The 527,554-nt window shown below is 47.2% G+C and overlaps 10 protein-coding genes across 13 annotated transcripts; 5 read left to right on the top strand and 5 right to left on the bottom strand.

Annotated features, from left to right (window-relative positions):
- Positions 1-27,832: 27,832 nt before the first annotated feature.
- RTN4RL1 (reticulon 4 receptor like 1) lies at positions 27,833-30,278 on the bottom strand (the record flags this gene model as incomplete). The annotated part of the gene is given in 3 exon segments (XM_079725188.1): positions 27,833-29,157; positions 30,169-30,232; positions 30,234-30,278. Coding segments are annotated over 3 exon segments (1,434 nt in total).
- Positions 30,279-97,321: 67,043 nt separating this feature from the next.
- On the top strand, positions 97,322-107,138 carry DPH1 (diphthamide biosynthesis 1). Its single transcript, XM_079726278.1, has 13 exons — positions 97,322-97,397; positions 99,171-99,323; positions 99,444-99,507; positions 101,087-101,208; positions 101,613-101,770; positions 101,900-102,021; positions 103,912-103,980; positions 104,387-104,543; positions 104,676-104,776; positions 105,623-105,701; positions 105,962-106,102; positions 106,273-106,380; positions 107,085-107,138. Exons 1-12 carry the CDS (start codon positions 97,337-97,339, stop codon positions 106,360-106,362), a joined length of 1,317 nt encoding a protein of 438 aa, XP_079582404.1. The 5' UTR covers positions 97,322-97,336; the 3' UTR covers positions 106,363-106,380; positions 107,085-107,138.
- On the top strand, positions 106,536-107,924 carry OVCA2 (OVCA2 serine hydrolase domain containing). Its single transcript, XM_079726279.1, has 2 exons — positions 106,536-106,734; positions 107,085-107,924. Exons 1-2 carry the CDS (start codon positions 106,551-106,553, stop codon positions 107,582-107,584), a joined length of 684 nt encoding a protein of 227 aa, XP_079582405.1. The 5' UTR covers positions 106,536-106,550; the 3' UTR covers positions 107,585-107,924.
- Positions 107,925-116,246: 8,322 nt separating this feature from the next.
- On the top strand, positions 116,247-120,290 carry HIC1 (HIC ZBTB transcriptional repressor 1; the record flags this gene model as incomplete). 2 transcript variants are annotated; one of them, XM_079726043.1, is made up of 2 exons in its annotated part: positions 116,247-116,664; positions 118,120-120,290. In XM_079726043.1, the coding sequence occupies 2 exons, from the start codon at positions 116,247-116,249 to the stop codon at positions 120,288-120,290; spliced, it is 2,589 nt and encodes an 862-aa protein (XP_079582169.1). The 2 variants fall into 2 exon arrangements, with proteins under 2 accessions (XP_079582169.1, XP_079582170.1); XM_079726044.1 differs by lacking the exon at positions 116,247-116,664 and adding an exon at positions 117,751-117,787.
- A 2,361-nt stretch (positions 120,291-122,651) lies between these two features.
- SMG6 (SMG6 nonsense mediated mRNA decay factor) lies at positions 122,652-352,306 on the bottom strand. Its single transcript, XM_079725665.1, has 19 exons — positions 352,183-352,306; positions 348,044-349,778; positions 346,990-347,182; positions 346,387-346,497; positions 343,273-343,379; positions 342,948-343,026; positions 334,790-334,900; positions 333,977-334,189; positions 301,016-301,077; positions 293,598-293,743; positions 252,489-252,605; positions 242,889-243,057; positions 230,839-231,040; positions 143,229-143,405; positions 139,354-139,500; positions 129,892-130,045; positions 126,688-126,899; positions 126,295-126,376; positions 122,652-123,021 (listed from the first exon to the last, which is right to left on the bottom strand). The coding sequence occupies exons 1-19, from the start codon at positions 352,268-352,270 to the stop codon at positions 122,891-122,893; spliced, it is 4,236 nt and encodes a 1,411-aa protein (XP_079581791.1). The 5' UTR covers positions 352,271-352,306; the 3' UTR covers positions 122,652-122,890.
- A 139-nt stretch (positions 352,307-352,445) lies between these two features.
- Positions 352,446-366,402, top strand: SRR (serine racemase). Of its 2 annotated transcripts, XM_079726276.1 has the most exons (8): positions 352,446-352,561; positions 361,142-361,313; positions 362,746-362,872; positions 363,062-363,165; positions 364,654-364,773; positions 364,908-364,982; positions 365,588-365,797; positions 366,130-366,402. In XM_079726276.1, exons 2-8 carry the CDS (start codon positions 361,146-361,148, stop codon positions 366,325-366,327), a joined length of 1,002 nt encoding a protein of 333 aa, XP_079582402.1. In that variant the 5' UTR covers positions 352,446-352,561; positions 361,142-361,145; the 3' UTR covers positions 366,328-366,402. The 2 variants fall into 2 exon arrangements, with proteins under 2 accessions (XP_079582402.1, XP_079582403.1); XM_079726277.1 differs by lacking the exons at positions 352,446-352,561; positions 365,588-365,797 and having other exon boundaries at positions 360,466-361,313.
- Positions 366,403-366,497: 95 nt separating this feature from the next.
- Positions 366,498-382,938, bottom strand: TSR1 (TSR1 ribosome maturation factor; the record flags this gene model as incomplete). The annotated part of the gene is made up of 15 exons (XM_079726275.1): positions 366,498-366,865; positions 366,991-367,065; positions 367,170-367,310; positions 367,729-367,845; positions 369,150-369,282; positions 370,021-370,131; positions 370,456-370,618; positions 378,976-379,172; positions 379,431-379,588; positions 380,015-380,174; positions 380,950-381,374; positions 381,761-381,895; positions 382,011-382,230; positions 382,554-382,657; positions 382,842-382,938. The coding sequence occupies 15 exons, from the start codon at positions 382,936-382,938 to the stop codon at positions 366,687-366,689; spliced, it is 2,415 nt and encodes an 804-aa protein (XP_079582401.1). The 3' UTR covers positions 366,498-366,686.
- Positions 382,939-384,315: 1,377 nt separating this feature from the next.
- Positions 384,316-420,452, top strand: SGSM2 (small G protein signaling modulator 2; the record flags this gene model as incomplete). Of its 2 annotated transcripts, XM_079724701.1 has the most annotated exons (24): positions 384,316-384,372; positions 389,124-389,199; positions 403,877-404,039; positions 404,313-404,474; positions 404,735-404,802; positions 404,900-405,045; positions 405,358-405,492; positions 406,011-406,135; positions 406,552-406,619; positions 406,762-406,922; positions 407,107-407,233; positions 408,779-408,913; positions 413,517-413,670; positions 414,433-414,497; positions 414,596-414,741; positions 415,258-415,386; positions 415,638-415,820; positions 417,460-417,840; positions 418,079-418,203; positions 418,630-418,712; positions 418,877-418,986; positions 419,405-419,501; positions 419,989-420,156; positions 420,364-420,452. In XM_079724701.1, the coding sequence occupies 24 exons, from the start codon at positions 384,316-384,318 to the stop codon at positions 420,450-420,452; spliced, it is 3,153 nt and encodes a 1,050-aa protein (XP_079580827.1). The 2 variants fall into 2 exon arrangements, with proteins under 2 accessions (XP_079580827.1, XP_079580828.1); XM_079724702.1 differs by lacking the exon at positions 408,779-408,913.
- Positions 420,453-429,040: 8,588 nt separating this feature from the next.
- On the bottom strand, positions 429,041-442,129 carry MNT (MAX network transcriptional repressor; the record flags this gene model as incomplete). Its single annotated transcript, XM_079725773.1, has 6 exons — positions 429,041-429,783; positions 429,922-430,114; positions 435,223-435,334; positions 435,464-435,505; positions 436,099-436,657; positions 442,057-442,129. The coding sequence occupies 6 exons, from the start codon at positions 442,127-442,129 to the stop codon at positions 429,041-429,043; spliced, it is 1,722 nt and encodes a 573-aa protein (XP_079581899.1).
- A 15,953-nt stretch (positions 442,130-458,082) lies between these two features.
- Positions 458,083-514,107, bottom strand: METTL16 (methyltransferase 16, RNA N6-adenosine; the record flags this gene model as incomplete). Its single annotated transcript, XM_079726274.1, has 9 exons — positions 458,083-458,724; positions 459,459-459,632; positions 470,502-470,591; positions 471,680-471,749; positions 488,717-488,859; positions 491,955-492,070; positions 494,015-494,155; positions 499,268-499,467; positions 513,980-514,107. 9 exons carry the CDS (start codon positions 514,105-514,107, stop codon positions 458,083-458,085), a joined length of 1,704 nt encoding a protein of 567 aa, XP_079582400.1.
- Positions 514,108-527,554: the final 13,447 nt, after the last annotated feature.

Here is a 527,554-nt window from a genome sequence, read left to right as displayed (position 1 = left end):
AAGTACGTCTACGCAGATGCGATTAGAAGTCCACAGGGGATGTTCTGAGATAGGGCGGCTCCCTCAAGGGAGGATGTTTAGCAGATTTCCCTACTAAAAATCAAATCACCAGTAGTGGAGCATCAGAAATTGGCTCCACTGTTATGCTTTTAAGAGCTTCAGGTCCCTAAGGGTTGCCTAAATAGATTCTGGCCCACAGTTCTTAGAATTCTCTTGGAGATAGTTTACCTTGAAAGGCCGTTCGTGTTCTATTTCTCATCTTTCACTTAGAGATCAATGTTTATTTTGCGTACACCATGACATCAGCGTTAGGCAATTAGGAAAAATCTAATCATTTCACCTTTATTTTAAATGGCTCTTGGATTCCCTCCAGTCTCATTGTGAAGGAGGCAGGGGGGGAAAAAAAGGGTAATAATCTGATTTCTGTCCATATTTTCAGTGTTTTATGCTTTCCATTAAAGTCTTGCTTATCTCCAGTGTGCTTGTTCTGACTTTTTGAACTGCAGGGTCGAAAACTTCCCCTCCCCGACATTTTTTTCCTGAGTGGCCTATCTTCAAAAAGTATAAATAACATCGATTGTGATGTTTAATACACTAATGAAACCCATGGTTACTGACTGTATAATTAATATACTGTCTAAAAGTGAAGTTTGGTAGCCCAGTATATAAAGGTTTATATATATATATATACTTTTTTTTTTAAGGTTTATATATTGACATGTTTCTTCGGCAATATGCCTTCTAAGGTTTTATTTATAGAAAATGACACTGTTTGTTCCATCTCCTTTCCTTGTCACTTGTTAGAAAGCCACTTCTCCCCCCAGTAAATTGATTGTTTCCTTATCTCAAAGAGAGGATTTCCTCCCTCGTATTCCCCCTCCCTTTTTTATGCGGTTTGTTAGCTCTTAGTTTTATAATCCACTCTGCTGGTAGAGTTCCGACTTTCAGAAACACTTTTGGGAATAGTCATTTTTTTCCTCAAAAAAGAGAGACTTTAGATGTTTAATTTTCATTGTTTTGGAAAAAAACCTCAACTGAGCATGTTTTATTATTAAGGTGATAAGTATTGTTAATGTCAAGGAAAAAAAGGAAAAAGAATGGGTACTGTTAGGACCATTGATTATTTCTTAACACAAGTAATCCATGTTCATCGTAGAAAAGTAACCTGCAGACAAGAAAAAACAAAAAACAAAATTGTCCCACCAATCAGCAATAACTGCTTGTATAGCTGACTACTTTTCTCTATACTTGTATGTGTATATAGTTTTGACTTAAAAATGGGATGGTATTAATGCCCATTATTCTGTAACACTTTGTTCCTAGCACCAAAGGATGGACCTCTTTCCTACTTCAATAAAAATAGATCTGTGGGGCTTCCCTGGTGGTGCAGTGGTTGAGAGTCCGCCTGCCCATGCAGGGGACACGGGTTCATGCCCCCGTCGGGGAAGATCCCATATGCCGTGGAGCGGCTGTGCCCGTGAGCCATGGCCGCTGAGCCTGCGCGTCCGGAGCCTGTGCTCCGCAACGGGAGAGGCCACAGCAGTGAGAAGCCTGCGTACCGAAAGAAAAAAAAAAAAAAAATAGATCTGTGTTATTTTTTTTAGATCTGCATAATTTTAATTAGTATTTGCCTATATGAATGTATAAATTTATTGAGCCCATTCACCTACTGGATATGTATATTTTCTAGCTTTTTAAGTTTTATTTTTATTGAGATATAATTGGCATATAACATTGTATTAGTTTAGACGTACACATACTTTCTAATTGTTATCATAAACTCAGATTTTGATAGGCAGAAGCATTATCCTTTGTTGCACTGTGAACATGTGTGCCTTCTCTTCTTGTTCTGTACGTTTCTCTGTGCTTTCTTTGCCTCAGTCCAGTGAGAGCTCCTCTGACCCTCACGGGCTGGCAGGTGATTTGAGCAGGCACTAGAATCCTCTGGAGCAACAGCAGGTAGAAGACCAGGCAGGAGAGGTGCAAGGAAGGCTCAGAGCCACCGGTGGCTTCATCCTACCACGTGGACGGGGTCGTGGCTGCGAGAGGAGGCTTGGATCCTCTTGTTCTCTGCTAGAAATGGCCTCTTGAACACATCTGACTTGCTTTATAAATCAACCTGATTCTTTATCTAAAGCTATTAATGAATGATTATTAAAAATCTTTTCATTACATTTGCGATGGAGGTTTCAAGTCATTGAGAAAAGTATGTAACACCTGTCTTCATTGACCACCTGTGCCACCCTCTCCTTCTAGGTGACTAATTTTGGTTGGTTTGTTTGTTGGCCACACCGCACAGCTTGGGGGATCCTAGTTCCACAACCAGGTATTGAACTCATGCCCTCAGCAGTGAAAGTACGGAGTCCTAACCACTGGACCGCCAGGGAATTCCCCTAGATGACTTTAAATCAAGACAACTGGGACTTCCCTGGTGGCGCAGTGGTTAAGAATCCTCCTGCCAATGCAGGGGACACGGGTTCAATCCCTGGTCCGGGAAGATACCACATGCCACAGAACAACTAAGCCCGTGCGCCACAACTACTGAGCCTGCGCTCTAGAGCTCGCGAGCCACGACTACTGAGCCCGTGTGCCGACAGCCCGTGCTCCGCAACAAGAGAAGCCACCGCGGTGAGAAGCCCGCGCACCGCAATAAAGAGTAGCCCCCGCTCCCCGCAGCTAGAGAAAACCCACGTGTAGCAACGACGACCCAGTGCAGCCAAGAAAAAAAAATCAAGATAACCTTGTCCCCAAGAACTGCAGTCTATTTGGAGCAAGGCTTGGGGCTAAGTAGTAATATCACAACTCAAATTAAAATTCAGTAAATGGAGAGATCACTGGAGACTGGAGTCATCAGAAAAGATTTCACAAAGAATTGGTTGATTTGAGACTCACAAATTGTATCCTTCATTTAGGTCAGGGCCATCTGATCTATATGGAAAACACACGCAACGCCGGCTGACAGCCATTCATTCCATATTCACCGCTGGCAGATGAAGCTATGTGGATGCCATGAGAGTTAGGTAGATGGCACCAAAGGAAACTGGGCCCCTGGATGAGTAATGTTTGACCATGGCTGATGTAGGAGGACTTACGTGTATTACCTATTGCCAGACCCCAACTCTTGCACTGGGCTTGTCATGAGAGTTTGTGACTCGCCAGTGAAACTGTGGCTGTTCTTGAGACTGAACCTACCACCTGGCCATTTTTTACAGCCTTCTAGCTTTGTCAGGTTCTTCATGGCTATCACCGTGGACCCCCTTACTCCTTAGCTGTTGATAAATCTCCGATGTATACTTTTCAAGAAAGCAGTTTCTTTTTTGGCCTTGAATATAGACCACGTGAAAAGCAACCCCACCTGCCTCGTGAGAAATATTTATATCCAATTCAAAAGTAATCGTGTAAACTTTTGATAATTGTGAGCCAATCTTACAAAATCGTACGTGCTCCCTGGGGTATTACCCAGTTGGTAATTGGAAGTTTGTGCTGTCATTAAAAATGACAGCTTCCTCAGTTAACATTCTTGGTGCTTGTAAAATGCAGATAACTCAGCCTATATTTAACTTGCGTGGTGCAGCTTCCTTTCCATGGTTAGGTAACCAGGCACTGGTGCCCGGGAAAGCAGGGGAGCTCGCTGCAGGGAACGGCAGCTTTGTGCCCATGAATGCCCTACCCCGAAACGGAGTCAGAACAACCAGGACCCTTTAAAAATAAGTTCCGATTGGACTCTCATCTCTTCTCTCACGGTGGACACTGCTGTTCATGTTGAAGTTTATTTATATCTTCAGTCAGCCATGGTACAGAGGTCATTTCTATTGGCCTAAAATTTTAGAGGCTTATGTTTGCTTCGGAAAGCTGATCTCCCCAGCACGTAGGCTTGGAATGCAAAGCTGGTCTTTGTAGAAGCTCTTCTGCCTCCACAGCAAACCACCCCCTACCACTACCACCACCACCACCAATTTCTTTCTCCACCATTTATTTAAAATTTGAACAGCTTTCGAAGGTGCATCCCTGTAGACGAGCGCTCCTCCCCTAATGGGCTCTCTCCAGGCAGCAAGCCTTCCATGAAGGAGCCACTAATTGAACAGAAAATGGTTTGTCTTGCTTAGCCACGTTCCATGAATCTAGCAGTCAATTTAGAAGATGGCAACATCCTTCCTTATGGCTATGATTTTAATAATATTCCTTTTTTATAGATTTTATTTATCAATTTATTTTTGGCTATGTTGGGTCTAAGTTGCTGTGCGCTGGCTTTCTCTAGTTGTGGTGGGGGGGGCTTCTCTTTGCTGTGGTGTGCAGGCTTCTCTCGTTGCAACGGCTTCTCTTGTTGTGGAGCACGAGCTCTAGGTGCGCAGGCTCAGCATTTGTGGCGCATGGGCTTAGTTGCTCCGCGGCATGTGGGATCCTCCCAGACCAGGGCTCAAACCCGTGTCCCCTGCATTGTCAGGTGGATTCTTAACCACTGCGTCACCAGAGAAGCCCCTAATAATATTCTTTTGTCTTCCCGCCAGCGGTTAGGGTGTTTGTGTGTGTGTGTCCTGTTTCTGTCTTTCTCTCCATCTTGAAGAGGAAGATTCGTTGCCGTGGACTTTTTATGAATATCCTTATTAAAGTTACTCTTGAAGGATCAAACCCACGCCGAGCCTTCCTGGTTGGAGAGCGGGGCTCTGGGAAAGCGTTTCCATTTGCAGTGGAGGCACGCACAGGGCTTTCAGGGAAGATGCCTGTCAGTCAAAGGACTCTCGTGTTGTGAGAGGCCCACACGACTCTCTGGCCTTCTCCCTCCGAGGGAGAATTGGAGGTGTTAGCAGGCTTCCCCGGGCAGCATCACTCCCACCCGGGTGGATGTGCACACCCCAGCCAGGCTGCACATGACTCCTAATAGAACCTTTAGCTCCTGGAGCCGAGCCTCATTTCGTGTGTGTTTTTCAAGTGAGGGAGGCTAGAAAAGCAGAGCCCTCTTAAATAGAGAGCGACATTCTTGCATCGTAGTGGTGTTCCGTTTGTGACATAATTGTCACAGCAAATTACCAGTTAGGTTAAATATTGAGCTGGTAGTTCTCGGAGCTTCAATTATTTGCTCCACCCCACCCTCCCCACCCGCCCCTACCCTTGCCATCACCTGCTATCCTGCACTTCTAACTTGATCTTCTGCCAAGTGGTAGCTTTTAAGTGAGGCTTAGAGAAGATACACTTTACAGCGGGAGCAATAAATCCGGCTTTGGGCAAGTTATAGGACGCCAGGAACATCTGAATGAGGGGTACAATTTTTGCTCGGCGTGGGAGCGGGCGTAAGCCGGGTCATCTTTTCCGACTTCTAACTCCAGCTATGAAACTGCTGGGTCATTTGGTATGTCTAGTGAGGCTGTTTCCTGATGTGAAAACCCCATTTGAGATGCCACAAGAAATGCAAAGGAAATAAATATGACTCGGTCCCTTGTCTCCAAATTTTAATCCCTCTGGGGGAAGGTCCACAACATGGAAGAACACTTCTTATAAACAAGCGAAGAAATAGCAGATTGAGTGTGTGGTGTGGGAAAGGAGCGGGTGGAGAGGAGAGAAAAGACTCTGGCGGAGGCAGTCCCAACACGTGTGCGTTGTCCTCTTAAGGGCGAGAAAATGGATTGGCAGGGAGAAAAGAGAGGTCCATTTCCAGCTGAAGGAACGGCACGCGCGTAGGCTCGGGAGCAGGACAAAGAAAAGCGGGTGTGGGTGAGACCAAGTAAATCAGCGTGGTTCAAGTGATGGATCTTTGTAGAGAAATAGTAAGCGACATTACTGAACATCGGGAGAGCGGCTCGGAGCTTAATACTTAAGCCCTTTGGAACGCAGGTCCCAGCGAGCGTCCTTTGTCTTTAATTGACCCGTTGTCGGCTGCTCCTAGAGCTGGGGTTCTGGCCAGCCACGTACCTGGGAGGATTGCTCCAGTGCAGCCTCTCTGCTTAGCCAACTAAACAGCCGAGGAAATCCTGCAGGGGATGTTATTGGAGTGTTGTACACTCCATTCCTCACAAGCTTCATGCTGGGCAGCTCATTTTCTTTGGACAAAGATAGACTGGCTCCCTCTGTTGATGGAATGAAAATTCTCCCTTGCATTATGGCTCATGTGATATCTTTGGAGGCAGTGCTGTGGGGATAATGAAGAGTCTCTTAATGGCTCTAGTTAAACCCAGTAATATCCCTCTATCAACCTTCAGCCGGCAGTGGGACTCTAACCCAGTTCTGTATTCCTCAACGTCTAGTACCCACCGCTGGCATCTTCAGAGCGCTAAGACGACACTGGCCATCACTCCCCTGTCTCCCGGAGCGTCTTTACAAACCAGCGCTCATTCCTTGACTCTAGGGTTGTGCCTCCTCCGGCTCCAGCTCCTCGGCCGAGGTCAGTCTCCTTGAAAAAACTGGGCAAGTCCAAGGTATTTCGGCCACGGCATCACCCTTCTCAGCGTCTTAGCTACTGGCCAGCTGGTTTAGTGCCCCCAAAGGAAGAGAACTCATCTTATTCCGGAAAAGGGGGAACTGAATTTGCTTCAGGACCCGCCTACGTCTAATTAGTCCAGTCTGTAAACAGGATTTGCCCCGTGTGTGAGGTGCGTGTGCACGCATGTGGCGTGTGCACGCGTGTGCCCTCGGCTACAGTAACCCGTGCTCAGCGATGGCTGCCGCCCCCTCAGCTGGGCCCACCTCAGTCCTGTTCTCAAGGCAGCTCTGGTGCATGAGGCCACCTTCCAACCCCTTGGCCTTCCAGAATTTCCCCTATTCACCCCCAAAGGGAAAGGTAGCCAAGTGGATATGAACGGTCAAGGCAACTTCCAGATGCACTTGAGCGAACTAGGATATCCGCCCCTCCCCCCGCCCCCCGGGGCGGAGGAGGGGGATGGCGAGGGGGCAGGAGAAAAGGTATAGGTGAGGACAGAGGTCGTTTTAACCTAAATTAAATAATGGAAATGACACTTATGAACAGCACTGAGAGCAAGGCAGCCAGAGCTCCCTGACCGTGACAGATGGCTCTCCTGGGGAACGGGGCACAGCCTCCTCTCCTGGACGTCGGGGGAAGGGGTCCCTCTACCAACCAGGGCTGAGGCAGGGCCTTCGCTGCCCGATTTAGCCTGGAAGTTAAAATCGCTGGAACAGTTTACAGAAACACCAGAGTGAGCTGTGGCCCACAGTGACGCAGGCAGGATCCAGAGATGATGGCATAAACGTTTCAAATGTGCTCAGGGTAATTAGTTTTGAATTACCATGTGCATATTTTAAACATTGAAATGATCATCCCAGGTTTGCGAAAACAGGTCACACGGCTTCGTGTCGCTCACCCTCCCGGTGCAGCCTCCCCGCAGGAAAGCAGCGGGCGCTGGGCTCGGGATGGAGCCAGGTGGATGAAGCAGAGCGGTTCTGCGGCTTCCGCGGAGAGAGAGGAGAGCTGGAGCCACGCTAAGCCCTCGGATCAAGGGGGATTAGGCCGCAGCCCCGGTCCTGGTGCAGCCTGCCCGCCCAGGACTTTCCTTCCTCCAGTCCAGTGTCGTCTATGCCAGTTTTTCAAAACGATTTGTTCAGCTTTTACGTTTTCCATTGTGCATGAAAATGCAATTCCCTTTGGGTAGCTTTCTTTTTTTTCCCATTTTATTTTTTGAAGACCTTGGACAGATGGGAAACTTGAAAGATGATTAGCCAGGTAGGAGTGACATGTGGGGTTTTACACCGGCGACCATGTCCACCAGTCAACTTCCAGCAACTTCAGCCCCTCCATGTTTAGGCCAGAATGCAAATAGATGTTTCTAAAATCCCTAACTCAGTAAACAGCAGAAAGGGCAAGGGCTTTCATGCCACAACCCTGCGGCCTCTCTCCTCTTATAGGAATTACTAAAGGAGGTGCACGCTGGTATCTTACAGAGGGCCTTTCTAGGTCCTTCCCCAAAGGGGGGTGTTTATAAAGTCAGGTCTCTAACTTAATAAAGGACCTGAATTTAGAGCAGAGGCTTAGAGAGCCGCCCGGCATCCTTTTCTCCTGTTAAATGATGTTCCTCCAGCAGGGGGAGCCGGGAGAATTAAAAACTATGAGCCCTTGTGTAGGACCTTTTGAGTGGGAGCTATCTATGCTGAGATCCTGATTGAATGAAAATTGTTCATTATGCAAACTGTGTGGTTCAATACACAGAGGCAGCCCCCAGGCACAAACCCCAAATAGTTGCTTTTTCTCTCTGCAGATTAAAACATATGAATTGCTTTGATGTAATCTTAGAACAAATCCTAATAGAAATTTTATTTCTTCTGAAGTTGCCTGTCATTTCTTATTGCCCACCCCCCTTCTGTCCTATTAATACCCTTACAGTCAGGGATATATGCAGCAGAGTTTAGACTGCATTTGAGGATGGGAACAGTGTGCTTTCCTTGGCAATGGCCCAGGTTATTTAAATACACGTACACTGCTTGCAATATGTTTAATCTCTTGGTTCCCCCCCCCCCGCTATTTATCATCCTAATGGAATGCTACAGAATATCACATTATGCAATGTGTTTAAATTGATAAATTATATTAGAAAAATATTGGATCGGATATTTTTAATGGTAAGTGGGTTTTGTTGAAATATTTTCTCATTAGTAGATCAGTGGCTTGCAGGGTAGGCGTTGCAAGGATTTGGGAATAAGCTATATTTATGACCTATTTGGCTAATTAAAATTAAAGCATAATTTTAGCATGAAGTTCCTGCAAGACTTTGCAGAGAGGGTGGAGGAAGCAACTTGCCCAAATCCGGTTACTTTTAAAGTCAGTTGCCATAACAACTTCACGTGAGCCATATTTTTACTTGAAAATTCCTTTTAGGATTCGGTTGCTATAATAATATGCCTCAGCTCTTTTTAGGAGGCATATTTTCCTATTTTCCTTTTGTGATCATTTCAAGGCTTTCAATACTGTAACAAAAATGACCGTGTAAATAGCTCAACTCTTTCTTCTTCCACAGAAGCAGGTAGCCCCCCAGAATGGAAGTGTGGGCTCAGGGAATTCTTCTGCAGGGAGGGTTCTCCCAGACCACGGGGGAAGAGGGCCACGTTCTAGGGGTCCATTGCTGCAGGAGCCAGTGTCCTTGTGGGTGGGAATCATTAAGTCAACAGAATTTTCTAAAGTGTGACTGTTCAGCTTTTCTGTGTCCTGGGGGTTTTGCATAAGACAAAGGCCAGTCTGTATTCTGGAGGCCTATCGGCTGCCGTCAACTTGTCGTTAAGAGGACCTACCGGCATTTGATGACCAAGTGAGGCAATTCCCAAAGTATTTACTTAGAAGCAGAGTCGTAGCAGAGTAAAGTTCAGTGCCCTTTCTTGCGCTGTTTAGCTGTTAACCTTCATTCACTAGACGATATGACCTCAAAGAAGCACTTGCATCCAAGATCTTCCGGCCACAGGTACACCAGAGGGGACTAGTTGCTGCCAGCCTTCCAGCTCTCTCCGGGGCTGACACTGTCCTTGCTAAGGGCAAGCTCGGGGTCCCCAGGAAAAGGTTTTGCAAGTGGGAAGAATATGGAATTTCAAAAGATTTATGGTCCCACCTCCTTGAAGGAACTCAGCTGTTCCTGCTCACTTCCTGTGTCCCTTCCCGGGCGGAAGCTGCAATCAGGTCTCTGAATTGGCCCCACTGTGGCTTTAGTGACCACAGCTCCTCTTCCTGGGTCTTTCCGTGGTCCTTCCTCCCCTCCCCCATCTTTCCTCCTCCCACCCCAGCTCTTTGGTGAGATCTCGAATCGTCACATCTTTCCTGGGACTCTGAGGCTTGCAAAGGAGGATAGTGAAGAAAAGAGGGGACCTGATGGCTCTCCTTCCTTCCCCCGGGGGTCTCTGTAGTGGGCAGCCCACTTCGCCTCCTGATGTCCTCACCTGTGCAGTGAGGGTCACGCTTTCCACCACCCCTGCTGTATAGGGCGGAAGTGAGGATCAACTGCAATGATTTGTGACAAAGAGAAAGATAAACCCCTCTGTAAATGTGCCAGGGTTAATAAGTGTTATATTTTCTCCTCTGGGTGAAGCAGGCTTTGGAAGTATGGAGCTTATACTCTAGAAAAATCAGCTGGGCCGGAAACAGGAGCTGCTCTTTCCAGAGCTCAGCAGTGTGTCTCTGAAGGAGATTTTGGTGAAGGTTTGCCTCTGTTTGGGGATGCTCAACCTTTTGATTGTTCCGTACACGTCCGCTGAAATGTAATACTTGACATTTCTCAACCACCGGTTGTGCTTTTTTTGTTTTCCCCATACTGAATGTAACTGAACTATAGGTTCAGGGAAATGGAAATAAAACATGATTGCTTGGTTTCGATGTGAAGCTGGAGTTTCTGCTTCATCCTCTTCCTCCTTTAAGGACTTTCATCCTTTCCCCACATTCTGGGCCCCCGGCATTGGAAGCAGACTGTTCCTTCACACAGGAGGGAGCCAGCATGGGGTGGGCATGGGGGCACAATATGAGGGCTCTGCAGTCTGACAGATCTGGATTCAAATCCAATATCCTTCACTTATCTGACCTCAGAATTCATTCCCTCACGTAAAAAGCACGGATGATAACAACCCATTCCTTTCAGGCTGTTGTGAACATTAGAAATACTACTTGTAAAGCATCTAGCATATAACGGGCTAAATTCAAAACCTGCAGTGATGATTGCTGTCCGTGCTCGTGGAAGGGCTGAAATTCCTTTGGTCAGTCTGGCCCCACTGCCAGTGCCCTGTGACCTCAGGGAAGGGACGATATTTTCATTCCCTCAACTGATTAGAATGAGACAGCTTCTGAGCCCGGGGGTGACCTTCATTTTCAGAGTTCCTGAAGGCAAATTTGGGACAGTGTGTGGACAGCATTCCAGGTAAGTGGTTTTGACTCAGCTGAAGAAAGTGTTTTATAATGATCAGAACCGACCAATGACATGAGGTCACTTTAGAATATAATGAGCTTCCATACGTTTTCCATTAAGAAAAGGCTGGTGGGACTTCCCTGGTGGTGCAGTGGTTAAGAATCCGCCTGCCATGGGGCTTCCCTGGTGGCGCAGTGGTTGAGAGTCCGCCTGCCGATGCAGGGGACACGGGTTCGTGCCCCAGTCCGGGAAGATCCCACATGCCGCGGAGCGGCTGGGCCCGTGAGCCATGGCCACTGAGCCTGCGCGTCCAGAGCCTGTGCTCCGCAACGGGAGAGGCTGCAACAGTGAGAGGCCCGTGTACCACCAAAAAAAAAAAAAAGACAAAAAAAAAAAAAGAATCCACCTGCCAGTGCAGGGGACATGGGTTCGAGCCCTGGTCTGGGAAGATCCCACGTGCCGCGGAGCAGCTAAGCCTGTGTGCCACAACTACTGAGCCTGTGTGCCACAACTACTGAGCCCGTGTGCCACAACTACTGAAGCCCACGCGCCTAGAGCCCGTGCTCTGCAACAAGAGAAGCCATCGCAGTGAGAAGCCCACGCACCTCAACAAAGAGTAGCCTGTGCTCGCTGCAACTAGAGAAAGCCCGCGTGCAGCAACGAAGACCCAACGCAGCCAAAAATAAATAAATTAATTAATTTAAAAAAAAGAAAAGGCTGGTATAACACAACATTGTAAAGCAACCATACTCCAATAAAATTTAATAAGAAAGAAAGAAAGAAAAAGAAAGAAAGAAAAGGCTGGTAAACATTTGCAAAGCCCCTGTAGGAGAAGAGCCCTGTGTTTGGTCCTTGAAGCTCAGAGGACAGACTGTGAGGCGGAACATCCTGGCTGCAGGGTTTGGCTTAACACCTCCCTCTGATTCCCTTCCTCTCCCGGGATTCCTGCGGGGAGATGCTCTGTCGTGGCCTGCCATCTTAGAAACCGCCTCCAAGGTTTCTAAGGTTCTCGGGGCTGAGTGACACTCTGAGACGGGAACATGGCTTTGAAAAGTGTTGCCTGACTTTGAGGAAAGGCTCGGTGTCCCTGTGGCTTTGTTACAGAGCCAAAGTGACAGGTGCCTCAAGGGCAGGCAGAGGGTCCATTGGGTGGTGGCCTAGAATGAAGGCTTTGCCTGAGAGCAGTTCCCCAGATGGCTTTGGCTGTCACTGTGGGTTGAATGGTGTTTCCCCAAAAGATATGTCTAACGGAACCCGTGAGTGTGACCGTATTTGGAAAGAAGGTCTTTGCAGATGTCATTACGTTAAGGATCTCGAGACGAGATCGTCCTAAATTAGGGCAGACCCTAAATCCAGTGACAGTGTCCTTAGAAGAAAAGGATTGAGGACACACAGAGGAGGTGATGTGAGAACAGAAGCAGAGACTGGAGTAATGCTTCTTCAAGCCAAGGACATCAAGGATAGCTGGCAGCTACCAGAAACTAAGAGAGAGACGTGGAGCAGCTTGTCCCTCAGAGCCATCAGGAGGAAACAACACTATCGACCCCTTGATTTCAGACGTCTGGCCTCCAGAACTGGAGAGAAGAAGTGTCTGTGGTTTTGAGCCATCCAACTTGTGGTCCTTTGTTTTGGCAGCCCTAGGAAACTATATAACTGTTCTGCGTCTTGAATTCTCTCATGCTCTTCACACTGGGGCAGTGAGGGAAGCCATGGGCTTACTCAAGTGGCCATCATATTCCATGAACAACTGGCTCCCTTGATGCTGGGGCTGTTCTGTTAGGTTCCTCACCTCAGGACTCTCCCTTCTCTATCCCCAAATGCTCCCTGGTGTCTGCTTCCTTCTGCACCAGGTACAACGGTGTTGTATTCTTAGTGGCTGGGGTTTTAGTGCTTAATGATGTCTGAGCCACAGCATGAAGGAACAGGGGGCCATCGGCACAAGGCCCATGCCCCATGTGAAAAAAAAGGCACATCACCAACAGGAATAATATTTTTGAAAATCACCTTAAAAAAAAAAAAGATAGCACCAAGCATGAAATAAACAGCGTTCAACCACACAGTCTGCCAGCCATAAATTTAATCTGTTTTGACCTGGCCACAGCTGTTTTCCTCTCCTTTCTTCAGCATCTTATGCTGAACTGGCAGTGGCCAAGTGCCCATTGTCATTGGCAGTGAGTTTTCAAGTTGAAAGACACTTTAATGAGACAGTTGCACCACATTCGGCACCTCGGTGGGTATTGTCCCCTCAGCAAAGTTTGTACTTAATGAGTTTGGGGTTTTGATCTCGAAAGCACTAGGGAGATAAGCTAGGAGGCCTGGCAGTGCCATTCCTTTGGAGACAGGCATGAGCCAGCGCTCTTTTCCAGGAGCTGCAGATCAGCCTGTAAGGGGTCTGGAGGCGGAACACACAGGAGGGGTGGGGATACTGGGTTATTTTATCCCGCTCACCGGCGCACCCACCCGAGCCCCCTGCTTTCTCCTGGGAGAACATCAGAGCCCCTGGGTACACTTCCTTGAGCTATGGTGACCCGTCCTGCTTTTCAGAAAGATGCGTTTCTTCCCAGTGCAGCCCAGCATTAGCATGGAAATAGAGACATCATTCTTGAGGGGACCTCTGTTGACATCTTCCTCAGACATCAGAGCTGGGGAATCAGTTCCTGGGCTGTGCTCTGAGCAGAGAGGATACATTTATCCTGTCTCCCAGCAGGTGGTACCCAAGAAGCCCTTGCATTGGACCCTGTAGCAACAGAATGTCAAACTTCCTGCCGTCTTGAATTCTCCTGGCCTGACTTGGATGTCTCGGGAGCAAGCGGACTTTTTCATTCCTGGAACTAATAAGAACCTTTCAAACTGTTTTTTTCTCTTTCTTTCTTCTTCCTTTTTTTTTTTCCTTTTAATCTTCTTTTCTGTCTATGTGAAAGCAGCAAGTGCTGAATGTTGCTGAGAATGACAGGAGTTGTCAAAAGTAAAAGAGGGGCTTCCCTGGTGGCGCAGTGGTTGAGAGTCCGCCTGCCGGTGCAGGGGACACAGGTTCGTGCCCTGGTCCGGGAGGATCCCACATGCCGCGGAGCGGCTGGGCCCGTGAGCCATGGCCGCTGAGCCTGCGCGTCCGGAGCCTGTGCTCCGCAGCGGGAGAGGCCACAACAGTGAGAGGCCCGTACCGCAAAAAAAAAAAAAAAAAAAAAAAAAGTGAAAGAGGAAAGGATTGCTGGCAGCTACCAGCAACAGTCACAGCTGAAGGTGCATGATGACTGTCTCCTACGGCGGGCCCATGACAGTCAGATAGCCACCCGTCTGCAGCCCTGGGTGGTAACGAGGAACTCAAGCACCAGGGTACGCTTGAAATGAGGGAACGTTTAAACCACGTCCTGTCTACTGTCCACGCACCTCTGCTTGGCTTCTTAATTATCGGCAGCACCTGACTTCCGAGGAATCCTCTTGTGCCCGTGGAATCCATTTCCTCATCCTCGTGTGGGCACGCGGTGGCCTCACTTGTACGGCGCCGTGATATGATTTGTGGCCACGGATTGCGATTTAGGGGAGAAGGTTGTGATCCGTGAGGACAGAGAGAGAGGCTGGGAGAGAGGACATGTCTTCGGCAGAAAGGCAGCTTGTCTTTAATGGAGTCCTTAGCGGGAGCAGAGGGAGGGGCACTGGAGGGAAATGCAGGAAGCTGCAGCACGAAGTGTAAATATGATGATTGTTGTCTCTTTCACGGGAAGTAAATAAATCAGCTTGGTGTAGATTCCAGAGGTGCCTGGTGATGCTGTGTACTTACACAGCATCCCGTACCTGGCCTCTTCAGAGCCATCATGATGTTGATTCATTACGCCTTCACCAGCCCACCAAGGGCGGGAGGTGGAGAGAATTATTATCCCTCCACTAAACCAAGAGACTGAGAGAGGTTAAGAGGCGGTAAGTTGGGAGTCAAAGGCGGCCGTCCCAGCAGCCCGTCCAGCGCTTCCTCCACTAGATCATGCTCCACTTAGAAGCAAGTAATTGTCAGGTAACCTATTTTTCGGGGGCTAATTTCAGCATATGAGGGCTTTGTCTCCTCTGTATATTTCTTTACCTGAAAAATGCATTAGCTTATGGAGCAGGAAAGAAGGATTTTAATCATGTGCCCAAGCTCATCTGGGGGCCAAAGGTCCAAGCGAGAGAGAGCAGAGGATGGGGGACCCTCCCCCCAGCCCCAGGCCCCACCTGAATGGAGTCCCTTTAGCACACAGATGAAACGTGGAAGGGAAAATGCGTATATAGGTGGAATCACGAGGCTTGTGGCCTTGGGTTTCCTGAAAATATGGATCTGAAATGGCTTTCTCATTAGGAATCTGTTGACCAAGTGCCATGAGGGAGGGCTCAGCCTGGGAGAGGTAGTCAGATGCTCAGCAGTGGTGCAGAGGCCGTGGAGCGGCAGCTGGGGTTTGCAGATGGGTGGATAGTGCATAAGACTTTGTCATCCCGGCCTGGAGTTCAACCCTGGCTGTAGGATGGCAAAGCCAGGCAGTGAGGAAGGGATGAGATTCAGATGCCCGAGCGGGGAGTTCGTTGGAATAATTCTCCAGCAGTTCTGCCGACACACTCTGGACCGTCCGGAGCTCTCCTCACCCCAAGCCCTGCAGCTCTCCTGGGCTTCCTTAGAATGGGCGGGAGAGGAGGCGAGCTGCCGGCGGAGCTCTGCCGTGCATGTTACCAAGGAGCGGGTCCCCAAAGGCCAGTGTGCAGAGCCTCCACCGAGTCCCACGTGTCAGGGTGGCCGTGGCTCGGCGTCTCACCGATGGCTCAGCAGATGGATGCAAACCCAGGCACCTGGGGAGAGCATGTGGCTCCTTCTCTGAGGGTAAGCACATCTGGGCATGCCTGCCCAGGCATCTCCTCCGCCCCTCGCGTGTCCACAATGGGGAGAGGAAGCAGTAGGAATCCTAGGCCCTGTTCACTTATCCTGAAACTGCAGGGCCCAGACTGATCCCAGCTATATTGGGCAGGCCCTGCGGGGACGTAATAATATGTGTTTAGCGCTGTTGCAGGGAACTGCCACCGTTATAGCCTAGCCGTCTGACGCAGTCTCCTCCCCCTTCCCTTCCATCCCTCCCCTTCATTCTCTCCCTTCTTCCCCTCCCCACCCCCCTTCTTTGTCTCTTTTCTTCTCACTCAGCCTCTGCTGAATCCTGCATTGACATCAGCACTTCCAAAAACAACAACAAAGGAAAGTAGGTCACTGGCAGTTCCAGGTCCGAGCTGGGCCCTGGTGCCCGCTGAGTCAGGGGGTGCGGCCCCTCTCACGGAGAGCAGAGGGATGCCCCAAACTCTGTGCCCACTGCCTTGTAAGTGGAGCTTGGTTCCCACCCCCGCTCCATATTCTTAGGGGGAAGAGTAGGTATAGGCACGTATACCGTGTGTTTGCACGCTGGCTTTGCACAAGGCAAAGGGGGGGTTCCTGCACCAAGAGCAACGCTCCATACACTTGCTCTGGTCCTGTTACAGTGCTGGGGTTCAGGGACCTGGGGTGCACACACCCGGTCCTGTGAGTGGGAAGGCAGCCTGTGAATACACATATTTATTCACACACATGTACACAGGCCTACATCCTCTGCCCTATTCCTCAGGGGCTTCACACGTAATATTTCCTCTGCTCTCTGGGGTCATGGAACTCCCAGTTGTACTTGAAAGATTACCCAACACGCTAATTGGAACTCCTGCTATGATTAAAAAGAAATTTCAGATTAGAGCCACCATGCCATAGAGCTCAGGAAGAAAACAGCTCTTTATAAGTGCAGCTGGAGCAGACTTTAGAGTGTGGTTTTTTTGTTCTTCTAACTTTGAAAACAATTGCATCTTGCTGGTGTTTTGCCCATGATGAGTCAAGTACAAAAAGCCACCCGGTAGGGCCCAAATCATAAAGAGAGGGTCACTTACAAGGAGATAAAGTTGCAGCTTCCCCCCAACCCCGTCCCCCTTTTAATACAATAGCCGTAATGGAGTTCTCTCTGTGAGCCCAGATCCTTCCTCCGCCGGCACCTCGGGCGTCCTGACTTGGCAGCCGATGGTGAGCAGGAGCACATTTCAATCAAGCTGCCTGAAACGATTAGCTCTGGAGGTCCCCAGGGGTGGCTGGGGGGAGATTTAAGCTGCGGTCAGTCCCCGGCAGGCACAGCCATGAGGGCAGTGCTTCTGAATGATTTTACTTGCAGGGCTGAGCTCATCACATTGATACTTTTAGATCTCATTAGCTTGGGGAGAGCAGGAACACACTGTACCAGGTCCCCTGGGCTCTTTACCTTTTCAAGCAGCTCTTCTAGTTTCAAGAGAAAAAGTCCTCCCCACTCCTTTCTACCCCACCATCAGCCCCAAGTCCCCAGCCCCGTTACAATTTTTAAATTTTCATGTTGAACCCAAACCCTCCTCAAAGGGAACCATTTGACTCTACGTAAATAAAGTATCTCCTTAATATCAGCTTCATTAAAAGACCCAAGAAAAGAACATCAATGTTTGCTGATGGAAGATTATAATTGTCTTTAAGGGTAAATGACTAATTATTGCAGATAATTGTCTGCAAATAACGGAGAGGCACGTAGTAAAGAGGGAGAAGTATGCATGGAGGGGCTGCTGCAGGTTAGCAGGTAAGCAGACCTCTTGGCGTGAATGGGATGGGGTTGAGGCCAGGAGAGTGGAAGGCCAGGACTTCACTGTCTGACCCCTTCACAACCGCCATTCCCAGAGTCTTGTCATTCCCCAGAGCAGGAAAATTCCAGAAGGAATTTGGAGGGCCTCCCTGGGGTAGCCAACTAGAGACACTGAGAAACAACAGCTACCATGCACTAGTACCATCAGTTCATAAAAGGAGGGTCTTCTTAGGACACCCCTCGCCATCTTTCAACCAAAACCAGGGACTCGATTTCAGAAGAAAGGATTATCTTTAGACTGAATAAATTTAGCTTAATGAAAAGCTCGCTACATTAATGTTTAATCACAAATCAGTAAAATCACAATCACAGGCTTCCTTTGTCTTCAGCCCGCTCTTTCTGGGGAGCAGTTGCCGCAGCTTTTGGAACGAAGAAGAAGCAGACAGAGAACCTGGGTTTGAAAGGCTGTTGCCGTCTTCTTCCGGTAGTCTCTCAATCCTCCCCCACCCCACCCCATTTCCCTTGTGTGAAGTAGACGATTTAGTTAAAGACAATTTGGTCAAAATGACTATTTCCACCACCGCGTTGGCGGCATCTCCTGCCCCTGCTGCCCTGACAGCCAGGATGGTCATCTCGAAGGCAGAGCGCCACCTGTGGGCCAGGGTGGGGAGTGCAGCAAGGATCGCCTGAAGTTTAACTAGCCAGTCAAGACCCGCAGTTCTAAACATTTTTGAGGATCTAATGAAAACCTCTCTGTGGAAACCTGCACATTCCCAGAAGGCCTTGCATCGAATTCTGCACAGTTTATGGACACACTCCCTCATCCCCCAACCCTGCTTCAGAACCCTGAATCTTGACAAACGTTTCTCATCTTTCTCAGTGCAATGATAAATTTATACTTAAAATCCTAATGTTTCATTCAGAAACATCCAAGCAAAAGCGTGACCATTTATATCATTGTCCCTGTTGGAAACTTTATTTTTTCCTTAGCAAAGTTGTTTAAATATAAGAAAACTCTACCTAAATAGGTAAAGTAAGTAGCATGAACTGAAAATAAATTTAGAATTGAAAAGGCAAAATAACCTGAAGTTATGCAAGATGTTACCGCTGGGGAAAACTGAATGAAGTCCATACAGGACCTCCCTGTACCCTTTTTTGGAGGGGTGGGGAGTGGGAAACTTCCTGTGAATCTATATTATTTCCAAATAAAAAGTTTTCTAAAAATGGAAAAAATTTTCACTAAGATAAAAAGTTATAATATCACCTAGGATAAATTATTACATGAGCTAGTGATTGCCTGTTCACTTTTTAGCCAATTTGCTATTAGGCCATTTAAAATTGGAACCAAAATTTTAAAATTCATGAAAATATTCTAAACAAGCAAAGCAGGCATATTTGATTGAAAATTATGATGATGATTTTAAGTTAATTTCCCAAATGAACAAAAACAATGAAAAAAAATACAAATTTCCAGAACAGTCCCAAAGTCCACGAAAAGCTCTGAGGTGAGACCAAAAATCAATTATCAGAAATGTTGAGGGACTTCCCTGGTGGTCCAATGGGTAAGAATCCGAGCTCCCAAAAGCAGGGGGCCCGGGTTCGATCCCTGGTTGGGGAACTAGATCCTGCATGCCACAACTGAGAGTCTACCTGCTGCAACTAAAATATCCCTCATGCCGAAACGAAGATCTTGCGTACCACAACTAAGACCTGATGCAGCCAAGATAAATAAATATTTTTTTTAAATGCTGAAAGCTCAAAACGTTATAAAAAAAGCAGCCACTTAAGGGGGGCAGCTAAGAAGGTACCTGTTTTATGTTTGTACATAGGGACCTCCACGTGGTTCTTGCATGTCTGATTGTCAACTTTGAGTGGCCCTTACCCACGGTCTTCCTGTCACAAGGTGAGAGGTGCCCTGCAGGGGAAAGGACCATGGGGCTGGGTCTTCTTTCTCTGCCCTTACTACTGGAGTCTACTGCACTATGTGGGATCCTTCTAGAAACGGGGACCCAGCTACAGCTGTCAAGAAACTGGAGAAACTCCCCTGCCAGCATGGGCGTTCTCTGTTACTGCACCCCTGTACTTGGGAGGGGTCTGCCGGCTCCTTCAGTCACTGGCCATCCCAGTGACCTAGTTAGGGAAAGTTCAAGGGGTCAGGAATGCAGAGAGAACCTCTAGGGAAAGTTTCTGCCTTTTGATTGATTCTGCAAATCAATTCTTCTGAGGATGAAATTCCTGGAGGTGGGAGGGAAGAGTCGAGCCCCCCAGGGTGGTTCCACTCTTAGACTTGGGTCATGTGGGATGGGGGTCAGGGCTGTGCTGGGGAAGAGCCCCAGTCTTGGGCTCAAAAGCATGGGGTTGAATTACCAGGAGGCCCATTTTTTTTTCATCTGTAAAATGGGAATTGTGATCAAATCTTGGAGGTGACACTTCCCAGTTAACTATGAGGTCGTGTCCATGAGGGGGCTTAAAAAACCTCATGCCACCCAGTTCTAAGTTGCTTTTTTTTTTTTTTTTAATTTATTAAAAAAAATTTTTGGCCACACGGCATGTGGGATCTTAGTTCTCCAGCCAGGGATCGAACCCATGCCCCCTGTATTGGAAATGCAGTCTTAACTGGACCACCAGGGAAGTTCTTAAGTTTCTTTTTCATTTTCATTCATCCCTGGTCTTAGGAGAGAAAACGGATGAGGAGGAAAGATTCCCAAGAAGACAGGGCTACGGCCTTGCTGGAGCCGGTCTCAGGGGCTGCAGTGGGTCAGCAGCTCTGAGAGATGAAGCTGTCCCTGAGGGAGAAGGCTGAGGGGGCGTGGGCCAGAGGAGGCCACTTCTGACGGTGGCCAGGGGCTGCTGGGGAGGCCGAGGCCAGCTCTGGGCCCAGTGTGCGGTCACTGGGGGAGGAGAGAGGGGCTAGTAAGGCAGCACGAGTGATGGGAGGGAGCACTTCCCCAGCGTGCGTCACCGGCGAGGCCGGGAGGGACGTTCCTCTGGTCTGCGGGAAGGTGGAGGGGGGTGGGGAAGGGCCGCTGCAGGACAGGTCCAGCTGCTTAGGGGACAGCTTGGAGGCGTGGAGTTCACTGCAGCTGCTCCTACAGCAACCTCCACCCAGAATACCCAGTCTCCGCCTTGCCTGCCTCTGTGGGCACAGAGCTGAGAGCAAAGTGGGGCCCCCCAGGGTGGTGTGAGCCTCCTTCCTGATGACCACGTGTCACGGCCGGCGGAGACACAGGCGAGGAGGTGAGCCTGGGGTAGCGTCTGGAAAGGAGGCTGGCGTGGGAATTCAGAAGAGCCTGTACCTTAGACTTGCGAAGTGCCAGACACTCAGTGGCACTTTAAATGCCACAGATAAAACAGTGAGAGACTTTCCGGGCGGCAGGTGAGACGAGGGGTCAGGGACCTCGGGGCCTCTGAGGCTTTTTCCTGACGCCGGGAAAAAGAATAAAAACACCTTGGAGACCTCTGTGAGCCTGAGCGTGTGGGGAGAATGCCAATGCGGAGAGGAACCTGCCACATGCCCAAGGGCACAGAGTCCAGGGGTTTAAGGGCTCGGGGCCCCTGGAGCCTCCACAGCGCTGGTAGGCAGACAAACCCCTTCAGGGTCAAGGCTCAGTGGGAAACACCGCTGCCCAGGGCTCAGACCAGATTCTGCCCCTCATCACAGGCCTGCTGGTCCCTGAAGGCCCTGCAGGTCCCTGCTGGTCACCAGTGTGTGGGGAGGCGGGGGACTCACCCCACCCTCTATTCTCCCTGGCCGGGGGTGGGGCGTTTGCGTGACAGACCCCTCCTCCCAGCTCTTGACCACCCCCCTCGTAATGAAATAAAGGGGGCTGCTCTTGGCCGGAAGGTAAGTTCCCCGTCGATGGGCTGTCACCTGTCCAGGGCCATGCACGTGGTGGGTGTCAAGTCTGGGGACAGCGTGAATGTCCCATGCTCGGTTGCATGAGGGACAGTGACAGTACATGGTGCCTGAATGACGTGTGAGTGCAAAATGGTTTTTTCCTTATCACACCCTCCTGTCTGTCTGTCTGTCTGAATCTTTCCCTGTCTCTTGACTCTCTGGCTATGTGACTGCCTCGTAGGGTTGTGCTTTCTCTCTGCAAGTGACACTGTATGTGTGCGCCCTTTGGGGTCTTGCTCAGACTCCACCAGTCCACACCTGACCCCGTCCCCCACCACGGTTCCCTCTGTGGGTTTGTCCTGCTGGCCCGCGTCCCTGAAAATGTCTTATATGCTGGTCGTCCCTTGCATCTCTCTCTGGCTGGAGCAGTGCGTGGCCGCCTGGATGCTGCCACATCTCAATCTCCGGTCAGCAGCTGCCACTTGGAGGGCATCATTATCTTGCCCGTGACCGTCCCTGAAGCTGGGGGGTTGGGTGATATGGAGCCGGTTGCCTCGGAGGCCTCCCACCTGTTTAGGTCCTGAGCACTTGCGGTTCCTTCTTCCTTAGAGTCTGTCTCCTGGGAAATGGTACTTACAGAGATTGAAGAGTTTAATACATCTCTCGCTTCCTCTCTCTTCTGAGAGGAAGCAGCAGAAGCTGTGGTTGGCAGGGGCTCCCAGAGATGCCTGGCTGAAGGAGGTGGAGGTGGCATGGAGCCTCAGCCAGTTTGGAAAGCACTGTGACCCAAGCCCGTTCTGCAGCAGCAGTGTCAAATTCTGCCATTCAGACATGCCATTAGTGTGCACGCTGCCACATAGGAATCGGTGACACAAAAGGCACAGCCTTCCCTACCCCCGTGGTGCTTGGAAACGAAGAGCTCTAATGAGCGATCAGAGCTGAAAGCAGAGAGATGGAGGGCAGGCCACATCCGTGCAGGCTGGGGCACACCTTGGAGGAGGCTGACCCACTTCTTATGGAGGGAAGGGGCCTTGTGGGTCAGCTCACTGAAATACCACTGAAATTAGCCACTGCTGCCCGCGCGTGTCCCCTTTGTCCTCACCCCTCCCGCATTGCTCTTGGAGCAGCACGGCCTGTCAACACAGCCTCATGGCTACTCTCTGCTTCTAGTTCTCCCTTGGGGCATCCTCAGTTCCTTCACCCAGTGGACTTTTTTTTTTCTTTTTTGCGGTACGCGGGCCTCTCACTGCTGTGGCCTCTCCCATTGCAGAGCACAGGCTCCGGATGTGCAGGCTCAGCCGCCATGACTCACGGGCCCAGCCGCTCCGCGGCATGTGGGATCCTCCCGGACCCGGGGCACGAACCCGCGTCCCCTGCGTTGGCAGGCAGACTCTCAACCACTGCGCCAACAGGGAAGCCCCCAGTGGACTTTTTAGGACCATAATCCACCCTGATTCCAGCAGTCCTCTTAAAAGAGATAGGCAAGGACAGCCTGAGCGCGAGCACAGGTGGGCATGTCTCACTCTGAGCCTCCCTTTCTTCCTGGCTTTTTGGCTGTGCTGTGAGTTAGTTAGCCAACAATAGATGTTTACGTATATTTTTTTTAGAGCTTGTATTTATTAACAGCCTGCAAAGGGGGACAGTGGGAGATTTATACTGAAAGCACAGTGAGTTAAAAGGGACAATTAGAGGAGCAGAAAGAGATAGCAAGTGGAGAGCTGTAAAGGCTATTTTAACGCGCAAAGGTTCTTGAGAAATTTTCCAGGTAGACAGAAGGTAAAAGAAAATTGGCCCATTACAAGCTGATAGTGGGGAATTGGTGATATGGGATGGAATAATAGCTGATGGGCTAAACTCTTACTTAGGCCAGAGAGCCAGGCTGGGAGGAGGTGAGCCAGAATGCAACCACAGTTGGGTCAAGAGGCTGAACGGTAGATGTTGGCCAGGATCCCATCAAAAGGTACACTCACCCCTGATCCATATAAGAAGGTACACAAAGAAAGGCTGGCATCCTCCAGGTCAGTGTTGAGTAGGGCCCTGAGGAGCTGGATCCCAGAGGTGGGGTCCAGCCAGGGGCTAGTGGGGACAGTCTGGGTGGTGAAAATACAAGGGACGATTTGCTGGGAGCTGCCGAGACCCTGAGGCTCCCAGCTGGCTCCAGGGAGCCCTCCCAGCAAATCTGTTCTCTCTGACCCCCTGCCCTGCAGCTTGTCCTCCAGGAGAACTTCCTGGCTCCCCCAGCCCCCACAAACTTGCCAACAGGCCTTCTGGAGCCCCCATTTGCCATGGTGGCAGAGTGCTGAGTGATTAGTTAAGTGACAAGTAAACAGTTGCTAAATGGGATTCTTGGTTCCCTGGTAATGAACAGCCCCAGCAGGAGAGAAAAAAGGGAGATGCAGTCTGGGGGAGTTCTGATGGTCTGCCAGGGCGAGCACATGTGGAGATGCCCAAGGGGGTGTCTGGGCAGCCCCTTGGAAGCAAGGAGAAGGGTTGGGGTTGAGCCCTTCGTGGATGGGAAAGGAGGGAGTGTAGGAGACGAAACGGCTGTGGGATACTGTCCGTGCCTGGAAGCAGCAGGTGTCTGGGAATGGGACTCTGGCCCAGGCAGATTTCCAGGGAGCGCTCCAGCTTGCTGGCACAAGGGAAGGATCTGGCTGAGCAGAAGAGGCAAGTTTCAATGACGAAATCCACTGTTGGGGGACATTGGCAAGCATGCCACGGGTGGGGGCCACGTGCTCGGAGAGGGACTGGGGGTTCGGGGTAGGGAAGAGGACCCCAAGGCGGGGGGCTCACACCTCCACTTTTGGAGTAGGATCCAAGTCCCCAGGCAGGATTCCGCTTGCCAGGCTCACCTCCCACACATCCCAAAACAGCATTCCCAGTCCTCAGCTCACAGTTGTTTGCAGATACCCCAAACGTGGTGCCATTGCATGCCTCCAGCCCTCTGCCTGTAATACTCCCCACACTCTTCTCTGGCTGCCTCCTCATCCTCTGAGACCCTTCAGCATGTCACCTCCTCCTGGAAGCCCTCCCTGACTTCCCCCACCCTGGCCGAGTTTCTCATGGTAGTGTGGGGGTGTGCCAACAGAGACACCAATCCCACCCTGGTTTCACCAATCCCATACTTGCTTCCACATCTAGGCTCTGAGCTCCTTTCAGGAGAGCCACGTCTTCTCACTTTTAGGTTCCCAGAGCCTGGGCCAATGGCTGGCACATGTAGACCCTTGTTCAACACTTGTTGAATGAAGGGTAGGGAGCCAACCAAGCCCTGGGGCCTGGGGAGGAACTTGTAGAGAGAAACGCTGAGACCACTGGTGGTCACCCAGCCCCTCCTGAAGGCCACTTCCCCAGAGAGGAGGGCTGTGTGGCTGGAGGTGAGAGAGGAAGATGAGGAGACGGCTGCCTCTTGGGGCCTAGGGAAAGTGTTGAGCAAAGATGGCAAAGGGGCCGACCCCACCACAAACAGAGGGGTGGGGGATGGCCTCAGCCTCTGGGAGGAGGATAGGGCTCCCGAGGCAGGAACCCACACCTCCCTGCCCTGAACCACCTAGGAGGGATGCTGGGTCTGGTGAGTTGAAAGGCCTTAGCTTAACTCCCGACCTGTGAACTTGCTCTGATGTTTCAGACAATGCTGTCATTGTGCCTGTGTAGCATATAAGCTGCTGAGTGACAAGTGATATCATCCACAATAGAGCTGCTTTTATTCCCTCTACCTCTTAGAGGAGCAAGCTGCTAAAATACACCTGGCGTCTGGGCCCTTCTGCCTTGCCTCTAGTAACAGTCGGCAACCAGAGACTGTGCTGCGCTTGACAGAAGCGGACCATTTATCAAACATTAGCATTTCTCGTACTGACATTTCACTTCCATACTACAGGTCTTTCTAAGTCTTTTTTTTTTTTAATTTAATAAAGTGCTTGGACTCTTGATTTTCCTGCTGAGGGCTGTGCTGTCTAAAGTTGGAAATGAAATCAACAACATAACAACATCCTCGGGTTGTAAAGGGACAGCTAGGCCCTGGCACCGGCCTGGGTAAGAGCAGGCAGACCACTGGGGTCAAACGCAGACCAAAGACAATTTGTTCTGCCGTCACCGGACTCCCTTTAGTGTACATTTCCAGCCTTGTACTGAGGAGGCTTTGTCCAGGCCTGGAAACACAGCCTCTTTCCTCTACCTGGGGAACTCTCTCCTGTCTCCAAAGCCAGAGAGGCGGGCGCAGCCTCCAGACCCCATCCACGTCCACTGCTACATGGGTCGGGCCCCAGCTTCCTGGAATCCCCTCTGGGCCCTAGGAACCGGCAGGTCCCTTCCGGCCGCCCCCGAGCCCCCTTAAGAATCAATAGCTCAGCTGCTGCTGTGAAGCTCTTGGGAACAGGCCGGGAATGATCCAGGGCCAGACTGCTCCGGAGACAGCCACAGAGATGGTGCCGACCCAGCGTAGCCAGAGCGTGGGGAGTGAGTCATGTCCTGTGCCGGTGAAGGAAGAACCATGGAACGGAGAATGTGTGTGTGTGTGTGTGTGTGTGTTCGTGCACACACACGTGTCCCAGTGAGTCATTGTGCCCCTGCTCCAAACAGCTCCTCCCACCAACACACGTGCTTGTGTCCTCAGAGCTGCACCCAGCCAGGCTCGCCCACCCCATAAAAGCCCAGGATCTGCCACACCTTCAGGAATTCGGGGCTGGGAAATGAGAAACAGGGTTCTTGTCCAAGAGAATTTTTTTTATTATTATTTTTCTCTCTTAATTGGATTCAGTGTTTCTTGCTCCTGACACACATCCTCTCTGGTGGGGAATTGGGGTTTGTGCAAAGCCAAAAAAGATTGTGCCCGCACGGACACCAGCCGGCAGCATGGCTGACCTTGACTTGAGCTCCTCTCCCCTGTCTGAGCTTGCATGCTCCATTCTCTGCACGTCCCTACTCCTGACCCCTGAGTCTGGCCAGCCCCTGACCTCTGCCCGTCCCCGGGGCAACTTCAGAGGGTCCAGGAGGGATGGGGCCTCTGTAATGCAGAAGTGCCTGAGATGGTTCTTGAAATGCCCTCTTTGTTCCCCTTCTGCTAAGGCCACCTGATGCTTTCCCTCCTGCCGCCCTACACAGGACCCTTGCTGGGATGCCCATCAAAGAGCCTCAAGGAAAAATTCAGCAGCTGAGCCGCGCTGGAGGCCTGGGCTCATGCCCAGAGCATCCCTGGCCCGTCCAGACTGTGGCTGGCAACACTGCCCAGCCTGTCGGACTAACACTGTGGATACTGCCTCGCCCGCCGGCCTAAGAAACCCAAAGCCCCTTCCTTCCCATTCTCCTTCCAGCCCATCCCCAGGGCCTAGCCCCCCAACGTCCAACAAGCTGCTTCTGGCTTCTCACCCTGATGCCAACAGCTGCTATGTTGGGAGGGATTGGGTGCTCCGGGGTGGCAGACAGGCTTGTGCTGCATATAACAGACATGGTGATGCTCCAAGTATCTAAGAACATTGGTCCCCTGAAGTGATTCTTGCTGCCTCCCCTTCTCCCTGACCACACCCCCCCACCCACTGCCCCTTTGCCCCAGGCCCGGCAAGCCCAGGTTACATGGGGACTACTGTTGCCAGGTTGGGATTCTAGACAAAAATCCTAGAACTCCTTTCTTGCTAGAAATCACCAATACAATCCTTAGTTCAGCAGATATAGTTTTCCGTATAGTTTATAAACATGATGAGACATACAGTTTGGTAAGGGAGTCGAGCGAGGGCCTGTGCATTTGTGTGTATATATATACGTACAGGGTGTGTGTGTGTGTGTGTGTATATATGTATGTGTGTGTGTGTGTGTGTGTGTATATATATATATATATATATATATATACACACACAAAGTGGACATAGTTATAAAACTGCACCTCCTGTGAGAACCTCATTGCACACGATGAAGTTCTAAATTTCAGCCTCTGATGATCTTTCCTTTGGTAATTGGTTCTTGGAGCCCAGCAGCTGGGCCTGGGTCTGCCAGGGTTGCCTGAGACATCAGGAATGAGAGGCGTTACCCCCAAGGGAGGGACTGAAGGTGGCACATGTTTAGATTCAGGGCAGGGTGACTAAAAGTGGCCTCAGGCAAGAGCCAAAATGCCACCTGCTCGTGTGCTCCCAGATAGCTGGTGGACCCAGCTTCTTTGGTGACCCTTGTCTGTTCTCTGAGTCCTGCTTCCTCCGGAAGTGGCGGGAGCCCTTCAGGCCTCTCCAAATGACCAGGATTCCACAGAACCCAGCTCCCGTGGGGCACTGTCCCATCGTTGCTAATGAAGGATTCGCTCTGCGGCTTTAACTGCCTTGCTGGGGGGATGCTGTCCATAGGTGCTCGGCCGGGGGCTGGCTGGGACAGCTGGGTGGGATAAACTAATCCCCTCCCGCTTGGGGCTGTACACTTTGTGTTTATAATCCACCGGGCAGGGCCCAGACAACAGCTGAAGCCTCTACCAGCCTTTGCCTGAAACCCAGCAGATCCTCCACTTGTAAAAATAGAAAAGAAATCCTGTTCCTTGGTGGACATGTGGCAGTGCTGGGTGCTGGTGCCCTGCATCCTCAGCGAAGAGTGACCACCAGCCCCAGTATCCAGGCCAGGAGCGAGGCCCTCAGGGAACTGCCCAAGGAGGCCTGCTGCACCCCGCTGGGGGCACGGATGGGGGTCCTGCGGGCACACTTGCCCTTCCTCTTGGGCCGTGCCGTGGGCATGATGTCAAAGCTGAACTTGTGCTGGTAGTCAGGGGCATAGTCCTGCAGCTCGTGGGCCTGCTTCCTGGTGCCCGCCTTCGAGACCTTGTTGCGATTCCTGTGGCTGGTGCAGTTCTTGCCCTGCTTCTTGTAGCCCGACCGAGAGCCGGGCAGATGGCCGTGCGGGTGGTCCTTGTCCCTGGCGGGGCCACGGGGTGGGTGGTGTTCCTTGCGGGCGGCCCTGTCAGTGGTGGTGAGCGTGTGCGACTTGATCTGGTGCGGGGATGCCGGCCCCGTGCAGTTCCGGAAGTCCTCGGCCCTCAGCAGCTTCAGGTCCTGGCCATGCAGAGGCTCGGGGGACACACAAGGGACAGCGGAGCTGGAGCCACGGAACCTTTGCAGCCATTCCCACAGGGAGCGCGCCCGGCAGCCACAGTCCCAGGCGTTCCCGTTGAGGCGGAGGAACTCCAGGGCCCCCAGGGGTTCCAGGCAGTCGCCCGGCAGCTCAGAGAGACTGTTGTTGAAGAGGAAGAGGGTGGTCAGCCTGCGGAGGTCGTGGAAAGCCTTGTGATGGACCCACTGCAGCTGGTTCTCGTGCAGCAGCAGCCGGTCCAGGTTCACCAGGCCCCGGAAGGTGTCCTGGCCTAGGCTCCACAGCTTGTTGCCGTGGAGAAACAGGTGGCTGAGGTTGACCAGGTCCACAAAGATGTCGTCCTGGAGGTACTCGATGTGGTTGTCCTGCAGGTAGAGGTACTGCAGGCTGTGCAGGCCGCCAAAGATGCCGGCCGGCAGGGCACTGAGCCCACACTTATAGAGGTAGAGGGCATGGAGCTTCACCAGGCCCTGGAAGGTCTCGGGCGCCAGCGTCCGCAGCTGCCGGTTGTCGCCGAGGTCCAGCTCCTCCAGGTGCACAAAGCCCTGGAAGGTGTTGGGGTCGATGAAGGTGATGTTGTTGGAGTAGATCCACAGGGTGACCATGGAGGGGCTGAAGTGGCCCTGCTGGAGGAGGGTGATGCGGTTGTTCTGCAGGAAGACGCGCTCGCTGTCCTCCGGGATGCCCTCGGGGATGGCGGCGAAGTTGTGCGCCTGGCAGCTGACCGTCATGGGTGCGGGGTAGCACACGCAGTCCCGCGGGCAGCCGCCACCCAGGGGCAGCTCCCCGGCCAGCAGCAGCAGCAGCAGTTCCACACAGCACCCTGGCGGGGAGAGAGAGCACAGCCAGGTCAGGGGCTGCCCGGGAGGTGGGAGACACTCTGGGTGCCGGGCTCGATGGGCACGTGACCCTCCTAGGCCGCTGGGGCTCTGTCCTCGTCTTTGCTGCGCTCAGTGGTCTGGGGTCATAGCCCCACGAGGTCCTGGCTCTTGATGGCTCCCCATGCCCTTACTGGGGGTTCTATCCCAGCCTGGGCTATGAGATGGGTTGGGGTAGAGACTCTGATCCCCCCACACCCGGCATACTTCCTTGGCCCCACCCAGCAAACCCCTAGCCCCGCCCATAGCTTCTGAGCCCCGCCCCCTTAGGCTCTGTCAGCCCTGGTAGGATTGGGGTCACAACCCATGAACACAGCAGCTAGCTTCGGGTTCCTGTCCAAGCTCTGCCACTTACTTGCTTTGATCTGCCTGAACAGATAGTGGTGCAAAGTCCTGTTCTAACAAAGTAGATATCTCATATGGACTCCTGAAGAGTCTTTTTATTTAAATTATTCCCAATAACAAAGCATGCATGCATGACACCAAAGTTTATCTTGAAAGATTTCTCATTTACAGTACCTTCCAGGTCCTCATGTATGCACCACCCCCTGTGCCTCAGTTTCTTCATTTCTAAATAGTAATAGTTGTCCCTCACAAAGGACGTGTGTGTGTGTGTGTGTGTGTGTGTGTGTGTGTGTGTGTGTGATGGACTGGGGGAGGCACCAGGGCTGATGGTTCTGGGGTCCAAGGAGCAGCCAGAATGAGGCTGCCCCCAACTGGGGTCTGCCTTCCGGCCCCTCCCCTCTCGCTGGAGATCCCAGGCTGTAGCTGCAAATCAGGCCCTGCCTAGCGATTGTCCCGAGCATTTCCTCTGTAGCTTCCCTCTAATTGGGCATTAATTAAGCATTTGTTAATAGATCCTTAAAATAATTTATTTTCAATGTGTCCAGCCCATGGTCGGATAATAGCCCTGTGCTCATTATCGGAGCAGCCTCGTTATGGATGATCATCATTACCTGCCTTTTTCCAGGGTCGCAGCTGCCCCAGGCAGCCTGGCAGGTATGCCAGTGTTGGGGGGACGGGCTCCAGGCCTGTACACCCCCACCCTGCAGGGCCGGGCAGCCATCTCGTCTCTGCCTGGGTTGGCCTCCCGATCCTTCCCTTCTAGCTTGGCCAGCCAGGCCTCTGGGGAGAGCCGAGGGCCTGAGGCAGTTCGGCCGATTTCTTCCTGCTGCCAGCTGTGCCCGGAGCATGTTGAACGAGAGAACCAGCCCTCCTGGCCACTCTCGGGCCAGCCCCGCTCCCAGCCTCAGGCCGGCCGCCACCCCAGCCGTCTGCCTGGGCTCAGGTGGGCCTCACCACGACTGCCACTCCCTCTTTCCCCACGGAAGCAGTGTCATAAAAAAGTGACAGCTCCCAGCTGTTGGGAGTTATGGGTTCCCAGAGAGTAACAGCGGCTTCCCGTCCCCCTGTAATCACCCGGCTTTGACCGAACGTTTCCAACACATAAAAATCATCGCACGTGATTCGGTTTTTGCGTAATTGTGTTTGGTTGCGATTTCAGAGCAGTTATGACCTGGGCAGTGGTGGCGGTGACAGAGCAGCTGTGAGGTCCCTTTCTGGGCTGGGCCACGATCTGTGTGGCCCCTGCCCTGCTTCAGTCACTGAAACCATCGGACAGTCTGCAGGTCAGGCCCCGGGCGGGGGCCTCCTCAGCCTCAGTTTCCCCCTGTGTAACAAGAGTCGGAGATGGTGGCTATGCCAGCGCTCCCCGCGTGGAGTATGACCTCCAGTCCGCCACTGCTCTCCTAGGTCTGGCCAGGGGGCCCTGGGCCCACAGGAGGAGACAGGACAGTGGGGACCCTCTAGGAACCTGGGCCCCAAACCCCAGCTGACTCTTGGGGAGCCTGCCCACTGCCTTGAGCCTCCAACACCCAGGCTGGGAGGCGGGCCCAGCGCACTGCAGCTGCCCGTTCCGAGCCTGCGCCTCCCTGTCCGCTAGCTCAGCTCAGCTCCTCGGCCCTGCCCAGGCTGCCCCCAGCGAGGTGCCCCCACCCTGCCACTCTGGGGGACCCCAGGGTGCCCCTCCAACTCAAGGGTGTTCAGGGTGCTCCCTGTGCTGAAGGGGACAGGGCTGGGGCCATTCATGGGAACCACAGGGCCACAGCAGACCCCACCCCCTGGGGTCCTGCAAAGACAAGGCATTCCCTTCCCTTAAGTCAGGCAGGGAGAGCCGCTCACGTGGCAGGCTCAGCGCTAATACCGCCGACACCTGTGCGGCTTAGAGAGTTTACAAAGCGCTTCTGCTCTCACCCCTCTGATCCGCAGAACTACCCTGCCTGGTGGGGGCTGCGGGACTTTTCCTGCCCCCTGGCCTGGGGTGGGGCAGGCAGCCCATCTGCCTGCTGCTGTGGCTCCTCTCTGTAAGGCCCTGGGGGGGATTCTCTGAAACGTCCCGAGAGAGGCGGGGTGGGGGTGGGGGGGCTCCACAAAGAGCCACACCCCTCCCTCAAGCAGGTGCCCCCAGGGGTGCTGGGGCACAGGGGAAAACAGGCGAAGACCATGGTTTGGGTAAAAGCGCCAACTGTACAAAAATCTAGGCGTGGGCTTAGCAGCTGGCGTATGAACACACTTTGGCAGGTGGGAGGGGTCAGATATCGGGGGCGGGGCTGGGTGGTGTAAAGGTGGCACCCAGGACGGGAGCCACTGTGCTGTTGTTCCTCTGAGAGGGGCCCTGGAGAAGGCAGGGACCCCAGCCGATGCTTAGAGCTGCTCTCCATCCTCCAGCACCGCCCAGATGCCAGGGGACCTGGGCCAGGGGAACCGCCCTTGCAGGTACCCCTGCCCCCTCCCACTGGGCACTGGTGTGGGTCTCACCTGAGTCTGCTTCTCCACTCTGGAAGCTGGTCTCATCTTCAAGGCCAGCCCTGGACCAGCTCTCCCAGCCAATCCCACCTGCCTCTGGCACCCCTGCCTGAGCCAGCGGGTGCTCTGGCCATGGATCATCACCCTGCCCGTTTCTTCCCAGGCAGGCTGTGCACTGCATCGCCACGGCTCCTCTTGTGCCCCCTGTGCCCCCTCTGTGTTGCCCATGGGAGCCCCGACCTGCTGATTGCTGGTTAATGTACTAACAATGACATCGGTGCCTTTGCTGTGCATTTTAAGATTGCAAGTTAGCAGGAATAAAAGTCTCCATGGAGGAGCCTTGCACTTCCTCTCATCAGCCTCCTTGCCCCCTTCTGGGGGCGCAAGGGGGCTGCTCTGCCTGACGGGGCTGAAGAAAGCAAGGCGGGGACTCAAACTCCGGACGTCTCAGGTTCTCCTCCGCCGCCCCCTCCTCCCCCTGCTCCCCCCACTCCTCCGGGGGCATCCACCTGTCTGCTCAGCGGCTCCCAGACCTCCTGGCCTCCCACACATGAGCTCACACACATCTCTGCAGCCTCATTCATTCCCTCCTCCGTTCAACACTTGCTGCCAGAGTCCTGGAGTATCCTGAGTGCAGGGGTTGGGGGGGCCTGGGATGAACTTGGCAGGTCCTCGTGGACTAGCCGATGGGGGTCTCAATACCAGGCAGTCCAGCAGGGGCCAGGCCCAGAGCAGGCATCTAGGTGTGTGCATGGGGAAGGCACCTGCTGCCTTGTGCCACCTCCTCCACAGAGTCCTCTTGCTCCCCTGCCAGCACAAAAGATGTGCAGGAAAAGAGAGCGGGTACTGTTTTCATGTCCTCCTTCCTACAAACCCCCAAGCCCCTCACCTGCTGAGCAGGGACCTGTGGGGCCGGGGTGAGTAGCCTGTCATGGGCGGGCCCCACACCCAGTCCACTCAGTAGCCCATTCATAAGATAGGGGCTGGACCTGGTGGGATGTGTGGAAAGGGCATTCCAGGCAGAGGGCACAGCATGTGCAAAGGTACTGAGGCGGGGAAGCAGGTGGCAGGCCCTCTCTCAGCCTCTAAGTAACCAGAGCTCCCTAAGATGCTGTAACTACAGCTCGGCTGGGTGAGGGGCACCCGGGGCTGGGGAGGCCAGACAGCTCCCTACTGGGACCAGCACTGACAGGGCCCCTGCTCCTGTCCTAGGCCAGATGGCCAGCGTGGCAGGGGTCCTGTAGCTTCCCCGCCCCCGGAAGCAGGAAGGGAGCTAACCAAACAGGACCCAGCCCTGAGTACCAGGTTCTGTACATGGGATCCTCATGACACCCCACGGGTGCCGCACCATTTCACAGAGGAGGAAATGAGTCACAGAGGGGAGTGGCCGACCAAGGCCACACAGCTGGTGAGCAGGGCAGGTGGGGCAGCCTCATCTGAGGGCTGGTCAGTCCTCCCCGGCCTGAAGGTCTTGGGCCTCACCCTGACCTGAGTCTGGTGCCTGCCCTTCCCTACGCCTGTGCAGGGACAGCCCGATGGGTTGGCATCCCCAGGAGCCCCCAGGCAGCTCCGTGGGGCTCTCTGAGGCTTGGAGACTGGTCAGCCATGTGCTCAGTCCTTCTGCCTCGGCAGCCTGCCCTCCCCCTGCCCTGGGCTCGGCTCCCGGCCCACCTGCTGCCCGAGCCTTGCCAGTTGCTCCTCTCTAAGCTAACGGGATGACTCTGCTGGCTGGATAACAGCCTCAGGCCAGGCCAGCTGTGCTCACAGAGCGACTGGCGCCTCAGGCCACTCAGCACTGTCTCTTTGCGCCACACCCAAGCACAGGCCACTTCCCGGAGACAAGGAAGCCAGCCAGGGCAGAGCTGGGCTTTCCTCCTCCTCTGGTCCTCTCAGTGCTAGGCGTGGCCTGCTCCAGCGTATGTGTGTGCTGTCCCCTCTTGCCCGGAGCACTTCCCAGGGTACCTGCAGGGCACCTCACCATTCAGGTACCTCCTCATGTCACCTTCTCAGTGAGGCCTTCCGCAGCAGCCTATTTTATTTTATTTTTATTATTATTTTTATTTTGGCCATGCCGCTCGGCTTGTGGGATCTTAGTTCCCTGATCAGGGATTGAACCCGCGTCCTCAGCAGTGGAAGCGTGGAGTCCTAACCACTGGACCGCCAGGGAATTTCCCCCAGCAGCCTATTTTAATTAAATGGCTCCTTCCTCGTTTTACTTTTCCCCATAATATTCATTCTCTCCTAATAAATTCACCTCATTTATTTATTTATCTTGTTTATTTTCTGTCTCCCTTCACTGAGTGGGCAGCTCCATGAGGACAATGATTTTGTCTGGTGTGTTCCCTGCTGTACCCCCAGGGCCTAGAACAGTGCCTGGCATACAGTAGGTGCTCAAGAAGAAAACCCTAGGCCCAGAGCCGGGCTCATAGTAGGTGCTCAATAAACATAATGGTTCTTATTAGTACAGAGGCCTCCGGGGTGACAGTAGAGACTCAACCTTGGCTCTCTCCCAAGGGACCCTTGGCCAGCAGAGAGGTGACAGGTGGTGAGGTGGGCTCTGGGAGGGAAGATACACACCAGGCCTGCCTGGGGCCTGGGGCAGGTGACCAGAGCAGGTTTGCCTAAGACTCGGGGGGTTCCCAGGACACAAGATTCTTAGTGCCAATATCTGAAAGTCCCAAACAAGTGTTAGTCACCCTACCTGGGGACCAGGACTGTGCCCTAGCCCCCAAAAAACTTCTGGCCACAGGATGGAGAGGGAATAAACAGGCAGGCATGAAGCGTGAGTGTTCTCTAGACACCCACAGCTCAGGCCCTGTGCCTGCAGCCCGGGCCCTAGACAGAGCCTGTGTGTGTGTATGTGGATCTGTGCACATCTATCTACGTGTGTGTTTATCTATGTGTGTGTACATGGCCATGTGCACGTCTCTGAATACATGCATGTGCATATGTCAGCACACACTTGTGTCTGGAGACCATCAAGGGGGCTGGCCGCCCAACGCTTTCATCCTGAGCATCCCGAACTCCACCCTGGAGAGGCGTCAGGGCCCTCTTCCAAGGAGAGGCACATCCATCCTTGACATCCCCGTCTTGTCTCAGCGCCCACTCTGGCTTTGCCTATAGCTCCCCCGTCTCCTCCTGACACGCTGAATTATGTACCCACTCCAAGCCCCTCCAGCACACCAGGATCAGTCTCAGCCTGGGAAGTGGGCGGCCCCTTGTTGGAATAACCTTTCAGCTTTCATCCTCTGCGGCTGGTCCCCCGAGCAGGCCTGGCCAGGAACGTCGTGCTAATTGGGTTGCCGAGCTCTCAGGGGGCCTTGTTGGAGCAAACTTGGGCTCCCCTATCCTTTGCCTACCCGTATCTACCACCTCCTCGTTTCGGAGGTCCCTGCATGGGCAGGGGAGGTGGGGGGACACCAGAGCCCGGCACAGGCAGCTCTGTATCTATGAACTGCCTGGGCCTGGGACCAGCCTCAGTGGGAGCACATATCAGCTGGACAAGCTCAGGCAGGTCACTAAAGCTCCACAGCCTCAGTTTCTTAGTCTGGGAACTGGGAGTCAGAGCGTCTGCCTTCTTGGGTGTCGGCAGCACTCAGTGAGGCTGTGCCTTGAACCGGTACCAGGTTCAGCTGCAGGGGAGGTGCTTCCAAGGCTGATGATTGTGTTACAGCTACTGCATCAAAGGGAGCTGCTGTAGCCCCTCCCCCGTGGACCCTGGCTTTCGCCCCACCCACCCTGGTGCTCCCAGACCCCAGAGGCTTGGCAGAGGGACCTGATAGATCAGATACCGAGTCAGAGCTCAAGCTCAAGTACAAGCTCCCCGCCAGGCCTTGGCTGCCCCAGGGCTTAGCAGATGGGGATGGGGTCTTGACCCCTGAACTTGGCCCTCTCTCTCAGTCCATCCCCCACACCTGGAGCTGCCAGCTCTCTGCACAAAGCCCAGGGCATGTGAGCTCTACCTTCACCTCATGAAGCTCGCCTGGGGCTCATAATATGTGTCCACTGTTACTCAAATTTGCTTCTCAGTTTGGGGGCCCCGGAACCTGGGCTGTGGCAGCCCAGACTCCAAGGCTGAGGGTGAGGGCCTCTGAGAGTCAGACCTTCCCGGAGCTTTTGAGAAGGTTCTGGGCTCTGCTTCCTCCCTGTGGTACTAACTGTCCCTCCCCTCAAACCCCAGAAACCTGTGGGCCCACCTGCAACCAGACAGGCCCACTGACACCCAAGTGGTATCTACATTGTAATCAGTGGGGCTGGGAACCTCTGTGGGGGTGGGGCAGTCCTCAGGGGCAAGTGTCTATTGAGATGCCTGCTTAGGGAGTCCCTGAGGGGGGTGTGAGGGAGAGGGAGTGGTGGGCAGTGCTCTACCAGTCCCTGAAGGCTCTGGCATCGGGTGACACAAAACAGAAGACGGGACCCAGCCTTTGAGAAGCAGGTGAGGCATTCTCCACCAGGAGCCCTTGTTCCGGGTCCCCGGAACAGCTGCCCCTTCCACGCTGCCTGTGAAAGGCCTTCAGAGCTCACATCCAGGGTATCGATCATCCCCGTTCTGAATCTGTCCCCCAGTTCTTTCATTCATGTGAGAAACAGCTCCATGCTTGGTGCTGCAACAGTAAGGGACATGGCTCCTTCCCTCATGGAGCCTACATTCTAGGGGGAGACGATTTAAACGACCACACAAGCCCAAACTGACACAGGGTGGTGGGCACTGGGGATGCAGGAGGGGGTTAAGAGTGAGATGAATGGAGGGCCTCTCTGAGCAGTGACACTTGAGTTGAAACCTAAAGATTAAGAAGGAGCTGAGGAACAGCTTTGCAGGCAGTGGGAACAGCAGGTGCAAAGGCCCTGGGGCAGGACTGACTGGGTGCGGATGAGGGAGAGGGGCATGAGATGTGGTCAGAAAGGCAGGAGGCAGGCCTTGCAGGGCTTTAAAAGCCTCAGTCAAGAGGCTGGATCTGGGAATTCCCTGGCGGTCCAGTGGTTAGGGCTCCACACTGCCACTGCAGGCGCCGGTTCGATCCCTGGTTGGAGAACTAAGATCCCGCATGCCATGTGGCACGGCCAAACAAACAAAAAAAAAGAGTTTGGACCTGATTCTGTGTCTGGCAGGAAGCCAACGAAGAGCCTGAATTAGGAGCAACTTGATCGGATTTGGGTGCACTGCTTTTGGAGCAAGGATTTGTGGGAGCAAGAAGGGAGGCAGGGAGGCGTATGGCTGTCATCCATGAGAGATGTGGGTGGTCCAGAAGGGGTAGGGGCCATGGAGACAGAGAGCAGTGGACAGACTGAGAAACATCTGAGATGTAGAATTGACAGGACATACAGATGGACCAGTGTGAGGGAGATGGGGTGGGTACAGAGGATGAGGGTACAGTAAGATGGGAGGAGCCTAGGGAAGCAGGTATAGGGGCCAACAAGAGCTCCGCTTAGGACGTACCAAGTCCTAAGCCTTATAGAGATGATTAGTTGGAAGCTGGATGTACAAAACTGGAGCCCCGAGGCGAGAAGAACACTTGGCACAGGGGTGGTATTTAAATCTGTGGGAATGGATGAGGTTGCTTCTGAGAGTCAAGAAAGAAGATAGAGGCGGGACTTCCCTGGGGGTCCAGTGGTTAAGACTCCACGCTTCCGATGCAGGGGGCCCAGGTTCAAGCCCTGGTAGAGGAAGTTCCATGTGACACGCGGCGCAGCCAAAAAAAAAAAAAAAAAGAGAGAGAGAGAGAAAGAGAGAAGATAGAGGACTGAGGCCTCTGGCAACACAGTGATTCTGAAGGCACGTAAAGGAGAAGGAACGGGCGACAAGGTCAGAGGAAAGCCGGGAAGCGTGGCTTGACCGAAGCCAAGAGCGTTTCCAGAAGGAAGGAGGAATCAGCTGTGATGAGAGTGGCTGAGAGTTTGTGAGGATTGAGGAGTGTCCAGGTGATTTGGCAACATGGAGGTAATCGGTGATGCTGGAAAGTTCATTTCTGGTAGAAAGGCGGGGGCAGGCTTGCTGGAGTGGGATGAAGAGTCAATGGGAGGCGAGGACGGGAGATAGCACTGTATCAGTCAGGACAGGCTAGGGCATGCCAATGGGACAAGGGACCCAGAGCCTCCACAGCTCACAACGACAAAGACTGGGTTCTCGCTAAGGCGGGGCAGCTGAGGCTCTGCTCAGGGACCCACATGGAGAGCTTATCCTCCACCCAGGACACTGCCGGTCTCGTGGCAGAGGGGACAGAGGACGTGGCCAGTGACTGGCTCTCGAGGCTTTCGTTTCCAGTGATGCACATCATTTCGGCTCATGCTTCACTGGTCAAAGTCACTCACAGGGCCCAGCCTGTCATCAGTGGGATAGGAAACAATACTCCTAGGGGCCTCAGGGAACAACGTCTGTGAGCACCCAGAGGCCACTCGCTGGGGGAAGCTTGGCTGTGAAGGGAGCAGAAAGACTGGGCAGGACCCGGAGGGGCGTGGGGTCCAGGGAGGTTGTTTGTTTTTTAAGGTGGAAGAAACTAGAATCTGTCTGCATGTTCCTGGGGATGATCCCAGGAGGAAAGCGAGAGAAAAACTGATGCATTAGGAGTGAGAGGGCCAAAGAGACAAAGATCCAGAGCTCCAGGGGAACATCTCCCGCGCTGTAACAGGACGGAATACGATATATGCAGAGGAGACAATGAGTTAGCCTCCGAGGGCTTCTATTCTCTCCAGGAGGTAAGTGGGGGTCATCAGCTGAGAGCGAAGGTAGGGAAGAGGGTGGGAGTTTGAGGAGGAAGAAGACAGAATGAAACAGGCTCTCTGTGTGGTAGGAAATCAAGCCACCCCGGTCACAGGAGAGGTCTGTGGAGACAATGAAACAGAAAGTGTTTGCACACCCACTGCCCCAGCCCCTGCCCGAGTTCTCCTTGCCTCTAGCTGGACAGTTGGGGCTGTCTGGCCCCTCCAATGAAGCCTGCTCACGTCACTCCCCTGCTGACAGTACATTAGCTCAGTAACTATTTACTCCAACTCTTTTCCTCTGGCCAGGCACCATGTCAGGAGGGCTCTGGGGACAAAAGACCCAGTTCCTGGCCTCCATGAGCTGACAGTCTCCCCAGATGCCTTCAGGATAGTATGTTGTGGACATCTGTCATTCCTTCCGGTCACCCAGCCACTAACCCCCCTTCCTGTACTTGGGAGATCTCCCAGTTTATGTAAATAAGGCCTTCCCTCCTTGTGGAAGCTGAAAAGGTCCATCCCTCACTTTCCCAGCCTCCCTTGCAGCTCCGGCAGGGCCCTGCCCCCTCGACACAGCTACCCTGGACTTCTGAGCTCGGAGTTAGTGAGGCAGATAAGCAGGGGCCCGAGCAGGATCCACGCTTGCCGGGATGGCAGCAGTGGCAGAGCCAATGGGGGCAGGGACTGTGGCGGGAACATTGGAGGTGCCCGCGGGAGGTGTCTTTGCTTCGGTTGGGGCGTTGGTCCTGCCTGTGGGGTCCCCAGCCCTCTGGGAGATTCTGTGAATGACCCAGTATCTTTTAAATAAATTTGCCTTTTATTTAAATTAGTCAAGGCAGGTGTCTGTTGCTTGCAAATAAGAATCCTCACAGGGCTTCCCTGGTGGCGCAGTGGTTGAGAGTCCGCCTGCCGATGCAGGGGACACGGGTTCGTGCCCCGGTCCGGGAAGATCCCACATGCCGCGGAGCGGCTGGGCCCGTGAGCCATGGCCGCTGAGCCTGTGCGTCCGGAGCCTGCGCGTCCGGAGCCTGTGCTCCGCAACGGGAGAGGCCACAACAGTGAGAGGCCCGCATACCGCAAAAAAAAAAAAAAAAAAGAATCCTCACAAATGTGAGGTCCCTCCAGCTGAGCATGGCTCCCAAGCCCATCCATGGTCTGGCCCTGCTGCCCTGATTCCCGCTCTCCCTGACTCACTCCCCTCTCCCTGCCTTCTTGTGGCAGCAGCACCCTAAGTTCCCTGGGGGTGGGGGTGGGGGGACCACCCCTCCCTCATTGCAGGTGATTTAGGAGGCAGGGCAATCAACCCTGGCTCAGCCAATTAGACTCTCCCTCAGGAATTTGAACCTGACCATGAAGCAGAGTGATTCGGCTGTTTCACCCTGGTGGGGCTGTCCTGAGGACACTGCCCAGGAGTTCTTTCCACTAAGACCCCCAGGGCCACCTTGGTCCCTGCCCTCCCCAGAGCTGGGCTTTTCAGCTTCTCCTTTGGGTCCCATTTTCTTTCTGCAGAGGTCCATCCAACACCCTTCTTCTTGGCTATCAGGATCCAAATTTTCTTCAGCTCTTAGGCAGCCACATGCTCTAGAGGAGCCAGGCTTCTCCCCAGCCCAGGAAGTGGGACTTTATTCCTCTACTCCGCTGTCAGTGATTGGTTTAAACAGGAGCATGTGACTCCATTCTGACCAATAAGACACAAAGAGGATCTGCCGAGAGACTTCTGGGAAAATTTGTCTGCAAACTTCTTGGTATGTGACATAATAAATCCTCTTCTTTTTTTTTTTTTTTTTTTGCGGTACGCGGGCCTCTCACTGTTGTGGCCTCTCCCGTTGCGGAGCACAGGCTCCGGACACACAGCCTCAGCGGCCATGGCTCACAGGCCCAGCCGCTCCGCGGCATGTGGGATCTTCCCAGACCGGGGCACGAACCCGTGTTCTCTGCATCAGCAGGCGGACTCCCAACCACTACGCCACCAGGGAAACCCTAAATCCTTTTCTTGTTGGGCTTTCAATTACTTACAGCAATTACAATACCTTCCAATGAGTTCCTCTTCTGCTTTAGTCAGCCAGACTAGATTTCTCCAGCTTGCAGCCAAAGAAGTGTACCTTATGTACTTGGTAACCGCATGACTTGGTGGCTCACACAGGACCTGCTCCAGGAAGCCTCCACAGACCCTACCTTCTGTGTTTTTGTGGGGTTTTTTTTCCAACTTTATTGAGACATAACTGCCCAATAAAATTGTAATATATTTGAAGCGTACATCATGATAATTATGCGTGTGTTTATATATGTGTTATATACAAACATAAATTATATATAAAACATAATATATATAATTTCATGAGAACATTTAAGTTTACTCTCTTAAAAATTTCAATTACACAACATAGCATGTCAACTCTATTAGTCATGTTACATTTTAGATCCTCAGACTTTATTCATCTTATAGCTGAAAGTTTGTACTTTCAGACCAACTTCTATTTTTCCCACCCCCAGGGAGTAGAAATACATTGGCCAGACCCTACCTTCTGGGTTAGACCGTCCACCCTCCTCAGTGCTTTCCCTCTCACCGCACTCCCCACTCAGAGTCACCTGCCTTCACCACCAGAGGTGTGGAGCTACTGGGGTGTCCAGTTGGTGCCTGGTACATGGAGCTTATCTGTGCATAACTGGTGAGTGAATGAATGAATGAATGAATGATTTAGCTGATGTAATTCTAGCCAAAAGCAAGGCAACCAGGTGCTTTAGTTAGCTGAGATGGCTTATAGTGGGTAAACATATACAATATATAATATACAATAAGTTTTAGCAGCTGGAGGACCCCAGGGTAGGGACCTCATGCAGAGGATAACTGAGTTTACCAGGCTTTTCAGGTCTCACCTCACAAACCTTGCTCTCTTGATCCTTTTGCAGAATCTGTCTTGACTGGCTACTTAAGACACTCAGCAGGGAATGCTTCAAGTGGATCTGTGGTGTTCTGTGTGTTAAACTGAGCAGCAGACTCAGAGATGTTAACTTTCATATTCACTATACTTTATATATGCTTGCATTTACTATTTAATAAAAAAAATAAATCTTGCAAAAAAAAAAAATACCCTGCCAAGTTTAGCTGAGAATCTCAGGTCCCAGGCCTTGAACTGCTTCCTCCTCTCTGTTGGTAGGGCCCCGTACTTTCTTCAGGGGCACTAGTCTGGCCTGCTACCAGCACATGCCAGCCTCTGACCCTTATGCAGAGAGCTTTAGCCCATGTAGCACGGGCTTCCCGGTGTCCCCAAACCCTATTTTCCACCACAAGGTTTTGCTTTAAAGTCACTCTTGATCATTTGTTTTAATTTTTTTTTTTTTTTTTTTGCGATACGCGGGCCTCTCACTGCTGTGGCCTCTCCCGTTGTGGAGCACAGGCTCTGGACGCACAGGCTCAGCGGTCATGGCTCACGGGCCCAGCCGCTCCACAGCATATGGGATCCTCCCGGACCGGGGCACGAACCCATGCCCCCTGCATCGGCAGGCGGACTCTCAACCACTGCGCCACCAGGGAAGCCCCCATTTGTTTTAATCTTAAAGTAATACTTGCTAATTGTGGAAAACGTGAAAAGCATAGAACTAAAAAGGAAAAATCTCCACAATCCCATTACCCTTGACAACCATCCACAGTGCCTTGCTGTACCTTCTTATGAGACTTCCTTCATTTACGTAGGGATATATAAAATTTAAATAAAAATTTTATTTAAAGCAATAAAATTGGGATCATGCTATATAAGCAGCTCTGTATCCTGCCTTTTCCACTTAACTTATTCATTCATTCAGCAGATCTCCAGGTGCCTCCATCTGTGAGGCTCTGCTCTAAGGCAGCCACAGGGAGCCCAGCAGACAGACTGACCCCATCCTCCAGGAGAATACGGTCTGATGCGGAAACAGACACTCGTCAAACGGCCACATCCATATATAAGCACAGCCTGTAAGGAGGAGTACAGGTAGAGAGATCCAGGGAGCCGGGAGAACTGTGGAGGCTCCCCTAGTTGGTGGGGGTGAGAGGACTGGGAGTTTGGAGATTGAGAAGGACTCCAGTGGGATGGCTGAGGATTCCAGACAGAGGAAACAGCATGTGCTGAAGGCCTGAGGCCAGAGGCAACACACAGTTAAGTGACAAAAGAAGGTGTGGTAACAGGTATGGTTTTTAGAGACTGCAGAGTATCCTAGTGTATGGAGAGAAGATAATTTATTTATCTGTGAAACATTTAGATTGTTTTTCATTTTTCACTGTTATAAATTATCATGGCAAAACTGATAATATCAGTTGCTTCCTGGGAGGTTCTCCTGGAAGCTTAGGGACTAGGGTGAGGGGAACTTCACCTGTATACCTGGCAGGGACTTTCGATTTATTACCGTGTGAATGCACCTATAGATTCTTTTAAGAAGTAGTTAAATTAAAACTAAATAATTTTGGAATGAACATCTTTATGCATAAAGTTTTATCCAAATTTTTCACTCTTTCCCCTAATCAGACATTCATTGTCCAAGTCCTCTTTTTTTTAATATTTTATTTTATTTTATTTTATTTTATTTATTTATTTTTGCAGTACACGGGCCTCTCACTGTTGTGGCCTCTCCCGTTGCGGAGCACAGGCTCTGGATGTGCAGGCTCAGCGGCCGTGGCTCACGGGCCCAGCCGCTCTGCGGCATGTGGGATCTTCCCGGACCGGGGCACAAACCCGTGTCCCCCTGCATTGGCAGGCGGACTCTCAACCACTGCGCCACCAGGGAAGCCCTGTCCAAGTCCTCTTGACACACAACAATAAGTCACCTTCCAGAAAGATTAACCCATAGAGCCTTAAGTTCTGCACCCAGAAAGTCACCACCCATGGGGGCTTTAAGAGACTTGACACTTTCCTTATTTTGTCTTCCCAACTAGGCTGTGAGCTACTCAAGAGACAAAAGCTGTGTGTCTCATACAAGAGGAGACCTCTGGGGTGGGGAAGCAAAGGAGATTAACGTGTGTTGAATCCCTCCCGTGTGCCAGACGTACCATCCTGGGGGCATCCACATACACTCATCGGATGTTCTCCCCAAATTATCATGAAGGTATTCATATCCCTATTTTACAGTTGAGAAAAATAAGGCTCAACAAAGTGTAGTGATTCACCCAAGATGATGAAGCCAGGATCCAGACCAAGATGGATCTGGCATCCAGTGATGGGGGGAGAGCTCTCTCTCCTTTGAGGCCACTGCCCCCTCAGGGACCCTCCCCCACTGCAAAAGGCAGATACCCCACCTCCCACAAACTGTGTCCTTGCTCCCTGGACAATAACATCATCCCTGCCCCTGTCTTCATTATTTATTTCCTCTCCTTGAGCTTCAGACTCATGAGGCTGGGGAAATGGACAAGTCAGATGGGGAAGGAAGGGGAAATTCTGTGTAATACCATCCTCTGTATCACAAAACTTGTCTTAAGTGCCAGCCCCGGGGATTTCCTGGAGCTGGTGCAACAGAGGTGGGGCTGAAGGTCAGATTAAATTGGACTAGTAACCCCAGGGGGATGCTCGAAACGGGGAGCTAAAGAAAGCATTTCCGGAACGCCAGGCGGCTGAGGCAGGCAGTAGACAGCACGCTGGCCGGCCGACCAGGTCAAACCTACGTAGTGGGGCTTAGTGGTGACGGGCCTAGGTTCACACATCCTCCCCCGGAAACCTGAAATCTTGCCTTTTTCCCCCAATAATGAGTTGGTATAAAAATGGATCCTGAATAAAATTGTCTGCAGTTTTCAAATTTCAAACTGCATTAGTCAAAATATATCAAATTTCCGTATACTGACTTACCACCTGCTCAAAATCAGATCCTTTTTCAGCTGGAATATATTGAAATATGAATCACCTCCTGAGAGGAAAAGAGGAGAAGAAGTGGAAGGAAGGCCTTCTCAAAATGTGCCAGTGGGGCTTCCCTGGTGGTGCAGTGGTTGAGAGTCCGCCTGCTGATGCAGGGGACACGGGTTCGTGCCCGGGTCCGGGAAGATCCCGTATGCCGCGGAGCGGCTGGGCCCGTGAGCCATGGCTGCTGAGCCTGCGCGTCCGGAGCCTGTGCTCCGCAACGGGAGAGGCCACAACAGTGAGAGGTCCGCGTACCGCAAAAAAAAAAAAGAAAAAAAAAAAAAGTGCCAGTGGGCGAACCGGAATCCTGTGCTCCTTGGGCTCCCCGGGCTCCCCGGCCTCCCCCGGCCTCCCTACAACAATGGCTCCCTGGTGGCCCAGGCCCCTCAGCCACTTCCCCTTGATAAATGCCTGGTTTCTAGCGCGAACCCCTGTGCTCTGGGCAATCTATGCTTCATAGTGCAGAACATGCTCATTTCAAGTCCTCCAACCTTTAAATAAGCACCTAATATGTGCCGGGCGCTCAGGCTCACAGGGAGGCCGACCTCTTATCCCCCCGGCTAAATCCTAAGATAACTCCTTTGTCCTCATCTATTCATCCTCTTAGCAGCACTGGACAGTGTTGGCCCTCCCTCCTGGGAACACTTCCTTCACTTCAGAGATAGGGCTCAGCTGTTTTTTTCTCCTGCCTTACTGGCTGCTTTTCTTGGTCTGCTGTTCTGGGGGCTCTTCCTCGGCTTGATCTCTACATAGCCTGATTCCCCAGGCACAGCCCTGGGATCTTCTCTCTTCCATACCCATACCAATCCCGGGGTGGGGTCGCCCAGGGCCAGGTTTTAAATACCCTCTCCACGGGGGTGAAGATCAGACGGTTGTCTCAGTCCTGAACTCCAGACCAGCCCATCCAATGGCCCACCTGACATTGCCTCGTGGGTATCTAATAAGCTGCTCAAACTCTGTGTGCTCTAAAGTTGTTCCCCACACAGGCTTCCTCATCTCAGTAAAACGCCAACTCCATCCTTTTAGTTGCTCAAGTTGAAAATGTAAATGGCATTCTCCATTCTTCCCTTTCCCTCATTCTCTTTCTCCTTAATCCGTCAAGTCCCGTTGGTTCTACCTTCAAAATAAATCCTAAATCTGTTCTCATCAATCCATCCCCATGGCCCGCACCCTGTCCCAGGCCACCATCATCTCTCCTCTGGATCACAGCAGTGGCTTCCCCATCTGATCTCCCTGCTTTTATTTCGGTCCCATCACCACCCACGGCCCACACAGCCACAGGATCTTTAAAAATGGTAAGTGCCGTCTTGTTCCTTTCCTGCTTGAAAACTTCCAGTGGCTCCCCCATTGCACTAGAATAAAATGCAAACTTCTTACCAACCCATAACATCCTCATGACCGGCCTCCATCACCTCCCCCATCCTCTACCATTTTGCCCACACTGGCCTTTCTGTTCCTAGACCACAGCAAGCTCATTCTTGCCTTGGCTGTTTTGTTTGGTTTTATGGGAAAATACACAGAACATAAAATGTACCATTTGAGCCATTTTATTTTTGCTGGTGGTGGTGGTGGTGTTTTCCTTTTTGTTTTTTTGGGGCCGCACTGCGTGGCATGTGGGAACTTAGTTCCAGGGATCAAACCCATGCCCTACAGTGGAAGCATGGAGTCCTAACCACCAGGACCACCAGGGAATTCCCAATTTGAGCCATTTTAACGTGTACAATTCAGTGGCATTTAGTACCTTCACAATGTTGTGCAACCATCACTACTATCTAGTTCTAGAACATTTTCATCATCTCAAAGGGAAACCCCATACCCATTAGCAGTCACACCCATCTGCCTCCCCACCATCCAGCCCCTGGCAATCAGTAATCTGCTTTCCACCTCTCTGGATTCACCTATCCCGGATGTTTCATACAAACGTAATGATACAATATGTTTGCCTTGGAGTTTTAGGGCTGACTGTTCCTGCATGAACCGCTCTGCCCCAGGCCCTTGCAGGACCACCTCCCTCTTAGCATTCAGGCCTCAGCTCCAGCATCACCTCCTTGTCTAAACAGATGCCGCTGCCCACCCCAATCACTCTTTTTTTTTTTTTTTTTTTTTTTTTTGCAGTACGTGGGCCTCTCACTGTTGTGGCCTCTCCCGTTGCGGAGCACAGGCTCCGGACGCACAGCCTCAGCGGCCATGGCTCACGGGCCCAGCCGCTCCACGGCATGTGGGATCCTCCCGGACCAGGGCACGAATCCGTGTCCCCTGCATTGGCAGGCGGACTCTCAACCACTGCGCCACCAGGGAAGCCCCTCCCAATCACTCTTGATTGCAGAAGTGCGCTACTCTGTTTCCCTCTTAGCACTCAACACTCTTGTTTATTTTTTGTTTACATGTTCATTGTCTTTCCCCTCGTTTGCTTGTTCCCTGTGGTGTCCCAACCCCCAGGACAGTGCCAGGCACCTGGGAGGCGGTCAACGATTATTTGCATATTGATTTAACCAGTGCACCATCAGCACCATGATGGTGCCTCGATGATGCTTATAGAGACATGGACGAGGGTGGGAACCAGCAGTGCTGCCAGGTAGTGGAGGGGTCACAGTGGGAAGGTAGCCAACAAGGGGGAGTAGAATCTTCCCTGGCCTTCAAGGGGGAAGAGGGAGGGCATCCAGGTGGAAGGAACGGCATGGTCAAAGGCCTGGAGGCATGAGATAGCATGTCCCATTTGGAGTCCTATGATGTCTCCTCTGGTTTGCAATTTGCCCCCTGTTTTTTGTTTGTTTGGTTGGTTGGTTGGTTGGTGGTACTGGGTCTTAGTTGCGGCACGTGGGCTCCTTAGTTGTGGCATGCGGACTCTTAGTTGCAGCATGCATGTGGGATCTAGTTCCCTGACCAGGGATCGAACCCAGGCCCCCTGCATTGGGAGCACAGAGTCTTAACCATTGCACCACCAGGGAAGTCCCTGTCCCCTAACTGTTTCACTAGCCTCCCACAGAGAGGAGACAAAATATATGTCTGGGAGTTGGGTTTGATACAAGATGCAAAGTACTGAGAGTAAAGAAAGAATGGAGTCTTTTTCATTTGTTTCTTCTCCCCCCACCTAACATGTGTTGAACACCCGCGCAGATGCAGAGGAAAACAGACTGGTTCCAAGCTTTCTGATTGTGAGTCATCCTCAGCCACCTTTCAGAGACATGGGAAGGTGGGAGGAGATGGTGATGTATATTACAGACACTTCTCAACTGTGTTTCAAGGATGGGGGGGCTCCCAGGATGGAGGCAGAGCTAGGATGGACCTGGGCCCCCCACACGGGCCCTCCCCGGCCTTATCTTTCTGGGCTGAGCCAGTGGCCCCTCTGGGCACTGGGCTGTCTGGGGGCCTCATGTCCTTCATTTCTCCTGATCGAATCAGGCCCAGCTGACCCGGGCCCTGTGGCTCTGGGAGTCCAGCTGAGCTCCCAGGAGAAGAGGCCCTTCCCCAAAGCCAGGAGGCTCAGGAGGGCAAATTCAGTTGTTTGCAAGGCGGGAGCCATTAACCTGTCTGTGGACTGCGGTGCTCCCACCCTCTCTCCCCTCTGCCAGATGGGCCTGTCCAGGCTGCCTCTGCCAGATCCCCACCTCCCACCACCCCGAAGGCCCCCCTGCTGCCCCTGGGCCGTGCCCAACCTTTTCTGTCCCTTGGTGCCCCATGGCTCCCATTACCCCTGCCTCTAGGATCAGGTTTTGAGCTAAGAAGAAAAACCAATCCAGGTGGAACTCACCCCCTCCTCGGAGGCAAGCCTATATCCTGGCCCTTCCTGCTCTGCAAGCTTCTAGGTGGAATCTGCCCTTAGAAATCTTAATGGGGAAGAGGCCCTGGAAGCAGGCTGGGGCCATTTGGACAGAGGATTCTGAGATCTCAAATACCTGGACTGTGGTCTAGAGCTGTGTTGTTCGGTACAGTAGCCACTACCCACGTGTGGCTACCGAACCCTTGAAAAGTGCCTATTTCAAAGACTTAGTATGAAAAAGAATGCTTGCTATACTGATTACATGTTGAAATGGTAATATTTTTAACATAGTGCGTTTAATAAAAACATTTAAAAATGAATTTCATCTGTTGCTTTTTACTTTTTTAATGTGGCTGCAAGAAAATTTAAATTACACGTGGCCCACGTTTCTACTGGACAGAACCAGTCTTGAGTGATGGGCACATCTCCCGGATCCCATGGACTCTTGCCTTTTGGGGAGGGGAGCAACAGGAAGAGGGCCGGAACAGGACCCTCCAGAAGGTGCTGCTTCTTGAAGGAAACTAGTCCCGACACCCACTCAAAGGGCTCCCCTAAATTAGCAGCTGGAAGCCCGGTGACTCCCCCACAGAAGGATGCGCCCTGGAGACAGCTCCCCAGGAAGGGCCGTGGCCTAGAGCAGAAAGCAGGGGAAGGGCTTTGCTGTCATGCACTCCTTTTTCCAGCACAGGTTGGGCATCTGGCCAGTACCACGTGGACGCAGCTGCAGGCAGGACAGACCCAGTGGCTGCTCTCATGGGGCAGCGGGCTCACCGTAGCCCCGGGGTGGGGTAGGGGCATGGCAAGGGTGTGCCCAGGAATTTGAGAGCCCCAGGAGACAGCTGAGCAAAGAGAATTCCCTGGAAAGATGGCGTAGCAGATCTCAACCTGCAATACTGTGGACCTGAGAAGGTGAAGAGGAGATGGGGAAAGAGAGAGAAGAAGAAGTAAAGGAAGATGGAAGAAAGGAGCCAGGAGAGAGAGCAGAGAAAGCAAGGTGCCCGCGGAGGGCGTGGGCTCTGGTGCCAAAAACTGATGGGGTTCCACCAGAAGAAGGGTCTGGGCAGTGGGTGAAAGAAGGCCTGGAGTGGGGCCGAGGAAGCCCATTGGATGTTCCCGCCTGGGAACGGGGAGGGCGTGGGGTGGTAGGAGGAGGCCAGGGTAAGGTAATGGGGAGCCATGGGTGGCACCACGTGGGGACAAGCTGGAGCCTGATGGAGCAGGGGGTGCCTTAGTGGGACTGCTGGGCAGGAGGGGCTGGGGCCACCCCAGTCTCACTGTTGTCTCTTTTCCGCTGCCCCTCAGGAGCCCTCAGCAGGGATACCCAGCCCGTTTACCTGGAGGAGGAGGGTGGGCTGGGAGCACCCGGAGTGGGTCTGCCTGCCCCTCAAGGGTTCAGAGGAGTTAGTTCAGCGCAGGGTCGGCCTGCGGTTCTCCTGGTGACGACGCCGGGCCCCTCTCCGCCCAACCCCGGGCCCTGGTGGGCCTTTCTGCCCTCAGCTCCGCCAGCCACTCACGCAGCCCACTCTCCAGAAGGCCTGGCTCCTTTGCCCCAGGATTTTCCGCCCTCACCCGGACTCGGTTTATCAAATGGCCACATGCCACCGTGGAGGGCTGTGGCTTCCGTCTTCCCCCAACCCCAGAGAGGGAAGGAAGACTTGCTCGCTTTCCTGCTTCAAAGCTCAGAGCGCCCTTTCAGGCTCTCCACGAAAGCTCCGGCTTCCTGCTCAGGATCGGGCCGGCTCGTTTACGCAGCCGGGATGAGGAACAAATCAGGAGCACCTCCAGAGCTAACGAATGATCCGAGCCTTTGGCTCAGGTCAGCAGGCCCCCACCAGCGTCCTCGGTCCTCTGTGATGGCTCATTATTCCATTATTCCCAGGAGAGAGATGGAATTTTCCCCAACATCGCCTAATTACATTTAGGCTCTATGTGATACAGTGACATGTGTGCACACGCATACCATTCCCAATAAGACGCAGATGAGAGCATTCCCGCAGAGGGCGCGGACGGGATGTTTTAATCTTGAGGTGCGTGCTGAGAGCCGTTACCTGGGGAGGCTCCGGGATGAGACACCCCTCTCCTGTCGAGAACAAGCCCCACCCTGGGTGACTGAGAGAACAAGCCACAGAGGTGCGGACAGAAGAGACTTCAAAGGGCGGACAGCTGTGGGGAGGGGGATGTGTTTCCTGAAGGCTTGCTGCAGAGGATGGGAGATGGTTCTGACCCCCAGTCTCGGGAACATTGCAACTTCTCAACGCAGGGCTCTCCTGGACCTGTATCCCCCTGCGCCATGTGGGGCATCCCAGCATGCTCCCAGCCTGCATGAATCCCTGGGACAGAGGAGGGCAGGCTGTCTTCTGGGGCCCTGTCTGTGTGGCCCCGAGTCTTGGGGATGACCCAGACCCACCAACAGAGCCAAAGGACACTGAGATGGGTGTGGAAGCTCCTGGAGAACAGAGCAGCCTCCTTCGTGCCCTCCCCTCCCTCCAGCACCTATTCCATCACCCAGGGATGTAAGTTGGACCTGCAGGTCCCTGGCTCACAATCTTAGCTGATCCCAGAACTGCAGCTGCGCCAGCATCATCCCATGCGGCCTTCACAGCTTCGTCTCTCATTCTCCTCAGTGGCCGTTCCAAACCATCCGCTGTCTCCCCAAATCGCTACCCTTGGCCTTTGGGCCTGACCCCCCAGCTTATCAGCATCCTCCCACATCAGGCCTCCTGCCTTCTCGCCTCTCCTCACCCCAAGGTTTCAATTCAAATGCCTACACAGGCAGCCAAACAGGAGACACAAAAGGGTGAGATGAACAGGTAGGATGTACAGGTGGCCACCTGGAAGTCACGCCCATCTGGAGAGGCCCAGGCTCCAGCCACTGCTGCCCTGCGGGAAACGGGGGCCTTTGGGTTACCAGTTCATTCAATTTTCCCAGAGACTGGGAATCAGGATTTTCACATGCAGTTGTTTGACAGCAAATTCAACCAAAACCAAAACACCGTGCGGGCCGGTGCAACCCCACCTGCAGCCTGATTCTGCCCGAGGCTGTGGTTTCTGACAGCTGCCTCCCTGCCTGGGGTGCCCCCTCGCCAGCATCTCCACTTCCCCACCCCCAAGCTCCCACTATCGACTGCTCCCTCTCCGCCTATAGACTCGCTCAAGTCTCTCCCACTGAACAACAAAGCCTGCCAAACCCAAATCGCCTGCAGCGACCGCCTCTCTTCTCCCGTCAGAGGCACGTCAGAGGCAAACCTCTTGAAAACTCTCTCTCCGAGCAGTTGGCCCACTTCCTCTCCCTTCCGGCCCCTGCACCTGGGATTCCACCCGCTTCTCACGCACAAACTCCCTGCTTTTGCCCAAACCCAACCATTTCCGGTCTCTCTCTTCACTCAATTGCCCCTGGGGGCAAAGTTCCCCTTGAAATCTCCTCCCTAGCGCCCCGCAATTTCCTTGACACAGCTCTCTCCGGGGTCTACTGCAACTCAGGTCCACTCTGGACATTCCTTCTCAGCCCCTGTCACGGGCACCTCTTCCTCTTCCCATACTACCCACAGTCCTTGGGGGGCCACCATGACCCATACAAATTCATCCCCCTCTTCGCTCGCTCCTAGCTCCAAAACCGAATCACCAAGAGCTCCATGCACGTGCCCTGGGGTCGTCCAGACTCTTCCAAATCGTCAGCATTCCCTGAACAAACATCGCCCCCTCCAAACCTCCTCCCCTCTCCCTGGGTCACCTTCTCAGTGACCCCCGACTCCTCCATCTGCAAAAAAAACGGACTCTGCCTTTTCCTCTTCCCTTGAGTCCTGTTCACCAAGTCCCGCAGTTTCCACCTTTGAAACTCCCTCCCGAGGGTGCAGCTGCCCGTCGCTGATCTCCTGCCTTCATCCTTTCTCCCCTCTAGCTTCTCCATCTGACTCTATCACTCCAAATGGCTGTGGCCCTTCTCTGTCCAGTGCCCTGGGTCCTAGGCCGACGTTCACTTCCTGTCACCAGCCCAACCCTGTGTGTCTGCCACAGTCTCTCCCATTTCCAGGCCTTGGGTCATGCTGTCCCCTCCACCTGGAATGCCCCTCCTTCCCTCGTCTGCCTGCCAATTCTTACCTGTTCTTCAGACTCGGCACAAGCTAAGTGGGATTCTCCCTGCTTTGGGCTCACCTAGAATGAATGTTCTGTTCATTCCACACGGTTTCACCATCGTCAGTTTGCATGTAGGAATCCGTTGTCACGTGAGAGACTGAAGATACAGATAGGCGATGCCAAACCACAGAGAAAAACAGAACTCTGACTCTCAATCTGCCGTAACCGCCCCAGGAAACCATCCCCTTACCTACAGTAACCAGCCCAAGAAGCCAGCCTGCTAGCGACAAGTCAGACTTGTAGGAAATCAGACCGCATCTCTATCGAATGGTCCAGGAAGCCAAACAGTAACCCCTGTGACAATCAGTCACAAACGGCCAGAACTTGATTAGCGTCCCCGATTCTTGCCCCCACTTACAACTTAGGGCCAAGCAGAGAAAACCAAATATGCTCCCTAACCAATCACAGAGGATGCCCTACTTCTAATTAGCCCGCCCCCAGCTTCCCCATGCCAATCAGGGCACAGATGAAGCCTTCCCTTGTTTCCACTCTAAAACTTTCCCACTCCTTGGCCTGCCTTTGACTCTCTGCCAAAATGTAAGTGATGGAGGAGCAACCTCCGAATAAGCCGCCTTTACATGTCCTCATTCAGCTGGTCCATTTATTTCCACGTGTGTAATAAACTATTCCAGACGTGAGCACTGAAAACAAAACGATCTCTTTCATGACCTCGTGGCTCAGGGAGCTGAATGGGCTCTGTGGGACGGTTCTTCTGTTGTTCTCACTCAGGGTTTCTCGTGTGCTTGCAGACAGATGGCAGAGGGCACTAGGTCATCCGGGCCCAGAACTGAGATTCTGGGACACCTGAGCCCCTCTCTTCCTCTCCATATGGTCTTGGGGCTTCTCCTCTCAATGTGGTCACTGCCTGTGATGTCTCTAGCAGGGAATCCAGACTTCTTACACTGTGGCTCAGATCTCCCAAAACCTTCCTCAGGCTTGGGAAAGTGAGGACGACGGCCTCCTTCAAGAGCTCGGAACGGGAACGGGCACAACCAGTCGGGTGCACACTTCCACTGCATCCGACTGGTTAAATCAAGCTGCCCACCAGCCTGATTCCACGTGGGAAGGGACACTCCTAGGCCATGAGAGCAACAGGCATGGATGCCATCTTAGGAGCCTGGCTTCCACACATCTTCCTTCTCACTGACATTGTTCTTGGTCTCTGGGCCTCGGCATCTAGCAGGGGCTTGACTGAGTCAGGCCTCAGCAAGTCTTTTTTTTTTTTTTTAATTAATTGATTTTATTTTTGGCTGCGTTGAGTCTTCGTTGTTGCACACGGGCTTTCTCTAGTTGCAGAGAGCGGGGGCTCTTTGTTGCGGTGCACAGGCTTCTCATTACGGTGGCTTCTCATTGCGGAGCACTGGCTCTAGGCTCATGGGCTTCAGTAGTTGTGGCGCACGGGCTTAGTTGCTCCCCAGCACGTGGGATCTTCCCAGGCCAGGGCTCGAATCCGTGTCCCCTGCATTGGCAGGCGGATTCTCAACCACTAAGCCACCAGGGAAGCACAGGGCTCAGCAAGTCTCGATGATCAGGTATGAACAGATGGAGGGATAGTGTGCTCAACAGATGAACAGAAAGCCTCCACACCGGCAGCCCTGCGCCCAGGTCCACGCTGCCATGTGTCATTCACATAAACACTGCTCTCGGCTGCTTGACATGCTGCTATTTTTAAACCTCTCAAGCACTGAGTGGTGCTTAACATTTTTTGAATCAGGGTCCCCTTAGGGAATCTCATGAAAGCTGTAGGAGACCCTCTCCCTCGAGAAGTGCGCCTCTGTAAAATCACTCAGAATTCTGCAGCATATTAATGACAGCTGCCCTTTACTGAGATCTTAACTGAGTGCCGGTGACTGTGTGCAGTGCAGTGTGTCCATTATCTGGATTTATTACCCCAAACATACTGCAAGCTGAATACTACCATTTAGCTCCATTTTCTAGATGAGAAAGCCAAGGCTCAAAAGGGTGAAGGAGGAACTAGAAAGTGGCACTGGGATTCAGTGCAGGAAGGTCTGAAGACAAAGCCCAGACCCTCCCAACCACTGCACCATACAGTTTCAGGAGGTTCTGGGATGCTCTGAAGTCTGCCTGTGAATCCCGGGTTAAGAATTCCTTCTCTAAGGGCTCTCAAAGTCCTACTTCCTGATCTAAGTACCCTACCTGGCTTTGAAGACTCTGAATAAGCCAGACCCACCCTATGCTCCCTGCCCTACCCCCCTCCACTCCCGGATTTCTGGCTAATCCCAGGCCAGCTGCCTCAGCCTGGCTACCCTGACTCTGACCTGGCCTCCCCTGAAAGGCCCTCTCCGTGCTCTGTTCTCACCCAAAGGCCAAGGCTCTTTCTCCCCAGAGCTTTCCCTGACAGTCTGCCTTGGACTAGTGCCTGCTTATCCCTCTCCCACTTGGGGCTCTCATCACTTCCTAAGTAAGTGCTAGTTTCCCAACTTAGCTGTGATCCCCTTGAGAGCAGAGACCCATCCTCTGTGTCTTTCTCACCTTCCTAGACAGACACTCGAATAAACACTAACGGTTCACAGATTCCTCCCCAGGCCCATTTCTTCTGCTGTGCTTTTGGGTCCTGGATCCTCAAACCCAAAGACTGAGCCAGACTCTAGAGTGGCCCAGGCCACATAGGGGCTGCCTAGACCCAACGTGTTTCCTTTACGCAGAGAAGCAGCTGCTAAGATACAGTTTTAGAACCCAGTCCAGGGTCCCACCCCCACCTGGCATCTCCAGCAGGAATATCTGGTATCATCTGTTTCTTTCTTTTGCATTCTCAGGGGACACCATGTTGCATGAAATCTGTGGCTGCTTTGTTTCCCGATAACAATAAATAAAGACTACAAAGAATGTGCATGTACTGGTCTGATGGACAGCTTCTACGGGGACAAACAGGACAAAAGAAATAGCAGTTTCTTGAGTTCCATGAGATTCTGCTCTCCTAGTGCCCTCCACACAAACCAGGCCACAGGTCAGCAGGCCCCGGCTTATGGATGGAAAGCTGAGAGCAGGGTGTAAGACTGCCATAGGCCCAAGGACAGAGATGACTGACCAGGCCCCCCCAACACCATTTCTGTCCCTGAGGGCTAAGGTTACTGTCTTCCAGGCCCTGGGTCAAGCACTTTGCACTCACTACAACCACACAAGCAAACTGTTGAATAATAAAATTCATTTTACAGGTGAGGGAAGCAAAGCTCTAAAAGGTAAATGACTTGTCCAGGACCACTGTGTCCATCAGGTGTCATTAGGTTATTCTGAGGACAGTTTAATAAAGGGACAATTGACCAAGGTGTGGACAGGGCCTAGGGAATCCTCAGGGGTGGCAAATAACAGGAAGGAGCCACCAGTGTCACCACCCTTCGGCCTGAAGAGGGGAGGGAGGGGACTGGAAATCAGAACCTAGAACAGAGAAGCTGTATGAAGAGGGCCCCTTGACAAGAGCTGAGACATTCGGTCAGGGATGGAGCCCGCTTGTGGGGGGGGGGGGGTTGTAAATACCCAGCAAGCACTCTCCTCCCTGCCTCTGATCACCTGCCAGTGCCTCCTGTCAGCTGGGCAGGAGGCCACAGTTGTCGACAAATAGGCGGACTCCAGGCATGGGGGTGGGGTGGGGGGAGGGCTATCAGCTTCGCTGGCTGGAAAGCGGCAGAGCTCTCACTTAAACCCAGGCTTGCCTGCCTCCAGAGGCCAAGCATTTAGCCCTTCACCTACCACATTTCCATGGGATGTAGGCCAAAGAGGCCCGGAGGGGTTTGTGCACAAGTCTGGGGTCCCCCACTGCCCTGTGTGTTGGCATTCCTGTCAGCTCCAAGCATTGTGGTCTAACCCTTCATTTGCTCCCCACATGGTTCTGAGCCCAAAATGAATCTTCTAGTTCCTTGAGAAAATATGGTGCGGGAGGTTTGAGGAGTCCCCAGCAGAGGGGAGCTGTGGTTCTACAATTAACCTAAAAGCCTCTTATTAGCATCCTGGCTTAAAAGTCCCCAAACACCCACACAGAAATGGGTCTTCCCCCACATCACCTTTCAGCCTGGGGTAGAGAAAGGGTTTCAGCAAAGATGTGGGCTGCAGCTCTGCAGTCTAGAACAGCAGCAGACAGCACAGCCCCTTTGGGGGATGGGACTAGGCTACACCCCTGTGACAGGAGGCTCAGGGCGAGCTAACACCAAATTGTCTCACCGAACCCTGCTTCATTTGCAGATTTATTAAATCGAGAGCCAATTCTGACACAGTTTCTTTCAAGCCGTTCTACCTTGCAGGCATGCAAAATTTATTTGAGATAAAGAAAACCATTACAGGGCTTCCCTGGTGGCGCAGTGGTTGAGAGTCCGCCTGCTGATGCAGGGGACACGGGTTCGTGCCCCGGTCTGGGAAGATCCTACATGCCGCGGAGCAGCTGGGCCCGTGAGCCATGGCCGCTGAGCCTGCACGTCCGGAGCCTGTGCTCCGCAATGGGAGAGGCCACAACAGTGAGAGGCCCGCATACCGCAAAAAACAACAACAAAAAAGAAAACCATTACAGAGAGAGCACAATCTTCAAAGCCCACCTCTGAGACCAGAAAGAAATAAAAAACAGTAGCCCATACAAATGTGCAATTAAGTTTCCAAATACTTGGGAGCCATGAGAAACACCATCCACATGGAGAGCAGGTCTTTAAGGCAATTTTCTTGAACTCTATTCAGCACTCACTCAGAATGCTTTTTAAAAATAACATGATTTTCTTCTCTCTCCAAAGGCTCCCTTATTCTTTCTCTTCCAGGTAAGAATGAGCCAGCTCTGAAGTGAGAAAAGCAGTCACTCATTTCGATAGAGGATGATGTACTATGTTTCAAGGGACACAGATAAGAAAGCCAAACAAGCATCCCTGCCCATGGAGCAGGAGTCTTACTGAGGTGTGGGGTGGCCCGAAGCCTAGGGGCTGGCCCTGGGGGGTCTTCACCCATCAATAGAAGGCCACGGTTCCAGAGATCAGACCCAGCTCAGAGGAGCTGTTTACCCACAGCCTAGGCTGGGCTCAACAAATGCCAACTTTCCCCAGGTGGGGGTTTGATTCCCTGTGAGAGGGAGAAGGCTCAGTTCTGCTGTAGGGTTTGCTAAGAATTAGATCCCTTTTTCTACATGAAGTTGAGTGAGCTGCAAATAGGTGCAAAATAGAGTCAGTGCTGCACAGGGAGACAGGACCCACATCCCAGTCCTGCCACTCAGCAACAGTGTGACTCTGGGCAGGTGGCTTGGCCTCCCAAGCTTTAGTTCCCTGAGCTATCAAATGAGATACTTCATAGGGCTGTTGGGTGAATGTGTGGTTTAACCATAAGAGCACCTAGCAGGTTATATTTCCTGGGGCCAGGCAAAAACATGCTGCAGCTGGGGCTCAAAGCATTGCCTCAGTCCTGGAAAGGGTCACCACCCAGTTACCAGAGCAGGGAACCAGAGATGTCACCATGCAGAGACAGCACAGGCTATGGTTGAAAGCCCAGCTTTTGGATGAGACTCAGCTTTGAATCTTAGTTCATAATTTAGTGTCTATGTGTCCCTTGGCCAAAGCCCTTAGCTTCTCTGAACCTCAGTTTCCCCATCTGTGAAATGGGGACATTAATAATACCTGATCAAAAGATCTAATCCATGTAAAGTTCTTAGCAAGTGCCTGGCACAGAGTAAGTACTTAATAAGCAGTTGTTTTGTTATCGTTATGGCTTTCCCAGATCAGACTCTATGTGCTAAAATTTAACAACAGTTTGTTTCTTTGTGTTTATTTCTGCAGTTACTTTCTATTTATGGCAAGTGATACTGTCTCCATTTACAGAGGTGTTATCAAGTTTCCTTTTTAAATACATTTATTTAAGCTAAAGTGGGTCAATATACAGAAGAAAAAAGAAATGAAAAAGTGCAGGTGCCTCACAGATGGGTGAGACGCCGGGAAGGTGTCAGGCAGAAACTGAAGTTTGGGAAATACCCAGATAATAACCTGTGTGTAAAGCCAGAAGCAGACCCAAGCCGTGCCCCACACCCACCCCAAGGCCATCCCAAGGTTGTTCAGAAGCCAGCGACCTTGGAGCCTGCTCTTCCCCACCTTCTGGGTCCTCCCTGGATCCGCCATCTTGTCTCAGGCGGAAGTCCCCAGGTGCCCTGAGGACGACTTTCCCAAAATGAGGGCGCTGTGAAGAGCTCCCGAGGCCCCTTGCCTGCCTGCCTGCCTGCCTCCCTGCAGGGCCTGGGCCCCAGGAGTCAACCACGGCGCCGGAATCTTGGGGCCAGTCTGGCGTAAGACCGCCGGGCTGGGGGCTGAGGACTGGGAACGGGGAGGGTGGGTGTGGTCCCTTTGAGAAGGTGAACCGAATGCCATCTTTCTACAACTTCTAAGGAGAGACTTGGAGCAGCCAGGAAAATAAAAACACCATCCTGGCTGTCGCCGCCGAGGTGTTACAACTTAGTCCCAGTTGCCTGGCAACCGCGCAGGTGTGTGATTGGGCGAGTGGCGCTCCCAGGGAGCCAACCAGCGCCCGCCGGGCCGGCCCAGGTGGAAGCCGGTGGGGGAGAGGGCCAGCAGCCGCGTCCGCATCCCGTATCCCGCATCCCGTATCCCGCATCCCGTATCCCGCATCCCGTATCCCGAATCCCGCCTCCGCTCACGCTTGCCGCACCCCTCTGACCCCTCCGAGAGAGAAGAATCGCTCTGGCCTCTAGGGGTCGCGGTTTGGGCGGCTGCCAGATCCTGGTACCCGTGCTCCGGCCTCCACTGCTGTCTCTAGCCCAGGTTGGGTCACTGGCTTCGGAATCAGTAGCCAAGGGCCCTGACCCCCTGCAAGCCGGCCTCGCACCCCACTCCTGCCCACACCCGGCATTTCAGAGAAACCTGAGAATGAGAATGGGTGGGACCTCCCTCTCTGGGATCTCCTTTGGCATGTAAATACACTTTCTTCTGTGCCCACAGAAGGAGCTAAGGGAGTAGAATCCTTCAGAGGAGGGATTTTGTGGACTCCTGCAACAGCTATCTAGGTGGGTTCTGCAGCCGACCTCCCAACACCAACGGCCAGCAGGAATAGTGGCAACAGGGCTGGCTGAAAGCAGGCCTGCATTTGAACTCCAGCCTGTGACTGACTGGCTGTGTAGGCCTGAGCAAGTCATGTAACTTCTCAATTTGCTGATCTGTAAAATGGGGAAAAAACAGGACCCACTTTATAGGGCTGCTGTGAAGATTAAGTAGTACACATAGAACATTTAGCATGGTGCTTGACAAATTCTTCCCTCAATCTCAGAAAAATAAATAGTTCCATTAGGGCCTGGAAGCTGTTACCACCAGGCATAAGTCACAGTTGCTGGGAAACCTCCCACTCAGAGCACATGGCATTCTAATCCTCCCCACCCCCACCCCCACCCCCCCCCGCCGCTTCAGTAACCTGTGCAGGTGGCCTCTAAGAGGTGGATCCCCATGATGGCCGGTGGGCTACGTTGCTCCCCATGTGGTGGCCTCTCCCAGCCAGCACCCCTGCACTTGCTGCCTCCTGGAACCATTTACAACTGCCCTAAAGAAGTGCTGAGTCATGGGATGCTCAACGCTTCCCTGGCGGCACAGTGGTTAAGAATCCGCCGGCCAATGCAGGGGACACGGGTTCGAGCCCCGGTCCGGGAAGATCCCACATGCCGCGGAGCAACTAAGCCCGTGCACCACAACTACTGAGCCTGCGCTCTAGAGCCCACGAGTCACAACGACTGAAGCCTGCATGCTCTAGGGCCCGTGCTCTGCAGCAAGAGAAGCCACTACAATGAGAAGCCCACGCACCGCAACGAAGAGTAGCCCCCACTCGCCACAACCAGATAAAGCCCGCGCACAGCAACAAAGACCAAACGCAGCAAATAAATAAATAAATAAACATCATTCACTTTAAAAAAAAGAAAGAAAGGAATGCTGAGTCAGGAGGCAGGTGGTGGGAGCAATCCGGATTTCTGCCTGCCGCACTCCACCCCATCCTGGCTCTGCCTTTTCACCCTCCCTCTAAGGTAGCATTCTCCATGGGGTCCTCCGCAGCCTGCACTAAGGACTCACCTTCCCAAGGCAGGTGTTGCTCACTTGCAATTCAGCAGGGCTGGGCACTCCCCACCCCCACCAGGAAAGAAAAGGAGGAAGCAGGCCAGCCGACTCCAGCCTTTTGCAGGGTGAGTAGCCCTTCTCTTTGGAGAGTGCCTTCTCTCCCCCTTCCCCCGGGCCCCTTTCTTCCATCTTCTACCCTCTACTGCCTTCCACACACCGCAGGCGGCAGGTGGGCAGGCTGAGTGTGGAAGTGCTCCTGCCGGGGAAGAATATGAAGAAGGAAATCTCTGTGACTGAGGAAAACCACAACCAGCCTTCTGGGAGGCTCCCGGGAAGCCTTGCTGAACCCCAGGGGCTGAAGACCCAGACTTTGTCCACACTCCCCAGCGTGGAGGGTGCCTCCAAATCCCTGCACTCCAAATGCACTTGGCTCAGATGTGTTTTCTTAAAAAGATTAATTCCATGAAATCCCAGGCAGACTTTGACACTGATGTTTACATGGAGTTTTTAAACGCTTCTGCTTTTCAGCCAACATATTAACATGTTAACAGTTGTGCTTGACTCTGCTTTGGTGTCTGGGCTTTTTCTCCTGCTTCTTTAGAGTTTTCTGTACTTTTCAAAATTTCCACAGATGGCATGTATTACTTTCATAGCAAAACAATAAAAATAAACAAAAACAAAAAATTAATTAGTGGGCCTGCTCAGCAACCCGTTTAAATCCTTATCGGAAGGGTAGCAGAGTGTGCCAGAGGGCCAGAACCGGCCCCTGTCCCTGATCTATGCTGCTTCCTGGAGCCACATGGGGCAGGGAGGGCAGGGAGGCGCTGGTGGGACAAAGTGCTCCAAAGGATCCTCTTGTGACCCCTCTAGGGAATGGCTGTGGTCATAGCGGGCAGCAAGTGGCCAGCAGCTTCCTGGGAGTCACCTGCCCAAGGTACCAGCCAGAAACTGCCCTCTTAGGAGACCTACAAATGAAAATCCTGGTTTCCCCTTTGCTCAGCTCTGCCTTTCCAGAGACATTAGGAAAATGGGCTGGAGGGGTAGGGTAGGGAGAAGGGTTGTTCCTCCCTCATCCCTGCAGCTGCCTCTTCTGCCCATCCTGATCTAGCCCCACATGAGTCACTGCCCCCTTCCAGCTTGGCCTGCTCCAGGTTGATGCAACCAACGCTGCCCAAGGCACTGCCCTGGGAGATCCGTCCATGCCTTGGCCTTGACCAGTCTTCTTCCAGGAAGCTCTAGGACCCAGCAGAAAAGGAGACTTGCCAGGATGCTAGAAAGAAAAGGGTGTAAACTCCAAGGGGCGGGGATGGCTCTTCCAAAATAATAAGAGTGAGTAAGAATTTAGAGCCACTGACCTCAGGGTCAGCACTGTGCTTGGCCCTACACGTATGATATCCCTAACCTTCTCAACACTCCAGCAAGGCAGGTGTTATTATACATCTTCTAGATGACAAACTGGAAGCTCAAAGAGGTTCAGAGACTTCCACAACACCCACCCAAAAGTACAAAGTGGCAAAGCAAGAGCCAAATCCAGTTCCTCTGTGGTCAGCCTCTTGCTGCGGACAGCATCTTTCTCACTATGACATTCTCAGTGCAGTGCAAATACTAGGCGAATGAATAAGGCAAAGGATGGAGGTAGCTTCTATGCCCCCAACCCTCTATCTTCCGATGGACCTGCCCCAAACCTGGGCCTGGACAAAGCATCATACCCTGCTTGTCTCGACAGAAACTATGGGAAGAAGCAGTGTGACAAACACCGGGGCCCCTCCATGGATTCCCTACCGGCAGTCCTCTCCTCTTCTTGCACAGAAGTAGATGGCCAGGACCCCTTATATCTCCAGCCTGCTGGGTAACCCTGAAAGTAGAGTGAGGGAGGCCCCACAACTTGCTGAGCTGGGGCAGTGAGGAAGGTGGTTGCTCAGTAGGCAGCAAAGTGAAAGCAGGGGAGCAGCCATGGCAGATGGGTCATTATTTACCAGTAAACTGGGTCTCCTTTTTCTGGGAGCTCCTTGAGGGCAGGCTGGTCTTTTCACAGATCCATATCAAACACCCAGTGGAGCAGCATCCAGAAAACTGGGCAAATGCCCCTGGGATGCAATGGCCCTGGGAGGCTTTTCGGTGGTTGAGTTATGCTGAGACCCCACATTCTCCTGAGGACCCTTGTCCGGTAACAACACCAGCAGAGGCCAATTTACAGCGATACTAACAAAGCATCCACAGCAGTCCCAAGGTCCTTCACCTCATTCTGTATTCATGACTTCTATACTTTTATACTTTTCCAAAAAAGGGGCACCCCAAATTGTGTAAGCTCCACAAAATCTGGAACAAGCACAGAATGTCAAAACCTGCAAACTCCCTCCACCCACACCCTGCTCCCGGCTGGCACGTGTAAGCTGGCTTTCTGGGGAAAGAACAGCAAGAACCAGGGTAGAATGAGAGGGGCAGGCAGGGCTCTGAGGCCAAGGAAACCCCCAGATCACAGGCAGATTTTGATCACGATCGAGGCTGTGTATACATCAAGTGCAAGTGGGAGGGGTGGGCAATACCCCTCCTTCACCCCCAAATAGTCACAGTATCACAGAGTCCAACAAAGTCCTCAATCTTTTTGAATGCGGGAACCTTTTGAGAATCTGGTGGAAGCTCCCGAGGAACTAAAATGCACCCCACACAGAATAGTGCATATCCTTATAGGGGGTTATGGCCCCTGAGACCCATTGGTTGGCCCTGTAGGAGTCAGGGAGGAGGCCCCTGCAATGGAGGCAGCATGATGTAATGATGTACAATTGTGACCGTCGGGAAACTGGGTTCTAGCCCAGCTTCTAAGTCTCTTCACTTCCCCAAACTTCTACTGAACTTTGTATTAGGTGTTCTCTAAATTCCTTCCAACTCCTTCCAGAACTCTGATTATTTCTGTGACTTTCATCTTCTGCAGGCCTGAGCACTGACCCAAGGCCTTCGGGGGAAAAAAACAACACACCCGTTCCATGAAACAAGCGTTTTTCATACGTTGCTTGTTAAGTTTTCTCAGTTACCCTATGGAGCAAATATTCTTTTTTTTTTTTTAATTTTATGTATTTATTTATTTATTTTTGGCTGCATTGGGTCTTCATTGTTGTGCGTGGGCTTTCTCTAGTTGTGGCGAGCGGGGACTACTCTTCATTGCAGTGCATGGGCTTCTCATTGCAGTGGCTTCTCTTGTTGCAGAGCACGGGCTCTCGGCGCACAGGCTTCAGTAGTTGTGGCTCGCGGGCTCTAGAGCGCAGGCTCAGTAGTTGTGGTGCACGGGCTTAGTTGCTCCGCGGCCTGTGGGATCTTCCCGGACCAGGTCTCGAACCTGTGTCCCCTGCATTGGCAGGCGGATTCTCAACCACTGCACCACCAGGGAAGCCCTGGAGCAAATATTCTTTACTCCACTTTACAGATTAAGAAACCCCTCTGTCGGGATGAGGGGTAAAAGAACTACCCAAAGGTGATGGTAAGTGTTGAGGCTCAGATTTGAACCTGGATCTGTTGGTCCACATAAGCCTGTGCCTTTGCCATGGCCGCAATGATGCCCTTAGTCCCCTCGTTCTTCTCACACCCACTGTCAACTCGGCCTTGAAATATGGGTCTTTCCCTCCCTCTCTTGCCCCTCTTGGCCTCAAGCAACCTGTTTCCCACTCTCTGTCCCTGGGGTCTGCTTGCCATCCAGCAGTTGGAGAATGAGGACCCCGTTCCCATCCGGCTAGATCAAATCCTATTGAGCCTGATTCCTCCTGGGACAGGGCGGGGGGAGCAATTAATGGCCATGGTTGATTACTGGACACTTATGCACAGAACAGCATCATGCAGGTTTGCCTTTCCAGCTTAAAAGCCCAAATTAATTGCCCCGGGCTGGTTCTGTCACACACAGGGATATATTTTCCTCTTGGAATTTACAAGTCATTCCATTTGAGAAATAAACAACCAGAGATAAAATTTACATTGTCACAGTGCGGGTGTGATAGATGTAGGAAGCAAGCCATCGTCGTGATCGCCGTGGAGGTGCTCTGCCGACAGAATCCACCAAATGAGACCTGGAGGAGCCCCAGGGAAGGGGGGTGAGATGCTGATGGGATCTCAGCCAAATGGGAAGCATGGAATCTCTGCAATTTACATTCCATCACTCTAAATCATAGGGTTCCGTGTCAGCCTCCTGGAGCCAGGGTGAGAGTTTGACAGGAGACCTCCTCGGGCCACCCCACCTCTCAGCTGCAGGCCTCAGGAAGGGGACACCTGGACAATAGAACAGGCCCCAGCTGAGGGGCCAGCAGGGGGACACTTGGCTTAAACTTGGCCACAGTGTCTCCACCAAGACACCAACTACTTGACTTGTCTCTAGTGCTACTAGAGGAGGGGAGACAAGCCTAAGTGTGAAGAAAGCCACTTCAGAGAAGGCCACAAGAAGACGGGACTGGACCTGGGGTCAGAATAATAATAACTAACATTTACTGAGCACTACATGCTCGGTCCTCTGTGAAGGACCCAGCAAGGATTATCTCATATTAATCCTCAAGACAACCCTAGGAATTGATACTCTTATCCCCACTTTACAGATGACAAATTGAGGTTCAGAGAGGTTAAGTGACATGCCCAAGGTCCCTGGCATGGATTAAATGAATGGCCCCCAAAATATATGTCTACATCTAAATCCCTGGAACTTGTAAATGGGACTTTACTTGGAAAAAGAGTCTTTGCAGATGTAATTAAGGATCCTGAGATGAGATCATGCTGGATTACCCAGATGGGGCCTAAATTTAACGACGAATGTTATAAGAGACAGAAGAGAGGACAGAGAAGAGAGAAGCCTCGAGAAGACAGAGGCAGAGATTGGAGTAGCCCCGAGGCATACCAACCACCACTGGAAGCTGGCAAGGAACAGATTGTCCCCAGAGCCTCTGGAGGGAGAACGGTCCTGCCAACACCTTAATTTCAGATTTCTGACCTCCAGAACCATGAGAATAAATTTCTGCTGTTTTAGGCCACTCCATTTTTTTTTTTTTTTTTTTTGGCCGTACCACACAGCTTTCGGGATCTTAGTTCCCTGACCAGGGATTGAACCCAGGGCCCCGGTAGTGAAAGCGCCAAGTCCTAACCACTGGACCACCAGGGAATTCCCCAGCCACTCAATTTGTAGCAATTTGTTACGACAGCCCTTGGACAACAATACAGGGCCACAGCTAACAAATGGCAGAACCAGGATTCAAATCTTGCAGGCTGACCCCAGACTCAGGGTCTGCCCAGCAGGTGATCCCCGGATGCCAATCCTGCCTCCATTGCAATTGAGCTGTGTGACCTTGAGAAAGTCGCTAAGCCTCAGCCTACTCACCTGCAACATGAGGAGGCTGAACAAGACCACTGGGGTGCCTCAGGGGCTGTCACAGAGACAAGATGGACAAATGGGGTTCTGAGTACACCGTCAGGTGTAGAAAAAGAAAAGACCCTTAGCAAACCACCTGTACACTGCACCTTGTGTGGGTTTTCGGCCACCCACAACATACTCCCCTCCTTCTGGGCACAGTCCCCAGTCAGCATACATTCCCAGCCCTCAGTGACGGGTTCAGGACCAAACCGAGGTTGATGACATCAGGCCCAGAACGATAAACTTTCTGTTTCTGGGGGGAGGGGGCATGAACTTGGAGCTGCTGGGCCTTTCGAGCATGATGCCGAGGCAAGAGAAGCCATGCCAAGAAGCTGAGAAGAAGAAACCAAGTCCTGGTGACACTGTGTGATCAAGTCGCACCTGAAGATGAATCTTTCAGTTTTACGAGCCTGTGAGATTCCTTTTTTGTTCCAACAGTTTGCGTTTCTGGCATTTCTAACCAGCGTCCCAACCTTCAATTCACCAGGCACTACCATTACTATGGGTCTTTCTAGCTCTGAAGCAGAATAATTCCAGGGCCAGAAAATCCACAGTGTGTGCATTTGCCTGCAGTGTGTGTGTGTGTGTGCACACTCTTGTTCACAGACATGCCTGCACATGTGTACTTTCCACGCAGGACGGCCCTGGCATCTCTGACAGGAGACCATTATGCCTCCACTGCTTGATGCCTTTCTCAGGAGGCCGCTGGTCCACCGGTCCAGGCCAAGCCTCACCAAACTCCACCTGGATTCTTCCTGGGAGCCTCTGAGTCTAACTCCTTGATGCATCAGAAGACAGTTCCCTCTAATCTCCTCTTCATGATTCCTTAAGGAATTCCTAATATGACCCAGTTTTTCAGCATCTTCACTACTTCATAGTCCACAACCATTCAGCAGGTATTTGCTGAGCACATGATATGTGCCAGGTGCAGATGAGAGCTGGGGATACAACATCAATAAGCAGACATTCTCCCTGTTAATTAATTGACAGAGCCATTCAACTTCTAGACACCACCCTGGGCCAAGCGGCCACTCTCCTCTGGGGCCCCGCAATGTCTCCTAACCTTCCTGTCCTCTTCCACTCTTCTCCCCCAAGTCTCTTCCCCACGTGGCAGTCAGGGTGATCTCCCCAAAATATGAATCCTCTTAAAATGTAAACCAGTCCCCTCTATGGCTCTTCATCACACTGAGAATAAAACTCAGTGACCTCCCTGTGGCCCACAAGGCCCTGCGTGATCTAACCACACTGCCCCCTCCTTTCCCCCAGTCCCTGTGCCCCAGCCCACTGGGGCCGCCTTACTGTTCCTGGAGTAACCCAGGCACACTCCTCATGGACTTTGTGTTGGTTTTTCCCTCAGCCCAGCCCCTCTCTTGCCCCAGCATCCACGTACTCCCTCCGTCATCCACCGGGGTCTGATCAAGGTCACTTCCTTCCAAGGCTTCCCTGAGTGCCTTATCCCAAACTGCCACCCCCCACTTTCTGTGCCTTCACCTCCACAGTCCTCATCAGCCCTGGCATTGTTTTCTCATCCCTGACACCACCCGCACCACCCCCGCAGGGTGTGAGCTCCATGACAGCAGGGCTGTGCCTGTCTCGCTCACCACTGTGTCCTCAGCACCAAGGTGCCTGGCACCGGCTGATGTCATTACGTTTGTTCAGTGAATGAATGAATGAGTGCTGGATGCTGTAGGCGCCAATAACTGGGGGACCTGCTGTAGTCTGGGGGGCTCAGGACCACTTCTTGAAGAAGTGTCATCTGAGCTGAGCTCTAAAGGAAGAGAAGGAATTATCCAGGTGAGGGGTGTGGGGTGGAGGCCACATCACAGGCAGCATAATCTGCTTGTGGGAGGACCCTGACCAGGAGGGAGACTGGCACGTGTGAGGAATAGAAAATCAGTCAGTAAGAGAGGCAAGTAGTGTGAGGTGAGGTCGGAGGCATAGGCGGGGGGCCAGCTTACACCAGGCCCCGAGAGCCCCGTTAAAAACTGAGGCCTCGGGCTTCCCTGGTGGCGCAGTGGTTGAGAGTCCGCCTGCCGATGCAGGGGACATGGGTTCGTGCCCCGGTCTGGGAAGATCCCACATGCCGCGGAGCGGCTGGGCCCGTGAGCCATGGCCGCTGGGCCTGCGCGTCCGGAGCCTGTGCTCCGCAGCGGGAGAGGCCACAACAGTGAGAGGCCCGCGTACCGCAAAAAAAAAAAAAAAACAAAAAACTGAGGCCTCCCTGGCGGTCCAATGGTTAAGACTCTGGGCTTCCACTGCAGGGGGTGCGGGTTGGATCCCTGATCCAAGGAACTAAGATCCTGCATGTCACGCAGCGCAGCTGAAAAACAAAGCAAAACAGAAAAACAAAAACAAAGAAAACCTGAGGCCTCTCTTTCCAGAGCTGTGGGAAGCCACTGAAGGATTTTAAACAATTAAAGTGATATGATCAGATCATTTTCCCCAACATCACCTGTCTGCAGTGAGGAGCTGGAGACAAGAGAAGAAGCTAGAACACCAATCAGGGGGCTACTGCAATGGTCCAAGCAAGAGATTCAGGACCCTGATTTAAAATGGTAGAAGCAGGGGAAATGGAGAGAAGGGGATACATTTAAGCAATGTGCAGGGGATGGGCTGGGTTGGTAGAGATGACGAGGGAGCAGGTGACTCAGGTGGTGTTCAGCAGACAGCAAGGCAGGTCCCTCAGCAACCTGGATTTGGACACTTCTATTAATGTGGCCAAAGATGATAGGTGCTCATTTTTTCTGGAAGGCACATCAAACTTTCTGACTCACTGTGCTACAGGCAAACACTTCCTCATCAGAATAACCCTCATGGGGACAAAAAATCTCTACTGTGAAGGAGGTGGAGCTCGCGGCAAGCTCCTGGATCACAGCCTAGAGAGAGGTGCCAGGGCATCACACACTGGCCAAGTCCAGAGAACCGCTGGGGGCGGATTTCATTTCAAGAATGAGACAGTGGTCATGGGCAAGGGATATATACTCTCTCCTTCCTCTAGGCTAGTGAATTTTTGAGACAGGAAAAAAATAGAAATAGTAGGAGAAATGTCACCAAGCTATAGTACTTATATCTCTGTTTCTAGAGACTTCCATGACAACCCTCCCACCCCCACCCTGTGTTCTACTGGACTGCCAACGCCTGTGGATGATTTCAGAGACCAGAGAAGGAATCCACCTTGATGGCGCTTCCAGAAGCTGGTATCTGGAAGACCTCCGTAGAACACAGACCAAGTCTGAGCAAGGATGCGCTCCTTAAGCAGAAAGCAAGTGGCCATGAAGAAGTGTTTCTCGGGCTTTCTCTACTTTTTAACAACTGTGCCCCATTAAAAATGGTCATTATGGGCTTCCCTGTTGGCACAGTGGTTGAGAGTCCGCCTGCTGATGCAGGGGACGCGGGTTCGTGCCCCGGTCCGGGAAGATCCCACATGCCGCGGAGCGGCTAGACCCGTGAGCCATGGCCGCTGAGCCTGCGCGTCCGGAGCCTGTGCTCCGCAACGGGAGAGGCCACAACAGTGAGAGGCCCGCGTACCACATTAAAAAAAAAAAAAAAAAAAGGTCATTATGGGTTGCAAACCAATGTGAAGGTACTTAATGTTACAAAACGGCACCCTTGAAAAATGCTTAAAATGATACATTTTATGTTATGTATAACATAAACAATAAAAAGAAACCTTGTAGTCCACTGAAACAACCAACTACCGAAGCCTTAATTTCTCCTACAAAAGCCTGCTACATGGTTGTCTTCCAGCCTCAGGATGAACATATACAACAACAGGTGAGTTACTGCCATGGTCACAGAAGACTCCATTTTTTCTGTCTCTATTAAAAACTTCTTGGGGGACTTCCCTGGTGGTCCAGTGGGTAAGACTCCACACTCCCAATGCAGGGGGCCCAGGTCTGATTCCTGGTAAGGGAACTAGATCGTGCATGCATGCCACAACTAAGGAGTCTGCATGCCCCAACGAAGATCCCATGTGCCACAACTAAGACCCAGCACAGCCAAAATAAACAGTTCTTGGAATAAAATCAAACGGCTAATACTTAAAAAAAAAAAAAGTCACCATGGAGCTTTTGGGGGCCCACTACAGATGCTCTTCTGACTGAGAATCTTTCTAGAGCTGGACCTTCCCATGGATCACACCAGTGTTCTGTCCTGTTTCCTCAAGTCACTCTGAGTTGTGTCTCCAGTAGAAGAGATGGTGTACACGTAAAGCCCTCACTGGTTCACATCGGAGCAAGGGTTTGGGATGAATGCAGGGAAAGAGCCCCTCTCTGGATTCAGAGAGCTGACCTGTGTGGGATTTAGATGTCTGACCTTAGCCAATTAGTACCTTGCTGGGTGTAACCAACCGAGTCACAGATTCAATTCAGCAAACATTTATCCAGCAACTCAGAGCCAGCTGAAGTCTGTCTGTTCTCTAATTGCAGTGAAGCTCAACCTTCTCTCTAGATTAGAGGTATTTGTATTTCAAGGCAAAAAGATAGGTTTTAAGTACCTGTGAGAGGTGGTAATGGATGCCCTGGGGAGGGGTGGGCATGGAGCTGAGAAGTGGCCTGTGAGTCAGGATGGCAGGACCTGGCTGCAGTCAGGGAAGAAAAAGTAGCCTGAGAAGCCAGATAAAGCCTGGGGATTTGTTTGTTTTTAAACCTCCCCCCACTTTCTTTTTAACTGAAAAGATAATGCATGCACATAGTAAAAAAAAAATTTTTTTTTCAAAAAACACGAAAAGGAATACAATGAAAAATAAATCTCCTTTCCTCTCCCAGACCTCCAGTCCCTAGTATTTTCTTCAGAGGCATCCCACTGTTAACAGTTCCTTTTGTGTCTTTCCAGAAAATTTCTATCACATACAAGCATATCTTTCTTTTAAAAATCCAAATGGTAGTGCAATATATTACCACAGCTTTTTCACTTAGCAATGCATCTTGGCATCTAGCCCATATCAGTGCTACAGAGTCACCCATTTCTTGGAGCACAGAATCCCACTGTATGAGGCTGCTGTAATCTACCTAGTCTATCCCCTACTGATGGACATTTAGGTTGTTTCCCATTTCTGCTATTACAAGCAGTGATAACATGCACACTCCTATATGTGCATTTTTGCCCACAGGTGCAAGGGGATGCGTAATAAATTCCTGGAAATGGAATTGCTATATTTAGATAGATGTGACTGACTGTGTCTGAGAAGTCCAGTTAGAGTTGTGTCTCCAGGAGAGGAGATGGCGTGTCCCGGGCCTCAACCTGCCCTCCTTCCTTGCACACACAAACTCCCAGTTCCCTGACGGACATGTGGCCCTGTCAGAGGAAAGGTCTGGACTGCGTGTAGGGAAAGAGTTCTTCTCTGGATTCAGAGGAGCCAACTTGCGTGGCTGAGGACGCTATTCGGAGCTAAGAGTGTGTAGACCCCCTCCAGTTGGAGGTTAAGAATGTGCAGAGAGGGAATTCCCTGGTGGTCCAGTAGTTAGGACTGTGCGCTTTCACTGCTGTGGGTGTGGGTTGGATCCCTGGTGGGGGAACTAAGATCCCACAAGCCGCATGGCATGGCCAAAAAAAAAAAAAAGAATATACAGAAAGATCAAAGTTTAATGGTAAGGCTTAGCACGATGCCTGGCACACAAGGAGTGCTCCATCAGCATGAGTTATCACTGCTATAGTGATAAGAAGAAGAAGGGGAGGAGGAAGGCAAGACAGAGGGAGCCTGTCTTGCCAGTGGTCAGGAAAGCTCCCAGGGTCAGTCTGTTCAAGGGTCCAGTTGACTCAAAGGCACCGACCTGGGAGCCTGCTCAGCGTTTGGAGCTGAGACAGGCAGTCTCCACTCATCACCGCTTGGCATCTGGAACTCCCAAGCCTTTGCCAGTACCTAATAAACACCATACTTCATGCCTTGCCATTGTCACCCACGTGTCCCCTGACACCTGCTGATGACGTCTGCCACCACACACAGTCAGCATTTCGGCCTAGCACATGACTCCTTTATGACCTGCTTTCTTTTTTAAGTGGTGAATGTAGCCCAAATGACGCCACCTTGACATAATGAAACTAAATCTGTGTGTTATTGGGGGAGGAGGAGGGCGGTGGGTACACCAGAACTTACACATCCAGAAAAGAATTAGCCTTGAGTTTGGGGTCCGTGAGACCCGGGTTTGAATCCTGACCCTGACACTTAAAGCTCTGTGGCCTTGGGAAGTCATTTAACTTCCTTGAGCCTTAGTTTCCTCACCTGTGAAATGGGCTAAGAACTTGTTCTAATAGGATTACTGCGAGGAGTAAGTAAGATAATGGTTATTGATGCATTTTTTTAATAGACTGGCCTTATTCCAAAAATGATTTCAGGCAGTTGAGATAATGTATATAAAGTGTCTGCACATGTAGTGGCTCCACAAAGCATCAATTCCCTTCCTCTGCCCTTCTGCCAAAGTAGTCAGCTTTGGACCCCAGCCCCCGCCCCCAACACCCCCGTTTCAAGGTATTGCCATCACTCAAAGCACTTCTGGAACTTTCTTGTATGAAAGGTGGCTCAATTCTTGAGTCCCAGCTTGTTTCCAACCTAAAAAAAAAAAAAAAAATTCCAACAACGAAACCACATTCTGCAAATTTCTCATTCATTTATTCATAATACACAGCTTCAAATTACTCTTGGCCTTTTCAAAAAAAGTCACTCCCACCCTCAATGGCCAAGGATTCACCATCACCGAAGCTATCAAGAGGAAAACGCTGTGAGGTGAGGCAATTTCCCATGAACTGTTGTGAGCTAGCAGATCTGGAATAATGGCAAAGCCTGCCCAGCTCCCACCCCCGACCCCCATGACTCCTTCGGCTCGGCCCATTCCTGGGGACACAGAATCAAAAACTCTTTGCAGAAAAGTCTACCTTACTTCTCCCTCGTCCCACTCATGGATCACATTTCCCAATCTTTGGGGTAAAAGCAGGTTGTACTGCCTCTGAGAAGTGCCTGCTTGGGTGGCATTCACGGACACTGAGTACTAGGATAAGGTATTGAGGGGAAAGTGGTGGGTGAGAGTTTGAGAGGATGGAGTGGCCTTCCTTCCATCTTTTATGAGGATATTTAGAAAGGAGCCCAGGGATTCTGGGTCGGAGATGGGATGACTCAGGAGACAGAGAGCAGGGTACCCCCGTACCCATGCCTATTTTGTTACAATGTACCCACCAACTCTCCCAACAGGAGACCCACTTGAGCCCTCCTAGGACAAAAGCAGGACAAACACTTCCCACAGTCTGAATTTCCCCAGATGTTCTCAGGCCAGAAAATGCCAAAGGGCCCACTCCATCCTCTCCTGCCAGCTGGTGAGCTTGTTCCTCCTATACCCACAATTCCGAAGAAACCCCTGCCCCTACCTAACCTATGAGAAGGCTGCAGGCAGTGCAGTCAAGTGGAAAGGCCCTAGCTTCCAGAGGCAGCCAGGCCTGGGTTCATATCACTTGGGCAGCACAAGCAGACCAGCTGCTTCCCACCTCCAAGCCTCAGTATCCTTGTCTAGGAAAGGGGATAATACCTCTTTGGGCTGGGGAGAAAGGGTTTATAAAGATGAGATGATGTAGCCCCTCCGAAGATGGCAGCTAATGTTCCTAAGGCCCTGGGTGCAGGTTCTGTATCTGGAGTGTGTGGGTTCCCTGCTCACAGGAAGCCTGTGATGATGCCCTGATCCCACAGGGATGGAGCTCAGCCCACTGAGCTTTCACTGTGTGTCTGTGAAAGGACGGTGGGGGAGGGGAGCCTCCACAAGCAGGAGGGCCTAGAATTGGCTCTGGGAGGACAAGACCTTGGCCCTCCCTCGCTCTCCTCCTTGCACACTCACCCCAGAGACAAGGGGGCTGACTCTTGCCCTCGATGGAAGCACCATGTGCCAGAAGGCAAGAGAGCACATTGGCTCTGCCTGGCACTCTGTATCTGTAGCAGCCCTCTTAGATGGCTGGTTGCAAGATCTACAGTCAGTTCAAGATACACAAGTCCTTATCCTCTTGCTAATTGGTTCCAATCGGTTGACCTTCAAGTGGGTCTCATGTACAACTGGTAAGAGAGGGCCTGTATGGCCAAGCAACCCATACACTTAACTAGCTGTTGCTCAAGCAACTGAACAAGGCACATGAACCCAAATTTGTCCGAACACCTTCTCCTCCTAGGCTGCAGGGCCAGCATTTCCCCCATCGGGCTGAAACATCTGCTGGGTCAACAGGCAGACCGTATTAGGCAGGTGGTGATAACACTAACGTAGAATCCCTGGGGAGGCAGAGGGAGCACTGAGCCTGTGATGAGAGTCCCTGGGCCTTGCCCCATCCTGGCTCAGACCTCCTGGTAGGAGAAGGGGCTTCGTCCCAAGCGCACTGGCAGAGGAGGGGAGGAAGGTGATTTTCCTGGCACTTTCGTGAGCTGGCTCCCGTTTGCCTTTTGATCTGTTTCCTCGCTCGGGCTTTTCCCAGGAAAGCTTGGGTCTGTCTCACTGAACCCATCTCGGAGGTTAGGTCACCGCTGCTTTCCAAGTGGGAGCTGATGTTGAGTCTTTTATTGTTGCCAGAGTCTGAAATGATCTGGAAACCGGTAAAGACACCAGACACCAGGAGATGGCCTAGAAATCTTGGCCAGGCTGGGGGTGGACAGCAGCTCTCCCCACCTCCCCTTACCCTCTCTGTGCCCCCCTGCGGAGAGCTAGCTGATGGCTGGGAGTGTCCCTCAGCCTGCTCGAGTGGAGGCCAGCCACCCCTAACTTTCCTCAGCTCTATTTATAAACCTCTGCCCTGTTCCTTCTGAGAGCCCTCCTCAGGGTTTGAGCCTCGCTGCTTTGCCTTATCAGTCTTGCTTTTCACAAGCACTTAAATTCATGAGAAAAGGGAAAAAGTGAAATCAGATAGAAATGCAGGTCTGTTTGCTGTTTTCTCCCATGCAATGGTTCTGGGTAAACAGCAGACACCTTTGATGAAATCCCAGCAGGCTTAAACAATAAAGCTGGTTACAAACTCAATCTGGCAGAGATATCAGATCTGAAATTGTTTCAAAAAACATGTCAACATTTTCTAATGCTCCTTAAAAAAACTTCCTGGGCAGCCCTCTCTGGAGTCTGGGTCGAAGAGACAGGGTGGGGACAACCTGGGGACTCGGCCAGCCAAGAGCCCAGGAACAGGCTGTTCCAGCTGCTGGGGGGCCCTGCCAGCTGTACAAGCCTTAATGGCCACTTCACAGTCATTGTCCAAACCAGACAGAACACCAGCCTCCCTCCTGTACGCCACTGCACCCCCACCCCCCAGTCTGGCCTCTCAGCCTCCACCCTTAACTCCCTACCTTCTATTCTCCATGCTGCAGCCTGAGGAGGCTTTTAAAAATGTAAATCAGATCATGCCGTTCCTTCGCTTAATACCTCTAATGCCTTCGCGCTGCACTTAGAATAAAATCCAAACTCCTCCTATGGCCTACAAAAACTCCTGCGGGATCTGCCACTGCCTGCTTCTCCCCCACTCACTACAGTCCAGCCTCCCCAGCCTTCTTTCCAGTCCTAGAACACCAATCTCTGCCTCTGGGCCTTTGCGCTTGCTGTAAACTGCCTGAGATGCTTTTGCCCCAACCCTTGATCGTTAGCTCCCTCTCCACCCCAGCCAAAGTTGATCCTCTCCCAGCCAAGCACAATATCACGTTACAGTTTATTCTCTACACTAAACTCAGCCGCTATCTGAAGTCACCTTATGTGTTTACTCATTAACTGTTTCCTCCTTTGGAACATAGTCTCTCTGCAGGCTCCCAACCTGGGTGTCCCCTTACTGGCAGCCTATGACTAGCATATAGTAGGTGCTCAATAATGAACTGCTGCATGAATGAATGAGCAGCAAGGATGTCATCACTCCTCTAGGTATCCTCCCGGGCAATGCCCAGGAGTACAGCACCATAGAAATATCTCACCAACCTCTCCTAACTGGCCACCTGGCTGTCCCTGCCCCACCCAGGCCTCACCCAAGGTCCCTGCAGGCTTTGGGCCACAGGGCCTTGGTGGACACTCACAGGGATTGGACTGTCTCCCCACTCTCACCGCCCCCTTCCCCCGGGCTGTTTCCTTCCTCTCCGAACCCCCTCCTCCCCGCCTCCTCCCCCGGGACCCAAGCTCACACAGGCTTGAGACGGGGGGGGGGGGGGGGGGACGGGGGGGGGGGACGGGGGGGCGGGGGGGAAGCAAGGGCGCGACGGCACCCTCCTCGCTGGCCTTCCTGGACAAGCTCAGGCGCCCGGTCGGCTCGGGCCTCCCGGGTCTGGGGCGGCGGAGGGGGTTGGGGGGCGAACAGCGATGCCACCCGAGCGCTCAGGCCCCCAGCCACACCCCGCCCAGGCCGCGATCGATCCCTGCTGCTCCTGCCTCATTACCGAGGATAACGGCCGGGGCTGGCGGAGGAGCCAGACGGCTGCGGAGGGGGCGGGGAGGCCTCTCGGCTCCCTGGCCCGGATTAAATATTTACTATGTTTTGTTTGGCCTTTGGGGGAGGTGCAGGAGGGCTGTCGCATCCGTCCGGAGCTGCCGGCGAGGCGGGGCCCAGAGGTTGGGGCTGGGTTCGGGCCCCGAGTACCCCCGGCCCGACCCCTCCCGGGCGGGGATTCTGCTACGGAGCCGCTGGGCCGCGCTGACAGATCTGGGTTATCGCTCTGCTGCGGCGCGGGAGCTGTGGGCCGCCCGGGAAACGCTTCCCACCCCGCGGGCGCCTAGGCCAGAGGGCCGGGAGGGGCCCCGCGCTCGGAAACCCGCTCCCTCGCCCGCGTGCGTCCTGCCAGCAGACTCCCGAGCCCGAGCCTGATCGGCCGCTGCCGGAGCGCCTGGACTGTGCGAAACCGCATCTCCTCTAGTCCTCCCGCCTCTGATCCCAGCAGCAGCCCTGAGCCGGCTCCACTCTCCCATTGCACAGATGTGAAATCGGAGGCAGAGAAGGAGACGCGGGGGCCAGACTGGACACCCAGGAGCGCCCCCAGAGCCCGGGCGCTTCCTCACCAGGCTCACCCAGCATCTGGTCGCACTTTTCTACCTAAGGCTGTGCCGCGCCAACGCCCTGGCGCGCTCTGCCCACCGGCCTGGCGGGCTTCGGAGAAGGGGAGAGAACCGCGAGTAGTCTGGGCACCGAGGGGGACTCCGGGAGTGCTCTCAAATGCCTGCCGGATGGGCGGGTTTGCCACGCTCCTCTGCAGCCAGCTAGGACCCTGGAGTCCCTTTACACGGGCATACACACAACTCCTTCCTAGTCATCCATTTACTGGTCCCTGCTCGGAAGAGGTGTGCTGGGGACACAAGAGTGCTGGGTAGACAGGGTCCCTGCCCTCATGGAGTGCATAGTCGGTTGTGCACACAATAAGAGCTTTCCACCCCTCTACTCGAACGTACACTATGACACACACACACACACACAGGGTGACTACTCTCCAACAAACCTGCTGCATGGACATAGACACACCCTAAAAGGCTGCTCACATCACATTCTACACGGGCAGGTACACACACACGTGCCCAGCCCACTCCAATCCCATCTTTACATATATATGTGTACACATGCCCACATACATGCACACAGCAACTAAGGCGTGGCTGCCCCACCCCTTATATTAGTGGGTCATGTGTGTGCCCACTAATATAAACACACACACACACACACACACACACACAAAGAGCTGCCCCATCCCTATACATGCATGTGTATATGCGAGTACACACATATTCACTCACAAAGAACACCCATCTCCACCTCCATACATGTTGGTGTACATACCCACAGAGCTGACCATCCCCTCATCCCATCCCTGCACATACTTGCACTGAAGTGTCCACTGCCACCCCATCCCTATACATGTGTGTCCCCCTTACACACACACGCACACGCACACGCACACAGGCACACACGCATGCGCACTGACTACAGGCGGCTGGGGAAGAGCTGCAGCCTCCAGCCCTCCTCCTATTTCAAGAGGAGCATTGCTGGAAAAGGAACAAAAGCAAAGCTGGCTATAAATAGCCACCTCCCTCCCTGCTTTTCCTGCCCTCCGGCCTCAAGGCCTTGCGTCTCCTCTCCTGCCTCGGGCCCAGAGCAGCCAGGGCAGGGCTGTCCCCAGGAATGGGCAGGGGGGCCCTAGAGGCCCTGTGGCCAAGCACTGAGCACTGGGGCCGGCCAGGGGCTCTGGGCCGGGGTAAGTGCAAGGGCCCACAGCCTGCCACCTGCAGCCAGCCCTGTGTGCATGTGCCCAGCTTGGAGGGAGGGAGGCCCACTTGGGCCAGGCATGGTTGCTGCCTCAGCAGAACTGCAAAGGCTGGCAGCTGCAGGGGGAGGAAGGCGGGTCTGCTAAGCAGCAGCCACAGCTGCCCCTGCCTGGGCCCTCCCTTCCCGGCCGGGTTAGACCTTCCCTGTGTTGATTCCTGGTTTGGTTCCTGCACCCAGAGTTGGGGATATTGGGTGCCCAGTCAGGAAGCCGCATAGGGTGGAGGAAAGGGTGGGCAAGATCAGAAGTGGGGGAAAGGATGCAAGTCCTACTTTGAGTTCCAGTTCTATCACCGACGGATCCACCAGCCTTAGGACAGGCTCCTGATCACACCACCCAGCCTCGGTTTCAACCCCCTCTTCATGGGGTGTTGGGAATGATGCATGAAAAACCGGCATGCCTGGCAGGCCCTTGAGAACTGTGGAAGGCCATGGGATGGGGGAGATTACAGACTGCTCTCTGTGTCTGAGAAGAATTGGATTAAAATAATACCTTTATTTTGTATTTATCATGTGCTAGGCACTGGGCTATCTTTAGTTTATTTCATCCTCTGTGAGGTAGGTACTATTTATATTCCCATTTTACAGATGGAGAAACTGAGGTTCAGGGGCTCGCTCTAAGTTCACACAGGTCCCTAAAACACAAAGCCAGGTTGCAAAGCCAAGCTGAACCTGAAACCAAAGCCCTCTTTCTTTTTTTTTTTTTTTTTTTTTGTGGTACGCGGGCCTCTCACTGTTGTGGCCTCTCCCGTTGTGGAGCACAGGCTCTGGACGCACAGGCTCAGTGGCCATGGCTCACAGGCCTAGCTGCTCCGCCGCATGTGGGATCTTCCCGGACCAGGGCACGAACCCGTGTCCCCTGTATCAGCAGGCGGACTCTCAACCACTGCACCACCAGGGAAGCCCCAAAGCCCTCTTTCTTACATCTTATACTGTGGGGGACTGGTGGACCCTGGTTCTCAGGTTAGCCCCTCCTCAGGGACCAGTGGAGGGCTGGGCTGGGCTGGCTGGGCTTCCTGGGACTGGAACTCAATGGGCTGCAGGGAGTAAGCTAGCATGGCCCTCTGCTCCTGAGGCCCCCAGCAGGGACTTGTGGGATCAACCCACCTCCCACCCACCCCTCCTGTCCCTAGCTCAGGCAGACCTACTTTCAAGGCTTTAATCCTTTTCGCTTAAAGGATTTTTTTTTTTTTTTTTTGCTTGGGGAAGACTTGGTCTGATCAGAGGAGAGACGCAGGGAGCTGACAAGCTGCAGAGGATGGGGGGTGGTGAGGAGAAAGAAATACATATTTATTACCCTCAATTATTAAAAAATAGATAGTACCAGATCTTAGGTCCTGGCAGACACTGCAGCGGCATTTGTGCAAGGACCGTTTTCTTTCCCTTTTCTCTCTCTGTCTCCCTTTTTTTCTTTTTGTTAATTCTGTTGAGATTGTGATATTTGTAGTGTGGCTAGCTTGTTAGTAAAAAATGTCCTGGCCAGTTCCCAGCGGGCTGGACAGCTGAGAGGTGAACAGAACCTGCAACCAGGGAGCCTCTGTACCCCAAGTATAGGGAGGAGCCGGACCCCTTCTCAGTGGAGGAGAGGGTGTGGGAGGGAAGGATCTGTGTCCCCATCCGGGGCTGCTCGGGCTGGGCCCCGGCAGGCATGTAGCCCCAGCTGTTTCTCCCCCGCTCCCTGCTCTCTCAGGGCAAATCCACCAATAACCAATAATGTACCCGCCCCCCGCCCCTTCCCATATTGCTGCTGTTTCCAAGGGAGTGGAGAGAGAGAGAGAAAGCGATTCCAGCTTCTTCTGTGAGGGAGGTGACAGCTCTTGCCCCAGGCTTCTGAGGGCTTTGCCCAGGGGCACTGCCAGCTCCCCAGACACACCCTGCTCTCCCCAGGACTGTATCGGCCTGTTGAAAAGTGGGCAGATCACCAGCCTGGTGCAAAGATGCCAAGGCATCCTGCAGGGTCCCAAGGCCCACTGAGGCCTGATTCCCCAGCAGGCAGGTATACACCCCCAGCCTCTTTTCTTGGGGATCCTACAACAGGGCAAGGTGGGACCCTAAACAAAAACAAAGAGAGGGATCTCCAATGAGGAAAACGACCAAGAGGCAAAGCCACTGAGAAGCAGACTTGGCATTCATTTTGGTACTTGAAGACCTCACAGAGCCTGGCACACAGTAGGCCTCGGTACAGGGCTGTTGGATAACAGATCAGGATGATGAAGACAGAACAGCAGCAGCATTTCACTGAGGCCTTGCTACCTGCCAGGAAGGTGCTTTACACCCACCTTGTCATGAACTCTCAGAACCCCAAGAGGCAGATGGCATTGGCCCCACTTTTCAGATGAAGAAACTGAGGCCCAGAGAATTAAAAGCATCTGCCCAAGGTCAGGCAGCTGGTAAGTGGCAGAGCAGGGCCCTGATTCCCGCCCATCTGGCTCCACAGCCTTTGCTCTCAGCTACTCATCTCTATATACACAGGCAGCAGGCAAACCCGAGCAGACCAGGAATACGTTTGAGGAGAGCCAGGCAAGAAGCAGTGTCCATTTCACAGCCCAAGAGACAGAGTTACTGGGCTGGGGCCAGGTTTTCCTTTCTGATCAGGGAGACCCTGTTTTGGAGGGAAGGAAGAGGCAGCTGAGGAGAAGACAGGGCTGTGGGCCGGTGGTGGGTGGATGATGTCCCAGTTTTCTGGGAAGGCTTTCAACCTCTTCTTACATTCCTGAACCAGTGAAAACCATTTGGGAATGCTTTCCAACTCCCCCGCCCCCCAGCCCCGCACTGCCTTATGGAACTTCTCCTTGACTGTAGGCAGAAGGGGCAGGGAGTTCAGGACAGAGCCAGTCCTCCCCAAAAAAGGTGACCCATCCCTGTTGGTCCCGAGACTCCTCCCCCTGGCCAGGGCTGGCCTATGTCATTTTGTGCACTCACACAGACTCAGCCCTGGACACAGAGAGGCAAAACTTCAAAGGGCAGTCAGGTCTGGCCCACAGGAAGGACAGCACAGGAAGTGACCACTCATGCTACTAATACTGAGGCCGCATTGGTTGAACTCCTATTCTGGGTCACGGTGAAGTGCCAAGAACTTCATCAGCGTCATCTCATTTAAGCTTCACAGCCCTACAAGACAGGTGCTCTTGGTAGCCCCATTTTACAGATGGAGTAAGTCAAGTTCAGAGAAATAAGGTCATTCCCAGGACTTGAATCTGGGTCTGGCCAGATCCCCAATTGGAGGTGAAGGGCTCGGCCACTGACCCCTGGAATGAGCTCTCCCTACCAGACCCTCTCCTCTTGTGGGAGAGAGCCTCCACTGAGTAAGGACAGCCACTAGCACAGCCGCAGAGGCCACCAATGAGGGCTCCACCGGAGTAGAGGTACAGGGAGAGGCTGGCGATGGGGGTCCTGGACAGATAAGGGGCATGTTACCAACCTTATCAGCCAGTATGCTTTGGACATTGTATGGAACACACCAACCCGATGCTGTGTGATGCTGGGCAACCTACCACGGCTCTCTGGGCATTGGTTTTCTCAGCTGAGTTATAAGGTCTCTTCTAGCACCAAAGAGCCTGCAAATCTGTCAAATTCACACAAATCCCCTGGTCCAGATCAGAAGCCAGGGACATGGTCTTCCTCATGCTCCATCCTCAGGAGTTTTTGGTGCCACAAGCCACTCCGATTCCAAGGAAAGCTAATGCCTCTGTACATCTTCCCCCTCTGGTGTGCTCACAGGTCCCTTCACTGGAGACTTAGACCATGTCTCTGCCCTCCGCCTCCCCCCCCACACACACCCGCTTCCTCCTCAAATAACCAGAAGGCTTTGCATCTGGCTGTCTGCTGCTTGGGGTAGTGTCAAGCCCACCTACCTAAGGGGTATCACTGACCTCCCACACTGGCTTCCTTATGAAGGCCTTGACCTTTCACCCTTCTCTCCTTCCCCTGCCCAGAAGCCCACACAGCACATGGGCCGAGGCATGTGCACAGGTGTGGGCTGTGGCATAAAAAAGAGGGAAACAGTCTCCACGCACAACCCAGAGGACGGGCAGTCAGACGAGGGACATTCTGCGGTCATTAAAACAGGTTTCGAATGACCACCCTAGAAAGGCGTTTGAGATCTACTGTTAATTCAACAAGGGCACATTTGCATGAATGTAGGGAAGAAGGTTAGAAGGAAGGATGCCCCATATGCCCTGGGAGGGATGAGGGTTCCCACTCTTTGAGTTGTGGGATTATAGTGATTTTCTTCTTTTTGCCAACCTGTGGTTTTCCAATGTTTTCTGCCATGTGTATGCATTATTTGCAAAGTTCAAAAATGTTACTCTAGGGAGAGAAGGCTGCTGTATAAATGAGGCAGCAGGTGAGAAAAAGCAAGACCTTACACAAAACTGAGTTCTATGTTTTGCGCTTAGGAGTAAAAGGCAAGGGCTTATGGAACTGACCTCTGATCTTGTACTAGGGCTACAGCCTGGACCACATTAAGAGCCAAGGAGGGGCTTCCCTGGTGGCGCAGTGGTTGAGAGTCCGCCTGCCAATGCAGGGGACACGGATTCGTGCCCCGGTCCGGGAAGATCCCACATGCCAGGGAGCGGCTAGGCCCGTGAGCCATGGCCGCTGAGCCTGCGCGTCCGGAGCCTGTGCTCCACAACGGGAGAGGCCACAGCAGTGAGAGGCCCGCGTACTGCAAAAAAAAAAAAAAAAAGAAGAGTAAGCAGCCCTGGGTGGCCATATTGGCCCTTGTGTGAGGTGAAACGTCATGGGTGCAGACAGTGGGGCAGGGGCAGGAGTAGCTGTCTTAGGTGGAAGGAGAGGCCATGAGAGAGACCACAGAGAGCTTGCTACTTTCTAGAGCCAGCCCCTTTACTGGAGGCTTCTGGAGTCCAGGTCATGCATCTCTTTGCAATAACCCCCCATTTCCAATGAGCTACCTTGAATCCCTGCCATCACATTTGTTCACTGAAGGCAGAAATACCAGCCCATCAGGGGCAGTGGGCCAATCACAGGAAGATGATAACCTCTGCTACCTTGAGGCAGCCTCAGGGCCAATTGCCGCCCCATGATTTGGTGATAAAGTTTCCCCTTCGGTTGGTGCGTTCTCCTGAGCATGGCCCTGTGAACTGTCCCGGCCTCTCTCCCCTGCTCAGAGATGCTGTATCAACCGCAGGCTTGGGCAACATGCTCCCTGCAAGGAGAGGAAGTAGTTCAAAGTAAAAGTCGTTTCCACGGATGGGAGAGAAGGCAAAAGAGGCAGAGTTTTCTCACCCCAGGCACCACCTGAGCCCGGCTTTGCCGGGCAATTTTATCTCCTCAGGCTCCGTCCAGCCTCATTTAAACATTTCAGATCTCTGAAGCCCAGAATGTCCACGAGAAGTTTTCATTTGCCACGGAATCAATAGTGCAAATTTTGTTCCATAAAAATCTGCCAAGTACAGCCCTAAACTTTTCTGAGTGAGAGTGCTGTTTCTTTCCCCAACATAGCTCCTGCCCTGCTGGATGTCCTCTGTGGCCCAGTTGCCCAGTCTTTCTGTGCCTGTTAGTTTTCTCTGCCTACAGAGGAATGGAACAGGGCTGGGGTGAGGCAGCAACAGCCCTGCGCCCTAAATGAGCTCTGTAGCCCCTCTGCGCCTCAGTGTTCTCATCTGTAACTTGGGACTAATACAACCTGCCTTTTCTGCTCTTAATGAGGCATTGTACAGGGAAAACCATGAGACACTTTTCTCCATACTCCTCACTTGAAAAGAGAAATCTGTTCCCTCCTGGTTCCTGATACGAAGTTTCTTTTTTTCTTTTCTTTTTTTTTTTAAAGCCCTAGGTTATTGTGAATTAATTTTTCTTACAGTTGCAGAGCAATTTAAAAGTTAGGTTTGGGTACCAGGTTCCTTGTGTTCCAACTAACATGTCATCAACATTCAATCAACATTGCCAGTCAGCTCATAAAGACACGACATTAGTTATTGGTTCAGTACTCTTTACCCAGTGTCACACTTGTGCTACATTTTATTTTGTGCAGGATGCTGTATTAGTCGGGTCCTGGTGAGAAACACAGAGCACTGTCCGATTGAGTAACTTGATGAGTACATAACAAAGATGAGAAGAGTGGGTAAGGAAACCCTAAGAGATCATGTCTTTTACGGCGCCCTCCCCCCAGAGCTGAGTGAGGAGAGGGAGCTCTTACTGAGCCTGGAGAAAGAGCTGCTGTGAGGGCTTTGACCCTTTCAGCATATACCAGACTGACTTCCAACTGTCAGAACCCACATTCCTTTGCCTGAGGGCCTCCTCTAGCAGGGAAGCTGTCTTTGCTTTCTCCAGGGGAACAGCACTTGGCCAGTGAGGGATGGGAGCTGTGTATAAATACCCCAGCTCCCTCCCCTTGGAGTGAGAGAACTTTGAGGTGCATGTTCTAGACTGTATCTGAAGTTCCCCAGTGGGATTAAGTTCTGGTTGCCCATGACAACACACCTGTTATTGGCTTCTTCCCTTCTCTGTCTCACTTCCCCACTCGTCTCCTAGTGTTTCCTAGGATCCCTCCCAAATAAAGACTTGCATCTGAATCCTTGTCTCAGGCTATACTTCTGGGAGAACCTTTGGGTGACCTATGGTGGAGGGACAGAGAGAGCCCATGGCGACCCACCATTGGTTGAACCCAGCCCTGGGACTCCAATTTTGGGGTTCTTTCCAGAGCCCCAGGGCCCCCAGGAAGAAAAGGGCCTTAGCCAGGCCAAAGCCAGGGTCGCACAGAGCTGCTGCTACAGGCAGAGCCTGGCGGCTGGTGAAGACAGAGACAGACAGGAGGGTAAACACCGTGAGACGTGCTGCCTGCAGCACAGGCTGAGGAGGTGGCCGGCGTGCTACAGCCCTCGCCCTCCGCCCAGCCTGCCCGGGCTGCCCCACGCTGGCCACTGCGTGACCTACCCGGGCCCGCCTCCCCCGAAGCCCACCACACTGCCTGCTCCTTCCTCCTCCCAGCCTGCTCAGACAAGCCCATGAATAGAACATTAAAGGTAAAACCTTCTAAAAGAAAAAGCAGCTCCCTGGTAGGAGTCGCCCCATGAAATGTCAAATGCAGGAAGCCTTGCGCGCTTCTCACTAATGGAGGCACCTTAGCCTCCATTCCCCACCATCCAATCGCCCTATAAATAAATCATTGTAAGAAGAATGCCGGTTTTCCCCCTAGGGCCTCATGAATCTCTCTATAAAAGCCCCCTTCACGATGTGTTGGCTCAGGTGCCCAGGGAGAGACATGGCGAACTCTGCTAGGACAATTTTAGAGGCGGAAGTAACTCTCATGCCACCTCTGTGGGCTGAGAGCTGGTAACTCAGCTCTTCTCCTGACTTGGGGAAGAATTTTTTGCTCCATTTCCTGCAGATCCACCCCGACCACAGGGCCACTGTCCTCTGGAATCAGCCCAGGACGCTACCAAGAGGCCTCGGCTCCGAGGGCTGCGGTGGTTTGTCCCCTGGCAGACATGTGATCAGTCGTGCCCACCCACCCCTGCGTGGGCGGGTGAGCCATATACCCGTTCGAGCTTTGTTCCCGACACGTGGCATGCAGAGCGCTGGCCTGCCCACTCCCGGGGCCCCCACTGAGTGGCTCACCAGCCACCCGTGGTGCCAACGTCACGCTAGTGGCCCCAGGGTGGGAGTGCCGACCTAAGCGCCAGAACCCACAGCTGAGCATTCGGGATGCTCAGCTTTGCCACAGTGGACCTCTGGCGTGCACTCCCGGAGCCTGCTGCATGCTCACCAGGTGTGTTTCTGCACACACACATAGAGTATTGTGCCAACCCTCTTGCTATGCCAGCACGGAGGCCTCCACAGCACCTCTTCTGAATCACATAGCAGGGGCTGTTTGCAGTTTCGGATCCCAAGTTCACTGACTGATTAGACAGTAATCACAGGTTCGGAAGCACCCCGCTGAATCTGTTAGATCTGACACCTCGCCCCACCCACACCGAGGAGGAGAGGCACTCCTCGCTCCAAGGGGGAACCTGCTCTTCCACAGCGCGAGATCGGCTAGACTCTGCCTTTTCTTTTTTTTCTTTTCCAAACTGCAGGAAGAATGGGCCTCTCAGGTACGCAACCTCGGCCAGAAGGGGGCAGGAGAAATCCCTTGTGGAGGACAGCTCTGAGTTCTGCAATTACCACCCAGATGACAGGGTAGGGCTGGGCCATGGGAGCGCCCCCAGGAGTGAAGCAACATTCCAGAGGAGGAAGGGCAGGTGCAGGTGGAGGGACCTCCCTCATCCAGCCTGCGAACTGCCACCACCAGAGGCTGTTGCTCCCTAGTCACCGACCAGTTTGGGGTGTGGCTCCGTTAGCCAGTCCACCAGGACAGCCTGGAAGGGGACCCGCGGAGAGCCACCTATGGAGAAGTCCCAGCCCCCAAATAAACCATGGCTCCACCTTTCTTAAGGGCATGAAAGCAGGCAGGTTGGTGCTGGCCCACTGTCTCATCGCTGTCTGCAATGAGGAATCCAGAGCAGGAGACAGTAGGGGAGGGGTGTGTCTCCCCAGACAGAAAGTGTGTGTGTGGAGGTGGACAGGGTAGAAGAGGACACGTGAGAGAGGGGTTCAGGGTATCAGGAGCCCCAAGTCCCAGCCAGAGATGTTCCTGGAGGAACACCAGAAGGGGAGTGCATGGGAACTACCAGGGAGCTCTGTAACAAGGCACAAGCGATTCAGCAGTGCCCGGCACCTCGCAAAACAAATGTCATATAAATCAAGGCAGATGGGCATGTGAGGCAGTGGAGCTTAAAGGTTAAGAGAGCAAGGAAAGGAGCGTGGCGGCAGAAAAACCTGGGATCGCATCCTGACCCAGTGTGCCAGCTGGGTGACCCAAGGCAAGGGAGTTCATTTGTCTGTGCCTCGGTTTCCTTATCTTGATAGCAGGGACAAGCACAGATTGATCTTGATGGGTGATTGTGGAGATTGCATGAGGTAAGGCACGAAGTCCACTCAGCTTGGCCCGTCACTAGTTATAAGCAGCTATTGTCAGCATGTGGACAGGGATTGGCGTAATCGGATTCAAGGCAGGTTGGGAAGAACAGTCCATCCCCGATGCCCACTTCCAGCTTGCATCCATCCCTCCTCCCAGCAGGCTTGGCCAAGTATGCTCTGAGACCCACATGGCTTCCCCTTGCTCTAGTGATGGACACCAAGTCAGCCGTGCCTCTTCTCCCCAGTTCAACGACATCCAAAGGTCCCTGCTCCTGGGCCCCCTTGCCTTGGAGTTGATGTCTCCCTAGGTCTTCTCCCAAGCCTTGAGGAAGCCCTCGCCCTGGGGTGCCTGCCTCACTCGTCTCTCGGACTCACTTCTACCCAGGGTGGCCTGGTCAGCTCACCCTGAGGAAAGGGCTGCTTCCAGCACTCTGCACGGAGGTCCTGCCTTCTGCTGTCCCTGGAGGCTCTGTTCCCGTTTCGCCAGTTATTTTGCTTCCTCGGCCATCTGTTCCCTCCCTGTCATCTCCTCTCTGCTTTAACCTTAACCACCACTTTCACTGCAGATGGTACCAGATCCATTCTTGACATCCTTCATGATGCCTGCCCCCTCCTTCTCATCTCCAGAGAGTGAGCTTCTGCTCTGTCCTTTCTCAGGCCCTGACTCCAAAGCTTGGAGTTGGATTCACCCCCCACAAGGTCCCATTCACCCTCCTCGGTCCCATCTGCTGTCAACTCTGTCACGGGTCAGGGGGCAAACACCTACCCTTTTCCCCGTCTTTTCCTTTTCCTAATGAGACTTCCTCTTTTCAAACTTGGCCGAGAACCTCTCCTGGCGTCAAGTCCACTGTTTGCTCTGGTTATCCACCTGGTCTCCTAAAACAGAGCTGTTTAATCCTCCAGGGGGGTCGGGGTTGGTAGCCTGAATCTGAGACCAGAAACTCAGGTTCATTCCTGCAGTAAAGGAGCCAGTATGTCCACGCTGGGAGTTTGGGTCCTGAACAGTTCCTCTGTAGAAAATGGACCTGGAAATTGCAGTGAGGAGTTGGCCCTGTGTTGGCATGACAGAGATGGAACCAAAACACATTTTCCACATTGTGTGAGCTCACAAAAGGGGAGCATTGCACTGCTTTCCTTGCTTTTATTCTGGATCCTGGTGAGAAAATGCATGCATGGACTTTATTTAGCAACTCACTCTGCTTCTCCTCTCTATTGAGGTGACCTGGTGCTCCCCTAAAATTCTTCCTCTTGGCTTCTCTTTGCTGGCATAAGGACCAGGAGCTTTGAGGAAAGAAGTCCGGAAGCTCCTAAATAAGGAAACTGTCTTGGTGTCACTGGTTTCACTAGGCTGCATTACTTGAAGGGGACAGAATTGGGCTGGGAAGACTGAAATCCCACTTCTGTACCTGGATTTGGGCTAAAAAGCCTCATATCTCAACCCTCTAGACAGGGCTCTTGTATTTCCCCTCTACACTTTCTCTAGCAGAAAGGAGAGTGTCTTGGCTGTCCATGGAACACTCTCCACTTCCCTTCTCCATTGGGGCTAAGGAGGGCCATGTCACTCATAGCTCCAAGAGGAGCCTGCTTACACCTGGCCACGTGGAGACTCTCTGATTCCCTAGGGAACCTCTGGATTCAAATCAACCAAGCATCTGACAACCCCACGGTCCCCCTACCTTCCCTTCTTCCCACAAAGGAGACCCAATCTAGACACTAGGCGAGCCCATCAGGCTATGGAAACCAAAAGAACAAAATGCATCTTACTGGGTTGCAGGCCTTAATCTAGCTCTTGCTGAATTATGCAGGGTTGGCATTAACTTATATAAATGAGTGTGTTTGACTGATTTTGTGGTTGATGTACAGATAAATTCTAATGAAAGACAGCTACAAGATTTTAAATTATTAATTAGACTGCCACTTAACAAAGCCTATTTGGCACTCTATTTCCTTGCTTAACAAGACAAAAACTTTAAGGTTCTGTATGCGCCCAGAGGCTGTTGATTTGCATTCTGTTTTTATAGCTCTAAAAATGAAAACCATAGATCCTGACCTTAAGCAGGCCGCTTCTTGCAAAGCAAAACCCCCAGCAGGCTGCCCTGCCTTCCTGGATGGTGCTGGGTAGCTCGGGGCCTCGCTTGCCCTGACCGTCTCTCATCTCTGACCAGAGATTTGCTTTTTTATATCCCTGGTTCTTCTGGGGTAGGCCAGGAGATGGAAAAGCCAGCAGGGCAGCTGCTGAAGCCTAAAGCTACCAGCGCTGTCAGTAGCAAGATCCACTGAGAACGCAGGGCTATTCTGGTTCACAGAGGTAGGGCTGTGGCCAGTAGAGTCTGTTCATTAAGAGATGCAAGGCAGGGCTTCCCTGGTGGCGCAGTGGTTAAGGGTCCGCCTGCCGATGCGGGGGGTGCGGGTTCGTGCCCCGGTCCTGGAGGATCCCACGTGCCGCGGGGCGGCTGGGCCCGTGAGCCATGGCCACTGAGCCTGCGCGTCCGGAGTCTGTGCTCCGCAACGGGAGAGGCCACAGCAGTGAGAGGCCCACGTAACGCAAAAAAAAAAAAAAAAAAGAAAAAAAGAGAGATGCAAGGCAGCATCCCCAGTTCCTAAAATGTCCTGCCTGGAGACAGCACCATGTTAACTGCAGTCAGACAACCAGCAATCAGAGGGACGACACTTGTGGTCCAATCCCTACTCTCACCTTCTTCCTCCTCTGGGGTTTCTTTGCAGGATGGGTAGGGCTCGTGGTCCCCTCTTCTCCCAGGATCTAGGGAGGGCTACTCTTTCTTCATCTTTCAAACCCTTTTCCAAATCATAATTAAACTGTGAAACTCCCTCAGAGCCAGGACCCCACACAGGGTTCTGCATCTGATAGGCAGGGAAACTACAACAACTATCTGAATCCATGCCATGATATTTTTGCCGGGAGCCTTTGGGAACAATTTGAGAAGCAGAAACTTCAAGGGCCACCTCTCTTGGCACTAGCCCCAGTCATATCTTTGTCTCTGGGCACACACCTAGAATCCACACAGAGAATCTGAGTGGCCTGTGTGCGTGTGTGTGTGTGTGTGTGTGTGTGCCTGTACGCGCAAAAGAGACCAGTCCTGGGGATCCGGATCAGGGGCCAAGGGAGAAAATTGCCCAGGAAAGGACCCAAATAAAAGTCCTTTGCCCACACCATGTCCCACCAGCAGGCTCCAGGCTGCTGGAGCCCAGCCCAGCCAAGTCCAGCAAAGGACTTCTCTGCTCTGCTTCCCTCAGGCCAGTCCAGGTGGAAGCCTCTTTGGTTGGTAGAACCTCTCCTGCCAATGAAGCTGTGCAGGAAGGGAAAAATAGCCCAAGTGGCAAATACACGTGACTGCCAGGCCTCCAGTGACCACCTCTTGGGCAAGGTAAAGAGCCTCCCCCTGGGGAGCGGCCCCCAGAATGCACTGGACTCATCCCAAGCTGTGCTTCTGGCTAGCAAGGATGGGAGAAAAAGGCTCCCGGAGGCTGCTCAAGCCTCCCTGGGCACTTAAACCATATAAATAAAGTGCGTGGGCTGCTTCATGGCTCGTTTTTAACTGTAAACTGCCAAAAGACAAAAGACCAAAAGGGAGATGAGATGTCAGTTCCTCTCTATTATCTCCATCACAGACCTGCAGCCCAGACATGGCGGCCTTTAAAACTGCCTGGGAAGCCTTCCCCACTGGGGCAAGTTTGCACGCTCCTGGCCCAGGCTGCCCAGACCTCGGCCTGCGCTCAGCTGCGTAAAAAAGCATCCTCTCTGTGCAGACACACTCTGGCCAGCACCGCCGGTTGCTGAAAAGGCTTTTAGTCCCTTTCTGCTGGGAAAAGGAACTGGGGTGTATCCGTGAAGTGGTTTCTCCAACCAGCCGCAGAGACTTTTCCCACCCACGGTGAAAGGCAGTCAGCGTTTCCCCCCTGCACTGCACCGACCGACGTGGAGGGCACAAGTCACACACAAGTTTGTGGATATTGACACGGCGGGGCAACCGAGGCTCCTGGGTCGGTCTGAGACAGCCGGGACCACCACACCGCCTTTACTGCTTCCAGCGCAGGCGTGGTTTCTTCACCTACCTGTCCGACCTCCTTATGGGGTCTCTTCCATCACCCCCCACATCTACTCCTCCCCGCCCAAATCCGGGCTTTGCTTCCCCCTTCTCCGCCACCTCCCCCCTGCCCATTTTCTCCTTCCCCATCCTACTGTGAGGTCAGAATCCTGTGCTTACGACACCTCGGTCTGTTGCCATGGAAACAGGGGCGGATTAAGGCTGGAGCGCGGAGCGCAGGGATCAGGCCCCTCCGCTACCTGAGCACCCGCCTCAGCTGGCTCCCGCAGGGCCCGGGCAGCCAGCCGCAGGCGCCCGCGGCTCATCAGCCGCTCGGCCCGGGCCAGGGACGAGGGGGTCCCGACGGGGCGCCGCAGCCCACCCGGACCTGGGAAGGGAGAGAGGTAGATGCAGAGGCCCGGGCAGCGGTTGGCGGAGCCCGCGGGCTCACGACGTGGTCACCTGCCCTCCCTGGGCCCTGGGGACAGCTCCCGGCGCGGCAGCCACGTGGGGGCGCGGCAGGACTTCCCCAGCGCCAGCGCCAACTTTGCAGCGCTCAGCTATGAGCCCGACAAGCCCAAGGGTCGTCGTGAGGTGGTAGCGGGGCCAGCTCTTACGTTGAGACTGGCTCCGGCCGCGCACGCTCCAGGCACGGCCTCCGCCTTCGCATCCCTCCGCTCCAGGCAGAAGGAAAGTTTGAGGAACCGATCAGCAGGGGCTAGCCACCAACCCTCGGCCGCTGGGTGTCCAGAGCCCGCCGCTGAGGACCACCAAAGCGGGGCTGCAGGGAAGGTGCCCGGCTCCGGGCCCCACCTGGGAACCAGGACGCGCAGTGAGCGAGCGCCCGGGCCGCGCGCTGACTGACCGCCAGCTGCACCGGAGCGCAGGCTGGACCCGGCCCCGCCAAAGCGGCAGAAGCTGGCGGCGTGTGCCCGCGCAGGGGATGGAGCCTGCAAGTCAAAACTTTATACTGGCAAAGCTAAGGTCCCAGGAGGCCGGCTTCCCTTCCATCAGGGGCAGCTCACTGTGGTCTCGAAATGACCTCGCCGAGCCAGATCCCTAGGCCTGGCCGCTTGATCCATGGAGCAAATCCCGTGTCTCGCTACTGGCCCCAGTCGGGGGCTGAGCTCCTCCAGCAGCACTTCCTCGGCGGGTGGGTCCCCGCGAAGCCCGCCAGACTGCCCAGAGCTGCTTCCCGGGCCCGGAGCCTCGGCGCCTGGCAGCTCTCGGGTGGCTCCCAGGCTCGCGGCTCTGCCCCGTGCGTATCCAACTCCAACTTGGCCCTGCGGCTCCAACTCACCTTTGCGAAGCATGTTGGCCGCGGGGCCGCCACTCGGAGGTCGGCCTAGGCGCGCTCCCTCCCAGGGTCCGGATTCAAATCCTTGGGCGCTGGCTGCAGCTAATCCGAGCGCGTCGAGGCGGGGGCAAACCGGGGATCCGCTTGTGCCCGGCGGCCCGGCCCCGCAGGGGCATGGTGAGCCCGAGCCCCGCGCCGAGGGCACCGGCGCCCACCAGCAACCGCGGCGCTGCCCGGCAACCCCGGGGCGAGCTGCTTGCTCCGCGGAGCTGGCGGCCTGCTTCTGCAGCCCCGAGCACTTTGCAGGCGGTTTTGAGGGGGGACGCCGCCCCCCGGCCGCCCGGCCGCGGCCCCCTCCTTTCCGCCCCCTCGGGCCGCAGCCGCCGCCGCGGTTGCTGCAAAAGGGCGCTCGCACGCACCGCCAAGCTCCGGGGAAAGCGCCCGGCGCGCGTTTGCAGGACCGTGCGATCGGCGGAGCGGGGCGCCTCCCTTTCTCCCCCCCGGCTTCCCCCACCTCTCCTCCCTCCTTCCCTCCCCCGCTCGCTAGCTCCCTCCCTCTCTCTCTCCGCTCCCCGCCCCCGCTCACGGAGCGCCTCCCATACAAAATTTATGAAAGTGCTCTCAGCTCGCGGTGCTGAGCGCCGTCTTATTCCCAGGGCAGCGGCGCTCAGCCTTGCGGCGCCGCCTCCCAAGGTGTTTTCGCTGCGCCCGACCCCGGGGACGATCCTCGGCCTGCGGCCGTCCAAGTACCTGCCCTAGTCTCCGGGCCAGTCGTCGGGCCACTCGAGAGCCCCTCCCGGGCCCCGTGGGCTTCCCGGGGCTCGCACCCGCCGCCCCACCCCACCCCCACCCCCCGCTCGCCCTTCGCGGATGGAGGTCACCGAGAGAGGCAGCTGGAAGCGTGCGCTCTGCCCACCGGCTGGGATGCGAGGACCGCCGCCCAGAGTCCCCGATTACAAGTCCGCACCCCTGCCCATCTCCTCCCTGGCCGGCTCCTCTTCCTCCTCGGAGGCTAGACGGCTCCTCCTTGCCCAGGATAGCTCCGGCAGACCCAGCCGCATCGCATACCGAGACCCAGGACACTATCCTTTTTGAGGGGTGGTGTGGTGTGCCCCCTGGCTGGTCTACACACCTCAGCAAGCATTGGGGAGGCCCAGTTGCATATTCTAGAGAGGGAAAGACTGGTGTGGGGCTCAGGCAAGCTATCTCCGCCTGGGAGGGTGGGGGGCTCTGTTCTCCCTCAGTCTACACAGACCCCGCCCGGGGCTTCGTGGAAAATGGAGGAGGCACCGCCTAAAAAGCAGGTCCCACAGGGGACCAGTTGGGCTGAGCTTAGAGAAGGTTCAGGCCAGATGAGTCCTGGGTGGAGGCCGGCACCCCCTACTGGCCTGGGATAAGAGGGGTCCTGGAGGGGGGAAAGAGTGGGCTAAGTCACCCTTTAAAGGCACATTTATTGAGGGTCTATCATTGTAGAGTACTACTGTTCCCCGGGGATTCAGCCAATGAAAAAGGCAAGGTTCCTGCCCTTGTGGAGTTTACAGTTAATAGGGACAATTGAGGAAAGTCCAGATGAGATGGCGCTTGGAAGAAGAAACAGCCACGTGTTGTTCTGGAGCTGATATGGGCAGATCAGGGAAAGCCGCTCTGAGCAAGTGACATCTAAGCAGAGATCTAATTGAAGTGAGAGGGTGAGGAGTGTGATTCCTTGGAGAAAAACTTGTCATGATTGGAAGGTCAAAAAGAAGGCCATTATCATTCATTCACCCATACATGCATTCAACCACACTGAGGCTCTGGGTTTGTGCTAACTACCTAGGCTTGGACTTCCAGCAGTTTATGGCACAGTTGGGGAAGACCCACAAGCTATCCTAGAATGCGACAGGAAGACATACAGAGTGTGGGAGGGGCCTCTGCTAGCTCTGTAGGGGGGTGGGGAGGAAGACCATCCAGAAAGGCTTCACAGAAGAGATGCCGTTGGTCTTGAGGGCTGAATTCATCAGGCTGAGAAGGTGAAAGGCCATTCCAGGCAGGAAAGAATGTGCAAATGCTTGGAGGTGAGAGAGTAACCTTGTTCTGAAGATTAAGAAGATTGGTCCGGAACTACCATGGCAGTCCAGTGGTTAAGAAGGAGCTTGCTTTCCAATGCAGGGGGTGCAGGTCGATCCCTGGTCGGGGAGCTGGGATCCCACGCGCCTCTTGGCCAGGAAGCCAAAATGTGAAACAGAGGCAATATTTAACAAATTCAATAAAGACTTTAAAAATGGCCCACATCAGGGCTTCCCTGGTGGTGCAGTGGTTAAGAATCCTCCTGCCAATGCAGGGGACATAGGTTCGAGCCCTGATCCGGGGAGATCTCACATGCCGTGGAGCAACTAAGCCTGTGCGCCACAATTACTAAGCCTGCACTCTAGAGCCCATGAGCCACAACTACTGAAGCCTGCGCGCCTAGAGCCCATGTTCTGCAACAAAAGAAGCCACCGCGGGCTTCCCTGGTGGCGCAGTGGTTGGGGGTCCGCCTGTCGATGCAGGGGACGCGGGTTCGTGCCCCGGTCCGGGAAGATCCCACATGCCGGGGAGCGGCTGGGCCCGTGAGCCATGGCCGCTGGGCCTGCGCGTCCGGAGCCTGTGCCCGCAATGGGAGAGGCCACAACAGTGAGAGGCCCGCTTACCGCATAAAAAAAAAAAAAAAAAAGAAGCCACCGCGATAAGAAGGCTGGGCACCACGAGTGCAGCAACGAAGACCCAAGGCAGCCATAAATAAGTAAGTAAGTAAGTGAATAAATAAATAAAATCTATATAAAAAATGTTCCACATCAAAAATAAAATCTTAAAAAAAAATTGGTCCATCTTGTGGGAAAAGAAGGTGAGGTATTCTCTTAGCCTCCACCAGCTGCAGAGCTGGACTGAGCCACCCCATCTGAGCCCTGCCAGGCAGACACTAGCTGAACTCAATGATGCTGAGAGCTGCAGGGGCCCTCCACCAGTAAACCAATGTCAGCGAGGTTGAACAACTTGACCAGCTTCTCACAGCCGATCAGCGCCAAAGTATGGGCCTGAATCAGGACGTGCTGATCCTCCTTCCATCTCCTCAAGCCGCCTCCCCATGACCCCCTGCCCCACAATCTCCAGTATCTTAGGCAAAGTTGGCTGGGGCTGGGCGTGAGTGTGAGAAGCAGAGTTATTTCAGTCCTCTGGTTGGGTGCTGTTTTGGAGTCCAGCCAGGGAGTGGGGGCGACCGTGGGTGGGTGTTGTAGTTTAATGTGGGGGGAGCGCTGTGCCCGCCTTCTTGTCAGGCAGTAATTACTCAGACTGCTGAGTAACTCTGGCAGGGAGACCCCCATGGACAGATGGAGGTGTTCTCCGCCTAAGTTGAGTAACAGCCCCCAATGTCCTGCACTGCAGGGTCTTGGGGCACATGCTCACCTCCTAATGGGGGCCAGGGCAACTCATTTAGGACAGGCGCTGTGGGGCAATGTTATAAAAGGATGGGGGACTTCTATCACCAGTGGGCCCACCTCTGCCTAGGGAAAGGCCCTAAGGGATACGGGGCCTGCTAGGGAGAAGCCATTACTCTGCTGGAGCCAATTTTTCCCCCTTGGAACTCACAGCTGCAGCCAGAGCTAAAGTTGCCCACAGGCTGGGCCTTAGTGTCCTGAATGGGGAGGGGCTGGACTCACGGGGTCCCTGGAATTGAGATCCTACACCCTAGGGGTCCAGAGAACCTGAGGGAATGGGAAAGTGCAGGCTGGACTCTTATCAGGCTGATGGGGTGTTCCTTGGACCCATGTTGGCCACATTCCTGCCCAAAGCTGTGATTGTCCTAAGAGCATCAGTTGGTGGTCTGACGGGCAGAGCACTGACCCCTTCTGGTCCTCCCCTTGGCTGCTCATTCCCAGCCTGCCCAGCCAGCTCTCCTCTCTGGGCGGTCTCCCAGGCAGAGCCGGTCCCTGGCTGCTTGTTTTTCACTTCTCCCTGCACCTTAATTAGGAGTTTCCAAGCAGGGAGGGCCTCCAGGGGAGCCCGAGGCCACAGAGCGCCTTAAAGGGCCAGCTGTGCTCACATAGAGAGCAGAGAGGAAGATGGTGCCAGAGGGCTGCGTGGGCAAAGGGCCCTGGGGGACGATTCCTCTATGGGGCCGACCTTGCTGAAAGCCAGTCCTGCAGGTACTCCGCTCTTCCAAATGTCAAGGCTGTCTCACTGGCTACCCTGCCTTCTCTTTGAGATTCCAGAAGCTTATGCACTGATCAGGAGAGAGGCTTCCTAGGCCTGAGGGGCAGCCTAGGCAGGACAAACGTTGGCCAGAATCCCGAAGGTTTAGGCAGTCGAGTCCTTAGACTTCCCCACTCTGCCAGGAAAGCACCTTCAGGCTGGGGGCCTTCCCCTGGTAACAGTTTATCACAGGTGAACCTTCCACACTGTCGGTTCTAAAGGTGTAAGGGCAACCCAGCGCTCCGGAAACCAGCACCAAGACTCAACTTGGAACTGGCTCGGTGGGTGCTGAGTTCTGTCCTGTCCGAGCAATGGGGTCCTCTGAGGCAGGGAATGCGGCCCCACCCATAGGCATCCAGGTCTTATCAGGAGGGGAGAGAGTGAGGGGAGCTGAAGGAGGACCCTGTGGTGTCGCCATTTACAAGACTCCGCCCTCAGAACTGGGGTAGGGAGTCGGCAAATAGGAGGGCACTTGTCGGGGAGAACCAGGTTCAAGCTGCCCGGAAGGGGAGGAGGGGACAGGGTCGCCGGGAGAACGCAACCGCTGTAGCCGGGGACCACCAGGGGCTCCCGAGAGTCTCGACCTTCCCGGCTGACCTGGGAACCCACTCTAGCCCCACCCCTATCTTTCTGCTTCACGGTCCCCGCCCCGCAAATCCCCGCCCCTCGCTGGCCGATCGGCGATCGATCGCACTGTCTGCGCTCTCCTCGTTCTTCTAGCGCTGTCTTTTTGGTCCCAACGTGGGCCAGCTGGTGATGGCGGCGCTGGTTGCGGCCGAGGCCACAGAGTCCGGCAGCCGAAACGGCCCGGGCAGAGGTGGGTGCTATAAGGCTGCGGCCTCCGGACCTCGCATCTCGGGGTAGGGCCCCCAAGTCAGGGACAGGACCCTTTAATGGCGGCGGCGCGTTTCTCCTCCAGACCCGGAAGGCCTTGCCGTCGCTCGCTCTGGGCGGCTGTCGCTGGAGCCCAGGACGACAGGTCTTTCTTTTGCAGCCTTAGGGCACGATCGGGAGCAGCCCCTCCTAGGAGCTTGTAGTCCTTAAGTCGGAAACGCTACCCACCCCCTGCCTTGGCGGGCAGACAGACGCCTGAAGACTCACGGATAAGACGTACCCGACGGGGAGGGAAGGAGCCAGGCGCGTTGCCCCGGGCATTCCACAAGTGTGCCTTCGGGGAATGCTTCAGGAAAGATGCACAAGGTTTCATTCACCTGGCGCTTATTGAGCGCCCGCTGAGTGCCAGGCCTGTGCTAGGTGCAGGGACTGGACTGCAGCCCTGCCCTCAGGGATCTCACAGTCTACCGAGGAATGCTGACGTAAACAGAAGGTTACAGCCAAATGATAAGGAAGCGCCTACTGGCCCTTGGGACAAATCGAGCTGCTACGACTAGCAGCTCCCACACTCCAACAACCACAAAGGGCTTGGGCCTCTGCCAGAGGAGCTTCTGAGAGGGGCGGGCCCAGAGACGCAGGCTTGTGTTTCATGGCCTTTGAAACATCTGAACAAGTACCATAGCAGTGGTAACATTCAAATCTGGACTTAGGGTCCCAAGCCTGCCATTCTAGTTCTCCACTGCACCATCACCACCACCACAGAGGCTGAAGTGTCAGGTCTGGCAGGATCCCTGGCAGAAGTTCTGGCAAATAGTACAGGCTCAATAAATATTCGCTGAATAAATCATTTCTCTCCTTGTCACATTCCCAAACTGTCTGGTGCCTAAAGGGAGACCAGGGTTGGGCTAAACTGAATTGTGGGGAGTAGGATGCAGATGAAGGGCTGCAGCCTTCGTAAAGGGCTACAATGTTTCTTCTCCTTTAATCAGGGGTTTGTAATTATTTGTGTACCTGCATTTGCCGCCACTAGACTACTAGCCCCTAAAGGGCAAGGTCACTTTTCTGTCCTTACCTGTTTGCCCACAGTCCTGACTAGAGTGTATTCTTTCCATCCTTCCTGGGGTGGGAAGTGGGGTAGAATGATGGAACTGAGGAATTTGTTAAGTCAGTTAAATGTATGGTGTTTATTTCCCTTTTGAATGAGGAGAGGGAAGAGTGCAGGAATTAACCAGTGTAGACATAGTCAGTGGGACTCAAGTAAGGAAGGCAGTCTTTTAAATTAGTACTTAACAACAGTTTGCTTATAGATCTCATATCTAGGATCTCAGAACTTCAAGGTGTTCTCAGGGGCTGGGGGGAGAGGGACGTTTTCCGAGACTGGTTGGGCTGGCTGGGCTCTTGGGGTTTCCTCAGGATTGTTCTCTATCAAGGAGCGGTTGTGTGAACTTTTTTTTCATTTGCCTCTCAGTTGAGTCCCCTAGTGTCAGCTTACTCTCCTGAGGTAAGAGCTGAGCCACACACTCAAGTCCTTGATTCCCAATAATTTCATAACATGGAAATTAATTATACAGATTTCCTCCTAGCTTAATGGGTTGTCTTTCCAGCTTCAGGATGAACTCAGTGGGGAAGAAGGCTGGGCCAATCCCCTTGGCATCTAGGATCTGGGCCTTAAACTTGGGTGGTGTTAACAGCTCACTCAGGTCTGGCTGTGGTTTAGGCCAGGCACCAACCAACTCAGGCCTTGCATTCGTCCTAGGTCGAGCCCCTCGGGGCCGCTTGGCCAATCAGATACCCCCTGAGATCCTGAACAATCCCCAGCTGCAGGCAGCCATTCAAGTCCTGCCTTCCAACTATAACTTTGAGATTCCCAAGACCATCTGGAGGATCCAACAGGCCCAGGCCAAGAAGGGTGAGCCCATAAGCTTTGAGCGGGGGTGGGGGAGGAGAGGTTGCCTGGCCGAGCCAGGGGCAGTGTCCCCATCCCAGTCTCTTCCCAGCCTTCTGCTCACGTCTCTGCTCTGTCTTGCAGTGGCCTTACAAATGCCTGAAGGCCTCCTCCTCTTCGCCTGTACCATTGTGGATATTTTGGAAAGGTGAGCCTTGGGCCACTGACGAAGCTGAACCAAGACCTTCCCCGTGTCCATTACAGCTCTGCCTGTTGGCATCATTTTTTCCTTCTGGACCTCTGCCTTACCGTGTTCCTTCCCACAGCCATACACACACCAAGGGAAAACCCCCAAACTAAACTCCTAGCCTGCTGCAATCCCTGCTTGTCTCTATAACTCTCCCCTTCCCTAAAAGAAATTGGGAGGGAGAAATGAGTCAATTCCAGTATCTTCAAAGGTGGGCCCGCAGCAGGTGGTGGAGCCTGAGGAAGAAGCTAAGAGTCCTCAGAGTTGACCCTGCAGTGGGCTGGGTGGTCAGCATGGGGTCTGGCTTGGGGGAAACTTTTTCTCTGGCACATTTGGAGGAGTGAGGCAGGAGGGGCTTGGCAGAGGGAGAAGCGCATTGGAGATGGTATTCAGTTCCTCTCCCTCCCTCATCTGAGTTTCTTCAACACAGTGAGCCATCCTTGGGGGGGGGGGCGGTGCTCAGCCATTTGGAACCAGCACAGGAACAGGGAGGGCGAAAGAAGAAAGGGGAGGTCACCTCGTGATGGGAACCTCCCACTTCCCTGCTGCCGCCCTACCCCCACCCTGCTCCTCATCCCCGCAGCCACAGACTCACTTCCCGGCTCCCACCCTCTTGCCCCTTGGGGATGCTCTCTGGGGCTCGGGCCAATTTGCATACATTTTAATCTATAAAAAATTAAGTGCTCTGGCTGACTCAGACGCCTGGGCTGCATTCTAAGGAGCTGAATTATCTACTTCTGTGCACAGCCTGATTTGGGGAGGTGGGGGAGCTGCCTGGCAGCAGCTCAGCTTTTCGGACCACACCCCCAGGAGAGGAATGGGGAGACCCCCTGACACTGAGCCAGACTCCATGCCCCAGGGGTGGGTCTCAGGGAAGAGCTAGTCCTCTGGCCCCATTCCTGTGGTGAGTTCAGGGAGAGTGGGGTCTTCCCCAGCCACCCATCCCCCAGTGATTCAGGCCTGGCAGCAGATCCCATGGCAGTGTGCTGGCCAGAGCCCACTCTTCCTGACGCATGAGGTGTGTGGGTGGCGCCATGTGCTGCGGAGGAGCTGTCCACGGGTCCCCCCATCCCGGGCACAGAGGGCCCTGACTAAGGGTGGGGAGGTAGCAGGGGGTCTGGGCGATGGGGAGGCTATGTGTATCCCCACACGCGTGCCCACACACACGTCACGGTGCCAGGGTGTGGGAGTGGGTGTCTTCACCCCTGTGTGCATGCTCATTGCTCTGGGTGGGAGGAGTTGGGGCGGCGGAGGTCTGTGTTTGACCCCCTGTATGCCAGGCTGAGGGTTGGGGGTCCCTCTTGCAGTCTGAGCCTGGGCAGAGGAATAAGGTTGCTACAGAGCTACGGTTCCAGGAGCTGCTGCCAGGCCTGGGGGAGGTAGCAGCTGGGCCCCACCTACTCTGTTGGCAGAAGTGGCAGTTGCCAACCCAAGGGATTGGGAGAGGTAGGGAGAGTGGAGCTGGGCCCTGAGATACCTCCACAGTTAGGTTCTCTGCTACCTCCTTGTGTCACTGTCCCATTGTTCCCCACCCCGACAGGTTCACGGAGGCCGAAGTGCTGGTGATGGGTGATGTGACCTACGGGGCTTGCTGTGTGGATGACTTTACCGCAAGGGCCCTGGGAGCTGACTTCCTGGTGCACTATGGCCACAGCTGCCTGGGTACGGCAGACCAGGACACCCAGACCCTGGCAGGGAGGTGGGACTGCATGCTCATCCCCATCACAGTGCCTTGTCCTGCTTGTATGCACAAGGTCCCTCCCGGTTTCTGGGATGGCCTTGGCCTTCCTGCACTGCAGGTGAATCTTTCCTTTGGATTTGGTTGCCTTGGAAACCATGCTGCCGTCCCAGATGCGGGTGTTTGAAAGGCTGTTGGTGGTAGAGCAGGCTGCGCCCCCAGCCGAGTGACAGAGATGGAGCTTCTAAAAGACCCGTGACAACACCCTCCCCACCTCCCCCAGCCCCTCCCTCTAACCCTCAGGCTAAAGCCACTGGTCCTGGCTACTCAGAAACCTCGGCCCCTCCTGCCTTCCAGAACAGTCTCCTGAACTCTTCCCTCCTCCCAGTTCCCATGGACACCTCGGCCCAAGACTTCCGGGTACTGTATGTCTTTGTGGACATCCGGATAGACACTACCCACCTACTGGACTCTATCCGCCTCACCTTTCCCCCAGCCAGTGCCCTTGCGCTGGTCAGCACCATTCAGTTTGTGTCAACTTTGCAGGTAAGTGGGCAGACAGTGGCCAGTCTCCAGGCTCTTCCTGGATCCCCATGGCAGGAGCTCCAGGCTGGTCCTATGGCCCTGCCTCTCCTTCCCCATCCACTTGCTTCCCTTCCCTCATTATCCCTACAGGCAGCTGCCCAAGAGCTGAAAGCTGAGTATCGTGTGAGTGTCCCACAGTGCAAGCCCCTGTCCCCTGGGGAGATCCTGGGCTGCACGTCCCCCCGTCTACCCAAGGAGGTGGAGGCTGTTGTGTAAGTGAAAAATGGGGTGTCAGTCATAGAGACACAAGAAATGTACCCTAGGAGGGAGCTGAGGTTCATCATCCAGGAAAGGGAACTGAGTCTAAAGCTCCTTAGCCATTCGCTCAAGGTCACCTTGCAAGATGGGGACCAAATAGGGTTTCAGGTTTCCTGTCTCCCTCTCCAGTGCTCTGTCCAACATCCAGAAGGCTATGCCCAGGGTGGAGCAGGAATCAGGGCCTGTTGGGGGGATGAGGGTGGGCTAGAAATGGTGGGACTATAATTGGAGAAGATGGATGGGCACGCCCAGGCTGCAGCCCTATTAATTTAGCATCCGGACAGCTAACAAGCAGGAGCAGCATGTCTCCTGCTGCCTAATTATTTTAGGTAATGGAAATGCTTAATGTTGTGTGAACGCAGCCAGCCCCAGAGCCGACAGCTCCCCCGGCTAAGACTGGGTAGGGGAGCCCCATTCCCAGCTAATGGCAGGGAAGGAGGGAGGGGCGCTCCTCTGACTCAGCCCCACCTCTGGGGCTGCTGAGGCTGCTCCCTTAAGCCTTGCTGCACCCACACAGCACATCCCTGCCCCTAGCAGGCCCACATCAGGGCCTTCCCCAGCCCAGACCTGGTAGCCCTGCTCCCTGGGGGGCATTCCCCCTGTGCCTGTGCCTGCATAACTCTGAGCTCATAGACGCCTACCCCTGGGGGCGTCATGGTGTGTGTTGGAAGGAGGGACACTGAGTGTTGGCCACTCATCCAAATTTGGTGTGATCTCCAAGACAGAAGGAGCTGCCATGCAGATTGTCTTCCATGCTCTGGCCTCTCCATGGTCTGGGAAGGTACTGTTAGGGACAGCATCTCCTAGGCATGCTTGGTACAGCCTGATGGGTAAGCCTGGAATCAAATCCCAGATGTACTGCTTAATAGCTGTGGGACTTTGGGCAAGCTTCTTAACATCCCTGAGCCTCGCTTGTATCTTCTGTGGAATGGGGATACTATAGGTAGCAGCTTGGAGGGTTACCTGATAGGACTGAGTGAAGTCATACATTCACTGGGTGTTTAGCCCAGGCCTGGTACACGGAAGGCACAAGCCCAGTAAACAGTGGCTGTTATTACAACTCAGTAACTGGACCCAAGAGCTAGTTTGGGCAGAGAGTAGCCAGTATATACCCTGAAAGCTCATTTATGGCATAGATGACACCCTGAACACTACTTCCCACATCTATATTGAGCTAGGTGAGGGAGAATCTGTCCCTCCACCTCCAAGTTAGGATCTAGATCTAGAGCCTTACCGTGGTCTTGGCTGTCCCTTTACTCTTCCCCCAGAAGGTCGGGGTGGGGAGAGGTGCAGTTCTTAGATTCTGCATTACCTAGCTAGAGGGGCCTTAATGGTCATCCAATTCAAACTTATTTCACGTGTGAAAAAACCAGGACGGGGTCTCCCCTGGTGGTGCAGTGGTTAAGAATCCGCCTGCCAACGCAGGGGACACGGGTTCCATCCCAGGTCCAGGAAGATCCCACATGGGGCGGAGCATCTAAGCCCGTGCGCCGCAACTACTGAAGCCCACATGCCTAGAGCCCGCGAGCCACAACAAGAGAAGCCAGCTCAATGAGAAGCCCGTGCACCACAACGAAGAGTAGACCCCACTCACCGCAACTAGAGAAAGCCGGCACGCGGCAACAAAGACCCAATACAGCCAAAACAAAAACAAAAAACAGGGCGGGTGGGGTGGGGTGGGGTGGGGTGAGGTGAGGGGGCTGGTGTGTATGAAATGATGCTTTGTCCCAGTTCACATACACAGTCAGCAGCATAGCCAAGAACTCAGTCCTCTGGACCTCCGAGCCAGTGCCTGCTTCTGGTGCCCCACCCCACACTTACCGTCCCCTTTCTCCCCCCTGCAGATATCTTGGAGATGGCCGCTTCCATCTGGAGTCTGTCATGATTGCCAACCCCAATGTCCCCGCTTATCGGTATGGACTGAGCTGGGCTGACCAGCTGGGAAGGGGGTGGGGTTCTCTGCCACTGAAACCCTCCATCAGCCCAAACTTCCTCATCCCTTGGCCACTTAACAGCCCCCGGCCCTAAGGATCTGAGGCACTTGGGTTCTGAATCTGGGTATCAGGAGAAGGGCTGCTGCTGCACAGCACCTACCCATCCCCTGGAATCACACCTGGATCCTAGACCCCTCTCCCACTCCTGCCTGCTCGAGTTGTGGAACTGATCTTCCCAACGACAATCTCTGCTCTTGCCTCTGTTCTTAATTGCCTGCATGGAGCCTGAGGGTTCAGGAGACCAAGGGGCCCAGTCGGGGAGCTGTGTATATAGCACAAATCCCGTAAGTGGCTGTCACTGTGACCATGACAGCTTCTTTTCCAGATACGACCCGTACAGCAAAGTCCTGTCCAGAGAGCACTATGACTACCAGCGCATGCAGGCCAACCGCCAAGAAGCCATAGCCACTGCCCGCTCAGCTAAATCCTGGGGTCTCATCCTGGGCACTTTGGGCCGCCAGGGCAGTCCCAAGATTCTGGAGGTCAGAGGGCTCAGGATGGCCTCTGGAAAAGAGGACTAACTGGGAACCGAGCTGGGAAAATCAGTAGCCTAAGGGATTTAGCTTTGGCTGCTTGATCGTGGGGACCCCAGCTCTGCCTCTGTCTCCCAACAGCACCTGGAATCTCGGCTCCGAGCCTTGGGACTTCCCTTCGTGAGGCTGCTGCTCTCTGAGATCTTCCCCAGCAAGCTTAGCCTTCTTCCTGAGGTGGATGTGTACGTTTCCCCACCTTTCCTGTCTAGCTATGACTGACTAAAAAAGCTTAGAGTCTGGGTCCTTCCCAGCACCTGTTGAAGGCTGGAGTCGGTGCTTCCATGATCATGAAATTTTAGTGTTAACAGAGCACCCGTCCAGCAGGGACTACCCTTGGCTGTGGGTCTGCCCTACTGTGTCTGGCTTGGGGGCTCACAGGCAACGGCAGCATCATAGTCATTCTGCGTGAGATGAGTTGGAGGGGTGGGTGGCACCTGCTCTGTACCAGGCACTAAATTTGATTCTGGGGATAATATTGCAAATGAGCTGCCCAGGCCCTCCCTTCAGAAAGTTCATAGTCAGTGGAGGAAACAGGAGAAAACAAGCAACACCATAGTGTTATTCTTTATTTTTTAAATAAATGTATTTATTTTTGGCTGTGTTGGGTCTTCGTTGCTTGGCATGGGCTTTTTCTAGTCGCGGCGAACGGGGGCTACTCTTCGTCGCGGTGCGGTGGCTTCTCGTTGCGGAGCATGGGCTCTAGGCACGCAGGCTTCAGTAGTTGTGGCTCGCGGGCGCTACAGTGCAGGCTCAGTAGTTGTGGCGCACAGGCTTAGCTGCTCCGCAGCATGTGGGATCTTCCTGGACCAGGGCTCGAACCCGTGTCCCCTGCATTGGCAGGCGGATTCTTAACCACTGTGCCACCAGGGAAGTCCCCATAGTGTTATTCTAAACAGTAGTAGGTGACAGTCTTTACTTTAGAATAGTAAGCATGCATTGGCTGTGTTGGGGACACAGCCATGTTCTTCAGCATGCTGCCCAGGAACAGGGGGGCCCCCCCTTTGATCTGACGTGACTTCCCCTCCCAGGTGGGTGCAGGTGGCATGTCCACGCCTCTCCATTGACTGGGGCACAGCCTTCCCCAAGCCGCTGCTCACACCCTATGAGGTAACACCACGTTTTGAAAATCCCTGGGAGAGAGTGGGCTTTGCTCCTAGTTCTGTGGGTGGGTGGGCAGCACTTAGTTACAGCTGAGCCACTTCCTAGCTGTGTGGCCTTGGAAGTCCCTTCACCTCTCTGAACCTCACGTTTCCTCTCTGTGCTATAGGGATATAGTAGGACCTTCGTAGGCCGTCGTGAGGGCAGAATTAAATAATCCTGCGTAGAAAAATGTTGGCAGATGTTACTGTCCGGTGTTTCTCCTCTAGGCGGCAGTGGCCCTGAGGGACATTCCCTGGCAGCAGCCCTACCCTATGGACTTCTACGCCGGCAGCTCCTTGGGGCCGTGGACCGTGAACCACGGGCAGGACCGGCTGCTCCAGCACCCGGGCCGGCCGGCGCTGGGGAAGGTAGGAAGGAACCTCAAGGAGGGCGGAGAGGCTTGGGCGCGGCCAGACATTGGCCGCCTCCTTGGTGACGCGAGCCGAGCCCGCCGCCCTGCGGCCGCTACGGGAAGTGCGTGTCAGCGGGGTGGGGAACGTCGCGGAAGCGAGGCCGTGACCAAAGTCGGCCACCTCAGGTTCAGGAGAGGCCCGCGCGCCCCTTTCCAGCCGTGGCTTGCGAGGCTTGCAGCTGCAGAGACGAGGAGGTCGCGCCGCTCGCTCCCTGAAACGCTCCTTGGTCCCAGGTATCAGCCCCAGCTCTGGCCGGGCCGCACCCTCTCTCCGTTGTCATGGCAACGCCCATTCTCTCTGAGGCCCGCCTCCAGGGTGGTGCCGGCATTGGGTCCCGCCCCCTTATGTTCAACTTCCGCTCGGGGGAAAAGCCGCTTCCGGTTCCTTGCGCTTGCCCAAAATTATGGCTACGTCTCCGCCTCTGCGAGTCTTGTGTCTGGCCGGTTTTCGGCAGAGCGAGCGGGGCTTCCGCGAGAAGACTGGAGCGCTGCGGAAGGCGCTGCGGGGTCGCGCAGAGCTCGTGTGCCTCAGCGGCCCGCACCTGGTCGCGGACACAGCGGGCCCTGAGGGCGCCGGGCCACACCCCGGTGAGATGAGCCCTGCCCGGAAATGCGCTCAGAGTCTTCTCTGTCTTGCCTTGTCCCCGTAACGCCTGCCTGCACACAGCCACCCTGTCCCTCCCCTCATTCCTGCCACCCTCCCACCTCATTCTGCCTATGCCCTCCATCCCTCCCACCCCAGCCCCTCGCTCAAATTCCAGCCTGGCCCTCCCAGACTTCCACCTTGTCTCCTCTCCAGGTCAGTCTGTTCCCCGCCTCATTTTCCCCAGACTTTCTTCTCTCCTCAGCCTCCTCTCTTTCCCTCACTCCCTTTCTCATTTCTTTCCCCCTGGATTTCCCCTCGTCCTAACTCTGAACTCTCCCCCTCATCGCTGTAGGGCCCTGCCCTCCGGAGGAGCAACCTCGAGGCTGGTGGTTTTCCAAACAGGAGACAGACGTTTTCTCGGCACTGGAAGAGCCCACGGTGTGCAGAGGTCTGGAGGAAGCCCTGGGAACGGTGGCACAGGCACTGAGCAAGCTGGGGCCTTTCGATGGGATCCTTGGTTTCAGCCAGGGGGCCGCGCTAGCAGCCCTTGTGTGTGCCCTTGGCCAAGCCGGCGATCCCCGCTTCCCTTTGCCCCGGTTTATCATCCTGGTATCTGGTTTCTGTCCCCGGGGCCTTGGCCCCAAGGAAGCCATCCTGCAGGGCCCCTTGTCACTGCCTTCCCTCCATGTTTTTGGGGACACCGACCGCGTCATCCCCTCTCAGGAGAGTATGCAACTGTGTAGCCGATTCCCTGGAGCCACCGCCCTCACCCACTCTGGTGGCCACTTCATTCCGGCAGCCGCAGCCCAGCGCCAGGCCTACCTCCAGTTCTTGGACCAGTTTGCAGAGTGACAGATCAACAAATGCCTTTGCCTCTGCGTTCCCTCTCCACTCCCCATCCCCTAATGGGGACACATGATCTTGATGCAGCCTCTATAATCCCTGTCCTCCCCTTCTTTCCCCTACTGTGATCTCAAGAGACAAATATCAATACTTAAGACTCAAATTATATAAGCCCAGCTCTGCACTCAAGAAAAAGAGGATTAGGAGGCCTAATGGACTTTGACCATGGCATCTGATATTCAAATATAAGAAAGGTCAGTGGAGCCCTGGATGAGTGGAGAGTAACACGAAAAGCAGAGACTGCCAGCACTGTGACTGGTACAAAATAAAGTGGTGATTTGGATTTTGAGCATCGTTTCCCTGGTATACACAGCAAAACTCATTTTATTAAAAAAAAATAAAAGTGGATTCCTGGCCATCCACACAGCCTCCAGGGCAGCACCAAGCAGGGAGGTGTTTCCAGTTATGAACCCCCAGGACAAGCTCATGCATGTATGCACGTAAACACTTACACATTACTGGTGAAAGTCTTTAAGTCCCAACCTGAAAGAAAGGAGGCCTCCCTGAAGCAGGGAAGAATTTACATCTGAGAAGTTTGGGGAAGAGATCAATTGGCAGGGCTCTGCCTGGGCCATACTGAGTTTTGGCTTCCTCCATCCTGATCCCTAAGAGTTGTGTGTTGGCCTGTCAAAACCTGGCTTCATATGTTCTCTGCTTTCTCCACCATAACAGTCTTACCCCTCCGAACTATGAGCTTGAAGGGTGGGATGGTGCTAGACCTTAGACCTTGATGGAAGCCAAAGATAGCACAGAAGTAACCTTCTTCCAAACTTGACCCTGTTTGCAGCGTTTGAGATTGATGCTACTCTGTAGAGATTGCAGCCAAGACCTAAGCAGCTCATCTGGTTTGAAAGTGGTGTTTTTCCTATACACTCTAAAGACTGCTCACTTCAGCCATTTCCCCCACTTCCAGGGCCTTCATCCCCAGCCTGCCCTGCCTCTGCAGACTGACCAGCTTGTTCCTTTTCTGGAAGTTCGCAACAGGCCCTATCTGGCCCTCAAGCATGGCTGCCCCAAGTAGTTTAGTAATTGAGCAGGAATTGAGATTAGGAGATTGTAGCACAAATACTCTAGCCCATCCTGAGACGACAAGACAAATAGTCTGAAATCACCTGAAATTCTGAGTTCTTCACAACGGACAGCAGCTGTCCAAGATTTTTTTAAAAAGAGTTACCTGCCCAGACAGACCCAGTTTACTGAGTCTGGAACCTTTACAGCAGAAAGTGGGGTTGGGGAGAAAGTTCTCTCTTGGTACAGTCTGCTACTGCCTTGTTCTTGGGGTTTTTTTTGTTTTGTTTTTGGTTGTTTTAAAGGGAGATCCCTTCCTTGGCAAAAGGAAGAGACTCTGAAATGGACTGAATTACTCCTATAGACCTGTTTGTTGGCTTTGGCCCATAGAATTTTAGAAAAAGTTGGGATTATGATACTTAAAAATTTTGGAATTTCACACAAATTCAGATTCCTGGCTTCTCTGGAAATAAGCAGTTCAGAATGGAAAGCAGTGAGTAGGTCCGCAACTAAGGGCTCACATGCCTTCGTGGCAATCACACAGCAAGGCCCCAAGCGGTGAAAATGAGGCCAACCTGCATACCACAGCTGCTGCTATTTGGGATTATTGGAAGGAGTAAAGGAGAGAGGGAAAGACATTTGGGGAATAAATTTTAAGGCAGGGCTTAAAGTTGGAAGGGTGAAGGTGAAGACCAGAGCAGTGTCCGGTGGAGCAGAAGTGAGGAGATAAAAATTCCCCTGGGAATCAAAATGCCTGACCTAAAAGGAGACAGATCATGTGGTCCACTGATTCCCAACAACTGAGATATGTCCTCTCCCATCATGCCCTCCAGGAACAATGGGGAATCTTAAGGGGTTATTCCTCCCACCCTCCACACAGATTCCATGGACCATTTGCATCAGGATCATGTTAAACCTTGGATTCCTGGGGCCAACTCCAGAGCTACTGGGACCCAGGAATCTGCATTTTGACAAACCATCCTGGTCATTCTCATGCAATGAAATACTTGAAAGCCACCGCCTTAGAGAGTAGAGTGTAAGTCTCTGGTAAATATGTGTAATTTTAAAAAGCCCCCCCATGTGATTCTCATGCACTCCACTAGGGAGAGGGAAGAAGCTCTGTTAAGAATCATTGATCTAACATTTTCAACTAAGGAAAATGAGGTCTAGAGGATAGGAAGAGGAATATAATTTATTGAGTGCTAACTATGCCAGACGTGCTAAGCAGAAGCTTTAGTTAGCTAGTTTAATGTCACAACTTCATAAGGTAGATACTGTTATTAACCTAATTTTACAACTGAGGAAAGAGGCACAGAGAGGCTAAGTAACTTACCCAAAGTTGGATTCAGATCCAAGAACTCCCATTCTTGACCTTTTCTAGTCATTGCTTTCTCTGCTGCTTCACAGAAGATGAGCAGAGAGGCCACCACTCACTACTCTGGGACAGTATGACCTGCGTGGGCCTCACCTTCCTAATCCATAAAATAGGTTGGCGGTGCGGTGCCCTAAGTGATTTTCAAGATACTAAAAAACTCTAACATTGTACAGTCAGTCCTTTGGTTTTTTCCCCTCTCTGACCACCTTCAGATGGGTTCAGACTGCAAAAGACTTTGTCTCTTCTTTTCAAAACATCCCTACCATTTCTCTTTTCTACCTCTCACTTCACCTTAGTTCCTAAAGCTCTTGGGAGAGAGAGTCCCTAAGCAAAGAACTCTCAATAGTCCCAGTCCTAGAGCTTCTGCTCAGAGGAATGTGTCCCCCTCCCCTGTTCATTCTAAGTGCCCAGAGCTGGGGTCTCCCACCACCACCACCCCCTTACAAGGACATAGTAGCCTAAGAAAATACTTAAGATCGAAATAGCTTTCTGCTGTTTGCAAAGATTTTTACTTACGTGATCTTATTTGGTCCTCACAACAGGCCTGCCAGAAACGAGGGATTATTATCTCAATTTACGGAAGGCTCAGAAACAACATGGCCCCTTAACAACCAGTTGATGGTGATGCCAGGTTGGACCGCCTGCTTCCCAGTGCACTACTCCCATGTGCACACACTACAGTCTGCCCACAGATGTCCACCGGATGCCAGAATCAGGTGCATTTTAATCCAAGACCTCAGTGTCCTTGGGTGGGAAGAAGACAATGTGTGGGTGTTGATTAGCTGTGAAACCAGCACCAGCTGCCTTAGAAGTAGTTTAGAAAAGGAGGGGCTATGGAGAGGTAGAGAAAAATTGGATTAATGGGTGGCAGGGCTGGGCTGCATTAACCATTCCCAACACTGTCCCTTGGGAGGTCCTGAACCCAATATCCAACAGTCAGCCCGTGGGTGATGATGGTGGTGGCAGGTGACATGCAGAATGTTTTTGAAGAGGTCATTGCTTACACTTCACTGGCCCAAGAGGACTTCAGCTCCTCCGATATTTACTCTCCCTCTTTTGGGTTAATTTGAGACATTGTCTAAAACTGGAATACAGCATCCAGAGATGGACTGAGGTGAGGATGCTGGTATGTTCAGACAACGGTTTAAGGACTGGTTAACTTTACAAGTTTTATGGCTTCCTGAGGGTTGGGGAACCCTTCTTATCGTTCAAGACCCAGAGGGAAAAAGAGAGGGAAGAGGAGTGAGGGAAGGCTGTGACTCCATCAGGACATGGGTTCAAGGTTTACCCTTTGCCCTCTGCCTACTCAGCTAGGGGTTCCTGGAAGAATGAGGTCGTGGCGCATTCAGGAAAACTTTCCTCCGTCTACCTACTTCGGTCCCCAGGATGCAAACATTTTTCCAGGTCCTAGCAGCCTCCCTCCCACCAAGGAGTTAAAAAGAACACAAATCCCAGAACTACCCCTTCTCTCACAATCCCCTGGGTGCAGTACCTCGGCTAGGAGGACAGGACGGCCATTGAGGGGGACGGTCAGGCATACTCCGCAGACCGCGCTTCTTTCTCTGCCTTGGTGGATGCCCAGCTCCGGAGTAGCCCGCCTCCCTGTGCCTCACCTCCCGCCACCCCCGCAGACACATGGGCTCTCGACTCGCCGCCTCCGCTTCCTCCTGCTCCGAGCCTCCCCCATCCCGGCCCCGGCTGTGCGCTGCGCGGCGCGGCGCGTGGGCGTGCTGCGGGGCGACCATGGCTGTAGACTGTTACCTCCGGTTCCCACAGTAACAATCGAAAGCCACGGTTGCCCTGGAGACGCGGGGGCGGGGCGCGCGCTGCTGACGGCACCACGGCAGCTCCAGTTTGGCTGACGTCAGGACCGCGGAGTGGGGGGACGGCGGCGGCGCGGGCGGGGGACGGCGCTCGCGGCAGGGGCCGGGCGCTGGACTTCTGGGGCTATGAGATGTGCGTGTAGGCCGGCAGCCCCTCAGTAGCCCTTGGGGACTGGGGACGGGACGGCTCGATGGCGGTGCCCGCGCCGGATCAGCACCGCGGACAGCGGCGGCGCGGGCAGCGAGCTCGGGGCTGAGGGACCCTCGGGGACAGAGGGGCCGGGGGCGCGGCAGGTGGCCGGGTCCGCGGTCCTGGGGCGGGGCCAGGCGTCGGTGGCCGTGACTGGAGACTGTTACTGAGGGCGGCCCGGGCAGTAAGCAGTCTAGAGCCAAGGTGCCGGCGCGCTGCCCGGGCAGGGTGGCTCCGTCGCCCGCAGCTGGGGGCGCTGCTGCTCCTCCTCCCCCGCATCTCCAGCCCTTCTCTGACCCAGCGCTTGCGGACAGGCACGTGGCCCTTGACGTCAACACCCTGTGACGTCAAAGATGTCCCTGCAGAGAGGCACTTCCGGCTGCGGGGAGGGGGAGGGCGATGGGGGCGGGGCAGTCCGGCTGAGGCCCCGCCCCCGCCTGGTCCTGAGAGGACAGCTCCTCCTGCAGAGGCGGGAAGTTGGGGGCGCCGAGGGACCAGCTCGACGGGACGGGGAGGGGCGCCCCCGGCTGAATGAGGGGAGGGGTCCCGAGAAAGCCGCGGCCAGGTCGGCGGGTAGGTGGGCGTCTGTCTCTCGCCGGCACCCCAGCTCAGCCGACCGGGGGCAGCGAGGCTGAGTCACCGCTCTGCGGGGAGGAGAGGAGGGGGTGCATCTCCTGGGGCGCCGGCACCTTCGTCCCACTTTCTTGGGAGGATGGCGCAGGAGCTCCAGGAAGAGCCGCAGGGACTCTGAGGTCCGTCCTCTGATCGACGCTCCTCCGAAGTGGCTGCGTCTCCATCCGGGCGCAGGCAGGTGCTGCACAGGGTTCTGCGTACGCCTCCGGCTCCGGCTCCAGCAGTTGCGAGTGGACCATCGTCCCCTCCACCCTGTCCCTAACCCCACCCCTTAGGGGCCCCTCTAACCTGCAGCCTGTCGGCCTCCTCCTTGCCCTCCAGTCCGTGTCCGTGCATCGGTCCATCTGTCGCCCGTTGGTCGGTCAGTCTCGCTTACCTGTCGGCTGTATTGCGTCCGCGCCCGCTCGCCTCCCGCAGCCGGGCTGGCGCGGCGGCTTTTATAGGCGCGCATAGTACTCGTGCGGCGGCTCATTCATGCGGCCGCGGCTCCTACACACTGACGCGCTGCCGACGTCAGCAGGGAATTTAGGAAACGGGAAGAGGGGCTATTTATAGTGGCGAGGCGGGGTGGGGGGTGGGGGGATGGGGTGGGGGGGTGGGGACCGAGGCGACGGGGAGCTGGGAGGGGGAGGAGGGCGCACGGAAGCAGGAACGGGGAGGGGAGCCCGCGCCCCCTGTACCGGTCTACAAGGGGTTAACTTTCCGGAACTGCGGGCTGGGGGCCCGCGAGAGGACAGTGCGGGGAGGGGGGACGGGTCCATTACAGATGTATTCACTCTGGGACACCTGGGGGCGCAACCCCACCCTCGCCCGGCCTTCCAAGGCCCTCACCCAGTAGCCCCCACTCCCACTCCTCAGTTCCTGGACCCGACGGCTCAGTGACGTCACAGGATGCCCCGCGGCGGCGTTATACCCCACAAGGCCACTGCGGTGTCGTCACCCTTGGGCGGTAGGGGGCAGGAGAGGAAGCTGGACCCTCAGAGGGGCCTCTGGCAGCATCTAGAGCTGTGGTGTCAGGGACATGAGGGAAGAGGAGTGGGGGAGTCCAGGGGTCTGGAAGGCTTTGTAGGAGGAGGCTGGGCCTGGAAGGAAAGGCTCAGTGGGAGTCCAGGTACCAGACGGGAGCTGGAGACGCGAGGGAAGGCAGAAAAGTTGAGGAGGGTGGCTTGGACTCCCCAGAAATGAGCAAGAGGGTCCTCTACGGGGGAGGTGGGGGAAAGGTGGCAGGAGAAGGGAGAGAGAGGAAGACGAAGCCTCAGCAACTGGAGGGGAGGAGGACTGGTCCACAATGCCAGTTTCAGAGCCTGACACTCAGCAAACCGCGTTTAGGACCCATTTGTGGAATGAGGGACATTGGCAGCTTAGCAGAGAAGAGTCTCTGGGGGTAGGAGGGAAGAGACCACTTCCTGGAGGACTTAGAGTTCCTGGAGATCAGAATTGACAGGAAGAGTCCATGCAATGTGAGGCAAACTTCTCCTGGACGGGGTCAGGGAAATGAATGATCCTGGCCCAACCTAGCTCCATCAGTGGGGGAGGGGAGTGTGTCCAGAGAGAGGAGCTGGATTAGGGTGGGGAGGGGACAGTGCCAGGCCAAAGCAGGTGGAACTAGGGAGGGAGGGAAAGGTCAAAGATTGAGGAAGAGTGAAGTCCACAGGAGGGCAGCTATGCTGGGGGCAGGTCTGTCAGACCCTCCCATACAGATGTAAGGACAGTGTGAGAATAGGGGTGGGGAAGTGGGAATCTGGGGAGACTTGAAGAAAAGCAAAAATAGTGGGCACAGGGACTGCGGCTGGTGCGCTCCTCCCACTGCACAGAGACAGGGCTGGGTGGATCCTTGTGGAGCTAGGATCTGGCCCCATCAAGGGGATAACAGATTACAGCAGAAATGGGGTCAAAGAGGTCCTGCATACCCTTTGGGATCTGGCCTCCTAGAGTTCCCCCCCACCCCGCCTTTTTTTTTTTTTTTTTTTTTTTTTTGCCCCCAGCGTTTGTCCCACTGGTTCTCTTCTCCAGGAACACCTTCCTGCCTGGGGGGAGAACTCCTGTTCATCCATCAAAGCCCAGATCTAAGAGCACTGCTCAGGTGTCTTCCCACCTCCCCCCAGCACTCCATACATGTTTCCACCTCAGCACACAGCACATCTCTCCGCCAAGATGTTGAGGTCCACCTTCCCTGGAGGCTGTCAGCTCATTTTCATTCTTGGAACCTCACTACTTCCTTAGCGAGGACTCTGGGGCAGGGGCGGGGGAGACGGAGAAGAGGACTGGGATAAGATGGACCCAGAACACGGAGTGGAAACAGGGTGAGGGCGGACTCGGGAAGCAGTGGGAGTCAGAAGAACCTCTGGGGACCAGGAGCCGCCTCCTGGCCCCGAGGCCATGAAGTCCCCTGCTGAGGAAAGGGAGCCTCTGGGGGGCGCCCGAGACCTTGGTGTCTGTCAGGGACCGCGAGTGGCCGCGCCGGCGGCCCCTCAATGAGTGACTCAGCCACTACTTCTGGCGCGGGCGTGGGGGCGAAGGATGGAGCGCGGGGCGGGCGGAGGGGTTGGGGGTGGGTGGGCGGCGAGCGCGGCCCCCACCGCCCAGCGGCCCTGCACGGTTGCTAAGCTCTCCAAGGCCTCGGAGAGACGCGATATGGGCGAACCTCATCGGTTACTATGGTAACTCTGCGCCCCAGCCTCTCGCGCTCGGCGGCTGAGGGAGGCGCAGCCAATCAGAAACTGCAGGCGTTCTTGGGGACCCACTCCCACCCCCCCCCCCCCATGTGGGCGGGGGTCAGAAGGTGCGGGGAAGAGGCGGAGCGTGGGCTGCGGAGGCCCACTCAGCCACACAGGCGCTGGCTGCAGGCCTGATGTGCCGGGGCGGCTCGGGGACACTTCCGGAGTTAGCTGTGCGAACGCCCGCGCTCTAGTGCGGGGTGCCCTCCCTCCCAGAAGGGGCGTCACCTGCAAGAACCCGGCCTTCACGTGGGGTGCAGGACCTTGCGGGGCATCCCGGGCTGCAGGCCGTCCTGTGACTTTTCTCTCGGGTCCGTGGTTTTGGAGACGAGGTCGTTCAAGCGGGTCGTCCCTCAAAACGGCTCACACGGGGAATCTGGGGGCTTGGGTCGCTTCTGCGGGACCCCCAAGAGGCGCTGTCCAGCCATTCCCAGTCGCATATCCTGGGGTCCCTCCAGAGGCCTGCAAGTTCAGGGTGGGCTGTTTGGGTACCACCTCTGCCCAGGTCATGGAGGGCCCTACATGACAGTCCCCTGAGTACGCCAGAAAGCCAGATCTTGGACTCCGGAAGGGGGCAGGTGTGTGTCTGTGCAAACATGAGCGCCAGCGGGTGTCAATGCCTGGAGAGGGTCTGGGTGCAAACGGGTTTATTCTGTGCATACCTATCCCATGTGGCTAAGTGAGGGTGGGTGTGTTGGGGGGTTACAAATGGACAGTCTCAACCAGGAATATCTAAGGAGGGTCCCCTAAGATCTTGTCTATCTTCTTCTTCCTTAGGATTTCCAAAACCTCTCTCCCACCATCTACTGTCCCCTCCTTGCGGGCAGGACTTAACCGAACTGGGGCAATGTGAGAATTTAGAAATATGTACAGGGGAGCATTCAGCTCAAAACTCCGGGGTCTGTGGGGCTCGCAAGTCCGAGGCTGGGACCTCCAGGTGGGCACATCTGGGAGGCTGAATCTGCCAATAGGCCCCCCTCCTGAGTCCAGCTCCGCATCTGGGCGCCTCCGGCCCAGGTGCGCAGGAAGGAGGCTGTGGCTGTGTCGCGCAAAGTCCCTCACGGCCGCGAGGTGGCGCCATAGCTGCAGCAGCGCCCGCCGGCCCGGGCCGCTCCAGATAAGAGTGTGCGGAAAGCGCGGCGGGGCTGAGACGCGACCAGGACGCGGGGAGGACGGACCAGCAGGACAGACCGACCGGGGGCCCGGCGGGCGGAGGGCAACGCAGCCACGTCCCCCCTGGATCCGCCGGCAGCCGGGCCCGGGGCTTCCGACATGCCCCCCAGGTAGGTTCTAGGGGTGGGGACCGGGAGGGACAGGGGACCCGAACAGCCCGGTCCTCGCGCGCTGGCCGCCTCGGGCGCATCCTCTGGCGCGGGAGCCCCAACGCGGCTGGCGTTTAGGGCTCCGGGTGTCGCCCCTAGAGGACTCAGGACTGCCGGGCCGCTTCTCTGCGCCGGGTTCACGGCAGGGTCAGCGGCCCGGGGCCGGCTCTGCCCGCACATGGGCTAGAGAAGCGAGGGGAAGGGAAGGGGAGCTGGCGGGCGGGGCTGGCAGGGGCGCTGCCCTCCCTGGCACAGCGCGGCGCCTGGCAGCGGGGCGGGTGGGGCGCCGACTAGGAGCTGCCACCGCCACGGGGAGGGAAGCCCGGCCGGGCTGCGGCCGCAGGTAACGGGCCGCGAGGCCCTGTGGGCCAGGCGGGGAATAGGGTCGGGCGGGCGAGCGGACGGCCGGGGAGCTCAGGGCTCGGTTCAGGCCCGGCGGCCGCCTGGCTGCCGAAATTGGGGGCCGAGAGGAAAAGCTGGGAGCCGAGGGACTGCGGCTGGTGCGCTCCTCCCGGCCTGTCTGAAGTTGGGAAACTTTTCCCCAAGTTTGGGGCGGCAGAGGTCCCGTGGAGAAGGGGCCGAGGGGAGCTGGGGAGGGAGGCGCCGGGCCCGCGAATGCAGAGCGGAGGCCGAGGCCGGGGCCGGGACGCGGGTGGGGCGCAGGCCGGGGTCAGGGCCGAAGCCGGCTGTGCGCGGTGCCCGCCCGGGGCGCTGCCCCCTCCCTCCCTTGGGAGCTGCGTGGCTCCCCCCTCCCCCCCACCTGCTTCCTGCCTCAGCCTCCTGCCCCGATATAACGCCCTCCCCGCGCCGGGCCGGCCTTCGTGCTCTGCCCGCCACGGCAGCCGCTGCCTCCGCTTCCCGCGCCACGGCCGCCGCCCGGGCCTCAACTGAGGGCCTGACAGCCCCCGGCCAGGGCGGCGCCACGGCGGGCACCGCGCTCCCCTCCTCCGGACCTCTTCCCCCAACTGGGGCAACTTCTCTCGAGGCGGGAGGCGCTTTTTTACTCGGCTCCCTTGTATCCCACTTGGGCAAACTTCTCAGCCCTGAATGACTTTTCCTGCAGCGGACATTTTCCTCAAATCGGGTAACTTTCCGAAAGGGTCGCTTCGCCCGAACAGTTTTCTCCTTGGAAGCCCCCAGAACCCAGGCGGTGAGCCCGGCGGTATCGGGCCTGGGGGTGCAGGCCAGCCTGGCCTCCTCTCCGCCAGCCAGTCTCGGCTCCTTCTTTTGGTCCAGGCCGGCCGGCCCAGGCTCCCACTCTTGGAGGCCGCGGATCCTCCGCCAGTGCCCAGGCCGCGGTGCTCAATGCCCCTGCCCAGCTGAGGGGAAGGGGAAGTGGAGGGGAGAAGCGCCGGACTGGGTGCAGGCAGCGAGGGCTCGGTGCAGCTCAGACCCGGCTGGTGTGTGTCCCCGCAGGAGATTGTGCTGGGCAGACGATGCTGGACACGATGGAGGCGCCCGGCCACTCGAGGCAGCTGCTGCTGCAGCTCAACAACCAGCGCACCAAGGGCTTCTTGTGCGACGTGATCATCGTGGTGCAGAACGCCCTCTTCCGCGCACACAAGAACGTGCTGGCGGCCAGCAGCGCCTACCTCAAGTCCCTGGTGGTGCATGACAACCTGCTCAACCTGGACCATGACATGGTGAGCCCGGCCGTGTTCCGTCTGGTGCTGGACTTCATCTACACCGGCCGCCTGGCTGATGGTGCGGAGGCGGCGGCGGCGGCGGCCGTGGCCCCGGGGGCCGAGCCGAGCCTGGGCGCCGTGCTGGCTGCCGCCAGCTACCTGCAGATCCCCGACCTCGTGGCGCTGTGCAAGAAACGCCTCAAGCGCCACGGCAAGTACTGCCACCTGCGGGGCGGCGGCGGCGGCGGCGGCGGCTACGCACCCTACGGGAGGCCGGGCCGGGGCCTGCGGGCTGCCACGCCCGTCATCCAGGCCTGCTACTCGTCCCCGGCCGGGCCTCCGCCGCCGCCCACCGCCGAGGCGCCGTCGGGCCCCGAGGCCGCAGTGAACACGCACTGCGCCGAGCTGTACGCCTCGGGCCCCGGCCCGGCCGCCGCGCTCTGCGCCCCGGAGCGCCGCTGCTCCCCGCTCTGCGGCCTGGACCTGTCCAAGAAAAGCCCGCCGGGCTCCGCGCCTCCCGAGCGGCCGCCGGGCGAGCGCGAGCTGCCCCCGCGCCCAGACAGCCCTCCCAGCGCCGGCCCCGCAGCCTACAAGGAGCCACCGCTCGCCCTGCCGCCCCTGCCGCCGCTGCCCTTCCAGAAGCTGGAGGAGGCCGGACCGCCTCCGGACCCGTTCCGCGGCGGCGGCGGCGGCGGCAGCCCGGGACCCGAGCCCCCCGGCCGCCCCGACGGGCCCAGCCTCCTCTACCGCTGGATGAAGCACGAGCCAGGCCTGGGAAGCTACGGCGACGAGCTGGGCCGCGAGCGCGGCTCCCCCAGCGAACGATGCGAGGAGCGAGGCGGGGACCCGGCCGCCTCGCCCGGGGGTCCTCCGCTCGGCCTGGCGCCGCCGCCGCGCTACCCGGGCAGCTTGGACGGGCCTGGCGCGGGCGGCGACGGCGACGACTACAAGAGCAGCAGCGAGGAGACGGGCAGCAGCGAGGACCCCAGCCCGCCCGGCGGCCACCTCGAGGGCTACCCGTGCCCGCACCTGGCCTATGGCGAGCCCGAGAGCTTCGGCGACAACCTGTACGTGTGCATCCCGTGCGGAAAGGGCTTCCCCAGCTCGGAGCAGCTGAACGCGCACGTGGAGGCGCACGTGGAGGAGGAGGAGGCGCTGTATGGCAGGGCCGAGGCGGCTGAGGTGGCTGCAGGGGCCGCCGGCCTCGGGCCCCCTTTTGGAGGCGGTGGGGACAAGGTCGCTGGGGCTCCGGGGGGCCTGGGCGAGCTGCTGCGGCCGTACCGCTGCGCGTCGTGCGACAAGAGCTACAAGGACCCGGCCACGCTGCGGCAGCACGAGAAGACGCACTGGCTGACCCGGCCCTATCCGTGCACCATCTGCGGGAAGAAGTTCACGCAGCGCGGGACCATGACGCGCCACATGCGCAGCCACCTGGGCCTCAAGCCCTTCGCGTGCGACGCGTGCGGCATGCGCTTCACGCGCCAGTACCGCCTCACCGAGCACATGCGCATCCACTCGGGCGAGAAGCCCTACGAGTGCCAGGTGTGCGGCGGCAAGTTCGCCCAGCAACGCAACCTCATCAGCCACATGAAGATGCACGCCGTGGGTGGCGCGGCCGGCGCGGCCGGGGCGCTGGCGGGGCTGGGGGGCCTCCCCGGCGTCCCCGGCCCCGATGGCAAGGGCAAGCTCGACTTCCCCGAGGGCGTCTTTGCTGTGGCGCGCCTCACGGCTGAACAGCTGAGCCTGAAGCAGCAGGACAAGGCGGCTGCGGCCGAGCTGCTGGCCCAGACCACGCACTTCCTGCACGACCCCAAGGTGGCGCTCGAGAGCCTCTACCCGTTGGCCAAGTTCACTGCGGAGCTGGGCCTCAGCCCCGACAAGGCGGCCGAGGTGCTGAGCCAGGGAGCGCACCTGGCCGCCGGCCCCGACGGCCGGACCATCGACCGTTTCTCCCCGACCTAGAGCGGTCTTGCCGCCGCGTGGCCCCGGCCCGCGCCCCTAGGCAGCGGCGGCGGCGGCCACCAGCAGGCAGGCACACCGCGCCCGACGACTGTAGTAGCTGCGGCAGCGTCGCCGCAGGGGCGGCGGCCCCACCTGGCCTCACTGCTTTGTGCCTTAGCCCGGGGGTGGGGGTGGGGGTGGGGAGAAAACCCCGGGACGGGGGTGGGATGGGGGAAGGGAGATTTATATTTTTGATATCAGCTTTGACCAAAGGAGACCCCCGGCCCTTCTCCGCCTCTTCCTGTGGTTCGTTGGCCCCCTCCCCCGGCTCCGTGCTGCTCTTGGGGGAAGGGGTGTCACTGTTGGGGCGGTCCCAGCCCTACCTCCGGCCCTTGCGACCACACCCATTCTCACTGTGAATCTCCCCGCTGGGGTCGGAGCGTCGGGCAGAGTTGGGGAGCGGGGAGGGGACTGAGCCGGCCGGAGGGCCCCCCGCCCCCGCCCCCGCCCGCCCCGGGACTGATAATGTGAAGTTCCTCATTTTGCACAAGTGGCACTAGCCCCAGGGCTAACCTTTCCCTCCCTCTGGAGTCAGAGGGCTGAGACAGCCCTGGCCTACCCGGTCTCCCACTCCCGCGGTGGTCCCCCCCTCCCTTCCCTGGGGCCCCGGACCATATTTATTGCATGCGCCCTGGGCGGCCCCCCCAACCCCGAGCCCAGGCTGGGCTGGAACGTGGTCTCTTTAGCTCCCTCCTCCTCGTTTGTATATTTCCTACCTTGTACACAGGCTCTTCCAGAGCCGCTTCCATTTTCTATACTCGAACCAAACAGCAATAAAGCAGTAACCAAGGACCCTGGACCCAGCGGCTCTGTTCGCCCTGCACAAGGAGCTGGGTGGGCCGCACCGGGGTGGGTGCAGGGGCCAGAAGCAGCGCCCTCATATAGGTGCGGTGGCTTGGACCTTCCCTCCCCGGTCCCAGAGACAGATCAGCAAGAGCTCAGGTATGTTTCATAACTAAAAATTTATTAAGGGAACAAGTCCAGTGCTGCAAACGGGACAGAAAGGAGAGACAGGGTCTCCCACCCACCCAGTCGTCAGCCTTCATCCAGGGGAAAGGATCTCAGAGGAGAGGCCAGGGACCCTATACCCCCAAAAAGCCCAGTCTTCTGAGGCCCTGGGGGACTCACCGCCCCAAATCGTCGGCCGTGGCTCTCCTGTACAATTCCCCCTCCTTCTGGCATAATCTCGGGCCTCCGGGAGGGCACTGCCTTGCTCCCATCCTCTGGGCAGGCTGTATAGTCAGATGGGGGGCTCTGGGGGATTCCCCCACTGGTCCCATCAAAACTTACTCCTGGCTCCGCCTCCAAACCCTGTCTTCCCCTAAGTCCCCCTCCATCCCTGTCCCTGGGTTGGGAGAACGCTTTCCCAGTAGGAAGCCTCCTGAGTGAAGCTTTGAACACAGGTGCCAGCTAAAGAGGCAACAAAAAACCAAGGCCTAAGGGCCCCTGGGTCAAGTTCTTCTAGGGCAAAGCTAGAAACAGGGTGCAAACTCCAGGCTAGGCAATGCTGCTCCCAGGCACTGGCCCACCCTATCCTCCCTCAGGCTGGGCTGGAGGAGCCTGGAAGTATCCCAGAGCAGAGGGGCCTGGGAAAGGTGGTCAGCGGCAGGAAAGCTTTCTTAGGTTCCTGCCACAGGTACCGCGGGAGAAGGATTCAGAGTGAGAACCTCCATGGCAAGGAAATGAGGGGCCAGGAAGGTGAGAGGACTCAACTAGAAAGAGAAGGAGGGGGAGGGGGATGATTCAGAAGGGGGAGGGGGAGGGGGAGTCGAGAAGAGTCTGAGGAAAGTTTGTCAAGTGGAAACTAGAGCAAAAGGCAGGCCAGTGGAGGGAGATGGAGCAGGCAAAGGCCACCCAGGAAGCATGGGCCTGAGAGCAGATGTCCCTTCCCTACAGACCCATGACCAACCGAGGGGAAAACAAGTGGCCCAGTACAGTGGACCCAGATTGGTAAGGGCGGGAAGAGCAGCGGGATGGGTGTGTGTGTGGGGGGGTGGCCTAGGGCTGCTGTTCAGAACCCAAGTGGGGTCCATAGGGGAATCCAGGCCTCAGGGGGAGAGAGATGCCCTGAGCACTCTCTTCACGGCGTGACCAAAGCCTCTTGGACGCTTTCAGGACAGGGGCTCTGAAGGTTAAAGGGACCCGTGATCTCACCTGCATCTGATGGAAACTCTAACCCTCTGCCCCATCTCCAGCTGAGAAAGTGGCTGAGTCCCTGGGCTAAGAGGCCGTCCCCCAGCCCCTGAACCGGACACGGGGAGGGAGAAAGGCTGAGCACTGGCGGTCTGTCTGGCTCGCCCACCTGCTGTCACTGCAGCCAGCCACCTCCCTGCTAAATCCCGGCAGCCCAGGAGGGTCCCAGCGGCTTCCGACCGGCCCTTGGGAGGGGCTCTGTGCGGAGCAGCTGCCCCCACAGCGCGGCCACGGCGTGGGGGGGAAGAGGGTGGTTTACTGTCTGGGTGGACTGGTGGCTCAGGCACGCGGGCATCTCCTGTGCTACTCTGGGCGCCTGGTGGCCTCTCGGGAACGGTTCCATGGGGGTGGGCCCCGCTGTGGCCCTCTCAGCCCACCTGGGCCCACGTGAGGAAGGCCGGGATGTCCCGCACAGGCACATTCCTGGTCAGCGCCTTCACACGCAGGTTCCGGTCATCCGTCAACAGCACCACCTCCCGCAGTAGCCGGATCGGCTCCTCTGTTGGCACGAGAGAGCAGAGGGACTTCACTGAGGGCCGGAGGCAGGGGCACTGGCTGCCTCTCCTCTTCCGGAGGGGAAAGCAGTCCTGGGGGCTCAAGGCCAGCCATATCTTGGCCCTTCCACAGGTCCTTTCCCTCGTGCGGACTATCAGCCGAGGGCGCCCCTCCCCTACCGGCTTAGGGAGGGCCATGAGGGGCCAGGGCTGGCCTTCTGCTCTGGACCCCCGCCCCCAGCATAGGGCTGTGCTGCCTCGTGCCCTGAGAGCTGCCCGACCCGCCAGCCTCCGCAAACCCCTCTTCTCAGGACTCAGCTGAGAGAGCAGAGCCGGCCCTCCTATTCCTCCTGACTGCACGGCTAGTCCTGGACCCCAAATATTCCTCTCTTCTGCACATCTTCTCCCCCCACCCCCCATCCCCCCCAAGGCCAGCAGATCCACGCTTTAGGTATTCAGAGGTAGAAAACTCGAGATGGAATACAAAATGTACCCGGGGCTCCCGGGAAGTGAGGAGAGGGGTTAGTTCAGGGAGCTCTGAGGAGAGGAGGGCAAGGGTCCCGGCAGAGCCCAGCCAAGGTGGCCCTGAGGTTAGAGCCAAAAGATTCCCTCTATTAAATAAACGTGATCCGTGTGTACGGCAAGAACCTCTAGGTACAGAAAAAGGAAAGGTGAAGTCGCATCATTCTCCCTGTTCTCTCCCTCATGTCTCTCTGTCTTGTTTCCCAGGGTAGAGCTGTGTATGTCTCCAGATTTCTTTATGCACATTTACAAGTGTATATATGTTATATAAGCTTTTTTTCTATAACATTACAATCATACTCACCGTACCTACTTCATTCAAATTTTAAAGATTTTAAAGTTCTTTCTATATCGGCACAAACGGACGCACAAACGGATAGCCTTCGTTCTTTTTAGATGACTTTTTAAGCAGGGTATCTTCCCCCACTTCTTTCCCCCTAATTCCCTAAACTTTTAATAATGTATTGGGGAGAATTTAAGCTGGGGCCAAGCACTCACACAAGTGACATCCCCACCCCTGCTAAGGCCCCTTGGGTGGCAGGTCCACTCCTCGGTCCCAGGCTGGGTGTTTGCTGACGGAGGCCCGGCAGACAGTGAGGCACAGGAAATGTCCTGCGGGGCTTGCTGACTGTGAGGGCTGGCGGGGCTGGGGGACTGCAAACATCCCTGCCGACCTGAGCAGTTTCAGGCTTGCCAGCTCCAGGCAGGGAGGCTGAGAACTGGCTGTCAGCCTTGGGAGGAGTCTGGGGGGAAGAGGGAGGGAGAGGCTCGTGGGGTTGATGGCGGTGAGAGAAGGGGAGAGGCGGAACGAGGGTGTGGTGGGAGGTGAGCAGCTGTGGCGGACAGAGAGGGAGAGGAAGGCAGCCATGGGGAGAGGAGATGCTCTGAGACTGCTCGGCTGCTTGGGCCTGGCCCCTCGGGGTGTGTGCGGTGGGGCGGGGGGGGACGTGCAGTGCCATGTGGGGCTCCCGGCGGCTGCCCAAGTCTGTCCACAGCCCCACTGGTCCTGCCCTGGGACTCAGACCAGGCGAGTCCCAGGCCTTAGGTCAGCCAACCAAGGCCCGGCATTGCTGGCAGGGGTCTGCAGGGGTTTCTGTGGATACTTTGAGACATTTTTAACAATAAACATCCTCTGTTTTGACACTGGTAACTTCACTTTGTTAGAAACCAGAGACTGTCATCTTGTCAGGCCCCATCCGCCATAATCCACATGATTTTAAAATTCAACATCGTTTACACATAAACATTTGGTGATGGTTTCTCTGTGAATCTGACAAGTTAATCTGCTAAGAATTCACACTGACAAATGGGGTTTGATTACACCAGCCGTTGCTGATGTAATTCTGATAGGGGCGGTCCCCAGGATGGCAATGGGTTCCTGTAGGCTGTTTGGGGTGAAGCGGGTGGGGGCGGGCGGGGGGGAGACTAGGGCCAAAGCCAAAATGTGTCTCTGCTAAGAAAGAAACAGCTCTGAGGCTGGGTGGGGCCACAGCAGTATCTGAACCGTACTTCCCAACAAGGCCTTCTGCACTCCTGCCTACCTCTCCCTCAGAAGGTGCCCCTCTAGGAAGCTGCCTGCGAGCAGAGCCCAACCTCCTCTGTTGGGCTCAGCCAGGACTCCTTTTTACCACTTGAATGCTCTGAATCTGGCCCTAAGGGACAGGACATGCAAGCCACGTGGCAGGACCCCTCTGGAGAACAGCAGCTGTGGGCTCATTACCAGCCTCAGGTACAGAGACTTGGGCAGCAGTGAGGGGCTGCACTGAAGTGGGTGGGAGGAGGGCTGGAGAGAAGACAATCCCCAGGCCAGCCTAGAAGCCAAGGCCAGGAAAGTAAGCAGAGACAAGAGATGGGTGACAACTAAGAGAAAATGACAAGAGGCCACATACACACAGACACAGACTACATGGTGAGAATTATCAGCTCTGCTGATGACACCGAGATAGGAAATCCTAGGAAATCCTTCCAAAAGAAGAAATGTCAGAGTCCTGGGTGCCGGGAGCAGAAAACACCTGAGCCTCGCTGACTCTGAGGGGCTGAGGGGCTGCGTCAGAGGAGAGATGGTTCTGGGTTGAGGGTGAGGTGCTAAAGCACCTGGAAGAGAACCCCTGGTTCCCAGATGGGATTCTGCTCACCAAAACGGTTTTGAAAACTGGGCTGAGGGCTCAGTCCACAAGCTCTCACCTGCCTCCAAAGGGCTGTGTCACACAACCAGAGAGACAGGAAGGAAAGGCCCACCACTAGGTGGGGGAGCACTCCCCCCCCGACCCCCCATACACGGTAAACATTCACGGATGAATTGAGAGGATGAACATGGCCAAGAACAGGGAGGTAGGCCCTGGGGACCACCAGGGACTGTCCTCAGAGCGGCGGAGGGCTGGGCTCAGGAGACCATGCCCAGAATAAGCTACACTGAATCATAAAGACATTCTTGCTGTCAGAGAACTCACCGAGGACCCAAGAAAGGAAATGGACGCATGCACAGTGGGAAAGTTCAGTCTAGAGCCCAGCTTCCTGGGCTAGGCCCATCCCTAGTTGGCCGAGGGTTCACCTGAGGGTGGGGGAGTTGTGACAGGGAGGTCTGACTTCCAGGAGGGGAGGAAACTGGGCTGGCCTCAGGCTTTTATCAGGCCTGAACCCTGATTCCTTAAACTTCCCAGGCCAGAGTCAGTGGAGGGACCCTTCCCTAGGGCCAAGGAGGGCAGGACAAGGTAGGGAGGGGAAGGGATGGTCCCGAGGCAGAGGCACAGCTGTACCTTTGTTGGTGGGCATGAAGTCCTTGGCTTTGTCTTTGCAGTAGTGGAGGCAGCAGGAGAGGATCAGGTCATCATTGTTGCCCTGGAGGAAGACAGGGTAAGCGCCACCGGGCAGGAGGGGGCGCCATGCAGAGGAGGCACAGGTATGCTCTGCCTCTGGGGTCCTGGGGAAGGTCACTTCCCAGTGTCCCTCCCAGACATGCCCTGGTCCTGCTTGGCCAGGTCCAACTGTGCCAAGAGTGATCTAGGGGACAAGGAACTCCCCCTCCTGGGCCTCGATGGTGGCCGTCCCCTCGGCTGCTCAGGACAACTGGCCTTCCTCTAGCCCCTCCCTCCCGGAGACCCTGTTCTGAAGGCTGGCTATAGGTGCTCCCTTTTTGCCCTGGGTCTCACCAGCTGGCCAGTGATGTCCTCACTGCGGAAGGCGATGGATTCGAGTTCATTGCCACGGCTGGTCAGGGCCCGTAGGCAAGAGTCCCGACTCTCGAATCGCTGCTCGAGGAACTCAATGGACTTCCGGGCCTTTTCCTGCACCACACGGGCATAGCCCCCAGCCCGGTGGTCTGTCTCCTGCCCCTTGGCCAGGCCGTCCAGCTCATTGATCACTGATGAGACACAGTCCCGCAAGGAATCAGCCTCAGCAATCAGCAATCACGTCTGTCCTCGCCCGAGGCCTCGCTTTCCCAGCCAGCCCCTCCCCAGACCACAGAAGCCATCCTTCCCCACAGGAGTCTTCCAGTGAAACTAGGGGATCTTGGGGGGCAAGAAATGCCCCAGACTTTCCACAGTGTTCTATCTTCTTTCTGCCTCTTCCCCTGGGCCCCACCCTCCTCCTGGGAGGAACTTACAGGGAGTTTCTGGAGCTGCTGTATTCAGGGGAAGAAACCTGGCCTCTCTATCGCATTCCTCAGTTATAGAATCAAATCGAGAGGGTCCCTCAGGAGAGGCGAGGGTATGTACGGCTAGAGGAAAGAGGCACTCTCCCTCATCCGCCTGGGCCCCCACCACGGCAGTCCAAGAGGGGCCCAGTTCCATGCCCACCCCTGCCAGAGCGCAGGGAGGTCACGAGGTGGCAAGTGGGGATCACAGCCTCACTCACAAGGACCCTGCTATTCCCCTAAACCCCTGGCACATCTACCTCCTCTGATAGTGCACGTGTGTGTGTGTGTGTGTGTGTGTGTGTGTGTGTCTGCCTGCCTATGTGTCTGGGACACAGCTTCATTTTCTGGTGAAGATTCTTTCCAAAATTCCAGCCAAAAGCCTGAGGTCAAGTGGGAAATATGCACTCCTTGGGGGCTCCGGGAGAGTTTGGGGTCTGAGGCCTCTCCTCAGTGCAGTGATTCATGGCTCGGGGAATCGGCGTGAGCATGCTGTTCCATGGTGAGCCTGGCACTCACCGTCTGGGTATTCAGAGACACTTTCTGGAAAGGGCCCATGTGGGAATACACACACACAGACACACACACAGACACACACACACGCCACGCCTTCAGCAACCTGAGGCTGCAGTGTCCACCCAATGTATGGCTGAGGTTGCGGAGTAGTGGTGGATGGGTGTATGGTACAGCAAACAGAACATCAAACATGAAAAACTGGTATTCTATCCCAAAATCTGCTTTCCTGCTTCCAAACTAAACAGGCTTCAAAGGGGAAGCTTGTTTGTGCTTCTGCACCAGGCGGGGCTTCTCGAAGCTGGGGTCAGACCTAAGGAGCAGGGAGCAGGTTAAAGAGCACAAGAAACAAGCAGAGAAGGCTGCCGGCTTAACCCTTTGTGCTCTGCGCACAGGGCAGGACTCCCCTGCGGCGCCTCACTGAACAGGAGCCCCCTCTACAGCCCCTGAGAGTCAAGGCCCTGCCCAGCTGAGGACGCTTCAGAAAGGCTGGCCTGGATGCCGTGACAGAGTTGGCATTTCCCAGTGCCCCTGGGGGTTGACCAGTTATTCTCTATCTATATTCTCCTCTGAGTTTTCTCATATATTTGCTCCCTCCCCACTGAATCCGGCTTCCCCCACTGAACCATAAGCTCTTCAAGGCCAAGGGCTGCAGCTCTGCCTTTCACTGGCTCCCTCGGGAACAAGAAGACTGAGCACACAGTAGGGGCACAATCGGTGCTGGTGACTGAGGGCTCTGCCAGGCTGGGATGGTGTCTGAGGCTCCTACCAAGACTTAGGGGGCTCCTGAGACGCCAGCAACCTCTCAGTTACACCATTTCCTGACCATCTAGCAAAAGGTGACCAATTCACTTTCTTATCCCTGAAAATCTCCTGGGTGGGAGAGCACAGGGACATGCTATCCTGAAAGTTGCCCCACCCCGGGCCCTGGTGAGGGTAGAGGGGAAGCTGCAACAACGCGACAGTCTGGCTCTACCTGGGGCAGACAAGCTGCTCTACTCCTGAAGAACAGAAAACCTTCCCTTGGGTCTAAGGGCCTGGGTTGAAGAGGCTCTGGCCAGGCCACATGGGGAGGGGGAAGGAAGACAGAGAGGGTGGAGGCGGGACGAGGGCTGCTTCAGTGCCAACATTCTCAGGTGGTGCTAACGTGTTTCCCACAACCCCCCAGGGTTCTATAGCCTCTGCAGGGGCGGATGTTTCCTGCCCTTTGTTTCCACTCTCATCTGGCACTAAGACACTAGGGACTGGGAGGGAAGGCCCAGCGGAACATCTTGGCATGAATGTCAGAGGTGGCTTGGCAGGCAGACTGCCAGTCTGGCAGATTTTCCAGAGGACAGGGCCCCTCAACTTGCTCCAAGTGGCTGGTGAGAAGGGGACATTAAAAAGCCTGGGCTTGCCAGCCATCTCCCAGATACTCTCCTCCACAGGATAGCTATCAGTGATATTAGCTGTTATCAGTTACATCAGACAGCAGCCCGGAGCCCAGAACACAAAGCCCATCCTGAAGCTGACCCACCACAGGGCTCCCAGAACCAGAGGTGCCTCAGACAGCCCTCTGGAGATAGCCCAGCTGGGCTCCTTTGGCCTGAGGGTGGAAGCAAGCTAGCTGGGTCCTGAGATGCTGACCCTGTACCAGCACCAATGACCAGACAGTGGTAAGAGCCCAAGTGGCAGGAATCCACACGCGTGAGCCAAGGGCTTGCTCTGGAGGGTTTCCATCAGCCTGGCCTTAGGGTGACATTGGCCAGAAGAATGTTACCTCGAACCAACAGAACGATCATGAAAAGCTACAAGACAATCAGACCAAAGGCATCTAAGCACTTCAAAACCCTCCCAGCCTCCCTGCCAGACCACCCAGCAGCACTGCCGCTATCTGCCAGGGCTGAGTGTTTACCAATAACGGGAACCAGCTTTGCTGTTTTACTGCAAGCTTTATAAGGATAAAAACAAGGGCTGGGCTCATGCAGCCTCTGGTTGCTGGGACACAGGAGTCCATTTGCTCAAGCAGTTTAAGCCATGGATCAGCCATAATAATTTGAACTGCTTTGATTATTAAACAATTTTCCTTGCCCCACACATTCCCTACTTCCCTGCAAATCCTGTCTTACACACACAGCAGGGTTCTGCCTGCCTGGCCCCCAGGCTGCGGGGCATGTGTGTAGAGGGGGTTACTGCGCACATGCAGGGCTGCTCTGGCCTGACTCACCGATGAGGGGCACCACCAGGATGTACTTCCTGCTCTCCAGCAGCTGTGCCAGACTGGCCAGGTGGTCAATGAAGCCGTTGGTGTCTGGTACGAGGAACAAGGGTCTGATCTCGAGCTCCATCTGCCTCAGATGACTCTGGTCCTCCAGGACAGCCTACAGGGACACAGAACGGTGAGTGAGCCAGTGAGTGAGTAGGCAAGGGGTGGGCGAGCCGGGGCCCTGAGTCCACGGTGTGTCAGCATCCTGCCCCTTCCCCCGCCCAGAGAAACAGCCAGTCCCTGTCGGGACAGGCCCGAGGGCTAGGCAAGGCACTGCAATAAAAATCAGTGTAGACCAAATGGCTTGGGGAAACAGGCGTGACTAAAACCCTCGCATAGGACTGAGAAGGGACCTTGATGGTTATTAAAAATAACGGGTCTCTGAAAGTAAGACCTTGGGCTAAAAATCAGCAAGGGAGAGTTAGGTTCCTTGGATATGGAAGTGGTTTCACATTCGTTATCTAGGCAGCATATACAGGGGGTACTTCTCAACCCAGACACTTTTACGTACATGTATATCCCAAACAGAATTTATTTCAATTTACTTCACTGTGTACTTAAAAACAGGAAAGAAAAAGAATAAACTCGAAGTCTATACAAAAAGAGTGATGCTGACAACTAACAATTAACACCGAAGTGTCCCACATCGGCGGGAGCCCACATGGTGGGATGGTTTAGGACCCAACTCACAGATGTGCAAAGACCACCATCCAGACTGATGAGAATCGTCACCATCTTCCCCCACCAGCATGGTGATCCCTAAACAGTAGTCTTCTGTGCTCTACCTGCACTCCTTTGCCACGATCCTGTACAACCTGTACTCTTGTTTACTTGATGTTTTTCTTTAAATTGACTTTACGTCAGCTCGTTTTTGTGGCTTAGCAAATAATATCTGTGGTATCAGGAGTCTGAGAGCCTAGGAATATGTTTACCAGCGCAAGCGGCATTTCCGCAATAAAGAGTCAGAATGTCTTCTATGAATCATTGAAAAAACCCCTCATGTAGCACCAGTGGTCTGGGCACCACACCTCGGAAGGCACACGGCCTAGCGCCTGTTAGTCTTACAGATGTTCACATCTTTCAGGGAAGCTCCATGCTCATCTGTAAAAGCCCAATCTTCTCAAGTCCGCCAGGGCCTTGTGTGGCAGCAGCTCTTTGAGACTGGCTCTGGGTACACCTGTCACTATAGAACATGGTCACTATTGTGCTGCTTCCTCTTCTGGGGACCATGGCCAAGAAGCAGACTGATTTGCGGGCATCTGCCCAGACAGTGTGCTCCCTGTGTGCAGAGCCAGAGGGCACTGAAACAAACCCGGTACGGGCCTGGCGAGCAGGTCCCAGCCCTGTCCTGCCCTCCCATGGCCTCCTGCCACACACCACCTTGCAGGGACAGAGACACAAGCACGGAGCAGGGGAGGAGGTGTGCGTGCCAACTGAGACGGGGCCCACGGGCTGGGCCCTGGCCACTAACAGTCAGTGAAAAAGGCGATCAGGTTTCACTGGCAGTGACAGTAAAACTGAAAGGGCATGCCTCTGAATGCTGGGGGTGGCTCCTCTGTGACCTGCTGGGGACCTCTCCCTATGAGTAAGTCATTGCTGCCACTGCCACCACAGCTGGTGGAAGGCACAGGACGCTGGCAGGCATGAGAAACGCAGCTGAAGGGCTTGCCTGCTGAAGTCTTACGGCTCTCACCTCATGAAGGGAAAGCACCTCTGCTGCAGGCCACGTTCCCAGGGGAGGTGGGTCACTGGCCCCCCCAATGGGGCTGCCAACTAGAGGGTGACACACATTCTACCGAACTCAACTTGGGCATTAAAAAAAACCCTATTTTTTTAATTGAGATATAATCGATATATAACACGTGGGGCGGCGCGGGCATTTTGTGAGAACAGGAAGCGGTCCCCACTCAGGCTTAGTGAGCTCTCCCGTCTCTCTGCTCACAGAGGGAGCATCGGCACTCCTGCCGCTTATTTTCCCGGGTCTCAGCGTTCTCTGTCCAGCCTTTCCACTGCCTGGAACGTTTCTCTTGGCATTTTAGGCCCCTAAACCTCCGTCTTTCTCAGGACGCACCCTGACGCCGGCTGGGCCTGAGCCCAGCATCTCTGCCACCGTTCCGCTCAGGCCCCTTTCACAGCTTAGTTTTCCTGCCTCCATAAATGATCCTCTGGCCCTAAGGCTGACTCTAAGGACGTGGCATTGGCTGCCCCTTTCACCCTGTGGGAACAATGAGCTCCTAAGACCTCAGACCACCCTTCCGTAAATGCCGGCCACGGGCAGGAGGGCCTTTAGGCCAGATGGCCGAGGGAGGCGGGGGGCTGAGCCTGCCTGGGTGTTTTGATGACAGGATGGAAGAAAAATCTAGGTGCAAGGTCCAGGGAAGCGCTAGCGGTCTGAGTTCTCTGAGATCTGGCTCAGGGCCAGAAAGGTGAACAGAGGCCACAGCCTTTTTGGGAGGTGGCAGCCTTGCTGGTTCCCCAGGGGTGGGCGGGATCAAGCTGATGAGGGTAGCCAGAGCTGTGCTGCCACCATCCGGTCCCAGGGACACCCGCAGACAACTTCCCTTAACCTGGCTCTGCCCAGTGAGTCACTGCACAACTGCTTCCTGTTCCCCACATGCCCTCCTGGAGTCTCAGGAGATTCACTGAAGCTGCTCCCCCTTCTCTTGGGGTACCAGTGGGACTCTGGGGGGTCATACCTGGGTCAGGAGACTGGCCCAGTCCCCTTTAAAGAATGGCAGACAAGGAAGGATTGGGAATCCGCAGCCCCTCGTCTGTGGGTGTCGGTGTTTCCGGCCCTCTCTGAGTGGCGGTGTGTGTGTGTGTGTGTGTGTGTTTGTGTGTGTTTAGCATTTGCCCTCCCAACTTTTCCAGATTTTACCCGTCAGATTCCTGGCAGCTGTGCACGGCGCCTGTGCCGGCCGTCACGTCCCATTCTGATCTCTGGGTCGCACGGTGAGAGAAGGACACAGGATGCGCAGGGAGTGAAAAAGTGATGTCGGTGGGGAGAGCGCCAAGTCCCCGCTCACAGCCATGGGATGCTTGGGGAGAAGGGGGAAGCATGCTGCTGTGGAGCTCAGAGGCCGGTAGTGAGATTTATTTTTGTTTGTATGAGCAAGACGCTGCAGAAGCCTCTGGTGGGGGTGAGGGGACGCAACTGGAATGCTGTGATGCAGACGGACTGGCCCTGGCCTGGAGTCAAGTGTGCTGACCCGGAAGGAGAGTTCCATAGGAACCCTTCTCATTGCAGCTGAGGCTGGGCCACAGTGGTCCTTGGACAGTGAGCTGGGGATCCTAGGAAAGCAAGGACACGTTGAATCAGAGCAGTGGCGATACGGACCATAAAGTCACAAAGTGTGAAGAAGAAAAGAACTTAATTCTGCTTCTGGAAGGCGCTAAGTAACCAACTTTCTCTGAAGGACGGAGGCATCCTTGAGCAAGGTGGTGGGGAACTGGGAAAGAGACAGTCCACAGTAACATCTGACGAGGAAGCTAACAGGCTTGGGTCCCCAGGAAGGGCTCTTTCACAGGTTAAGTTCCTTCTTCTAGATGGTGGGAATGACTGGGGGATGCTTGACCCTTTTGGAAATTGAGACACTGAGAATGACAAAGGTAATGCAGTTAGCTCACACGGCAGTTGTGGAACTTGAAGAACTCAGATCGCAAAGCAGAGCCAGATCAAGAGAAGACCTTCTTAGGTCTTCCTTCTGTGTAGGGCTCCAAAGGGACTGTAGCTGCTTCCTTCCCTCTACAGGGTGATGGAATCATTTATACCTGAGCCCCTTTGGCCAGAGCAATGTCTTCACCAGAAATGAGAAGTCTGGTGACATAGCAAATTTCCAGCCTCGTCTTGTGTATGAAAGTATCTAGCTAAATGCCTGATACATGTATTAGTAACTTAACAAATTTCAGTTTCCTTTCTTCCTGCCCAACTCCACTGTTCATCTTTTACGTATCCAGGGTGGGTACGTCTCTGGGGAAACCACTAGGAAGCAGAGCTGGAGCTGGGGAGGGGTGAGGCAGTGCACTGCTGATTTCTATTACAAAACTCGTGGTACTCTTGGTGTTCGGGGTTTTTCCCCTTTTTTCTTTAACTATGTAGAGATATTTTTAAAAAACAAAAAATGGAAAAATGGAAATGAAATATTAATAGGAATAGCTGGTGAGATAACCACCAGCAGTGCAGACAGGCATTCCTTTTTTTTTTTTTCTTTTTGGCCGCACTGCGCGGCATGCGGGATCTTAGTTCCCTGACCAGGGATCGAACCCGTGCCCCCTGCAGTGGAAGCATGGACCACTGGATCACCGGACCACCGGGGAAGTCCCAGGCATTCCTTCTTGAGCTGCAAAAACCAAAGGGCACAGATTCTGCATTTGCTATAGAAAGCAGGCAGAGTCACTGGTTTCTGTTAGCATCTTCATTTGGGGTGGGTTGCTCATGGGGAAGTTTCTGCTTAGGATCCCTTCTCTGGATATCCAAAGTCAATACCACAAAGCTTAACACATACTTGCTATCTTTTTCAAGGTTATAATTATGACGATTTGCTTGCTACTTCTTACTGCCCTTTCTAGATAGACAGGGAATGGCAGGGCTAAGCATGACACCACTGAGCTTGCTACAAGCAGCAGCCTAAGGGTATTCCAGCCAAAAGCCTGACCATTTCTGCAGGAGGACAGGACCCCGGGGATGCTGCTGGAACCAGGGAGGTGAGAATGGCTGGAGCAAGCTCTGGAATGTGCTGGAGTGGGGAGGGTGGCCGCCTGGCCCCACAGGCTGATGTGCTTTCCTGCCCTGGCGTGAACGTGCCCCTGGCCTGGTAGTGCGCTGGCTCCCACCCTGTCTCCGACAGCTAGGAGCCAGGGCTGAGTGTCTGCCTTCCGCTAGATTCCATACAGGTGTGGGGGGCTCTGTGCATGCCCCATTGTTCCACAGCGCCCCCCCCCCCCAGCTGGGTGGCAATATGAATGGGCTGCAGCTATATTTAGAGTGAAACTCCTGGGGCTACCACAAAGGAGTGACTGCATCTTCAGGAGGGTGGGTGGGCGGGAAGGGGATAGGGGAGTGAAGCTATTTTCAGAACACATGTCATTGCTGGCTACAGAGCAAGACTGTGGCCATAATGCCGAGGGAAACAATAGCTGTGGCCAGAGGAAGAGCCTGTTATGTTTCAGGTGGGATGTTTGCAACTGCTCAGGAAACCTGACCCCGCCCGACAGCAGCACAAATCACAGCAAAGCCTCGTGGAGGCAGAGAGGAGGTGGGGATTCACAGGGCCAGGGCCAGGGTGAGGTGCCAAGAGGCCACGCCTCAAGCCCGGAGGAGGACGGTCAGTGACTGCTTTGCCCTGAGGGCCTGGTTGGGAAAGAAACACTCCTGACCAGTATCCCAGGCAAACCATGTACCCTGCCCTGGTCTCTGGACGCCTCTCAAGAACGGCAAGGGGAACGGAAAGAACTCGGGAGGAAAGCAGCAAGGTGGGCTCAACCAGCACAAGATGAAGAGCTGTCTCAGGCAACAGGCAAGGCCTGGGCTGAGCCGGAGAGTGCGGCCTCGAAGCCCTGGGTGGGCGGACTTGGCCCCCAGCATCCGAGGCCTGCCTGGGCGCCGAGGCTCCAGCTGCACAGGTCCTGAGAGCTGCCCACACCCCTTTTCTGACCTCCAGTCGGCCCCACTCACCAGCCTCTGTGCAACACCGGAAGCAGGGAGGGACAGGCTGCAGAGGGAGGCCAGGCCTCACCTCCCCCATCCCACAGATGAGCTTAGGCCCGGGGGTCTCGGTGGGAGCGGGGAAGTGGGGGTGTGGCTACGGCCCCAGATCTCATTTGGACTTTACAGCCAGCATGGGGGCCGGGAGGATTTTCTTCAACCCCACCTTCACATCCCCTTCCCCAAACACGTGTGGTTCCTGTTTTGCTGCATCTGTAAAAGGCGCTGGGAGCTGGGGACTTGCCTTACACCTCTCGGTTAACAGCCCTGGAGACCGATGGAGTTCGGAGCAGAGTAATTTACAGCCCATCTCTCCGATCTTAATTCACCCGATGCTCCTCTCTTCCTTATTGTATTAGTGTGACCCAGGTACCTGCCAACAATAATGGCCTCTCCAGCTAGGAGCCTCTCCCCCACTCCCAGGACAATTTATACCTTTTCCTTGGGATTTTCCCCCCTTAAATTAAACAAAAAGAGGGAAAATAAGAAGAGGTTAACATGGGTTTGGAGCACTGCAGCCCCGTGGTTCTGGGCAGGGAGCCAATGGCCCGAGGGCACACACATGTGTGTGCTCTCCCAGAAGGGCCTTCACCGGCCCTGTTTTACAGCCACCTCGGCACAGACTCCAGGGTTCACGCATATGGCCAGACAGATGTGTCTGGCTTACGTTCAAGGCTGGAAAATGAAGAATTATGGAAGTGAAGGGCCCCGGGCATTAAACAGGGGGTGGGGAGAAGGGAAGGGGGGAATTTCTTCTCTGCTGAGAAATCCTCCTGTGGCTGTGAGGCTGGAGGAAGAAGGCTGACAGGAGGCAGGGCCGCCAGCAGCGGTGCACGTGGGGCCTGTTCTTAAAGGGGCCACAGCAACCCCAGCCCGCAGCAGGCCATCGATGCCTGGCCTGAGCAGCCTGCTCCAAGGGAGCTGACAGGGAGAACCAGCTTCCGGGGCAGGAGCAGCTGCGGGCACCGGAAGTCAAGTCTCATACAAGGACTCTGTCAGGCACCTCCTGTCACTGGAGAGGCCGGGCTGAACACACTGCCTGAGACAAGGCCATGTCCCCTTGGTGCACGCTCCCACAGCATCTTGTACTTCCCTTTGGTCACAAGGCTCGCTCACACTTCAGATCACTGACTTCTCCACGCCAGTGGACACTCTGGGACGGGACTTTCTTGGTTCGCTCCCGTGTCCCCTCACCACCAGCCTGGTAGGTGCTCACCACCATTTACTAAATTGAGCGGAAGACACGGTCCCTGATTCCAAGGAGTTCACAGTACGGCGGGGGGAACAAGTCCAGAAATAAGTGTAATTTGAGATGTGATATACGTTCCACAAATGAGGTATAAATCAGTGCCACAGGAACACTGAGCAGAGAGATGAATTCCTCCTGGGGGGAATCCGGGAAGGCTTCACTGGGGAGATGGGGTTTCATCTGGGGACTGAAGGAAGAATAGAATTTCAACAGGTAACAGGAAATGTGGAGCAGAAAAAGGGTACTCGGGCTTGAGCGAACAGCAGGAACAAAGACGTGAGAGTGGGAAAGGGCAGAGCTGTCTGGGGACAGTGGGTAGGAAGGAGGGTTAGTGTTGTCCAGGCAGGAGGGCTGGAGTGTCTGGACAGGCACTTTGCGTGCACTGTCTTTCTGAGGGAGTTGCTGTTACCACTTTCATCTGACAGATGAGGAAACAGGCTCAGGGAAGTTAAATGATTTGCCCAATGTCATATAGCTCGTGAGGGCTCAGAGGGGATGGGAGAAGAGGTTGGGAAAACAGACTGGGAACAGACGAGAAAGCCCTAGATGCCATAGTAAGGAACCCGACTTTATTAGCCAAGCAAAGGCACTGATGATTCCTGACCAGGGGAGTGGCTCTTTTGGGGAGAGAAAGACGAAACCACGTTAAGATGCGTTGCAGGCAGGGAGCCTGGCACGCAGACCGTGTACCACACAACTCCAGGAGCTGCATTCACAGACTACAGGGGAAAGGGGACCCCCTGGACTTGTGCAATGCAGGGTTGCTGGCTACAATCCAGTCAGTACCTGGACCAGAACAGCAGTAGTGGCAATGGGGATGGAGAAGCGGGGGGAATAAATGAGTGAACAGATAGGATCTGATAAGAAATCAGGCATGAGGGGTTAAAAGCCAGTGAGGAACTTAAGATGATGCTCTCGCTACTACCATCTATGAACTCACTGAATGAAAATACTTGCTGAGGGCCAACTCCATGTGCTGAGACTAAGAAGTAAGAGAAAGGGAGGAGGAGACCAAGTAAAGAATGGTGGTGAGGAAGCCCAGGAGGGTGGTGTGGTCACCAGACAGAGAGGAGACGAAGGTCCTCGTGTGCGGAAGTGAGGCTGGAGAGAGGCGGCTTTGGGGTCCAAAGCTACAGGGAAGTCAAGTGTGATGAAGACCCGACAAAGGTACTTGGTGACCTCTGATGCAATCGCCTCTGTAACTGCTGGGCTGAGAGTCAAGAAATGGAGGTGGTAGTATGGATAGAACTTTTGGGAAGACTGATGGTGAGGAAGAAAAGAGCTACCGGACAGGAAGAGAGACAGCTTGCAGACGAAGCTTCGAGGGCCACGACAGAGGTTCACACAGACTGCGCGAGGGTGGAGGAGGCAGCCACACCACAACGGCAGTGATGCTGGCACAGGCTTAATTCCAACTGGTAGACTCATATGAACACGTCTAAAGGACCACGGGTCCCAACTGGTATCCATTCCCCTTTCCCGGGCAGGGCTCTGTCTGATGAGCGGTCAGCCTGCTATCAGACCACGGTGTGCCGTGCACTATGCTGGCTGCTTTACGTGCACTGGCTCCTGTGGGCCTCACAGCCATTCCAGGCGGTAGGTGCTGTCACCAGTTTCACTCTGCAGATGAGGAAACAGGTTGGGAGAAGTTAAACAATGTGCCCAAAGTCACAAGGCTAGTAAGTGGCGGAGCCCAGCCTGATCAGGTCGGCCTGACCACATGCACTACGCTCCATGCCAAAGGCCAGGGGTGGCTGAAGAGAGGGCTGAAAAGAGACATTCCTAAAGACGACTGACGCTTCCCCACGTATGCAGTTAGTCTGAAAGCAGGGAGCATGGCCGGCTCTTCCCCGTCTGCCCCGCGCCCTAGATGAGAAGAAGTGAGCTTACAGTGCAAGAGTCAGACCTGGGAGAGCCATAAGGAAAAGCCTGTTGGAAGTGAAGGTACGGGTCCACAAGAGGGCTGATGGTGCAGGAATCCTTACGTGGCGATCGAGTAGCTTCTCCCTAGGGTTTAGAGTGTGCTGTCCAGAGGGGCTCGGCCATTACGGTGGGAATCCAGACAAGCAGACTGTGGCCATGACACCGTCTCCCCCTGAGAATAGGTGTTCTCAACAGAGAATCCACGGCTTTTCCGAGAGTGTCTGGACAACGTTCAGGGGAACTCTGAAACCCCTGAAACTGTGTGAAAGGTTGCGTATGTGTGGTGTGTGTTCATAGATCATCACTGGGGGAGAAGTTTTCAGCAGATTCTGAGAAGAACCTGGCCCTGCTTGCAGCCCCGGAGGAGGGAGACTCCAGGCACCAAACCAGAATTTAGTGGCAGAGGAGGAAAACAGGTGGTGGAACCAGTGCGGACACTGCAAGACTTCCTGAGTGAGAGGGTCCTGCTCATCCCTACTCCCATCTCCCTCATGCCCTACACAGACCACCAGCCACACGGGAACCACCCTCCCCAGGCAGGCCCCACCTGGATCTTCTCTTGGCGACGCTGCTGCTCCGCTATCTTCCTGGCCAGAGCCAGCTTCTTGGCCCGAAGCTCTCTGATGTCATCCTCGCCCCCGCTGCCTTCAGCCTCCGAATCTTCCTCAAAGTCTTCAATCACCACGTCCTCTTCCTTTGCCGGTGGTGCAGGCCAGGGGAGAGAGGAGACTGTGAGCCCACAGCACAGACCAGACCCACCCTTCCGTCGTCCCGCCTGCGTCCCAATCCAGGCCTATCTGGACCATTCCACGCACAGGGCCCCAGGGTGTGTGCTTGCCCCAGCTCAGGCAGAGGCAGGTCGAGGGAAGCTGTCATCCTTCTCCCCCGGCAACTGCTCCCCTTGGCGCTCCAGGGCCCTCCTCTTACACACTCACAGATCCACACCCTATCTACTTCCATGCCCTTCACAGCCCTTCCTTCTTTGCACACACTCAAAATGTCAAACTTTGGGCCCATGTTCATTTTGAAATTCACCAAAGGGGAAAACAACAGATAAAGTTAAACCACCCAATATAAGTCTAATTCATGCTAGCAATCGGATAGGAATCATTCTGGCCAACAGCTGGGAGTTAGCCATGGAAGCTCCCTTGTCCCAGGCAGCATCAGGGAGCAGATGCTGTAGTTCAGCAGACCTTGCCCTGGTTTCTTTTTAAGACCACAGCCTGGCGGTGCGGGGGCTGGGGGCCCCATGATAGGAATTCACATGCCATGACCTTGCTCAGCTGCCCTCTGGGGGCCTGCACAGACTGGGAGATGGCTGGCTAGCTTAAGGAGTCTCCTGCCAGGCTGGTGGAGCCTTCCCCAGGGATGGCACCTCCCTGCTTGCAGCCTCAGCTCTTAGAAGCCACTACTCCCCGGGTGGTCCCAGGCTCCATTTCTCACTCTCTCACTTTTGGCCTTGGTCAGTAGAGAACATGCAGCTGCCCAAGAGAGCTTCCTTTGAGGGACAGGGTTAGCACGGGTAATAGGGGTTGACTTAGTAGGAGAAGATTCCTGGGTCTGAATGATAACTGGATGATAATAATGCCACTGATTATGACAATAACGGCTACCATTCACTGGGTGCTTATTACGAGGCCAGGTACCAGGCTAAGCATTTTTCATGCATTAACTCATGTAATACAATAGCCTGTACACAGATGCTATCATCATCCCTATTTTATAAATGAACAAACTGAGGTCTAGAGAGGTAAACAATTTGCTCAAGGTCACGAAGCTAGTACGTGGCAGAGCAGGGATTCAAACCTTGGTGAGTCTGATTCCCAAGTCTGTGCTCCCACCAAAAATACCAAGCAGCACGGGTGCGGTCCTGGGTCTAGACGGTAAGCTCAGACCCAGCCCTTTGCCAGGCCTCCCACGGACTCACAGGGATCCTGCTCCATACAGACTCTCTCTCCTCTAACTGTCCACCTCAAGGATATTCTGAAGGACTCTCTGCGGAAAGTGGTTTAGCAAGAGTGTGTGAGCCGGTGATGCTCTGTCTTAGGAGTAGAATCTAGGGGTGGGAAGACAGGTGTTCTGGGAGCATCCTTAAGGAAATGGATTCTGTTCTGCTCATGAAGAATGATGTCTGAAGAAACAGGAGGCTCCTCTCCCAATCAGCTCAAGGGACTCAGTCTTGCAGTTAGGAGAGATGAGATCTCGGGATGGCGCCAGAACTGCCACTATCCTTAGAGGTCTCCGGGGTCTGGGATGCTGTCCACAGTCACCACTCATCTGACAACGCGCAGGCTCTAGTGTCGCAGGGCCCACTTCCAGAGAGGCCCAGGCCGTGGGAAGGAGGAAGACTCTCTCTGCACATTTACTTCCTGTTCGTGGGGTTAACCTGGACCAGAGTGAGTGGAGTAGGGTCCCTGGCTGGTCTGTGGGGGACACTGCCCCTGCCTGCTCTGACCAGGGATACACGGGGTTATCATGGGGCTTGGACTGAGCCTGACTGAGGTCAAAAGAGGGTCAGCGAGGCTTGTCTGAGGTTGGCTCAGCTCTCATAGCAAACGAGGAAGTGTAGGGTTGTGAAATTACACAGACCAGGGTGAGCAGGGTTTCCCAGGGGCCACTAACATAACGGAACCCAGGAGGCTCGTGGGAAAAGGAAGAAGTGGGCAGCATGGCATGGGTCACAACCTTTGTCTGGTCAATAAGCCTAAGAAGGAGGGAGAGAGCGTGGCGCAGCCAAGATCTGGGACCGAGAGCTGGTCTGTTCCTTGTGAGAGTGGAGGAGCCCCTCCCTCTGGGCACCGCCTGCTTCCCTGGATTTGGCCCTGCAGGCTCCTTGGGCCAGGGGACATCTCTTGCAGCAACCCTGGAGAGCCAGCTTGCTCACCTTCTACCGCCCGCCTCAGCCTTGAAGCGCGGGTGAGAGAGCTGATCAGGGCGCTGCCCCACCCACGCTTCCCTACACGGTGCCCAGGGCTTGGGTGGCACTGCGCTGTCCTGCCTGAAGCCTGGACACCTCGATGGCTTTAGCAACCCCACTGTCTCCTCCCATATTGACAGCTCATTCTTTCCCGTTACTCCCTGCCCAGGTTTCATCTGGAGAGTCTGGAATCATGGGCTCAGCTCTACCCCTGGAACCACCTCTATCCTGTGTCATCAGGGGTGGGGTGGGGTTCTCCAGCTCTTCTAATGAAGCCCGTCCAAGATTTTGCTGTTCTGAAGACTCTGAACCAAAGGTGGCCACTCTATCACTGCTTCAGATCACCAACGACAGCTTCCAGCTGACATCTGGCTTCCCTGGCCTGCTGCTGATTTCATCCCCACACTCCACCCTGCTCCACCAGGCGCTTGAGACCGCTGCAGGCCAAATGACTGTGTTGGCCTACGGGTGACCTGGCCTCTGGCTACAGCCGCTTGCGTCCCTTCCTTGAGTCCCATGTTCTTTCCCACCTAAGTCCCCTCTGTCTATAATACCGTGAGGCAAAAAGAAGGAAAGAGTCAACCAGCAGGCAAAGCGAGCTCTGTGTGCACACACACCCAGACACCCACACCCAGACACACAGCAGGGCAGCTGGCAGCAACAGTGAGCACGGTAAACGCACACAGGCACCGGCACCGTCCACACTCACATTTGCTCAGAACCCACAGACAGCGGGGAAGCTGGCAGCAGTGTTCCACTTACACTGACACACAAACCCACCGTGCACAGAACCACAGTAACGATCACCCCCAGAAAGATACATACATGTACGGCAAGGCAAATGTCAGCGGGGTTTGGCAGGGGTGGGCACTCAGGCTGGCATGAGCGCGCACACACGCGCATGCACACACACACACACACACACACACAGTCTGGAGTGAAGCAAGGGCTACAGGAACAACCAAGGGCAAACAAACAAGAGGAGAATTCCTTAATCACATCAGGATGTGCAGGAGGGAGGGTGGGAGGGAGCAACGGAGGGAGGGTAGGCCAGGGAGGGGGTGATTTTCCACACGGGGCCAGCAATGTCAGCTCTTCCTGTACGTGTGCTGGAGGCTGCAGTTCAGGCCTGTGCTGCACTGAGCTCCACACATCCATAAACTTGATCCTCGGCCTGAACCCTAACACGCCCCCCCAACTCCCTTTCCTAAGCCTCCAGAGCTGCACATTATTAAACTCTTTCTTTCCCTCCCTTCTCCTCCACTGCAACATTAAAAAGAAGCATCTGGAACTCGTAGCAGAGCGAGATGGGGGCACCGGGGTGGGACTGGCAGGAAGGGGCACCAGCAGAGTGCACTCGTGAGAAGCTGGCTGGTCACGCCAACATCGCCACCGCTCTGCGTGGTTATAAATAACCAGGGGGAGAGGCCCAAGCCCGGGCAGAGCAGCGCTGGGGGGGTGGGGGAGCCTTCCTTCGGCCACAGCGGGCTCTTCCCGCATTGTACCTCATCTTCCAGTTGTTTTCCCTCTTGGCTTCCCATTTCCTTTCCCATGGTGTCTGGGACGGGTGCCACTGACACATATTTTCCACCCTTGAATGCCAGCAGAGGCTCTTCTTGTCCACAAAGGGCTTCCAGAAAATACTTCAGCACTGTGACCCTTTTGCAGTCGGCTGCAATAACCTACAGAGCGAGAGGGAGAAGAAAAACAGCATTTTCTGAAAGGGAAGATGAGAGACTTTGTTTGTTGGCTGCGGGGCACACGAGAAATGTGTCCACTGGGCAGGGAAGGCGGAGAGAGTGAGCGGGAGTGCATGCGTGTGAGGTGAGGAGGGCCAAGACCCTCTGAAGGAAGACAGCACCATCTCCCCTGAGGTCACCTCTGGGGAAGCAGACAACCCCAGGACCCATGACAGGTGTCCCCTGGGGTTTCGCCTTTCTTGTGATCAAGTCCTGATCTGAAAAAAGAATAAATTAAGTCTTCCAAGTTTGGTATCTAGCTGACAGAAGGAAGGGTGGCATGTAAAATATTGGCTGTCACGGAACATAGCTCTCTGGTACCCTCACTGCTGCTCTCCATTCTTCCCCCAGCTCCCCTCTTGCCAGACTCCCAAGAGGAGAACTTTCAGCCTGAGTGTGAAATGAATGATGAGAGCTTTCTTGGCTGTTTCATTTCACTCAGGTCATTTTGGGTTTCCCATGACAGGTTCCTGCCCCACCTAAGAGCTTCTTACACTGAAGAGACTGGGGTCCGGCAGGAAATTATTGTCAGGAGAAGGGAGACAGGCAAAGCAGGTGTGTGTGTGTGTGGGGGTTTCACCAACTCTGCTCCTCCAGGGGTTTAGGCCATCCTGCTCCCATGTGGCCACGTCAGCACATAAGCCAGTGCTGTCAGAGAAGCTGGGGCTGATTTAGCTGAAATGAAATTCAGTATCTTGAGCAATCATCAAATTTGTAAGTGGCTCAGAGAAAGTTTCCATAGTCACCCTGTCTGGGGTCCTTCTCCTGCGAGACCTGCAAACCCACCTGCTTTGCACCTTCTCATGCCCCACTCTTCGTCCCTGGTCTCTGGGGTCCCCTCCCTTCTGGGAGGGCGCTCACCAAGGGAGAACAGGGGCCCATTTGACCTGGAGCTCACAAGTGGTGAAGGCCTCTCCCATAGGGGAACACTTCAGTGGCCAGATATGTCACAGGGTGGCAGCCCCTCCATCATCACTGACTCTAGCCCCTGTCCCCCCACCCCCAAACCCCATGCTTCCCATCCTGTCACATGACAGGGACTTCCCTGGCTGTAGCACACAGTAAAGTAACTAACTTGGAGACTGTCTTTGATTGCTTGCCCTTTGTTTCACAGGTGCATCTGTTACCGCCCTCGCCTGGATGATAACTCCACTGGTGGCAGAGACTACATCTCATACTCCCCTGGCAGGGGCCGCTAAGGACAAGCAGGGCACCCAGGAGGTTTGCAGTAAGCGCTGACAGGCACAGGGAAGCTCGGCTGGGTATCAGAGGGGGCAGATGAGACCGGTGCGACCCAAGTCCTCCAGGAGACGTGGAAACGAGCTCCCCTCTGGCAGCTGGCTGGCCAGGGAATGTGCAGCACACAACTGTCAACCCTGCGCCCCATGACTCCGTCCTCTGCCACCTCTCCCAACCTCGGAGTGGACTCCCCGCCTTGCCCCACCAATGGCCTTGATAACAACTGAGGCCTGAATCGCAGGCTAAGTACCTCGACCACCTGAGAGGCTAAGCCAAAAGGTGCTCAGCTACCCAGCAAAGGCTTAGGAAAGGACAGCTGTCTTGAGCTTGGGGTGCCTGCCCAGTGCTGTGCTTAAAAGGAGGAAAGAAGCACTTGCTGGGCCAGGGCAGGTAACCATGGGTTCCATCGCGTGTATTCAAACATGTGATGAGGAAGGCTAGAAATACAGAAGCAGGGGCTAAAAGGCATTAAAGAACAGAGCTGAAATGAGTAATAGCCTGGCAGGCAGCACGCACAGTGGCCTCCCTGCATCCCCAGCCTCTCACTTGCAGAGGAAACTTCTGCATTTCCACAAGACTGCCAGTTTCCTCTCAGTGGTCTAATTTTAACCACCTTGTCGTTACAGTGTGTGTCAGCCACCTGACCCCACTGTGACCTCTGACCTTATGCCCCAGTTACTGCTTGCACTATGGAGAATTATGTAATGGGTCCAGGACTTTCCTTTTCGGTGTGAGGCTGCTGTCACTGAACGGAGAGGAGGTGGGGGTTGAGGGGTGAGAGGAGGACACAGGAAAACCTCACAGTGGTCCCTGGCACCACCTGGATGGTGAGAGGTACGCTGGCACTCCTGCTGAGTGAGTGTGCTGCAGAAATCTGCCCAGGAGACGAGTGTGCCCATGGGTGTGTGTGCTGACAGGCGGGCAGAATTCCTGCTGTTAGGGCATGGGCTGCATGGCATGCTGAGTGGCTCAGGAAGAAAGTGTGATTTCTGGCCAAGGGGGAGAAAGGCCACATGTGTGGACGTGGGTCTCCTGGAGACGGGGATTTCCAGGGCACAGCAGGACCCAGGGATGCAGACATCCTGAACCTGCCTGCGGCACATCCTCAGAGGATCTGGGGGAGCTGTTATTCACGTGGACACCAAAACAAAAAGGAGTGCCACCTCCCTCCCCGGGCCCCTGCCCCCTATTTTAGTTTTCACTCTGGAAGGAAGGAACCTGATTTCCGGGGGATTTTGTCCGCTATGGCCATCAGTTCTTCCCTGAGGGCAAAGGGACTCCTGGATGATTCTCAAAAGGGCTTTGATCCAGCGGGGTCTCTGAGTGGGGTGTAGAAAAGAATTCTACATGTTTGGAGAGAAAAGTCACCCAGCCTCTTGGAAGAGTGTCCTCGCCTTTGCAATCCAACTAGCAAGGAGGATAGCCGACGTTGTATGGTCTCCTTAGGTTTCAAAGTGCACAGTGGAGTGAGGAATGGGGTTTGAGCTACTGAGGAGATGCGGGGACTGAGGGGCAGAAAGTCTAGGGCTTGTCCGGGGCACAGAGAAACCCTCGGTCTCCAGCCGGCTGGCCTGTCTGCTGAAGCATTCTGCTCTCAGGTGGGAGGAATCAGTCCAGCGGGTGGACTCCTCCTAGACAAAGCCTCCAGCACTTGAATTGGGGGAAAAAAACCCAGTTTGAATACGGTTAATAAGGGATATCACGAAGGAAGACGCCCTTTAAACCATTCACAGAGAGCCAACTCCAAGACGATCTCTTTCTGGCCAAGGAGGACTTCCTGGTAGGAGAGGGGTTAAAGCTAGGCTCCCGGCTCGGAGAGGAAGGAGTCCAGATGAAGTCTATGACATAATCCCCACAATAGCTCTGTTCATGAGTACATTTTTCCATTCTATATCAATGAAAAACAGAGAATGTAAGTGGTATGTACATTGTAGCTCTGGGCAAATTCTAGATTCTCTAGAGGAGAAGGATCTGGGCTGCAGAGGCCTCCTTCCTGGGCTGTTAACAGGTGGGGCTGGACAGGGGCTAGAGCTGAGGAAAAGGGCTGCTGGCCGGGAACACCCGGGTAACCTGAGACCCGGCACCTTCTCAGGGGCAGTCACGGTCCTTCTGGAGAGACTCACTGTGTAGGAGACCATTGGGAGCTGCAAAGTTGATGGTCCAGTCAGCTCTGAAAGAAGACTGGGGCTGTGGGTCAGGTACGGGCTGAAAGAAAGGCGCCCAGAGAAAGCCCCTCTCCCTCCCCCTGAAGACCATCTGAGGCAGTGTGCCCCATCGGCGGGAACTGAAACCTCTAGCTTCAGGGCTCCAGCTACCACCCAGATCAGGTCCACACGCAAAGAACCAAGCATAAAGGAAAACTGAAAGTGAGATGTGGCGAGGCGATGTGGGAGCCTGGCCTGTCACAGGCTCAGTTCCTTAGAGAGAGAGAAAGTGAGCATGCCCATGGTAAGCGGAGGCTGGCACCCAGAGGAAGGTTAGGTCCTGAGGAAAGCAGGAAGAAACCTCTAGGGCAGGAGAGAAGAGGGAAGGCAGTCTGGGGTATCTTAGGTGGGCCAGTGGATGAGAAAAGAATGTTGTTTTCTGAAAACTGGTGACTTTCCACAGCCACTCGGCAGAGGACCAGCCCAGCCTGGGCAGGAATGCCTAGGAAGGAACAGAAAAAGAGGTCCAAGCAGTCTTATGGAAGGTGGCGGAGGGAGAGAGAGAGAAAAGGAACTGAGACGGATGTTAAGTGGCAAGACTTCACACCAGCCATGGGGAAGGGAGAAGAGCCCTGACCCAGCCAGGGAACAGGAGGAGGGGTCAGAGAGATGAAGCAGGCCTCTGGATGCAAGCTCCAGGGAATGATGGACTCACTCCATCTTTATTGGGTCCCTATTCAAACAGGCCTCCTGGAAGGCACAAACACTACAGTGACTGGTTAGATTTTGCAAAATTTCTTTTTCTGAACTTTTGGTTTGGGGAAGTCAGAATTTAAATTTGCACTATCAGCCAGTTCGATTATTTTCTGGTTTAAAAAGTCCTGCTTGCTACTGCTGCTCTGGTTACAGAGAAAAATCACACGGGTTCTTCCCCTACAAACTCCAGTTTACAGGTTGTTTTTCTTGTTTCTCTAAATGGTGCCAATTATTCTCATATTTGTTGAAACCTTCAATCAAACTTTATAGCTCGTTAATTTTATAGAACGTCCTTAGAGCAAATAAGATGCAGACAGAAAAGTGAAGTCTTGCTGAAATTATTAAGAAATCTTAAAATAGCCTACAAATCCATTACCAATCCTGGTACAATACAGGCTGCTTGGCTGGCTTCTGAGGTCCATTAGCAATGGGTTAATTATCATCTCTAATGAGCCCAGCCTACAGGATTGGCTACAAGAAAACTGAACTCAGACTAAAGTGTTTTCACAAACTGAGAACCTCTAGTTATACACGACTCGCCTTCACAGGAGACTGAAGGGTGGGTAGGACGATTCTGTAGTGGCCAAGGGTGGGTCAGCCTGAGAAGAGGTCTGCCAATGGAAGTTCAGACACAGGGAATCCTCTGGAGCTGGAGGACAGAGGAAACAGTTTATTCACATTCCTGGAGGAGGGGCTTCCAGGCAGGAGGGAAGCTGGCCACGAGGATGCACATTCACTCTGAAGACAGAGGCAGTTGCTTATGATGGGGAGACAGATACTCCCAGCCTAGATGAATCAGGACGACTGGTACTGATTTGTTGAGAGGGTCACAGGTCAGAGGGGAGAGAAAGGAAGAACCTGGCAGGCACTGAGTGACAAAGTGGACAAGGAGAAAAGGCATGGATCCTTGTGCCAGACACATCCTGACAAGCCCCGGGTATCCTGTCCAAGGGCATCCACTCAGCGGGTCACTTGTTCCCCGTCCCTGCAGCAGCAGGACTGCATTTCTTCGCAAGGCAGCTAAGCACAGCCTTGCCCTCAGTCACTTTTGATCCCAATGTCCAGACTCAGCCATCCCTAGTCCTAGTGCCAGTTGAGGGGTCAGTGGGTCACAAGATGAAATGCTAACATCATCGGCCAACCCCCCCGCCCCCGCAGTAGCTATACCATTCCACGTGTCTGGTCCCAACAGCTGTTTTCTTCTTAGTGGAGGCAATGTGGGCTGTTACCAATCAGCTGGCAATGCACAGATGCCTGTTCAGAGTGGATGGCAGCCTGCTAGCCCCACCCATACCTCCCCCCACCGTGTGTGTGTGCGCACGTGCGCACGCACTGGCCTTAAGTGTCCTGGGGGGTGGGAACTGGCAAATGGTTAGGTGGGAAGATTTGGTGGGGGTGGGGGAGAGGCTACTCCATTATTTTTATTGAAGATTCCAAAGGGTAGGGGTACTGAGAGGGAGATTATGGTCACACTGGGAGGAGAGTTGGGAGAACAGAGGAGATGTGGAGCATACACTGGTGGTGAGAAGGTAAGTACAGATGGAAAAACAGGTCCATTCTGGGAAGAGGCAAGCTGAGGCAATACAGGGGGTCGGTCAAGAGCCTGGGCTTCCTAGTCAGAGATGTAAATTCAAGTGTTAACTGCCACTTCCTAGCTGTGTGTCCTTAGGCAAGTTACTTAATGTCTCTGAGCCTTGGCTCAAGTTGTTTAAAAGGGATAATGCATATCATATATTTAGCAAGGTGTCTGGGCTCAGAAAGTGCTAAGTAAATGAGTGGCTATTATGTTTCTTCTTCTTCGCTGCCTCACTCTGCTCAGAGACAGCAGGGGTACTCTGCCTGACACCACTGAGATGTCTGGAAGCCAGGCTCAGAGGGAAGGAAGGAAACATGGGGCAGGCACACAGCCTAGGGCTGAGGGGAAAGGCCCTGGAATGCTCACCTGGCTGTTGAAGCTGCTGAAATAGTTTATTTTGAGCTAAGGTGTTGGATCCAGGTTGCTGGACAAGCCAGCTTGTGGAGGGAAGCCCCGGCCTCTCTGCAGCTGCCCCCTTCCTATTCTCTACAAAGATTCCTGGACCTAACCATGGGCATGCGTGCATTCTGCAGGACTCCAGAGGGGCCCCTAGGGCATGGGCTGTAGGACAAGCACGGCACTAATGCACACATCAGAAATAAGGTCCTGCGGTGAACATCACAACCATCTTGCCCATCTGGCCTCTTCACACTGGGGTGTGGGTGGCGACTCTGCCTTTGTTAATGGTATCCTCCTTAAATGAGACCAGCTGGATCCTTGCTCCAGGTCTTTCAATACAAGAGAAATGATGAGAAAATCCTCTTCATGCTCTCAGGTGGTATTTTCTACCCACCTGAATTTCCTAAGCTTGGACATTCTGAACAAAGGCAGAGAGGAGTCTTGGCTCTCCTGGGCAGAGGACAGCTGGCTCTTCTTGAACTGTTCCCTCATGGAAAGAAACTATTTTGTTCTGGAGCTCTAAGCTCCGGCTGCACGAGCAAGGTGCATTCTCAACAGTGAGGGCGTCGTAGAGAGCAAGCTATAGGCAGCAGTAGCTCGGGCTGCGGTCCAATCTGCTTCCCCTGCAGAGGCTCTGAGAGCAGCCACCCGCACTGGCAGGGGCTGGGCGGATACTGGCACTGCCAACACAAGCCTTTCAGGTCTGGCTGGCTTCAGCTGCTCTGAAACCTGGAGCACAGGCACTGGGGCCCTCACTCACTAACCAGCAGGGGAGGCTACAAGCTCAGCCCCTGGGGAGGAAAGGCCTGAGTCTGTCTCAGTCTGCAAATATCCACATGCAGTCTGTTTCTACACTGCCGGTTAGTTCTGGGCCAGGAGCACTGTCTCTTGTGCTCTGGTCGCTCTGAGCCACTTTCTTATTTGCCTTCCAGACAGCCAGGATCAGGAGCCGCCCCTTAGGTTCGTGTGCAGACTCCTTCACCCGATCTGTTCCTAGTTTTATTTATCTTATGTGTGTGGAAGAATGCTGAGACCTGCAGCATTCAACACATCCAGTCAACATTCAATTCAACAAATATTTACTAGGTGTTTACTGTGTGCCTAGGGCCCGTTTTAGACCCTGAGGATTCAGCAGGAGGGGGGTGGGGCACATTCAGAGCAGGTGCATCAAAGACTCCCAAGAGAGAAATACGCCCTCCCCGCCACCCCCATTACCTACAGCACTCAGAAGGGCAGAGTTCTCATTCCTCTTCTCCTCCTTCAAGAGAGGAGCAAGAGGCAGCCCGGGGAGAAGAAGAGCTCTTTGTAGAGACTGGGCACACTGCTCCTTTATCGCTTTTAGGCAGATAGGGCCTGAGGAAGTCAGGATGGAGGAGTCCCTTGGGCTCAGCCTTAGTACCAGATGGAATCCCAATGTCTCTCAACGCTCTCCATGATCTGTGCAAACCCTCCCCACTGTACATCACCACGGCCCTTCTTGCTGTTATTCCCTAGTCCCCAACTCCAGGTCCAGGCAACCTTGCTCAACATTCCCCTGTGTGCCATTTGCCTCCCTGGCACCTCTGAGACTTTATAGATTATTCCCCGAACCTACCCAACCTACAAGGCCTTTACCTTTATGCAATCAATTCATTCCCTCACCTTCCTTTAACTTTGATAAAAAGTCTTTCTTTTCTTTTTTTTTAATTAATTTATTGGCTGTGTTGGGTCTTCCTTGCTGCGTGCGGGCTTTCACTAGCTGCGGCGAGTGGGAGCTACTCTTTGTTGCGGTGCGCAGGCTTCTCACTGCAGTGGTTTCTCTTGTTGTGGAGCACGGGCTCTAGGCACGCAGGCTTCAGTAGCTGTGGCACACGGGCTCAGTAGTTGTGGCTCGTGGGCTCTAGAGCGCAGGCTCAGTAGTTGTGGTGCACGGGCTTAGTTGCTCCGCGGGATATGGGATCTTCCTGGACCAGGGCTCGAAGCCGTGTCCCCTGCATTGGCAGGCGGATTCTTAACCACTGCGCCACCAGGGAAGCCCAAAAAAGTCTTTCTTTTCAAGAAGTCACTGTCCAGCTCACCAGCCCACTGTCCACCAATTTTTCCTAAGGACCTGCTATGTGACATGCTAGACATTTCGGGCACACAAGAGAGAATAAGACAGATGCAGTCCTTGACACTTCACAGAACTTTCAGGCCATGGAGGGATTCCACAGTAACCTGGCACTAACCTCTTCCGAATCCCCAGTTGCCCCTCCAGCGCCTACGGGCTAGGCCCACACGTCCTCCTCTTTTCCGACTTCATTAGCAGCCCTCAACACCTGTATCACTCAGATGCCAGAAAGTGAGCTACCAGTCACTCAGAGTCACCCTAGAACCTCTGCTACAACATCTCCCAGTGATCCAACCCTTTCTTGAGTATGTCAGGTGGGAAGGATTCAGGACCCTGGGGAAGCTTTTAAAACCATCATCCCTTCATGTTTAAGACACATATAAGTAATTTTTATTATTACATACTTAACAGATTTTTTTCCCTATTAAGTTCCAGTCCTGACCATGCTGTATGAGAAGTCTGTTACTGTCTTGAGTCTACAAGGGGTTCATTTCCTAATAGGGAACCCATTCCACTTCTGGACTTTTCTCATCAGTGGAAATGTCTATCCCTTTTAAGCCCAAATCTGCCTCCAGTGCTTCTAATCCTGTTCTCTCGGCCACAGACAACTCTAGCTCTGCTTCTACCTGCGTGGCCTCCAATTTGTTGAAGTCGGCTATGTTATACCTTCTCTAGGCTAAACAGTGCCACTTCCTTCCACTGTTCCTCGCTTCAAGTGTCTCCTTCACATCCTGCTTATTCTTTCACGAAGACTTTCACTGAGACGAATGTCTCCTGGAGGGAGCCCACGTGTGACTTAGCAGCAGAGAACAGAGCAAACAGCTCCTCCTCGTTCTGCTCTGGACACCCCTGTGAACAGGCCAAAAAGCATACATTTTGTTGTTTACCACTTTGCCCTAATGACACATTGTGAGCTTTTTTTTTTTTTTTTTTTTTTTTTTTGCGGTACGCAGGCCTCTCCTTGTTGTGGCCTCTCCCGCTGCGGAGCACAGGCTCCGGACGCGCAGGCCCAGCCGCTCCGCGGCATGTGGGATCTTCCCAGACCAGGGCACGAACCCGTGTGCCCTGCATCGGCAGGCGGACTCTCAACCACTGCGCCACCAGGGAAGCCCAACACAATGTGAGCTTTTAATCAACAAATCCCCAAAGTGTTTTCACGTATGTGGCTAAATAATATCTTCCCCAACTGCGAGCAAGCCCTCCAGTAACTATTTCCTTTTATAACATTCCTTCACTGAGGTCTCCCCATGCTATAAAAAAAAACCCTATTATTTAGTATTGTGCTGCATGCTACTTGCTGTGTGCAGCTGACTTTCTGGATAAAGTAGGATTTTACATTTATTCATATTTGAGTTCATGTAATTATTTACTTCTTTCATTGTAGCCTATCAAGTTCTCTTTGGATCCTCAATTTGTCATCTGAGAATGTATTCCTTCTTAAGTTCATGACATCCATAAATCTGATCTGTTTATGCTTCGCAATATCTTTCTCCTATTAAGCTGTCCTGTTTTCTCTCCTGAGTAAGACTCTTGAGGACAGGCACTGTAATTTGTACGTGTGTGTGTGTGTATTTAAAGAAAAGTCTATCTGCAGCATCTAATACACACTATGGGTAGTTGGACAACGTGGATGACTGATCATGGGAGGCTGACGGCAGCTTTGGGACCTTAGGACAATTCCAGAGGACATCATGACCGTGGAGGGGGTGCCAGCCACACTGTATACCGTGAATCACGTTCCTTGTGTTGTGCAATGCGAACACCCTGGACAGGCTACTCAGAGATGCTTCTTTCTGCTTCAAGTGATGCTCCCCACGGAGATTTAGGCTCCATAAGGAATGGTGCTCTCTTTTGACAGGCTGCCTACAGAGTTTCTAGTTTGAAATAAGATACCACAAGAAGCGAAGCTCTGGGCATGTTCTGCCTTGTCTTAACTGCAGGCTGCTGCCCCAGGGCAAGGTACAACACACCTCAGCAAGAGGTGAGACTTATCTTCTTCAAAGCACTGATGTCACACTCTGAGAAAAAAATTATACCTGTATCTCGAGAATCCCCACAGCATATTAAAAATATGGTGAGAGAAATTCTGAGATTAGGGCTGAGGTGTGAGGCCACTTTAAGTTGTATTTTCAGGTCCTACATCTAGAGTCCTGAGTCTCAAGTGGCCCATGCCTCATGGCTGGAGACAAGACAAGCTTTGCTAACTAAAGCTCGCTAAAGTCTATTTATAGTTTGATAAGGTATAAGTAAGCCAAATGGCTGGCATATAGAAGAACTTCAATAAATATTAGTTCCCCTTTCTTCACCTATGAGCACTAAAAAGCATTTAAAAAACCACCTGCATCTGAATCACACAGCGAGCTTGTTAAACATGCAGATTCCTGGACACCACTTTGGACTAAGTAAATTAGTTTTTCTGGGGACAGGGCCCCAGAATGTGTACTTTCAATAAGTGTTCCAGGTACTTATGAACATTGAAGTTGTAGAATCACTGCTTTAAAGGCTAGAAGACTAAGTGAAGGTGGTCATAAGTTTAGTCCACTCTTCAAGTGCAACTCTAGCTAAGGTACAAAAAAACACGCTACAGTTTTCATGGCAATTTTGGAATCTAGGAATCCTCAGTGCCTTACAAAGCGGTTACTATTACATTCAGATAATGACAAGAGATGGAAAAATAAGTTAAATGAGATTTGAAGCCAGATGCAAGGCCTTCGTAGGCCTGTGTTCTTGCCACCTCACCAGAGCCGCTTCCTGCGAGAGCACCACTGGGGCTTCTAAGGCACAACAACAAAACCCGGCGCGTGCTCCTCCACCCTTCTCGGCCATGGCTAACACTAAGCGGACGGCTGCCGGTGCCAGGCACTGTGCCAAAAGCTGACACGCACCACCTCATCTGATCCACACAACAGCCCCACGAGGCAGGTGCTGTCAATACCTCGATTTTACAGATGAGGAAATCAAGGCACGGAGAAGTTAAGTAACTCACTCAACTTCAGGCCGCTGGTAAGTGGAGGGGCTGGGACGTGCCTCTGCTCCCAGACAGCGTTCCAGCTGCCCACAGCTCTCAATGGGTCCAGAGCATCTGCTTGTGCTTCGGACAGAGACTCTCACCATCTCCACAAGGGAAAAGAGCTGATCATAAATTCAAAGGGGGCAGCCTCTTGCTGCTGCACTTCTCTTGGGCAGCTGACCTGCCACAGGTCTAGGGAAAGCAGGGTCTAGAGGAACGTTCACTTCATGCTCTCCTGCGTGATCTTCGGCGAGTTCCCGAACCCTGTTTGCAAAATGCAGGTGATTCTCGAGATCTCTTTCCCATTTGTAAAGGTTTCTATGACTCTGGGCAGTCATCTTGGAAAGGAGAGGAAAGACGGTTCTGCCTCTGACCTTGAGGCTGGAGCTCAGTTCTGTCACAGGGGACAGTGCCAAGAGCTGGGCTTGGCCCTTTTGGAAGGAAGGGCTGAAGGTTCAGAATCTGTACTAACAGTGAGAGCCTGCAGATAATTCATGACGGAAAAAGGTGGTATAGGCTCTTCTCATACGATAAGCCACTCAGGAAGACTTGGAGGGTTTGATGGAATCCTTAGCACAGAGCTCCCCTCTGGCCACAGAGCAGAGGAAGAGACAGCGGACCAGTTTATAAAGCTCCAGAGCGGAAAATTTCTGTTGGTGTCCAAACTAAGTTTTTGGCTTTCTGTGAGATTTGGAAAGACTTATACTGATGTTTTAATCACCTGTTTAGTGTTCTGAAGACTCTTGTCAGCAGCCTCACTGAGCCTGCTCCAGCAGGCAGTGGGAACCGCTGGCTCAGGCGCTGTGCTCTTACTGTGGGCCGTTTCTTTCCCATGGCCGTCTCTGACACCCTGCAGCTCCCTCCAGGCCACTTGGAGGGTACAAGCCAAACCAGTGTGCCCTGTAAGAGGCTGAGGACAAGGTTTCTGGATCACTTCTCACCAGATTCGAAGCCAGGAGGGGCCCCTTAAGAAAAGCCAAGGTGCAAAGAGGTAAGGAGTGGTCTCTGGAGATCAGTCGGCCAGCAAGGCCTCTGGGATGGCACAAAGGAGACAGGCTGGCCTTCTAGGAGAACGAGACCGTCCAGACGTTCTAAAGCCCTTGGGGACGGATCATGAAAGAAGTTCTCACAGTGAAAAAGAAAACTGAACAAACTCAGGGCAGGGCACGTTCTAGAAACAAAAACTCATGAGCATGCAAGAAACCCGTTAAGGAGGTTCAGGGCAGTGGCATGCAGAACAAGTCAGCACTTTACTTCTTCTGCAGTTTTCACGGGTCACAACTTCGTGGTGGCTGAAATATCCCATTTTTCTGGGAAAGCTGTGGTGGAGATGAAGTGATGGCTGATGGTTGCTAGGCATTATGCTATTTCATCTGATTATCACAGTAATCCTGGGAGATAGAAAGAGGAAGAAGAAACTGGAGCTTGGAAGAAACAAACATCCAGTCAGTGGTAAAATGGGGATTTGAACCCACATGTGTCTTACTCCAAAGTCTGTGCTCTGCCCATTATACTTTGTAGCCTCTCTGGAAGTAATGGTACTTTTGGAGAAAGGGACCTACTTCAAGTCCTTTTTACTAAAGGGTATATCCATCCCCCCACCCCCCGACCAGCTCAGCACTGCCCCAAGGGCCGGCCCCCAGGACAAAAGAAACAGTTCTGATGAATTCACATTTAGATGAACACGAACCAAATGGGAGCTTGGCTAAGCTACGGGCAGGAACAGAGATACCGAAATCAAAAGCTTCTCAGGGTACCTGGCCTAAAAGGAGTTCTATCATCCAGTTCATTTCATTTCCCTGGACACAGCACGGATAAGACCTCACCTGGTCAGCTGATGAGCTGAACGAATATGGGAAACTCATCACTATTGGATGCCAAGCTAAAACCTACGCATGAGTGTCCCCAAAAAGTCCTCTGCACTACACAGTCATGGAGTCTAGATGGACTGTAAAGAGAAAAGTCCATCAGAGAGCGTGGGGACAAGACAAAGGGAATCAAAGCTCCCTCCTTCCACCTGGCACCCAAAGGCTCCACAAATCCATCAATCGGAGAAACTTTTACTGTGAGAGCAACAGGGTGCGTTGTTCATCTGGCAATCCTTGATCCTGGAGCAATATATGAAGGCAGGGAAGAGAAAGAACAATAGTTTCCTTCTCAGTAGAAAGACCAGGATGAGGGAGGCGATGCTGGTTTCTGACTGAGCTCTCAGGGAGTACTTCCCTGCCACAGAATTTTCTCTTTCCTTCTCTTCTGTTCTTTCTGGGGGAAGCTTCGTCAACTGCCTGCTCTCTCCAGCTGAGAGTTAACTTCCCTTTGTCTGGCCAGACCACTCCACAAATGCCACCGTTCCTTGCCCTGTCATGCCCAAGTTCAAGCAGAGAAGCCGCCAACATGGCTTCTAATGGAGGAAGGGAGGGGCTCCCTCAAGGGAACTCGGCTTACTGAGGGAAAAGAGACTCGCACAGCAGCAAACGGCACACACTGCCCTTCCTCAGTGGCCTCAGAGGAATCTCCTTACAGAGGCTGCAGGTGGAGAGGGAAGAGGGAGAAGGAAGGGAAAGAGAGGGAGACCATGACCAGAGAGGTCGTAAGTCCCACAGGAATGACGGTGAGGACGAGGACAAGGCCGCTTGTCACGAGGACAAAATTAACCACACCCATCTGATGATGACAGAGGGAAGGCCAGTGCTGGGATAATGACTGGAGGAAGAAGCTCACAGACCACTGCGTACATGGGGAAATGTAGGAGAAAAGTGTTCCAAAGCTGATGACAAGGCAGACAGGAAACTTACATGTCCTTGCTGACAGGAAAGAGAGAGTGAAATGCTGGGTCTTCTCTCATCTGCAGGATTTCTAATAGGCGTCTGAAGTTCACCCTCTTCCCAAGGATGTGCTGACAGCTGGGAATACTGCCCTTCAGGTCAGGCAGAGCAGGGATCTAGACCTCTCCAAGGGTTCACAAAGAGGTTCAGTAAGGATTCAAACCACGATCCAAAACACAAGTGGGACTGCCATTTCCTGCTGGGTTTCCATGCTGTGGAACAGTGGGGGGAGAAGTGCCAGCTACCACGTGCTCTGCCTCCTGTGGAAAATGGAGTGCAGTGGACCCGGCTCCAGTTCTGACTTGTGAATCGAAGTGAGAACGGGTTGCTAGCTGCTAGAGGATTACAGTGTTAAAGAGACATCCCACCACCCAACCTGCCAGCCTTTCCGCTCACTGTCCGTGGACGGCTAGGGAGCTAATGACCAAGTTGTCTTGGGCCTCCGTAGGAAGGCAGCCTTGGACTCTGGCAGCTCCTCGGGACCCCAGTTCACTGTCCTGTGTTCTTAAACAGCTTTGATGGAACAAGCCATCTGTGGGAGTTATTTAGTTTGGAACTGGAAGAGGGTTAGGATGTGGAAAAAATAAACTGAGCAGCCAAAGGATGGGGCCAGAGAGACAAGAGAAGGCAGGTGGCATGTTCATGGGACTATGTGCCAGGGCGAAGAGGAGGGTGGGACTGCAGAAAGGAATGGTGCCGAAAGGAGGCCAGCATGGGAAGTGCTGGAACACCCAGGACAGTGTGATTTTATTTCCAAAGTGGTGTTCTGCTGTTCTCCTTCAAGGGCTCACAAACGCTCACTTGTGGGTGTCCATTACAAGAGAATCCTAGGATAGTGTAACTGTAAGCACACCTGATTTGCCATCTGAAAAACTACCTGAATTCTGCCTAATTTCTTGCTGGGCCTGTATCCTAGCCTAAAAGGCAAATCTAACAGTTTTTTGACATCCAAAGCCACAAGATAATGGCAAGAGCTGAGAGTGGAAAAGGGAGATGGTGGAGGATCTGAGGGAATCCTTATGAATTACAGAAAACAGCAACAGAAACTGCAGGGTGATCTGGGAAGATATATAGGAATCTGGTGCAGAACTGGACTGAACCTGGTCATTTCTTTGGAGTCATCTTTTTTTTTTTTTTTGCGGTACGCGGGCCTCTCACTGTTGTGGCCTCTCCCGCTGTGGAGCACAGGCTCCGGACGCACATGCTCAGCGGCCATGGCTCACGGGCCCAGCCGCTGCACGGCATGTGGGATCTTCCCGGACCGGGGCAGGAACCCATGTCCCCTGCATGGGCAGGCGGACTCCCAACCACTGCGCCACCAGGGAAGCCCATCTTTGGAGCCATCTTAACCGCCCCCTCCAATCACTATAAAGAACATATACACATTGAGAGAGACTTTTATTTTTAAAATATAGATATTTTCACTTATGTTATCTCATTTAATCCTTACCGAAATCTTAGGAAGGGACTATTCTCATCCCCATTTCACAGAGAGTAAATTCAAGCCCAGACGGAATAAATAACTTATATGGAGTTTTCTTATGATCAGAACAGAGCAGAATGAAGACTATGATTCGCAACTAGATTTTTAACCAGATTTTTCTGCAGGTCACTCTGGCAAAATGGCATTAACATTGATGGTATCTCATCTGATCCATTCCTGATCGCCAAGCCTATGTAGCATATCCTCACAGGATTTGAAAAAGAGATCAGAAAGCTGCTGCTAGAGTCTATCTCTGATTCTTCACTAAATCTTTCCAAGTCATTAGTCTAAGAACAGGCTTAGAGACAGTAAGCCAGCAACTCTGAATGCTGTTTACTTAACTTCTGAAGCACACACACAGAAAGACATACAAACAATTATAAACTACTTAGTATAGTTTCAGTGCTTCGTACTGATAAGACAGAGAGACAAAATTTCTGTACCAGCCTGTACTAGGGAAGCCTACACACAGCCTAAACTTTTTTTAAATTGACAACACAGAGCTAAAACTGAATCCTGTCACTGAATTCTGTTACTTAGCCTAAAGTCATTCTTGCTGCTGACAAAGCAGAAAAGAAGTTCAATGACAGCACCTCTTCTTTCTAGAAGGCAATGAAGATATGGTAGCGCCTGGGCTTCAAGTACCAGGACAAACTGAAGCTGTTTAGTAACACGTAGTTTAAACACGAGGCACATGGTAAAAACCAACCAACCAACCAGAGAGTACATATGGCTGAATTTTAAAAACAATCTTCCCACCTCTGGTTTCTAAAGCCTCTGTTTCCCAGCCTTGTTGCCAGTTTCTGGTGTGGCCTGCAGAGATATTTATGCATATACTGCCATATATGATTAACTATGGACCTATACCTTTGAATACTTATTTATTTATTTATTTGGTTGCACCAGGTCTTAGTTGCAGCAGGTGGGCTCCTTAGTTGCAGCTCGCTGGCTCCTTAGTTGTGGCATGCGAACTCTTAGTTGTGGCATGCACGTGTGATCTAGTTCCCTGACCAGGGATCGAACCCGGGCCCCCTGCATTGGGAGTGCAGAGTCTTATCCACTCTGCCACCAGGGAAGTCCCGGACCTATACCTTTTATATACATTTATATAAATGGTGATACATGCTGCCACTAACAGCATATCTTAGAGATCATCAACATCATTTGGGAAGCACATTTCATACCAAATGCTAAAGATCATCAACAGCAAGGTTCTGGAACAGATCCAGAAAACCAACCATGTTTATTGCAACAATTTCTCTGTGCTGGGATGACTGAAAGACCCAGCAAAGGCAGCAAAGAAAAGCAGACAGAAGAAAAACTGTTCATCAGTAAAGTCCGTCAGTCACCATCAGGTCCAACAGGCCTGGGAGTGGTCAGCAACAACAGACCCCTCAAGCAGGCAGGGTCTCAAATGACAATAGGCTGGGCAACGGGGACTGCCTTTACATATCCAAAAAGAATGTGAAAGTACATTATGCACTTCAGTCTGCATGCTGCCCGGAAAGGGCTCCCACACCAGAGCAATCAACATCAGGAGGGTCTTCAACAAATCTGAAGGCCAGAAACAAACACTGTAACACTTTTTAATGTGAAAATTAAATTGTGTTAATTACATCTCTACACATAACCCAGGTGTTATGGCAAGAGGCGCCTGGTACATCTGAAGGCTTTGCACTGTCTGCCAGTGCCAGTCTCCCTATCAGGGGTTACGTGCAGATACGGCAGGATATTTGAGGTGTTCCAGGCTGATCTCACAGTCTGAGGTTCTGCCGTGTGACAGTACCCTATTCCAGGGGTCAGGGTACAATAACTCTTTGCTCCTTAAACTGTACTTCCTAAAACATTTTCAAGTATTCTACTGAATTCATTCAATAAATATTTATTAAGCATCTGCTATGCATAGTAGGGCTTATTTAAGACACGAGGGACACAGCAATCAATAAAATGATGCTCCTGTTGTCATGCAGCTTAACATTCTTGTGAAACTGAGAAACAAGCGAACAAATACAGGACAAGTAGTGGGAAGTACTAGGAAAAAAATAAAGTAGGGTAGGAGGGACAGAGAGCAACAGGGTGGGGGACAGTATTGCTATTTAATCTAACACGGACAGAGAAAGTCTCCTGGATAAAGTGCCATTTGATCAGATGTGAAGGAGTGAGCCACAAAGCAGAGAGGGCCTTACCTTCTGGGTACCTTCTTGGGCAGGTAACCAGAGCGCCAGGGAGCCCCTTCTCTCCTAACAAGGGTTCCCAGCTATGCAGTGTGAAGGAAGGGGCATAGGCTCTTCTAGCTCAGCCGAGTGAGAGGAGAGGCCTTTGAGAACGCATGCAGCTCGCACGCCTTCCATGCAGTTTCTGGATAGTTTCCATCACAGATGAGAGTTTTATGTTGAATTTTAAGTTGACCACAAATATTTAACTTCCCTGGACCACAAATGCAGTATCTTCTCTGTGGTTTAGCTGGCACCAAGTACATATTTACGAATCTCTATATGTCTGTCTGTTATTTAAATTTCTTATAGAAGTGCCAAGGTCTTTAGCTGTGATTTATCCCCTCCCATTCCATATAAGTGGGTCTGAACCCTGATCAGGCCTAATTCTTGGAGAAAGGAGATATCTTTACAATTGAAGCTTAGGGTCTTCCTAGTTAAATTTCCTATTACTGCTTTCTTCAAAAAATATTACTGGGGGGTCTATTCCAGGTTCTTGTATTTGAATTACAATGTAAAATATTTTAAATTACTGTTTTTTCCACAAGAGAATAAAAAATAAAACTTAGAAAATCTACATACTTTAGCTACATTAAAAGGAAAAACAAACAAAAAAAGCTATGCGTAAAGAGCCCCAAACTTCTAAATGTGTACTCTTATTTACTTACCAATTCCTGAGAATTATAAGCAGCACTAGAGTTACAAAGAATATAGGAAACAGTCCCTGCTCCCCAGCTGGGTCTGCAACAAGCTGGCTTGGGAAAGGGCTCTGGCTCCACAAGAGCACAAAATTCTGGGTCATTCCGAATCCCAGGGTCAGTTTCTCTTGTCAAACTGGCAAGAAAAGCCATGAGGCATTTTTATTAAATAAAGGCATACAAGCAGATCGTCCGAAACTCATCAGTTTCAGAACAATCTCTCCTACCTCATTCTGAGTATCTGTCATTGTCTTCATCTTCTGCAGTGCAGCTTCCTGGGCCTTTGGGCTATGGCTCTACTCATATTCAGGCTTCAGGGGGTGGGGAGATACCAAGCTGCAGAGCTGAGATCCAACACAGATAGACCAATGCTCACCTTCATAAAATGAATAGACTTTCAAAGTATTCAACGTGGAAGCCTAGAAACTCATTTAAAGGGGGAATTCCCTGGCGGTCCAGTGGTTTGGACTCCTTGCTTCCACAGCAGCGGGTATGGGTTTGATCCCTGGTCAGGGAACTAAGATTCCACATGCCACACGGTGCGGGGAAAAAAAAAAAAAAAAAAAAAAGGAAAAGAAACTCATTTAAAAAAAACTATTTTCTTTAAAATTGGAGTGTAATTGCTTTACAATGTTGTGTTAGTTTCTACCACACAGTGAAGTGAATCAGCCGTATGTACAGACACATCCCCTCCCTCTTATACCTCCTCCCACTCCCCATCCTACCCAACCAGGCCGTCACAGAGCACCAAGCTGAGCTCCCTGTGCTATATAGCAGCTTCCCAACAGCTATCTATTTTACACGTGGTAGTGTATTTATGTCAAACCTAATCTCCCAATTCATCCCACCCTCCCCTTCCTGCCCTGTGTCCACACGTCTGTTCTCTATGTTTGCCTCTCTATTCCTGCCCTGCAAATGGGTTCATCTGTACCATTCTTCTAGATTTCCACATATATGCGTTAATATATGATATCTGTTTTTCTCTTTCTGACTTACTTCACTCTGCATGACAGACTCTAGGTCCATCCACATCTCTATAAATGACCCAATTTCATTTATTTTTATGGCTGAGTAATATTCCATTATACATATGTACCACTTCTTCTTTATCCATTCATCTGTCAATGGACATTTAGGTTGTTTCCATGTCCCAGCTATTGTAAATAGTGCTACAATGAACATTGGAGTACACGTCTCTTTTTGAATTATGGTTTTCTCAGGGTATATGCCCAGTAGTGGGAATGCTGGGTCATATAGTAGTTCTGTTTTTCGTTTTTTTTTTTTTTTTTTTTTTTTTGCAGTACGCGGGCCCCTCACTGTTGTGGCCTCTCCCGTTGCGGAGCACAGGCTCTGGACGCGCAGGCTCAGTGGCTATGGCTCACGGGCCCAGCTGCTCCGCGGCATGTGGGATCTTCCCAGACCAGGGCACGAACCCATGTCCCCTGCATCGGCATGCGGACTCTCAACCACTGCGCCACCAGGGAAGCCCTGTTTTTAGTTTTTTAAGGAACCTCCATACTAGCACTGACTTGTAATTAGAATGGCTTTAAGTACATGCGTCTAGTTATTTTGTCTACCCTTCCAGTTTTCCACTGAAATGACTGAAAAAAAAAAAAAAAAAAGAAAGAAAGTATATATCAGTACTAGGCAACCACATACCAGAAACTATGAGGAATTTTCTACAAGACAAACTACAGATGGGACTGGAATGAGAAAAGAACAACTGATGTTCAACCCTTTGCTTGCTTGATAGGTTCATAGATGAGACTTCAGCAGCCATACCCCACTGATGCCCTTTCCTTTGAGCAACTAGGCCAAGAGCCAAGGTGGGTTCTGACACACTTAGAAGGGCACAACTGAATCCCACCAGGGTATCAGAAGAAACTTAGCAGCTGCTGGCTTACAATTGGTGTGGGTGGCCGCATGAGGCAGGAGGAAGACAAAGCTGAGTCTGGCTTCTTAAAGAGGCAAGAACCCCAGAATGAGAACACTAAGTTGGTCTATTACAGCAAAGGGAGGGTTTAGCTCCTTGCCATGACTATCTCTAGCTCTAGTTTCCTTTCTACACTCCTCTAGGAGTATTTAACGCCCACAGTGTAAATTAAATGTTCCTCTTTTCCTTTTATCTGCACCTGAAAATCTTAACAGACATCCGAGATCTCAATATGAACAAGTATAGACTGCCTAAAAAAAGGATGGAAAAAAAAATCACCTAACATGAGAAAAGGTATTAAATTGAAAAGAAGGATACGAATCTAAGGAATAAGTATCCCTCTAGAACAGTCATTGTGAAAACTTTGGAAACTTTCAATTTCATACGCAACAGTAATGGCACAAGGACAGATAAATAAGATCACTGGAACAGAACAGAAAGACTACAAATACACCCAAACATATATAATCGCTTGACTTATGACAAGCCACCACTGCAGGTCAGTGGGGAAAACTGATCTTTCAATAAATGGTGCTCAATCTATGGGATATCTGTATGGAAAAAAATTAACCTTGTCTCTACCTCATGCCAAAAACAAAAATTAATTCCAGATGGACTACACACCTAAATGTGAAAGGTAAAATAATACAATTTCTAAAAGAAAAAAACAGAAGAATATCTTCATGATCTTGTAGGCAAAATAGTTCTTAAATAGGGCACAAAAAGCACTAATCATTAAAGAAAAAAACTGATAAATTTGACTTCATTAAAATTAAGAACTTGTGTTTATCAAAAGACACCATTAAAAGTGAAAACATGGGGGCTTCCCTGGTGGCGCAGTGGTTAGGAATCCGCCTGCCAATACAGGGGACACGGGTTTGGGCCCTGGTCCGGGAGGATCCCACATGCCATGGAGCAACTAAGCCCGTGCGCCACAACTACTGAGGCCACGTGCCACAACTACTGAAGCCTGTGCCCCCAGAGCCTGTGCTCCGCAACAGGAGAAGGCACCGCAGTGAGAAGCCCGTGCACCGCAACAAAGAGTAGCCCCCGCTCGCCACAACTAGAGAAAGCCTGTACGCAGCAATGAAGACCCAATGCAGCCTAAATAAATAAATAAATAAATAAAATTTAAAAAATAAAAAGTGAAAACATAAGCCAAGGCAGAGATGGTATTTTTAACACATAAATGTATATCCAACACAGTACTTATATATAAAGAATATTTTAAAAATTATTCTATAAATTAATAAGAAAAAGACAAGCCATCGAAAGGAAAATGGGCACAAGTCAGGAACAGGCACTCCATAGAAGAGGATATCCAAGTGACCAAAAGCAGAAGAAAAGGTACTCAACATCATTATTCTCCAGGGAAATGAAAATCAAAATCACAATGAGATCCTTCTGCACACCCACCAGAATGGCTAAAATGAAAACCAAAACCAAAATCAAAACCAAGAGTTGGCAAAGGAAAGATGTGGAACAACTGAAGTTCTCATGTACTGCAGATGGTCACGTATATTGGTACAACCACCTTGGAAATCTGCTTGGCATTGTCTACTGAAGTTAAACATACATCTACCTTATGACCTAACAATCCCATTCCTAGGTATATATCAAAGAGAAATAGAGCATATGTCCACCAAAAGACATACATAAAAATGTCCATGGCCGCTGTATTCATAGTAGCCAAGACTGGTAAAAGAAACAAACTTTCATCAATAGTAGAAGTAGTAAACTGTGGTGTACTTATACAACAAAATACTACACAGCAATAATGAGGAATGAACTACTCTTACATGTAATAACATGAATAAATCTCTCGTAGATTGTGTTGAACAAAAGAAACAAAGCAGGGGGGGACTTCCCTGGTGGTCCACTGGCTAGGACTCCAAGCTCCCAAAGCTGGGGGCCCAGGTTTGATCCCTGTCAGGGAACTAGATCCTGCATGCCTCAACTAAAGATTCTGCACGCTGCAACTAAGGGTCCCGCATGCCACAACAAAGACCTGGTGCACCCAAATAAATAAATAACTATTTTAAAAACAAAGAAACAGACAAACAAAGGGTATGTACTATATGATTCCATTTATGTACAGTTCAAAAACAGGCAAAATTAATGGATAGTGAATGAGATCAGAATAACTGTTACCTGTGTAATGGAGAGTATTAATTGGGGGGGGCACAAAGGAGCCTGCTGGGATCTGAGAAATATTCTGTATCTTGATCTGGGTGGCAGTCAGCATGTCTTTTTTTTTTCTCTTTGCAGGTTATTTCTTTAATTCAGATCATGCAATTCTGGAAATAGGTATAAGTCATATTCAACAATATCTTTTATTAATAATACAGATGACATTTTTTTAAACATCTGTATTGGAGTATAATTGCTTTACAATGTTGTGTTAGTTTCTGCTGTATAACAAAGTGAATCAGCTATACGTATACATATAACCATATGTAAAAATATACTGAGCTCAATCTTAAAAGTAGTGCATATTACTTAATAAAGGTTAAACCTCAATAAAAAAGTAAAAAACAAAAACACACACAAAAAAACACACAGAGTAAACTGCATTTCAATCTAGATTTTGGCACTCATGTTAGAAAATGACCAGGAAAAAATACAGGTAAGGCTATAAGCAGCAGTTAAATATAGTAATAGAAAACCAAATTAGTGAAACGAATGACTTCGTTGAGCCTCTTCTACAATACAAAAGAAAATATAGAGATGAAGATAATGGTGGGGGGAGTAAAAACGTGAAGACAGAACCCTAATCTTTAAAAGCTATTCCAGAAAGATCAAGACTGACAGGAGAAGAGCAATTATTTTAAAAAATGAGAAAGGAAAGGGGGGCGGGGAGGAAAAGTAAACTTTCCTGAGTGAATAAAAAGCCTGAATATTCAAAGGACAAGCTAAGAAACTTAATAACAGCAGACCAACACCTTCATTAGAGTTGGCAAAAAAAGTGGGTTTTGGGGGCTTTGTTTTATTTTTTTTTTAAATGAATCTGAAACTTCATTTGTATTCAGTGGGAAAGAGTGCTGTGATCAATTAGTAATGCCTGTCTTTGGCACAGAATGAAAGCATATTTATCAGACATCTGCCATCCTTGACCCAGATATACCCTGGTTCAGTCTTTAATTTCCAAGGACAATGAGAAAAAAAATCCTGTAAGCATTAAAACAAACAAACAAACAAACAAACAACAAAAACCCCACACAAATCTGACTGGCCTCAGACTTTTGTGCCCCCAAACTGCCCCATTCATGTAGAAGGGCAAAAGACAGACATTTTCAGATAAACTAAGACTTAGAAACATAATAAACATTTTTCTTTCAGAAAAAATACTACTTAAATATGTATCCCAGTATAACAAGATATTAGAAAAAAAATTGAGACCACCATTTAAAAAAAATCAAGAACATCTTCAACAAATAAAAGGCATTTTAAAAAAAAGAGAGGTGCACACCAGTCAGAATGGCCATCATCAAAAAATCTACAAATAATAAGTGCTGGAGATGGTGTAGAGAAAAGGGAACCCTCTTGCACTGTTGGTGGGAATGTAAATTGATACAGCCACTATGGAACACAGTATGGAGGTTCCTTAAAAAACTAAAAATAGAACTACCATATGATCCAGCAATCCCACTACTGGGCACATATCCTGAGAAAACCGTAATTCCGAAAGAGTCATGTACCCCAATGTTCATTGCAGCTCTATTTACAATAGCCAGGACATGGAAGCAACCTAAGGGTCCATTGACAGATGAATGGATAAAGAAGATGTGGCACATATATACAATGGAGTATTACTCAGCCATAAAAAGAAACAAAATTGAGTTATTTGTAGTGAGGTGGATGGACCTAGAGTCTGTCATACAGAGTGAAGTAAGTCAGAGAGAGAAAAATAAATACCATATGCTAACATACATATATGGAATCTAAAAAAAAAAAAAAAGGTTCTGAAGAACCTAGGGGCAGGACAGGAATAAAAACACAGACGTAGAGAATGGACTTGAGGACACAGCGGGTGGTGGGGGAGGGTAAGCTGAGATGAAGTGAGAGAGTGGCATGGACACTATCAAACATAAAGTAGATATCTAGTGGGAAGCAGCCACATAGCACAGGAAGATCAGCTCGGTGCTTTGTGACCACCTAGAGGGGTGGGATAGGGAGGGTGGGAGGGAGATGCAAGAGGGAAGGGATATGGGGATATATGTATACATATAGCTGATTCACTTTGTTATACAGCAGCAACTAACACAACAATGTAAAGCAATTATACCTCAATAAAGATGTTAAAAAAATAAATAAAAATTAAAAAAGGGAGGTGGGAGAACTGTTATACATTAAAAGACCCTTAAGAGACATATCAACCAAACACAAAGTATGAAGCTTGCTTAGATTTTAATTCTGACAAACCCATTGTGAAATGACATTTTGGAGATAATCTGAAGAATCTGAAAATAGACTATATGATATTAACAAATTATTAATTTTGTTATGTATAATAATGTTATGTTATGCTAGAAAGACTTACAAGTTAGACATATCTACTGAGTATTTTCAGTTATAATGAATGGAAGTTGATTTAAAACCTCCAAGAACAAAAATCTGGCAGGGGGACAAAGAGAACGATTGAAAAAATATTGGAAAAATGTTGACAACTGCTTAATTTACATGGTGATTCATTAAACTATTCTCTTTACTTTTCTTGTAGTCTGAAAATTTCAAGAGTAAAAGGTAAAAACAAAAAAACCAAACACAACAAAAACTAACCAAACAAAACCCAGGAACATAGTAGATAAATTGTATTAAAAAACAAATGGCATAAAGCAAAAAGAGTAAAAGATACTTAATTCTATAAAAGTGATGTTAATAGGATTCTGAAACAGTGCAAATGTCAAAAAGTACTCTTCAGAGAAACGATACACAATGTACACACAATGTACACACACTGTAAAAACATTTAATGATAACAGGGTTGAGAGTATATAGTGGTTAATCTGGACCTACAGCATGTGTTTGAATTACTGGATGTATGACCTTAGTTAAAAACCTGAACCTTTTTGCATCTCATTTTTCTTCATCTATAAAACGGGGATAATGACAGTACTTACACAGGTAGAGTTGTTGGGAAGATTAAATCCTGGCACATTGTAAACCTTCAATAAATAGCTACTATTATCTAAAATCTCACTGATACCTATACTAACTAGGAAATGGAGAAGTGGTAAGAAAAGGAGGAAGCAGGAAGTCCTACATGGGGGTGCATGGCAGAAACTGCTACTTGTTTCCCATTATCTGCTCTCCTTCTCTTCCTCTGTAATAAAACTCTTGATTTTTAGCTGTGCATGTGGTCTACCTAGAATAAAAATATTTCCCAGTCTACACTGCAGCTAGGTTTGGCCACGTGACTCAGTTCTGGCCAGTAGAATGTAGGCAGTAATGTGCATGAACTCCCAGGAAAGGCCCTTAAAGAAAAAGACATTTTTTTCTTTTTAACTGCATTCCTTCTTTAACTGTTTCTACTTCGCACAGGTTTGCATACAGATGAGGTGGCTGGCATTCCAATAGCCATCTTAGACTGTGAGGGGTCCTTGGAAATGAAAACCGTGTATAGCAGAGCAACACAATAGAAAGAAACTTGGTCCATGACACCATGGAGTCCCAAACCAGAAAACCTCTGGTTTTGAGAGGGAAATCTATTTCTATCTTATTTAAGTTACTGTTATTTTGGGATTTTCTGCATCTTACAGCTGAACATAATCCTAACTAAAATGAGAGACAGTTCTATCCTATTTAATTGTTCTACTTGATAAGTAGAGAAAAAGAACTTAAAGTATTTTATTTTAAAAATCAGAGATAAACAAGTGGAATTAAAATGCCATGAGCATAGAGGTGTTGGTTGCACAACACTACGAATGTTCTAAATGCCACTGAATTCTTCACTTTAAATGGTTAATTTTTATGTTATATAAATTCATATAATTTTACCTCAATAAATTAAATTTTAAAAAATACCCCAAAGTAGAAATTAGTAACAAAAGTTTAAGAAATCCAACTATAAAAACAAAACTCCCAATTAACTTTAGTATCAAAGAGAAAAAATCAAAATGACAATTAAAGACTACTTAGAAAATGGTCATTAGAACAGTACACATCTCAATGAATTAGAATGTGGCCAAAGTATTAGTAATTGCATATTCAAAGCCATAAAGCTTTTAAGTAAACTAATAAGAAACAAATGAACACAGAAGATCCAACAGAAGTAGGAGAACAAAACAAGTCTAAGAAAAATAAGAGGAAGAAAATAAAGATACAAATAAAAATTAATGAATTAGAAGACAATAAATATAAGAGCTAGTTTTTGAAAACTAAGAAACATACTGCTAACAAATTTAAGAAAAAAATCAAAGAACACAGAAATTAAATTAGAAATGGAAAGCGGATTTATAACAAATCCTTAATTTTTAATTAGTGAAGAGATATCAAAAATGTGAAGGGACTTCCCTGGTCGTCCAGTGGTTAAGAATCCACCTTCCAATGCAGGGAACATGGGTTCGATCCCTGGTCGGGGAACTAAGATCCCACATGCTGGGGGCAACTAAGCCCACACACTGCAACAAAGAGGCCACACACTGCAATGAAAGATCCTGCGTGCTGCAACTAAGAGCCAACACAGCCCCCAAAATAAATAAATAAATAAAATATTTTTTTTAAATGTGAAGATTTTAGAGAAACGGATCATTTTCTGGATAATGTCAGTCAACAAAATTGACAAAAGAAGTGATAAAAATGTTCCATATCCTCATTGTGGTGACATTTACACTACTGTATACTTTTGTCAACACTCATCCAACTGAACACTTAAAATTGTTGAACTATTTATTATATGTATTTATGTTATATCTCAATAATCCTGCCTAAAAATGTGACGCAAGAACTAAGAAATCTTAAAAAACACATAACAAAGGAAGAAACAGAAACAGGAGGTGTCAAAGGTTTTCTTTCCAAAACTACTAGAGGCTGAGATGCCTTTATAGGTAAGTTCCTTCAGTTCATTCACCTATTCAGCCAATAATATTTATTAATGGTATGGGGAGGGATCCATTCTCCAGGCACTGTTCTAAACACTGGGGAGTAATACAGTAAATAAGATCACATTTTTTACGTTCTAGTGGGGGACAATAAATAGGCAAAGCAAAAACAAAACAAAAACCAGTTGTCAGGTAGGTGATGGTAAGTGTTAAGAAGAAAAATAAAGTCCAGTGAGGGGACAGAGAGTGCCTGGGGTAGACTGTTCATTTCTACAGATTACTGGTAAAGAACTTTCTGATAAGGCTGCCTCATGGACAGGAATCTGAAGGACATTAGGAAGTAAACTATGCAGGGGGGTAACAGCAGAACAGAAGTGCAAAGGCCCAGAGGCACGAGTTGTTTGGCATGATTAAAGAATGAGCAGGCCAGCTTGACCAATGAAGAATAAGTGAATAGGACAGTGGTAGGAGATGAGGTCAGAAAGGATGTAAGCCTTGGTAAGGGCTTGATATCTTTTATGAGTGAGATAGGAATCCTCCAGAGGGGCTTGGCAGTGGTGTTAACTAATCCAACTTACCTCTTAAAAGATCACACTGGCTGCTGTGTTGAGACTACACTGAAGGGAGGCAAAGATCACAACATGCCTACAGTAATAGTTTAAGCAAGAGAAGGTAACATTTTGGACAAGGGTGGTACTACTAGAAATGGTTAAATGGCTGGATTCTGTACATATTACAAAGGTAGAGTGAAAGGACAACTGCTGAGAGGCTGAAGGTAGAGTATGAGAGAGAGAGTCAAGAATGACTCTTTAAGTAATACACACTATACACTTGCCAGGTCACAGAAAAAGAAAAGCTGCTTCCCATTTCTTTGTACGAAGTCAGTACACCCAAATACTCCAACACCCAAAGAAAAAACAGCAAAGACAGAAAAGAGAGGCCAGGCCTACTATGGAAATTGATGTAAATATCCTAGGTAAAATCATAGCAAATCAAATGTAGCAGACCATTAAAATATAACCCAAATAGTGTTCATCCCAGTAAGAAAATGACAAGTCAAGTTTAGAAAACATTAATTTAACACATCACATATAAAGAAGATGTGAAAAAAACTATAAGAAACACAAATACATGGAGGCTAAACAGTGCACTACTAAATAGCCAACAGATCACTGAAGAAATCAAAGAAGAAATTAAAAAATACATAGAAACAAATGACAATAAAAACACAATGACCCAGGGGGCTTCCCCGGTGGCGCAGTGGTTGAGAGTCCGCCTGCCGGTGCAGGGGGCACGGGTTCGTGCCCCGGTCCGGGAAGATCCCACATGCCGCGGAGCGGCTGGGCCCGTGGGCCATGGCCGCTGAGCCTGCGCGTCCGGAGCCTGTGCTCCGCAACGGGAGAGGCCACAACAGTGAGAGGCCCGCGTACCGCAAAAAAAAAAAAAAAAAAAAAAAAAAAAAAAACACAATGACCCAAAACCTATGGGACGCAGCAAAAGCAGTTCTAAGAGGGAAGTTTATAGCAATTCAATCTCACCTCAAGAAACAAGAAAAATCTCAAATAAACAACCAAACCCTACACTTAAAACAACTAGAGAGAGAAGAACATGGAAAACCCAAAGTCAGTAGAAGGAAAGAAATCATAAAGATCAGAGCAAAAATAAATGAAATAGAAATGAAGAAAACAATAGCAAAGATCAATAAAACTAAAAGCTGGTTCTTTGAGAAGATAAACAAAACTGATAAACCCTTAGCCAGACTCATCAAGAACAAAAGGGAGAGGATGCACAGAAATAAAATTAGAAGTGAAAAAGGAGAAATCACAACTGACACTGCAGAAATACAAAGGATTATAAGAGACTACTACAAACAACTATATGCCAATAAAATGGACAACCACGAAGAAATGGACAAATTCTTGGAAAGGTACAATTTTCCAAGACTGAACCAGGAAGAATTAGAAAATATAAACAGACCTATCACAAGTAATGAAATTGAAACCATAATTAAAAATCTTCCACAAACAGAAGTCCAGGACCAGACGGCTTCACAGGCTAATTCTGTGAAATATTTAGAGAACAGCTAACACCGATCCTTCTCAAACTATTCCAAAAAATTGCAGAGGGAGGAACACTCCCAAATTCATTCTATGAAGCCACCATCATCCTGATACCAAACCCAGAAAAAGATATCACAAAAAAAGAAAATTACAGACCAATATCACTGATGAACATAGATGCAAAAATAATGAACAAAATACTAGCAAACAGAATCCAACAGCACATTAAAAGGATCATACACAGGGACTTCCCTGGTGATGTAGTGGTTAACAATCTGCCTGCCAATGCAGGGGACACATGTTCGAGCCCTGGTCTGGGAAGACCCCACATGCCGCGGAGCAACTAAGCCTGTGTGCCACAGCTACTGAGCCTGCGCTCTAGAGCCCGCAAGCCACAACTACTGAGCCCACATGCCACAACTACTGAAGCCCGCACACCCAGAGCCTGTGCTCTGCAACAAGAGAAATGACTGCAATGAGAAGCCCGCACACCACAACAAAGAGTAGCCCCTGCTCTCCACAACTAGAGAAAGCCTGCACACAGCAACAAAGACCCAACGAAGACAAAAACAAATAAATTTTAAATAAATAAATAAATAAATTTATTTTAAAACAAAAAGGATCATATACCATTATCAAGTTTGATTTATCCCAGGGATTCAAGGATTCTTCAATACATGCAAATCAATCAATGTGATACACCACATTAACAAATTAAGGAATAAAAACCATATGATCATCTCAGTAGATGCAGAAAAAGCTTCTGACAAAATTCACCACCAATTTATGATAAAAGCTCTCCAGAAAATGGGCAGAGAGGGAACCTACCTCAACATAATAAAGGCCATATATGACAAACCCATAGCAAGCATCACACTCAATGGTGAAAAACTGAAAACATTTCCACCAAGATCAGGAACAAGACAAGGATGTCCACTCTTGCCACTCTTATTTAACATAGTTTTGGAAGTCCTAGCCACAGCAATCAGAGAAGAAAAAGTAATAAAAGGAATATAAATTGGAAAAGAAGAAGTAAAACTGTCACTATTTGCCAATGACATGATACTATATACAGAAAATCCTAAAGATGCCACCAGAAAACTACAAGAACTAATCAATGAATTTGGTAAGGTTGCAGGATATAAAATTAATGCACAGAAATCTCTGGCATTCCTATACATCAACAACGAAAAATCAGAAAGAGAAATTAAGGAAACAATCCCATTTACCACTGCAACAAAAAGAATAAAATACCTAGGGATAAACATGCCTAAGGAGGTGAAAAACTTGTACTCAGAAAACTATAAAACACTGATGAAAGTAATCAAAGATGATATAAACAGATGGAGAAATATACCATGTTCTTGGATTGGAAGAATCAACATTGTGAAAATGACTATACTACCTGAAGCAATCTACAGATTCAATGCAATCCCTATCAAACTACCAATGGCATTCTTCACAGAATTAGAACAAAAAAATCTTACAATTCGTATGGAAACACAAAAGACCCCGAATAGCCAAAGCAAACTTGAGAAAGAAAAATGGAGTTGGAGGAATCAGGCTCCCTGACTTCAAACTATACCACAAAGCTACAGTAATCAGACAGTATGGTACTGGCACAAAAACAGAAATATAGATCAGTGGTACAGCACAGAAAGCCCAGAGATAAACCCACACACATATGGTCACCTAATTTACAACAAAGGAGGCAAGAACACATAATGGAGAAAAGACAGCCTCTTCAATAAGTGGTGCTGGGAAAACTGGACAGCTACATGTAAAAGAATGAAATTAGGTTGGTTCCATGTCCTGGCTATTGTAAATAGTGCTGCAGTGAATATTGCGGTGCATGTCTCTTTCTGAATTATGGTTTTCTCAGGGTATATGCCCAGTAGTGGGATTGCTGGGTCATATGGTAGTTCTACTTTTAGCTTTTTAAGGAACCTCCATACTGTTTTCCATAGTGGTTGTATCAATTTACATTCCCACCAACAGTGTAGGAAGGTTCCCTTTTCACCGCACCCTTTCTAGCACTTATTGTTTCTAGCTTTTTTTTTTTTTTTTTTTTTTTTGCAGTACGCGGGCCTCTCACAGCTGTGGAGTGCAGGCTCCGGACGCGCAGGCTCAGCGGCCATGGCTCACGGGCCCAGCCGCTCTGCAGCATGTGGGATCTTCCCGGACCGGGGCACGAACCCATGTCCCCTGCCTTGGCAGGCGGACTCTCAACCACTGGGCCACCAGGGAAGCCCTAGCTTTTTTGATAATGACCATTCTGACCGGCGTGAGGTGATACCCCATTGTAGTTTTGATTTGCATTTCTCTAATAATTAGTGATGTTGAGCATCTTTTCACGTGCCTCTTGGCCATGTGAATGATGAAATGTCTATTTCATCATAGAAAAAATGTCTACTTAGATCTATTTAGGTCTCCCACCCATTTTTTAACTGGACTGTTTTTTTTGATATTGAGCTCCATGAGCTGTGTGTATATTTTGGAGATTAACCCTTTTTTTTTTTTTTTTTTTTTTTTTGCGGTACACGGGCCTCACACTGTTGTGGCCTCTCCCGTTGTGGGGCAAAGGCTCTGGACGCGCAGGCTCAGCGGCCAGGGCTCACGGGCCCAGCCGCACCGCGGCATGTGGGATCTTTCCGGACCAGGGCACGAATCCGTGTCCCCTGCATCGGCAGGCGGACTCTCAACCACTGCGCCACCAGGGAAGCCCCGAGATTAACCCTTTGTCTGTTGTTTCATTTGCAAATATTTTCTCCCATTCTGAGGGTTGTCTTTTTGTCTTGTTTATGGTTTCCTTTGCTGTGCAAAAGCTTTTAAGTTTAATTAAGTCCCACTTGTTTATTTTTGTTTTTATTTCTATTACTCTAGGAGGTGAGTCAAAAAAGATTTTGCTGTGCTTTATGTCAAAGAGTGTTTTTCCTATGTTTTCCTCTAAATGTTTTATAGTGTCTGGTCTTACATATAAGTCTTTAATCCATTTGGAGTTTATTTTTGTGTATGGTGTTAGGTAGTGTTCTAATTTCACTCTTTTACAACAATGTTCATTGCAGCACTATTTACAGTGCCAGGACATGGAACCAACCTAAATGTCCATCAACAGATGAATGGATAGAGAAGATGTGGTACATATATACAGTGGAACATTATTCAGCCATAAAAGGAAACAAAACTGAGTTATTTGTAGTGAGGTGGATGGACTTAGAGTCTGTCATACAGAGTGAAGTAAGTAAGAGAGAGAAAAACAAATACCGTATGCTAACACATATATATGGAATCTAACAACAAAAAAAAGAAATGGTACTGATGAACTTAGTTGCAGGGCAGGAATAAAGAGACAGACATAGAGAATGGACTCTCAAAGCTGGGGTGAAGTGAGAGTAGCATCAACATACATACACTAGTGAATGTAAAATAGTTGGCTGGTGGGAAGCAGCAGCATAGCACAGGGAGATTGGCTCGGTGCTTTGCGATGACCTAGAGGGGTGGGATAGGGAGGGTGGGAGGGAGGCTCATGAAGGAGGGGATGTGGGGACATGTGCATGCATATGGCTGATTTGCTTTGTTGTGCAACAGAAACTAACACAGTATTGTGAAGTAATTGTACTCCAATAAAGATCTATTAAAAATAAGTAAATAAATAAAGAAGATGGGTACATATATACAATGGAATACTACTCAGCCATAAAAAAGGATGAAATAATGCCGTTTGCAGCAACATGGATGCAACTACAGATTATCATACTAAGTTAAGCAAGTCAGAAAGAGAAACACAAGTACCATTTGATATCACTTATATGTGGAATCTCAAATATGAGACAAATGAACCTATATATAAAATAGAAACAGAATCAGGGACACAGAGAATAGACTGGTGGTTGCCAAGGGGGAGGGAGGTAGGAGAGGGTACGAGTGGTAGTTTGGGATTAGCAAATGCAAACTGGTGTATATAGAATGGATAAACAAAAAGGTCCTGCTGTATAGCACACAGAACTATATATAAACCATAATGGAAAAGAATATGAAGAAGAATGTATACCTATGTGTAACTGAGTCACTGTGCTATATAGCAGTAATTAACACAACACTGTAATTCAACTATACTATACTTCAATAAAAAATAAAAAGAAAGAAAAAAACACATCACATAAATTAATGAAAGAAATAAGTGATCGGCTAAAAACAGAATCAATAAGAGAATTTGATGTGATAGCTGAATATAAATGTTAGCTTTTCCCAAGTACTACGTAGAAGGTGGAATGGAAAAAATTCCATTCATTATAGCAAGAAAATCAATGAAAAAACGTGGAGACATAAAAGAACTGATATCCAGAGAATACTTTGACCTAATAAGAAAACTTATAACAATGTAAAATTTCCTTCAAAGATATTTTTATTTTAAAAATTTTTATGTATTTATGTATTTATTATTTATTTGTTTAGGCTGTGCTGGCTTTTTTAAAAATAAATTTATTTATTTTATTTTATTTTATTTTATTTCTGGCTGCATTGGGTCTTTGTTGCTGCACGCAGGCTTTCTCTAGTTGCAGTGAGCAGGGGCCACTCTTTGTTGCAGCGCATGGACTTCTCATTGCGGTGGCTTCTCTTGTTGCACAGCACGGGCTCTAGGTGCGCGGGCTTCAGTAGTTGTGGCACATGGGCTCAGTAACTGTGGCTTGTGGGCTCTAGAGCGCAGGCTCAGTAGTCGTGGTGCACGGGCTTAGTTGCTCCATGGTATGTGGGATCTTCCCAGACCAGGGCTCAAACCCATGTCCCTTGCATTGGCAGGCAGATTCTTAACCACTGCGCCACTAGGGAAGTCCCTGCATTGGTTTTTAGTTGTGACATGTGGGATCTTTGTTGCAGCACATGGGATCTTTTTTTAGTTGCGACATGTGGCCTCTTAGTTGTGGCATGAGGACTTCTTTAGTTGCAGTATGCGGACTAATTGAGGCATGTGAACTCTTAGTTGTGGCATGCATGTAGGATCTAGTTCCCTGACCGGGGATTGAACCCAGGCCCCCTGCACTGGGAGCCCAGAGTCTTACCCACTGGACCACCAGCGAAGCCCCCAAAGATATTTTTAAAGTGAATGCACTTCCAATCAAAATACCATGAGGAGTGCTCATTTTTGGCAGCACATATAGTGAAAACTGGAACAATGGAGAGAAGATTAGCATGACCCCTGCTCAAGGATGATGTGCAAATTTGTGATATGTTCCATATTTTTACTGTATATTTGAAAGTTGCTAAGAGAGTAAATCTCAAAAGTTCTCATCGCAAGAAAAAGAAATTTGTAACTGTGTGTGGTAATGGATATTATCTAGACTTATTGTTGTGATCATTTCACAATATATACATATATCTAATCATTATATTGTATACCTAAAACTAATATGTTGTATGTTAATTATATCTCAATAAAAAAAAATACCATAAGGATTTTTTTTGGGGGGGTGGAGTGGGATTTTAAATTATTCTGAAGTTTGCATAAAGCATAACTAGGTAGAAAAAGCCAAAGGTATATTGCAATAAAATATAAAAAGGAACGTGTGTAAACTCACATCACTAGTATTAAAACACATTACAAAGCTAGAGTAACTAAAATGACAAAGTTATGTTTCAAGAATAGACAAACATAAAACAAAAAAAAATCCTAGAAACACATGCTAGGATGCATCTATACCTATCTATACATATAGATTCTAGTATAGTGTATACATATATCTAGTGTATGATGAAGCTTAACTTTTAGTTAAGTAGAAACAGAATAAATTATTCAATAAATGATGCTATTTTATAAACTATTTTGAAAAAATTAAGTTAGATCTCTATCTCACATCATTCAGCAAAATAAATTCAGATAAAAGTTTTAATAATAATTTTTCAAAAAGTAAAATAGTGAGAAGAAAATATGATTATTCATTTGGTTTGAGGTTAGGAAGACTTTTTAAAACATAAAAACAAATTTCATAAAGGGAAAATGGAAGATTTGGCTACACAAAATTTTAAATCATTTACATTTGAGAAAGATCCCATAAATAATGGAAGGTAAGTGACAAATTGTATAAAATACTTTGAATATAAATGATTGAAAAGGGTTCCAACCCTTGTTAGGAAGGCCTTTTCAAAAAAAAAATAGTACGTGAAAAATATTCCAATAAAAAACAGGCAAAGGATATGAGAAGGCAACTCCTTAAGAAGGCATAAAAATGTCAATGCTCAAAAGTACCTGAGAATTCCTCTTTTAAACATTTTCAAAATCAGTTTATTAATTTTAGTGGTAATTCTCCTTATTTCAAAGACCCATGTTATTTTTGACCTTAAAAAGGAATAACTCAACTTGCTCACTGTATTTATTGTTCACTGGAAAAAATATTTACTATTCTTGACTCCAAGTGTTATTCTGGCTATTTAAATTAAAAAACAAAAAAACAAACACAACACTGTAAATCAACGATACGCCAATAAAAATTAACTTAAAAAAACCAAAGTGAGACTTAAAGTCTGAAGATTTGCCACCTTTAAGGATATTCAAAAGATTGATTCATGGATTCCAGAAAGCAGAGGTCCCAAAACTCTGGTGGTAGAAATAGCACTAATATACACATGTACAAATTTCTAAATTAGCTGGTGCAGGAGTTCTGCTTCCAATATGACTAAGTAAGTTCCTACTGGATTAAATTTCCTGTGAATAACAATGATAAACTCAGGGTAAAATTATAAAAACAAATACCCAAAGGCACTAGAGAATGAACCAAACTAGGCAGATCTGTGAGGGATACTGACACTCAGAAGAAGGAGCTGGGACAGTTGGTGGTACCATACAGCGCAGCTAAAACTCTGCTGAAAAATCCAGTCTTTAATAGCCTGAAGAAACAAAGGACAAAATTCAAGACAATCACAGCTGCTAAAAAGCAAGGGAGGAAATCCCATAAAGGGGGTAGCCAGAGAGAGGAAGCCCCATATTCTGTGTATACACAATACTCAAATTCATGGCTGATTTCTGAATCATGCATGTGTAGATTAAATGTAAAAAACAAACAAACAAACAAAACCCAGACAAACGGAATGGATGTTTGACCTACTGCAGTTTGAGTCCAACCAACTGAAAAGCCTGATACACTAAAGCATCAACCCTCTCTGCAGGAATAAAACAAAATCCACATGACATTTACAATTCCAGGATAAAACCCCAAATTACTCAATATACAAAAAACCAGGAAAATGTGAACTACTCTTTTTAAAAAAAATTTTTTATTGAAGTATAGTTGATGTATAACTTATAGGTATACAATATAGGGATTCACAATTTTTAATGGTTGTACTCCACTTTATAATTATTATAAAATACTGGCTATATTCCCCTTGTTGTACAATATATCCTTGTAGCTTACTTTATACCTAATAGTTTGTACCTCCTAATCTCCTACCCCTATATCGCCTCCCTTCCCTCTCCCCACTGGTAACAATTTGTCTGTTCTCTGTATCTGTGAGTCTGCTGCTTTTTTGCTATATTCACTAGTTTTGTTTGTTTGTTTTTGTTTTTGGCCATGCCACACTGCATGCGGGATCTTAGTTCCCCAACCTGGGATCAAACCTGTGCCCCCTGCAGTGGAAGCACAGAGTCTCAACCACTGGACTGCCAGAGAAATCCTGCTGTATTTTTTAGCTTCCACATATGACTGATGTCATACAGTATTTAATGGGACCTATTCTTAAGAGAAAAGACAGTAAATGGAGATCACCTCTGAAATGACACAAATGTTAGAATTAACAGCAAGATTATAGAAAAAGTTACCATCATGATTATGGAAAAAGTTACTATATATTATGGAAAAAGTTACTATAATGATTATGGAAAAAGTTACTATAACTATGGAAAAAGTTACTAATATGGAAAAAGTTACAGTGAGAAAAAGGAAAATGATTGAAATAAATGAAAAGATAGGAAATCTCAGCAGAGAAACAGAAACTATGAAAAAGAACCAAATGTAAAGTCTAGGACTGAAAAAACAAAAACAAAACAAAAGCAAAACAAAACAAACCCAATAATCTCATATCTGAAGTAAGAAAGTCATTGGATGTGCTTAAAAGGAAATGGAGGAAGGGGCTTCCCTGGTGGCGCAGTGGTTCAGAGTCTGCCTGCCGATGCAGGGGACACGGGTTCGGGCCCTGGTCTGGGAGGATCCCGCATGCCCTGGAACAACTAGGCCCGTGAGCCACAACTACTGAGCCTGCGCGTCTGGAGTCTGTGCTCCGCAACAAGAGAGGCCACGACGGTGAGAGGCCCACGCACCGTGATGAAGAGTGGCCCCCACTTGCCACAACTAGAGAAAGCCCGCACACAGAAACGAAGACCCAACACAGCAAAAATAAATAAATTAATAAACTCCTACCCCCAACATCTTCTTAAAAAAAAAAAAAAAAAAAAAGGAAATGGAGGGACTTCCCTGGTGGTGCAGTGGTTAAGAATTCTCCTGCCATTGCAGGGGACATGGGTTTGAGCCTTGGTCCAGGAAGATCCCATATGCCGCAGAGCAACTAAGCCCGTGCGCCACAGCTACTGAGCCTGCGCTCTAGAGCCTGGGAGCCACAACTACTGAAGCCCACACACCTAGAGCCTGTGCTCCGCAACAAGAGAAGCCACCAAAATAAGAAGCCCGTGCACCACAACAAAGAGTAGCCCCCGCTCGCCACAACTAGAGAAAGCCTGTGCGCAGCAATGAAGACCCAATGCAGCCAAAAAAAGGTTTCAAAAAAAAAAAAAAAAAAAAAGGAAATGGAGATGACAAAGAAGTGAGTAAATCTGAAGTCAGAATAGAAATCATCCAATCTAAACAAGAGGAAAAAAAGATAAAGCCCCTGATTTGGGAGACAATAGGCCTAACATACATGTAATTGAATCCCAGAAGGAGAAGAGATTGGAACAGAAAAAATTAACTTCAGTAATAATGTCTGAAAGGCCCCCAAATTTGGTGAAAGACAATCTGTAGATTCAAGAGCACAGCAAACGCCAAACAGGCTAAATAAAAAGGAAATCATGCCTAGAATATCATAGTCAAACTACTGAATACCAGATATAGAGAAAATATAGAAAGCAGCCAGAGAAAAATGACCCATCACATATACAGAACAACAGTTTGAACAAGGGCTGATTGATGTCTTATCAGAAACTATACAGGCCATAAGACAATGGATGAACATATTTAAAGTACTGAAAATTTTCTATATCCAGTGAAAAGATCTTTAAAGAAGGAAGTGAAATAAAGACATTTTCTGATAAAAGAATACTAAAGGAATTTTAGCAGATATGCCTTACAAGAAAAGCCAAAAGCTCTTCAAGCCAGAGGAAAACAATACCACTTGTATACTTGGCTCTTCACAAAGAAATGGTAAATACCTGGGTAAATACAAACAACAATTTTTCTACCCTTTTAAATTAAAAAAGATATATAGATTTGTTTAATGCAAAATTATAACATTTTACAAAATGGATATCCCCATTCCAGTGAATGAGGCTGGTCCCTTATCTAACACCATACATAAAAATTAACTCAAAATGGGTCAAAGATCTAAACTTATGAGCTATAAAACTATAAACTCTTAAACTATAAAACTCTTAGAATAAAACAGGAGAAAATCTTTATGACACTGGATTTTGTAATGATTTCCTGCATATGACACCAAAAGCACATTCAACAAAAGAAAAAATAGATTAAATGGTAAATTTTATTATCTATCTATCTATCTATCTATCTACCTATTATATATATCCAGCAGCTTGCAGGATCTTAGTTCCCCGACCAGGGACTGAACCCAGGCCCCCAGCAGTGAAAGCATGGAGTCCCAACCACTGGACCACCACAGAATTCCCAATGTTACATATATTTTACCACAGATACACAAACAACACCTAGGATTTAGCATTATTTCAAATGTTTGCTAATATTAAGTTAGCAGAAATAAAATTTGCATGTCTTTGAAGTAAAAATCCAAAGACCAAAAACAACCCAACCCCATAACACTGTCATGTGGAGTTTATAATGTATACGGTATATACCATATAACAACTATAATAATAAAAGAGCAATGGATAACTGGAACTGTATGGTTGCAAGATTTCTACATTTTATGTGAAGTGGTACAATAGCAACTCTAAGTAGTCTGAAAAGTTAAGGATGTATTAAATATACTATAATCTACAGAGCCACCACTAAAAAACTGCAAAAAAATAGCTAAAATGCCAATAAATAATTTAAAATGGAATTCTAAAAGAAAAATCATATAATCTAAAAGAAGTCAGGAAAGTAGGTGCAAAAGGAAGATACAAAACGGAGGAAAAGAAAAAAAGAAGGAACAAAAAATCAGAAGGGACGAAACAGAAAACAACTAACAAAATTGTAAACCCAAATCCAACCACAGGGATAATTACATTAACTGTTAATAAACTAAATACTTCACTTGAAAGGAGGAGATTGTCAGTATGGATTGAAAAGTAAGACCCAGCTACATGCTGTCAATAAGAGACACATTTTATATATAAAGATACAGACTAGTTAAAAGCAAATGGATGGGAAAAGATACACCATGCAAATAATAAACAAAAGAAGACTGGAGGGACTTTCCTGGTGGTGTAGTGGATAAGACTCTGCATTCCCAATGCAGGGGGCCTAGGTCTGATCCCTGGTCAGGGAACTAGATCTCACATGCATGCTGCAACTAAGAGTTCGCATGCCACAACTAAGGAGCCCACGTGCTGCAACTAAGGAGCCGGCAAGCCACAACTAAGGAGCCTGCGAGCCTGAAGTAAGGAGCCTGCTTTCTGCAACTAAGACCCGGTGCAACCAAATAAACAAATACTTTTTAAAAAATGATTAAAAGAAGACTGGAGTGGCTATATTAATATCAGAAAAAAATTAATTTCAAGGCAAAGTATTATCAGAGATGAAAGAGGGGCATTTCACAATGATAAGATGGTCAATTCATCAGGAAGATATAACAGTCATAACGGTGTATGTGCCTAGTAAGAGACCTGCAAAATACAGGAAACAAAAACTGACAGAGGGGCTTCCCTGGTGGCGCAGTGGTTGAGAGTCCACCTGCCGATGCAGGGGATGCGGGTTCGTGTCCCGGTCTGGGAAGATCCCACATGCCGCGGAGCGGCTGGGCCCGTGAGCCATGGCCGCTGAGCCTGCGCGTCTGGAGCCTGTGCTCCGCAACGGGAGAGGCCACAACAGTGAGAGGCCCACGTAACGCAAAAAAAAAAAAAAAAAAAAAAAACTGACAGAGTTAAAGGGAAGAACAGAAAATCCACAATCATATTTGGTGATTTTAACATTCCCTCTCAGAAATTTTTTAAATTAATTAATTAATTAATGGCTGCATTGGGTCTTTATTGTGGCGAGCAGAGGCTACTCTTCATTGCGGTGAGCAGGCTTCTCATTGCAGTGGCTTTTCCTGTTGCGGAGCATGGGCTCTAGATGCATGGGCTTCAATAGTCGCAGCACGCAGGCCCTAGAGGGCGTGGGCTTCAGTAGTTGTGGTGTCTGGGCTCAGCAGTCGAGGCGGTGGGCTCAGTAGTTGTGGCTTGCGGGCTCTAGAGCACAGGCTCAGTAGTTGTGGCGCACGGGCTTAGTTGCTCTGCGGCATGTGGGATCTTCCTGGACCAGGGATCAAACCCATGTCCCCTGCATTGGCAGGCAGATTCTTAACCACTGCGCCACCAGGGAAGTACCCCCTCTCAAAAATTAATAGAGCACCTAGACAAAATATTAGTAAAGACATAGAGGATCTCAACACTATCAACCACTTCAACCTAATTGATATTTATAAAACACTATGCCCAACATACAGAATACTTTCTTTCCATTGTACATAGTTATGGTCTTCAACATAGATACGCGCTAAGCCATAAAACAAGTCTCAATAAATTTAAAAGGACTGAAATAACACCACGTATGCTCTGATCATAATGGAATTAAATTAGGAATCAGTAACAATAAGATATCCAGGAAAACCCCAAATATTTGGAAATTAAACCACACACGTCTAAATAATCCATATGTCACTACATACAGATCCTACAGACATAAAAATAATAGCAAGACATTATTATGAACCATTTTATGCCAACAAGTTTGCCAACTTAGATTTAACACCAATATTGGTGGCACAGTGGTTAAGAATCCGCCTGCCAATGCAGGGGACAAGGGTTCAAGCCCTGGTCCAGGAAGATCCCACATGCCGTGGAGCAACTAAGCCTGTGCGCCGCAACTACTGAAGCCCACGCGCCTAGAGAGCCCGTGCTCTGCAACAAGAGAAGCCACCGCAATGAGAAGCCCATGTACCACAACGAAGAGTAGCCCCTGCTTGCTGCAACTAGAGAAAGCCTGCGCACAGCAACGAAGACCCAACACAGCCAAAAATAAATAAATTTATTTAAAAAAAAAAACACCAATATTACACAAACTCTTTCAGAAAATGGAGGAGAAAGAGGAGATTAAACTTCCCAAGCCATTCAATGAGGTCAGTATAACTCTAATTCCAAAACCTGACAAGATATAACAACATAAATATTCCTCATGAACACAGACACAAACATCCTTACCAAAATATTGGCAAATCCAATACAGCAAATAGGGTTTATTCAAGTAATGCAATGTTGTTTAAACATTTAAAAATCAATCAGTGACTCATAAAACTTAACAATAAGAAAACAAACAACCAAATTAAAAAATGGGCAAAAAATCTGGACAGCTCAATGAACTAAATATACAGATGGCAAACATATGAAAAGATGCTCAACATCATAAATCATTAAAAAATTGCAAATTAAAACAATAATGAGCTACCAGTACACACCTATTAGAATGGCTAAAATCTAAAATACAGACAACAGCGAATGCTGGTGAGGCTGTGAAGCAACAGGAACTTTCATTCATTGCTGGCAGGATGCAAAATGGTACAGCTATATTGAAGGCAGCTGGGCAGTTTCTTACAAAGCTACACATAGTCTTACCATATGATCTAGCAATTGTAGTTCTTCGTATCTACCTAAATGAGGTGAAAACTTACCTCCATATAAAAATGTTTATAGTGGCTTTATTCATAATTGCCAAAACTTGTAAGCAACTGAGATGTTCAGTAGGTGAATGGATAAACAAACTGTGGTACATCCATACCATGAATATTATTCAGGAATAAAAATAAATATTACTATTCCATGCCATGGAATATTATTCAGGAACAAAAAGAAATGAGTTATCAAGCCATAAAAACAACCTTAAATGTACAGTTAAGTGAAAGAAGACAATCTGAAAAGGCTAAATGTGATTCCAAAGCTTATATGATTTTGGCTATATGACACTCTAGAAAAGGCAAAACTATAGAGACAGAAATAAGACCAGTGGTTGCCAGGGGCTAGAGAAGATCAAGGGAGGGAAGAACAGGTGGAGCACAGAGTATCTTTAGTATCAGATAGGGTATCTTCTGTCTGATACTATAATGGTAGATACGTGTCATTATATATTTGTCAAGACCCACAGAATGTACAACACAAAGAGTAAAACCTAATGTAAGTAATGTAAATAATGTAAGCCCTAATGGACTGTAGTTAATAATAATATATCAATATTTGCTCATCAGTTGTAACAAATGGGCTACACTAATACAAAATGTTAATAATAGGAGAAACTGCTGTGGGGAGGGGTGGCGGGGGAGAGCTTGGGTTTTCAAGCCCTCATAAAGTAATAGCCATAAAACAAAAACATGATAAATTAGATTGCATCAAAATTAAAAACTTCTGTTCAGCAAGACACTGTTAAGAAAACAAACAGGCAAGCCATGTACTGAGTGAAAACATTCACAAAACATATATATTTGACAAAGTACTTGTATCCAGAATACATAAAGAAATCTTATAACTCAATAACAAGAAAACAAACAACTCAAAGAAAATGGGCAACAGATCTAAAACAGACCCTTCACAAAGAAGATATACAGATGGCCAGTAAGGACATGAAAAACTATGTAAATTCTATATTAGTCATCAGGGAAATGCAAATTAAAAACCAAAATGATATACCACCCCCCTCCCCCAAATGAGGACGTGGAGCAACTGGAACTCTTTTACATTGTTGGAGTGTAATATGGTGCAATCACCTTTGGAAAAAGGTCTAGCAGTCTCCAATAAAAAGCATCCATATATCCTATGACTCAGCAATTCCAATCCTAGGCATTTACTCAAGAGAAAACACGTGTCCACAAAAGGGTTTGTGTACAACTATTCATAGCAACTTTATATTCATAATAGCACCAAACTGGAAATAGTCATCAATCCATCAATCAGAGAATGGGTAACTGTGATATATTCATAAAATGGAAAACTACTCAGCAACAAAAAGGAATAAACTGCTGATAAATGTAACAACATGGAGGAATGTCAAAAACTTTATATTGAATGAAAGAAGCCTTACTCAAAAGAGTATATGCTGTATGATTCCATTTTTATGAAGTTCTGAAAAAGGCAAATCTCATCTACAGTGGAAAAAAAAAAATCAAGACAGAGACTGCCTCTGGGGGTAAAGGTGGAGATAAGGGAGCATAATAATAAGACTCTAAATTTTGACAGGTTTTGGGTTACAGAGGTATATGCATTTGCCAGAACCTAGCAAAGGTATACTTAATGTTTGTCCATATCACTGTATGTAAATTTTACCTCAAAAGAAAAAAGCCATAAACGAATACTGAACTCTAGTTAATGATATATATTCATGCTGAAGGATTTAGAGAAAATGTATTGATGACATAGATCAAAAAGAAACATGATGGATGGAGAGATGGATGGATAGATAGATACATGACAAAGCAAGTATCGTAAGATGAGAATGACAGAATCCAGATGCTGAGGATAAGTGAGCTCATTGTAAAATTCTTTCAACTTTGCAGTATAATAAAATGTTGGAAATCAATTATATCACTAGAAAATAAAAAGACAATGTATATTGGATGCAGTGGACGTGGCTGTTTGGAATAAAAGAAGAGAATCTATCTTTATCCTTGTTGCCTTCACTAAATGTTTGTCTCCGTAGCTATTAAGGAAAACAGGCTGTCAGAATGCTGGTTTCGCCACCTAAAAGAAGTCTTCAGCTGCTTGTGTCATAACATTGGCTCTGATATAATTCTTCAGATTTGAAAGACTAGAAATGTTGAAAATGTAGAGGCAGTTTCAATACCCAGAAGGCAGGGCTGGGAACTAAGACTTATAAATTTGGCTCTGGCACCCGGTGGGGAGGGGGCAATGACTGAGCTAGGTCAGAAGTGGCCAGTCACAGAGACCCTCGCCAGCTCCAGCAGTTCTCTGTCTGGATGTCGGCCCCACATACTGGCTTAAAACCTCAAGAAACTAGAAGATCTCACCAGTGGGATCAGCCAGAGCAGCTGAAACACGTCCCTGTAAACAATAAATGTTTATCTGGGCAGATAACCTGGCAGATAGCCGCGTCCTGATCTTAGGCAACTTGAAACCCCACAACGGGAGGCTGAGCACAGAGGGGCCCTTTGCCTTTGCCACACGGATAGGAAGGCAGAGATGGAAGGTGGACCTGGCTCCTACTACAAGAGAGGCGGCAGGAAGCCACTCTGCAAGTGCCAGCTTCTCTCCTGGGCGATGGCCAGATTCCCTTAAACACAGAGGGTGGGGACAGAGAAGTCAAGTGAGCCAACACTAAACAGTGCCACCGCATGAAGCTGGCTGTTACACCACAGCCCTGAAGGTATGAGGGGCTCTGGCGTGTTGGCTGCGGCCACAGGAACCACACTGGCTGAGGGCTTCCCCAGGCCTGGGTGGGAGGCTCATCACTGACTCCGGCCACACACAGGCTCAGTCGCCACCTCGGTCAGTGGCAAACAGCTGCTGAGAGAGGAGGGGCAGACCCAGGGGTGCTGTGCTCTGCACAGCAACATCTGCCACTTCAGGAGACTCCAGACAAGACTCGTAAGAACCATATGGCTTAGACCTCACGGAGGTACCAGAAGAAAGGGTTGTACAGGCAAAGAGGCAGCTGGAAGAAAGGAATGGAGGTATGCTGATGGCACAGAGAGGCCCTTCACTGACAACTGTCTCTGCAAACAATTTTACTACCAGTTCTGAAAACCCCACGCCCGAAGTGAGGGATTAAATCTTGGCACTGGTTATTCCTCCCATTTATGTGCCTCTGCCCACACTGCTCTTGGGACGGCAGAGGACAGGGAAGTGGAACTCACAGTTTGCCTAAAGGGAAAGTTCAGCTCTTGTTCAGCAGATTATGGTTGAGTTCTCTTCCAGGGAAGAGAACGAGATAGTTTAACAAAGGTTCTTTGCTCTGAAAGAGTACCACGTTAAGCCCAGAAGAACAATAAGGGTGTGGATCTGGGAGGGAGCCTGATGGAGAAGTGTAGGAGTGTGTGTGTGTATGTGTGTGTGTGATAATGTTTTTTTTTTTTCAGGGGTTGGGGGAGGATGCCAATCCATTCTTTAGACTTCATTTGCACTTATAGCTGCTTTATAATCATTTCCTGAAAACACAGTAGGAAGAGAGTGGTATTTGCTCACCCCACCCTCCATCTAACACTGCCCCAGCAATCCAACTATGTGCTTTAAACTGAGAAGAGACCAGTTTTTTGCCTTTGGCAGCACTGAAGGCCAGACATTACCAGCACTCCTGTGAACAGCTCAAGGCTCCACCCAAAGAAGACTGCACACACTGAAATCCAAGAGGACTATCATTTCCAGCACAACAACCCAGGAGAGAAAGAGGAGAGCTGAGGAAGCTGGGTGGGACAGTTGGGACACTTCTAAGTTCTGACACCAGAACACCCAAGTGGTTAGCATACGAATTTTGGTAGAGTGGTGATAGATCAATTCTAGTGTGGGAAAGCCCAAATGCTATAATAAAAAAAAAGTTATCTGTATACAAGGAGAGAGATGAGAATGAGGGTGGGGTGTAGGCTAGAGGGTAGTAAGGTGGAGAAAGCATATTTAGAGAACTGGGTAGCTGCTGAGCTAATCCAATTCTGAATACACAGGAGATGTTCCAGCCTCTTTTCAGGAGAGGCTGATGGAGAGTGGTTATGCGCAGGCCAGGACAAACAGGTTCCATTTCTGGTCTAGAAGTTGATTGGTGGGCTCCTCTGCAAGACAGTCTTAATAAATTGTTGATACACAGACACCACAAACCTACTGCTCCTGGCTATCCAAGGCCAAAGGCATCTTCTTCCAGAAGAGCTGTGTGATAGCCTCTAAGCTCTAAGACACCCAATTTTATTTACTGGGTTTTCCTGTTTACTCTGAGAAGATCTGCAGATCTCCCTAGGGAGTCTTTAGAGAGATGCTAAGGAGGGGAGCAGGGAGACCACTGTGAACAGTACTAAGGACACAGCTCTTTTACACCCTAACATTACTTCTTACCTGGCAGGAAAGAGAGAATGGACATGGAAAGGGAGTTCCCTAGTTTGTTTAATTAATTAACTATTTAATTAGTTAGTTCTAGTATTCATCCTTTATTTTTTGTTTCTGATGTGCAGGATTCTCTTGGACTCTTGACCCTCATGGAAAATGGAATTGGAAGTATGACAATTATTGGCATCTGAAGGCACTTTCTGTTGTTTGTTGTTTTTCCCATGAGAATATCATCAGAGTGATGAACAAGGTACAAATGCTTTAAAATAATCAATATTTTCATTTAGAAAGGAAATTTCTTTGAAAACAGTTGACCCATTTTGGGTACCATAGTCTCTGTTTATATGAAAATAAGAAGAGGCAGAAGGAGTTCCATTTCTGCCAGAGGCAGTCTGTCTTTTGCTAATTTTTTGAAAGCAATAGGTTCTCTCTCTCTCTCTATGTATGTATGTATGTATGTATGTATGTATGTATGTATGTATGTATGTATGTATTTATGGCTGCCTTGGGTCTTCATTGTTGTGTGGGCTTTCTCTAGTTGCAGCAAGCAGGGGCTACTCTTCCTTGTGGTGCGCGGGCTTCTCATTGCAGTGGCTTCTCTTGTTGTGGAGCATGGGCTCTAGGCGCGTGGGCTTCAGTAGTTGTGGCACGCAGGCTCAGTAGTTGTGGTGCGTGGCCTTTAGGGCACGTGGGCTTCAGTAGTTGTGGTGTGCGGGCTCTAGAGCACAGGCTCAGTAGCTGTGGCGCACAGGCTTAGTTGCTCTGCGGCATGTGGGATCTTCCCGGACCAGGGCTCGAACCCGTGTCCCTCGCATTGGCAGGCGGATTCTTAACCACTGCACCAGCAGGGAAGTCCAGCAATAGGTTCTTTTTAAGTTCTGGAGCAAACTAGACACTTCCAAAAGGAAAACAGAGAAGGAGATAGGATCTGATGCTGCATGACTTGTGGCTATCTCATATCCCAGAGAGAGAGAGAGAGAGAAAGAGAGAGAGAGAGCGAGCGCGCGAGCGAGCATGTGCCTGGAGGAACCTACCCCCTCCTGGAGGCAGGCCTCTCTAGGCATGCTTTCCATATGTGCAGTCATCCTAAGCCCAAAGATGATTCAGGTACTACAAGGCCTCTGCAGGTGTCACCATTGCCCAATGTTTTAGAAAGGAAAGAAAATCTGGGAAAAGAATCTAAAAAATAGTGGATATATGTATATGTGTAACTGATTCACTTTGCTGTACAGCAGAACACAACATTGTAAATCAACTATACTCCAATAAAAGTTAATTTAAAAAGTTAATTAAAAAAAAAGAAGAAAATCTGAGGATGATTCTCTAGAGCTGTGCTGTCTAATACAACAGCCATTAACCACATGTGGCTATTTAAACTTAAATTTAAATTACCTAAAATTAAATATAATTAAAAATTTAGTTCCAAAAAACAGAAAGACATCCAGGTTCATGGGTTGGAAAACTTAATATTGTTAAGATGACAGTACTACCCAAAGTGATCTTCAGATTCAATGCAATCCCCATCAAAATCCCAATGGCATTTTTTGCAGGAACAGAAAAACAAATCCTAAAATTCGTATGGACTCTCAAAAGATGCCAAATTGCCAAAACAATTTTGAAAAAGAACAAAAATTGGAAGACTCACATTTCCCAATTTCAAAACTTACTACAAAGCTACAGTAATCAAAACAGTTTGGTACTGGCATAAGGCCATAGAGACTAGTAGAACAGAACACAGAGCCCAGAAATAAACCTTCATATATACTGTCAATCAATTTTTGACAAGGGTGCAAAGACCACTCAGTGGGGAGAGTCTTCAATAAATGGTGTTGGTAAGGTTGGATATTCCCATGCAAGAGAATGAAGATGGAGCCTTATCTTACACCATATTAAAAAATTAACTCAAAATCGATCAAAGACCTAAATGTAAGAGCTAAAACTAGAAAACTCTTACAGGAAAACACAGGGGGAAATCTTCACGACATTGGATTTGGCAATGATTTCTTGGATCTGACAGCAAATGCATAGGCAAAAAAATGTTTTAAATATAAAATGGACTTATCAAAATTGAAAACATTCATATACTAAATGACACTATCAAGAGAGTGAAAAGACAACCTACTGAATGGGAGAAAATATTTGTAAATCATTTATCTGCTAAGGAATTGATATCCAGAATATATAAAGAACCTCCTACAACTCAACAACAACAAAACAAGCTGATTCAACAACGGGCAAATGACTGGAAAAGACATTTCTCCAAAGAAAATTGTCAAATGTCATAAGCACATAAAAAGATGCTCAACATCATTAGTCCCTAGGAAAATGCAAACCCAAACCACAATGATATACCCCTTCACACCCACTAGGATGGCTATTATCTAGAAAACCAGAAAAAAGAAAAAAAAGAGAACTTTGGTGAGGATGTAGAAAAACTGGAACCACTGTGCACTGCTGGTGGGCCTATAAAATAGTGTAGCTGCTGTTTGAAAAACAGTTTGGCAGTTCCTCAAAAGGTTAAACACAGAATTACCATATAATTCAGCAATTACACTCTTAGGTACATACTCAAGGAATTGAAAGCAAGGACTCAAACAGATACTTGTACACCACTAGTACACCACAAGGTCCATAGCACTACTCACACTAGCCAAAAGGTGGAGCAACCCAAGTGTCCACCAACAGATGAATGATGAAAAAAGTGTGGTATATATATATACACGTTAGAATTATTCAGCCATAGAAAGGAACTAAATTCTGACACAGACAACAACATGGATGAGCCTTGAAAACACTAACAACATGGATGAGCCTTGAAAACACTATGCTAAGTGAAGTAAGCCAGACACAAAAGGACAAATATTGTATGATTCAACCTATATGAGGTACCTCAAATATGCAAATTCATAGAGACAGAAGGTAGACTAGAGGTCACAAGGGGCTGGGGGGGTGTTTTTGAGGATTTCTTATTTAATGGATACAGAGTTTCTGTTTGCAATGATGAAAAAGTTCTAGAAATGGATGAGTGATGACTGTAGAACATTGTGAATGTACTTAAATGTAACTGAATTGTACAATTAAAAAATGGTTAAAACAGTAAGTTTTATGTTATGTATATTTTACCAAAATTTTTAAAAATTAAAAAAAATCAATTCCTCAGGGGCACCAGCCCCATTACAAGTGTCAACAGCTATATGTGGCTAGTTGGCTACCATACTAGACAGTGCAGAGTAGTACATTTTCATCACTGCAGAAAGTCCTATTGGACAGCACTGCTCTAGAGATATATTAAGACCACCTGATCCTGTTTTCAGCCAAACCATCCTAAAAGCTGCCTCTAGCTGCCTTATCCCTTATTCCAGTGTACCACTAGCCTGCCTACTTCCTCTCTAACCACTGTAAACCCCCTTAGCAGTGTAAATTTGAAAGTTTACAGTACTATTTCACAAGTGCTATTTCATTTAATATTCACAACTGATGGGGATGGTGGTGCTATTCCTTTTTTTTAGGCTTAAAAACTAAGGCCCACAGTTTTGTAAGTGGAGCTGGGATGCAAACGCTTGATTTTGAATTTTGTGTTCTTTCCACCTCTACACCACACTGCCTCTCAGAGGGTTTCGTCATTTTCACCAGCACTAACATCACCAAAAAGCATTCACTGAGCTGCACATGCTGATGTCCAGGAGGCTGTACAATGGTGGTCATCCTCTCCTTAGAAGTTTCCAACCTCAAACATGTTATATCCTCGAAGACTTCCTTTTCCAACCTGCCCATTTTAATCAACAGTAGCTCAAATACTTCAGTTATTTAGCCTCAAAATTTTATAAAGATGTTCAATTCTTCCCACCTTTATCCTACTTGTACTATAGGAAAACCAAGTCATATTGTAATGCTGCTGCTGTTCTGAGCTAGATTCTCATCACCACAATCTTAGATAACATACTGCCAACCGGCCTCTTGCTTTTACTGTTTCTCCCCTCCTAAACCCTGCCACCAGATTAGTCATCTGCATCTCCAATTCTGTCATGTTATTCCCTAACATTATATTTTTTACATAAATTTTTTTTAAATATAAGGAAGAATAAATGGCACGTAGGCAGCAGGGGAAAGACATTTAAGAAAATAAATGAAAAATAAGATGTGTCTCCCATGAAACAAGTATAGTTCAGAATATGTTCATTTTGGGGGGGGGTGAAAGAGTAAGAATAAGAACACATTGAGCTATTTTAGGAAGGAAATCTTAGTTCAACATCAGAAATGTATTAATGTATATTCCCATACTAACAGGTCAAAAAAGACATACCACATGATCATCAACAGATGAAGGAAAAATATTTACTACAATTTAACTCATTTATTTATGATGAAAAATAACCTCAGTAAACCAGGAATAGAAGGGCACATCCTTAACCTGATGAAAGATATTTATCAGAAATCTATGGCAAATAGAAGATTTAATGACACAAGTTTAGAAGCACTGCCATTTAAGTCAGAAAAAAGTAAGGATTTCTGTTATTCTGTCATCTATCATTAGAACTAATGCTACTAGCGTTGGCAGATATAGCAACAGAAAAAATAGCACTTACGTTTATACCATTAATAGCCAACTAGAAAGTACAATATTCAAAATAGCAATTAAAGCTGTGCAAAGGGGCTTCCCTGGTGGCGCAGTGGTTAAGAATCCGCCTGCCAATGCAAGGGACATGGGTTCAAGCCCTGGTCCAGGAAGATCCCACATGCTGCGGAGCAACTAAGCCCATGCGCCACAACTACTGAGCCTGCGCTCTAGAGCCCACGAGCCACAACTACTGAGCTCACGTGCCACAACTACTGAAGCTCGCGTGCCTAGAGCCCGTGGTCTGCAACAAGACAAGCCACCGCAATGAGAAGTCCGTGCACCTCAACAAAGAGTAGCCCCCGCTCGCTGCAACTAGAGAAAGCCTGCGCGCAGCAACGAAGACACAACACAGACAAAAATAAATAAATAAATGGGAAAAAAGACCCAATGCAGCCAAAAATAAATAAATAAAATGAATAAATTTTTATTCATTATTATTCATTTTATTTATTTGTAGGTCATTTGTAGGGATACGGATTGACCTAGAGGCTGTCATACAGAGTGAAGTAAGTCAGAAAGAGAAAAACAAATATCGTATATTAACGCATATATGTGGAATACAGAAAAAAGGTACAGATGAACCTACTTGCAGGGCAGGAATAGAGGTGCAGATGTAGAGAATGGATGTTTGGACAGGGTGGGGAAGGGGAGGGTGGGGTGAACTGGGAGATTAGGTTTGACATAAATACACTACCATGTGTAAAATAGATAGCTAGTGGGAACCTGCTGTATAACAGGGAGCTCAGCTCAGAGCTATGTGATGACCTAGATGGGTGGGATGGGGGTGGGGAGGGAGGTCCCAGAGGGAGGGAATATATGTATACATACAGCTGATTCACTTCATTGTACAGCAGAAACTAACACAACATTGTAAAACAATTATACTCCAATAAAAAAAAAAGTCATTATGAATGAATCAGGATCAGAGATAGTGGACTCCAAAGAGTGGAAAATTACTAGATTCTTATCAAGATAATTTAGTAATGTGTTTAGCAGGATTCAAAATACGAAGTATGGGAATTCCCTGGCGGTCCAATGGTTAGGACTCCACGCTTCCACTGCAGAGGGCACAGGTTCAACCCCTGGCCCGGGAACTAGGATCCCACATGCAGTACTGCAAAGCCAAAAAAAAAAAAAAAAAAAAAAAAGAGGAGGAGGAGGAGACTGGGTATTGGGAGGTAACTGGCAATCTCTGCTCCAACAGCAGTTTGATTTTTTGGTCTAGTGCTTTCCCACTGTTTCATGTTGCCTCTGTTTCAGTAGCTAATGATTTAGTCATCCAGGCCTCCAGGGCTAGCAGTTTTTCCAAAGAATTAAACATAAGCGCGCGCTCGCTCGCTCTCACTCGCGCACTCTCTCTCTCTCTCCCAGTTGAATAATTACAATAAAACCCACCATTAATTGAGGACTTGCTATGTCTTAGTTATTATTCTAAGAGCTTTACATGTATTAAAACATTTAATCCTCAAAACAACCCTTCGTGGTAGGTACCCTTATTAGCTTCCATTTTATATTTAGGGAAACTGAGGTACAGAACCATTAAGTTGCCCAAGGTTACACACGTAGTAAATAGTAGAGTCAGAATGCAAGCCCAAGAGAATTCAAGCTCCAGAGCCCATCCTCCAAACCACTGCTACTCTACACGGCCTCTTGGGGAAGTGCTATAATTGCCTAAAAGTAGATGGTGGCTTTCATCACACTACAGACATGCCATTCTCCTCCTCAGGATTATTCATAAACTGTGCTAAAAGCAGCATGTCTGTTGTGTTGTCTTACTTTTGCATTCCCTGTCTTCTTCTGTTCTTCTCCCAAACCTGAGGCTGAGAAAAGAGATTGTGACATGCTTTAGGTTTTTAGAAAGTTCACATCCCTGAACTCCTGTTGGAACTTGCAGAAGATTTGCTAGGTAATTAATTAGGTGTCTGTAGAGAATCCAGAGGTTCAAAGTTTCTTTATCTTGTTAATAGAAATATTGTTTCCAAATATATTTTAAAATTTTCTTTTCACTCCCACTCCCCCAGCTTCAGTGTTCTAGTTCTAGTTGTGGCTAGTAAGGGTACCACCATTTATCACTCCATGTCTCTTCCCATGGATACCCCACAGAGATGGTGCTTGAGCATACAGTCAGTATATAGCCTGGGCTTCTCTGCAGGGTCAAACATCTCCCCTAACTTCCTCTGGTAGGCTTGACTTGTGGCATTCACTTAATATTAGGTATTTATTGAGCACTATTTGCCAGGTAGTACTTGCAGTTCTAGGATTTCTGTGGTGAGTGAGGCAGACACAGTCTCTTACTCATGGACCTAATGTTCTAGTTGAAGGGAGACGGGCAGTTAAAAAAAAGTAAATAAGTGAAATAAATTCAGCTTGTGTTAAATACCATGAAGGAAATAAAGCAGGGCAATCTGATAAGAGACTAATTGTGGGAGTTGATTTAGTCAGTCACATAACCACTTCGAGCTACAATTTTACCTCCCTAAAGTAGAAAGACCTAGGGCCACTGATGGCCATAGATGGAGGTTGAACTCTACCCCTGTGCAAATTAGAACTGTCTTGATAATTGATCCTAATCTCTACCCAGTTGTTTGTTTTTTGGTTTTGGGTTTTTAAAAAATCTTTATTGGAGTATAATTGCTTCACAATAGTATGTTAGTTTCTGTTGTACAACAAAGTGAGTCGGCCATATGCATACATATATCCCCATATCCCCTCCCTCTTGAGCCTCCCTCCCACCCTCCCTATCCCACCCCTCTAAGTCATCACAGAGCACCAAGATGATCTCCCTGTGCTATGCAGATGCTTTCCATTAGCTAATTAACTCTTTTACATTTGGTAGTGTATATATGTCGATGTTACACTCACTTCACCCCAGCTTCCCCCTCCCCATCCATGTCCTCAGGTCCACTCTCTATGTCTACCCCTTTATTCCTGCCCTGCCACTATGTTCATCAGTACCACTTTTTTTTTTTTTTAGATTCCATATATATGCATTAGCATACGGTATTTGTTTTTCTGTCTCTGACTTACTTCACTCTGTATGACAGACTCTAGGTCCATCCACCTCACTACAAATAACTCAATTTCATTCCTTTTTATGGCTGAGTAATATTCCATTGTATATATGGACCACATCTTCTTTATCCATTCACCTGTCGATGGACATTTTGGTTGTTTCCATGTCCTGGCTATTGTAATGAGTGGTTCAATGAACACTGGGGTACATGTGACCTTTTGAATTATGGTTTTCTCAGGGTATATGCCCAGTAGAGGGACTGCTGGGTCATATGGTAGTTCTATTTTTAGTTTTTTAAGGAACCTCCATACTGTTCTCCATAGTGGCTGTATCAATTTACATTCCCACCAACAGTGCAAGAGGGTTCCCTTTTCTCCACACCCTCTCCAGCATTTATTGTTTGTAGATTTTTTGATGATGGCCATTCTGACCCTTGTGTGGTGATACCTCATTGTAGTTCTGATTTGCATTTCTCTAATAATCAGTGATGTTGAGCATCTTTTCATGTGCCTCTTGGCCATCTGTATGTCTTCTTTGGAGAAATGTCTATTTAGGTCTTCCGCCATGTCTCCCTCTCTACATCCTTCCTGTCATTACCCCCAACCTTAATCATCAAGTCATACTTCTTGAATTTACCACAAAGCAGAGCTGTCCAACAGAACTTTCAGCTATGATGGAAATTTTCTATACCTACTCTTGACAATATGGTAGCCATTAGTCACATGTGGGTATTAACCACTTGAAATATGGCTAGTATGGCTGAAGAACTGAATTTTAAACTTTATTTAATTTTAATTTTAATTAAAATAGACACACATGGCTAGTGGCTACTGTTATTGGACAGTGCAGCCTATGGAGTGAGCTCTAGGAAAGAGAATTATACATCATTTCCTCATTTCTATTTGATATATCCCATTCCTTCTCAACACCTATGCTAAAACGTTTTCTCTTAGCCTACTCCTGATATAGCCTCTAAATCCTTGGGGGTGTACCCATTTCCCTATTTGGGATTTGGGTCAATTATCTTCTTTCCAGAAGAATAGACAGATTTGTTCAAAACACACACACACGCACACTCTCTCTCCTGAGTGAGACAGACATCCTTAGGGCAAAGCTTACTGAACACACCAGAATAACTAGATTCATGGAATCCACCAAAAAAAAGGCTCCAAAGATGATTAACTCCCCCAAAAGGCCAGACCCTACTTTGGCTTTTTGGCCCAAAGATATCTAAAGTTCAATTATCCTTCTTGATAAGTCCTTATGTATTCAATATGAGTCTAATATGTTCTTTTAATTAAATAAAACAGGAGGAGAAACAGGCAGATTCTGCTCCTAGGAGAAGATCAAACTAAAAGAAATGGCCTGAAGCAAGGTTACTGACCATGGAAGGCTTGGTAAAGCAAATAAAACTGTCAAAATAAGCAATCTGTCAACTTGAAGAATGAGTATCTTCATCATGGGGATGGGAGGTTGGTTAAAATAATACCGCAGATGATTTAACTCTTAGTGAAGGGCTGATGCTTTTCAACAACGCTAACCCAACCCCACAAAGGACAAGTGATCAACAATTTACTGGCCTGCTCCACCTGTGTGGACAGCCCTAGACACTCTAACTAGGATCTGTGTATTTCAGCTGAGCACTGGGCAACTTAGGTTTCTACTATCAGGCTGATAGGCAGGACAGAGAAAAAGCTCTAGAAGAAGAAGGTATCAGACACATGTTTTTCTAGCTTGAAAGACACACGTTAGAACAAACACCCTGACCCTGATGACCCCTCCAGGCTGCTACTCAGGTGCTCGTGTTTGAGATGTGAGCAACAGTGTAATTTCTTCAAAAACTCCTTGATGTTAATCCAAGAAACGATGTGACAGTACTTGCTGTAGATTTCCCTTAGAGGCAAACCAGTATGACCTTTTTCAAATGCAAATTGGCTTACTCTCTACAGCTGTCAGGTTTCTTGGGGAGGAGTTTAAAAGAAAAGGCAACACTCCCCTCTGACTGGCCTGAGGAGTATGGCTGACCCTGAGCCAGTGAGAAAGAGGGACAAAGGCCACTTGGAGAATGACCCCAGTGAGCAGAAGGTTCCACAGGACTGGCCTGGGCAGACCTCGAGGGGAAGGGGAAATCTCTGGCTCTGCAGATCCTTGAGTTGGACCACCTTAATTTTCGCAGCCCCCTCCTCCTACATGGACTCAGGTATTCACTGATCTTAGGACAGAATCCGAAAGTCCCCTAGACCTCCAAGTCAGTTCTCCCTCGTCTTTATGGCAGGCGTGCCCGTAAACCTTGTCACCCAGCTATGCTCCACTGGCTCTTACTCACTAAGGAAGTATTTATCAAGCCCTTGTGAGATCGGCAGCACCACACTAGACACCTGAGGATGTCTAGAAGAGTAGTTTCAAGGAGCTCCCAATCTCATGTTCAGTGTGTAATCTTAAAGGCAGATGCAGGCAGAAACGGGTGAGAGATGACCCAGGAGAACCATGTCCGTACTCAGAAAATGCCTCCGGTCTTTCTAGGGACTGTTATATCACATGGAAACATAATTATTTCACAGGAGGTGGGGGGGGAACCCTGGAATTTCAGAAATGAGAGAAAAAATGTGGGGTAAAGGCAGGTAGTAGTTGGGATTAGTGAAAATGACAGAGTGGAAGCTTTAGACTCAAATAGAAAGGCCAGGAAAAGGAGGCCTGGAAATTCAAACATGCCTAGATTAAGGAGCCTGTCCCCATCTACAGGAAGTTTATCTCTAACATCTAAATAGTCATGTTTTAAAATCAACAAGTTTTCTGGTTTTCAGCTGCCACTGACTGGAACCCCCAGTGGCTCTGGCCCACAGTGTAGACAGACTGTGCCCAGCCGGACTAGATGAAGACATGCAGCCGGAAGTCAGCCAGCCAGCCTGACACCTCCCAGCTTTGGGAGGAGTTTGAGCAAAATGCTACCCAGCTACATGAGTAGCAGACAAGAAGGTTTAACCCTAGCAGCACAGGGCTACAGCGAGGACCTGGCATCTCAATCAGTAGATTCAGACAGTAAGTGGTCTAGGACCCAAGGGGACTCCAGGAATGAGAACAGAAACCTAGCAGCAAGTTCAGCAGGACCTTTGGTCCCTCCCTGTCCACTGCAGTTGCATATTCACGTTCACAGTCACATATTTTAAAATTTTGATATAATTATCTCCTAGAAATTACTGTATGTAGCCTCTTGGGATCTAAAGCAATTAAGTGAAGATAAATTTCTTTCATGGAGCAAGCTGTCAAAGGATGAAGCAATTTCATTCCCCATTTGAAGTGGAAGCTTTGGGTCATGCATGGTTTATTTGAAACAATGCCATCACCTAAAGCTGCTGATCTTATCTCTAACTCCGTTCTCCATTTCAAACTGCTGGAGATATGTAGCGTGGCACTGCCTGAAGTTATGACATCTGGCTCAAGGCCAGCAACAGAACAAGCCAGCTCCTCTTCTAGACTGCAAGCTTAACAGGACAAAAATAATATTAAAGCAAGATAACTTTATAGGTGAAGTCTGTTAAACCCTAAAAAGGGGAGATCTTCCCAGGGCATCGGGTGTGACTACAGAAGCACCCTAACAGTGGGGAAGTGGTTGAAGAGCAGGCAGGAACGCCCCCCAAAGGGGGTAGAGTGAAATACATGCCAAGGAATCAGATTTTTCTCTTCTGGGAGACACCAAACCAAACAAGTAGTGGGTCCTGTTTCATGAAACAGCCTGATAGATGGAAAGCATACCAGGCCGAGAATCAAATTCGGCCCAGGGTTCTAATTCCAGCACTACTAAGACCACGTGTGAGATTAAGGGGAAAGTTCTCATTAACTCTTTTTCTTCTGAACTGCAGCTGGCACTTTATTTTAAAAAAATTCTTCATAACCACGTATTATTTATTTTATAATATACAGTCAATGTGCTATCTAGGTAATAGTATTCAAACTTTATATTTAAGCCATTGAAACTTTCTTCAGGTAGAATCACTGCAGGTCAGACCATGTCCAAGCACTGCTTTTAACAGGAACCTTGAAGAACTAGAACTTGTTAGTGCACTAGAATCACTAGAAGAGCTTCTTAAAATGGATTGCTGGGCTCCACCCTCGAAGTTTCTGATTCACAGGTCTGGAGTAAGGCCTAAAACATTATATACCTAACATGTTCCCAGGTGAATCTCATGCTACTGGTCCAGTACCACAATTTGAGAACCAGTGGTATAGAGGAATCTGGTCAGGAGGATGACTTGGACTTGGAGTGTCTAATACTGTAGCCACTGGCCACATGTGGATAGTTCAGTTTAATTAAAATTAAATTAAAATTTCTGTTTCTCACCCACATTTCAAGTACTCAATAGTCACATGTGGCTAGTGGCTACCATACAGGATGGTAAAGAAATAGATTTTTCTGCACCATCATCAAAAGAAGTTCTATTTGATAGCGCTGGTCAAGAATCTATTTGATTGCACTGGTGGAATGTTTACCCTAGAGAAAAGAAAATTTAAGGAGAATTTCAAGTATATTAAGATGTGTCAGATATAGAAAAAAAGGCTTTGTGACTCTCAGTCTCTCTAAAACAAGTAAGTGGGAATTACAGAAAGGCAGATTGTGTTCAGTTTGAGAAACAGCTTTTCAATGGTGACTGTCTCATGACACAGTAAACTCTGGGAAGTATCTGAAGCAGAAGCTTTGAGGACACTGGGACACTATTTCTTAATTAGGTAAAGACTGACTGTGATGTCTATTCTAAAGGGCCTCCCAATTCCATGGTTCTTTTGTAACCTGATCTAATTTTATATTATGGCAAACCATCTCTTCTTGCATCTGGGATAGTTTTCTAAAGCATGTAAGTCAGGTAGAAGGAACTTCCTTTATTAGGATATTTTGGTGATAAAATTTCCCAGTTTGTATTGTTTAAAAATGTTTTTACGGGAATTCCCTGGCAGTCCAGTGGTTAGGACTTCACGCTTCCAATGCAGGGGGCATGGGTTTGATCCCTAGTCGGGGAACTAAGATCCTGCATGCCACACGGTGCGGCCAAAAGAAAAAAAAAAAAAAAAAGTTTTTACAACACCGAAGTACAAGTAACAAAAGAAAAAGTAAACTGAATTTCATCAAAATTAAATATTTCAAGAAAGTGAAAAGACAATCAACTCACAGAATGGGAGAAAATATTTGCAAATCATGTATCTGATAATGGACTTTTATCCAGAATATATAAAGAACTCCTACAACTCAATAAAAGACAAATAATCCGATTTTTAAAATAGGCAAACTATTTGGCTACACATTTCTCCACTTTTAGAAAATCTTTACAAAGTACTTTCACAGACCTCATCTTTTATCGTCACAATAGCTCTTTAAGTTGGATAGGGCAGTTGTAGGTTTCCTAGTCTTAGTGAAAAAGAGACAGACACCCAGAGAGGCTATATAAATTGTCCAAGGCAATACAACCAACCTATGGCAGAGTTAGGATCAGAGCCCACATCGGATGCTTTCTTTCTTTTCTTTTCTTTCTTTCTTTCTTTTTTTTTTTTTTTTTTTTGCTGCATGGCTTGTGGGATCTTAGTTCCCCAACCAGGGATTGAACCCAGGCCACGGCAGTGAAAGTGCTGAGTCCTAACCACTGGACCACCAGGGAACTCCCCTCTTTCTTTTATTCCATCCTGCCTTCTTTTGCCTCAAAGGGAAAAAGTTTATGCTCAGGCGTCCCAAGGCCAATCAAATTTGAAAGCGAAATTATATTTTTTAAATGCACACAATAAATAAGCATGTGAAAAGATGCTCAACATCATTAGTCATTAGGGAAAAGCAAGTCAAAACCACAATGAGATATCACTTCACACCCATTAGGATGGCTAGTTTCAAATATATAGAAAATAACAAGTGTTGAAGATGAGGAAAAATTAGAACCCTTGTGCATAGCTGGTGGGAATGTAAAATGGTATAGTCATTGTGGAAAGTGGTATGGCAATTCCTCAAAAAATTAAACAGAATTACCATATGATCCAGTGATTCCACTTCTGGGTACATACCCAAAAGAACTGAAAGCATGGACTTGAATATATATTTGGATTTCCCAGCACTTATTCACAACAGCCAAAAGGTGGAAGTGACTCAAGCGTCCATCCAAGGATGAATGGATAAACAACATGTAGTGTATATATACAATGGAATATTACTTAGCCTTACAAAAGAAGGAAAGTTTGACATGTACTACAACGAGATGAACCTTGAAGATGTTATGCTAAGTAAAATAAACCAGTCACAAAAAGACAAATATTGTATGATTCCACTTATATGAGGTTCGAAGAATAGTCACATTCAGAGACAGAAAGTAAAATGGTGGTTGCCAGAGGCTCGGGGGAGGGAGGAAATGGGGAGTTATTGTTTAATATACAGAGTTTCAGTTGGGGAAGATGAAAAAGTCCTGGAGATGGAGGATGGTGATGGCTGCAAAAACAACTGTGAATGTATTTAATGCCACAGAACTGTAAACTTTAAAAACAGAAACAGTAAATTTTATATTATGTATATTTTAACAACTGCTTTCTTTTTTCTTTTGGCTGTGTTGGGTCTTCGTTGTTGGGGTCTTTGTTGCTGCGCATGGGCTTTCTCTAGTTGTGGTGCGCGGGTTTCTCACTGAGGTAGCTTCTCATTGCGGAGCTCAGCTTGTAGGTGCGCAGGCTTCACCAGTTGCGGCACATGGGCTCAGTAGCTGTGGCTCATGGGCTCTAGAATGCAGGCTCAGTAGTTGTGCCACACGGGCTAAGTTGCTCCGTGGCATGTGGGATCTTCCCGGACCAGGGCTCAAACCCGTGTTCCCTGCATTGGCAGACGGATTCTTAACCACTGTGCCACCAGGGAAGTCCTAACAATTACTTTAAAAAAAATAGTTTTAAACCACGTCTATCGGAGCTGGTGAATTAACGTCTTCAACTTTACCTTTAAATGCAGTTGTATCACACATAATATGTTCTGATCTCCAAGTCCGAGGCAATGTAAACTGATTTTCCTATTTTATCAGTTGTGGTTTTTTTTTTTTTTTTCCCTTGGCCACACCACACGGCATGTGGGATCTTAGTTCCCCGACCAGGGATCGAACCCATACCCCCTGCATTGGAAGCGCAGCGTCTTAACCTCTGGACCGCCAGGGAAGTCCCAAACAATTACTTTTTTTTAAAAAATGGAATGAGCCTGTTTTAAAGAGTAAGGCCCTAATTAGAAGAAAAACACCCTTCCTAGCTCCTCACCCTCTTGAAAGGTCTGGTATAGGGGTTTTCCAGCTGCTGGTATCGACAATGTAAGGAAGAACAAATTAAAGCTATCAGTGGGGCTTCCCTGGTGGCGCAGTGGTTGAGAGTCCGCCTGCCAATGCAGGGGACATGGGTTCGTTCCCTAGTCCGGGAAGATACCACATGCCGCGGAGCGGCTGGGCCCGTGAGCCATGGCCGCTGAGCCTGCGTGTCTGGAGCCTGTGCTCCGCAACGGGGAGGCCACATCAGTGAGAGGCCCGCGTAACACCAAAAAAAAAAAAAAAAGCTATCAGTGAACCAAAGGCTGCCCTGTGACCCTGGCACCTTCAGAGCAAAAAGCAACCTAGGCAGGCTTGTAGTTACTCCTTGACTGCATGGTCTGATTCTCAAGGCCAAAAACTATCCTCAGCTCTGTCTGTGTGGGATTCTGAGTTAAAAGAAGGAACAACAAAGTATTCCTTCAGTTCCTTCAGTTGTCTGTTTATGGGTTGGGCCCCCAGGAAACAGCTGACTCTTAGTTCTAGAAAGCTACAACTTGCCTTATACCAAAATGTAAGTCGGGACAGAGCACCAATTCCAACATTTAAATTCTACGGCCACAGGACTTTAATGTTCCCACAGGGAGGATCCTGCTTATGTTTTGTAATCCTGAAAGGCAGAACTGCCTGTTCTTTTTTTTTTTTTTTTTTGCGGTACGCGGGCCTCTCACTGTTGTGGCCTCTCCCGCTGCGGAGCACAGGCTCCGGACGCGCAGGCTCAGCGGCCATGGCTCACGGGCCTAGCCACTCCGCGGCATGTGAGATCTTCCCGGACCGGGGCACGAACCCATGTCCCCTGCATCGGCAGGCGGACTCTCAACCACTGCGCCACCAGGGAAGCGCGAACTGCCTGTTCTTTAATGTTCAGTTTAGCCTGAGGGTTAGAAAGAATACAGGTTGGATTCTGGGAAAAATGTCTTCTGCGGCCAAATGCATCCATGCCCTTGAGCATCAAGGTCCCAATATCAATGCACTGGACAGATGTCTTCCACCGAGTTCATCAAGATCCCCCAAAGAACACAGCTGTGTCGCCACCTAGTCAGGGGTAGCTAACCTCTCAGAGGGTTATGTTTCCTTGATTCTCAGATGCTATGGAAGTAATCAGACCCAACTCTGATGGCCATCTTGAGATGTTTTTTTATATTGCACTTGCTGTTCCCAGAGTTAGACAGAAGGCAAATCACTACAGATCTCTGTCCATATGAAGTGTATGTAACTCTAAAGTAATAAGATGTGTTTTTAAAAATCACAGATGAGTATCAGAGCAATTAGGGTACTTGGTAGTCACACCTTATACTGAGGCTGTGAAATACTCTTTCCCCCAACTCTCAAGCCCAGATCTCACTTGAGTGTGGAGGAGGTGGGTTTTGTTTTTGTTTTTTGGATTTTTTTTTAATATCCATAACCCAGCTGTGACACTTCCTTCCACCTCTACCTGTACATCTGTTTCCTACAGAGTGCTACTGCCTCAAGTGAGATGCGTGAGGCTTCTGTAGATGCTGGGGAACAAGATGGAACAAAAATGCTTCACACCTGGCTCCCAAATTACAGGCACGCTGGACTGGGGCCAACATAAGCTGGCACAGCACCAGCTGAAATGGACATCAATTAAGGAGCCTGTCATCTTTCAAGACTGCGGGGTCTTTTTTCACTCCACGATCCGCACACTGCTCCACAAACCAGCCACGGCACCACTGGTAGAGTTTTCCAGATGGGATCATTTCCCTTAGATTCCATCTTGCAGATTTATTGCAGAACTTGTTTTTAACCCCTCCCTTTGTTTTTAAAGCCTGAACTATTATTCCACATTACAGTTTTATCTTTAATTGAATTTATTTGTTCTTAGGAAAGTGGGAAATTTGTACCTACATGAGCAGGAAAAGTTTTAAGTTTGCCTAAAAGATGCTTTGTTTACAAAAAGGCATTCAAATAACTGAGATTAGTAAAGGGTCAGAAATTCTTCTCTGTACACATCACTCCTACTGGGGTCAGAAGCCAGAGAGCCTTGACCAGACTGCATTATCCTGGAAAAATGGGCAGACCTCTAAGACTAAAGCAGGCCTCCTCCTCCTACCATCACATGCAGTGTTAGTGATCCATGTCATGCGCAGAGAGAAAAGAAACTCTGCTAGTGTCTAGCCAGTGGCAATGCTGTTTAAGAAAAAAAAACTTTTTTTTTTTTTTTTTTCTTTTTGGCTGTTCCACGTGGCATGCAGGATCTTAGTTCCCCGACCAGGGATCGAACCCCCGTGGAAACACGGAGTCCTCATCACTGGATCGCCAGGGAATTCCCAGAAAAACACCTTAAGAATGTCAGCAATTAAAAATTCCACATAGTACCTTTTCTTGACTTTTGTCCAAAGGGGCAGAACATATTTCCTCCCCTGTACCTAAGTGGGCTGCCCTGTGGAAGGAATTCCATGCAACATGAAAGAGTCCCATGATAAATAAATATCTCATCCACATTTAATGTATGTTCCGAGAACTGAATTCCAGTGCCTCAGGGGGCTGTCTGTTGCTGCCAATTTGCTTCTCATGGCAGAGCCCTGAGTGGCAGAGCCCTGCTTAGGCGCTGCCGATGCTTGTTTGGAAAAGAGTCCAGCTGGAGATGAAAGAAGCTCTTCAAAGTGGGTGACTCCTTGGAGGCTATCACTTTAGGGCTTGGGAATGATTACTTATCAAAAACTATTTCAGTCTGGAATATACTCTGGCAAGAAGCTGGTCTGCCCTCTCGGGTATTCCGTTGGTGTTTGTGGAGCTGGAGAGGCCTCAATGGGTTTGGAGTGATAGCAGGAACTGAAGAACCCCGCTAAAGGTAAGAGCCCAGAATCCACATCATAGGTGGGGACAGGAGAGAGAGAAGGAATCAAAGAAAGCTTCAGACATCTGTCTGCACAACTCAGTCTTGGTGCACCCCTTTCCCCACTCTGGTATTTTAAATAAACAGCTTCAAAAGGGGTGGTCCTCACATCGTTCTGCTGACTAAGGTCTCAATTTCCTTACTTTCTTCTACCAAGAGAGCCTGAAACCTCTAGCGCTCAGCATTTAATCAGTCAAACCTTAGTCTCTGAAGTGAAAAGACAAGCCACAGGCTGAGAGAAAATATGTGCAACACATATATATCTGCCAAAGGACTTGCAATGAGAATATATAAAGACCTCTCAAAACTCAGTAAGAAGGGACTTCCCTGGTGGTGCAGTGGTTAAGAATCTGCCCGCCAATGCAGGGGACAGGGGACATGGGTTTGAGCCCTGGTCCCGGAAGATCCCACATGCCGTGGAGCAACTAAGCCTGTGCACCACAACTACTGAGCCTGCGCTCTAGAGCCCGCAAGCCATGACTACTGAGCCTGCGTGCCACAACTACTGAAGCCCATGCACCTAGAGCCCGTGCTCCACAACAAGAGAAGCCACTGCGATGAGAAGTACACGCACTGCAATGAAGAGTAGCCCCCACTCGCCACAACTAGAGAAAGCCCGCGCGCAGCAAAGAAAATGCAAAGCAGCAAAAATAAATTTACAAACAAACAAACAAAAAAACAACTCGGTAAGAAAACAAACATTCCAATTTAAAAGTAGACAAAAGATTTGAAGACATTTACCAAGCACATGAAAAGATGCTCAATATCATTAGCCATTAGAGAAATGCAAATTAAAACTGCAATGGGATACCTGTTGGAATGACTTAAAAAACAAAACTGCAGTACCAGATGCTGGCAAGGATGTGGAGGAACTGGAATTCTCATATGTTGCTGGTGGGAATACAAAATGGTACAGCCACTCTGGCAAACAGTGTGGCAATTTCTAACAAAATTAAACTTATGCTTACCAAATGACCCATCCATTCATTCCTAAGTATTTACCCAAGAAAAGTGAAAACTCAAGTTCACATAAAAATCTATACAGCAATGTTTGTAGTAGTTCTATCCATAATTACCAAAAGCTGCAAACAATCCAAATGTTCATCAGCTGGTAAACAGATAGACAAATTGTGGTATATCCATACAATGGAATCCTACTCTGCAACAACAAAAATGAATTACTGATACAGGCAATAATATGGATGAATCTCAAATGCATGATGCTACATGACTGAAGCCAAACTTAAAAAGCTAATTACTATATGGCTTTTAAATATGACATTCTGGGGCTTCCCTGGTGGCGCAGTGGTTAAGAATCCGCCTGCCAATGCAGGCGACACAGGTTTGAGCCCTGGTCCAGGAAGATCCCACATGCCGCGGAGCAACTAAGCCCGTGCGCCACAACTACTGAGCCTGCACTCTAGAGCCCGTGAGCCACAACTACTGAGGCTGCGTGCTGCAACTACTGAAGCCTGTGTGCCTAGAGCCTGTGCTCCACAACAAGAGAAGACATCACAATGAGAAGCCCGCGCACCGCAACGAGGAGTAGCCCCTGCTCGCCGCAACTAGAGAAAGCCTGCGTGCAGCAACGAAGACCCAGTGCAGCCAAAAATAAATAAAATAAATTAATTAAAAAATAAATAAACAGATTTAAATAAATAAATAAATAAATATGACATTCTGGAAAAGGCAGTCTTAGAGAGAGTAAAACAGATCAGAGGCTGCCAGGCACTGGGAGTCAGGGAGAAGTTGGTTGCATGAGGGAGTATTTTGGGGGTGATAAAAACGCTCTACATCTTAATTGTAGTGGTGGTTACATGACTGTATGTTTGTCAAAACTGTATAACAAAGAGTGGATTTTAATGTATGTAAACAAACAAATCTTGGTCTCTGGGGAAGGGGATGAGCTTCAGGAATACCACTCCATTCTGTAAGTGGGGTTACCTGGGGGATGCAATATAACTAGAGTGTGACAGGGCTGACACAGAGCCCATTTTCACCCTAAGTTGGAGGCAACATTAAAATAGACCTGTATTTCTGTTGGAATAAAAGGAACTTTATACCCTTTGTCCCCAAAACTTTTCACTGTTACGGAGATAATGCAATCTTCCATATGCAGATAAAAAGATACCAAGTCCCAGCTTGGTTTTCCTCCTCCCCTTTCATTTCCTGTTTCATTTGGGCAGAGGTCTCTGTTTCTACAAAGGGCAAAGTGTATACAAGTTTAAAAATCATGGGGGAAATCAGAGGTTTAAGCTAACTGGAGGTCTCTTGGCCTAAATGGGTTAACGAGCACACAACCTCATAAAAATAAATCCCCAAACATATTTTCTAAAATAGTAAACAAACACCTGCCAAGGTCTAATTACAAGTATTCTCAAGAAATCTGTCTTGTTGTCAGTGAGTGAAGTTAAAAAACTTAAAGTACACCTGTAATAATAAGGTTTCTTTTTATATCATTATGATCTAATAATGAAATTATGGGCATCTCCAAAGGTGCAATATTTTGAAAGAAAGATTATACGTCTTAAGGGTAAGCTGGGATGAAGTGAGGGAGTGGCATGGACTTATATATACTATCAAATGTAAAATAGATAGCCAATGGGAAGCAGCTGCATAGCACAGGGAGATCAGCTCGGTGCTTTGTGACCACCTAGAGGGGTGGGATAGGGAGGGTGGGAGGGAGATGCAAGAGGGAGGAGATATGGGTATATGTGTATACGAATAGCTGATTCACTTTGTTATAAAGCAAACACTAACACACCATTGTAAAGCAATTATACTCCAATAAAGATGTTTTAAAAAAAGATTATACCTCTTATTATAATGTGGTCATAGGACCACAGAGAGTGAGGAGGTTGAGTGGATAAAGGTGTGTGTTACAGCAGTACCTGGAGAGCTGTGAAAGCAGTTAGCCTGAAGAAGAGAACATATTCCCACTTTCATTTTAGTGGCTTACCTTCACACCTCTGCTTCACAGCTTAATCCTTAGTACTTCTTGGGTGCTTCAGGCGAGAGGAAGGAAATGGTACTTGGAAACAATAACTAAGCTAGACTCTCTTAGCTCCCACCTTCGAAGAGCACAGGCATGTAAGCATATGCACACATACAAATGCAGAGAAAGGGCTTTTTCATTTAAATGGAGGAAGCTGCCATGTCTACCTCTATAAGCAAAAATATTAATCATCCACCGTCTGGTTTTAATCCACACGCTCCTGATCCTGCATCTGAATGTATTGTTATCAGGGGAAGGAGCATTTCTGCTCAATCTTATTCACCAGCCAAAAACCTGAAAATGTGAAAACCACATTGGTGAAGTGCCTTCTTGGGGACCCAGAAAACTCTGAGCTGCTGCTTTTTTTTTATTGTTTTCTTTCTTTTTAAAAAAATGATGAACAAATGTGAATTTCAGAGGGTCTGGAGGGGAAAAAAAGAAACAGCTCAAGTTACAGGTCCCTCCTGATCTTGGAGTGACACTATCCTCGGGGAAATTAGCACTTTCTCTGCTGTACTTCCCAAAGGGGATCCAGCCACACAACCTGATTGACATCAGCCCGTCCGAGGCTCCCAGGTGCATCCCTTACGAGTATTTACAAATGAAATGGCAAGCCCAAACAGCAAGCCTTTGCCTCCGGTCTCCATTCTTCTGGTTTGTGCTTTGCTAGCAGTAAGAGCAGGGACTAAAAAGGTGTCTGTATGAGTCTAAGCACGCTTCTCCCACTGTCTGTGCTGGAGACCCTTCCCTCTCTTCAGGGTCACCCTAAAAAGGGTCTCCAAGCCAATATGTGTGCTTGAGTACCTTCAAAGCCATTAGTCACCACCCTTGCAGTCTCACTCCAAACTGCGAATGGGGCCACCCGTGACACAAAAACTCTGGCAAGATGGACTAGCGAGAGCTGAAGAAACCACAATACGCCTGAGACTCCCAGGAGAACAATGACTAGTGCTGGTAGGGAACAGACTGACAGAGCAGACAGACTCTAACCAGGCCTCGCTCTGTTTTCGATGCAACACAAATGTTTTCCATTAGAAGTTCCCTGCCCCACAAACACTCATACATGCGGCTATGAAATCCACATACTTAACTTCTGCTTTTCTGGCACTCTGACCCAACTACCTCTCCTGGTCCTCTGGAACACAGCAAAGTTGAGAGTGAAGAGATTCCAATACCCCCAGCACAAAGGTAAGGGGGGGTAAGAAAATCAGAATAAGGAGCATGCTCACTAAGTACCATCTAACATGAGTGTGACTGAGTAGGCTAAAGGGAAGAGGGGAGAAAACAAGGGCTTTACTTTTGCCAAGAGAGAAACAAGTCTTATATAGCTCTGGCTCTTATTGGTTGGCTCCTATGCTTTCAAGCTTAAAGTTTGGCTTTACTTTCTAGTAAAGGCTGCAGCTGATCATCATCAGGAGGTGTCAGTCACCATTAAAAGCAAAGCAGGCAAAAACCTCCGAAAACTCATTACAAAGTCTGCAAAATTCTAGTACTAAGAAATCAAGGAATGCTGGCTGATCAGTAATCCATATTTCAAACACTCAGAACCAGCTGAGTATGGCAACTGTGAGAAGAAGCTGAACTAGAAATCCTTAAGCCATCAGTAACCATCCTCCCACCATCTGCAGAATCAGGCCCAGGCTTACTTCTAGTCATAGTCACAGAGGGAGGGACATGTGAATGTCTGGCTAATTAATCTCTTCCCTAAAAAACAAAACAAACAAACAAAAATCAAAACAACAACAGCAACAACAACATCAAAAAAACCAGGAAAAAAACCCCACAACTAAGAATTTGAGAGAATAAAATAAAAAGAACACTGAAAAAGAGGGAAAAAGTAAAATTTTTAAATGGCATGTAAGAAAGAAAAGGAAATCCCCTATTCAGGCAGCTCTGGAGTTCCCTAATTGCACAAGAGCAAAGGACAACCCCCGCAATGTGGATGCCTTGTTAAGCAATTGCTCAACCTACACTCATTGTGCAATTCCAACCTTCCAAAGCTTTTTGCTGCACATATGAAAACCACGTTTTCCACTGCACTCTAGAATTAAGAACAGTTTCTCATTTTTCTCTTCTTCACTTTAGAGGGGGCTGTGTCCCTGAGCAAAAAAAAAAAAACCCACCCAAATAAAAAAACCCAACTATTGCTAGATAAGCATTCACTACAAATGAGGTTTTACATTATTTCATCTGGTTATTTCTGAGTTTACTGGTAGTTAAGAAACATTTGGATTTTTTTCTTAGGCAGCTAAAGATTCATTTTTCCTGTCACTGACAATAATGATATCACAAAAAAATTGTCCACACAAACATCAAACCTTCAAAAGCCTTTGTTCTAAATGACTGCAATTCTGGAATATTTGGAGCAGTTGAAAGTGGCAGTTCCTATTATACAGCCAAAATTCCAATAGAGGCCTGGGTAGATCACAGTGCATCTTGCTAATCACAAACCTTTCTTTTTAGGTCATGTTAAACAGTTAACAAGAACAATAATAGGTGTGTACCAAGATGAAGAAAGCATAACAAGAAAACCCAGAGGTCACATAGGATAAGACAGATCTGACACTATAAAAAATTTAAGTCATACATTGTAAAAAATATAAACAAGATTATAAAACAAGCTACAAACCAGGAGAAAATATTGCAACATATAAAACTATCTATAGTATATTAAGAACTCCTACATATCAAAAAGTATAATAAAAAAGCACAAAAATGGACAAGGCCATAAATATATATATGTGCAAGTCAGAGAGGAAGAAATATAAACATGCAATACATATACAGAAAGATTCTTTATTCCACTAGCAAACAAATACAAGTTAAAGTGAGATACTTTTTTAAACCTAGAAGATTAGCAGAAATTGAAAATATAATAATAAACAGTACTGCTGAGAATATGAAGAAACAACTTGTATACTGTGAATGGGAGTGTAAACTGGTATGATCATTCTGAAGGGCAATTTGGCAGTATTTGTCAAAGCAGTAAACATGTATATTTTTGACAAAGCAATTCCACTTGTAGGAATCTATTCCACAGAAACAGTCCTGTAAGCATACAGAGATTTAAGCACAAGGAAGTTCATTTCAGCACTGTTTGTAATAACAAAAATTGGACATAAGTATCATCTGAAAGACAGATGGATAAATTATACCTATACAGTGAAACATGATGCAACTTGAAGAAGAACAGTGTAGATTTATATGTTATGATTTAGAAACAGTTCCAAGGTATATTAAGCAAAAAAAAAAAAGAAAGAAAAGGCAATGTATACATGGCATGTATTTGAAATTTATTAGAAAAATTAATACTTGGTTACCAAACTGTTAACAGCAATCATCTTTGGAAGGGAGGGACTTGTATTCTTATTTTCTATAGTTCTATATTATTTTAATATTATTGCAGAGAGCATGAATTACTTTTGTAATTAAAAAGTAAAGACAGTCCATCTTCTTTTTCTGATTACGATGGTAACGGACTAGTCCTCACCCCATAAACAGCTGTAAAATATATAAGGCAACTGTTTTTAGGCAGTGCCCAACAGGCAGTGTCCAACAGGCAGTGAAGAACAGTGATCCCTGAGAGAACAGAAACTCATGAAATGAGCCTGTAATCACTCCGTCCTCTGCTTAGGGATAATTTTGCAACTTTGACACAGAAAGCTGAATCCCAAGGATATTATGGTGATCCTGTTGAGCTGAGGAGACAGAGAACAGAATCTGAGGCAGCTGAAGGGGCTGAATCTGCGAGTAAGGAAATGAACAGAAAGAAGTTGTGCAAAGAAAGGGCATGAAGTACATGTGAGAATCCTCAGTGCACAAGTAGGTGAAGGCTAGACTGTACATATGCAGGCCAAGATGACCAGAACTTACCAGATGGCAGCTGCTACAGAGTTAAGAGTGGAAAAGAGAGATATCAGAGGTCCAGCAATGCTAGGGGAAGAACACTGCCTAGGGATGAGGGAGTTGAAGTTCCAACACTGCCAGAGTGAAAAGATTTTAATACCTTGTTAACATCCTTTGACAACCATTCGAGACTCCAGAGAGGCCACACCCTAGAGTTAGACCTAATCTGAATCTGCATTAATTGTTCCTAAAACCCAGCCTAAGACAAATCTGCACGGGAGTCGGGGCTTGGAAATTGACTATTACCAAGTTATTGGGGCTTGGGAAACATCCTAGGTTTCTACATAGCTGCACTAATAATGTGTAAAAGCCAAGTCTACACAAATCCAAGATGATCAAGCACTAATATAACTGCCTGTTAAAATTAAAAAAAAAAAAAGAGGAAGGTAACAAGGTCAAGAATCTCTTTAACAAATTATCCACAGGGTCCAGTGATTTTAAACGAAAATCACTAGACACAAAGAAACAGTAAAATGCAATTCATATTCAATAGAAATCAAATGTGAGATGGCCCAGATATTGGATTTGGCAGGCAAACACTTTAAAACAGCTATTTTAATAAATATGTCCAAAATATTAATGGGATAGACGTTCAAAGAATTAAAGGAAAATATGGTCTTAATGAGTAAACAAATAGGAAATGTCAGTAGAGAAAAGGAAATTAGGGAAATGAACTAAGTAGAAATTCTTGAACTGAAAAGAAATAATTAAATTTAAAGGTTCACTGGATAAAGTTAATAGTGTATTGAAAATGGCAGAAGAAAGAATCAGTAAACTTGAAGACAGACGATAGAAAGTAAGTAATCTGAAGACTAGAGAGAAAAATCACTGAGGATAAATGGAGCTTCACACATGTGTGAGATTATATAAAAATGTTTAACATACACATAATTCAAATTCTGGGAAGAGAAGAGAGGGTATTTGGGGTAAGGAAAAAGTGTCTGAAAGACACTCCAAGTTTGATTAAAAAATAGCAACTTATAGCTCTGAAAGGATCAGTGAACATCAAGTAGGATAAATGTAAAAAGAACTACAACTATGCACATCCCAATTAAACTTCTGAAAACAAAAGATAAAAAGAAAATATTCAAAGCAGCTCTCCAAAAAGATGCATTACATAGGGAGGCAAAAGAATGTTGATTTCTCATGAGAAAACAATGGGTATCAGGTAATAGAAGAAGTACATCTTGAAGATGCCGAAAGAAAAAGCTTCAATCTAGAACTCTCTTCAGTTAAAAAAAAAAAAAACCTTCAAAAACAAAGATAAAAAAAAAGAAATAAAGACATTTTAAGATAAACAAAGGCTATGGGAATTTGTTACCAGCCAACCTGCTTATGTCCTGTAGGCTCAAGAGAAATGATACCAGATGGAAACTTGGATCTACTAAAAAGAATGAAGAGCACCATCAAATAAGTAGATTAATATAAAAGTCTATGTTTTCTTTTTGTTTGTAATTTACTTCAAGGCAACTAACTGTTCAAGTAGAAATAATAACATAGTATGATAGGATTTATAACATGGTAAGTAAAAGAGAAGACAACTGCACAAAACAAGAGGGAATGGTAAATGGAATTATGCTGTTTTAAGGTTATTACATTTGTGAAGTGTGAAGCAGGAAACAGGAAGCATAAGGTGTGAAGTGTAAAAAAGTACAATACTGACCTTAAATATCTTCTGAAAAGCTAAAGATGCAAATTGTTAGCCCTAGGACAACCACTTGGGGGGAAAAATTAAAAGGGGTATAATTAAGATGAGAAAAGCAAAGACTTCTTAAAACAGAAAAGGCACTAACCATAAAGAGAAATTTTGAAAAACTGAACTTCATCAAAATTAAATACTTTTGTTCTTCCAGATTTTGTTAAAAAAAGCCAGCCACACTGAGAGAAAATATTCACAGGACAAAATCTCGCAAGGATTTTTGTCCAGAATATATAAAGAAGTTTTACAACTCTATTAGAAAACAATTTTTTTAAATGGACGGGACTTCCCCAGTGGCACAGTGGTTAAGAATCAGCCTTCCAATGCAGGAGATATGGGTTCGATCCCTGGTCAGGAAACTAGATCCCACATGCATGTTGCAACTAAGAGTTCGCATGCCACAACTAAGGAGCCTGTGAGCTGCAACTAAGGAGCACACGTGCCACAACTAAAGGAGCCAGTGAGCTGCAACTAAGGAGCCTGCTGGCCACAACTAAGGCCTGGTGCAACCAAAATAAATAAAATAAAATAAAATAAATTTTAAATAAAAATAAATAAATGAATTAAAAATGGGCAACAGATTTGGACACTTCCCAAATGAGGATCTATGAATTGCTGATAAACACATGAAAAGATGCTCATCATTAGTTAGGAAAATGCCAATTAAAATTAAAATGAGATACACTAGAATGGCTAAAATAATAAAAACTAGAAATACCAAATATTGGCAAAGATGTGAAGCAACCGGAACTCTCATACATTGCTAGTGGGAGTATAACGGTGCAATCACTTTGCAAAATAGTTTGGTAGTTTCCTTAAAGTCAGACATGTAATTATCATATGACTGAAAATTCTATTTCTAGCAATTTACCCCAAAGAAATGAAAAAATTTGTCCACAAAAGACTGTACATTAATGTTTACAGCATCCTTATTCATAACACCTAAAAGATAAAAACAACCCAAATGGCCATGATCAAGTGGATGCATAAACAGACTGAGATATATCCATACAATGGAATACATTAATAAAAGGTAATGAACTGCTGGAAAAACATAACAACATGGATCAATCTCATAGAAATTACGCTGAGTGGAAGAACAAAACATAAATGTATGATTCCACTTATATGAAATTCTAGAACATATAAAACTAATCTATAATGAGAATAAACAGATGCCTGGTTGCCTGGGGTTGGGAGTGGATGAGGGAGATTAACTGCAAAGAGGCATTTGGGAATATGTGGGGGAGATGGAAATATTTTGTATCTTGATTGGGGTGGTCCTTACACAGGTGCATACATACATCTGTGCATTCAAATGTATGATTTCACTGTATGTAGGTTACAAATCAATAAATTGATTAATAAAAGTGAAGGTATGAACTTTAAATAAAATTATTTTTTTCACATATCTAAAATTATGAAGTAAAAATACATATTATTTTACAGATATGAGGGACTACATTAGTAAAGAAAATTAAAAAGGGTGGGAAGGAAGTTCTGAGGCAGAAGTTTATGTCAATATCAAGGATTTTCTCTAAGTATCATACATCTTTCCTTTATCAATTTCAATTTCAATTTTTCATTATGGCCCACATTTATTAAGTCTTGAGCCAAAGATTACTTCTGTGGATGTATGTAGATAGGTAGGCATACTTACATCGCTGACTTTCAGGTTTTTATGCGTGTGTTATCCCCATCAGCCAACTCTAAGAGTCACTGTTCATCTGTAAGCAATCCTGCCTGCAAAGCTTGGAATCCAGGGCACTGTCTTGATTTTCTGGTCCTTAGAGGTTGCACTACCACTACTCTTAGATTTTTTTTTTTTTTTTTTTTTTTTTTTGGCTGTGTTGGGTCTTCATTGCTGTGCGCGGGCTTTCTCTAGTTGCGGTGAGAGGAGGCTACTCTTCGTCGTGGCGCATGGGCTTCTCATTGCGGTGGCTTCTCTTGTTGCAGAGCAGGGGCTCTCGGCGCATGGGCTTCAGTAGTTGCAGCATGTGGGCTCAGTAGTTGTGGCGCATGGGCTTAGTTGCTCCGTGGCATGTGGGATCTTCCTGGACCAGGGCTCGAACCCGTGTCCCCTGAATTGGCAGGCGGATTCTCAAGCACTGCACCACCAGGGAAGCCCCTACTCTTAGATTTTTTTTGCCCTTGAATGAATACACTTCCAAAACAGTGTAGCTCATCCAGTGCATATATTCAGTGCCTCTTAGAGCAGTCTCAAGGGTTTGCCAAAAAATAAATCAAGTTGTCTTTTCAAAGACTCATATTCTAGACACTCAGGTATCTTTGGACCCAAGGCATTCAAAGATTTGAAGACCATCCAACCCACAGAGAAAGCAGCAGGAAAATTCAATCTGAGCACCCATTCCCCTCATATGAACTTTTACTTCTTTGTTCATCCTCAGGAACTATTATGGGAGATCAGATGATCTCCCTAAACCAGATCAATAGTTCCCAAGCTCCTGGTGAGAAATCAAGCTCCCAGTGGAAACAGAACTGTCAAAGTTGAGAAAAGAACGGGAAGTATGTACTGGGCAGTGTGTTTGTTCAACCACTCTACTACTGTACTTATATTCAATTAAGAGTGTGTGCTCTAGGGGCTTCCCTGGTGGCACAGTGGTTAAGAATCCACCTGCTAATGCAGGGGTCAAGGGTCCGGGAAGATCCCACATGCCATAAAGCCTAGAAAAAAGCCCGCAGGCAGCAACGAAGACCCAATGCAAGCATAAATAAATAAATATAATTTTAAAAAAGTGTGTGTGCCCTAGACTTGGATTTGATTCCTTCATTCTTAGCTGTGTCAGCCTGGGCAAGTTCTTCCTAATAGCCTAAGTCCCATAGGGCTTTTGTGAAATTTAAATGAAATAATATAAAGCATTAAAACAGTGCCTAGCCACCAGAATCTAACACTACATTGTAAATCAACTATACTTCAATTAAGAAACAAACAAAAGACAAACCAAAATAATCCAGTGCCTAGCACGTGATAAGCACTCACTAAAAGTCAGCTGTTTTGCTCTGGGTCCTCTTGGGAAAGGAGAGCCAGACATGTGACTTTTCATACATATTCAGGATAAATGTATTTCTAGCATTGTGAATATAACTTCTGAAGACCTCAGAAAGCTATATGGCAACATGGAGGCAAAGTATATAAACCGTCAGGTAATATGCTCTACATTCCAGAGTTAAAGATAGAATTAGGAGGCCTACTTATACCAGAGATATTATTTTTACCTCGACCAAAATCGTTGCCTAATGGCCACCAACAGCCACCAAATTCCTAAAACACAGTAGTTCTTGGAGTGTGAAACCCAGACCATTGGCATCACCTGGGAACCTATTAGAAATCCAATTTTTCAGTCTCTCCTTCTCCTAACTAATTAGAAACTCTTGGGGATGGGGCTGAGCAAGTTTAACAAGCCCTCCAGGTGGTTTTGATGAATGCTAAGTGTGAGAACCAATACCCTAGAATAAAAAGAACACCTGGGCTTCCCTGGTGGAGCAGTGGTTGAGAGTCCGCCTGCCAATACAGGGGGCACGGGTTCGTGCCCTGGTCTGGGAGGATCCCACGTGCCGCGGAGCGGCTGGGCCCGTGAGCCATGGCCGCTGAGCCTGCGCGTCCTGAGCCTGTGCTCCGCAGAGGGAGAGGCCACAACAGTGAGAGGCCCACATACCGCAAAAAAAACAAACAACAACAACAAAAAAACAAAAAAACCCCTAGTGGTTGAACTATCCATAATAGCATGGGCCTAAAGATAACTGAGTCAACAGTGTCCATTTGGGGAATTAGATTTATAAATTAGGCAGTAACTGATATAATCTGAAGGGACTGAAGTAAATGGAAGTGGTAATTAGCAATTCTATAAGATTTATATACAATTAGTAAAGAGGTGAGAGACAGCACACAAAAAAGGTTAGGGAGGGCAACAATGAGTAGACAGAAATGCACAATACAAATGATCAGTGCCAAAGGGCCACTGGTGAAATGAGTCATCAAACAAAGTGGCCCATCACAGTATTTTTGCACCTAAAGTGAGAAGAGGCAAAAAGAAAAGAAAAGAAAAAAAAAGAGTAGTTTTTGAGATATAAAACCAGAAGACTTTTCAAAACACTGTATAACTTTTACTAAGTTTATACCAATATCAAAGGCTCCTTTGATTAAACAGGCAAAATAGAGAAGGAAATAAATATAGCTTATAGTTCATTTCTAAATATCTGGCTGGAAACAATTTTTCCTTAGATATCTACAGACTGAGAGAGAGGGAAGTGCAAGAAGGAGAAACTAATTCAGAAGTTGAAAACAAAAGATCTTATCCAGCATGGTGTGACAAAGCAACGTACATGTCTTATTGCCTAAAAAATACAGTGCTCTCCCTTCCAAGTTTCCAAAAGTTCTTATCTCATTCAGTATAAAAATAAAACACCTCTTGTACAAGGGTAACCAAAGAAAGTTCAAAAGTTATTCATAAAAAGCCTTTACAAATCATTAAGAAAAAAATGGATAAGCATTCTAATGGTAAAACAGGCAAAGAACATAAGGTAATTTATAAAATGTGACACCAATACATATAATTAGTAAGCATAGTACTTAAAAAAAACAACCTTATTAGTAATCAAAGTATGAAAATCAAAACAATGAGATGCCAGTTTTTGCCCATCTTTGGCAAAGTTACAAAAAAGTCAAACTATTCATGATTAGTGAGGATGCTAGATAACAGATACGATATTCTGCAGTTTAAACAGCTATATAACTTTTTTTGGGAGGGCAATTTGGCATTATCTATCAAAAGGCTTAAAAATCTGCATACCCTCTTTGACCTAGTAATTCCACTCAAAAATCTGCCTTACGAACTGATAAAATAGATATGTAAAGATTGCCTGAGATGGCATCATTTATAAAAGTGAACAGTCAGTAACTTTCTAAAATGCCTAATGATTAAGAACTAAAAATATTATGGTATGCCCATACATGTTAATATAATGCAGCCATTAAAATTCACACTGTGAGTGAACATGGAAATATATTCAGGATATATTTATTGCTAAGTGAACAAGGTAGATTACAAAACAGTATATACAGTTTAATTCTATTTCTGTTAAAAAGCAAAAAACTTTGCATATATCTATCTGCCCATCCTTCTATCCAGCCAGGATAGAAGATAGAAAGATCAAGGAATCTTTCATTTTCCTTATTGCTAATATTGATTTTTCTAATATTTCTTTAAATGAACATCTATTTTGTAATACAAAGAAAGGCTTTTATAGTAAAAAAAAAACTTAAAAAGCATACATTTCTGAGTTAAATAACTCTACTTCCAAAATCCCAACTGAAGTGACCAAACTGAATACACAGAGTATATCCCCCACTCCCCATGATGCCTCCTTTGTCTACTGTGTTCACAGCAAGGGCCACGGAATCTAGAATAGCTCCTGACGCATAGCAGTCAATAGCTATTAAATGGGAAAATGCCATCCATCTGCCATAAACCATAAAGAATTACTGCCAGATGGATAGAGGATAGCTGGAAACAGGTCATTAAGAGCCAATTCACAGCTTCCCTTCCTAAGAAAGCAACTTAAAAGAAAAAAAATTTTCATTTTGCTTGATGTTAGTATGTAGATGTGGAATTGATTTTTGTATACTGACTTTATATCCAGCAACTTTGCTAAACTCACTTATTAATCTGAATAATTTATCCTTATTTTCTACGTATGAATCACATTATTTGCAATTAAAGATAGCTTTATTTTTTTCCCTTTCCAATCGTCTTTTTAGTACTTTATCTTATCTTACTGTACTGGTTAGACCCTTCAACATAAGCTGAATGAAACTGGTAGTTAATCACCCTTATCTCTATTTCTTGACATGCTTGGTGGTAATACAGTTGCTCACTTTGTGATGAGTCTTTTTGTTTCACATATTTCCATACGTATATTTCATAGTGAAAAAGGTTAAAAAAGAAAAAGAAAGCAGCAAGAGAAGAAACCATGAAGAGCCTGGCAAAATTCTCCAGTTTGGAGGGGTCAATTAGTTTCCTACTGCTGCTGTAACAAAATACCACAAATTTAATGACTTAAAACAAAACAATTTATTATTCTACAGTCTGAGAGATCAGAAGTCCTAAACTCAAGATGTTGGCAGGGCTGTGTTCTTTCTGGAGGCTCCATGGGAAAATCTGTTTCCTTGCCTTTTCTAGTGTCTAGAGGCCACCTGGCATTCCTTGGCTCATGGTCCCTTCCTCCATCTTCAAGGCCAGCAGCGTACTATTTCCAAATCTCTCTCTCTCTCTGTGACTTCTGGTTCCATCACCACATTTCCCTCTTCTGACCCTGACACTCCTGCCTCCTTGCAAGGACCTTCGTGATTACGTTAAACCACCTGGATAATCTGGGGTCATCTTCCCATCTCAATATCCTTAACTTAAACACATCTGCAAAGGCCCTTTTGCCTTGTAACGTAACTTATTTAACAGATTTTGGGGAATAAGATGTGGACCATCTTTAGGGGAGGGCATTATTCTGCCTACCACAAAATGTGAGGGTATGGGGGCAGATGCAGAACACCGCTTGGAAGACTTCACTGCTACAAATCAGTACCAATCACAATCAACAGTTCAGAGAGGCCCAAATAAATGTAAGTGGGAAGTGGCTGGAGGGTGGAAGTTCTTCTTGACATGGTAGGCCACAGCTCCAGGAAGGAGGTCAGAAATTGCTATATCATTTATGTGAAACAGAAACTGGACATGGGATACTCATTCTGGTACAGTAGCTCCATTATATACAGGAAAGAAAATGTAGAAAATAAATTCATATGTTGAGAATGCACACCACCTGGCCTCCTCCCCAGCCGCTTCAGGGTGGTGACTTGGTAATACAAACATATATCAACCAGTTTTTGACTTGAGAAGGGGATTCTAAATGATATTTGTAGGTAAAGAAGGCATCCAGTGAGAATCTACCTAACCTGTTGTGGAGAAAATATCAGAACTGAGTAAACCTTTCTTTGTTCAAAGAAATATAAAAGGCCAGAATCAGATTGTAGAAATACAAGTGGGGGCCTATGAAAAGAGTCTGCAAGATAAAAAAGGGAACAGAGCATGCAAAGAGAGAGAGAAATAGAGAATACTTGGGGGGAAAATGTTAGCTGAAGGAGACAGTATCTGCTTTACTCTTACAATTGGATTTTTAAAATCATAGATTCTGTGAAGTATGCTAAAAAATAAATGACAAAACAAAACAGATAAAGGAGACCTTGGTAAAAGGCAGGCAAAAATATAAACATTACAGGATAAGATAGGGAAAAAACGTAAGGCAACGAATAATGCAACAGCAGACTTAAGAACTGAATTAGAAGCAGTAAAGAGTAGAATCAGCATTATAAAAATCTGAACCAATTAAAGACAGGAAAAACTTGAGAAACCTTCCGAGATTGCAGAGGCAAAGCAAAAAGGGATTAAAATGATGACAGAAAAATATGTACAGGACGAAGAACAGAGATCTAACATACATGTTAGGAGAAAAGAAATTACTGAAGAAAAGAACAAACACAACATTAGTAATCAAAGACATGGGAGATGAAAACTTTTCTGATCTAAAGATAGAATTGCATCTGCTTATTTAAAGAGCTCATTATGTGCCATGAAAAATTAAAGTACAGAGCCCAGTACTAAACAAATCCTCAATTTGGAATTCAAGATTTAAAGAGTTGTAAGTTACCCGTGCTGTATGAAAAAAAAAAAAAAAGTTTACCTACAAAGGAAGAAAAACCAGACTTTTCTCCAATTTTTCCTAACCATTAATGCAATGGAATAATAGCTATTGTTTTAAAGGGGAAAGAAGTTGACCTAAGCTAAGTTGCCATTCATGTGCAAGGGCAAAATAAGAACACTTTCAAAACACAAGTGTTCAAAAAGTAGTCATGAAGAATGTCCTCAATATACTGTTTAACGAAAAGAACAAAGTAAGGAAGAGAATGTATATCGCACTATCATTTTGATCATATATGTATATATGTTTATAAATATGTTTCAATGGGCATAGAAGTGGTCTAAAAAGATAAATATCAAATTGTTAACAGTGGTTATCCCTAGAGGGTGACTTTGACTATATTTTTTTTGAATTGTTTGACCCTTTTGCTTGAGTATGTATATTACTACTGTATTTCACAAAAATCACCTTCATTTTTAAAAAGCCTCCATGTTATCTTTGCTGAAAAAAATTCTACAGTGTTGCATCTGAATAACAGATGAATCAAAGTAAAGAACATAAGAATGGGAAAGCCACAGAATAAAAAGACAAAAATGGTGAAAACTGAACACTGAAAACACTTACTATAAAATTAATTCTAAATAACTATTGTAAATTTAGAAACAAAATGCAACTGTGTGAAAAAGAAAATACATATTGTAAACAGTCCTAATTTTCACATCTTAAATATGGGATAGTCAACTGTTTTTTTTTTTCCCCCTTTCACTCTTGATGTTGATACTTTGAGAATAGAAGATTATGTATGTTTTTCAAAAAATTAGTCACTGGTAGCACTTAAAATTAATATTTTCCAGACCACCAAAAAACAAAGGCAACATTTCCCCCCAAACTATATATGTATCTATGTATATATGTATATGTATGTATGTATATATACGTATGTGTATGTGTGTATAAAAACAAGGGTGTTTAAAAAACATAAAATAAGAACAAAGCATATACTGTATGGTCCCAATTTTATGAAAGGAAAAGAATAAGTACACACATATAAGCATGGGGGCAGGGGAAAGACTGAAAGGACATATATGAAACCTTAACACCAGTTAATTTTAGGTGGTAGTTTGTAGGTGATTTTTATTTTCTTGTGCTTTTCTATATTTTCTATTTAAAATATTTGGGGGTAATTATGTGCACAACAAACATGCCAAAAATATCATTTAACAAACAGACAAGCCAATAGTTTCAAAAGTTGAACAATTTAGGTGCAGTGGTTAAGAATCCTCCTGCCAATGCAGGGGATGTGGGTTCGAACCCTGGTTTGGGAAGATCCCACATGCCGCGGAGCAAGTAAGCCCATGCGCCACAACTACTGAGCGTGCGCTCTAGAGCCCGTGAGCCACAACTACTGAAGCCCACGCCCCTAGAGCCCGTGCTCCACAACAAGAGAAGCCACTGCAGTGAGAAGCCCGTGCACCGCAACGAAGAGTAGCCCCCGCTTGCCGCAACTAGAGAAAGCCCGCGCACAGCAACGAAGACCCAACGCAGCCAAAAATAAAATTAAAAAAAAAAAAGTTGGACAATTTAAACCTCATCTTTAACCTCAATTACATATTTTATTAATGACAAAGCTTCCTGGGATCCTACATCCAGGTAGAAAGCAAAGATTACTGTAAGAATGAATGGGATGTGATCGTGAGACTTATAACATCACCATATAATATGACCTGTAATTTATTCCCTAATTAAGCCAAAGGGTGGCCCCGGCATTAGCTTGTTGGAAAGTTCTTCACTTAGTTCTTGATGAGATAATATGGGAAGGAAAACAAAGAAGATCACACGGATTAATCTTCCTGGGGATGCTAGAATGAGGATTGCTTACATCTATTTATGACATCAACGTTTTGCTTATCATTAAATGGCTAGACCTTTAGAGCCTAAGGAAAGACACAGCCTGTCACTAAATAAATCCTTGTTCAGTACCACCTATAGCTATACAATCACATGCATTTATTTTGAAGATGACAATTAAGCTTTTTTGATATTGACTAACATATAACATGAACTTAACATCTTTCTCCTAAAACAGTTTACTTTTTATCACTTCTCCTATCTGCCTATAGGGCTACTGGGGTTTCAATGAGGAAATACATGTAAAGAGCTTAGCACGGTGCCTGGAACATGATTATTGACTGGAAAATCTTTATTATTATTATGGTTTGATTACTTTTTCAATCACTTATGCTTATTCAGTATAATGCAGCAGAAAGGACATGGAGTTTTATTTATTTATTCCTTTAAAACTTGTTCTTATGGAAAATTTCATATATATACAAAAGTAGAATACTATAATAAACTCCATGTACCCATTATTCAGATTTAATAATGATCAATATTTGGCCTTTTTTTTCCCATCTACACTCCTGTCCACCTTCCTCCCCACGTTATTTTGAAGCAAATCCTAGATGTCAAACCATTCATAAGAACATGATGTTCTGAAGTCATACAGACAAGGATTCTAATCCTGTACTTCCTCACTTAGCTACATAACCTTGGATAAGCTACTTAACCTCTGAATTTAGGTGCCGAGCAGCCACTCAACGAACCTAAGATCACTTTCTCCTAGTTGGCTCTAATTTTCAGCATCTGTGATGTTTCTCTCTAAATGTAACCAGCTCCACTCTATTGCTTTTACCTTAATCTGTACTCTTTATCTTACTTTTGGATAATCCCAACAGCAACCTGTTTTCTCACTTCTTACTCATCCCATACCTGGGTTTTCTACTATGGTTTGTTTCTTTCAGGCAGAATATTAATCCTGTAAGATGTTCAGTAAATCAGAAAGATCAAGGGTGAAGCAAGGTTGGGAAAGATAGCAAAGCGTATCCCCCTCGCAATGTACTCCACATTAAAACTCCAAGAAGTCTTTCAGTAATGGATTCTGTCTAATATTGTGTTACCCTAACTTACATGATTGTGAAACTCTTTTTTTTTCACCTATTAAGAACCTATAAAACTAGAGTTTCATGGAACATGCTTGGGAAATACAGTGATAGGTTAATGCCAAATCAGTGCTCCTTGAGCAATGCCTTCATTGGGAAACTACCAACTCTACAAAATTTCAAGAGTTCCTTCTATAGGTTCAAATTAACTTAGGTTCCTTCTCACATCTTTGTATATGCCGTAAGTTGTCTCCCAAACTAGGAGGGTGTTTGCCTTGTATGTCTGGATTTCTCTTGTGTGTGCAGGTGTGTAATATAGGCCGCTCAGTGAATGCCTGTTGAGTGAGTACCCAGGCTGGACCGAACATGTGACTAATCTCCACCAGCAGTGAAACTGCTCATGTTGCTGCTACAAAGTCCTTGAGATACTTTACATTTCTTAATAGTGAACACTAGAAGCTGGAGAAGATGTCTATCTTCTTCAGATACCTAAAAGGTCAAGAGTTCCTAAAAAGTCCCTCTGGACACATCCATACTAATCTTCCAGGTCAACCATGGAGATGTTTCCTATGTTTCTATCATTCTTCACTCCTCTCTTGAGCCTCAGTTGTCTCTTTTATAAAATGAAGGCACGAATACCTACTTGGCAGGCATATTGTGAGGACTTAATGAAATACTGGACAGAATTACCTCTTCCTGGGACTGATACATGCTAGATATTCAAGAGATGTTATTTTTCTCTGCCATGGAGAATAAAGCAGAGAAAAAGGAAAAAGGAAGGCATGTAACATCTTATATAGCGTAGCCAGGGAAGACCTCTCCAACAAGGTGGCATTGAGAAGGCAGTGAGAGTGCCACACAGGTATCTGGGGACGGGGTGTTCCAGGTTAAGAGGAAAGCAAGTACAAAGACTCTGAGGCACAAGTGTGTGGCTTGTCTGAGGAACAGCAAGGACGCCTATGTGACTAGGGCATACTGGGCACAAGGAAAGCAGCAGGAGCTGGATCAGAGCGTGAACAAAGAAGTGACATGATCTTATTGATGTTTTAAAAAGATCATTCCAGTGGCTGTGTTGAAAACAGACTGGAGGGTAGGAGGAGGGAGGAATAAGAGAAACCAGTCAGAAGGCATTTTGTTGAATCGAACTAGGGTGTAGTGGTAAGAAAGAGTTGCATTTGCATTTATTTTGAGGGTAAGGAAGACTTGGATTGCTGATGGATTAGTTATGGAGGTGTGAGAAGAAGAGAGGAGCGAAGGATAACCCCAAGAATTTTGACATGAGCACCCCCAAAGTCAAAGCTGCCATTTACCGAGATGGGAAGACTGAAGAAAGACCAGGTTTGGGGGAGATGTTGTGTTGGGCACACCTATTTCACAGTCCTTGAAGTGGAGACCCACCTTAGTCTCAATGAGCTGTGATTGCCCCGGGCAGCCTGTGATTCACGACCACAGGCTGAGGGCATGGACCACTGGCTCTGTGTTCTTCTTGCCAGGTCATATATTGTATTTACCATATACTGTACCATACACATGTATCATATGCTAACACCAAAGCTGGGAGAGCTGATGAGAAAACAGGGCTTAGCAAGTCTAAAGCTGGACAGGACTCCTTCCTTGTTCTGCACTGAAAGACAGCTGACCCAATTGCCAACTCCCAAAAGCACCTTCCAGAGTCAAGACCACCCTGTGATCACAGAAAAACAGTACGTACTAGGATTCCCCTGGCCCAAGCCATGGCTACCCAGTTTCTCTTCCAAATCTTCTAACTGAACATCTTCCACAAAGTCTGAACTTTGTTAGCTGTCCTCTGCCTCACACACTACAACTTCCCATTGTTATTCCCTTCTGAGACTAGAAGAGCAGGATTTTATTCCAACTTTTCATTGGAAAAGCATAAAATGAGTACTCCTCTTGAGAGACAAAGGTTTTCACATTCCCGATATTAGCCATTAAATGTACCCAAAGAGTATGAGTTTTTGATATGTCAATGTCTAGAACCCTTATCTACGTATAGAAATGTAACCATAGGGAATATATGAAAAAAAATTCTGCTATAAGGAATCAGCTGTTTATAGTAGTTCAAAAATTCAGGACAGTCCCTTGGTTCAATAAAGCAAAGACTGGTTAAAGAAATCTTGGCACAGAAAAGAATACTAAGTGATCATCAAAAAAGATTCCAAATAAGAATACATTAAAAGATACTACATGAGAAAAGCAAATTATAAATAACATGTATAATATGACCCCCAGTTTTTTTGTTTAAAAAGAAGTGTGTGTTTATACCATAAGTTAAATATGATTGTATATAATTAGCAAAAATAACAGTTGTGTTACCAGTTGGTAGAGGGATTGTGGATACGTTTTTCTTCTTTTTACTTGTCTACAAGGAACATATATTCTTTTTTCACTAAGAATGAGTTAAAAAAATTTTATATTCAACATAAAATCTCTCATATTTGTAGTTTATGCTTAGAATTTAGTTCTTACTATCTGACATTAAAAAAAACAAAAAACAAAAAACAACTACCTACACCTCTATACATACTTCATCTAGGTCAAAAGACTTCCTTCTGAGAAGCCACTTGTGGACTCTCCACCTAAAGGCTCTCCTCTAGGGGATGTGATGCTAACAACTCCACAGAGGGGTTAGTCACTGAGTTCCCCTGCTCAGAACAGGAGACCCTGCTCCCAGGGTCTGTGGGCACGACTTCCCCAGCCTAGCAACCGCTACACAGGAATGTGAAGCAGAATGGACTGCTCTGCTCTCCACACCTGGCCACAGACCCAACTGTTAAGCAGAGACTACGAGTTCCACAGTCCCCACCAGGGCAACAGGCAATGGGCTTTGTTTTCTATAAACAGACAAGACAAGGAAAAAGTTCAGGTTAAAACACAGTCCTCGGAGGAAGAAAAATAGAAAGCAGGCAGCGGGGAATGCTTCATACTCCTAAAAGCTTTTTTTGTAAGTTAACACATGGTGTCTGCTTCTCTCTAGTCACCTATTTATCACTCTCCTCCTTAGAGAAGGGAAAAAGCCCTGGCTGTTTTCCTAGTGCAGAGTTTTGTGGCTGGGGGGAAGGATGAAAGGGGGGAGGAAGGAGGGTGCTTTAAGCATGATGCAAACCATTTGGAGCTGAGTGAGAGCACTGCCAACACAAGCTGCACTATTTAAACAAGTGAGGAAATGATCGTATATACAACATGCCAGTGAGCGCACACACACACCAAAGGAAGTCGAGAGGGCTTTTTTTTTCAGGACGCAGAGCTGGATGTCAGCGGCTAAAAGGTCGATATTTTCCCTTAACACCCTTCTCAATGACTTAATCATGTTCCGTTTGCACAGAAAACTTCCCAAGAATAAAAAGGTCTGGAGAATTAAGAGGAGGGGTGAATGGGGAGGGATGTTTGGCCTGGGGCTGACCTTATCCGAGGTTTTCTCCACGTAGCAGGGGTCCTGAGGGGCAGCCAGCAAGGGTACAAAGCCCGAGAGAAGCCGATCCTCTTCCAGGATAAGGAGGGTGAGGTCATCGTCCGGGTCCTTGTACAGTGGCACCTCAGACTGATTCACTGCAGTCAGTATGTTACAGAAATCAGCCAGCATCGACCAGACATCCACAGCAACCCTGTGAGAAAGAAGGTAAGAAAAGAAGAGCAGCTCTAAAGAGGGACCAGTTAAAGTATTCTAAGCAGTTGTGGGCAGGGAGGTACTCGTGGCACTTGCTGTCTACGGCTGGCATCTGCCAGGAAATCTAACCCAAAACGCTAGGATACAAAATTGCGCCCGTGGCAGTAATCTGGTGTGTATGTGTCCATCTATGCAAAGTTGAAGTTGATTAGGGGGAGTTTTTAATCCTAACCAGAAAGGAAAAAGAACTTAAGAGAATCAGTTGCCTAATGCAGGTCCTGTCACCTTTCCAGACAGTGTGCCTGAGACACTTACTCAAACACTCAAGACAACCAGTGCCTGAGGCAGCTCCCAGAATTCCCCTACTCCTGTCCAGCCAAGTATATGCCACACAGACAGCAACACAGTGCCAATCTCCCCTCCTCCCACACAGCCAGAGGGGCCAGTCACACCAGGCAAAGAGTCATGTGGTTATTACCTCCCACCCCAGTCCCCTACAATGCTTTAGAAACCTCTTCCTACATATAAGTAGGAAAACAATCAAACATACCCACCAAAAACCACATTCCTGGCCTGCCAAGATCTTCCCAGGAGGGTAAAGCTTCCCATGCATTTCAGCCAACAAACCAGTATCAGTGCTGTCTTGGCCATCCCTCTCCCTCTCCTCTCCCTCACCTGTGGAAGGTTAGATATAGGGTGACCAACTGTTCTGGTTTGCCTGGGATTTGTCCCAATTTTAGCACCCAAAGTCCCATGTCACCAGAAACCCCTCAGTCCTGGGCAAACTGGGATGGCTGCTCATTCCTAACTGCACATCACCAAGTCCTGGCTGAACCTAAGAAATCTTGAAAATGCAAAGTCTAGCTCTCCCCATTTCAAACTCCAGGGCAGAATTAGAAAAAGAAGGTTCATTTCTCTGTCACCATCATTTGTCAAAGATCTACCGTGGTTCATATCCCTGCTTTAATGGGTGCTAACGATCCTTAAGAGCTTTCTTTTTTGCCTGCACAGGACGCAGCTCAAATAGCCAAACTGTAGTCAGATCCAGGGCTTGCCAAATCTATAGGCCCTGGGCTGTACAAGACTTAGCTTCCTTTTCCAGAAGACTACCTTAACCAGGGACTCTGGAACAGGGAGTGCCCTATGGATGCTAAGCTGTAGTCTAAAAGGAGTGAGCTGCATAGAAGAACAAAGAAAAGCTTTACAATTAGGCTCAAGAGGTGGAGCGGCAAGAGGCAAGAAGCAAAGAGAGCCGTAAGAGCGAGCTACATCCTGGAATCTTCCCAGAGGAGAAACTGCGCATGAGCCAAATCTGCTAGGGAGGGGCCTCAGACCTAAGCAATGTGTTTCTCCTGGAGACTGGGAGCCTTTGGGAGATGGCAGAGGAGAGGGCATTCAAGGGACATGGCACTGAAGGTGATGCTGGGGGAGAAAGTGGGGTAGAGGTGTGGGGACTCCTTGACTGGCTCCAGGTGGAAGGAGGCTGCACTGGTTTATTTACTGTAATCACTGCACTAGGAAAAGGCAATGAAATGAAACATCTTGTTTTCAAGAGTGTCCTGGGAACCAGGCGGAACACAGCTCCATTAATCATACAACGGCACATAATCAACACACATGTACTGCACAAGTAACTCGCCTCGCAGGCTTTGCCCAGGAAAAAGAACATGTTTGGGAAGAATCACCGGAGGGACAAGAGTTTTCTAAAGCCTCTCTCTGCACAGACACCGACAACCAGGCTCATTCACAAAGCTCCATCTTTTGGCTCGGCTGAGTTTGGCTGTCAGAAATGTTTAAATATGGAAAAAAATAAACAGTTGCAACACGTTTTAGTGCAGAGATCTGCCTGAGCCCCTTTGTGATGTAATGGGAAACGCAGCATTCAGGCTACCAGCTGTAGAATAAACAGAACTTCGAGGGTTAAAAGGAACTGAACTTTCCACGACCCCATCTGCAGAGAAGAAAATAATAAGAGGAATGATGCACTGCCCCACAGCTCTGATAGTTTATCCTCCGGTCCCGGCTGCAGAGACAAGCACCGGATGTGATAGGGCTGCTCAGGGCCGCCTCCGAGGTTAGCGCTGCCCATGGGAGACGCACAGGGAGGCTCTTCCAGCTCCCCGCTTCCTCCCCCAGTGCCCTGCTGGCCACTTGAGCCCACTGCCTGAGTCTGATCCCACAGCGCTGGTGAGCTCTGGCCAACAGGCACTGCTCGGCTGCAGAGCAGCAATTTGGAAAATAAACAGGAAAGACGACAGTGAGAAGGAAGAAGGTGAAAAGTCTCCCAGCTGAATTCTTGGCTTGGGGGCCTTGGTTGGTGCTGTGCAGGTCAAGGCTGCTTCAGGACGTAGATGGGGGTGGGGGGTGAGGGCAGCAGCATCTCCAGCCAGGGAGAGGCAGCAGAAAATTACCCACGGCTGCCACAATGGGAGGCCCCACATCCCTCTCTCATCCTCCCACCCCTACCATCTTGGATCCAAGACGAAGGAATATGTGGTACCATGTGGTTCTCATTACCATGCTCCCTGTCCCCTAAGGCTCAGATAAACCAACACTGACTCCTCCCAGCGGCTGCTGGCCACTACTAGGGACCCCTGCCCACATCTGCCTTTTGCCCATTACCACCCACCTTGTGCCAAAACCTTAAGACTCACTGCAAAAATGAAGTGGATGAGTGTTCCTACCCTAGTACTGATTTGTAAGATAGCAGCTGATGCCAAAAGACACAGGAAGTATCCTGAGTTCCTAACTCAGAAATGTAAAGTGGCCCAAGGGCCAAGCTAGACTGAGCAGAACCAAGGGAATACACAAAATGCTCCGATGAAGGGTCATTTCTGCCCTGATCCCGTCAGACTGGTGTGTGATTCTGAGTGGCCACTTTCTTCTGGTATTGCAGTGGGACGGCCCCCGATCACTTCACATATCATCAGTTCTCTCCTCTCTCACTGAGCATCACGAACATGAACACAACTGACTGGGCACCCATGGACCATACGGTGACCCCCACAGAGGGTGGGGGGCAGAGGGGAGTGTCAGGAAACTAATACTAAAAGGAAGAGGTACTCTGAAAAACTAGGTGAGATGTCTGAGCTCAGAAGTTAAGATATTTGCAGAAGTATGAGGTGATTCCTGTAGCCTGGGCAACATCACCTCAGCTTACCCCAATCAGGCCTCTGGGCTGAGAGGTCAGTTCCATGGGTGAACACAGGGCTTCCTGTCTGAGCAGAAGGGGAAAAGTTAGCCTTTTCCTGCTCTAGTCCTTATCCCAGCTGGGAGTGCCTTCCAACCTTCACCCCAATCTAGTCCTTGGATTCTAAGGATTCAAGGTTGACTGGGCCAAGGAGCCCAAAGTCAAATTCTGGTGGCCGAGAGGAACTTTAAACAGCTCCCAATCTTCTAGAAATGCCTGGGAAATGACTCCCCAAAAGAGTTTTCAGACATTCTCAAGCCACCTTTGGTTCTAAATGGACCCTCTAGAGTGCTCTGGGCTTGGGCAAGTCCCTCTGCCTTGTTGTGGCCCCAACTCGTACTTTGGGAAAGCTCCCAGAGTCCAAAAAAATCCCACCAAACAGACACAAGGCAGCCAGAGAACATGAAACTGCATCCAATGAGTCTGTTCGTGGCTCTCAGAATGGTGGCAAGGGAGCCTCTCAAGCAGCTGTGATGTGACTAGTGAGCAGGGATCAGCAGCTGTAGGGTGACCCGGTGGCCCAACCCCACAGAACACACCACACACCAGGGAAAGCAGACCTCTGGCTGGAGTCTGAACATCAGATCCTAGCTTGGGACAGACCAGCAGTGGCTAGTTATAGGTATGCACTCAGGACCAAGGCTCACCCACTTCCCCACAGACATGCATTCACTTACTCCACCAGGAAAGGAAAAAAATAAAGAGTTAATTTACTTTTTATTGCCTCAGAATTCCAAGGTTTAATGTAGCTGTCAGTTTGAGTGCAGTGCAGCTGCTGGCCGATACAATGCAGCCCAGGCCAGCCCAGGTGACTAGGGAAACACATTTCACAGAAATGAACCAATACACACACTGTTGGCTGGTTGTTTGAGGGGATATTGACTTGGGGAATCAGATTAAACCTTCAGGCTGGGGTTAGTTCTGCAAACAGCATTAGAAAAGCAGCTTCACTCCAAGGAACTGAGAAGTCCTGATCTCAGGTGGACCAGTGGGTTTCTGTGTTTCTACCATTTTGGAGTTTTCTCATACGATCTGTTACTCAACTACGTCATGCTCGGAAAGATTAAGGTGTGAGATATGCGAGGCAAGTTATACCACAACAACCTATCTCTTTCCTAGAACTCAGAAAGAAAGGCAGATCTGCCAGCTTTATAGGGAAGAGGTCAAGAATGAACTTGTCTGCAAACTCCATCCGAGGACGGGACTGAAGGAGGAAGACAGTTTGGAGAATGGAGTACCAAGGCCCGACCAGGGCTCAGGCCATCCTTCTGGCAAGTCTAAGGAGGACTGAGCCCTCACACACCCCTTCGTATTTTTACTGGGGGAACAGGCTGACTGGTGATTAATATCAAGTACAATGACCCCATGTTACAAGCCTGCAGGGGCCTGTGGAGGTGGCCATTTCCTGTGTAATACCAGCTTGTTTAAACACTAACATTCAAACTCCACAGCTGCAGAACAAACCCGGAAAGAGGTGAGTGAGAAGAAGCCCTGCATTGTGTTTTGGAGCTACGGAAGATCAGAGAAGTAGTACAGATGGGAAACGAGTTGGGTCTTTTGGTTCCTGGGGTGAGACACTCTGGAAATACAGCTAAGATGGCACAGAAACTAGGCACAAAGAAACTGAAAAAGAGAAAGTCCATGGACTATAAACATAAAAGGGGAAAGGCAAAAGGCCACAGCAAGAGAAATATTCTTAAGATATGTAATATCCTCTTTTTAAAACCTGTTTGCCTACGGACCATCATATTATAGCCCACAACTCTTCACGTGGGGTTCAATGGCCAACATAAGACCACTGTAGCCCTGGAGGACTTCCCACCCAACTGGACAAAACTGCAGGAAGTGAGCAGATAATAACAGAAATGGACCTGAATCCAACAAGTCTGGTAGAGTCAAAAGAATAGTACCTGGGTTTGAAATAGCTTAGTAAGCTCCTTGGAAAGCCAGGATGTCATGCCAACTCTGTTCTCAGTAGGCCGAGGATCTGGTTCTGGTATCAGGGCTAGGCAGCTCAACAGAATGGGGTAGAGACTGGGGGAGGGTAGGAGGAGAACTATGCAGCTCCCTCTGAGATTTAGGAACTACAGTGTATTTTCCAGATGCCACCATGATATAAACCGGAGACAAAGTTATCAGGGGTCACTATTCTAGGAGTTAAGACATGGGCAGCAAGATACCATCCTCCAAGAATAATAGCTGCTTATTAGGTGACCACTAAAAAATATAAGACTCAGTTAAAGAAGATCCTTTCTGCCTTCCTAATTTATACAAACAAGTCAACTTGGGCCCTTGGAAGAGTGCCCAACTTAAATTAATTCTGCCCAATAGGGCAAAATCAATCTGCAGCTCAGTCACCCTGCACTACTCGAAGAACACAAACTTCATGTTCTAAGCAGTGCAGCTGGAGCCCTATGGCCAACAACAGGTCACGGTAACCTCATTCCAGGATTTCTCAAGTACCTCTAGCTGTGCCTCCCTCAACCTCTCTCTAGGTCAGTGCCTATTTGACTTCAGTTCTCCCAAGCTACACTCAGATGTATAGCCTCTGTCGCATCACTGTGGTGTGTTAAACCCATCAGCACTGTGTGTTTGGGAAAGAGCAGCCCCCAGGGGACCTTGACATCGCCACGGCATGAGTGGAGCCCTCGGTGGCCTCCCTGGTGCGGATTCTCACGGTTCCTGCCTCTCTAAATTTTTAGCTGTAACCACTCCAACACGTCTTCTTAGTTTAGCACACACTGGACCCAAATAACCTCAGCCCAGAACTGGAAAGTACTCTCCCTGGGGTCAGCGGCTGTACCCTGCTGGGGTCAGACTGGAGCCTTGGGCCAACACCCCTTCCTCTCACAAGAAGTCCTGTGGGAGGAGTGGGGAGGGGACAGCGGCTCCTGCCGTGGGAGAGATCACGTGTGCCCCACACTCAGCACTTGGAGGAAGAGGAACCCCCTGGTGCCAGGCTATAGTGCTGACGCCCCAACCCGGAGCCAGGGAGACTGGGTGGGGAGCCAGGGTAGCAAAGGGGCTTCCCACAGTCACCACCACTTCCTTCAGGGAAGTGCTGATGGACTATTACTTAGTGACCTCCCAAAATGCCCTTCTGGGAAGACGTATTAAGCGTCCTTGAAGGGGTGCCGATTAGACTTGGGATTAGTTCTTATTTCAGAACTGCCCTATGAGGGTGAGTGAATGAGCTGCTTTTTAACTCAAGAATTTCTATCTCGTCTACAGGGTCAACACATGTAGGCTCCCTGAGGAAATGAGCTTACTGCATACTCCCTCCATATCCCCATGTCTCCCTATGTGACGGCACCTCAGAGGGCTCCCTACAAGCCCTTTCCAGCATGCTCTGTAGACTATACAAGACAAGCCATGGAAAAGCAGCAAGTCCAGGAATTTCTGGAGTTTTTTTTTTTTTTTTTTTTTTTTTTTAACAGTGCTCCAATCCAACAGTGTGATAAATGCATCCGAGCTACAATTAGGAAGATATATAGCATCAGAATGCGAAGGTCTGGGCAGCCTGGTGAAACGCGGGCTCTCCAGAGCCCCAGCTATGTTTCCCATTATGTAACCCTGGTCATGGGCAGACAGCCAGACTCCAAATGAAAAAGAGACTCTGGCTTGGCACTGGTTCTATTTTCCTATCCTCATTCGGGGTCAGCGCAGTGTCATACAGCTGCAGAGAAAGCTCTGGGGATTAAACCTGGGAAAGCCTCCAAGACCAGGACCTGGGTTCAAGTACCAGCTGAAAGCAATAAACCAACTGCCACAGCTGGGCTAGGTTTGGATGTTCTCAAAGTCCCCTGACTCTTTCACTTACTGAGAACTAGAGATCAAGATGAGGGAAGATTTGGCTTCAGCAGAGACTGTGCAATGAGGTAGGTTGTCCCACTGCCCCAGCCTTGCCAAAGGTCCTGGGGTGCAGGGGGCTATGCTTAGGCTCGGGGAAGCCTGTTGCTCTGCTTCTCTCCACCACCTGACATTCACAACGTGCCTCATGCTCACTTGGTAGAGCGGGGAGCAGCTGCCCCTCCCCTGTACCAAGAGGCCTGGCACAGAAACTGTGCTCCCCACTCCACCCCCACCCCCATAAGCAGACGGCCCCTCCAAACACTGTGGTCTGTTCTAACCAGACCAAAGCACTCTACACTGCCTTTTACAGTGGCTCAAGGCAACTTTCCACACCCTGCTACAATCCTCTGTACCAAAATCTCCTGGGATATAAAGCCATCCTATGACGACTCCTAACAGATACAAATGGGAAGTCAACGTACTTACGTGCTGACTCCAGCACACACACCTACTAAGCACCACTGTTGTGGGAAGGCACAAACAGCCCTGAAATCCTGCCCTTGTCACTCTGCAGTGTCAGTGAAGTTCTGTCATCATCATTCTAAGTGGTCCATGTGTGCCTAAGTGGCTACTGCCTAGGAAAAGTAAACTTGGCCAGAAAGAAGAGGAATACAGCAAAGGGGAGAGAACCAAGGAGACTACTGATGCGCTTTAGAATTCCCCTGAAAAAGGGGAGGTGCTTCGAAATGACTAACTGTGCAAGGAAAGATGGTAACACAATGAAAGACAGAAAGGGAATGAAGGGAGCAAGATTAAACAAGGGTCCAAATGTGTCAAGGAGACAATATGGGAGGAGGGAATTTCTGGAGGAGAAGCAAACTACAGTGTAGGCTATCTGGTCACCTTATCACAGGATCAGTGAGGAATCTGTCTTTGCAGAGAACAAATGCAGGCGAAGACCAATGAAAACATGCAGAGGAGAGGCGTTAAGTGGAAGCCATTTCCTTCCTACTCTCTTGAGAGCGCTCCTAAACCCTCCAAAATGAAGAGCAGCACAAGGACCTTAAGAGTGTCAGAGGGATTACTGTTCTGACATCTACAGAACTGTCTGGATTATGTTATTCCCTATAGCCTTAAAAGAAAAGGTTCCACAGTGTGGAAGATCAGTGGGTATAAGATGTCACTTTGAAACCTACAGAAGAACCACCGTACCGGGCCAATCTCTCAACCACAGTATTCACTCGGTGAGTGTTAGGCAGTTACATGAGAAACTAGAAAGAAGGGAGGTAAATTCTTATTCCACTTTCCACTGCTTGGATCTGAAGGCTATGAGGTGGGATGACCCTCAGTGGTGGTCAGACCAGGTTTGCTCTGTCCAACAGTGGCACCAGCCCTCAAACCACCATGCCTTGGGGTCAGGCCCCAGGATGGCAGAGCCCCTCCTTTATGCTTCAACTTGCATTCCAGAGACAACCAGCCGCTGATCCTGATTGCAAAGGGAGACAGTGCAGAAGGGGACTCTATTTTCTACCACACTGACTTCTCTAGCCTAAACTGGACTCATCAAGAAGTAAGTTACAGCTACAGGAACTTGTTTACTAAGTAATCAGATTCAACATATTATTTGGTCAGATTTGCTATCCTTGTGCAGAAAAGTCTGAAAAGACTAAGCAAATTCGATTCGAGTGTCCCAACCCCCTCTGCCTTTCTGTAGCCTCGGAGGTGAAGCCCAGTTGGGGATGGATGTAACTGGGACCACGTGCCCAGCTGCAGATTGAGCCCTTGCCCAAAGATGGGCAGCAGCTCGCATGAGCCGGCAACGGGCCATTCGCTCCAGCATCCACAGAGAAAACAGATTCAGCACCTCAAGCAAATGAAGCCCAGCACTTCCTGTGTGAGGTTTCCATTTCCTCAGCCAAGCAAAAGCCAAAGGGAGCAGGAGACGGAGGAGGGATAAAGGGAGACAGGCTGCAGAAGAGAGTGAGCAGGCCTGATGGCCAGGATATGGGCAAACAGGGGCTGGGCGGACCATATCTAAGGTTGTGAGGTGGGGTGACCCAGCGGAAGGCCCAAGCTCCAGGGACAGATGGTCTGCCTCCCCACCCCCCGAGAGGAAGGGAGGAACACTCCGTGACCCCTGCACATGCTCAGAAGCAGTGGCTTCAGATATTTGGAGAGCAGAGCCCTTCCTTGTCAGTTTCTTTCCAAAACTGCAAATTGCCTAGTCGGCATCTTAGATTAACGGCCTGAAAACTTTGAGGCTGTACATGTTAACTCTTCAGTGAACACTGCTGGCAAACAGCTTCCCCCTAGCCAGCAGATCGGTCTATTCCTTTGTGTGTCCACAGCTCCCCAGCTCAAGCTCAACCCTGGCTCACGAGGCCTCAGCCTGGAGTGCATTTTGAAACCTAGAAGGGTTCACAGGAAAGATGCAAAGATTTGTCTGATGCTGTGAGCATCACTCACATGGTTACAGAGCTAGAGCTGGGGGGGGCCTAGGGAGGGCAGGCTTAATGGTCCAGGGGTGCTTCCTGGGGTGAGGAGCCAGGAAGAAATGGGACGAAGGAAATGTAGGAAAGAGCCAGACTATATGGTCCACACAGAAAGGTCTAACTGCTGGCCAGAAATCTCTGCTGCAGTCTTCCCTCTGTGGGTCACCCATGAGTCTGGGAGACTCACATGGCTGGTCCCCAGCCCAGAGAAGCACCCCTCCCCACTCCCTAGAAATGCCACTGGCACCATCCTAGGTATCCATCCTCCATCCTCCAGGATTTTCCCCCTCCCAGGGAGGAGCACTCGAGAAGAATGAGGAGATGCTGGGTGTGGATGCTTGTTCCCAGACACACATATATACACCCAGCACAGAGCCTGAAGGAACTCTGAGTGCACTACACCTGCCACAGACCACAATACAGCAGATGGGGGAGGGAGGAATGGAGGGAGGGGAGAAAGGGAGAAGGAAAAGTTAAACAGAGAGAAAGAGAGACAGAAACACTAAGGGAGAGACAGGAAGCGAGAAAGGGTAAGGGAGAGGGAGGGAGAGAGATGGACAGTCAACAGAGTTGACCAGAAACAGGCACCTATGTGCACACACATTAGGACACTCTTACGCAAACACAAACACACACACACAGTGACCCTAACGTACAGAAGAACAAGACACATAGGAACATGGATATAGATGAGGAGCTGGCAAACTTTTTCTATAATGGGATAGAGAGTAAATAGTTCTGGCTCTGCAGACCATACGGTCTCTGTCACAACTACTCAACTCCACTGCTGCAGTGTGAAAGCAGCCATAGACAAAGTGTAAACAAACAAGCATGGCTGTGTTCCAATACAACTTCATGGACACTGAAATGGGACTTTCATATACTTTTCACAAGTCATGAAGTCTTACTCTTTTTATTTTATTTTTTCAACCATTTAAAAATGTAAACCATTCTGAGCTCATGGGCCATAGCTTGCTGACCCCTGAAACAGATACACAAACAGCAGAGAGAGACAAACAGAGTCAGGCAAAGAGGCAGGCAGGGACAAGCCAAGACAAGCTGAGACAGGCAAGAGGGACAGGCAGAGGCAGGCAGGGAGACACAGGCGAGGCAGGTGGATACAGGCAGCCCCTGTATCCACATATACAGAAATCCCCTGCCCCCCAACAGAGAGACCTAGACTGACACACAGAGACATACTTACAGACAAATATGGACATGGACACAGGCAGTCCCGGGCACAGACATTCAGGAACATATACAAACACTCCCACAGGACACAGCCACACGCAGAGAGACATGGACAGGACCAAAGCAGACATGGACTGACATGGCCCAAGAATCAGACATAGACATATATATGAACACACAGACATGGAGACAGACACACAGTGAAACAGATTCCTCACAGGGACACAGGAACCCTGTAAAGAGATCCACACACAAGGATAGACAGAGACGCAGACACAGATATGGACACAGCACATGGACACACATACATAGACAGACACGGAAAGGCACACCAAAAGAGCCTTCGATAGACAATCCCCGGGGACACACACACACACACACACACACACACACACACACACACCCTCACACTCAGACACACACAACCAGACACACATAGACAACCAGGCCCAAACAGGCACACCCAGATCTACAACTCACACATCGCTACAAACACAAGAAATAGCCCTACCTGGCTGCACAGCAACGTGAATGTACCATGCCACTGACTGTATGCTTAAAAACGGTTAAGATGGCAAACTTTGCCACATATATACATTTTACCACATGTCATATGGACACACAAAAAGATCTACAGAGAAACACCCAGCAGACACACATACTCCCCAGACCAACACATCCCGCATCAACACAAAGAGACAGGGAGAGGGGGCGGGATGTGTTGCGGGGACAGGGATGAAGTGTTCCCCACATACTACAACGTCGTGAGAGGAAGGCAAGGAGACAGAGTGCGCAGGACAGCACGAGAAGCAGCAAGAGCCTGAGAGATGCACAGAGATAAACTAAAAGGGAGAGAAAGAAACAAAGTCTCTCACACACACTGACTGACACCCACCCAGACTCAGCAGGTAGCTGCCGAGACAGTGAGTATGAACAGTACGCAGTAAAAATTAGCAAGATCAAGGGGAAGGAACGAAACAGAGCAAGCTATGGTGTGAGAGAAAGAGAGACTGAGAGGAGGAGGAACAGGCTGGAGAACAGGCAAAAACAACCTAACACGTCAGAGGACGAGGAAGGTGTCAGGGAAGGGGAAACCCCAAGTTCAAATGAAGAGGGAAGACAGACACAGGCGGGCTGCGGGACAGGGGCTGTGGGAACACGGGTGGGCGAGGCTGACTCACTGTGAGGGCAGATCCAGGGATGTGGGCGGAGGATTCCAGGTGTCTGGATAGCCGAGCATCCAGTCTGACCAGACTTTCACACTGGGGAGCAGTTCCTTCAGGTCCGGGACGAAGGAAGACACCTTGATGTCATCTTGATCCTCCTCCTCCTCAGGAGAAGACAGCTGAGCTGCAGAGGCAAAGGGTGAGAACTGGGCCTAGGTCTGCTGTGGCCCCCGAGTGAGGCCTGGGGCACTGGGACGGCAGCAGGCTCTTAGGGAAGGGAGACCAAGTCCACAGGAGAGCTGGGCCCAGAAGCGAAGGACAAGTGCCAGCAACTGAGAGGATTCTGAAAAGCAGGACAAAGAGAGAACCAGGGCACTGGGTCCGCCCTGCAGACAGCTGTCTCTGCTCCACCTGTGGCCTGGCTGTAGCTGCTACCCTGGCCTCCAGCCCCTGCCCCCACCCACTTTTAGCCTTTCTCCAGCACAGTGCTGAGATGGCACCAGGGTTCATGCCCAAACTGTACGACCTGAATTTGACAGTGAGGACGTATCAGAGAAACCCAAATTTTAGGGCGTTCTACAAAGTAAATCTCCTGTACACTTCAAAAATGTTAAGGCCATGAAGGACAAAGGAAGACAGAAAAACCATTCCAGATTGCAGGAGACTAAAGAGACATGACATCTAAATGCAAAGTGTGATCTTGGAATGGATCCTAGACCAGAAAGAAACTTTTTTCTTAAAATTCTTTTTGGGACAACTGGTCCAAACTCAGTAAGGTCTGTAGATTCAATGATAGTACTGTATCAGTGCTGGCTTCCTGATTGTGATAAGAGTACTGTGATATAAGAGAATGTCCTCATGACTAGGAAATACACAGTCAAGTAGTTGGGGGGAAAAAGCTACCATGTCCGTAACTTACAATCAAATGGTTCATAAAAAAAAAATAACAGGGACTTCCCTGATGGCGCAGTGGTTAAGATTCCACCTGCCAATGCAGGGGACATGGGTTCGAGCCCTGGCTGGGAAGATCCCACATGCTGCAGAGCAACAAAGCCCGTGTGCCACAACTACTGACCCAGCCCTCCAGAGCCGGTGAGCCACAACTACTGAGGCTGCGTGCTGCAACTACTAAAGCCCACACGCCTAGAGCCCGTACGCCGCAACAAGAAACCTGTGCACCACAACAAAGAGTAGCCCCCGTTCGCAACAACTAGAGAAAGCCCACGCACAGCAACAAAGATCCAACAGAGCCAAAAATAAAATAAAATAAATAAATTTTAAAAATAAATAACAATAACCATTAGGTATAGGTGTGCGTGTGGAAAGAGAGAGAACTTAAAGCAAATATGGTAAAATGTTATCAATTAGGGAATCTGGGTGAAGGGTATGTAAGAGAGCTGTTAGTATTATTCTTGCAAATTTCTGTAAATTTGAAATTGTTTCCAAATAGTTACCCCTACCGTCCCTCCAAAAAACAGGCAGTCCCAGAGGCTAGAGGCATTCACAAAAGCTGATGCGGGGTTCAAGACGGCGGAGTAGAAGGACGTGCGCTCACTCCCCCTTGCGAGAGCACCGGAATCACAACTAACTGCTGAACAATCATCAACAGGAAGACACTGGAACTCACCAAAAAAGATACCCCACATCCAAAGACAGAGGAGAGCTGCAGTGAGATGGCAGGAGGGGCGCAATCACAATAAAATCAAATCCCATAACTGCTGGGTGGGTGACTCACAAACTGGAGAACACTTATACCACAGAAGTCCACCCACTGGAGTGAAGGTTCTGAGTCCCACGTCAGGCTTCCCAACCTGGGGGTACGGCAACAGGAGGAGGAATTCCTAGAGAATCAGACTTTGAAGGCTAGTGGGATTTGACTGCAGGACTTCTACCGGAGTGGGGGAAACAGAGACTCCACTCCTGGAGGGCACACACAAAGTAGTGTGTGCACCAGAACCCAGGGGAAGGAGCAGTGACCCCATAGGAGACTGAACCAGACCTACCTGCCTGTGTTGGAGGATCTCCTGCAGAGGTAGGGGCTGGCTCACCGTGGGGACAAGGACCCTGGCAGCAGAAGTTCTTCTGGGAAGTACTCCTTGGCTGAGCCCTCCCAGAGTCCGCCATGAGCCCCACCAAAGAGCCGGTAGACTCCAGTGCTGGGTAGCCTCAGGCCAAACAACGAACAGGGAGGGAACCCAGCCCCACCCATCAGCAGACAAGCAGATTAAAGTTTTACTGAGCTCTGCCCACCAGAGCAACACCCAGCTCTACCCACCACCAGTCCCTCCCATCAGGAAGCTTGCACAAGCCTCTTAGATAGCCTCATCCACCAGAGGGCAGAGAGCAGAAGCAAGAAGAACTACAATTCTGCAGCCTGTGGAAGGAAAACCACATTCACAGAAAGAAAGACAAAATGAAAAGGCAGAGGACTATGTACCAGATGAAGGAACAAGATAAAAGCCCAGAAAAACAACTAAATGAAGTGGAGATAGGCAACCTTCCAGAAAAAGAATTCAGAATAATGATAGTGAAGATGATCCAGGACCTCAGAAAAAGAATGGAGGCAAAGATCAAGAATATGCAAGAAATGAAGACCTAGAAGAATTAAAGAACAAACACCTAGAAGAATTAAAGAACAAACAAACAGAGAGGAACAATACAATAATTGAAATGAAAAATACACCACAAGGCATCAATGGCAGAATAACTGAGGCAGAAGAACAGATAAGTGACCTGGAAGACAGAATGGTGGAATTCACTGCCGCAGAACAGAATAAAGAAAAAAGAATGAAAAGAAATGAAGACAGCATAAGAGACCTCTGAGACAACATTAAACACAACAACATTCACATTATAGGGGTCCCAGAAGGAGAAGAGAGAGAGAAAGGACCCAAGAAAATATGTGAAGAGATTATAGTCGAAAACTTCCCAAACATGGGAAAGGAAATAGCCACCCAAGTCCAGGAAGCGCAGAGTACCAGGCAGGATAAACCCAAGGAGAAACATGCCGAGACACATAGTAATTAAATTGACAAAAATTAAAGATAAAGAAAAATTATTGAAAGCAACAAGGGAAAAATGACAAATAACACTCAAGGGAACTCCCATAAGGTTAACAGCTGATTGCTCAGCAGAAACTCTACAAGCCAGAAGGGAGTGGCATGATATATTTAAAGTGATGAAAGGGAAGAACCTACAACCAAGATTACTCTACCTGGCAAGGATCTCATTCAGATGCAATGGAGAAATCAAAAGCTTTACAGACAAGCAAAAGCTAAGAGAATTCAGCAACACCAAACCAGCTCTACAACAAATGCTGAAGGAACTTCTCTAAGCAGGAAACACAAGAGAAGGAAAGGACCTACAAAAACAAATGCATAACAATTAAGAAAATGGTAATAGGAACATACATATCGATAATTACCTCAAACGTGAATGGATTAAATGCTCCAACCAAAAGACACAGGCTCGCTGAATGGACACAAAAACAACACCCATATATATGCTGTCTACAAGAGACCCACTTCATACCTAGGGACACATACAGGCTGAAAGTGAGGGGATGGAAAAAGATATTCCATGCAAATGGAAATCAAAAGAAAGCTGAAGTAGCAAGACTCGAATCAGATAAAATAGACTTTAAAATAATGAATGTTACAAGAGACAAGAAGGACACTACATAATGATCAAGGGATCAATCCAAGAAGAAGATATAACAATTATAAATATATATGCACCCAACATAGGAGCACCTCAATACATAAGGCAGCTGCTAACAGCTGTAAAAGAGGAAATCGACACTAACACGTTAATAGTGGGGGATTTTAACACCTCACTTACACCAATGGACAGATCATCCAGACAGAAAATTAATAAGGGAACACAAGCTTTAAATGACACAATAAGCTAGATAGATTTAATCGATATTTATAGGACATTCCATTCAAAAACAACAGATTACACTTTCTTCTCAAGTGCACACAGAACATTCTCCAGGATAGATAACATCTTGGGTCACAAATCAAGCCTCGGTAAATTTAAGAAAACTGAAATCATATCAAGTATCTTTTCCGACCACAATGCTATCAGGTTAGAAATCAATTACAGGGAAAAAAACATAAAAAACACAAACACATTGAGGCTAAACAATATGTTACTAAATAACCAAGAGATCACTGAAGAAATCAAAGAGGAAATCAAAAAATACCTACAGACAAATTACAACAAAAACACGACAATCCAAAACCTATGGGATGTAGCAAAAGCAGTTCTAAGAGGGAAGTTTATACCAATACAAGCCTACCTCAAGAAACAAGAAAAATCTCAAATAAACCATCTAACCTTACATCTAAAGGAACCGGAGAAAGAAGAACAGACGAAACCCAAAGTTAGTAGAAGGAAAGAAATCATAAAGATCAGAGCAGAAATAAATGTGAAATAGAAACAAAGAAAACAATAGCAAAGATCAATAAAACTAAAAGCTGGTTCTTTGAGAAGATAAACAAAATTGATAAACCTTCAGCCAGACTCATCAAGAAAAAGAGGGAGAGGACTCAAATCAATAAAATTAGAAATGAAAAAGGAGAAGTTACAACGGACACCACAGAAATACAAAGCATCTTAAGAGACTACTACAAGCAACGCTATGCCAGTGAAATGGACAACATGGAAGAAATGGACAAATTCTTAGAAAGGTATAAACTTCCAAGACTGAACCAGGAAGAAATAGAAAATATGAACAGACCAATCACAGGTAATGAAATTGAAACTGGGATTAAAAATCTTCCAACAGGGCTTCCCTGGTGGCGCAGTGGTTGAGAATCCGCCTGCCAATGCAGGGGACACGGGTTCAAGCCCTGGTCTGGGAAGATCCCACATGCCGTGGAGCAGCTAGCCCCGTGAGCCACAATTACTGAGCCTGCGCCTCTGGAGCCTGTGCTCCACAACAAGAGAGGCCACGAGAGTGAGAGGCCCGCGCACCGCGATGAGGAGTGGCCCCCGCTCGCCGCAACTAGAGAAAGCCCTCGCACAGAAACGAAGACCCAACACAGCCATAAATAAATAAATTAATTAATTTAAAAAAAAAATCTTCCAACAAACAAAAGTCCAGGACTAGATGGCTTCACAGGTGAATTCCATCAAACATTTAGAGAAGTGCTAACACCCATCTTTCTCAAACTCTTCCAAAAAATTGCAGAGCAAGGAACACTCCCAAACTCATTCTACGAGGCCACCATCACCCTGATACCAAAACCAGACAAAGATATTACAAAAATAGAAAATTATAGACCAATATCACTGATGAATACAGATGCAAAAATCCTCGACAAAATACTAGCAAACAGAATCCAACAACACATTAAAAGGATCATACACCATGATCAAGTGGGATTTATCCCAGGGATGCAAGGATTCTTCAATATACGCAAATCAATCAGTGTGATACACCATATTAACAAATTGAAGAATAAAAACCATATGATCATCTCAATAGATGCAGAAAAAGCTTTTGACAAAATTCAATACCTATTTATGATAAAAACTGTCCAGAAAGTGGGCACAGAGGGAACCTACCTCAACATAATAAAGGCCATATACGACAAACCCCCAGCAAACATCATCCTCAATGGTGAAAAACTGAAAGCATTTCCTCTAAGATCATGAACAAGACAAGGATGTTCACTCTCACCACTCTTATTCAACATAGTTTTGGAAGTCCTAGCCACGGCAATCAGAGAGGAAAAAGAAATAAAAGGAATACAAATTGGAAAAGAAGTAGTGAAACTGTCACTGTTTGCAGATGACATGATACTATACATAGAGAATCCTAAAGAGGCCACCAGAAAACTACTAGAGCTAATCAATGAATTTGGTAAAGTTGCACGGTACAAAATTAATGCACAAAATTAATGAAATCTCTTGCATCCCTATACACCAACAATGAAAGATCAGAAAGAGAAACTAAGGAAACAATCCCATTCACCATTGCAAGAAAAAGAATAAAATACCTAGGAATAAACCTTCCTGAGGAGGTAAAAGATCTGTACTCAGGAAACTATAAGACACTGATGAAAGAAATCAAAGATGACACAAACAGATAGAGAGATATACCATGTTCTTGGATTGAAAGAATCAATACTGTGAAAATGACTATACTACCCAAAGCAATCTACAGATTCAATGCAATCCCTATCAAACTACCAGTGGCATTTTTTACAGAACTAGAACAAGAAATCTTAAAATTTGTATGGAAACACAAAAGACCCCAAATAGCCAAAGCAGTCTTGAGGGAAAAAAACACAACTGGAGGAATCAGACTGCCTGACTCCAGACTATACTACAAAGCTACAGTAACCAAGACAATATGGTATTGGCACAAAAACAGAAATATAGATCAATGGAACAGGATAGAAAGCCCAGAGATAAACCCACGCACCTATGGTCAACTAATTTATGACAAAGGAGACAAGGATATACAATGGAGAAAAGACAGTTTCTTCAATAAGTGGTGCTGGGAAAACTGGACAGCTACATGTAAAAGAATGAAATTAGAACACTCCCTAACACCATACACAAAAATAAACTCAAAATGGATTAGAGACCTAAAAGTAAGACCGGACACTATAAAACTCTTAGAGGAAAACACAGGAAGAACACTCTTTCACATAAATCACATCAAGATCTTTTTTGATCCACCTCCTAGAGTAATGGAAATAAAAACAAAAATAAACAAATGGGACCTAATGAAACTTAAAAGCTTTTGCAAAGCAAAGGAAACTACAAACAAGACAAAAAGACAACCCTCAGAATGGGAGAAAATATTTGCAAATGAATCAACAGACAAAGGATTAATCTCCAAAATATATAAACAGCTCATGCAGCTCAATATTAAAAAAACAAACAACCCAATCAAAAAATGGGCAGAAGACCTAAATAGACATTTCTCCAAAGAAGACATACAGATGGCCAAGAAGCACATGAAAAGCTGCTCAACATCACTAATTATTACAGAAATGCAAATCAAAACTACAATGAGGTATCACCTTATTCCAGTTAGAATGGGCATCATCAGAAAATCTACAAACAACAAATGCTGGAGAGGGTGTGGAGAAAAGGGAACCCTCTTGCACTGCTGGTGGGAATGTAAATTGATACAGCCACTATGGAGAACAGTATGGAGGTTCCTTAAAAAATGAAAAATAGAATTACCATATGACCCAGCAATCCCACTACTGGGCATATTCCCAGAGAAAACCATAATTCAAAAAGACACATGCGGGCTTCCCTGGTGGCGCAGTGGTTAAGAATCTGCCTGTCAATGCAAGGGACACGGGTTCGAGCCCTGGCCCGGGAAGATCCCACATGCCACGAAGCAACTAAGCCTGTGTGCCACAACTACTGAGCCTGAGCTCTAGAGCCCGCAAGCCACAACTACTGAGCCCACGTGCCACAACTACTGAAGCCTGCGTGCCTAGAGCCTGTGCTCCGCAACAAGAGAAGTCACAGCAATGAGGAGTTGGCGCACCACAATGAAGAGTAGCCCCCACTCACCGCAATTAGAGAAAGCCTGCGCACAGCAACGAAGATCCAGCACAGCCAAAAGCCAAAAATAAATAATTTATACATATTAAAAAAAAAGACACATGCACCCCAATGTTCATTGCAGCACTATTTACAATAGCCAGGACATGGAAGCAACCTAAATGCCCATCAACGGACAAATGGATAAAGAAGATGTGGTACATATATACAACGGAATATTACTGAGCCATAAAAAGGAACGAAATTGGGTCATTTGTAGAGACCTGGATGGATGTAGAGGCTATCATACAGAGTGAAGTAAGTCAGAAAGAGAAAAACAAATATTGTGTATTAACGCATCTATGTTGAACCTGGAAAAATGGTACAGATGAACCAGTTTGCAGGGCAGAAATAGACACAAAGATGTAGAGAACATAGAACTACCATATGACCCAGCAATCCCACTGCTAGGCATATACCCTGAGAAAACCATAATTCAAAAAGAGACATGTAGGGCCTCCCTGGTGGCGCAGTGGTTGGGAGTCCGCCTGCCGATGCAGGGGATACGGGTTCGTGCCCCGGTCTGGGAGGATCCCATATGCCGCGGAGCGGCTGGGCCCGTGAGCCATGGCTGCTGAGCCTGCGCATCCGGAGCCTGTGCTCCGCAACGGGAGAGGCCACAACAGTGAGAGGCCCGCATACCACAAAAAAAAAAAAAAAAAGAGACATGTACCAAAATGTTCATTGCAGCTCTATTCACAATAGCCCGGAGATGGAAACAACCTAAGTGTCCATCATCGGATGAATGGATAAAGAAGATGTGGCACATATATACAATGGAATATTACTCAGCCATAAAAAGAAACGAAATTGAGCTATTTGTAATGAGGTGGATAGACCTAGAGTCTGTCATACTGAGTGAAGTAAGTCAGAAAGAGAAAGACAAATACTGTATGCTAACACATATATATGGAATTTAAGAAAAAAAATGTCCTGAAGAACCTAGGGATAAAACAGGAATAAAGACACAGACCTACTTGAGAATGGACTTGAGGATATGGGGAGGGGGAAGGGTAAGCTGTGACAAAGTGAGAGAGTGGTATGGACATATATACACTACCAAACGTAAGGTAGATAGATAGTGGGAAGCAGCCGCATAGCACAGGGAGATCAGCTCGGTGCTTTGTGACCGCCTGGAGGGGTGGGATAGGGAGGGTGGGAGGGAGGGAGACGCAAGAGGGAAGGGATATGGGAACAGATGTATATGTATGACTGATTCACTTTGTTATAAAGCAGAAACTAATAAAAAAAAAAGGGGGAAAAAAAAAAGATGTAGAGAACAAACGTATGGACACCAAGGGGGGAAAGTGGAGGTGGGGGGTGGTGGTGGGATGAATTGGGAGACTGGGATTGACATGTATACATGTGTATAAAATGGATAACTAATAAGAACCTGCTGTATAAAAAAATTAATTAAATTAAATTAAAAAAAAAAAGCTGATGTGGCAGGGGAACAACAGAGGAGCCTCACACTCATCAAAATTAATCCAGAAGCTGAAAGAAAGGTACACCCTTCAGACCTACCTTACACGGCTCAGCAATCAGGCTTGGAATTCTAAGGGCAGCCTTAACGGATAAGGGGACACTGCTCAAAGGGCTAAAAAGAACCCCTGCTCTGGTCCAGTGAGTCTACCGAGATGGCTGGTCCACAGTGGTTATAGCCCCCACCAGGTACCTGACAAACAGGGACATATAGATAGAGGGGGAAACCAAAACATGGATTATGAACACCAAGGGAAACTCATTTTTCTTTCTTTCTTTTTTTTTTTTAAGTTGCAGGAACATGCAGTAGTTCAGAGGTACATTGAAAATCCTAACTATTAAAGGCGAAAAGAGAGAGAGGAGGAAAGAGGCCTCCTCTCCTTTCTACAAGGAGGAAAGAGGGCCATAGAGGAAATGGGACTAGTTAGGTGGGCAAAAGGAAGCCTGGAGTAGAGGGAGAAGACGCAGAGAAAGCAGCGTGGCATTCTGAGCTTGTCTGGGCAGGACCCAGGAGCTGGGAAGTCCACCAGTCAGGGCCCCTCATCTGCTTACCTTTGGCTGATTCCTTCAGTAAGTCGGTGCAGCGCTGCACCAGGAGAGAAAACATGGCCAGGCCCAGGGCTGTGGCTTGCTCCTGGATCACAGAGCGACACTCCTCCGAGAAGCAGTCTGAGCAGGAGAAAAGGAAAGCCCATCAGTATCCTGGGGGCCAAGGGCTCCTCTTCCCTACCTTACTAGGTGCAAGTCCTTGCTTGTATCACCGAGCTCCTTGCCCTTCATCTAAGACTGGTGTTGTAATATTCCCTCTCTCAAAGGGTAGTGAAAGGCTAACTAAAGTAATGCACGTGAAGCACTTACCACCATGACCGGCCTGTGGGTAAGCACTCAATAAGGTTATTATAAGGCTCACTTGTGTAAATTCTGTATCACATCACTTCCCCAGGATCAGTTACCCCAAGGTGAGCAGCCTGAGCCACACCTGCATGCTCTCTGCCTTTAGTTGCCTGCTGATGATGTGAAGCAACAGCAACAAGAAGTCATATTTAATTAACTCAGTCTCTCTAACGTATACATAGCGAGAATACAATCACCAATTAAGATCAGAAAAATACACATTTAAAAGTTATCTTCTTGAATCACCAAACTTTGGTTCCATCCCTACCTTCTCTCTGTTCCTCCTCCTCAGAGAACACACACGAAACAAATAACCTATTTTCACCGCATGAGTTAACTTTATATAGGACAGTGCATGGCACATAATAAGCACTTAATCAGTGTTAGCTTTAATTTTCACAAGTTCTCTCCCCTAGGGCTAAGGAATAAATCTGGTTTCCAATACTAGCACCCTATCCCCCTCACTTTCTCAGCCTGCCCAACTTCCCTCTGGCTGCAGGTCAGGGAAAGGAGCCACCTTGGTGGTGGCCAGAGCTATTCTTTAGCGAGAGCTACATACACACCTTCAAACCACTGCCTGCACCTGCCCCTTGTCCGTGGCCCTCCCTGATGGGCACATCATCCAGACCTGAGAGAAACAGGCGACCAACAGAAGGCAGCAGTCCAGCCTGCAGCCTCAGAGCAGGAGACACCCTATATGCACAGGAGACGGAATCAGGGGCCAGGCTCGCTTGCTTTGGCAGCAGCTGATCTGTTAATTCCTTCTGTCTGAATACAGGAGAACGCCCAGAATCTCCAGGTGTTAAAAGGATAATTAGCCACATGTTTGATCTCTGTCCCTGCTTGCATTTTAACCTCAGTAGCCAAGGGGGAGCCCTCCTGCCTCTCCCCTCATTGATACTCATCTTTCCAGTGGGGCCTAATTGAAGTCTTTACTCCAGGAGATACTACACAACCACAGTTATTCCTAACCGTCTTGGCCACAGGAGCAAACATGACTGGAGTATGCAAAGCCAGCCCCAAACCACTTTAGAGAGCCCTGGGGGTGAGAAGGAACGGGCTGCTGTTCAGAAGGTCCCAACATATGAATAGCATCAGTGTAGCAATTCTTCTATAGTGGCCTTCACCGCCATCCTTCCAGATGCCCAATGGTCCCAAATGTCACCCTCTAACTTTCCAGTTCAACTGTGGCAGGCAGTAAGGAAGTGGTAACAATCCATGTGATTAGAATAGATCACCAGTCTCATTCTTCTTCCGGTAAGGCCCTAAACCTGTGCTAGAGAGACAAAAAACAAGCACCTAAGAACAAAGTGGAGGGAGGATGGAAAGTAGGGGAGGGGAAGATGTGTAAGCCATCCCAAGGAAAGGTTGCCAACTTCTCTCCTCCACCCTTACTATAGGCAACAGGACTGTCTGTACCACCCCAGCTCAGCCCAGGCCCCTGCCAAGCACTGCCAGCAGCCTGCCTCTAATCAGCAACAAATCCCAGAATGGGAGAGTAAGTCCATAACAGAGGGAACTAGGAGAGGCCACATCCTGGTAGTTGACACACTGAGTACCCATTAGTGTCCCCTCATCAATTGGGCACCTTAGGCAGAAGTTACCTGCACACAGAAGGCCCTCAGAAGGGATGGAGGTGGGTATCTTAGCTCCAAGGACTGGCAGAAGCCCAAGACTACAAGAAGACACTCTCATCAACCTCGATAAGGATAAGATGGGGCAAAGGGAGATTACTTTCACCAAGACCATTTCTATTTTTATGATGAACATCAACCTCAGGTTAGACTCCTTCTCAGAGTGCACAGGGCTAGGGCTCAAGGGGGAGAACTGCTTAAGAACAATGACACTGAGGCCTCTGGGGAGTCCAGGCTGGCTCCTTTTTAAAGCTTCTTGCAATAAGGTCTGGGGACCAGGCGGGGAAGCGACAACTGGAGCCTCTCTGCTGTGTCTGGAAGGGCTCAACTACCTCTCAGGGCAGCAGCTAAAAGGTAGCTTCATGACTGCTCTGCCATGGTTATGTCACCTCAACCCTTCACCCACCCACCCCCACCCCTCCATCTCCCCAGGAAGGGCCTGACAGCACTCCCTGCTGTGTTCTGGTTTAACTGATGGGGAGGTACAAATCAGTAAGCTGTTCTGCTCTGATCAAGCAGGTGGTGATATCACAGCTATCTGGGGGTCAGAATGCCTGGGTCTCCGTCAGCTCTTCATACACAGCACTTTCTGGAAGGCCTGCCCTCCTCCAAGGCTCAGTGGTACCACAGGCACTGAGCATCTACAGTGTCCTTGACCCTGTGCTGAAGAACAAAGCTACAAATAAAACAGGATCCCTGCAATCTTAGGACCTTGCAAACGGTTTGTTTACCCCCAGTAACCATGGCAACTCAGACCCAGTGCCTCCAGGGAGAAATGTATTAAGTGCTATGGTATCTTCAGGAGATGCTCTGTGCTTCACTTAGGCTTCTGTGGACTAGAAGCTGTAAGATGCCAGTCCTTGAGACGTACCCAGGCTTATGTAAGTGGGTAGGAAAACAGCATCCAGATTCCCAGGTCCGCCCACTCTAGGGTTAGGCCTAGGAAACTGGTCCCGGTCTTAGAGATGCCCATATATATCCCTAGAGCGGGCTGGGCCAGGCCAACACGTGATGTGGGGTGGGGAAGGAAAAAGCATTGTTCGCCTTGGTATTTGCCTGGGTTCCTCTGGCTTTGTGTCAGGTAGCTGGAGCCTGACATGAACTGAGGAACTCATTAACATTGTGAAACAGCCTTTTCCCTTCTTTCCAAAAGCAGGCTTGCTCCAGGGTGTAGGGGGATGGTTCTGGCTAAGGAAGTCGGATGGAAATCTTTCTTACCAAGAAAGTCACCTGGAGTCTGAACCGGGTTTGCCCCTTCCCACATGCTCTCAGATGGGCAGGTGACCACATCTCCCACTATTCCCCTGGCCAAATACCTGCTCAAGCAGAAACACTCTTCCCGCTCCTATGTAACAGGGAGACCTTCTCATTTCTCTGAGAACATATTCATGGAAAACATAAACCAACTGTCGTCAAAGTTGTATGAAATCAGGAAATGGAGCGGCCGGGAGAAGGCTGCCATGTGGCCGGATGTTATGTATTTCTAATTAGTGCTATACATCTTTCAACAGCAAGTGTCCTTCTGCTGGGAAACACAACACACTGCCCTTGTTATTGTAACTGTCAGAGAAGTGCTTAAACAGATAATCTCCAGGAAAAGTGATAAACACGTCCCCTCTCCCACCAGTGTGTGTGCGACGGTGCTGCCAAAGCAAAGCTGTGCTTGACGGCTCCAGGATGGCAGAGCGTCCTCCTGCAGGAAATGGGAGCGAGGCAGGAGGGGGGGAGAGGGAAGAGGAGGGCAGGAGAGGCAGGCCCACCTGCCCGGACCCACTGAGCCCAGCCAAGGGACAGCGGTTCAGAACCATTGCTTCTGATCAATTCCTGGGTCACGGAGCGATCTGGAGGAAACCAAATCAGTAGGGATGAGGTTTGCCGGGTCACAGAAAAACCTGGCAGCAATGGAACAAGCAGAGTTCGCCTGGTGCACACAGCCAACTTCCTAGCAAGAGAATGAGAAGAGTAATGAAGGGAAGACACAGGATGGATGACACATAAGTCTGCTACCCTGACAGCCGCAGAAGGCATTCAGAGGGCACTGGGGTCCGCTCGCCACTCCAGCAGAGAGAACCAACCATTCGCTCAGCTGCTTCACTAACAGCCGGAGAAAAATGCAGGCAAGACCACTTATTCACTGATTCCGTCCCCACCGGCTCCTCCCAGAGAGAGGAAATGAATGGTCAGTCACCTCCAAACTAACACCACCTGGAGGCGATTTGTTGGCTCTTATCGTTCAGACATGAGGCTGCTTTTCTCATGAGTCAGTCACCAGTCAGACACAGAGCTGGCACAGTTCCTGAGCAGCCCACCAAAACCTCCTTGTCTACAGGAAGTGGGCAGTGAGAGCATCTTTCGACTGCTGCTGTTTGAGCCACGGAGTTCCCTGTGGCAGCTGCTGGCTGAAAGGGAGGTGGAAGAAGCAGTCATTTCATAGGAACCATACAAAAATCTCACAGCAAGAGCAGAGATGTCCAGGTCATCAGGGCATCATTTTATTCCCCAAGGAGGAGAATGAATGAGTCAGAAAAATCAGGCACCAATACACCCAAGCAAATTATTCATGCACAGTGGCAGAACACAGGCTGACTGGGTGGAAGGCAATCCATGACATATTCCTGAACGAGGTACGTCTGAGACACGACAAAGGAACATGGAAGGTAATGTTTCTTCCCTAAGAGCCCCTACTCCTTTTGGATTTTCTAGGATTATAAAACTCTGACTTCTTTTAGCGGGTAGATGTCGGGGCAAAGAAAATCCCAACCTCCTAACAAAGTGACCTCTCCGACTAATTCCAAAGTTGTTTATTTAGCCCAATTGTGGAGGATATAAAGGAAAACAGGATACTGTCCATGAGAAGATGATATTCTAATGAGGAAGACAGGAAGAATACACGAACACCCAAATAGCTGTAATTCAAGACAATGTATTATTACATGCCATAGGAAGGTGGAAATAAGATGCTTTCTCTCACCAGAAGGAAAGAAAATCATTTCCAGCTAGTGTGTATCAAGGAAGGTTTCATAGAAGAGAGCACTTCTGAGCAAGGCTACAAAAGATGAACTGGGCAGGATGAAGGAGGGATTGAGCGTGCTAAAGAGGCACGCAGGTAGGGACACACCAGGCATGTACCCAGACGGCAAGCGCTGTACTTGGCACGTGGTAAAACAGGGACCACAAAGCATAGGGCCTGCGATGCCACAGCAAGGAACACAGGCTTGACCCAACAGCCAGTGAGGAGAACACTCGCTCAAGGTTCCTGAGTGAAGGCAGAGGTGAGTATTTTATGAAGATTAATCCAGTTAAAGCATTCAGGACAGATTAGCATAGCTGGAAAAAAGTAACAGGGAGGCAAACTGGTTGGGAAGCTAAGAGGACATGAACTTGTTTGAATTAAGAGGAATTACATGTAGAGCGCTTCATAAACTTTATAATGCCAAATAAATGTAACATCTTTCTTATAAGAGGTGGGAGAGGGAATGGAAAGTAGTGCACAGATGTGAGAAATGCTGCAGAAGGAAAATCAAGAGAAGAGAAGGTGGAGATGATGTGGGGGAGGGAAGGACTCTCACTGATAATCTCAGCAAGTTCCAGAGGATCCTGAGACCTCAAAAAGGGTAACACCCACCAAATGAGATCCAGGAAAGGGGTAGAAATGTGGGAATGCAGAACACCTGGAGAGAGGGAGGAGTCCCCAGGCTCCCGCCCACTTGGCTCTGGGCCAGTCCTGTCTTTCCAGAACAAAGACACTTCAGGGGGTCAGAAATACTTGAGGAAGACCTTGCAGAAGGAGGCCTGGGAAGTCTGAACTGGTTCTCCCTGTGGAAGCCATTAGATATTCAGCACTTCATTTGTTTCCAATTCTTGTATGAGTGCAGCTCCAGGCTGTGGGGTGAGAGGCTCCTCTCTGACGTAATCAGGAAGCAGCTGCAAAATTAAGGAATCCCTCATGACATCATAAAAAGGGTCGATGGTTTACTGGGGAAAGTATAAAAATTAATTACATATTCCCACATGACTCCCTTTCCCCTAAATCTGTACACACCCCCTCCCACCCCAACACATTCTCTCATCAACAACATCCAGAAGCCACCTTGATGAACAGGGTACAAAAGGGCAAACAAAACCCAGGAAGAAAAAGTTCTGTGATGCACCCACTGTCCGCACCACACATTTGGAACTTAACAAGTGATGCCTAGTCCTGGAATTTTTATACATATAGCATGTTTCCTCAACAAAATTATAAGCCCCTTGAGGACAAGAGCTATGTCAAGACTTCACATCCTTGAAAATTAGCACCATGAAGGGGTTCAAGAAACATTTGCTGCTCTTAACAGCAGGTACACTTGCCTCTCCATTTGTGGATCATAAATGATGATTCCACTGTGGCCAGAAATAATAACTAAGATATAGGGAGAGCTGTGTTAGACACAGAGCATTCATATATATATATTATCTCAGAGCTTTACAAAAGATTTGCACAGGAGGTGTTATTCTCCCTTTCTGACAGTTGAGAAAATAGGCTCAGAGAAGTTAAATGACTTGCCCTAGGTCACAAAGTCAGTTAAGTGTCAGAGATGGGATTTGAATCCAAGTCTGTTTGCTCTTACACCTACACTGTTTCCATACCTGGTGTTTTTGTTTTTTGTTTTTTGTTTTTGGCTGTGCTGCGCGGCTTCCGGGATCTTGGTTCCCCGACCAGGGAGTGAACCTGGGCCCTTGGCACTGGACCACCAGGGAATTCTTCATACCTGGTTTTCAAATGCCTGTGATTCAAGTTTCAAACTCCAACTCCTCCTCTCTCCTTTGCCATGAACATGAAAACCTCACACCACTCCATAGTTCTGCACAAAAAGCTCTGAGATAACTGTGTGGTGACTGAAATTAAAAACACAGTATTGCCAAAGAAAATGAAATACTTAGGTGTAAATCTAACAAAATACGAATGGGATCCTAGGCTGAAAATTACAAGTGTTGATGAAAGAAATAAAAGATGACCCAAAATAACTGGAGAGACTTACCATGTTCATGGATTGGAAGAATCAATATCACAGAGATGTCAGTTCTCCCCACAAAGATTTAAAGGTTTAGCGCAATTACTATCAGAATCTCAGCAAAATTTTTTTGTAGACGAAAACAAGCTTATTCTAAAGTTTATGTGGAAAGGCAAAGGACCTAGAATAGCTAAAACAATTGTGCAAAAGAACAAAGTGGGAGGAATTATCGCTCCCGATGTTAAGTCAAACAAAGAAGGATAGCCTTTTCAGCAAATATTTGCTCGAGCAATTAGATATCCACAAACAAACAAAGAACCCTGACCTAAATCTCACACGTTATACAAAAATTAACTGAAAATGGATCAAAGACTTACATGTAAAACATAAAGACTATAAAACTTTTAGACAAAAAATAGAAAACAATCATCAGGATCTAGGACTAAGTGAAGAATTCTTGGACTTGATGCAAAAAGCACAATCTATAAAAGGAAAACTGGTATGCTAGACCTCATAAAAATTAAAATCTTTCGCTCTGTAAGAGGATGAAAAAGCAAATTATAGACTAGGAAAATGTATTTGCAAACTACATATCTTACACAGGACTAGTATCTAGACTATATTAAGAACTCTCAAAACTCACCAGTAAAGAAAACAAACAGTCCAATTAGAAAATGGGCAAAAGACATGAACAGACATTTTACCAAAAAGGATATACAGGTGAAATATAAGCACATGAAAAGATGTTCAATACCATTAGCCATTAGGGAAATCAAAGTTAAAACTACAGTGTTAAAATTACCTATCAGGGGCTTCCCTGGTGGCGCAGTGGTTAAGAATCCGCCTGCCAATGCAGGGGACACGGGTTCGAGCCCAGGTCCGGGAAGATCTCACGTGCCGCGGAGCAACTAAGCCTGTGCGCCACAACTACTGAGCCTGTGCTCTAGAGCCTGCGAGCCACAACTACCGAGCCTGTGTGCCACAACTACTGAAGCCTGCACGCCTAGAGCCCGTGCCCTGCAACAAGAGAAGCCAGTGTAACAAGAAGCCCACGCACCACAACGAAGAGTAGCCCCCGCTCGCCGCAACTAGAGAAAGCCCGTGTGCAGCAATGAAGACCCAATGCAGCCAAAAATAAATAAATAAATAAAATAAATTTATTTTTAAAAAACACAAAAAACTACTTATCAGAATGGCTAAAACAAAAAATAGTAACAACACCAAAAAGCTGATGAGGATGCAGAGAAATTGGATCATACATACCTAGCTGATTGGAATATAAAATGGTACAGCCACTCTGAAAAAGTTTGGCAGTTCCTTCTAAAACTAATAATGCACTTATGATATGACTCAGCAATTATACTCTTGGGCATTTATCCCAGAGAAATAAAAACTTATGTTTGCACAAAAACCTGTACGCTAATGTTTATAGCAGCTTTATTGATAATAGCTTAAAACTGGAAACCCAGATGTTCTTCACTGGATGAATGGTTAAACAAACTGTGGAACATCCATACTATGGAATACTACTCAGCCATAAAAAGAAAAGAACAGCTGGTACACAAAATAACTTGGACAGACCGTCAGGGAATTATGCTGAGTGAAAACAGCTGACTTCAAAAGGTTACATGCTATATGATCTCATTTATATAATATTCTTGAAATAATGTAATTATAGAGATGGAAAACAGGGCTTAGGGTTTGGGGATGGAAGGGGGCAGGGATGGTTCTTACAAGGTAGCATGAAGGAGCTTTGTCGTGATGGAACAGTTCTGCATCTTTTTTTTTATATAAATTTATTTATTTTATTTATTTATTTTTGGCTGCACTGGGTCTTCGTTGCTGTGTGCGGGCTTTCTCTAGTTGTGGTGAGCGGGGGCTAATCTTCGTTGTGGTGCGTGGGCTTCTCATTGCACTGGCTTCTCTTGTTGTGGAGCACAGGCTCTAGGTGTGCAGGCTTCAGTAGTTGTAGTGCATGGGCTTAGCTGCTCCACAGCATGTGGGATCTTCCCGGACCAGGGCTTGAACTCGTGTCCCCTGCACTGGCAGACGGATTTTTAACCACTGCACCACCAGGGAAGCCCCAGTTCTGCATCTTGGTTGTGAAGCAGTTACATGAAACTACCTGTGTGATAAAACTGCATACAACTATACATGAACACAAACAAGTGCACGTATAACTGGTGAAATCTGAATAAGGTCTGTGGATTGTACCAATGTCAATTTCATGGTGTTGATACTGCACTAAAGTTATGCAAGATGCTAACATTAGGGAAGGAGGGATGAAGGGTGAACAGGACCTTCTGTACATTTTTTTCTTTTTTACAATTTCCTGTGAATCTATAATTATTTCAAAATGAAAATTTTAAAACAAGCAAACAAACAAAAGTAAGCCAACAAACAAAACCCAAAAAGATCTGACATAGGATTCCAGAAACGTTTCTCTTTTACATAGAAAAGGGCTCTTAAGACATTTTGAGGACGGTTTCTCAATTAGTTGAGAATACTCTGTGCAGATGCTGCAGCCCCTTGTTCTCATCGTGTGCTGACTGGCCTGAGCTGTTGGAGATGCCCAGCTGTGTGGCTCCTTATCTGGACTGAGCAAGAAACTGCCAGGGGCAACCAAAAGGATAATAAGAAAAAAGAAGGGAAAGTTCACTGAAGACAGAACTTCTGTCTAAAGAATAAGGTGTAAAGCAAGAGAACTTCATCATCAAGGCTATGACTCATCGGATCAGTAAAATCCACGTCAAGCAGCACAAAGTGAAGGTGATGAGAAAGTGACGAAAGATGACAAGAAGAACGAACTGCAGAAGCTAAGTGAGCTGTTTAAACATGTTCTTGCTGCTCAAAAAATAAGTAAAGGTATAAATCTCAAACCAATGGTATGTACATTCTTCAAACAAGGGCAGTCAGGGGAAAAAAGTTGTTTAACACATGAGCCCTAGCACTGTTTTCTTCATAAATGAAGCTGCTTATGCATTTTCAGTGCTGCACTGCTTCAGACTGTTAATCAGATGGATATTAAGAAGATTTTTTTTTAATTAGCAGCATCAGCTACAATACTATTTTAAACTGCTCCTTTGCCAACAAATTTGTAAAGATCAAACTTAAAAAGACTTCATTAAAAAAAAAAAAAAAAAGCTTGTTCTTTAAAAGACAAAAATGAAAAGAGAAGCCACAAAGAAAATTGTCTCACTGGGAGAAAATATTTGTAAAATATATATCTGACAAAGGACTCATATCTAGAACATATGAAGAACTCTTTCAAATTAATAAGATAAACCAAAAAATGAGCAAAGAAGCTATGTAGATGGCAAATAAGTACATGCTAGGGACTTCCCTGGCGGTCCAGTGGTTAAGACCCTGAGCTTCCACTGCAGGGGGCTCGGGTTTAATCCCTGGTCAGGGAACTAAGATCCCACATGCCCCGCGGGTGCAGCCAAAACAAAAAAAAAAAAAACAACCAACAAAACAAATGGACATGTACTTCTGATAAGATGCTCAACATTATTAATCAGTACGGAAATCTAAACCTCGAAAAACTCCACACCCCCAGGATGTCTGTAATCAAAAAGAGAGAGAATAACAAAGTGTTGGTGAGGATGCAGAGTAACTGCAGCTCTCACACACTGCTTTGGGAATAAAAAATGGCACAACCACTTTGGAAAATAGTTGGGAAGTTTCTTAAAAAGTTAAAATACACATTTACCAAATGACCTGGGTAGACCATTCCTAGGTATTTACCTAAGAGAAATGAAAGCATATGTTCACACAGAGACTTACACTTGAATGTTTATAGCAGTTTTATGCATAACAGCCAAAAACTGGAAAACAAAACCAGATGTCCATCAACAAGGGGGACAGATAAACAAATTGTGGTATATCCACACAATGGAAGACCAGTCAGCAACCAAAAGGAACAAACTACTGTATCACTCAACAACACAGATGAATGTCAAAATCAATGTGGAGTAAAGAAGGCAGGCCAAAGGGAGGGAGGGGAGGGAGGAAGGTAGAGAACTTACTGTCAAATTCTAGAAAATGCAAACTAATCTACAGTGACAGAAAGCAGATCAGTGGTTGCCTGGGATTGGGAGGGGAAGGTTAAGGAAGAATAGATTACAAGGGAGCACAAGGAACTTTCACTTTAAGGGGTGAAGGATATGTTCACTATCTTAACTGTGGTGATGGTTTCACAAATGTATACATATGTCTAAATTCATCCAATCTGTACACTTTAAATATGTGTAGTCTAAAATACATCAATCACAGGGACTCTCCTCGTGGTCCAGTGGTTAAGAATCTGTCTTGCAATGCAGGGGACACTGGTTTGATCCCCGGTTGGGGAACTAAGCTCAGGCAACACAACCAGAGAGCCCACGTGCTGCAACGACAGAGCCCAGGCACTCTGGAGCCCGCACACCACAACTAGAGAGAGAGAGAGAAGCCCACGCACCGCAACAAAGAGCCTGCGTGCCGCAACTAAGACCCGACAGGACCAAATAAATAAAAATAAATAAAATAAAATAATAAAAATATAAAATACATCAATTACATCTCAATAAAACTGTTAAGCAAATTTTTTAAATAGGGGAATGACTGCCTCAACTCCTCAGATTTTAAGAGTTTATAATTAGAGATTGATTTAATCAAGAAAGCTGGACAGCTACTGAGTGCCTAATACATACAAAGGCCCTGAGCAAGGTGTTTTGCATACACTATCTAATTTGATACTCAGAAAAACACTACAAACTGGCATTGATATTCCCTATTTCATAGACAAGAAAACTAAGCCTCAGAGAAGATAAGTTAACTTTGTTCATCAAGGTCACACAGCTGATAAATGGCTGAGTGGAGAATTCAAACCTCTGGTCTGGTTGATTACAAAGCTCCTTATGGCACTATAACACAACTGCTACCTTCTGAAGGTATGAAAATGACCTCCAGAGGTGCTAGGCCCTCTCCAGAGGGCAGCTTGGCTTTCCCTCCTCCTCGACATGGAGCTCTAGAGCAAAGAAACGTCCTGGGAACTCTATCGATACATCTTGGCAAGACAGACGGCAAACCATTTCTACTCTCTACAAGGAAAAATGAAAACACTTCTCAATGAGTGCTTAGCTTTTTCCAGGGAATATCCATGCAATTTTAGAAATGGTATTCCTATAGATTTCCTGGAAAAATTAAATCAATCAATCACTAATCAAAACATACTCTGCCCATTTCTACCTTAGTTGTATCTCTGGATTGATACTTTTGTCACTCAGAATTTCCTGCCTGATTCCAGGGTTATTCAAATACATGTCCCTTCTTGGGCAAGCAGACCCGCTGCCAGCAGGATGGCATGCTGGCACCAGCCAAGCCTCTCAGGAATGGGGCCCAGTGGAAGAGCGCCTGCCATTCCAGCATCGCATTTGGAGGAGTTACAAGTAGATCCTGGAGGACAGAGTTTCTGCTTCTACATTTCTTGCCAGAGGTTTTAGGAAGCTTGCTTCTCTCCCAACATTTGAGGAAAGCAAAGGAGGAGTAGAAAAGAGTGGCAGCTTTTACTTGTATCAGGCAGCTAAATCCCTATGGAATTCCATCAGGAGATCTGGAGTGTCTTGTGTCAGAAGTTACTTAAGGCTGTGGAGGAGAAGAGAAGCAAAGGAGGCTTCCTAAGAGGCATGCCCATTGGCCAACCAAGAAGGAAGCTTTCGCTGTTAACAGTGAGAAGGAATTAATACAGCTACATCCCTTCTGACAGAGTGGGCAGAGATTTGGCATCAGATTCAAACAGTCTGAAACCTGCCTTTGCTGGATGATGCTTCAGGAGCAATTTGGGCTCAACGTAAAAGTTAGTGAGAGATAATGCCTGCAGACATCCTCATTCAGAGGAAGCTCCTTTGATAGGGCAGGCAGAGGGGCAGAGAAGTGCTCAGCTTTCATTTTAACAGATTAACTCAATTTCTTTTCATTTTATGGCTTCCTGAAGGATTTTTAAAAGAGTCTGACAGTTTGCAAACAAGCCCAAAAATAAAATAACTCTGAGGCAAGTAGGGCAGAGAGGTACCCAGGATAGGAAGGCTCTCTTAGAGTCCTTTTGAGAAGCTTCCAGAATGCAAAGATTACAGCCATCAAACAAATCTTAAGGAGTCAGTACTGAACAATGAGGCCAATGATAAAACATAATCCCTGGGTGGATTTCTCTTGAACATCCAGATCTGCACATTCATCCTACTCTGCTCCAGCAACTCACCCTAAAAAGTTCCTCAAAGCTTTACAGTTCAAGATCAATGCCCAAACTAGATCAAGTAAGCAATGACTTGATCCAACCCCACCCATTGTGAAACATGTTTTTTTGTTTTTTTTTTAAATGGCTTTTATTTATTTATTTATTTATTTTTGCCTGTGTTGGGTCTTCGTTTCTGTGCGAGGGCTTTCTCTAGTTGCGGCGAGCGGGGGCCACTCTTCATCACGGTGCACGGGCCTCTCGCTACCGCGGCCTCTCTTGTTGCGGAGCACAGGCTCCAGACGCGCAGGCTCAGTAGTTGTGGCTCACGGGCCCAGTTGCTCCACGGCATGTGAGATCTTCCCAGGCCAGGGCTCAAACCCATGTCCCCTGCATTGGCAGGCAGATTCTCAACCACTGCGCCACCAGGGAGGCCCAAAACATGTATTTTTAAAGTAGAAAAGAGATCAATAGAACAATAGGTAAATAAAGCAATTATGCCAAGGGAGAAAGTGAGAAAGTTAGCACTCAATGAAGGTGCCTAGAAACCCAAGAAGCACCAGCTAGTCCCCTAACTTAGAAGCTCTAGAAAGGAGATCCCCTTTAGAATTTGTATTCAGTTGGCAGACTTGATAGTTTGTCAACAATACTAACTGAAACCTATATACATTGTTTTAAACTAGATTAAAATTTTTTTGTTTATATTTATTCTTTTATACCTCAATTCCATGAAAGATTTGTGACAATTTAGGGCAAAATCATCTACCATGAGATAACATTAAAGTAAATGTAGAAAATCAGGACCAAGAAGAAGGAAAATACAAATATGTCAATCATGTGGGTTAACAGTCTTCGATGAATGAACTTAAAATTTGCCTCTGATTTTCCTGGCAGTCAAAGCAGAAAAGGAAACACCAACAACTGGATAGCTGTCATTATTGGAAAGGAATAAGTATATCAGTTCCTCAGGAAAAACAAATCTTTTCTCAGCACTGAGCTCTAAAATAATTTTTTTAACACGGACTCTATGCAAGGGATACTGTATGAAAAAATGAACAATAACCTTGAAAAGGCCTTTACAACGTATGGCATTATCACCACATACTATTAAATGATATCCAAGAAATATTACCCTAAAGTTATCTATATTGTGAGACAAAATACATTGTGTATCACAATCTAAGAATGTTTTTCCAAAAACATAGATATAGGAATAATTTATATATAGATAGATATATAATGCTAAGTTAAAATAATGCTAAGTTAGGAGATCGTAATTCTTATTTCAAAAAGGATCCATGAAGGGTTTCTTTAAGCAGAGAAATCCTTGATGTCTAACATATTTGCCCAACATTCAGTCTGTGACAGAGACCAAGGGCCAGAGAAACCCAAGTGCAAAAGCTACTTGCAACTGGTAACAAAAGGCTGAAGTATCCTAAAATCTTAAAGAATTTTAGATAAATGAGAATGTGACAATATGCTATAAAAATCTTATTTTAAGAAGACCAAATGATATATTAAAATATATACGCTATCAAATATATACATATATAAACACAGATGTATGGATATGAAAGGAAAATGGTCAAAACTGTAAAATTCGATTTATGTAAATTTTGGGGATCTTTACAAAACAAAAAGTACAACAGCATGCTATAAAACAAAGAGATTTAAAGCTAGATTTATATTTGAACATTGGTACAGAGAACAAAGCTCCATAATTCTGGGATTAGCACCCCTGCCAAACAGGCAGTCTTCAAGCACCAGCTCAACTTCATCTTCTTGGTGAGATTTCCTCCACTGGGAGGACAGAATTGACCTGCTTCGGCTTGGTTCAAAAGACCTAACAGATTTATTTTTAGAGCACTGCCTTGCCCCTTAGAGAGGGCCCACACCAAAGGAGAGTGAATGACAACAGCCACGAAGAAATAAAATAGCAAACCTGCCACCTCCATAGCACTGCATGGCCATTCTCCCGCCCTCGCTCTCCAAAGCCCACCTCTCTCCTTTCCATTATCTAAGTCCTTCCTTCAAGACCCAACATATACTAAACCTGTACTGTGCTGCCTGATAAGCCTCCTTTCTCTGGACTCAAAGTGGTTCCACCCATAACATGCACCAGGCAGGTGGCTCAAAGCCCCTCTAGCACAGGATTTACAATTTATCAAGCTTCCCTACTAGGCTGGAAATCCCATGAGGGCAGGGTCTGTAGTGCAGACTCCAGTAAATCCCAGGCACTTACCACGGTGCCTGGTCATCGAAGACTATCTGTTCTAAGCAGTAACTCACTAAGTGCTGGATCAATTCCTTTCCTTATTCACACAGTCAGCATTTACTAAGCAGCTACTACATGCAAGGCCCTATGCTAGGCATTTAGCTTTCAAAGATGAATCAGACATGAACTGGACCCTCAAGGAGTTGAAATCTAATAGGATTCCAGCATGTAGTTAACTATAAATCAAAGAAGAAAGTGAAAATCATCTTAAGAGATAAAGATAATGTGTGAAATGACATGAATGAGGAAATTCACTATTACATATTTTGGAAAGGAAAAGCCTGCAAACAACCCAAGTGTCCACGAATAGAGGACTGCTTATTAAATTGTGGGACATACATACAATAAAATAGCCATTTAAAAGGGTGAGATAACTGTTTGTAAAAAATACAAGTATAGGGCTTCCCTGGTGGCGCAGTGGTTGGGAGTCCGCCTGCTGATGCAGGAGACACGGGTTCGTGCCCCGGTCCGGGAAGATCCCACATGCCTTGGAGCGGCCGGGCCTGTGAGCCATGGCCGCTGAGCCTGCGCGTCCGGGGCCTGTGCTCCGCAACGGGAGAGGCCACAACAGTGAGAGGCCCGCGTACCACAAAAAACAAAAACATAAACAAAAAAATAAGTATACAAAAGTGATATAATAATTAAAGCTACTATTTACTGAACCTTTACTATTAGCCAGGAAGGCGGGGGCGAGACAGAGGGGCAAGCAATATGCAGAAGGAAGCAGAAGTGCAGAAAAAGGCTTTCCTGGTTCCAATCCCTTCCGTAGGATAATATCCTTGTCCTCAAGTCCCTTGCAATACATTTCCCTTCTTGCGTAAGCTATTTCAAGATGGTTCTTGTCATTTTCAAACACTCCTAACATACACGGTAAAAAAGAATAAGAAGTGGGGTTGCATGGTTAAAACTCATCAGACTGAACACTTGAAATCTGTGCATTACTGTTTTATGTAAATTATACCTCAATTTAAAAACAGAAACAATGAGGCCAAGACAGCCTGAATATATGGAAGACACTGGTACCAATAACAGAAAAACTGTACGCAGGAGGAAGAGTTCCAGCAGGGCAGGGGTGATCTGGTGCACTGCCCAGATCCCCTCCGGGACTAACGCACTCATTCTCCCAGCTGCCGAGAGTGCTGGCAGCAGTAGATCTCAGCTGATCCCTCTCCCAGACTTGCTCTCAGCTGAAGAAAGGCGTTTTCCCAATGTCACTGCCCCTTCCCAGGAGTAACTCACATTCATTGACTGGTGGTTGGAGGGCAGGAGCGGGTGTAAAGATTCAGCCCCTTTAGCCCAATCTGGGACTACTGAAGGGTTAGCCCCTTTAAGCAGCTCCAGAGCGCCTTACAAGACTGGCTAAGGCCTTTGTTACATCTGCAGTGCAGTTCAACTTCTCACTATGCCCTGTCCTGCATACCCATCATGCCCCTTTGGGTATTGATCCTGAGAGCATTCCCCAACCAACTTCCTGGGGATGCAAACCTCCATCTTAAGAGTCTGCTTCCTGGGGAGCCTGACTTACAACACTTGAGAAATAGGATGAATCAATTTTTAATAAGCTTGAGATTCCAGGTGAAAACATTCAACAAGAAGTTAGAAATGCGGGCTAGAGCTTAGGAAAAAGATTTGAGCAGGAAAGAGATTTGGAAGCGATCCACAGAGAGGTGACAGTTAAAACCATGGGATTTTATGATACAACAATGAGGAAAGGCTGAGAGAGGAAGGCCAAGGTAGTATCTTTAGTAAGCGCTGATATTTAGGGTGTGGATCAGAAAGGGAAGACCCAAGAAATAAGGGGAGAGGAAGGGAAGAACAGAGAGAATACAGAGTTACTATCACTGAAAGCACTTCTGGAAAGTCTCCTGTCAACAAAGGCAAATGCTACCAGAAAAGCTAAGAAGAGCGAGACACAACAAATGCTTAACAAACCCTTGTTAACTGAGCTGAGTGGGACAAGTGGCCTGCAGAATGATCAGCTTTTGTTGGGTTTTCTTCAGCAGCTTCCGTCCTATGGCCGTAGGCACAGAATCTACCTGCGTGCCCTGAAGCAGATCCACAGTTAGACTGGCAAGCAAAGAAAAGCTGGAATGGCCTAGTACGCGAACGTAAGTGAGCCAAGACAGAGTTCAGCTGCTTAAGCAATTTGGAAGAAGCCTTCTGAAAGGCCTCTTTCAAGAGCTTTCCCAGGGACTTCCCTGGTGGTGTAGTGGTTAAGAATCTGCCTGCCAATGCAGGGGACACAGGTTCGAGCCCTGGTCCAGAAAGATCCCACATGCTGCAAAGCAAGTAAGCGTGTGCGCCACAACTACTGAGCCTGCGCTCTAGAGAGCCCGCATGCTGCAACTACTGAAGCCCGCGCGCCTAGAGCCTGTGCTCCGCAACAAGAGAAGCCACCGCAATGAGAAGCCTGCGCACTGCAATGAAGAGTAGCCCCTGCTCATCGCAACTAGAGAAAGACCGCGTGCAGCAGCAAAGACCCAATGCGGCCATATATACATACATACATAAATAAATAGCATTCCCTGGGATCTTCTGAACAACTGGGATCCTTGAGGAGGATCACTGTCCCTATGGACCAAATTCAAACCCACAGACATTTAAATAGACTGATTCTAGCATACTTTTCTGAGGGGTTGGGGTGGGCATAAGACCATAGGTATACGGAGGGAGGAGTGAGGCAATCACTTATAGACGTTAGTGACATCATCATTGCTTTGAATACAAATAAAACAATTCTTCTTAGCCATGGCACCCTAAAGTAAATGACATACCACACAAACAGGTGTTATCTGACCTCCAGTCCTAGACCGGAGTAAACAGAATTTACCTTCCGCTCCTGTGCCCAACACAGCTATGCAACATTCTTCGATGACTCACTGACTTTCCCTGTTTTCCTCTGGGTAAGGCTGGGGGATCCCCACATCTACGTCTCTTGCCCCAACTCCTCCTGCCCAACCTGCAATCAAAGGCCAAGGCACAAGGCATCACAAATGCCCAAGAGCCGATGTGGCTGTATTTCCTGCAGAGATCTGAAAACCTGTTGGAGTTCCAAAAGTCAGCACCAATTTCAAATCTGATCAGGATCTCTGAAAGTCACAGTTACCATACAGCTGAATAAAATATTTTTTCATAAATTTAACGCCAGCGTGTCTGTGTTTGGAAACTTTGAAAATACATGTTGTATGGTTTACTGCACTGGAAAAGGTGCCAACAGAGTTTCAAAGGAAGGGAAGTGTATAACTGTTTCCTTTCAAATGCATTTTCCAATGGGATCCATTCAGGGAAAAGGCTGGAACTAACTAAAACATTATTAAAAACTGTTATGGAAAGAGACAGGGAGATGGAAAAAGATAGACCCAAAAAAGCGAAATACATAACCAAGAGTGAGACAGACATACAAGGAAAAAGAAAGGGGATCTGGGCAGAGAGACAGGTTGGACGGTGAAGTGGGGTGAGATGGAGTTTTGTCTGGCAGTTGCTGTTCGTGGTCTCATACTGCTGCAGATCAATCGATCCGGGCTGCAGTGCTGCTGGCCCAGTGGCACAAGACAAACCACAGAGTTGGCTTCAAGTTCGGCACTTGCGAACTGCTGACCTTCAGTTTTCAAACCAAAAATATTCTTTGGGAAACGGTAATACCAGGTTCAGCCCAACCAGCCAAGCAAAAACAAGGACTACTAACCTGAAGTAACACCCTATTCAGTTACATCAGGCACCGACCCTTCACAGGCATCAACTGGGAAGTCTGCAAACCTGAAACCACACCCCACCAAAAACTAACTCCAGGTTCTGACTCAACCAACTAGGCAATGATAACCAGAAATGCTAAAACAAGTGACATGGTGTTTCAAAGTTGGCTTTACCAGGACCTACTCAAGCAGGAAGGCCAGTCCTCGCTCACAGAGCCAGAGATATGGCAATTCTTTCTGAGGTCACATGTGCATGACTCCAGTGGAATCTGCTTGCAATGCTTAGGGCAGGGTTTGGCGCTTACAATCCATTACATTTCTAGACAAAGAATTAACAGTTTGTAGTGAGTGAGTTGTTTTTTCAATTTTGGGTTTGTTTGTTTTTTTAATCTTTTTCTAAATTCATCTAAGGTAGGGTGATGCTAAAATCTATCTCCTAAACTGGGATATTTGTCAGAGCGAAAGGGTATGCTATTAACAATGCATAAACAGGGACTATCCTTAGGCAAACCAGGACTTACCGTCACCCTAGACTAAGCCATAGTAGTTTTTTTTCTCCCTGGGTCAGTATTATACAATTGTAGCTCAGAAGAATCTTTTTAAAAAGCCAGGACTGCTCCTGATTAGTGCCAAAGCACTTTCTTTTTGAGCTCCTCCAATGGAGAGGTAAACAAATCAATTAAGTTAACTGCAAAAACTAACAAGAAAGATTGGGCTGACAATCAGGATTCTGGAGAAGCTAAAAATTCCAGGCAGCAGCTTCAGGGGAAAAGGGAAATGTGCCACAGATGGAGCTGTTGAGGCTGATCCACCAGGCCTCTCAGTGCTAGGCCCGGATGCCTCAGCCAGCTTCAAACAGCGAGTGGAGGGCGGGCAGACCTTGGTGCAAGTTTGCTGAGTTCCAGGCCATCATTCTTGAGGGTGTAATAACCATGGGCTGTAGCACACATGTTGAGGGATGAGGGAAAAAAATAAACAGAGAGACAAAAGAATGAGGATGCACTGCCAATTTCAATTGTGCAGCTTTTATTTTTAAATGCTTATCAAGCTGAGAGAGAGCAGAGTTCTTGGAAAACAAGGTTTCCTTTTTTCCAATGCCAGTGTAAAACACCCTCAAGGACGGGCACTGCACAGACTGTAACAACAAGGAACGTGGCTCTCCATCCTCCACGCAGCACAGTCCGCCATGGGTCCCACGCTGCTCTGATTTCGGCTCAGCTGAGAACTCAAAATAACAGGCCCACTGCCTCTGGTAAAAACTGCTCTTTTTAAATTTTTTATTAATCTCCAAACTGGCTGTGTTAGAATTACAGCCCATTACCTACTAACTCTCTTCACTAATAAAATAAATTTGTAAAAGGCCTAATTACTACTTTTACTGAAGTACACTGCCTGGGGATCGAGTACAGGCAGCCAAGGGCTCAACCAGTTGTCAGCTAGGGGATGATGGGGGGGCGCGGGGGGCGGGGGAGGACCTAGATAGAGTCACCAGAGGGAGAGAATATGACATCCACAGACGAACCTCAGAGCCCATGCCCAAAAAGAAACAAAAGGGCACTAACCCTGCTTTTGTTCTGAACAGCACCGTGAGGATCCATGCCATCATGGCACTTGGGGAGGCCTGTCACGGGTTACACAGGCCTGTGCTGCCCACGCCCCAGCTCAGCAGAAAAAAAGAACTGCAGTCCAAGACAGACGAATCCTGGCCGGACTCTCAGCAGAGAGCCTGGAGAGTCTGACCAGTAAGGAAACAAACAACCATCCTTCCCACCTATCCCCCTCTATCCTTCTACCCCAATCTAGGCCCCCAAAGAAGAAAAATACACAAAACAACAACAAATTCAGGCAATTGCACAAGAGCTGTACCGTGAAGGCGAGGCCGACTGCAACCACTTCTGGGCTGTGCCCCGCACCTCATCCCAGAACATGATTACAGAGCTGGAAACGTTCCTTACACACTGAGCCAGTCAGCCCCCCCTCATCCAGGGCTGGTGCTGAGAAGTCTGACTAGAAACTAGCAGTCAACTCTGACACACTCATTTACAACAGAAGGTGTGTATTAAACAAACTAGTCCAACCTTAGACAAAAAGTGGGAACAAAACGTGATTGGCATTCTTAATTGTCCACAAAGAGCCCTCCCAGGCAAATCCTATGCATCTCTGGGACTTTGATAAACAGTATTTCTCCTCCAGAGAAAACTGAAAATCAACCATTGCCAAAGAACCTCGTTTTTAAAGAATCCTGATAAGAAAACCTGCCATGGCAGATGAGTTAAGCCTGTGGCAGACACGCCTTTTGGGGATGACCAGACTGAAACCTGGCATTTCACTGAGGTGGAGGATCTGCACTGACTCTCCGCACATCACATGCCTGACCCTGAAGGGATGGAATGATCTCAATGGGAAAAACCCAGCAGCAAGTGCTGTGATACCAAAGCCACAGCTCCATGGGCCCCCCGAGCCTCTCAAACTAAGCTGCCAGCTAGGGAGCTAACGCTAGCTTTGGATAAAATGCAGCTCTGGTAGAGTAATTAATTTTTTTCTTAACTGGGATTACATTAATTTTCAAGGACTAATGGAGTCCAGCTGTAATGGGAAGAGCGGCTGCCGATGCACAAAGGCACTTGTGCGTACAACATTATAAACACACACATACACGCGCGCGCACACACACACACAGACCTATAAAAAGGATCCACTATAACAGGATATTTTTAGTTTCTACAATGCTGCACTAAAAATACAGCCCCGGCTGATACATCATGGCAGAACTATTCTCTCTGTGTCCCTTCAGGAACAGTTTAAAACATTTATTTTTGTTTCCTTTTTGCAATGGTCAGAGTAGAGAGAGAAAATAGCAACTCATTGATAAGAGGAAACGAGAGAGACATGAAAAATTGAAAACTACCTAAAAACTCATGGCGAGGTTTATTTTATTAGTTCTTAATAAATATCTTGCAGATTTCCTCAGGAAATACACCAGATCACATGTAAAATAGTTTGATACTGATGTCAACTGCATCAACATATGAAGTCTATTAGGGTGAAGCCACAGCAGGGTGATCAGCGTGCTGAAAAACTCCACAGTACTTGTGGTGGGGGGGGGAAATCTCACGGCCTTCCAAATTCTTCGAGAGGTAAAAAAGTCAGCCAAGACGCAGAGAGAGAGAAAGAGAGAAAAAAAAGATCCCACATCCTGCTTTCAGCTGCCAGCAATGTGAAGTGCCCAGAGATTAATTCTACGTCTGGCCTGGAAATGTGACTTTAAAGCATGAGGGAGGGGACTTGGGGGGGAGGAGGGCGGTGAGGAGGAAAGAGGAAAGAGAAGGGCAGGCTAACTGAGGCTGGCAGCAGGCCACCAACCCCCTCCCAAAGCCATGTTTCAATGTAGACAGAAGTAAACCCCAACAGACAGCAGCGCCTCAGCCTGCCAGGGCCTTACACCAGCTGCAGCGCATCTCGCTCTCCACTCAGCCCCAAGTGCAGATGTTCCCTACAGCATCACTTCCGCTCGACTTTCTTTTAAAGAAATAGCACACATATGTGGAGGCATTTCCACCACTTCCCAACAGGACTCTCCTCGCTTTTAAGGGCTTCAGAGCAAGGGCAAAACTGACAGCAGGTACCACGATGGCTGAATGAGCTGCTCCGCCTCCCTTGGAAAGGAGCATCATCCATGGGCTAAAGAGCATTACTTAATTAACAGGACTGTCTTTATAAATTTGGCTTCTACTGTCTTCAGTGGGAGAGGCCCCCAGGGTTTGGGGCTAAGAAAAAAGGGAGAGAAGTATGTCAAAGATCTTACTCCTGGTTTCTCAAAGCAGTCCACTGTAGCATTACCATCTCAGACTGAGGGTTCTGATAGCTTTATCACCATGGAGCTTGCATAAGGCCATCTTAAAAGAACGTTCTAAAAACATATTAACATTTTGGGCCAGAAAGAAGGGAAGAGAAAGTTTCAAAAGGAAAGGTATGGTCAGTAGGGCCAAATATATTCAGAGCAGTTAGGTAAGTTGTGGACTGAAAATCATTCACTGAATCTGTTCTCAAAAGGTGAGTGACTGCAAATGGGCACAGGGCTCTTTTCAAGGCAATAGAAATGTTCTCAAATTTGATTGTGGTGATGACTGTACAATGCTGTAAATTTACTAAAAATCACTGAATTATAATTAAGCCACTTAAAATGAGTGACTTTGTCACATGTAAATTATATCTCAATACAGTTTTCCTTTAAAAAAAATAAAAACAAAAAATTAAAATTAAAAAAACCATATTAACATTTTAGGGAATTCCCTGGCAGTCCAGTGGTTAGGACTCCACACTTCCACTGCAGGGAGCCCAGGTTTGATCACTGTCTGGGAACTAAGATCCTACAAGCTGCGTGGGGCGGCCAGGAAAAAAAAAAGAAATTACTATTTTACCAGGCGTGTTACTTGGCTGCAAAAAAGACATTAATTTTTTTAAAAAAAATTAAGTTTGCTAATTTCTTACATGCCTAAACTCATTTTATACAGCCCCAGACCCTGATAAGTTACTCAATCGATCAGTCATTGTTGATTAAGTACCTAATTTTGAAGTCAGCCTTGAACACTGTTAGGGATTTCACAAAATATACAGTCTTCTCTTGTCCTCATGGAGTACATACTCTAGTTGAGGGATCTATGTATTTCATGAAGCTAAAGTAATTTCATTTTTTAGAATAGCTGAATATTCTCTAGTTGGTCTATTAGGTTACTAGTTCTTCTGGAATCAAAGAAAAGAGAAGAATCAGCAATGTCAAAAGAAAACAAAACAACCCTCAAAACCAAAGTTGCTTTGTTTGAACCTCAAGTTCAAGAGAGGAAACAGAATCTTCCCTTAAGGGAAGGAGAGAAATACTGGCAATCAGTGGCAAACCATATTATGGTTAGAAGGCTTAATTCAACAAATATTTAATAAATGTCTTCTATGCACAAGGTACTAGATATAGAAACAGATTTAGAAACTGTTAACTAATTTGCATGATACAGCAAATAACACAATAGGAACTAGAACCTAGTTTTATCTAACTTCAACTTTTTTGTCATTACAATTTCTAAAATTACGTTTCTTATTACAAAAATATTGTGATCACTACAGAAAACAACAAAAATGCAGAGAACAAAAGAAGAAAATTAAAAACACCTTTAATTCTACCATCCTAGAGAATCATGATTAAGTTTTGATGTATATCCCTCAGGCTTCTTCCCTGAATGTGTATATAACATGTATTATTTTACGAAAATGTGATCAGTTGCAAAGTTCATAATCATGGGACCACATGGCCTTCAGAGAAAGGAGAGATCACATTTTTGGCAGCTGACCCCACCCCTAAGAGTCAATCACCCAGAAGACAGAAATGTGATGATCTGACTCCCTATACCTGGCAGCATACATCTATTCCATCCCTATAAGTCTCCGAGCTCCTTAAAGCAAAGAAATTTCAAAGATATTTCATTCTCCTCTACCCTCCTTCTGCACATCCCTGAGCCCAAGATAATCAGGTGCACTGACTCACTGAGCAGAAATGCTGCCCTCAGTGCACCTTCCACAGTGCTTCCAAAACCAAGACTAACCAATGAAAAGGGCCATCGGAGATTATGGGAAACATCTGTGTCCAAATGTCTCTGGCTGAGTCTAGTCCCATGTGCTGGTGGCTTGTGGGCCCCCACTGGCACAGCCTTACCTCCTTGCTTTCAGCTCAATAGACAGTTTACTCCAAGAGCTTTTACTCCAAAATAAAGATGGTACTTCCTTAGTAACATTCTGTTACACACCTAGGATTCATTCATCAATGAAAAGCAGGACAGCCACAAAAGGTAACAGTATTCTTTCCTCCCTGAAATGGCAAGACCACACAACAACTCACCTGCATACCTATGCTAATTTTCCAGGCCTGAGCTATTCCCAGCTGGAAAGTAGCCACCTGAGGTGAGGTGAGGGGAAAGGTCTGACTCTGACAATGCAACCCCTGATGACTCCAACCTTACCTCACTCCAAGTAATGGATAAAAGTGGGCTGATACGCTGGTTGGGAACTCTTATATCGGGTGCAAAAGATCTACTCTCACAACATCTCACATTATTTAATTAAGCACGTAGGGTTCCTCACATCTCTTTCCAACTGAATGTAATTACAAACGATGCTAGAATTCCCCCCAGCTGATGGAAATGAAAATACGGTTGCAGGGATGGCTAAAAACTTCTCCAATGGAAAGACCTTTTTAAGCTTAAGAGCAATGAAATAAATCATAAAGAAGGGCATTTTTAACTATATAAAATTTTACAACTTTTATACATTAAAAAAATAAATATAATTAAAAATCAAATACAAATAAGAAAATCTCCAATGAATATAAAAGGACTTGCTATATTTACTATCTGTAAAGCTCAAATAAATTGGTATGAAAAATATTAGGCTGGAATAGAAAAATGAGCAGAGAACAAGACCACACAGAACTATACATGGGTAATAAAACATAGGAAAAAACAGGAAAAAAATGTCCACTCTCACCAATAATCAAAGAAATGCAATTGCAAACAGGATAGGTTGGAAGACAGTTCGGCAGTTTCCTACAAAACTAAACACAGTCTTACAATATGATCCAGCAATCACACCCCTTGGTATTTACTCAAATGAGTTGAAAACTTAAGTCCACATAAAAATCTGCACACAAATGTTTATAGCAGTTTTATTCATAATTGCCAAAATTTAGAAGCAACCAAGATATCCTTCAGTAGGTTAATGGATAAGTCAACTGTGGTACATTCAGACAATGGGATACTACTCAGTGCTTAAAAAAAAATGACCGGGGCTTCCCAGGTGGCACAGCGGTTGAGAGTCCGCCTGCCAATGCAGGGGACACGGGTTCGTGCCCCAGTCTGGGAAGATCCCACATGCCGCGGAGCGGCTGGGCCCGTGAGCCATGGCCGCTGAGCCTGCGCGTCCGGAGCCTGTGCTCTGCAGCGGGAGAGGCCACAACAGTGAGAGGCCCGCGTACCACAAAAAAAAAAAAAAAAAAAAAAAAAAAAGACCTATCAAGCCATGAAAAGACACAGAAGAACCTTAAATGCATATGACCAAGTGAAAGAAGCCAATCTGAAAGGGCCACCTACTGTATGATTCTAACTATGACATTCTGGAAAAGGCAAAAACTATGGAAACAGTAAAAATACCAGAGGTTGCCAGGGGTTAAGAGGAGGGAGGGAAGGAGGGAGGAACAGGCAGAGCACAAAGGTTTAGGGCAATAAAACTATACTGTATGATACTATAATGGTGGATACATGTAATTATACATTTGTCTAAACCCACAGAACACCACCAAGAGTGAACTCTAAGGTGAACTCTGGACATTAGGGGATAACGATGATTAGGCTCATCAATTGTAACAAATGAACCACTGGTTCTGGATGTTGATAGTAAGGGTGGTTGTGAATGTTTGGGGGCAGGAGATAATATGGGAACTCTGTACTTCACACTCAATTTTGCTATGAATCTAAAACTCCTCTAAAAAATAAAGTCTATTTAAAAAAAATAAAGATAGGTTTTATTCTATCATTTATTCTACAAATATATGGACGGCTACACTGTGCTAAGGACATTAACAATACTCAGTGCTAGCAAGAGGTGATCACTGGGCATTCTCAAACACTGCTGCTAAGAGTGTAAGCTGGCACAGCTTCTTAAGTAAGTAATCCAGCTATCAACAGCGCTAAAAGACTTCAAACCTTTTAAACCCAAATGCTAGCTTCTAAAAATATATTCTGGGGGCTTCCCTGGTGGCACAGTGGTTAAGAATCCACCTGCCAGTGCAGGGGACACGGGTTTGAGCCCTGGTCCAGGAAGATCCCACATGGCTGCGGAGCAACTAAGCCCGTGCGCCACAACTACTGAGCCTGCGCTACAGAGCTCACGAGCCACAACTACTGAGCCCGCACGCCTAGAGCCCGTGCTCCTCAGCAAGAGAAGCCACCGCAATGAGAAGCCCGCGCACCGCAATGAAGAGTAGCCCCCGCTCACTGCAACTAGAGAAAGCCCGCGCACAGCAACAAAGACCCAACACAGCCAAAAATAAATTAATTTAAAAACATATATATATATATTCCAATAAAACAATATGAAAAGCAGAAAATGGTTTAATGTTACAAAGATGTTAATAAAGCATTATTTATAATCCTAGAAAAGTGGAAAAAATGTGTGAAAACAGGGTAATGATTACGTTAATGTTAACATATTTACATGAGAATATTATTCAGCCATTAAACATGTTTACAAAGAATTTTATAACTCAATACTTATAATAAGTGAAAACAGTAGAATCAAACATTTTATATTCAGTATACTTTCAACTGTGTAAATAAAAACTTGAATATTCACACATACACATAGGAAGTAATGTCATTGCTGGGAAGCTGGTTTACAGGTGGTTTCCACCTTTTTTCCTAATATAATTTTTTCTAGTACTCAACAAAACCTAAAAGGTTAAATCTTTTAAAAGATTTTATGTAAGCTAATTATTATTTAGCTTACATAAAACAGGACAGAGTTGCTCCAGTAAGGTAAGAGTAAAATATGGTAAATGAGTAGAGAAAGAGAAATAAAAGAATATTTATGGGCAGGAAGGATAGAGAATTAATGATGAAAGATTCAGGAGATGAAAAAGGACAGAACTCATGCTGTATTAAAAGAAATTTTGCTTTCCAGAGACCTGAAGACACTGACTCCAGTATTAACAGTAAATACCAAGGCACATTTAATGCATTTTAATGTCAGGATATAAAACACGCACTTGGAAATTACATATTCAGAAGTGTCACCTTAATGAAAAAACATGATTCTAAGCAATGGCCCAAATAGCAGATGCCTCCTGGTCTTGCCACTCAGCTTTCAGTGTCTAGACTGACTTATTGACAGACTTTATTCTTGATTTGAACTCAATTCAAAACCTACTTATTGAGAACTTACAGCACACTAGGCAGTGTTCTAGATGCTTGCAATACATTAGTGAATAAAACAGGTCAAGGATCCCTATCTGCAGGGAGCTTACAACCTTGCAGATGAGTAGTAAGGGAAAACAAAGATACACACAAAAAACAAGTTATCTAGTATTTAGAAAATTGGTGTTATAAAAAAGGAACGTCCAACAGGATAGGGGACATGGGAGAACAGAGTGGGAGTGCAGCAGTGTGAACAGGATGGTCAGAGTATGCCACACGGAGGCAACACTTGAGCAAAGACTTACAGGAGATGAGACATACGCCACGCAGACAGCTGGAAGAAGAGCATTTCCAAGTAGAGAAAACTGCTAACGCAAAGGCCCAAAGGTGGGAGAAGCCCTGGCTGATCCGAGGACTTGCAAGAAGACCAGAGTAACTAAAGCAAAGTAAGTAAGCCAGGGTCTGGTCTGAATGAGACCAGAGACAGCAAGGAGGAGTGGGGAGGAGGGGGAGTTCCACATAGGAAGGCCTTGTAAAGACCATGGCTTTTGCTCTGAGAGAAATGGGAAGCTAGCAGGGGATTCTGAACAGAGGGACATGATGTTTTTAAAAGAATCACTGCTGTATAGAGAGCAGAGAGAGAGAAAGTGTGAGTGAGAGAGAGAGAGAGAGAGAGAGAGAGAGAGAGAGTGTGTGTGTGTGTGTGTGTGTGTGTGTGTGTGTGTTTGGAGTAGAGGGAGACAGGGGAACAGGACAGACCACACTTAGGAGTTTCAAATCTTCTGGATTGTCCTTCTCTTCGTGTTTAAAAAGAAGTTTTATTCACAAGGGGTATCCAGGCCATGTTTGCAAAGAGGGTTTTTGCTTCCAGTGTGGAATCTTGAAGAATGTGTCAATGGTCTGCAATTGTGTCCTCAGCAGGCATCTCAAAATAAAGATTACCAAACATTTATCTCTGCTCATTGCCCTGACATGAGTTCTGGGCATCACCCTCTCTCAGGGGAGAGGTGAAAAGAGGTTATGTAGAACAAGCAGTGATAACAGGATGACGTCACAGGTGTGCCTCAGAGAAGCCCCCAGTGAGTTCGGCTCATAACCACTCCACAGTGATTTACTCTACCCTGCCAACGCCAGCTGGAGGAGGGATGAAGAAAGCTGACACAGCCTTAAGCCCTGGGCAGGCATTATAAGATCTTTCTCCCTCCAGTCTCCTGCCAGCCCCTCCCCTCTTTGAACTGCTGATCCTTGCTTCAGTAGCCAACGTGTGAACAGCACGTGTCTGGATTTCAGAAACCTGCCCAGCAGTTGGAAATTCCCTGCAGCGTGTCAATTGCTGCATCTGCTCTTGGCACTTGGGGCAAGGGATCACATGGGCATTTTCTGAAATAAGCGTCAAGATGGGAGTCTTATATCTGAAGAGGGGACTAGAGAAGCCAGAAAACTCCAATTACAGTAAATAAATTCCTAAATATATGACAATCTGCCTTCTAAAAAGGAAACTGAGACATACAAGCCAACCAAACAGCTCTAAGAACAGCAGTAGTCAAAAACAAAAGCACAGAGCACCTTGACTAATGGAAAGGATTTTATGGGCCAACAGAGTTTACCAGCTCTGTAGTGTAATGTGGCTGAAACTAGAGAGCACTCTTTCCCAGATCTCTAGCTCACACCCTTTTGGCAATAAATGGCTTCTATCATTTCAGCTGCAGGCCTCCCTCCCCCTCCCTTTTACCTTTCTTTCCCACTCAAATCGTCCTCTAAGAAGTCTATACCTTGAACACCTCTTGGAAAAATTGAAAAATTTGAGCCCAGTAACACTATCTGCCATAAAACTAGGCTGTAGGAGCTGAAAAGGAGCTGCTCTTTGAAAAAGCAGCCTACCAGGCCCTTGCCACCCTAGATACAGGTGCCCCAATCACACTGCTCAGAGGCAGAGGTAAAAAAATGCTCAAGTCTGATGCTTCAAAGGAAAAAGGAATAACAGCATTTCCTCTAGTGACACAGCAGGCAGACTAGGAACCTAGGTCTACTCTCCCAAGGAAACAACTAATTATCCTGGAAAAGTATTTTTAAAATCTTTTTAGAAAGCAGTGATGAGTTAGTAAATTAAAAAGGAATCCTCTGGTCAGGAATTGAGTAAAGACAGGAAACTAGAGCTGTAAGTGTGAAATATGGTCAGACTTCACCCTAAGGACATTTGCTACCTGATGAACTTGAGCTTTGGTTTCCAAGGCTTCATGGGTACAGCCAACGTAAGAGGATGCCCAAGATCCCTGACATAAAGCTGAGATCCCACAGAGCTACACCCAAGTATAAGGGTGAGTCAGAAGTAACCCCTTGGGACTTCCCTGGTGGCACAGTGGTTAAGAATCCACATGCCAATGCAGGGGACACAGGTTCAAGCCCTGGTCTGGGAAGATCCCACATGCCACGGAGCAACTAAGCCCATGCGCCACAACTACTGAGCCTGCGCTCTAGAGCCCACGAGCCACCAACTACTGAGCCTGCGCGCCACAACTACTAAAGCCCACACGCCTAGAGCCCATGCTCTGCAACAAGAGAAGCCACCACAATGAGAAGCCCGTGCACTGCAACGAAGGGTAGCCCCCACTCGCCACAACTAGGGAAAGCCTGCGCACAGCAACGAAGACCCAACGCAGCCAAATAAATTAATAAATTAATTTTTTTTAAGAAAAGGAAGAAGTAACCCTCAGACCCTTGATAAGACAGCTAGAAAACTGACTATATCAAACCCTGGGGCTGACTAGAAGAGAAAAAAATATTATACTGAAAGTATAGACTATACACTAGCCCTCACAGGGGTGTGCAGCCTGAATTCACATTATCTGAGTGGTCCAAAAACCCTCAAGCAGATATTTTAATTAGAATGATCATTCTAGACTCCCCCCACCAGGCTGTAGCAAACTCAAATCTTTTCCCCATTTTCATCCCAGGTCTCCAAGAATTCCCACTTATGAAATCCCACAGAAAATAAGCAGATTACAGAAAAAAAATTAAATTACAGAGGAAACAAGGCACATATGCAACAACCAGCAGAAACAAGAGATGAGGAGAAACTCACCTAAAAGGACCCCTTGATCAGAGTACATAAAATAACCAGGGTTAATACATTAAAAAATAAATAAAAGACAAGCTCACAAATATGTTCAGGAAACAAGAAACTATAGAAAAAGAGCAGATTTAGGGGGGGAAAAAAACAAAAATGGAAATAAAAATGTATAATTGAAATAAAATCTCAGCAAGGCATGTTTAGCAGATTAGATACAGCTAAGAAAAGATTCAGTGACAGAGTTAAGGAAATTATGAGGAATGTAGCACACAAAAAAAGAGTCAGAAAAATGAGAGAGAGGTTTAAGAGACATGAAAGACAGAAGGAGAAGAGAAAGCACTGGCAGATGCAGTATTTAAAAAAAGAATGCTAAGAGTTTTCTACAACTGCTGAAATCAACTCACAGATACATGAAGCCCAACAAATCCTTAGCAGGAAAAATTTTAAAATAAGTACAAACCTAGACAAATCATTAAAACTGTAGAACATCAAAGAGTTAAAAAAAAAAAAAAAAAAAGCACCCAGAAAGAATAGATGACTTTTAAAAGGACAATGAGACTGATGGCTGACTTTTAATCAGCAACACTAACAGCCCAGAGACAGTAAAATATCTTCAATGGGCTGAAGAAAAGGAACTGTTAACCTAGAGTTCTATTACCGGTGAATATAGATCTTTTAGGAATAGGGAAAATAAAGGCTTTTCAGACAAAAATTGAAAAAGTTTGTCATCAAAAGAATGTCACAATAAATTCTAAAGAATATACTTCAGGCAGAAAGAAGATGATCCCAGGGAATTCCCTGGTGGTCCACTGGTTAGGACACTACACTCTCACTGCCAAGAGCCTGGGTTCCATCCCTGGTCGGAGAACTAAGATCCCACAAGCCACGTGGTGTGGCCAAAAAAAAAAAAAGAAAAAAGAAAATGATCCCTGGTGGAGGGTCTGAAATGCAAAAAGGAATGAAAAGAAAGTAGTAAATATATAGGTGAGTCTAAACAAATATTTAACATAAAAACAACAGCAACAACAATAATAATGAAAACAAAACAGAAATGAAAACAGTAATACTTGTCTTGTAGGGTTTAAAACGAAAAAAATAATTAAAACAGCTGGCAACAGCAGAATATAACCAGAGAAGATAAAGTTGGAAGAGAACAGACAGAATTTAAGTATTCCAGGGTATCTGTATTATTTAGAAGGAGAGTGAAAATGCTGAAAAACTTTTGACTTTTGGCAAGGTAAATATGCACGCTTTAATTCCAAGAGTAACCACCAAAAAAAAAAAAAAAAAGGAAACAAGTCGGGGGACGAGGAGAAAGAACAGGGGGAAAATCCAGAAAAAGTAAGAAAGGAGAAAAAAAGAAACAGAATAGGTAGGAGAATGGAAAAACACTGGGAGAAAATATTTGCAAAATATATATCTGATAAGGGGCTTATATTCAGATTATATAAAGAACTCTTAAAACTTTTTCAATAATAAAAACAACTTGGTTTTAAAAATGGGCAAGGGAATTCCCTGGCAGTCCAGTGGTTAAGACTCTGTGCTCTCACTGCAGGGGGCCGGGGTTTGATCCCTGCTCAGGGAACTAAGATCCCACAAGCCACATGGCGTGGTCTGAAACAAAATAAAATAAAACTAGAAAAAAAAATTTTTTTAAAAGGGCAAAAATATTTAAATAGGCACAAAGAAGATATACAAATGGTAAGTAAGCACATGGAAAGTCATCATCCTTGGTCATTAGGGAAACACAAATTAAAACCAAAATGAAATAGCTCTGCACATCCACTAACATAGCTAAAGTAAGAAAGACAGACAATACCTAATGTTGGCAAGGAAGCAAAGAAACTGGGACTCTCTCACACACTGCTGGAGGGAACGTAAAATGGTTCAACCACTTTGGAAAACAGTTTAGCAGTTTCTTATAAAGTTAAACATACGTTTATGACCCAGGAAATCCACTCCTAGGTATTTACCCAAGAGGGATGAAAATCTATGTTCGCAAAAAGACATTCATACAAATGTTCATGGCAGTTTTATTCATAGTAGCCCAAAACTAGAAACAACCCAAATGTTCATCAACAGGTAACTAGATAAACAAAACTGTAGTATAGCCATAAGACAGAATACCATTCAGTAATACAAAGTAATGAAATACTGATACATATAACAACATGAATAAATCTCAGAAACATTACACTGAGCAAAAGAAGCCAGACACAGAAGAGTACACAATGTATGATTCCATTTATATGAAACTCTAGAAAAGACACATCCAATGTATGGTGACAGAAAGTGCATCAGTGGTTTCCTGGGGCCAGGGATAGGGATAGAGATCAACTGGGATGGGCATAAAGAGAACTTTTTGGGATGATAGAAACGTTCTGTATCTTGACTGTGATGATGACTAGTTACCTGGGTATATAAATTGGCCAAACTCACTGAAATGCACACTCAAAATGGGTACATTTTAGTGTATGTAAACTTGACCTCAATAGAACTGATTTTTAAAAATAGGACGGCATTACATAACTGTCAATGGACTCAATGCTCATAATAGCCTCAAAGAGAAGACAACTCAAATGTCCACAAACAGAAGAATGGATAAACTGCAATAAATGAATAAAATGTAGTACTGTAGCAATGCAAAATGAATGAACTACAAACTACACATATCGACATGGACAGATTCACAAACACTACCTGGAACAAAATAAGCCAGAGAGAAAAGAATATAAATAATATTATTAGCATGATTTCATTTACATGCAAACAAAAGCAAACTATGTTCTGTTTAGAGGCATATACAATACTTAGATGATAACACTATAAAGAAAAGCTAAGGAATTAATTCCACAAGTCAGGATGATGGCTCCTGCAAGGGTGAGAGGGAACTACCATGAGGATGAAAAACACAGGGAACAGTTCTGAGGTACTGACAATATTTTATTTCTTAACCTGGGTGCTGGCTGTATGTGCATTCACTTTATTGTTCTTTCAAATATTTTATACTTTCATACCCTTTTCAGTATGAATGACATACCCACCTTCCCTTCAGGCCAAAAAAAGAATCACAGTCTCATTTAAGAATGGCATGTGAGGGCTTCCCTGGTGGCGCAGTGGTTGAGAGTCCGCCTGCCGATGCAGGGGACATGGGTTCGTGCCCCGGTCTGGGAAGATCCCACATGCCGCGGAATGGCTGGGCCCGTGAGCCATTGCTGCTGAGCCTGCGCGTCTGGAGCCTGTGCTCCGCAACGGGAGAGGCCACAACAGTGAGAGGCCCGCGTACCGCAAAAAAAAAAAAAAAAAAAAAAGAATGGCATATGAAAAACCTCTTTTCAAAAAGCAAGGCGGATACTAGAAAAGATGGTGAAAATAAGAAACAATGTTCCTAAAAAGTACTTTTTTTTTTTTTTTTTTTTTTTTTTTTTTTTTTTTGTATTACGTGGGCTTCTCACTGCTGTGGCCTCTCCCGTTGCGGAGCACAGGCTCTGGACGCGCAGGCCCAGTAGCCATGGCTCACGGGCCTAGCCGCTCCGCGGCATGTGGGATCCTCCCAGACCGGGGCACGAACCCGCGTCCCCTGCATCGGCAGGCGGACTCTCAACCACTGCGCCACCAGGGAAGCCCTAAAAAGTACTTTTTTATTTTAAAGAGACACTACATATCCCAAGCAAGAGAAAGACTCAACACTTCTTTTACGAACTGGTCATGAAAAATGCTTTCCATTGTGAGGGGAGAGTGCCCTCACCTATGACAGTGGTAAACATGGACCCCAGACAACCCTGACTTGCTCACACCATGTCCTTCTGCCAGCTTATTACCTGTGGCTCCACTTGAGCCTCAAGCAACTTGGGAGAATTCTGACTCCCTCAACTCCCTCACTTCTACTTCTGTTCCTCTTCTCAGATCAGACTCAAGGATCACTTTCTTCATCAAAGAACAGCAGCTGCTCAGATTGCGGGGGGAGGGGGGAAGCAGGGTGGGATCCCTTGCTTTGTTTAGCTGTCTCAATCAGGTCCAAAGAAATTTTTGTGGGCCTTCTCATTCAGAAGGCTTGACCCTTGAGACCTAGGTGTAATTTACTAGCTGTGCAAACCTTGCTTAAGCTACTCAACTTTTCTGATATATTTCTCACCACCTATGGAATAGGACACAAAATATCTGTCCCACCTGTCTCAGAGGGCTGATGGGAGAAATCAAATGAGAATACATATGTAGCAACTATAAAATGTCATCACGTATTATCACAGTGTTGTTCTGTTGTTGTCATTACTGGCCACTACCTCTGAAAGCTACAATTCTTCCCCAGATCAACATTTAGTTGGTTAGGGTCCAAAGTACAACTTACTCCCCCTAACCCCCATCCCCAGAACATACTCATTTCCCCTGTGTATTCAACAAGTAGCACACATCTGGCCCGCGCCCTCCATAAAATCTAGAATTTTACTCCTCAGGAAAAGCTTAAAGAGAGTTCAGAAAAGGGAGCTGGAAGTCCTGCTGCCAGCATCAACCCTAACCCCTAATAATGTCTCCCTTTCAGAATAAGTCCATCCAGGAGGAAAAAAAAATCAAATTGAGAAGCTATAAAATGGCAACAGAGATGAGGTTTCTAGCCCACGTTAATGACCAGGCCACGATCGGATACTGCACTTCCGCACTGCAAGGCAAAGCAGCCATGGACACCAAACCACACAGTCACCTTGGGGCAAAACCAGAAATTATTTCGTCAGCCGACATGGTAAGAGGCTTAATTTCATTGATATGAGTGAATTTTCTCATTTCTTTAGCTTTTCACAACTGCTTCTCCTCCCTCAGCCTAAAGTAATGGATTCATTCTGAAAACAAGGACCCTGGAATTCAGAATAGGGAAGATAGGAAGATGCCTTGACAAACTCACTTCCTTCATTTTTTCTTCTTTTCCAGGGAATGCGGAGGGAAGAAGTCCATGCTAAGCAGCCTGTTGATAGTTCTATCTCCCCGAGAGGGCATGGCTGAGGGATGCATCCTCCCCTGGCCTGCCTCCTAAAGCCTAGCCTCTTCTGACCTCTGAATCTATTTCTCACATAATTTGTTGGCCACGCTGGCTGTTTCTTCGTTTATTTGCTCTAAACTGAGCAGTCCTGAAAACGAAGGTCAGGCAGTGCTGATTACCTGCAGAAATCTATCCACACAGATCCTTGAGGAGAAAGAGCCCAAGGGCTTCTACCGCCAGAGACAGACAAGGAGGAAGGAGAGGGGCAGTTTACACAGCTAAACTCAAGCCTAACCCTTTACGAAAGGTGGATTTCCTGTACAACTGTTCTGACAAGCAGAGGATCAGGCACTTCATATATTCTGCTTGGGTAAGAGACTCAGACAGAAGTGAATTGCCACAGAGGAGCAAATTGCTTTACTAAAGGTCTCTAAGGTGGTAATGTGCCACAGACAAAGACATTTTGGTTGTGAATTGAACTTCTCAACCGGAGTCAACCTGCATACACAACCACAGCGTGAAGGTGTGTGGTTCCCATCTCAAGCAGCCCACACACTGGGGTTAAGCTCTATCGGTCCCGTATTAACAGCTGCGATTCTCTATCCCTCTGGAGGCATGCATGTGGCACTCCCTCCTACCACCTCCTGCAATTCAGGATTACTAACAAACCATAAAAGCAAGCATAAATGATAAAGAAAGGAATGCCAGCCTAGCCCTGCCTCAATCCCAGGCCCTAAATGTTCCCTAAGAACAGGGAGCACCAACGGCGCACACAAGCAGTGTCTCTTGGGTGCCCTCTTGCTGCCACCAGGGCTTTTCTGCAAGGCTGTAGTGGAGACCTACTCTATGAACTGGTAGGGGAGGAAAAAGAGGAGGAAAAAGAGGGGGAAGAAGAGGGGGAAAAAGAGGGGGCCAGGGCACAGAAAAGGGAAGTTATTCCAGTGGTGGCCAATGAATAACATCCAGTGATTTATAGGAAGTATAATCCAATAATACAGTAAAATAAAACAGTGTGTGCCTGAGATGGTTTTGATTCCAGGAATTATAAAACATATTTTTTAAAAAGACAGAGAGAGAGAGAGAGAGAGAGAGAGAGAGAGCGCAAGAGGAGGAGAGAAAAAGAGGGGGAAAAAAAGGGGGCCAGATTGGAGCAAATTGGGCACAGATGGGGGGTGCAATGGGGTTTCAGTGATGCCCTACCACAAATGTTGCTTCAATTATTCCTCTTCAAGAAACTAGAGTTTTATTTCCTTAAATTACAGAATTTAAAAAAAAATTAAAATTCTTAGAGTGCTTGTGGTTTAGATCAACCATTCCCCCTCCAGCACCACATCAGCCAATCAGATGGCTACTGAAGTGTTAAATGCTGAGGCACATGGAGAAGGCCCCGTTTCTCCCTTCAGGAATGCTGCAGAGAGATCACCAACTGTGACATCACTCTGGGAACCACCTATCTCACCACCACCCATCACTCGCCAAAGGGTAATTTTGGACAAAGGCCAGGAAGGAAACACACTGTTCAATGAGGGCTGGCCTGCCCAGAACCTGGCCTTCCTCATCCATGCATTCAATGAATACTTACTGAGTGCCTAAGAAATACCAGGCACCATGCTAATGGCCCCAAACACCCCTCAAATTTATCTGTCCCCAACCACTTCAGTGTAGGTATTAGGATTCTAGACTCTGTAGTCCCACTGAAGTAGGCTTTTTGCATAGGGCCCATATGAGGGGAGGAGATAAAGGTATCCCCACCAGTAGCCCTGAATTTGTGAGTTTTAAGATCACTGCTGAGACCTGAAAGTTTAGTTGGTTAAATGATGTGGCAAAACTCATTTTCCCTTATTGGAAGGGGGACAAATCTCACAACCTCTGCCTCCCTGAGCTCCAGGAAAAACTATAACCTAGGAAAGGGGAAAGATGCCTGTCATTCACCACCATCTAAGTTTTTCCCCTCCGTTTGGCTTGTGAGGTGTCCAAAGCTTTAAAACAGTTCTATGTCTCTCGACCCCAAGGAAAGCACATTTGAAAAGTAATCACACTAAAGTGTTAGTAACAGTATCATTTCCACCCGGGACTACTGGTATTTTGAAAAGAGGGCTTATACAAGGGTAGCATCAAACACACACAAAAAAGAATCAGAGGCATCAGCAAAGGACGTACTTTTTAGTAAGGACGTCCCTGCTGCCCTCCTTAAGTACCACATCTACAGGGAAGGGTCAGGCACAGATTGAGAGGATTCTGACTGCTTTGGGGGGCCACAGATCACCGCTGTTTCAGGCTGGAACGTTCCTTCTCCACAGAGTCCAGGAACTGACATATGCAAACACCCACCCAGAAGGACACGTCCAAGAAGGAACGGAAAGAAAAATGATGGCCCAGATGTTCTGTAACTTGCAGTGACTGCCAAATCACCACAGACCCCAAGCACCTGGGAGGGCCAGGCAGCAGCAGGCCCTTGCTTCCTGGTTTCAGACAGCCAGGGTCCCGCGGCTGGGTGGCGACTCTGACAGCAAGCAGACTGGCCTGGAGAGAAGCCTTCAGAAGGGCACCGGCTGACGGGACTTGGGGGCTGAACACTCAGGGCTGATTTATCACTTCCTTACTCATAAAAATGTGATTCAAACTGCTGCTGATTAGTGAAGGATTTAAATCTTTACCCTCTCCCCAACCCCCTTCCCTCTCCACCCCCGGCACAGATGCTGCTGCTCAGCCACAACACCCCCTTCTTGCCACTGTCCGTGCAAGCACAGCACAGGGGCCCAGAGAAGATGACTCATGTGCTGGGAAATGGAAAAGCGCATCTTCCCACCAGCCAGCTCGGCTGAGTGCTCACCCCTCTCCCAATGGCAGCCCACACAGTGGGGTCTGGACGGCCGCCTCAGCTGCACACCGGGGACTTGGCAGCACGTCCACAGAGCTCTCTGTCCTGGCTGAGTGTTATATCCTGTGGCCCAGGCTGTTTTCCCTGAAACACCCTGGGAGCTTCTGACCACCTCAGCTCATACTCCTCTCGGCCCCAGCTGCCTGCCCCCGGGAGGTGAGCGCCAGGACAAAGCCAGAACCAGTGGTAGGGTCTCACGCACAGGCTGCGACATGTCCTTCCTGGCTATCAGGTCCTCATTATGACCGACCATGGAAAGGAGTCCTAGAAAAAGTACCCTGGCCTCAAAAGGGGAACCACTTACTTCCTTCTTTCTCTGTTCTCACCATCTCACCTTCCTTTCACCCATATTTTCTTAACTTTTACTTTACAACAGCTCCAAGAAAAGGACTCACTGGTGGCCTATGAAAGGGCCAACGTATTCCTTTCCATGGAGCAGAAGTTGCTGACAACAGATGCTCCACAGGCAAGAGCTGCGGGGTCTTTACATCCCCACCTCCAGGTCACTCGATGCAGGAACAGTGCCTTGGCAGAGGCTGCAGCCCTGGGACAGGCAGCTTGCTGTTGCTAGAGGGAGGCAGGAAAGTGAAGAGGAAGGCACCTAGGGAGGCCCCATTCCCTGAGTCCAGTGAGCTTCCCACTTGGTAGCCCAACCAGCAGAGTAACGATGAAGGGATCAATCTCCCTCCCCTCTGGACTGATGGCCTCACCACACTTTTCAAACTTTATTTCCTCCTTCCTGGAAACCTCCACTGCCCCTCAGGACTGCATGCTTCCTCAGAACTGTTCTTGGGAATATTTAGCCAAGTTCAAAATGGCATCTAAGCCTCTGCATCTCACCTTCTTCCGGGAATTCTAAATGCTGCAGCAGGCAGCGCGAAAGCAGAAAACCCTTTAGGATTCAGATGTGATTGAAAACCCAGGCAAACTAGCAGAGGACCTTGCAGAGTCCCAGGAGGAGCCAAGTTTCAAGGGAAAGTGCAGCATACCCACTCATCAGGGGAGAACACCCCCCTGCAGCAGGCTGAAGCATAACCTAAATACAAATGGGAAGGGAAACAAATCAACTTCGGAGTGAGAGAAATCACTAAGAAAAGGTGCGATGAAAGAACTAGTGACCCTCTGTCCAGAAACACCAGGTCTGTTTTACAATGGACTCTCCATAGGGTAGTTCCCGCTTCTTGGCATTTCAGATGATAAGCTTCCAGCCCTGAGACCAGACACTCTCTGCCAGTGCTCTGAAACGATTCTTTGGCAGCATGGACCAAATCTCCTTTGCAAACAAACACACAAAATAATGTCACCTCCATGCTACAGATTTCCATCAAGTCAAACCCCATCATCCTTACCTCAGTGGGGTGGAGGAAAGGGAAGGGGAGGGGAGGGATCCGGTAACATCCTTCAACTGTGACCTGGTCATCAGAACATTTAAAAATCCTGCCAATCAGCACCACCCCCATTTCTCCTACCCCAGCCCCCACCTCATGTTAAAAAAACCCCAGTGTTCAGAAAAGCATTTCGGAATGCACACTAGTGCATTTGCCAAATTCTGGGCCTGGTGATTTTTGTGCTTCCAGATTTGAGTCACCAAAGCTCATCGATTCTCTGTTCTTACTCCCTGGCAGACTCCCACAAGGGATATCCCATAGGGAACTAGACTTTTCCATATTGAACAAACAGGGTACATGAGTCCAGAAACAGCTATTCCCAATCCCTGCCAAGCGTATGGTCTCTGCAATGAAACATTTCAGCAATGCCTCCCCCCCTGGGAGAGGCTCTGGGTCTGCAGCCTCCAAGAGGCCTTGCTGCTGCCTTTAGCATGGCCAGATGTGCAACAGCATCTCTGGGTTTGCAAATTAAGCTCTATACCCATGATTCCCTCCAACCATCCCACCCAAGCACTAGAGAGTCATACAGATTTCAGAGAGTCAATTAAAGATCTGAAAGGCAACGGAAGAAAAGGGTGTGTGTGTGTGTGTGTGTGTGTATTTGTGTGTTTTGGGGGGACTGTGTAGTGGTATGGTAGCATAGGAAAGAAGCTAGATTAATCTTTACCTGTCTAGATAAAGAAACTGGACATTCCTTACCTTTCAATTGGGAGTTGTGTACAGCAAACATGTTGATGGTCATAAGCTGCAGCATGCGGGTACTTCCAATAGGAGAGGGACTATGCTGCAGCAACACCTGGAACTCCTTGAGGACCTTCTCAGCCACTGCAGGGAATGTCTCCATCCTACAAATACAGCCAGCCCATCAGTGAGGCACATCCCCAAGAGCACTCGGTGTACACACAGACACACACAGACACACACAGACACACACACACACACACACTCACACACTCATTCTCTCTCTCTCCGCATCCCCCACCCCGGAAAAGCAGACGGCTAACGCCTAGGACATTTCTTTGCTACTTTCACAAACCTTCCTAGTACCCTAAGGTTGTGAACAAATTTAAGAGAAAGAAGTTCAGAGCTTAGAGATGGAAATAACTCAATTTTTGGATAAATCGCCATGAGTTTTCATGCTTTGGTATGCTATTTCCTAACCTCTGGCAATAACTGGATTCAAGCTGAAATCAAAGTTTCTCTCTGAAACAATCAGTTTTTCTAAATAGTGAACAAATTTCCTTTAAGCTCTAAGACCAGCATATTCCCCAAACTCTGGTATGAAAACCATATTCTATGAAGAGGTACGTGAATCTAAAGATTCTTCACTCAAAGCTTTACTTCAGAAAGCCAAACGCAGTTCTGCTGCCGTCTACTTAGGGACTCTCACACTAATCGCTCCACCTAAGGATCCCAAATCTCCCCTGGAAGAATCCCTCAACCTAGGGCCCTGATGATCTGTTTCGGTCTTTCCTGTGTTGCTGTCCTCCTCCCTCTCACAAGCCTCTGCTCATCAGGGTCTGTATGTTTTCAGGCCAGTGGAAATATAATGCCCTGGCCAACTGCCACTCCCAATACAGGAAGAGCCTGTAATGTAGGGAGGTAGAAATCTAGCCAGTGACCCAGGGCTCCTAAAGAGAGGTCATTCAAACCACTGCCTGCCAGAAGTGGCCACAAACAGTGGTGCATGCCTGGAGCTCCTCTGGCAACAGGAACAAACCACAGCTGAAGTCCTCAGAAATAAAAAGCAAATTTGAACTTGGTGCTAGAGAGAGAAACCAGGCACACGGGCCTTAGGGCCATGCTGAACAATTCGTGGTCAGCAGAGTATCTTTTATCCATCCTCAACACCCCCGCACCCCCAAAAACAAACAAACTGCTTGTGATACACTGTGGGGTGGGGTGAGGGAGAGCTCCAGCCTGGATTAATAAATAGCTTCTGGAAAGCCACAGGGAAGGGAATCCTCCTCAAAAGATACAAAACAGTGTCAAGCCCTAGGGAAAGGTGCTTCTACTTTCACCTGAACCCTGGCTCTTTCCCCTCTGAGTAGTACCTTCCTCAGGTCAGAAAACTCCAGAGCTTTCTGGCCTCCTGGCAATCTTCATTCCTTGCCCTTGGAGGCTACTCCTATGACTGACCTCCTAGTACCCAGAAGTCATGCCACAGTTATGGGTCAATTACAGTTTATACTCCAGTGCCCTTCTCTGCTGAGCTGTCCTCATTTTCATTGGCACAAAACATGCCAGGCATTTGCTTTCTTCCCCCCACATGCCATTTCAAGTGCCACTGCCACCACCCAACAACAACAACAAAACAACTGAAACACACTCTTTCCCCCCCCCTAAAAAATTTCAGAACCATTAAAACTCTTGGTCAGTTTGGAATGGCAGAGAGTGATATGTTTGAGGCTGGATTGGATCCATTTTTCCCCATGGGCTATAACAAAGGTTTCATTTTAAATCTTGACACTGTGCAGCACTCTTTCTAGTGGAGGTGGGGAGGGGGCTAGCACTTCTCGTTACGAGAATAGCAGAGTTCACTCTGCTTGAAAAGCAGCCACACTGGGCAAGTTTCAGAGCCATGTGTCTCCGTGTTGAAAGGCGGTAGAGAGCCAGCACAGAACGACATGACAGAAGTGTCACGTGGGACAGTCTTGCTTCGAGGCTGTGTCTGAGGAAGCCTCTTCCCTGGATGGGAATTGAAACAGATCCATTAACACTCCCTAGGTCAGAATGAAGTCTCAAACGAGCACCAGGCCAAATGTCCACATCTTTTTTTTGAAAGTTTAAAAAAAAAAAATTCCCCGTTCGTCTTTCAACTAGTTCAACATGATTAAAACAAAAGAAAAAAAAATCAAATGCATAAGTTAGAGTAACTTCAATTCTGAGATATGAGGAAAGATGGCATTCTCAGGCAAAATCAGCTTTGTTAGGCAACAACTGAAGGACACACAGATAAAAGATTCTTCCTCAGAGCTCAATAACAGCGTTTCTGGTGCCCAATTTCGTAACCAAAATGATGTCTGTTTTTGGCCTCAAGTTACCTGTAAGTAGTTTTATTTCTTTCTCTTCGCTCCACCCCATATTGCAGAATGAAAATTATACTAAAACTGAGATAATGACAGTATACAATTTGTTTAGAAAAAACCCCACAAAATAAAATTATGGTTTTTATGGCTACATATGTAAGTATGTAAATATAGTAAAAAGGTCTGGAAGAATACATAACCTGATGTCCGGCATTATCTCTTTGGAAGGCACAGGGGTTGGGGGAGTGTTGAAAGAAATTTTAGAAAAGAATGTTATACTTTTATAAGGAGATTTTATATATCACTTAGGTAATAATTGTAAAAGTTTTAGGCAAGAAGCAGCAGCAGTAGTAGCAGCAGAGGAAGAGGAGAGAAAGCATAAAAAAATGGCAATTTATAACAGCCAAAAATTGGAAGCATCCTAAAACGCCCAACAGCCGATGATTAAAATGGCACATCCATACAACTGAATTCTATTTTTTAAAAGCGGTATTAGATTTTTTAATCACATGGGAGAAAGTTCAACATATATTAAATGAGGACAGCTTTAAAGTAGTTTAACGCGATCCCTTTTTATACATATTTGTAAAAAATAAATAAGAAAATGTGTGTGCGTGATGTATAGAAAAGAACATAAAATATACACCAAGTGTTAGTGGTAGATAGTTATCTCTGGATAGTGAGAATAAGGATAAATTTTTGTTTCTTCTTTTTGCTGGGTTTTCTAAATATTTTACCATAAGCACTGTATATAGTAAAAAGATTTCCCCTACAATGAATACTTCTGGCTTTTGTATATAATACATTTATAATTTTAAAAAAATCAAGACACAAACATTATATTTTTAACAATTCAGAGTCCAAAATAAACATGAGCCTTTGAATTCCAAGAGATCTTGAAGCTGTGCAAATAGCATGACTCGGCAAGCAACTAAAAACTAAAGTGGTAACTTCAACCTAGGCTATAATGGGAAGCAAAATTATTCTGTTTGTCACAAATCAAAAGTCTACAGGCTGCCGGCTTCCCGACCTCGCTCAGAGGAGTGTGAGCACAGGTCTGATCTGCCTCTCCTGGGGAAAGCCAGTGTCTGTCAGGAGCCACACGGCACCCCTGACCTATTCCCCTTCCTGAGCCTGAGAGGATTCCCGCCCTATCCTTTAAAGCTGCAGATGGTATGGTCACTTTCGGGATACGAGTTTCGCTGGCTAAAGTGACTGCTTTCTGAAGTGATCTCCAGAGATACCTTGTCTCATTTGAATGGCAGTTTCAAGAAACCAGTCTTTCAGACAATACTGGGACCTAGACCCGTGAGTGACTCAGACAGTGACTAACGGGGCAGGACCCAACCTCTCATATGCTGGGGAACACAGCTGGGCCAGACAACATTCTCTTCAGAAAAGAATCAAGCTCCCTAACTTTTCTTAATATCTTAATTTTTAAAAACTGAACAAGATAGGAGCGAACCAGTAGCAAAAAAACAAAACAAAACAACTAAGCCGTATGACAGGGTAACAATGAGGGGAAAAAAATCATAGTGCTACAGAACATAAGGACTGGAACAGACCTTGGAGATCATCTATTTAAACTACTGATAAGGAAACCAGAGCCCACAGAGGCTCTGACTTGTTCCCTCTCGAGGTCTTAGAACTAGTCAGCGGAGAAAAACAAACTCTTTTTGGCACTTGATTCCATCTAACACTCCGCACCTCTTTTTCGCTGGTTGCTGAGCGGAAGGAGACTAGCGTTGCACACATTAGGCCCTCAAGCATACGCAAATGCAACAGAGAACACGGGGCACGGACAAGAGAAGACTGGGAGAGCCACGGGGGGCTTTTCTCGGCAGGCAGGCGGGACAGTGGATGTGTCTTCAGCTGCTCCCCATTACAATCTCCTCACTCTTAATTCGTTTTCAACGCCTCCCACATTTCACATCTTCTTGGTAATTAGGCAGCAGTCCATGTTGTTGTGTGTGGCTCGGGCTCATTGCTTTTCTAGTCTTACAGACTTCTATACTTTTTTTTTTCCAATAGAAAAATTATTGCTGTTTCTGCCTTCCAGAATAAATACGGGGCTCAATTCTCTTTTTACCTCTAGGAGAGCACAAGAGGAATACTCACCGAGGGACTGGGATGCCTAGAATTTACATACATTTTCCTCATGTGAACACTACTACGACTCACTGTTCATGAAGGTGCAACTAGACGGGCCTTATCATTTTGCCAACAGAATATGTTATATGCAGGAATGGAAGAGATCTTGAAAAATAATCTGGACCACAGCAAACCACCTCTGACAAATGAGATAATCTATTCGCTTGCAAAGGCTTCCAGAGAAGAAAATTCCTGAACATCTTCCCTCTGTGAAATCTTCTTACATCTAACCCAAACCTCTCCAGCTGCAACATAAGCCTATTTTTCTCTTGCTGTCATCCAAAAGAAGTCAAAACTAATTGGTTATGACCCTAATATTTAAACACAGTTAGGGTACCCCCAACAGCTGTCTCTAAATAAAACATTTTTTACCTTATTTTTTTAAAGATTAATTTGTCCTCTCAGAAATCAATTTCTAGCTTTCTAATCATTATTGTGATCCTTTCTCAAACTTCCTTCAAAATATCTAAATATGAGAGTTTTAAAAAGGGGAAAAAATAAGGTTCTAACTAATGCTTAACCTGATTTAAAAAATATATATATATATGTGTGTGTGTGTGTGTGTGTATATATATATATATATGTGTGTGTGTATATATATATATGTATGTGTGTGTATATATATATATATGTCTCCTAAACATTCGTATACTCTGGACCAAGATTTATAACTTTTTTAGTCCCAAGAGTCTCTAACAGAGCTAAGAAATACCTAGGGCAGTGGTTCTCAACCAGGAGCAATTTTGCACTGCGGGGAACATTTGGCAATGTCTAGAGACATTTTTAATTGTCATAACTGGGGGTGAAGAGAAGGAATGCTACTGGCATGTAGTGGGTAGAAGCCTGGGATGCTGTTAAACATCCTACACAGGACAGCCCCTACGACAAAGAATTATAAGGTTCAAAATATTAACAGTACAGAGGTTGAGAAATCATGACTTAGAGCAAACATGGGGTACATAAAAAGTTAAAGAACAAACACAGGAAAAGGATAAAAGGAGAAAATACTGACTAGAAAGGTAGTAAGGGGAAAAAAAGATTTTTTAAATGAGAATTTTAAAATAAATAAAGAGATAAGGAACCATAGCACCTACTTTAAGTGCAGTACAGTGGTATTTCTGATATGATGTGCTATTTTATGAAATAATATCTCCTTATTATAAGATAATAATCCTGAAACTGCACCCACCCTGAAACTGCAACTTTACATTACTCACTACTGACTGGCCTACTATGACCCATAGAATACTAGATCCTTCTCTCCAGTCTTTCACAATCTACCCATTTCTTGTAATAATTCACTTATTCCTACAACAAATATTTACTGAGCACCTACTACATGCCAGGCACTAGGGATACAGCAGTCTTAAGCAAAAACTCCTGCCAGAGTAGAGCTGACATGGGGGTGGGGTGAGGGGTTGCTACTGATGCACCTAGTTTACTTTGCTGAGTAAATCACTTCACACTTATTTCTGCTAGTAGAGATGCATCTATTGGCACTACTCCAAGTTTCCCAAGTCATTTCAAAATCGAGACTATAGCCATCCATCCCTGTCACTCTTGCCCAGGCTGATGACAAGTGAATATGTAAAAGGTACAGTGTCTAGTTCACCATCCACAAACAGTGTTTCTTCTAGCAGGACAAAGCTTTTCAGCTTCTCCCACTAAGGAAACCTTCTAGAGCATTACAGATACACTTACAAGGTTATGACAGAAAGTGAAAGGGAGGGGCTTCCCTGGTGGTGCAGTGGTTAAGAATCTGCCTGCCAATACAGGGTACATGGGTTCGAGCCCTGGTCCGGGAAGATCCCACATGCCGCGAAGCAACTAAGCCCATGCACCACAACTACTGAGCCTGCACTCTACAGCCTGCGAGCCACGACTACTGAGCCCACGTGCCACAACTACTGCAACCCGCATGCCTAGAGCCCATGCTCTGCAACAAGAGAAGCCACTGCAATGAGGAGCCCACGCACCGCAATAAAGAGTAGCTCCTGCTGACCACAACCAGAGAAAGCCCGCACGCAGCAACAAAGACCCAACACAGCCAAAAAAAATTAATTAATTAAAATCTTAAAAAAAAGAAAGTGAAAGGCAAACACTGACAACAACTGGGGGAACTATAATCCAAAGCAAATCACCTCAAAGGGTAGTTCACAATAAAACCTCCAACTCAGAAAACATTAAAATGCAGAGACGACCTGAGGGCACTGCCACCCGTTCCTCTCCTGGAATAACGAGGCACTCAGCACAGGGGCACCAGCTTTACACAGTGAGGAGAAACTCGGATCCACCAAAGGGATACTCAAAACCTGATCTCTTCCCAGAGACTTAACGGATAAAGTAACAGGGTCTCACCCACACCACCTTCCCTGAGATTTATATGGAAATCCGTGGTGAATGGTGAAACCATAGAGAAGTCTTAGCATTTACTGAGGTCAGCAATATGGTGCAGGAAACTGAGCACAGGAGGAAGGGGTATGGTTCGAAGGAAGAGAAAATGCTGGAGGAAAGAAATTACTGTCCACTAATTTTCAAGGGAAAATTAGTGGATAGTATTTTCCCCCAAGGAGGACCCCTGGCAGCTGCACCCAGGGACTAAGCATGACTTCCTTGCGGAGCTCACTAGGGGCTGAGCCGGAAGGCAGAGGAAAGAGAAACCCAGAGGGATTAGGGGTGGGGGCTGGGAAAAGATTGTGGTTAAAAGGGGGCTTTAGTAAAGGTAGGGAAGGGGGAGCCAGAGGGATGGAGAGTAATATTTCCCAAACTTCATGAGCACAGTAGGAGAGTGAGTGAAGGGAAGAGGAGAGAAGGTGGAGGCCCCTAAGAATTCACACCCTGTGCCCTCAGTTACAAACACAGTCTAGTTGCTAACAATATTAAATTCCAAAATGACTTGTAATGTAGGAAAATAAAATAAACATCCTGCACACTTACCCAATCCGGGTAAACAGCTTCCCATGGGCATGGAGAAAACTGAGGATGAACCTTTTGTTCAGCTGCATGGGAAAAAAAGAGAGGAGAAAACAATTAAACTTTCCCCAGTTTCCTGTTACTGAACAGAGTCCCTAGTGACACAATAACCTGGCCAGGGTCTAAGGGGTGGGCACTAGGGATGGGAACCAAATGAACATGCCCAAACTCTCACACAGACCCAGGGCCCATGCCCAACAGCTGCTGCTCAGCTGAGCCAAGATGACAGCAGGCTCGGTGAACGGACAGCACCCCCTGCTGGCAGTAGTGTCTGAGTGCAGGGAGCGAAGCACTGAATCCCAACTAAGCTGGGTAGATGGCTGTCATCCTCTGCCATCTAGAAGTCACTCTGTCACCATAAGGACGGAAATGAAACACTGACAAGTACAGGACAGGGATGATGATGATCTTGGATAAGTCCCTTCTCTTTCTTACGAGCTGTTTTTCTACCTACCCAAAAAACAGAAGTCTTCTTTGGTAACCAAGGGTAAGGTAATCCCACCACTAACTAGCTTATCAAATTGTACTTCTCCAGCTTTTAAAATAAAAGTTCAAACCCTTCCTTTTTTTTTTTTTTTCTTTTCTTTGAAAGAAAAACTGAAAGCTGGGGTTATGTGAAATCCTCTGGCTTTTAAATGTTGGCTACTAAAGAAAAAAAATTTAAACATTAGGCAACCCAAAAGCACACGTTTGCCAGCCACATCTGGCTCACAGCCATGAGCTACCAAATTTTCAATCTCAGTTCAAGGTTCTAGAAAATCTACTTCTATCAAAATTTAGGGGAGATATTCCTCTAAGCAAAACAAGGCAGGGAAAAAAATTTCAACTCCAAAGAAAGTGGAAATAACCTAAAGACCAAACGCTGTCATCTTCCCTGGTCTCCTGGAAGCAATATGCTCAGGGCCCTGTAGCCAGACAGGGAAGAGGGATCAAGAATTTTGAGCTCAAGGTGGTGGTTAGGGCAAGGAATAGCCCAGCACCCTGATGCTCTGCCCAAGAGGAAAATACTCTTCTGGTTTATACCCTTGCAAAACAGAAAACCAGTCAAATTGTGGCAGTTCCACCAATTTCACAAGGAAGCTGGGTGTAAGGAAAGGTGGGCATTCTCGCCTCCCCAATGACTTCAACCACAAACTGCAAACAATCTTCAGTCTTTATATTTGCTTAAACAAATTACACTTAATCAGCAATACCAGACAAAACTCTGATTTCTGTAGTTAAAAAGGATACTTCATGGAACGTAACCTGTCTCTACAGTGAGGTGAGTCAGGGCAGGGGACACTGGGTTCCATGAACAGAAGGGAAAGATGAGGACCTGCCACAAAATAAATGGCCGAGGGCTCCGCCACTGTTAGTGGCAAGGCCTGGGCTAGAATGCAAAGGAAGGTGGTAAAAAACTTACCCCTCAAACCTCTGCCACTTACCTGCTGTGGGGTCTCAGGCAACTGGTCTAACCTCCCAAAGTTTTTCTTTCTACGCAGTGGAGATAACAGTACCTATACATTAAGGGACTGGTGCATGAGATAAGGCAACTAAAAGCACATGCTCGGCATTTGTAAACACTCAAGTGTCAGCTGAACATTCTCTCCCAATGAATGGTAGAGTGAGTGGAAAATGTTAATAACTGGAGAATCCAGGTGAAGGAGATACAGGAGTTCTCTGTATTATTCTTTCAACTTTTCTATGGGTATAAAATTATTTCAAAATAAAAAGGTAAAAATATATATTCTCTCTCTATTCTTGTTTTAACTCAACTGTCCCTTTTCCCAGCTGCCAATCATAAACTGGTTAACTCATCCATAACTAGTTATATTTATACATACAGGATACTTTGGTAGAAACAGAACGATATTAACCCATCTCATTCAAGCCAATTACGATCCCCCAAGCCGCAAGATAGCTCAGAAATTCAAGCAACTTAAACCAGTGAATGACAGAACTTGAACCCAGGTCTTCCGATTCCAAAACAGTTCTCCTCCCCTTAAACTGCCATCTAGCTCAGGAAGAGAACAGGTGAGCTTATTCATGAAGGGCCAATGAGGGAATAAGAGCAACTAAAAAGAGCAGTTCAGTTTTACCTTTAAGTTTTCCTTACCCATTAGGTAGGAAACATAGTGTGTAACCCACAATGCCTCCTGGAACAAAATGAGTGCACCATGAGGTTTTTTAATGCTGGAGTTCTAGCTATACTTCCCAAAGATCCTTCTCTTAGGGTAGTAGATGAAGCCTACTTAAGTACCTGACTTCACACCTGCCATTATCATATTTTAACTGTATCTAGTAGAAAGTGGATTTCAATGCATTGTTTTTCAACTAGTGATAGTGAAGGGAATCTTAGCAAACTTCGTCAAACTACACACACATTCTCTCTGACCTTGGTTAATGAGAACCACTGCTTTATTTTTAGTCTGAAAGTACCTGTTACCCTAAATATAGTTTCTCTTTATCTGTCACCAACATTTTGAGTAGGAAAGGAGCTAAAATGTAGATACATTCTAGAGAGAGGTAAAAGCATGTTATACTGAGGAAGTAGATTTGTTACACATTGATCAAAGTGGGACTAAACACCGTCGTAAATTAATAACATGAAGACAGCAAGTGCTGAGGCAGAGCTTTTGGAAAACTTAACTGATACCAAGTCCACAAAAGGAAGGTCTTAGTCTGAGCTTCCTCCCTCTCCAACACATCACCATGGATTGGCTTCATGTTTGGAGCTTTTTGATTCTTAACAATACACTCAGATGGTCTCACTCAGGTAGAGAAAGAACTGTTTTTCCGCATATGGTGAGACTATCTGTCTCCAGATCTTCCTAGTGCAATTACATACTGTTCACCAGAAACTAAAAATGCTTCTTGGATGTAGCCCTAAGAGACAGTGTCAGAATTATTAAAGGGCTCCTGGCTCTCTGGTTTAAGGCCACAACCAACTCACAACGGACTCTTGAGCCTTTTGTACCATCTAAAAGCAAGGACCCAAAGAGACATTAATGGCAATAGTTGGATGGGTAGGTCTCTGGACACCCACAACAAAGTCTGTCCTTCCATTAACTATGGGGTTATGAGTAAAATGGTTTGGGTTGTTCCTCAACTGTAAAATGGAATTTCTACCACTGACGGTACCTAACTCAGAGCTGAAAGGATAAAACGAAGTAATACAAATTAAAGCATTTTGAGGAATAAATGTCTTATGCAAGCCCCAGTTATTACTACTCAGAACTGCCTAAGTGCTTTATGAACTGTGTAGCAAGGAAAGAGAAAGAAGCTCCTCAGAGGCAGCAAGACATCACCAGAGGAGAGGATTCTGAAATATGCCCAATTTTAATTAATAGTTGTTCCTGCTTCTAAAAAGTTGTGTGGAAAACTGAATTTCTGAAAAGTGAATCATTTTAAGGGCAGTAGGAGGAATTAAGAGGAATTCCTCAGTATTAAGAGGAATTCCAGCATGCGTCTTTAAAGCGTTTTGGGGAACATAAACTATCATCCTCTAATTTATTCATCTGGGATGTCTCTACTTTTATATACCAAGTACTAAAAAAAAAAAAAAAAAAACTTCGTTGTGTTTTAAAAGGGGGGCTCTATCCCCTTAGATATGAGACAACATAGGTGAAGACCAAATTTCAATGGTACCTGTTAGAAAATGTCCAGGACTTTCAGAGCCTGCCATCAAAGCCCAGTTATCTCCCTAAAGCACTGAGATCACAGATGGAAAAGAATGTGAGCACAGAGGTGAAGCTGCGCACCTTCATCCCTGTGCTCCCCTGACAGGCACAATCAAGAGCAGACCAACAAGACAGGGTCCCCAAAGCCAAAGAACTTGTAGCCCAAGAATAAAAGATAAATAACAAACCAACTTGCCAACTCCCCATTTATGTTCCAAAACCTAAGACAAGGCCTTCTGACTATGATGGTGCCAGGAGGCACTGTGCTTCCCTTACTGTCACTATCCCTCAGCCAGGAAAAGTCTGTGGCAGGGAGATCTCAGGAGATGATAGAGAAAGTGAGGAAGGAGGGCACGGCACACAAAACATGGAAGCCTACCGGTAAGTCAGCAGTATAATAATCATATAGCAGGAATAAAAACTGCTCATTAGAACTTTCAGTATTCCTCTTTCCAGGATATAGATAAATAAAAATGTATAGGCAAGTCAAGTAGCAAGACTCAAATGCCTTGTAGGGAGACAAAGCAAATCACAAAAATCCATCTTCGAATCCCAAAGAGCCACACTGAGGCTGAGGTAGAGCAGGTAGGGTGATTACTCTTCACCTTCAGTTTCTTCGCCCCTGAACTGTTCTGGGCAGGATGACAGCTCAATTAGCTCTAATTAAGTCCAAGTTCCATGTAGAGCTGTCCTACTTAGATGGCTGGATCTGAGCCATGTGAATTCAAGTGTAAAACGTGCCTCTTAAAACCAATGCACCCCTTGAAACAACAGCTCTCACTCTCACGCTGCAGCTTAGTGCTGCCTCAACTAAGTCTTACATTAAAGCAATTTACTTGCTATTACTTCATTATCTCTCCTACTTAAAGCCAGCAAACTGGAGGGAAATTGGGCTAAATGTCAAATCAGCAGTCAGCTCCGGAAAACCCAGCCAGCAAGCAGAGGGACAGCTGAGCTTAGAGTACAGGGCTGGCTCTCAGGAGGAAAACTGGCACTAGGTCTAAAGAAAAGAACGAACCACGAATTTGTGACTATTCTGTATTTATCGCTCATTTGTTTACTGTGGGGGAGGGAGTAGTATGGAATAATATGAACAAAGACCAGTGATCTGGGTTCAAGACCTGGGTCCAAATTTTGGTTATGCCATTTATTTTTTATATATAACTATCAACAAATCATGTCAACTTTCTAAGGCTGTTTCTTCAACTATAAAACAAGAAGGCAGCGTGAGATCAGTATCAGTGATTCTATAACCCTGAGTGTGTACGCAGCACAAGAAGAGCGTCTGTAAAAAATACAGATTCCCCAGTCCTTCGGAATCAGAATCCTCAGGGAGGGGAGAAGGGGACTGCGAATCAGCATCTTTAAAAGGTCTCCAGGTAATTCTGAAAGACAGCTAGATTCGGGAATCCCTGGGATAGATCACGCGTCAGCAAATTATGGCCGAAGTGTTTTTTAGTGTGGCCCATGAGCTAAGAATGGCTCTTATATTTTTTAACAGTTGAAAAAAATCGAAAGAATTTTTCATGACGCATGAAAACTATATGAAATTTAAATGTCAGGGTCCACAAATAGAGTTCTATTGAAACACAGCCACACTTGTTTGTTTCATATTGTCTGTGGCTGCTTTCCCCCTACAAAGGCAGAGCTGAGCAGCTGTAGCTGAGAGTGTGCCCAAAAGCCTAAAATACTATCTGGCCCTTTTACAGAAAAAGTTTGCTGATCCCTAATCTCATCGATAACACTGGAGTCTCAAAAAAATGTTTGTACCTGCACAACACTTCAGGGCTACCACACACATACTGGAAACAGCAATGGTTCTCACAGGCTGTTTAATAGCAAGCCCCACCTCTCTGGATGTTCTGACACCTACCCTCCCACCTATCACCTCAGGGGAATCACCAATCCACAGTGTTCCTTCCAATTCTAAAAGCCCACAAATGAACAGTTCTAACTAAATCTAATCTTTCTTACCAGCTTCTGGGCAAACACCATCCTATTCTGTGTTAGCACAAAATACACCAAATGCCAAAAGACTGCTGCTCTCAAAGCTTCTGAACTCAAATGCCCCAAAGGCTACAGAGAAATATAAACGGGGCTCTCAAGGTTTCCACCTTGGAAGCCACTATGGGGTGGAAACACAACACACCCAAGCCCAATCAATATTTCACTTAGGCCAGAGGGCCCCAGGACTTTCCCCAAAACATCCCTAATCAAGGGAAAGTGCCAGACTAAGGCTTATGAATCCCTGTGCTACGCGGTCTGATAATCTACAGCTCAGAAGTGCCACCAGCTTAGCATCTCAAGGTATACAGGGAAAGAGAGAAAGTTCAGCCAAAGGGCGACACTGTTGCTCTGACTGAGTTACTTTCTGAATGACTCTTCTTTCTGACTCATCTCTCTCAGAGCCTGGGAACTCTCATGCCCATCCACCCAAAAAAATGGGGGAGCTGGGACACCTTTGCAACTGCACAAAGTGGGAGAGAAGAGGACAGGGCTGAAGCTCCCACTTGGTGAAGAGTTGGGCACCAGAAAATAGTTTTCCAAAGGCACATACACAAGCTCAAACCATCTTTTAAATGAATGGATCAACAGAGCGCTGATGATGGTGAGGTCCTTTTCACAGTGTCCACCCATTCATGCATTCATTCAACAAAAACTTACTTGCCATCTTCTGGGGACATGACACTGTGCATGAACTATGAACAAGGCAGAGATAATGCCTCCTCTGTGGTTGACACAATTATAAAGTACCATGATTGGTGAAGGATGGGATGCTGTGTGTTTCCACAGCAGGAGCATCAGAGATCTCAGAGGAAAAGAAAACATGCCTATATTTCATAAGCATAGGGGACAGCATGTGTGATAGTCCCAAGAGTAGAACGTTGTAGACTGGCATGGCCAGGTGAGTGACTCTGCAAGAGGGAGGCTAAAGAAATAGGCTGGGCCAAGTTGTAGATGTCCTTGTTAAAGAGTTTGATCTTAATCAAAGCCACTGAAGGGTTTTGAGCAAGGAAGTGACATGAGCAAACCTCCATTTTTAAAAGGACATTCTGACAACTGTTTAGAAATTTTAGTTTTTGTTTTTTTTTTTTGGTTGGGTGGGGGGAGGGCGGAGTAAAATGTTTACAGGCCAGGAGACCAGTTAAGAAGTTGCTGTAATCATCCATTGGCAAGAGATACAGAGGAAAGAGGGAAAACAAAGAAAACCATCATTCCACACTCAATCAATCATGATCCCTTGTCCCTAACTCCCAATAGTTCTAGTTCTAAGTAACTCAATTTACAGAGACCAGCAGTGGCCCAAAACCAAGCAGAAGTCTTTAGAATCACACAGAAGTCTTACGCAAACTAAGTGAAACACTGATTTCATTTTTAGAAATAATTTGGATATTCTTATCTTATTTCCTTTCAATAATATTTTTAAACAGCCTAGCATAGTGTCTGGTACTTAATACGTATTCAGTAAGTGACTGTTGAAGAATCTATTAAAATATATAAATTTGAGGGGCTTCCCTGGTGGCACAGTGGTTAAGAATCCACCTGCCAATGCAGGGGACTCAGGTTTGAGCCCTGGTCCGGGAAGATCCCACATGCCGCGGAGCAACTAAGCCCGTGCACCACAACTACTGGGCCTGCACTCTAGAGCCCATGAGCCACAACTACTGAAGCCCGCGCGCCTAAAGCCTGTGCTCTGCAACAAGAGAAGCCACTGCAATGAGAAGCCCATGCACTGCAACGAAGAGTAGCCCCCACTCGCTGCAACTAGAGAAAGCCCACGTGCAGCAACAAAGACCCAATGCAGCCAAAAATACATTTAAAAATAAATAAAATATATAGATTTGATAGTAGTAAGATAGATTATCCAGGTAATACACAGAAAAAGCTCACAGAAAAACAGTACAGTACTAATACTAATGCTGAAGGGAAATAGCACACTCAGCACTACTTTTGAGAATTTAAATATTTCTCTTTCTGGAGGATAATTTGGCAAAACCCAAAAGTATTCAAAGGAAAAGAGAGTACTGGGCTTCCCTGGTGGCACAGTGGTTAAGAATCTGCCTGCCAATGCAGGGGACACAGGTTCAAGCCCTGGTCCAGGAAGATCGCACATGCCCGTGCACCACAACTACTGAGCCTGTGCTCCATGAGCCACAACTACTGAGCCCACCCACATGCTGCAACTACTGAAGCCCGTGTGCCTACAGCTTGTGCTCTGCAACGAGAAGCCACTGCAATATAAGAAGCCCGCGCACCGCAAAGAAGAGTAGCCCCCGCTCGCCGCAACTAGAGAAAGCCTGCGCGCAGCAATGAAGACCCGACGCAGACAAAAATAAATAAATAACATTTTTAAAAAAAAAAAGAAGAGAAAACAGAGTACTATCGGGATTTAAGGATTTTGATCCTGAGTAATAGCAGCTCCATCTGCTACATTCCAGCTCAAGGGACTGGACAAGAAGCGACCACAGCTAACATCAGAATACAAGACGAAGTCCTTACAACGGCCTACGAGAGTCCTGTGTAATCATCATTCTCCACTCCTGCGGCTTCCTGACACTTGAATATGCTAAGCACATTCCCACTCAGGGGGCGTGGGGCAGGGGGCATGGGGGGGCGATATTTTCTCTCTAGCTCAGTGGTTCCCAACCTTTACGATTCGTGGGAATTGCCTATGAATCTTTTAAAAATACGGACGCCTGGGCTTCCCTGGTGGCGCAGTGGTTGAGAGTCCGCCTGCTGATGCAGGGGACACGGGTTCGTGCCCCGGTCCGGGAAGATCCCACATGCCGCGGAGCGGCTGGGCCCGTGAGCCATGGCCGCTGAGCCTGCGCGTCCGGAGCCTGTGCTCCGCAACGGGAGAGGCCACAACAGTGAGAGGCCCGCGTACCGCAAAAAAAGAAAACAAAACAAATAAAAATACGGATGCCTGACTTCTATCTCCAGATATTGATTTAATTGGCGTGGAGGTGAAACCTGGGCATCATGATTTTTAAAAGCTTCCCAGATGATAGTACTGTGCCAAAGTTTGAGAACGACTGCTCTAATTTACACTGTTTTTATAGCACTTATCACCAATTTTTACACACACCATGACAGCAAGGACTTTGTGGATTTCATTCACCACAGCCAGAGACTCCTAGAGGGTAACCTATAAATATTTGATGAACAAATAGCCTTTCTAGTCTGGTCTTTGGCTGCTCCTCCTGCCTCCACTGTTGCTGATACAGCCTACCCTTCAGCAACAAACAATTATTTGTGATGCCCTAAATTCACCATGTTCTTCCTGCTGCTATGGCCAATCTCCGTCTAATGCCTTCTCATGCACTCCTTTTTATATCTAATAAAGCCCTTCTTTTCCTTGCTTAAGACCCTCTTCCCAACCCTCTTACCTCCAGGCTGAGCTTGACACCTTATCCTCCAGACTCAGACTATTTCACATCCCTCTGTGATACTGGGTATCATGGTACATCTTTATTATATACACACATCTGTCTTTATATGAGCTCCTTCCATAACATTTTTCCATGATGATGGAAATGTTCCTTATCTTCACTGACCAATACAGTAGCCATCAGCCACAGGTGACTAATGAGTGTTTGAAAGCAGTGACTGAGGAACTGAACTTTTAATTTTATTTCATTTTAATTAAATAGCCCCATATAGCTAGTGGCTACCACACCAGTCAGCACAGCTCTAGGCTGATGTCCTTTAGTGAATGATTCGTTTCTATATACCAGCACTCAGGAATTATCAATAGTGAGGGACAGCTGACTGAAGAGATGGATGGATATGAGTTTGCTCCAAAGATTATAATACCCATACTTTTACAATTTCTGGCTTTGCCATATGATCGGAGCAAAAAGACATCCTGAAGCACAAATAAGCCTCAGCCAATGGGAGCAAAGGATTGGAAGAACCTATTCTACCCTTCTGCCCAGATATATAATCCACACAGTGTGGAAGTGTGGCCTCACACCTGATTTTAACTATTGGACTGCACCTTTCAGAAGCCTGGGGGCAGGTCCCAACTAAGGACAGGTTGAATTTACAGAGCACAGGCTCTGTGCTTTAGGAGTTAAAAGTACCCCAACCTACTAAGACACAACTCAGACACCGAGAGCTCAAGGTTTCCCAGCTGAGCAAAACAAGGGTGTCATACTCAACCACCTTAGTAACAGTCAAAACTCCTCCAGCACCTTCTCTGTGTAAGGCACATTTCTAAGCACTTTATGACTATTAGCCCATTCAACCTCACAACAATCCTGTGAGGTAAGTACTACTATTATTTCTATGTTACAGATGAGAAAACTGAGCACAGAGAGGTTAAGTGACCAGCGCAAGTCTGGTTCCAGAGTCTGAGCTCTTAATCTTCCACCTTTAAAAGGGGCAACTTTTCTGGCAGAACCAAGAATCACACTGAGGATGTTTATAAAGGCCAAAAGCTAAAGCAACCCCAAGCAAAAACCCACCAATGGCTCCAGCTATCATTCACTGAAAGACCACTAGGCCAAACCAACCGAGAACTCTTGCAGATTAAGGGAAGTAGACACTTCCAGTCCAGATCATACCATGAAAGTTGGTGGAAGCACTTAACAACTGCACCCTAGGATAATGCCAGCCAGAAGAGAGAAGAAAGAAAAGTGGGAAAAGTGAATAAAAGCTTGTTCTCCATATCAGTAAAATAGCAGTAAGAAAACTAGTAAAATAAAAACCCTAGTATTTTCTAGATAAATCCACAATCCACCTGTTTAATAAGGAATTAGTTCTTCAGGAATCAAAGAATATATGTGCATTTACACACTATCATCAAGGGACTGTGCATGGTCCAGAAAAAATATCAGAAAACATACCCTCCTGCCTACCCACCTACCACAATACAGGAAAACCCCTGAATATCTCAGGAAAGGGAGGAGTAAGAACTAATCTAAGAACCCAGAGAAGAACGAAGCTTCAGTTTAAGAAAGATGTGGTCACAAAGAAGGTTTCACAAACCACTCTGCTGTGGGCACCAAAAAGCAAATAACCAGCATTACAGGGCGCTCTGACAACCTCATGTGAGCTTCAGATTTAAGCAAGGCACCAAATAAGGGAAGGATTCTGGAGCATCAACTCCTAGGAAAAGTGTTTCAAGTTAAAAATGGTTATTCAGGTTTGGATGTGAACTTCTGTATCTGTTCTTTATCAACAGAGGCACCTCTACCCTCACTGGCAGCTAGCAGTAGAAAGGGAAGAAAATGGTTGGAATAAAAATGGGTTACACATAGATGACAACATGAGCTGACGCAGCCTGGCATTTACCTGGACACCAAAGACAAGGCTATAAACATGCAACACAGAACTTGTAGGATCCCACATCCCAGCTGGACCCAAGCATCGCCAAGGAGCAGGCTGGCCATGATGTCACTTTTCCCCCAACAGCCAGAGTTCAACATTAAGGCCAAAAACCACAGCACTTTTGGTGAGAGACTCAGTTTCACTGTGACTGGAGGAAGGCCCGCTTCCATCTAGTTTTCTGTCAGTCATATCCTTTTTGTGCTGGTTCCCAGACTCAAAATATCTAGTTCAAAAGACATGGCAAACACCTTCAAATTCCTTGTCTTTGATCCAATTCTCCTCTTCATTTTCCTTATCCTCTCTCAACAATGAAAATCAATCTTAGGCACACCAGAAAGCAGGTAAATCATGAACATTAACTTCTTCCTAACTTATTTACAGTGCTTTATCCCTTTCACTGTTACTATGAAATGTATAGGGAAAATGTGAGTTTAGAGTTAAAAGAGAAGCACGAAAATGACGAGTCAAACACCAATTACGCCAGGACTTCCTTGGTGGCGCAGTGGTTAAGAATCCACCTGCCAATGCAGGGGACATGGGTTTGATCCCTGGTCTGGGAAGATCCCATACGCCATGGAGCAACTAAGCCCGTGCGCCACAACTGTTGAGCCTGTGCTCTAGAGCCCCCGAGCCACAACTACTGAGACCACATGCTGCAACTACTGAAGCCCGTGCACCTTGAGCCCGTGCTCCGCAGCCAGAGAAGCCACTGCAATGAGAAGTCCGTGCACCGCAACGAAGAGTAGCCCCCACTCGCCGCAACTAGAGAAAGCCCACGTGTGGCAATGAAGACCCAACACAGCCAAAAACAAACAAATAAATAAAAACCAATTACACTGGGTTACACAGTTTGCTTAGTTTGTGACAATTGATCAACCTGTATGGCTTTGATACATGCACTTTCCTGTATGTCTATTATACTGTAATAAAGTTTTCTTCAAATTACCACAACCTTTGCTGCTGTTCCACAAAAAGCCTTTATTTCATGCCAGTATCCTTTGCCCTATATGTTCTAACCCCTGTCAAGATTCTAACTCTGAGGTGGTAAAAAAATGAAGGTGACTGTGCTAAAAGGCTGTGGCTCCACCTAGGTGCAGAAAGCTATGCTGGTGTTAAATACCAGATCTATTGATGGTGTAAATTAGATCCTATTTTACAGATGTAGAAACAAGGAAAGAGACTGAGAAATGTTGACAGAAATAAAAAGAAATTTAGGAATATGACCCAGAAGATCTGACTCCAAGTCTGCATCAGCCACAAGGGACAGCTTCTCAGGGGGCACCAAGGGCATCTACTAGTGTCTTATCCAACCTTTTGATATGTATCACTTCAAAGTATTTTAAAAGCCATACTGTTTTACAGATCTGTCCGGAAGTCTAAAAGAAAATATGCCAAAGAAATTCCTCAGAGAGAATGTCAACTGACTTACAAATAGTTTGCTTTACAAATTAGGGCCTAGCATCTCAGAGATTTGTGGCACAAGTCAGCTCAAAATCTCATTAGATAGAATAAGACTTTCGTATCTTTACCAAGAAACACCCCAGAAAAATGCAAATCCACAAAGGTATTATTCCAACTCCTCTTTTCCATATGCTTCAGTAGTTGCAGTCCTACTGTGCGTGTGAAGAGCAAGAACAGGACTTATTGCCAACAGTTACAACATAGTGCATAACTCATTCCCAAGCCAAGCTAGGCTTGGCTCAGAAAGCTTCCCAGAATGATGGAAGGCATGACTGTAGGATGACTCAACCTTTGCTAATGCATAAAATAAAGCAAAGAAGAACTATTTGAAGGATTCACTTCTAAGCTTGGGCCAAATCAAAAGCCCAGAAGTATCCACTTTGTGATGAATCTTCAGTTCCAGCTGACTGATTAGACAGCATTGGTGTGGACATCTGTACCGTGGCCCAAGATGTTCTAATGACAGACTCCTGGCTAGGAATCTCAGAAGCAACCACTCAGTTTCTAACCACACCACGTTTTTAATCCATGCTGTTCCTTCTGCCAGAAAAGTCTGCTACCCACATCTCCCTAAAGAACTTCTTTCATCCTTCAAAATTAAGGACAGATCACCTTTCTAGGTAGCTTTCCCTGTTCATCATGAGTTAATTTCTTTCTCCTCTGTATTACCCCACACAGTATACATATTTCTATTATAACATGTAACATTTCATTACAAGTATTTACTTAGTTATCCATTTTTCTTACTACACTGTATCTTTGAAGGAAGGACCAATATCATTTACCTTTCTAGGTGCAGTGCCTAGAATAATGACCAGCACACAAAGCTATTCACTAAATATTTATGGAAATGACCTGAATGGGGACAGGAAAAACCCTGATCCCCTCAGAGATGACTAACTGACCTGAGGAAGAGGTTTCACAACTGGAAAAGTAAGAGAAAAGAGAAAAATGTCCATATAAAACTGTGAAGGCAATTATTTAAGTCCACATATACAGGCATATACTGTACTGCAAGACAGAATACAAAAAAGAAAGAGGAGCCAACAAGAAAAAGATTAGAGGTCAGGAACAGTAAGGACACGACACAAAATGCATGCCAGAAATCCCTGACACTTATTAAAGCCAGTTACAAGTTCAGCTCTAACCTCTGGGACAATTAAAATAGAGAATTATTCTGAATAACAAATTTGTAAATGTGCATGAGGTTAAAAAAACCACACAAAAAAACCTCACACGGTACAACTATCTCTGATACTAGAAGCAAAAATCTCTCCCGTGGGTTTCCACAAAGAAGATACCAAGTAATGCAAATAGCAGTGATTCCCTAGGCCTCTTTTATTATTTGTCTTAATACAGGCTGATGACCTTACACCAAAGTACAATTCAGACAAAGCAATACTACCACGGACCAACATGTCACCTAGGTACATGTTCTAGGAATGAATGACATGGAAAGAGCAAAAGGAGGAGAGATGCCTAGTGATTCCCAGAGCAGACACTCAATAAATTGTGAATCAGTAGACAGAAGATAGACAACTGGAAAAATCACTGAAGCTCTTAATAATAAAAATGTGTGATAAATACATTTTACAGGGAATTGAGCATCAGAAAGCATCTTGATAGTATTTTAAGTTCCTTCTGGTCTAGGGAGTCTATATAGTAATACTCAGAAAATAAAACTGAGCAGTAACTTCAATATTAAATATTTATGAGTAAAGTGAAAAGCTTCCAGGAGGAAGCCTGAGTTTTAACCTGAGTTAACGTGAGTTTCCCCCCTGGAGCCAAACAAAGGGTCTACCGACTGGGGTAAGATCACAAGCCAAGAAGACAACTATTTCATATTCTCTACCTTAGCCCAAACATCACACCCAAGACAGTGAAAACAGAGTAGACAGATGAAATCCCGGGACCTTAAAGAGTAGACAGGGATTGCAAATAACAGAACTACAGATACGTCTCCCCACGAGTATGGTCAGAAACTTAAAAAAACATCGGAAATTGGTGAGAAAGGTAACATGGGGAAAACAAAAAGGTCAGTGCAGCCTCTTACCCCGCACAACAGACAATGTGCTACATATAAAGTGAGCTGCTCCCACTCACTACTAGTCACATCACCTCGCTGCTCCGTCCCCTCCTATAGCAGCTGCAGACTGAACATGCATCCAGTGTAAGGGTCTCATTCTTATTTGCAAGGCTCTTCACAGACTAGGAGCTGGATCCTAAGGGACGATTTGTAGTACACCCGCACATACATTCCACTTGGCTGGAACTCAGCAGCTGATTGCTCCCTTGTCTAACTTGGTAAGGAGCCAAAGGAGGACTTTTCTCAGTCGACTCTCCCAGGCTGGAAAATTCTCTAACCCCAGAGTTCTGGCTTAAGTCTGGATATCAGGTTATTCAGGAGATGCCAAAACTACGTCTTTACATTGGCTTTGAACAAGTCTCTCAAGTACACCATACGGATTCCCACAGATCTCAAAATCATCTGGACATTAAGGCCAGAGATGGCCACTCTTCCTCTCACATAGAGAGGAACATACTTTCCAAATCATGGCCAACATCAAAATAAACCTTTCATAAATCATACATCAACCTGAACAAGTCTTGAAGGGTGAACAAGCAAGAGACACACTCATTAAATGGCCTCCTTACAACCTTTTTATTCTACACTGAAAATTCTCCCTATTCCCCCAGTGACTGGAATTCTCTCTCACTGTGGTTGATCCCTATGCCATGAAGGGCCAAATTCTAGGTCTGTTTCTCTGAGAGGAAATGAAGGAAGAAACCTTAACAAGGTGTTTTTTTTAATCTCAGTAGGCTCTAAATCACTGGTTCTCAACCAAAACAGTTCCACCCCTCCCAGGGAGTGCTTGGAAAATCATGGGGGCCAACTACTGGCATCTAGTGGATGGGGCCAAGAATGCTAAACATCCTATGGTGACAGGCCAGAAAAATGAACTGTGCCCCCAAAAGGCAATAACACCCTCATTATCAATCAAGGTCCTAAAGGACCTCTGGGTTAACTGCCTTCACCCGCCCAGCTTCTGGAGCAGTGGTGGGCCAACTTTTTCTGTAAAGCGTCCGGCAGTAAATAGTTTAGGCCTTACAGGCCGCATACGTCTCTCTGTCACACGTTCTTCTTCTTTTTAAACAACTCCTTACATTGGAAGGTAATAAACGCTTCTTAGCTTGCAGGCCACTGGCAGTCTTGTATCTACCCCTGTTCAGAGCACTACCTGACTCATTAAAGTCCACTTATATTGAGAGATGCTGACTAAAATAAACTTCGATGCCGTGTGTTATAAACAACTCCAATAATGAACAGTACAGTTTTAAAGAATGCAACAAGAGCTTCAGAATTTAGTCTTAAAACCTAAGAACTGTGGCATGTATTTGACTTCTAATCAATTAAACAGTTCTCTCCTCTCCTCCCCTGTGCATTTCAGTAGCAAGTTTTCTTGCGAATGTTCGTTTTCAAACACGTTACTGAAAAGAGCACAGGGGCAGCCTTTCCCCCTCCCTTGAGGGTATATAACTTCCTATTTACTATGCGTGCCACTCAAAAAGTCTCTTTAGAATTACTGCTCTTAACATTTTCTAAAATGTCTAAACCAAACCAAAGCCTGGAAAATCTGACTGGTATCTGGGTCCTGACTTTCCGGATGGTAACTAAAGGTCACGTGGGGTGGAAAGTGGCCTGTGGGTAACACAGAATACACACATGCACGCGAACAGGATATGTTGGTAATCCGGTTTCCTGAGACCTGGTGAGTTGTGAGAGTTCTCATCAACACTCTTGGGGAAGATGAAAAACCTTAAGCTGGGAAATACTGGATTTTAAGAAAGTATTCATTCTTAGAATTAGATTTCTGGCTGAAGCAGAATGGGAAGGTACACCTCCTCTTCCTCCACATTTTAGTTGTCTAAAAACATAAATAAAACAAACACAAAAAATAAATGAAGCGAGTATCTGACGAGGTTTCTTCACCGTGTGGAAGCTGGTGTTTGCAGCATGGCTTATATCACGTCTCAAGCCCAGAAAGACGAAGAGTGTGGTTTTGGTGTCTAACCAGCCTCAACTGCACCCTGGCACTCTGTTTCTTCCCCCCAGAGAACTCTGCTCTGCTAGAGGAAAGAAACCAACCTCACATCTTGAAACAAAACTGCTAGGATAAAAATAAAGCCCTGAGGTGGTTTGGTGACCGAGGTCATATGGGGCGTTAAGGGTTTGTAGTTAGGGCCAATGTGCTTTGAGAAACTTCCACTCACTGCTAACCACAAAGAGACAAAGACAGACATCAGCCCAAGAGTCCAGCAGTGATCCAGGCAGGTGGCCCCAGACCTTGTCTGTTAGAGGCTGTTCCTCACAGCAAACTCATAGGATCAATATCCGAAAAAACCCAGTCCCAGTTCTGACTTTCTTTGAAAGTAATCTCACCAAGCTGTTTCTTATGGCCTGAGAAAAAGAGAGCCAATCTGTAGCCGCTTCCTGTAGAAAGAGGCTCTTATGAACTCCTGTCATCACATGCTGCCAAATCTCAGCTGACAGAAGAATACTTTCAAAGAGTTGCCAGGGTGGAGGAGACTGACACGGGGTACATGTTGTAAGCTACTTTACAAAAGTAAAAGGCCACATCAGTGACATGAAGTTAATAAAATGCCCACAGCAACCCCGAAAAAATACATGGTACCCACCTTACAGATATAAAATCTCTATATTCATGAGGCCAAAAAATTAAGCTAACTTTCTCTGCTTTGATGATATAATTATGGGGCAATGCAATAACTGAGTTATCATGGACAAAACATTTACCTATTAGCAGAGAGACTCAATTCTTCTCTATCATTGTAAATTAAGTCAATGCTTAGGCTACCCAGAGGAAATCAGGTCAAAAGCTATTTTGAGCTTCATAGTGGCACTAGCTCTGGAAGTGCCAACCTGAAGGATCATGATACAACTCTAGGAATTGGAACGCACTCTAATACAAGGCAAGGCATCCTGCCTAAGGAAGCTGGCCTTCTAAAACCATGCTCTCATCTGTAGTTATGTTCATGGGTGGGGGCAGGGGGGTGAGGGGAAGGTGGAGGCATTAGATGTGTATCACCCACACATCACAGCTTTCTTCTGCACTGTGGTGGCAGCAGTGGTAGCAGCAGCAGCAGCTGGAGTGCACAAACTATGCAAGGGACACTGAAAAGCAAGACAAAGGATGGGTCTGAAGAAAATGCCTCCTGCATACCACACTTTTAAAAAAAGCCTTCAAGCAAATATAATAAGTTGAGCATGTGAAAGCTCTATGCTACAGGCCACCTGATCTGGATTTCCCACAGTGAAGCTGTGCTCCTTTTTTGGCCCATGTTTACTTCGCTGGACTCTTGATTAACGGCAAGAAAAAAATGCACTCATATACTATCCAGCCTTGTAGAGCCATGTATCAGAGTCGGAAAGAAAATCATCCTCCTCGAAGGAAAAACCACCATGGAAACATGGACACAAGAGATTCAGGCAGGGACAGCACACAAAATCCAGGCAGATGATTCCCAAACCTTGGCAAATAAGGTTCTCACTCTGCCAGAGATTTCACATAACTATTAAAAAGCCTGGGGACAAGGAAAACTACACGAGACCAGAAAAGCTTATTCTAACCAACTGGTTTGGTGGGTGGCATTCAGACTTTACTAAAACACAGCCTGAAGCTTTTCAGTTCACACGCTTAGGCAGTATAACTTCTCACTTTTCACCAAGCTTGGCTGCAACAGGATGCTGAGGAAAGAGCTCTGTCCCAGAGCTCTGTAGGTAGGCCTCAATTCCCACAGGTACAAATTTCATTAAGAAACAGAAGTGATACCTTCAGATTCCTTAGGCTCACTACTGGACAGCAGACAGAGTAACCCAGCCAGGTAGCAGGACATACTGCTAACTGATTTCTGGGTCAACACCAATGACAACGTCACGTGAATCCCAGTAAAACACCTACAGCCCAATGATTAAGACGTTTCCCTGTGCCCAAAGTCAGGCCCGTTTGGGTGCTCTTGTCAATCTTAAACTGAATCTCTGAGAAACAACTTAAATGCCTCTTAAAAACGTGGATTGTAATAACTTACTTTGGTGGCACTTTTAAAGCATGGATCACAAAATCGAATGCCTACAGAGGCAAGGTGCATGATATAAGTAAGCAACATATAAGCAAGCATAGGAGAGGTAAAGGGGCTAGTGGCAAACTAAAAGGGGGTAGGTACTACTCAGCTCTGGCAAATTGTTGCCAGATCTTGATTTCTTTTGAGAATTAGCTGGCAACTGACTGTAATTTTAAAATAAAACAAACAAAAATCCACTATTTGTACCACTTGAACTCTGGTTAGTGAGCTAGTCTGACACCTCCTAAGGCAATAAAAAATGAGGGACACAGCCTCACCAATGAAGTACTCTTACCAAAAATGCTGAAAGTATCTAACCATGTGTTTAACTCTCATTTACAGTTATATGGGGAGAGAGGAACAGGATAAATGATACCACAAGGAAAGAGAGGCAAATCCACAATGTGGAAATTCCATAGGCCAATTGACCTGCTTCTTCTTCTTTTTTTTTTTTTTTTTGACCTGCTTCTTTAACAAGCTAGTGACATGAAGAAAATTTTTAAAAGGGAAGGCAGAACCGGTCTTGATTAAAAGAGACTTAGGAAAAAACAATCAAACAATAATATATAGGTCTTGATTTGAACAAACCAACTCTAAGAAGACATTTGTTAGATAATCTGGGAAATGAAGTTATAGATCAGATACTGAATGACGTCAAGGAAAGGCATGGCGATGGCCCTGTGGTACGTAAGAAAATGTTCATTATTTTTTTAAAGGCATGTAGGGGGGACTTCCCTGGTGGTCCAGTGGTTAAGACTCCACACTCCCAAAGCAGAGTGCCCAGGTTCGATCCCTGGTCAGGGAACTAGATCCCGTATGCCGCAACTATCCCGTGTGCCGCAACTAAGGATCCCGCATGCAGCAACTAAAAGATCCCACACTCAGCAACGAAGATCCTGCATACCGCAACTAAGACCCAGTGCAGCCAAATAAGTAAATATATATATATATATTTTTTTTAATTAGAAAATAAAAGGCATGTAGAGAAGTGAAATATGTAGGGATGCAGTGATCTAGGGTTTGCTTTAAAATACTTCAGCAGGGGGTGAGGGGGAGAAGCTGAAACAAATGTGGAAAATGTGGGTGACAGGTATGGGGGTTCATTACGCTATTTTCTTGTGTGTGTTTGAAATTTTTCATAATTAAATAAAACTCTTCAAATCAAATGAACAGTCTGCATTTAGACAGTGGGCTGTAAGTTTGTGAATCATCAAGCCTCATTGTTCACTTAGGTTAGAAAGCGAAAATTGCAAAATCAAACCTAATAGCTTAAAAGAACACCGTAACAAAAATATAAGTATGTCAGTAACAACTACCACCACTGTATGAGAAGTTACGATATGCCACTCATTGCTCTTTACATGCATTATCTCATTTAGTCTATCGTTATCACCACCTTACAAATGAGGAAACCAAAGCACAGGCAGATTAAGGAACATGCCCAAAGTCTCACAGCTAATAACTGATAAAACCAGGACTTGAACTTAGGACTTCCCAAAATCCAAGCTGTTAACTCCTGTACTATCCTGCCTCTGACATACAGAATGCTGGACAAAATTAATGAAAGCTAACAAGCTTCCAAACCCTAAAGAGATATAATGGACTTGCAGGCAATCACTCATGAAAGGATCTCTCAACTCCCAAGTCCAATAGTAATATAAAAAAAAAAGCAAAGGTGAATAACAGTGTGTATGATATGCCACTAACAGACAATCATATATCTATCTTATGTATACAATTTATATTACATATAAACACACACATACTATATTACCCCATTCAAAAATATTTCTTGGGCTTCCCTGGTGGTTCAGTGGTTGGGAGTCTGCCTGCCAAGGCAGGGGACATGGGTTCAAGCCCTGGTCCAGGAGGATCCCGCATGCCACGGAGTAACTAGGTCCACGCACCACAATTGCTGAGCCTGTGCTCTGAAGCCCGTGAGCCACAACTACTGGGTCCGCGTGCCGTAACTACTGAAGCCCATGCACCTAGAGCCTGTGCTCTGCAGCAAAGAAGCCACCGTGGTGAGAAGCCCGTGCACCGCAACGAGGAGTAGCCCCCGCTCGTGGCAACTAGAGCGGGCCCGCGTGCAGCAATGAAGACCCAATGCAGCCAAAAATAAATAAATAAGATAAATAAAACATTAAAAAAATACATTTCTTTAATTAAAATATTTTAAAAGGCAATCACTCCTCTACTAGATCTGTCAATCTCTATTCCTACCCTCCTAGAAACCAACCCTAACATAACTGCCTAGAAATTTCTCCAACAAGAATCCAGCTTTCCAAACAAGGTCACAAACTTCCTATGCCCAGGGGGCCTCACATTAATCCCTCATGCCCCCAATTTATTACTAGCTCAAGATGCTGTCTCATGAAATGGATCCTTTCAGACTCAATCTTTCAAAAACAATAATCAGGGGCTTCCCTGGTGGCGCAGTGGTTGAGAGTCCGCCTGCCGATGCAGGAGACACGGGTTCGTGCCCCGGTCTGGGAAGATCCCACATGCCGCAGAGCGGCTGGGCCCGTGAGCCATGGCCGTTGAGCCTGCGCGTCCGGAGCCTGTGCTCCGCAACGGGACAGGCCACAACAGTGAGAGGCCCACATACTGCAAAAAAAAAAAAAAAAAAACAATAATCAGGGGGCTTCCCTGGTGGCGCAGTGGTTAAGAATCCGCCTGCCAATGCAGGGGACACAGGTTCAAGCCCTGGTCCGGGAAGATCTCACATGCCATGGAGCAACTAAGCCCGTGCGCCACAACTACCGAGCCTGCGCTCTGGAGCCCATGAGCCACAACTACTGAAGCTCGCATGCCACAACTACTGAAGCCCGCACGCCTACAGTCCGAGCTCCACAAGAGAAGCCACTGCACTGAGAAGCCCGCACACAGCCACGAAGACCCACCGCAGCCAAAAATAAAATAAATAAAATAAATTTATAAAAAAGAAAACAACAATAATCAGTCCTATTAGATGTCTAACCTTTCTTAACAAACAAAACAACAATAATCAGTCCTATTAGATGTCTAACCTTTCTTAACAAACAAAACAACAATAATCAGTCCTATTAGATGTCTAACCTTTCTTGAGCTCACTCTTCCTTATTGTTCTGGCTTGAGAAGTTTCTCTTTATGCACAAGAGACAGGACATTATGGTGTCACTCTAACTGTGCTACTTTGATAAAGACCGAGATACAGATAACTGTGTTGACCGTAGATATTAGAATACCACTTTCCCAACCAGATTCTAGGTTAAAAATTAGGCATGGATTTTTCTCTTCTGATATCCCAGGATAATGGGCATTCGACATTTCCAATCTAAATGCTGTGCCCTATAAAAATATGCAGGAAGAGCATACCCTAAAATGTTTTATTTATTTATTTATTTTGGATGCACTGGGTCTTCATTGCAGCGTGTGGGCTCTCTAGTTGAAGCTCACGGGATCTAGAGCACGCGGGCTCAGTAGCTGTGGCGGACGGACTTAGTTGTGGCATCTCACTGGGATCTTAGTTCCCTGACCAGGGATCGAACCCAGGCCCCCTGCATTGGGAGCGTGGAGTCTTCACCACTGCACCACCAGGGAAGTCCCCTAAAATGTTAAAAGTGGCTATCTCTAGGTGATAAAACATATTTACCTGCATTTTCAAGCTTTTTACAATAAGCATGTGTTGGCTTTGTGCATTTTTAAAAGCGATAAAAATATGAAAATGAAAAGAGCTTTGGCCTTCTTGACTGAAGCCATTAGCAATTTCCTCTAACCACCAAGACACAAAGAGACACTAGTAACTTCTCCAGGTTCGAGCTCAGAATGACTAAAGCACCATCTGAGAGAGCAGTCCTCAAATTTTAATCAGCAAACTGTGGGGCAAAAAATTCAGTCCACTTTCACCCTACCAAATTTAATGAATGGAAGAGTATTGCTTTTGTTGAATTAACAATGCAGATGTGACAAGTAAACAATGAGAAATTCCAAAAACAAAATGTTATTTCCAGAATCCAGAAGGATATTATACGGGACCAGCCTACGGACCACCACACACCCACGCGTCCACAGCACCAAACAAGAAAGTGGTTCCTGCAGAATGTTCAGTCTTTCCACCACTCTAACTTTCTCACATTATCCTCCAAACTTATCACAGATTTAGATACCCTGCAAAGCTTCTGCTGTGTCACACCACCTCTGTCTTTGCTCAGGCTGTTCCTCCTACTTGGAACACTCTCTTCTCACTCTCCCTAGTTAACGTTTCCAGGAAGCCTTCTGAATTCGCCCTCCCTTTCGCCACCACAACCCACGCCTCCACCAGGATTGGACCAAGTGCCCTTCTCTGTGCTTCCAAGGCACCCAAGACATACCTCCCTCATGACACTTACACGATACAGTTGGTCCTCATTTTATCTGTGGATTTCATATTTATGAATTCACCCACTCACTAAAACTTACTAGCAACCCTAAAATTAATACTCATGGTGCTTTCACAGTCATTTGTGAACATGTACAGAGCAGCAAAAAATATGAGTCTCCGCATAAGCACATTCCCAGCTGAGATCAAACAAGGTGATTTCTCTCATACTTTAAACTAGTGTCCTTTCTGTGGCCTACTTAGTGCCACATTTCCCACATTTTTGTGCACTGATTAAAATGGTCCCGAAGTGCAGTGCTAAAATGCTATCTAGTGTTCCTAAACACGAGAAGGCTGTGATGTGCCTTAAGGAGAAAATATGTGTGCTAGGTAAGTTGCTTGGGCATGAGTTATACTGCTGCTGGCCACGAGTTCAATGTTAATGAATCAACAATATATTAAATAAGGTGTCTTTAAATAGAAGCATACATAAGATCAGGTTATGTACTGATCAGCTGATGAAAATCTTGTAACCAGGGGCTCACAGGAACCTAACCCTGTATTTCCCTTAGGAGCAATGGTTCAGAACCTACAAATTCAGTGTCTATGGTGACTTTACAGAACATAACAACTGTAAACAACAATAAACTGTACACTGAAACATTCTCTTTATGTAGCCATTCCTTCCATTCACCCAGAGGTTGGTAAAGTAGGCCCACAGGCCAAAGCGAGCCTGCCACCTGTCTTTGTAAACAAAGTTTTACTGGAACATGGCCATGCTCACTCATTTACATTTTGTCTATGGCTACTTCAGCACCACAACAGCAAAGGTGAGTAATAACAGAGACCATTTGGCTTGCAAAGTCTAAAATACTTACTATTTGGCCTTTCACACAAAAAGGCTGCTGACCCATGCACTAGACTCTAAACTCTTTTCTTTTCTTTTTTAAAATTTATTTATTTATTCATTCTTGGCTGCACTGGGTCTTCGTTGCTGCGCGCGGGCTTTTCTCTAGTTGTGGTGAGTGGGGGCTACTCTTCGTTGTGGTGTGCAGGCTTCTCATCGTGGTGGCTTCTCTTGTTGTGGAGCATGGGCTCTAGGCACGTGGGCTTAGTAGTTGTGGTTCACGGGCTCTAGAGCGCAGACTCAGTAGTTGTGGCGCACAGGCTTAGTTGCTCCGCGGCATGTGGGATCTTTCCGGACCAGGGCTCGAACCCATGTCTCCTGCATTGGCAGGCGGATTCTTAACCACTGTGCCACCAGGGAAGTCCCGACTCTAAGCTCTTCGAGGAAACAACAATGTTGTACTCATCTTTACAATCTTAGCACAAAGCTGGCACAATAGGACAGGTAAACCAAACTTCAGTCTGACTAAGCACTGGACCCAGAATACAGCCTTCTGCTCTAAGAAGTCCAGGGTAACTGCATCAAACTCCAGATCTGATTAAGTCTTGAAAAAAAGATACTATGCAAAGAAATAAAATAAATAATGGAATGTGACAGAAGGATGAGGAGCAAAAGGAAAAAGAACAAGGCAAACAATATCATTTGGTGGGTGAAATAATATGAGAGATTCAAATAAGGAAAGACCCAATAACAGGTATTAGTAGCTACTGAGGTCCAGTCTAGTCTGAACCCCAAAACATATTCAGAAGAGTCAAAGAAAAGGAAGGTTTTGCAAGAGCTTGGCCAAATATACAATGACATTTCATTTGTCTAAAGACATATTTTCTACACATAGCACCACGCATGTTGTACATATAATAATCACAATGGGTTGAGGAAAATGCCGGGAATAGTAAACCAAATCATGCCACAATAGGAGAACTCACTAAAGTCTGAGAGACAAACATCTATCAACAGCTCATTCTTCCCCAGCAGACAGACACATGTTACACTGCATTCAAGATGTTGATAACAGAGCAATCAGGTCTGAGAAAATCCTCAGCAGTTCCATCAGAGACTCTCACCTTTCAGTATGAACATTATTTCTGAAGCCATTAATTTAATATCCTTAGATTAACTCACTCTCAGCAACAACTCATTTGCTAAGCAGTACCCTTTTCTGATTTCCAAAGGGAGCTGAGACATAGCGGAAGGCAAATCCACTAAATAAAGAATGCTTGGAACCCTGGCGACACTGAATTTGAGTGGCCTAGCTGACGGAGAAAGAGTTTAAATGCGAGGCTCAATAGTTTCAGAGGATGCCACTTACAGCTGAGGCTGGCAGTCCCTCCCCAGGTTGCGTGTTCAACCCAAACCACATCTCAAGGCTGAAAACCAGCAACCCACAAGGTAACCTCCTGCAGCCACTCAGAGAGAGAGCAAAAGCTCACACTTGGCAGAGACAGGACAAACCAGTTTGGAGATTACTATCATTACTAACAACCACCTGAAGCCAAATTTTCTGTTTCTTATTCATGGATCTGAATTTTAGCAGTCTGTGCTAGAAACTCTCCAGGAGTTGTCAAAGGAGCAACTCCTATCAAGGCTAATCACTCAAAAAGGACAACTGAAATGAACACGCAAGTAAAGCACAACACACATTTAATTACACAGATAAATAAATGGCACACACCTTTATAATGAAACATCATGCAGCCACACTAAGAACATACTAAGAAAAGACACTCTTAGACAAGTGGAAACACAGTCAGTTCTGCTACAAGCTTGTTTTGAAAATGTGTATCTGTTCCATCATGATCAACATATTAGGGAACAATTTGAACCTAACACCAGTTTTTCTTTTGTTCAGGAAAAACAACAGGTAAACACAGAAAACTCCACCCAGGTGAACCGAGCTGCACAGGAACACACAAAACACACACACACACACACCCCAAACATCCACCAGCTGCTGCAGTTCACCATGTGAACTTACATTCTGAGCCATGCCTATCCCCATCTGGTGTTATACCTGCCAGTCCAGTTTCAAATAACCATCCTTCCATCGCTTCACAGTAACTCACAAGCAGCAATCCTTCCAAAGCCCACTTCTACAAGCAAACCTCATGTCTTTTTCAAGATAGTATCTACATACTTCATAACCAATGAACATGTATAAAACTGTACAACTGCTTTATTAGGTTTATATCTTTTTTTTTAAAAATAGGTCACTGAGGAAGTTTTTGAGTGTTGTGCTCCTAACCCCATTTTCCCCGTAAGCTCTGTAGTTTTTATTGTGCAATTGTGCATAGCACAGTGATTTTTAGGAATGCATGTGTTACCTTATAGGACAACTGACTGCATGTCCAATGGATAATTCAAAAAAGCAAACTGTGGGACTTCCCTGGTGGCACAGCAGCTAAGACTCCACACTCCCAATGCACGGCGCCCGGGTTCAATCCCTGGTCAGGGAACTAGATCCCACATGCATGCCACAACTAAGAGTTCACATGCCCCAACTAAGGAGCCCGAGTTCTGCAACTAAGGAGTCTGCAAGCCGCAACTAAAGGAGCCCGCATGCCGCAACTAAGACCCAATGCAACCAAATAAAGAAATAAATAATTTTTAAAGAAAAAGCAAACTGTAGGGCTTCCCTGGTGGCGTAGTGGTTGCGAGTCCGCCTGCCAACAATGCAGGGGACACGGGTTCGTGCCCCGGTCCAGGAAGATCCCACATGCCGTGGAGCGGCTGGGCCCGTGAGCCATGGCCACTGAGCCTGCACGTCTGGAGACTGTGCTCTGCAACGGGAGAGGCCACAGCAGTGAGAGGCCCGTGTACCGCAAAAAAAAAAAAAAAAAGCAAACTGTATATCAGTATATATAGTATAATCTCATTTTTGTTAAAAAAATATGTTTCATGTGTGTGTATACATACACGCCTATAAATGTTTAGAAAAAGGTCTGGAAGAACCTACATCAAATAGTTAATAGTGGTGTCTCTGAAGGAAAGAACACAAGTGACTCTCATTTTAAACTTTATGTACATTTTTGTTTGATTTAGATACAGTGAACTGGTGTTACTTCTGCAATTAAAAAAATTCCCTTTAAAAATCAAATCAAAAAATAATAAGAAGAAAAAAATTTTAAAAACAAACAAATATATCTGTTTTAATAGTAGAAGTGTTGAAAAGAGTGATCATTACACACTCTGGTTATGCGACCCCGTTTAAAATCCTTAGTATTAGATATCCAAACTCCTCAATATTTATGAAGAATCTGGCCCCTCCTATCTTCTCCAGCTTCATCCCTCACTTTTCCTCCCCTCCTTTATATGCTCAACTAAGATTTATTTAGAATCTTCTATATGCAGGCAATGGGGATAAGGCAATGAGCAACCAGATACAGACCCCACCCTCACAGAGGCTTGAATCTAGCAAGGGAGATGCTTTAACCAACAAGAACAAAACTGCACCTAGTTTTTAAGTAACTGTAAAATTACTTCATCAGAAATACTGCATTACAAAGGGGAAACAACCAGGCTCAGGGATCAGGAGAAGCTTCCCTGGAAAAGGGAAGTGGTATTTACGCTGAGAGTTTAAGGAGAAGCAAAAATGGAGCTGATAAAGAGAGAAGGGCACTGCAGGCAAAGAGAAAGGGCCACAGCCAAGGGCCAGGAAAGAACTTGGGCCCTTCAAGGAGGAAGCCAGTACAGCCACAGAACAAGAACAAAGCGGGGAAGAGCGGTACAGGATAAGGTCAGAAGCAGCAGAGACCAAATCTTGCAGGGACCAGTAAACGACTTTAAGGATTTTGGACCTGATTCCAAGAGCAAAGAGAACCAACTGAAGACTTTCAAATAGGGAAGTGACATGACCAGAAATGTGTATTTGAAAGCTCATTTGGGTTACTGTCCAAAAAGAAAGGCCTAAGGAGGACCAGGAATAAATGTGGAAAGGTCATTAAGAACTTCTTAATAGTGTGTGGATTACTGAAATAATGAATGATAGCTTGTAGTACGATAGTGGTAGTAGAAATAGAAAAAAGTAGATAGATTCAAATTATGTTTAGGAGTAGACCAAACAGCTCTTTTTTTTTTTTTTTTTTTTTTTTTGCGGTACGCGGGCCTCCCACTGTGTGGCCTCTCCCGTTGCGGAGCACAGGCTCCGGACGCGCAGGCTCAGCGGCCATGGCTCACGGGCCTAGCCGCTCTGCGGCATGTGGGATCTTCCCAGACCGGGGCACGAACCCGCGTCCCCTGCATCGGCAGGCGGACTCTCAACCACTGCGCCACCAGGGAAGCCCCAAACAGCTCTTGATATTGACTGGATGTGGGGTACAGCAAAGGAAGGGGTAAAGGAGGACTCAAGTCTCTAGCAAGAGCACCACTCACATCCTAGCCTCCAGCCATACTGAATGACTTGCAGCTCCCTAAGCCTTCAGCCTGAGAGTGGAAATGCCCTTACATCATCCTTCAGCTACAAAGTGCCTCCTCATTCTAGCCTTACCTAACCATGCCCATTAGGTGCTTTAATTGATGCTCCATAGCCTCTCAGCCTTACCTTTATCACAACACTTGGCACACTGCATTATAATATATAATATAATCATATGTTTCTGTCTTCCCCACATGACTGAGTGCTCCCCAAGGTTAAAAATCATTTTTGGTTGTTTTAATCTCTGTATCCCCAAAGCCTAATTACTCAAACGTCTGTGAATAGATTCCCACTTCCCATCAACTGTATGTTCCTGTTGCAGGGGACAGAGAAAGCAAGCTAAGTTCCTGGGGCCTGCTGTACAAAAGAAAAGGATATGGGAACATGGCTTGAGCCTGAGAAAGCAGGTAAAAAAGGCAGTGTGGTTTCCTAACTGGATAAACAGAGAGCTATGAAACTGCAGGCTTCCTCCTCAAGTGCTGGTAGTATAGAACTAAAAGTCCAAACCCAGAGATGTAAATTTAAAAGAAATTAAGGATGGTGTATGTACCCAAGGATGATGTATAGGCTGAAAATATATAATCAGCTTCAACAATAGTTTAGAAAACAAATTACCACATTTTACTCTGCACACATCTGTGATCATCTGAAATTTTTACTAAAAATATATTCGTATGTTATTTGTATAATTAAAAATAAAATAATAAAATGTAATGGATCCAACGTGCAGCTCAGAGAAGCTACACATTGAATAAAAACACATGCCATATGATCCAACAATCCGACCCCTGGGCATATATCCACACAAAACTCTAATTTGAAAAGATACATGCACCCCAATGTTCACAGCAGCGCTATTTACAATTGCCAAGACATTGTAGCAACCTAAAAGTCCATCGACAGATGAATGCATAAAGAAGATGTGGAAAGGGCGTGGTGAAAAGGGAACCCTCCTGCACTGTTGGTGGGAACGTAAACTGATACAACCACTATGGAAAACAGTATGGAGGTTCCTTAAAAAACTAAAAATAGAACTACCATATGACCCAGCAATCCCACTCTTGGGATATACCCTGAGAAAACCATAATTCAAAAAGAGACATGTACCACAATGTTCACTGCAGCACTATTTACAATAGCCAGGACGTGGAACCAACTTAAATGTCCATCGACAGATGAATGGATAAAGAAGATGTGGCACATATATACAATGGAATATTACTCAGCCATAAAAAGAAACAAAATTGAGTTATTTGTAGTGAAGTGGATGGACCTTACTTCATACAGAGTGAAGTCAGAAAGAGAAAAACAAATACCATATTCTAAGGCATACATATGGAATCTAAAAAAAAAAAAATGGTACTGATGAACCTAGTTGTAGGGCAGGAATTAAGACGCAGACATAGAGAATGGACTTGAAGACACGGGGTGGAAGGGGGAAGCTGGGGTGAGGTGAGAGTAGCATCAACATATATACACTATCGAATGTAAAACAGTTAGCGAGTGGGAAGCAGCAGCATAGTACAGGGAGATCGGCTCGGTGCTTTGCAATGACCTAGGGGGTGGGATAGGGAGGGTGGGAGGGAGGGGATATGGGGAAATGTGTATGCATATGGCTGATTCACTCTGGTGTACAACAGAAACTAACACATTATTGTGAAGCAATTATACTCCAATAAAGATCTATAAAAAAAAAATCACTTTCCTTTTCCAAAAAAAAAAAGACATGATATATATAATATATATAAAATGGAATAGTACTCAGCCATAAAAAACGAAATAATGCCATTTGCAGCAACATGGATGGACCTAGAGGTTATCATACTAAGTGAAGCGAGTCAAAAAGAGAAAGACAAATACCATATAATATCACTCATATGTGGAATCTAAAATATGACACAAATGAACTTATCTGTGAAACAGACTGACAGACGTAGAGAACAGACTTGCAGTTGCCAAGGGAGAAGGAGGGGTGAGGGAGGGGTGAGGGAGGGATGGATTGGGAGTTTGGGATTAGCAGATGCAAACTATTATATATAGACTGGATAAACAACAAGGTCCTACTGTATAGCAGAAGGAACTATATTCATTATCCTGTAAGAAACCATAATGGAAAAGAATATGAAAAAGAATATGTATATATATATGTATAAATGAATCACTTTGCTGTATACCAGAAACTAACACAACATTGTATATCAACTATACTTCAATAAATTTTAAAAATGAAAAAGAATAAAAATACAAATTTACAAACACATTGCTTAAAAAATAAATAAAACACCTAATGGAAGAGAGAAAGCTATAAAAGATTAATCATAACTTTTATGAGAGATACTCCCTAAGTTTGAGGCCAAGGCCACAGAAAGCCATAAAATGCTTTCTCAAATTGTCATTGTTGCTTTCATTTTAAAGACACACAGTGGGGCTTCCCTGGTGGCGCAGTGGTTGAGAGTCCGCCTGCCGATGCAGGGGACACGGGTTCATGCCCCAGTCCGGGAAGATCCCACATGCCGCGGAGCGGCTGGGCCCGTGAGCCATGGCCACTGCGCCTGCACGTCCGGAGCCTGTGTTCCGCAACGGGAGAGGCCACACAGTGGGAGGCCCGCGTACCGCAAAAAAAAAAAAAAAAAAAGACACACAGTGGAGCTAATCAATAGAACAATTTATCTCTTATTCAAATAGGCTTCCAGTTCAGGGTGGTAATATTCAAACTAGAAGAGGCAGTAGTGAGGGATTCTACCATAGCAGCAACCCCTCTGAAGCACTTTGATGTACTGGGGCCCCATGCACACCATGACATATAGCAAGTTGGTAGTTTCATTTATAAGCAATGACTGCTTTCCAAGTCATCCAGAAAACAGCTAAAGACTAAAGATATAGGAAGATAAATGGAAATTTTAAATTAGACCCCAAAGGACAAGTCCTCCTATCCCACCACCTTTTACTCATTCTTAGACAACCATGCTTCCAACTTCAAAGAGTAAACAGAAATCATCAAAAGGCCCTCCCTTGGGCTTCCCTGGTGGCGCAGTGGTTGAGAGTCCGCCTGCCGATGCAGGGGACACGGGTTCATGCCCCGGTCCGGGAAGATCCCACATGCCGCGGAGCGGCTAGGCCTGTGAGCCATGGCCGCTGAGCCTGCGTGTCCGGAGCCTGTGCTCCGCAACGGGAGAGGCCACAACAGTGAGAGGCCCACGTAACGAAAAAAAAAAAAAAAAAAAGGCCCTCCCTGGGCTTCCCTGGTGGCGCAGTGGTTGAGAGCCTGCCTGCCGGTGCAGGGGACATGCGTTCATGCCCGGGTCCAGGAAGATCCCACATGCCGTGGAGCGGCTGGGCCCGTGAGCCATAGCCGCTGAGCCTGCGCGTCCAGAGCCTGTGCTCCGCAACGGAAGAGGCCACAACAGTGAGAGGCCCACGTACCGGAAAAAAAAAAAAAAAAAAAGCCCTCCCTCATCTTCCTCCTATAATACAAACTTACCTGCATCCCCAATTATCTGTTCCTCCCTGCCCTCAAGCACAAGAAAGAGGGGTTCTCTTACCTTCCTTTAGGCTAATCCCCTCATTTGTACTCTGGATCCTACTTCTTTCTCATCAACTGCAAGGACTTTTCCCTGCCATCTATCTCCTTTCTTTCTTAGACCTCGAACCTATTTATCATTATGTTCCTTCCTTGAGTAGCTGAAGCAACTCTCTCATGACTTCAGTACCATCTATAACAGGATGCCTTCAAGTATCTTCATCTCTGGCCTAGATCTCTCTCCTCAGCTTCAGATATCTGCTAGCCTCTAAATATCTCCACGTCAATGTCCTATAGAAATTCCAACATGTCCAAAACTAAACTCATCATCTTTCTCCTAAAACCAAGACCATCATTCACCCAGTTTCCAAATGAGAAACCTAAGTGTTACTTTTGATTCCCTCTTCTCCCTCAGCTCCCCATGTCCAATCAAGTCCTTTGGATTTTACCTCATTAATATACTCTGTCACTTCTCCCCATCTGCAAAGCCATTTCCTGGTTCAGGTCCTTCTCACATCTCACTTGGATTACCGTAGCACGCTCCTACTCTTCTTATTTCTGTCTTACCCTTCTCCAAATTTTCCACAAAGCAGCCAGAGTCATATTTCTAAAGTGCACATCTGACATTTCCCTATTTAAAGCACTCAATAGCTCCCTACTACCTTCAGGATAAAGGTCAAATTACTTATTACATGACCCTTCAAGGCCTGGTCCCAGATTACCCCACCACCCACCCCTCTATAAATTTTACCCTCAAGGCACAATGAACCCGCCATTTGCAGTTTTCCAACTACTGTATCCTCTCCCTAGCTTCAAAAATCCCACACAGAATCCTGAAGCATCATATTGATGACTATAAACCCAAAGCAGCAAAAAACCGTCATCCTATACAAATCCTAAATTAATCTTCATTTAGAAAAATTACTTTTACTAAATTCTACAGTGCCACATAGTGGTGAGAGAGGGAAGCGAATAGCAAAGGTAAAGGAAGTGTAGGTGGAGGGCGCAGATGAGAACATCAAGGAGCCTGAAGTGATCTGCCTTCCCTGAGATGAATGGGAAATGTCTGTGCAGTGCTCCACGGCTGCATGTACCCGAACACTCACGCTTACTCAGCTAGTCTTGCTCATAACATCACCCTCAGGAACTTACATCACTGGGGCTCAGGCTGCCCAGCCCATTCTCCTGCTCAGAATCCTTCCCAGACTCAGTGCCCTGGGAGGACCGGGGATGGGAAGGATGAATCCAGATCTCCAGGCGAGTGGTGTCATCTCCAACATGCCGGAAAGTGGATTTCTTTGCTTTCCGCCATTGGTCGGGGCTCAGTTCCAATTCCTCATGTTGCTTCTTTTCCATCTGTTCTGCCTGTACGACACACAAACATATAAGCTCAGACTGTCCTGGGATTCAGCCAATCAAGAGAAGTGCTCGGGCTTCCCTGGTGGCGCAGTGGTTGAGAGTCCGCCTGCCGATGCAGGGGACACGGGTTCGTGCCCCGGACCGGGAGGATCCCACATGCCGCGGAGCGGCTGGGCCCGTGAGCCATGGCGGCTGAGCCTGCGCGTCCGGAGCCTGTGCTCCGCAGCGGGAGAGGCCACAACAGTGAGAGGCCCACGTACCGCAAAAAAAAAAAAAAAAAAAAAAAAAAAAAAGAGAAGTGCTCATCTCACCTGAGTCTGTTGCCCAAGAATTGTAAAAAGTAAAGACTTTGCCATCGTTCCACAGTAGCAGAGTATCATCTGTTTTGTCTCATAAAAGTTATTAATTCTGTAAACCAGATGCTGTGGGCCCTGGAGAGCTCTCCTAAAGATGAGTCTGGTTCTGCATAGAGACTGACTGACTCCCATCAGCACAGCCCGAGGGGACCCCTTCAGGACATTATCAATCGTTTCCTTAAGGACACAGAGACACTAAGAGAAACACATTCTTCTAGGAAGGAATGATTCTGCCTGCATCCCCACTCACCTTCCGTTTGGTCTCTTCAAACAAGCTCATGAGACTCTCCTTGGCAGTCAGGATAGGGTTGCTGGCAGCTAGACTGCGCATATAGTAATAGACGGCATCAAGCTTCCTCCTCTGCAGAAAGAGGTCAGAGACACTGAGTCAACCAGTTCTCTTCTGGACTCCAGCCTGAGTCAGCAGACCCAGGAAACCCTACCATCCCTCCCAACCTGTGCTCCAAGCTGTGAGGCGTTCCAACATGAAAATGAGACAACTATCCACAGGAGAAGCCATGGCGAGTACATCAGAGCTCTCTTCTTGCCCAGTACTATGTCTTACATGTAGACCAGTACTATGTCTTACATGTAGAGGTATTCTTAAAGCCACATGCTCAGAAGCAGGAGAAACGAATAAAGAGCCTCACAAAGTACGAAACCAATTATGTTTTCTTTTTAGAGAAAGAAAATGTTCAGCATGTACTAATTATTGTTTTTAAAACATTATAAATAACAATGGCAATATCACTGATTAAGCATGGCTAAGTGTGAGGTAAATGATCAGCACTTCATAGATATTATGATATTATTTCCAAACCTAAGGAAACTGCCCCACAGGGATTACTATTCCCGTTTTAATGATGAAGAGATAGAGGCTCAGGAAGATTATTACATAACTTGCCCAACGAGGTCTCAAAGCCAAATCCCAGATAAGCTAGTATTTGAACCTAGGTCTGCCTGGCTCCTAAGTTTATGTTTTCACTACAACAGACTGACTCCACGAAGAAAAGGAAACAAACTATTATCCAATGCATGCAGCAAATAAATACTTCAAGTCCATTTTAAAACCAATTAATAAGTAAAAGAAAGGGAGAGGGTCAGAAAGAAGGAAAAACACTGAAATAAAGGGGGAAAGAATATCAAAAAGCCTTTCTATCTTTCTATCATATACATTGTTACCTTTTCTGTCTCAAAATGCACCTAGACTACTACCTCCCTCTCTCCCGAGCACCTACTCACTCTTTACAAGTCCCATCTTGCATTCATCTAGCATGGTTAAAGGTGTACATTCTAAGCTCAACTGCCTGAGTCTGAATTTGGTCCTGCCATTTATTAGGTATAACCCTAAGAAAGTCAACCTAGAAAGGTTTCCTTATTTGTAAAATGAAGATATTCACCAACATATATGGCTCCTGAAAAGATTAAAATTCATATAATATATACAGTTTAACAGAATATCTGGTACCCAGTTTCAGTCAGTTAAGTGGGAGCTATCTTTAATGTTATTCCAATTACGCCACTCATTTGAGTTTACAGTATTTTATCAGTTCTACAATGATTTTTTTCATATTTTAACATCTCTGAAATCAAGATACAACTCAATCACTATCTACCATCACGTCTTATTTTAATTCACATTCTTCTTTCTTAGTGGTACAGGAAGTGATGTATCTAACAATCAATTGCATCATATTGCATCAAGTCTAATTTGTATCATTGTCTATACACCTCACTTGTCTTCTCAACAACGTTTTCTTTCAGGACAGAAACCATATCAAATATTTACCACTCACAGCACCTAGCAAAGCACTGTGCACAGCATGTTCTCAGTAAATACTTGAGATCCACTGAATGAAAGGTTACAGAAAAGCTGAGAAAGTGATCTTAAAAGACAACTGGGGGCACTTTTCTGGTGGTCCACTGGCTAAGACTCTGCGCTTCCAATGCAAGGGGCACGGGTTCAATCCCTGGTCAGGGAACTAAGATCCCACATGCCGCCTGACATGGCCAAAAAGACAGACAACCGGGTTAACACAGAGACAGAAAAGGAGGGACAGAGGAAAAGAACTTGAAAAGAGTACTAACTTAGGTAAGAGGTCCATGAAAGAAACACATACCAATTTAATTAGTGTAGCAACAGACAACTGAGGGAAGACACAAGATTAACACTCAAGGGACTTCCCTGGTGGTCCAGCGGTTAAGACTCGCACTCCCAATGCAGGGGGCCTGGGTTCAATCCCTGGTCAGGGAACTAGATCCCACATGTCGCAACTAAGATCCCACATGCCGCAACTAAGACCCAGCACAGCCAAATAAATACATATTAAAAAAAAAAAAAAGATTAACACTCAAAAATCAGTTGTATTTCTACACATTAGTAGTGAACAATCTGAAAAATTAGGAAAATAATTCCATTCATAATAGCATCAAAAATAATAACACACCTTTATATGTTAGGAATATTTATATCTTAGGAATAAATTTAACCTAGGAAATGCAAAACTTATACACTGAAAATGACCACACATTTCTGAAAGAAATTAGAGAAGACCTAAATAAATGGAAAACATCCTGTGTTTGTGCAGGAGAAGACAATACTGTATTGTCCACCATATTGGCATATTGAGATGCAGGAGTTCTTTGTATATTCTGTTCTTTATATATTCCCCAAAGCAATCCACAGATTCAGTGCAATCCTTATCAAAATCACAATGACTGTTTTGGCAGAAATGAAAAAGCCAATCCTGAAATCCATATGGAATTCCAAGGAACCCCAGATAGCCAAAACAATCTTGAAAAAGAAAAACAAAGACTCACATACCCAATCTCAAAACTTACCACAAAGCTACAGTAATTAAAACAACGTAGTACTGGCACAAAGGTGGACATATGGATCAATGGGAGAGAATCGAGAGTCCAGAAGTAAACCTATCATACATCAACTGACTTTTGACAAGCGTGCCAAGACTATTTAATGGGGAAAGAACAGTCTCTTCAACAAATGGTGCTAGGAGAATTGGATGTCCACATGCAAAAGAATGAATTGGACCCTTACTTCACACCATATACAAAAATTAACCAAAAATGGATCAAAGACCTAAATATAAGAACTAAAACTATAAAAAATGTATCCCTGTATTTTCTTCTAAATAAATAAATAATAAATCTTAACTTTTAATTTGGTTAAGAGTTTCTTAGCTAAGACATCAAAGCACAAGCAACAAAAGAAAAAACAGATGAATTGGACTTCATCAAGATTAAAAACTTTTGCGGGGAACTCCCTGATGGTGCAGTGGTTAAGACTCCAAGCTCCTAATGCAGGGGACCCCAGTTTGATCCCTGGTCAGGGAACTAGATGCCACATGCCACAACTAAGAGTTTGCATGACACAACTAAGGAGCCTGCCTGCCACAACTAAGGAGCCCGCCTGCCGCAACTAAGACCCAGCATAATCAAATAAATACATAAATCTTAAAAAAACTTTTGTGCATAAAAGGGCACTATCAAGAGAGTGAAAAGACAACTCATAAAATGGGAGAAAATATTTGTAAATCACATATCTGATAAACGTTAGAATATATAAAGAACTCCTACATCTCAACAACAAAAAAAGACAACCCAATTTAAAAATATGCAAAGGATCTGAATAGGCATTTCTCCAAAGAAGATATGCAGATGGCCAACAAGAACATTAAAAGATCAGTACTCATTAGGGAAATGCAAGTCAAAACCACAATGCCATACAACTTTGAAGCAGTTAGGCTGGCTACTATTTAAACACACACACACACACACACACACACACACACACACACACCAACAGAAAATAGTGTGTGTTAGGAAGGATGTGGAGAAACTGGAACCCTGGTGCACTACTGGTGGGAATGTAAAATGGTGCAGCTGCCAATATGGTGATTCTTCCAAAAACTGAAAATACAATTACCACATGACCCAGCAACTCCACTTCTGAGTATATATTCAAAAGAATTGAAAGAAGAGTCATGAAGAGGTATTTGCACACTCATATTCATAGTAGTATTGTTCACAATGGCCAAAAGGTGGAAGTGTCCATCGAGAGATTAACAGATAAACAAAATGTGGTATATACATACAATTGAATATTATTCAGCCTTAAGGAGGAAATTGACATGAGCTGTAACATGGATGAACCTTAAGGATATAATGCTAAGTGAAATAAGCCAGTCACAAAAAGACAAATACTTTTAGGTTCCATTTATATTAGGTAACTAGAGTAGACAAATTCACAGAGGTGGGAAGGTGAAGAAGGGTGGTTGCCAATGGCTAGAGGGAAAAATAGGGAGTTGTTGTTTTAATGGGTAGAGAGTTTCAGTTTTGCAAGATGAATAGAGTTCTGGAGAGTGATTGCACAACAATGTGAATGTACTCAACACTACTGAACAGTACACTTAAAAATGGGTAAGATGAAAAAAAAAAAAAAAATGGGTAAGATGGGAATTCCCTGGTGGTGCAGTGGTTAAGAATCCGCCTGCCAATGCAGGGGACATGGGTTCGAGCCCTGGTCTGGGAAGATCCCACATGCTGTGGAGCAACTAAGCCCGTGCACCACAACTACTGGGCCTGCGCTCTAGAGCCCGCAAGCCACAACTACTGAGCCCAAGTGCCACAACTACTGAAGCCCACGTGCCTAGAGCCCATGCTCTGCAACAAGAGAAGCCACGGCAATGAGAAGCCCGTGCACTGCAACGAAGAGTAGCGCCGCTCTCCACAACTAGAGAAAGCCCGCATGCAACAACAAAGATCCAACAAAGCCAAAAATCAATTAATTAATTTAATTTTTAAAAAATGGGTAAGATGGGGCTTCCCTGGTGGCGCAGTGGTTGAGAGTCCGCCTGTGGATGCAGGGGACACGGGTTCGTGCCCCGGTCCGGGAAGATCCCCACATGCCGCGGGGCGGCTGGGCCCGTGAGCCATGGCCGCTGAGCCTGCGCGTCCGGAGCCTGTGCTCCGCAACGGGAGAGGCCGCAACAGTGAGAGGCCCACACACCGCCAAAAAAAAAAAAAAAAAAAAAAAAAGGGTAAGATGGCAAATTTGGTTTTATGTGTATTTTACAATTAAGAATTTTTTTTAATTTTCTTAATTAAAAAAAAATGAGTAAAGGACTTGAATAGACATTTTTCCAAACATCCAAATAAGCATATGAAAAGATGTTCAATATCATTAGTCATTAGGGAAATGCAAATCAAAACCACAATGACATACCACTTCACACTCACTAGATCTGCAGATGTCAACAAACTGATTCTAAAGTTTATATGGAAAGGCAAAACATCCAGGATAGCCTACACAATATTGAAGGAAAAGAAAAAAGCTGGAAGAAAAAAAAAAAAAAAGTTGCGAGACTGACACTACCCAACTTCAAGTTTTGCTATAAAGCTACCATATGCATGAGGGAAGGGATGTGGGAACAGATGTATATGTATGACTGATTCACTTTGTTATAAAGCAGAAACTAATAAAAAAAAAAAAAAAGCTACCATAATCAAGATAGTGTGGTACTGGCCAAAGAACAGACAAATAGATCAATGGAATAGAATAGAGAGCCCAGAAATAGACCCTCACAAATATAGTCAGTCGATCTTTGACAAAGGAGCAAAGACAATTCAATGGAGAAAGGATAGTCTTTTCAACAAATGGTGTTGAAAACAACTGGATATCCACATGCAAAACAAAGAATCTATACACAGACCTTACACCTGTCACAAAAATTAACTCAAAATGTACCGTAGACTTACATGTAAAATGCCAAACTCTACAACTCCTAGAAGACAACATAGGAGAAAATCTAGGTAACCTGGGTTCAGTCATGCCTTCTTAGATACGACACCAAAAGCACAATCCATGAAAGAAAAAGTTGGTTAAGTTAGACTTCATTAACCTTAAAAACTTCTGCTCTGTGAAAAACACTAAGAAAATGAAAAGAAAGCCACAGACTGAGAGAAAATATTTGTAAAACACATGTCTGATAAAGGACTGGTATCCAAAACATAAAATGGACTCTTAAGACTCAATAAGAAAACAAACAACCCAATTTAAAAATGGGCAAAAGATCTAAACAGACACATCACCCAAAATACACAGATGGGAAATTAGCATATGAAAAGATGCTCTACCTTGTATGTCATTAGGGAATTGCAAGTTAAAACGAAGTTTAACACAAATAGGATTTTGCACACCTATTAGAATGAGGAAAATCCAGAACACTGACGACACCAAATGCTGACAAGGATGCACAGCAATAGGAACTCTCATCCAATGCTGGTAGGAACGCAAAATGGTACAGCCACTATGGAAGACAGTTTGACAGTTTCTTCCAAAACTATATATACTCTAACCGCACAACCCAGCAATCACACTCCTAAGTATCTACCCAAATGAGATGAAAGCTTATGTCCACACAAAAACATGCAAACGAACGTTTATAGCACTTTTATTAATAACAGTCAAAATTTGGAAACAACCAAGATGTCCTTCAATAGGGGACTAGATAAACTGTGGTACATCCATAGAATGGAATATTATTCAACAATAAAAAGAAAAGAGCTATCAAGTCACAAAAATAACCCTAAATGCTAAGTGAAAGAAGCCAATATGAAAAGACTACATACTGTATGGTTCCAACTATGACATTCTGGAAAAGACAACACTATAGAGACAGTAAAAACATCAGTGATTGCCAAAGGGTTGGGGGAGGGAAGAAGGATAAAGAGGTGGAGGGTGGAGCACAGGATATTTTTAGAGCAGTGAAAATACTCTGCATGATAACATAATGGTGGATACATGTTATTATACATTTGTTCAAACTCAGAGTGTGCAACAGTAAAAGTGAACCTTAGTGTAAGCTATGGACTTTAGTAATATAATAACGTATCTACACTGGCTCATCAACTGTAACAAATGTACTACACTAATGCAAGATGTTCATAATAGGGAAAACTGAGAGCTGAGGAAGTATATGGGAACTCTGCACTTTCTGCTCAATTTTCTGTAAACCTAAAACTGACCAAAAAAGAAAAAAAATATTAAAGAAGAAAAAACCCACAATGAGGTATCACTTCATACCCACTAGGTTGGTCATAATCAAAAAAATGAAAAGTAACAAATGTTAGCATGAACATGAAGAAACTAGAACTCTCCTACACTGCTGGTGGAAATGTAAAATGGTGCAGCCACTATGAAAAACAGTTTGGCAGCTTCCCAGAAAGTTAAACATAGAATTACCATATGACCCAGCAATTCCATTCCTAGGTACAGACCATAATTAATGGTTAATTTTGTTACATGAATTTTACCACAATTTTTGTTAAAAGCCATTGAGGGGAAAAATTTTTTTAATTATATTTTCTAGTTAACAAGAAAAAAACCAATTCATTAGATGATTACAAAGAAGAAAAACTGGGAAAGGAGACAAGAAATGAGAGAGAAGGGAAAACAGAAGATGGATAAGAATAAAGGGGAGAGAAAAATAAAGCCACAAAGAGGGGTGAAAAAAAAAATCTCAACGCATATCACAAAGAGAATAGGACAGAGGTAAAAAGCAGAGAGACAGAAAGATTCAATAGATTCTGCAGGAAGTGTATCTGTAAACCACATTACTTAACAATTTCAATCCATAATTAAGTATTAGGAATATTTTTGAATCTTTGTAGAATAAAAATATCAATTCAAACACTGTTTATTTGGGCAATGAATTTTACAGTATTAAGAAAACTCTCCCTGCTAATGAGCACGTTAGCTGCTTCTTAAACCTTTGGTACTTACCAGTGGTCCCTCCCCCTCCCCCTTGAAGTCAGCTTCCTCACTAGGGGCTCTGTCAGCTCCCAAGGCTCACCTTCAGAGGCACATTTAGAGGAGTTTGGTAAGATCTAAAGAGGTACAATTTGGCACTTACGGTGCTTCTGCTAAGGAGACTCCTTAGGTGAAAAGCTAAGATGAATAAGGGGATGATCTGAGGAAAGGAAGGAAGGATGTACTTCGGGCTAGTTGAGGACTTTAAAGGGGGGAGATAAAGGGAGCCTTATTTTCCTTCTAGAAATGAGTAACCTAGTTCAACCTAGGGAAGGGAAACAAAAAAAGATTCAGAGCAGAAGCCTTGGTCAAAAACAAAGAGCGATGTTTGGCTGGAGAATAAGCATTCCCCTAGGAACTTAAGTGCAGTAAAAGTGGATTTAACTGAAGTGAGGGATCCCTGACAACTTACCTCTGAAAGTAACAGTAACAAAAGGAGTTTGAGGGTGGGAGGCAGAAGGGGATATGCTTCACGTTATAGCGTTCAGATGAAATCTAGGTCCAGGAGCTGACGCTATCAAAATCCATATTTCTAACATACTACCTGCAAAATACTTCCACATCCAAGATTTCTTACCGTATACACTGCCAGCAGAGCCAACTGGTTATAGGGGCGCCCATTCTTGGGAGCAATGTGCTGGGCTTTCAGGTACCAGCTGTAATAGAAAAACAGTAAAAAAAAAAAAAAAAAAAAAAAAAGTTCTCTATCAACATTTTCCCAATTCATCACCTGATAGCCCTTACTACTTAAGCTGTAAACTTGGAGTGATAAAGCATGAGGCAAATAGGGTCACCTGTAGGACATAATATATAGGAGGCAGCTCAGGTGGCCCATTGCTCTTAATAGGGCTTGGATTAAAGCCACACAGGGAAGAGGAGTAATGAACAAGAGGCAACAGTACCTGCGTGCTTTCCCGTAGTTTGCCGTGTCATTGGCTTGCTCTCGATACCTGGCAATATCTCCTTGACAAATCATACATCGCTGGGCACTGATCAAGGCATATTTTACCTTCAGGAAAAATGATCAGTTAGTAGCATATACCCAAGAAACTCTAACTTCAACCCCGAAGGACAGGGATGGGGTCAAAATAACAGAGCAGCATTAATAATAAGGCACCAGTAGTCCTCAACAAAGCAAAAAGTTTTCAGTCTAACCTTGACTAGAAAAAAAAGCCAACAATGTGATGCAAAATTTACTGAGAAAGAGTGCAAAAGGGAGAGGAGGTCATTCTTATTTCGAGTCCCAGTCAAGTGGAAGAAAATATTCTGACTCTCTTTGTAGTAGCTGTGTGATCTCAAGTAAGTCTTTGGGACTCAGTTTCTTCATCGGAATATAAAAATACCTATTTCATAGGGAAACTGTAGGGAATAAGTGTAAAAATACAAATTATAAAGTGACATACAGGGAATTCCCTGGAGGTCCAGTGGTTAGAACTCGATGCTTTCACTGCTGTGGGCCTGGGTTTGTTCCCTGGTTGGGGAACCAAGATCCCACAAGCCACGCAGTGCGGCCAAAAAAAAAAAAAGTGATATACAAATATTAAAATAATTGTTTACTCTGTTCTTTTCCTGCCATCATCTTTCTCTCCTTAAACTGTTAACACCACTGTATTGTGTTACTGCATTGCATCCCCTTTGCAAGACAATAATAGTTCCCTAAAACAGTAAGTTACCCTTTAGCAAACACCTACAACGTGCCAGGACTGAGTAATACTACATATGTTTCCTCACTGATGGGCTTGGCATCTGTCACTCAGTGAGAAAACAAAAGAGTAAACCCTTAACAATCCCAAGACACGTACCCAACTGAAAAAACCTTCCTAAGGAACATCACTTCATAAGATATAATACCACTCCACCCACAGACAAGAAATTACCATGTCACTGAATAAAGAAGTAGATACTGACCCCACAGGAAGGCTCATTTACTAGCTAAGTGAGTAGCTACTGCACATCACCCTGCTAACATATAACTCAAAAGTGTGCCTCGGCAAAGTTATACATCACTACATGTCATACACCTTCAGAGTTCTGACTGCTCCACACATTCTCCCCATGAATGAACACCAAGAATCCTTGCTATTTAACTGGTAAAGCACCAAGGAAACTGCTATGTTTCCACTCTACAGCCACTTTGCTACCTCAACGGGGGGAAGGAAAAAAAACAAATTTGGCCAAAGGCTCTCCACTATCCTCAGAATAAAGTACTAGATGGTCCAGCCTCTGCTCACCTCTCCAGCACCACTTCCCCTCTCACTCTCTGTGCCTCAGACTAGGCTTTTCTCAGCGGTGCTTTATCACGTGGTGCTTCTCCCACTGCAGGACCTTTGCATGCACCGTTCCTATTGCCGAGAATACACCTTTCACCTGGCCAACGTCTCCGGTCTTCAGCCTCTGCTTAACTGTGACTTCCTCAGGTCTCTACGATCCTCCAAGCCCCTTCACACCACACCCCCCAACATCCTCTGCGGAAGTCAGTGCATCTGCAAATTACCAATGCAACACCTGTACTCATCCTTAATCAAACTCTAAACTCTGAGAGCTGGGAACATGGCTTTCTCGTTCCACACTGAATTAGGTGTGCCTAGAATGGCACCTGGCATGGAGGAGGGACTCAACAGATACTCGCTGACGAGTGATAGAACCCGTGCGTGGCAGTTCATCAGAAGGAGCAGAAAGGCAAGAGGAAGCCTCTGCTCCGTAAAGCACACTCCTTTCTCTAATGAATCAACCTCTTCCTCTCCCCCGGCCCTTTCCTCTCAACATGTAATTACGCGAAAGTCTCTCCAAGCTTAGAAGCAAACTTCTCTTGACACTCTGTCTTTGGCTACTATCTCCCCTTCTTGCCTTCAAAGCCTTCTTAAAAGAACAGTCTAAGTTACCCTCTCATTATATCTGCTGCCCCACTTCTCACTCACTACTATCTGGTTTCCATCCTCTCCAACTAATATAACTCGTGATAAGGTCATCCAATCCAATGGACAGTTTTTAGTAATCTTAACATTTGAGGATTTTACAGCACTTGACAATTTTACCCACCACCACTTTAAAAATCTGACCCCCTGCTCTCTGGCTAGCTTTCCTAGTTTCCCAACTTCTGCTTCAACTATCACCTCCACATTGATGACTTCTGAATCTCTATCACCAGTCCAGCTCTTTCTCCTGAGCTCCAGACAGACCATAACATTCATTTGTTCATCTTCAAGTTCCTCCACCTAAGCTGATCCAAAACTAAACTAACCTCTTCCTTCCCAGCCTCTCTCCTAGGGCACAATATGGGAGGTGATCTGGTCTCCTCATGCCTCCCATCTCATCATTCACAGCTCACCAGCCAGCAATTCAATTCTACCCCCTTATATCTTTCCAATCTGTCTCCTCTTCTCCACCTCTACCACCTCTACCTCAATTCAGGCCCACGCCTGACCCTCCTACTTCTACTCTGGCCCAAACTCATCCATTTGCCAGAGCGACTGATTCCAAGAACAAATCTATGCTATCCATGTGTTGAAAATCGATCAATAGCTCCTCACTGCTTTCAGGAAAAAATCCAAACTCTTCAGCGTGGCATGTAAGAGATTATGATCCATCCCTTCCTACTTCATCAGCTTTACCTCCTCCAATAGCCCAATCCACGTTACAGACAACAGCATGCTGACCTCTTGTACTTTCCCAACAAGGCATGAGTCTCTCACTGCGCCCTGTGCCAAAACTGCCCCTTCCACTCCTAGTCATGTTTCAAAACTCAACTTGACAGTCTCTAAGAAACCTTCCTTGACCCCCACCAGTCTAAAGCAGATTCAATTCCTTCCATGCCCCTTCAACACTCTATATATGCCACTGCTGTAGTACTCCTGACATTACGTTAGAGTTGTTGGTTTAACCGGTCTGTTCCCCCAGAGGGCTGTATCTTTCATTCTTGTATACTCAGCACCTAGCATAGTGCCTAGCACATAACTAACACCAGATAAATGCTTACTAAGTGAGTGAATAAATTTAAGATAAAGAAGCTGGCTTACTGTCTTTCGTAATGGCTTGCTGCGAATGGCAAGACCGTCCATGTAGTCCTCCAGTTTGAACTTGTAAGTAACCTGCAGCTTCTGAAGCAAACTATCAAAGAAGTCACTACCCTATAAAGAGAAAAAATAAGAATCAGCCGAATCAGCCTGTTCTGATCCAATCTACCCAGAAAGTGGGGCAAGTGACCCTTTCACAGTTTTGTTAATGCTCAGCCATCTGAGGTAAAAGGAGGCATATACAGTATTTAGTGGCCACCAACTAAGCACAAGACAAATTGATAGCATAAGCCTTTCAGTGGTTTTAAAGATATGAAAACACACACACACACACACACACACACACACACACACACACACACACACCACACCCCCCCCACCCAGCTAAGACATTCAGAAAGCTTCCAAACTCAAAACTAACTCCAATTGTCAGTAAGTTATGGTGTCAGGAAGTAACAGATGTAGGGTAGGCCTAAACCCAAGAAAAGAGCATACAGTTTGTTGTCAATGTTCTATTATAAAACATAGTATTTTGGGTGGTAAAAACCCATCACAACTAAAGGATGTTGAAGTCTTTACCCTGAGGACATAAAGATGATGGTTTACCTCATCCAAGAGCTCCAAAAGTCTGTTCCGAATCTGTTCTGGGTTCTCAACATTCGGATCCTTGAGAAGCTGCCTGAACTTCTCAATCACCTGATAGAAAGCACTCTTCCACAGGATCTGATCCACATTCTGATTATCAGAGAACTCAATATCTAATAGAATACAGCGCTCATACAGCTGCAGCAGTTCAGCTCTGGAATAAAACACATGCAACTTCTAGCTCCAAATACACCACAGCAAAGGCTAGACCCAAGATCTGAGGTTCCTACAAATCAAACACCTTCCTTGGCAGGAAATCCAAAATGCCACCAGGTATAGTACTCACTCTAGTTTCCATTCTGCACAGCAGAATGTCATTCTAAAGACAGTTATGTCTAGGAAAGTAGTTCTTCCCCATATGCCTCCACCTAAATTTAACAGCCAAAGTAAAACCTTCACCACAAGTTACATGTTGTTCATTTCTTGGCACTTTAGAAAGTCTTTCCTTTTCCATATCCAGATTCCATGTTCTCTTAAAGATTTTTTTCTTCTTAAAGAAAAAGTGGGGGGCTTCCCTGGTGGCGCAGTGGTTGAGAATCTGCCTGCCAATGCAAGGGACAGGGGTTCGAGCCCTGGTCTGGGAAGATCCCACATGCCGCGGAGCAACTAGCCCCGTGAGCCACAAATACTGAGCCTGCGCGTCTGGAGCCTGTGCTCCGCAACGAGAGGCCACGATAGTGAGAGGCCCGCGTACCGCGATGAGGAGTGGCCCCCGCTTGCCGCAACTAGAGAAAGCCCTCACACAGAAACAAAGAGCCAACACAGCCATAAATAAATAAATAAAAAATTTAAAAAAAAAAAAAGAAAAAGTGGGAAACATAATCATTTCTAGGACTAGAAACAAAATGTTCTGTTCCGTTCTTTTTCCAACTCCCCTTCCCTTACAAAAATCAATGTGAAAGGGAGATAACACCCGGCAGCTTACCTAAAAGGTTTCTACCTTCCTCAGCCATGGGGGCCTGCACACCTCCAGCTTATCCCCATTCCCCTCTAGCCAGGATGGAACCCACCGTACCTGAGCTGAGCCATCTTCTCCAGGCCCTCGGGACTGATGCGGTCCCTGGAGAGAAGGTTGCTGAGCTGCAGTTCTTGGTTGTCAGCCACCCGGAGAAGCCGATGTAGTTCCTGTTGCTGCATGTTCCTCATGTGTTGCTCCATCTCCTCAGGACTCATGGTACTGGCAGGGAGGGGGCTACAGACATACTGTGCTGATGGGGTTGGGTAGCCTGGGTAGTAAGGCGCTGGGTACACACCATTTGTAGGGCCCACCGGGTACTGCAGAGGGCTATAGCCTGTGTAAGGATACTGGGAGGCGGGGCCTGGTGTCCGGGGGTAATAATAAGGGTTGTCTGAGTTTTGAAACTTATAGTAAGATGCTTGGGCCTGGCGTGAGTCACCCCAAGAGGTAGGGCTGACTTCATCATCAGTGTCCAAGAAATGTAGCTGCGGTGTCTGGCTCTTTAGAGCAGGTTTCTGATCAGGATTGTTTGGGTCCCACAATCGTCGAGTGGTGCCTCCTCGGCCCCAACTCCGAGATCCCTTACTACCAGATCCAAATAAAAGCCGAGGTCCCAAAGGCGTAGACTCTGGAGAACCGGCTGAATTGACAGACAGGGTGGTATGGGCAGGCAGAATCAGAATGCCACGGCCACGACCCCGAAGTTCTTGTCTCAGGTTTTTGTACTCCTGCTTCTCAGAGCCTTTGCCCCCACTGCTCGAGCCTCTGTCTGACTTTAACCTATCCGAGTCCTCCCTGGCTGACCTCACCATGGGGGAATCTTTGTTCATGGTTTCTGCATCAAAAGTAACGCGAAGAGTGCCTCGATTTTCTTTACCATTGCTTTTCTGCTCTCCCTCCCCACAGCCAGACCAGCTTCTTTCTAAATGTTTCTTCCTTTCTGAGCTCCTCCGTGGCCCATCAGACTCATCAATTCTGTCCTCATCCAAGGAGTCAGTTGAGGACATAGATACTTGTTTCTTCAGTCGTGGCCTCTCCTTGGTCCGATCTTGGCGGCGGCGGCGACTTCCATTATCAGTCAGGCCAGTCCCCTCGGCACTGTTGTTGCTACCCGCTGAGCTGGTACTGCAAGTGCGGTAGCGGTTCCTTCGTTTGTCTGAGCGGGAGTAGCGCTTCACAGAACCTGGCTTCCCCTGAGCTGGGTCATCATTCACCTTCTTCACGCCCTCCCCTTTTTCAACCCTCTTTCCTTTTTCCCCCTTTGCAGCCCTTATCCTGTCACCACTTAGGCTCTTTTCTGCCTCCTCTTTGTCTGGCTTGTTCACAACCTCCTCCTTCACATTTCCCCTACATGCATCTTCCTCTACTCTCAGTTGTTCTACCTGGTTGAGGATTTCTTCCTCATCCACCCTGCTGGTGGATTCTTTGGTACCAGTCTGCAAACGCCTTCCAGGCTGATAGATCTGCATGTCAGGTTTCTTTGTTCTCTTGATAATTCTTAGACTTCGATCCTCTTGTCCAACAGTCCTAGGAAAAGACTCCTGTGCCCGAGTACTTTCTGGGTCTACAGGACCATTTTGCTGTGGGCTGTCTTTGCAGACATCTTTAATGAGCTGTGTACCACTTCCAACAGCAGAAGAATCTCTGTCATTAACAATTTCATCCTTAAATTCATGACCTCCAGAGGGTTCCTTGATTTTAGGTCTGTTCCTTAGTCGGGAAAGACCAGGCTTATAGATTTCCAGATCTGGGCGCCTGTTATCTTTGCGCTGCCTGGGCTCCTTCATGTTTTCTGTGATGTTGGAGAGAGTGTTGGGGAGGAAGAGGTAGAAGAATAAAGGGGAAGGAAAGGAAAAGGAATTGTCATTAAAAGTCAAGCAAGAGGGACTTCCCTGGTGGTCCTGTGGTTAGGTATCCACCTGCCAGTGCAGGGGACACGGGTTCGATCCCTGGTCAGGGAACTAAGATTCCACGTGCCACGGGGCAACTAGGCCCGCGCGCCACAACTAATGATCCTGCGTGCCACAACTAGAGAGAAGCCCACGTGCACTGCAATGAAGAGCCCACATGCCATAACAAGAGACCCCACATGCCACAACTAAGACCCGATGCAGCCAAAAAATAAACAAACATTAAAAAAAAAAAAAGTAAAGAAAGAATTACACATTGATATGTTAATACTGGTGGACAAGGGAGGAAATTTCTGCAGAAACAGAAATTCTACTAGGTTTACAATATTTGTTCAGCAACTGGCAAAACTAAGAACTTAACTGTGTTGGAGCTACCTACACCTGAGTTGGGGAAACAAGGAATAAAACCTACATTCTCTTGTTACCCAAATCATATTTGGATCCACAAGACCCCAAACTATCTAATCACTGATAGAATAAAAGATCTCTAACCAGTTCTGCATTGGACTATTCTCTGCTATAGAGCCCTCAGCTCCATCTTGGTCTCTTCTTCTGCCTCTAACATTTTTCCAGTGTGGCTGAGTCCTTTTAACATATTAAGGGGTCAGGGGCGGGGCGGGGGGAGGGCAGCGAAAAAGAGGAGTATGCATAACAATCCACAGTTCTGGGCATCTCTGGAGAAAAAATTTGCAACTCCAGTCACTGAACTTGGCCAGGACAATCCTCTTCTTTAGGATTTCAACCACCCAATCACATACCTCCTGTTGAAGCAAACAGGAAGCAGTTCCTTTCACATTCTTCAACTCCACTCATGCTCACCAACTCTCTAACAGCAGCCAGAAGGGTCCTTCCAAGGAAATACTGCTCAAACTGTCATCATTAGAATACTGAGACTAACTGCTACTATGATGATGTTATATGAGCAGGAAAAAGTTCCATAAAGGAGCTTTCCCTGGAGAATGATGGAAGTATTGTGACATGCTCTCAAAATACCAACGACTGGGGCACTCAAGAATAAGAGAACAAGACTTTAGAAACCACTCTCCAGGCTCCAGGAACTTACAGAATAACAGATAAGCAAGCATCAATTTTTTTACCTGTTACGTTTATCTGTTAAGGGGAGAGTCTACTGTAAATAGCCACTAAACTGTTCAGTGGGGAAGAAACAGGAATTAGTGAGATTACTGAGTACACTCAAAATGGAATGTTATAGAAAATCCTACTACTGTTCTATAAACACAAATGCAAACAAGCTCATAACAGGAATCACACGCTCCAGCATTTATACCCATGGGTGTAACGAAATTGGAAAAAAAACAAAACCACAAAACCCTGAAGTTTAAGATATTGCTTCAGTATTTTCTGAAGTCTAAAAGACTGCTTCATCCACTACGAACAAAGGTAAAGCAGTTAACTCCAGAACAGCTCACCCTCAGCAGCCTGTGTAAGCTGGGGGGTGGGGTGGGAAGAGCCACTACCACTTTCCAAGAGAGGAGGGAGAAAACCTGAATAATCCAATGCACACGACCCATGAAAACCAATTTCACAGACTTCTGCCACAAGCCTGCAGGAATATAACTACCATTCTACACGACTCCACTGCCTAACCCAAGAGAGGTGAGACACCAGAATCTTCCTTGGTGCTTTCCTGGTGTGGCTGGAGACTTTAACTTGCAAGCTGAACATTCTCCCTGATAAAAACTGCTCCCACACATGCCAAAGCCAAACCAGAGTAGAGTCAACTCTCTGAGATCCTGGATCCCTCCGGTGGCGCAGCCTTCAGAAGCCTGCCTTGGGGGAAAAAAGTTCAGCAAGGAAGTCCCAAGCTGTTGAACCTTCCTCCTCGATGTTCCCAGCTCCTTCCAACGCTAAAGAAACGACGGGGCAGGCCTACGGATGACTCCTCGGGGAACCATACACTCCGGGGGCCTCCACCAGACCCCGGAGCCCACTCCTTTCCGCGTCCCCTGACGGCTGGGAATCCTGTGAGAAAGCTGGGGCAATGGGGAACAGTCACCTTCGCCGTGAGAAAGGGGGCGGAGGAAGGAACCCGGGCTGCGCTCTCCCGGAGCGGCCGGAGCTGGCAGAGCCCGACCCGGCAGAGCCCGACCCCACACCGGCTCTCTGGCTGGTAGAGCGGGGAGGGACCGCCCTCGGCCCCCGCCCCCACTGTTGGGGGAAGGGGCGGGGGCTCTGGAGCGCCGCGAACCGAGCGGGGAGGAGGCAGAGGAGGAGAGGGAGGCGGGGCGGGCAGGCCCGGCCCAGGAGCTGGGCGGCGCGACTCACCTCTGCTCCCGGCCTGCGGAGCCAGAGTGGCCAGGATCCCTCGCAGCTCCGACGCGGAGATCCGGACACGCTCCAACCCCTCCGCCATCTTCGCGGCTGCTGCTACAGCTGCAGCTACTCCGCCAGCGCCGCGCGCAGCCAGGAAACCACGACGAACGGGCAGCGCGCGCGCTCACCCACCTCCCACCCTTTTCCCCGCCCACTCCCGCTCCCCTCCCCAAACGACGGTGGCCGCACTGGGAGGAAGAGCGCCTAACGCACGTTCGGTCGGGAAGAGGCGGGCCGCAAGCCTGGGCGGGGCAGGCGGGCGCCGCGCGTGCGCAGAGGTGTGGCCGGGAAGGTGCGCTGAGGCAGGAGTTGGAGGCGCGGCGCCTGGGAGGTGAGGTGAGGTCTGGCCCGGCCGAGCCAGGCCAGGCAAGGTGGGCGTTCGCTGCGGTGGCTGCTCTTGCTGCTGTGGTGGCCTTTGAGGACACCGGTACCAGCCTGGGGCTCGGGTTGACGGGGGCCTCCACCGTCCGGCCCTTTCCAGTCATCTTAGGCCAGGGTCTCCCGCCACAGGCCCGGACTACTGCCCCAGGCTTTTACTTTGCGACCTTCAAGATTTTGTAGGATAGTTAGTATTATGCCCCCTTTTTTTCTTTCTTTCTTTCTTTTTTTTTAAGATGAGGAAACTGAATCCCAGAGAACCGTAGCAAATTGCCCAGGGTAATCGATAATTACCAGAGACTCAAAAGTCTTTTCCTTTATGGCAATCTACATCCCAAACTTCGTGACTTTTTTTTTTTTAAATACAGTATAGATGGCTCTTGCTGAGGGAAGGGGTTGTGTGGAAATAAGTCAGGAGGTGTTATGAGTCGATTTGGGAATTTCTGTATCACTGTGGATTCTGGGAAAAATTACTTGACTTTCCTGGATCTCAGGTTGATTTTTTTTTTTTTCATCTTTAAAATGTAACTGGATCTGAAGACTGGTACTTTACCTGTTTGTTCATGAGCCCCGTGTTCAGAACTGTGGTGGAACTCCCTCCTCTTGCAAGGCTGCTTCCCTCCACCTCTTGCTCCTTCCCAGTCCCACACAACCTATTGGACCTCTACACCATCAAAGAATAGTTACCGATTATTCCTTGGACTGGGCTTAAAAGATTTAAACAATCTCTGACAACTCATGCAATTCCTGTTAGGTGGTAGACGCTTCGCCTCCACGAAGTTCTCAACAGATGGAGAAAGTCAATAGATAGCAAAAGAAGGGAGTGATTGGAGTGGTCAGAGCAAATGGCAATCTTTAAAACAGATATGAAAGAAATAGGAAAAAAAATGTTTAAAACTAATTTGTTTTCATAGTGAAATTGACGAGGACATTGCAACAGTTTTTTTTTTAATGGAAAAATAATCTGAAGAAAACTTTCTTAGAGAGGAAAAACACCATTGCCAAATTAATACAGCAGTATCAGTGAGCTGCAGATGAGATATGTCAAAAGTTAAACCAGCTCAAAAAATTTTATGAGAACTCAGAGGGAAAATATAATAGATAGAAACTATTGAGAGGTAAAGGTACGAGATATGGAGAATGGATCCGGAAAACTAATAATCAAATATGAGTCCAGAAGGTGATAACAGAACTGACTGAGGAGGAGCAATAATCAAATATATAATAGAAGAAAATTTACTAAGTTGATGGAAAATTTGGATTTAAGACTTAAATTCAACCCTCAGATTTAAAGGGTTCATGAAATACCAGGTAGAAATAAGTGAAAAGACAACCATATTTAGACCTGTATCACAATGAAAGCTGAGTTTAAAGAATTAAAATATGTGCTGATATATTCAAGATACATTGTTAATTTTTTAAGCCAATTGCAGAACAAGATATAGAGTATGGTTCTGCCTGAGTGCAGCAAAACCATTTATTGCATATGTAAATTTCTATATAAATACATAAAAAAAGATGTGGAAGAATACATACTGAACTTTTTTAAATGGTTATCTTGGGAATTCCCTGGCAGTCCAGTGGTTAGGACTCCCAAGCTCTCACTGCCAAGGGCCCGGGTTTGATCCCTGGTTGGGGAACTAAGATCCCACAAGCTGCACAGCACACCCAAATAAATAAATAAATAAGTAAAAAGAATGAAAATTAATAAGCTACGTATTCAACAAGGGTAGAAAAAGAAAATAAAAATAGAAGGAAGAAATAAAGATAAAATCAGAAATAATAAAGGAAAAAGAACAGCACTTGATAAATTGAAGCACTCATTCTTCAGAAATAGACATTAAAATAGACACATTTCTGGCAAAAAAATTTGAAAATTCAAAAGACATCCTACCAAATGCTTCATAGGTAATGCAAACTTAGCTCATCAAATCTCTGATTTTCCCCTAAAATATTTGTTTCTTTGCCAGCCTTATATCAGTAAATTATACCACCATCTAAGTCGAAACCCAAGAGTTATCCTTGACACCTCCCTCTCCCCCAGTCCCTACATTCAATCCAATATCAGGATATGTCTCTTCTATATCTGTAGTGGTGACGTATGGAGTTCATCACCTCAACATTTTCACCTTCCTTTTCTCTTGAAAACTGTCCCTTACTCTCACTCAGAAGTACTTTCTCTTTTCCTTTTTCTATTTCCTTTTTTCCTTTCTTTCCTCTTTTACTCCCTTCATTTGCTCCTATTTTTCCCTCAGGTGCAGAGATTTGAGGCAGTCCTGCTGTTCAGTTCACATTATCATCAACAAGACCTTTCTCATTTTATCTTTTTTTCCTTCATTCCAATTCCCAGTCATGTTCCTTCCCTCTTCCTTCAGTAGCCACTCTAATGTGTTTGATACATGTCCTTGGATATACATGTATCTTTGAATAATATACAGTATTGTTTTGTATATGTATGTGTTTTAAATGTACATATTTGATACTGTGTTATAGAAATCATTGTTTCTGTAAATACTTCTATTGCATAGTATTGTCTTAAATGACCTCACACCCTTGGCCACTGGTCCTGGGCCTAGATGGACCAGTCAGAGTCCTTACCCAGAATTTTTTTAACTGAAACTAAGAAAAAAAGAAAATCCCTCTCCAGTTTGGAAGCCGTAAAATGTAAAACACAGGAGCTGTCAGCAGCCATGTGTCCTGCCATGCGGAACCAGCTGGTCTGCAGTGAAAAGAATGAAGCCGACATGCAGAAAGCAGCAGAGGTGAGAAACAATGAGAAAGTCCTGGAAAATCTCAAAGTCCCTAGTTCCAGTTGTTCCTGATGTGCCATGTTCCTGCCCTTCCCATGGTTCAACTCTTCCTTGGATTCCATGAGCCAGTAAATTCTCATCACCTCCCTCTTGTGCCTAAGCCAGTTCAAATTGGGGTTCTATCACTCGTAACCAAGAGGTCTAACTAATTATAATCTCCAAAATGTATGTGCGTGTGTGTTTTTTAATTGTGGTAAAATACACGTAACATGAAATATATGTGACCATTTTTAAGTGTACAGTTCAGTAGTGTTAAGTACATTCACATTGTTGTACAGCCAATCTCCAGAACTCTTTTCATCTGGCAAAACTGAAACTGTACCCATTGAACAACAACTTCCTATTGCCCCCTCCTCCCCACAGCCTCTTACAATCACCGTTCTACTTTCTATGGATTTGACTACTCTAGGTACCTCACATAAGTGTAACCATATGATATTCGTCTTTTTGTGACTGGCTTATTTCAATTGGCATAATATCCCCAGGATTCATCCATGTTATAGCACATGTCAGAATTTCCTTTTTTAAGGCTAAATAATATTTCGTTGTATGTCTATATCACATTTTGTTTATCCATTTATCTGTCGCTGGATACGTGGGTTGCTTCCACCTTTTGGCTATTGCAAATAATGCTGCTATGAATATAGGTGTACAAATATGTCTTTGAGACCCTCATTGAATTCTTTTGGGTATATAACCAGAAGTGGAATTGCTGGATCATATGGTAATACTGTTTGATTTTTTGAGGAACTACCACACTGTTTTCCACAGCAACTGCACCATTTTACATTTCTACCAACAGTGCACAAGGACTCCGGTTTTCCTACATCCTGCCAACGCCTGTTATTTTCCCAGTGTGGGTTTTTTTTAAATAGTAGCCATCCTAATAGGCATAAGGTGGTATCTCATTGTGGTTTTGATTTGCATTTCTCTAATGATTAGTGATGTTGAGCATCTTTTCATGTGCTTGTTGGCCCTTTGTATATCTTTTTTGGAGAAATGTCTATTCAAGTCCTTCGCCCATTTTTTGATGGGTTTGTTTTTCCAAAATGTATCTTGAATGATTATTTTTTTCTACCTCCACTTTCACCATCCAAGCCCCCCTGTTGTTTTTCGTGTGGACAACTGTAATACTTCATAACTGGATACCTTGATTCCACTCTTATCTCTTTCCTTTTCATTCATTGCAATGTAGCAAGTGATTTTCTGTAAATATAGATTCTAACATGTCACCTGCTCAGAATTCTCCAATGACATTTTTAAAAAAATTTTTATTGGAGTACAGTTGATTTACAATGTTGTGTTAGTTTCCACTGTACAGCAAAGTGAACTCTTTTTTAGATTCTTTCCCATATATGTCATTACAGAGTATTGAGTAGCGTTCTCTGCTATACAGTAGGTCCTTATTAGTTATTTTATATATAGTGGTGTGTATATGTCAGTCCCAATCTCCCAATTTATTCCTCCCCACCCCCTCCCCTGGTAACCACAAGTCCAATGGCATTTTATTGCTCTTAAAAAAAATCCATGGACTTCCCTGGTGGTCCATTGGTTAAGACTCCACGCTTCCACTGCCGGGGGCGTGGGTTTAATCCCTGGTCTGGGAAGTTCTGCATGCCATGAGGTGCGGCCAAAAAAAAATTCCATGAGTCATGGTCCCTTATGATCTAGACTCTGCCAACTTCACTCTCCTTATCTCTTATCACATTTCCCATTGATCACGTTTTCAGATACATTGACCTTTTAATTCCTGGAAAATGCCAATCTCTTTCCCTCCTTAAAGCCTTCACATAATATTCCCTCTACCTGAAACACTTTCCCCACTACTCTGCCCATTCATCTTTTAGGTCATAATTTAATTTTACTTCTCAAGAAAAAAAAAACTAATTATTCACAAAATAAAAAAATTCACTTCTACATAGAGGGTCTTCATTGACCTCCTTCACTGATCTAAATAAGGCCTCCCACTATAGTATCCTATCATAATACACTTCCCTAAGTTAACACATCAATGTTTGTAAATACATATTTAATTGGATTTTTTGTTAAGACACCTCTCCAATACATTGTAATCTTTATGAGAGGAGGAACAAGTCTACTTTTCTAATACTATATCCCCAGATCAAACAGTATCTGACACAGAAGGTGCTCAAATTTGTTGAATGAATGAATACCACAGATATGAAAAATACTTAGAAATATTAATATGTACAGCTTTATACTAATAAATTTTAAATTAAGTGATTTTACAAAAAAAATTAACTGAAATTAATTCAGGAGGAGATGGCAAATCCATATAAACCAGTAACTATGAAGTCATTGAAAAAGTTACGAGAGGTACATTTTTAAGGTAAAGACGAATTTATTTGCAGATAGCATGATTGTTTAGAGAATAAGCTGTAAAACAGATCTAGCAAGATAATCTGGTAAAGTATCCTATTACATGATAAATATACAAAAATTATTAGCTTTCATATACATCATCAGTAAGCAGTTTAAAAGTCTAATTTTGGGCTTCCCTGGTGGTGCAGTGGTTGAGAGTCCGCCTGCCGATGCAGGGGGCGCGGGTTCGTGTCCCGGTCTGGGAAGATCCCACATGCTGTGGAGCGGTTGGGCCCGTGAGCCATGGCCGCTGAGCTTGCGTGTCCGGAGCCTGTGCTCCGCAGCGGGAGAGGCCACAACAGTGAGAGGCCCGCGTACCGCAAAAAAAAAAAAAAAGAAAAAAAAAAAAAAAAAAAAAGTCTAATTTTAAAAATGCCTTATCTCAAAAGCAACAAAAATATACTTAGGCATAAATTTAATCAGATCTATACAGGGCATAAATAAATTATGATAACTTTACTAAGAAACCTAAAACAAAAAGACTACTAAATTAAAAGACACCCATGTTAATGGATGGGGAGACTCAATATTTTTACATGTCGATCATGCCCCCAATTCATTTGTAGATTGTACAGTGGGATTTTTGGCAACCTTGGTAAAGGATTTCTGAAATTCATTTGGAAGAATTGGTGTGTGAGAAAAGCCAATAAATTTTAGAAAGAGAAATCAGGGAAGAACGTATTAATACAATTAACAACTGGGAAAGGAATTGGCAGTCTGATCGATGGAACAAAATACTAAATCCAGAAAAGCCCCAAGCATTAATAGATACTTAATTTTTTATAAATGTATTTCAAAGGAAAGGGTGATTCAGTCAGTAAATGGTATGTTAAAGGTTCGCAAAAGAGTTAGTAGCCAGTAAGTATACAGAAAAAATGTTCAGGGACTTCCCTGGTGGCGCAGTGGTTGAGAGTCCGCCTGCCGATGCAGGGGACACGGGTTCGTGCCCCAGTCTGGTAAGATCCCACATGCCGCGGAGCGGCTAGGCCCGTGAGCCGTGGCCGCTGAGCCTGCGTGTCCGGAGCCTGTGCTCCGCAATGGGAGAGGCCGCAACAGTGAGAGGCCCGCTTACCGCAAAAAAAAAAAAAAAAAAAGAGAAGCCACCGCAATGAGAAGCTCGGGCACCGCAACGAAGGGTAGCCCCTGCTCACCGCCAACTAGAGAAAGCCCGAGTGCAGCAATGAAGATCCAACGCAGCCATAAATAAATGAATAAATAAATAAATTTATACATATAAAAAAAAGAATGCATAAACAACAAGGTCCTACAGCACAGAGAACTATGCTAAATATCCTGTGATAAACCATAATGGAAAAGAATATGGAAAAGAAGGTATGTATATGTATAACTGAATCGCTTTGCTGTACAGCAGGAATTAACACAACTTTGTAAATCAACCTTCAATAAAATAAAAAGTTCAGTCACTAGTAATTAAAGAAATGTAAACTACTAGACATACTTCATTAAATTGACAGATAAAAATGATACAGTGAGGGTGAAGGAAAATAGTCATTCCTTAGAAAGTGCTGTTGGAGTATAAATTGATATAATCTATAACTCTTCTGGAGATCAGTTTGGCAGTGGTATCAAAAGCCTTAGAAGCGTGTATGCCTTTTAATGTAAAATACCACTGGTGGAATCTACTCAAAGCATGTATAGAGATAAACAGAGATCTTGCAACAAGGCCGTTCATTGCATCATTATTTATCATAGCCAAAAAAAAAAAAAGCTAAATGTTCAACAACAGAGTTATCTAAAGCTATGGTATTTTTGTAAAAAGAAGTACTAGTAAGTCATTTCACTAGAAATCACAAAGTGATTTCCCTGGCAGTCCAATGTTTAAGACTTTGCCTTCCAATGCAGGGGATGCAGGTTCAATCCCTGGTCGGGGAGCTAAGATACCACATGCCTCGCGGCCAAAAAAGACAAAACATAAAAAACAGAAGCAATATTATAACAAATTCAATAAAGACTTTAAAAATTGTTCCACATCAAATAAAATAAACATAAAAAGTCACATATCTATTGATAAGCAAAGATTCATAGATATATTGTCTGAAAAAAGCAAGTTAACAAACCTGTCAAAAAAGTTTTGGGGCTTCCCTGGTGGCGCAGTGGTTGAGAGTCCGCCTGCCGATGCAGGGGACACGGGTTCGTGCCCCGGTCTGGGAAGATACCACATCTAGCAGAGCGGCTTGGCCCATGAGCCATGGCCGTTGAGCCTGCGTGTCCGGAGCCTGTGCTCCGCAACGGGAGAGACCACAACAGTGAGAGGCCCACATACCGCAAAAAAAAAAAAAAAAAAAAAAAAAAAAGTTTTGTCTGCATATGTATGTGGGCCTGGAAAGAAACACAACAGAGCTTCGGTAGCAGTTGTCTTTGGAGAGGAAAGCAGATTAAATTGTTTTTCTTTTGAACATACATTACCTTTGTTAATAAGGAAAAATAAAGAGAAACTTCATGTTTAAACACTACAGTAAAAATAGTAAAAAGTGGAAGCATAATACAGTTACTGAAAATTATAATTATGAAAACTTTGAAGAATGAGCCAAATGGAAAAGGAGTAAAAATGTTATTTATGGTTTGATTTTAACTGTCATATATGTATATTGAAAAAACAGAAGGAAACATAGTGAACATAATTTGTTAAGATGGTAGGATTGTAGGCAATTTTTCCCCTTGGTAAATTGTGAAATATTTTTTTAAATAAAAATTTGTAGCAGATTTTGAACCCAGTTTATTCAAGCTTCACAATCATGAAAATGTAGAGACCAGTGGCAGTGCCAAGAGATGGATGGTAGGGGCGAGGGCTGAGCTTTAAGCCTTCAATAATCATCACCAGTTATCTCCTATGAGGATTCAACAGAGCAAACTTATACACCAAGAAACTCAGCTTCAAGAGAAGTTCCCTTATGCAGAGATTCTGGACCCCAGTAATGGAGACAGTCCCCACATTAACACCACAGGCCCTGAGTCTATTTTCCTATGTTATGCATTTTCTTTTTCTTTTTTCTTAAGATTTTTGTTTGGTGGTTTTTTGGGTTTTTTGTTTGTTTGTTTTAGTTTAAGGTTCACAGCAAAATTGATGGGAACAGAAATTTGCCATATACTCCTGGCCCCCACACATGTATAGCCTCCCCCATTATCAGCATCCCCCACCAGAGTGGTATATTTACAGCTGAACCTACATTGACATGCCATTAGCACCAAAGTCCATAGTATACATTATGGTTCACTCTTGGTGGTGTACATTCCATGGCTCTGTGTTATGCATTTTCAAAATCTTTTTTAAACACATTGTCTAGCCTTGCTTTGACCCCTCTCTTATTCCTGGGTTTCAGAACCATGTGTGATCAGTACTGCATCTCCTTTGCTGATGTTGAAAAAGCACATATCAACATTCGAGATTTTATCCACCTCACACCAGTGCTAACAAGCTCCATTTTGAATCAAGTAACAGGGCGCAATCTTTTCTTCAAATGTGAACTCTTCCAGAAAACTGGATCTTTTAAGGTAACAATCCCTTTTGATAGTGTATCATGTTTTTTTTCAAGCCACTTTGATTCTCTTGACCACCCAGTGAGGTAGGTACAATTAATATCTTTTTACAGCTAAAGGGTTGTAGAAATTTTCCTTTGCTCAAGTCCTGGTTACTTGGCATCATGGCATTGACAAGAGCCACTTTTACACAATCTTAAAATTCCGTATAATTAAGGTGATCACATACAATTTACTATCCAAACTAGGACATGTTTGAGAATGAAAAGGGGGAGCGTCTAACGATTAAGCCGAGACCACAGTCATCAACCTGGACACGTGTGATCACCCTGTATATAGCCAAGTTTAAGCATTCACTTTGTCAACTTACTATTTGTTTATACCTTATTATGAATATAAACAATCTAATCCTAGCTCAACCCTCATATAACAGGACCTTTTTCTACAAAATACATCAGTGCCTCTCCTATGCATACAGATAGATTTCCGTGCTGATTTGTTACCAGAATTCTCTGACCGTTAGTTGAACTTTAAGATCCATTCAGGTAAAAATCTGAAAAGCTGCATTTTGCACTGTGCCTAACAGGTATTTTTAGTACCCATTAAGTGGTAGCTTTAGGATTTCAGGAATTTACCTTTTTCCATACCCATTAACTGACAACTTTTATTTTAAACAAACAAAAACTTCTCCATTCTCTTTTGCCCTTTGCTTCTACCATGGTTTATTTTTCATTCATCACGCATCAAGCATTTATTTTCACTAACTATACTAGGTATATGTACGCTAGGCCTTGCCCCGTATCCATACTTGCAGGGGAAGACAAAATAGGTTGATGACAAGGGCCTTAAAAGAGATACAAACAAGGGCCATGGAAACGAATGAAGTACCTAATTTTGCCTGGGAGAACAAGGAGGTTGAACCAGGTGGTGTTTGATTCAAGTTTTATAGGATGAGTACTTTTAGATCAGGGAGTGAGGGAAAAGAACTACAGGTAGAGGCATCAGCATGCCAAGAGGTACAGAGGTGTGAGCTAACCTGGTAGGATGGAAACTAGAGGCAATTTAGGATGGCTACAACGGTAGAGGTAGATATGTTTAGAAAGGCTGCAGCTTGTAAGGGATTTGTACTTTTCTTACAAAAATAGGCAATCAATGAAAAAGGTAACGTTTGTTTTTTTAAAAGCTCACTTTCCTAATCTAGTCGAACTATTAGATGAGAATAATCCTTGAGGCAGGATCAGCTGAGATTTGGTGATACCAAGTTGAGAAATGAGGCCTCACCAAGGTAGTGGCCAAGATGAACATGAGATATTTAGGAGATAGACTCAATAAGATTTAGTCATGGAGTGGATGTGCAGTATTGGAAGAGAAAAATGTAAAAAAGCTCCTTGGTTTTTTGAAAAGAATTTTTAATCAAATATATTAATTCACCATTCCTCTTTTCCAGATTCGTGGTGCCCTTAATGCAATCAGAGGCTTGATTTCTGCCCCTTCAGAAGAGAAGCCCAAAGCTGTTGTTACTCACAGCAGTGGAAACCATGGCCAGGCTCTCTCCTATGCTGCCAAATTGCAAGGTACTTGATTAATTTTGCAGGGTACTGGGTAGGCTCATCAGAGAGGACTGGAAAAGTAGCCTTAACTTTCAGTGAGGTTGGTGATAGTTGTGGGAATAAATTTCCAAGTCCCTGATTACAAGCAAACTGAACATAAATTTCTATCCTAAATTCTAATTTGTACTAACTAAACATGCTTCTCCCTCCCAGGGATTCCTGCTTATATTGTAGTGCCCGAAACAGCACCCAACTGTAAAAAATTGGCGATACAAGGCTATGGAGCCTCTATAGTATACAGTGAACAAAGCGATGAGGTAAGGAAGAGAGCAATGTTCAGTACCACCTTAACAGCTTTCATAGTAAAATGAAACTTCTCTTCCTACCTTACTGGCTGCAGCTTGTCTCCTTTGTTGTTTCTCTAAGTGTTGGCACACACGACCTTTTCTCTACCTACACTCACTCAGATGATCTCATTAGTCTCATAGTTTAAAATATCACCTACACTCTAACTCCAGCCCTGAACTTTGCTCTTAACCAGGACTTGTACATTCCCACTTGGGTGCCTTAATAGGCATCTCAACCTTACTGTCTAAAACCAAACTCCTCATCTTAATACTGTTCCACCTCCAGTCTTCCCCATCTCAGTAAATGGCAACTTTTATCCTTCATTATCCTCAAAACATGGAGCCATCTTTGATAACTCTCATACCCCACATCCAAATCTTAGTCCTACTTTCAAAACATTTCTGTAATCCAACTTTTTTTAAATTAATTAATTAATTTTTGGCTGAGTTGGGTCTTTGTTGCTGCGCGCGGGCTTTCTCTAGTTGCGGTGAGTGGGGGCTGCTCTTTGTTGCAGTGCGTGGGCTTCTTATTGCGGTGGCTTCTCTTGTTGCGGAGCACGGGCTCTAGGCATGCGGGCTTCAGTAGTTGTGGCTCGTGGGCTCTAGAGCGCAGGCTCAGTAGTTGTGGTGCACTGGCTTAGTTGCTCTGCAGCATGTGGGATCTTCCCGGACCAGGGCTCGAACCCGTGTCCCCTGCATTGGCAGGTGGATTCTTAACCACTGCGCCACCAGAAAAGCCCAATCCAACTACTTCTAACAGCCTCTACCTTCACCACCCTGATTCAAACCAATGTCAGTCCTCACCTAGATTCAGTAGCCTCCTAATTGGTCTCTGCTTCCACCCTTGCCCCACGAGTCTTGTTTCCAAAAGAGCAACCAGAGCTATCCATTTAGTCACTCAGAATTTGTCTGTCAGCCCAAAATCCTCCAGTGGTTCTCCATCTCATACACAGTGGAAACCAAAGTTCTTGTAATCATCTATGGCCCAGATGAACTGGCCCATTCCTATTTTTCTGACTTCATCTCCCACCATTGCTGTCCTCCAAACACTCCACACCAACCACACTTAGTTTCTCAGAAAGCCAAGCACTCCTCTCTATAGTCTTTGTACTTGCTGTTACTCTTGCCTTGGAATGTTCTGGAGATACACAGGACTTGTTCAAATCTATTAAAATGTCACTTTACCAGTGGCCCTTCCCGAGCACCCTATATAAAATAAATTCATTTTTCTCTAAAGAATTTAGACACACCATGTATTTACTTATATCCCACCCCTCCTCACCACATTAGAACATAACTCCACTGAGTGCAGGGACTGTTTTGTTCAGTTATATCCCCAGTGCCAAAACAAATTCTGAAAAAAGTAGATGGCAAATAAAGTATTAAGTGACTGAATCTAACTTGTTGGGAACTCTATTAAATACAAATAAAGTAAGCTAAATTAATGTACTCTTTCAGTCCAGGGAAAATGTTACAAAAAGAATTGTGGAAGAAACAGAAGGCATCATGGTACATCCCAACCAGGAGCCTGCAGTGATAGCTGGGCAAGGGACAATTGCCATGGAAGTCCTAAACCAGGTAAAAACTTAAGTTAGTTCTTATTTAGCTTCTTACTGGTAATGCTGTTTGGCCACAGAACCAATTACTTTATATGTACATATAAAACTGGTTATTAATAGACCTATTTATACTTTATATTCTTTTCATTAAAGGTTCCCTTGGTAGATGCACTGGTGGTACCTGTAGGAGGAGGAGGAATGGTTGCTGGAATAGCAATTACAGTTAAGGTAAGAAAACAGCTTCTGGAGGACTCCCCACTTCAGGCATAGAAGAGTTTATTTTACATCATAGTACATTGTGAATACTTGCTCAACATTCCCCCAAATTGCCATTCCTTCTCATCATCCCTTGGCACTTGAGATAGAAGGCCCTGCTCTTCATCACTACCCTTTTTTCTTTTTTTTTGCCGCGCGGCACGCGGAATCCTAGTTCCCAGTGACTGAACCTGTGCCCCTTGCAGTGGAAACGCGGAGTCTTAACCACTGGACCGCCAGGGAAGTCCCTCACTACCCTTTTCTTAATGAAAACTTTACAGCACAAAAGCCATTACAATGAGTGGCACCCTCACAGTCCTCTGAGTTCCATCTCAACAACCTACTATCCAAGTCAGTGGCTACTCTTTTCCCAAGTTACCAGCAGAACCAACTGTGATCTAGGCAACCGAGGCCAGAGTGGAAAACAATTTCAAGTGCTTAAAGGCCTTATTTCCGTTACATCGATTAAAAGAAAGCCTCTTGGGCAGAAATATGTTAACTGTACTAATCATTTTACTGCAAGCATGTGGGCAAAATGCTGTGGCTAGTTGTAAGCTATCTAATATTCCTCTTCCTAGGCTCTGAAACCTAGTGTCAAGGTATATGCTGCTGAACCCTTGAATGCAAATGACTGCTACCAATCCAAACTGAAAGGGGAACTGACCCCCAATCCCTATCCTCCAGAAACCATAGCAGATGGTGTCAGATCCAGCATTGGCTTAAACACCTGGCCTATTATAAGGGACCTCGTGGATGACGTCTTCACTGTCACAGAGGATGAAATTAAGGTGAGGCCCCAAGAGGAAAGGAAATAACAAAAGAATGGAGCAACTTCTTAGGCAAAAAACCCTCCTGCTGTAAGTAGCAACTCACCCACTAGGGACTCAACTAGGTGATTTCATGACACGTAGGAGGGTGCCCTAGATGTATTAAGACCGTAGAAGCAGAGTTAGAATGAAAAAAGCCCCGCCCTTCATTGGCAAACACAAACATATAGCAATAGGAAAATTCAGACGGGGCATATTATATCCCCATCTGGCCTTTAATTATAAAGGCCAACGAACTAGGCTCTTTCCCCTTTTCCTATTTCACTAATTCTTACTCCCTTCTATACCAACAGTATGCAACCCAGCTGGTGTGGGAGAGGATGAAATTGCTTATTGAACCTACAGCTGGTGTTGGAGTGGCCGCTGTGCTGTCTCAGCATTTTCAAACAGTTTCCGCAGAAGTAAAGAACATTTGTATTGTGCTCAGTGGTGGAAATGTAGACTTAACTTCCCTAACTTGGGTGAAGCAGGCTGAAAAGCCAGCTCTTTAGCAATCTGTTTCTGTTTAATATGTGCAAAAGGAAGAAAAGGGATTCAGTGTCTAGACACTTGGAAATTTTGTCTCCTGGTCATTGTCAACTTCCTATCTTCCTCTCTCAAAGAGCTTTCAAAATCCTAATGGAGAATGTATATTTCAGTAAGTTTTAATAGTTTTTTGGACTAAGTTGCAATAGAAAAACATCCATACTTAACTGAGATACCTTGTCAAGGCCAAGAAAAGTCTTCTGCTAAAAGGAGCAAGACCTTAAGTAGGCTTAAGTAGAAAACATAAACTGCCCAGTCACAACCTACAGGCTCCCAACCCTAGAGTGCTAACTAGTAGCAATGAGACAGAATCCCACTGAATCCATTATTCCATGTCCATTTCAGGCACTGTTGAAGAAATCTCACTTTTCACCCAACGTACTGGTTCTGGTACATATGGATCATAAGTCCATTTGGGGAAAACTCTTTTATAGAGGTTCATCAGTACTGTGTCCTGAGATTTTAGCTTCCCATCAAAACTGCACTTCATGTGCCCATGAGTACCTACAAAGAAAACAGCACGAGTTGGTCAACTTTAATAGGAAATTTTAAAGCAGTGGTCTAACCCAACAGTCATTTAGTAGCACTGGGGAAATCTAGACAAGATCCCAAACCCCACATTCTCTTACCTAAAGGCTCCTTGATGTGTCCCCTACGGCCCCACTTTGTTCTCAGTTCCACCGGTTTAAACCACAGCACATCCTCTTAGAATCAAACACACAGAAGACCAAGATGAAATATTTATCCATAATATATAAATCCAACCTTCATCCCACAAAGGCAATTGGATCCCATCCGTTACACCTACCTCTGTTGAAGAACATGTAACGCACCACTGCCATCTTAGTAAAAATTTTGAAAGGATGACCACTCAGAACAACTCTCTTGATCACCATTCTGTCTGGATCCACTGACAATAGATGGCCTGTGGCAATGAGGCTGTGCATTCCTAAGGGGCAAAAGCAGGGCAGCAGGAGTCCATAGGTCAAAGCCTTCATTTATTGTCCAGTCCATTTAAAGACCTATGCGAGATCTTAGGGAAACAAAATAGGGATGTACTATGCTGCCCCTCCTGGGTTCATGGCAAAGATCACTAAGTGATATTCCTGCTGAGTCTATCCTCAGAACCCACCCTAAATACAGCACTCTGAGCAGCCTCTACCAATTAGCTATGGTTTACAAGCAAGATAAAACCCCATTTGTCATCCTCGCCTCAGACCCAATATGAGGCTGAGATTGGGATATTTTGAAAATCATCATTACCTTTTTTGTGCCATTTGGCCCCCAAATTTAAATACAGAAAGCAGTTAATCTTATTAAGGACCCACAGGCCTATTGGCCTATTCACCTCTGTGAACTCAACTTACCATTGCTGTTCTGTTTGAAAAGCAGCACAGATGCAGGAGGAAAAGTGATAGGAGCATATACTGTCACCACCAGAGCCAAGTCAGCATTCAGGAATCTCTGAAATTTATGTTTATCCGCTGCCATAAAGGTTAAAAAAATAAAAACCAAAAAATATTTTGAGAAACAATAGGTAATGCAGAGGCCTCTGAAAAGCGGTATCACTGCAACTCTTAAACCTAAGGCAACTAGTGTTTTTTTATCCCACTAATTCTCCAAACATTTTCTGGCCTCAATACAACTGAAAGATACAACCCAATCCTATCAGTGATTTTTCAACTGGAGGCAGAATCTTGGAGTTTAAACTATATTTTGGGGTTGGAAAAAGTTCTCCAGGTGATTCTGATACACATCACCCCTACCTCATTTGAGAATCAGTGCTTTACAAAATACCCTAATTCAACAGCTCTTAGTCTTGAGCAAGGATTGGCAAACATTTTCTGTAAATGGGCAGATAGTAAATATTTTAGGCTTTGTGGCCATTATAGTCTCTGTTCCAACTACTCAACTCTCACTGTAGCACAAAAACAGCCACAGACATTTTAAAAAAATTAAACAAGAAAGCACAACTGTGTTCCAACAAAACTTTACTTAACAAAACAAGCAGTGGGACAGATTTGGCTAAGGGCCAAACTTTACTAATCTCTTCTTGGGGACTATCTAGATCTTGTCTTTACCTTCAACGAAACCCTTTTTAATACAATATTAACGCTTTTTAATACTTAATGTTATAGGGAAACAAAATAGTTCAAGGGAAAGAGAAATTAATCCTTCATTTAGACAGCATGGCTGGTGAGAAAAGAAATTATCCAGAGCATCCATTAATGCTGCCTTTATCACCTTCCTCCGGCCATTGCTGAGAGTTGAGAGTGTAGGTAATGTTCAGAAGCCCCCAAGTTAATGCAAACATCTTCCCACTCCTAATACGAAAGAGCACAATCATTTTTTGTCATAAAAGTATTCCTGGTCACCACTCTCTAAATCCTCATGCAGTCTCAACATCTCAGAAGCCACACACTCTGCTTTATCCAACCGAGGGCCATCCCTAGCCTTCACCCACACGGCCACTGGCACAACAGATGCCAAGGGTTCCATGACACATCATCTCTAGAAAGCAGCCAACTCCTATCCAAAACCTCCTCTGCAGCAAATACTCATGGCAGAGAAGCCTCAGCACCACACAGAGGTTGCATCACTGGGATGCTTCAGACAGGTTCAGACACTTTGAATGGAAACATCATTGGCTCCTAAACCAGAGTACTGAAAATACCTCTAACCCAGAGACTGAGAGTTTGAAATGGTGTATTCTGCACCTCTCCCCAAATCTCAGTCGCCTAAAAGACAGTAAGATGGACAAGAACCCAGAAGCTTCCCTACTGCTCACCTGCAGTGTGCTGAGAGAATAAGGGTGAGGCTCGGAAGCGCCTGAATCCACAGTGGAAGATCAGCTCCTCTTTAGCTTTCACAGGTTCAGTGTTGCCAGGGTGCCGGCTCACCACCATATTAAGTACTGACATCTGGGGACCAAATAGGAAAACAGAACTTCATATCAGGAATAGAATAGCCTAACCTGCAAGAAGGCAAACCAAACCAGCAGATTAGATTCACTCTAAGAACTGACAATACTAATTTATGGTGGAGTGTAGATGAAGAGACACAAATTCACCTTTTACCTTCACCAACAACTGGCATTCAAATCGAAAATATGCTGGTTTTCAGAGCTTTCATGTCCCTGCTACACTAGGTGACCTTCCCACGTCTAACATGCAAGAGCTCAACATCTGCCACAAAATCAGTGCCTACAAGTCACTCACTCATCACACACCTCTAAACCACACTCATTCAAGACCCTTCTTGCCTCCACCCTTACAGTGACCAAAAGGCCAGAGCTCTCACATATACCGCAACCTACATGACTGCTGGCCATCAAGAGAAAAAAGATCTATACCTTGGCACTAACCCTGTTTAGTTTCATGGATGCCAACCCTTTGTTAAAGTGTGACCTGACAAACGTACTTATCTCAAAGAAGTCTCAGAACCACACACAGATCACGTCACTGAGGTGTATCAGACAGGTTCAGACATGCTGGGTAAAACCATCATCGACTTCTCTGTCATCCTCTCTGACTTCTAATCATAAAGGCAGACTTTTGCATCCCAATGAGTAAAATGTCAGTCACATAAAACTTCAGACTGCCAGACAAAACTGGTTGGAAAGTGTCATAACTCCCATTTCCCACAAGACGCTAACTCACCTTCTGTTCATGAGGTAGTAAAGAAAATGCAATCAAGGGTGCACCTCGCTTGAAGTGCTCAACCACTGAGACAGGGACTTCAGAGACATGAAGTGTGACATACCAGCCAACCTACCAGAAGAAAGCAGAAAACAATCATGCAATTACCCTTAAGGTCTCAATAATGATGAAGCATTTCTCCAAATATGTTAAAAAGTCTCTCAGACCACCGTAAAGCCAATCCTCACCCTTCAAGACTGTCCTTCACAGATGCCTCAACCACCTAGATTAAGCTTTTTCAGTTAACAGCTCTGATACCTCTTTGTTCCCAATTAGCTCCTCTAATTCAGCTGTAGGCAGCACAAAACTAATTAAGGTCCTCATGCCAACAGAAGTAGAGGGGGCACCTTGGCAAACAAAAACAAATTATAGGGACGCACAAAGGAAGGCAGATACCTCAGCTCCTTCAACCTCTTTTTCTTCAATCTCTTTAAAGATGCGTCTCCTAGTATTAATAAAGTTCTGAAACTGAAAGATCCGAGCATAATCTTGAGGGAGGTTTTCCTTAGGATCCCATGGAGATGTCCGGAAGCTCTTGAGACCTCTGTATTTCTGAAATCTAGAATACAGAGGCTATTTTAAATAAATTAATAGTGAAACTTATATGGTGCTACTTAACCGTTTCACTCAACTCACTTCTAAAAAGGCTAAGGCTTAAAAAGAAGAAAAAAAAGAAAAAAACAAAAACAATTTTTTTTTAATTTTTGAAAAATAAACAAGTAAATAAATAAAATGCCTAAGGCTTTAGCTTAAAAGAATTCACTCTCTCTCAAAATAACCTAACAGCTTAAATCAGAACCACACTCCAAAACAGCCTGAAACAAGTATTTCAGCACCAAACCCCAGCTTCTTAAAAGTATTTACAGCGGCTCCCTGGTGCGTATCAGGGAGCGGCTCTTTAACCCAACGAGCAACGTCCTCGATAAAAGCCTTCTCGGAGCCGGAGGAAGATGGCGGAAGAGTAAGACGCGGAGATCACCTTCCTCCCCACAGATACATCAGAAATTCATCTACACGTGGAACAACTCCAACAGAACACCTACTGAACGCTGACAGAAGACCTCAGACCCCCCAAAAGGCAAGAAACTCCCCACATACCTGGGTAGGTCAAAAGAAAAAAAGAATAAACAGACACAATAGGATATGGACGGGACCTGCACCAGTGGGAGGGAGCCGTGAAGGAGGGAAGGTTTCTACACACTACAAGCCCCTTCGAGGGCGGAGACTGCAGGTGGCGGAGGGGGAAAGCTTCGGAGTAGCGGAGGAGAGCACAGCAACAGGGGTGTGGAGGGCAAAGCAGAGAGATTTTGGCACAGAGGATCGGTGCCCTCAGGCACACACCAGCCCGAGAGACTTGTCTGCTCGGCCGCCAGAGCGGGCGGGGCTGGGAGCTGAGGCTCGGGTATCGGCTTTCAGTCGGAGCGCAGGGAGAGGTCTGGGGCTGGCGGCAGGAAGAGACCCTGAAGGGGTTAGTGCTAGCCCGGAGGGAGTCCGGGGAAAGGGTCTGGAGCTACCGGAGAGGCAAGAGACTTTTTTCCCTTTTGTTGCCTGGTGCGCGAGGAGAGGGCATTCCCCTCCCTCCCCTCTGCCTGAGTGAGCCAGAGCCCCCGAATCAGCGGCTCCTTTAAACCCGTCCTGTCTGAGCGAAGAACGGACGCCCTCCAGCGACCTACGCGCAGAGGCGGGGCCAGGTCCAAGGCTGAGACCCGGGAGCTGTGAGAGCAGAGACAGGGAAATCTCTCTGTGCAGCCTCCGAGGCAGCGGATTAAAGCTCCACAGTCCATTTGATGTGCCCTGCATCTGTGGAGTGCATGAATGGACAGCGAATCATCCCAAATTGAGGAAGTGGACCTTGAGGACAAGATTTAAGACTTTCCCCCCTTTTTTTTTCCTCTTTTTACAACGAATTATCTCAAATTAAGGAGGTGGACTTAGCAAGATTTCAGACTTTTCGCCCTTTTCCTCTTTTTACAACGAATTATCCCAAATCGAGGAGGTGGACTTGGAGAGCAAGATTTTTGATTTTTCCCCCTGCTCTCTTTTTGTGAATGTGTATGTGTAATCTTCTGTGTAAGATTCTCTCTGTATAGCTTTGCTTCCACCATATGTCCCAGGGTTCTTTCGGTCCGTGTTTTTTTTCAATAATTACTTTTTAATTTTAATAACGCTACTATATTTCATACTTTATTCTATTTTACTTTACCTGCTCTTTCTTTTTTTCCTCCCTTCCCTTCCTCCCTCCCTCCGCTCCTCCTTTCCTTCTTTCTTTTTCTTTCCTCCATCCCTCCCTCCCTCCCACCCTTCTTCTTTCCACTTTCTTTTTCTTTCCTTCCTCCCTCCCTCCCTCCCTCCTGTCTTTCTTTCTTTCTTTCTTTCCTTCCTCCCTCTCTCCCTCTCTTCTTCCATTCACTCTTCCTTTTGCTTTCATTCCTCCCTCCCTCCCTCCTTTCTTTCCTTCTTTCTTTCCATCCTTCCTCCCTCCCTCCTTTCTTTCTTTCTTCCTTCCTTCCTTACTTCCCTTCTTCCTTTCTTTCAATCTCTCTTTCTTTCTTCTACTAATTATTTCTTTCTACTTTTTCTCACTGTTATTCTGAGCCGGGTGGATGAAAGGCTCTTGGTGCTGCAGCCAGGAGTTAGTGCTGTGCCTCTGAAGTGGGAGAGCCAACTTCAGGACACGGGTCCACAAGAGACCTCCCAGCTCCACATAATATCAAGCAGCGAAAATCTCCCAGGGATCTCCATCTCAACACCAGCACCCAGCTTCAGTCAACGACCAGCAAGCTACAGTGCTGGTCACCCTATGCCAAGCAAATAGCAAGGCAGGAACACAACCCCACCCATTAGCAGAGAGGATACCTAAAAACATAATAAGGCCACAGGCACCCCAAAACACACCACCAGACGTGGACCTGTCCACCAGAAAGACAAGATCGAGCTTCAACCACCAGAACAAAGGCATTAGTCCCCCCCACCAGGAAGCCTACACAACCTACTGAAACAACCTTAGCCACGGGGGACAGACACCAAAAACAACGGGAACTACGAATCTGCAGCCTGCAAAAAGGAGACCCCAAACACAGTAACATAAGCAAAATGAGAAAGCAGAAAAACACACAGCAGGTGAAGGAGCAAGATAAAAACCTACCAGACCTAACAAATGAAGAGGTAATAGGCAGTCTACCTGAAAAAGAATTCAGAATAATGATAGTAAAGCTGATCCAAGATTCTATTTCCCAGATCCATAATCTTGGAAATAGAATAGACAATATGCAAGAAACAGTTAACAAGGACCTAGAAGAACTAAAGATGAATCAAGCATCGATTAAAAACACAATAAATGAAATGAAAAATACTCTAGATGGGATCAATAGCAGAATAACTGAGGCAGAAGAACGGATAAGTGAGGTGGAAGATAAAATAGTGGAAATAACTGATGCAGAGAAAAATAAAGAAAAAAGAATGAAAAGAACAGAGGACAGTCTCAGAGACCTCTGGGACAACATTAAACGCACCAACATTCGAATTATAGGGGTTCCAGAAGAAGAAGAGAAAAAGAAAGGGACTGAGAAAATATTTGAAGAGATTATAGTTGAAAACTTCCCTAATATGGGAAAGGAAATAGTTAATCAAGTCCAGGAGGCACAGAGAGTCCCATACAGAATAAATCCAAGAAGAAATACGCCAAGACATATTAATCAAACTGTCAAAAATTAAACACAAAGAAATCATATTAAAAGCAGCAAGGGAAAAACAACAAATAACACACAAGGGAATCCCCATCAGGTTAACAGCTGATCTCTCAGCAGAAACTCTACAAGCCAGAAGGGAGTGGCAGGACATAATTAAAGTGATGAAGGAGAGAAACCTGCAACCAAGATTACTCTACCCAGCAAGGATCTCATTCAGATTTGATGGAGAAATTAAAACGTTTACAGACAAGCAAAAGCTGAGAGAGTTCAGCACCACCAAACCAGCTTTACAACAAATGCTAAAGGAACTTCTCTAGGCAAGAAACACAACAGAAGGACTATACCTACAATAACAAACCCAAAGCCATTAAGGAAATGGGAATAGGAACATACATATCAATAATTACCTTAAATGTAAATGGACTAAATGCTCCCACCAAAAGACACAGAGTGGCTGAATGGATACAAAAACAAGACCCATATATATGCTATCTACAAGAGACCCACTTCAGACCTAGAGACACATACAGATTGAAAGTAAGGGGATGGAAAAAAATATTCCATGCAAATGGAAATCAAAAGAAAGCTGGAGTAGCAATTCTTATATCAGACAAAATAGACTTTAAAATAAAGACTATTAGAAGAGACAAAGAAGGACACTACATAACGATAAAGGGATCGATCCAAGAAGAAGATATAACAATTGTAAATATTTATGCACCCAACATAGGAGCACCTCAATACATAAGGCAAATACTAACAGCCATAAAAGGGGAAATCGACAGTAACACAATCATAGTAGGGGACTTTAACACCCCACTTTCACCAATGGACAGATCATCCAAAATGAAAATAAATAAGGAAACACAAGCTTTAAATGATACATTAAACAAGATGGACTTAATTGATATTTATAGGACATTCCACCCAAAAACAACAGAATACACATTTTTCTCAAGTGCTCATGGAACATTCTCCAGGATAGATCATATCTTGGGTCACAAATCAAGCCTTGGTAAATTTAAGAAAATTGAAATTGTATCAAGTATCTTTTCCGACCACAATGCTATGAGACTAGACATCAATTACAGGAAAAGATCTGTAAAAAATACAAACACATGGAGGCTAAACAATACACTACTCAATAATGAAGTGATCACTGAAGAAATCAAAGAGGAAATTAAGAAATACTTAGAAACAAATGACAATGGAGACACGACGACCCAAAACCTATGGGACGCAGCAAAAGCAGTTCTAAGGGGGAAGTTTATAGCAATACAATCCCACCTTAAGAAACAGGAAACATTTCGAGTAAACAACCTGACCCTGCACCTAAAGCAATTAGAGAAAGAAGAACAAAAAACCCCCAAAGTTAGCAGAAGGAAAGAAATCATAAAGATCAGATCAGAAATAAATGAAAAAGAAATGAAGGAAACGATAGCAAAGATCAACCAAACTAAAAGCTGGTTCTTTGAGAAGATAAACAAAATTGACAAACCATTAGCCAGACTCATCAAGAAAAGAAGGGAGGGGCCTCCCTGGTGGCGCAGTGGTTGAGAGTCCGCCTGCCGATGCAGGGGATACGGGTTCGTGCCCCGGTCTGGGAGGATCCCATATGCCGCGGAGCGGCTGGGCCCGTGAGCCATGGCCGCTGAGCCTGCGCATCCGGAGCCTGTGCTCCGCAACGGGAGAGGCCACAACAGTGAGAGGCCCGCGTACCGCAAAAAAAAAAAAAAAAAAAAAAGAAAAGAAGGGAGAAGACTCAAATCAGTAGAATTAGAAATGAAAAAGGAGAAGTAACAACTGACACTGCAGAAATACAAAAGATCATGAGAGATTACTATAAGCAACTCTATGCCAATAAAATGGACAACCTGGAAGAAATGGACAAATTCTTAGAAATGCACAACCTACCAAGACTGACTCAGGAAGAAATAGAAAATATGAATAGACCAATCACAAGCCCTGAAATTGAAACTGTGATTAAAAATCTTCCATCAAACAAAAGCCCAGGACCAGATGGCTTCACAGGCGAATTCTATCAAACATTTAGAGAAGAGCTAACACCCATCCTTCTCAAACTCTTCCAAACAATATCAGAGGAAGGAACACTCCCAAACTCATTCTACGAGGCCACCATCACCTTGATACCAAAACCAGGCAAGGATGTCACAAAGAAAGAAAACTACAGGCCAATATCACTGATGAACATAGATGCAAAAATCCTCAACAAAATACTAGCAAACAGAATCCAACAGCACATTAAAAGGATCATACACCATGATCAAGTGGGGTTTATTCCAGGAATGCAAGGATTCTTCAATATACGCAAATCAATCAATGTGATACACCATATTAACAAGTTGAAGGAGAAAAACCATATGATCATCTCAATAGATGCAGAGAAAGCTTTCGACAAAATTCAACACCCATTTATGATAAAAACCCTGCAGAAAGTAGGCATAGAGGGAACTTTCCTCAACATAATAAAGGCCATATATGACAAACCCACAGCCAACATTGTCCTCAATGGTGAAAAACTGAAACCATTTCCACTAAGATCAGGAACAAGACAAGGCTGCCCACTCTCACCACTCTTATTCAACATAGTTTTGGAAGTTTTAGCCACAGCAATCAGAGAAGAAAAGGAAATAAAAGGAATCCAAATTGGAAAAGAAGAAGTAAAGCTGTCACTGTTTGCAGATGACATGATACTATACATAGAGAATCCTAAAGATGCTACCGAAAAACTACTAGAGCTAATCAATGAATTTGGTAAAGTAGCAGGATACAAAATTAATGCACAGAAATCTCTGGCATTCCTGTACACTAATGATGAAAAATCTGAAAATGAAATCAAGAAAACACTCCCATTTACCATTGCAACAAAAAGAATAAAATATCTAGGAATAAACCTACCTAAGGAGACAAAAGGCCTGTATGCAGAAAATTATAAGACACTGATGAAAGAAATTAAAGATGATATAAATAGATGGAGAGATATACCATGCTCCTGGATTGGAAGAATCAATATTGTGAAAATGACTCTACTACCCAAAGCAATCTACAGATTCAATGCAATCCCTATCAAACTACCACTGGCATTTTTCACAGAAGTAGAACAAAAAATTTCAAAATTTGTTTGGAAAAACAAAAGACCCCGAATAGCCAAAGCAATCTTGAGAACGAAAAACGGAGCTGGAGGAATCAGGCTGCCTGACTTCAGACTATACTACAAAGCTACAGTAATTAAGACAGTGTGGTACTGGCATAAAAACAGAAAGATAGATCAGTGGATCAGGATAGAAAGCCCAGAGATAAACCCACGCACATATGGCCAACTTATCTTTGATAAAGGAGGCAGGAATGTACAGTGGAGAAAGGACAGCCTCTTCAATAAGTGGTGCTGGGAAAACTGGACAGGGACATGTAAAAGTATGAGATTAGATCATTCCCTAACACCATACACAAAAATAAGCTCAAAATGGATTAAAGACCTAAATGTAAGGCCAGAAAGTATCAAACTCTTAGAGGAAAACATAGGTAGAACACTCTATGACATAAATCACAGCAAGATCCTTTTGGACCCACCTCCTAGAGAAATGGAACTAAAAACAAAGATAAACAAATGGGACCTAATGAAACTTCAAAGCTTTTGCACAGCAAAGGAAACCATAAACAAGACCAAAAGACAACCCTCAGAATGGGAGAAAATATTTGCAAATGAAGCAACTGACAAAGGATTAATCTCCAAAATTTATAAACAGCTCATGCAGCTCAATAGCAAAAAAACAAACAACCCAATCCAAAAATGGGCAGAAGACTTAAATAGGCATTTCTCCAAAGAAGATATACAGACTGCCAACAAACACATGAAAGAATGCTCAACATCATTAATCATTAGAGAAATGCAAATCAAAACTACAATGAGATATCATCTCACACCAGTCAGAATGGCCATCATCAAGAAATCTAGAAACAATAAATGCTGGAGAGGGTGTGGAGAAAAGGGAACACTCTTGCACTGCTGGTGGGAATGTGAATTGGTACAGCCACTATGGAGAACAGTATGGAGGTTCCTTAAAAAACTAAAAATAGAACTACCATATGACCCAGCAATCCCACTACTAGGCATATACCCTGAGAAAACCATAATTCAAAAAGAGACATGTACCAAAATGTTCATTGCAGCTCTATTCACAATAGCCCGGAGCTGGAAACAACCTAAGTGTCCATCATCGGATGAATGGATAAAGAAGATGTGGCACATATATACAATGGAATATTACTCAGCCATAAAAAGAAACGAAACTGAGCTATTTGTAATGAGGTGGATAGACCTAGAGTCTGTCATACAGAGTGAAGTAAGTCAGAAAGAGAAAGACAAATACCGTATGCTAACACATATATATGGAATTTAAAAAAAAAAAAAAAATGTCATGAAGAACCTAGGGGTAAAACGGGAATAAAGACACAGACCTACTTGAGAATGGACTTGAGGATATGGGGAAGGGGAAGGGTAAGCTGTGACAAAGGGAAAGAGAGGCATGGACATATATACACTACCAAACGTAAGGTAGATAGATAGTGGGAAGCAGCCGCAGAGCACAGGGAGATCAGCTCGGTGCTTTGTGACCGCCTGGAGGGGTGGGATGGGGAGGGTGGGAGGGAGGGAGATGCATGAGGGAGGGGATGTGGGAACAGATGTATATGTATGACTGATTCACTTTGTTATAAAGCAGAAACTAATAAAAAAAAAAAAAAGAACTAATGCCATAGCTGTTTTATTTTTATCAATAAAGCTCTTTCCGTTTAAAAAAAAAAAAAAAAAAAGCCTTCTCTCTCTAATATGCAGCATAAAGTCTCTGGACTCACCTTTAGAGCAAACAGGACCATCTACATCTTCATTCTTTTATTCTCACTGTTCTACCCAAACTTCCCCAAATCTCCAAGTGTTATATACTTTGAGTCTTAGCTCCAAAGGAAGCATTTGCTAATTAATCACAGCATTTCCTTCAGTAATGTACTGTAACACTATTAGTCTGTACTACACAGTCTAGAATATGAACATTGTTTCCCGTATGTCTGTCTTACCTTCCCATATAGTATTAGCCCTTCAAGAGCAAGAACAATGTATGTTCCTTCTTTTACATCACACTGACATAGTTCTGAGCCACGTAAGTTTTAAATAAAAACATACTGATTGATCTTAGACTTGTTGACTAACCGAATTCTAGCAGCCATGTCACGGGGGGTATCTACTTCATCTGGAAACATCTCTTCCAGTCTTTCTTGTTTATATTTCTCCAGCATTTTCCCCTCAGCCTCTTCATCCACTTTCTCATCATACAGATCATCATGCGTGGACTCTCCTATAGTCACAGTTTCACATTCCTCCTCTTCTTCCTTTTCACTACCCTCATCCTGTAGAATGAAGGATTACAATTTCAGAGGAAACCCACATCTCTACCCTAAAGGCCATCGAGCTAAAATAATTCTACTAGAGACCTAGTCCAAACCAATATCAATTCTAATAGAGACTAAGTTATAAAACAAAGTCTCATTCCCAGCAACAAAGTCATTCCTAAGAAACTGACCACACATACCCCTTAAGGTCAGGAATGCACCTTGCCTTGCATTTGGGGCTGTACACAGAAGTTGCCCAAGGGCCCATTTCCTTACCTGAGATTCCTCTTCCATAAAATCCTCACGTTCTATATCATCATACTCATCTCCTTCCCCACCACTTTCGCCATCCTCATCCAAAATCCATTCAGCTTGATAACTGGATGTTCCTTTGGGAACCTTCTTTACTACCTTGGAAGTTTCCTTCAATAAGTCTGTAAAAGCCCAAATGAGTTAAGTAAATTATATACCTCCTTCCCTCCCCTATTACTTTGGGCATTCTCACCTAGGCAAGATATCACATATTGCTACCAATACCAGGAACTCTGACAGGCTCTATAAATAGAACAGACTTCCCAATTTAATTCAGCTGCCTCAGAACTAGCAATAGTTACACAGCTAAATAAGTCCTATAATAAATCAGAAGTTATCTGTTCATTAGGAAACAATAACGTAAGTAATTTTTAGAAACGAAGTAAAGCTGTGTCCAGTGTTTGCTTAGTGAAAACATATAGCCTTTGGAGGTAAGAGAAGACTTCCAAATACTTCCTCATCCTACTCTACCTTATAAGGTCCTCACTGTGAGCAGCTAGACAAAACCCACAATTCTAGGCCAGAATTTCAAGTTTGCCAATACCAACCATTTGCTTCACTCAGCTCCTCCTCCGTGGGCCAGGTCTGTTCCCCCTCCATTGGATCTGGGATAACCTCTGTTTGCAAAGATTCTTGTCTCTCAGGGTCTGCCTTCATTAGAACCTTCAGGTCCTCCTCCATATCAGCTACAGCATCTGTAGCACAAATCTGAAAACCCAAACAGTTGATGGTCAATTAAATATTAGCCAAAAATCTACTAAATCTAACATAATAACCAGAAAGATCTAGAAATAACATAGTCCTCAAACAGAAAAATAGAAAGTGAAAACTTGTCAGAATTTTTCAAATGGTTCTATTTCCTACCATTCTAGGTCCATACCTCTGCTTGGCTCTTGAGACCTTTCATAATCTGGTCTCATGCCTACCTTTTTACTACATACCTTACTCCCATCAAGCTGTTATCTTCAGGGTTCAAAGAAACCCTCTGATCCATCACTTTGCCTAGGTTCATGTTGTCTTTATTTGCTTGGATATTCTTCCATCTCTTTTCAACTCATAAATCATGTTCATCCTTCTCAACACCTAGCTCAAGTCTGATCTCTTCTGTGAAGCTTGCCAGTCTTCTTTCTCAACTTCCACTGCAGGTGTGCACCTCAACCACGCTTTCTCAATCTTTATTTCACAGGTCTCTGCCATTTTTTTCTGACCTAATTAAGTTGTCTAAGGAAAGAGACTACAACCTGTGTGCCTTCTATAAATTCAGAGCCAACTGCTATGTAAGGCATCTACAAAGTACTGGATAAGTATATGATATAGCAACTTATTTGTAGTTGACTACTGCCTTATTTCGAACTAGCTGTTACCTCCAGGGACTAGGATAGTTGTCCAAGTGTGCAGACAGACTACCCTCTCTGTAGTTCCCATCCTCTGCCAGCTTACACATGAATCTACAATACATAGTTTTTAAGAACACCAATCTTACCTCCATTGCCATGCCTGGGTCCTCTGGGGATTTGATCACTCTAGGATTTAAAGGGAAAGGGTCCATAGGGGCATCTATCTGTTTCATCTGGAAATCACCATGTCCAACGACATGCAGCAAGCTATTTACATTCAGAGCCTGCCCACGAACATAGCCTGAGATCTTCAAGGTGCCCACCAAGTTATTCTCTTCACTAGGCACAAAGTCAGCAGCATGAGCAAATAGGTAGGCATGCCGATCTCGAAAGGCAAGATGCCGTTGCTTTTGGTTAGCCAACTGCCTGAGCAGCATCCCTGCCTCCTGTTGAGTGTCTAACAGGAGGAGTTTGTCATCAGGAAAGCGCTTCTCCACTGCTTTACTTAGCTTCTTCCTGACATCTGTTTGTTTCTTCAGTGGGAGGCCTGAAACCCCCTGGACAGCTAATGCTGTGAACAAAAGAGAAAGGGTATCATGACTTGTTGCCTCACTATATGAAAATCCCCCCTGTGGCTCACAAACAAGCTAACAGTTCAGTTGTGAGCCCAGAGATCACTGGGAAACCCAACACTCCGCTACCCTAAAGAAATTTCACAGTAAAACCAAACTTCATATTCTTCTTCTTTCTCTGGTCAATGGGCAGTCCAGAAATAAAAAGACATCTTGATAGGTAACTTGTAAACAATGGACCGAGTTAAGGCCATACATGTACAACCCTCCAATAGTATCAAGCATCAGACATCGTGTATCAGACATAGTGTCTGGCAAATTGTAAGTGCACTATACATGCTAATTCACTTCCTTCCTTGGCCTCCAATACTCCCAACTCACTTACTATAGGTAGGAAGGCCCTGAGCAAAGAGGCAGGAAAGGCAGTAATCCCCAGTGCTATCCCAGCCTTCTAGTGGATCAAGGAGGAACAGGATGGTATCAGCCACTTTAGCCATGTCTAACACAGTGTGCAGATCCCCTGCAAACAGAAGACAAAGTCAGTATGAAGAGGTGGTTGACAGCACATTATACTAAAAAAAATTACCACTAATACGCAAAACGTAGTGATAGAAAATATTGTTGTATGTTCTAACCTGGCCTTGCAGATGTAAAAAACCACCGATGTTTCAAGCGGGGGCATAACAGCATAAAGCTATGGGTGCTTCCCCATTCATTCAAGTGTACTGTTCCAGTATCCCTATCCTGAAGCAGTCGAAAGGCCTCTGGCAGGGAAATCCTGTTGTGCAGGGGAACCACCAGTACCTGATGAGGAGGGCCATCCTTGCTGCCGAGCTGTCTCTTTTCTGCCAAAACCTGAGGAAAGAAAGGATCAGAGAACATCTCAATGTTTCAGTACTTTGTTTCGGTACTGCATTTCCACCAGTACAGATGCCCACCCCGACCCTCCGACCAGCATCTCTCTTGTAAAAGGTGTCATGTATGCCAAGGAGGCGGGCAGAAGCTAGGAACAAAGCAAAGAATGCTCCAGCATGAGTCTGGGCCAGCACGCCTGACACGTGCTCTAGGGTTATTCTCCATCCCTGGCCCCTTCCCAGGGTCACATTTTCTAGTTTGAGGCATTACCCGCCTAGAACGGTTGTGAAGCCACACCATTCCCCAATCCCCGGTCCTCTCACCGCCTCCTTCTTCTGCTTTCGGAGCTGGCTGGCGCGATGCCTCTGGTCCACTTTGCTGAGATCTTTTCTCACCTTCTTGCTTAGGGTTTTCAGTGCTAGACGGCCTGTAGGGAGACCAGAAAAGGCTCTTGCACAGGGCACTAGGTCAAGAAAGGAGATCCCTCTCTGCTCTCCTCAGAGCCTTTGCGCGGGGTCCAGGCCGGAGTAGGTAGGAGTTCATTCTGGGCACGAAAAAAAGCAGTTAATATCGACTAAACATCCCTTCTTCCTCCAACCCTACCTTCTTACCCTTGCCGTCCCGCTGCGCGGATCCCCGACTCCGATGCCGCCCGCCTTTATGAGCTTTATTCTGCTGCTTAAGCGGGCCAGAGCGATGAGCCGCCATATTGCCGCTCACGTGTACCAATTCGGCACTACTTCCGGGCCGAACCGAGCGCTTCCGGTTTTCGCCTTGGGGGCGTGTCCTCGCCCGGCGGGGCAAGGCTCCTCGTGTGCTCGCGCGAGGGTTCTTTCCACCCGCTTCTGAGAGCACGGCGCCCGCGTCTCCACAAAACCTGCTCGTAAACTTTTCCCAGGCGGTGGTCCGCTGTTGCGGGCTTTAAAACGCCGGATGTAGACTCGAGGTTTGGGCTTTCAGTCTCGGAGAGCTGTTTTGCTCCCTTGTATTTTTATTTTTTGCGCTATCAGGTTGCATCACTTTCACTTAGGGAGAGTCTCCATTTGCGCGATAGAGGGCTAAGCCCCTCCTCTCACCTAGCTTTGTGCACACCGCTCCTCAGTTTGCAGCAGCAGGTGTTCTTTGACACTTTGAGCAACCTTTTCTCGCCCTCATTGCCCAGGTGGGGCTGCTTAAGTCTACAAGGCAAATCGTGCAGAAGGCGCTTGTCTCACCTCCACAGGTTCCGTACAAGCTCCTTCTGGTCCCAGTCACTCCAAGCTGCGCCCCCACCTCCCACGTGTGTGTGTGAAGGGCCAGACGGGACGTGGCGACCCCTCGGGGGAGGAACGGCTGACCTTGACTGTCGCGCCCTTAGGTATAGCCGAGCCTCTGTAGACGGGGGCTGCTGCGCTCCCACTCCTCTTCCCAAAAGCTTTGCAACTGAGGGCGCCCGGCTGGCAGGGGTGTTTGGAGAAACGATGGCGCTCCGCGGCCTTTCTCCCAGCCAGGGGACTAACACTGGCTTCCCCGTGGCCAGACTCGAGGCGCGGGGGCCCCGGCCCTTCCCGTCGGGAAGACGAGCGGGTAGGAATCAGGGGACGTCTAGCTGGATAGGGGCCAGCTTCGGCCCGAGCGACTCACCCCTCAGCCATGGGGTGCCGGGCGCGCCTCGCCTCCCCGCCCGGCACTGGGCGCGGCGGGCTGCTAGCTCTCACAGTGCAAGTTCGCGCCCTCGGGGCTGGAGAGGGCGCGTTGCCACGACAACGGCCACCGTGGCGCGCGCCCGGGCACGGTGCCCCCAGGCGCGCGCAGCCTTCCCCCCTCCCGACCCCCCCCCCCCCGCAGTGGCTGAGCGCACCACCCCCCCGCCCCCGGCTGTGGGAAGGGGCCGGGCCAGCCTCCTGACGTCGGTGCGGGGCTCGGAAGATGGCTGCAGAGCCCAGCACCGGGCAGTGGCTGCGGCGGCGGCGCCGGGAGGGGAGCGCGGCGGGCGGGGGCTCCTCCTGGCGCTTGGGGCGCTGAGCCGAGAGGCGCTGAGGCAGCGAGGGCGCGTGGGGGGCTTAGGCGGCCGCTGAGCACCACCTCCCCGTCAGCCGCCGCACGATGGGCAGCGCGGAGGACGCAGTCAAAGAGAAACTGCTGTGGAACGTGAAAAAAGAGGTAAAGTCGGGGTACGGACCCCCGGGAGCTCGCGTCCCTGTCCGCAAGGCCCAAGGGACAGAAAGATCTGCTCCCATTCCGGGCCGCGGGCGCTCGCTGGCCTTGGGCGGGGGCGGGGTCCTGGACTGGTTTGCGGTTTCCGCCCCACTCCCGGATCAGCGGGCAGCTCTCCTCGGCCCCAGGGGCTAGGCCGGCGCTTCAGGGTTAGTTTGCTCCGCGATCCCGCAGCTCCCCGCCCTGTGAAGGCAGCAGCTCTGGGAAACCGAGGTCGGGGGAGGGGTGGCGGCAATTTCTGGAGAACCCGAGCTGCCCATTCATTGCCCGCGCCGCCTGAGGAGGGGGCGGGGCCCCTCGCAGGCCTCCTAGAGCGCTAAACGGGTGACCTGGGGGCTTAGCTCCGGTTTGCCCTACACCCCATTCAGTTATCTTTCTGGGAACCGAGCCTCGGCTGCAGGAGGGTTCGCCGCACACCTCACTGATTCTCACTCCACGCCCACCTCCCTACCCAGAGGCCAGAGGGTATTTTGAGAATGTTTTTTAAGACTCAAGATTATTCTCCTCTTTTGAGGAGTACCCCCGCCCACGTCAGAAAGAGAACAGTCCTTCTCTGTACTAATGTCCTTTACTTTGACCCTGCCCTAAAAGCCATTTCAGTTTCATGGTGGTGGGGGGGGGTTGTCCATATGACTCACCCACAAACGAGAGCTGGAGAGTTCAAACCCACAGAGTGGATTAGAATGGATTAGGCCTCTGGATGGAGCCACGAACTCCTCCCACCTACCTCTGTGTCTGCCAGATGTGTAAACTCAATGAGGGCAGGACACCCATCCGTTTTGTCCAGAACTCTGTATCCACGTAGACACTCAATGACTCTTTGGTAAATAAATCTGCTGATCTTGGAGACTGCAAAGTCTGATGGGAATGCATAAACTTTGGGATAGTCTGGACCAGCTCTTTGTGACCTTGAATAAGTTACTTAACCTCTCTGAGTCTCAATTTCTTCATCTCTAAAATAAGGATAGTGATATTCACCTCATATATAAAAGTTTACCATATTGGTTCCTTTACCCTTTCCTAGAGTTTCAGGACTGGAGAAGACTCTGGGTTCTTATAAAATCCTGGAAGGCTCTAGATCGTTCTCCCGCATTAATTATGGCCTGGCTATTGTGCCCTAACTTTTGTTTCCTTCCCTTCTGTTGGCAAAGAAGTAGTTGAAGCCATCACCTTTTCCAACTGTGTGTGAGAAGCTCTATTGTGCCTTTGCTGTGAAGTGGCCAAGTGAGAGGTTTTTTAGGCCAGGAGTACATCAAATTAGCATTTAAGCCCCAACTCTGGTCTCCCCAAGGAAAAAAGAAATCTCAAATCTCAGTAATTATCCTCAGGAAACAGATAGTCTAGTGACAGAGATTTATATGAACAGTATAAACAAGAACAAAAATGTAGCCATACCCAAACTATGGGCAGATGTGCTAGGATTGTTGGTGTGTTCCAAATTTGGGGTTGGTCAGGGATGATGGGAAAGATTTGGGGGAAGGCAGTATTTAGAAGGCTGTCTGTACTACTCGCAGAATGATTCTTAAACAAATGTAAGAAATGTCCGGAATATGCCACAGCTATGTGTATTACCTGACAGATGTTGACCCGCTCTGAACTCTTAGTTCCCTTCCCCCTTCAGCGCTTGATTTCAAGAGAAATATAATCCTTTCTTGTCCTACAAGTAGGGACAGTGGGGGTAATTGTAGGCAAGTCTGGCCTTTCATAAAGGACTTGTAGTATAATTCTTTTTTTTTTTTTTTGTCTGTGCTGCACAGCTTGTGGGATCTTAGTTCCCCCGTCAGGGATTGAACCTGGGCCCCAGCAGTGAAAGCGCCGAGTCCTAGCCACTGGACCGCCAGGGAATTCCCAGGGTATCTATAGGTCCTCCTAATCCAAAAATCTGCCCCAACAGCCTGCTTCAGATGCCTGCAGGTCTTTGAGCTGTGACATTATGCTCTGTTTAATGCAAAACCCCTTGGGAAGTAATCTAGGAAGGTTTTAATAGTTTAGAGTGCAGGCTCTATTTACAATAGCCAGGACATGGAAGCAACTTAAGTGTCCACTGACAGATGAATGGATAAAGAAGATGTGGCACATACATACAATGGAATATTACTCAGCCATAAAAAGAAACAAAATTGAGTTATTTGTAGTGAGGAGGATGGACCTAGAGAATGCCATACAGAGTGAAGTAAGTCAGAAAGAGAAAGACAAATACTGTATGCTGACACATATATATGGAATCTAAAAAAAAAAAATGGTTCTGAAGAACCTAGGGGCAGGACAGGAATAAAGATGCACACGCAGAGAATGGACTTGAGGACACGGGGAGGGGGAAGGGCAAGCTGGGACGAAGTGAGAGAGTGGCATGGACATATATACACTACCAAATGTAAAATAGATAGCTAGTGGGAAGCAGCCGCATAGCACAGGAAGATCAGCTCCGTGCTTTATGACCACCTAGAGGGGTGGGATAGGGAGGGTGGGAGGGAGACGCAAGAGGGAAGACATGTGGGGATATATGTATATGTATAGCTGATTCACTTTGGTATAAAGCAGAAACTAACACCACTGTAAAGCAATTATACTCCAATAAAGATGTTAAAAAAAATAGAGTGCAGAATCGATCCGATCCCCCTTTACCTAACCACTAACCATGAGCACTTCGCAGCAGGGAGGAAACTCTGGGTCCTTCCTCCTCCCCAGACTTTAGAAGCTCTACCACCCTCCAAACCAAAGTGAGGGCCTGGGGAGCAAGGGCAGCATCAGGACACTGGACACAGGGCACTGTCCAAAGAATGGCAAAGACTAGCTCTCCCAGAGCTTACTGTATCTGTAAGATTTAATGTTGGGTTTGAGGTAATCCATCCCTCTAATCTTCAGTATTAGTATTTGTCTCCTGGCACGGTCCCCCAAGCCATCAGAAGTGCATGGTTTAAGTGCTGGGAGCAACTAGAACCTCATATACTCCTGCTGGGAGTGTAAATTGGTACAACCACTTTGGAGAGCAACTTGGCAAAATCTAATAATATAGAATATACTCATCAGAAATTCCTTGCCTAAAAATATAAATCCAAAGAAATGAGCACCCGTGTTCACACAAAAACATGTCTAGAATGTTCACAGCAGCACTACCCATAATAGCCCCAAATTGGAAGCTACCCGAATGCCAGTCAATTGTGAGTTGTTCACACAATGGAGAATGAACAATGCACATCCATATACAACATAAACAAATCTCACAGTCACACCAAGGAGCAAAAGAAACCCAGTCACAAAAACTCCACAGTGAGCCATTCCATCTATAAAAAGTACAAAACCCCACAAAAGTTCTCTATAATGTTAGAAGTCAGGATAGTGGGTACCTTTGAGGTAAGTAGTGACTAGAAGGAAACATGACAGAGTCTGGGGGTACTTTAGGGTGCTGGTCATGTTTTATTTCTTTCTTTTTTTTTTTTTTTTTTTTGTGGTACGCGGGCCTCTCACTGTTGTGGCCTCTCCCGTTGCGGAGCACAGGCTCCAGACGCGCAGGCTCAGCGGCCATGGCTCACGGGCCCAGTCGCTCTGTGGCATGTGGGGTCTTCCCGGACCGGGGCATGAACCCGTGTCCCCTGCATCGGCAGGCGGACTCTCAACCACTGTGCCACCAGGGAAGCCCCACGTTTTGTTTCTTGATCTGATTCTGGTTTCATAGGTGCGTTCAATTTGTGAAAATTCTTCAAGCTGTGTAATTATGATATATACCCTTTTGTATTTGTACATCAATTTTTAAAAATTAATTAATTTATTTACATTTGGCTGCGTTGGGTCTCTGCTGCTGGGTGTGGGGTTTCTCCAGTTGCGGCAAGCGGGGGCCACCCCCGCCGCCGTGTGCAGGCCTCTCACTGCAGTGCCCCCCACCCCCACCCCCACCCCACCCCCGCTGCGGAGCACGGGCTCCAGGTGCGCGGACCTCAGCAGCTGTGGCACACAGGCCCTAGAGCGCAGGCTCAGCAGTTGTGGTGCCCGGGCCCAGTTGTGCCGTGGCATCCTCCCGGACCAGGGCCCGAACCCCTGTCCCCCACACTGTCGGGCGGATTCCCAACCACTGCGCCACCAGGGAAGTTCCTGTACATCAATTTTAAAGTTTTTTTTTTTTTAAGTTCTTTCTAAAGAAGGCTGTGACTGCTTACCTTACAAGGCATTCAGAAGCTTTCACATCCAGGTAGGAACCCAAACATAGGGCTTTACCTAGACAGAAAGAAGACTGGGCTTGTGAGCATGTGGGGAGTGTCCCTGAGGCCTAGATGGATGTACCACTACCCTCAGAGAAGGGAGAAAAGGAGGGTCAGGTTGTTTATCTGGAGCCTGTACTGAAACAGTTTGTCCCTAAAGGACAGTGTTTCTGCCCACAGGCCCTTCTGCAGCTAAGTGCAGATGAGCAAAAAGCATCCCACCCCCGTTCTCTATAGCAGGGCACTTCCTCCTGGGTTGGAATATCTGCACTGATTGATTGGTGGGTTTATAGCATCTTTTTTCCTGGTTGCCTTTCCAAGGTGTTGGTGCTATCTGTACTGAAGAAACTTTGCTTCCCCACCCCTCCCTTTCCTATCATCTACTCTGCAGGTATCTGAACCCAGACCAGGGCGGCAGAGCCAAGCCATTTACTTGCTCACAGGCCTTTGGTCAATCAATTAATCAATCAATCAATAACGATGCTGCCCATTTATTGACAGGTGAAGCAAATCATGGAGGAGGCTGTCACCAGGAAGTTTGTGCATGAAGATAGCAGCCACATCCTTACTCTATGTGGTGAGTGAGTGACTGGGGGATAATGGGAGAGGGGTTTAAAAACTGAGGACACTATCTTGGGGCCAGGGAAAGATGAGTCCTCAGGTTTAGTAGTCCTCAAATCTGGCTGCAAGTCAGAATCAACTCAGAAGCTTATGAAATCTCCTTGGGTCCCATCCCAGACCTACTGAATCAGGATCTCCAGGGCCCAAGAATCGACTATATATGTCTAGTTCCCAAGGACAGTAGTGCTCAAATTTTAGCATGCATCAGAGTCACCTGTAGGACTTGTTAAAACGGATTCCTGGGTCCCAACCCTGGAGTTTCTGATTCTAGTCTGTCTGGGGCGGTCCCAGGAATTTGCATTTCTAACAAGTTCACAGGTGATGCTGATACTGCTGGTCCAGAGACCACACTTTAAAGGCCATTGTCCTAGGTAGTTGGGTTTGGGAACCACTGCTCTGGTTTATCTTTACATTAACTTTGGGGAAGGGTCTGTGCTTTCGGATGCTTTCTGTGCCATATCTATTTTCTAATTAATCCCACCTGTGTTGCTCCAGCATCCCAACTATCCAAGCACTCGACTGCGTGCAAAACAACATGAATGTAAAGGAGGGATAGCCAAGCCTTCCCACCTTAGAAAGGAGAAGGTCTGTAATAAACCAACGCTTCTGCCTCAGCATGAACACTTTTGCTTTTGTAGGAGCAAGCCTGTCCCTACACACAACTGAATCTTCTTGGATTTCCAGGGATTTGACCTTCCGTTTGCCATCTTTTTTTTTTTTTTAATTTATTTTTGGCTGTGCCAGGTCTTAGTTGCGGCATGCAGTATCTTTCGTTGCAGCACGCGGGCTTCTCTCTAGTTGTGGCGTGCGGGTTTTCTCTTTTCTAGGTGTGGTGCACAGGCTCCAGGGTGCGTGGGCTCTGTAGTTGGTGGCACGCAGGCTCTAGTTGAGGCGCGTGAGCTCAGTAGTTGTGGCACGCGGGCTTAGTTGCTCCGCGGCATTCGGGATCTTAGTTCCCTGACCAGGGATCGAACCCACGCCCCCTTCTTTGGAAGGCGGATTCTTTACCACTGGGCCACCAGGGAAGTCCCCCATTTGCCACCTTTATGTTGTTTTCCTTGACCTCTGAGATTGGTGTTCATTGAAGGGAGGTTGTGCATTTCTGAGGTGAAGGAGTGAAAGGAGGAGATACGGGAAGGAACACTTTTGACAGTAGCATGGTGAGGCCAATAGAGCTGCCCCTCCCATCAGTCCAGCAGCAAGCACTGAAGGTCCCCCAGATTCCAGATACTGTTCTCCAGGTAGGGAAACAGCAGTGGCAAGATCGACAGCGTCTCTGCCCCGGAGGATTACATTCTGTGGGCAGAGAGACAGAAAACAAGTGTACACATGAATATATCCTGCAATAACAGGTGTGGCAACAGCTACGAAAAAAAAAATAAAGCAGAGAAATGTGGGAAGGCGACTGGGGAGAGGCAGCCTGTGAGCAGAGCCCGAGTGACAGACTGAGGGTTCAGACAAATCCCCGTGCTCTGCTTGCTTCTCAAGTTGTTTGGGACAAGTTTCTTAACTTGTCACCCACAGTTTGCTCCTCTAAAAACAGGGTGGTGATTCCCAACTCAAGGAATTTTTGTGGGTATTGAGATGATACATGTGAAGGTTCCTAGCATTGTAAGAGATGAAAAAATGTCTGTGTTTCCTCCTCTTTTGGATGTTAAGCCTGAAACTAGGTTTGCAGGGTTTGAGGTCCTACTATCTCCCTTTCGGGTAAGCTTCCCTGGTTCTTTGAGATGATATAACGATTCTCAGGTTTGCAGGAGCAATCCGATCCTACTTTTCTCGGGCAGAAGCCCTGCTGGGGAAAAAGCATGCTAGTCTTGCAATAGGTGACTTTGACGAGTATTAGAACCCTACTCCCTTCCACCTGTGCTGTGTTCCCCTGACGTCAGCCAATGTCTGTCATTGTCACCAGAAGGGCTCTACTGCTGGCCCAATTAGTCATGGCATGGTGCTAGGCTTCGTCCAGAGCACACACAGCAAACACAGAAAACAGAATAAAATAGCACAAACAGCTTGTGCATGGGCGCCACATGTGGGCGGCCGTAGGTAAATGGGGGAAGAGAGGCAGGGGAAAAAGCTGTTGGCGTCCCACCGTCAAGTCCATTAGGGTGAGAAGAAACCGTCAGCTCTCCTCTGATGAGTCCAGGGGCCCCCAGGAAGCAGTAGGGCTTTCATTTTTGCCTCTTGCCTTGAAGCCCATGGCTCTTTCCAGCAGGCAGGGATATCACCTTCAAAAGGAATGATTCTTCTACTTTCAGCCAATTTCAGTCACGGAACTAGAACAAGGGTCTATGAAATAGACCCAGGTCTCCAGGGTTCTAAGATCAGCCCCAAAGCAAGAGGAGCCCTGTTCTGCTGGATTTCGGGAGGTGCCTTAGGTCAAAGTGCAAACTTAAATGCCCACAGGGTCTAACGAGAAAAGTCCGGGTGTGGGACAGCAGGCAATGGTGGGCACTGGGGTGAACTGGGTGGCACTTGCCATGTTTGAAGGGGGCAGCCACCACTCAGCTTCTGAAGGAATGCTAGCCCTGGCTTGCTATGGCCCTTGTTTTATTTTAAGAGAAGCCAGAAGTCTGGGTTTTTACATGAAATGTCCCAATTTTTAAATGCTGATAACTAATTCCCATTAAAAAAAAATTGTGTGGGCTAAACAAAAGGCATCTGCAAGCCTCTGCCAGTTTGCTGCCTCTGCCTTGGGCTTAGTGCACAGTCACGGAAGGGAATGCTAGCAGGAGGGGCTCCCAATAGTATAAAGCTGAGTCAAGCCGGGGCATCTGAGACCCATGGGAAAAGGAATCTTTATACTTTGTTGAAAATGGTGTTCAGTGGTGATGGGGATCTCAGTTCGGGCTCCAAATAAGGTTGGTTTAAAGCAGTGATTATCGAGACTTCCCTGGCAGTCCAGTGGCTAGGGCTCCGCACTTCCACTGCAGGGGGCACAGGTTTGATCTCTGGTATGGTAACTAAGATCCCGCATGCCACCCAGTGTGGCCAAAAAAAAAAAAAAAGCAGTGATTATCAACCATTTTTCCTGCCTGCATCACACAGTGGAATCATAATCAGGGATTCCTAGGGGGAGGCAGAGAGAATAGACATGTACTGATGGAAAACTCCACTCTTCTGGCTTTTTGGAGATTCTGAAATGCCAGGCTCCTTCACCCCCTGGAAAAATGTTCAGAAGTGCATTTTTAGTCTGAAGTGGGTCCGGTCTTACCCTGGGTCTTGCACTTGTCCCAGCCACATCCAGAATTCAGCTTTGTTCTTGGGGAAGTGGGAGTGCAGAGAAAGTGCAGAGAGAAAGAGAGCAGAGTGAAGGCTGTGGAGACTGGATAAACTGTGCAGTGAGTGACCCCTTTCACTAGAGCTTTGTGGAGGGCTGGGCTCCTGGGCCCCTCTGCCCTGCCTTGGCCTCTCTGTTCATCACAGAGGATGGCTAGGGGGTGACTGAAGAGGGCAGGGCCTGAGCAAGATGAGCTTCCCTGAGCTTCCTTAGAATACAGACAGTTGAACCGGAAACAGAACCTTCCTGGAGAGCCTTAGAAATGGAACTGAAGAATCCCTGGGTCGAGACCTGGCCCTGGGCAAACCCAGGAAAGTTCCTGTCCCTCAAGGGGAGGAGTGAGACTCCCAGGACTGACGAGAAACGTGCGTTTGTTGTGTTTGCTGTGCTTGTTCCTAAACCTGTCTGTCTAGAAGCCAGTCAGGCCCCAGCAGGTAGAAACCTTGTGAGGAGGCCTTGCTGGCAAACCCAGCTGGCAGGGAGGGCTTCTATGTGTGCTGTTCTCCTACCACAGAGCAAGGCTGCGTTGCTGCTCTGAGGCACCCCCTGCCAGCCCCCAGGACCTGTGTGACTGTACCCGCGCACTGGAGAATAGGCCCAAACCCCACTGTTGGGAGAAGGTTCTTGGATATCTTATCTTCATCTTAAAAAGTCATGTCAAGTTGCGCTTCCCTGGTGGCGCAGTGGTTGAGAGTCTGCCTGCCGATGCAGGGGACACGGATTCGTGCCCTGGGCTGGGAAGATCCCACATGCCAGGGAGCGGCTGGGCCCGTGAGCCATGGCCGCTGAGCCTGCACGTCCGGAGCCTGTGCTCCGCAACAGGAGAGGCCACAACAGTGAGAGGCCCGCGTACCGCAAAAGAAAAAAAAAAAAAGTCATGTCAAGTTTGCGTTTTGCTCCATAATATGGCCTCTGAAACTTTGTGCTGCTGAATGAAATTAATGCTTCCTGTTTTTCTGTGGCTTCCTGAACCCCCGGGACGTAGGCTGATTATCTCCTGCCACCCCAACCCCCAGAGGGCCAGGTGCTCTTAACTTTTGCTGGTGGGCAACTCAAGGTCAGGGTTAAACAGCCGATTGTCTTAAGTTTCACCTTTGAACTCTGCATTTGTAATAGCAATATGACTGCTCACAGAGTGCCCAGTTACTCTTCCCATCAAGTGGTCTGGGGTAGTTGAGGCCTTAACCGAGGAGCACTGTGCCTCCCCTCCCCGCTGGCTCAAAGAAGAGCATCTGCCTCCACAGTGTCTCCGTTTGCTCCATTCCAGTTGGGCGCTGAGGTTGGATTTTAACCACTGGTGGGTAGAAGGGCTTTAGGAGGCCCACAGAGAGGTTCCCGGCTTGGCAGAGCAGGTTCTTAGACTTGTAAACATCTCCTTTTTCTGGCCACAGGCACTGGGGGCGGGACCCAGACCAGCCCTGCCCCTCGGTCCTTAGGTTCCCTGCCCTCCCCGCGCTGATCCGTCCACCTGAGGGTTGCTTCAGGCTGAGGATGAGCTGTAATGGGAGACGGGGGTGGAGTCTGTGGAGCTGGGAAAAACACCAGGGCTTTATTCACCTGCTCCCTGTTGCTAAGCAGCTTTCATTAGCCGGGAAGTTCAGCCACAGCCAGCTCCTCCTAGGAATGGCAAGGAGATGCTAATAAGCTGGGAGAGAAGCAGGTGTGGCGGGAGGGTGCGTCCCACCTGGGGTATTTCAGCACATCCTGAGATTCAGGCACCAGCCAGTTTTTACTCTCTCTTCAGTGAAAGGGATTCCTTCTCTCTTCTTCCTGCCCACACTGAATGAGCAGCTCATTCTCGGCATATCTGGCTTCCACTCTCCATGTGGTAATGATCCAGTAGGAAGAAAGGCCCTCTGGGAGGCTGGCTCCCCTCGTCCTGTCTTAGGGCATGGCTGAGGGCACGTGGTGATGGTCCACAGCTGAGACTTTGGAGTCCGGCAGACCTGACCTGGGTTCACAGACTGACCATGTCATCAAGTGTGTGACCATGGCCACTTATTCAGCAACTCTGAACCTATGGAATAAGGTTGATGTGAGGATTAAAAGAGTGATACAGGTAAAGCACACAGCATGGAGCCAGGTATGCAGTAGGTGCTCAGTAAATGTTGTCATCACCACCACCAGTGACATTCTACTTTGTTCTTGAAAGTGATCTTTTAACCTTCCCCATAAAGCCTCCTAGAACCTTCTCCAGGATTCCATTTAGGAATCCATGTTTCTGAGAGTTTTGAGCATCTGGACAATCAGAAAAATTTGAACTCTGGGAACCCAATCAAGGAATTTGAAAATATTAAGAAATTATTATTGATTTTTTAGGTGCAGTACAGGTATTAGGTACATGTTGGGTTTTTTTTGCGGTACACGGACTGTGGTACACTGTTGTGGCCTCTCCCGTTGCGGAGCACAGGCTCTGGACGCGCAGACTCAGTGGCCATGGCTCACAGGCCCAGCAGCTCCGCGGCATGTGGGATCTTCCCGGACCAGGGCATGAACACGTGTCCCCTGCATCGGCAGGCGGACTCTCAACCACTGCGCCACCAGGGAAGCCCTAGGTACATGTTTTTAAAAGAGTCATCTTTTAGAGATACACACTAAAATATTTATGGACAAAAATATATGATATGTAAAATTTGCTCCAAAATAATCTAGGGATAAGGGGGAAAGTGGTTGGAGGTGGTATAACTAAAACAAGATTGGTCCTTCCTTGATCATTGCTTATGTTGTGTGATGGGTACTCGGGGGTTCATTATATCCTTCTCTTTACTTTTGTATATGATTGGAATTTTCCATAATGAAATGTTTTTTTTAAAAAGGGGGAAGAGGAGGAGGAGAGGATGGGTGGAGGAAGAGATAGAGATAGCAAGTGTATGCAGCCTTTTTTATAGGATATATTTTTATTTCAAAAAGTATGTATTGAATGCATCCTTAAACCTTAAACAGGATTCTGGACACGTAAGCCTGCAGAACAGACAAATAAGTATGGAAATCTGCCCCACCTTCTGGGTGTTGGAACTGGATGTTGGATACTGGAGGGTAGGGTCTGAAGTCACGTAAATATAGAATATTTTATTATTATTTTTTTAAGGCCGTGCCACGCGGCATACGGGATCTTATTCCCCCACTAGGGGTCAAATGCATGCCCCCTGCAGTGGAAGCGTGGAGTCCTAACCACTGGACCACCACGCCAGGGAAGTCCTAGAATACTTTATAGGAGTAGATCAGCATTAAATGCTAGTCACTGAATTTTCATAATTTAATTTGTCTTGTAGACTGCTGTGTTTAATCCAACACATAGAGATAGTCCCACCCCCGAGCTGGCCCAGCCTCTGTCCCCAAGTCCATGTACAGACATCTGTTAGTGGTGGAGGCTTCACAGCCTAGAACCTGTGCCCAGGGGCAGTGGGGAGAACAGGGAAAGGGAGCAGATGTTGCTGAAGGGTCCTCCCTGATCCTGGACCCCCAGCTGGAGTCAGGAAGGACCCGTTGTTGCTGAGGCTGCTGCCTTCCTTTCCCATCCTTGGTCTTTTAAACCAACGACAGGGTCCGGGTGGGGGACCTGGGTAGTTCTAGAGAGCGAACACAGAAGAGACGGATGCAAAGCCAGCCCTTCACAGGCCCACACCAGACCAGTCATCACCTGGCTGCCAGACAGTAGGATGGTCAGTCATGCGGTGGCCAGTCATGGTGAAATCCAAAAAGAGGAGGAAGAGTAGAAACCCAGGACACTGGGCCCCCACCAGTGGGGGGGAGGGAGCTTCTACAGGGAAGGCTAAGGTCCTGAGTCCTCAGTGCTGACCATAACCGCTGAGGCGAGCTATGAGGGCTGGTTTAGTAAGAAAAACGAGCGTTTGCAGCTCTCCTGTCCCAACAGAAAAGCTCTGTGTGGTCCCTCTCCCCATAAGTCACTGCCCATGGGAAATCCTTGACCTTGATGGAGCCACAGCCATGCCTGTCTAGAGGGGGGTGGGGAGAGCTCTGGTGACCACAGCACACGTCCTCCCTCCCCTCCCTGTCCTGCCTTCTCGGGCTGCCAAGGGGGCCCTCTATGGAGACAGGCCCGAGGAAGGGCACCAAGAGTCTCTCCCTTGAGATCAAGACCTGGCCCTTCTTCAGGGAGGCAGCTCCAGACGACCTGCCACAACAGTTACCACAACATCTAGCTGCGTGCACATACACAGCTTTCTTGAGAAATTTTATGTGCAGGGAAGCAGCTAAATGGTTTAACACCTAAATGGGGATGTAGGGCCAAGGGAGGTGGTGGTGTTTTTCTTGTGTGTGTGTGGTACGCGGGCCTCTCACTGTTGTGGCCTCTCCCGTTGCGGAGCACAGGCTCCGGACGTGCAGGCCCAGCGGCCATGGCTCACGGGCCCAGCCGCTCCGCGGCATGTGGGATCCTCCCGGACCGGGGCACGAACCCGTATCCCCTGCATCGGCAGGCGGACTCTCAACCACTGCGCCACCAGGGAAGCCCGGTGTGCTTTTTTTTAATTGGAGAAATTACAGAACAGTTATGTACAAATGGAAAGTATCTAATAGGAGAAAATTAAAGATACAGGAAAGAGAAGGGACGTTTGCTGGAGTGATGTCCTTGAGAGGTGAAAGGGGCTGAAATCCAGTGCGCAGGTGGGAGGGGTGGCCTTAGAGGGGAGCACAGCCAGAGCACCTGTAGGTACCAGAGGGAGGGCAGGGGACGGATACAGCGCAGGAAGGAAAGGCACTAATGCTCATCCATCACCTTCCATGTTCTGAGCGCTACAAAGAGCCTTGGGCACCTCTGCATGGGCTGTTGCCTTCGGTCACTCAGCCCCCATCGAGGTGGGACCTGTTCCTTTCCCTCCCTGCAGTTGAAGCTCAGAGAGACTTAGTGGTCTGCACAAAGTCAAAAAGCTAGTAAGGAAAGGAACGAGGGTTTGAACCCACATCTGTCTGACTCTAAAGCCTGTGTTGCCCAGGGATGAGTCCCCCTGTGAGGCCTGCCCAGGAGTGGAGCCTGGAGGTGTGGGGCATTGAGGAGGAGTTGGAGGCATAGCTTGGGTCACCAAACAGTGGACTCATGATGTCCAGAGATACTCTGGGAGACAGCGGGTCTCTTGTCGAGCTGGGTGAGGCTGGCACTGGCCTGGTTCCCTGGCAAGCCAGTGTGAGCCCTGCACATGCAGACTCTGCCCTGCATCCCCAGCAGGGCAAGGAAGATGGGTATGTGTGGTATGAACTTCATTTCTCTCACTTGCTTGGTTCCAGAATATCAGGGCAGTGCTTTCTCCTCCCAGTGAAAGTCTGGGTGGGAGAGTTGCTTTCTTGTTTTAAGGCTTTGAACAAGGCTGAGTGCCACCCCCCTCAAAGCTGAAGCAAACCGCCAGCATCACCAGTGCAGGCGGAAGGAAAAATGTACCCTTGTTACCATAGAAATGCTTGTTCCGCGTGGAGGCAGCCGTCATAAATCCCTGGTGGAAATAGCTGGCCGGGGAAGTGGGGAGGGGAGAGATGTAGGATGCCTGGCCTCGCCTCTTTGCTCCCCTCACTTCCTCCGCTACAGGTGAAATGTTGACTCCCCACCATGGGCAGTTGAGGAAGTTCCTGCTTTAAAAAAGGCCTCCCATCCTACCCATTCCTTTCTCTCCAGGGAGGCTGCGCCTCTCCTGGAAATCTTGGTTTCACCATCCAAGGCTTTTAAACATTCTGCTCTGAGTAATGTCCCCCAAAACTCGAGGACCAAAACAAGCCACTTGTGGCTAGCTGCTCCACCCAGCGCTTTCCTCACCTGGAAGCTGAACCCGCCTGTTGCACAGGTGGCAGCTGGCAGAGGTGGAGAGCAGGGTACACTGGACATACGAGCTCCTCCCGTTATCAACCCCTCCTGGCTCAGAGCCTTGGGCCCAGCCCTCATGTCAGGCTGTGTGAACTCTGGCTGCTGTGTCCCTCTACCTCAGCCAACTGACCGAGTTCTCTGAAGGCCATTCAGTGGGTCCCCCTATTACCAGGCTGGGCTTGTCCAGGCCCCTTGGCTGCTGAACACAGTTTAAATGTGGATATGCGTGTGAGAGCCGGGGGTTGTTTCTGAGGCCCGCTGGGCTGACTGAGGACCCTTCTCAATTGCTGCTGCGTTTCCTGGCAGCCATGGCTTTAGTCCATCCTCGTGGGCTCCTGAGACACCTAAGCTTGTCCCAGCCCACTGAATTGTTTCTCCGGTCCCTACGCAGCTCAGATCACCAGTGGCTACCCTAAGCAGAGCCCAGGTCATCCTGTGGGAGGGGGAACCAAGCTAATCTGCAGACCCTGTTTGCTGAGGGAGCTGGTGATGGGGTGGGTGCCCATGGACAGACCCAGCCTTTCTGAGTTTCATGACTTTCAATTCACCTCCAGGTTGGAGAGAATCTCTAGCATCCTTTCATGATGGAATTATTGTTATTATTTTGAATCGGTAACCTGGCTTAAATATCAAAACTGTACAAAAGGTACACAGTAAAAAGTCTCACTCCTTTCCCTGCCCCCATTCACCCACTTCCCCTCCACCTACCAGTTTCCACACCAGTAATACTACCATTCTTCCTTCTTATGCATCCTTCCAGAGTTTCTTGTCCTGATTTTCTTTTTTTATTCTATTCTTTGTTTACCCCACCCTTTTTTTTTTTTTTTTTTTTTTTTGCGGTACGCGGTCCTCTCATTGTTGTGGCCTCTCCTGCTGCGGAGCACAGGCTCCGGACGTGCAGGCTCAGCGGCCATGGCTCACGGGCCCAGCCGCTCCGCGGCATGTGGGATCTTCCCGGACCGGGGCACGAACCCGTGTCCCCTGCATCGGCAGGCGGACTCCCAACCACTGCGCCACCAGGGAAGCCCAACCCCACCCTTTTTGTAATCAAAAGCTATCACGCAGTCAAACTGCTCTGCATCTTGCTTTTGGAGACCGTTGCGTTATTAGCTCCTGGAGCTCATTCTCATTCTTTTTCAGAGTTGCATAATATGATACTGTATGAATGTGCCGCATTTACTTAATCTGTCCTCTATTGATGGACAAGGGGATAGTTTCCAGTCTTCTGCTGTTATAACTAAGTAAGCTTGATTCTATCTGTAAGCTAGATTCTCACAAGAGGGGTTACTAGGTCAGAGGTTATTTGCAATGTTAATAGATAGTGCCACATTGCCACCGTAGGGGGTCTTACCAATCAGCCCACCCTCCAGCAAGGTCTGAGAACATTCAGTGACTTCCCAAGTCCCTTCCCTCTCTATCTACTGATGTCTCCTCTGTTCTAAATTGGACTCCTTGGAATGGTTAAATCAGTAAGTAAGGAGTTTGTGGGAGGGGCCCAGAAGATTCCATTAGCACTCGTGGTCTCCAATCCATGTAGCATTTGTTGAGCCCCGTATCTTAATAGACTTTAGGGGCATGTCAGAGACTGGTGAGGGACAGTCCCAGGGCTTGTCTGGGCTGTAGTTCACTGCTTTTCCTTGGGAAGATGGTGCCAGACCTTGTCAGGGTGGGATGTCCACAGCCAGGTGCTAAAGTTAAAACTATTTCCACTCCTGCCCACTCCGAGTTGCAGTTCCCCGAGCCTTGCTGTCAGTTGGATAGGATGACAGAGTAGAAAGGGTACCCTGGGCTCAGCCGGTACCGTAGCTCCAAAGGCCACTGGAAGACCAAGGTGGGGAGTGAGAGGTTCATGCTTGTTGAGTCATGTCTGTTTCTCTGTTTCAATTCATTCACCCAGACCTTCCCATCCCAACCAGTGACTAAAAACAATGTTGATTTTTATCAATTAGTACGTGTTTTTTTTTTTTTTTTTTTTTTTTTTTTTTTGCGTTACGGGGGCCTCTCACTGTTGTGGCCTCTCCCATTGTGGAGCACAGGCTCCGGACGCACAGGCTCAGCGGCCATGGCTCACGGGCCCAGCCGCTCCGCGGCATGTGGGATCTTCCCAGACCGGGGCACGAACCCACGTCCCCTGCATCGGCAGGCGGACCCGCAACCACTGCGCCACCAGGGAAGCCCCTAGTACGTGTTTTTCTTATGTGAAGTGATCCAAATGATGTCAGGGCTGTCTCTCCCCTCTTCTGGGGCAACCAGAGTGGCTGCAGGTGGTGCTGGGAACCCTGAGACAGGGGCTCCTGAAACCTTCACGTCACGGCTGGGGACCAGGGCCCAGACAGCTCAGTTAGAAGGGGGATGATTTCGGCTGACTTGGTGCTTTGGCTGTGATGGGCGTCTCCTTCAGGGGCCTCTGTGTGACCTTCTCCCTGGAGAAGCGTGCTTGTTGGTCTGTGAGAGGGCCTCCTGGGGAGCACAGACAGCTGGAGAGTTGGGCATTATTGCTGATAGCTCTACAACTGCAGTTCTGAGTGTGGTGTTCTCTGTAGGTGGGCAGAGGCCAGGGGCATCTTTGTACTTGCATGTCTGTAAGTGTCGATCAGTGGAAGTGTCTGCGGTTCCTCTCAACCCAAAAGTCTTAGAGCAGGGTTTTAAAACTTTCTGGGGTCAGATACCCCTTTTAGAAACTAAAAGCCAAGGATCCTTTATCCAGGATAAAAACACTCACCTAAGCATGCAGAAGCAGACCAGTGAGTCTGTGTGCAGTTTTAGGGGATCTCGAAGGTCCAGAAGCCTATCAACAAACCCTCTTAGGAGAGTAATTATCAATTATATATTATCAGTGTTATTATATTATTATTTTTCCTACACACTGCACACAGTGACGTGCTCCTTCCCTGTGGGGGACAGCCCTGTGGGAATGGGGAAGGACTAGTATAGTTTGAACAACTACTGGCCGAGGAGCCCATGGAACCAGCTTAGGAATACCTGGCATAGAATACCTGGTCGTTTACTTTGCTTGGAACATAGAGAGTTGAGAGAGATTTTTGCCTCTGCAGACGTTGCCTGGCACCTTGCCCGGGTTTCACAGAAGGAACTTAGGGGCCATGGGGTGAGTGGGGGCACTGGGTGTGTTGTTTGGGCTTCTCTCAATATTCCCTACTTGCAGTAATTGCTGAGGAATGCCTCCACCCATCCCAGAGAACCCTGAGGCTGCCTGTGCTCACAGCCTGCCTGGCAGGCTGGGTGAGGCCAAGCTGCTGCCTGCATCCCCAGGCTCCCCAGCCTGGCTACACGGGCAGTCGCCTGGGGAAGGTAGGAAAGCTAATGACTCATTATCCTGGCAATTAGTCACGTCACCAAGGCACATGATTCTCTGCAGGACTGGTGCCACCTGCTGCTGCTCTGGCCTTGTTCAGTGCTGCTTTTCTCCCACTCTGATCGGGGAGTGCCACCCCAGGAAACAGTCACCCCCTTCTTCCAGCTGTGGACTTGTAGCTGCAGCAGCCCCAGGACCAAGAGACTATGACAAAAAGGTCACTCACCTGTGTACCCCAGGGCCACGCAGGACCTCCAGGGACCAAGGGGACAGCCATGGAGGGGAATATGTGGAGGACACTTAAGCAAAGATTCCCCCACATGTTCCATACACACATGATACCTGTGGATACATCTGTCTGTGTACTTATGTGCTCATCGATATATGAACATGCCATGAAGGAAAGGCTGCAACTTGTGAAATAAAGTCCTCCGAGGCCTGAGCTCCCAGGAGAGGGAGGGCGTCCTGTCTTGTTTCCCCTTCCCTGGGATGCTCTCAATGAACTGGCCAGCTTCCACATTGGCCCCAGGGACTCTCTCTAACTTCTTGACCTCAGTACAAGAGAGAGCCAAACAAAACTCTTTTATAGGACATCAGTGACTGTCTGTTAGTAACAATGAAGGCAGAAAACAGGCGAGAGCCTCTGTTTTCAGTGATTATTTCCTAAGTCCAGGTTTCATATTCTTTTTTTTTTTTTTTGGCTGCACTGTGTGGCATGTGGGATCTTAGTTCCCCGACCAACGATCGAACCCATGCCCCCTGCAGTGGAAGCACAGAATCTTAACCACTGGACCACCAGGGAAGTCCCCAGGTTTCATATTCTAACAACACTAGTCACAGTAAGCTTGATGGGGCCTCAGTTCCCCTGTTCCTGAGAGAATGACACCTCCACCCACCTCTGGGGCAGCCTGTGATTCTCTCTCTAGTGTGTCCTCGCCTCTCTCTGCCAGTGAGAGGACTTGCAAAAACCCAGCCCTTACAGGTTAGCCATAGAACAGGATCTCGACAAAAAGAGGTTAGGAGTCAGGAACCGACTTGCATCAAGGGCCTCCGGCATGAAGTGTTTATGTACTTCATCTCGTGTAACAATTCACACCAGTCCTAAGAAGTCTCCCCCATTTCACAGATGATAAAACTGAGGCTCGGAGCATTAAGTCACTTACCCATGTTTTCCGGAAGTAGCGAGTGGCACCACACTTCAGACCCTGTTCTGACTCTCCACCTCCAGCACAATCCATGTAAAAAGAGCACCTGTGAAGTGAGGGGAGACCTCCTCCCACCTGTGGGCCCCCACCCCCCAACACACCTGGAGGAGGTGAAAGGGGCTGGGCCAGTGTTTGGGGCCCTGTGTCTATGCCCAGCTCTGCCACTCTGTGACTTCGAATCAGCTCTCTTCCCCTTTCTGGGCCTTTCCTTCCTCGGCTGTAAAACAATCAGCGTGTCCTCAATAATGGCCAAGCCCCTCCTTCCCCCACACCTGCACACTAAGTTTTTTAGAATCTGTATGTGCCCAGGACAGCTCCCCACCCTCCCCCACCAAGCCCTTCTTTCCTTCCTATGGGGCCTGTCTGCTGAAAGCAGAATCCAGACAGAGAGAGTAGACCTGGCCCCTAAAAACATGAATGAATGAAGGGAAGCCCTCCCTGCATGGGAAGTAGAAATCCCTCACTGTCGGCTGCAGGGCTCATCAATAATTCAGGGCTGCTGTCAGGTCCGATCTCTGCAGTGGCTTCATCAATATTTCAGCTCCTTCTCCAGAGCCTCGTTCCTTAGCAACCACATCATCTCTGCTCTACAGGAGGGCTGCCAGGCTGTGTGCTCCCTACATCCCCTGTCCTGTAGGTGCTGTCCGTGCTTGCCCTCGTGGGCAGGGGGTGAAGCCACCCATGCCAACTGGCACTGGCAGCTTTGTCCTCAGAGCCTCAGGGCGATGCTGCATACAGGAGGCACGTACATACCAGATGAGAGAGAGGGACAGGGACGGTGTGGCACAGCAAAGCCCCCGCAGGTCCACCCTGGGCAGGAGCAGGGAGGGGCCCGCGGGAGTGTTTTGGAGAGAGGTCAGGGTATGTCTCCGTGGCCTGTCTTAAGCCCAAACCTCACCCCCTGGTCTTAGCAGAGCCAGGGCCGGCCCTCACCTCTCTGCTCTCCGTAGGTATGGGGGAGGGGAGTGTTTCTCTCTCTCCCGCTCTCACCCAGGCTCAGCTGCTGCTCCCTTTGTGGCCCAGGTGCGGTGGAGGCTTGCCTCCTGCATCAGCTGAGGCGCCGTGCCGCCGGCTTCCTGCGCAGTGACAAGATGGCGGCCCTGTTCACCAAGGTGGGGAAGGCGTGCCCAGTGGCTGGGGAGGTTTGCCACAAGGTACAGGAGCTGCAGCAGCAAGTAGAGGGCAGGTAAGCCCTGAACCAGCCCCTCCCATGCCTCCCTTCTGCTCTTTCCATGTGCTGTTTCTTGCAGGGCCTCACCTCTTGGATGACGGGCCAGCCTAAGGGTACGGGGGTGGCCCTTTCAGGCACAAGGTCCTGTCCACCACCTCCAACCCCCCATCCCAATCAGTCCTCTGGGTTCTTGTCCTGCAGCTCCAAACTCCGCTTCCAGTGCCACCGGTCTGCGATGAGGCTTACCCCCAAGCCCTCCCACTCCTGAAGCCCACCCCCTCTTTGCAGGAAACCCTTGGCGGGCAACCAGGAGACCCAGCAGAGACAGGGCTCTGCCAGTGGGAAGGCCCCAGCCCTCAGCCTGCAGGCCTTGAAACACATATGGGTACGCACAGCGCTCATCGAGAAAGTGCTGGACAGGGTCGTGCAGTACCTGGTGGAGAACTGCAGGTGACTGCCCCTCCCTGAGCCCAGCCCTCCCTGTGCTTGACTGCCCACCACAGTCTATAGGCACGTGCCACCCCCCGTAGCATCCCGAAAGCAGAGACCACACCAGGCACCCCACAAAGCTCAGTCCTTGTGGACTCATTTCTTCTTGCTAACTGACATGAATTTGATCCTTGTGGGGATGTATCTCCTTGGTGAGCTTGACGGCCCTGGAATGAGTCCTGGAGCCCCAGTGGTCACCCTGTCTGTCTCTCCCCTGGCAGCAAGTACTACGAGAAGGAGGCATTACTGGCAGACCCTGTGTTTGGCCCCATCTTGGCCTCTCTTCTAGGTAAGCCTAGGAGCAGACAGGCCTGCGCTGGGCCAGTGGGGGCTCCAGGGCAAGTGCTGAGGGGGCACCCCCGAGCTGGCTGTCCCTGTCTCCACAGTGGGACCCTGTGCCTTGGAGTACACCAAGCTCAAGACAGCCGATCACTACTGGACCGACCCCTCGGCTGATGAGCTGGTCCAGAGGCACCGTATCCGGGGTCCCCCAAATCGTCAGGACTCCCCTGCGAAGCGCCCAGCCCTAGGAGTAGGTGTCACTCTTCCCACCCTGTGCTCACCCAGGATATGCCCCCGGGCCTTTGTGGAGGAGCAGCTAGGCTGTGTGCTCCTGGCAGATCTAGGCTGGGCCTCGGAGATGCCCAGGGGAGTAGCCACCCCAGGAGAGCCTTTTCCCCACACTGGCGCTCACATAAATGCCAGGAGCACAGAGCTGGTCCGTGGCTGAGAGCAAACTAGGTGACCCTTGGGGTCACCTAGAGAGGGTCTGCATGGAGGCCTAGGGCTGACCCCCACGGCTGACTTCCTGGGGCTGGGGGCAGAGCCGTGACTTTGTGCGCAGATCCGGAAGCGGCACTCAAGCGGCAGCGCATCGGAGGACAGGCTAGCTGCCTGCGCCCGTGAGTACGTGGAGTCCCTGCACCAGAACTCGAGGACACGGCTGCTCTACGGCAAAAACAACGTGCTGGTACAGCCGGTAGGAGAGCCTAACGCCCGGCCCTCCTCTCCCTTTTCCAAAGGCACCAAGACCCAGCCACGTTCATCCCTTTTCCCAGGGGCTTGACTAGAGAGAAGGGGGAGAAGGGCCCCACCCCCTACTTCACTGTTTCATAGCCTCACGCCCAGCCTTGAGCTGGCAGGAGCCAGGAATGGCATCTGCTCTGGCCAGCTGAGAACCAGGCCGTCCGGGAGTAGGAATGTCAGCCAGCAGGCAGGGTGAACGCCCAGCTTGGGTATGGCTGGCCCGGACATGCCTGGCATCCAGGAGGCTGACGGGACAGAGCCAGTGGCCCCAGGCCAGCCAGGGAAAGGAGGCACCCACATCTGCGTGTGGCACGTGATGCCCCCTACTTCCTCCTGGCCCCCAGTCCAGGATCCTGTGATTGGCCTGGCCTGGCCTCCCTGCACGCACCTGGAGCTCCTTTTCCGTAGGCCAGCCCCAGGAACCCTCAGGCCCTCATCTTCTCTGTCTTCTGGTGTGTCTGCTCCCTGCAGAAGGAGGACATGGAGGCTGTCCCTGGCTACCTCTCCCTGCACCAGTCTGCACACAGCCTGACTCTGAAGTGGACCCCCAACCAGCTCATGAATGGGACTCTGGGGGATTCCGAGCTGGAAAAGAGGTGGGGGCTTTGGGACTTCCTCCCAGGAGCCTTGCTCCCGGGCGGGGGATGGAGAGACCCAGCCTGCTCCAGGGGGCAGGCCTCACTCCTTATCCGATGCCAAGAATTGCAGGGGGAGGCTGCCTGGACAGGTTCCCGAGCTCTCTAGGACTGAACCGGGCCTGGGCACGGAGAGGTTTGCCTGAGCCAAGCTCTAGGCAGCTGAAACTGCCAGGCTCTGTGCCATGAGGACAGCGTGGGGCCCAGAGGGACAAGGTGGCTGGCCGAGGTCACATTCTCGGCTACGGTCAGGGTACTAATAGTAGTACCCTGAATACTACTATTCAGGGTAGTCTCACGGGTGTCGGGGCCGGGAGATGAAGAAGGCGGGATGGCAGGTCTTGGGGCACAGCGACACCAAACTGGTTCCTTTCCAGCGTTTACTGGGACTACGCCCTTGTTGTGCCCTTCAGTCAGATTGTCTGCATCCACTGCCACCAGCAAAGTGAGCCTCCCCTGTCCTGGGCTCAGGGGTGAGGGGAGAGAGCCTGCGCCGTGCACGGACTTCCTGTCCCCCTCCTTCCGTCCCCACGCTCCCACCCCACTGTCCTCCCACCCAGCCTCACTGGCCCACATTCACCCCCCAGAGAACGGCGGCACGCTCGTGCTGGTGAGCCAGGATGGCATCCAGAGGCCACCACTGCACTTCCCGCAGGGGGGCCACCTGCTGTCCTTCCTGTCCTGCCTGGAGAACGGGCTTCTGCCTCGAGGACAGCTGGAGCCCCCACTCTGGACCCAGCAGGGGAAGGTACCTCGGGGCTTGGGGGGCTCTGGGTGAGGCGATGTGTGGGGTGGGTTCTCCGCCCACCCGCCGGCCTCCCATCCTTCCCCACACGGAGCTCTTAGGAGCAGCCTAGCTGGGTGGGGGGGCAGGGGGGCCATGGATTGGACCCCACCCTGGGCAGGCTGACCACCCGCCCCTCTCCCCACAGGGGAAGGTGTTCCCCAGGCTACGGAAGCGCAGCAGCGTGCGGTCCGTGGACGTGGAGGACGTGGGCTCGGGGCGGGCCACCGACTACGTGTTCCGGATCATTTACCCTGGCCACAGGCACGAGCACAGTAAGTGTCCCAAACGTCATTCGTGGGGGAAGAGAGAGGTGGGGGTGTAGTGCCACCCAGGGGGCCGCAGGCAGGGTCCACTGCCCAGGCCCGGTTAACCCAGGCAGGTACTTACTCAGCCTCTCACCGGACCTTCCCCCCCGCAAATCATCCCTCGGAGAAGTGGTCTCTTGTCTACCTAGCTGTCTTCTCCCCACCTCGTGACCCCAGGCTCTTGGCTCAGCCGATCCAGGTGTCGCTGTACAATATTCTCTTGGTCATCCTTTCATGCCCTGCCCCAGGGAAAAAATGTGGTGAGACTACACATAGAAGGTGGAGAAATCTTGGTTTCTTTTCAGCCTGCCACCTGACCCCCACAAGGCGGCCTGGGTGCAGGGTCAGCGCGTCTTTATAGATGGTACAAATTGTTCACTGACTCTGCTAGAGCCAGAACCCTCCCCCAACCAGCTACTGATGAGGGGAGCATTAGCAGGAGTGGGGGGGCGTCTGGGGTGAGATTTGGAGCTGCAGTGGGAATCTATGGGGCCAGGAGTTGAAAGGTGACTTGACTCTCATGGGTCCTGCCCCACCTGGACATAACCACTCTGGGCCCCAGGGGGCTTGTCCACAGGCATCTGCCAACACATGAGCTCCCTTTCTGGTCAGAGCACTGCTGTTGCCCATAGGTCTCTCCAGGCCAGAATGGCTGATCTCGGGGATAAGGTCAGGGAATTTGCCAGCCCAGAGCATTTATTGCCAGCCAGACCACCTGCTCCCAAAATGTGCTAACTCGTGCCAATAAGCTGTCGACAAGTTGTCTCCGTATTAGTGGACAGATTGCCCAGACTGCAAACACACAGCCACAGCGCGAGTTCTCTGTTAACAGGCTTGGAGGGCAGGAGACCTGGGGCCCCCTTCCCTCCCAGGAGTGCCTGGTGAAGAGAAGGAGACTCAGCTTTGGCCAGAACGTGTTTGCAGACCTGGCATTTAATCTCAGGCTCTTGCTCGGCTCAGATTCTGCAGCTTCCACTTGCCCTCTTCAAGCCTTGGTACTTCCCAGTTCCGGTCACTTCAAGGAGCTGAAGCCCAGCGGGGTGACTCAGGCTCCTGGGGAACAGCTCTGGGAAGCCCTTAGGAGGGTGGGTTTATAGTCTGAAGCGGGGGATTTGGGGTAACCCTCAGATGCGGTTCAGCTTGACCATGACACGAGCCGAAGAATGATTGGGACCCATCTGCCAGCAGTCATGCCCAGCCTCCGCCAGGGCTGGGGAGTCCCTGTCTTTCCCTACCCTGGCGCCCCCATCAGTTCTCTCTCTTCTGTTCTTCCTAGAGAGGGCATCCTCCAAGAGTGGAGCTCTGTAGCTGCCGCCCTGTCCTCACCTTCTTCCATACTTTCCCCAGTAACTCATCAACAGACTCTCAGGTCCCCCCTTCCCCTCTTCCATGCCCTGCAGGCTCAAGGTGACTCAGACTCCATTCTGCTCTCCCGAAGGAGGGAGTGCGGACCCTCCTGCCCCGGGCCTAGGGTCCTCACGCCTCTGCATCTCTGCTATTCTTTTTGAGCAGTCACTATTAACTACCACCACCTAGCGGCCAGCCGCGCGGCCTCGGTGGACGATGATGAGGAAGAGGAGGATAAACTACACGCGATGCTCTCAATGATCTGCTCGCGGAACCTCACAGCTCCCAATCCGATGAAAGGTTTTTATCCCTCCCCCTCTCCCTGACCCCATCCTCCCGCCCCACCCCCCTGGGCCCACCTGCCACCCACCGCAGGGGCTCAAATGGCAGTGTTGGCATTATGGGACTTGCACCCAGGAGGCAGATCAGGGAGGGTGGAAGGAGGTGCTGGCAGGAGGGGACAGTACAAAATGCAGTTGACTCTGGGCTCCCCATTGAACGAGAAGAGAGGGCTTTGCACCCGAGAGGGAAGAGACTGACTGGTGGGAAGGTCTGATTTTCTGGTCCCCCGTTGGAAACGAATGGCTCTCTGAGAACCCTGCTCCCGCTCTGGAGGGGTCCTGCTGGCAAACCCAGGACAGGGTCTCTTTCCTTCGCTCCTGCTGGATGGGAAGACGGGCCCCCTGTGCCTCTGACTCCTGACTTAACGGAAACAGGACAGAAGTACCAGGCCCCTCTTTAGCAGGGGTAGGGGCTGGACAGCTCATGGGGACAGGAGTCACCTGTGGTCAGGTGAGCGGTCAGGGTCACCATGGAAAGAGACCCGGGGCTCAGTTTACCCAGCTGGCACTTTAGCATGAAATCTAGAAATATCTGTGCCAAGGATATAAGACAGGTGTGTTCCCGCCCTCATGGACCTGACTCCAGGGTTACCAAGGCTCCCTCATTGGAAATGACAGGACAGCGCCCACAGCTCCTCTGTCCATCACTCAGCGCAGAGCTAGACTTGTAGAGAGGGACTGGTCAGGGGATCAGTGAGGGCCAGGCCCAGGTGCTCAGGGAAGATTGCTTCTGAAGGGCTGAGGCCACCTGTCTTGGAGTTTAGGGGAGGCTCCCCATCCCCACCATTCCCATGCCACAGGTTAATTTCTTTTTTTTCATTAAAAATATTTATTGTCCATATAGGAGCTAGCGGGAAAAGCTTCGTCTCTCTTTCCTATACTCTAAGAATGACCAATTAAATATATAATCCCCAACCTTTTAGGAGATGAGGGTAGGGTTTATACAACAAGTAGGAGAAGAAACTTAAGACACCATTGTCCATAATGAAGTGTCAACCCATCTCTATTTCTTCAGACCTTAATGCAAACATGGAACCCTTTGATCCATTGCCCTACCAAAGCACCTTGGTGCAGGGGGCATGACTGCTATCCATAGCCACATCCAACTGCAGACATTGTAGCCAACGCTCGGAAGTCAATGGATCTCTATTAAACACACACACACACACACACACACACACACATACACATACACACACACACAACACCCCTAATTTCAGCTTCTTTCAAATATTGGAACATTAAATTTGTGAGGCAGATTATTAGAGTAATATCTTCCAATTTGTTTATGCCTCCCTGAATCCATTTGAATAATTCTCTACCGTTCTTCTAATTAATTTATTTTTAATTTTTTAAACCATTTTTTAAATTGAAGTATAGTTAATTTACAATTTTTTTTTGAGGCCACTTGGCTTGTGGGATTTTAGTTCCCCAACCAGGGATTGAACCCAGGCCCTTGGCAGTGAGAGGGAGGATCCTAACCACTGCACCACCAGGGAATTCCCTAATTTACAATGTTGTGTTAGTTTCAGGTACACAGCAAAGTGATTCAGTTACATATATATATATATATATATTCTTTTTCAGATTCATTTCCATTATAGGTTATTACAAGATACTGCATATAGTCCCCTGTGCTATACAGTAGGTCCTTGTTGTTTATTTTATATATAGTAATGTATATATGTTAATCCCAAACTCCTAACTTATCTCTCCCCTCCGCCCCTGGCCACAGATTAATTCCTTCTCCCCTTCCCTGCCCCTACAGGGGGCATCTAGGAATATGTGACACTCTCCTTATGCTTCCGCAAAATTCTACCAAAGAACCCAGTTCCTTAGCTCAGCCACCAAGCCTGTAATGGGCGACCAAGTCCACGGCCTAGAACACATCGAGCACACCCTCAGCACAACTGCCAGCTGCCCCCTTACCCATCACATTCCTGTCCTTGTGCCGGCCCTCGCTCCCAGCCCTTCCAGTGGGCCTTGCAGGCCAGCTGGTGGGAACTCGGGGGAGCCTCCTCACTTGTCATGTCTTTTGCCTGCCACCTGGTTCCTTGCAAACCTGGGCTTGAGGCTGATGCTTATTTCCAGGTTAGCTGACTTGGAGCCGTGTGGGGAAGCTAAGTCAGGAGAGCCGGGGAGCCCCTTCTCACCCCACAAATTATAGTCAGGCTGGAGGCTGTGGGGGTGGGGGAGTCCCAGTAGAGCCCCTAATTAGTGGAGCTGGAGACAGGAAGCCATCCCTGGCTGCTCTTAAGAGCTGAGGCCTCCAGGGTCAGAGAAACTTACAGGGTCCAGAGGCCTCGGGGCTTGTTTGGGCATCCTCTTGGGGAACTCAGGGGTCAGACCGACCCAGTGTGTAGCCCCTGGGACCCCAACACTTGAGGAGGGGGAGGAGGTGTGGAAGCAGAATCAGCAGGTGGCTGGGGAGATGGTATGGGAGCCCTCATGTCCGCTCCAGTCCATAATGACAACACTGCTGAGGCCGTTCTGCTAGCCGTTGCTTTCCAGGCCTGCAACATGCTTGACTTGTGCATGTGAATCGAGTGGCGGGTGTCCAGACTCTCCTTCCCCCCTCCCCTCCTTTTCCCGCTGCCTCCCCCACAGAGCAGAGATGCTGTTCACTCTAATTCGGCTCCAGGCCAGGCACCTTTCCCTCGGAGTCTTAGGGGCTGTGGGGTTCAATCACCCTAAGTGTTTTGCTTCAAACTTTCCTCACGCTCAGAGGAGAGAGTCAGAGTCAAAGCTGGCCCAGCAGACGCCCGTCCAGCCTGCTGCCCCTCGCCCAGGCACTCCAGAGCTCCAGCTGTCTGCACTGGGTTAACTCAGAGATGCAGTGTTCAGTGCTGGCTGGTTCAGCTCCTTCCTGGAGAATTAAGGTGAAGAGCATTGACCCAGGAGTCTGCCTTGGTTGGGCCCTGCTTTCTGGGCATGAACTCGTTTCCCTGTGTGCCCACCCTCTGCACCTGGCAACCCCCTGCCTGCCCGCCTGCTGCCTGCTGCCTACCTGGCTGGGCCTGCTCCTGCCACACACACCGCCACCCCCCCCTCCGGCTCCTCCCACCACTGGCCTCTCTCCTGCCTGCTGCAGGGGCCTGAGCTAGGCTCCTGCCCCATCCCACCTGCATTTGCCCCCTCCTCCTCCTCCTCCTCCTTCTTCCCAGAGTCTCAGGCATGGCTTGCAACCCCTCACTCCCAGAGCCGCAGCCCCTCCACACCAAGTGTGTTCCCTTAATTTGCCTCCTGGTGGAGCTGAAGGGCCAGATATCTATAAAAATCCCAGCCGTGGGTCTGGGGAGAGAGCCCTGGGGCCAAGACAGGGCAGCCCCTGAGGGGACTGGAGGGGGTCAGCTCAGCCCTCCCCACCAAGGCACACCCAGAGCTGGAGTCTGGCTCCCACAAAAACCAGGCCTAGGTCTGCTCCAGACTCATAGCAGGCCAGGGCCCAAGCCATAATTCGCAGAAAAGAACTACCGCTTGAAAGAAGTCTATCACACACACAGCTCTCTCTCTCTTTCCTTGTCTTCTTCACTCTTCTCTTTCTCTCTCTCCTTCCTGGCCTCATCTCCTGGTCCTTTCACCTTCTGCCCTCACTTTGCTTCATCTTTGTGGCTCACTGGACCTGCCAGAGTCCCGCACGAGCAGTGCCCGCCCCACGTGGGCCTTCGAAGCTCTCAAGGGTCTTGAGTTGTGATTCAGGCTAGCTGGGCCGGCTGAGGAGGCTTGGTCTGCTGTGGTGTAAAATTGTCCAAGGAGCTGTCTTCTGAGGCTGCACCGGGCACACTCTTCTGGATGGTGGAACGTGCATGCCCAGCTGCCTCATCCCCACAGTGGCCTGGCAGCCCCGGAAACTTTGCCCCTCCTGCCAGTTCACCTGCGTGTTTGCAGGAGGCCACCGTGCAGTGCAGTCAGGCTAGGCAAGGATGGAGAACTCACCCACTGCTGCGAACTCGGGGGCACCTGGCCTGGGCAGGGAGCACTGCTCCTGCTTAGCCACTGGCCGCCAGGTCTAGAACCCTCAGGGGGATGAGGTCTGTGGACCAGGACTGGTGGCTCAGGGGTCCTTCGGGGGTTTTGATCAGTGGGTGCTCCTGGCCTGGGAAGGTTCAAAGTTTGCAATGTTCCAGGCACCTTCCTGCACATCCCAGAGTTTGCCCAAAGAGACCAGGCTGAATCCTGGAAGGCCAAGCCAGCTGGCAGCATTTCAGAGAGCTCAGGCTTTTCTTGTTCCTTCTTTTTTCTCCTCCCTCTAGAAAAACAAGTGTCTATTCCATTGCTTATAGCAAGATGGAGAGAATAGACACAATAATCCATGACTCAGTGAAAGTATCTTACCACGTTGAGAAAGACTAGGTGGACGCTGGGAAGTGTCAGGCGCCCTCTCTCTCCACCACTTCCAACTCTGGGCTCTGGACCCTGGGCCAGGCAGGCACCACCCCTGTGGTTTTCCACCAAAGGGTGACTTCATGCTGCAGCTCTGGGCACAGAGGTGGGCATGCTGCAGGGTACTTGGGGGGAGGAGACCTGCCGGGCCCTGACCATGGCCCCCCTCCTGCCCTCAGATGCTGGCGACATGATCGAGATGCAGGGCTTTGGACCCAGCCTGCCAGCCTGGCACCTGGAGCCCCTGTGCAGCCAGGGCTCCTCCTGCGTCTCCTACTCCACCGGCAGCTCCCCATACGTACCCCCCAGCCACTGCAGCTGCGTCCCTGACCGGTGAGTGGGCGTGTCCATCCGTGTGTATGTGTCAGTCTGTCCTTTGGGGCTGTGTCACTTGCCTGAAGGGCGATCTCTAGTTGGACACACCTGGGTTCGAATTTCACTTCTGCTCCCCATGTGGCTTTGACAAGTTGCTGAGTCTCTCTGAGCTTCTCCATTTCTGAGCCTCAGTCTCCTCATCTGTAAGATGGGGATAATACCCCCTTCTCCCTAAGGTACTTGTGAGGACTGAATGAGGTATATAACCCACGTGAGTGTCCAGAGCTGTGCCTGGCACAGAGCAAGTGCTCAGTACCTGGAGCTCCCCTTTCCAAGGTGGACCTGGATCCTGCTGTCAGGCTGCCGTCTGAGGACACTCAGCAGGTATCTGGGCATCTGCCACGTGCCAGGAACAGTGTGCGAATGGCATTTGTGTGAGGGTCATATGCCGACACTTGATGCTTGCCGACGGCTTTTTCACCAGGAACTTCATTTTTCTACCTGTTGCACCTGTTGACCCTCGGATGGCTCTCTCCATTTTCACAGGAGGAAACCAAGATTCACTAACATGAAGTTAGTTGCCCAAGGTCCCCTGGGTGATTGGGGGCCAGGCTGGGCCCCCAGCAGCTCTACCCAGGGTAGCTGGCAGGGCCGGGGAGCCCTTGACATGCTTCTGGGTTGTAGATCCGGCTCCCTGCACCACCTGCCCTCTGAGCCAGAAGGTCCTTGCTTCTCACTCTTCTCTCCGGAGGAGCAGCCCTGAGTCAGTTGATTCCACAGGTTGCCCCTCAAGCTGCTGTGTGAGAGCATGAAGAGGCAGATCGTGTCCCGGGCCTTCTATGGCTGTGAGTGTGGGGTGAGGTGGGGCCGCAGGGGGTGGGGGCAGGGGCAGGGGGAGGCACCGGGACGGAGGGTCACGGCCTCCCGGCTCCCACCCCCACAGGGCTGGCCTACTGCCGCCACCTGTCCACGGTGCGGACCCACCTGTCAGCGCTGGTGCATCACAACATCATCCCACCCGCCCGGCCACCGGGGGCCTCGGGGGGCCTCACCAAGGACATGTGGAGCAAGTATCAAAAGGACGAAAAGGTGCACGTTCTGGGGTGCCAGGGACCGAGGCCGGCTCGAGGGGCTGGGGGCCAGCAGGGAGAGGAGACCAGCCTGCTCTGTGAGTGGCTTTCACAGACTACATGGGCGTTCAGGTAAAAGGTGGTCCAGGGTCAGAGGTGACAGGCCAGGACTGATGGCCTCGGAGTGCCTGGGTCAAGGTAGAGTCTCACAACTAGACCTGTGGGTTTCCACAGGAAGGGGACTGGACAGGAAGTCCATTCTGCTTCTGCATTACTCCACGACCTTGAGGAAATCTCCTCGTCTCTCTGGGCTCCTTTTCTGCCCTGGAAGGAAGCAGGGTTGAAGTAGATCTGCTTCCAGCTCTAGTCTGGGGGCAGGGAGGATGTGACGGTCCCAAAGCCGGGTTTGCCTGGGTTTCAGCACAGTGACCAAATGAATCGCCGTCCCCAGCCCCAGCTCTCAGGGCATGGGGTCGCCGAGCTGGGCTGCAGAGACTGCAGGGGCTGCATAGTCTTTCCCCCCTGGGTCCCTCAGAACTACAAGGAGCTGGAGCTGCTGCGGCAGGTTTACTCTGGCGGCGTGGAGCACGAGGTCCGCAAGGACGTCTGGCCGTTTCTGCTCGGCCACTACAAGTTTGGCATGAGCAAGAAGGAGACGGAGCAGGTGAGGGGAGCCTGTTCCCCACGGGGGTAGGGAGACGGGGAGCCAGGCCATGGGAAGCAGGGAGGGGGGCCTCAGAAACCCCAGCCTCTTCCCAGCCGGAAAGGAACAGGGCAGAGGAAGATGTCAGCAGGGGCGCCCCACTGTCTTCACCCCGAGGCCCGACCCTAGTCTCCAGCTGTCCCAGGAGGACAGCTGCAGAGGAGGGCCTGGTGCACCCCTCCCGCCATGGTCACGCTGTGGTCTGAGTACAGGTGGACACAGTGGTGGCAGCGAGGTACCAGCGGGTGCTGGCGGAGTGGAAGGCCTGCGAGGTGGTGGTGAGGCAGCGGGAGCGGGAGGCTCACCCAGCTACGCTCACCAAGTTCTCCTCAGGCAGCAGCATCGACAGCCACGTGCAGCACCTCATCCACCGAGACTCCACCATCAGCAATGACGTGAGCCCGAGGGGACCTGGGGGCCGGGGGCGGGGCCACCAGCGCTGTAGGCCTGCCCTCTAGTGTTCGCTGGCAGTGGAGCCCTGGAGAACAGCTTAGTGTGTCTGTGTCTCATTTTCTTCCACTGAAAAATGGGATGACGGTCCCCTGCTGCCCACTTCTCTGGGTGTTGCAGGAATAAAATGACATGGCGCGCTGTGTTCTGTTCTAATGGACTAGCAGAGGAGGATAAATTTATGGGGAATTAGGGAGGCTCTCCCTCTTTGTAGAAAGACCTGAAGGCTAGGGATGGGCCTCCCTAGGTTCTAGTCCTAGGTCCACCCGTGACAAGATGCGTGACTTCTCTTCCTATCTCTGGGCCCCAGTGCCCCCTCTCAGCTCGACTCTCCTCTGATTGCAGAAGCTCCTGCAAGAGCTGTTGGCCAGAGACCAGGGGAGCACTTAACAGCAGTCCCACCTTATAGAGTTGACTATGCAAAGCCAGTTCACAGCCTGTGTGGTTCTTCTGGCCTCACCCCTGACTTTTAGGTGAACATCAAGTCCCAAACTATGGCTGCTGGGCCCAACCAGAACTGATAAGTTTAAGTTTTCAGGACATTGTTTCATTAACTTACGTCTTTTCTTTAAAATTGCCTCTTTAGATAGTGTATGTTCTTGTTACTTAACTCCTTACTAAGACTAACAGAGAACTCAAATTGGAGCAAGACTTAAAGAAATATAACTGCCAAGGTACACTCTCCTTTCCATGGGCTTTGTTCTTAATCCCCTATTTGTGAACATACACTCTTTCTGCTTTGGGTTTTGTAAAATCCTGAGTCTGTACCAATGCCCCAGCTGCTTAGCTTATGGACTCAAGTATCCTTTCTCACTGGCACTATTCTGAGGCTCTGAATTGCCTCAGAATCAGGGCCGTACCTGACACTAACCCAACGGTGCTTCTTGCCCAAAGTGAAAAGTCTTTTTAAGCATTCCCTTCCCTATATAGTCCAAATAGAAAACCAAAATGAAACAAAACTGTATGTATATGTCTCTTCTTTTCCCTGTGACTTATCTGTGGGAGTGTGGACTGTTTCAATCAGTAGAATATGTTTCTTTTCACTTCTTACCTCTCCTCAGCTAATATAACCGATTAGGTACTTGCTAGAGAGGTTTCCTGCCTTGTACAGAACATTCAGTACTGAAATTAAGGAAGAACTTATTTTTCCTAACACCTCCAGTCTGCCGCATCCATAGGCTGCCCCAGAGGCCACACCAGAGACACTATGGAAGCTGTCCTGGCCCGAGGCAGCCTCGTGACTTCTGTGTTTGTAGAGTGACACTTACGCTGGCCATCGAGCGTCCAGGCCTCCGGTCCCCCTTCTTCCCTGCAGCAGCCGCAGGAAGCGCTTCACACTTTTTCTCACCAGTTTGAGGCCAGATGGGGCTGGAGATGGTGTTCTCATGTTTTCCTGGAGCCTGGTCAGCTGGGTCAAAGGGGGCACTTGGCACCTGGGGAGGGCAGTGCTAGAGGCCATGGGGTGGGAGTGGGGGTGTGAGGAGACTTCTCCATCCCTCTCAGGTCTGACCCAGGAAGGAGATGCCGAGCTGAGGGACGGTGCTGGAGTGCAGGTGTGAGCCCTGCCATCTTTGCCCCCACCAGGTGTTTGTCTCTGTGGATGAACTGGAGCCTCCAAGGCCCCTGGGCCCCGAAGATCCCAGACCAGAGCCTGAGCAGGGGGCGGGGGCCAGGCCCACTGGCACCACCATGGTGGAGCAACAGTCGGTGGAGTTCGACTCTCCAGACTCAGGACTGCCTTCCTCCCGCAATTACTCCGTGGCCTCGGGCATCCAGTCAAGCATAGATGAGGGCCAGAGCATGGGCTTTGAGGAGGAGGATGGCGGTGGGGAGGAAGGCTCTGACGGGCTGGTCCCTGCAGCCCAGGTCTCCAAGCCTCAGGACCCCAGCCAGGAGAAGGCCTCGCGAGCCGGCGAGCTGGAGGCCGGGGAGGAGCTCGCCGCCGTGTGTGCTGCTGCCTACACTGTATGTGGTCGTTCCCCAGGCACTGCTCTCAGCGGCCCCAGAGGCTGGGGATAGGGGCTGGCGGGGCAGAGGGTGGGGTGGCCTGGACTGTCCTGGAGGGAGGCGTTCAGCCCATCTCTCAGCAACCCCACAGGACTCTGTTCTCTGAGTCCCTTGGTTCCCTGCCTTTGCTGCCTTCCTTTATTCGGGCATCCCCTCCAGCCCCCAACTCACCCCTGAGGGCCGTCCGCTCCTCCAGATAGAATTACTGGACACCGTGGCCTTAAATTTGCACCGCATAGACAAGGATGTGCAGCGATGTGACCGCAACTACTGGTACTTCACACCCCCCAACCTCGAGCGGCTCAGAGACATCATGTGCAGGTGCCACTGCGGGGCTGGGCTCTGTGGGAGGCAGGGACCCTGCTCTGTGAAAGGCTAGACCCGGCAGCGCCCCGCTGCCCTGCCCTGCCCCCTGCTCACGCTCAGCTCCCTCTGTCTGCTGTGCCCCCTACCCCACCCCCTCGTCATTCTCGAGGTCTTTCAGATCTCAGGTTTGGCCATGCTTCTACAGGAAGCCTTAGAGGACCCCCATCCAGCACGTCAGGTGGTGATGGCCTGTCCAGTCTCTCTCCCTGAGCCCCCGAGGGCCTTGAGGACAGTGGCTATGGGTTGTTCGCTGTCGTGCTCCAGTGCTTTAGGGTCGCAGAACCTCTGGGGAGCAGGCTGCTCTAGGGGCCGTCTCCCCAGGAGTTCCTGAGGGGAGGGGAGGATGGCGCACACCCACAGTGACTCTCCCTGGCATTTCAGCTACGTGTGGGAGCACTTGGACGTGGGCTACGTGCAGGGCATGTGCGACCTGCTGGCGCCTCTCCTGGTTGTCCTCGACAATGGTGAGGCGGGGGTGTTGGGATTGGGCCTGGGCTGACCCAAGCTGGAGAAAGGAAAAGGGGATGGCATGGTCTTCATGGGTGGGCATGTGAGCCAGCCCTGTCCCCCTGCGGACTGAGGCTTTGGGGTCTCCTGCCTTGCCGGCCTCACGCCCACCTCCCCACAGACCAGCTGGCCTACAGCTGTTTCAGCCACCTCATGAAGAGGATGAGCCAGAACTTCCCCAACGGGGGTGCCATGGACGCCCACTTTGCCAACATGCGCTCCCTCATCCAGGTGAGGCTGGCAGCAGCCCGGGGGCAAGTGACCGGGCAGCGCTGGGCTTGTTCGTCATCCACGGGGAGGCCGGGGAACGCTCCCAAAATGTTTTTTACGTATGCTTAGTTTCTTTCATTAAAAAAAAACCCCACCATTTTCAACCTTACAAATTGAGGAGGCGTGTCAGTGTGTGAACGCTTATGCTCATGAAAGTTCTGGCGAGTAGTGCGGTTGATGATGAAATCACCCAGAATGTGGCATCATTCCAAAGAGTACATCCCAGAGAGACAGGTGGAGCTGCAGAGTGCAGCCTGGACGGGAGAGGCGGGAGCAGCTGCCAAGCAGCCAGGGAGGCACCACAGAGGGGCCTGGGGGGCAGGGAGCCAGGGAGAGGCAGCACCGGTTCAGTCTGGCTCCCATTCTCCACTCAAACCAGATCCTGGACTCAGAGCTGTTTGAACTGATGCATCAGAATGGAGACTACACCCACTTCTACTTCTGTTACCGCTGGTTCCTGCTGGATTTTAAGAGAGGTAAGAGGTGGGCTGGAGAGTGGGCCTGGGGTCAGGGGCGGTGGGAGATCCCTCTTCCCCGAAGTCAGTGGTTCTCAACCCACACTGTATTTTAGAACCCCCTGAGGAGCCCTGGGCCCCACCCAGCCCCAGACTTCCTAAGTGTGGTGATTTTAAAAGCCATTAGGCGAGTCCACAGCGCAGCTAGGGTTGAACATCACCCAAAGGCAATGGTTTTCAGAACTGTTTTCGAACCAAATCTTCCTGAGCACCAAGGCCTATAAAAGGCTGCTCTAGTGCAATGTGGCCTCTGCAGGAGGCCAGTGTACAGGAACTACAAGGGAGGAGGGTGGGGCCTTGGCCTGGGGCGCAGAACTGCTCTCCTGGAGAGGCTCCTGTGGTGGAGAGGGTCCCAGGACTCTGGCCCCTGGAGCTCTGTCTTGGCACGAGGTTCTGTCCAGAGGCCTGTGGACAGCCAGGCCCAGCCTCAGCCCCTCGCTGTCCCCAGAGCTGCCGTATGAGGATGTGTTTGCTGTGTGGGAGGTGATCTGGGCAGCCCGGCACATCTCCTCGGAGCACTTTGTCCTGTTCATCGCCCTGGCCCTGGTGGAGGCCTACCGAGAGATCATCCGTGACAACAACATGGACTTCACTGACATCATCAAGTTTTTCAACGGTAGGAACCACTCGGCCGTTCCGGCTGCCTCAGCAGGGGCGTGGGGGCCTCCACTCCTGGCCTGCACAGGGTTTGGGGGCCCTCGGGAATACTGGCCCCTACCCTGTAAGCAAATGTCAGGAGTCCAGGTGGAAACGGAGCAGGGTGGGCAGTCCCAGGGCTCCTCCCAGACGGCTGCCCCCGCTCAGTTATCCATGTTTCCCCCAGAGCGGGCTGAGCATCACGACGCCCAGGAGATCCTGCGGATCGCCCGGGACCTCGTCCACAAGGTGCAGATGCTCATAGAGAACAAGTGAGGGCTGTGGCCAGGGGGGCAGTGGCCCGCCAGAGCCCGGGCTCCGGGCCCCTTTGGTCCCACAGAGGAAGGTGCAGGCGCGGCACAGCCAAGACTGCCCCAGCCCTCAGCTGACCCACTGGCCCAGCTGTATTCCTAACAAAGCGCTTGTGAGCCTGGGATGGGACTCCAGGCAGTGCTGGCCCTTCAGGGCGAGTCGGGGGCCAGGATGCCCTCAGGTCAGGACCGGGAAGGGAGGGGTCAGCCTCAGGGAATGGCTGCCTTGGGGGACACTTACCCTGCTCCCCTCTCAAACACCTGGGGATAGTCCCACTGCCACTGGCAGCCCCAGCCTGGACAGCTCCCCATGGCCTCTCCTGGGGCCCTGGAGAGTTAGGAGGGCTGTAGTTGCCTGGACCCTACCTGGGTGGGTCAAGGGGACTCTGTGCTGTATCTCTTCTGAGCGTCCCTCTGCAGGCCCAGTGCATGTGCACTCACCAGCCCCAGTTAGAGCAGCCAGAATGGCTGCCAGTTTGGGTGTGTGCCCTGGGTGCAGGAGACCTGGGCTGCATTCCAGGTCCTCCCCTGAGACTGCGGGACAGCCCAACAACATGGGCCCTGGGTGGGAGCAACCCACCTCAGCAGCACTGCCACTGCCTTTAGCCACCTGAGGTGACCCCATGCACCACCACCACCCCCGGCCTATACAGTGCACCCATGTGTATCTGTACAGTCTCTTACCACCCTGCTCTTGCTTTATGCATTAGATGCATCCCCGAAAACTGTGTATCAGTGATGCTTTTGCCAGCAGAATGACCTGGAATGTGGCAGAAGCACTTGCTCTCCAGGCTGATTCTTTAGGGAGGCAATCCCGTCATGGCCTCCTCTCAGGCACGGGCTCCAGAGCTTGGGGCAGCCCATTGCCTATCCCAGGCATCTGCTGAGTCCCTGAGGTGGAGGGGTGGGTACTTGGATCTCCCCAGCTTGTCCTTGGTGAGAAGCAAGGCTAGCTCTTCCTTCCACATGCTTCTCAGGATGCCGAGAACACTAGGGACCCACAAACCCCCTTAGAGGAGCCTCACTCATGGAGGTGCTAGGAAGGGCCCAGCTCCTGACCCCAGGCCTAGTCACACTGCTTGCTCTGTCATCCCCACTTCCCGTCTCATCAATACATGCAGGATAGGCCTTGTTCTGGGGCCAGGAGGCCACTCTGCCCCAGGGTTGGGCCTGCCCAGCTATCACTAAGGTCTGGAGACTTCCTGCATTTGAGAAACACGAGAAAGGGCCCAGCCACCCCTCTGCATCTAGCACAGTCTCCCCAGCCCAGCCCTGCCCCGGGCACTGCACCACCTGTTTGGAGGCCAGCCTGCCCCATTGCCCACCCACCAGGTGAGTCCCTGGCCTCCTCCAAGCACAGTGGCCGTTGTGTGCCTGCCTTAGTGACTCAGTGGTTTTTTGAGGAGCAGAGTGTGTATGTTTTTTGGCTCAGAAACTATACTCTTCAATGTAACAGACCAATAAACACAGCATTTGGCAATGCTTGAAGCTCTGGTGGCTATTTGTGGGCTGGCACTGGACCGTCAGTGACTGTTTGTGTTGGGGAATTCTGTAAGCTCCGGATTGAGCGGTAAGGAGGGCCAGCCCCACAAGGCAAAGATGGTGAAAAGAGAGAACCAAAGTTTCCAGAAGAGAGGGGCCTTGGCTGTGGAATGGTCCAGGGTGATAGCCAGACTCTAAGTACCTAGAGAGTTGAAGTAAGTCAGAAAGAGAAAGGCCTAGACTGACCAATGGCCTCTCCAGCTTCTGGATGGCATGTAAGTCCCTGCCCCGCCCCGCCCCTTTCCAGCCTTTCTGCCCTCTGAGCTGGAGCTTAATGGGGAACCTACAAGACCTCCCGGCCTCTCTGCTTCTGCCCATTGAGCACTGTCTTTGAGATGCCTGCTTCAGGCGGGAGCGTGGAGGGTGTAGTGGCAGGAGAGGTCAAACTCACTGAGAGCGCTGGACTCAAATAGCAGGTTCCCATCTGCCTTCCCCCGCCTCAGAGGGCCACTGCCCCATCAGCCACAGTTCCAGATAGAGGGCTGCAGTCACCAGCATGTTGTTTGGTGTAGAGGACACTAGCTTTCTGGGCATTAGGGCCTGCTGTCAACTTACTCAGAGCTGCCCAGGCAAGGAAACCAGTTGACACCAGGAACCCTGTGGCCAGGACCTTATAAGCCCCTCAAGGAAACTCCTCTCCACCCCCTAGCTGACCTTGTAGCCTGGAGCAATCAGAATTCCCTCTGCTGTAACATCTATTCATGATAAAAACTCTTACCAAGGTAGGTATAGAGGGAACATATCTCAACATAGTGAAAGCTATTTATGACAAACCCATAGCCAACATAATACTCAATGGTGAAAAGCTGAAAGCCTTCCTCCTAAAATCTGGAAAAAGGATGCCCACTCTCACCTATTCTATTCAACACAGTATTGGAAGTCCTAGCCACAGCAATCAGAGACAAGAAAAAGAAATAAAAAAGTATCCAAACTGGAAAGGAAGAGGTAAAATTGTCAGTATATGCAGATAACATGATAACTATATAGAAAGAACCCTAAAGACTCCACACAAAAACTACTAGAACTGATGAACAGAAAGCCCAGAAATAAACCCACACACCTACGGCCAATTAATCTTCAATAAAGGAGGCAAGAGAATGGAGAAAAGACTGTCTCTTCAGCAAGTGGTGTGGTGGGAAAGCAGGACAGCTGCATGTAAATCAATGAAGTTAGAACACTCCTTCACACCACACACAAAAATAAACTCCAAATGGCTTCAAGACTTAAATATAAGACATGACACCATAAAACTCCTAAAAGAGAACACAGGCAAAACATTCTCTGACGTAAATCATACCAATGTTTTCTTAGGTCAGTCTCCCAAGGCAATAGAAATAAAAGCAAAATAAACAAATGGGAATTAATCAAACTTATAAGCTTTTATACAGCAAAGGAAACCACAAACAAAACAGGAAGATAACCTACAGACTGAGAGAAAATATTTGCAAATGATGCGACCAATATAATCTTCAAAATATACAAACAGCTCATACAACTCAACAACAAAAAAACAACCCAATCGAAAAATGGGTAGAAGACCTAAATAGGCATTTCTCCAAAGAAGACATACAGATGGCCAATAGGCACATGAAAAGATGCTTAACATTGCTAATTATAAGACAAATGCAAATCAAAACCACAATGAGGTATCAACCTCACACAGGTCAGAATGGCCCTGGTTAAAAGGTCTACAGTCCAATGCTGGACAGCGTGTGGAGAAAAGGGAACCCTCCTATGCTGTTGGCGGGAATGTAATTGGTGCCGGCACTATGGAAAACAGTATGGAGGTTCCTCAAAAAACTAAAAATAGAGTTGCCATATGATCCAGCAATCCCACTCCTGGGCATATATCCAAAGAAAATTCTAATTTGAAAAGATACATGCACTCCAATGTTCATAGCAGCACTATTCACAATAGCCAAGACATGGAAGCAACCTAAATGTCCACCAACAGATGAATGGATAAATAAAAGGTGGTACATATATACAATGGAATACTACTCAGCCATTTAAAAAAATGAAATAATGCCATTTGCAGCAACATGGACGGACCTAGAGATTATGATACTAAGTGAAGTCAGACACAGAAAGACAAATACCATGTGATATCACTTATACATGGAATCTAAAATTTGATACCAAAACAGACTCACATAGACAACAAACTCATGGTTACCAAAGGGGAAATGGGGGTGAGGGAGGGATAAATTAGGAGTTTGGGATTAGCAGATACAAACTACTATATACAAAAATAAACAACAAGGGACTTCCCTGGTGGTGCAGTGGTTAAGAATCCGCCTGCCAGTGCAGGGGACACGGGTTCAATCCCTGGCTGGGAAGATCCCAAGTGCTGCGGAGCAACTAAGCCCATGCGCTGCAACTACTGAGCCTGCGTTCTAGAGCCCGTGCTCTGCAACAAGAGAAGCCAACGCAATGAGAAGCCTGCGCACCACAACAAAGAGTAGCCCCCACTCGCCACAACTAGAGAAAGCCCGTGCGCAGCAACGAAGACCCAACGCAGCCAAAAAATAAAAAATTAAATTAAATTAAAAAATAAACAGCGAGGTCCTACTGTATAGCACAGGGAATTATATTCAATACTCTATAATAAACCATAATGGAAAAGGATATGAAAAAGAGAATGTGAAAGAATATCTACGTGTATGTGTGTATGTGTATATATATTTGAATTGCTTTGCTGCACACCAGAAACTAACATGACATTGTATGTAAATCAAGTATACTTAAAAAAAGAAAAAAAAAAAATCCCTCTGCTGTGACACCACCTGAAAGTTCACCAGAGGCCCCTGATAACTTGCCTGGAAGTGGCTGGTTCCTTCACACACTCCCACCTCTTCTCTGTTCCACCCAGAAGTGCTGGCACTCCCAGACCCCAGACTGAGCTTCTAGGGCCAGAGCGAATCCCACAGCCAAAACGATGGGTCTTCTGGGGGCTGTGTGTGGAAAGAAGTAGCAGGAAGCATGAGTAAGGTACTATAGCTCTCAGCTGAAACTGGGTCATCACGGCCAGGGGTAGAGTCTTCATCTTTGTCCCCAGCGCTGGGCACAGCATCTGACACTCAGGTTACGTTAACCCTTACTTACCCCAGGCCTTCCCTAAGGTGGAAGGGACCGACCACTTCCTGGAGCTACCAGCAGAGGGAGCAAGCATCTCACAAATGAAAGGAGCTGGCGGGTTGCAGGGTAGTGGGGAGGAGCACCGAGCCCGGCCCTTCCTGAGGTCGGGTCTTCAGAGAACGGGACCCTGCGGCATTGGTGGCCACCAGTCCCCTCCCCATGATGACATCCCCACGTGCATCCTCAGACCCACCCCAGGAAGAGAAGTTGAGTCAGTTGTCCGGGCTGCGGCTGGGAGCGGGGCAAGGGTCAGGGAGTTGGAGCCGTGGCCTGGCTGGTCTACACCTTGGCCCAGCTACCTGCTCCCTGATCTCCCGCTCCCTTACCTCCCCACCTACCAGCCTGCCAAATGGGTGGCTTCTCCTAAACTGGGGAGAAAAGATGTCGTTACAAGGACCAAGGTCTTCAAGGCCCAGCCTAGGACATGGCTCTTTGACCCCTGACCCCCAACTTCATCTTCTTGTTCCTTTCCCTGAAAGGACAGCCTTATAGACTCCCCAGATGACCTGTCCTAACTACAACCCCAGAAGTACACCCTGTCTCAGGAAGCCCTCCTGTGAAAGGATCCTCCAGCTTTCCCACTGGAACTTTCTGGAGTTCAGGATCCCCGACTCCATGACAGACCCAGGGCAGGGTGGCACGTGCCTGGGGACAGCTCTGCACCAGCTGAGATCGGACTGCAGCTCCACACGGTCCCCGGCTGGTCATGTGACCTTAGCAAGTCACTCAGCCACCCCGAACCTGTTTCCTCAGCTGCTATCTCTTGGCCTATTTACTTCACCGAGCTGTTAGGAGATGAAACAAGATAGTGTTTGTAAAAATGGTTTGAGGAAGTGTACAGTATTGCAAAAGCATGAGGAAGACCAGAACTGCAGTTCTCAGAGCTTGAGGATTGAGCCTTGGGATCAGAACAGTAAGGTCCCTCATCTTTTTTCTAAACTCCATCAGCCTGGAATCTACTTGAAGACTCTGCCCCCAACCCATCAACAGGGAAAGGATGCTACTGCTTCTTGCTGGAGGTCCTTCCCCGAAGGTCTCTGCCTCCTTTTGCAACAAAATGACCCAGATGCTGCAGGTGGCAGCTCCGTCTCGGGTTTCAGTGCAGGTTTATTTCAATTTTATATTTTATTCCAGGCAAGTGCTTATTACATGGATAGTATTCATGTCTCAATACCTAATGTCTTGGAGCATGAACAGCCACTAGAATACAGTTCAATAGTAAAAATACAATATGTACAAAATTAGGGTTTTTGTAGTTTTTTTGTTTTTTCCCACACAGCAGATGTATCCAAACACATAAAAATCTCTACAGTCTGGGGTCGCTACGATTTATATTTTAGGAAACAGAGACACAGTGACTAAGTCCTCACTGTAAACAAGGGCCACCTCTTTGGGGGATGGGGGTGGGACTCTGGGATGGGGGAAGAAGCAGCTGTTCCTGGAAAGGGCAGGGGTTATGGTGACCCCTAATTCCCTTCCAGGAATTCCCTGCCCTTCTTTGGCCCCCCAAGGAACCAACCTCCCCATCTCCCCGAGGTAAAGACTCCCAGCCAGTGAGCCACTCTGAACATCAAAAAGTAAAACACGCATGAGAGGTAAGATGTGTGTGTGTGTGTTTGTGTGCGTGCGCACGTGCGCGCGCATCCCCCAGGCTGGAAGGGCTAGGGAGGGGAGGGGCAGGCGGTCCCACGGGGCGAGGACAGATGCGGTCCTGACAGCTCTCAGGGGAGATGCCCAAGGAAGGGCCGGGTGGAGGCTGCCCTCTTGGGCACACAGCGTCACAGCGTTCACGAAAACAACAAAAACAACAGCAACACCACCCATCGTCACCAATCTGGACATAGTCATTCGGCACTAGATTCCGAGGCCCGCACTGCGGCAGTGGGGGCGGGGAGGGGCGGGGGCGCGGGCGGATGAGGTATCTGTGCAGGCCCGAGGGGCAACTGGCTAACAGGACAGTTACGAGGTGAGCAGAGCTGAGGGGAGGACGGCTCGCCAGTACTTCTCTGACTGTTCCTGGGGGCCAGGCCTGCCCTTCTCCCTCTGCTCTTTCTAACGTAATCACACCAGGAAGAGAGAAACCAGCTCCGCCCAAAACAGGGTGGTAGTGGCAGTGGCTGCAGGTGCAGAAAGGCGGCAAGTGTGAGGTGGGAGCCGCAATTTGGGGGGGTACAGGGTGCCCTCCTAGAAACCTCGGAGGTGTCCAGAAGGCCTTCCCTTTCCCCACCCCGGGAGACAAGGGAACAGTCCCCAGGCAGGTCTCCAAGACCAAAAGGAACTGAAAGGGAGTTCTTAGGTGGCTCAATCTATTCAAGACTTTTGCTGGCCTCCTCAGTGTCCCCCTCCCCAGGCTGTCATTTCAAACTTCACACCCAGGAACACTGGCTTCCCCCTCCACAGACACTCTGAAAGGCCATTGGTGAGTGTGTCCAGGTGGGGAGCCAAGTGTGCACATGTGTAACTGAGTGTGTCTGACACAAGGCCACTTGTAATAAATATGCACGTAAAAAGAGAAGCCAAAGCAGTCTGCTGAGGCGAAGGCAGGGAAAACCGTCCCCTACACACAGGCCCCCTTGCTCCTCCCACCGCAAGCTCAGCCCCGCCCGTGGCCCAGCTGAGGACCTTTCCTCAGAGGAAGGTGGTGGCACACAGCAGCCCCCACTGGGGAGGGCGGGCTCAGAACAGCCCGCTGGAGAAAGGGGGACGTTCAGAGGAAAGAAAGATGGTGCCAGAGACGGAGAAGCTGGGTCAGAAGCCACAGTCCTCCCGGGTCTGGCCATGCTCCCTCCCCACAGGCCCCCAGGGCCAAGCCCCTGGATTTTAACTTCCTGATTACCTCAACAGCGTGGCTTCAGGCTCCTGGAAGCCAGACCAGATGCTGGTCCGTCTCCCAGGCAGCAAGGAGGCATCCAGGTGTACTCTTCCTCCAGGGAGTGCACAGTACCGAACAGAGGCCAGACCTCCTCTCTACTTTCTGGAAGCCAAGAGTCAAGTCCAGGGATGGGGACAGGGTCCAGAACACCCTCCTCTCAGTCCAGACCTGGCTGAAGGTCAAGGGGGGGCAGGAGGAGACAGCCAAGCTCCTCCTTCCCCGTCCCCACCCTCAGCCGGCCTTCCTGAAGACAGGAGCCCAGTGGCAAGGGTTGAGGGGCTTGGGAAGCTTGGCAAGGGCTTGGGTTTGGTTTACTATTAGTAGAGAACTGTCTTTTCTAGCTTGTTGTGATGAGTCACAATGACTGCAACCAGGTTGGAGAGCTCCAGGCTGGGGCACCTACCCGTCTGGAGTCTTTGGGACTCCACACAAGCCACATCCTGGGGTCTGTCACCTGCACTCAGAGCAGGGCCCCCCTCAGTCCCCAGCTTTCCGGGCCAAGTCGCTTCAGTTCTGCTTCCCCCCTTTCCCCTCCAGAGCCCAGGGGAGAGAAAGCTGAAGCTTGGGAGGGGAGGGCCCGGGCGCTCAGCCATCTCACCAGACAGAGCAATAGCAGCAGCAGCAGCACAGGAAGGTGGGCAGGGCAAAGGAAAGCGGGAGAACACGATGTCCACATCGCACTGGTTTCTGGGGATGGGGGACAGGAACGGCACTGGAGCTGGCACCAGGCCGGACAGGCGGCACGTTTGCCAGAGCGTCTCTCTTCACTTTGTCAAGTCCTAGTGCAGTGGGGTGACCCCCTGCCCTGTGCCCAGCTCCCTGGGGAGGCCCCTCCCTCCCCTGGCTCAGAGTCTCTGCACCCCCTTCCCCTAGGAGGCCTGGGGGTGGGTATGGGTGGGGCGGGCCTGGGCCTGGCTGGAATGTGTGGAGCTGGTGGGTGGGAGAGTGGGGGACAGGTCTCCCTCCCTGCCCCCACAGGGGGCCTCTGAGTGGCCTCATCCTCAAGCCAGCTTGAGCGTGCTGACTGGGAAGGAGGGCATGGTGACCATGGTCACAGGGTTGAGCACTGTCTGGCCCACCAGCTGGGGGTGGTGCACCACCTGAGCCCCTACGGCTGGCTTCGCCATGACTGTGGCCGGGGACCCCAGCCCGGCCGTGCCATTCACTTGCTGGTGTGAGAGGGTGTGGGCGATGTGGCTCACCGCCACAGGCTGGCTCACCGCCACAGGCTGCGGGTACAGGGGCAGCTGGGAGCCAAGGTGGGCCACGTGGTTGAGGGCGGCAGGGTGCACCGTGATGTGGCCAATGGGGGGTGTGGCGGGCGCCAGCTGCACAGCAGGGCTGGGGGCCGAGGGGGCGATGTGGGCGATGTGCTTGCCACCCGGCCCCTGCAGAACATGGTTCACAGTCTGAATGACTGAGGCGTGGGTGGTGGCTGTGTGGGCAATGACCGTGGAGCCTCCCCCGGCTGCAGCCACCAGATGGGCTGGAGCGGGCACCAGCGTTTGGGCCGGGGCAGCTGGGGGCGGGGGAGGGGCTGGCAGAGGTGTCTTCTGCTGTGGCGGCGGCGGCTGCTGCCCGGGGAGATGGGCAGGAGACAGGGCCACAGGCTGCGGGTGGGGAGGCAGAGGCGCGGTGCTGGGTGGTGGCTTCGGCAGCTCCGGGCGGGGGCGATGGCTCAGCTTAGGTGGGCCCAGGCCGGCCTGGTCCTCCTCCATATCCTCGTCTATGTTGTCCTCGCCCTCTGTTGCGGGGGCACGTGGATAGGCACAGGTCAGAAGGGCTTGGCAGGGAGAGCCTGGAGGAGCAGATGTCCCTGGGGGCCCGGGATATTATGGGGCTGGGGCGGGGCGACATGGAGCGGGTGGGGGGTGGAGCTCACCAGAAGCTGTGGAGGTGGAGGCCTGGTCGTCGTCAGGCTGGCCCGTCTGCCGGAGCACGCGGTCGATCTCCAGCACGTCCATCCACTGGCTCAGCTCGTGCTTGAGCTCCGCCAGCCGCTGCTGCGTGGCAATCTTTTCCCGTGCCAGACGCTCCATCTCATGTTCATATTCTTTCTCCTTCCTCTTCAGGGACTGGAGAACAGAGCCAGTAACAGCAAGGTATCCTGAGCGGCAGCCACGGGGCCCATGGTACCACAAACACCTCCCGCCGCAGCCCTCACCTCCAGATCACCTGGCCCCCAGAGGCAGCTGTGCAGTGACCAGGGGCCCAGGCGGACGGGGGCTGTTGGAGACCACACCTGCCTCCTGGTCCACGGCTCTGCCTAGGGAGGCCCAGCAACTGGCAACCGCGGGCTCTCAGGCAGGTGCGGATCCAGGTCAGTCCCTCCCCTACCCCCACATCAACTCCGTCCTGAGGGGCTTCGCTGCCTCTTGTCCCATCCACCGTCCTGGCGGCACCTCCCTCCATTCTGCGGAGCAGAACGGAAAGGGTAACAGACCTCTCAGTGGTGCCCAAGGCCCCCGCTGTCATTCACACCATCCTGTCACTCACGGATGCCACAAGCTACCCTCCATGGAACCCATGCCTCAAAGATCCCCAGACGATCCTGCCCTTTTCTCCCCTTCATCATTCACTGGTCTCCTTAACTTCAGTACCCTTGGAGGATGAGCCACCAGATTCTGAGACCCCCATCTCATCTCCTTGACCTTCTCTATGTCGTCCCTAACAGCTGCTGGCTGTGCACCTCCTCTCCGACCTCCTGGGCTCCTCCCCACGGTGCCCACCCGTGCCGCCTCTCCATACCGCTCTACGTCCACGCGGCCCGCAGCCCTCCAGACGCCCCAGGCTGCTGAGCTACCCCGGGCCCTGCAATGTGCCCCTCCTTCCACACCTGCCCCTGAGCTGCCCCGGCCAATGAGAAACAGCTCTTGGGAGGACAGCACCGTTGCCTCCACCTGAGCACCCCTGGAGAGGCTCCGCCCTTTACGACAGGTCGCAGGTAGCTCCTCCCCCGTGACACTGAGGCTACCCACTTCACTAAGAACACTGGAGAGAGCTCCCCTGTCCACGGCACCACCTCCCCTTCAACTCCCCCAGGGCCACAGGCAAGCTCTCAGGTCGACCCTCCCGCAGGTGCCGGACGCCCCGCTACCCAGACTGTGGCAATGCTCCCCTGTCAGAAGTGTCTCCAGTTTCCCTTTGAACGATGCTTGTTAGCAGCCCTGAATTGCCAGCTCCTGTCCTGTTTCTCAACTCCCTTCCGCACCGAAACTCTCTCCTTGTCCTCTGTGACCTCCCGACTGACACTTTATTAAACCGTCTCATCTTAAATCTTGCAGGCCTCCCTGTTGCCAGCTTTCCCTCAGCCCAGGCACGTCATGACCGCCGGGTCCACCAGACAGCAAGGACCATCTTGCTTGCTGCCCCAGGAGTCTCTTACCTGACCTGCTCCTGAGCATCTAGCTTCCAAGGCTTGCCATTCACAGCCAAGTGTAGAGCCCACTGGCTCACACACACATCCTCCCTTCTCACCCCTCCAGGTCTTACCTGTCTGTGCTCCAGGCCCACCACTGGGCCCCCACCTCCTCGCTGTCCATCCCCATCCCACGTCCTCCTGGTACATCCTCCTGCCCTCAAGCCCTTCTTGGCACTGGCACCACACCTCTGAGCGTTTAACGAGACTGTCAGCATTGAGACTGACACTGGCTCACACGAGCCCCTAAATATTCCATGTTTTGTTTTTCCATCTCAATACGTGCTGTCCCTGTCCAACCCTGGGAGCGGGGCAAGGACTGTTCTGCAGTTACCTTACATCCCCTAAGGCTACCAGTGCCCAGGACAGAGCCATGAGTGATGTCTTAGCCTCGGGGGAAGGATCTGTGACGACCCAAGCGGGTGGGTACCCACCTCTACCCTGTCTCTCCGCCTCATTACAGGAGGATCACAGTCTCTCATTAGACTTGAGTTTCCCCTGATTCCAGTTCCTTCGGGCAATTTTGCAACAGCCTTTCCTGACTGTTCACCTGACCTCCCAGGCACAATAACGTCTTCAACTCCACACACCAGCTAGGCCCAACTTCCCCACGCTCCCTCCTGCAGCCCCAAACTGCTTACATTCCTGGCCTCACAAGTCAGAGATGCCTCAAACATCAATGCCTGTGACACGCAACCCAGACACAGCGATGCTCCGTACTGACCTGAGATCTGGCAGCTTTACACCTTTTATACTTGTTGCCAGTCCCAGGCCACACACAGCTCTGTCATCCTGGCTTTGAGATTAACCTGTCTCTCCCCATATTTCTGCCAGAAAGATTCCCCACCACCCCGATTTACACACACACACACACACACACACACATATCTGGCTTCTCACCTGGTTCTACCCTGAGAGGCCAGTGCTAGACATGCCAATTGGATGGAGCCACGTTAATGATGAGACCTGGGGTGAGTCAGCCCTCACTCAAACCTGGATGCAGGGGGCTGGAAGTGCCTGTCCTGAATGCTACCTGCTAGCTAGCAGGGAGCATAGACTGTCGGCTCAGGAAGAGAGGATGTCAGGGGCCAAAACCTCCAGTTCTCACCTAGTCCAGCTCTCCACAGGCCTAGAGATCCCTGGAAAGCTTTCCCAGGGCCTAACTTTTGTCCCCATTGCTTCATTCTAAACCCATTTCCTTTCTAAGACTACCTGGATGCGTGGTTTGGTACCTGTCTACTCCTCTTCCTGTTTCTGTCCACTTCACTGATACTGTCTTCAAATCCTTTACTACCTCCAAGGTAATGTGGGTCTGGCTGGGGGCTACAGCCTTCCCATAGCTTCCCACCTCAGCACACAACCAAAGCCCTCAGTCTCCACACCCTATGTGGTCTCTCCAGTACTCCCTTCCAACTCCCATCTGGTGCCCTGCTGCCTCCATCTCTGCACAGCAACCCTCCTGAACACCTTTAACTTCCAAAAATGCATCCTGCTTCCTCCTACTGGAGAAACTTTGGTCTGCACTGGGCTTTCTGCCCTCCACTTGTTTCGGTCACCCTGGCCTTCAGGTCCCAGCTCAAATGCCCCTTCCTCAGCGGCAACTTCCCTAACTCCCCAGAAGAGATCCTGTGACCCCCTATCCCTACGACGCCCTCGTAACAGAGTTCTCTGATTATGTGATACTCTGCTGCAAGACCAACCTAAGGACAGAGATCCACATTTTTTCCTTTGCTCCCCACTTTCTAGCCTCCCAATCAGACACAGGGCTGTCCAAAAGTACCTGAATAAGTAAATGAATGAAGCTGAGGATTTATAGAGCCTTGTTAAGTTTTCCAGCATTTCTGCTTCCACTGCTAGCCCCAGGACAAGTATTTCTTATGGACAGCTTGGGTCCACCTTGCTTCCCACTCAGCCCAGCCCCAAATCCCAAGTCTGCTGGCTCTACTGAGTCTCTTATTTCTGACTTACTTTCAAATCCACCATCTCGCAATCAAGGCTTCCGGACCTAAGTATGTGCCTACAGGGAGGAATGAGCCATTCCATCCTTCCTACTTCTCAATAATTGCTATCAAGTTAATATTTATAGACGGCCCATCCTCCTCACATCTTTATGACGAAGATACTATTGCTTCTTCCCACTTAGCATCATCGCAGTGCAAAAGAGAAAACCGATATTGACAGAAAATGTCAAATAGTTTAGACAGGGGTTTGCTCCCGGGCTACATGACTTCCTACGGCTGAAAGACTATAAATTTAGACTCAAGCCCAAGTTCTGCAGAAACATCCCAGAAAAGAGCCTCACGGGGATCCTCGCCTCTGAAACCCGAGGCTGGGACCCCTCCCCCCTTCCGCGTCTCTCTCCCATTCCCTCTCGGCTGCCGAGGCCCCGCCCCTCCCGGAGCACGCGCGAACCCACGCGGACCCGGCTTTGCTGCGTCACTCCCCACAGGCCGCACCCTCTCTCCGCGCGCGCAGGAGTCCCGCCCCCTGCCCAGCTCTGCCAATCGGCGGGCCCGGCCCCTCCCCTCCCGTGCCGGGAAGCGGCCTGGAAGCGCGCCAGCCCCTCCACCTCGTCCGGAGGGAGGGCGGAAGGGCGCACGTTGGCGGAAGGCGGGGAGGGAACTGCCGGCTGGGAGCAGGCCCGAAGCAGCGCCTCCGTCCCCTCCTTCAACAAGTCTGGCTCCGGTTACCTCAGGGCTGTGACCCCTGAGGTAGTTGAGGCCGGGGGAAGGGTGGCCCACCCGGGCCGTGATGCCACCCAGCCCCCAAGCTTCCCAAGAGCGCCGACTGGGAGACCCTGAGGCTGCCCCGCCCCCGCAGCCCGGGAGCCCTAAGTCCCTCCCACTTCCCAACGGCTACCTCCGGCTCTGTCTCCAGGGCAGCCGAGCATGGCCGTTCGCCCCACCCCCACAGCCTCCTTCCCGGCACGCGGAACCCTCGGCCGGTTTCCAGGGAAACCGAAACTCGGGCCGTCACGGCAACGGTGTTATCTGGCGGTGCCCGCCCCCCCCCGTACTGCAGAGAGGAGCCAATGCCCAAAGGCAAGGGACACACGGCCAGGAGGGTCCCCTAAAAAAGAGCTTCTTTTAAACCCTGAGGGAAGGAGAATGTAAATCTTTACGTTCGGTGACCCCGGGGCTTCTCGTCGTCCAGACTGCCGCATTGCCCCCTCCCCTAGGTTAACCCCCCAAAGTCAGGTGGTGGCACCTCCGTGAGCTTACTGCAAGGATCTTGGTCCGTCTGGGCTACAAGTCGCGGGCTGGGGGGGGAAGGTGTTTCAAGGGCGCCACCCTGCGGAACGAGCCACGCCCAGCCCCCCGCCCCCCCCGTGATAGTCTCAGGCTGAAACCGGTTCCCGCCCAGGCACTGCGGGCGGGCGCGGTGGAGGCGCTGGCCACCCTACGCCCTTCCCACCCGCCGGGGCACTAACGCGCGGCAGGCGGTAAGGCAGGGCCGCGGACCGAGCTGACACTGAGCCGCAGGGGCCGTGCCGATCGCGGGGCTCCGCGGGGCAGCCCGGCGGGGGAGGGGAGCCGAGCGCCACCACCGCGTTCCCCCGCGCACGCGCGCCGGTCCCCCGCCCCCTCCCGGGCGGGGAGCCCCGCTGACGTAAGCCGGGCCATGTGCTCGGCGCCCGCGTGGAGGCGGGCGGGGGAGCCGGTGAGGGAGCGAGGGCGGGGCCGCGGAGGGGAGGCGGGGCGCGCAGGAAGCCGGCGCAGCGTCCGTCGCCCGCCCTTCTCTGGGCCTTGCTTCCCTCCCCCATACCTGAATGTACCGCAGCGCCGTGCGCAACACGCTCAGATTCGATGTCTTCTTGTCATCCACGTTGGGGATGTTGCGCTTCAGGGTCTCAAAGCACTCCTTCAGATGGGCCCTCCTGGGGAGAGGAAGCAGCGCCGGTCAGCCAGACGCCAGGGGGCCAGGGGCGGGAGGGAAGGCCTAAGGAGAGCTTGGGGACCACAGACGGACCGTCCCGGTAGTCACACACACACACACACACACACACCTGTTCTTCTCCAGCTTGTTGTGGACTTCTCTGGTTCCGATTCTGAAATCCAGACAGACAGGGGGCTCAGGGAGGAGGGCCCAATTAGGCGGCCTTCCCACCCCTGCCCCCCCCTCCCCAAATGCCACAGGCTTTTTGTTCCTGACATTGTCTCTCTAGAGAAGCAGCGATGAGAGCTGTTCAGTTGTTGGCCCTGTGTCGTGGGGCATACACCCCCTGGAGGGCACATGTAGGCTCGTAATTCACAACCCCTTTACCTTCCATCACATCCATGCACCTGTGAAGGGCTCCTGGGATAGCCAGTGGACCCCGGCCCTTACTCAAGAGCCCCATAATCCAATACCCTGTCCAAAGGCCTCGAAATGCCATTAGCCTCAACCTTGGAGGGCGTCAGAGAACCCAGAAGCCTGAGAACAACAGAGGGCAATGACCATTCCCCACTTCCCAGGGTGGGGATGGTCACAGCTCGGTGAGGACATATCGAAATATAGGAAGGCGCTTCTGGGCTGGGGAGGCAGGGCCACGGCTCTGCCAGGCTAGCTTGGGAGGGTGCTTTCTCTCGTGCACACCGCTCAGGCCGTGGGCCGTTTGTTCTCCTCTCCATCCCACCAGCCCCTGTGCCACACTTCACTCACCCCCCAGGCCTCTTCTTCTGTTCGCCGGATTTGACTTCTTCAGCGGGTGCCAGCTTCAGGGTCCCAAGAGTGGATGGGGGTGGCTGCTGGGGGGCCAGCTGGGGCTGGACTCCAGGGTGTGGGGCGATGGTCAGGATGGGTGTGGGGAGGGGCTGCAAAGGCTTGGGGCTGCCAGTGGGCGGAACGGTGGCCTTGGAGTCCGGCAGTAGAGGAGCAGGAGTGGGCCCCTGCGGCCTGGTGGGAAGGGGGGCCGACTCCTTAATGCTGAGTCCAGGGGCGCTAACCAGAGCCGGCTGACGAGGTGCCAGGGGCAGGGGCGGGGGCGGGGGCAGAGGCTGAGGGGAGCTGGTCACTACAGGAATAGGGATGACAGTCAGTGGGGTGGGGGTGGCCAGCGGGGGCGGGGGTGCCGGCGGGGGCGCGGGCGGCGACAGGGGCAGGGGCGGTGCCTCGATGCGGGGTTCCTCCACCGGCAGGGCGTGGGCCAGCCTGGCCAGGCTGCTGGCCTGCTGCTGCTCCCGCTCCCGCTCCCGCTCCAGGCGAAGCCGCTCCTGTTCCTCTACACAGAGAGAACGCCAGGGGGGTCTCAGCAGGGCCGGCGGTCCTGGGCCCCAGCTTCACCTGTCCTCCAGGTGCAACCCCTCTTCTGACCCCATCCCAGGCAGCACCGGTGACACCACAAATACTCATCCACACTTGATAGTTCGGCACTGGGCTGAGCGCTCGGGACGCAGCAGTGATCAAATAAAACAATCCTGGTCCTGCTGTTGGGGAGCTCATAGACGGGGGGCGGGGCGGTGAGGGGATACGACAAACAATAGGGGTAACAATCCAGGCTGGGGGAAGAGAGAGGCTGTGGAAAGGCCGAGCAGGAGCTGTCAGTGAGGGTGCTGGAGGCTGGGCACCCTGAATGTCGAAGGATTAAGCAGGTGATGAGCAGGGGCTGCAAGGCTAAGGGGAGGGAGTGATAGATGAGGTGGGTAAAGGCCAGCCCACAAATGACCTCACAGGCCACCAGGAGAATGGAGGAAGCGGTCAAGTCCTAGATTCTGGGGAGGTACCTTCTAGAGGGCAGGCGGTACCTTCATTTCATAGATGAGATAAATTAGCTCAAAGAGGCAGAATGATTTGTTGAGGGTCATACTGTGAATCAAAGGTAAAACGGGGGCTAAACCCAGCCAGGTCTTCTGACACCTGGTGAATGCCTGGTACTTGCTGTGTCAACGTATGCTCACTAGGTGTCTACATGCGTACACACACACACACACACACACACACACACACACCCCTGTATCTCACAAGAGCCCCACAGCACAAGCAGGGCAGGGATATCACCTTCAGCTCACACGTGAGGAAACCAGGCCCAGGACTCAGGACTCCCAGGCTAGGTCCCAAAGCCTGTTTCCTCAAGGTCTATACCCAAAATGCACCTGGTCCTTCTCTGCCCTTTGTGTGCTGGAACTTATTCCCCACCACCACCAGCAGCAAAAACTACAAAAGTAAGAGGCAGGCAGAAAGGAAAGCAGGGCTTTTTAACAGGTGTTGAACAGGGCAGTGAGCTCCGACAACCTTGCACACCTCAGTTCAGCATCTCTGCTGAAAGCCCCGCCAGAAGGAGAGGCCTGCTCAGCAGCGGGCTGAGAACAGGGCAAAGGGAGAGGCCCCTCCTGATCCAGAGGCCCCTCTCCATCCCCACCCTGCCCCCCACCATTCTAGTTCCCAGGCTACAGGTTTGGGCCAGGGCCCAGGGGAGAGGCTGAAGCCCCCAGGCCAGGGAGCAGGCTGGCCAACCAGCCCGCCCTCCTGCCCCGATTCACCACGCTGCTGACTAACAGAGCTGACAGCACAGGGAGGGCCGACACGCCCCAAACACACCACCCCAAGGGGTGGGGCTAGGGGGCGAGGTTAGCGAAGTGCCCCCTGGGGCGAAGAGCACCCCACTACCCAGGTCTGTGGGCTCAGGGGCCCCCGAAAACGCGAGGCCTCAGGGCCCTTTGGCCAATCAACAACTTGAGTGTGAACCAGGCCTGCTCAGAGCCCCTCCCTCCCACAGAGAAGAACAGAGAAGAAGAGGCGAAGGAGGAAGTAGGGGGGAAGTGTTCTGAGAGGGCAAGCGCTCAGTGGTTTCCCAGCAGCCAGCATTCAAGGGCTGGAGTCAGCAAGCCGGCCTCTTCCGTGTCTCCCCTGCCTCTCAGGAAGGGAAGCTACCAGGCCTGCACCAGCTTGCTGCTATAAGCCGGCAGCACTGGCTTCTGTTACAGGCCCAGAGAAAACCAGCTCTCTGCGCTCCTGTTTCCCACAGACCACACTGGGAAAGGAGCCCTTCTCAGGCCCAGCCTGGGACATCCCCAGTCCACTCCCCACCTCCCCCCACCCCACCCCCAAGACAAGGTCCTGGAGCTCAGGGCCCAAAACAGCCCCATCTCCATTCCTTTGAGCCAGGACCCGAACTTTCATTGGCCTTGGAGCAAGTGTTCCACTCTCCCACAAGCAGGGGGACAGACAGGGCCCCAAACCCCAAGGCCAGGTGCTCTGGGAACCTAGAATGAAGGCAAACCTCGTATTCCCCATATTTTAAGTCAAATCCAAAGCGCACCCAGGAGATGGCAACCTCCTCACCTACCCTCTCTCTTCCAGAGCCAGGCAGGCACGCCTCACAGATGCCAGGAAGGACCCAGGTGAATGGCCAAGCTCTATCACACCTGGATCAGCATGAAAAAGCTTAACTGGTGGTGAAGAAGAGGGGGCGCCCCAGGCCAGATCCAGCCCACTACAGCCTCCTGCCTTCATTCCCCACCTAGCGCTGACCCCCTTCCTGTGCACTGGGCAGGGGGAAACAAAGTGGGGAGAGCAAACTGGGTTTTAGTAATATGGGTTTAGGCTCTTCAAAATAATGCTCTGCTGCACCCTTGGGTGCACTCCTCTTCTCACACACATACTCTGGCACCTTCCCTGGGCTCTGCCCAGAAGCTGCCCCCAGAGAATTTTGCATGACCCTTCTGGGTGATCCAGGGGTCAAGGGTCCAGGCCGACAATGGAGAGTATGGGCTCTGAGCTTCCCCAAAGCCACTGTGGCCTAGGGGCTCAGCAGGCACAGACCTGGGGCCAGAGGAGTCCACACCAGGTGGTGGCCCCCAATCTTCAGGGGCGTTTTCCCCTTCTACACGTAACAGGGAGCTTGGTGCATGAGGCAGGCACAGGTGCGACTAGCTCAGGTAGAAGAGGGTCCCATTTCAGTCACTTCCATGACTGCTGGAAATGACCAGGCCTTCCTGCTGGCCACCAGGATGGCCTTGCCCTTTCCTCTCTCCCCTCGTGCACAAACATGCACGTGCACACACATCCTCGGTTCATCATTTGAGCAAACTGGCTGGTCTAGGTCAATAAACTGTCACTTGAGGCTTGAGGTTGAACGGGGGCCCAGATGAGAGGATCCCTGTTCAGGGCTGCCCATGAGGTACACACCCCCAGAAAGCAGTTCTGGTCAGCAGGCTCACCAGCACCCCCTTCTCTCCCATTTTTTCCCACCCCAAGTTAGAGGACAGAACCTCTAGTAAGAGAAAAAAATGAATTGCAGAGATTAAGCTGCTGCAGCCAGGTCTGGCTATCTACACATGAGTTTTTGGAGTAAATCTGGCTTTCCAGCATCCATCCATCCACCCCCTAAGACCCCCTGCCCCACCAACAAGAAGCCTCACCTCAGCTCCCTGCCCCCAGTTCTCACCACCTGCAGGAGGGGCAGGGCTCTGCAACTTCTTAGAGGAGAGCCATTTCCATGTTCCTTCCAAGTGTTGCTCAAGTCATCCCTGTGGTCCTTACTGTCAGCTCTGGACTGACTTATTTTGGAAAGCATGGTAGACATGACAGTGAGGGTCTTCTCCCCTCCCCCATATGGCCAACCAGCCTGCGAGTAAAGTGAAGCTGAAGTGAGTGTTCCCCTGGAGCAACAGCAGGGTCAATCCTGTTGCCTCCTAGCACAGTGGGCAGTGCACAGTGGGGACACAATAGGAACTCCTGAATTGCATTGTGTTGATGGTGGCAGCAGGTGACTCAGTCTCTCCAAATCTTGTGCACGCTCCTCCCCGTGCCGCTGGTCCGGCACGCAGGACATTCTCGGTCACCACCTGCACTGTCCATCACCTGACCCTGCTCTGGACCTCGAAGACAAGGGGGAGGGGCGCGTGAGCTGACGTCCTGGCCCATCAGTTCCGAAAACCCAAGCACTGTCGGTCACACATATCTCGAGTGACTCTTGACCTTGAGAGGCCGGTTGACCCGCCGCTTCCCCGCCCCTGGTTCACTGCTGCTTCCCCCGCCCGCCGGAGCGGCGGCAGCGGCGGCGGCGGCGGCGGTACACGCTGCAGGCGCGCGCGCGCACACAACACACACTACTACCTCCTGCATGACTCATCATTGAAGCAACAATAGGCAGAGAGAAAGGAAAGGAGGGCGAAGCACTCTCTCCACCACAACCGACCCGGCCGAAGGGCTTGGGGTGGGGGTGGGGTTGGAGGGGACAGCAGTCCCCGGATATTGCACACACGCCGATCCAGGGCTGCGGCCCTCGCAGCAGTCCGGAAAACGGAGTTCTTCCCCCAGTCCCTATTTCTGCAGTACCCTGAAGCTGGGGTCTACCAACAACGGCGCGTGGAGATAGGGGGCATCGCAAATCTCCGTCTCCCCGCTGTCGAGAGAGCACCAAAGTTTGCCCCTTCTCGCCTAGTTCATTCCACACCGCGGCCAGGGGTGCTGCCAGGGAGCCCTGGTGAGAACGTCTGGGGGGTCAGTGGGAGTATGTGAGCTCTATATGTCCAGTGATTCTGAGGGTTTCCCTAGCCCCAGGATCAAAAACAGGACGTTGGGGGGAGAACAGACAGGTGAGCTCGGCTCCTCCCTCTTAAGGCAAAGGATCTCCCAAGGAGATGCCCAGCGGCCAGAGCCAGGGCCCAACCCGGCGCCAGGCCCCTCGCCAGCCCCGCCCAGGCCCCGCCCCCGGCCGAGCGCGAGGCGGCTGGGAGGCGCTGGGCCGCGCCGTCCCCAGCGGGAGTGTCCCCCGTGCACGTGGTCGGGGGCGGGGCCGGTCCACGTCACCACCCGGTGTAACCAACGGGCTTGGAACGCAGGCACACGCAACATTCCAGCCGAGAGCGGGTTTGGAACGCGCAGACACGCCACATTCCACACCGGCTAAAGTGGGGGGCAGCAAGGGGGGCCCGGGGGCTGCCCCCGGAGACCTGCGGGCCGTTTCGCAGATGTCCAATTAGTCCGGCTCTCACCCAAACCCTTGACGCGCGACCCAGCCCAGCTCTGAGAGGCGGGGTCAGGCGGGGCTGGCCAGGATCATAAGACACGCGATGTCATTTCATTCTGCAAAGGCCGCCTCCGCCCCAAGCGGCGCGTAGATATGCCGGGAGCGCCCCCCGCACAGGGCCAGGGAAGCCGGGGAGCTGCTCCGCGTAGAGTAATTCCACCCCCCACTCCATTACACACACGCCCACTCGTGTGCACTAGACACTCGCCCGTGTACACGTCCATCCATCCGCTCTCATCGAGGCTCGCATCACACATCCCCCGTGCATACACGCACACACGCGCGGGTCTGCCACCCCCACGCAACACCATTCTTCACCCCACCCCCCGGCTCGCACATCCTCAGCCCTACCGAGGGCGCCGCTGGCCCACGGGAAAGAAGCCCCCCACGAAAGGTGCACAAGGGGTGGTAGGCAGCTGGGGTGGCGTCCACAGGAGCCGGGTCCTCCCTGCATGTTAATGAATTCATTAATTTCACTGCCCACAACACTCCTCCCCGGGCGGCGGCTCTTGCGTGGATCCTTGCACTGCCCGGCTTCGCGGGCCGCCCGGGAGGGGGTTACCGCTCGCGGTTTCGCGTGGGCTCGGGGACCGGGGTCGCTCGCCTCCCCTTCCCTGGTGCCCCAGGGGCCCAGCCCGGCCGCTCACCACGTGATCTCTGTTGTTGCTGCGCTTGCCATTCCAGGAAGCGGGCCGCCTCCAGTAACGTCTCTATGCTCATCGCGCCGAAAGCTGCCGGGGGCGCGCCGGGGCCGAGACTGCGGCCCGCAAACCGGGCACAGGTCAGGCTGGCGGGCAGGCAGGAGGGAGGGATCACCTCCGGGGGGCGACAGGACTGGGCGGCGCAGCGCACTCCACAGGGAAGAACGGGGGAGCACGGGGAGAAAAATCAAGGTCTCCCCAAATGTTTGCAAAATGTAATTTGCAAATTTAAAAAAATTGATGCAAGAAAAAAAAAAAAAAGGCGGCACTGCCTCCCTCCTTCCCCTCCCTCTCTTCCTCCCTTCTGATGCCTCCCGCCCCGCTGCCCCCAGGAGTCCCGCCGACAAGAAAAGGCTTTGCAACAAGATGGCGAGGAGGCACCGACACACACAACAAGGGAAGGAGCCGCGCTGCCCCCGGCCGCCGCCCCCGCTACTACACCGGGGCCGCAGCCAAAGCCCGGACCGGAGCCCCCGCCCGCAGGGCCGCGGCGTCTCCTGAAGGGAGGGGCGGGGTCCAGGGCGGGCTGGCCCCGCCCACTCGGGACGGCGCGCGCACACGTGGCCTGGGTGGGGGTGGGAGAAGTTCCAGCCGGGTTCGCGCCCTGCATTTCCGCTTTCCCGCCTCGCCCCGCCCCGATTGCAAGCCACAAGTTGAGCAACGGCGGCGTGTTTGGGTCATTCACAACGAAATTTGTCCTGCTGGAGGGAAAGAGGGGTGGAAAATTCAGGACTTAAGTTAGCTCAAATAAAGATATTCCAGGTCAGGGAAACGTTAGAATGGTAGAGACTGGCCTGACCCTTGGGTCTCCGCTCCCTACCCACACGTGACCTAATTCCTGCAACCACCAGGCTGTCGCAATTCCCCCGGGATCCGCCCCTGGGCGGAGCTGACGGCAGGAGGCTGCCAGAGAACAGGCGGAGGGAGCGGAGTGGAGATCCGGTTCCGCGTTTTGTCTCCGTTCCTCCCCCCGCAGTGCGTTCGCATCCTATTAGGCGATGTCACCGGGCCGCGGGCCAATGGGCGGGCAGGACAACACGGCATGGAGCAGCTCCACATGGACACCCCGCGCCGCCAGCCCTCTGTTTAAAGGGCCAGTGTCTAAAGGGTCACATTCGCCGGTGCGGATGGGGCCACTGTGTGGAGGGTGGGACGCTGAGAGGGAAATTCTGCAGTTGTGCCCTGACCTACCCTTTCCTTTTCACCACCCTCCCTTTAAAACCAAGCCTCTCTCTCTCCTTCCTCTAAACTCTCGTCTTTGTCCACGCGCGTCTGATGCGGGTGGAGACTCCAACTGTGCCATCCAAGAGGCCGCCCTTTGCTCTGGGGCCGGGCTGAGGGCGGTTACGGCGAAGCGTCCACAGCCCAGACCAAGGGGGCGTGGCGCAAATCGGGAACAACAACGTGGAAGGCGGAAACCCGGCCCTCCCAGTGGCTGGGCGACTGAGGCCGCGGGCGGGGAGCGGGGGCGGGGCCACTCCGCCCGGCCACAACCATACTCGCTGCGGGGGCCGGGACCCCGGCTGGCGCTCCTTACGGCTTCTTCTTGTGCTAGAGTTTGGGGGCGCCTGTGGGTACAATTAGAAAGTTAGTCCATTTTGAGGTCAGCTTGCCCAAATTCTCTCATTTTGCAGATAAGGAAACTGAGGCCCAGAGACGAGAAGGGACTTGTCTGAGGTCACTCAGTATTCCAGTTACTCCTTGCCCCGCAGGAGAAGCATTTATTCCTTACCCCATGGATGACTGTTCTGAAGGCAGTTCTGGGTCAGGGCCCTCAAACAGAAAAAAAGTCATGGAGGACTATCAAACTGCTCGCACGGGAAGGGGGGGGTCTGACCACCTAACATATTGTGATGGGGGAGGGGGACACTAAAAATCTTCACCTGAAACCCTGATGTACTGCACAGGAGGCCGCACAAACCCCACCTGTACAGTTGGTAGTGACAGGCATAGGCAAGCTGAAGGCATATTTGGGGCTCCCTGGAGCATGTCCCGCTCTGCTGTCCCAATGCCCGCAAGCCTAAGGCCCCTGGATCTTGGCCCCAGATTCCTTTCTTTGCTAATCAGTTCTAATTAGAGTGGGACAGTGCCAGTTGGGTTCAGGATCTTGTGGCCTGGGCTTCACCATCATACAAAGCCAGAAAGCAAACCTTTATGAGGTTGGCTGAGTGGCAGATCAATCCATCCCATTCCATCCCCACTTCGCCGTTAGAGGGGTACAGTCCTATTTGGGGAACTAGCTAGAGGAGAGCTAGACACATATAAAGGGGCTACAAATGATGCTTGCTGGCTTTGTGCCTTTCCTTTGAGGTCATAATGCATGCCAGTGAAAGAAAATCTGCACAGATTCTGGAAATCAAGAACCTGGTGAACAGGAGGAAGGGGGCTGTTTGCCAGAACCAGTCTACAGGGGCCTCTGATATTTGCACACTTAATGCCCCAGCATCTGTAGCTGAGCAGAGAGAGGCCATTAGACACAAATGACCAGGTGACACCGGCTTTATGATGAAGCTGGAAAGCAACAGGGGATCAGAACAGTAACTAACAGCCAAGTTCTTCTTTGCAGGATGAATGCTTTTCTCCTTGGAAGGCTAGATCTGTGCTGGTCCCAACATTGCTTCCTTTAAGGTGTCTGCTACCTGCTGAGTGTGTGTATATGTGTGTGTGTGTGTGTGTGTGTGTATACACACACATATACACACACACACACTGAACAGTCTAATATAGATGTAACAGTGACTTGAGATAATGTTGCTCACCAAGTTCTCATTTTGTTAGGGGTAGCACTGTACCATTCTGCCCAGTGGCCCAGGATGCTCAGAAAGCGACCTCCAGCTGTACCCTTCTGCCTTCCTCAAGTGGTCATGGCACTCGTACAGCCCTGAAGTCTCTTCCAGAGGCTGAAGTCCAATTTTTCTGACTCGTCAGGGACCAGCTCTGTCACATCACAAAGGCACCCCTCTGAAAAGTAGTGCTCTGAAGACAGCTTTTCCTTCAGGGGTGGGGAAGCAGGAGATAAAAGTGGGGTGAACACAGAATTCAAATGCCAACCTCTCCCTTGTCCCCAATAACCCATCTGCTCCAGAGCTTAGTGGAGACACTCGTTATTTAAAACAAACAGCCTTCCTGGCTTCACATGATCATCTGTTTATTTGGGTCATGTGGGGACAGCAGCCAGGGGATGTTAGGCAAAAGGCAAGGGTTTAGAAAGGAGGCTTTTCCTGGGCCTGTTGCTGCCAACAGGAGCCTGAAAATGGCCAGAGTTTCTCATCAACCAAGGTTATTCTTGTTGGGGAATGGACAGTGGGGATGGGAGATAGATACCTATTAGGGGAATGGACAGTGGGGACGGTAGATAGATACCTATTAGGTGGCAAGGGGGAGGATAAAAGGAGAGGAATGAATAGGAGGCTGTTACATTTTAGGCAGCTTCCTGTTGCAAGGGGGTGGAACTCAAGTAGAAGCTGGCAATTTATTCATTCAAGGGAAAGTCTTTTTGATGTTTCAGCAGAAAGGTTAGCATGTTTGGGGAATAATCCAAAGCCCAGCCATTTCCAAAAAGTTGTTCCTAAAGTTTCCTTATGGCTTCTAGTGCTTAGTACCTTTGGGGCAGGAGGAAACCTGGCCCATCCATCGTTGTGTAATTCTCATGGGAGGATTTTCTATTTCTACTCTTCCTCCTGAAGTCTTTTGTACTCCAAGGCCCAGTTCAACCCCCTGAATGTTTTGTTTTCATTTTTTTTGGCATCATGGCTTGTGGGATCTTAGTTCCCCGACCAGGGATCAAACCTGGGCCCACAGCAGTGAAAGTGCTGAGTCCTAACCACTGGACCACTAGGGAGTTCCCAACCACCTCAATTTTTTAATATGCTGAGCTAGTGACATTCCCTAATGAGGCTGTCTCCGATCCCCCCACCATTCACCCCAACAAAACTCTACATATATACACAACCCTAAGAGCTATGCAGATCAATTCCCTGACCCTCCAAAACATAAAAATAAGATGAAGGAAAGAGTGTGAAGCCATTAGTACAAGTATACCACATCCCAAATGTCCTAACCCTGTAGGCCTGACTTCTCAAATTATGCAAGTTGTCTTGGAGAGCTTTTCACCTATTATAGTTAAAACAAGACCAAAGGGAGAAAGCTGAGAGATGAAGAGGGAAAGACAGAAGACTAGTACACCCAGGGACACAGTACATGACGTTCATTTCACAAATATTTACTGTGTGCCTAACATGTGCCAGACACTGGGCTATCTTCATAGCCAAGGCCAGGGGAACTTTGGTAAGCCAGAGTGGGGTAAAAGATCACAGAGCTGAACTCAATTCCACAGCGATACCTGGAAAAGGTAAAGCTTTGCTCTCTCCCACCATGCTGGATGTAGCACAAGAGATCAGAGGACTATATAAAGATCTGTAAGGAAGGGTACTGATATACTCTTTTCACTGAAGTCTTCACCCACCTTCCTCTACTCCTGGTGAGTTGTCAAAGGACCTCTCCTGAAGCTATGAAACAGATACAGTCAAGTTCAGCCTTCCCATTCACCTACTTCCTCTTCATTGGCTCACACAATGTCAGAACTGGAAGAGCTTCAATCACCTAGACCCATCTCCCAAGAGGTGTTTTATCCAAGGTCACAAAGCTGCTTAGTGTTAGCTGGGATGAGAAGTGGCCTGGTTCTCTTTGGAGTGTGTGTGGGACAGCTCAGCCTGGGGAGGAGGGTCCAGGGTCCTCGAAAACCTCACAGAAATGGCTGATGATGGGGAGCTGGCTGAAGACAGAAATAATCATTGCCTTTGCTTAGTGGTGCCCAATAAACAAGCTTAGCAGGTGAGTGAGAAGGCAAGGAAAGAGAATCAAACTTAGGATCCAGGGACTCAGATGACCTCAGAGGACACTGTACTGCCTCAGGCCACCCTGAGGAATGAAGAGCAGGCCCGGGTAGACAGCCATTCTTCACTGGCGCTTATGTCTGGCCTGAAAAGGTGATTGGGGGAAAGGGGCAGATTTTTATCCAGGCAACCGCCCTGGGTGTGGATACTGAGTAATAAGGAAAGAAATGCAGTTCAGAAGCAAAAGGGGAGGAGCCACACACTCTGAGCTTTTCTGAGAAACCAAAGCGGCTAGCAAGCAAGCAGTGCAGCTAGAGAGATGGGGTCCATGGATGACTTGGGAAGGAGGAAGCTGATCAAAGGGGAAAGGCACAAGGGAAAGGATGAGGACTTCAGTTACTCCTTTGAAGACAAACAAGAGGTGGCTTTATGAGAGTAAGTTAATTCAGGTCATGGGAGTGAGACTAGGCAAAGTTATTAGTAGAGGGAGGCGGAGTCTTGCAATGTGAGTCAAGAGCCAGCTGGATCAGTGGGGGTGGTGGATCTCGAAGACAGGGAAGGCCCCTCCCAGGGCAGAGTGGCTGGAATGCAATCAGTGCCCCACACAAAGGACTCTGGTCCTTGGTCCCAGCCAATCCAAGCTCACATGTGAAAGCAAGCCTGCAGATCAAGTCTTTAAAACTCAAGACATCAGCTACCTGTGCTAGTGACTGATGCTCTCTCAGAAGAGTATGTAGGGCCTGGACCAGTGGCCCCTTACTGGCTGGACTGCCTCCATCCAGGGCCCAGCTCCATGCCCACAACCAGATTTCTTACCAAGGGACCAGGGCCCATTGGGAGAGTCTATACTGGGCAGTGCTGGGGACACTCTAGGACTCTCGAGGAGCCACATTCCAGCCAGTGCCTCTCCTCCCACTTCCAGGCTGGGGGCTGGGATAGTACATACCCCTGTTCCCCAGCCCCCAGCCCACTTGAGTCCCTGTTCCCATCACAGACACCTCACACAGCAGTGCTAGAGTTCACCAGTCATCTCTCTGAAGAGTTTACTCTGTGATAAGTCTGAACCATTCACTAAACACAGTTGAGTCCTTATAACTTACACCATACACCAACATAAATGCAAGTGTTAAATGTAAAAAATGTCAAAAAGAGCCATAATAAAATACAGGCAAACATTTTTCTGCTCCAAGGGTGGTGAAAGAGGTCTCTACCCATAAAGGCAAACAAAGAAAACATAAAGGAACAGTTTGACAGATGTGATTATATAAGCCCTCTAAAAGCTCCTTGACTGTAAAAACAAAATAATTATCACCCACCATAAACAAGAAGAAAAGGTAAATGACAAAATGGAGGGAAATATTGGCAAGATGTGCCCTTGCAATTTCAATAACAAAAAGAATACTTGGATAGAAAAGTGAACATAGAACACAATTTAAAATTCATAAAACAATAAATATATGAAGTAACATAAATATATATATGAAAATGTTTGGCCTTGCAATACCATACTAAAATTAAAACAGTGAAAATATTCTTTATCAGTTGATAAAGGACTTTTTAAAACTGGCCTTCTAGTGCTATCAAATGTGTGGTAAAAACAGACACTTGTGGAAATGTAAAGTAGCACAACTTTTTCAGTGAACAAACTGGCAATATATATGGAAAGCCTTTAAAAGAGCATTATCTCTTCTGCTTCAGTAATCCTTACATAAATTTATCCTAAAGCAATAAGAAAACACACAAACACTTCTGTACAAACATATTCACTAAGCATTATTTACAGAAGTGAAAACCAGGAAACCTGAATTTCCAATAAGGAACAACTGGTTTCGTGAAGTGATGCTCACAATATGGCACGTGAAGAACACCGGGTTGTTAATAAACGAAAATGTTAACAGTGGTTGTCTTTGGGCAGTGCAATTACTGGTAATTTTTATTTTCACAAGTTTTCCGACACATAGATTAATTTTATAATCAGAAAAAGGTTATCACAATATATTGCTAAATGAAAACGTTTATAAAATAGTAACACAGAATGTGATTCCACATTTGCTGTTTAAAAATATATATGCCTATAAAAATACTAAGATAACAAAATGTAAAGTAACTCCATTTGAGTAGTGGAATTATAAACTTTTATTATTTTCCAAAGTTCCTACAATGAAAACATTACTTTTGTAAAATGAAATTAAAGGGGAAAAGCTCTCCCGTGCTTCCTCAGGAAGGGCCTCATACCTCTTAGTCTCAACTAACTTGACCTGCTGCTGTGGGTCTACTTCCCATCCTAGTTTTTCTTTCTGTTTCTTCACCCCCTCCCCCTAACCCATCTAAATCTGTTCTTTCTGCTGCTTAGCTCTGAAATCCCCCAGAAACAGTTCAGGCTTCCTTCACAGTCCAGGTGAGAGATGTGGAACAGCACTAAGGCACTGGCAGCAGGGCTGGAGAGGCTGGGCTGGATTCGGGGCCTCTTTCGAAGGTGGTGAGGAGGGAGGCGCAGAGATTTCTAATGTGGACGGCTGGGTGCGTGGTGGCCGAGAGCACAGGAGAGAAGCAGGTGCAGACAAGCTGAGTTTGCACAGCCACAGACCCGGGGAAGGTGTCCACTGGGTGGCTAGCTATGTGGGTGTTGGAAGCTGAGGAAAGGCCTAGACTTGGGCGTGATGAATGTAGGAGTGAGCAGTACTGAAGTCACGGAGTGGACACGGTCAGCCACAAGTGAGAGAAAAAAGCGAGGCCCATGGATAGAATCTTTGGGATTCTCCCTTTAAGAGGTGAGGAGAACTCTTAAAATGGGAGGGTAGGCAGCAACCAGACTTCAGTAGCTGAAATAAAGAGTGAGGAAAGTGGAGGCAGCAAACATGTGGACACTTCTACCACTTGGTGGTAGAAGAGGCCACAAACTGATGGTCTACCAAGTCTCTATAAACTACTGAATTCGCTGTTAGGGTTTACATATTTCTCCTAAGTCTGGATTTCTGGATTTCCTCAAGAAAGAAGAGGAAGACCCAACAACACTGGGCAGCTATGTCTGCACGGCAGTAACAAGCGGGATTGAATAAAAGCTACTTCGTAGCAGGAGTACTCCATTTGTGGGAGCTCCAGCACTTCTTGCCTGGCCCCTGGTGTAGAAGACGAGGAAATACTTCCCTTTGTGAATGAAAGTCCTCATTAGTGCTCATCTAGACTTCACTGAAATAGAGGCCAGCGTTTGACCCATAAGCCCCACGTTTGGCCCCCAAAGGCAAATCCTGGGACAAACATATCTGAATTAGGGATCCTGACCAGACTGCGAATGCCCATTTCCCAGCAAGAGACATCGTATCAAAAGCCTCTGGAGGGCTTCCCTGGTGGCACAGTGGTTAAGAATCCGCCAGCCAATGCAGGGGACACAGGTTCGAGCCCTGGTCCAGGAAGATCCCACATGCTGTGGAGAAACTAAGCCCGTGCGCCACAACTACTGAGCCTGCGCTCTAGAGCCCACGAGCCACAACTACTGAAGCCCACATGCCTAGAGCCCGTGCTCTGCAACAAGAGAAGCCACCACAAGGAGAAGCCTGCACACCTCAACGAAGAGTAGCCCCTGCTCTCCACAACTAGAGAAAGACCGCGAGCAGCAACGAAGACCCAACGCAGCCAAAAATATATAAATAAAATAATAAATTTATTAAAAAAGCAAAAGAGAACAAGACCCAAGAGCGCCCGGAATTACAAATGTACGGGAGCAAGCCCGCCCTCACCCACTGCCCCAGGCTCAGCGGTGCTCCCTGGGCAGCCTTCTTTCGGGCAGAAAGAAGCCCCACAGGCTTCCCTGCGTGGCTGCCAGGGCCCGCCCCCAGCTGGGGGCTTCCCAGCTCTGCTCCCAGACGCTCAGCCACACTCCCTGAATGGGCCCACCCGATGGCAGGCAGCCTTTCCTTCTCTCCAGATTTACACAGTCCATTCCTCTACCTGGGGAAGACGACTTGCTATTTTTATAACAATTGTTACCTTCTCCAGCAAGATCAGAAAGTACGTCAGTTTTGCATTCTGTAAGTGAAATATTTGATGCTGCCTAAAAAAACAAAAAAATCTTTCTTCTGTTATTATACAATTACATATTGTCAAGAGTCGTTACCTAATTATCAGTTATTTTACGTTGATTCTGATGCAACATGTGCTTGCACTAGACATTTTATTTTGTGGTTTTGCTATCTACTTAGTTATCTGTACTACTGCCAAATACAAAATTCTATAAAGATTTGGTAGCATAAGTTAAGAACTAATTATAAGCAATTTCACTTATTACACATTTTTTTTTTTTTTTTCGGTATGCGGGCCTCTCACTGTTGTGGCGTCTCCCGCTGCGGGGCACAGGCTCCGGATGCGCAGGCTCAGCGGCCATGGCTCACGGGCCCAGCCGCTCCGCGGCATGTGGGATCCTCCCGGACGGGGGCACGAACCCGTGTTCCCTGCATCGGCAGGCGGGCTCTCAACCACTGCGCCACCAGGGAAGCCCCCACTTATTACATCTTGTTCACTGATCATGGGCTGGAAAATAATATTACCTTCAAATGCTACATTGTGAAGGTGGGTAAGAGATGCTTTTCTATTCCCTGTGTCATATAATTGAAGTCTCCTTCCCTAGAGATGGGTCAAATAAGCCCAGAAGTCCATTTCCACCCTCAGTGTAGCACTTGTTACGAATCTTGAGATTTGGTATGAAATCTCAGTCTCTTATCTCTGGACCTGAGTTCAAGTCCCACCTCTGTGACTTAGCTCTGTGAACAACCTTAGGGCAAGTCACTTAAGCTCTCTGAGCTGCCACTTCCTTAACTGATCACACAGGGGGACTCCATACCTCTTTGAAGGGTTACTAAGTCAGACAATTTACATAGAGGATGGACAATAAGTACTGGTTCCCTGTTCATCCTCCCAGTGCACAGAAGCTTGGATTTTGCTCTCAGTCAGAGAGGGGCAGTCTACACCCGCAGTTATACACTTGAGGTCTCAGCCTTTTCACCTGAGTCTCTTGGTAGAAGATTTTCTGACTAGAGATTGAAAACTCACAGGAGACTAAGAAGAGGTGAGCAAGTTGAGAAGCCTACTCTTTGTTCATGGACTCTTCCAGGTGCTTTAGTATTTCTCTCACTTAACTGCTGCTACAACTCTGGGAAGCAAGAATTCTTCGTCGAGGGCCTCCCTGGTGGCGCAGTGGTTGAGAGTCCGCCTGCCGATGCAGGGGATACGGGTTCGTGCCCCGGTCTGGGAGGATCCCATATGCCGCGGAGCGGCTGGGCCCGTGAGCCATGGCTGCTGAGCCTGCGCATCCGGAGCCTGTGCTCCGCAACGGGAGAGGCCACAACAGTGAGAGGCCCGCATACCACAAAAAAAAAAAAAAAAAAAAAAAAAAAAAAGAATTCTTCGTCGTTTGTATGAGGAATCCAAGCTTTAGTGAGAATGACTGACCCTGTAAGTAGAACTGGAACGCAGACCCAAGTCTGATGAACCGTGAAGGCTGTGCTCTTCTCTGTTTTCCACTCCCCTGCACTTTCTGGTCCACTCCGTCTTATCTCCGTTCCCTGGCTCCTAACAAGCACCTGTGGTCCCTCACTTCCCTGAAGAGAGTGGGAGCCCCCGACGTCTCTGCTGGGGCTGAGAGGGGCAGAGAGGCTGCACCTCAAAGGGCATGCAGAGTTGCAAGGCCTTCAGTCACAACACCGTCCCCTGGGGTAAAAGCAAAGCCTCCGAAAGGCAGCATTAGCTGTTCCAACCAGCAATTGAAAAACATAAACCGCTGTTTTAGTCATTTGGGTGAGTCACAGCAGAGGATCTGAATGTCTTTACAGAGCAGAGCAGGAACTCTCTGGTATGTGTGTGAGGCCCTGCTGCTCGTGGGTGAGCCCCATGCAGGGCTTTCTAATACTGTACTGGCACAAGCACCAAGAGGTTTGTACTTGGGAGCATTAGAAAGTTCAAGACCATCAATGCCCTGCTCCAAGAGGCAGAGGCCAGCCAATCCATTTTCACTAGTAAGCCTCTTCTGGGTTTTCCTGGGGTCAGTGCCCATTCAGCAAACTGATTCTCCTGAGCATTAACTTCTCCAAAAAAGTTGTGGTCACATCCCTTTCCTAGGGGCACCTCCTGGCTGGCTGTAAAACTGCTGCACCTTTGAGACCTTCCTTCTCTCAGAGGGTTCCTTAGTTTTCCAAACTGGACCTTCTTCCTCCTAATGTACAGGTCTGTTGCATGGCCACCTAGGACATCTGATCCTGGGCCATAAAAATAAGGGCAGATGGAGCTTCCCCTTGAGCCCACACAGACCCAGGGTTAGTGACAGACATGTTCCACACAGAAACACCTCTTGTGGGAAAGAAGGCCCACCTAACCTGTATAATATACCTAACACAGAACCAACTGTGACAATGTTTTATGTAAATAACACAGCACATGCATGCTCTTCAGCCAGCCAGATAAACCAAAACAAGAATTAAAAGACAAAAGAAGATTGAAAGCAGCTTGTTTCTTAAGGCTCTCTATATTACTCTTCCTGCAACATAAAGCTTTTGAAAAGTTACTATTTAAAATCACTAAACATCCCCTCTGGTACCCCCATTAACTAGAGACCAATAAAAAGTTGATCCAGGGCTTCCCTGGTGGCGCAGTGGTTGAGAGTCCGCCTGCCGATGCAGGGGACACGGGTTCGTGCCCCGGTCTGGGAGGATCCCACATGCCGCGGAGCGGTTGGGCCCGTGGGCCATGGCCGTTGAGCCTGCGCGTCCGGAGCCTGTGCTCCGCAATGGGAGAGGCCACAACAGTGAGAGGCCCACGTACAGCAAAAAAAAAAAAAAAAAAAAAAAGTTGATCCAAGGGACTGACCCAACCTGGATATATTTTAGAGTAGCAGGACAAGTCAACTGGTACCATAAAGAAACATAAAAAGGTTGAAAGCTTATGCCCAGACTGCAGGGTGGTGGGGTTTTCTTTCTTTCTACTTTTATCTCGCTAATTTTTTTATGTTAAAATGTACTTGCTTCCATAAAAATGTTTATCTGAGCAGCAACTGGATATTTCAAGACAATACCGAGGACACTATTTTATCCACGCCACAGTGAAGTTGATAAAAGGGCCAAATGCGCCCCCATGTGGCTACAGAGGAAAATGCCTCGGTTTAAGGAAGAAGGAGGGCCTTACAGGAGGCCTCGAGTTTTCTACAGGCCTTTGCATCTTTTTCACACCCTGCAGTTTTATTACTTGTCAGAGCTTAGAAGTTGGTGTGCTCACATGGTAAGCTTTGATTTCTATCAAGAGAAGAGAGGTTTCATGTTTTTAAAAATATATACTAAAGTTTTAAGTAATCCACAAGCAGCACCCTTAAGATCAGCTGAGACTCCAACACAGAGACACTAACCCTACTAGGACAAGCAGCGATGCTCTGGTGTGTGAATACCTGGGCAACGATGTGGGGTGAAGGGACCAAACTGCTGGAAGCAAAGCAGATTCCAAAGAACAAAAGCAGCTTATTCCCCTCCTTGGAAAACAAGTTCAGCTTCTGTTTCCACTTTGGTTATCAAGAGATCAGAAGCCAATGCAAGGGACCAGAATAGAATTTAAGATAATACCACAAGATCGTATTCCATACCAATCCATCAACATGAACTTGACCTCTAGACACTTCGGTAAGTATCATTCAACATTATGATACCTGGGTCAATAACCTATTTCTTCTAAAAAAATTCCTCTTCCCCATACCAGAGGTGTAGGCTACCACATATCACACACATTGTAAGTATATGCATAAGTGAAAGAATTTTTAGATGTCTTTTCAAAATGTTTCAATGTTCTCTCATTAGATAGAAATAACTACTCAGAGAAGGAAACGAAGATACACAAATGCAAAAATGGCACTCACAGCTCTGGCACTGGAAGCTTCTGTTGTCACATACTTTTTAAATTCTAAGAGCATTAGCTTAACACCTATAAAACGTCCTCCATGACACTAGGCCTTAAACCTGGGGCACCAAACACATATAGACACAAGACACATCTCCTGGGCCTCCAGGTCCACAGAGGATTCTTTGGAGACCTCTAAGCATCAGACTTAAACAAAGGCTAATACTGCTCCTGAAGCACATTTTGAACAGGTGAGGAGCATAAATAATGCACACCTGTGACAACATGGAAAAATACAAGACATCAGATGAGAAAAGAGCATAATATAAAACTACAGCATGGGGCTTCCCTGGTGGCGCAGTGGTTGAGAGTCCGCCTGCCGATGCAGAGGACACGGGTTCGTGCCCCGGTCCAGGAAGATCCCACATGCCGCGGAGCGGCTGGGCCCACGAACCATGGCCGCTGAGCCTGCGCGTCCGGAGCCTGTGCTCTGCAACGGGAGAGGCCACAACAGTGAGAGGCCCGCGTACCGCAAAAAAAAAAAAAAAAAAACTACAGCATGAACACAACCGAAGTTGAACCCACACACTCACACCCCCCATCTACAGAAAGAGATTAGAGACTAGAAGGAAACACTGAAATACCAATAGTGGCTGTGCTTCAGAAGGTTGAGACTAGGGGTGATTTTGAAGCTGTTTTCTCCTTTCATCTTTCCAAATCTTTAATAATGAGCACACAGTACTCTTTTATAGAGAAACAAACAAGCAAATACTTAGTGACCACTTATCGAGTGAATGGTTGTCACCTAACTCACTTATCCTAAAATTTTATGAAGATATAAACTAGGTTTGGGTCCAGCATATGATTCCAATGTGTCCTAAGGAGTAAGCAGAGCAGGATGGTGTGGGTGGGTACAGGAGATGAGCACAGGAATCTAGGGCCCTGCAATGAATCTTGGCTCTGTGGGACCCTGGGTGTTGGTTTCCTTATCCTGTCAAAGAAGAGGCTGGACTAGCAGAGTGGTTCCTAATCCTCAGTGAGTTACTAACCGCTCTAAGTCAGGGACGCTTCTCTCCAGAAAAAAAACCCAAATATGTCCAGAGCTTTCGGAAATAATCCAGGAGGCTATGGGTTCTCCAGAGGTCCACGGACCAGGTTAAGAACACTGGTTGGAAGAGTCATGTACCAAAATGTTCATAGCAGCCCTATTTACAATAGCCCGGAGATGGAAACAACCTAAGTGTCCATCATCGGATGAACGGATAAAGAAGATGTGGCACATATATACAATGGAATATTACTCAGCCATAAAAAGAAACGAAATTGAGCTATTTGTAATGAGGTGGATGGACCTAGAGTGTCATACAGAGTGAAGTAAGTCAGAAAGAGAAAGACAAATACTGTATGCTGACACATATATATGGAATTTAAGAAAAAAAATGTCCTGAAGAACCTAGGGGTAAGACAGGAATAAAGACACAGACCTACTAGAGAATGGACTTGAGGATATGGGGAGGGGGAAGGGTAAGCTGTGACAAAGCGAAAGAGAGGCATGGACATATATACACTATCAAACGTAATGTAGATAGCTAGTGGGAAGCAGCCGCATAGCACAGGGAGATCAGCTCTGTGCTTTGTGACCGCCTGGAGGGGTGGGATAGGGAGGGTGGGAGGGAGACGCAAGAGGGAGGGGATATGGGAACATATGTATATGTATAACTGATTCATTTTGTTATAAAGCAGAAACTAACACACCATTGTTAAGCAATTATACTCCAATAAAGATGTAAAAAAAAAAAAAAAAAACACTGGTTGGTTAATATGTTCTCTTCTGCAGCTCTGTCTCCACGGCCACAGGGAGGTATAATACGGTCCTATTTCCACTTCCTGTATCTTTGCTGAGGGACTGGTCTAGCTGCTGCCAAAGTATGCCAAGGTCATCAGTTTTCTGCCCCAACCAATGTCACCTTTCAAAAGTGTGGCTTAACTACACAGTCTTCTTTGCAGATAGCAAGGAGCTCTGGTACCATACTCAGAAATTTCAGGCTAAATAGAACCCTAGGCTGCTGGTGTAAAATCAAGTCATGAAAGTCAAGCACAGCAGAGGGTAACTGAGACACCAAGAGAATAAAAGAGAGACTCCTTTTCCAGAGACATTCCTGCCAAGCCCTGACTACAGTTAGAAACATGTTTTAAGAACATGGTTACCTCGGTCTTAGAATTCTCCAACGGTAACAGGTAAACAGAGAAGGGATTACAAGGGAACCCAAAAAAACCGTCTTTGATCAGCGACAACTTATCTGCCAATAGGTGAGACTTTCTTAAGCAACTTACTACACATAACTATCTTGCTCCATTTTTATTTCTATCATCAATCACCTACCCATTCAAAGCCAAGAAAATATTTTCCCCAACCCCAGGATTCAAACAAGATTGACAGTTTTCAATTCTGAATACTCTTATATTAGCTCCACTTCAAATGTCGAAACAAATTTTAAAAAATCACACACCAGTAAAACTGCTACAAAATAGTACTTTAAACAGGTTGGAGGTAGGGGTATGGCTTCATTCTGCTGTATCTCAGTCACATCTGGCAGTTTTGATTCCCTAATTCTGTTTCTGAAATAACCAACATCAAAACAGACAAGAGTCAGGAATATGCCGATGTTTCCGACGTTTCCAGGCGCTTCCTGATTGGCCCTTCTTCCTGGCATTACTGAGCGTTCTCTCCCCGACTCTCCCGCCACCTACCATTAGGCCAGTTCCCTTCTCAGGACTGACACAGGGGTCATCAATTACATGTACCCAAAGTCTTCAGTCTTGAAGGTGACTTTAGAAGAAGGTACAGGGCTATCTGGTATGCCACCTCCACCAGAGGGCTGAGAAAGTCACCCCTTCTCAGGAAGCAACCAGGGGTGACAGAGTGTGATGCTCTGTAAGTTCTGACCAGGATCAGACTGCAAAAATAATCCTTTTGGCCTCAGAAAACCAGTCTAAAGCTAAGGTGATCAGCTTAAGTCAGGTTTAAATCCCTTGTGAGTTTACTGATGGCTTTTTGTTGATGCAAATAACCACAATTCTTCCTCTGAACTACCATACTACAGTGCCCTGTTAACTTAAAAAAAAAGGGAGGGGGATGTTTTAAATGGATTAATTTGTTTCAGATAATTCCATATAATGTTACCAGTGGGCCAATGGTGGGATTCAACTTGCCACCCCACAGGCCACACTCCAAAGCAAGCTGCTTTACTGTGCAAGGAGTTTGGAGTTAACTAGCAACAAGCCTGAAAATTTGGTTACGTATATAAGTACAAAGCTGGTTCATCAAATCCCTGTTCTGGCCCTCAACCCAATGCATTTCAACTAAGGCATCATCTACCTCCTTCTTAACGTTTATCAAACACTTGAATAGATAACATCCAGCTACTCTTTGGAGATGGTTCCCTTTTTCAGACACTGGGTTGCTGAATTGCTCAGAAGCCTCTTGGTCCTGGGCTCCATTACTGGAGCCTTTACAACTTTCCCAAAGCTCTATCTCTCCCTTTTCCTCACTCCCTCCCTTTTCCTCACTCCTTTCATCCTCCATGGGTTCTGGGTTTTCCTCCTGGGAAAGCGAGTCTTGGATTGGGCCATGGCCTTCCACAGTGGCAGACGCGCCTTCCTGTAGAGCAGGCCCGCAGAGAGCGCTCTCCTGGGGACCCTGAGCCAAGTCTTGGCTGTTGCCAGACTCTTTAGCGGGGGACCTTTTCTCTTCCAAGGCTTGGATGACGTTCTTGGGAGCTCGGGGAACTTCTCTCAGTTGTCTCACTCGGTCCCTTTTCTTCCTCCTTAAGTGAATCCAGGAGTTTTCTATGGCCGTTAGGAAAAGGCTAATTTCCTCCTTTCCACAGGGAACTCGTTTATGCTGGACCTGTTTGGAGGAAAAACAGAATTTTATAGGAAATCACTTTTCTCCTCTGAAAACTCCTTAGAACTTTCTTTTTTAAAAAAGAAAAGAGGGCTTCCCTGGTGGCGCAGTGGTTAAGAATCTGCCTGCCAATGCAGGGGACACAGGTTCGAGCCCTGGTCCAGGAAGGTCCCACATGCCGTGGAGCAACTAAGCCCGTGCGCCACAACTGCTGAGCCTGTGCTCTAGAGCCCAACGAGCCACAACTACTGAGCCTGCGTGCCACAACTACTGAAGCCCGCGCGCCTAGAGCCCGTGCTCCGTAACAAGAGAAGCCACTGCAATGAGAAGTCCGCGCACTGCAGCGAAGAGTAGCCCCTACTTCCCGCAACTAGGGAGAGCCCCGCGCACAGCAACGAAGACCTAACGCAGCCAAAGATAAATAAACTTTTTAAAAAATTAAAAAATAGAAGAGGGCTTCCCTGGTGGCGCAGTGGTTGAGGGTCCGCCTGCCGATGCAGGGGACACGGGTTCGTGCCCCGGTCCGGGAGGATCCCGCATGCCGCGGAGCGGCTGAGCCCGTGAGCCGTGGCCGCTGGGCCTGCGCGTCCGGAGCCTGTGCTCCGCAGGGGGAGAGGCCACAACGGTGAGAGGCCCTCGTACCGCAAAAAAAAAAAAAAAAAAAAAAAATAGAAGAAAAAAATAAAAGAAAAAAGATTATTATAAGTACTTCTTCAATGTGCTTATTAACCAGGTACCTTCAGATCGGTGAGAATTTTTTCAATCCATGTTGTCACAACTACTATGCCTTCCACTGTCTCAGAGCCCAAAGACGATGCTTTGAGGGATAATTCTTTCATCACAGATTCCAATACTACAAATGTAATGGGTTTCCTTGGCTTCTCTAATTTTCTTCGCTTACTTGGTGGTGACTGAAAGAAAAAGAAGGCATGAGAGAAGAGGAAAGGTTATCCAAATAATTAAATATGTCTTATAATGAATTCAGCTTGGGAAATATCCATGACCTCTGCTACCAATCACAGAGCAATAAAAACACAAAGGCCTTTGCATATTTATTTATTTTCTATTTATTTATTTATTTATTTTTTGCGGTATGCGGGCCTCTCACTATTGGGGCCTTTCCCGTTGTGGAACACAGGCTCCGGACGCGCAGGCTCAGCGGCCATGACTCACGGGCCAAGCCGCTCCGCGGCATGTGGGATCCTCCCGGACTGGGGCACGAACCCGTGTCCCCTGCATCGGCAGGCGGACGTTCAACCACTGCGCCATCAGGGAAGCCCTGCATATTTATTTTTAATACTCAAAACAACCCTGCAAAATGGGTTTATCATCTCCCCATTTTATAGAAGGGAGAAACTAAGATACAGAGAGCCTATGTAATCAGCTCCAGGTCACACAGTTAGTATTTGTCAAGTTAGGAATTGAACCCCAAAGCCAGGTTCTTTTCTGCCATACCATGCTGCCTGTGTTCTGGCTATCAGTATGTAACTCCTCCACTTACTAAATGTCCTTAATCTACCTGTTGTGCCCAAAACAGGCCTGTGCAAGTATTTCTTTCATGGCACCTCAAGGACTCCAAGGGCATTGTGTTCTTTTCTATACAGAAATACATGGCTTAAAATCACCACCTTGTAGCCTGAGTTTATACTTGCCAAGGCTTGAAAGAAAGCAGCTGGTGAGCCACAGTTTGTGAGATCACATGCTAGGAATGACCAGGGCCACCAGAATTACATGGGCGGAAAAGGACGCTGAATCTTGGTTAACATTAGGGCCAAGCCAGTGGCTAGCTAAGCACCGCCTCTCAGCTGGGGAGAGGGGACACCAGTACCGCAGAGAACAGTGGATTTGAAAGCTGGTTCCACATAACTCAAGGCTGTCGTCTTTCTTTAAATTTCAAGCTTGGAAAGTGATTTACACTCTACCCACTAGAGGGACTCAAGTTCCATTTTAAAAACCAAGTGACACTGCTGTATTTAAAGTTTATTTCTTTAAAGTAAAAACTTGCTAAATTTTTTTAAATGACTCAGCTAACACCAGATATATTATGGATACTTTAAGAGACAGACTTGTAGACAACTTTTATCAAAACATAAAAAAAATTAAGCTAATTCTAAGGTTAATGGGTCAAAATGAGCAGGATTATAAGAAGAAAGGCTCAAAAAAAGAAAACACCTAGTCAGCTTTGAAGATCTTCTCCTAAAAAAAAAAGCCTCTGATAATTGTGCTGCTAACTCCAGTTCTGCCTGGAAACAGTGACAGAGCATGTCCATATTCACACATAGTCAGGTCCAGTTACTGGGTGAGGCCTTACAGGAACTAACCAGCAACTCCCTACCCCACACATACACAACAAAATATCCAGTTTATTCTATGCTAGAAAACTTTTAGATGGTATTTCTTAGAAACAATCTACATTTTCTCTTTATACCAGATATTAACTAATAAAAAATGGAAATTAAAGAACAATAGAAAACAAGCTTAGAAGAAAAAGGACCAAAAACAAAGGGTGTGTGTATGAGTCAGAAACCTGCTCTTGAGAAATGAATGGTGGACTCTAAGCCCTGAGGTCTGAACTTGCTCAGTTAATGTTTCAGACAAGATGAGACAAATTCATGTTGACATTAAGATAGTAGTATTGTTATTACTCAATCACCCAGCATAAGAAACATAATTTCTACAATTACGGAGAGCCTAACACTTTGCACTAAGGAGCTTAAGATATGATTATTAAGCTGGGGGTGAAAAAAGATGGTGGTGTTGTAGGAGGAGGATGGGGGAGAAGAATCAGATTCCCTTTCCACTTCCTGACATCCAAGGCTGTTAACATGGAAAGGTCACTGTCACAGGGCCATCCCTGACAGCACGCCAAAGGTCATCTACAAATATGGCTAAAAGGATAACGCCCCATCTCTCTTCTGACAGAGGTGGTAATCATTTGTGCTCACAAATTCCAACCAGCAAAGTGAAGATATTGCCGTGTTTCCCATTTCCTGCACTATTCTTCTCCAAAAGAGTAACAATGGACTCATCACCATTTCTAGAACTAAAGGAGAAAAATGCATCCTCACCAAACTTAACAAGAGCTCTATCAAGGATCCACTTTACAAGTTCTAAGGGAGTCGGAAACAACAAAACACTTTATTGCCTTGTTACACCAGTACTAAAATGAAACCTTCTCTATCTCATATATTGCTCCTTTACCTTGCATCCTGGCTCCAGTGTTCCATATACAATGGTCAATCAACAAATCTGGTATTTCTGAAGATTTTTAGTGAATTGTTTTAATACACACACATATTCTCAGGATTGTTTTAGTTTTACTCTATTATAGAAACTAGGTAGGCACTCAGAGACAGATAATTTATACTTTAGAAATTCTCAAAGTTTTTAAATGATTAAAGATTAACTTAAGCCTGGCTTACAGCAATCATTCCTCTCCCTTTCTCGTTCGTACTGTAAATTCTTAGTAGGCAGGGCCAGAGTAAAATACAGGAGCAGGTCTTAAAGAAATTAATAGTTAAATTCAACCCCACAGGTTCAAGAGTAGGTAACTGTATATATACCCTGTTACAACACCAGCAAATAGAAGCTGTCTGTCTTTTCCCCAACTGAGATGATCTTAACTTGCTAATATGCTTTTAAATCTCAAACCACAAATATTTTCGATGAAGAGTTCTACACTCAGACTGTCATAATATAGTTTAGAAGACAAAGTAACATAAATTATTCAATATTTTAAAGCATAAATTTAAAAATCAATAATTTACAATGGTTAATTCAGCTTAATGCAAAGAATCAGAAGGTGAATTTACAACTGGTTTTGGATTAGAAGATGAACTACTGTATTACCCAGCTGAAATTACAATGTGAAAGAAGTTTGGTGGGGAGTTGTAAATCCCACAGGGGATACAGGTTTTGTATTGCTTGAACTGCAAGGGTTCAATGAATAAAAATCAACAGGGGGAGGAGCGTCAAGTGTTACTAGACTGAAACCATAAATTGGACAAAAACAGTTCTTAAATTTTTAAAATATGCTTTACCTAGCAGAGCTGTCTTTAAATTTCTTAAATCCTCACTCTTAATTTCTAGATCTCAGTGGTACAATAGTCAGGAGACTTTCAAATTAGGTGTAACCTGACACAATTCCGTGTAGCATCTGCTATGCTGTGCTGAAGCTCTGCTGTTAACTACAGCTAAGGCAGAAACTCCCAAGGAAGCCACAGGCTGCATGAAAGCTTTAAGAGCTCCCTTGTATCTGCAGGAAAAGAAGGGAGTCATTCACTAAGATCTGCTGAGCATGAAGCCACAGCCTCCTCGTTTAGACAAAGCAGCTTCTAGAATGGTCTGGAGGGGAAAGGAGTGTTCTTGGCTACTGCACTGGGGTCTTCCCTGCTCTACCATACTCTGAATGGCTACTGCCCCAGGTCCTCCAGGAACAAGCAGAATGTCTGTAAGCTGTTATTCAGCACAGGCTGTCATTTATGGAGAAACAAAGCCAAGCAGCCAACACTGACACCTGGCTGGAATACACACAGGAGGTGCGCTGGGAAGGACAGTCAGACCATCTTGCTTTATTCAAATGTGTATCAGCTCTGCTGCCATGAAGTGGACAAAATATTTTGTTGTCTAAAAGTGTGGCTTCCTTATTAACAGCCCAGTGGCATTTCTGTTGTTACCTAATCTGACAAGTTACTGTTTCTAAAATGTCCTTGTAATCATTCCTAGATATATGCAGAAACAGTAAAAAGTAAAAAATCAAGGGGAAGAAATTTTATGTAGAATGCTACCTATCTAAGAAGGGGTGGCTATAACTACATGTGTATTTCTTTATATTAAAACAACCAAACAAAAAACAATGGAAGGATAAATTATAAAATCGTTTAAATAGTAACCCAAGGAGAAGAGGGATTAATTGGGGTGAAAGAGACAAGAGAAAGAAGCTAGACTTCTAACTATATCTTTTTCAATATTTGATTTTGAAACCATGGGTAAATATCTTTTACAATTACAAAACAAAGAGCACAAAAAGAGGCAATCCCTAAAAATATAAAGTAGAATGAAACAAATGAACATAACTGTGTACGGACTTGGTGGCATAAACCCACAAAAAGGAAACATTCCAAATGACTTTAAAATCCATCATGAGACAGTCCCCAAGGACAAAAGAATGAAAAAAAAAAAAGCTATTTTCACAAATCATTTGGTGATGTTAACTTTGAGACTGCTGTGGTGTATCATGGGCCAAAACAAATGAGTAATTAATTATGGTCAAGGACTGAGATTTTTGGCATGGAATTTTTGAACGGGAGACATAGATAGACAATTGGTGAAGTAGAAACTAAATAGAAAGTCTGAACTAGGATGTATTTTATCTTTAAAAAGGAAATCGAAAAATAGTTGCTGCCAGCTCTGGGGAAGAATCAAAAATATGAACTGGGAGCAACCTGTCATACTAGACAGCAACGGAGCTACCCAAGATTCTAGTATGATAAGACAACTCAGCATCCAACTTGAATAAACACTCCATGGGCAAAGATGGGACATAATCTGTGCATCAATAAAGATAATAAGTGTAACAGACTGAAAAATACTGAAAGTGTAAATCCATGAGTTCATAATAGTCTAAAAACAAAACCTAAACCACCCTCTTTGGTCACTTCTGGGAGATGCTAGGGAACTAACTAACTAACTAACTAACTAACTCATTATTCTTAAAACTAACTAACTCATTATTCTTAAAACTGAAAAGTAAAGCAAAATAATCAAGCATTTATCCTGCCTTTACCAGATGAACTGTACCTCAACGTAACCAAATAATTGATAAGGGGAAGTTTCTCTTTATAAGTACTTTAGCAATAAATAAAGAAGGAATAATAGAATCGGAATATCAACATTCTGTAACTCTAAATGAATTAATGGATCCAGGCAATGATCATCAATGACTGCTCACATTGCAAGAAGACAAAAGCAAACATTATGTGGCTCCTGATGGAAGTTCTGAAGCATACCACACACCACCTAGAAAGCAGTCTCCCACCCGCCCCATCAAAACTGTACAATATCTGATCATGCCTCTGGCTCTAACTGCCAATTTACAGGAAAGACAGGGTCTGAGGAACATATTAACACCACGGAGATGCACTCAGAAAAATCCAGATGTAAAAAACTCTATAGGACAAATATCCCATTTTCTTTAACAAATAAATTACAAGGGAGTGGGTGAGAGAAGGGGGAAAGAGGGGGTAGGTAATCAGACTAAAAGCAATTCAAAGGATATACCGATCAACTGCAACACATAAAACTTAGTAAGACTCTAGTTTGACAAACTTTAAAACATCTGAGACAGTAAGAAAAATTTGATCAACTATACAGCCAACATGAAGGAATTATGAATTATTGTGGTTATGTTTTTTTTAAAAAGAAACTTCACCTTTTACAGATAAATATGAAAATGGTTATGGATAATATACTGTCTGAGATTTGCTTCAGAATCGTCAGGGCAGGGGGAAGGAGTATATGGAATACAGATGAAACAAGAATAGCCATGAGCTGTCAACAGCTAAAGTAGGTGACTGATAGGTAAATACCAGGTGTCTTCCTAGACTGTCAATCGACTCAATATTAAAATTATTTAACTTCAAAAACTAAAAACAAAGATATATATTATGGAATAGAATACAAAATTCAAATGCATATTAAAGAGAAAAGAAGAGACTTCACAAGTACAGAGCGCTTCCTGGGAAATTCTTTATTGTCACCTTGATGCCCAGGGATTTGTCAGAAAACATTTCCTCCTATAGCTGATACTTCAGTGGAAAAGTCTGAGAATCACTGTACCACATCATTTATTCCTTCATTTTCATTCATTTAATAATTATTATTTGAGGACCAGACACTATACTAGGTTGATGCCACGTAGAAGACACAATATGGACAAAGAATAGTGAACACAGGAGCAGGATCCCAATATCAGTTTAGGAAGAGTGAGGGCAAACTTCACACGTGGCAGTATCTGAACTAACTTGATAGATGAGAGTCTGATGGTCAGAGAGGAATCTCCTGGAGAGGGATCAGAGAGCAGAAGCTCAACATTACTGGGGCATCAAATATGGAGGTGGGTGAGAAGGAATGGTGGGGAATGACGGTACAATATATTTTACCGAGGATTTACTATATACCAGGCACTGTGTTAATTATATTTAATCCTCAAAACCCTATGCGGTAGGTACTATTATTACCCCCATCTTATAGATGAGGAAACTGAAACTTAGAAAAGTAACCTCCTCAACATAAAGCTAGACAGGGGCCAGCACACAAAAGGCTTTTTCTATACACTATGCAATAGTTTTGGTGTTATCCACCATGCCACAGTTAAACAGAATACCAATACAAACTACTAGGTCACAAGGAAGTTCATGCAGAATACAAATGACTGAAAGAGATAAGTCCAGAGAGATTTCTATGGGCTGCATGGTTAAGAAGCCTTTATGCAGAAGCTGGAACAGAGCTGGGCTGCAGTGGAGGGAAGTTCACAGGAAGGATCAGAGAAAGGGCTGTAAGCAAAGGCTGTACAAAGTCAGTTATGACTCTGGCATCATGAGAAGACTGTGGAACTTCTAATATCGTAGAAGACAGTACAGTCAGGAAAACAGGGAGCAATTAGGACGGAAGGGAAAGTCAAAGACAGATTTGGGAGGCCCAAGGAGCCACTGAGGAGCTATACATTCTTTGAATGGTGGGTTTAGGATGAATCCAAGTGACTGTTACATGGAAGGCTGTTGGGATGGCCTTATAAGCAAGGTGATGAAGGGTTGCCTAAGTAGGTTAATACATGGCTAGGCTGCAATAAAAGACACTCCTTTGGCAGTACAGTGAGTAGGAGCTTAGGCTGTGAAATCAGACTAATCTGGGCTCCAACCTGACTTTTTAGAGCCTCCAATTTCCTCATCTAGGAAGTGGGGATAATACCACGTATTCGACTGTTGTCAGGTTTAAATAAAATGACATAATGTGTGTGAAGCCTTCACATCACAATTTGAAGCACTATATCCACTGCTTTAAATCTACTATACCTATTAACGTCCTGCTTGCAATGCTGCTCCTTAGTAGAAGTCCTACATCATTCCTTTTAACATTCAACAAATACTTACCAAGCACCAACTATGAGTCAGACACTGACAATTCCTCCTCCGTGAAGTCCTCTCACACTAGCCCAGCCTGAACCATTTCCTTTTCTGAACTCCCTAATTCCACACCATTCTGGTCCCTACCATTCATTTCATTACTTACTCATATATAAAATTTTGTATCAATACTTCACATGTTTTTCTCTCCCATAAAACTGATCATCATAAGGTATAGAAAATGCTATCTTATTTCTTCGGTATTATCACAATGAACATCACACTTAATAAGAAAAGTAATTAAGAGGAGGAGTCTTAGCTTTGGTTTTGTTCAAGAGCTCAGCTCCCTAACCATCACTTCTGTTTTACAGCATAATATACAGTCTGGTATAGTACTGGTTTTCTAACCATGTCTTAACAGCAGAATCCTTTCAATAAATAAAATTAATACATAATACTGACAAAAGCAGATCAGCTCTGGTTAAAATGAGAGAGAGCCCTGAAATACCAGCCTTACATCTGCCCCCAGCTGTCATCCCCTGGGCACCAACACAGAATCCCTCCTCTATCTAGAATCAGTTTGAGAACCTGTGGAATAGTAAGTGGAGCACTATCAGAAGACCCCCACTCTGACACTAACAAGGTTACATAATTAATTTGACCCCTTACCTCCATTTGTTCTCCAAAAAGCCCTCTAGTTATTACTCCCTAGACAGGAAAGACCCAGTCTCAAAGGAAATGTCTTGAACCCAGGAAGGTCATTTTTTAAAACCAGAGTTCCTGGGCAATGCTCAGACCAAGAGTGCACAATTTACTACGGCTACATTATTTTTCCTTTTTCTTTTAACAAGTGTCAAACTTCTGAAAGCAAAGCAAACCTAAAATAATGCCTTGAGCAATTAGAGGAGAAGCTCGGACAAAGAGGCATTGTAAGTGGCTTGTTAAAATTCTGTAAAGAACCGTCTTTACATTATGTTTCCTTATATTTGTCATCAGTCAAAAATGAATGTACAAAATTCTATCAACACTAGGACTCGTCTTTTTGCTGTTAAAATAAATCCAGACAAGAGCAATGGGCTTAGTGTGGGCACCTGAATCAGAAGTGAATTGGAATTTTTCAGCATTCAGCACCAACAGAAACCAGTCAGTAGGCCTGAGGTAAGTGAAAACAGAAGTTGCCATAGTAACTTGCACATTTACCCTAAAAAGGCGGGAGTGGGGGTGGGATGGGGAAGTAGGTCAATATTTCTGCTTAACTAGCTCTAGTCCTTGGCTTCCTCTCCTCACCTAAAGCAGCATATCCTCCTCCCTCCCCACCACTGACAGGAGCAAGGGGAGGAAATGAGGTGACCATGTCAAAAAGCAAGGAGTGGGAGAGGTCCAGGTAGAGGGAAGGTGAACCAAGAGGACAGTCCACTAAAAACGTCCCGAGTGCCTTGGGACTACCCCTGGGAAAGCAGATGCTGATCAAGGGCACCAGTGCTAAGAAACTGTTGCTGGGTTACCACAAATCAGAAATTGCCATTTTCCCTGTAGCAGTTTAAGTGTACCTAATGGAACACTTGGGAGTGCATTATTAACAACTTTGGGTTGGGGGTGGTGGTGGGGAGGGATGAGTACTCTGGCATGGGAGAAACCTGAAGCCCTTAGCAAGAGGCATCCTTTGATGGCTGAAACTATGAACAGGGCTCACGGATGGCTTAAAAGACGGAGGGAGGGAGCAAGTAAAGTAAGCTGATTTTGCTACACAGAAACATAGTGCTCTTGGATACTCTGATCTGAAATAGCTACTAATCCAAGAGGGCAAGGGTGACGCTGGTCCCTGAGATGGCCTGAAGAGTGCCAGAGCTCACTATCAGCTCTTCTGCCTGCGGTACCAACAAGTACAGAAAGCAGGTTAAACAGGAAGCATTTGGAAACAGGTGCAGTTCCATTTTCCTGCAGCTGTTAGTGTCTGCACAGGGATAAGCTAGGACATTACTAACGATTTTAACCATTTGGTGGGAAAGCCCTAGTGTTCTAGAAGACAACAGAAAGGATAATCCCTCAGGGAGGTCAAAAAAGCAGAACCATCTGTTTTAACCAGTGAGAAGTTCAAACACAAACCTCTAGATACCCTTCTGCATGGCACAGAGGCAAGTCTAGGCTTCCAACAGGCAGGCCAATCAGACTTGACTGGGAAACTTATTTCAATCCAGCAGCACACCTAGCTGCAGAGCACAGGAAGGAAAGGCTCAGTTTCAAATCTGAGCTCATGTATTCAGAAACATCTGCAAATCACCCCCTTGTACTTCTGCACGTCTCTACTCCTCTGCCCTATGGGAGAAGGAAAGAGCCTCATAGACACAGCAACATTTAAGAGAGGCTCTGGAGACCCAGCGTGGCCAAGACCTTGGGAGAGGAGCACCCAGAACAAGCCTGTGGTGTGGACAGGGGATCAGAGACGGCAAGGAGCAGGGACTAGGCCTCCGTAAACACTGTGGGAAGCAGCAGCCCACGATGAGCAACGTGTGCATGAACGTTAAGGCAGATGGCTCCAGGCAACAGTAAGTCAATCATTCTTCCAAGGGAAATGTGAGAACAAACAGATGCTATTCTATTACCACCTCTTAGCACGGCCCAGAAAAATTATTCGGTCTAACCAGTTCAGAGACATTTTTCTTTTGCATATAGCAACACAGAGGACAATGAGAATTTTGTGGAACAAATGTTTTAAAACGTTCTATTACGGAAGAATGTTCAAGCTCAAGCACATGCAAAGTAGACAAAATAGGGTAATGAACTATCACCCAGCTTCAAAACTCATCAGTATTCCAGTGCTAATCTTAAAGCCAAGACAGAACCCTTCATTGGAATGATCTCTAAGTTTTACACATCAAAAACCTGCAACCCCAAATGGTAATTTCTACATCCACCAGGAACCCCAGGAGATAGTTACTCTAGGAAAACAGCAGTGTTAATAGAAAATAAACAGACTTCAATTTCAGTGCTTGAGGAATATCTAACAGAATAATCATACCCACGAAGTTTTTGTACCTGAATTTTTTAATTCCTAAAAGATGCATTTCCAACTCATTTATGTCTGCTGCGTAAGAATCAATGAGTTGCACAAACTCACAGAGAAAAAGGTTCCACAGTCACCACGGTCAGCCTTCCAGGACCATGTCTGGTTTACAACCACTTTCCATTCTTTTTTTTTTTTTTTTTCCTCCAGCTTCATTGAGGTACAAATGGCATATATCATTGTGTAAGTTTAAGGTGTACAACTGTGATGATTTGTTGAACAAATATTGTGAAATGACTACCAAATAAGGTTAGTTAACACCTCAATCACCTCACATAATTACTTCTTTTTTTGTGGTGAGAACACAAGATCTATTCTGTTAGCAACTTTAAGGTGTATAATACAGTACTGTTAACTATAGTCACCATGCCGTACATTAGATCCCAAGAACTTATTCATCTTACAACTGGAAGTATAACCTTTGACCAACATCTCCTCATTTCCCCATTGCAGCCCCTCCACTTTCCATTCTGACATAAGCATTTGGGGCAAACTTCAGGAAAACAGGACAGTACAGATTTAGTTCATTTATGACCTACTAAAACCCACCATGTGCTGGAATTCAGAGAAGCTAAAGGAAGGTCTCTACTTACTGGTACTGTTACATCATCATAAAAACTCCAAGCCAAAGCCCACCTCATTGTCCGACCTTGGCAGAATTCAGTGTAGGTGACTTTAGGAACCTGAAACCAGCAAACACAGCATCTCATCATTCTAGTAATTCTACTATGTTTCTGGCTCTCGCCTCATGTTAAGTTATATGTTGGTCGTTCTTTTTATCAGTCAACAAACACTACCATCCAAAAACAGTTATGCACAGCTGCCTAATAATCAATGAATAAATTACCTCTCGACAAAGTTGTGGGCCTTCTTCCTGCCATAAAACACGAGAGAGAACTTATAGCTCTGGCCTGAAGGTCCAATATATGAAACACTCAAAACACAGCCCTTCAGAGAACCACTGGTAAAATGATTCATATGTTCTTTTGTTTTCTTTTGTTTAGGAAAGAGAGCCTCTAAGGCCTAGCTGGACACAACTATGTAGTCTCCCTTTTGTCTACCAGATTTTAGGAAAGAAAACAGAACTACTTTCTAGCTGTTACAATTTTAACAAAGAAAAGGTGTTGTGGGGAAAATAGGATGAGTAGAATGTCAGAGAGAAAACTGAAATCAGAAACTTGGTTCTACCGCTGAACCCACATCTGACCCCCTTCTCTGAAAAGTCATCCTGCTCCTGCCTATTCACACCCAAACACCATCAACTGGGAGGAGAGTTGGGGAAGTACGTATTTGTCACCTGCTTTTCAAAACAAAAGCAAGGGGCTGAACTTGTGTGGGTCACACCATAGTGGGGTGAAGATCGCACACCGGACTGAAGATCGTTCTGGTTTTAGCTGTTCATTGATAACGAGACGTGTGAACTAGACGTGTGACCTGGAACAAGCCCCTTAGCTTCAGTTTCTGCAGTTATAATGGAGTCAGACGTGGGGTCAGTGGTAGGCAGACACCAGGTTTTTTGATGTCTGGTTTCTCTCTGACATTCTACTCATCCTGTTTTCCCCAACTTTTCTTATTGGTCAAAGAAGGCCTTATTTTAATAATTTATAAAAAGTTCCCTTTAGCCCCAAAATTACAACATTAAAAAATAAACAAGCAAAAATAAAACAAACAGAAAACACATTTAGAGCTTTTAGATATAAAGGAAAGTTCTATATATACTCCAAGTACCATCAAAAGTGGATACACCAGAAGAGTAATGACAAAGCCTTACCCCTTGTATTCGAAGTTCTTCCTTCAGAGGAGCCAGGCTGCATTTCTTTCCCAGCATACAGCTATACCACCTGGTCGGGGGGTGGGGAAATCAGGCAAGTCAAACACTGTTTATGTGGTTACACATTTTTACAGTTAAGCATTACTCAAGTTAAAAAGATAAGAGTAGCAAAAAATATTGAGTTAAGTTACAAGTGACAATAACAAGAATTGTATCAATAGCCCAAAGCAACTTAAACAAAAAGCCACTTAGCCTCTCCAATGATTTTAGGGCTGTATGTATGTGGAAAGAGAGTAAGAGAGAGAGGTCTCACCTGAAATGCTCAGAATGAAGGTCATTTAGCTTTGGGACAGAAATTAGTTAATAAACAACAGAAAAAACATGCATATACACCCCCCCACACCATATTAAGAGAAATTGTAAAATCTAGCATGAACCTGTATATTGAGATGCACTCACTTGCAAATAACTTAAGAATATATATTGCATTAAAGTTTCAACAGAACATGAAATCAATTTCTTCTATAGCAAATACAAATCCAGAAGAGGGAGTATGAAGATGGAGTGAACTGGTTAAAAGGTAAAAGGACAGACTTTCTTTCTTCTGATTATTCTAAAAAGTTTGCAAAGTATAAAATTTATACAGGACTTCTGCTTCAGCATATGAAGGATTAACTAGTAAGGAAACCGCCCTTCCACCATAAACTAGGAAACTGGACAAAATATATGAAACAATTTTTCAGACACTGGACAACTGCAGTGAAGACCTATGATCTCAGAGAGAAAAACAAGGTGAGCCCTATAACTGCCAGAGCTTACTGCCTGAAGGAAATTCCCAAGCTGCAAAGCAGGGAAAGGAAACTAAAACAGAACCCAATAATCTTGCTGAATTGATGAGACGGAGACTGGAGTTCAGAGAGGCGGAGGCAGTAAGAATTTGAAGAGCAGAATACAAGAGGAAGGAGCTGCATATGGAGAGAATTCTGGGCATCTGCAGAGGAGGTCGCTGGAATATTCTGCAGAATGATCTACATGTGTGGGGTGGAGGCTAGGGAAAGAACTCTCAGAAATCAGTAAGCTGAACAATTCCTGGATTCCAGACAGCTGGGACTAGTTTGTGGATCTACTAGCCAGAGCGGAAAGACGCTGTTAATAAAAGGGGCATCTAGTAGAGTCCTGGAAAGGATACTGCTTTGTAATGGGGATACAGCCTGTTCTATATCTACCCTAATAAAGCTTAAAAGCAAGATTTGAAAGGATCCAACTGATCACAAGTAACTGAAGTAAGCATCAAAACAAAGTTTAACACCCTTTAAAAGAACAGAATGAAACGCAGCACCCCCAAACATAAGATATGCAACGTCCAGCATCCAGTCAAAAACTACCAGACGTTGAAAGAAGCAGGAGAGATTCCCTGGTGGCACAGTGGTGAAGAATCTGCCTGCCAATGCAGGGGACACAGATTCGAGCCCTGGTCTGGGAAGATCCCACGTGCCGCAGAGCAACTAAGCCCGTGTGCCACAACTACTGAAGCCCGTGCGCCTAGAGCCCATGCTCCGCAACAAGAGAAGCCACCGCGATGAGAAGCCCACGCACCACAATGAAGAGAAGCTCCTGCTCGCCGCAACTAGAGAAAGCCCGCGCGTAGCAACAAGGACCCAATGCAGCCAAAAATAATAAATAAATAAAATAAAAAATAAAAATAAAAAAAGCAGGAAAATGACTCACAACCAGGATTTAAAAATCAATCATTAGAAACAGACCAAGAAATAAGAGAGATGATGGAATTAGGAGATGAGGACATCAAAACCGCTATTAGGGGCTTCCCTGGTGGCGCAGTGGTTGAGAGTCCGCCTGCTGATGCAGGGGACACGGGTTCGTGCCCTGGACCGGGAAGATCCCACATGCCGCAGAGCGGCTGGGCCCGTGAGCCATGGCCGCTGAGCCTGCGCATCCGGAGCCTGTGCCCCGCAACGGGAGAGGCCACAACAGTGAGAGGCCCGTGTACCACAAAAAAAAAAATAAACAAAAAAACAGCTATTAGAAATATGCTCCATAACAAAACATGGACATGATGAAGAGCAAGAGGGAAGATACAAAAACTAACCAAATGGAACTTCTAGACATGAAAATTATAATATCTAAAATAAAAAATTCACAGATGGGATTAACAGCATATTAGACTCTGCAAAAGAAAAGATGTGGGAACTTGAAGACACAGCAAAACAACTACCTGAAATAAAGCACACAGGGGGAAAAAAAAAAAAAAGAAAAAGACCAAAAAAATAAAACGCAGCACCAGTGACCAATGGGACAATATCAAGCAGTACACATAAATGGGGTTTCAGAAAAGGCGCAAAAGGAGGACAAAAATATTTGAAAAAAAAGGTCAAAATTTTTCCAAAACTGATAAAAACTATAAACACATATACAAGAAGTTCACTGAACTCCACACAGAAGAAACATAAAGAAAACCATACTATAAAACAGATAGCCAACAAGGACCTACTGTATAGCACAAAGGAACTCTGCTCAATACTCTGCAATAACCTAAATGGGAAAAGAATTTGAAAAAGAATAGATATATCTATATGTATAACTGAATCACGTTGCTGTACACCTGAAACTAACACAACATTGTTAATCAACTCTAATCCAATATAAAATAAAAATTAAAACAAAAAACATACTAAAGCACCTTATAATCAAATTACAGAAAATTAGAGATAAAAAGAAAATCTTAAAAGCAGGGAGAGGGTAGAGACACATTTTGTTCAAAAGAATAAAGATAAATATTTAATATCAGACTTCTCATCAGAAATAATGCAAGCCAGCGCTTCTCTGGTGGCACAGTGGTTAAAAGTCTGCCTGCCAATGCAGGGGGCCCGGATTCAATCCCCGTTCAGGGAACTAGATCCCACATGCATGCTGCAACTAAGGAGCCCGAGTGCTGCAACTAAGGAGCCAGTGAGCTGCAACTAAGGAGCCCGCCTGCCTCAACTAAGACCCAGCTCAACCAAATAAATAAATAAATAAATAATTTTTAAAAAAATGTTGATTAAAAAAAAAAAGGAAAACAGCCAGAATACAATACCCAGGAACTGTGGGACAACTAAAAAGGTATAAAATATGTGTAATGGAAATCTAGAAGGAAAAGAAAGAGAAAAGAACAGAAGAATCTGAAACAATGACTGAGAATTTCCCCCATATTAATGTCAGAGACAAACCACAGATCCAGGAAGCTAAGAGAACACTGAGCAGAAAAAATGCCCAGAAAACTACACCTAGGTGTGTGATTTTTAAAACACAGAAAATCAAAAAGATAAAAAATCCTCAAAGAAGCTAGAAAAAGATACACCTTACCTATTGATAAGAATTACATCCAACTTGTCTTAAGAAACCAAGCAAGCAAGAAGAGAGTGGAGTGAAATACTTATTTCAGACAGGGCTGACTTCAAACCAAGGCAAGTTATCAGGAATAATTACACAATGCTAAATAAAGATGACAATCTTTCAAGAAGACTTAACAATCCTTAATGTGTTTGTACCTAACAACAGAGCATCAAACTACATAAGGCAAAAACTGATAGAGCTGCAAGGAGAAATGGATGAATCCTCTACTAGAGATGGAAACTTAAACAACCCTCTATCAGAATGGACAGATCCAGCTGGCAGAAAATCAGTAAAGACATAGTTGAACTCAGAGCACCATCAATCAACTGGCTCTAATTGACATCTATTAACTATTCATCCAACAACAGCAGAATACACATTCTTCTCAAGCTCACATGGAATATTCACCAAGACAGACCGTGTTCTGGGCCGTAAAACACATCTTAACAAATTTTAAAGAATAAAAATCATACAACATCCGCTCTTACACCATAGGGAATTAAACTTGAAATCAGTAACAGAAAGAGAGCTGGAAAATCCCCAAATACTTGGATATTAAACAATAAATTTCTAAATAATACATGGGTCAAAGAAGAAATGCCAAGAGAAATTAAGCAATATTAAAAAAATAATAAATTTATTTATTTTTGGCTGCATTGGGTCTTTGTTGCTGCGTGTGGGCTTTTCGCTAGTTGTGGTGAGTGGGGGCTACTCTTTGTTGCGGTGTGCAGGCTTCTCATTGCGGTGGCTTCTCTTGTTGCAGAGCACGTGCTCTAGGCGTGTGGGCTTCAGTAGCTGTGGCACACGAGCTCAGTAGTTGTGGCTCGTGGGCTCTAGAGCACAGGCTCAGTAGTTGTGGCACGTGGGTTTAGTTGCTCCACGGCATGTGGGATCTTCCCAGGCCAGGGCTTGAACCCATGTCCCCTGCATTGGTAGGTGGATTCTTTTTTTTTTTTTTTAACATCTTTATTGGAGTATAATTGCTTTACAATGGTGTGTTAGTTTCTGCTTTATAATAAAGTGAATCAGTTGTACATATACATATGTTCCCATATCTCTTCCCTCTTGCGTCTCCCTCCCTCCCACCCTCCCTATCCCACCCCTCTAGGTGGTCACAAAGCACCGAGCTGATCTCCCTGTGCTACGCGGCTGCTTCCCACCAGCTATCTATTTTACGTTTGGTAGTGTATATATGTCCATGCCACTCTCTCACTTTGTCACAGCTTACCCTTCCCCCTCCACATATCCTCAAGTCCATTCTCTAGTAGGTCTGTGTCTTTATTCCCGTCTTGCCCCTAGGTTCTTCATGACTTTTTTTTTTTCTTAGATTCCATATATATGTTAGCATACGGTATTTCTTTTTCTCTTTCTGACTTACTTCACTCTGTATGACAGACTCTAGGTCCATCCACCTCACTACAAATAACTCAATTTCGCTTCTTTTTATGGCTGAGTAACATCCATTGTATATATGTGCCACGTCTTCTTTATCCATTCATCTCTTAATGGACACTTAGGTTGCTTCCAAACAGAGCTGCAATGAACATTGTGGTACATGACTCTTTTTTTGTTTTTGTTTTTGTTTTTTGCGGTACGCAGGCCTCTCACTTCTGTGGCCTCTCCCATTGCGGAGCACAGGCTCCGGACGCACAGGCTCAGCGGCCATGGCTCACGGGCCCAGCCGCTCCGCGGCATGTGGGATCTTCCCGGACTGGGGCACGAACCTGTGTCCCCTGCATCAGCAGGCGGACTCTCAACCACTGCGCCACCAGGGAAGCCCCACATGACTCTTTTTGAATTATGGTTTTCTCAGGGTATATGCCCAGTAGTGGGATTGGTGGGTCGTATGGTAATTCTATTTTTAGTCTTTTAAGGAACCTCCATACTGTTCTCCATAGTGGCTGCATCAATTTACATTCCCACCAACAGTGCAAGAGGGTTCCCCTTTCTCCACACCCTCTCCAGCATTTATTGTTTCTAGATTTTTTGATGATGGCCATTCTGACCGGTGTGAGGTGATATCTCATTGTAGTTTTGATTTGCATTTCTCTAATGATTAATGATGTTGAGCATTCATTCATGTGTTTGTTGGCAACCTGTATATTTTCTTTGGAGAAATGTCTATTTAGGTCTTCTGGCAGGCAGATTCTTAACCACTGCGCCACCAGGGAAGTCCTAAGCAATACTTTTAACTAAATGAAAATGAAAATACAACTCGTTAAAATGTGTGTAGTGAAAGCAGTGCTTAGAGGGAAATTTATAGCATTGAATGAATACATTAGAAAAGAAAGATCTAAAATCTACCATCTAAGCTTCCACCTCAGGAAGCTAAAAGGGCAAATTAAATCCAAAACAAACAGAAGAAAAGAAATAATAAAAATTGAAATCAGGAAATCAACAGAGAAAAATCAATGAAGTCAAAATTTGGTTCTTTAAAAAGATCAATAAATTCAATAAGCCTCTAGCCAGGCTAAGAAAAAAAAAGAAAGGACACAAATTCCTAATAACAGAAATGAAATGGAGCAAAGACAGTCTTTTCAACAAATGGTGCTCGCCTAGACATCCACATTATAAAAATAAAAAAAAAACTATAAAACTCCTAGAAGATAAAATAGGAGAAAATCTAGATGACCTTGGATTTGGTAATGACCTTGTAGATGCCAACACCAAAGGCAGGATCCATGAAAGAAAGAATTGATAATCTGGATTTCATTAAGCTCTGTGAAAGATACTGTCAAGAGAATGAAAAGACAAGTCACTGATCGGGAGAAAATACTTACAGAACACATATCTGACAAAGGACTGTTATCTGAAATATACAAAGAACTCTTATAACTCAACAATATGAAAACAAACCTGGTTTTAAAATGGGTATCTAATAAGATACCCATCAAGGAAGATATACAGATGGTAAACAGGCATATAAAAAGATGCTCCAAATCACAAGTCATCAAGGAAATGGAAATTAAAATGAGATACCACTACACACCTATGGCCAAAATCCAGAACACTAACAATACCAAATGCTGGTGAAGATGTTGAGCAACATTCAGTGAAGCTCTCATTCACTGTTACTGTAAGTTACTGTAAAGGCAAAAAAGGTTTAGCTGCTTTGGAAGACAGTTTGGCAGTCTTCCAAACATACTCTTACCATGTGATCCAGCAATCGTGCTCATTGGTATTTATCCAAAGGAGCTGAAAACTTATGTCCACACAAAAATACACACACAGATGTCTATAGCAGCTTTATTCATAACTGTCAAAACTTGGAAACAACCAAGATGCCCTTCAGTAGGTGAATGGATAAACTGGTACATTCGGACAACGTAATATTATTCAGCATTAAAAAGAAATGAGCTATTAAGCCATGAAAAGACATGGAGGAAACTTAAATATATATGACTAAGTGAAAGGAACCAATCTGAAAAGGCTACATAGTGTATGATTCTAACTATATGGCATTCTGGAAAAGGCAAAATGATAGAGATGATAAAAAGATCAGTGGGGGGGGTAAGGGGGTGAATACATAGAACATAGAGGAGGATTTTTAAGGCAGTAGAAATATTAGGTATGATATTATAATGGTGGATACATGTAAATACACATGTGTCCAAACTCACAGAACATACAGCAGCAAGGATGAACCCTAATGTAAATGATGGACTCTGGGTGATAATGAAGTGTCCATGTAGGCTCATCAATTTTAACAAACGTCCCACTCTGGTGAGGAATACTGAGAATGGGGGAGGTTATGCATGTGTAGGGCAGGAGTATATGGGAAATCTCGGTAATTTCCCCTCAATTTTGCTGTACCTTAAACTAGTCTAAGAAATAAAGTCTATGTACACCTGAAACTAACACAACATTGTAAATCAACTAGAATCCAATAAAATTTTTTTTTAAAAGTCTATTACAAAAGAAAAAGAGATACGGGAATGACCAACAAGCACATGTAAAGATGCCCCCATCACTGGTCATCGGTGAAATGCAACTTAAAACCAGAATGAGATATCACTATATAACCATTAGAATGGATGAACTTTAAAAGAATGAGAATATCAAATGGTGTCAGCTGGAACTCTCATATATTGCTGGTGAGAATGTAAAATAGTACATACAGCCACTTGAAAACAGCCTGGCAACTCAACTCAGGAATCCTACTCCTAGGTATTTACTCAAGACAGAGGAAAACTTAAGTCCACACAAAGACTTGTATGCAAATGTTCACAGCAGTGTTATCCATACTAGCCAAAACCTGGAAATGATCCAAATGTCCATCAACTGGTGAGTGGATTAACAAATTGGGTATATTCACATAATGGCATACTACTTAGCAATAAAAAGGGAGACTATTCATACAGTGCATGGACATGCTACGTGAAAGCCTGTTTTGTGTTCTTTTATGAGATGGCCAGTAAGGCGCAGCCACAAGGAGACAGAGGACAGGCTCAGGAAAAAACAAAGTTTATTATACTTACAACTCCTAGAGACAGGCAGGACTCACCATGCGGGGTCACATGGGGAAGACACTAGGGTGGTCAGGAAGCAGATGACAGGAGTGAGGGGAGTACTTAGGCCACGGCCTTTATTGGGGTTTCTTCAGGATGGGCAAGGCAGGGCAAGGGTAGCACTGTAGGATCAGCTAGTGTGAATAACCTCTGTGGGCTCTGGGCTATGGAGTGGTCCTCAGTTGCCTGGCACCCAGCCCTGGGATGACTCAGGCAGAGGAAGATGGCCTCCTGGGCTGAAAGGGCAGAGAGAGGAGGGAGAGCTCTGGGCTTGCAGATCCAAGGCCTGCTCAGGGTGGTCCTTTGCCATGTCTAAGAATCGAAGAGCCCAGGGAGGGGCAGTCTCCCCCAGCCAGAGAGGTCAAAACATCATAATACACAGAAAAGTTAAAATATTTACAATACAAAGCCAGACACAAAAAACTACATTCTGTATGTTTCCATTTATTTAAAAGTCTAGAACAGGCAAAACTACTGTGACACAACAACTGAAGCCCGTGTGCCTAGAGCCCATGCTCCACAACCAAGAGTAGGCCCTGCTCGCCACAACTAGAGAAAAGCCCGTACGCAGCAACGAAGACCCAACACAGCCAAAAAATAAATAAAACAAAACAAGACAAAAAACAAACAAACAAACAAAAAACTACTGTGACAGAAAAATCAGTGATCACTAGAGGCTGGTAGGGTGGGAAGAGACTGCAAAGGGCCACTAGGGAACTTTTCTTTCTTTCTTTTTTTTTTTTTTGTGGTACTCGGGCCTCTCACTGACGCAGCCTCTCCCGTCGCGGAGCACAGGCTCTGGACGCGCAGGCTCAGCGGCCATGGCTCACAGGCCCAGCCACTCCGCGGCACGTGGGATCCTCCCGGACCGGGTCACGAACCCGCGTCCCCTGAATCCGCAGGCAGACTCTCAACCACTGCGCCACCAGGGAAGCCCAAGGGAACTTTTTTACAGCGATGGAAATGTTCTATATCTTGATTGTGGTGGTGGTAATGTACACATTTGTCAAAATGCATCAAATCATACACTTAAATTGGAGAATGCAACTGTATGCAAGTTATATACCTCAATAGAACTGATTTAAATATATAAATTTCTAAATAATGATGTACCTTATATCTTCAAATATACATAAAGAACAGTTAACAATATAGTAATGTTTTGCATATTTCTTGCTTTATAACATAGCTTAGTTATATTAGCAATACATAATCTGTATCCTGCTTTTTTCACCAAGCATCATAATTACTCCTGTCATTTGAAATTCATCTAATTGCACACTAGTTTTAAAGAGAAATTTCAGATTAAGGGGATATACATTCAATATGTATTTGTCTGTATGCAAAATAGCTATTATGAAGGTAAATTTTAAAGTAACAAAAACTCTAAGTGAATTTAAGAGCCTCTAAAATCCCATGCTAAGTTAAAACTACAAAAAATTTCCATTTTTATAAGTTGGAAACTGTTGAAGACTGGCAATTTTATATGGTTCAACCTAATACATTAAACAATACAGATGAAAATCTTATTAATTATAAAAGTATGACAAATACTATTATACTGCTTTAGAAATAGTGTGCATTAACCAATATTTTATTTGTTTTTATTGTTTGTGGGTTCAACAACGGATGACAATCCTTATTTTTGTTTAATCAATCCTTTTTCTGATTTGAAATAAATAATTGTCCTACCTAAATTACTTTAAACAAACCTGGGTAAATTTACTCAGAGCATAATCTATTTCATTTGGCAGCTTTACAAGGTTTGGAAGAAAAAGAATATGCTCCCTTTAAGAAGGCAGTGGAGGGCTTCCCTGGTGGCGCAGTGGTTGGGAGTCCGCCTGCCCATGCAGGGGACACGGGTTCGTGCCACGGTCCGGGAAGATCCCACATGCCGCGGAGCGGCTAGGCCCGTGAGCCATGGCCGCTGAGCCTGCACGTCCGGAGCTTGTGCTCCGCAACAGGAGAGGCCACAACAGTGAGAGGCCCGCGTACTGCCAAAAAAAAAAAAAAAAAAAAAAAGAAGGCAGTGGAGAAATCATTAACCAGGAATTAAAAGCCTTTGGTATGTTAGGAACAAGATGAAGGAAAAGAAATTAAGAGCAATTAGTGCTCACAAAGTAACAGTATAAAATAGGTTAATTGGGGCTTCCCTGGTGGTGCAGTGGTTGAGAGTCCGCCTGCCGGTGCAGGGGACACAGGTTCGTGCCCCGGTCGGGGAGAATCCCGCATGCCGCGGAGCGGCTGGGCCCGTGAGCCATGGCCGCTGAGCCTGCGCGTCTGGAGCCTGTGCTCCACAACGGGAGAGGCCACGGCATTGAGAGACCCACGTACCGCAAAAAAACAAAAGGTTAATTAACACCTTTCTTTTAAAATTAGCATTCCTGAACAGATTTTTTTAAAAACTTTTTTTCATTGAAATATAGTTGATTTACAATGTGTTAATTTCTGCTGTACAGCAAAGTGACTCAGTTATACACATATAGACATTCTTTTTTATATTCTTTTCCATTATGGTTTATCCCAGGATACTGAATATAGTTCCCTGTGCTATACAGTAGGACCTTGTTGTTTATCCATTCTATATGTAATAGTTTGCACCTACTAACTTCAAACTCCCACTTCATCCCTCCACCATCCCCTCTCCCCCTTGGCAACCAAAAGAAAGTCTGTTCTCTATGCCAGTGAGTCTGTTTCTGTTTCGTAGATAGGTTCATTTGTGCCATATTTTAGATTCCACATATAAGTGATATCATATGGTATTTGTTTTTCTCTCTCTGACTTCTTCACTTAGTATGATAATCTGTAGTTGCATCCATGTCCTGAACAGATTAGATCAGAGTCACCAGAAGCCAAGAAAAGGCCCAAAACAGAGACAAAAGAAAGATGCTACAAATTTCCTCAGGAAATGAAGGGAAGCAAATATTTAAATAACTCAGGCTTGTAATATGTCATTGGTACTTAACATGGGCTTGGCAGAGTTCATTTCTTTTAACCCTTACTGTAAGCTAAATAGTATATCGTGAATCTTTTCTTTCTTTTTTTTTTTTTTGGCCACACGGCTTGCAGGATCGTAGTTCCCCAACCAGGGATTGAACCCACGCCCTTGACAGTGAAAGTGCAGAGTCCTAACCACTGGACCACCAGGGAATTCCCTATCTTTTAAGATTGAATCTCATCAATATATCAACTGTTTTCTGCAAGTTATATTTCTTATAGAAAAAGCAGAAGTAATTGGGTGTATTAAAAATTGTTTTAGCTTCACTTTTTAAAAAAATGCCTACTGAGGGACTTCCCTCGTGGTCCAGTAGTAAAGAATCCGCCTTCCAATGTAGGGGACACAGGTTCAATCCCTGGTCAGGGAACTAAGATCCCACATGCTGCGGGGCAACTAAGCCCATGCACCACAACTACTGAGCTCGTGCGCCTCAACTAGAGCCCTCGTGCCGCAAACTACAGAGCCCACTCGCCCTGGAGCCCACGCGCCACAACTAGAGAAAAGCCCACACACGAAAGATCGAAAGATCCCGCAGGCCTCAACGAAGATCCTGTGTGCCGCAGGCAACTAAGACCTGATGCAGCCAGAAAAAAAAAAAAAGCCTACCCATTAGATCCTAGCTACTCTTAACAGGCATCTTTTGACAACTAATCAAAATGTATGTAGGAAAAAAAAATGAAAAGGAAGATCAGTTACCCAAGAGATTTTGAACCCATTATACTATTTTAATGATGAAAGTAGCACTCCACTCATTACAGCATTTAGTAATTCCTTAGAGACAGCAGGTTTCAAGAAAAATTATTTTGAAATTATTTCAAACATATAGAAATTGCAAGGTTAGTACAAATGATTCCAGTACATTCTTCACCCAGATTCCCTGTACTTTGCCCCATTTGCTTGCTCTGTTTCTTCCTAAACCATTTGAGAGTTAGCTACAGACATCATCATGCCCCTAATGTTAAATATTTTGGCATGTACATTTTATAAACAAGGACATTCTCTTTTATAACCACAGAACAATGATCAAATTGAGAAAATTTAACACTCATATGATACTATTATCTGGAATACAGTCCATACTCAAATTTCACCAATTATCCCAATAACGTCCTTCATGTCAATTTTCTCCCCTGATGCAAGATCCAATCTAGGATCATGCATTTCATTTACGTGGCAAGTCTCTTTAGTCTCTTTCAATCTGGAACAGGTCTGTGGTCTTTTTTTACTTTCACGACCTTAATATTTTTGAAAAATTGTCTTACAAATCCCTCAAGTTGGTTTCTCTGAAATTTCCTCATAGATTCAGGTAAAACATTTTGGGCATGAAGAGCACAGAGGTGCTACGTGTCCTTCTAGGTGACCCCTGACCCCCATCAGGAGGTGATCACCTGGTCAAGGTGGTATCCCCCAGTCTCTCCACTATAAAGTTACCATATATCTCTTTGTAACCGAAATACTTTGTAACTGGGGAAATACTTTGAAACTATGAAAATATCCTGTTCCTCTTCAAATTTTCCATTGTTGATTCCTCCATGAATCATTTATTACTATAATGATCACAAAATAGTGATTTTTCTAATTTTATTATTCCTTTTACATTTACTAGTTGGCATTCTAGAGTAAACAAGGAGCTTTTCCTCTATCCCCTTTGTATTTTATTTGCTTACTTTATTCAGTGGGTTATAATCCATTATTGTCATTATTCATTCTGAGCTTATATTGTCCCATATTATTCTTTTAACAATGTGGGAGCTGGCTCCTATGTTCTTTTAACATTTAATACCATAAAAGGTATTATCCCAACCTTACAGACAAGGAAAATGAAGTGGCTTACCCTTTTATAAAGGTAAGTCAAAGTTTGTTGTAGAACTGGACAGTCTTTCAGCTGGAAAGTTAACTAAAAGCTCAGTTATAAAATTTACAATTGTTCCTTTTTGGTTTTTTTAAATTTTATTTTTGGCTATGTTGGGTCTTCGTTGCCGCGCGCGGGCTTTCTCTAGTTGCAGTGAGCAGGGGCTACTCTTCGTTGCTGTGCACAGGCTTGCAGAGCACAGGCTCTAGGCATGCAGGCTTCAGTATTTCTGGCTTGCAGGCTCTAGAGCGCAGGCTCAGTGGTTGTGGTGCACAGGCTTAGTTGCTCCGCGGCATGTGGGATCTTCCTGGACCAGGGCTCGAACCAGTGTCCCCTGCATTGGCAGGCAGATTCTTAACCACTGTGCCACCAGGGAAGCCCTACAACTGTTCCTTGCAACCATCATTTACAGCACCCCATAACTATGCTAGCACCTAGTTTTAAGAAAAAAACAGAAAAGGAGGGGGACTTTGCATTAAAGTAAAATAACAGAGTACTCTTAAAATTTCCTTTCAACACAGTAGACCACAGCATTTAAATCTACTGGATTCCTAAAATGGTCAAGAGTTTAAAAGATCCTATTTACTGTTCATTATTATTTTTAATTACATCAAATACATATTCATTCAACTCTATGACTACCCTATGTGGTATGAGGTAGCTATTATTATCTCACTTTACCAATGAGAAAATATTTAAAAGATAAGTCAGAGGGACTTCCCTGGCAGTCCATTGGTTAAGACTTCACCTTCCAATGCAGCGGGTGTGGGTTCGATCCCCTGGTCGGGGAGCTAAGATCCCACATGCCTCCTGGCCAGAAAACCAAAACATAAAACAGAAGCAATATTGTAATAAATTCAATAAAGACTTTAAAAACGGTCCACATCAACAACAACAAAAAACGTCAAAGAATCACATTTCAAAAGGCCTAGATTTTTTAATTTATTATCCATCACCAGATATGTGGATTTTACCCAGACCCAAGACGTCTCCACCATCTGGCAGGGGGTAAGGAATGGAAAGGAAAAAGCAAAAACAGGGAGTAAAACCAGTATTAAGTTGGAACTTGGTAAATCTGGTTCCTGGAAAAATCACAGAATCACTGCCATAAAGGGCATCAGCTATAGACCTAATAACCAATGACAAGAGTAAAATCCAGGCCATAAGGGGTTTGATAAAGTCTGCTAATGTATTTAGAAGGTTAGGTGAGTGAGTCTCTAAAAAAAGAAAATGCTATTAAGACAAGCACTTGTAAATCTTCATCAACAGTAGAAAGGCCATCTAATAATGTCATATGTCAATTATACCTCAACAATAAAGAAAAGAAAAAAGAAAAGAAAAGGAGTAGAAAAGAAAAGGCTGTGTACTTAGAAGTCTAACTGCAGTTTGGGCTACAGAGGCTACACAGAGTGGTGGAAAGAGCACTGGACCAGAATTAGGAGATCTGGGTCCCAAATTTCTAATCTGTACAACTAAGAGGTTGGATAACTTTCTCTCAAGGGCCTCCCAGCTGCAAAATTCCTTAAGATACAAAACTGCACTTGCTGCTGAGTGTGACTTAGGCAAGGCATGAATCATAACGGGGAGGTGAGGCATCTGGAGTGCCATCACTAAGATCAGTCCAACAAATTTAACTTATTTCACTCCATAATGTTACAAATTTGGCTTAATTTCTGCATTTCTTCAGGAACAAGAAGGGGGATAAGAAGCAGATGGTGGGGTTTAAATACTTGTTTTCAATCCCTTATTTTTCATAGCTTCAAAATATGCAGTTTCCACAGCATTTTAAAATTTGAGAGTTGCATAGTGGTATAAACATTATGTCAACTACAAAAATATGCAGGACATGAACTGGTAACATATACAAATGAAAGTCACCAAAGTATAACATGAAATTGTAAACAATATTTGTGAGCAAAACTCTTACAAAAAACACTGCCCTATTTTCTCTTCCATGAAAATCACTTCATTCTTCCTTTCTTCCTTTTACCTTCCCTCTCAACCTGCCTGAGTCCTAACAGAGCAGACAAGACTGCCGAACCCTTTCTTTATATGAATCGTAACTGGTAACTTTTCCTATACGCGACACCAACCTTGAAATGGTTGACTCTTGAGAGACATGATGGGCTCTAGCAATTTACCCTTCCCAGCAAACGTTCCCTTTCATTCAATTTGTGGGCTGCCATAGAGCCAGGTACAGGCGGACTTGGAACGTACTGACCAGCTTCCTCTCTCTTAGAATGGTGTTCATTTAAAACATATTTTTTTGTAGTTCAAATGGAACTTTGGAAATAATAGAAACTTACTGATTAATAGGCTCCTGAAAACAACCTTCCCCATTTTGTTGAATGACTCCAGTTCCCTCAAAAGGTGACAGATACTGAAATGGCCACATGGCCCTGGTTACCTACTGTCATGAGTCTTGGTGCTCTGTTGCTTTAAGTTTACTTTACTTACTCAGACTTTTCTCAATGCTCAGTATAACTTAAGGCTCTTTCTTCCTCACATCCTAATGTTTGTTTGTTTTTTTAATTGGGGTATAGTTGCTTTACAATGTTGTGTTAGTTTCTGCTGTACAGCGAAGTGAATCAGGTATATGTATACATATGTCCCCTCTTTTTTGGATTTCCTTCCCATTTAGGTCACCTCAGAGCATTAAGTAAAGTTCCCTGTGCTATACAGCAGGTTCTCATTAGTTATCTATTTTATACATATTAGTGTATATGTGTCGATCCTAACCTCCCAATTCACCCCACCCTTCTCTTCCCCCCTTGGTGTCCATACGTTTGTTCTCTATGTCTGTGTCTCTATTTCTGCCTTGCAAACAGGTTCATCTGTACCATTTTTCGTTGAAGAAATCAATTTAAGGCAAAAATTTATTAACCTTTGGCTTTAATATTGTGTAAATTTTCTGAAGCAGATCATCCAAGAGTCCAGTTGCTTTCCATATTTAAATAAACTCACATTTAACAAATCAGGTTATTTGTTGATTTTGGAACTGGCCTACTAAAATAAGCGGCTTTAAACACCTATAAATCCAAAAGTTGGGGGGGAAGGCTTCCCTACTTAGCAATTCCAGTTCTGGGTATTCACCCAAAAGAATTCGAAGCAGGGTCTTAAGAAATATTTGCACATCCGTGTTCCTAGCCACGTTATCCACAAATAGCCAAAACGTGGAAGTAACCCAAGTGTCCACCAACAGATAAATGGATAAACAAAATGTAGTATATACATACAATGGAATATTAATATTATTCAGCCCTAGAAAGGAAGGAAATTCTGAAACATGCTATAACGTGGATGAATACTGAGGACCTGACACTAAGGGAAAGAAGACAGTCATAAAGGGACAAATATGATTCCACTTACATAAGGTACCTCAAATAGTCAAATTCATAGAGATGGAAAGAAGAATGGTGGTTGCCAGGGGTTATGGGAAGAGAGGGAATGGGGATTAGTTGTTTAATGGGTACAGAGTTTTAGTTTTACAAGAAGAAAGAGTTCTGGAGGTTAGCTGCACAACAATATGAATGTACTTAATGCTACTGAACTGTACACTTTAAAAATGGTTAAGATGGTAAATTTTATGTTATGCATATTTTACCACAATTAAAAAAAATTCTTCTCTATGTCACAAAGCTAAATCCTAGGGTTGAAAGCCCTTTTAGTCTGAACTACCACATTATCCATCATTTCACCAACACTTGGCAGGGTGAGAAGTCAAGCGAGACAAACAGCTCTTTCTGAGTACCTTATGCTGCTTAATGACAGGTGTGTTGTCCAAAATAATTAGCTTTTAAAAAGGAATAGCCTTAACTCTCCTCTGGAGCTGGTTAGTGACCTCAGTTTCCCTTCATTAAGTTCTTGACAGCTCAATGTCCTCACATCTGTCATCGTTTGAGAGACTGATTCCAAGAACATAAATTGCTTCAAGGACGAGGCAACAAATTTATTCTGGTTCATGGGGCAGATCTGAACCCATCTGTTTTCTAATCAAAAGCCATGTTTGAATCAGTTTTGTTCCATCACAGGACCATACTAATGGGAGCAATACAGTAATATGGTATTTTCCTCCTTTCTATCCATGCACTGTAGATGATTACAGGAAACACAAATCAATTAAAGGCATGAGAGCATCCTCAGAAACAGGGTCTTTGCAGACTGTAGGACCATCTACCTTTTCAGGTTTTATCTGTTTATTCTTCAGACCACAGTGATTTTGTTTCCTCTCAGTGACATGGTTTCTTTCTGAATTACAGTCAATAATATTCTTATTACCAACTTACCTTAATCTTTTTTGAAGCTGTAAACTGTCATGGATGATCCTTTTAACAAACTCTAATTCGCCTCCCTCTGCCATGATCTCTGTGATCCCTCCTGTATTTACTGAGCTAGGTGGGGGTCTTCGAGGGTTTCGAGAGTTTACTCCCTGAACAACACAACAACAACAACAAACCCTGGTGAAAAACCTTTACACCTTAAGGCCAGCTCTTTGACTGTAACCTAGTTTTACACAAGAATGCTTAGACATAATTTCCGTTTCCAGGTATCATGCTAGATTTGGGATTTAAAAATCGTATAATCTTGGCATTTGAAACAATGGCATTCATGCAAATACTCCCTCCCAGGGTCTTTACCTTCCATCTTTGTGATTAAACATACTAACATTTTACCTTTTAATCTAGCCAATTCTGTCACTTTTTCTTTATGTTTTCTCTCTTGGTATCATACACTGAAAATATTCCACCCAAAGATTATATAAATATTTTTTTGTTTTCTTCTAGTATTTTATGGTGTCATTTTTTTTTTTTTTGGCGGCACGCAGGCCTCTCACTGTTGTGGCCTCTCCCATTGAGGAGCACAGGCTCCAGATGCGCAGGCTCAGCAGCCATGGCTCACGGGCCCAGCCGCTCCGTGGCATGTGGGATCTTCCCGGACCAGGGCACAAACCCATGTCCCTGCATTGGCAGGCAGACTCAATCACTGCGCCACCAGGGAAGCCTGATGGTGTCACTTTTAAAATTTAAATATTTAATCCACTCCTACCTCACACCATATAAAAAAATAACCCAAATAGATCAAAGATTTAAATGTAAAAAGCTAAAACAATAAAATTCTTAGAAGAAAACATAGGAGTAAATCTTCATGACCTTGCATTAGGCAATGGTTTCTTAGATATGAAAAAATAACCCAAATAGATCAAAGATTTAAATGTAAAAAACTAAAACAATAAAACTCTTAGAAGAAAACATAGGAGTAAATCTTCATGACCTTGCATTAGGGAATGGTTTCTTAGATATGACACCAAAAGCATAAGCAACAGAAGAGAAAATAGATAAACTGGACTTCCTCAAAAGTAAAAACTTCCAGGCTGCAAGGGACACAATCAAGAAAATGAAAAGACAACCCACAGAATGGGAGAAAATGTTCACAAATAATATATCTAATAAGGGACTTACAGATAGAATACATAAAGAATTCTTACAACAATAATAAAAAGAAAAATAACCCAATTTAAATGGGCAAAGGATCTGAATAGGCATTTCTCCAAAGAAGATACACAAATGGCCAATAAGCACACAAAAAGATGTTCCACATCATTAGCCATCAGGGACATGCACATTAAAACCATGATGAGATGCTACTTCATACTCTCTAGGATGGCTATAATCAAGAAGACAGATAAAAACAAGCGCTGACAAAGATGTGGAGAAATTGGAACTCTCATACACTACTCATAGTGGAATAAAAAATGGTGCAGCCATTTTGGATAACATTCTGGCAGTTCCTCAAACAATTAAACATAGAGTTACCATATGACCTAGTGATTCCACTCCTAGGTATACACCTAAGAGAAATGAAAACATGTTCACGCAACACTTGTACATGAATGCTCACAGCAGCATTGTTCAAAATAGCCAAAAAGTGAATAAAACCCAAATGTCCATCAACAGATGAATGGATCAGTAAAATGTGATATTTCCATACAATGGAATATTATTCAGCAATAAAAAGAAATGAAGTACTGATACATGCTACAATATGGATGAACCTTGAAAACATATTATGCTTAGTGAAAGAAGTCAGTCACAAAAGACTACATATTATATGATTCCATTTTTATGAAATGTCCGAAACAGGCAACTCCACAGAAACAGAAAGTAGACTGATGGTTGCCTAGGACTACGGGGGCTGCAAGGAAACCGAGAGTAATTGCTAATGGGTGTCGGTTTTTTTTTTTTTTTTTTTTTTTCCACAGGGTGGGTGATGAAAATGCTCTAAAATTGATTGTGGTGATGGCTGCACAACTGTGAATATACTAAAAATAATTAAATTCTACCCTTTAAGTGGGTGAATTGATGGCATGTAAATTGTATTTCAGTAAAGTTGCTATAAAAAGATATTTAGTTCTGGTGCTAGTTATAGTCTATTTCTTCATCTGGATGCTGGTTCTATAAGAATATTCACTCTGGAAAACCTAGTTTACTCTCATGGCATGTGTACTTTTATGTATATATGTTGTATCTCAACACTTTTTAAAAGAAATGTATGCCAGGATGTGGCTATTTTATCAATAGTCCTCCAATTTATCTGCACTGAAGGCTAAAATTTAGATTTCTTAAATCCTGCTTCACTTCATGTTCCAAGCTAGAATGTTGGTATTGCTAATAAATTTCTGTCCACTTCCCCCTCTGCAACCAAACTGAATCCATCTGGAATTTATTTTATTATGAGGTATGTAAATGGTACCTTAGAGTATCTGAGTGATTCTAAAAACAATTTATTCTCTCAAAGTTTTAAGCATACACATCCCGTCATTTCCTTCTGATTAATATTATTCACTTTCTATTAATTCTTCTCTAGATGAAGGAAAACTTAGGTTAAATCAATAATATTTTATTGATTTTTAATAGGTTAGTTTTTTTAGCCAATGCATCTCTTTCCATATTCATAAGCAAATATATTTTATTTCATGAAATGAATATATTCATTTCAAGTTGGAAAGACTAAATAAGACATTTGTTTGCTATCAAATGACAGCTGGCAGTAAAAACAGTGACCCTCTCCTTAAGCCAATAAGCCCAATGCAGTAGATCAGACTGTAACCTAAGTTGGTCCAATCAGAAGAAATCCAAACGTTAAATGGTTTGGGGAAGAAAAGAGCTCTCTTCTCACCCTCTCCCACTCCCCAAATATTACTCTGCCACAAGTAAACCAGCCTGAGAACAAAAACAATCAAGGGCCCGATAAGAGCCAAGGGGAACCTGAAAAAACAGAGCCTCAACCTTGATATTATCATGAACTCCTCGATCAAACTGTTCCCGAAGTCCATGCTATTGCTGGATTTCTCAGATATGTAAACCAATAAACTTTCTTGTTAAGTCAATCTGAATTGGGTTTTCAGGTGCTTGATACCAGAAGCATCCTAACTGATATAGCTTCCAAAATAAAAGTTGCTCTTATCTTGCAAACAAGGAAAACTTAACTAAATATTCAACTACTTTAAAGCAGAAGATATCTTACCTTGGCTTCCAACTGATTGGCAAAAAAGGGAGGGTTGCACATGCAAAAGTCATAGATTATCTCAGATTCTTCTTTAAGAGCATCCATCAGGAGTGTCTTCTGTGGTACTTTTACCACTAGGAGAAAAAACAGAGATTGTTAACTACTATTAATACTGTGGTAGTTTTCAAATATGTCCACAAATTCTTTGATACTAGTCCCTTCAAGAGGTAGAGTTTGATTTCCCTCTCCTTAAGTGTAGCTTCACTCAATGACTTGCTTTTACTGAAGAGAATGGGATGAGCGTGATAGGGTATCACTTCTGACGCTAGGTCATAAAAAGCAATACGGCTTCCTCCTTGCCTTATCTCTTGAACTACTTGCTCTAGGAGAGGCCAGCTGACATGCTGCAATGATGCTCAAGTAGCCCTGAGGAGAGATCCACATGGCAATGAACTAAAGCTTCCTGCCAAAAGCAATGTAAGTGAGCCATCTGGAAAGCACATCTCTACTCCCAGTCTTTCAGACGACAGCCTCATGAAAGACTCTGAACCAGAACCACCCAGCTAGGCCACACCCAAACTCCTGACCCACAGGAACCACAAGATTATTAATAAATGTTTATTGTTTACTGCCGCCATATTTTGGAGTAATTTGTAACACAGGAATGGATAACTAAAAAACTCATTAATGGGCTTCCCTGGTGGCGCAGTGGTTGAGAGTCCGCCTGCCGATGCAGGGGATACGGGTTCGTGCCCCGGTCTGGGAAGATCCCGCATGCCGCGGAGCGGCTGGGCCCGTGAGCCATGGCCGCTGAGCCTGCGCGTCCGGAGCCTGTGCTCTGCAACGGGAGTGGCCACAACAGTGAGAGGCCCGCGTACCGCAAAAAAAAAAAAAAAAAAAAACCTCATTAATAATATATTAATATCTCCCCTTACGATATGTTTAACACTAGTAAGAAAACCCTATTTCTTCCAAAGAGAGACATAGTCTCTTTAATGACAAAAAAATAAAATAAAATAAAAAAACCCAGCCCTGTATATATATACAATAAGCACAGATGTAAAAAGTAACTAAGCATTAAGGGGATTTGACTATTTGTAGCACAGTTCCATGTACTGAAATAAAAAAGACAGCATAGTTTAATCAATAGAAGGATTTGACTATTTGTAGCACAGTTCCATGTACTGAAATAAAAAAGACAGCATAGTTTAATCAATAGCAGGATTTTCTTCCTTTTAAAAATCTTGGTGACTAGGCTACTTTATACACAGTTGATTCTCATCTTTAGTGGTAGCTGTGTTCTATAAAGTCACCATGAACACTGAATTAGTGAATACTGAACCACAGGCTCCTAAAAGAAATACATGACTAGGTAAGTTTGAGCATCTGGTCCCAACATTTTTATCAACCGATCAATAAATATCCTTACTGATTCATCAACATTGAACTCATGGCCGACAGTACTATAACATGTCTGAATGAAACTTATCGGGCACATGTATTTTCTCTGTAAGGCACATCATGGCCTTCTTGTACTTAGGAACACTAGGCAGTACTTAAACACTGTGTTTAGGGGCCATTATAAACAGCAACATCACCAATAAAAGCACAAAACTGCAAAAAAAAAAAAAAAGTGGTACTAAACAGACCATGAAAAGGACACTAGTTTACAGTATGAGAGCTGAAACAAGACAGAGGGCATTGACTTGTCCAACTTCAGCTGGGAACATGCATGCTGGGTGACTCAAATTTTTTGCCGCTTTGCACGTGTCTGTGAATGACCACAAAATTACCATGAGTATTCATCTGGAGGCTAAAAATAGCCCCTAGTAGGCAAACTTCAGCAAGTAGGCAAATTCACAAACACAGAATTCACAAATTATGAGGATCGACTGTGTTTACTCTGTTTCTTTCTGAGTTAATTCTGGTTACAAAGCAGCAAACCAAATTACAATGTACCAGATTGTTTTAAATTACCGAAGTTTGTATATTAAAGCAGAAGACAATGAGATGTGTTAAATTAGAAAGACAGGTTAATAAACAAAGCTTGAAAGGAGTATTTATTCTACAGAGCTAACCTTTTATAAGATCCGATAAATTATTCTGTTCCACATTCTTCTTTGCATAGTTGAAGCACATGTCATCTACTTCTGTTGCAAGGAAATACCAGCCATTTAAGGTTGTTCCAAGTAAAGGATAGATGCAGGATGCCCCAGTACCTAGTACAGTAAGAATTCAAAATACATTGCACACACCTGAGAGGAAGGTGAGACCAACAAGCAAAAACACCATTCTTCACTTCTTAGAATTTCTTATAGCCTTAACAGCTTAAACCACAAGCTGGTACTGATTACACACATACTGTGGCTACTGGCTTCATGTATGTTAGTCTTAACTCATAATTAGATTCAAATTTCCTAGAGGGTAGAAACCTTGCTGTCTTCTTTGTATGCTGTATGTAAAATGAAGTATGCATAATTGGCTGGTGATCAAGAAATACATGACTGACTAACTGAAAATTGTCAAAGCAATTTAATTTACTTTATAAAAAGTCTTCATTTTAAATCTCTCCCAAACTTGATTTTCTTGAAAGAAATCAGTGTTGTTTGTTAAAACACCACAGTAATATCTTAAAATAGATCAATGTATATATCCCCTTCTACAAAAGCATAAAAAAATACATAGGGTATAAAATTTTTATAATATTAAACCACCCAATTCCCCACATATCTATCTGTAAGTTGTTACTTGAAGGAAACCAGAAGTTAAACAAAACAAAAAAAACCGAAAAACTAAAGAGAGGATTCATTTCTTAGATGTGGAGACATGGAAAAACACTTGATCCAGATCCAAAACATCAGTCATTGGCTTGCCCCACCATAGTTTCAAGGGAGATGTTCAAAGGCAAATGGTCCAGGCAAAAATCTCTCTGACAACTAGGGTTTGGTCCTAAACTTGCATGTAGAACCTCTAACCATAGACTGGACGAGTATATGTTTGAGTATATACTAACCACAAATAATTGCTTTTACAACCTTTAACTGATCTTGGCCAATAAGATCCTAAAGAGCACACTCAAGAGAAGAAAAGCTGGTGTTCTTCTCGGAGGCCCACAGTAGTCAGCCCATACCAGCCATTCCATGCCCACTTTCCACTGACCACATCATGGTGCCAGTCTAGCCTTCTAAGGATTTGGCAGGAAGAGCTGGAGGCCAGAGATACTCCTAACCCAGAGGAAAGCCAGTCTCATCTTACTGCTTCCTCATTAAGTACTCAGAACAGGCTAGTAAAAGACATGACAAGAACCGATAGTCAGAACATTTAAGCTCTGACAGTCACAGTGATTGCTACACTTCCTATCATGTTCACCTGACAGCATCCTGGCCCTGATGCTACTGGGCAAACATCTCCTTGGGGATGTAGGAGGTGGTGCAGGAAGGAGTGGTAAAGGGTACTCAAGCTCCTCTCAGAGTTCACAATTATTTAGCCCCTGCTAGCCACTCAGAATAAGGAAATCAAGGAAATTTAAGTAGTACTTCCAGCTCTGTAGAAAAAAAAATTCAAACCAGATCCCAGGCCCTTGATTCTCATACAACTACCTCTCTCTTCATACTTCAATTTCATTTAAAAGGAAAAAGAAAAAAGGACACCTTCCCTCAGCTGCCCTAATATCAGGTGCCAAGAGGGTAATAAACGCAGGTAAAAGACCTGTCCTTCGCCAAAAAAAATCAAGTTTCTGAATTCTTAAGACCAGAAGACTTGTATTCTAACATCCTAATCCCCTCTGAAAGGTGAATGACATTTTTAAAAATTTTTTATTTATTTATTTTTGGCTGTGTTGGGTCTTCGTTGCCGCATGCGGGCCATCTCTAGTTGCGGCGAGCAGGGGCTACTCTTCATTGTGGTGCGCAGGCTTCTCATTGTGGTGGCTTCTCTTGTTGCGGAGCACAGGCTCTAGGCACGCGGGCTTTAGTAGTTGCAGCACGTGGGCTCAGTAGTTGTGGCGCACAGGCTTAGTTGCTCCACAGCATGTGGGATCTTCCTGGACCAGGGCTCGAACCCGTGTCCCCTGCATTGGCAGGCGGATTCTTAACGACTGCACCACCAGGGAAGCCCATGAATGACATTTTTAAATGGGTAATAATCCTTGTAGCGATAAATAAAAATGAAAAGTGTATAACCATAGAATTAGAGCAAACTAATGGAGTCTGGGGGAAGAATTTATATAGAACCGTAATTAGAATGAATGTGATTTCAGCAAGAGTGCCCCTTGTGAAGAGCTAAAATCCATTAACCTCCTATATCCCCAAGTGTTATTTTAGAGGGTTTGGGGCATAATTAAAATAAATTAGTACTAAATAGGCTCTCAAGCTTTTAAAGCTTTTTATAACCCATCAGCCAATCTTCTGCCATGAACATAAAAGAAAAAAAACTTTTGTTAAACCCCATTATTTTTACATAGTGCTTAGTTCATATTGGATGTTCAGAATTTTGAATGTTGAAAGAATGATGTATTTATCCATCGACATTCAACAAATCATTTACTGAACACCTACTGTGTGCCAGAAACTTTGCTAGGCTTTTGGATATTATAGTAAGCAAAAAAGTAATAGGCTCTGTACTTTGTAATCTAGTGGCAGAGAAAGACATTAATCAATCAGACAAGTGAATGTGTAGTTTAAATCTAAAAAAAAATGCCATGAAGGAAAAAACCTGGTTTTCTAAAGCTCATATTCAAGGAACCTATCTTATGCTGGAAGGTCAGAGAAGGTTTTCTTGAGAAAATAAGGCTTGAGTTGACAACTACAGTACAAATAAGAATTAATGAGATGAAAGTGGGAAGTTCCAGGCAGAAGGAACAACATGTACAAAGGCCTGGAATCATGACATCTTATTAGAACAAGTGCCAAAAACAAAAAAGGGAAGAATATAAGATGAGGCTTAGAGGGACTTCCCTGGTGGCGCAGTGATTAAGAATCCGCCTGCGGGGGCTTCCCTGGTGGCGCAGTGGAATCTGCCTGCTAATGCAGGGGACACGAGTTCGCGCCCTGGTCTGGGAGGATCCCACATGCCGCGGAGCAACTAGGCCCGTGCGCCACAACTACTGAGCCTGTGTGCCACAACTACTAAAGCCCGCACACCTAGAGCCCATGTTCTGCAACAAGAGAAGCCACCACAATGAGAAGCCCACGCACCGCAACAAAGAGTAGCCCATGCTCGCCACAACTAGAGAAAGCCCGCGCGCAGCAATGAAGACCCAACGCAGCCAAAAATAAGTAATTAAAATAAATAAATTTATTAAAAAAGAGAAAAGATGAGGCTTAGAGAGACCTAGAGGGCAGGAATCAGACAATGAAAACTCTAATAGGCCTAATAAAGGTTTTGGGTGTTTATCACAGAAGCAATAGGAAGCCATTAAAGTGGTAAAGAAGCTGTGCTCAGATATGCTTTATACATACTTTCTGGAGAATGGAATGGAGGGGCAACAGAGTGGACAAGAACAGAATAGTTGAGAAGCTATTCCGTTGACAGGGAGAAATGATGGTGACTTGGACTGGGATGGTGGCAGCTGAGAAGGAGAAAAATAGATGATTTAAGAAATATTTAAGGGCTTCCCTGGTGGCGCAGTGGTTGAGAGTCCGCCTGCCGATGCAGGGGACACGGGTTCGTGCCCCGTTCTGGGAAGATCCCACATGCCGCGGAGCGGCTAGGCCCGTGAGCCATGGCCGCTGGGTCTGCGTGTCCGGAGCCTGTGCTCCTCAACGGGAGAGGCCACAACAGTGAGAGGCCCGCATACCACCAAAAAAAAAAAAGAAATATTTAAGAGGGAAAAACAGGAAACGGTGATAGACATTGTCAGTGAGAATGGAGAGAAGTAAACATCAAGGACGACAAGATTAGGAAGAAAGAATATGAGTTTGGTCTTGGACGTCACAAAGTCTGAGATGTTTTTGAGATATCCAAGTTTCTCATATATTTGGGACTACAGTTCAAGAAAAGTAATCTGAGTTGGAGGAATAAACAATTTGTAGGTTATCTACATGGAAGCAGAAAATAAAGTCATAGATATGGATGAAATTGCCTAGAGGTAGAGTGCTGAATAAGAAAAGGGTTAGAGACTGAGCTTTAGGGATTCTCAACATTTAATACAAGAAAGTAAGCCTGAAAAGGGGAGAAGAGTGACTAGAAACGAAAACAGAAAACCAGAGGAGTCTGGTGTTGTGGAAGAAAATGGAAGAGATTGCATAAAGGAGAAAGGAGGGGGGGCTTCCCTGGTGGCGCAGTGGTTGAGAGTCCGCCTGCCGATGCAGGGGACATGGGTTCGTGCCCCGGTCCAGGAAGATCCCGCGTGCTGCGGAGCGGCTGGGCCCATGAGCCATGGCCACTGAGCCTGCGCGTCTGGAGCCTGTGCTCCGCAACGGGAGAGGCCACAACAGTGAGAGGCCCGCGTACCGCAAAAAAAAAAAAAAAAAAAAAAAAAAAAAAAAAAAAAAAAAAGGAGGGGGTCAATAAATGCTGCTGAAAAGCTCATGTACGATGAGCACTGAAAACACACACAAATGCTGAACATTTACTACTATCTAGAAACTGTGTTTCCCATTAACTATGTTTAGAAATAGGGTCCACAGTTTTTAACTCAATTCTTCACACTTTGTATAAAGGATTAGTAAAGGCCAAAAGATTAACAAATTTCAAACCCTATCAAATGAAAATACTGGCTATGACAAAACATATAATAATACATTTATAATCGCAAAACATACCATGGCTCATTTCCTTCTGTTTCTCTACTTACATTCCCAAATGAATCAAACAGGACAGTCCTCCCCGTTGCAGAAGATTACAATTAAGAGAACATCTTCCTTTAACTCGATGTCTTTTTTCTTCCCTTTAATTTTGGATTAAATACTCTCTACAAATAATCACCTAAGAGATTCCTAAAAGTATTCAGTCCCACATGATCTTTTATTAAGTGACCATCACCACAAAATCCCAATATAGGGACTACTGTACTAACACCAAATAATTCAGAGTAAAAGTAATGCCCAACGGACACAGACATCAACGTGGTAATCTGAAAAGCTAAGAAAACAAGGGCCTCACTTTCATTCTGCACTTCTCTTACACCCTTGCTCCCTGTTTGGTGCTGACAATCCCTTCGCAAGAGAAAGTGATAGCAGAAAAGCCTAGGTATCCCAAATAAGAACAGTGATATCTGTAGTCAGCTTCTTTCACACAACAAATACCCAGAAGTTTTCAAAGAATTTGCAAAGACCTCGCAAAATTTATAAAACTTATATTTAGCCAAAAAGTAATTGAAAACCATGTACCTATGTCAATTCCTCTTCGGAGAGTACTTTTGTCAGAGTCCTGATGACCGATCAGATCTTCTACCCAATGAATATAGTTGAGTCTCAAGGGAACTGTGGGAATTAGTCTCTCCAGCGGAATATCAATAGAAAGTCCAAAATCTTCTCTTAGGAGAGTACAAGTCAGAGCTCTGACTGCTTCAGGGTCTTTAAAATTAAGACTGAGGGGTGGAGAAAAAGAAGTAAAACTGATTAGTAAGACTCACTGCATTCTACAAGCTTTAATGCAACCAGGCAGGACCAAACACCCACCTGTTTCCTAGGAGATCACACATATAGTTACCCAGAGCACTCAGTGCAGTGGCATACACATATGGGTGTTTAACAGTCACAGTATGTGAAAGACAGCATAAATTTCCACCAAAAATACTGCATCTTCATACATGAAGCACAGAGGACAAGAGTACCTCTGTTCCAATTCCTGCCTGTCTCCTTACTTAGTTATGTGACTCTGGACAAGTTATTTAGCCTCTATGAGACCGTTTCCTCAACTGTAAAATGGGGATAATAATACCTATATGTAGAGTTGCTGTGAGATAATCTGTGAGAAGTACTAGCATAATGCCTACTACATAGTAACCGTTTTACAAATGCTGGTTATTTTTACTATTATCAAATAACATGATTTGATGGTAGCATTCTTTGAAAATCATGCTTAAAAGTGGAAAGGAAGCAGTATAAAATGTTTAATAATGAAAACAGGTTAACATACTTAAATATAACAAATACTACAAGCACCAAAATTTTAAATGTGACTATTTTTAGCAGGTTTCCTGAGGAATAATTTACATACTATAAATTCACCTATAAGTACACAATAGCTTTCCGTATATTCCCAGAGTTGTGCAACCATCACCACAATCCAATTTTAGAACACTTCCATCACCCCCAAAAAGAAACCTCGTGCCCATCTGCAAGTCATTCCTCACTTCCACCCTCAGCTCTAGGCAACCACTAATGTACTTTCTGTCTCCATAGATTTGCCTTTTGTGAACATCTCATACAAATGAATCATATAATATGTGATCTCTGCATCTGGATTCTTTCACTTAGCATAATATTTGTGAGGTTCATCCATGGTGTAGCATGTGTCAGTACTTCATTTCTTTTTTTTTTTTTTTGCAGTACGCGGGCCTCTCACTGTTGCAGCCTCTCCCGTTGTGGAGCACAGGCTCTGGACGCGCAGGCTCAGTGGCCATGGCTCACGGGCCTAGCCGCTCTGCGGCATGTGGGATCTTCCCAGACCGGGGCATGAACCCGTGTCCCCTGCAGCGACAGGCGGACCCTCAACCACTGCGCCACCAGGGAAGCCCCTTCATTTCTTTTTACAGCCAAATTATACTCCATTGTATGGATAACCACGTTGTGGTTTATGCACTGGATGAATAATCACATTTGTGGTTTGTTTATCCATTCACCACTTGATGGCTATTTGGATTGTTTCTACTTTTTGGCTATCATGAACAATGCTGCTGTAAATATTCACATATAAGTCTTCACGAGGATGTGTTATCATTTCTCTTGAGTAGATATGTACGAATATATCATATGATACACTGACGTTTAACTTTTTTTTTTTTTTTTTTTTTTTTTTTGCGGTACGCAGGCCTCTCACTGTTGTGGCCTCTCCCGTTGCGGAGCACAGGCTCTGGATGCGCAGGCTCAGCGGCCATGGCTCACGGGCCCAGCCGCTCCGCGGCATATGGGATCCTCCCAGACCGGGGCACGAACCCGTATCCCCTGCATCAGCAGGCGGACTCTCAACCACTGCGCCACCAGGGAGGCCCTGACGTTTAACTTTTTAAGAACCTTGTGTCAATATAACTATTTTGAGAGGCAGGAAAAGCATTAAATGAGATGAAGAAGCAACTGCGCAGCAACTGTCAAAAATACAAAATGTTGGAACAAAGTCAGGAGGATAATAACTTCAAAAGTGATTGACCTTACATTTAGGTGAGGATTTGTGATCTTTTAAAGACAAGTTTCTATGAAACAGTGGAAGTGGAAGTTTATTGCATAAATACACACTAGCAATAAAAAGTCTCATTAAAATATATTAAGCCTGTTTAAAGGGATATTAAGTCTATTCCTAGTCATCAGAGGTAGATATATGTTAATTTTGTCATTTGTGGGGGCTGATAAAAGAGAGAGAATCCATAGGCAAGCAACAATGAACACAGTTCTGCTTCACTCAATAACACAGCAATTGCCTCAATCAATTTTCACATTAAAAAAAAAAGGCTAGCACTGCCTTTGTATTCCTTCCTTAATAAAAAGCAGTACAAATTCAGGTTCAACAAGATAAATTATGTAGCAATAAAAAGATATTAAATCTATAAAAACTTTATTTTTAATTCTAACAAGAATATTGTATTTTACTCCTTTGAAATCAGTCAAGTGTTCAAAAAAGATGGGCCAACTCATTTCCTGTAATGACACAGCAATGATAGTCAATTTTTTTTTTTTTTTTTTTGGCGGTACGCGGGTCTCTCACTGTTGTGGCCTCTCCCGCTGCGGTGCACAGGTTCCGGACGCGCAGGCTCAGCAGCCATGGCTCACGGGCCCAGCCACTCCACGGCATGTGGGATCTTCCTGGACAGGGGCACAAACCCATGTCCCCTGCATCAGCAGGCGGACTCTCAACCACTGCGTCACCAGGGAAGCCCAATAGTCAATTTTTACACATGGAAAGAAGTTCACATCTGAGTACCACACTAAAGCATTCAAACAAATTCACATGCTTTATTCTATAGTGGTAGCCCAATCTATTACTAAGCTTCATTGCTAGACGCACAAAAGGAATATAATCAATTCTGATGTCTATGTTCAAAGCCTTAAAACCTGAAATGTGAAATTTCAGAATTTTTCTATCAAAGAAACTTAATAACCTAGATACCTTATAAAATAAACGATGAGCAGTATCATCTAAGAGCAGTACCAGAATTGTTAACCTAAAATTTCTGAATGTTATTTTGCACTGACATTTTGAATAAAATTGTGAAATTCAGGAATTGCAAACTCAAATATTTACAACATATTACTCAAAATGCCAGTCCCTGACAAGATACAGAACTTGTGCCAGAACGTACATCAACACGCTGAGAGTCATAACCAAAGACATGTCTGCTGAACTAAACGTGCGGCACAAGGTCCTCGCCTCTGTGGACAGTAACAAATGGTTTTTGGCCGAGCGGGCAGACCAATGGCCACACTTCTGGTAGCACTATGCCAGATGACACAAATGACCATTTCAAAGGGGATGGTCACTACTCAGTTCTAGGTAATTAATATCAAGTGGGTTTGCTGGCCCAGTTCTGCTAGATCTCTAAAATTTCCAAATGAAACCAGCAACCCATATTTTTATATGAAATTTCTATGATTCTTAAAATATATGTGGACAATAAATAACTGCAAACCTTATATAATTCACAGGCCGACAGGTGGCAACCTCTATTGTAAATAATAGAATTATAAAGAAAGTTGAGGGGGGCTTCCCTGGTGGCGCAACGGTTGAGAGTCTGCCTGCCGATGCAGGGGATACGGGTTCATGCCCCGGTCTGGGAAGATCCCACATGCCGCGGAGCGGCTGGGCCCGTGAGCCATGACCGCTGAGCCTGCGCGTCCGGAGCCTGTGCTCCGCAACGGGAGAGGCCACAACAGTGAGAGGCCTGCGTACCGCAAAAAAAAAAAAGAAAAAAAGAAAAAAAAAGAAAGTTGGGGTACTTGGCTACTCCACACATTTAAAGAAGTATAAGTGTTTCACTCTCTTTGAGCAGTACTTTGCTCAACTGAGTTATATGGAATAGGTTAGAATTTTTAAGAGGTTGTGATTGCTGGCGTTCATTCCTTTACTCATTCAACAGGTATTACATGTCAGCTACATGCCAGGCATTGTGCAAAATGCTGGAGATACTGTAGTAAAAGCAAATACAGACATAATCTCTCCCTTCATGAAGCTGACAGTCTGGTAGAGGGTAGGTATTAATTTAAGAATCATTCGAATATATGTAAAATTGTCACTGTGATGAATGCTATAAAAGATAGACACGAGGGGGCTTCCCTGGTGGCACAGTGGTTGAGAGGCCGCCTGCCGATGCAGGGGACACAGGTTCGTGCCCCCGTCCGGGAAGATCCCACATGCTGCGGAGCTGCTGGGCCCGTGAGCCATGGCTGCTGAGCCCGCGCATCCAGAGCCTGCGCTCCGCAATGGGAGAGGCCACAACAGTGAGAGGCCCGTGTACCGCAAAAAAAAAAAAAAAGATAGATATGAGGTGCTAGGAAACCTACATAATAAGTGGAACTGCCTTAGGAAGGTCAGAGAAGGCTTCCCTGAGGACTGAAAGTAAAATAAAAATGAACAAAGAACAGGGGGAAGGGATCATAGTATTCTAGGGTCCTAGGTAAAGAGAAGAGCAAGTACAAAGACCCTGAGGCAGGAGACTTCATGGGGCATACTGAGAGCCACTGTTTCTAAAATGCAGATAGCAAGGTAAGCATGCATGGTTTAAAATGAGGCTGGAGAGGAAGATAGAGGCCAGATTATATAGGACCTTATAATTAGGGTAACCATATAATTTTATCAATTAATTCAGGACACTTCTGAAAGTGAAAGTATCACACCAGGATAATTATAATCTATGTTAAGGATTTATGTCTGGTATGGAATAAGGATGGACCAAGTGGAAGCAGAGACACCAATGAGAAAGTTACTGCTGTCATCTGAGTTAAGAGGCTGGACAAAGGTGGCAGTGGCAAAGACAGGGAAAAGTGAAAGGAATTTAGAGACATTTAGGAAGGGAAATTGACAAGATCTGTTAATGGACTGATATGTAACGTGAGGGAGGATGTGTTTACAGACATCTCCTAGGGTTCTGGCTTGTTCAACAAGATAGTGCCATTCACTGAAATTGGGAACTCACGCAGAGAACCATTTTTGAGGAGAAATATCATAAATTTGAGCTGTATTTGAGATATCCAAGTAGAGATATTGAGTAAGTATGATCTCTAGGTATAGAGCCCAGAAAACCTGGAAAAAGAGATTTGGAAATCTGGAAAAAATGTATAGGTGATTTGCAAACAAACAAATGAGGGCCTGGCACAGATGAGAGTGTGCCTAAGGAGAAAACACAAAGTGAGAGGAAAAGACAACTTAACACTAAGCCTCAAAGAATCCTTTAATGGTTGTACATACAATCATTACAGAGGAAGCTACACCAGGAGACAGGGTGGAAGAAGGAAAACCAGGAGAGTGTGATGTGGTGCCAAAGAGGCCAAGGGAAGAGGGTGTCCATGAAGGGTAAGAGTGTCAGTTACCCCAGTGCTTCTCAGGAGTCAACTGGAAACTGACACTGGATTTAGTGATGTGAGACCATGGAGACCTTTTCAGGAGCTGCTTTCGTAGTGGTAGAATTCAGTATCCACCCTGGGATGTGCTAAAGATTAAGTATGGTATGAGAAAATGGAGACAGTAAAAATAGATAATTCTTCAAGAAGCTGAGTTATGCAAGGGAGAGATGGGGCAGAAGTGGTAGGGTTGACGGAGAGGTTTCTTTTTTTTTTTTTGCGGTACACGGGCTTCTCTCACTGCTGGGGCCTCTCCCGTTGCGGAGCACAGGCTCCGGATGTGCAGGCCCAGCAGCCATGGCTCACGGGCCCAGCCGCTCCGCGGCATGTGGGATCCTCCCGGACCGGGGCACGAACCCGTGTCCCCCGCATCGGCAGGCGGACTCTCAACCACTGCGCCACCAGGGAAGCCCCGGAGAGGTTTCTTTACTAATTTTTTAATGGAAGATTTAAACACGTTTAAAAGTCAATGGAAAGTCACAAAGGCCACATATTATGATTCAATTTACATGAAATATCCAAAACATGCAAAGCTGTAGAGACAGAAAGCAGATGAGTGGTTTCCAGGGGTTGATGAGACACAGTAGGGGGGAGTGACTGCTTAATGGGTATAGGGTTTCTTTAGGGGTGATGAAAATGTTCTGGAATTAGATAGTGGTGATACTTGCAAAACCTTGTGAACATACAAAGAACAACTGAATTGTACACTTTTAAATGGTGATTTTATGATATATGAGTTATATCTAAATTTTTTAATAAGTCAAAAAGAAGAAACTAGTTGACAGATACTAAATATTTAAATAAAGGAATACTGGACTATGTAAGGTTCTTGAGATGGGGGAGGGTATGGGATCCAAAGTACAGATGGAGAATTTAATTGAATTCGAGTATCATAATAATAGTAATAATAATAATAATAGATTGTCAAACAGAACCAAAAGCCAAACCTACGGTGTTTTCTGTTTTCCACCAACTCATACCTACCCACAACTGAGTTTAAGAATTTTTTTTTTTAACTTTATCACACCTATGGTCAAATAAGCAATGAGATTGTAGTAGTATCATATAAAAACAAAGATCCTGGAACAGTTGTAAATGACCATTACTGTTAGCCCTATATTAGCCAAAGAACCCAAAATCCTACATGCAAAATAGTAAGAAACTACCTCGATCAATCAAGTTGGTCTCTTAAATGTGGATTGCTATGCTAGCTAAAGAGCAAACGACAGGGAAGAAAAGCTTAGTCATCCAAACACTTCTTTGCTCTTTCCAATTACAGTTAAGAGTACTCCAGTTTTTCTAGCTAAGCCCAGTAACTTACTCTAAATTCAGAGAAACTTAAAAAAAGAAAAATAGAAGTCCAAGAGTACGGGAAACAGTTAAATATACTTAAGTTTTGCATTACAGAAAATTTAGGAACAATCTAAAAGTAGTCATTAGGGAGTTGACTGAATAAGCTATACCACATCCACACAAGAGAATACTCTGCAGTCATGAAAAGGAGTAAGACTGGGCTGGTTCACACAGTCTTGTATGAAGAGGGTTCCTTGATAAATTAACAGCAACAACAACAAAAAACTCCCACAAGTTTGGGTAAAAGCATATATGTACATTATGATCACATTCTTGTCAAAATAAAAACAAGACAAAAAAGACCCTATATGTGAACATGCATAGAAGACAATCTGGAAGGGTCAGAACCACCTCTGGATGTGGAAATTCTCATATTTTTGTATTATCTGAACACGTTACATAATACCTTCATAACAACAATAAGTGTTTTATAACTATATGGAAAATGCTTATGTCAAGTGTGGGTTAAAAAAAAGTCCTTTCATTGTACCTATAGCAAAATTATAACCACAAAAATTACTATATATGCATAAGGACAGGGCTTAGAAAGGAACACAAGTAATTTGATCTCTGGGGTGGAAGAACCGTGACCTTTTTTCTTTTACATATGCAACATTCCCATTATAAATGTAGGTAGGAAGGATATATTTCTATAATTTTCCCATTAAGGGGCTCTATAAATGTTTGTAGAATAATAAAAAAACACCTCCTTTTTCAAAAAAGGAAAACAGATCCTTGGTTCCAGAGTACCTGTTTTCCATGAAAGGGGGCCAAATCTGTTGGAGACCAAACCAGCATATTTCCCACAATGACAGCAATCCCCAAAAGATAATAGTGCAGCTTGAGCATTGATTACATGGTTTCACGAAACATTTGGAGCAAGAGAAACAGCAATATAATTAATATATTTTCTTAGTGCCTTCAAACAGAGTTGTTTATATAAACAATTTTCACTGTTTTAAAAAATGTGCTTACTTTGATGGAATAGAGCATACAACTTATTAATAAGGAACTACATCCTAATCACCAAAAAGTATAAGACATCAAGCAGAAGCTAGTCTAATTGAAGAAAATACACAAAAATCAATGAAGAGCTGATTCTTAGACTTTGTTATTAGCAAAATGAGTGTTTGTTTTCTTACTTCTAAGAAAATACAGACACTAATCTGAGGGTTGGAAATCTTTTTGTAGGACAAAAGTGAAGTCATCTGACTTCACTAGTTAAATATCTAGGTCACTTTAGCACCCTGGGACATTCAAAATTCCTGAACACAGGCAAGATCTTTCTTCATTTTCATTTCTGAGAGCACAGAGAGGCACAGGGACTAAAATTAGCTCTCATGTGGAAATTAGCAATTTACACCATCAGTCTTTGTTGTTTGTTTAACACATCCAGCTCCGTAAAACAAAACAGCCTATTGTCAACAGGCTCAGGTCTGATTTCCCCATGATGACTCTTGCTCTGCTATTGATGAATACAGTATTACCATTATTAGATGCAGTTTGGAAAGATACATTCTGTAACCATGGTTAAAGAAACAATCATTCTAACACTGTAACAATAAAGGTTGAAGCCTCCCCACCCTACTCCAACATTAGTTTCTATTCATTAGATCTTCACTGAGGTGCTAAAAATGGCACAGTCGCAAACTATGACACAGCCCTTCAATGCCAGGTCTTTGATTTAAAAACAGATCAGTCAAGTGTCATACTCTATTCCAACTCAACTGACAGGGCTCAAGTAAATTGCACGATGTTCCTATGGGGCTGGTTTCTGTGAAAAAGCACAAACTAAAATTTAATTGAAACGGTCAGATACGATTACAACAAAGCAGTGACGGATGCAAGGAAGAGAGAGAGAGAAAAGAGAGAGGGAGAGAGAGAGATCACACCAGCAATCCTCAGTACCTTATCAAGTGTACCAGGCTTAATAACAACATCTATCCTTTACTAAGTGTCTACAATGTGTCAGTCACTTTGCACACATCATTGCTAACCTTTATGACAACCATCCAAAGTGTGTCCTTTTATCCCTCCTTTTTAGATGAGGAAATTCAGTCTCAGTAAAGCTAAGAAAATTATCTAAAACCTCACAGCTGGTAAGTGGCACTCTCAAGACTGGTCCTTAGGATGACTCACTCAGAAGTGCCCCTCTTTCCATATCACACCCTGCTTCCCTTAAGAGAGCACTTAAGGGCTGAGCAAATAAATGACACTTCAATCCATCTCAGGTCTAATGTTCTGCCTGGTATTCCTTTTCCATCATTACCTGGGTTTACATTTTGGCCATTCTTTTTCATGTATCTTCTTGAGTTAAATAAAAAGCCACTATAAAAATAAAGAACATTCTACTGATGCATATAATCATCAACAACTCTTACCTAAGTAAGCAGCAAGGAGGATGATGTCCAGGAGCAGGTAGGTTGTTTACATTAAAAAAAAAAGTACATATCTTCTCTTCCTCCTCTATCATAGATCGCTTCTAAATATGCTGTACTACCAACCATAGGTAAGCTCATACTGCTCCCATTATTAAAGAACAGGAGCTCTCCTCAAGCTTGCTCATCCTCTTGCCATCCCTTCACAGACAAATTTGCTTTTCCTTGCAAGAAATTCTAAAATTACTTTTGCCTATCACAAAACCACCACTTTGAACATGAAGTTCATAACTTTTAGTCCTTTTCTAGGCACAGCATATCAGCACAGATACTTTGGTTTCAGTCTGAAACAAAATGATGATGTTTTATAATCTGCAACACCCATTCCATAGGCTATGTGGTATTCCACTGTATGGAACTGCACTGTAAGAACCTACAATTTTGGAAATTTAAATTATTCCCAATTTTCCTTGTTACAAACAGCCTTGGGATAAACATCCTCAAACATACATTATTTCATTTAAGTATGCTTTTAGAACTTTCAAAGCTGCAATTCTACCAGTATTTTACCACTATGCCTATTTGACTACATTTTTGCCATTGATGGATACTGCATATTTTTTCTTTGCTAATTTGGTCCATTTGTCTTTCTTCTTTTGTAAATTGCCTGTTTTTATCCTTAACCTATATATTAAGGTTTTTTTCCTTTTTCTTATTGTCTTCTAAGAGTTCTTTATATTAAGGGAGCTAAATATTTATACTGTGTTGTCACCTTTTACTATTTCCTGATATGTAAAAGTTTTTACTTCTTATGTAGTTGAATCCATAAAATTTCCTTTATGAATTCTACCCTTGGAGTTTACTCAGAAAGACCATCCCTACACCGAAAGTTAAACAGTCCACCTATATATTTTTTTCTAGTACTTCAATAGAATAAATATATTGAAATCATCAAACCATCAGGTACTTTACATAATATATAGGAAAGGGAATCTAATGCACTTTCCCCACAGCTGTTCCAACGCATCTATTAAAAATCCATTGCTGTCTGCCTCCACCCTTAACAACCTGAAATGTCCTTATTCTATGTTACAGTCTTTACATGGTGGGGTGGTATTTTACTTAGGAGTCAGCTTCCAAAGTAAGCAGATAAAGTGAAAATCCAAGAGAACACTGAAAAAGCTCCTTAATCATTCTAGCACTGTAAGATATTCACATTATGAGAAACACACAGGAGTCAAGACTGATCAAGAAAGGAAGATTCACCCTGTCCACTCTACACTCCCTCTGGGAGGTATACTACTGAGTAGAATGCAGGCTGGAATCACCCTATTTAATGTGCACATGCTGTTGAGACTTGAATGCCACTTTGTGCCAGACAACTGATGGCCCATTCTTGTGGCACTACTGGGCTAATGTTTTCATTGCTCAAAGTTCACAATATATTTAAATACCCATCTGGGAAAGTTTACACCCCTTCACCTTGCCATCACCCACTTATAACATTGGTTTTGAGTATCTTTTCTTTGAACAGAAGAAACATTATGTCGCCTTCTCTCCCAAAAACCTCAGAAGGATTTTGATTTGGGGAAGAATCGACATATTAACTATACTGAGCCTCCCCATCCAGAAACACACGGTGTCCCTAGATTCACTGTCTCCCCTAGACCCCTGAGGGTAATTCTGTTGCTTTATCCACATAGATCTTAACATATTTCTTTGCCAAGTTTCTGCCTATTCCTCTTTGTTATTGTGGATGGGATCTTTTATTGCAACTATATTTTCCAACTAGTATCTGGAAACCTATCAATTTTCTATTTATTTATATACATTTAAAAATATTTATATGTATGTTTTATTCAGCAATCATTTGAATATTTTTAGGTGATTCTCAAATGTTTTTTCAGGTAGACAATAATCAAACTATCTGTAAAATTGTAATTCTTTTTCCTTCTAATCTTATTAACTCTAAATAAATAAGGGAAGCAACAGACTGAGCCAGAGAGAGTTCCAACTCAGTTACTTCTTAGTGTTATAAGCCTGTACAAGCTATTTAAAAAGAATGTGTGGGACTTCCCTGGAGGTCCAGTGGTTAAGACTCTGCGCTTCAAATGCAGGGGGCGCAGATTTGATCCCTGGTTGTGAAACTAAGATCCCACATGCTGTGTAGCAGCCAAAAAATAAAGAAAATAATAAAGGAATGCAGTATCAATTTAAAAAAAAACAATGTGCATTCATATTTATAGATTAAAAGTTCAAAATGTATCACTAAATCAAACTCATTGATTATATTATTTAGGCTCTCTATCAGCAGTACTTAACCTTTTTTGGGTCAATTACTCTTTTAAAACTGAAGTTCAAATTATAGGTTAAAGCTTTAAACCCTATCTCCCCAAGAAAAAGAACATACACAAAGAGTATTTTTACCTAATTGTCTTTGAAGCATTCATTGATCCTCTGAAAGTCCCTCAGGCCATTGTTCTGTTTATTTTTCTCTACTTGGTTGGAAAGACAAAGAAAAAATGTCTCTGAATTATATCAAACACTTTTTAAAAGATATTTCTTATGTTACATTTTTCAACATGCTGTAAGTCTTTTTTTAAGTCTTCATTGAACGTTATTTCTTTTGTCAATACAAACTAGTCTTTTTTTTCTAATGTGAGGCTTTTCTGCCTTCTACCTTACTTTTTTTTAATTTGGAGGGAACCCTCATTTGTTTAGTATATCTTTACCCATCCCTTTATTTTTTATTTATCTGCAATTTTGTTTTAGGTATGCCATTTATAGATGGCATACAGCTAGATTTTATAGAAGAATTATTCTCATGCATTCGACAAATATTTATTGAATGTCTATTACTTGTCAGACACCCTTAAGCCATTCAGATATGTTGTGGTAACAGATCTGTTTGGTCTGCTCTGAGTGATTTTTCTTAAAAAATATAAATCTTAAGCCATCTTAAAAATCCTAACCATCCTAAAAATCTTCCTCTGGTTCCTCAAAGTCTGAGCAATCAAGTCCATTCTACTTTGCGTGAGCTAAGAGCTATGAAAGGCTCTTTGTGACCTGTTCTTTGTTTTCCTTTCAGGCTCATCTCCTAGTATTCCCTAAGCTGTTATTCTATATCCACTTCATCCCCATCTACATGCAGTTCTGCAAACTTACCAGGCCTTTCAAAAAATTCTGTTCTCTATACTTGGAACTCTTTCCCTCCTTCTATTCATCCTTCAGTATTCAGTTCAAAGACCCAAGGCCTTCACTAATACCACTCCCACACCACTGCTGTGTCCTTCTCTTCTGACTTCCATTTTCAACTGCACATAGACTTCTCAGATTCAATATGCCCCAAACTGAAAATATATCATTTCCCCCCCAACCAGCTCATTCCCCCTTGTTCCTTATTGCAGAAATGGCACTACCACCTAATCTCTTGCTAAGTTGGAATACCAAGCACCATACTTGGTTCATACTTAATTTCTACTGTGTCCTGCTAATTATATTCATGAATTTCTCTCAAATTCATCCAGTGATCTCTATCCTTCCTCCCTCTACCTAGTTAGGCCACCAATATGTCTAATGTAGATTACTAAAACCATTTCCTACTTACTTGCCTATACTTTCAGTCTTAATTCCCCCTGCAATCCATCTTCTACTATGCTCCTAGAATACACCTGTCAACTGCCTAAACACAATTCTGAATGTTATTTCCCTGCTTTAAAACTTTAGTGCATAAGACTGGGGATGAGTAATTCTGAAGACACAAGAACTCCCTGTACATGTCCCTAAGATAAATTCCAAACTCCTCACTGGCCCTTACAAAGTACTGCAAGCATCATCCTCCCAGCCTCATCTTCTGTCATTTGTCCACCACACCCTAGGCACGCTCAACTTTTCCAGTCCCCCACTACTCCGTGCTCTTTGCACACACTACTCCCTCTGCCTGTAACACTCTTCTTTCTACCTGGCTAACTCAGACTCATTCTTCAGAACACAACTAAGACACTGTATCTGTTTCAAATCATTCTCTAAATCCCAAAGCTGGGGTCAGGTCTCCCTTCTGTGTGATTCCACTGTATACTCCACAGGTTCTGCCACACTGAAAGGCTAACTGCTTGTTTGTTTGTCCACTTCCTCCACTAGTGTGTTTACTCCAAATATGGCAGTGACTAAGTCTTGCTTCTTTATTATGGCTCTCCCGGAACTTAGAGCAAAATGGTTAATCAACAGATATTTGTTAAATAATTAAGTACAAAAATAAGTGTAGAGAGGAAACAAAGAATAACAAAACTGTATCTGCTCTAAAGCTACTAGGATAAATAACATCCACATACATAACTATGAAACAAAGATTTAAGAATAATGGTAGAGATGATCCAAACAAAGAGAAACACCAATTCAGTATCTCTGGGGTGATCTCCAAAGTAAGGTGCCAAAGATGAATCTTTAGAGTATGCAAAGAAAATATTAGAACTCTTATTTAAATATATTTTTAATTTCCAGTTTGAAGTATGTTTTCTAATGTGTTTAATATAGTAACATGGTAAGTAACACAAGCATTCATACATGGAGCTGTGTTCAACTTTTTACTGAGTGGAATAGACAATAAAGCTTGGAAATCACAGTTCTAGGGCATTTGACTTAACCTTTGTGTATTGGTGGGGGTCACAAATCTCTCTGAGAATCTGGTGAAAACCAAGGATTATCTCCCAGAAAAATGAAAGCAAATAAATGTGTATTATATATATATTTTTTAAGTTTTAGGATTTCTAGGGTAACTTGGCCCCCAGGTTAAGTCCTGGCCTAGGGTCTTCAGTCCTACAAGTCTGCCAGGAGGAAGGATGAGGTCAGCAAAATGCCTCAAGCCCTCTGATCCTATTATTCCCGACCTTCCCAGTGCTCCACAAATCCTGCTCTTCCTCCTCCCCACAGGTGAATCACCACATTTTCCCAAGGCAGGCTTGAAATTTCCAATCCCCTCTGTAACTCACATAGAGTTTAGGACGGCGGTCAAAGATCTTCTTCTCAAGGGTATAACACAAACATCAGTTACTACCATACCACTATCATAACCCTTGCCATTTCCTGAAGCGTCATACTATTATTTTCTTAAATTTTTAATAATTAACTTTTAAACTTAAATTTAGTGACATTCTAAGTAATAATGAAGTGAAATCAGTTTTGATATCCTGGTTATTATTTTCCTATCTCACATCAAAATAAACACACACTTAAAATAAGGACTTTAGACCCTCACCAGTCACCAAGTTTTAGAGTACAATCCTAAGGTTTCTGCAGGCACTCTGGGATCTCTGTTGGGTAAGCAATAGTTTGGACATCAAGAAATTTTTTTTTTGTTTTTTGTTTTTTTTAGCCAGAAGGAAACTTAAAAGCATTTGGTCCAATCTTCTGATTTTATAGGTTAAAACGCTAAAACCGAGAGAGGTTAAGTGATTTGTCCACAGTCAGATGAGAAGTTTAAGGAAATGTCTAGAATTAGTATTCAGGTCTACTATCAGTCCAGTATGCTTTCCACTATGCTGTGTCCATTGTAATTACACTAGAATAATACTGTATAAAGAATTCTTCATCTGTTACCTACCTCACTCTTCCATTCAGATTTATCTGAACATGCTGCTGAAAATCTGGATATTTGGAAGCCAGATATGCAAAGTCAGGAGGTTTGTCCTTGTATCTATTTCTTGCATGCATTGATTTACTCAGAGCCATCTTTAAAAAGAAAAAAAGGGTGGGGGGGGAATCGCATATTTAGTTTAAAAAAGTCAACAGGAAAAGCTGTGGTTGCCAAGTCAACAGTTACAGCCAATACATCTTTGCCAACCAAGTGAGAAAAAAGAAGTTATATTTTGAAAATATGCAACAACAAATAAGCACATGAAAAGATGCTCAACATCATTAGTCATTACGGAAATGCAAGTCAAAACCACAATAAGATATCACTTCATACCCATTAAGATGGCTATTATTTTAAAAAAAGAAAGAAAGAAAGAAAGAAAGAAAAAATAACAAGTATTGGAGAGTATGCAAAGAAACTGGAGCCCTCAGGCACTGCAGGTGGGAATGAAGATGGTATGACTGCTGTGGAAAAGTTTGATGGTTCTTTAAAAAGTTCAACGTTACCATATGACCCAGCAATTCCACTCCTAGGTATAGATCCAAAAGAACTGAAAGCAGAGATCCAAACAGATACTTACAATGTTCACAGCAGCATTATTCACAATAGTCAAAAGGCAGAAGCAACCCCAAGTGTCCACAAGCAGGTAAATAAACAAAATGTGGGATATACACATACAATGGAATATTATTCAGCCCTAAAAAGGGATGAAATTCTGACACATGCTACAACATGTATGAACCTTAAAAACATTATGCTAAGGGAAATAAGCCACACACTAAAGCACAAATACTCTTATTCCACTTATATGAAGTACCAACAATAGGCAAATTCATACAGACAGAGAGTAAACAAGAAGTTAGTAGGGGTTGGGAGGAGGGTGGAATGGTGAATTACTGTTTAATGGTACATGGCTTCTGTTTAGGATGATGAAAAACTTCTGGAAATGGACAGTAGTGATGGTTGCACAACACCGTGAATATACCTAAAGCCACTGAATGGTATACTTAAAAATGGTTAAAATTTTAAATGTTATGTGTATTTTACCACAATTTTTAAAAATGTATGCAACATATGATGAATCGTTTTCTTTTAAACCAAGGGAAGAAAATTGGAAACTATTCCTTTAAATGCATCAAAGTGGCAGAAGGCAACATAATCTACAGTCAAGAATATTGTAGTCAGAGGTTAGCTTTTACAGTGGTCTTGCATGGATTGACTCTTTGGTAGTGCACCATAAAGTCACTAAAGTTTCAAAAAACATCTTTTTTTTTTTTTTAACTTCCTGATTTCAAACTCTACCAAAAAAATCTTCTATTCCAACTTCTTTTATAAATTTCAGTCTTGTCATTTCCAGGTAGCTAAAACCAAATGAAAACAAACATAGCAATTTTGTTTTCCTCGAGAATACACACAGGAAAAAAGTTAACACATTTATAGCAAGAAATAAAAACCGGAAAAAACCCATTGCAGCGGCTGAGTAGATCTCTAAGCAGTTGGTAATTTAAAAAATATTTTAGGGGGTTTCCCTAGTGGCGCAGTGGTTGAGAGTCCGCCTGTTGATGCAGGGGACACGGGTTCGTGCCCCGGTCCGGGAAGATCCCACATGCTGCGGAGCAGCTGGGCCCGTGAGCCACGGCCGCTGAGCCTGCGCGTACGGAGCCTGTGCTCCGCAACGGGAGAGGCCACAACAGTGAGAGGCCCGTGTACCGCAAAAAAAAAAAAAAAAAAAACTACTCCAAAAATATTTTAGTGTGTATCTCTGGATGGTAGGTGATTTTTATTTTCTTCTTTATATCATTCTGCATTTTCCATTTTTTTCATAATGCGCATTCAGCTAAATGGTATTGTGTAAGTCAGAATCCTAAGAGTCACCTGATAGTTCTCTATCCCTCTCGTATTCCAAGAAATCAAGCTATGTGGATTTTACCAGCTAAATACCTCTCAAATCCATCTATTTTTCCCTATGTCCACCAATAGCAGCCCAGTACAAGTTGCCTAGACTGCTACAACAGCCTCTTTTTTAAAAAAATTTATTTATTTTATTTATTTTTGGCTGCGTTGGGTCTTCATTGCTGCACGTGGGCTTTCTCTAGGTGCAGCGAGCGGGGGCTACTCTTCATTGTGGTGTGCAGGTTTCTCATTGCAGTGGCTTCTCTTGTTGTGGAGCACAGGCCCTAGAGCGCATGGGCTTCAGTAGTTGTGGCACACAGGCTCAGCAGTTGTGGCTCATGGGCTTAGTTGCTCCGCAGCATGTGGGATCTTCCCGGACCAGGGCTCAAACCCGTGTCCCTTGCATTGGCAGGTGGATTCTTAACCACTGCGCCACCAGGGAAGCCCAGACAGCCTCTTATTTGGTCTCCATGAGCCCACACTTTTTCTCTCCATTCCTTTTTCCCCCTTGCAGTGATCATTTTTAAACGCAAATTTCACTGTGCCCTCCTCCCATGCCCACTTGTTCGAAACTTTACATTACTTCAGCATACATACAGGACCCAGCATGGTGTGGCCTTACCTACTTTTTCACCATCAGCTTAAGTCTCACCCATTGCTCTTCTTTCTTTCCCTCCACTCTGGCAATAGGGTCTTTACCCAGGTTACTCCTTTTGTCTATAATGTTCTTTCCTCCCCCTCTTCACCTGATGAATTCCTACTCATCCTTACTACCACAGTTCAAGCATTTCTTCTTCAGGAAGATCTTTCCTTCCGTAATCTCCCCAGTTCAGTCATAGCCGCTATTGTAAAGTCTCTTAGCAGTAAGTACCGTTCCTTTGCAGGCTTTGTTAGAGATGCAACTTTACATGGTAATAAATATGTTAATACTCAGAAGGTTTTTGACAGCTTTCCACACTGGAAGTTTAACAACCATGTCCAAAAAAGAATTGTCGAGATGTTCCAAATCATGCATCTAACTGCCCACCAGACTACTCACTTGAAAGGCTCAAAAGTACTTCATGCACAACATGTCCAAAATTAAATCATTTCTATCCACCCCAAACCGGTCCTCTTCTAATCTTCACTATTTTGCTGAATGATACCACTATCTTCCTTGTGGCACAAAAGCGAGAAATCTTTAGCAACTTTTCCACCCTGCCTCCCTCATTCCAAACACACCATGCCCTGAATATTCTCTATCTCCTAATTATTTCTTGACCCTATCCATTTTTCACCCTTCATAACTCCATATCTTTAGGCCACAGACCATAATAATCTCTTTCTTGGATGACTACAATAGCCTCTAACTGATATCTCTCTAACCACTCTTTTTTTTGGCTGCGTTGGGTCTTTGTTGCTGCACGCGGGCTTTCTCTCGTTGCGGTGAGCGGGGGCCACTCTTCCGTTGCGGTGCGCGGGCTTCTCATTGCAGTGGCTTCTTGTTGCGGAGCTCGGGCTCTAGGCACGCGGGCTTCAGTAGTTGTGGCTCACGGGCTCTAGAGCGCAGGCTCGATAGTTGTGGCGCACGGGGTTAGTTGCTCTGCGGCATGTGGGATCTTCCCGGGCCAGGGCTCGAACCCGTGTCCCCTGCATTGGCAGGCGGATTCTTAACCACTGCGCCACCAGGGAAGCCCTCTCTAACCACTCTTGCCCCAGCAATCCACTTCACCCCAGCAACAACATCCCCCTCCTCCTACCTCAATACAAAACTGAACATTCCTCGGTAAATCACTTCAGTGCCTTCCTAAAGCTTTTGGGCTGATAAAGTCCAAAATAATTAACAAGGCACACATAATCTACCCCTCCAAACTCATTTGTTGCCACTTTCTCCTCCCTGTTCAGAGTGTCATGCGTGTACCCTGATGTCAGTGCACACACATAACACTCTGAACACACATGGACAAATTAAATTACAAATATGATAGATACATTTCCTTCATTACTCAACCCTTCTGGTCAGAACAGATGCACAATGAGTCAATAAAGCCACTTCTCTGCTAACCAAGCTCCCAATACAGGCGATGGGTACTTAGCTAAATCTATCCCATTCCTCAGAGTTTAACTGAGTATCAGTGCTTACCTGGCATCAGCATTATCACTCCTCACTTCTCTCTAACCTCATCTACTTTTCTCTTCCTGGCTCACCCTGCTCTAGCCACACTGGCCTCCTGTTTCTCTAGCAAGTCTGGCACACTCCTATCTCATGGCTTTTGTACTTGCTGTTTGGTCTGCATAAACTGTTATTCCCTCAGAAATACATACATACAAGGTACCCTCACACCTTATTCAGGTCTTTGATCAAATGTCACTTCCTCATTGATGCCTTTCCTGAGTACCTCCATTTAAATAAGCAGTGAGTAAACACACTCCTTGTCTCTCTTAGTAGCTTCAGTCTTCTACATAAAACTTACCCATCTGACATTCTATATATTTTACTTATTTTTTTAAAATCTGCCCCGCCAGTAAGCTTCATGAGGGAAAATATTTTGTCTATCTTATTATTCACTGCGATATCCCAGAGCCTAAAGTAGGGCCTGGAGAGCAGGCACGCAATAAGTGTTTTTTGATTGAAAGCACGATGGAACTCTTTACACTGTCCAGGACACTGAAACACAGCACCCTCATTCTTGATAAGCAGTCCCCATCTAAGTCTCTAAAATGCTCAGGCCTAGGGCTGGACTTTTTTCTTCCGGTTACCCGAGTCAGTCCAGAAAGCCAAAGTAGTAGACCTTCACTTAAGCTTCCGCTTCGACTTTCTTTGATCTTTCCCCTCTCCACGCTTCCGTTTCCTTGGTGTCTCCTGAACCTTAATAATCCTCAACTACCATGTGTCTTAATACATAAGTCTGTAAAATAATCTAAATTCCGCTTTCAGAACTTTGAATTCCTTCTGCACAGATCTCTACCACTTCAATCCTAATCTCCGTTTTCTCTCGTCTCCTTCCCTCATAAATCCGACTTTTTCCACTAGTTCGACCACTGCCAGTTCTCCATCTCTTCCACTCCTTCCACGCCCTCATATTACCCACTCAGACTATCTTCCCGCCTCAGTTTTGGATCTCTGTAAACCTCCTCCGCCCCGCCGGTCTTTCCTACTTCAGTACTAGTCGCCACTCCATCTGTCAACTCCTCCTACCCACCCCAACACACATATACCCCCGCACGCGCACGCACATGTACACACATACCATCTGGTCTCTCTCCTTAGACCCCGAAACCAACACCTCACAGGCCCAGAACAGGAGAACGTGGAACCTAGGTGATACACAGGTTAAGCGAACTCGCAACCCGCGTGAGAGATATTAAGTGACTCACCTCTGAGGTCCAAGTTCCTTCCAGACGACTAGTCCAGCGTGGGCCTGTACAACCCCAGAGTCTTAAACCACCAGCAGCCCGAGGATCCTAGAAACGCAAATGTTACGCTCCCAGTGCGCCGCCATCTTGGGCCTCCATTCAGCCTCGTGATTGGACGAGCCATTCTCGCGCTACCTGCAGCAGATTCTGAAGAAAGAAGAAACTGTCGCGAGACCTGGACTTCGCGGCTCCTTCTGTCAGAGTGAGGGTGCGTGGTAGCAAGCAGAGTCCTTTAGGTTAGGACGCTTGGTTTTAAATCTGCTAGGGATATTGTTTTTTAAAAATATATGTAGCCTTCTGTGCCCCACTCCAGATTTACTAAATCACATTCTCTGGGTTTGGGCGAAGAATATAAGGATGGCTGCGCGGGGAAGCGGGGGAGGGGTGTTTTTGGATTACACGGCGGCAATTACCGTTTATTCTGCAATAGGTCTCTCCTTGTGCGATGTCTCTCTTGATCATCACAGATAAACCTGTGGGGCGAGGAAGGGTAGTCTCATTTACAGAGAAAGAACTGGGGATCAGAAATATGAAGTCGTTTGTTCAATATCTTACATCCAGATGACATCAAATCCACGTATTTCCTCACCTGCCTCTTGAGCTGGAAGCAATGTTAAATGCTTTCCATTTTTCTTCTCAACTCCGTTATACTAATTTTTACCCTCCTCTGGTAAGTAGTGTGTATATTAGTCTCCCCGTTGAACAATTGAGACCAAAAGGTAAATGACTTTCAAAAGGCATACAATAAGTAACAAAACTAGGGCTAAAGGCTGAACCTCTGGACCCCTACCTAGTACCTCTTTCCTATAAAAAAGCTTCCCTGGTGGCGCAGTGGTTGAGAGTCCGCCTGCCAATGCAGGGGACACGAGTTCGTGCCCCGGTCCGGGGAGATCCCACATGCCACTGAGCGGCTGAGCCCGTGAGCCATGTCCGCTGAGCCTACGCGTCCTGAGCCTGTGCTCCGCAACGGGAGAGGCCACGGCGGCGGTGAGAGGCCCGCGTACCGCAAAAAAAAAAAAAAAAAAAAAAAAAAGCTTCCCTATGTCCTAGCAATTAAAGTGAAAGCTTCTGGCAAACTGTTGTAATACAGTTAAGAGATAGGGATGGAGCCTTCAGCTTTATGCAGAACTGAGTGTACCAGTTGTCACTCCAGAAGAGGTGAGGAGGTGTTTAAATTATCTGTTGTTTAACCACCACCCCAAATGTATAGCTTAAACAACAACCATATTATTTGCTCACTGTGAAATCTGGGCTGGGATTAGCCCTGCCGTTCTGCTAGCCTTGCTGTAGGTCATAGCATCAGCTGGGTGCTGGTTCCGCGGGAATGACTGGGCTTCTCTCTTCGTGTTGTCTCAAATTATCTCCCTCTCCATGTGACCTTTCTACATAATTCTTCAGCAGAGAAGCCATATTTCTTACATATTGGATTAGGACTCCCAAAAAGACAAAAGTGGAAGTTGGTAGGCCTTCTTAAGGCTTAGCCTCAGGACTGGTGCTTTCACCATATTCTGTTGGTTAAAGCAAGTCAAAGGGCCAGCCCAAATTCAAGAGTAGAGGCCTATGCCAGGGTACCTTCCAGTACTGGAAGGCATGGTTCACTGGGTCCCCCAATGTAACAGAATACTACAGAAATTTTTATGTCTTTAATTGGTAGTGTCTTTTTATTTTTACAGTATTTAGTGCTTACTTCTGGAAAGGTAAAAAGAGAAAATGGCCTTGCAGTTAAGGCTGGTAAAGTTGAAAGGGGATTGTATGTAAAATGCTGGTGAATTTCTCTGTTAGCTCCAAACAGCTCCATTTCCTCTGTGGGTCAAACCAGAGAGACCATAGCTCTGCAGCCAGGGAATTTGGGCTTTAATCCTGCTCCCACCACTTTCTAACTCTTTGATTATGGGCAGCTTACTTAAACTATTCAAGCCTTGCTTTGTTCAATATGCAAATCTCTCTGGTAGGGTTGCTGTGAGAAGTAAATCAGATAATGTGTGTAAAACACTTAGCGTAGCTTCTGGCTCATAGTAAGCTATTATTATTATTATTCCTGATGACTTCTGTGGTCAGTTTCCATTTTTAGAAAATTATTTCATAAAGATAAAACATGTTCATTATAGAAAATTTGTAAGAAATTTAAATAATATAGGAACATATGAAAAAGAAAGCAAAAATTATCTAAACTCTCACGCCCTAGAGTCAATCACCATCAAAGTTTGATAACCTTACTTCTAGACCTGTATCTATTCATAAGGATATATAACTAAATAATTTTTGTAGTAATAGCATTTTATATATATATTTATATATATATATATATATTTATATATATATATATACACACACAAAATGCAAGTCTTGGGGGTTCTCCGACTTCAGTTAATATAGTTCTATACCATTCTTTGTAATAAGTGCATAGTATTCCATTGCATGGATGTGCCACAGATTTTTTAAACTCATTTTCCTCTGGATGGACATAGGTTGGCCTGCTCCCAAAACTGTGGTATAATGATAAATACATCTCCTTAAAAAAAATTTTTTTTTTACATAAAATGAAATTGTCTAGAGACTCCACAAAATAGATTAATAAGATATTCAACATCTGCCTCTTAGGGCTTATATCTCTGACGTACTGTCAAATCCCCAAGGATTTAATCTGGTAGAAGTCTGTCCAACTTCCACACTCAGCAAGGACAGTATAGGTGTCCCATTAGTCAGTTACAAACTTTGCTTCTTGCTGCCTTTTTGTAGTAGGAAATTGATACTACACATTCAGCAGGTAATGCTGCTAATTCTGATATGTTGCATAGCTCCTACCAGAGTTGCTTTTAGCATCAGCCACCTATTATGCTGAACTCAACACTTGAGGGCCTGGATTCCCACTTTTACTGAAGTTAATTATTTCAAAGACCATCTTGCTCTTCCCTTCTACTGTTCTGGCCAGGGCCAGGCAGTCAACATCCACAGGTCTCTCTAGCTTCATGTCTCAGGGAGCAATGATCGAGTATCAGTTCCTTCTAGCCCAGAAGATGCTGGCCTCCTTATGTAAATTCATCCAGCTCCTACTTAAGGACCAAGTTAATATATCAGAGTTCTAATGGCTCCCTTAATTAAGTCACAAAAGCTACACCTTAATCTCAGAAAAATGACTATTTCTCAGCCTACATTTATATAACTGAGAGCTACTCAAGTGATGTTTACACTTAGGACACCATATTTTTCATTATTATAAATAATGCTGAATTCTTTCAAGAATCTGAAAAGTAAATTTCAAAATTTAATAGCTAGTGGAAGAGTTGGATCTGAATGTACATCTGACTATTTCCCTCCTGTTCCAGGTCCCACAAAACAGAAGACATTAATTTAAAAAATAAAAATATAAATTCCAAATAGGACTGAAAACCCAGAAATAGTGCCATTGACAGACCAGAAAATTTGAAGACATTCTGAAAAAATAGGAAACAAATAGAAATAACAACTAAAATGCCAAGAGATTTTTATATGGAAATGCAGATGATTTTGAAATTTATCTGGAAAACAAAGTGTGCAAGGATAGCTAGTAATTACGTTTTCCCCTTGGAAAAAAATTAAGATGACATCACATATAAAATAAATCTTATATGGATAATAAACAGAACAGTTATTAAAAACTAATGAACTGGGGCTTCCCTGGTGGCGCAGTGGTTGAGAGTCTGCCTGCCGATGCAGGGGACGCGGGTTCGTGCCCCGGTCCGGGAAGATCCCACATGCTGCGGAGTGGCTGGGCCCGTGAGCCATGGCCGCTGGGCCTGTGCGTCCGGAGCCTGTGCTCTGCAACGGGAGAGGCCACAACAGTGAGAGTCACGTGTGCCGCAAAAAAACAAAACAAAACAATGAACTCAACTATAGAAGTGTTAGAAGAATATAGGAGAATGCTTTTATAAGTTTAGAATAGGGAGGGCCTTCTGAAGACACAAAACTCAAAAACCATAAAGGAAATATTTTCTAAATTTGATTATATAAAAATTTAAAACTTTCAATATAGTAAAAGATGCTACAATAATAGACAACAAACAGGGAGAAAATATTTGCAATAAATATAGCAGACAAAGTGTTAAAATCCAAGATATATTCTCAGAAAATGACAAATCAACAAGAAAATAATTCAGTGTTAAAATGAGCACTGGATATGAAGGAAATTCATAAAAGCATATATAGTTGATCAATGAACATATATGAAAAAATGCTCAAATGCATTCATAACCATAGAAAGGCATAGTAAAATAGCTATAATATATCATTTTAATATATCAGACTAATAAAAATAAAAATATTAATAGTATCCAATAATGGCAAAGCATGTTGGTTAGTGTGTTGGTTAGCTTTTGCTGTGTAACAGACCACCCTAAAACTTAATGGTTTTAAGAGTCTCATGCTCTACCGACTGAGCTAGCTGGGCACTACTTAATGGTTTTAAACATCAGACATTATTACTGTTCTGTGCTGGACAGTTATTCTGGTCTGGGCTGGTTCAGCTGATGTCTGCAATTTGCTGGAGGTTGTGCTTGGGTTTGGATGGTCTAGGATGACCTTACTCACGTACCTGGCAGTTGGCAAGCTGGTTGGTTTAGGGTTAAGGGTCAGCAAAGAACTGCAGGTGGGCCAAGTCTGTTCCCACCTTATTATTCATATATTGTTTTATGGCTGCTTTCACAATACAACAGCAGAGTTGAATAGTTGCAACAGAGACCATATAGCATGCAAATCTAAAAATACATACTATATGGTCCTTTACAGAAAATGTTTGCCAACCCTGGTCTAGGGAACCTAATCTGGAGTATTTATCTCTACTTCACATTGTTTCTCACCCTCCAGTAAGATAGACTGGGTTTATTCACTTGGCAGCAACATTCCAAGAGAGTGCGAAAGTAAGCTATTGATACAATAGCTCTTAAGGCCTAGGGCAGCCCAATGCAAGGAGTGGGGAAATAGACTTCACCTTTGGATGAGGGGAACAGAAAAAATAACTTGCCTTTTTTGAAGGATCATGTGGCAATATATATTAAAATCTAAAATGTACAATCTTAGAATATCCGTGAAAGGAAGAAACTGATAACAGTGATTGCTTCTGTAGTAAAGAACTGATGATTGGGAGACAGGAGCTGGAAGGAGACTGACTTTTCAATATGATTGATTTTGTACCTTTTGAATCTTGTACTAAGGGTATACTGAAAAATAAATAAATGTGTACACATTCTTCTAACCAGCAATTCCATTGTTAAGAAAACAAAACAAAACGATGTTCATTGTACATTATTTATAAAATAGAAAAAAAAAAAGAGGAACAATGTAAATACTCCTCAGTACAGGAATGAGCAAATAAGTTATGGTACATCTGTATCATGAAATGCTATGAAGGTGTTAAAAATAAATAAATATCTGCTGACATGGAAAATCTCCAAGATACAGAATAAGGTAAAAGGAAATTGTGAGACAGTAGTTTCAGTCTGAAACCATTTATATAAAGCAAAAACAAAACACATATTTCAGTATGAAAATGTAAACATGTAAATGTAGCCATAGGACAAGATCTGAAGGGAAAAACCCTAAGCTGATAACAGTGGTTACTTTGCGGAAACTGAGTTGGAATGATAGAGGTAAGGTGTGAGAGTTTAAATTTTTCTCTGCATTAAGTGTTTTACAATGATAATGAATCGATATACATTTCTATAATTTAAAAATAGATTCTAAAAATAACCTGAAAAGAAGACAAAATCAGGCTTGTCAAAAAAACCACATCCTGAAAGCTCATGCAGGAAAAGACAGTTTGGAGGGGAAGCAAAGTTGGATAATATGGGGTTTCCCTGGTGGTGCTGTGGTTGGGAATCTGCCTGCCGGTGCAGGGGACACGGGTTCGAGACCTGGCCTGGGAGGATCCCACATGCTGCGGAGCAGCTGGGCCCGTGCGCCACAGCTACTGAGCCTGAGCTCTAGAGCCCACGAGCCACAACTGCTGAGCCTGCTTGCCTAGAGCCTGTGCTCTGCAGCAGGAGAGGCCATGACAGTGAGAGGCCTGCGCACCGCTAAGAAGAGTAGCCCCTGCTCACCACAGCTAGAGAGGACCCGAGCACAGCAACAGAGACCCAACAGCCAAAACAAATAAATAAATGAATAAATAAATAAATTTATTTTTAAAAAAAAGAAGTTGGATAATATGAGATAAAAGAGATTTAGAAGCTATATCTGGAAGCTCCAACTCTGTTTAGTAGGAGTTCCAGAAGGTGATAACAGAGAGAATAAAAGAATAATGGAAGAAAATGTCCTAAATCTGAGAAAGACACAAGCCTTCATATTGAAAGAGTTTACTGTGTACCAAACTGAATGAATTTTAAAAGTCTACACCAGGGAATTCCCTGGCAGTCCAGTGGTTAGGACTCAGTGCTTTCACTGCCGTGACCCTGGGTTCAATCCCTGGTCGGGGAACTAAGATTCCGCAAGCCACGCGGTGCAGCCAAAATAAAAATTAAAAAAAAAAAAAGCCACACCAAGTCAAGTTGTTAGGGTAGACCCTAATCCAATGTGACTGGTGTCCCTATAAGGAGAGGAGATTAGGTCACAGCTAATGCAGACAGAGGGACCATGAAAGGACACAGCAAGAACGCCATCTTGAGCAAAAGAAAGAGGCCTCAGAAGAAACCAAAACTGCTGACAGCTTGATCTTGGACTTCTAGCCTTCAGAAGTGTGAAAAAATAAATCTCTGTTGTTTAAGCCACCTAGTCAATAGTATTTTTTTATGGCAGCCTTAGCAAACGAATAGAGCCTCCTTCATTATGTTTATTCATAAGTATTTTATTCTCTTTGGTACTATTGTAAATGGAGGGGTTTTTTTGTTTTTTGGGTTTTGGGGTTTTTTTGCAGTACGCGGGCCTCTCATTGCTGCAGCCTCTCCCATTGTGGAGCACAGGCTCCGGACGCGCAGGCCCAGTGGCCATGACCCACGGGCCCAGCCGCTCCGCGGCACGTGGGATCCTCCCGGACCGGGGCACGAACCCACATCCCCTGCATCGGCAGGCAGACTCTCAACCACTGCGCCACAAGCGAAGCCCTTTAATTGTTTTTTTTAATTAATTTATTTATTTGGCTACCTTAGGTCTTAGTTGCGGCACGCGGGATCTTTCGTTGTGGCAAGTGGACTCTTCATTGCCCCGAGCGGGCTTCTCTCTAGTTGTGGCGGGTGGGCTCCAGAGTGCGCGGGCTCAGAAGTTGCAGCGTGTGGGCTTAGTTGCCCCATGGCATGTGGGATCTTAGTTCCCCGACCAGGGATCGAATCCAAGTCCCCTGCATTGGAAGGCAGATTCTTAACCACTGGACCACCAGGGAAGTCCCTGGAGTTTTTTTCTGAATTTCCTTTTTGGATTGTTCATTGTTAGTCTCTAGAAATGCAACTGATTTTTGTGGATTGATTTTGCATCCTGTAACTATTGAATTTTTTAGTTTTTAACAGGTTTTTTGTGGGTTCGTGTGTGTGTATGTGTGTTTTGTGGATTCTTTAGGGTTTTCTACGTATAAGATCATGTCATCTGTGAACAGAGATCATTTTACATTTTCTTTCCAATGTGGATGCTTTTTATTTATTTTTCTTGTCTAATGCTTCTAGCTAGAACTTCCAATATGATGTTGAATAGAAGTGGCAAAAGCAAGCATTCTTGTCTTGTTGCTAATCTTAAAGAAAAAGCTTTTGGTCTTTCACCACTGAAAATGACATTAGCTGTGGGTTTTTCATATATAGCCCTTATTATGTTGAGGTAATTTGCTTCTGTTCCTAGTACGTTGAATGTTTTTATCAAGAAATTGTGCTAAACCTTGCCAAATGCTTTTTTCTCATCAATTGAGAAGATCATGCGTTTTTTTCCCTTCATTCTGTTAATGTGGAGTATTATTTGATTGACTTTTGTATGTTAAACCATCCTTGCATTCCAAGAATAGACCCACTTGGTCATGGTGTATAATCTTTTTAATATACTATTGAATTCAGTTTGCTAGTATTTTGTTGAAGATTTTTACATCAGTGTTCATAAGGGATCTGTACTTTTCTTTTATTATGGTATCTTTGTCTTGTTGTGGTATTAGGGTAATGCTGGCCTCATAGAATGAGTTTGGAAGTATTCCCTCCCCTTCAATTTTTTGGAAGAGTTGGAAGAGGATTGGTGTTAATTTTTCTTTAAATATTCATGATTGCTTTTTTCTTTTGGCCATGCTGTGGCGCCTGTGGGATCTTAGTTCCC

The sequence above is a fragment of the Hyperoodon ampullatus genome (genome assembly GCF_949752795.1).
Source record: "Hyperoodon ampullatus genome assembly, chromosome: 19".
NCBI lineage: Eukaryota > Metazoa > Chordata > Mammalia > Artiodactyla > Ziphiidae > Hyperoodon > Hyperoodon ampullatus.
Note: the sequence above shows the minus strand (reverse complement) of the source record. Positions and strands in the feature narration are given on the sequence as shown.

Coding starts and splice junctions, on each gene's coding strand:
- DPH1 (XM_079726278.1), top strand. CDS start 97,337: ATGGCGGCGCTGGTTGCGGCCGAGGCCACAGAGTCCGGCAGCCGAAAC. Junction 97,398..99,170: donor CCGAAACGGCCCGGGCAGAG/GTGGGTGCTATA, acceptor CATTCGTCCTAG/GTCGAGCCCCTCGGGGCCGC. Junction 101,771..101,899: donor AGTTTGTGTCAACTTTGCAG/GTAAGTGGGCAG, acceptor TTATCCCTACAG/GCAGCTGCCCAAGAGCTGAA.
- OVCA2 (XM_079726279.1), top strand. CDS start 106,551: ATGGCTACGTCTCCGCCTCTGCGAGTCTTGTGTCTGGCCGGTTTTCGG. Junction 106,735..107,084: donor GGGCGCCGGGCCACACCCCG/GTGAGATGAGCC, acceptor TCATCGCTGTAG/GGCCCTGCCCTCCGGAGGAG.
- SMG6 (XM_079725665.1), bottom strand. CDS start 352,270: ATGGCGGAGGGGTTGGAGCGTGTCCGGATCTCCGCGTCGGAGCTGCGA. Junction 347,183..348,043: donor GAGAAGATGGCTCAGCTCAG/GTACGGTGGGTT, acceptor GTTTTATTCCAG/AGCTGAACTGCTGCAGCTGT. Junction 126,377..126,687: donor AGGACATCACTGGCCAGCTG/GTGAGACCCAGG, acceptor GTCTTCCTCCAG/GGCAACAATGATGACCTGAT.
- SRR (XM_079726276.1), top strand. CDS start 361,146: ATGTGTGATCAGTACTGCATCTCCTTTGCTGATGTTGAAAAAGCACAT. Junction 364,774..364,907: donor CCATGGAAGTCCTAAACCAG/GTAAAAACTTAA, acceptor TTTTCATTAAAG/GTTCCCTTGGTAGATGCACT. Junction 365,798..366,129: donor TCACAGAGGATGAAATTAAG/GTGAGGCCCCAA, acceptor CTATACCAACAG/TATGCAACCCAGCTGGTGTG.